At 33.1% G+C, this 497941-nt stretch overlaps 3 protein-coding genes across 8 annotated transcripts; 1 reads left to right on the top strand and 2 right to left on the bottom strand.

Moving 5' to 3' along the window:
* Positions 1 to 6375: 6375 nt before the first annotated feature.
* Positions 6376 to 60604, bottom strand: LOC118183018 (dynein light chain roadblock-type 1-like). Its single transcript, XM_035352417.2, has 4 exons — positions 60223 to 60604; positions 59933 to 60008; positions 46184 to 46345; positions 6376 to 6590 (listed from the first exon to the last, which is right to left on the bottom strand). The coding sequence occupies exons 1-4, from the start codon at positions 60259 to 60261 to the stop codon at positions 6523 to 6525; spliced, it is 345 nt and encodes a 114-aa protein (XP_035208308.1). The 5' UTR covers positions 60262 to 60604; the 3' UTR covers positions 6376 to 6522.
* A 26038-nt stretch (positions 60605 to 86642) lies between these two features.
* Positions 86643 to 155252, bottom strand: Bub3 (mitotic checkpoint protein Bub3). 2 transcript variants are annotated; one of them, XM_035352409.2, is made up of 6 exons: positions 155188 to 155252; positions 146121 to 146330; positions 127354 to 127423; positions 109359 to 109510; positions 102969 to 103152; positions 86643 to 96546 (listed from the first exon to the last, which is right to left on the bottom strand). In XM_035352409.2, the coding sequence occupies exons 2-6, from the start codon at positions 146322 to 146324 to the stop codon at positions 96170 to 96172; spliced, it is 987 nt and encodes a 328-aa protein (XP_035208300.2). In that variant the 5' UTR covers positions 146325 to 146330; positions 155188 to 155252; the 3' UTR covers positions 86643 to 96169. The 2 variants fall into 2 exon arrangements, with proteins under 2 accessions (XP_035208300.2, XP_035208302.1); XM_035352411.2 differs by lacking the exon at positions 155188 to 155252 and adding an exon at positions 154918 to 155025.
* Positions 155253 to 225862: 70610 nt separating this feature from the next.
* LOC118199327 (axotactin-like) lies at positions 225863 to 486674 on the top strand. 5 transcript variants are annotated; one of them, XM_085824186.1, is made up of 34 exons: positions 225863 to 226037; positions 272428 to 272528; positions 326490 to 326676; positions 330730 to 330887; positions 333324 to 333497; positions 346129 to 346395; positions 348251 to 348357; positions 354976 to 355133; positions 363638 to 363789; positions 368340 to 368644; positions 372287 to 372426; positions 377100 to 377212; positions 378285 to 378515; positions 378790 to 378968; positions 380427 to 380569; positions 386097 to 386380; positions 388864 to 389037; positions 395215 to 395437; positions 408713 to 408817; positions 420109 to 420251; positions 420361 to 420612; positions 423242 to 423394; positions 433977 to 434171; positions 438345 to 438485; positions 443607 to 443769; positions 443858 to 443925; positions 451297 to 451391; positions 457120 to 457270; positions 458080 to 458255; positions 464869 to 464977; positions 465073 to 465237; positions 470304 to 470477; positions 473822 to 473910; positions 483561 to 486674. In XM_085824186.1, the coding sequence occupies exons 3-34, from the start codon at positions 326507 to 326509 to the stop codon at positions 483714 to 483716; spliced, it is 5313 nt and encodes a 1770-aa protein (XP_085680312.1). In that variant the 5' UTR covers positions 225863 to 226037; positions 272428 to 272528; positions 326490 to 326506; the 3' UTR covers positions 483717 to 486674. The 5 variants fall into 5 exon arrangements, with proteins under 5 accessions (XP_085680312.1, XP_085680310.1, XP_085680309.1 ...); XM_085824184.1 differs by lacking the exon at positions 225863 to 226037 and adding an exon at positions 255977 to 256123; XM_085824183.1 differs by lacking the exons at positions 225863 to 226037; positions 272428 to 272528 and adding exons at positions 278204 to 278471; positions 281773 to 281926.
* The last annotated feature ends 11267 nt before the right edge of the window (positions 486675 to 497941 follow it).

The following is a 497941-nucleotide window of genomic DNA, read 5'->3' on the forward strand; positions in this document are numbered from 1 at the left end:
AACTTCAGCTTCAGATGTATCACACATGAAAGTATTACTGAAGCTAAATTATTAACACAGTATGTAAAAATCTCCCATATTAGAGTGATATTATTGAGCATAATTATGTAATACTTACTAAGATATTTTGCAAAAAACTGATAAAAGGGTACTCACAAACAGTAAAATCTTTTCCGCATGCATTAAACAAAACAATAAAATTGCATTAGTAAAATTATTAATCATAAATTGCCTACAAAACAATGTAGTGATCTGATACATGAATTAAAATTTTGCAGGTTTCATGCTTTTATCCGTATAAGAAGATCTCATACATAATTGAGATTTTTGAAGATGTTTTAACAAAAAAGATATTTTAAATGGCCTAAATATCCTATTTTGAGTTAATAACCAACACTTGCCTTCTGCAGCTGCAGTTAAATGTAATATTGGGACTACATAATAAAAAAATCTGATGTGTACACCACATAACTTCCTTGTACGGAATATTAAATTATACGCATTTTTTCTTGCATTTCATTTAAACTTATTGGATTTAATTAAATCTACAGCGCATAAACCACAATAGAATAAATGCATTCTTTAAAATTCACTCTAGTATTTGTTTACCATAGCGACACTCTGGCGCTAGATTCACTTAACAGTATTGTATTTCATTCATGCACAAAATTAATATCATTTAAAGAATAGAATTATCTAATCGTTGCCACATGTTCTATTCAAATACTATAATAAAGCTAGAATGGTGTATAAAAGAAATTAAGCAAACAAAACAAAAAAGAAACAGTTTTTCACAGACGATTGAGTATTTCTCATTCAATTAATTCAGTTCTCACTTCGCAAGAAGGCAAAAATACAAAAAAAACTCAAAATATCTATATTAAAAATTACGAAGTAAATCTTAAACACTTTTAAATCCTCGAAAAAATTCCAGAAAGGATTAGGCATGATTTAATTGGCAATAATAAATGAAGGCGTTATCTTTGTTGTTGCGAAGCTAAGTTTCTCTAGATTGGCAACAAATCCACTAGTCTGCTGTTTCAAATGTAAACGATCAATGGCCACCATAAAAAAAGGCTTAGCGGCACTTAAAAAACTTTAAAATTGTTGATAATTCTAAAACTATTGCATACAGATTTACTAAAGGCATAAAAACCTCAACTGGAAGATAAAAACAACATAATTCAATCATTTTTAAAGCAAAAAATGTACAATTTACAAACATATACGAGTAAAGAAACTGAGATCACTGAGCCGGGTAACAGAGTGGATATATATATAAATATATTTACATACGTTTGGTGCTGCCGATTGCAACCAAAATACGAGGTGCACATCTGCGTGTTATAACAGTCCTATATACAAAATTTCAACGTTCTGAGGCTACTCGTTTTTGAGTTATGCGAGATACGTACGTAAGTACGTACATACGTTCGTACAGACGCCACGAAAAATTCTCTTCAGAATTCATTTTAAAGCAGTTTCATAATTTTTTTGGAGGAAACGAGTCTTTTATTCTGTCCTTACGTACAGGTATCACGCAAAAACATCGTTAAATTGCATTCGATAGCGGGTCAAAATGGATAGTTTCGTTGAAATATGCTGCCTGAAACTTTTCGCGATTACAGTACTTCCTTTTTACTTCGTACAAGGAAATAAAAAAGACAGAAAGAAATTTTAGAGAACTTTCTGTTTGTAAAATTTGTTTTTCTTTCAGTTTTAAATTAAGAATAAGATAATTTTTCCTCCCTGAGTGCGGTTTTATTAAAACAAATTGATACCAAAGAATTGTTGCCAACAAATTGTTTTATCTGTAGCCAGTTTTATTTGGAGCGGCAGTCTCTTTCATTCTTTTCCAACATTAACTATATTTTTCTTTCATAAATTTAATAATAAGAGAAAAAATCTGATGTGTTCAAAACATGACTTCGTTGTAAAGAATATTTAATTACACGTACTTTTTCGTGCATTTTATCATTTAATTGAAATAAATTTACTTCGGTGATAGCGCATAAACCACAAAAGAATAAATGCGTTTTTTAAAATTCACCATATTTATTTACCATAACGACACTCTGGCGCTAGGTTCACTTAACAGTGTTATATCTCAATCAATTTATAACTCAGTATGTAAACAAATTATATCATCTGAAGAATTATTTAATCGTTGTCATATGTTCTATTCAAATACTAAACTAAATCTAAAACAATGTATAAAAGAAATTAAACAAATAAAAAATAAACAGTTTTTCACAGACAATATAGCGCTAATTACCTTATGTGCATGCATTACTCGTAAACATTCTCCTTTGTCCGAAACACGCTGATGACAGTATTTTCTGCTAAACACTTATTTCCTCGAATTTCATTAGAGCTATATTTCTCAGTCAATTAATTCAGTTCTCACTTCGCGACAAGGCAAAAATACACAAAATCCCAAAATATTTATATTAAAAATTGAAAGATATAAAAGAACATAAAACACCAAATACAGTTAAAACAATTTAAAAAATTTTTTCAATTAAAATTACGGTTTCTAGCAAGCAATTCGGCCAGCGGGCAAAACACAGATTTTTCGGTGCACAAAACTGAAAGTTTACTTTTGGTCTCACTCGGTACAAAGACACCGAAGGCGTAGAAACTGATTTAACTTGATTTGGACGCTATGCTGAGTTAATATATGGTATAATTTAATAATTTACATGATAATTCCAGAATGGATTAAGCATAAATTAATTTGCAATAATAAAAGAAGGCAATAATTTGTTGTTGCGAATCTTAGTTGCTCTAGATTGGCAACAAATCCACTATTCTGCTAAGTTTAAAATGTAAACAAATATGGCAGCTATGGGGAAAAATTAGGCTTAGCAGCACTTAAACAACTTTTAAATTGTGGATAATTCCACAATTATTGCATGCAGGTTAACTAAAGGCATAAAAACTTTAAACCAGAAGATAAAAACAACATAATGCAATCATTTTTAAAGGAAAAAGTGGATAATTTACAAATAAATAAGAATAAAGAAGCTGAGCTCACTGTGCCGAAAAACAGAGTGGATATATATATATATATATATATCCACTCTGTTACTTGGTTATATATATATTTATATACTTTTGGTGCTGCCGATTGCAACGAAAACGGGAGTAGTACATCTACAGGTTATAGCAGTCTCACATACAAAATTTCAACGTTCTGAGGCTGTTCGTTTTTGAGTTATGCGAGATGCATACATGCATAAACAACGAAAAAATCTCTTCTGAATCCATTTTAAATCAGTTTTATAATTCGATCTGAGAAAAAGAGTCCTTTATTCTGTTCTTACGTCACGCAAAAACATCGTTAAATTGCATTCAATAACGGTCAAAATGGATATTTTCCTTCACTTCGTACAAGGAAGTAAAATGTCCTCGATGCGTATTTTAGAAACACGAAAAGTATATATTGTTACGGATTTTATATTTAGTTAGCTATTTTTAGTAGAATTATAATTAAAATTGTTTTTTATACCCGTGCAATGCAGCACGAGAATTATTTTTTTAAGAGAAAGCTACGCTGAAAAAGTAAAAATACAGGAGCACGCGCATTTAACATTTAATAAATAGATATCTCGTAATTTATATGTAAATTGAATAAATGTAATTGATTACTGTGCTAGCTGTAACCGTAATTCTACTCTTTTGTTTTCCAGAATCCTTGAAAAAACCGAATTTACTAGAACCTTCTCGAGACCGATTAAAATGCTTTGAAATGCCGGAGAGAAACATGTACGAATATCTTTGAGGAAAAATCCAGCGTTTTGTTATATTTCTTGTGATAAGAATAAATTTTATTAACTTTTTATCGAAAACCACCGGTTCCAGATAAAAATGCAAATCTTGTACGGCAAATACGTAAGCGTACACGTGTGTGTAGGTGAAGCCAGCAGAAAAACAGGCTTTATAACCGTGTGGAGGGTAAGACGAAGTGTGTTTGCTAGCACACCTCGGCGAATTTCTTGGTGTTATCTTGCAGCAATCGGTTAAATTCACATCGGAACAGTAAAAATGAGTAACCACCAACGTTTAGATGAGGGAATGAGGTGGCGAATTGTGGGGAGGCTAGAGGCAGGCCAATCTCAAGTCCAGATATGCAGAGAGTTTAATTTAACGCCCAGCATCGTGTGTAACCTATGTAAACAGTTCCAGGATACTGAATCCATCGAGAGAAAGCCTGGGCAAGGTCGTCCAAGAGCCACGACGGCCAGAGAAGATCGTTATTTGTCCATTTTAACGAGACGTAACAGAGGGGCTACAGCTTCTCAGTTCTCTCGGGACCATTATGCAGCCACAGGAACCTGTCTAATAAGGGTGACTGTTTCCAAAAGACTGAATGAGTTAGGGTTGTTTGCCAGAAGGCCGGCTGTTTGCATCCCGCTCACGTCTACGGACAGGAGAATCCGATTAGCATGGTGCAGGCAGCATAGTAGTGATTGGAGTACGAAGCAATGGGCTACCGTTCTGTTCACTGACGAGTCCCGTTTTAGCCTAAACACCTATTCTCGCCGCACTTACATATGGAGAGAGCCAGGGACCCACTACCTACCCTCTGTCCGCGAAATCAAGGATTATGGCGGTGGCAGTATAGTGGTCGGGGCAGGCATCATGTTGGATGGCCGCGTCTTTGACAGAGGCTCTGTGACTGGTGTGAGGTATAGGGATGAGGTCTTGGAGCCCTATGTTCGCTTTTTTGGGGTGCAGTTGGTCCCGAGTTCATCTTACAGGCCGATAACGCGAGGCCACATAGAGCTCTTCTGGTCGACGAATCTCTCAGTGAGGATATTCGCCGGATGGATTGGGCATGTGTGGGACACTCTGGGGAGCATGTATAGGATACATGTCTGGGAGAGAGAGCATGTCTATATCTGGGCTCTCTCTATTCGGAAGCCAGGAGAGAGCATGTCTGGGACACTTTGGGGAGGGCAATTGCAACTCGCATTTACTCGCTTTTCAAACGCTGATTGGTTTCGCCAAAGAAGGAAAACATTTCAAATTTAGCGTTCGCTCAAATTTTAAGCAATTCCATGCAATAAAGTGAGAAGCTCCGCACCCCAAAGTTTGTTCTTAATTTCTCATTCCGATTCACTACAAAATTTGCATATATTTTCGGACTATTTGATTTTGTAAAACAAATATAGTTGAATTTGAAGGCAAAATAAAAGAATAACATTTTAATTATTATTGAAGAAGTCCAACAACAAGAATCAGCGTAATATTTGTTCATTTTGCAGGACTAGTTTGGATGGTTTAACTACAGAACCATCTTCCTTTGTGCACCATATCTTATCACCATAACTTATCTCTTTTATTTGTACTTAGGCAGCTGAGGAAGGTGGTTAATCGAAACTAGTTCTGCAAAATTTACAAAATTACTGATTCTTCTTATTTGACTTCTCCAATAATCATTATTCGACGCGTTATTTTAACCTAAATAACATTTTGATATAAAAGTAATCAAATGAAAATCTTATAAAAAAGAAAGAAGTAAGATTGTTTTCTTTTTCATTTTCAATGATCAGACACAAACTATGGCAGGAGTGAAGTGGCAAATCAGGGTTAATCTAAAAGTGCTAGATATCTGAGGGCATTCAGTAAAATCTTGATATCGGATACCTATAAATGTATCAAAGTTTTGGATACAAGCATGTACTGAGAACTTAAGCACCATAAATCTTGTCATAGATATCAATACTCGAAGAACCAGTAAAAAAGTACACTTATCGGAAAATATTAGTCGTGAAAAGGATCATTCTCGACAATGTATTTTCAGAACTGTAGAAGCGATAGCCAGCATAACGAAATTTATTGAAAGGTTCATTTTGTCTGCGGATTCATACAAGTACCTACACATGCTTAATAACATCTGCGCAGAACCTCAACCAAATGTTATAATGCTTACATTTGTGTTAATTTTAAAAATAAAAATTAAAAATAAATAAAAAATATTTTCAAAGAGGAAATGGCACAGGTCTGTATTTTTTTAGGACCATTGTTAAATAGAAATCTATATTGTTCCTTTTTAAGTTACTTTACAGCTTCAAGTTTTAAACTAATAACAAACAATTAAACAACTTAACAATTAAATAACTTAATAGTATTCACATATACAATAAGACGAACAGAAATTTCAATACCTTGCAAATTTAACTATTTAGTTCTCTTTACTACACTTTTTAAAAACATTTTTGTTTCTATGAATGCGGAAAAACACTCGAAATTTATCTGCCTAAGGAGAAGAATATCTGCATGGAAGACTTTTCGAAGGAAACTTGTTCAGTCATGTACACATGGGGAAAACCAAAATGAATTGTACTCGAAGAAGACGAGAATAACTAATACTTTATTACTGAAAATGCTTCAGTTAGCCTTTATTTCTTGTACATGTTTTCGCCGTTTTCAGACCAAAAGGTAAGAATCTTCAGAGTAATTCGAGAGTTGCTTACTGTTACTGAGAGTGAGCTGTAATTTGTTTTCGAAATTGATTCATCTTAGTACGTGAGGTGTCCGGATAAAACGAGCGTCTTGTAGTACAATATACATATTTCCCCCATCTGAAAAAAAAAAGAAAAGACATTTTTAAAATTCTAAATTTAATTTTTCGTAGGCTTTCATTTAACAGGCGAAGAAAAGCGTCCTAAAATCAGTGTACTAACAGTAAATCGTAAGTCTTAATTTTAAATTAATTAAGCAGTTTCTATTTTAAATTTACCACTTTGTTTTTTTCTTCCCCTCAACAACTCAGAAGATGTAATTTAAAAAAGAGGAAAAAAAGAAAGAAAATTTAAGCAATAGACGATAGTATAGAAGTTGGTAGATAAATCTAACAAGATAACTCTGCGCCACTACATCTAAGCTGGAAGTAGTGATTGAAGTTGCTTGCAGAGCAAAAACATTTGCTGTTAATATTGTTGTTACTTTTAACTGATGCCGTGAATCTCAGATCTTGGAGTACAACATACGCATAGTTTTTATGTTTTAGCAAATAAAAACTAATGAAAATAATTTAGTATTATTTTCATTAGTTTTAAATTTTGCAATAAAAATTGCAATTTTTAGTTTTTAATAATAGAAAATAACCGCTTTATTACATATATTAAAAAAAAAAAAAAAAAAAAAAAAAAAAAAAAAAAAAAAAAAAAAAGGAAATACTTTCTCATATATAAATGATGCTCATAAGTAAATTAAATATAAAGATTCCGAATTTTATGCGACATAATTTCTTGGGCGTTAAACCAACATGTAATCGTGTATATGTTACCTTCCAATTTAATTGAAAATAAAGCACACTATTACGTCTAATGAAGCCATTTTATTATATTAATAAAACTAATAAAAGCACGTATGTAATCGGTCTCTTTTTCCATCTGGTTTATTTTTTATATAGATTGATTACTGGTCAAGTTAGCCTTCAACCGGAGTGTTAGCTGTATGGAGTTTTGATTCCAACTCATCGGAAGAAACTAGGGAAGTGGCAGTTAGATGAGTTCGTTTGGACTGTCCACATATAGTTCGTAAACATGTTAATGATGACAGGAAATCGTGGTTTACAGAAGATTTGAGCACACGCATCACTTTAAGCAATCATGAAAGGACAAAACTGTATAGCGTTGTATAAAAAAAAAGGAAATTTCAGCTAATCTGTAAGTTAATATGAGAAGCCATAATATATATGGGCCGCCGCTAAATAAATAAACAAACTGAAAATATAGATATCAATACAGAACCATATGAAAAGCTGAAAGTGAATATATCAATTAAAAATATACAAATCAGTACGACGCTGAATATGGGTAACAGCGTTGAATGCAGAGGGAAGAGAGGAAAGTGTGCCGCTGTACTTTTATTGTTGTAGGATACTTACGTTGTGGACGTGTTTCAGGCAGACTGCATGTGGCCTCATGTGGCTGAGTAGGCAATCGCACAGTGTGTAATGACTGAGCCAATTTTATTTTGTTCAGATCTGTTACTATAAATGTTAGCTGCCCACACTGACCAGTTTGTAGAAGCTGGCTTTTAAGGTGGTACCTTGAGCAGTCAAATGCGTAGTAGTCCACCGTACGTTCCCTGCCGCATACACAGAGATCTATGTTGCTGCGCCAGAAGTGGTATACATATGCTGGGAATAGACCGTGTCCAGCGAAGTACTGTGTTAGAGAAAAGGAGCTACTGTATAACTATGTTGCCACATTGAAAAGAAAAGGAACGTTCTGCATCCCGTGGTGGCTGTAAGCCATCTGTCCTGCTACCTTTTGAGCAAGCGCTCCTGAGTGATCCGTTTACGATCGGAACGAGAATTGAAATCACTACATCTTCGACATTGTTATTGACTGTAATGCAGTTGTTATTGACTGTAATGCAGTACAGTTAATGCGAAATTCTGTAATCAAAATACATAGCAGAAAAATAAAAGCTTTCTGTTAATTATGTTAATGATATACAGTAAAATGTGATTAATCTTCAAAGAATGTCAACATTGTTTGTAAATAGCAAGAAAAACGTAGCAAAGAAACACAGCGGATTAACAGCAAATATGCTATTAATAAGCTATATAGTAAATATGCTATATATGTTTGTTGTAAATAACAAGGAAATCACAGCAAAGAAACACAGCGGTGGAGTAACAAATATGATATTAATAAGCTATATAGCAAATATGCGTCCACCAGCGGCCGAGCGGTAAAAGTCGCTGAACACTGGTAGTTATGTTCGAGGTTCGAATCCTGCGAACGGTCTGTCAGCATAGGCGTTTTCGTGGTTTTCCCCATGTGTAACGTGTATATACGAGCCAGTTTCCCTTAGAAAATCCTCCACGAAGGCATCCCTCCCCTTAGGTAGATACCCTTCAAGGCTTTGCGATAATCGCATAAATCAAACCAAACCAATGGCAAATATGCTATAAATATTTCTAAATAACAAGGAAATCGTAGCAAAGAAACGCAGCGAATGAATAGCAAATACGCTACTACTAATAATCTAGATGCCAGTGAAAAATTCCACAGCATTATTAAGAAGTGCATCTGTTATTTTTAATCGATTCACTCTGCTGTAGTGTCATGCAGATACTACAATAACTTAGAAGAAAGCTAATAAGAAAATCTGAAGTTCCGATTATTGCCAACAGTTTCAAATTTTGTCTGGATCAAATCATCACTAGCAGTTTTTCCACCCACGCAGTGTAAAATAGGGCATCCTCTGGGTTTTAGTAAATAAGTTACCAAAAATAACTGTTAAAGAATTTTTATACTTTAAATTCATGAAACAAAATTGTTATCTGTATTAGAAATGAGAAGTAGCAAAGAATTTCAGTAACTCTTGTTTCTAGCTGATGTTTATAGTAGGCAAAGGAAAGTAAAAGCATTAAAACAGATGGAAAAAAAAAAGAATTTATAGTCATTTTACGACCCATAAATACTTGAAAGCATATGATCTGGAATAAACTGTAACTGGGAATAATATATCTAGAATAAAGGAGTAGCGGCGAGAAATTAATGAGCTATATTTAACAAAATTCAAGAAGTTTATCTTCGAATAACTTATTTATGGTTATATTCATAATTTTCAGTGCTGTGATTCTAACAAAATATGCAAAGTTTTTGCTAGTGATAAGTTGCTTGTCGTACAATTATTCATCGAAAATTAAATCGTTTTGAAATGTATTAATTCTGTATTTTGGTGTAGCTCTAAACAATATTAAGTTAATAAAACTGCAGAGTTTTTTATTGTATTCCAAAACGATCTCCTGTGGCTCTCTTAGATCTAAACTAGGGGTCTTCAACCTTTCACGCACGAGGGCCACATCAATAAATCCACAAAGATATGCGCGCCACATGTCTGTCGAAAAAATAGCGTAGTCAGAAAATAAATATAAAAAAGGGAGATTTGTTTTGCAAGACTACAATTGATCCTAAGCGAAAAGATGGTATAACAGATTTGTATATATATAGATATGCATTGATTCCAAAGAGTCAAATGGAAATCGAAATAAAGTGTTTTGCAACTTTTTTAACTATTAAAAAAAGTACAAAGATGATTGTACAGAACGATGTTACAAAATGCATTTACAATAAAAAAAAAGTAAAAACCTAGCTTACTGGCGGAAGATGTAAGTTACTTTAATTTTAATGTGAAATTTGATATTGCTTTTGCTTGATGAAAACTTCAATATCCGGTTTGATCTCTGTTGTTGCAATTCGTAAAGTTTCGTCCAAATTTCTGTTAGCTGTGTTCTGGTTTTCGATTTTAGGATTTTCATGCTACTAAAAAGCTGTTCACATATGTAGGTACTGCCAAAAATAGAAGACATGAAGAGTGCATGTTTACGAATTCCTGGATACTTGTCTTCGGTCACGTACTTCAAATAAAAATCAATTAATGTGGGATTTTCAAGAAACTTGCATTTTACTGCAGAGTAACACTGTAAATCTGTAAATTATAATTGAAGTTCAGGTGGAACGCTTCCAACGTCTACTGAACATGACGAGGAGAACACTCTGATAAAAATTTCATTTTCACGAATATCGGAAAATCTACTTTTGAATTCCTCTTTCAAATTTGAAATGCATTGTACATAATTAATTGAATTACATGTTTTAGAGTTCTTCACATACTCCATCAGTTTCGGAAAGTTAGTAAAATTCTTATTTAGCAACTGACTTTCCCACTGAATTAATTTCGTCTCAAAAGATTCCACAAAGTAATAAAGTAAGCGGTAGTTCAAATCATTGAGATGACCTGTAACATCGACAAGAAATGCGAAGACTCTCAACCATTTCTCCTCACAGAACCATTGAATAGATTTCCCTCTAAATTCCATGAATTGTTGAACTTCGCTCTTCAAAGACAAAAGGCGCTGAAGCGTCTTTTCTCTGCTCAACCAACGAACTTCCTCATAATACACAATATCAACATATTCAGCTTCCAAATTACTCAAGAACTGTTGAAATTGCCTGTGATTAAGTCCTTTAGACAGAATGAAATTAACCACTTTTACAACAACATTCATCACATGTTCAAAGTTTGAGAAGGACTTTTGCACAAATTTTCTTGGTGGATGATGCGGTGGAAAGTCATCACAGTATTATCTCCACTTGTCTTCACATCAGATTTGTGTAATGTTATTGTGTAATGCTATTTTTTTTCCAGTCATATATTTAGCACCATTCGTGGCATAGCAGATATATTACTGAATTCTAACTCACATTTATCCAAAGTTTAGATCAGACTCGAATACAAATCTATTCCTCGTGTTGTACCTTTAAGTGCAACGACACTGGCTAATTCCTCTACAATTATGAAGTCTATCAACGCCGCGAATAAAAATGGCTACTTCTGTAGTATCTGTTGCATATTTTGAGTCATCCATTGCTACAGAATAAAACTCAGATTTTTTGCATTTGAATTTCAATTTACTGAATATATCTGTTGCGAGATCCTGTATGCGTCTCACTACTGTCACACCGGGCAAGATAATATTTGATGTGACTTGAGCCTGTGATGGAGAAAGCACATCAACTGCATTCTGAAGACATTCTTTTACAAATTCTCCATCAACAAAGCTTATCACTTCTTTATCCACGCTTAGCAATTTTCTCTGCTACCATGTAACTAACACGAACACTATTTTCAGATACTTTATTCGCTATGGTGAAGATAGACTGCTGAAAATTTAGTTTTGATTATAATTCACTCACTTTATCACTTCGAAAATGACCGAAGAATATTTCTCACTGTGCTTAGTACCATAATGTCCCTTAATATTGTATTCGTTCATCACAGCTATACTGTCGTTGCAAATAAGGAAAACTGACTTACCCTTATGTACAACAAAAAATCTGACCGCTTTTCTTGAAAAAAATCGCATTTTCCCTTCAACTTTTCTTTTTTTGTTATCACGACTTGCCATTATGTACTCATTCAAAGACCATAAATACTTCTGAATTTTAGAATGTGGAATGAGCGTGAGTAAAATAGCTTAAAATCAACTGTAGAAAATCTGTTTATTATCAAATCTTGACTTGTGTCGAATGGAAGAGAGCGACAGCGCGTTTTTACTCTGCATCAGATAAAAGAATGTCTGGAACAACAAAAGGATGATAAGAAGAATCGCGATGGTAGAATGGGATATTTCACTTAGCCGCCATCAGTCGGCGAAGAAAGATGTAATGAATTAAAATAGACAAGCAATGTGAAAAAAAGTTGGGTCAGTAAGGTAGTAATATCTTCAAATATTTAACAAAAAATGTTAGGTAAGAATATCCGAAGGATATTTGTTTGTTTCTATAGGAAAAGGTGAGCATCGCAAAGAACTGATACAACTGTTTGGATGTAATAGTACAGAAAGGAAAAAAATTGTTGCAAGTTTTTTTTATATACTTTGTATAGTATCAATTTGAAGATCTCTGTGAATATATGAATTTGGGATGAACCAGGGTGCATTAATAATTTCATGAAGAATTTTATTTTGAATAACTTGGATCTTTTTTATGTGGGCTTTAGCGGTGTATCCCCATACTGGACTGGCGTAAAGTAGGTCTAAGGATGGACTTCTATAAAACAAGTTTATTTTTGGTAGTCAGATTGCTATGTCTGCCGAGGAGAGGACGCATAGTAGCTATATCACCAAATCAAACAGGATGTTTACGATCACCGTTCCCTTTGACTTTGATTCCAACATTAGGAGAAATAGAATTCTGTTAGTTTGTTCCCTTTACCTTCTATAGTAGCGGCACGCTCAAGGTAACCTTTGCTGAAGTATTGACGAAAGATTGACATCTGTTGCAAACCTGTTACAGATAAGAATTTACCCTTCTTATGGTATTGAGATTTTATACGTAGTCAATTTTTTATTTTTAAAATTACATAAGACAAAGTGAAATTTTTGAAAAATTCGTCATTTTCAGGAAATATTGTCTCAAATAATATCAGGCATGTCCATAAAATGTTTTAAATATTAAGAATAAGAGAAAAAAGTTTTTTTAAGACAAAAAGCTAACAAGGCAATTTTTCTTGAAATCAAAATTTGTTAAAATTCTTCAATTTTTCTCCAAATTTAAATGTAGGGCCGCTAAAACGCCTTCATTGGGCCACAAGTGGAAGGCCCCCAATCTAAACCACCGGGATTCTATAACTGCCCACAAACTCCTCGAGTGTAACAGCTATTATATGCCATTGGCGATAAGTTTTTATTTAAAATTTTAATAAATGTGGCTTCAGATATTTTAAAACGCCACGCCAATGCTGTAACTGTCATAAAGTAACATCATGTTCTTAAAAATAAATTGAGTTTATTAAAACTTAAATTGCTAAATTTAATTCGTCTAAGACATACAATGAGATAATATTAATAGACATACGAGAAGGATAACAAAAGAAAATAATTTTGGTCGTATAGATTGTCATTATGCAGTTTCCTGCATTTTCTAACATATCTTCTTTCATTCATTAGCTCCTACTATAAATAAACTAATCAATTCTCGAGGCAGAAAGGACTGTGACATTCTTCCGGTTGGCAAATGGATATTGTGTATTGCTTTCCTCGATGAGAATAAGAGCGATGTAATTTGCGACCAATGGAAATAGATCATGCTTCCTACAGAGGGAGATAACAATGTAGTACGTTTGTACAGATCATCAAACAAATTTATTTGAAAGAAGGAAATAGAGCAGCATAAAGAAAAAACGCGTTCATCAGGGGGGGTACCATTTACTTAAGTGAACTATTGTTGTTTGCGGCGCAAAATCTTAACCCCGGTATAGCTTTATGCAAATTTTTAAAAGAAAAAATTTTTGCAAAGGAAAATCTTAATATATATTTTTGTAAATTATACTACTACATACACTACTCAAAAGTGCAACAGAAATTGTTACACTTATCAGTGACAATATCATAGTTAATATAGTATATCTGCCGGTTAAAGAAAGCTGTTTCACTGCTATTTGTAAATAATACCTTCACATAATGACAAGGAAATGACAAAATCAGGTTAATTATCCTAACATAACTAGAGTGGCCATCAGTAGCCACAGTAGAGCGCATGATTTATAATTTTTAGAAATATTTAAAACTTTTTTAACTTTTTCACAAATTCTCACTGTTTATATAGCAGACGTCTATGCGCAATGGCAAAAGATTTATTTGATTGTATTGCAGAAGCGGCTGACTCTACAGTTTAATGAAACAGTGATGGTTATCTCTTTCAACAACATAATTAACAGGCTACTTACAATGTAAATCATTTGCAGAAATATATCATTCAAAATTTGTCACAAACGTAAAGACTATTGCAAGAGTATCTCATCAAAGATTACCACAATGGCATGTGACAAGGAAATGACGCTTTGACGCGGCTGCCACTCCCATCTTCGGATTTAATCCCATGTGACATTTTTCCCCCAGGATACTATCTTCGTGACTTCACTATCCGCTGACCTCCAGCGTCTTCCCAACCCCATGATCGATGACTGAAGTCGGCCCACAACGTGCTGGGACGGGTATGGGTTTACTTTATTTGACTAAGGCATAGTGCTCGAGGGCTATCTGTCTGAATTAGAAAGGCTTTCGTAGAGCACTTTTTAAGGAAAATTTACTCATACCTACATAACATGTAAAGAAAACCAACGCCTATACATCCACCCCTTCATCTGAAAGCAAATCCACATCGACTTTGTGTTCAGCGACTTTACCTCTTGCCTACTGATGTCATGCGTATGGGGCAGAATATATTCTTATATGAGTATCTGTCATTATTAACATAGTTAAATATACCGAATATTTAAAAAATATGAACAAGAAAGCTTGATGAGTTTGCTTCAATTTTCGTAAAATAAAATTTGGTAGCCGTTGCGTAATTTATTTATGAATTAAAAAAATATTTCACAAGATTACGAATAAACGTTCATATATATATATGTAAGATAAAAATGTATGAATCAGAATTATAACATAACTATAAGCATTAATTCTTCCTCTCTATTCTAAAATCGTAATAACTTATCTGCATTGCGTCATTCAGATTAATCATGCGATCTTACGTAACCGTTAATACCAGATGCCTCTTGACAACCAATCACTGAATTGTAAACCAAAACTTTTCTCTTCGCGTGCTTCCATCTTTCATAACGACGCACTTCAGCTTTTGCCCTCTACTCTGCTAAGATGTAATTTCGCTGGCTTGCTTTCCTTCTCAATTATATCAAAAATGCAATGTTCTTGAATAGGCATAACTAGAATGCCAAGGTGATTGTGGCCACAAATATCAGTTGCAAATAAAAATGGAATTAAAACTGCCTCGACTGCCAAGTTCTTTAGATGTTACCAAGTTAGCATACTACGCAATCAAAATCTTCTTCAATATGGGTCTAATCACGCATCTACACTGCTCCGTCTTTTTTCCTTTGCTTTTATTATTAATATTAAGCCGGTAAGGATAGTTTCCTGCAGCCTGAAACCTCAATGGAAAATTTAGTTCTGCTCTTCAAATCATCGTTTTGTGATAAATCCAAGATAATGTGAAAGAAGTGAATCATCAAATTTGTTTTTTCAGTGTTTAAAAAATAACAGATCATTCTTCTGCTGTGGTGCAAGTGCTTCAAAAAAAAAAAAAATAATAATAATCACGCGTAGTGTTTACAGATTGAAAGTGATCTCTCGATAAATTGAGAAGTTCGAATGCCTAGTGAAAAGGAAATCATCAGTGAATTACCGTTTAGGAATTAAGCATTACAGCGGGTTCAAGATCGATCTGAGTTAGTGTTCGCAAATATGTTCGACAGAAAATTATTTGCATTTCCGCTTTTTCAACAGCTCAAAAATTATTACATTCTTGTGAATCTAGCTCAGGAACTAAATTATTTAATGTGCTGCGGATACTATAGTTTTCATTTCAACTTTGGTTAAAATTTCTGCAATTTGTTTTGAGAAAATCTGAAATTCTTGTTCATTAATTTTTCTAATTTTTCATAATTATGTGTGAGCGAATTAAGTAATTAATTTTAAGCTATTTAAATTATTCATAGGGAAGGATATTAAGATAAGTTTTTATGTTTTTGAAATTTTGTTGAGAAATTTGAATACGAATTTTATAATTATTCTAAAAATGAAGTAGGTGTAAAAAATGAGTGAAATTAGTACAGATAAGTAATATGAAATTATGGTAAATGCATGTTAAGATTTATGGGTTATTGTGTGTTAAGCATAGTATGATGAGGGTGTACTGGTTCCTTCAACAGAGGCCTGTAATTACCTCTGTACAGTTGTTCCTTTTACCCTCTTCATGCAAGATAATGTTGGAGGCTCTCATTTTATGAATGCATGTAAATTTTTTATTATATTGTTGCGTGCGTACGGGTTCGTTATGAAATGAATGCACAAGTCCGATGAAAAATGAACAAAAATTTATTATTGTCACAACAAAAATGCTTAAATTTTCTCAAATTATCATGCAGTATTACAATATCTCGCAGTAGTTATCTTTTAACTACTCAAATGTCCAATAGAACGTAATTCAAAACAGCTAAAGAACGCTAATCCGCGAATTCGCTACAATCAACAAGAGCAGTTTTCTTAACAACAACAAACTAAGCAACTACTCCAAACTGAGATGTTTTCCTCCTTTTATAAGATTTTAAAATCACGCGCTAGAATTTTCCAGTACTTTCTCGAAATCAAAAAGAGATATTTATTTATTTAATGCACGCGCTCTTGTATTTTCAATTTTCCGGCTTAGCTTTCTTTTAATATTCGTCACGCGCTGCACTGTGCGAGAAATAAAACCAATCAATTTATAATTGAACTAATATTAGCTTTTTAAATACCAAATTCGTAACACTGCCCCCTTCCCAAGGACTGCACGTCCCGGGCAGTACAATCCCTGGACAGGAAGCTAAATTTACAACTGTGGCATAAATGCATTAATAAGCATTACATTACAATAATAAACAACATGAACAATAAATGCAATACATAAAACAAATCAAATGCTATCAAATTCAAATCAAATACTAAATGCAAATCAAATACTAAATACAAATCAAATCAAAGACACATTTAAAAACAAAATGGACTATGGTCTTATACTATTTACAATTATTTACATTATGTACTATGGCCATAGTAATGTGCTAACCTGTCGTAATGAACGACTTTAGGTTTAGAGTTCGAAGACTTACGAATCCGAACCACGACGTCATTCAGCCTGTTTAGGACTGTGTACGGGCCATCCCAAGGTGACTGTAATTTCGGACAAAATCCTTTCCGTCGAGTCGGATTCCACAACCACACCTTGTCTCCTTCGTGGAATTGATGTTCAGTAGCTCTTGTGTCGTATCGGGTCTTCATCTTCTCCGTCGCCAAGTTGACTCGCTCTCGTGCAAAGTTGTGCATCACTTCAAACCGGGCCTGGAGATCTTGAATATATTCCTCAGACGATGAAGGAGCATCCGGAGGGCGGCCAAACAATAGATCACAAGGCAGACGAAGATCACGACCGAAGAGCATTTGTGATGGAGAATAGCCGGTAGTCTCGTGGACAGCACTGCGGTAAGCCAGTAAAAAGAGTGGTAATTTCTTGTCCCAGTCCTGTTGGTTTCTGGAAACCACTAATGAGAGGTTATTAAGGATGGTTCGATTGAACCTCTCTACCATGCCGTCCGACTGGGGATGCAATGGCGTCGTTTGAGTTTTGTCAATGCCGAGTAGTTTGCATAGTTCTTTGATTACTGCCGAGGCAAAATTCCTTCCCTGATCGGAATGTAACTGAAGAGGCACTCCGAACCTGGAAATCCAGTGCTGTATCATTACCTCAGCTACTGTGACAGCCTCTTGATCAGGAATAGGGTACGCTTCAGGCCACTTGGTGAAGTAATCAATGACAACGAGTATGTATTTGTTGCCATCAGCAGTTCGTGGCAGAGGTCCTAAGATGTCAAAGGCGATACGTTCAAAAGGCGCCCCTACGTTGTAACGTTGCAGCTTGCCTCGGCTGCGTCCCTTCGGTTCTTTCCGACCTGCACAGGCATCGCAGGATCGGCACCACTTTTGCACGTCATCCTTTGCATTATTCCAGTAAAAGCGCTCACGAACTCCCTGTAAGGTCTTCATTATTCCAAAGTGACCTCCCGTAGGGCTGTTATGTAGTTCTTTAAGGACATCAGGAATGCGGGATCTTGGAAGTATCAGATGCCATCGGAACGTCTTCCCATCATCCGATTCAAATTTCCGGTATAAGACGCCGTTTCGAATGTGAAGTGAATCCCAGAGTGCCCAATACTGTTTGGTTGTAGGACTACAGATAGAAATGTCCTGCCAGGTAGGTTTTCTGGTTGATGACTCCATTAAATCAATTATCGGTTTAATGTCGCGGTCTTCCAGCTGGTCTTTCCTGACTTCATCATCACTCCACGGTTCTCGATCAGCCGATGTTGATGTTGTAATTTGTCTTGCGACCGGAGTCAGCAGCTCGTATTTCCCTTCCACCCTGGAACAATATCGGCAGCTTTCTTGGCAAGGTCTTCTAGACAGGGCGTCGGCGTTTCCGTGTGATGATCCCTTACGATGACGGATAGTGATGTCATATTCTTGGAGTCTCTGTATCAACCTGGCTATTTGACCCTCAGGATTCTTGAAATTTAAAAGCCAGGTCAATGATGCATGATCGGTGCGGAGCAGGAATTTTCTGCCATATAGATAGTGATGGAACTGTTCTACGGCTTTGACTATGGCGAGCAACTCTTTCCTGGTGACACAATAATTCCTCTCCGGTTTAGACAGGCACTTGCCCAGTACGTCACTACACGTTCTTGGCCGTCTATTTCTTGGGACAAAACAGCACAGACACTTTCATTGCTCGCGTCGGTGTCAAGAATAAATGGTCGGTCGAGCTGAGGATACGTCAGGATTGGAGCAGATGTTAAAGCCTCCTTTAAGTTGTTAAATGCATCCTCGCATTCTTTTGTCCACAAGAATCTTTGCTTGCTCTCTGTCAGCTTGTGAAGGGGTCTTGCGATGGAAGAAAAGTCCTTCACGAATCTCCTATAGTAGGTGCAAAGCCCTAGGAAGCTTCTCAGCTTATGGACATTTTCAGGACGTTTCCAGGATTTAACCGCTGACACCTTTTCAGGATCCGTGCGCACACCTTCTGCAGAGATGACATGTCCCAGGTAAGTCACTTCCTTTCGGAACAATTTGCATTTAGCGGGACTCAGCTTCAGATTGGCTTCTTTCAGTTTCTGAAGCACCTTCCTAAGATTTTCTAAATGTTCTTCAAAACTCTTTCCGACGATGATGATGTCGTCCAGGTATATCAGGCAGGCTTCGTAGGAAAGACCTTTCAAAACAGTCTCCATAAGACGTTCGAATGTTGCCGGCGCATTACACAGTCCAAACGGCATCACCTTGAATTGCCAAAGCCCTTGTCCCGTAGTAAATGCCGTCTTTTCTCGGTCTTCAGGCTGTATTTCTACCTGCCAATACCCACTCTTTAAATCAAGTGTTGAGAACCACTTGCTTCCAGAAAGAGTGTCTAGAATGTCGTCAATTCTAGGAAGAGGGTAACTGTCTTTCTTCGTAACCTCATTCAACCGGCGATAGTCAACGCAAAATCTTGTTGAGCCGTCTTTCTTTCTGACGAGAACGATGGGAGATGCCCATGGACTCGCTGAAGGCTCGATGACATCGCCTTCTTCCATATCTTTTAACAGTGTTCGCACCTCTTCCTGTTTAGCAAACGGTAGACGTCTTGGATGTTGCTTGATCGGGGGATGATCGCCGGTATCTATTCTATGTTGTGTCAAACTAGTTCGACCCACGTCAGAAGACGAGCGGGAGAAAACAATTTGAAGATCTTTGATGACGCGATCGGCAGCATTCTTCTCTTCATCGTTCAATTGCGCATTCTGCAATAACTCCGATGTAATGCTCTCAGATGAGGACACGGATTCTTGGATATTGCTCTTTCTTTCAACGCTGGTTACTGGAGTACATGCTGCAACCACGTCGCCTTTCTTAATAACTCTCGCCTTCTCAGTTACATTGGCAACTCTCACCGGGATAACCATTCTCGATAGGTCGACGAGTGTTGAGGCTACTAATACTCCTTTCGGGCTATTACAGTTATTGGGATATTCTATGATGCCGTAGCGGAAATCTCTGTTTTCGGCTATAGATCCATGGAGTAAAATTTCTGTTCTTGCCGGTATTGTGATATTGTCTTGTGCTATGATTCTGTAGACAGATTTAACTTCTTCATTATTAATTCCAAATAACGTTATGTCCTCAGACGCAGAATGCAATTCGTTATTTTTAAAGTCCAAGGAAAAATTGTATTTCCTTAGAAAGTCCAATCCGAGTATGCAAGAATCAGTGATCTCTGCTACATATGCCGTGTGATGGTAAGCGGCACTTCCAAACGTGATGTTAACATTTACTTTCCCATTGATATCGATCTTCTCACCGGACACAGTCTGTAGGGTAACGCAGGGCAGCGTCCAGATAAGTTTGCTTTCCAGTTGTTGAGCCAAATCTTTTCGGATGATGGTAACGTTGGCTCCTGTGTCTATCGTCATATTGCAGGGGACTCCGTTAATATGTCCTATTATGAAAAGTCCATTACTGCCGCCTCTCACTGCAGAAATCTGAAGCGCTTTAAACTGGGGCTTTTCATTATCTGGCAACCTCCGCCCCGCGAGATGGCCACTAATTAGTTTCCCTGCTGCTTGTTAGAAGCGGTCTTAACATCCGTACCCTGGGGTATTCTGCAGTTTCGTCGTATGTGTCCTTCAGCACCGCAGTTCCAGCACTTAACGGTCGGTTTCTTCTCACCAATATTCCGTCTCAAGGCGTTCAGTTGTCTAGTTAAATCGTCTAGACGAGCGGTGACTTGATCCCCTGGCTCCTGGACTTGAGCAGCTCTGACTGGGTGGCGGTCTCGACGAGTGGCTTGCTGGGCTGCCTCGAATTTCATGGCGTACACTAGAGCGCTTTTTAAATCTTTTACATCCGCCATTCGTAGAGCTTTTTGTATTTCAGTATCCCGGATGCCATCGATGAAATATTGCAGGGACAGGATTTCCCTTGTTTCTGTCGGGCACTCCGAAAAGGCGTGATGTGACAGCCTTTCAACATCCGTGGCGAGCTCCTTCCCAGTGGGCTTCTGTTGACGGGATTTTAATTGAAGCCTGCTGTAGTCTTTTAAACATTTCTCGCCAAAGCGCAGCTCCAAAGCGCCGGACAGAGCTTCGAAATCTAACCTTTTGTTTTCGGGAAGAGTCTGAAGGATATCCGCTGCGTCGGCTCTTAAAGAAGCGGCGAGATGACAGGCCTTAGCTTGGGAATCCCATCCATTCGCATCCGAAACGATAAAAAACTGGGTCTTGTACACTTGCCAGGATGTCTTCCCATCATATGTGGATAGCTTCAGAAATGGACGAGCAGGCATCGGTAAGAATTTAAAATCATCATTCTTGCTCCCTGCCGTCGCTACGAATTTCTTTAACGTTTCCATTTCTTTGGCAACTGCAGAAACTCTCTCATCAATTTGTTGTTCGACTTGGTGTTGGACGGCACAAACTCTTCCTTCAATTCGTTCCTCCACAGCCGAAACTCTCCCTCCTATATGTTCTTTTACAGAAGAAACTTTTTTTCTATTTCTTCTTTCACCGAAGAAACTCTTTCTTCAATTTGATCTTTTACGAAAGAAACTTTTTCTTCAATTTGTCCAACTTTATTTTCAACTGTGTCACTTCTGCCTTCCATAGCTTCAAATTTATTTTCTATTATGCAGGTAATTTCTCTTTTCATTTCTTCTTGACATGCTTCAATCTTTTCTTGACCAGCTTGAACGGCTTTCATTTCGTCCTTAACGGATTCCTGGCCCAATTTCATTTCTTCTTTAAATGAGGCAAAGGCTGATATTAACTGCCTTAATTGCTCTTCCATCGCTCTTGTTATTGGCATTCAAATCCCACTTCTGACACCAAAAATTGTTGCGTGCGTACGGGTTCGTTATGAAATGAATGCACAATTCCGATGAAAAATGAACAAAAATTTATTATTATCACAACAAAAATGCTTAAATTTTCTCAAATTATCATGCAGTATTACAATATCTCGCAGTAGTTATCTTTTAACTACTCAAATGTCCAATAGAACGTAATTCAAAACAGCTAAAGAACGCTAATCCGCGAATTCGCTACAATCAACAAGAGCAGTTTTCTAAACAACAACAAACTAAGCAACTACTCCAAACTGAGATGTTTTCCTCCTTTTATAATATTTTAAAATCACGCGCTAGAATTTTCCAGTACTTTCTCGAAATCAAAAAGAGATATTTATTTATTTAATGCACGCGCTCTTGTATTTTCAATTTTCCGGCTTAGCTTTCTTTTAATATTCGTCACGCGCTGCACTGCGCGAGAAATAAAACCAATTAATTTATAATTGAACTAATATTAGCTTTTTAAATACCAAATTCGTAACAATATTTTTTTATTATGGAATGTATTAGTGCAGTTCTCAAAGGCCAGTTACCTTAATGCATGGAACGGAGGTCTTTTCAAGTAACTGCGCCTAGGCACAATGGTCCACCAGTGCAGAGAACAAACACACTGGTTAGCTCAAGAGGACAGCCCTATTGATGGATATGTTTGTTTAGAAGTATTGCGAGGCTTCCAGTTATGTAAAATCAGGAATTGTAAATGAAAGATGATAACGGTGAAACCATAAATTCTGAAAATCTTAATCCTATTATTTATGATGTTAAATTATAATTTATCAGTATGGAAATAAGTATCATAAATATTTATGTGCATTAATTATAAGAAATGATTATGTAAAAGTTCTTGTGATATTCTGTAATAACAAGAACCTTACCTGATGAATTATGATTATGTGAACTCTCAAACAAAAAGACTTTTGGACTGAAATGCTGAAAAATGCAATAGGACTCTAAAAATTAAAAATTTATTTAAAAAAAATTGATATTTATAAGTTATACTTTTATAGAATCAAAATTTTATGATTTATGTTTTTCTTTTTTATTTGCTAATGCTTTAACTCTCTCTTTAAAAAGGCTTCTCTGTCGCTAAGCCTTTTTCTTTTTTGAAGGGGGGGGGGAATATGTAAGATAAAAATGTATGAATCAGAATTATAATATAACTATAAGCATTAATTCTTCCTCTCTATTCTAAAATCGTAATAACTTATCTGCATTGCGTCATTCAGATTAATCATGCGATCTTACGTAACCGTTAATACCAGATGCCTCTTGACAACCAATCACTGAATTGTAAACCAAAACTTTTCTCTTCGCGTGCTTCCATCTTTCATAACGACGCACTTCAGCTTTTGCCCTCTACTCTGCTAAGATGTAATTTCGCTGGCTTGCTTTCCTTCTCAATTATATCAAAAATGCAATGTTCTTGAATAGGCATAACTAGAATGCCAAGGTGATTGTGGCCACAAATATCAGTTGCAAATAAAAATGGAATTAAAACTGCCTCGACTGCCAAGTTCTTTAGATGTTACCAAGTTAGCATTACTAGCATACTACGCAATCAAAATCTTCTTCAATATGGGTCTAATCACGCATCTACACTGCTCCGCCTTTTTTCCTTTGCTTTTATTATTATATATATATATGTGTGTGTGTGTGTGTGTGTGTGTGTAAGATTAAAAATATAGAGGCAAACTACTAACTTTAATTTTGAAATAACGCCTGCATTCCTCATTTTAATTTGGACATTTCCCCTTTCTAATCTAAATGTAGTAACTATTTATAATATATTAATCTAAACTGCGTCATTTCAAAATTAATCCGCATCATGCCTCCTTATGTAAAGTGCAATGCAGATATCATTTATAAAACCATAGATGAATATTTTTCTTAAGGAACTTAAAAACTTTTGACCGTTCCAAGTTTCTTCTGAATACGTAGTCACTTTCTGGCGTGCTCGGCTACTGTTAACATGCTGGAGCTAATTTCTGTCTATCATTTATTTTTCTTAAGATGTTAGCTTCCAAAATCTGTAGCATGCATATTTTGTTCATTATGGTGTGTGAGTAAGAATATGTGTTTCAAGAATTAGTTGTCTAGCAGAAAAATTATGCAAATCTGCGGCTGCTTCTATCTACAAATTTCATCATTATATCTACGTCTCTACCTAATCACCTAATCCTCTATCTAATCTATTGCATATGCATGTGTGCGTTGGTTTGCGTGCTTGGCATTTGATAAATATTTACCATTTCAAGGTATAATTCTTTATAAATTATTTTTTTCATTGTTTAATTTGCATAAAAAGTTGAAATGTATTCAGTAGCTTCACACAAATTTTGCGTTATTTAACAATATGTGATACTCACTTCCAGGTTAATAACAAATAATAATGTAGAATCGGTACTTACTGTCTAGGAATATGATGTCTGTAAACTTACTTCTTTTGTGGCTGTCTAGGGGCTAATTAACTAGTCCAATTTACAAATAACTTGAATATTTAATGGAAACATGAAGGGTTGCTACAAACTACAAAATGATTACATGTGTAGAAGGCTGAATTTACATAGATGATATTTACAGATGAAGAGAATCGACCGTCTTTTACATGTAAACATCTTTCAGTCGCATCATCGTCTTAATGGCGGAATCGTCTGACTTCTATTATCGGAAAAGTAAAAGATTTATTCTCACAGCTTGTCGCGTCATCCAATTATAATAAACGATGCCATCCCACAACTGCTCGGCCTATTCTGACAGAATGCGGCTTTGCATTCTCGTAGCAAGACTATCAACATCTAGGGATTTCTTTTCTTTTGTAATATTCATCATGATTCTTCCTAGGCTCATCACGGCCTGAGCGCGCAAATCTGTAGCATCTGTATTTACTGTCTAGGAATATGATGTCTGTAAACTTACTTCTTTTGTGGCTGTCTAGAGGCTAATAAACTAGTCCAATTTACAAATAACTTGAATATTTAATGGAAACATGAATGGTTGCTACAAACTACAAAATGATTACATGTGTAGAAGGCTGAATTTACATAGATGACATTTACAGATGAAGAGAACCGACCGTCTTTTACATGTAAACATCTTTCAGTCGCATCATCGTCTTAATGGCGGAATCGCCTGACTTCTATCATCGGAAAAGTAAAAGATATATTCTCACAACTTGTCGCGTCATCCGATTATAATGAACTATGTCATCCCACAATAATAAGTGAAAATGAATTGAAGTATCAAAGATTACACAGATTTAATTTGAGCCTTTCCCCCCCCCAAAGAAAAAAAACTATAAATTATCAACGATCAATTTCGCAACAAATTACACTGATTAAGGTTCAACATAATTTGTACTCAAATACATGTTAAACTCGCAATTTTTGGAGCTAAGGTAAATTGTGAGTTATTAATCATTATTTTTCTTAAGAAATAAATTCAGTTAATGGTGAATTTTCAATTAATGGTGAAATTCACCATTAACTGAATTTATAAACTAATTTTTAAATGACAGTTTATAATTATGATTATTTCTCTAATTGAAAAATTAATTCTGACCTGTCAATATTTTACCTCAATGAATAATACATTTACGAACAGTCTTTAAAAGCATAACACGGCTCTTTAATCAAAACGGCAAATTAGGAGGAGATGTTAAGACTTTTTTCCAAATTTAAAGACCAAAGCGCATTTGCATGGCTGTTACACGCATTCAAATGCAGAAAAATGTCATATTTGCCATAGTTGTCATTCTTGTAAAATGTGCAATTCAGTTCCCGCCAGCGAACAATAAAAATGCACAGTTCATCATTCTTAAATCTCTGGAAGTTTACGTTAAATTCTTCCTAAAATAAGCAATTCAAAAGGTATTGAATAGTTTGCGATCAATCATTTTCTAACTCAAAACATTTTTCTCAACCCTATAGGTCAGACTGAAAAGGAAACGAAATAAATTTACTTAAGGTAGCAAGAAGACATGTAAAGTACAACTGTTTCTCTACTTTTAATATTAAAAAAACACAGAAGAAAACATGAAAATTTTACCTTGGCTCACATTTGCTTTCAGACACTTGTATGTTTGAAACTTATTTGCAAACAAAACCGGCTAAATATTAAAGAATTTCTTCCTGATTTTTCTAATTGTGCTATTTAAATTATGCTGCTCGTTATTTTTTATATTGAGTTATTTACCCGTTTCAAAAGCTTCTTCTTTGTTATTTTTTACATTGGGTTATTTACCTGTTTCAAAAGCTTCTTGCAAAACAAAGGGGTTCGAAAATTTTCTTAAAAACGTATATTCTCCAAAAATACCAAAACAAAACAGAAAAATAATTCAGATATTGAAACGTTTTGCCGAGTTCTTTTTATAAAACATAGTTTTACTTATATTTTTAATTTAAATAAAAATATATTATAATAATTATCGTTTGCAGATTGAGACTAGTAGTTCTTCAGAAAAATATTTTACTAGTCTCAAATTTGACATGAGCATTGTTAAACGCTACAAAGTAATAACAAGTTCTGTAAGAAATTTCATTGTATAACATTTTAAAGGTAGTAAAAGGGTCTTGAATTGTTGTCAAATTAAAGCTTTCATTATTTTTTAATATTGCAAAATTACGGACACTACATTAACAATTAAAAAAGCATTAAAATAAGAACTTCATTTCAAACTAGTACCGATGAACTTTAGGTCTGATCCTAAAGTTCCATCCTCCAAAACGTCCTCCAAAACGTCAAACAGTTTAGTGTTGTAAAGCTTGCCGCTGAATTAGACGAAGAATTTAATTTAATTCATAAAAATAAATCCTGAAACTATCAGTCATATGGGATACAACATTTGAATGATTAGAAAGAAATTCTTCATCAGCAAGAAAACAAGGAAGTTATGCCTAGTGATGGCAAATTCCATCGTAAGTGAAGATTTATCGCATAGGACTTACGTGATATTTGCAATCAAGTGAAAATTCAAGGTATGTGGGGCTGGTGGATTGATTATACTGTAGCCAGTGGACTGATTACACTTCTGAAGAATTGATTGGAAGGACTTTCTACCGTTAATTCTTAGAGAAGGTACTATGGATCAGTATAAATAAATAGAGATTCGAAGTTATTAAAGCGTCTCTGCTTTCTCCATACTTAAACCCGATGAATACGTATGCGATGAACTTTAGAATAATCAAACATGATATATCTTCAAAACCCAATTGAGAGCAAATTTTACGAAGGAATGAAACAAAATTCAATACCAAAGGGCATGAAAAATATATTTTTAGCTATATCCCTTTTTTATTCCAAATGTACTTAGTGTACATCATTAGCGTTCGTACACCAGATCATGTTGCATGGAAGTGAAGCGAACGATAAAATAATACAAATAAAACAAGAAAAACCTAAAATAACAATAATATTTAATTTAAATGCAATAGCAGAGAATCTATTCTCTGGCTTATCCGTAACTATAAAACTGCATAGACTTTTACTATGTAAGTCTATGGTTATTAATGCAGGGAATCAAAGTAAATGTGCACCATCCATGACCGCATCTTTAGACTTACTTGACAATTTTGATTAATTACAAGTTCCTTCCCGGTGTAAATGCTTTGCGAGGCAATCGTGCCCCGCCACAAGTCTGCAAGAAATCTGGAAGCAGCAAGTATCTTAAAATTTAAGTCCATCCAACTTTTGTTCTTAACGACATTTTGCAATTCTTTTTTCGTGTTTACTTTTCATTTCATCCCCAAACATTATTTTAACTTATACAAATGAAATGCTTCTCAAATAAGTTTTGAGTATTTCGCGCCCTTTTTTGCAAGCAGTTCTTCATATCTTTGGATTCAATCCCACGGTGGACTGATATCTATTGCAGACATTCGTCTTTCCAATAGACGTTACATATTCTACATTTTATGGACAGCGCAGAATTTTTTCCGAGTTAGGAATAATGAAAGATGAGACTTCTAGGATAGCAAATAAATAGTCAGAGACTTTGAACTAGCTTTGAACTGATAAGCTACTGAGAAGCAAGCTTAATTGACTCAACCTCTCTACTATAACTTCCATTATTTTCGAAGGGAAAATTTAAAATAAGAAAAGTTTCCAGGAAACTCCGGCTCAAACATTTTACCAACTACATATTAAATGTTCTATTACTTTTTATGATTGCGTTTTCTAATGTCCGAATACTTTGTAGAGTCTCATTTTATTTGGAATCATATAATAATTCGAGACTCAAAATAGAGCTAAGCGACTTATCGCTATGTTCAGTAAGAAGTCAGAGAAGGTAAGAAGAGTGTAAAAGGCCCTGTTATTAAGAACCCAAATGCTTAACAAAAAGCACTACTTGTGTCTACAAACCACCCAGCATTTACCGAATAACTCTAAAGTAACGAATTCAAATTAAAACTAAGTTAAATCTTAAGCTCTCCAAAGATTACATAAAAATTAATAACGCGCAAGTTGACTCAAACCTATACCGTCGTGACAAGCACTATTGCCAGAATAAAACAACGCCGCAGATAAAGTTCTATCTTAGAATTTCAACCTACAACGTGGCCTTCAGCAGGCGGAACACACTCTGATTAAAATATGTAAAACTTCCCTTTAAATACTATCTCTTTCTACCTCATTTGAATACGCGCGAATTAAAATTAGAATTCTGTCAGGAAATGGAAAGGGAGAATGACAGTAAAGATACTGACTGTAAAATAACTGGTTAGATAAAAATGAATAAATCCTTACAACTTATACAGGATGTTTCATAGATTATGGGACAAACTTGGAGGGATGGTGGAGCGTACTAAAACATGCATTTTTTATAGGAATGTAGGGTCTAAAGTGACGGGTTAAGGCAGGAACGCAAAAAAACGACACGAAAGGAAAATGTGTTTATGTACAAAATCAACGCAAAGTGCTTCTTTGTAGCAATACAGTATTCACAATAAGTGTTATGTTATGTTATGTAGAAGTGAGGGGGCCACCTAATATTTACCCTAAGTAAGCAGGTATTAGCCCCACACACTAACTAGAAAACTAACAACATTCTGGCATCATTCCTCGAGTCGTGATGGAAATTGTGACTCACTGAGTGAGCACTATAAGTACTGCCACAAAATTGAGACCACCAGCAGTAATACATGCTTGGTAACGTTGCAGAAGGGATTAACGAACATTTTGAAAAAGACAGGCATTTCGCTCACGCTTGCAGCCGCAATGGATAGTCGTGCAACGAGGTCCTCCAGTGAGTCAACGGGAGTCTCGTAAATGATGCTCTTCAAATGGCCCCATAAAAAAAATCCAAGCTGGATAAATCTGGCGAACGGGGTGGCCATCGAAAGTGTCCACCACGGCCAATCCATCCGCCCGGAAATGTCCCATCCAATTAATTGGTGGACCCGCGCGTGGTTATGGGCTGGTGCACCATCATGTTAGAACCACATGCGATCACGAACGACAGCCGGAACATCCTGCAGCAATTCCGTTAGCACCTCTTGCAGAAAAATATGATAACATAAGCCATTTGTACGTGCAGGTAAGAGGTATGGGGCTGTGAGGTAGTCGTTAACAAAATCCGTCCACACATTCATGGAGAAGCGGGTTTGGAATGCATGTGAACGTGTGCCGTGTGGATTATGAGTTGCCCACACGTGCATATTGTGGCTATTGAAGATGCCGTCCTGTGAGAAAGTTGCCTCGTCCGTGAATGCACATCCGATGGGTAAACGCCTGCGCCGCACACTGCTGCGAGAACCAATGACAGAAATGTACTCGAAGAGGGTAATCTGTCTCTTGCAAGGCTTGACCTCTCTGCAAATGGTATGGGTGCAAACCATTTTCATGCAATACTTTCCAAACGGTGGAATGACTCAACTGCAGACGACGTGCAATAGCTCTTGTACTTGTCTGAGGTGATTCATGCACAGTGTTCAAAATGGATTCTTCAATGCGAGGTTGTAATGCACTTCTTCTTCCACTCCTAGTGTCAGAGGTGGCTTTAAATGACCCGTTTTCACACAGAGACCGATGCAACCTCTCGAACACTGTGTGTGTCGGCATACGCCTGTTCGGTGGTGTGGTGTATTTAATTATGGCAAAGCACACGAGGGCTATCTGCCTAAAGGGAGGGATGCCTTTCGGGGAGGACTTTCTAAGGGAAACTGGCTCGTATACACGTTACACATGGGGAAAACCACGAAAACGCCCATGCAGCCAGCCCGTTCGCGGGATTCGAACCTCAGACCGAACTACCAGTGTTCAGCGTCTTTACCACTCGGCCGCTGGTGGGCCGCCTGTTCGGAAACCGTTAGCAACACCATACATAAGATGCATGTGAGCTTTTTCCAGGAGCGTAAACTGACCCATCACGCTCGACATCAGAGTTGCTATGATCCTCTGATGCATCGGATCGTGGTTTGTCCGGCTTAATATCGCCCTCTACCGCTGCATTGCCAGCCAATCACAGCTGTAGTTCCTATTACTGTTAGTGTTCCTTTTTTTTTTTTGAACATTTATTGCGAATACTGTATTGCTGCAAAGAAGCACTTTGCGTTAATTTCGTACATAAACACATTTTCCTCTCGTGTCGGTTTTTTTTTTTTTTTTTTTCCCTCCCGTTTCTGCCTTAACCCGTCACTTTAGACCCTATACATTCCTATACAAAAAATGCATGTTTTAGTACGCTCCACCACCCCTCCACGTTTTTACCATGATCTATGAAACACCCTGTATATGAGTTCCCTTCATGTACTTTTTAAAAAGTTGGCTTAAGAAGCGTCTAGCATATACTTGTTCTACGACAAGCAGGTTTTGAAACTGACAAACAACAGTACACGTAAAAAATATCTGAATTAGAACTCTTTAATTCAATACGCAGTTTAATGCATGAATAAAAGTATTTACGGAGACAAGCTACTTTCAGACAATTTACGTAGTTTTACTTGCAGCAAGCAATGATAAAATTATTGCTAAGGATAAAAATACTTATAAATTGCGTTCAAAGAATGGAAGAACAGATCACAGTCCAGAAATACTAAATTTACATGACCTATCTCAAAAGTACCATTCTTCTGTAAAATAAAAGTGTGAACTTATGCCATGTTTATATGACTTGTGACTACAGTAATCAAGCAGCGAATAATGGCTAATTAATACCGATAGCTGCATCGTTATTTTTATAGACTCTAATTTTCATATAAAAAATGAACTTCTTAATCCAAACCAGATCTGAATTAGAACTATAAGTTATTGAAAAAGATGTCTTCCAACTAATACCTGAACTTCACCATTTTTAAAAAAAAATATTTGTATGGGATTAATTTTTTTACAATTAATTGAACCAAGACATATGGCTTGATGGAAAAATATAAACACATCATATATTTTTAACATTCGATTCATTTTATTTGTGTGCTTGGGTTTCATTACAGATTTTTTTTATGAACATCTGAAGCTTACTATACTCGTAGATTTATTCGTTTCTTACAGATCGAATCTTGACCAGAATCAATTCTCAGAACAGTTCGTTTTGAAAAGTATGAAAGATTATTTGTTAGCTTGCTGTCGTTACGTCGAAAATAGCCATAAATTAACATTTTTTTAATATTCGAAATGTTTTTCATGGAATCTTTCGACGATATATCGTCGTTCGCAACACTTGCAAAAGGGGTCAAAGACGATATATTGTTGCGTATCTGATGGCGCCGTATTATTCGCACTTAGACAGAACACTCTCTCAAAATAAATTTATGATGCGTTATGAATGGTCTAATTTCATTGCAAAAGAATGAAAAAAATCTGATGTGTACACCACATGACTTCCTTGTACGGAATATTAAATTATACATATTTTTGATGCATTTCGTTTAAAATTATTTCCTCGAAATTCATTAGAGATGTATTTCTCTTTAAATTCAATTCTCACTTCGCGACAAGGCAAAAATACATAAAACCACAAACTATTTTTATTTAAAATCGAAAAATATAAAAAGAAAAAATTCTGAACATTTTCAAATTTCATATTCCGCCCAAAGGGGCTTTTTTTAAGTTTTGTATTTTACCTTTATTTATTAAATATCATGTTCTTCACACTAAAACCATAAAGCCAGCGGCCGAGCGGTAAAGTCGCTGAACACTGGTAGTTCGGCTGAGGTTCGAATCCCGCGAACGGGCTGGCTGCATGGGTGTTTTCGTGGTTTTCCCCATGTGTAACGTGTATACGAACAAGTTTCCCTTGGAAAGTCCTCCATGAAGGCATCCCTCCCCTTAGGCAGATAGCCCTAACCACACCACACCTTAAATCATAAAATTCAATTCAACAGCAAAATCATGCAAAAAAAAAATCACATTAAATAATAAAAGTGAATCTAGCATAAAGACCATGTTGTCCAAGTTTTTCTTATTTTTATTCACAACGCATCTCCTATATAAACATATTACTGATTGAAATATAATCGAAATATAATTATTCTGGTAATTAGAGAAAAAGAATAAAGAATAAACTAACCTAGTAAGCAAAAAATATCTGTTACATTCCGAATTCTAAATATTTGTTTACATAAATATTTCTTGCAAGGCCTGCCATGAAAAAGATGTCAGACGGTTGAAAGTTACGATCGCTAGATTCAAGATCATTTTATTTTCAACAACTTCAAAAGTGAATCGACGCAGAATGCCAAAACGAAATCAGTATCCCTTCTGGGCAAATTGCACCTTTGGGCTAACACAAAAACAAGCAATTCGGCCATCAGGAAAGAAGGCAGGTTTTTCGGTGCACAAAACTAAATTTACTTTTGGTCCCACTCGGCAAAAAGGCACTGAACGTGCAGAAACTGAATTCACTATTTTGCTAAGTTTCAAATGTAAACAAATATGGCTGCTATGGTAAAAAAACCTGATGTGCGCACCACATGATTTCCTTGCACGGAATATTAAATTACACTAATTTTTCCTGCCTTTCATTTCAACTTATTTCATCAAATTTCATTAGAGATATATTTCTCATTCAATTAATTCAGTTCTCACTTCGCGTAAAGGCAAAAATACATAAAAACTCAAAATGTCTATATTAAAAATTGAAAGATATAGAAAAACATAAAACACCAAATACAGTTAAAAAAATTTAATTTTTTTTTTTTTTTTTTTACAATACGCAAAAAACAAGCTATTTGGCCAGCGGGCAAGAATGCAGATTTTTCGGTGCACAAAACTCAAAGTTTACTTTTCGTCTCTCTCGGCAAAAAGACACTGACACACCGTAGAAACTTCCTTAATTTGTTGTGGACGCAGTGCTGAGTCAACATGTGCGATAATTGAATAACTAAAATGAGAATTCCAGAATGAATTAAGCATAATTTAATTCTCAATAATAAAAGAAAACGTTACTTTGTTGTGGCGAAGTTTAGCTTCTATAGACTGGTAACAAATCCACTAATTTTCGAAGTTTGAAATGTAAACAAATATGGCTGCTATGGTCAATAAATTAGGTTTAGCCGCACTTAACGGAGTGGATACTTTTGGTGCGACTGATGCCAATCAAAATGGGAGGTGCACATCTACATGTTATAGCAGTCCTATATACAAAGTTTTAACGTTCTGAGGCTACTCGATTTTGAGTTATGCGAGATACATACATACAAGCGTACGTAGAGACGCCCCGAAAACAATTTCTTCAGAATCCAGTTTAAATCAGGGGCGGAAAGAGTCCGTTCATGTGTCCTTACGTACAAATTTCACGCAAACGCATCGTTAAATTGCATTCGATAGCGGTCAAAATGGATATTTTCGTTGACATATGATACGCGAAATTTTTTGCGATTACAATACTAAATAATAAGGAGTAATAAAAAGGTTTTTTTGAAACCTTGTTAGAAGTTTACTGTACTATCTCAGACATAGCGACACCTCGCTACATGTCTGTTACGATTATAAAACTGAAGTTCCAGTTCTAAACCAAATATAACCTTATAACTTTATTATTCTTGACAAAACATTCTTGAATAGAAGATATACTTCTCCAATGGCGCAAAACACGATCCCTTCTTTAATAATTACTGTTGTTACTTTGCCTATCTTTATCACAGTAGGTGTCAAATAGAAAGCGAAGTCGTGAACTATGTAATAGTAGAACACAAAGACCGAGAAAAAATGCGTAGATTTGATAGTTAATGACACCAAAGTTCTACTTTGTTTTCATCAGTTAATCATAATTTTTGTTTACGATAGTGATCGTCAAATGCCATTTCTTTTAAAAACTATCAGAACATGGGGTAAAAATTGCTGTGGCAGCATAATATTAAAAAAAAATGGAAAAGAACAAAAGTAAAAATATAACTTCAGACACTTCTAGCGTCAAATCGACCCACACTCAATCAAAAATACGTTTCCTTTTAACGAAACTCGAAATGATATTTCTTTTCCATTTATAGAAATCCATCCTCAAAGAGCTATGAGCAGGAAATAGGAAAAAGGACAAATTGATTGACCGAGAAAAGAAGAAGTAAATAGATTAACCGGCGGAAAACATTTTCACCGCAGTGCTTCCTTTGGGGGTCTGGGGTCATGAATTGCGCCTGATCCAATCGATTGCGGTCATGTAAGAAAAATCAAATTTGGCCTTTGCTCTCGATCACTCTTCTTCCGCGCACCATCCTTAAGCAGCTCACCATTTGGCAAGGACATCTCACAGAACAACAAAAGAGGGGAAAGGATTAAGCGAAAGTAGAAAGGGCAATAATTGCCGTGAAAAGATAGTAACTTTTGCACTTTCTATGAGATTAAAGAAATTTCAGCGGACCATCAGAATCTCGCATGCAAGAAGATATAAATAGGTTAATGAGGTAATTACAGTCTTCTCCTTTCTTCAAGACTTTAAACACTTTTTTATGGTAACAGTAAATTTCCATAACAGAACCGTGGTAATGGTGAGACATTAGCCTCGGGTGAAGAAAGAGATAGGCAGCAAAATTAAAACATGTTAAATTAAGTATTGATGAGAAAAATGATGAAAAATAAATTGAAGGAGAGTAATTCTGATCATTGCCTCGAGGTGTTAAATTTTTTTTGGATATTGCTGTGCCTGTATATTGTAAGTGTATGAGTTTAATTTTGGGCACCGTATCTTTTAAAACTGTTCAATATAAATTTATCAAAAAGAAATCTGAACTTATATAGCTGTGGGGGATACTCCTGTGTATTTCCACCATTTGTTGTTTTCCCTTCCTCTTCCCTTCTCTAGTAAGTTACTTTATCATGGCATTTATTATCCATGAAGCCTGCCAAACTACCAATTTTCAGTAGCACTGCTATTCAACTTTCCATAAGATTTCAGTTTATCTATCAAATTATAAAAATAGTGTATTGCTAAACTAGCCGAACGACCTAAACTTAACATAGTATGTATTACTTGATAATTTATATTTTCATTTTGTTTTTAAAAAATTCTCTAGAGTATGCAATGTATAATGGGTCCAGAGTATAAAACGTGTAATGCATCTAATTAAAAGTTTTACAAACATTTTCGCCATTAACGAAAGATTTTTCTCCTCAACGCCGTATATTATGTTCCTCGATCCAAATCGCTTGGGCTATTTAATAGTGAAATGTTTCTATTACTTTATAAATATGTTTTCGATAATTTTTTTTAATATTTACAGCTACAATTACAGTTACCGTCTATACAACCAATGCTAGATACGAATGACAGAGAATTTTATTTTTATTTGTGTAGATTAGTTGAAGCTTATGTTCAGCTTCGTCGATTACTATTAAAATTTTCGTTTTTGTTTTCAAAATATGAATCTTTATTTCTTCTGTGTGTGTGCTTATATATTTGTTAAAGATGATAATTATATTTTTGCTGAATAAAATAGAAAATTCATAGTTTTAATAAGAAACAAGCATCATCGTGCATGAATGCATGCTTGGCAGTTCTTCTACAAGTTGTCAATGAAACAGTCAGATCCTTCAGTCCGCAGCAAAGACGGTACATGCCGTAACCCATCTTGCGGCTCATATAAAGATCTTGGAGCGTAAGACAAAGAGCTACCACTGTTCTGATAAGGTTTCATACGTACTTTATTTGACTAATCTGTAGGTCAACTTCCGCAGTTCATTCGCTGAAAGCCTTGTTTCTGAAGGTATTGGTCGACTTTTGTGCCATCGTATGCTGGATGTAATCAGCCATTAAAACAAAAGAATCATCTTTTAAGATTGAGGATGTCAACTGTATATGTCTGTGAACTGACACATTCCGTAAGAAATACATGCAGGTTAGTGTGATCGTGTGAAAAATTCCTGCACAAACAAGGATACTGCCATTTCGATATGTAGCCCGTTTAACGATATCCGACTAGTTGCATCATGTTCCTTGCTCTTTTCAGATCTTAGCATGATATCAGTCACACTGTAGGAGAAAATGGACTCATCTGTAAAGAGTACGGTTTGCCACTGCTTTCTTCTCCACATGACATGATTTTTTATGCTATCAGTCCCTGAGCTCTATATGATGGAGTGGAAAGAAACAGTAATTATTCTGGCAAACAAGTCGATGCATGTGCTGTCTTCTTACAGCAGAAGTAGATATTCTTATTTTAGTAGCTGTGGCTACAAAATGATCGGTACTCAGACACCGTTGTGCTTGGCCGTATTCTAGCTGAATATTAAGGACGTGGTCCTGAAAAGGATAATCACCAGTGGATGTTTTAGAACTAAACTTTGCGGCAGTATACATTCCAAAGGACATTACGATAGACATTTAGCCTTCTTGAAGCCCGCAATAGGTTCATCAGCCAACTACTCATAATCTTAGAATATCCCATAAAATATTTCTGTAAAACATCATTTACAATATTTCACAGAAAAACTTTAAACAAACATAAATATTCTACTAAATCAGAGCTAAAATTGAAACATAGTCACACATCCCTGTTTATAAATGATTACAAAAAATTCATCTTTGGGTGGGATATTTTATGTGGACTAGAGCACCTCTCTTAAACAACAAGCTGAATAGTAAATTAGAGATCTTTTTAAATCTTCATAAAAAAATTAGGTTTCTAATTGATTTTCACAGCTCTCGTTATCAAAACGGCGCCAAGATTATCACCAAGTTTAAACTTCTAAGTTTTAACAGTTATCTTTAGTTAAAGCTATTTTCCTATTCCTTCTAATTTCAGCTTACAGATTTCCTGCCAGAGTGTGTTTTTATAAAAGGGCAATTAGCTTAAATGTTAATGCAAATGAAAGTAGAGCGGTACTTAAGTCGAAGTTCCACTGACTTCGTTAGAGAGCCAGAGATTCTGACTAGCGCGCATTTGCCTTTTGGCTACACGCTCTCTAAGCTATAACTACGCTCGGCCGTATTTCAGGCCCTTGATAGTTTCGCCGTTTAGTTAACATTTAGAGGCCAACTTCTGTAGAATTTTGATAGCTTCGGCTATATCTTTTTAGCTAAGCATTAGTTAAGTTTGGTTTTCTTAGCACTTTTTAGCTCAATTCCAAGTGAAGGCTTTTCTGTACGTCCTGAGAAAAGGACCATCTGTTAATCCTTATTTTGAGCAATAAAGGGTAATTAACCCTTCTTGCGTTAACATTTCTGTTTCCTGAGCTAAAGAGATTATTCGCTTACCAGTTCTCAAATTTCCACACACATAGCTGTAAATTCAAGGTTTGAATCCTATAAATAACTTACTAGCATATATTTTGTGACTGCCATATCCCCGCGATTGCTTTTAATATAAAACTTACCTTTCTCAGAGGATTTCCGCCACATGACTTTCGAAAGATAGGACTCTAGATGATGTCGAGCCGTATCCCTTTTCTTTTTGTTTCGCCATTTACCAGGGCCCCACAAATCTTTCCACATTTTGGATGCGAGCACCCTTTGTTGGGTCAACAAAACTAAGTTTGTGATTCACAGTTAAATTTATGTAACCATCCTTTTCAAATTCGTCTGTTTCATAGATTCGCCAACAATCTGAATATATTGTCTATTCCGTTATGTCAGTGTACTTGCTTCCCGATTTGGAACCTGAACAAGAAAGCACTCGGCACTTTCCCGATATAACTCGTCGAATATTCACTGCTGTGCAAGTATTCTGCTAGCGTTGTTTCTTCGTCGCACGAACAAACGCTTGTCAATTTTAACTTTCCCGCTATTCGTTCTTTAGGTTGTCGAAATAAATTTAGCGAAGAAAACCTCTCTCATAAAACTGTTCCATTCAATTGTGATATTTGGCACATGTTGAGCTGCTTATTTGGCACATGTTGAGCATGTTGTACTGCGTTCCATTTAAGCGATATTAGTTACTCTTTCCATCAGTAGACGAAACGCAGAGCGATTAGGAATAGTATTCTGGAACCACTAAATCAAATAATTTTTTTTTTAGCTAAAAAGGGCAATTTGCCCAGAAGGGCTATTAATTTCGTTTTGACATTTTGCATTGCATCACTATAAACGGCAAATCGCTTTTTAAATTTTTGCCACCAAATATTAGAGTCCTGTTATATACTATTTAAAGATATTAAGTAATGAAGAAACTGCATAAATGTATGTATGTTTCTCGCATTGTGGTAAAACAACGGTATCTAGAGCCATCAAATTCTGAATAACGTACGTCTCCACCCGAATATGGGCATCTGGAAGCTCAAATTTGGAATTTGTTCTATTATCTATTTCATAGTTTGTAAAGCAAATATGAGTTTTTTATTCAGAAACTCATCGATTTCAAAGCAAGCAATGGCAACACTGTATGGGAAAAAAATTTTTTTTACCTCCAGCGCGAGAGATTGTGTATCGGAAATTCTAAAAATATGCACTTTTAAATATTTTGTGATATTGGTGTTGAATTGAATTTTATGGTTTAAGTGCGAAGAACACGATATTTAGTAAATAAAGGTACCACACAAAACGTTAAAAAAATCCTTCTTTCGGCGTAATATAAAATCTGAAAGCTTTCAGTTTTTTTTTTTTTTTTTTTTTTTTTTTTTTTTCAACTTTTCACATTGCACCTCTACATAATACATAATTTCGCTGACATATAACTTCATTTCATGGCCATTTACGGATATACAGTTCCGAAGTAATATATCTTTTTTCCTGGAAAAACGATAACATATCTTCATCACTCCTCGGTAAATTAAAAATTGTCAACATTTTTTTACAATGCTTAAATTGAAAATGACTACTACGATATTACTCTGTTCATAAAATGTGGCAAAAACAAGTCGAAAGTGAAAGTTCCGTTTTTTACATAAATGTTTAAATTGAAAAAAAGATTACTACGATTCATGCGGTTCGTCAAATTCGGCAAATGCAAGTCGAAAGTGGAAGTACCATTTTTTACATAAAATTCTTACACTGAAAAAAGGACTATTGTGATTTCACGGTTTGTATGATTATGGTTTGTATAATTTGGCGGTTTATCGTAGGGCTGTGAAAATGAAGTAGTACTGAAATTAGCTTTTCATAAATCATCTCTAAGATAAAAAATCTGATCTGTACATCACATGACTTCCTTGCACGGAATATTAAATTATACGCATTTTTTCTTGCATTTCATTTAAACTTATTGGATTGAATTAAATCTACTTCGTCGACAGCGCATAAACCACTCTAGAATAAATGCACTCTTTAAAATTCACTCTATTTGTTTACCATAGCGAAACTCTGGCGCTAGGTTCACTTAACAGTATTATATTTCGTTCATATTATAACTATGTCTATGTCTTATCACTTAGTAAGAGGCAATCCACCATTAATGGCCTTTACCAATATGTTGTACTTGACTTTTAAATGCTTGAGGAATCGAGTAAGTTGTATCCAATAATATGGAAGTACTTGTGCACATTCTGTGCTAGAACTCAGAGATTACTGGCGACGGAGGCTCCTGTGCCGCTGTCCGTAGAATAAGTAAACTTTGAACAAATGAGGTGTCGGGTGGCGCCATCTATTAGTAGGGATGAAAAGCATTTTAGTTGACTGGAGCTCTGGTTGCGCCATCTCTTGCAGGATGTATTGTAAGGCATTTTTAAAATTTCATAAAAATTATTCTTCTGATAAGCAGCATATTATAACTCAGAATGCACAAAATTTATATCATTTAAAGAATTATCTAATCGTTGCCACATGTACTATTCAAATACTATAATAAAGCTAGAACGATGTATAAAAGAAATTAAGCAAACAGAACAAAAAGAAACAGTTTTTCACAGACGATTGAGTATTTCTCATTCAATTAATTCAGTTCTCATTCAATTAATTCAGTATTCAACTACAGTAGAACTCCACTATAACAAACCCCGGATATTAATAATTTGCTAGAAGGCAAAAATACATAAAAAACTCAAAATATCTATATTAAAAATTACGAAGTAAATCTTAAACACTTATTTCCTCGAAAAAATTCCAGAAAGGATTAAGTTCTGTAAATTAAATGGTATTTTTCAAGATAAACGTAACGATTTTATGCCTAACGGAAAACAATTCATAAGACTTATCAGTCATTTCTCGTTTGCCTCAGGGCAAAGAAAAGCGATTTAAAATAAGCAGGGATAAAATTTCTGTTTAAAAATTAAAAGTAAATACCAAACGATGTCTTATTTTTAGAAATTTGAAAAATGAATTTTTTAACATAAGTCTAAGAAAAAAATTTCAAGAAAAGTAAACTCTCTGCTCCAACATTATTTTATTCAATTTACATCTATTAAGAGAGAAATAAAATTTACATACCTCTTTTCTATTATTTTAGAATTGTAGTAAAACTAAGTTACAATAATAATTAGCAGTTACATCAAAAAATATTCGCTGTTATTAATTAAACTGTCTCATGACCTTATTCTGTAAATTGATAATAATATTGAAAGAAAAGCCGAAAGAGTTTATTTCTCATACTGAATGTAGCTAATAAGACGAAAAATCCATGCAACTTTTCTGAATACTATTAAAAATGCATCAGAGACCGTCTGGCTATATAATACAATTAGGCTCTACATATCTTTAGATGCAATAAAAAATTCACAGAACAGGGTATGAAATATTTATTTGATATCTGTTCAAACAGCGGTTTACCTGGAATTGTTATGCATAACATAAAGAGATTAAAGATTCAAGACCTGCGCTATAGCGTTTATCTCTACCAGCGGAAAAGTTATTCGTGGAATATTTTGAAGGAAGACAGTTTCAAACTATGACTGAATATTTGATTTCATAAGAAGCAGATGTTTGAGTTGATTCATATTCTCATACTAATATTACTGAATAAAATTAATATATTTCTTATTACGTTATACAGTATTTTCTCTCTCCTTTCAGCATGCCTTTGTGGTGCAACGTTAGCACGCTCAGTACGTGTTTGACAGATCCATGTTCGAGTCACAGCGAGGACATTGGCACATTTTTTATATCTTCTGCTTAAAAAAAAAAAAATTTTTTTAATTCTCTAATGACTCTAAACGCAAATACTGCACTTTACAGAATTTGTGTGCTGATTTCAAATATAGGATTACCAAATAAAACAGGCAAATCGACAGCCTTTGTAATTAGCGTAGATTTTGTGAAATCTCAATCGATTTCTATGGCAAAACGGGTCCTTCTTCATCAGGAGCAAAATCTTCTGATGAAGGAGGACCCTTTTTGCTCTCGAAATCGATTCGGATTTTACAAAATCTACGCCGAATACAAGGTTGTCTATTTCCCTGTTTTATTTTTCAAGTTGGCGTGTGTCTCTTCATTCAGGATTACCAAATTTTATATGTGGCTTCAGAAAAGTATATGGTAAACATGATACTCGATGACAAATTATTGTTTTTAAAAATCTTCTTTTTTAACGATTTGTTTGCTTGTAGCAGAGACGTGTCAAAGAACTTGAGGCAAAGTGGTTAAAGCGCGCCCAAAATTTCGTAAAATATTAAGCATGCATTAGTGACCAGAATTATTTAAGTCATTTACATCATTTGGATGTGTAACATAAAAGCTATTCTTTTTAAAATACTTAAATTTTTCACCAGCTAGAAACTGGAATTGAAAGCTATCCCGTTTAAATTTAATCCCGTTTCCGTTTAAATCCCTATGTTAGTTATAAGATTAACTATCTCTCATTTCTTTCATTTCTACTGTCAAAAATATTTATATAAAATATATTTTATATTATATTTGTTTGTTTAATTTCCAAAGTATTCAATAGTTCTATGTCTAAGGAGTAAGATGTCTTCGTGGAGGAATTTGTAATGGAAACTGGCTCCTATTTAGGTTACACATGGCGGAGAAAATATCTACGCAGCCAATCTATTCACTGCGATCCGATATTGGATTAATCAATCTGTTAAGCCTGTAGTTTTGTAACTTTAAAAATTTTGTTCCAAGATTATAAACCTTTTTGTTATGTGTTATTTTCTTTGCAGTGCAAAATTCAGCGAAGGCATATTTGAAATTTTAAATGAATTTTCGGAAAGATATTGTTATACCCAAGGCAATGATCAATTATTTCATGTTTTATATAAATTTTAACTTTATTTAAATTTAAGGTAGTAATGGCAAGTTGGAAATTCTATAAGATATATGATAACGATTTTTCTATCTCGCTTTAATTACTTTATTGTTAGCAATTAATTAAGTTTTGCAACCAATCCTTTAAAATAAACTCTGCTGCTAATATAAACTGTTAGACTAGCTGTAACAACAAGGGTGCCCTCTAGTGAGTTGCCAGAGAAGGACTTCAGTAAAAGCCAAGTGTTTAACCTGATAGGTTGTTTCAGACTCTTGCTTTGTAATTTTCTTAAAGTTAAATGTAATTGTCCGTGTGTAACTTAAACCTGTTAATAACTAATTGTTACACTATAAAGGACTCTTACATGACCTTATCCGACACGATATAGATTTCGCTTAATTAATAAATTAAAGGAAAGCACGCGACTGCGCAAGTGCTCAAGAGCCGCCGTTCAAGATACTCCCTTTTTATTGCGTTAAATCAACGGTTCTCAAGCTGTGGTACATAGCAATATTTTTAGTGGTACAATTTTTACAGAAAAAAATTTAATGAATGTCAAAATGCGCCCCTTTTAACATTTTGTTTTAATCTTTATTATTCAGAATCACATATATTTTTCAAGTTTTTGACTTTTACGGCTCTAGCTTTAATGCTGAAATGACGACTTTTCCAAGAAAACTGACTAAATTTCACAACATTCACCATTTTTTTAAACCTTGTAATATTATAAGGTATTTCTCCCGTCTTCCTAGCACGCCTTCGTGGTGTGGTGGTCTGCACGTTGGGCGCGTATTCCAGAGGTTCATGGTTCGATTCCCGACGAAGGCGTTTCTCAGGTTGGGTACGCAGCCGGCGGCTCGCGCTTCATTCTTCACAGATGGCATGAGCGTTCTGAATGCGCTGAATTCCTTTCCTCCAAAACATCCGCACACGGCAGCACTTGGAGAGATCTTCTTGACGTTGGGCTCTTCCATGCCTTTAGAGATCAACTGGATAGGGGGACATGCCGGGCGGAGGGGCGGCGAGCGAGCGGAGGGCCTGGCTGGGACTGCGGCTCTCGGCCCAGAAATTGACAAGGAATTTCCGCTTTCCGCAGAGGTTGCAAAAGGGCTCCTCGGGACAGCATTTCAAGAGACATGGTCATCACGATGACAGGAAGAAGAGACAGGAAGATTTACTTACAACATCTTCCCAATACCTTCTCTCAAGAGGCTGAAATGGAACCGACTCTTCCTCCAGGCCTGTACCTGCCGCGGGGGATTCCCAGCGTATTACAGACGTTTCCTTAGACGGGACGTCAACTGTTCTTGCGGTTTTCGCGGGGAAGACGCGGACGCACTTCATTACCTGCTCTCCTGCCCTCTGACAGAGCACCTTCGACAGCAGTTCTTTCCTTCCGACTACGTCACATGTCCTGTGAATGGACTGTTCACGGACTGTTACTGCGGCAGGGGCATCTTAGAGATGGTGAAGCAGGTGAGTGAAGGTGATTATATCCAAGAGGCTACAGATTAAAGTGGAGTGTAGAGGGGCGGCCTGGCCGTCGGATTGCTAGCGGTGACTGGGATGACTTCCTAACCCTGTAGTGCCATTAACTCAGTTTGGCGGAACAGGTTAAGTAAAGTGACCATATCTCTCTTGCTTCCAGTTAACCTAGTGACCTTACAGTGGTGCTCGAACTAAAAGGGTGGTGGATGATGATTCTCCACACCCAGGATTTTGGCGACTGGGTCTTTGAAAGGGTCTTATAGCGGCAGGAGGAGAAAAGCAATGTGATGAAAAAAATGGTGCGAGATTACATAACATGCCAGAATGTTCTCGAAAGTACTGGTCTGGGGGCAAGGTCCTGAAACTGCGGAAAGGTAATTAGAGGTTGGCTGTTTGCGTAGAGCAAAGGCATTGCATTTTTTATATTTTACATATATATACATACTCGTAAAATACTTGTTTATATTTTATTGTAATGTAAAAGTTTCATTTACGAATATAATTAAATAGTATAAATTTAAAGGGTTTTATTCTTTTATTATATACACTCCATTCAGGATGCACTGATTTTTAATGGCGAAATGCTTTTATGGCGTTACACATATTTTTCTTTCATATTTATAAGGTACAAAATTTTAAAAGTCTGAGAAACCCTGCTTTAAATGATCTAATTTGAAACGGTGCTTCTCGATGTTTTCAAAAATGGAAATTAACTATAATAATATTTTTTTAATTTTAATTACTTTCTTTAAAAACATTTTTAAGAGAAAGTTGAAAAGGTAAGGTATTTCTAAAATTTCGGACCGAATTTGGAGCTCCTCCTGGCCATTCACCTAAGGCACTTACATCTCCCTTGTTCCGGTTCGGACTTGTAGAATTTTTAAAAAATAGTATCAAGAATTTAAGGAATGTAAGTACCGCTAGTACATTCGATTATTTTGGCATATGTAATCTCCCTGCATGAACAGGAGGGAAGAAAAATTTTCTGTGATATCAATATTTCTGTGATCGATATAATAAGGGCCTTAAGTTAAAATGCCGATGTTTACTTTAAATTTAGAAAATAAAGAATTTTGTTTTTCATAGATCATAAAAAACCGCATTTGCTTTTATAATTAAGGTTAGGTTGGTTGGTGGATTTTCTGGCTCATAACCTAAAGCAAGGTTTCTTAAACCTTTTTCAGTCACGACCCCTTTTATCACAGAGATTTTTTCGCGACCTTCAGGACCCCATAATATTTACAAAAATTTTGTGGAATCCCATAAGTATTGCGCAAATCCGACACACACGTGAGTGAAACTGTCAATTTTTTCACTTGCACTGTAATATACTATTGCAGTTTTAGATCATTAACTTTAATTTATAATTTTAAGACAGAGAACAATGTGAAAATTTTAAACAAGTAACCGACGAAATGACAGCATCACGTGCAAAGCAAGGAAAATTAACGTTTATATTATAAAAAGAATGCGTCGAAACGTTTTCGTTTTTTTCTTTCTGTCCTTTTCTTTGTCTTATTTTCAGATACATTGTGTAAAAATATTTGATAATTGTAAAATTATTATAAAAAGTTAAAGAAATATCAAAAATGCTAAATTTTTTTGCGATCCCCAGTATAAGAAATCCTGACCTAAATGATTATGATGCGCCACAAAACATATTCATTCAATTTAGTTTTGTAATTAAATGTACATATAACTAATCAAATGTCCTGATGTGATGATACGATGCATTATCTAAATTGAATATTTAGACGATGCATCGTACTTTGCCATGCATCCAATTTTTCGTTCTAAGGTTCGAATTAATGTGAGAAGTGTTGGATCAAAATCGATTTTCTCTCAAGAGAAAGGACAATTTTTCAAAAGAAAAAAATATTTCAGACTTAGTCAAATAGGATGATGCGGTACTTATGATAAAGAATTTTTGAAAGTTCTTCACTAGTGTGTAGGCCATGAAATGTAAAAAGGATTATAATGCAGCAACCTGTCCACATATGTTTCGAATAAAATTTGTATTGAATATTATGATACAGAGTATATCTGAAATTCGAGCTTGGTAACAGGACAAGATTAACTATCAAAATTTAATATTTGAAAATAAAAAAAGCTACAAAAAAATATATATTAAGTCACTAACTTACAAATATTCGATTAGAATACAAAATAGCAAAGATTCTAACTCACCTATGCCGATCATTATCTCATTCTTATTGGTCCGAATTCGACAGAAAAGGAGCTCATTATCTGGGTCCAGGTCTTTTACAGTCTTTCTCGCCAAATTATTCAAAGGAACAAGAGCATTCATCAAATCTGTGGTCGTTGCGTTATCCATAGAGGTACGCAGACCTTTAGAAGAAAAGGAAAGAAGACAAAAAGGAATTCTGTAACTTTACATAGTATATTGATGTGCAAAACGTGAACTACAATCATGCTTTTATTTGGATTTTTAAAGTTGATTTGCATGGAAAAATTTATTATTTTTCCACATCCTTGCAGAAAATAAAATTCATCACAAAATTTGTAAATTAAACGATTATACTAATTTAGAAGTCAAACAACAAAAATCAGCGTTATAGTTTCGAAATTTTCACAGTGAAATTTCTGTGAAAATTTCGAAACTATAACGCTGATTTTTGTTGACTGTGAAAATTTCGAAAATATAACACTGATTTTTGTTATCTGTGAAAATTTCGAAAATATAACGCTGATTTTTGTTGTTTGACTTCTAAATTAGTATTTGTTCGGCGTGTTATTGTGTCTTAAACGATTATAATCAAAGAAATAAAAACTGAGAAGTATCATTTTTAACTGTCGATAGTATTTTTGATCATATGTGAATTAAAATAAAATCGTATGGCTCCCATATACAAATTCTATTAGGTCATTAACATAACTTCAAAAAGCAGTAGACATGATAGTATAGAAATGATATATGTAATACTAATTATATTTCGTTTAAATTTCTCTTCGCCATTGTTAGCAGCTCCATTATTTTTTTATCACAAGAGTTCCAGAATATCGTAGGAGCTTTAAAAATTATTTTTCATCTTTAGGGTATTTAAATAAAACCGTGAAACTTAAAAAAGTTTCTATATATTTTATTAAACTATTACACGTGTCAATAGCATAAGGTAATACGACAAATTATGTGTGAATGTGCATCATTGATGCAATGTAACATTAAATTCACAAAGTAGTGAAAATAATTTTAAAAGGATACTTTAGCATTTACACAATTAAAATTTTTTATATCCGTAACTTTTAATTCAAAAAAATTACGAAGGTTATTGCGAATTCGGTCTTGTATGACATCACTGATTCATAGTTTTATCTAACGCAATGTGTTGTTCTTTGTATCTTCATCTATCAAATTTATTTAAATAACTGGTGTTAGCACTGGCAGGAGCCTAACCCTGTTTGCATTCTTACCTTCGTATTATCAAACCACATTACTTTGGACAATCATGACTCTTTCTACATTTCACTTTTCCAGCCTTTTGTTTTGGGTCAGTCTTTTAAAAGAAACGATTTCGAATAGGTAAAAAATGCTTTAGAAACCATTTTGGTATAAAACTACTCAATTACGATAGACAACGTTTACAGAAAGCAAACTATTAAAAATGCAGAAATGATCTGCCGAAGGAAAACTTAGTTACTGAAGCATATCAATTCCAGTTGCATTTAGAACTCGAACAGCTTAATTTTTTAAAACTTTTAAACTAAAAAAAGTCTCTAAACGTATAATTATTCTTAAAATATATCAAAATGTTTTTACCAGGAAAAACATTGTTGCATTAGTAGAGGCTCGTAATAGATTAAATGCGCACAGAACCGATAATAGCTTGATAAAATGTATTTTTCCAAAAGAAACACTTTACAGTTTTAGAACTTTCTACAAAAATACTCGTACAGTTCTTCTCAGTATGACACAGCAACAACCAGTAGTTACCATTTCAAACTTCTAAAAACTTTAAACACAACGCAGTGCAAAGCGCATCTAAAGAGCGAAACTTACAATGAGATCTCTTATACTCCGAAGTCAGCTCTGAACTAAAAATTGAGAATTCTCTCCGATCTTATATAATTTTCCCCCGACCGTCGAGGAATTTCCAGTACCTTCCATTTCTCGAAATTATTAAAAGCCATATAAAGTTTTATAAAAATTTTAATTTCCACATTAGAAATTTGTCAGGACTTGTGTTTCTCTTGATTTGCTTTGGAAACATGAATGATCCTGAATAGGAACAGGGAGCTTACTCAAGCTATGTTCAAGAAAGTGTGAAGTAGACAACACAAGCAGGAAGGGTATACGAAACCCTTTATTTTCAATCTTTTACAGGCACTTCGGAACTTCGGAATACAGAGACCAACCACTTGTGGTCTGAACGTAAGAATATAAAAACTACTAACTAAAACTCTAACTAAAAGCTAACTTTAAATTAGTATACAAATGCCTAGCACTAAGACTGGCCTTTATTTAAAAAAGGTACGTATGTAGTACGCCGAGCTTCTTAAACTACAATACGTTTGCAAATATCAAGAGGGCTAAACCTCTGGCCTTAAAGGCAACAAGCAACCGAGTGAAAACTCGTAAAACTACAGTGGCAGGCGGCTTGCTTCCTAAAACTCCTTCTATCTCTTGGCAAAAAGCCACAACTTAAGTACTTGGGCGTTAACAAGACAATTTGCATAAACAAGTTAAAGCATTTAATTCTGGCCGGAAGTAGAAAATAAGAAGTGATAGTACAGTTTTAAAATAAAATAAACGTTAGTAAACTTAGAATCCTTACAAGTTCTGTAATTTAGTTTTTCCATACGTTCGTTACATTCCCCTGCCTGGACACTACCTTCAAAGTCTTGCGATTTCCTGAGGCAAAACGGCTTTCACTTTTAATGCATGCTGCCGGATAAATTATTTGTTCTCAGAGGTTTTGTCATTTGACGTTTCATAAAGTCTTTAATTTACCTTTCAAATCGAAAGAATAACTTGCTTAATGATTTAAAAAGGAGTTAAAGCACTTCTTAATAATAATTCACAACTTCCTATTACTTTTGATTATATCTGCAAGTGATCTAATTTATAATACCTCCAATTAGTGAGATTTATTACGTATCTAATGCATAAGTTTGATAAATATTTGTATTATTTTCTAATTAGTAAAACCTTTTTCTAATGCAACATGGTTTTTTTTCCAGCATCCACAGGTAGCATGGTAATTAACAAATCCATCTCCCCTGACGTTCAAATTCAAACCTTGAAGAAGAATCTCTACTCTTAAATCCACAGTACCTTTGCGGCAGGAATTACTTTAAATCCGAAATTCCGCTCAAGACGATAGTAATAACAAAAGAGGAAGGATGAGACTCTTGGATTCTGTCCATTGGCGACTGTTATCGATTGACATTATTTTCATTCATTAACTTTAAACGTTCATAATATCCAGCTATATTATCCCTCGATATGGATATGAAGAGATTCCCTTTTTTGTTCGTGCTTCTTTTTTTTAATTTTTTTTATTTTGATTGCTGTTTTATGAAACCCTTAACACCATATCATAAATCAACACTCTACTCTTAAGTAAACTTCCCAGACTGTCAGACATGAATTCTGGTCCCGTCTTTGATTAAGATCCCAGTAACACAAAGCGATAACAACGATCATAAAAGCAGTTACGATATTTACATGCATGTCAGCTTGAAGTTACATAAACTAAACCGAGTTACAGAAATTTAATATCTGCTTCTTGCGACCTAAGAATACAACAGCAATTCAATTATTTAATAATCAAATATTAAATTGAAGATTAAGAACCTGGCTGATAGCTAACACGCCTTCTAATGAAACTCTAAGTAAAAGCAAAATTCACTACTCTAAATTACCGATATTCTCTGAATTAAATTAGATCGGCGTTCGTATTTAAACTCGCTTAATTTGTATTTCTGGTGGAACTGAACAACAGCATAAGTGTAGGAAAGATTTAACATAAGAAAATAATGCATTAATTTAAATAAATCATGCATGTTTACTATGCTATACTCCCATTTGCTACAGAAGACTCGCGTTTAACCAAATAATCGGTTAGAGATAGATATCTGGATTCGGTGGTTGGGCACACAAAAGTAATCCCCTCGATCAATATCCAGCTTATTATATACTTTTCGTCTGAAATAAAACCTGCACACGAGAAAACTTTCAGATCAGAAATAACTCAAAATGTTTCAAAAATGGTTCTACAAATTAGTGCAATTTTCGTATAATCTCAAACGTGAGTCTCTCACCGATGAAGGATAAACTGCGCTCTATGCAACACACGTTCTCGGGAATCTATCTCTTGACTTATTTGGTTCCATTTTATCCATTTCTGCCTCGTACGTGTCTGAAGTTATCTCTGACACAAGGATGCCTTTACGAGTTTTGCAGAGATGATGTGACTCACATTTTTTTCCCTTTATGCTTTTTGGTTGCCTTTTATTGAAGGATTTATCTTCCATGAGCTTTTCATTGCCAAATGGAGTTCGTTCGAGTCTAGATGGGAGCTCGCTTTTGCTAAATGCATGCATTTTATAGCTAAGTAGCATTGCATAATGTTCAACATCTTAACACTTGGCGAAGTTCTTTATAAGAGTATCTTATAAAGATGGCGCAAAAATGCGTCTTATTATATATGTGAAAAATTTTGTAAGTCTGACAAATGACTAGACGTTCTAAATTCATTCTTTATTCGCTCAAATTGAATGCCTGTCAAACTCAAGACCGGTTGCACAAGATACTAGTAAAAATAAAATAAAAAATAAGTACCGCAGCTGTTAAAATAAAAGGTGCATAATAAGTAAAAACTATATGACAAGTTTCGATAGTTACGTATTAGCTGGCAACATTTCACTCATGATTTATAACAATTTGGAGCCATGATATACACTTTTGTGCAAAAATTAAGGACGAGAGGGTTTTTTTCAATCTAACTTTGTACAAAAGCTTTCCAAATCAACACATTTAATACCGTAAGATCCCCAATACGTAAGGACATGAGTAATGTAAGCAACACTTACTAAAAGAGAAATCAGAGGGATAAAAAGAAGCTTTATTGAAAAAGTAGCATGGAGCGCAATGCGACTGAAGGCCGAAACATCCCTGTGATGGGTGTCCACCAGCAAGAAACATCCGGTCCTTAATAGGGGATATGATCTCCCCTGACTGCTAGGCAGGTTTCACAGCGTCTGCCCATGCTGAGAATGAGGGTGTCAATGAGTTGTTGAGGCATTGCTGCCCATTTGTCTTGCAGCGCCGATCGAAGCTCCGCAATCGTTACTGGTGGTAAGGTACGACCTGCCAAGCGTCTGCCTAGAAAATCCCATACATGCTCGATGGGATTGAGATCCGGAGATCGTGCCGGCCAATCCATACGTTCAATAACCTCACTCTCTAAGAGCTGTTCGGCAGCTACTGTGCGATGACATGGTGCATTGTCGTCCATGAAAAGGAACTGCGGACCCATAGCGCCTCTAAAAAGACGCACATATGGAAGAAGAATCTCGTTACAATAACGGGTCCCGTTGACTGAACCTGCGTCGAGGATGTGAAGGTCTGTACGACTACCAAACGATGCCTCCCCAAACGAGAACACCGCCACCTCCATACCTGTCCCTTTCAATGATGTTCGAGGGATGATTGCGGCTTCCCCGCTCTCTCCAGATGAGTATGCGATGAGAATCGCTACTCAGACTGAATCTGCTCTCATCTGTAAAGAGTACTCGTCCCCATTCATTGTCTCTCCAATTTCGGTGTTCCCGGCACCACAGAGAACGCCTTCTCCGATGGGCAGGCGTTAGAGTGTAAGGATCTTAAGTTTTACTAACGTTTATTTTATTTTAAATCTTTACTATCGCTTCTTATTTTCTACTTCCGGCCAGAATTATAAGCGTGAAGGTTTTTATGCAAAGTTTGTCTGGCGAACGCCAAGTATTTAAGTGTGGCCTTTTTGCCAAGCGAAAGAGAGGAAGCAGTGAGTTCGAAGCAGGCCGCTTACCTTAGAAGTTACGCAGTTGCTATTTGCCTTCCAGGCCAGAGGTTTTAATCCTCTTGATAAATTAAACGTATTGTAGTGTTCACAGTCTCTGTGCTACATACGCTTCCTGTTATTATAAGGCCAATCTTCCACGTGTATTATTCTAAAGTTAAATTAGAGTTTAGTTTTATTTTTTATACTTTTTTACGTTAGACCCCGAGTGGAGGGTCATTGTATTCCGAAGTACGGAAGTCATTGTATATAGAGAAAAATAAAGGGTTTTGTATACCCTTCGTCTGTATCCTGTCTACTTACTACAATTAGTGAACATAGCTTTAGTAAGCTCTCTGTTCCTAGTCAGGTCCTTGTATGTTCCCGAAGAAGGTTAGAAGGAACATTGAACCTGATAAGAGGTACACACCGTACAGGGCGTCGTGCAAACAGACCACCACCGTGGTGCAGTCTTCTGGCCCACGGTAAAACGCGATATCGGTCGTCCAGTCGCCTGTGTCGTGTGTCAAGCGATTTCTCCCGCTGTCTGCCGCCTGTTTCTTCTGGCCTGTAAGGCAATATAGCGGTCATCTGCGGGTGTGGTTCCTCGTGTACGACCACTACTAAACCCCCGGATAGCTGTTCCTGTATTTTGAAATTGTCTTTAAAGTCGTGAAACGATGCTGTGAGCAATTCCGAACTCTGCAGCCACACTTGTCACACTACGGCATTCCTCCAACTTCCCAATGATTCGACCTTGAGTAAAAGCATCCAGATGTCGTCTAACAGATTGATTATTCGCCATTTCTCGCTGAGGAGCAACTCGGTGTGATTTTAACTGCTATACGGCGTGCAATCTCTTTGCCAGAAATACGGATCTTACACCGACAACATGCTTTATACTACTCAGACACTCCCCCATTACGTCTACCTGCATATCTGCGCATGTGCTACCGTACATCACCTTACTTAACCTCCTGATTGGTCTTTTTGTCCGCTCTGCCTCTTCGTTCAGCTGATATGCTAATTTTTCGACTTCGTCCTTAATTTTTGCACACCAGTGTAATTCCCGCTGTAGTGTCCTGGTCGCATGTCATTCTGCCTTCCAAATTTTCAGTACATAGAGCTATATTCATATATCTTCTCATCTCGTGCATGTTTTCTTATGTCTTCACAAACAGACTTTAGGGAACTTGATCACTAAGGCACTAACTAAGTAATAAATTTAGTCGTCGACGGGACTTAAACAGGCCGACAACCACCTTTTCTAAGCGGATCGGCTGTCCCACCGGCGAAAAAAAGAAAGAATATCCTTCAGTTTTTTAGAAGCAACTGCGCAATTTCCTCGTTAACTTTGCTGTATTCCGAGTTCCAATCGTTTTTCTGCATAAGTCTTGATATTTTTGTTTTAAACTCAATTTAAAACATACGATTGTAGATTTGCCTGCAGTGGCGGAAATTATGGTACGCTTGCAGCAGGACTAAAGAGTTTTACTATCAAATCTCTAAAGGCTTTATAATTATACCTCTAAAAAATAACTGCTTTGATCTATTTTCAAAACTATCGCCATGTAAATTTTAGGAGAAAAAGAAACAAAAATACCCGCTTCAGTAGATAACAAATATCTATTTGAAACATAATTAATTAATGTATTAATAATATTTACATTTATTAAGCGCCAAATCTTTTTTAAGTTATATATCATCGTTTTTTCCGCTTCTGAAAAATCGCCAAACCGCACAAAGGTGTGTGTGCTCATATGTAAGAACCAAAGTTCTTTCAAGCCAACTTTTTCGCTACATTAGATCTTTTATTCTACGCAGTTTTTCAATTTTAACCTCTCGTGCTCGAATTCTTAGCTACCGTAACTATGGCATAGAGTAGGATGACGCGATAGCTAGAGCAGCATTATATATTTCATATTATATAGCATTACAATATATCAAAAATTTACTCACTTTCAGTAGAGAACTGCAATAATAATACTGTTCTTTTCTTTTCAACTGTAAAATTTTACGGAACCTATTTAATGGCACAGCAGTGAAATATGAATAAATTACTTTTAAATCACAAAGTAACGTGGTAGCCAAGGAAGCTAAAAATGCTCTGCTAAGTGCGTGCAATATTGTAACAAGCGAGTGCTAAAATAACATATACACTGATTTCGTGAATCTTTAAAAGACAAAAATCTGATGTGGACATCACATGACTTCCTTGCATGGCCTATTAAATTATACAAAATTTCTCCTTCATTTCATTTAAACCTATTTCTTCGAATTTCATTAGAGATATATTTCTCATTCAATGAATTCAGTTCTCACTTCGCGGGAAAACAAAAATACATACAAACACAGAACTTCTTAATTAAAAATTGTAAAATATAGGAAAACATAAAACACCAAATACAGTCAAAACAGTTAAAAAATTTTTTCACAGATAAAATTAGAGTTTCTACGTAAAAACAAGAAATTCGACCAGCGGCAAGAAAGCAGATTTTTCGGTGCACAAAACTGAAAGTTTACTTTTCGTCTCATTCGGAAAAAATACATTGAAAGTGCAAAAACTGATTTATTTCACTATTCCACTAAATTCCAAATGTAAAGAAATGGCGGTTCGTTACGCTTAACTCGCCACTTAAACTTTTAACTTGTTGATTATTCTATAAATATTGCATGAAGATTAACTAAAGGCATAAAAACCTTAATCGGAACTTAAAAAACCACATAATTCAGTCACTTTTAAAGCAAAAAATGCACAATTTACCAACATATAAGAATAAAAAAAAAGCTCACTCAGCCTGGTAACAGAGTGGGAATATATATATAGGATTGATGGTTCTAGAAAAAAAGCCTACAGGAATAATGCTCACAGGTATAAATGCTCACAGGAAAAAAGCCCACACAGAAATATCCCCACATAAAAAAAAAAAAAAAAGCTACATGGAAAAATGCTCACTTAGAAATATGCTCACACGGAAAAAAGCTCACACAGAAGTATGCTCATATGGAAAGAAGCCCACTGATAAATAATTCATATAAAAATATCCGTACATTAATGAATCAATAATTAATCGATTTGAACATCGTATACCAACTTGAATTTTCTAAAGAAAAATTATTTAAATTACCAAAACATCTATGGTATATATTTCAAAAACTTTATAACTCGTGTGTAGATTCAGTTGCTACACAAGATTAACAAATAGGCCGTTTTGAATTAAAAGAAAAGGAGAAAGGAAGTAAACATGAAACAGAATTATACAGTAAAAAAATTATTACAATTTAAATTCTTAAAAAAATAATAAATAATAAATATAAGTTACACATTTTATAATATAAACATTTAGAAGAATAATGAATGAGAATTTAGAATAATTATTTTATTTAAATTACTTAAAATATTTAATTTTATCACCGATTTCATCATAGTTTCTTACATGGTTCAAGATTACAAGTAAGTTTTTTATGTTTTCTTTTTTTTACTTCAAAACATCCTGTATTTACATTAGCTAATAACAAATGTTGAGATGCTAAATCTTTTTTCAGTCCGTCAAATAAAAACCACATACTAAGATGGCTACAATTAAATAATGAATTTAGTGCGTTATGAGAGCCTTCGCAACAATTTGTGGTTTAAGGAGATTTTCCGATGGCTGCCTCATAATGTTCGACTGAGAGGTTTGGTTTGGTTTGGTTTATTTAATTATGGCAAAGCACACTAGAGCCCTAGTGTGCTTTGCCATAATTAAATAAACCAAACCTAAGGGCTGCCTAAGGGGATGGATGCCTTCGTGGAGGACTTTCTAAGGTAAACTGGCTCGTATACACGTTACACGTGGGGAAAACCACGAAAACACTCATGCAGCCAAACCGTTCGCGGGATTCGAACCTCGGACCGAACTACCAATGTTTAGCGACTTTACCGTTCGGCCGTTGGTGGGCCTTCGACTAAGAGGCATCATCAAAGTGCCTAAAAATGTTAATTTTATTTCTAGAAATTTTTAATTTCTGCAGAAATTTTACAACTTTTTTGGCTCAAAACTTGAATAACTACATTCAAACATCAATTTCTATAGATACACATCAAAAGTATGCAAAAATAGAGTAAAGAAACAAAAATTAATTATTAGCAGTTACAGGAAAAAAATGTCGTACAAGGGCAGCGGTATAAAATATTACAGTACATGGAAAATTTTACTACAGTTTTCATGCTTTTATTTATCGCCCCTGAAAAGGTTAATGTGAGCATTTGTCCATGTGAACATATTTCATGTGAGCTTTGTTCCGTGTGAGCATATTTCTAAGTGAGCATTTTTCCATGTGAGCTTTTTTCTATGTGAGTATATTTCTTTGTGGACTTTTTCCCTGTGATCTTTTATACCTGTGAGCATTATTCTGTGAGCATTTTTCCTATGGGCTTTTTTCCTGTGGGCATTTTTCCGGTCACCAGGATGGATGCAGCCGATTGCAACGAAAAAGGAAGGTGCACAACTACATGTTTTAGCAGTCCCAAGTACAAAATTTCAACGTTCTGAGGCTATTCGTTTTTGAGTTATCCGAGATACCTAATCCATTTTAAATCAATTTTATAATTCGTGTAAGCACGATTGCAAATTATTTATTGTTATTAGACAGAATATCTCCTGAGAAATGGCAATAGCTACTTTCTGCATATCGTTCTATTTTACTCGTATATATAGTCAGAGATGTATATTGGTACGATGAAGTAAGAACGTCTGTTATGATATATACGTTAAAGAATGAGTTGCATATACGTTATTAAGTTACGAGTACGATTTATCTTTATATAAATATTTGTTTGTCTTTTAAAAACGGTCTTAAGATTGATTAATTTAAATACAAAAGGAAGCTAACATACGTTTGGGGGGGGAAGTCCTTTATTCTCTTCTTATGTACAGATGCCACGCAAAACATCGTTAAACTGCGTTCGATAGCGGTCAAAATGGATATTTTCTTTGAAATATTGATAACCGGAATTTTTTATGATTACAATACTTCCTTTCCTTCGTACAAGGAAGTAAAAATAAAAGAAAATCAAAATTTGAGTTTAGAGGTGAATATGCTCTAGTTCACGTCTACGTGTGCTCAAAAATTGACGTCAGTTTTTCCACGGTACCATGAGCTCAAAAGCTCATTCTTCATTTCTTAATCATTTAGCTTACAAATCGTTATTATTTTGAATGAAAACTTTAATTGTTTAAATTAAATCAAAAGTTAAGCATTTTCTAATTATTATCTTAAACTATATCCAACTATAGGCTATCAAAACCGTAAGCACTTGAATAACAGTTATTATAATACAAAGTAAAAAAGAACGTTATAACCTTAAATTTGCATTTAAATCATTCTGCAAAATTGAATGACTTAAATAGTCTCGTAAAATAAAAGTGAGAAAGTTAACTAAATAAGTGTTAAAATAAATAGATCAATATTCTACTTAATTTAAATAGCGAAAGGAAGTAAATTTAAACAGTCAAGGAGATTTATTTCTCTTAAACATTAGAATAATTTTAAAAGTGTCTGCGAATACTTCAAATTATTTCAACTATTAAAGGAAATCCAAGGAGTAAATACTGCGAGGTTATAAACTTTGAAAAGCAGAGAGATTTGAAAGTACAAAGTGTCATCGCATCATATTACTTTATGAGAAAGTTTTGAATAAATAGCGGAATAGATTTTGAATAAATTAACTTTTATTCATATTGGAACTCTTACTCGAATTTAAAATATAAGTGAAAGATCCGAATTATATTAACCAAGCTTTACTTGTCTCTTTATATAAATTATTATAGTTATGTAATAGGATATGTATAACAGATTCCAAAAATGATTAATATTGTTGAACAAACTACGTTTCCGTTTCACACTGGTTGGCAATCGTCATTAAATCAAAATTGAATTATTATGCTTACATAGTTTTTAAGGAACCTTGCTGATTTTTCATTGTATTAATTGATTGAAACATATATAGTAATTCATTATCACCCTTATAGTGGAATGGATTCTTTATCAATTAGAGGTTAGGACAAAATGATAGAAATAGCCTGTATGATTATTATATTCGGAAACATAACGTACTAGCAGTCATGAATATTACTTTATTATGTATTTGCAACAGTCATAAATATGGCATGGCAATAATCACGAGCAATGGCAATAATCACGAGCATATGAATCACGTTTCACTATGTTAACTTATTTTCCGCTATTCTCGGTTGGAAAATTTTGAGCCTGGAAAAGGAATTTATTTCTGTTATTTTAAAATAGGCACTTCAAGATCAAAACGAAACGTCCCTTATTTCCTATCGTAACGTGTCTCGTCATCACCGCATAAAGAGAATTGGAAGGATTTTAGCAAATAAGAGGAATCGATTTTCTTTCCGCAATGCCCAATACCATGGTTACAATCCATGGTTTGCGGGAAAGAAATGGTCTTGATACCTCTCTTTTAAAGTAACAAACGATAGTAATAGTCCGGTCCATAATCAACAATGTAAATAACCATTGCTATGAATTCCAAGAAATTTCAGTTTTACTTAAAGAGGCTTGCCCGGAAATTTGTAAGCTTGGTTTGACAGACAATAGGGATTTTCTTTCTTTCTTCCTCCTTTTCTTTCTTTCTTCTGCCCGCTCCTGAAAGGAGGGAAAAAACTCTTCTCTTTCTTTCCTTCTATCTACTGACGGAACAATAAGCTACTAAAGTCTGTAATACGACAACTGCCCATCTAACAGTACAGTCTGTCTATCATAAGAAAAGCTCTCGCCAATTAGTCTACAACTGTCTATTGCCGTGGAAACGAGCTTTGACAACGCCACCTAGTCTAGGTGGCGTTGGCTTTGAACCATTTTTCATAGGGTTGTCTTGAAGATTTACTTTTCAGTTTGCTACCTTGGCGTATTTAATTGGCGAATTGGCAACCCTTGGTTCGCCCTTATATGAAATATACTAGCCCTGTTGCTATAGCTACTGCCACCCGCCAGACATTTTGGCGGAATCTGTTCTTCTCGTAGACAGACAGTACAACAGTAACATACTTGAAAATAACAAACTAAAAATAACATTCTAAGTTTTGATTTTGTTATCATTACTGCGAAAAAAATTAAAATTGGCTGAAATTGGCAAAGTAGCAGACAATAATTTTAGAAACAAAATAGTAATTCTGTGTAAATGGAAGATCCAAGTTTCTAAGGGAAGATTATAATCAAATTTTATACGATTTTCATGTAAATATGTTTAGAATTTTAAGCCAGTAATTTTTTTTTAAATTTATTTTCTAGAAATTGAATTTTAAAAAAAATCAGGCCAAAAATAGTGATTGTCATTATTATATCTTAAGCACCACTTTTATATTTATTAGCACGTAGTGTCTAAAACAAGAACAGAAATAATAAAGTAAAAATTAAATCTGAATTCTAATATGATGATTCATTTAAAATATTTAATTATATACTCTTAAGCAGAACTCATTTAAAGCGCAAACACATCAAATATAAAATCGCAACGGAAAAAGCGAATATTAAATTGATTGCATCTTTCTCGCAGAAAATCCTTTCAAAATAGATATTACACTTGTTTTCGAACGTTTCTATTTCGAGCAGGTTTTACTGCATACCCTCATATTTCCAGTACTAAGCGAGAATAAAAATTACAACCTACATAATACTATTCACATATTTAATAAATTCCAATCAATTTTTATGCTCATATTTGAAGAAAAAAAAAGTATTTTTGTCATCGATGTTTATGCTGCTTAACTAGTTGCAATTAGTTATTAATAAAACACATATTATGTGTAATTAATTCCAATATCCAAGTTCTTGTGGCTAACCATAATATTTAAAAAAATTAAGCATAAACTAAGATAATCATAAAATACCTCAAAAATATCATGTCGTTATTTAAAAAGAAACTTACCATTTTCATTCAAGACAATAACTCCCAAAACACTTTTCTTATGAATCAGTCTTTGATAAATATCTTCAGCTTCATTCTTTAAAGGGAAAAAATTAATATTAAAGTATTTCCAATTTATATTTGGTGCACACACAAATATATATATATATATATATTCAATATTAATAAATAAAGTACTACTAGGAAATATTATTTTATTGCTTAGCAGCTTAAGTGCAAGATTTACGCAATTAATTACTAATAATTACCTTATACAGACACACATATATATATATAAAGGTTTAACTTACTTCAGTTACATCCATTATAAACCAGCTGCAACTAATCATTTATTGACATAATGTTCATTCTTAATGAACAATATTTCCAATCAAATAAGTAAGCTATTGCCGTTCATAACTGGAAAAAGAAAATAGACTTCCTATTCACGATTCTTAAAAACTCATATCAGCGGTTTGTATCAATCCCAGTTGCGTAGCAACCAGTTATGCATCTAAAGTTACAGGTTTAGAACAGGAGAAAATTACGTTTCTACAAAACGTGCTAGTAATGCTGTGAGAGAAAAAAGTATTATTGCAGATTCCATTTTTAACGCTGGGAAGACTCAAGATTAAAAATAGTGAAAACTGCAAATAGCATAACAGAATTTTGGAGTTAAGAACAAATATCAGTGATCAGTTTCTTTAAAACACTACAGACGATTTTGAAATATTTAAAAAAATATTAAGACCATTTTTTTATTGAGACGAGAGTATGTACTAAATTCTTCAGAAATTACTTTTTGATTTTTTGACAGGCAAGACGTTTTAAAAATCGTCTGTAAGTCAGGAATAATTTCCTTGCATTAGAAAAGAGGTACTTTGATCATCCTCATCAAATACATGAACAAATAATAAATAAAAATACAGAAATTAAAATATAAGTCTAAAATTAAAGTTATAACAAAACTTTTAAAAAAATCTGAAGGGTTTCAGATTTTAAATTACGTCCAAAAGGGCCTTTTTTTTTTTTTTTTTTTTTTTTTTTACATTTTATGTGTTACCTTTATTTATTAAATATCATGTTCTTCTCACTTAAATTACAAAATTCAGTTCAAGAGCAATATCGCAACATAATTTTAAAATGAGCATCTCTTTAGAATTTCCTATACGTACTCTCGGCGCGCTGGAGATAAAAATGTTTTTCCCCCGTGCAGTGTTGCCATTGTTCGCTTTGAAATCGTTGAGTTTGTTAATCAATAATTCGTTAAAGTTTTCCAAAATATGAAATCGATAATAAAACAAATTCCAAACTTCAAATTTGGGCTTCCAGATGCCTATATTCGTAGGAGGATTACGTTATTCAAAATTTCATGGCTCTAGGTACCGTTGTTTTATCACAATGCGAGAAACATACATACGTTTATGCAGATTCTTCATTATTTGATTTCTTTAAATCTAATACAGGACGACAGTATTTGGTGGCAACGATTTGAAAGTGATACAGCCTAAAATTTTCAACGCAAAATCACAAAACGAAAACAATAGTTCTTCGTGGACAAGCCCCTGTGGACTGAAAATTTGGATAATCTAATTATTACTGACATAATGCTAATTATCAACATCAGATTATTTTTATAAACTAAGCCTATTCAAGATTAAGTATGCCTGCCCTATAGTTTAGAATATACTGTAGAAGATTTTTTCAGCTTTGAAGATTATAAGACTTGTCATTTTTTTTAAACATAAGTCGATGTTCTTGGGACAGATTTTTCATTCTACTGTCATGCAAGACCCGTGATCCCGGCTATCATAGTTCTGCTTCGATAGTTTTTTTTATTGCTTCAACAGAGAAGGTCTTGTAATTTTAGAAAGTGTACCCAAACTTTCTAATAATTTTCGACTAAATTCATAAATAAATTTTAACAATGATATCGAATAATCGTTTCAAGTTCTTTATTTTACTTCAGTTCCTCAACATAAAAACTGTCACCCCCACCTATTCAACTGAATCTCGATCAGGTATTGTGAAAGAAATTAGGGAACAAATTGATTTCTCCCATATATTAATCCTATTGTTAAGAATTATGTATATATGTCAATAATGAAGTTGTGTGTAAGTTGTAGAATCTTCCGTAGAGTGTAATATTGTTGCATGCGTACGGGTTCGTAATGGATTGAATGCACAAGTTGATAAAAAGTTAATAAAATTTATTCTTATCCCAAGAAATTATACAAAATGCTGAAATTTCCTCAGAGATACTCGTACAATATCGCAATATCTCACCGTAGTTCTATTTTGACCTACTAAAATATGAATAGAACTCAATTCAAAACAGAGAAAGCTAATCCGATCTCACCGCGAATTCGCTACAATCAATAACAAGAACTAAGTAAACAACTGAACAACAACTGAATTGAGATATTTTCCTCCCGCTTTTATGAGCTGTTTAAAAGCACGAGAATATTCTGGTATTTTCTCGACTTTTTTATAGCAAAAGGGTATAATTACGAGATATCTATTTATTAAAATGTTAAATGCACGTGCTCCTATAATTTAATTTTTTCGGTGTAGCTATTTCTTCAAATAAGTCTCGCGCTGCATTGCACGGGAATATAAAACAATTTTAATTACAAATTATACTAAAAATAGCTAAATAAATACAAAAACCGTAACAATATTAATGGCACAGTATCCGAAGCGTCAGTGGAAATATTGAGGTAAAATGGCTTAGCGAGATAGCTCGAAGCTGGCGATGATTTTCGTAACTAAATTTTTTTTCCCAAATTTGGTGAGAAATGGACAAAAGTCGCCAAGCTTAGTGACCATTTATCGATATTTTGGTCTTATCCCTGTGTAACAGTAACTGGGCTGAACCTCATGTAACTCTCTCTGCATCTGGCCCTATGTAACTGTGGCTGTGTATATCTTCCAGCAATTTCGAGAAATCGAAGTACAGGACATTTCTGGGCGGACGGAGGAAAGACGGAAGAGGGTATGAATGAGAGTTCAGAGTTTTCAGCTCAGAGTACTGAGAGATCACCATGTGAGCTTTCGCTTTTTAACGTGCTTTGCATCGTCTTATGTTCAATGTTCTTAGTAGCTTGAGGTGGTAAATACTGATTGTGCTGCCTCATACTAAGAACAGCTCTATGAGTACTTTTGTGTGAAAAGTTCCAGAACTGTAAAATGTTTACGGAAAAATAAATTTCATCAAGCTATCATTGATTCAATGTACATTCAATAAATTACGCACCCGTAGGCAAGTAGAAATTTTTGGTATTAGAAATTACTTATTAGAAACGGAACTGAATGCTGAAGACAGGAGTAATGGATGAGCAATTAAGACTGCTGGTGACAACCTTTCCTGCATTCCAAGAAGAGATGAATGCGGGCCAACAGTTCGTCAAAGAAGCGCTGAAAAACGTTCCGGAAAAAATCGAAACGAACCAAGAAAGATGGAAGGGTCTGTCAAGTCAGTTCCAAGGAGAGACGAAAGTAGGCCACGATTGGTTAAAAAAAGAGATGAAAGGTGTTGAGGAAAAATGAAAGTGGGCCAAGAAAAGATGGAAGGATCTGTGAGGTATGTTCAAGAAAAGATTGAAGCAGGTCAAGAGAAATTGCTGCCATAATAAAAAACAAATCCAAACCTATGCAAAGCAGAACAGACACGACTGAAAATAAAGTTAGAGAATGAAAGTAGAATGTCCACTGCCAAACAGCAAATTGATGGCAAAGTTTCTACTGTCGTCAAGAAAGCTGACAGCTTGAACAAACCTATAGTGACAGGTGGAAGCAATTCTGGTAGATTTAAATCCCTTCCTATGTCTTTCAGACCCAATCTAAATGTTTCCGCGTGTGATGGAGAGACCTCTTCGCAAGTGTTCGCAAAGTTTCTACTGTCGTCAAGAAAGCTGACAGCTTGAACAAACCTTTAGTGACAGGTGGAAGCAATTCTGGTAGATTTAAATCCCTTCCTGTGTTTTCCAGACCCAATCTAAATGTTTCCGCGTGTGATGGAGAGACCTCTTCGCAAGTGTATAATACTCAAATCTCTTTAGAGGAGGAAGCAAATGGATGGGATTCCAAAATTAAGACCTGCTACTTAGCTGCATCTCTGACAGCAGAAGCAGCGGATAGCCTTCAAACTCCGTTCGAAAATCACAGGCTAAACTTTGATGCTCTATCCAGAGCTGAGGAGCTGCACTTTGGAGAAAAGTGCATAAGATTATTACTTAAGTTGACCACTTATTTATAATTTCAGCCTTTACTATAACTTCTCCTTTTCGTTTTCTCATCAGAGGTGTAAAAGAGTTTAGAGGGTATTTAAGCTGAGGTTTTCGGATTGTAAAACAGAGCATGTCTCTCCCTCTCGAGGTCTCGTTATTTATTTTTGCCAGCTCTGATAACAGTGTGATTATTCGGCTTTGCGTTATAGCTGGCGTCATTTAAATTGTCACGTTGGTTTGAAGTCCTGAACCAATTTAGTGTTAGAGTTATAATGTGTAGTCTTGACAATTAGCTTACATTTTACTGTTTTTACTGTTAAGTTGCATCGCCACAAACGGTGGTTGATGATGTGAGCACATGACGTGAATTTTTATATTCAAAAACTAATTTAATTGCAAAAAAAAAGATGTTTTTGACTTTCTCAAGACTTCATTTCAGACCCAGCGATAAAGAGTTTGATACTAGTTTGTGCTCCCAAACAAAGTCAGACTCTACAAGAGTTTAAAAAAAGACTATAGCAGGCTTCAAACAACAAAAGCCCACTGAAACAAGGAAGCCAACAAAAGCCAACTGAAATATTTCAGGAGCTCAACACGGAGGTTGAAACGCTGTTTCATCTCTCCTTTTTGTACTGATCAACAGAAGCAAAATAATTCTTGATCCTACAGTACTTTATCTATAGTATTCATGACCCTGTGATACAGAAAGGCCTGTGAATGGCGGATGTGAAAAATGTAAAAAGCGCTTCAGTGAAAGACATAAAATTCGAGGCAGCACAGCATACAGCCCCCCAGAGACCGTCATCCAATCAGTACTGCTGATGTCCAGGAGTGAGAGAATCAACTCACCACTCGTCTACACAATTTTACCTATTAATTCAGTGCCTTGAGGCAGAATATGAGTGATAACAGATTGAATCTAAAGAGCTGAAAATATGGTGGTGAAGGCCACATTCAAAGGAATTGCAGAACACCCCAAGTGAAAGAACCTGCAATAGCTCCCCATAAAGGAGTCGGAAAACAAATTGCAGGTCATCTTGCGGGGCGAAGGCTGCCAGATATTAAGAAGACCCATTTTAAAGGGGTTCAAATTTTAAAAAAAATGGCAGCATTATTGGAACATATAAATGGAGTAGAATACATAAATGAAGTGAGTTCCATGCATTATGACCATATATCTAGAAGCCAATGTTACCATCGTCCGATAAGATCTCACTCAACGGTTGGAAAGTAAGCTCATCTAGATTTTGTCTTGCGTTATCCTCCAGACTATGTCCGATGTAAAAATCAACATATATGAAAGGTTAAACGTTAACATCACGTTCGGAAGCGTAGCCTATCATCATCATATATGGGAAATATTACAAAACTTTGCATTCTCAGATTAAACTTTCTAAGGAAATACAATTTTTCTTTGGATTTTAAATATAATTACGCTTCTGCACGTACAGAATCAATAACAAAAGAGTCACAAAATAGTTTTTACTTCGGTTCATAGCTAAAAAGAGAAATTTTCGGTACGGCATAAGGGAATATCATAAGAACTGTAACATCTCGAAGGAAGTGCTGGTAATCCCGGCACTCGCCGATTTATCGAGAACCGTCATTCTGGTGAAAATTCTCAATGTAACTGATAAGGTAAAGTCATCAGAAATAGCGAAGTGGTTGCAGCATGTACTCCAGAAACCTGCATTAAACGCGGAGTTTCGCGGAGCGTAAAACTGATAGGAGGATCATTCCCTGATCAAGCAATTATCAAGACGTTTATCGATTGTTAAACAGAAAAATGTAGAAAAACATCTAAAGAACATGCAAGAAAGTGCCGTTATCGAGACTTCAACAAGTCTTTGGGCCTTTCTCATTGTCATGGTTAGAAAGAAAGACAGTTCATTAGTTATATTTTGAATCGATTATCCCCAGCTAAATGACGTAACGAAGAAACACAACTACCCATTCCCTAGAACTGAAGACATTCTGGACACTCTTTTTAGTAGCAAGTGGTTTTCGACTTTTTATTTAATTGACTTTTCGACTTTTTATTTAATTTCGACTTTTTATTTTATTTATTGGCAGCGCTAGGAATACACCATGATCATCTGGTTTGCTGGACTGTCCATAAAAAGAAGTTCTTGATCGATTATTTAAAGTCCTTAATGAAGAGAGTGTTAAATATATTGGGTATATCCCTGATCAATTTTATACCTTTGTCAGTTAAGAAGATGCACTGATGTTGTTACATATGCTTACCTGTGGTTTTGATCCAAATTACAAATTTCCAAATCAAGAGAGAGTTGCTGCTAGTGGGCATTTATCAATTGTCCACTTACTTATTCAGACTGGAGCCATTCGTGATTCTTTTAATGAATGAATCCACACACATTTTATGTTAGCAGTTTAAAATAATCATAAGAAAGTTGTTCATTACTTAGTTAAAAAAAGAGCTTTAGTTAATTTTAAGTGTGAAAATGGAATGTCAAATTTTCAACTTGCTGCAAGAGTGGAAAACGCGACGACTATATTGTCCTCAAATATTTGTTCAAAGAAGGTGTCAAGCCTAATAAAAAGGACAATGAAGGTAACCCAGAACTTCACTGGTTTGCATGTTTTGGAAGTGTTGATATACGCTACATGTATCTAGATTATGGCTGTGAAAGCAATGCTATCAATTAACTTGGTGATACTCCTCTCCACATTGCTGTCAAACATGATAGTTTTCCTTGTGTAACGCTTTTCTTGTCAAGATGTGCAGATACCCAAATCGTGAACAGGGCAAATCAGCTACCAGCTGATTGTTGCCTTCATAAAAATAGTGATACTTATTTATCACTGAATTTTCTGCTGCGAAAAATAACAGCCAAATGTAAGCACAAAGCTGAAAAAAATTATATATAGGGACCAGGCAAGGAGCAGAATGTTAGTCAGTGTATGAAAGCTGTAGATGATGAGCCACCACCTTTAGATTTCTTACATACATGAGTGAAATAAATTAAAAGAATTTTCATATTTCATCTACGATATCCAGAACTACTGGACAGATTTTAATAAAATTTGGTGTAAACATAAGTGGATATAATACAAACAAAATAAACATTCAACAGTTATAATAGACACACATATTCGTGTGTAACACTCATGGGAGTCTGAAGGTTTGAAACAGCGGTTGAAGAAGACACAAAAGAAATGGGTTAATAGGGAATATGGTCCCCTCTTACAGCCATACAGGCCTCGCAGCGTGATGTTATACTGGAAATAAGGCAGTTTATCAGTGATGATGATGAATGATGTGACAATTGGTCCCACTCATTCAGCAACGCTCTTTTCAGTTCCTGGATGGTTCTCGGAGGGGAGTTGCAAGTTGCAATTGCCCTCCCCAGAGCGTCGCAGACATGCTCTATAGCGTTGAGGTCTGGAAACCTGGCTGAAAAGTCCATCCGGCGAATATCCTCACTCTCGATAAATTCGTTGACCAGAACAGCTCTATGTGGCTTCGCGTTATGGTCCTGTAAGGTGAACTCGGGCCCCACTGCACCCCAGAAAAGGCGAACATAGAGTTCCAAGACCTCACACCAATCACCGAGCCTCTGTCAAAGACGTGGAGAGATGTGTGGCCGTTCAACATGATGCCTGCCCAGACCATTACACCGCCACCGCCATAATTGTTTATTTATCGGACATTGGAGGGTAGGTAGAGGGTTCCTGGTTCTCTCCATATGAAAGTACGACGAGAATCGGTGTTTAGGCTAAAAATGGACTCGTCGGTGAACAGAACGGTCGCCCATTGCTCCGTACTCCAATCACCATGATGGCAGGACCAAGCTAATCGGACTCTCCTGTCCGCAGACGAGCGAGACGCAAACAGCCGATCTTCTGGCAAACAACCCTCTCTCATTTAGTCTTTTGGAAACAGTCTTCCTTGTTACACGGGCTCCTGTGGTCGCATACAGGTCCCGAGAGAGCTGAGAAGCTGTAGCCCTTTGTTACGCCTCGCTAAAATGGACAAATAGCGATCTTCTCTGGCCGTCGTGGCTGTTGGAGACCTTGCCCAGCCTTTGTTTCGATAGATCCAGTATCCTGGAGTTGTTTACGTAAGTTAAACGCGACGCTGGGCGTTAAATTAAACTTTCTGCATATCTGGACTTGCGACTGGCCTGCATATAGCCTCCCCACAAATCGCCACCTCATTCCATCATCTAAACGTTGGTGGTTTCTCATTTCTGATGTGAATTTAACCGATTGCTGCAAGATAATACCAAGAAATTCGCCGAGGGGTGCTAGCGAAGCAATTCGCCTTACCCTCATCGCGCTTATAAAGCCTGTTTATCTGCTGGCTCCACCTACACGCATGTGTACGCTTACGTATTTGCCGTACAAGATTTGCATTTTTATCTAGAAGCAGTGGTTTTTTCTTCAATTCAGTTCTTTTCATGCAATTCGATAAAACTTCCAAATTCTCTTAATTTATTTCACTAGTGTATAAACTGATAATTGTGAAACAATGCCAATCAAAATAAATCGAACTATTACATCTTTGCAGTCTTGCCATTGTGAAGATGATAGCTCAATATTGATAACTAATGCTGACAACTACAGCTTGCTGTGTTCCGTGAGTGTTCCAAGATGCTGTTCCGAGAATTGAGAAAGTAAGAATTTACAAGAGTGAGAGGATAGATCCTTTTGAAAGGCCTTTATCCATTAGAAGTGTAAGCGAAAACTGATGTTGAAGTCTTGAAGGCTTCTAGAAAATGACATATCTGTCAGAACTATTTCTGACAATTCCGTTAAGAACACTGATACCGTTAAAGTGAGACACCCTCCCAAAAGTAGATCAGGAAAAACCATAAGAATTCCTCATTCGAATGGATTTATAATTTTTTTTTTCAACTTTTGCAATTTTATAGGGCATAAGTTTTGCATTCTCAAATTTGAAAATTATGCTTGTTCTAAATTTGAATTAAAAATTTCAGTTTTACAATGCAATTTATAAATTTCACTTTGCAAGGTGGGAGTATGTTAAAGCTTGTATAATAAATAACAACATTATTTAAACTTAACTACTACTTTACCAATGATTTTCAACTTATGTTTTTGTTAGTACTTCCTGTTGTTAAAGGCAAACGATTATTATCCTTATTAAGAAAAATATTCTTTTCTTTTTTACGTAATGTATAGAATGCAATGTTTTCATCTTTTTTCATGTTGTTTTCGTTAGCAATGCTAATTTAAGACTGCATTTTAAATGAATAAATAGTTGTTAATTTTTTTAATTATCGTATTCATTCTTGAAGAACTTGAAGTTCATTTGAATATTTGAAAGGCGTCTGTAACATTTTGCTTGCAGTTGTTCTTTACAATGACGACAGAGAAAAGACTCCATTTACTACCGGAGAAAGACATCGACAGTTCAGGATGATGATATTATGCAATGCACCGGCAACCCCGGAATGTATCATACAGACCGTGTTTACAGGAAACCGTGTTTCCTAGGAAACCGTGTTTCCTAGGAAACTTGTCTGAAATACCTGGATGGCATTATCGTCGTCGGGCAACGTTTTTGAATAGTATTTAGAAAATATTAGGAAGTTACTTCAGAAATTAAAAGAAACCAGTCCGAAATTAAGTCCTGACAAATGCAAATTGTTCAGACAGAAAATGACTTATCTCAGGCATGTCGTCTGCGCCGAAGGTGTGTACAGATCCACAAAAAAGAGGGCAGTTAAAGGTTCCGGATGCCCCGAAAATCTCCACCTGTTGAAGTTTCTTGGGGCACTGAACCTACTATAGGAAATTTGTGAACAACTTTTCTTCTATCGTAAGATCTTTTCACAAACAAACAGAGAGCAAGCAAATGTTCTAGTGCACAAAACAATATGAGGACGTATTTTGGAAACTGAAGGAGGTATCAGCATCTGCGATAATCTTGACGTAACCTCAGCGCGACAAACCTTTTATTCTTGACAAGAATGCGAGCAATGAGAGTGCCGGTGCTCTTTTGTCCCAAGAAATAAATGGCCAAGAACGTGGAACGACGATGAAGTCCGGAAATAAAAGTTGGACCAGTGGCGACATTAAACCCATAGTTGACCTAATTGAGTCTTCAAATAAGAAACCTACCTGGCGGGACATTACGATCTATAAGCCTACAACAAAGAAATTTGGATTCTATATTTGAAACGGTGTCTTGTACCGGAAGTCCGAATCGAATGACAGAAAAGCATACCGATGTCAGCTGACACTTCCAAGATCCCGGATCCCAGGCCTCCTTTAAGAACTATACATCGGTTCGACATGAGGCCAGTTCGGAATAATCAAGCCTTTGCATACAATTCGACAGCGTTTTTGTTGGAGTAAAGGAAGGGCTGACATTCAAAAGTAGTCTTAATCGTGTGATGCATATGCGGGTGGAAACGACCGAAGAAACGCAGCTGAGGGAAGCTGCAACGTTACAGTATAGGAGCGCCTTTTGAACGCATCGCCTTCGGCATCCTGGGACCTTTGCCACGCTGTAATGGCAATGTTAGAAGTCTCCTTTTTGTTAGTTATTTTTTATTTCTGTTGCATGTAGATCTCGTATTTCCGTAAAAACTAAGGATAACGGCAAAAACACTATCCAGGCAAAATCTAATTCTTTTTATTTTAATCTAAAATTTCTAATATAGAGTTGCCGTTGAATATTTTATAAATTTGCTGTATCATTTTTAAATATTTACCTCGTGAACTTAAAGGAAACGTGTTTCAAGAATTTTCATAATTAGCTCACGTGAAAGATCTTTATATGAATTTTTAGCCAGCTATATTCTTTCGTCTTCAGGTGCATTTACCGTTCCCAATATTACTCCCTACCAGCAACTTTAGTTACGATATAAAGAATCATAATGGAAGACACAACAAATTAAATATTTTTAAAGAGAAAAGAAAAAAAAAGATGCAAACCTCTATCAAGGATTGTAAAATATGCTGATATAAGAATTTAAAAGCAAACAAAATACATAAATACTTTAAGCAAGGAACAAATATGATTACAAACCTTGTATTGAACAGTTATTACAATGTACATACATATAAACTTGCAAGATCATAATGTAATCAAACAGTTATGAACTAAGACACTGCACAGTTAATTTTAATATGATAGGAAAATATTCATTACATCATATAGTTATTATAGAATATTTAAAATGGGTCAAACAAACCAAATTTAATATTAAATCAACTGAGATTTTGTATTACATCCGAAAGAAAAGCCCTGAAATTTTGATTTGGGGCAAATAGATTTTTTTGGCCTGATCCATGAAGTTTCTTTCTTTTTCGGTGGTTGAGGACTTCCATTTCCATTTCTCGATGATGTTGTTTTGAATGCGAAGTTTCGAAGTGATGCTGTCTCTGAGCTTATATAGTTTTCCGCTGGCCATCAAGAAACCTCTAGTACCTTCCATTTCTTGAAATTACTAGAAAATAGATAAGGTTAAAGTCTCTTATAAGCAAGTACTTATAATATATATATACGGTCCGCATATATACTAGTTGCAGTTACATACAGGGATCAATAACAATATCGTTATGTTTGGCGATTTCTCGCCAAACATAAAGATAAAAAATAGTTGCCCAAACCATTGCCAGCTTGGTGGTATCTCGCGAATTCAGTGAGATAGTCATTTACGTCAATGTTAAATAAACTTTCCCTGTAACCTTGTTTTTCCGGCAGAGCTTTGCTGTCTCAGGCATTTCATGTTACATTATAAAAAAGACGCTACAATTCCACATGTAATTTCACTAAAATTGGCTACATGTACACAAAATTCTAGCATTACCCTCTTCCAAAGACTACGCCTAACTCGAACTAGCCTTGGACAGGAAGACATACTTCCTGTCCAAGTTCGATATTATGGGTTCGATACTTACATACACTATATGAGGATTACATATTATGGTCGTAGTAAGGGGCTAGCCTGTTATAATGAACAATTTTAGACTTAGAACTTGATGACTTGCGGATCCTAACTACGACCTGTTTAGGACTGTGTAAGGATAGTCCTAGAATGACTGTAGTTTAGGTAAAATTACTTCCGGTCGAATCGGATTCCATACCCGCACCTTGTCACCTTCGTTGAATCGAAGTCTTCTAGCTCTTGTGTCAGGTTTTTATTTTCTCCGTCGCCAAAGTAACTCGCTGTCGTGCAAAACTATTCATCCCTTCAACCCTTACCTGCAGATCTTAAATACATTCGGCAGGCGATGAAGGCGGAGTCGAAGGGCGCCCAAACAAGTGATGACAAGGTAGACATGATCAGAACCGAAGAGCATCTGGAATGGAAAATGGCCAGTAATTTCATGGATAGCACTGCGGTAACTTCCGATTCCAGTCCTGCTGTTTTCCGGAAAACAACAGTGAGGTTGTTAAAAGATGGTTCGATGAAACCTCGGCCGTCTGATTGCGAATATAGAGGTGGCATTTGGTTTTAGTTCTTCCGAGTAGTTTACAGAGTTCTTTAATTACAGCAGAAGTAAATTTCCTTCCTTGATCGGAATGCAGCTGAAGAGGCTCTTCAAACCTGAAAATCCAGTGCTGTATCATTACTTCTGCTATTGTCGCAGCCTCTTAATCAGGGATAGGATACACTCCAGGCCACTTGGATGAAGTACTCAATGACACCGAGGCTCTATTTATTCCCAACAGTAGTTCGTAGCAGAAGTTCCAGGAATGGAATGCGATGCATTCAAATGGTGCTACTATATTGCAACGCTGTAGTTACCTACGACTGTGTTTCTTTGGTCCTTTACGACCTGCACAGCCATCCGTCGCCAAATTCCTTGGCGAATTTTCCCTCTGCTTTCCAGCGGCGTAATAGCAAACTGATTTACATTACGTTTATGAAATATTTTCTTCTTTACATAGACGTTCTTTGAATAGCACCAACACTCTCATTGCTCTCATGGGTATCAAGAATGAATGGTTTGTCGTCCTGAGGATATGACAGGATTGTCGCAGATGTTGAAGCCTCCTTCATTTTTAAATGCATCCTTATATTCCTTTGTCCACCAAAGCTTCTGTTTGTTCTCTGTCAGTTTGTGAAGGGGTCTTTGATGAAAGAAAAGTCCTTCACAAATCTCTTATAATAGGCACAAAACCCTAGGAAACTCCTCACCTAATGGGATTTTCCGCGGCGCCGGCAATCTTCAACGACCGTACATGCACCTTCGGCAGAGATTGGCATGTCCGAAGTAAGTCACTTCCTGTCTGAACAGTTTACATTTGGCATGACCTAACTTTAGATTTTATTATATCCATTTCTAAAGCACCTTCATAATACTTTCTAAATGTTCTTCAAAACTTTTCCACATAGTGATGATGTCATCCAGGTATATCAGACAGGCTTCGTAGGAAAGACCTCTCATGGTCTTCATAAGACGTTTGAATATTGCCGGAGCATCGTATAATCCAAGCGGCATCACCTTCAATTGTCAAAGTCCTTGTTTAGTAGTAAATGCTCTCTCTTCTCGGTCATCAGCGTGCATTTCTACCTACAAATACCTAGTCTTTAAATCACGATTCGAAAACCACTTGCTTTCAGAAAGTGTGTTCTAAATATTGTCAATTCTAGAAAGAAGGTAACTGTCTTTCTTCGTGATGTCGTTCAGCTGGTGATAATGACGCAAAATCTAGTTGAATTTAGTTCTGACCAAGATGATAAGAGAGTCCCAAGGATTTGCAGAAGTTTTGATAACGTCGCTTTCTTGCATGTCCTTTAGATATTTTCCTAGTTCTTCTTGTTTAGCATCAATAGACGTCTTGGAGGTTAATTGATTGGTGGATGATCCCCCACATCAATTCTATGCTGAACCAAACAGGTTCGGCCTACGTCAAAAGATGTATGGGCAAAAGATGTAGAGCATCCTAACATTCTTGAATGATACATTCTGCAGTGCCCTCTCTTCATCGCTTAGTTGTGCACTTTCCAATTACTCCAATGTTAGGCTCTCCGAAGACTCTGGAGAACTATTGATTCGTTTAACGCAGTTCACTGGAGTACATGCTAAAAGCACTTATCCGTTCTTAATGACTTTCGCCTTATCACTTAGTTTGGCAGCTCTCACCGGCATTACGGCCCTCAATAGGTCGAGAAGTGCCGAGACTACTAATATTCGCTTCGAATTGTTACAGTTCTCAGGATATTCCGTTATGCCATACTGGATATTTCAGCTATGGACCTGAGTAGTAAAACTTCTATTCTTGTTGGTGCTATGATATTATCTTGAGCTATTTAATTGGTGGACGGATTTAGCTCCTTCTTCTTTAATTCCGAAAAGATTATGTTCACAGAGACAGAATTTAGTTCGTTGTTTTAAAGTCCTAGGAAAAATTTCATTTCCTTAGAAAGTCTAATCCGAATACGCTAGATTGTGTAATACCCGCTATATATGTCATGTGATGTGAGATGACACTTCCAAACGTGATATTAACATTCTTTAATTTTCCATCGATGTCGATTTCATCCCCGGACAGAGTTTGGAGGGTAACGTAGGGCGGCGTCAAGATGAGTTCACCTTTCAACTGTTGAGCCAAATCTTTTCGGATAATGGCAATATTTGGCTCGTGTATCGATGCTCATATCATAAGGAACTGCATTTATATGTACCATGATGAATGATCCATTATTGCCACCACTTATTGCAGAAATCTGAAGCACTTTAAAGTTCTTCAATACGTTACAACCTCAGCCCGATAAGATCGCCACTAATTAGTTTCCATATTGTTTGTTGCGAGTGGTCTTAGCTCTCGTGCCTTGGGAATTTTGCAATTCCTTCATATGTGATCTTCACGCCCGCATTTCCAGCCCTTTAGGATCGATATGTTGTCACTGCTAGTCTCAAGGCATTCAATTGCCTGGTTAAATCGTCTAAACGAGCAGTCAGTTGATCCACTGGCTTTTGGACACGACCAGATCTGATTGGTAGCGCTCCGTCCGGTTTGCTTGCTGCGCATCGTCAATTTTATGTTGAACCCTAAACTGGTTTTTAAAACCCTGACATCCGCCCTTCGCAGGCCTTTCTATATCTCAGGTTCCCGGATGCCATCGATCAAGTACCGCAAGGACAGGATTTCTCTTGTTTCTGACGAGCGTTCCGAAAAATCCAGATGAGAACAGCCGTTCAATATGCGTGGCAATCTTTTACAGTGTTTCTATGGGCTTCTTTTGGCGAGATTTTCACTGAAGCTTGCTATAGTCTTTTAAACAGTTCTTACAGAAACCCACCTCCAACGCACCAGAGAGAGCTTTGAAGTCTAGCCTCTGGTTTTCTGGTTTCGAGTTTAGACGATATCCGCTTCGTCTGCTGTAAGAGAAGCAACAAGGTGGCAGGCCTTAACTTGGGACTCCTATCCATTTGCGTCCGCCACTATTGAAAACTGAGTCTTGTACATTTGCCAGAAGTTCTTCCCATAATATGTGGTTAGTTTTAAAAAGGAACAACAAGCGATGGCTAGGAATTTAAAAGCATTAGATTTGTTTCGTGCTGTAATTATGGATTTCTTTAAGTTCTCAATTTCCTTTGCGATAGCAGCAGAAACTCTTTCGCCAATTTGTAGTTGAAAAGGAATTTCCGGCAGCAGAAATTCCTTTTTCAATTTCTCTAATGTTTTTTCAACCGTGTCTGTTCTACGTCCATAACTTCAAATTTGTTTTCTATTATGGTAGAAATTTCTCTTTTCATTTCCTATTGACCTGCTTCAATGTTTTCTTGAACTGACTTGACAGCATCTTTCATCTTTTCTTGGCCCGCTTCCATATCCTATTAGGCAGCTTTCTTCACTTTGTTAACAGCTTTCATCTGGTCTTTAAAGGATTCTTGTTCCGCTTTCATGTCCTCTTGGTTCGCTTTCATCTCTTCTTTGAATACAGCAAAGGCTGTCACAAGCAGTCTTAATTGCTCATCAATCGCTTTCCGAAAAGAAACACTTTACAGTTCTAGAAAATTTCTACAAAAGTACTTCTACAGCTCTTCACAGTATGACAGGGTAAAATCAGTAGTTACTATTTTAAACTACTAAGAACGTAAAACAGAACGCAAGGCAGGGCGTGGCTAAAAGGTGAAGCTCTGTCGATTCTCTTATTACTCTGAACTAAACAATTGAGAACTGATGCTGTCGCCAGGCTTATAGAGTTTTCCCTTGGCCGCCGAGAAATCTGTCGTACCTTCCATTTCTCAAAATTACTAAAGTTACGTATAAGAGCTGGATACGGTCACAGTATAGGGAACAATTACAGTTATACAAGGACAGGACCAAAATGTCGCCAGATGGTCACCTAGTTTGACGATTTCTCGCCGAATTTGCCAACAAATTTTTGTTTCCAAAACCATGGTCAGTTTGGCGATATCTCAACGTTTAGCGAGATAGCCTCAATGTTATGTTATGTAACCTCGGTGTTAAGTAGAATTTCCCGTTTAACTTTACTTTTCCGGAAGAGCTGCGCTCTCTCAGAATTTCATGTTACTTTTCTGTGCTTGGTACCTTTTGCTCTTCAACTGTATTTTGTAATGTAGATTGTTAATGTTGCCTTGAAGTTTCATACTAAGCTTTTAACGGTTAAATTTTCTGTTATTTTCTATGTCTGTTACGCCAGCTCAAGAGCTTGGCTTTTTATGTTACGGAAGTTCTGAAATGCGCTGTTTTGTGATTATAACCTTATCGTAAATTTATACATCTTAACATGATTTTAGCATCACTCGACACTCTCCTTTCGGTGAAAGTTGGATCTCTGAATCCGAGTACCCAGGTGATTCTCCACTATTAACCCGCACACAAAACCCAGTTTGGGTTGTCACATCTAATATTGGGAAAGTGGAATAAAAGTAATATAAATTTTCAGTCACCTCTAGTATTGGGTAAGAGAAATAAAAGTAATATAAATTTTCAGTAAACTTATACTTATCTACGTAATACTGTTATCTGGGGCAAAGGAATGTTTTCAAGCGCGCACCTATCTCCAGAATTGTACAACACTTATTATTTTGCTGTTAATCCCATTAGCATCATCTAGCGATCATTATTTTATTCAAATTTGATGCTAATATGAATAGAATTATAAGAAATTATATAAAATTATTGTAACATTTTAAGTTCGTGAAAGAATCTTTCAAGAAGAAACAGCAGATTCTATTATCAAGAATGCATTATTGGTAATGCGGAGATGAATTTATTTCATCTCAGCACAGAAATATGTGAAAGGGAGTAAGAGAAAGATTGAAACATAATGTTTCCATATTTACTAATGTTAAGAATTTTATCCGAACATATATTACCTTAATGTAACCGCTTTTCAAAATTGTGTTTTAGAAGTGTGCAAGACTGGCACGTTGTGAGCTTGGCATCTCAGATCTCCACAACTGTTTATTATTTTTTCCCTTAGGGATTTATCAAAGGTACATTTCACTTTCATTGATCCCATTTAAAACACTTAAGCAATGAATTATTGTGCTAGAGCATGTGCAGCATAAAATTAATTACTGCATTATTATATGGCATCTTATGAAAGATGTAAATTTAAATAGGTGAAAAAGCGAACTTTCACCTTTTCTTAACCAGGGTTTTCGCTAAGAAAGCACAAATTTCCCAAACCTACAATGAGAAAAAATTATTTTCTTGATTTTAATGTAATAATCTCCTGGTATTTTATACCTGGATTTGTGTATTTTTAATATATTGCTTTAATTTCAAGGGTGACAAAACAAACACAAATCTTGAGATATTCTCCATTAAGTGTGCCGAGGAACTTGTCTGTGGTGTGCTTAGGCTAGACGTTGGCAACCCATGGCGCGCTGCACAATTCTCAGTGGCACTCTACACCACTCTGCAAAATTATCAAGCAGAGATAAATCGCCCTTGTCTTCTCCCTGCTTTTTAGTTTAGTTGCCAAAATTTCGTCACAGCGCTTAATTTCTGGAATGAACACTAGTGTTAAAATAGTTAAGGTCATAGTGTCTCGTTCTTCATTGGTACACAGGCAATTTAAATCTCTTGGAAGAGACAGAAGCGAATATGTGGATCTCTCCATATACAGCCATGTCCATTGGCTTAGTTGTGATAATGTCTTGAATGTGTCATACATAGAACACATTAAAATTTTTCTTAATGAGAAAAACAAACAGTTCCCCGAATTAAACGATAAAGAATGTTTATGCTAATTGATGTTTCTGACTTAAATAACTAAATATCTTATGGAACTAAGAATTGCAAGGAAAAGGCTAAACAGGGCTTGAACGTTTTGAATATTGAAAAGGCTTTGTTATAAAATTAAATATATTTTCCCGTGATATTAATACTAATACCTATAAAAGACTTCCCAAACGTAAAGCGCTTGCAAATACATCGACCTTAGAAAAAGATTAATTTCAAACTTACGTTGAAGCACTACTTTTGGAGGAATTTTCCAAAAAGGTGCAAAGACTTTGAAACTTATATGCATATATTTTCCTTCTTAACAAAACCAGATTTAATAGACCCATTGATAATCCCATCCGATTTGTCAGTTTTTGAGTGGTTGACATTTTTGAAGTTAATAACTTTGAAATGGAACTTACTGAACTAACATCTTCAGAATTATGGAAAGCAAAATTTATGGACTTACGAAAAAATTTAGAAGAGAACTCTTAACGATAAACCGAGAGCTGTTTTAAATTCTTAGACGTCAACGCCGGAGAGATTTAATTGTTTGAAGAAAATTGCATATGTCTGTTTTCCGCTTTTGCTTCTACATATCTACATGAACAAATCTTTTCTCATATGAAAAATATTTTGAGTCCACAAAGAAGTTTTTAACAACTGAATATTCAGAATCGTGTATCGAATTGAAAGTCATAAATTAAACCTCTGATATTCCGATATTACCTATAGGCGATACAGGCACAAAATTCGCATTAAAACTTTAATTCTTTTAAATTATATTTTGAAGGAATACTTGTATTTTATGTAGTTTATTTTTCACTTTAATAAATATGTTTAAAAATCTATACATAAATTTTAATTTTTTCTGTATGTTGAAGGAATAATTATATTTTATGTTAAGTATCTTGAAATGATGTATAATTAATATATAATAATATTCTAAATCTGTATTCTTGTCCTCTATTCCCTAATTCTGCATACATCGTCGCGGGAATCAAATTTTTTCAAATATTTCTTATTGAATCGTTCCATCCTGAATCATATTGGTAGACTGGTTTGGCACACCATAGCTATAAGGTTGCCGACCAATAGCTTACACAATTGTTGAAGGAAATCTGCAGGGGCTGTTGTTCACCATTGTCGGCAGGCCCTTTCCTTCAGGGTTGAGCACCTAAGTGCATGTTTTTTGTACGCTCCTATGTAATTTTAAATTCAGTTTAATTATTGTTGACCTATCAACAAAAAAGGATTTTAATTGACATCTGTATAAAAAGTTATTTGATAAAGTATTTGTCCTTCCATAGGCAACTTCCACTTTACAAGATACCGACCGAATTTTAGCGCTCCTATACAGGATTGGGTATCAGCTGCAGGTAACCGACCTTTCTAGCGCTCTTAAATTACAGGATTGGGTAGCAGTTGAAATTGACCGACCTGTTTTTCTTCGTTTAAACTGTCATTTATGACATTATTTTCATTACATAAGACATTAAATTTTAATTAGGAGTAGGACCGTGGCTAGACTTTTTGCCGCCCGGAGCAAACTCTTGCGACTCCGAAATTCTGCCATCCGCTTCCTTTCTAAATTGTAAAAATTTGTCGGCCTCTAAATTATGTCTCCCTGCGTAGCCGCATGGGTTTCATCGGCGCCGGACCTGTTTAGGAGTATAAATTTTTGATTGTTTGGCAGTTTGGTTGCAATAACAAAATCATCCGGATCAATGCTGACATTAGAAACAGTCTTCTTCTGGTAATTTTGCAATTAAAATTATTACTATCTATCTCCTAGCTAGTTAAAATTATTATTCTCTATCTCAAGTTTTCGAGCAGACGAGCTTGTTCATCTGGATTTATGACAGACGAAGATTTAGAAAGAATGAAATTATAGACTATAGACTCAAGCGTCTACTTGCATCGCATTGTTTATATTTCAAAACAAAACTTATTTAAAAAAATAATGGGGCAGCATACGTTTTTTTCCCTTTTTTAGAACACTATGTGTAAATACAAAAGAATATTTCAAAATGATTGCATGATCACGTAGCCCTTGAATGGTTAATTATACACCTATAGTTTTAACATAAGAAATTAACTGTCTTTAGATTATAATTTAAATTACCTAACGTCTTTATACGAAGCCTAAATTCTTATACAGTTTTCTTACGAAGAACGTAAATGAAAATTTTTTTCCCATAGTTAAATTCATCAAAGTTCATTTTCATAATATAGGTTGATACGTTCTGGCTGATACATGGGATCACTAATGAATGTAGTCGAAAATCTCTTGCATTTATTTTTGTTAATTGCAAATGAACTTAGTTTCATTTCAGTGCTTAACCTTCATCATTTACCATATTCATTAGACGTTATTTCTGAAATATTTATAAGAAAGTATTCAGTAACAGTTTTTAATACCAAAAAGTTGAATGCAAACTTAAAATTCAAACCATTGGTATCTAACGAAATTTAATTTAAATATAGTTCCTAAATCAACATTACCTTCTTCAATTGATGGTGGGGCTCACCAGCGGCCGAGCGGTAAAATCGTTGAACACTGGTAGTTCGGCCCGAGGTTCGAATCCCGCGAATGAGCTGGCTGCATAGGCGTTTTCGTAATTTTCCCCAATGTGTAACGTGTATACGAGCCAGTTTCCCTTAGAACGCCCTCCACAAAGGCATCCCTCCCCTTAGGCAGATAGTCCTAGTGTGCTTTGCCATATTCTCAATACATAACCACCAACTGATAGTGGCTTAACCCCATGACAACAATTATTTTTAAATTTGTAAGTTCTCATTGCTAATTTTGCGAATTAGGAAGATTGACTTCCCTCTTCAAAGAGTTTAACTGGATTATAATTAACTCATTAATTGAATTTATTTCATTGACGGCCCACAATTTAAATTTGTATATTTTTATTTAAACTTGTCATTTGATCAAAACCATTATAGACTAAAAGCCTTCCTCCTTTAATTCATTTCTTAAAGAATTAATTTTTTTTTTCAATATTTGGTCATAGAACCATGGATCTATGGTTAAAAGTTGGAGAGATTTAGTTGTGAAACCTTTTAAACATCATGTACATGTGAAAAGATCAATATTTTTAAATTAATTTTGTTTCATATTTCTCAAGTCAATTATTTAATCTAATGTTTACTTCTAGGGTATAATCTTACGATTGGGTGCCCCTTGTTTTTTGGCGATTCTTTTTTGACGCCAAGATCGGCGCCAGGAAGACATAATTTCAAGATGGCCGCTACACAAAACCAAAATAAAAAGTCATAGAATTGCATAAACTCTGTGTCCATGTACACATCGATCTGTTTTCACTTAGAAAAAAATCCCAGAATTGCACAAACTAGGCATTGCGCACTGTTTAAATTTGTCCATGTACACATCAATCTATTTTTATTTTAAAAAATTCAGGAGGTTAAAGCAAAGTTACACTATCATGGTAACCAGAAATAAGATTACATCGCCAAAATTTTACAAAAAATTATCGCTAATCGAAGGGGCACCCAATTCTACACTAGAGCAACTTCTAGAGCTAAAATAATGTTACTCGGTTACCTGCAAAATGTTTTACAAGTTAAATGATTTTATTTTAAACTTCATAAATATTTATAATTATGCCTATTGAACAGTGGAATTCCACAACTGCAAGCTTTGAATAAAAAAAAAATCCTACAATTATCAGGGATACTATGAATGAAAAAACAGCACAATGCGGTGTAATTGGCAAAATGAACTTTACATTTTATTTAAAATAGGAAAACTAGAATTATTTTGTTAATAATCTAATGCCAAACCGAAACTGTATGTTAAGACAGCAACTTGCGCATTTAGATATTTTATGAAAAAACAATACAATAGAAACACAGAACAAGAAAGATTTTTTTAAAAAAAGAAAATACTCAAATGAATATTGTTTAGTTATTTTATGGTTTATAATGCTTAATTCAAATTGTAAGATGGTGAAAATTAGGAATGTTTTTCAGATTGGTGATAAATCCTATATGAGATATAATTAATTTGCTTGTTGGTTTCGAAACAGGCAGCACTGTAAGTTCGAAATTACAATTTACTCTTAGAGATTGAAATGTTTAATACTAAAATAATTCTCCAGCATAAAATTGTTAGACATTGACCAACTCATATTATTATATTCCCAGTACAGTACAAAGTCCGAAATCTGGACGTCCATTATCCTAAATGATCTAAAATGCGGACCTCAAATCCACAGACTTTTTTTGTGTGTGTGTGTGTGTGTGTGTGTGTGTGTGTACGCTTTACACATGCGCATTTGATTTTTCCTTCCATAATAAAACATGTGGAGATTTTCACTTAAAAATCCCGATTCTTAATTTCACTTAGGCACTAAATAAAATACCTCGTTATAGAAAAACAATGATGTAAACATAAATTTGTGAGATTAATAATTTGGCTCCGTAGTTGAGAATCTGCTTGACATACATCTCAAACAAAACATTCATCTATTTTATATCCCTGGCGAGTCATTATTTATTATATTTTGCTTTCATCACCCCATATTTATCAATACATGACAGCTTCAATAATAACTCATGCAGTGATGTCTAAACTTTTTTTCATATTAGTAATTGAATAACAAGAGTATGGCAACCTTTTATGCTAACATTACGCTTGGCGATGATTATAGATTTTTAAATGCTCTAAGAGATGTTGACGAAGAAAAACTACAACAAAAATTTCTTTTCATATGCTAAAAATAGATTTTGTTAATGAAACTCATAGGCCAAACGATTACATTTACTGCTATTTTAATTAAGAATAACCGATACGTTTACCATAAACCCAGAAGCGGCGGCATGGCACCGGACGGCAGAATTTAGGAATGAGAAGTTTTTATGATTCAGGTCGCGCGGTGAAAATTTAGAATTTAGGACCCGCAGAGACTGCACCAGGCGGTATCTAGCACCGGCCCTAGTTTATTCAGGACTCAGATTAGTTTTAAGAATGTGCAAGAAATAAAAGTAGGTATAGTAAATAACTAATACAATTCAGGCTTAATTCACCACTCAGTATGAGCAAGACAAAATTGAGCGAAACAACTTGGCTTTCGTCGCCAATCTTGTGATACACATCCAATAATTTATAACGGACGCTATTAAACCAGGCTAAAATTATTTTTACTGATTCCAAGGCATTTCAGTTCATGTAGCAGACTGCGCTGCTCCCTAGACTTCTAATTTGTTCCCAGCTTGCTTTTTTTTTTTTTTTTTTTTTTTCCAGACTGTTATTATTACGGCAATTTTATAAAAATTAAGCCTGAACTTTCGATTATGTCGAAAAGAGTTTCCAATCCTGGGGCTGCCCTTAGGATCTACAAAGCGAAACCATCTTTTCGATGTCCAACAAAAGTGGAATTCCTGCAAAAAAATGGATAAAGGCATATCCGTCTCAAAATTATGCGAGGGGTATGGCATTAAAAAGTCGGGCTAAAGTGCACAACCGCCCACTTATTTGTTTGGCGCTTTTTACAAGAGTAAGAAGAACTGGATTTTTTTCAATTTTCTTTGACTTTTTAAGTGGAAAGTCGACTATATGCAAAATAAGAAAAAAGAACTTTCTGAATTTTTTGTGGAAGCAACTTAAACAACTTACATTAAAAGAAATGTTTAATAAAGTAAACAAATAAATACTAAGGTTTTTTTTTTTTTTTTTTTTTTGTAAACTTTGATACCCTTTAGATCATAATTGTTCTTTATTTCATAAATTACGATTTCATATTTTGGTAAAATCCTAGTATACGGTGCAGCCTTGGCGCGATTTTGAAAATTATCGCCAACACCAAAAATGATCCAAAGAACGTCTAAATATATACTATACACTATATACTATGTGTGTATATTACATAGTATATACTATGTATAACTATACATATTCTTTGAATGACCCGTTTACTACTCATCGTATATGTCCCGTTTTTCCTGCTTATCATAAAGTCGCCAAATCCCGTGTGCACCGGATACTAGGATTAAACCTCATATTTTTAATTGTGTAATTTCTGCGTGCCATCTTACCAGATTTAAATTGATGATCTAATATCCGGAAAAATCCCAAATCCGGAATTGCCGAAGTCCCGAAGAGTCCGGATTTCGGACTTTGTACTGTATTAGTATATTAAGTTTGCTTCTAGCCATATAAATCATGTGGAAGAATTATTTTCTTAATACAGAATTTTTTAATTAAATGAAGAGAAATCATATAAATTTTAATTAGTATGATTTTAAAATATGATCATGCTATTCTGCATCACACAGTAATATTAATTTAACAATTAAATTTACTAGTTGTTACATGCCAATTTATTTCTATATTTTCCTTTTTCTCTCACTGCCCTCCAGAATGCAAATTAAGTAGGATTAAAAAAATTGCAAGCAATATTTAGATAGCTAACTTGGAAATGCTAATCCGTGCTATCTGTTACAACGAAATATTGTTTCGTAGAGAGCTGGTTAGTGATTTTCCTTTCCATTAAGGATTATTATAGTACAAAGTCGAAGATCCAAAATCGTTGGAGCTTTGGTGAGTCCAGATTTTAGATTATCAGTTTAAATTTAGTAAAATGGCAACAATGAGCTTCAGTTATTATTTAGATCAAATAGAAAAATACTACATCCTAAACGTTCAAGGGTCAAAAGTATAATACTGACCAACATGAATACAAAAGCCAATCAATATATTGTCATTGCTCACCATATGACTCCCAAGCCAGCAGCTGTTTGGAAGTCACATGCAAGAATGAATTAGTTGGGAGAAAACAGCATCTATGGCGCACTTGTTTTGAGTGCTATATTCTGCATTCCTAAAGTTCAAGAATTTTTAGTTGTTATTTGGGGGGGGGGATCCAGAGGTTTGGATATTTGATGTCCACATTCCGGATACTGTACTGTATTAGAGGAAAGCAAGTTTGAGCTGATATTTAATAGGTAAAATCTGTGTTCTTATTACTAACTATCTGTACTAATTTGAAACCTCAGAAGCAGCAGTGGATATTTTCATTTTGTAGGTCTACAATTACGGCAAATAAGTATTTAATCTGCTTTATTTCTGTGAATTACATTAATTCAGTTTCTACTTTGTTTAGCAACAGCAATGATAATTCATCTTGAGAACCGTAAAGTTAGAAAAGTAAGGAAAATTAAATTAGCCAAACCTTATACAGTCAAAAGTCGTTAATCCGGACTCGTAGGAACTTCGGCGATTCTGGATTATCGATTTTTCCGGATTATAGATCATCAGTTTAAATCTGGCAAAATGGCATGCAGAAATTATAAAATTAAAAATATGAAACCGTAATTTACGAAATAAAGAACAATTATGATCTAAAGGGTATCAAAATTTACAAAAAAAAAAGCTTAATATTTATTTGTTTACTTTATTAAACATTTCTTTCAATGTAAGTTGTTTAAGTTGCTTCGTTTTTTATGTTATAATACATTCTCTTTAATTCTATAAACAGACATAATTTCTTGTTCAGTTACAAAGTTCCGCTGTTCAAGTCCTATAATTGCTGTGTCGAGAATACCGACTAATTTGTCAATCGAAATTTTTTCGTTTTTAATAACCTCTGTCACTTTCTTCGCTATCGGAAGCGAATTATAATGACGAGGAATTTGATTTAAATCATATCAAAGACGAGATGAAATACTACATTGAGTAAGCAATTATAAGCCAAATAAAATAAAAACATCTGCCCTAAGATAAGGATAGTGCTGACAGATCAACTTCCAATTCATTGCACGCCGCCGCGGCGTTAAAGATAAACAAAGGATATGCCTTTATCCATTTTTTGCAGCAATTCCACTTTTTGTTTAATGGACTCCGAAAGATACTTTCGCTTTGTATATCCTTTACATATTAGTAAATATATATCGGAAATTCTATTTGACATAATCGAAAGTTCAAGCTTACTTTTATAAAATTGCTCTAACAGTCTGCAAAAAATAATAATCCGGATCCAATTCGAAGATTAAGGAACAACGCAATCTGCAACATTAACTGAAATAGATAATTAGATAATTTTAGCTTAGCTTATCCCGTCCTTTATACATTAAACGCGCATTCGTAAACGTATTTTGCGCACGCGCACACGCAAATTCGCAGCGGTAAAGGTCTTACGCGCATGCGTCAACGCGACGCATGCGCAGAAAGTTTGTAGCTTTGAGGTTCGGATTATGGGTGTCCGAATTAACGACTTTTGACTGTAATATCATGACTTCGGCTGAATCATCCGAAGTAAAACAATGTTATAAAATTATCTTTGCTTAGTTTCTTAAAACAAAGACAACTATCAACAAATGAAATGTACTGAAAGTTTTATTCTGACTTAACTACATGTGGACATAAAGTAGATTACACTAAGAATCATGTTTTTTTATGTTAAAATTGATATTACCTTAAAAACATGAAAGTAAAAATCCCATTATGAAACAATATTCCTCCACATAACAAAATTTCTAAAATGCACAAACAGCCACAATACAATACATGACAGATAAAAATTTTGCTAGATAATAACTAGTCACTTTTAAATCTTCAAACTGTCCTTCACAGCATAACTTTACTTGCATGTTAAGCTACTCTAGATGACATAACAGTTCTCTATGATTTACTTTAGCCAAATATTTATATAATTAATATATATAAATGGGTAAGCATATACTGATGTAATATTTCATGCAAATGTGGCTCAACATATGCAAAAAATATTTTATGAATGGAAAGAAAGCTATGTGAAATCTTGCCTATCATTTTTAATTACACTATATTAGCTTAAAATGTTTTAATTAAAAAACACCTACGCACAGGTAATATTCAAAGCATGAAATATTAAAAAAAAAATTGCCTTGTATATTTTATTTCATTTCTTCCTCAACCCTTTAAGTTGAGAAAAATATACAAGAAATACTGAAAATCACCTACTATGTGCAACCTGAATATCGAGATGCATGTTTCCCAATCAGAATTTGTTTGATTCTGTTTTGCACAAAATGGCCAGATAGCTAAAACACAAAATGCTCGATTCTGTTACCAAAAAACACACAATATTTATCAGTCTGCAGATTATTTGCAATTATTTGTCAGTTTTGCAAATTTCTGTGATCCTGATGAAGAGGGACTCGTACCTGTTTGTTTTCAAAATCGATTGAGAACATGACTTGAATCTAAGCCAAACTCAAGATTGCTGCATTACTAATTTTGTGTTTCACTTGGCAAATTTCTCTTCTTCTTTCATTTTACACAATATTTCATTATAGAAAATGTTTTTTTCACAAAAAGAAAAACAAATATTGTAACACTTCAGCAAACTGAGGATAACTCATCCTCAGTGACAGGCATATGTAACATCTTAAGAAGTTTCTTAAATTATTTATATAATTAAACAAATAGCATTAAAATATTATTGAAACTTTCTATCCAGAAAATCAAATATTATATTGTTATAGGGTCTTCAAATAACATTTGTTACTTTGGGGTGAGATGATGCTATTGATTAATCTTGATTTAGAACTGAAAACAACACAATAACAAACACACATCCACATCGAACTACCATAATGCATTACAAATGTAACTGTAAAGAGTAAATCTAAAAAAAAGTTCACTCAAATATAAACATACTATTATCACACATTAAAAACATCTCTCGGAAACATTTTTAAAGAATTTATAAGATTTAAACCATTTTAATATATTTTATAGTAAATTCTTCAATTATTCATAATTCAAAATTTGTCCAACATTTCCTAAAATGTGCTTCAAAAACAGTCACTAGGTGCTTTGCAAAAAATTATGAAACTAAGGTTAGAAAACTACAGCACATTATGTTCTTTTATGTATTTAACGCAATTTAAAACAAATATTAAAATAATTTTGGAGAGAAAATATAAAGTGGTTGAAATCATACAAGTAATAAATTTAGCAATGTAATACAATACCAGATGGCTTACAGTAGTGCCGATCCTGTGACCGCTGGCCGTCCAAGGGCAAATTAAAATTGAATGACTTTTTTTTACAGAAATATAATATGTTTCACATTCATTTTGCCAAATTTGGCTGCCCACATGCTGTGCAACATCTTTCCCTCCACTAGGATCGAACTTGGCTTACTGTCTCGTACTGAATGCATTTCTGTCACAGTTTCTGTTTTCAACCGAGGAGTAAAGAAGTTTTTCAGTGTCACTACAGTATTTTTTAAAAGTTAGTGTTTTTTTTTTTTTTTTTAATTTTTCTTTTAACCTTCATTTTGAAATTGTTAAGCAAGTATAAAATTTGTATTAATATTCTAATAAGTGTAATGTATTTTATCATTAAAAGGAACCACTGTTTTACAAATTAAATATTGTAGGTTTCTGCTACAATGGACATGCACTATTAAATTTCACTTTTCTACACACAAAAAGATTTTAAATTTTACACAAATTCCGACTCTCTTTTTTAGTTAGCTAAGATTAACAGTAGTTGAACTACTGGTGTCATTTCTTCTCAACTTATCGCTCATTTTGCCATCAAATATTATTAATGCATTATTCTACAAATAATTTAGCCAACAGATATCACAGGTCTGTTTCTTACTGGTATTTGTGTGTTATATACCTAATAACAGCACTGAAGAGGATTTACTCTTTTGCAAATATACCTTTTACAAAGAGAAACTGGTTAAGATACCTTTAAATGCATTAATAATTATATTTATTAAAACAAACTTGACTGCAAAAAAGTGTACCAATGTTTGCACAGATGGTGTACAAGCAATAGTAGACAAGACAAATGGATTTCAATGCATATTTTAGAAGCAGATACAAATACAACAAAACAATGTGTTTTACATAGACAGGCACTAATTACACCTCCTACCCAATAAAAAAATCTACATATTTATATAAGATGTATTTTGAATATAGTTATAAAATAAAAAACCAACTATGTAAAATTCCCACTACTCCAATCCAGGTTATTTTAAATTTTATGCATTGAAATAGGTACTCAACATACTGCACACCAGAACTAGGAGGCTATATAAAGAAGAACAGGGTTCATACAAACTTTTTTGCCTATGAAAATTAAATACTTTTAAGGGTCATCAGTTAAAAAAATTAAGGACCTATCAGCAAATGGGAATTAAGTAAATTAAAGCAATTATCTATGCCGAAATTTCATTTTCGTAGTGTACTATTTAAAAAAAAAAAAAAAATCTGTAAAATGGATTATTATTAAACAAAATCATAAAATAAATTCAAAAATAAAACGAACTTTGTATAGCTTATCAAGTAATTAGCACTACAATACAAAATTTCCTCAGACATTTATATTTTAGACTTATAACAACAAAATGTCACCAATATTTTTAAAAAACATTAACAACATTTTGTTTACTAATAGTAAACTTAATTTTACTAATAGTTAGCTTTATATCAATTCTTTTATGCCTCGTTTTGTCATGTACAGTCTCAGTCCAGAGGTTTAGTAAACAGCAGGCAGATTTTATACCAAGCTGCATAGGTTAAAATGAGAAGTAAAATCATAATCAGCATGATTCATAACAGAAGCTTAGCTGTTGCCACCATTGCTATTTGCCTATACAGCGAGAGACCCACTGATCAGAACGGACCTAAACACCTGACACTGGCATGGTTTGTTAGCATTGAAAGTTAGTTATGCTTTGTCTGCCTGAATCAGTGTTGTTGCTTCGGGTAGAGTTGCCAGAATTGTAACCCAGATAATATACTGTAAGGTTCCAATACGCCACTGAAACTCCAGAGGTGATAAGTTGTTTTGTATTGTTTTAAGTCTCAGCAGCTGTAAGAAATAGAATTTTATATCAATTTTTACATTTTTGCATTATAGCTTTATGTCCACAGTAAGGATTAACCCCTTCGTGCCGACTGTCACATCTACGTGCCAGCAACGAACACACTCATCTACCGGCCGACACGCAGGCGTGACAGAGCATTTTCCCATTTACTACCTACTGTCACGTATTTGTGCCAGTGTCCTGGAACGTTTCTCAAACTATAATTTCTGCCACAAGATGGCACTGTATGTCCATATGGTTTCAGATACATGTACATTAGACTTTCTACTCGAAATGAGAGAAGCATGACTCGCATACACGTGTTTTTGATTATATAAACAAATGAGGAACTAAATGTTTCCGAATGGCGTGATTTATGACGTCTCTTTAAATCGCACTTTATACACACGTGGTAGTTGTTTATTGTAAGTAGAAGTTTTATATGCGCTAAAGCGTTGAGTATTTCGGTTTACAGTTCAGTTTTTAGAAAATAATTATATCTTGTTAGACGTGAATTCTTTCTGTTTTTACCGTTGCAATGTCGAAGCGTCGAAAATGTTTAACAGAGCATGAAATAGCAGAAATGATGCAAAATATTTCAGATATTGATTCTGAATTTCAGATATTGATTCTGAAATTCTGATATTGATTCTGAAAGATTAACTGAAAGACATTTTCCAAAACTTTGTTCAGAAGAGACTGATAAGAAAATGAGACGACGATGCTTCGTTTGTTCACATTCCCGGAAAAATCCTCCAAAACGGCAAACGAGTTCAAGGAATGTAACGTAGGACTGTATGTAGATCCCTGTTTTCAAATTTTTCATATGAAAAGAGAATTTTGAGTAATATATTTAGTTTTCAGATGTATAATGTTAAGTCATAAAATGGTGAGTAATTAAAATAAAATGTGTAAAATATGCATTTAAACAAGAAATAAGGTAAAGTATATATATAAAAATATCTATAAAGCATAAGCTGTTTAAATACTCTATAGAGCATTATTAAACAATGCGTTGATACTTTGGAAATTTCATGGATTTAGGGTTAGTAGCAAAAAAGCCCCCGGCCCTGGAGAGACGCTCGCAGAAGACACTGCCAGCCTCCGCGATAAGCGCGTTTTCGCTACCCGGCTCAAAGGGGTTAATGAAAGGTGATAACTCACCTAACATACAGAAATAACTTCTAAAGATGAGCATTTAGTTACAAATAATTAAATTAGGTAGTTAAGATAACCTTAGCTATTATAGATTCCCATGTCACTAATAAACAAACCAATGTTCAGACTAATCTCTATTTCATCAACTTGTTAATGTTTTAACAACATACCTTTCAAAAGCAATTTTAACTATATGTAATATTAACATGGAACAACTATATGTAATCAGTTTCTTTAATAAGTTTTCTCTACATTTTAGAATTTGCAGATTTAATTATAGATTTCTGCTATTCTAAAAACTAGATGTATTTAGAAGGTGCAGAAGAAAATGTTAATTTTATTTCTTTACTAATACAAACACTGAGAATAAATACAAAATGATGTAAGGTTAGGGCCAGTAATGGCAGAATTTTTAGAATTTATTGAAGCATCAAACAGCAAAAAATAGGAATGGCAAAATTTTTAGAATTTAGGTTTGACACTGGGGGCAAAAAAAAATTTTAGAATTCAGAGAGGCACCAATCAGCAGAATTTAAGACCTACAAGGTTTGTATCAAGAAGCAAAATGTTTGGATGCCTGTCCAGCTGACAAGATTAGAACCATTTCCGTAATGTTCTATGTTTGTGTCTAGTAAAAAGAAGAGAAAATAAAGGGAAAATAAACCTGTTAAGAGAAAGACTTCTGGGATCAAAAATAGAAAATTCAAATAATTATGCTTTCAGTGTTAATACTATGAAGGCATTTTTCATTTTGTCGCATTTTTCTGGAATCGTTTTGTGGAATCGAACTTTTCTTAAATCTTGCCTTCAAATTCTTCTGCACCTCATGGAGTGCAAGGTCTAAAATCCAAAAGAAAAATTATCCTTACCAATTCTGTAAGAATAAGAAGGCAAATAATTTTTGGGAAAAAAATTCAAAGAGGAAAAGTACAATGTGAATTTTACAGGAAAACTGATATACTTTTGAATATTCCGAAATAATTTACATTGGGAAAAAACTCTTACCATGAAAACATATAAACGAAGATAAACTGTATTCATTTTGCTTTTGCTTAAGAAGTGTGTTTGGAAAAACTCCAGTCTAGCATTTATTATCTTGTCTGTTTTTTCATATTAAAAATTTTCGTTAATCACAAAAATGGAAAGTAATGTCATTTTACATGACACAGGAAAATTAAAATGTTTTATTTTAATTTTATTTCTTAAATATAATTTTAACATTTATCACTATTCTAAGGATATATATTAATATTATGTTTGAAAAAAAAAAAAAGGCCACCGAAAAATCCACAAATCTCCAAATAAAAAATTTTGCATAAAAATTGATCTTAAAATCACTCAAATGCTGCTTAGTTGACAAATTTAGCGCCATTTAGTAAAAGAAATCATATCTCAAAAAGGGAAAAAATTTTTTTGATATAATATTTTATGAAATCTCCATTCACATAAAATAATAATGATAATAATTTCAAAATGTTTGTTTCACCTCTTGCCCAGAAATTTGAGTATTGCACAATTTATATTAAAAGTAGCAATGGATTCAAATGATAACCCATCAAATACATAGGAACCAACAAAAAATATTCCTCCAAAATACTAATTCACATTCAAAACGGCAGTTGTAGAAACAAACAGAAATGCCAGATGAGTAAAATTAAGAACTTTTGCTGATTTTGGCTGAGATTATGCACTTTTAAAAGATTGTTTGCAAAAAACCTAAAGACTTTTCAAGGGCCATAAGAACCCTGAAAAGCCATTTTTGAGTTTATTTAAACTACATAGTAAGTTATAACCTTGCTTTTCATGAAATATATGCTTTTCGTTTTTAGTATGCAAACATTTCATAGAAAGAATGTTTCACAGAATGTTTAACAAATCTTACATGGTTAACGAATGTTTAACAAATCTTACATAATTAATTTAATTATTTAGCAAACATTTTTTATTAAGTCTAGCACAATAAAGTTATCATGACAAGGAAAAAACATTTCCCATTTTCAGTGTAAAGCCATCTTTCAAATAAAATTTGATATTTTGGATTTCTTCACTAGAAGAGTTGACTGTTCCCATCTTGGATGACTTTATAATGAAGAAAATTATTTATATATATATATAAAAAAAGTTTACAATGACACAGTGTCAAGAACTACAGCTAAATCATGCCATATATATTATCATTACAGCTAAATCAGCAGATATGAGCACAGATTATTTTGAAAAATTAACTTGACAACTGATTTCAGCATACAAAGTGTAAAGAATAACCATTAAACAAATCCTAGAAAAGTTTACCAGAAGAATATCAAACCTTATCAAAATCAAATATATATTTTATAGCTACTCATATTTTACTTGCATTTGTTACAACATAGTGAGAGGGAGATTTTTCTCAAGCTGCAACAAAATCCAAATACAGAAACCAACATGATGTTGCTTCTGATATACTATTCCCTGTTTTTAACACTCTATCTGACATTAAAAGAATTTGTAATTTGAAAATCCAAATAGAAAGGAAAACTGCATCTATCTTTCTGTGGCATTATCTCCTCCTGAACAGCGAGTTACGTTTCGGGAGAGGTAACCCCGGATTCCAAAGATTTGTGAGAAGCCATTTCGACCATTTTCATCTTACGACTTCTTATGACATAGGAGATATTAATAAAAACTCTGAAAGTGTTAATTTTCCCACTCATTTTTCCGAGTGACAACAGTCTCGCGTGTTGAAGATAAAAATGCTTCATTTTGAAAAGTGTTACTATTGCTCACTTTCAAATAATAGAGTTTGTTAAGCAAAAATTTGTAAGTTTTACAAAATATGAAATAAAAATAGCATAAGGACACATTAAATATATTATTATTATTATATCAAGTCATATTCTGATGTTGAAGAAAGCACACAAATGCACGTGACATCACTGTATGTAAAAAATGTTTCATTAATGTCAGCATTTTAAATAAATAGCTGCTGTTGGCATTCCCCCCCCCCAGGTTAATATAATTGACATGATATGTTATTGCCATGTTAATTCTTTTATTGACATTAAGAAAATGCTATTATATTACATTAAATTTAAATCATGATGTCATGCATATTAACCTGAAGTGTCAAAAATTTTTGTTTCTTGGTTTGGCAATAAAAAAATTATTTATGAATATTGGTTGTTGCTTGGAAAGAAAGAACTCATTTCATTCATATTGAAATGTTTTTATACATTAGCTTTTCAGAGGTACATAGAAATTTTGCTTTGGCTGCAAATTTTATATTATTTGTTTCATTTAATTAATAATTATATTAAATTATTATATATATATTTATTAAATTATATATTTTTTACATTTATTACACTATACATTATGTTATGTTGTATTAAATTAATTTTATCCATTTTTCTGTCAAATTTGAAAAAATAAAATTTTGAAGTATAATATAAAAGTTGGATAAATGTTTATTTTGTTTGTCTAATAAATCTGTGTTATCATCTATTATAACTAACAACCCATATTTACCCTAGTGTTCCTTAAAAAAATTACTCTCTAAAGGGTTAGCAATGAGAAAAGTTTCCAAAACATTAGTCTAAATATTTGTTATTTAGTAGAATAAATTTATATTGAACATTTTTCTTATATGTCCTCTACCTATCCACCAGCTCCAATCTAGCTACATAAGAATCACTTAAGTATTTTCTATCATTAAATAATGAAGAATCTGTATCTAAATATACATGCACTTCGCCCCTCGGAAAAATGGTAGCATGTAAAGCCACCAGATTTTGAACACACAGTCTTCTACCCGAACATGCACCTCAAAACCTGATTTTTCTCCCTCCATATTTAGTATGTGTGAATATAATGAACTTTCGACTAAAAACTCAGCAATTTACAAGAAATGTGTCACCACTTAACAATATATTTAGCAAAGTGCATACATTTTTCTTTCAAATTTATTGTTATTAATTAACAAATTAAATAACTTAAAAGCAATAAATGCAGATCTTCATTTTAATTCTTAATCATTACCAGCTGGAACCATGGAATTATACCTTAACATCATATCCATGAAATTACATTAGCAATTATTCTATACTTTTTCTTTTTTTTTCCTCCCCCCCCCCAAATTATCTACTTTGGGTAGCTTGTGTCCAAGTATATACCGGAAATGAATATACAAGCTCAGCATAATTCAAAAATATACAAACTTCATTTAACTCATTCAATCACTTATTTTTAGTTAGAAGAATTTTGCAGTTAAAATAAATTTTTCCATTTAATAATTAATAATAAAAGATCAAGACTTTTAGATTATTCTCAGATAATGCAGTTGAAATCATTAAATAATATCTGAAATAAATACAAATCATTTATTTAGACAAAAAATATTCAAGAACTTAACTTCGAAAAATAATATATCAGGCTCTCATAAAACAGTTATGTTTATATCAGATATTTGATGAAAACCCTACCAGTAGAAAGCATTAAATAGAAGTTATGTTTCTTAGAGTGAATTACAAACAAATGTAAGGTCAATTTACTCATAATTTAAAACCAAGGATTACATAATAATGCTTCGTAAGAACTTATTTATATAAATAAGAAATAAGATATATTTATGTAAGAAATAAGATTTATATAAATAAGATATTTTAAATAAGAAAACTTATTTAAAATACTTTCAAATCAATATTTTATAAATATTAATAACTTTAATTTCAATATTTTCAAGAACAAGAAACATTATCAGTCATTAAACATTCTAAGGAAAAATTATTATTAAGGGATACGTATAAAATGCAATACGAAAAGAAAAAAATTTTCTACAGATAAGATTAAAATTTCACTACAGATCTAGTTTACAAAACGATTTTACAAGACAATTTTATTTAGGTTTGGTTTCTTGGTCTGTAACTGTCCTTATATAGATTGCATCTGGTGGGATATCTTTTGCATCCATTTCGTATATGTAAGACGATGCAATGGCTAGAATTGTGCCATCTGGGCTGAACGCTAATGAGGAAATATGAGTTGGATAACGATGAAACTGACACAAACGTTTCTTGTTGAAACCATCCCATATGTTGACAAATCCATCTGAGCCTCCTGTTGCAAAAGTATTGTAACCATTATGGAAAGCTATAGTGTTTACAGGAAAAATAAATTCTACTCCACTGCTCTCTTTTATTCTGTGACACTTAAAAGCATATTTTTTCTTTTGCACGTCTGGGCTGGGATCAAGATACTCAACAGCTACTCGACCTAAACAAAATAAACGCAAATATTAAAAGAAACATGAATAAGAATGGATATGAAAATATGTACGTATTATGAATGAACAAAGAGAGTAATAAATGTTCTTCAGAAAGGTAGGCTTTCTTTGATCCATAAAATAATATTTTTTTTTTTTTCATTTGCAATGGCAGAGAATAGGACAAATATTATACTAATAGAAAAAAAAAACTTCTCTGAACAACATATAACATAAAAAACTCAGTAGCTCATCAGTTGGCTTCTAATGCACCAATACCTTTCCACTTCAGAGGCTCCATGCAGCACCAGGCACCTTCTGATGTGGGTCCTGTCCATTTCTTCATTTAAGCTGCAGAGTGAGCAATATGTGCTGGTAAGGAACCTACACAATAGAGATGGCTTGCCAAGCAGTTGTGACCGGTTTTTTCATTTACAATGGCAGAGAATAGGACAAACATTATACTAACAGAAAAAAAACTTCTGTGAACAACATACAACATAAAAACTCAGCAGCTCATCAGATGGCTTTTAGTGCACCAATACCTTTCCACTTCTAGAGGCTCTATGCAGCACCAGGCACCTTCTGATGTGGGTCCTGTCCATTTCTTCATTTGAGCTGCAGAGTGAGCAATTAGTGCTAATAAGGAACCTACACAATAGAGATGGCTTGCCAAGCAGTTGTGACTGATTTCAAGACTAAACCTGGAAAACAGTTATTCCATGTGGTTTGTCTGCTAATTTCTTTTTCAAAACGTCCTTCCAGCTCTTGGTTGAGACATGCATCATAATTTTACCTATTTTTCTTTAAAAAATTTATAAATATTGCAGAATGGTAAGATTCCATTTGAAGATATCTTCTGAACAATTTCCGTACCTTTTTCTGCAAGTCTGTCATCTTGATCATTACCATCAAAGCCACAATGACCAGAAATCCATTGTAATACAATCTCTTTACCCCCAGTCTCAGTTTCCCCAACAGAATTTGACACTCAGAGTTTTCTGCAGAGATTGGACAGGCCCCTGATCCAAAAGCCTGCAGTGCCACCCTGGAGTCCAAGAGGATGACCACTTTTTGTCATATCTGAAATTTGGGGCATTAATCTGTCTTCAGGTCACATTTCATCATGCAAAGGAGTTCTCCATGTACCCATATATATCTAGAACAAAACTGTGCAGTAAACATTTTTGTGCAGCAGTCCGAAAAATAAAGTTATAAAAAACAACCACTTCGGCTTTAGACACGGACATTCAACTACAATGCAAATTTTAACTGTTTGAAATCCAGACCCTTCGCTAAACTGTACCCTCAAAATACCAAACCGCCCGAAATATTTTCCCACTTTCACAGCAATTTCCTCCCTTCCCCATCCATTAACACAGAAAATAGGTGTGAAGATTTCAAATGACATTCTTTGTACTTTCTAACAAAGTATCCATTAGCCTTTGACTCCATTCTTTATGTAACTATTCTGAAGGTCAGACCAACAAGCTTTTCTGGCTTTGTTACGATCACGACTTAGATTTTGTTTATTTCCGTTATTTTTATAGGAAGGAATAAATTGATTAAAACTAAATATAATCCTTAAATTTTTAAACTGCAATTTTATTGCTGTTTAAAGCATAAAAGCACACTGTACCACAAAAGAACCAACAATGAAATGTCATGAGCAAGCAAAAGATAAGAAACCTCTTAGAACAAGCTGTCTGCAGTAAACTGATACAATGCATTTGGGGAAATTGAACCTGCTACTGCATACGTTAGGAGGAGGGAAGAAAACAAGATTACAATCTCGGCCGTTTTCGGGCGGTTCTGGTTGTTTCACTGTATGGCCGTGTCGGGTGGATTGGTTGTGAAAGAATTAAACGTTGTAGAAACAATAGGAGAAGCCTTTACAAATAAATCATGCATTACAGCCTGTATTTTAGATATAGAAAAAGCTTTTGATTGAATCTGGCATACCAGATTAATTTACTAAATGATTTCATTAAGAATTCCTCAAAGAATCATCAGATTAATCTTCATATGTAAAAAATCGAACTTTTCAGGTCAGAGTAGGACAAGAAGTGCCAAAAAGAAATCATGTCAAAGCTGGAGTCACTCAAGGATCGGTACTTGCACAGACTTTATTTATTTTACATATAAACGATCTCCCAGAAGCTTTTTTGTGTAAAACAGCCAAATATGCTCATGATACCATCATTAGGTCTCATTCACGCAAACCACAACATGCCATGGAAAATCTACATTAACTCCAGTTGTCAGTTTAACAAAATATTTAGGAGTCATCCTAGATGAACAATTAATGTTTAATGATCATGTTTCATATACTTTGAACAAAGCCAATGCTGCCTTTATGTCAATCTACAGTTTAATCAGGCGAAAATCAAAACTGAATCTCAATATCAACAGAACTTTATATCTAATGCTTATTCGGCCAATGCTGTGCCCTGTTGAGCTACTGCAGCGAAATATTTTTGTTGCAAGATCATCATCCTTCAATATAAAATTCTTAGAAGTATTACAAATTCATTATGGTTTGTCAGAAACCAACAGATTCATCAGGATTTGAAAATTCGTCATGCCCAAGAGTATATTTTTGATGGCCAAACATAACTTCTTCAAAAGTGTTCAAAATTCTGAAAATCATCATATTGCATGACTCGCAAACTATAATCCTACAACTGAGCATCTTTTTAAATGACCCCATACGATATATCATAATTCTGCATATTAAACTCTACCATCGCAAGCCAAAAGTGCATTACTCTTGTTTCTCTCTTTCCCCACAGTCTGCTCATATTTATTAAGTTTCATCAAAGCAACAGATTCTTATTTTTAGCATTTTGTACAAATCTAACCTTCTGGAGATCAACAAGAAAGGCATTTTGAACTTTGAACCTTTTCAATGACTTGCCTAAGATCAACTCCTTTCCAACCACCCAGATGGCGCCAGGATCATTGTATCTCTCCCAATTCTGCTATTAGCAAGCAAAACTCACCAGCTTGATTTTTCTACAGCTTTTCTCGTATGTTTTTGCATTTTTCCCCACAAAGAGAAAATAACTTCATGTTTGTTTAACTTAGACACTAATCTATATTGCGCAAAAACGCTTATTTTTCTATTTCCAGTCAAGGGCCTGAGAGCACATCACATACTAGAGGTCAAAACTCCTAGCAGTTAATGCCTTGAGAACTACCAACAATGTCCGTTGTCCAACAGTATATGAAACACCCATACATATGTGAAATCAGTCCGCTTCAGGTTAAATTGTATACATAGTCTCAAGGGCCAAAATTCTTAAAAGTACCTTGAGATATTTGATGTTTCAAACTACGTTGAATAAGATCTAAGCTGATACTTCAAACTATGTTGAATATGATCGAAGTTGACTTTCTCCAAATCAAGTCTCGAGAAATAAAAAGTATACATACTTTCAGAAAAGTCTGAAAAGTCATTTTCCAGTTTGAAGTCTGAGCTAAGCTTCATCACCTTCTGGAAGAATTCCTCTTGGGTTATAAGATATTCTGTGGTCACTTCTACAAGGCCCAAGTTAAAAGATTGCAAGATGAAAAGTTAGAAACACAGGAGGAATATATAACAGCACAAAAAATGAAATGTTGGATTCTCTAATAGGGTAACAACAGGCCCTTTGCAGAGTGGATGAAATCAATAACCAAAGATCAAAGACATTATAGCATATGGAAAAACTCCTCGGTGCCAACAGAAAAAAAAACATTTATTCAAAGTATCATGTGCAGTCCTTCATTTATATACAGCATGCCATTTTAGTACTAAGTAGCCATTATAAAATGAAATTTAATTTTTTTATAATAATGGATTAATTAGTTTCCCTTTATTTCTTACAGGAGAATTTTGTTTGGTAAACGTCCAGTTTAATACATGACTAAGGATCTGCAACAGATAATGATGTACATCAAAGTACCACTTTATATATTGTTACAAAATGTACAGGAGCGGTAAGATGGCTTCCCCGCAAAGCAGTTTTAGGGTTGCCATAAAATGGCAAGGGAAGGCAGGGTTGCCACAATTGGCGACAAAACTGGCGATATGCCATGGATGGATGGAGAACCTTCTAGAACAAATTCTTACCAATTTAGCCCAGAATGTTCTCGAACACAAGCCGAAAGCTATATAAACCCTGCTGGTGTGCAGTCAGTTAGTGTGCCTCGTCGAGAGGGCGAATGAGTGCCTCGTAAAGTGCGAGATAGTTAGTATCGAGTTGTTGTCTCGTCTAGCAAGTCGATCGAGTTGGCAGCCGGGCAGCAAGTGCTGAGTGGGTCATCGAGTACACCGAAGAAGTCTCTTAGTGTATCGCGGTTAGTGCCTCGTCGAGAGAGTGTGTTGAGCTCCAAGAACGACTGAACCGAAGAGTCAGGAGCTGTGCTCTAGGTGTCGTTGAGTGCACTGCAAGTTGTAGCGTGAAGAGTCTCGAGAGTACGTGAAGTTCCGAGAACGACCAAGCAGAGCCAGGAGCTGTACTCTGGTGCTTTGCGTGAAGTTGTCTCCACCGTGATAGCCTGATAACCTGAAGGCTGTTTCGCTGATTGTGTCAGCGTGTTTATAACAGTTCGAAGACAGTAAACGAGATTTTGGAGCTGTCTTGATTAATACCGGCCAATAAAGTGTGTTTCGATACTTCATCAAGTGTCGTCGTTATTCACTCCAAATCCATACGAACCCTGTACGAACATGAAGGAAGAAAATAATGTAACAACTGGTGTCAGAGAAGAAAAACATAACAATATTTAATAAGTTCTGTTGAGTTATATTATTTTGTTTACAAAATTGTATTAAATATTATAATAAACTCCTGCTATATTTAACTTTTCTGTACAGATTTTGATTGAATTGCTAATTTATCTTTTACTGTAATAAATTTCATTATTATAGATGTTTCACATCTGGCAACAAATCACACTCCCTTACGACCGAAATACTGCATACCTCATTAGAACTCTATGTATTCTGTTTTTAAAACAGATAAGAAAATCTGAAGTTAGCTGAGAATGCAGTAGCAGTTATACTGAAATGTTTTCTGAATCATTAAACCTCCTCTCGAAGTTTTCTAATAATGACAATGCCACATGGTTTTCACTATTTAAACGTTTCTCTCCGATGTTCCAAAATATTTTTTTAACTCCTTCTCAATTCAAATGTCATAATTTCAGTTTAATTTCAATTTTTTTTTACTTATTTTACCATTTGCTTTCCATTTACTTTTTTGTTATATGATGAAAGCTGGATCCACAAATTCTAAAATCAACAGATTGGGTACACTATTTTCATGCAAATTTAAAAAAAAAAAAAAAAAAAAAAAGGACTAAACTGGACTTTTATTAACATGATAAGCCGAATAAAACATAAGAGAAAAACAATTCTTTCCTGTTAAATAAGGACAAATAATCAGCCCAGTTAATAACTGTGTAAAGCGATAACAGATCTTTACAATTACAACTATATAACCTTACAGCTATAATTCTTTAAAATTAATGATAAGGTTCCTAACCATCTTTGTCATTATTAATGATATGGTTCCTAAATTACTATAACAAAGACGGTTAATACATCTAACAAAAAGAAAACAAATTCAAGATACACAATGCTAGTTAGGAAATATAAATAATCAATGAAGTCTTACTGATACTTAAGTTAAAAGTTTAGGATTCAGGGCCCCTCTTTTTTTTAAACTACATGTATGACCTTTCTTATAGTGTAGGAAAAATTTTAATAAATAATAATGCAGGTGAATATCCTATGAGAGCATGGCTCGGACTGGAATTTATTTGTTTTTGATTAAAATGAAAGACAAGCTACCTAATTAAACACAATATTTTAATATGGTATACACATTAATATAGAAAAAAGTAATGATATATTATTACCTATTTCTTTTCAGACAAAATTGCAACTAACATGATGGATGTAGGCATAAACTGAAATAGTTCAATTAGATGTGGCTAATTAGAATTAGCAATAGTTATGTGTTTATACATATATAGTAATTATTGGTGTGGTTTATTTAGCATTCAAACGATGTAATTATTCTATATTCTTTGATAATTACATGCCTTCCTATCATTTTGGCAATTTTGTTTATCTAAATTTTCGATTACTAGACAAAACCAAATTTTACAGTAAAATATATAGCAAATTATGAGGGGATCTTATACTTAAGTATATGTGATGCTCTACATTTTTTATTCAATTCATAAAAGAAATATTTTTTCTCCTTATGAAACTTCAGAAAAGGTGACATAAAGTTAACAGAGTATATGCTTAAATATGCATTCATTAAATAATTTGAATTTGTCTTTCCAGCTTTAGAGTTTTGCTTCTGACCTGCATGGGCAGCAAATGATAAATTTATACATTTCATTAAAAGAAATGAAACATCTAAAAATTTACAACCTTCTATTGAGCTGAGCACATATCCTTGTTTATTAGGGAAACAACGTATGCATCTTGTCTGATATTTAAGACTTGATTCTCGACGCTGCTGAACATAACCCATATTTTGCAGGTCCCATACTAGAACTCTTCTGCCAGCTGTACCTACTATTAGTTTATCACCACAAACAGCCATTGTATAAACCTGTAAATTTAAAAATACATTCATTATTCAATATTATAGATACTACTATGGAAAGGAGACAAAAGATTTATCTTCAGAACATTATGATTAACAAATCATACAAAATGCACATATGTATTTATAATCATGAGCACAATTTAATATTCTTCATTAATTCATCATATTTAATATTCAAAAAAATTCAGTACTTTTTTTAAAGTCACTCTTACTTATATGTGATTTAACATTATCAAATTACCTAGTTGAAGAACTGCATATCGTTTAGTGATTAAAGCCTGTTTCAAGTTCTCTTTTGTTTTTAAAAAATTTTTAATAAATCATACTTCAGTATTGGGTACTTTTCCTGTCAAAGCCTAACCACACGTTTTTGGCCCAATATTGGAACATTTTACTTTTTTTCTTATGCTTTTGCTTCAGTGCTGGAGGAAACAGAACCATCAGTATCAGCAGTATAGAATACCATTCTTTAACTTCAACATCAAACTCCTCCAAAAACTAGTTGAGAGGAAAGAACATGGTCTTTTGTGAGAGCCTGAGTATTTCCATAATTTGTTGTAATCATCAGTTTTAATGTTAGGATGAAATAAAAAGGAATTAGCACATACATCAGTTATTTAATTATTCTAATTACTAAGTGATTTATTTGAAGCAAGCTCTGGTTCACTACATTCAATAAACATTAACTTCTAACATCATAAGCAAATAAACTTTATGGTAGGAATGAAACTAATGCATGTTCTAACTAACCACATTATTGTTTGGACACCTTTTTCCTTCTAGCATGAGCACCAATAAGCCAAAACAGAAAAAGCACCAAGTGGTATTGCTTTGATGGAAAAATACCGCATATCCAACTACCTGCAAATTAAAACCTTCCTTGAATGTAAACTTGGTTTTCCTGCAAGACTTGGTTTCTTTTTCACTCAACCTTTTACAGGCATACAGAGTTCATTTCATCTGCAATTTTATAAAAAGGCTCAATTTAATTTTCTTCAGACAAAGAAGTGAAAATAATCATTGCTGATGGGTTCCATTTGTAAATTTCTGTGGAAACCAAACTCCAGCATCAGAAAAATTTTCTATTCATTTCAGATTTCTTGACTGTGTTGACTGAAAATTCTATATGCATATTCAATTTAGTAACTTCCTACCCTTAATAATCAAATTTTCTCTCTCAAAATTTAAACCTCAAAAATTCTCTAAAAAAAATCTTGAAAAGGGAACCTCAAAACTTTAATTTTGAGAGTCTCTATCTCAAATTTTAAATTTCCATTCTAAAACTCCTTAAACTAGATCTAGCCTTGGCAATATGCTAATGAAACCCAAGTAATCTCTACATATAATAAAACAAAGAGTCTGTCTGTGTGTGTGTGCGTGTGTCTTTCGTTCGCGCTGCGCGTAAGCTAATAGACCCACGGCTACGAAATTTGGTACATAGGTGCATCTAGACAAGAGCCAGTGCACCTCGAAGCGATTTTTTCGAAATTCGAATTAGAATTTTTTTATCTTACGTTTTGTGACGAAATCGCGTCATTTTGAGACATAATGAGCTATAGGAAAGCAAGATTTTACTCTACACACTCCCTTTTCACATCGTCATGAAACGTAGGCACTTAGCTATTTTACGAACTTACAATAAATTTCGTGTTTCAATAAATCGATTAAATACGAATTTATTTAACAAAGGGAGCTTAAACACCTTTTCAACGGGATTTTTTCTAAATAAGTTTATTTTTAAAAATGTACAGTTTATTTTTCTTTGATTTTTGGACACGTTAAACTTTCATCCTTGTGACTGCTTTTACAAAAAGAATTTTGGAAAAATAATAATATTTTGTATTTTTAAAGAAATTTTTAAATGAAGCTTCCGAGTACACTTCTCACATCTCACATCTTTAAAAATGTGATTTTCGCAACAATTTTCCTGTCTTATTGTTGTTGATAGATTTTTGATGAAATCGCATCATTTTGAACAGTTTCATTCTTTTAGAAATATGGGTTTGGCAACAATTGTTCATCGTATTTCTTATGTCACAGTTTTTAAGAGTTTGGCGTATTTCATTGTCCTTTTTATATATATAATACATTTTTATTTTATTATTATTTTTTTATATATATATAAAATTGTTCTGTAGAGTAAAATTCTGCACAGAATTTTATATCTTTTGAGTTGCTTTCATGTTTTTTGCTTATTTCACGGTTTGTAAGATATTGAAAAGTTTTGCATGTTTTTTTTTTTTTTTTTTTTTTTTCCCCTTCAACGGAAAGTTGGTTAATTTTTTATTAGGATAATTAATATTTGTATTAAGGGATATACCTTATTTCATTGTAATTTTTTTCTGTTGAAAATATAAGATAAAATATCATTAATTATACTTTGCTTTTCAGATTTTTTTTTTTTTTTTTTTTTTTTTTTTTTTTTTTTTTTTTTAATGTTATTTATTGCTCATTTCACTGTTTGTAATATATTGAAAGATTTTGTATGATTTTTTTTTTCTTCAATGGAAAGTTCGTTAATTTTTTTATTAGGATAATTAATATTTGTATTAAGGGATATAGCTTATTCAATTTTAATTTTTTTTCTCTTGAAAATATAAGATAAAATATTTTAATTATACTTTGCTTTTCAGAATTATTTGTTTTTTGTATTCTTTTAAGTTATTTATTGCTCATTTCATGGTTTTTAAGATATTGAAAAGTTTTGCATGATATTTTTTCCTTTAACGGAAAGTTGGTTAATTTTTTAATTATGATAATTAATATTTGTATTAAGCGATACAGGTTATTTCATTCTAATTTTTTTTTCTTGAAAATATAAGATAAAATATCATTAATTATACTTTGCTTTTCAGAATTTTTTTTTTTTTTTTTTTTTTTTTTGTATTCCTTTATGTTATTTATTGCTTATTTCACTGTTTTTAAGATATTGAAAAGTTTTGAGTGATTTTTTTTAGGAAGCAAAGTTTTTAACCTCCTTTATACCATTTGAGTTCTTAAGATTTTGCAAAGGGAAGTTGGTTAATTTATTTATTAGGATAATTAATATTTGTATTAAAGGATATTGCTTATTTCATTGTAATTTTGTTATATGTAATAACTTTTTTTATGAAGTTGTTCCGCAGAATAAAATTCTACGCAGTTTTTAAATTTAATGTTTGGTGTTCCCTTCAGGAATTTTTCCGGTACATTTAAAAGCCAGACAAAGGCTGGCAAGGAAGCTGCTAGTACTATATATATTTCAAATAGCTTCTGTAGACAGCAAAAAGCATACAGCATGAAATGGACATGCACTACTTATAACATGATTTCTCTATAAATAAAATTAATGAAATGTTAACTCAATACAGTTGTGAAAGAAAAAGCATGGTATCAAGATTATCATAATCTAAAGATTTTGATTTCAGAATAATTTTAATACATTTCCATTCACTTGAAACATTATGCACACACATGCTATGTCAGATCACATAACTTCTTTTCCAAATGGATACAAAGAGATGGACGTACAGTTAGTTTTTGATGTTACAACTGCAGTGAACCTTTGTATAGCAACCACTGAGAGAAATTAATATTTCTGAGAATAGAGATAAACATGCATATTGAACATGATCTTTCTACGATGACCACATTCATAAAAGATCAAAATCACTTGGCACTTTGGGTTGTCTTAGGCTGCTATCACATGTCGATTTGTTTTGGAAGAACAATTGTTTGGAACAATTTTTCAGCTTTGTCACAACAGCCAATCACCACAGATCGCTTTGGGGTTAACACAGGGCAAACTGTTTCCCATTACAAACAAGCTGATTTGTTGAAAACGAACAACTTGCAATTTTTTTGGAAAGGAAGGAAAAAGTCACACGTCTTTCTTTCAATAGTAAACCAGGCAGAAAAATTGTCCAAAACAGTCGTTTGTGTGAAACAAACACCGTGTGATATGGACCTTATTAGTGTATAATAGTTTATGCCTGACATTTCATTACATCAAAATTTAGTATTTAACCAGTATAAACGATCTGTTTAATTAACCTATTAGCTGCTGGTGTTGTGCTGACATAAGGGTCAAAATAAATGCATACAAAAATATAACTATCAAAGATATTTTATACTAGCAGATGACTTTGTGTAGAGAATAGTATAAATATTATTTCTGTAAAAAATGTCTTTAACAATAATTTTGCTTATTATAATTAGTCCCATAGTTGAAGTAAAAATTTAAGTAAAATTTTCGACCAGGTATTTTTGCCAAAAAATTTTAACGAAAGAATCACTGTCTTTAAGGGTTATCTATTTTTAGCCAAGATCACCACTTATAAGAACATTACATCCATTAGCTGTCTGTATTTGTGTGGGAATGGAAGAAAAAATAGGTGTTGTGCTGGTGCAACATCAGCGGGGAAAGAGTATTTCCCTTTTTACTCATGCTTTTGAATGCTCTAGTTGATATTCGTTCCATACTTTAAAAATGCCTAGTGAGGTACCTTACATTAGAAGAATATTATTGCTTATGGGATATCATTCTTTATCCCAAGAAAAAATGTATTAGTCTCTTGATAAGGACATTTCTATTCCCACTGTATAAGAATCGAAGTCATGTTTGCTGTACAGGAATTTTTTAGAAGCAGAATTTTCATTTACCTAACAATAATCAAATTGACAACATTGATAGATTATATGATGTGAGACTGTATCTAAACTTACTAAATAAGAAATTCCAACAATTTGGTATGCTTTCCCACGATTTGAGTATTGACGAGCAAATGATTTCTTTTCGAGGCAAACATTTTTTTTAAAGGGATACCTATAAGATATAGTTAAAACGCATGATTCTGGAGCCATCTGGTATTGACATATGTTTCACTTTGATATTTATTCAGGTAAGTTGGCAGCTCCAAAATTATCAGAATATGAAAAACTTGGTCTTGGGACTGTGGTGATAAATTTTCTCAGTGTTGTTGTAAGTCCTGAAAAACATGCTATTAACTATGATTACTTTTTACATCATTTCATCCTCTCTGTCATTTACAAAATAAAGATTTTAGTGCTACAGGAACAAACCACATACAAACGTGCCCACTAGAAATGGTGAAATGTGTCCGCAAGAAAGAGAGGAGTGGTTATAATTTTCAATAAGAAGTGAAAAACAAAATAATTTTTGTCCCACGGAATGACAATTCAGTTGTAACTGCTGGTTCAACATTTGGAAAAATTCAGCCTGCAAAAGTGTTTCCCGTTATTCAAGAACACAATGAAAAAAGGGTTTCTTTGTGTTCTTGTCTTATTGAACAATACAATGCCAAAATAGGAGGAGTCGATTTATGTGACAATTTAGTAGCCAATTACAGAATAAGAATTTGTGGCAAAAAATAGTGGTGGCCAAAATTTACTAATTACAATGATGTATCCTTGACAAATGCACCCATACCACGACTTTCTATTTACTGGAAATAAAAAAAGTTTCTTTTAGATTTCAGACTTAAAGATTACATCATTCCTTTTGCAATCTGCTCTTGAGAATATAGAATTAGCCAGAAATAGATCAGCAATAGGAGGATATAATAAATTCAGTATTCAAAAGCCACTGCATGGAGATGGTAGACATTTTATCATAAAGTCCAAGGATAACAGAAGACTTTATTGTAAAGAATACCATAGGCAGACTGTTTATAAATGCAAAGTATGCAATGTAGCTTTACATCATGATTATAGTGAAACTTTTCATGCTCGAATCGTTTAACTGAAAATAATCTGTATTTGCAAAAGAAATACAATGTAAATATTAATACTAAACTAATTACAAGTAAAGTGATTTGTAGATTTATAAAATGTTATACAGCTAAAAAGTAATCCAGTGCTCCACTCAAAGAAAACTTTGCAAGAGTACAATCATACTCACTAAACAACCATATTCTTATTCCGCTGACATTGCACTATACTCAATTTTTCCATAGGTAAGAACATTTTTTTTTTTTTTTTTAAATTTTATTTTCAATGTAAATGTATGTTTTAAACACATAATTTAATGCTCATTATTATTTGTATAAGAAATTATTCCTTGCAGTTTTGGTGGTTAATGGGTTAAGAATTTTAGTATGGCTATGTTATGCAAATAAAAAAACAACAAACTGATTTTCATTAAAGACTATAAAAATTAAAAAGTGTTAAAAATACAATAAATAACAAGAGGTGATAAAAGGATCAAATACTTTGTCTGGTTGAGTAAATGTTCCAGCACATTGGTTAGACCTTGAGTCCCACATTTTAACAGTTCGATCCCAACTGCCAGTAATAACAACATTAACTTCAGGACAATATTCAACACATTTTATAGGTGCATCATGAGAACCAACATGAGTCTCTATATAATGAAAAATATAAACATAAGCATAACATTAAACAAAAAAAACAAAAAAAAAAAAAAAAAGAAGAAGAAGAAGAAGTTGAATTTTGAATTAATTAGATTTTTGATATGTTGATGCATACAGGTAAAAATAAACTGCTCATTGACATTTTCAGTTATCCTTACATAAAACTAGGGCTGTTCCTAGTTCCTATAGTTAATAAATCTTGGATAAGTATGCGGGGCCATTGGCTGCCCGCATACTTATCCAAGATTTATTAACTATAGGTTTTCTGAATTATGATCAATTTCGATGGTTAAATCTTTTAGAAAAAATTTGCCAAAATCATCCATCCCGCTCTTTTTTCCATTCCACTAAGTATAAAGGTTTAAGTAACTTTTAACCTTTACAGGTAGTATAATTAAAAATTTAATGGCTTACTAAATTAATAAATGTAATCATTTTAATTTACGTGTTCCTATTTATTTCTGTATTTGAAAACTGCATTTCTGTGGTGTCATCTACAAAATAGTTAACTAGCTAAAAGCAGTAGATTAAATACTACATGAATATAAATGGATAAGATGTTGAGTCAAATGAAACGCTCCAGATATGACTGAAAGGAAGTGCAATGTTTAATCAACATACTCTTTATATTTAACAGCAGTATTATGTAATTTATGTTCTATGTATAAACCGAGACTAAATTTAATCCCTTAATAAACATTAAAAGTAAAATTACCCAAAGGTATTCAGATAAAAAATATCTATTTCCTATATTAAAAATAAATAAATAAAAGATGTTAAAGAAATATTTTCATAACCTCTATCATGTCTTATTGTGAATAATTTATAATTCCACCTTTAATTTTTCTATATTTATTTCAATTAATTATTACTTAATATATAAAAATAATAAAGAAATGAAACATGTAATCATTTTTTGAGCTGCCATCTATTACAGCTCCCCCCCCAGAGAATTAAAACCTAGATATTAATAAGATTAAATGCTGCACATGTTAGTTCTGATATGAAAAAAAGAAATCTGTTTACATAACTTGAATGTTACATTTCATTTAAACTATTCAATTTAAGCAATCTTGAACAAAAAAATTACAGTTATTCAAAATTACAACTAATTTACCACCATTATCATGCATCTGATACATTATAATTTAAATATCCTTACAAAGAAGTGTAAAGCCATTCAGCAAAAGTAAAAATGTGATTTGACTTTATTACCAAAACAAGTTTCAAGTTTCACCTTTGTCTCTCCACCACTCGTATTAAATACACAGAATTGAATGAATAGAAACTTCTACATATATTAACAAATTCAACATCTGCAAAATTAATTTAACCTTGAAATTCAAAATTATCCACACCATTGCTGCTTAAACATTATGCCAAATCAGTACACACTATTTTTGATTATTTTTTGTTATGCCTACAGTATTGGTGCATACTGCTATTACACACTGCATATCAAACCATTATGTTATAATAAATTTATTCTAATTTGTGAGAGAAAAAAATATTCATACACATATAAAAAGTTACATTCAGCTTAAATCCATGCAAAAGCCCATTATTTTGAAGAGATAGAACTTCATTAACATCACAGCCAATAAACAGCAAGAATGCACTTTTGTTTATTTACCCATGTGAGCTAACCTATTCTTCTACAGACCTTGCATACTCTCCTCTATGTCTGCCCATTCTCTCGATCTCTAATTTAGCACCTCATAAAAAGCATGAAAATCACATTATATGATATGTATGTATGAATCATGGAAATCACATTTCATTTCAATGTCAGCAGTCAGCATTTGTTTCCAAAGCATTTTTTCTGAAATTTCAAAAATGATCACAGATTATTTAAATTCTATTTGTTGCATAATATGGTTCGAAATTGTTTGCATTCATGTTCAGGTCTTCAGTTTGGACACACCTGCTATATTATGAACAAATAAATTCATTCAATTTTATTTCAGAATTTTTTTAGAAATCAGAATCTTTCTTGTATGTAAAGATTAATCTATCCGCCAATATAAAGAAACAACCATTGACATCATAGTTCTTTATATCTTGCATATATTTACTGAAATAATAAACATAATAATTCAGTTTTTCAGAAGTAAGGTAAAATATTTCAAACAGTGACCTACCAAGTGTTTTTAAGAAGTGTTTTACTCAATAGTTTTTATAATAATAATAATTATTATTATTATTATTATTATTATTTTTATTTTTTTTATTTTTTTTTTTTTTTTTACACTTCTGCGTTTTCTGTTTTCATCTTTCTCCAGATGTTGAAACAGAAAAAACTGTCTGAGTATCAGAATGTAATGAAGAAAAAGAAAGTGAGAGGAAGACTTAATAAAGCAAAACTTTAAAATTACTCAGTTTTTCCAAAACCCAGGGAATACCCGAGCTGACGCTACTAGCACTAGTTGTCCATCAATGTCACCAACAAGGAAAGAGTTAAAAGGGATTAGTTGCTAAATTCTGCTGAAAAAAAATTCTGTTTATTATTTTTGCTGCAAACGTTTTAACAGTTTCAGCAATGTAAAACTAACTAGTTCTGAATTTAACGATTAAAACCACTTAAATGAACGCTTAAAACTTCATGAAAAAAATTAATTGCGTTTCTAGAATCTACAACTTTGGTCTGATTTCTTAGAACGATTACAAAAGACTAAACTTGTTGATTCGGAATTTCAAAATTTATTAGACTAAACATTGGCACAATGTTATTGAAAGAATTATCTATGCCAGTGTTTCCCAACCTTTTTTTCCTCACGAACCAAAAGAAATGTCCGAAAAAATTTGACAAACCCCTTATGTAGTCGTTAATGACAAGTAAAAAATAAAAAATGAAAAAAATCGATAGAATATATATTTTTCATATTGCAGAATAATTCATTATATTAATTGTAAAACATTTAAATAAAACATTAATAAGACTAAAATGATGGCTATAAAAGTTGAAAACAAGATAAATTTAACAAACTGGTTCTTATGTTTTACATTTGAAAAAACTCTTAATGGGATATTTGTGGCTGTTTGATAGAACAAAGCAATTCAAAGTTAGGCTCAATATCTGACAATTTCAGTCTTAGATCAGGTTCTGAATTTAACCTGTTTCTGTATTTATCTTTCAGATAAGTATATGTTGAAAATCCTTTCTCGCATAGATATGCTGTGCAAAATGGTAATAGAACTTCAATGGCTTTTTTTGACAGAACAGGATATTCATTTTGTATACTGAGCCAGAAGTCAATTAAAGATTGATCTTTAAAAATTGCTTCTAAAGAACTGTCACTCTATGAGTTTTTCTTTTTCCAGTACATTTAGAGAGGTTTCTAAACTTACATTTCCTTGAAATAGATTACGTATCCAGTTGTTTGGGATGGATATATTGCATCTATTGGAAAAATAGTCATCGAAAGTTAATCGAAGATAGTTCAGATGTTCACATATACTCCTTTTAATGTTTTCATCAAGTTTAATTCAATTTTCTGATAAAAAAGTGCTGACAGAATCGAAACATCCATACTCATTCATCTGCAGGCATTGAATCCAAAAATTGATCTTTTCCAACATAGCCTCAATTCTATCATGTACACTGAAAATGGTGACACCCTCGCCTTGTAAAGACATATTTAATTCATTCAGTTTACAAAAAATGTCAGCTAAATACGCAAGCTTTTGCAGCCAAAAAACATCGGATATACAAGAAGACAAATGAAGCGGATGATCAATAAAAATTGCTTGAACTTCAGACTTCAATTCAAACAAACGCGTCAAAATTTTACCACGTGAAAGCCATCTAACTTCTGTGTGAAGTAGTAAAGAAACAAGGAAACTTCCAAAATCCTCACAAAGCGTATGGAATAGACTGCAATTTGTAGCACGCGATTTTAAAAAGTTCACAATATTCACAGCATCACTTAAAATAGTAGATAACTCTGCAGGAATACGCTTACATACTAAAGCTTCTCTATGAATACAACAATGAGTCCATTGAATTTTCTCGTTGATCTTCTTCACCTGTGCCACAAAACCAGAAAAATTTCCTGTCATTGATTTTGCATCATCTGTACACACATCCACACAATAAAAACAGCTTGTTCCATTCTTTTCAAAATACCCATTGAACATATCGAAAATCGCTTCTCCAGTTGTGTAGGTTTTCAAAGGTTTTGCAAATAGTACATCTTCTTAAACAATATTCGTAAAAAGATATCTAACGTAGACAAGCAAGACTGCGGCATTTGTTACATCCGTCGACTCGTCAAGTTGAATTGCAAATAATTCAATTTTATTCTTTTTAGAAGTTCGTTCTCCTCATAATTAGCCAAGTCATTAATTCTATGCGGCACTGTGTTATTTGATAAGGGAACTAGTTCAATTTTCTTTGCTGCCTTTTCCCCAAGCATACATTTGGCGATATCTTCCGCACATGGTCCAATTAAATTTTCTGCTATTGTATGCACTTGTCCAGATCTTGCAATTCTATAACTTACTCGAAATGATGCTTCAAGGACCATTTTTTAAAGTCAAGAAAGAAGAAATGCTACACTTTTTTATATCTGCTAATTTTCTTTTAAAATATTCAAGAGGTTTATCTTTGTCTGTCGGATGTTTTGTTTCAATATGTCTACGAAGAAGTAATGGTTTTAAACTGCTGTTGGCAAGAACTTCGTTACATATAACACAAAGCAGTTTAGGTTCCGACTCATCCTCAGTAAAATGAAAACCCAGTTGTAGATAGTCTGTCATATTTTCGCTTTTTCCCTTTTCTATCATCATTTCCTTTGTTTTTTGTCTGGTGAAACGGTACCTCACTACAGCTTTCAGTACTATCATCTCGATTATCATGTCTCGTTTCTAAAGGACCTGTTTTTAACCATCAATCCATAATAAAAATAAGCTATAATAATAAATTAATAATTATTAAATCATTTACAGTCACAGTATCACTATCACTCAAGCTTTACAAGTGCTAAGCCTATGTATGAATGTCGACAGACAGACAAAATAGACAGTTAATACAACACTACTCTCCCAGTTCCCAGTTGTGAACAAGTATCTAATTCTAAAATCTGTAGTAAACTGCCTTAATTTGATATTTATTTCCAATTGTATTGTAAAAAAAAATATTACATAGAAGGAAAAACTGCTGCAATGATTTTAAATATAAAGCGGCACATGATACTAATCGCATTGATAAAATGTTTTAAATATAAATAAATGTTTGTAATAAAAAGAGAATAGTATTTGATTACTTGAATAAGAGGAATAAATTATAATGTATAAAATTGTTGATATAATTCGATATTGATGAAGTAATTTTGAAAAACAAATAAGGAAAAAAGAAATGAAAATATTGAAATTTATTATAGATTTCTTAACAAACAGGCGGCGAACAAACTGTTTTACAGTGGTTGTGTTCTTCAATTTTTTTTTTAATTATTATTTCAATGGCATTTTAAAAAATCCACCATTACAATATTATTTTCACGAACCCCTCTGCAAACACTGCGAACCCCCAGGGGTTCGCCAACCACCGGTTGGGAATCACTGATCTATGCCATTCAGTTTATAGGCAAACAAAACTTGAATTCCGCGGTTACAGTATCAAGTTATTCGAAAGAAATAATAATTTTTTAAAGTGTATAGAAATGATCACATTTGACCCTATCATGTCTGTATATATTAAAAAAATTCAAACAAAAAAATATGCTTCATTCTCTTGAAGATAAAATTCAAAATGAAACAGTTAACTTATTAGGGAATAATATAAAGCAAATTATTTTAAGTAAGGTCAAACAGGCAAAGTATTTTTCTATTTTACTTGATTGTAGCCCTGATGCCAGACATCAAGAGCAGATATTAATTTGTATAAGGTATCTTAATTTAGAAAGTATATACAGGAGTACTGAAAAAAAGGCTTTTAGTATTTTGTGTTTCAACAGATACGACCGATGAAAGACAAACAACATTCTTATTAAAAACTTGAGAGGAAAATGGTTTTGATACTAGCAATTTACGCGGCCAAGAATACGACAATGGTTCAGCCATGACAGGTAAACAGTTTTCATGTAATTATGCTCAAATCGTTGCTTTTCCAAATTAAAAAGTTAACCTATGTTTAACATAATATGTAACTGCACTTACCTTATGTAGAAAAACAATAACAACAAGCAATCACAAAAAAATATAAATGTTGCACAAATTACTGCTATTGCAACAGTAGACACAAAATAAGCATTAAGCAATTTGTCAAACATGTCTACCCTTACATATGCATTGGCATCACACATTTTCACGTTCAAATAAGACGGAAGAGAACACCAGAGACGAACTCCTACCCTGGTTATAACTTTCGGTAAAATAAGACAGTGTGCTGTGAGGAAGGAGCACTCAGACTTGTCAAGCTCGAGGCTGCCTTAACACAGTTAAACGCCCCAACACCTAGAAGTGATCCAAGAAGCCGCTAACCTTCGGGCGAGCCGACATGCTAAGACTAAGCTGAGTCAACAGGAATACTAAACAACTCACATTCCACGTACCCATTCTGAAGGGATGGTAAAAACATCTGCTATCAAAAGAGGCCCCAAACCTGGACAGCAGAACTTAAACACTGTCAGACAGACTGGGCCACCAATCCGGCCTGCTGACACTACGTCAAGGTATCGGCTTTAAGCGCCCCCAAGAAGAAACCAAGACCCGTGGCCGAGACTGCCTAGGTACAGATCCTAATCAGTATTTCGCAGATTTTACCTGAGTCGACCACTGGAGGGGTATTCAAATAAGACAGGAATTTTCTTGTTCAGACAGGCAGCGAGACGAACTGCTTGTTTTAATAATTTTACCTAGTGCCTTTTTTTACTCGGCGCCATTGTGCGCAGAGTAACTAATAGTAATTACTATTGTTGGTAACAATAATAATATTATACTATTATTGTTTATAATTGTATTATAACAATACTAATAGTAATTACTATTGTCGATGTGGGCCTGGTAGCTGGTGAAACTTATAGCCCGTCTCAATAACTTTCTAAACTTATCTGTTGTCATTCATCCCAATATTCTTTTCTAAGCTTTGGCATTGATGGAATGAATCCAAATACTCCCCCCCCATTCTTTCCATATGTTTCTACTGCACAGATTTCTTACATGATTTAAGCTTTTCCTCATTTTGTGAGAATTATTTCATGTCCTTTAAGATAAATCCAAACAGGATTTAAGATAAATCCCAAACTGTTTTTTACTCATCAAGAGTAAAAAACAGCGAACATCAGCAACACTGCTTACATGATTTAGTAAAATGTTTATTTCTGAATTTCTATAAAATAGTTTTTAGAAAGGGTGAGATATCAGTTAACATCCACAGAAACTCATGCTAACAAAATAAGCAATAAATGGTAGAAAAGGTACGAATGTATACAGGGGAATTAAAACACACAATTTATATATAAGATAGAGGTTGCATCGCCCAAAATTAGCATAAAACACAATTCCGCAGTCAAACAATAATGCCTTAAAAAGGAACATGCCTGACCTACACTGGTGTGCAAAAATTAAGGACGAAGTCGAACAATTAGCATATCAGCTGAACGAAGAGGCAGAGCGGACAGAAAGACCAATCAGGAGATTAAGTAAGGTGATGTACAGTAGCACATGCGCAGATATGCAGGTAGACGTAATGGGGGAGTGTCTGAGTAGTATAAAGCATGTTGTCGGTGTAAGATCCGTATTTCTGGCAAAGAGATTGCACGCCGTATAGCAGTTAAAATCACACCGAGTTGCTCCTCAGCGAGAAATGGCGAATAATCAATCTGTTAGACGACATCTGGATGCTTTTACCTAAGGTCGAATCATTGGGAAGTTGGAGGAATGCCGTAGTGTGACAAGTGTGGCTGCAGAGTTCGGAATTGCTCACAGCATCGTTTCACGACTTTGGGGACAATTTCAAAATACAGGAACAGCTATCCGGGGGTTTAGTAGTGGTCGTACACGAGGAACCACACCCGCAGATGACCGGTATATTGCCTTACAGGCCAGAAGAAACAGGCGGCAGACAGCGGGAGAAATCGCTTGACACACGACACAGGCGACTGGACGACCGATATCGCGTTTTACCGTGGGCCAGAAGACTGCACGGTGGTAGTCTGTTTGCACGACGCCCTGTACGGTGTGTACCTCTAACGCCTGCCCATCGGAGAAGGCGTTCTCTGTGGTGCCGAGAACACCGAAATTGGAGAGACAATGAATGGGGACGAGTACTCTTTACAGATGAGAGCAGATTCAATCTGAGTAGCGATTCTCATCGCATACTCATCTGGAGAGAGCGGGGAAGCCGCAATCATCCCTCGAACATCATTGAAAGGGACAGGTATGGAGGTGGCGGTGTTCTCGTTTGGAAAGGCATCGTTTGGTAGTCGTACAGACCTTCACATCTTCGACGCAGGTTCAGTCAACGGGACCCGTTATTGTAACGAGATTCTTCTTCCATATGTGCGTCTTTTTAGAGGCGCTATGGGTCCGCAGTTCCTTTTCATGGACGACAATGTCATCGCACAGTAGCTGCCGAACAGCTCTTAGAGAGTGAGGATATTGAACGTATGGATTGGCCGGCACGATCTCCGGATCTCAATCCCATCGAGCATGTATGGGATTTTCTAGGCAGATGCTTGGGAGCTCATACCTTACCACTAGTAACGATTCCGGAGCTGCGATTGGCGCTGCAAGACGAATGGGCAGCAATGCCTCAACAACTCATTGACACCCTCATTCTCAGCACGGGCAGACACTGTGAAACCTGCCTAGCAGTCAGGGGAGATCATATCCCCTATTAAAGACCGGATGTTTCTTACTAGACACCCATCACAGGGATGTTTCAGCCTTCAGTCGCATTGCGCTCCATGCTACTTTTTCAATAAAGCTTCTTTTTATCCCTCTGATTTCTCTTTTAGTAAGTGTTGCTTACATTACTCATGTCCTTACGTAATGGGGATCTTACGGTATTAAATGTGTTGATTTGGAAAGCTTTTGTACAAAGTTATATTGAAAAAACCATCTCATCCTTAATTTTTGCACACCAGTGTATGCATCAGTTTGCAAGGAGTGATAGTTTTGTATAATCTGAGATACCCAAAGCGGAAAGAATGAGCCGAAGGCACCATTTGTAAGAAGAAATGCATTGGAGGGCTATCAGGACAATCTGGCTGCTGCAAAAGAACTGAATATGCATTGCAGATTCATCAACAGGCAGTACAATCATTACCAAAGGGATCAAAACCTCTTAGAAGACATGGGTCTGGATGCTGGAAGATTACCACAATGGATTTACAACAACCATTACCTGACAGCGAGAATGGCTCATTCTCCCATCTTTGATTTTGATCATCCAGACTTGAAATGAAACATTAAAAAAAGGGGGGAAACATTAATAAACTTGTTTTAATAAATAATTAAAATGGGAAGTTAACAAAATAATCAGCAAGTTCATAAGTTCAGTCTATTCAAGTCTTAATGAGTTTGCCTTTTCTAGTAACTCGTAACTGATGACTAAATCTTGTAACACAATTGGTCTTCTTGACAGCACGAGGATGAGTACTCATGGACAGCTTCGAATCACCATGGCATCTCTTGGAAGTCGTTCAAGGAGGTATCTTAGTTTCAAATGAAGCATATTTTGCTCAGATCTTGCCAGTTTCCTCAGTAGAAATATCCAAAGGACATAGTCTTTGTACTGGATGTATTAAAAATTTGCTCTCCATCTTAATTTTAGTTACTTTAACTAATCCATCTTCACCAGTATATACGAGAGTTGGAACTTTAATAGTGGCAACACAGCTAAAAAAAACACTACGCAACAAAACCAAAGAATATCGCGCATACCACACGTGAACTACATACCTTACCTCTCAGCAAAAAGACTCGTCCTGCCTACGTCACGCACATGCGGAGTGACGCGAAGAACGGATTCTTGTATTAGCTTGCAGTCTAAAGTAAGTGTTGACAGGATGTTTTCAAAACAAGAACAACGATGTTGGATAAAAATTAAATGTGCCAGAGGTCGTACAGCATGACAGTGTCATCAAGGGCTTCAAGAGGCTTGCGGGGAATCTGCATTGCCTTACAGAACTGTAGCAAGATGGGTGAAAGCATTCAATGAAGGACGCCAAAACGTGGCAGACATGCTGCGGCCAGGTCGTCCGAGTGTCAGCAATGCAGGCGTGCAAACTGTTGCCGCACTAATGGACAGTGATTGCCGCCAAACGATTCGTCAGCTGGCCGGACAAACAGGATTAGCGCATACGACTGTGCTGCACATTCTGAAGGAATGCCTGTCCATGAGAAAAATTGCTTCACTATGGGTTCCACATCAATTGACGGAAATGCAGAAATGGCTACGATACGATGCTGCCCGAACCCACCTGGAACGCTATGAGCGCGAAGGAGATGCTTTTTTACGCCGTATCATTATGCTGGATGAGACTTGGGCCGACCATACCAGCCAGAACTGAAACACCAATCAAATGAATGGCGTCATCACGGGTCACCACGACATTCGAAATTTCGTCAGAACCTCAGCAATGTGAAAGTTATGGTGATTCTCGTGTACGACTGTGATGGTGTCATCCTAACGCATACCATTCCCCCACAGCAGACCGTCACTGCGCAGTATTACTGCTCATTTTTAGAGCACAATCTCTGACCAGCTTTGAGAAAAAAACGGCGACACTTTCTGCAGAAGGCTCCTCTCATTTTGCATGACAATGCTCGGCCGCATGCAGCGCAAGCTGTGACTGATTTGTTCAAGCGATGGGACTAGGAAGTGCTTTACCATCCACCATACTCCCCAGATCTAAGCCCTTGTGACTATGACTTAATTCCTAAGATGAACGAACCACCACTCGCTTCCAAACTGTTCCTAAGATTCTTGCGGCAGTAGACTGACCCATTCAAACTATCAACAAAACAGGCGCTGCTACAGGTATTCTGTGACTTACACATTGTTGGAAACGGGTTGTACACAATGCTGGCGACTATATTGAAGGACTGTAAAACATGGTGACATGAATCACTTTTGTATTCCTTGTAAATAAATAGTTGCCACTATTAAAGTTCCAACTCTCGTACTTCCACTACCCTAGCCAAAGTAGACTGACCCATTCAAACTATCAACAAAACAGGCGCTGCTACAGGTATTCTGTGACTTCCACATCGTTGGAAACGGGTTGTACACAATGCTGGCGACTATATTGAAGGACTGTAAAACATGGTGACATGAATCACTTTTTTATTCCTTGTAAATAAATAGTTGCCACTATTAAAGTTCCAACTCTCGTACTTCCACTACCCTAGCCAAAGGCCTTGATTCTTCTTTGGTTATCATGGCCTAACAGAACAATGTCCCCTACAACAATTTTCTTGTTCTTAATTTATCTGAAGTATGATGGGAGTTTTCAAGGTTGGAGATGAATCTGCATATCCACGCTGTAATTCTCACTAACTTCTAGTAAGAAGAATATCTTTCATAAAACTTTCCTTTGTTTTCCAATGTTCAGGGAGAAAATTATAGATTTCCTCTTTTCAGAGTTCACAAGTTTGCATTTCAGAGAAGAGTTTGCGCTTTGGCCATTCACTGGTGGGGGGTGGGGGTTCAAAAACTCAAGACTCTCCCACCAGACAGATTTGAGTAGGGCTTCTAACAAATACTTGTGTAATTGTCGGTTTCTTTCAACTTCAGCATTAACCTTTGCTTCTAGATCATTTATTTAACTTCCTCCAAACTTTTTGTCTAATTTAGTCTTCAAGTCTTCAAAATGGAATTTTCTTTCTCGCATATCTCAGTCTGATAATGAAGATTGCATTTAGTTTCTGACTCAGTTCTCTCCAAATTATTTTGAACAGCTTGCCAATCAGACATCATTTTTGACTAGTGCTGCTGTTCTTTCACAGTGCATTCTTCTCTTGCAATAGACGCAGTTCTAATTTTCTCAGTAATTCACACTCAGCTTTTAAGATTGAAATGGTTACTTCAGATTTTGCAACTTTTCCTTGAGCTACCATTACATCTTGTCTTAAACTGTTCATTGTTTGTTGGTGTTGAATTATGGCACTGTAGTGACAATTCTTTTCTTTAAATGATGCATATTCCTTCTTATGAGTTTTCAAGTCAGACTGCGAAATTTGCACCCTCTTTCAGAGTACTCAAGCTGTGAAGCAAGTTCAGCATTTTGAACTCTTAAGTATGAAACTTCATTTATAACTACATTCGAACTATCGTCCATTTTTTCCCTTCTTCAAGTAATGATATTTCAGGTCTTGTTTCTAGAACTCTCTCTTCTGGCTCAGATATCCTTCATCTTTTCATTTTCTTTGACTCAAACCATTTTCTCCATCATCCAGCACATCTCCTTGAAGATCGTCTGCTTTCAGTATGGAAGACTTCCACAGTATTTTTTTTCCTTCTTTGGCTTTTTGAACTGCTCAAGTTCTTTAGCTGCATGATATTCATTGGCTTTTTGAATTTCTTCCAATACTTCTGATGTACCCTCTCGCTGCACATCTAGCGATTTCAACAAGCAGCGTAGAAGTAGCAAAATTTGTGCAACCCGCGATTTCTGAGGGAATGAATTTTTGCAGTCTATTTAACTGTGCAACCCGATCTTTCCCCATTCATGGTTTCCTTTTGGTTTTTCCATGATGTTTAATTGTTGATTTAGATCTGGGCTAACAGATGGCATTAATTGTACTCTATCAAATATACAAGAATACGTAATGTAGCATTTTGTGTGGCTTTTCAGAGCTCAAAGATCAGGCAGGAAGCGTTTCACGAGTGATATAACCTATATTCCTGATGATATTTCCAACACTGATAGTAATTCTGAGTCCGATTTCAAGTATATTGAAGACAGTTGTAGCGAAACTGATGAAAATTTTTCGGATTCCTCTGCAGATAGTGATGAATCTGAAAATTCAGTTTCTATTGAAGACGTTCAACAGTGGTGCAAAATTGATATGCAAAATACTACATTATGCAAATATTTTCATTAGCATATATGTTTTACCTTTGTATTTTATAATCTAGATCATAATTTAACTAATATTAATTTTCAAAATTTTCCTTTTATATCATTAGTCTTCAATTTCAGTATTCTGACAACCTTTTTCTATTATCTAATTCTATATTGAAAGAAAAAAAAAAACTCTTTTACAAAAAATTTTGGTACTTACGTATTAACGCAACCAGGCCAAAATTCGCATAAATCGCCAAATTTGGCGACCCTACTTACGACAACCCTACGTGTTATATGTAGTTTTTCTTAAAATTATTTTTCTTACTGGTTAGATTGAATGCCCTGAAATACTTTAACTATGGGTATTTGGGATCTGCCTGCGAGTGAAAAAGATACTGTTGAATTGTTGCAGGGATATGGAATTATACCAAACGAACGTACTTGTAAAAATTCTCATAAAATGAAACTATTTTGGAAAGCAAATCTTCTGGAAATGTAAGGTCAAAGAGTGCAATCAACATTTGGGTGTGAGAACCGGAAATTGGAAGGTAGCCGAATTTCATTTGTGACAGCGGTGCGCTTCATTTATTGTTGGTGTAAAAAGTTAACCTCAATTAAATTTTGTGCAGAAGACATGGGAATTGCTGACAAAACTTATCCTTAACTATACCTTATCGAATTTATATGGCGCCAAGCTCAAGCTGTTAATGGCGAAGATGGTTTTCAATCAGTGCTAAAAGCAATAGCCAAAAGATTTCCGCCGAAAAAATAATTCTGCAACTTATTCAAATTCGGAACCGGAAGGGTTTAATTGCTATTTTATATTTTAAAACAAAATAATATAAAAAAACTGTATTAAAAATTATCTGTAATTAATAAATGTACATTTTGTATCTATTCATACTTTTTTACTCAAACTTACAAATCGCGCCAACCTGGTTGCGATAATACATAAGTACCACAACTTTTGTATAACTTAATTAATATGTATATTTGAAATATGTAATAAAAATATGCAATTTTTGAACCTATTCTGATAAAAAAAAAAGTACGCAGTGTGAGGGTTAATAGCCTAAGTAATTGAAGATTCCTCCTCTGAATCAGAATCAGCACTATCTTTTGATTTTCTTAGTTTTTCTTCTATTATTCACTTTTCCTTTCTGACTTTTAATTTATCTCAGACGGCTTCAGATTTCTTCACTTCACTGATGTTTTTAGTTTTAACAAAAACGTTCACAAGTTTACTACTAACGCATTTTTCTGCACTATCCTGATTTAGACCTAGAATCTCATTTCCTACATCCAATTGCTTTAAACCTAATTTTGCTAGCAACTTCCTTGTTTCAGCAATGCTTAAGGGTAACTGAGGTTCAGTGTGCTTTTCAAATGCAGGATCAACACTGCCTCATCAGGAGGTTCTTCTTTAATTTTTGTTTCACTAATGAAAGGAATTATTTTCAATTTATCTCGAGAAGAGAAATCATACCGAGAAGAAAGCCTTGTTTTTCCATGAACTGTTTGTTAACAAGTTTTTGGAAAGATTCTTCATTATTACTTATTTTCTTTTTTTTTTCCCCCAGTTTCCCAACATCTATATCTCAACAGTGTCTAAAAATTTCCTTTCGTTGGGATATACTCGATAGAAAACTGAGAGCATCGAAATCAGCTTCACTTATTCATTTTTGCTAAAAAGCTTTCCTATTTTTTGCAATTTGTACATCTAGGGCTGACATCAAAGTAACTACAAGGTTTTATAGTCTGCTGTAAATGTCGGCTGATAGGACCCAAAACCGTCCAACCGAATTTTGTTTCCCCAGCAGAAAGGCCAGATTTAGGTCTTTACAAATTTCCTGCCATTAGCTTACCAGCTACATCTGTACCTATAAGAAGTTCTATGGGGCCACAGCAATCTTCTAGATGTTATCCCCACATAAGATAAATCATCTTCCCACAGTTGTACAACTAGAAGCATGATCTGGTTAATAACACCAAAATTATAATGGTAGTTGTCATCTGAGAAGCAAGCTCTGTAAATGATGTGCTCACAAGTATTCATGCTTGTGACATTCAAACGGTAACAAGCTAATGCAATTGATCATTTTTAAACGAAAGACTATTCGAAGGGAAATTTTCCTAATGATGTAATTATTTGTGCAAACGAGAACGGCTGGATGTGTGAAACAATCATGCATAAGTGGCTACAAAAAGTTTGGCAGTGTCGTATAGGATCTTTTTTCCAACCAAAAGGGTTACTGATAATGGATTCCATGCGTGCTCATTTGATTGAGTCAGTGAAAACCAGATGTCAAAAATTGTCTACGATCGAAGCAATAATTCCTGGTGGTTTGACAAAAATCTTACAACCGTTAGATTTGTCAGGTAATAAATCCTTCAAAGCTGAAATTCGAAAGCGGTGGGAGTGTTGGATGAGTGAAGGATTGCATACGTATACCAAAAGCGGTAAAATGCGTAGAACATCTTATAAAAAAGTTGTAAAGTGGGTACGAAGTGCGTGGAAATCGGTAAAAAAACATCGTCAATAATAGCAGGGTTCAAAGAAGCTGAAATTATATCCTTAGATAAAGAGACTGTAAACCAAGAGGATGAATGATCTGGAATACTTGGACTTAGATCAGGATTTACTAAATCTTTTTAATTCAGATAGTGAAGAATCAGGTTTTGATAGCTTCATATGATGTATAGTTTGCTGTAATTCCTTTTGTAAGTAAGATTTAAAATTTCCTTTTGTCATCCAAATTTAATATTTCGTTGTTGCAGCATTTTTTTATAATATAGTCTGAGATATGGACTTCAACACATTACAACACATTACACATTACATTACAAACATTACAAATATGGACTTCTTTAGTGGGTAATTATAAGTTTACGTGAAGGTAAATATATTTTCCACATTTCTTACCTTTAATTTATTTTTGAGTTATGGTTTCATTTCATGCATTTTTCTTAACTGGTATGTCATATATAAAGACTTAGGTTAAAATTTTGCATCTATACAGCCCACGACGATGTCACGTGCAATTTAATTTATTGCGGCGTCGCAATTTAATTTAATGTCGGTTATATATCTCTCTTATTTATATATATCTTTTCTGAACAGAACATTGAAAGCCATGTTAACTGTGCTTTACTGCATTTTCTCTTTTAATATATGCAGTTTCCAAATGCACTGTATTCCGGGTCACAAAGTATTCTTCCAAAAGAAACACAATTCAAATCAATAAAATCAAATTCTGGAAAATTTATATTAATAAATATATTTAAAATGTGCAGTTTGAATGAATAAATAGAAAACTTAAAAACGCTTATTTGAACAGACAATGCAACACAAAAAATTTAAATAAAAAGTCTAAAAATTACCAAAAGTTATACATATGCCTAAAAAAGTATAGTATAAAGAAAAAATTTGAAAAAATAATAAATTATGCACCTTTTATTTACACTACGTAGTTTGAATGAGTAAATAGAAATTTTTTAAACAGTTATTTGAAAGAAATTATGCAACTTAAACAATTAAAATGAAATTTGAAAAAGAAAAATATTTAAAATAATAACATAAAAATACAGTACAAAGAACATTATTTGAAAGAAAGAACAATGTGACATTTTTTCCCTCTCACACACAATGTAAAAAAGCGAAAGGAAAATTGCTAGCCATATATTAAGAAGTTCGCCAAGTGAACTATTCTTGGCGCAAAATGAAAAAAAGTGCCAATATAAATTTTTTAATTTCTCCATAAATTCCACACCAAATTTTACAAAATTTAATATTTAGGCACAATTTGAGTCATAGAATCGAAATACATAAAAAAATTGGTATGTTATTTAGAAAAAGTTTGATTTTGTGTCAAAATAACCTATGTTAGAATAGTGCTATATACTATAAATCTAATACATATCCTAAGTCGCACTTTCGAGACATGAAAAATGCAATTTGAATTTTGTCAATCGGCCCAGTAGAACAGGAGATATAGAACTATCCCCTTTTTTCGCAGTGTATTTTAAAAGCAGGAAAGATGAAAAAATATGCACGGACCTCTCAATTACGCGCTGAGCATGCAGACAAATACACCACGAAGGCTTGCCAAGAAGACAGGAGAAACACCTTATCACCTGTCTGAGAGAATGGCTCAACAAATAGGTCTTTACTAAGTAGTTCTTGAGTTATTGCCCACTGTATAATCAAATCAAAAACTGCATTTGTGGATGTAAATAGCATCATTACTACAGTCAGTCAAAGTGACATGCTGCGAATCATTATCTGATCAAAAATCTTAAACATGTTATTCTACCAGCTAACACAAGATTAATAAAATGAAGCAAAATTTTATTTTAACTGAATAATGCAAGTTTGATTTTAACTTGTCAGTTGAAAATGTGTTATATAAGCATGTAATGGTGATTTTTTACATAACTTCTCTCTTATTCTGACTTTTCATATCTGGTACTTTTTTGTATTATTTTTAATTCTGGAAAATTACCAACATTTACACCAATATGAAACTTCTGGCCATGTATTTCTCTAATATTTATACAGGGTCACATTTTATAAAGACCCTAAAATGATGGTTCATAATTTGCTTATGTGACGCAAGTTTGAAGCTCAGCTTTGCAATAAAAACTAATCACAAGACTAAAGAACTAAAAATACATTTGAAATAAGCTAAGTAAAAATCAGTGAATATTACACTAAAAATTACAAGAAAGCATAACAAAAATCATCACCTAAATAATGAAATAATAAAGCAGATAAACCTTGTACGTAAAAATATAAACGAGAAATAAAACTATCATCTTACCAGTTGTTGAGTTAAAATCAAATGTTTTGACTTGGCAATCCAAGCCACCACTCCAAGCATGGACAGCATCCTGCAGTAAGTAAAAAGATGAAAATTATTAATAAGTCAATTTGCCCAAAAGAAAAAGTCCCCCCCCCCCAAAATTCTAGTTGTTGCTTAATAGCAGAAACATTTTAGGTAAAAAATTTTGGCACTAGGACAATTTCCAAGTAAACACTGTTGTTATATATTATTAAATAATAATAAAAAAATTAATAAGCACTAAATATAGAAGTATTGCTAGTTGAAATTTTAAAATATAATAATCAATAAATGCACATACTGAAGACAAAACCTGTAAAATTTTGTTAAGAAATTTTAAAATATAATAATCAATAAATGCAAAACCTGTAAAATTTTGTTAAGATTTTCCCCTTTAATAATATCTTACGAAAACAGCAAACTCAGCTATACCCGTGATATGTTTAGAAAATCTTATAATTTTTTCTTTTAACCAACATCATAAATCACAACCAATCTTGTTCATGCATTCCACTACATCCTGTTGGCTGACAAACTAATATTTTAAACAGTTGTTGTTTGTCAGGATACAGAAATTAAAAAGATTTATTCAAAAAATCTTTAATAAATTCTTGACTAATAAATGGTTTTGATCTTTTTGCAATGTTGTGCATCTGAGCAAAACTTCAATGAATTGTTTGTTGTTACACTAAATACTGAATTTAGTTGCTTCAATAGAAGCATTTTGTTATTAAGTCAAATTTTAAAAAGTGTAAGTTTTACTTTCTCACTTTACCTTTAAAAAAAAAAAAAAAATTATTAAATTTGTTTCATAATGGCAAACAGAAGTTGTATATTTTTGGAACTGATATTGCCTTATTATAAATCAAGCAGACACTTTTATTGTGCACACCACCAAAAAGTACCTAATTTCCCATTAATCTTGAAAAACATGCGCTTCTTCTATCACTTTTCTTTCACCCTTTTGTAAACCACTTTCCTTACAGATTCTTTTGAAAAAAAAATTGCAAAAAATCATCACTTTTTTTACTTTACTATTAAATACAAGGAAATGAACGAGTTATCCCAGACAAATGAAAAAAAAGTTAAATATTAGTCTTTGTATGATAGTTTTTGAAACAAGGGACAACACAAAATGATACCTGACATTCTGTATACTGTTATCTGGTCTCTTTCCTTACTGCCTTACCTCTGGAATCTCTTTTATGGAATCACAGAGTACACCGTCTTGTTGGGTTTGATTTTTTTTTTTCAGTAGCAGGAATAACATCTGAAAAATGCCTTGAATCTCAAAAATCATCGCTTCGCTATCTTGCATCATCGCCATTATTTTACTTTTTTTACTGCAACTATCCTTCTTTATACATTACTAATCCATAAGCCAACATATACTATACAATAGGGAAAACATGTGACCAGTCCCGCCAAAAGAACCACGAAACCAACAAAACTTGGTAAACTGCCAATCAAAGCTGAATATTTCCTTTCATTTTCTCCAGGCCAAGTAAAACCGTGATAAAACAAATCGTACTGACAAATTCTGCTTCGCCCGAGTTTTCGCATAATAATAAACTAAAGTATATACGAACCCAAGATAACTCAGGATAATCAGGCAAGTGGTTAAAGACATTGCTTGCAGTTTAGTCTCTTAATTAAAATCAAAATTATAATTTTATTTGCAACTTTAACTTAGCAAGATGAATTTTCATATAACAACATTCAAATGTTTTGCAACTTTAAATGACTAATATTAATTTAATGTAGATCTAACAACTAGTAGAAGTAAGGGATTTTACAAGCATGATGTTTAGTCTGTCTCTTCTGCTTAGCAATTTGAATTGCATAGCTTGTACATCTAGTTTATTAACCAATGACTGAATCAAGGAAAGCAAAAGTGTCAACTCATATGGGCAGGGAAAATGGACACTAGAATATAAAAATTCTACCAACTGTTGGCTGGCAAATAGTTATTGATTGCACTGATGTCCCATCTTAGTCATGGGCCTTGCATGGAAGCGAACAAAGCTTATAATTTTTTTCATTTAACCGACATCATAAATATATTTATTCTACTTCAATAGCAGTTGTGGACACAAACACAATACATATGACTCTAATACCGTTTTATTTATATTTTAAATTTCCATTTTCTAAGATACAATGACTAATGTTCTTTTTCTCCCTTACCTTTTCTGAATCTGTCAAGCACTGCCATATAAGTTACAAATGCACTTTTCATTGTGTGCCAGCGTTAGCTTTGAACTCAGTTGGAATGTAATGGCTGCCAAATTGCTTTTCAGATTTTTAATAAAAACTATATTGCAAGCTATTGGCAATGAATTTATGCTCTATTGAAATCTATAAGCACTATTAAAACAAATACACTCTTGTGTACAAAATTAAGAAAATTTGCAAATTATATACTGAATTTCTGGAAAACTAATGGGCAGATTTTAACGACTATTGGTATGAATATACATTTATAACAGAGAAAGAGATGTACTATTCAAAAGTAATTTTATGTATCCATGATAATCAATAAAGCTCATAGTGCATGGATATTCGAAATTCACATTCTGATATCAAACTGAAAATGAGTAATATGCATTATGGTCCTCTCTCAGAGCCAAACAGGTCACACAGCCTGATGGCATACTCAACAAAAGGCAGCTGAAGAGTGCCTGTGGCAGTCCATCACACTCCTGAAGCAAAGCAGTTTTCAACTTGACAGAATGGTTGTTGGAGGAGGAGGATGAGATGAAACTGCCCTAACAGGAGTATCCCATACAAGTTCTACAGAGTTGAGGTCAGATCTAGCTGGCCAGTCCATGTGGAGAATATTAACATTTTCCAGGTAACCGTGACCAGTTGAGCCTTATGTGGACAAGCGTTGTCATCCATTAGCAGGAACTTGAGAACAACTGAAGCCCTTACAAGTTTTACGCAGAGCTCTTAAATCTCCTTTTTATACATCATACAAGTCGAAGCCTTTGTCAAACACATGCAGGGATATGTATAGCCATCTGACATAACATTTGCCCAAACCACTACATCTTCATTATCATAAGGAGCCTTTTTCCTGATAAGGGAGGGTATTACTGTCCAAACTCTCTCCAGATACAAATACACCAAGAATCAGGCTTGATCTCGACTCATCTGCAAAAAGCACGATACTCCACTGGCTGGTCCATGGCACATGTTGTCTGCAAATGTGCTCTCTTGTATGCTGCAGTAAGCAAGATGCAAACAATGGGTCTACTGGCATACACACAAGTGCACATAAGTGAAATGTATTGGCGGATCACGTAAATTTGCTCCAGTGGCCATCAATTTGAGACCATCAACCCTAGTTAACAATTATCTAATGTAGAGTTCTTTTTGATGTAATAAGCACAATTCTTCTCACTTAGATAGCTCGGCAAAAAATGCCATTTCACTATATAATAAAAAATGAGCAAGATGATTTTATATTCCCTATTTGAAATAAACTAAAATTTTTACACCTCTAAGCACAAAAATCACAATTACACAGACATACTTGTATTTAGTAACTGAATTCATATTCTTGTATTGATTTTACTGGCTTTAATATTTTGGACATAGCTGTCTTCAAAATTAAATTATGAAACAATTTTTCATTGAGACACAGTAATTATATTGACAAACATATTGATAAGTATATCTGTAAAATAAGATCATTAAAAGATTTCTAACATATAGAATGTGCTGTGGCTATAACAGAGCTATAGCCACAGCACATTTAACTTTCAGTATATATCTATTTTGAATTTTTCCCCCAATAAAATAAATTGCAAAATGATAATCTTAAAATCAATTTTAAAAAATATTCGTACTCTTCAAAGTGATATAAAGACCAAAAAATGTGCAAATCTTTTGCAGATATGTTATATTGACATAACTACAAGGAATAGTCAATTATTATTCTAATATATAATATGAGCTCTGCACACTTTTTCAGACTATCTGTTAATTGCTGTATAATAAAAACCTTTTACTGTAGTATCTATGATTTGATAGTCGATAATAAAATAACTTCCCAGACATTAATTCAGTTTGGCATGATGTAACTAAGATATTCATATCTAAATAAAGTCTAAAAATACTTGAATTAAAGTTTTCATGTCAATCTTAATATTAAGAGCATTCTAGCATTTTATCTGGACACACCAAGATATGCTGGTGATAGTAATCAACTACATAATGAATGTAAATGAATTTGAAATTTTTATTTACTTAAAAGCAATCTGATATCGCATGATGGAAAATTAACTGCATTATTTCTGTAATAAAAAAACATGCAAAATAATTTTTTTTTTTTTTAAATTTCAAACAAATTCTGGAAATGTGCACTTCCAATTCTTCGTTTCAACAATTCCATAATAATACAGAAAATAAATGAAAAGGGTAGTACAGAGGAATTTCTAGTGATCTTCCTCCTAATACACACGCAAACTATATTTTATATAGGTAATACACTGAAAAAACTGGCACACAAAAAATACTCAAATTCAATGATTTTATAAGCTTATCAGCAGGTATGATTTTTCAAAAAGTAATAATAGAAAGTTAATTCAATATATGTTATAATTTTTACATTCAAATTTCATTTATACATTGTTTCCAATTTAGATCCTATGGTTTAAATAAAAATTAATTTATGCTAACTCTGAAAACTACAAGAAGAATGTGCTAAACCTTTAAACCTGTGATCATCAAGCCATATCCAGATCACAAATCCATTCATTACAGCCTCCTGCCTTACTGAATTAATTCTTATTATTTCAATCCATTGACTAGCAAAACAATGAACTACCTGACCACATTTATAAATTTCTCATTACACAGGGTCAGGTGTTTAATGGTCTTATCACATACATCTTCAAATTTTCAAAATAGTTATGAAACTAAGATTTTTTGTTGTTGTTGTTGTTAGAATTGGAAGGCCTCCAGAGAATTTCAAGGTGCTTAAAAAGTAAACTCTGCTCTCAACACCTTATAAAATCCTTATACATTTATAATACACAAATTTAAAACCTGGGGCCATCTTCTTCACTACCAGTAACAAGTAAAATAGTTTAATATATTAAAAGTTCCAATTGCCTCAATGGTGCTTATTAAATGTTTGTGAAAAGTAAATGACATATGACTGCCAAAATACCACACATTACACGTTACAAACCATAAATGACTTTTGACCAGGCCTGTGGAGTTGGAGTCATGGAGTCGGGTAGATTTTTAGGTAAAAGGAGTCGGAGTCGCTAAAAAATATGTCAAATTCAAAACAGTTTCATTTCAAATTCAAAACAGAAATTTAAAATGAAATTGAAGTGAATTGAAAAAAAATTAATGACAAACTGAGTTAATATTTTTATTTATGGACTATATACATTAATAAATAGTTATTTTCTATTTTATTGGCATATTAGTAAAAAAATATAGGAAGCAGGATGGACGTGATATTTGCCATTATCGATTAAACTGATTCATTTAGTTACTAATTTCATTGGTGGATTTAGGTAAGCAGCAAGAACTCCCAAAATTGATGCCATTCTTAAGAAGCGAGCAGGAAAAGGAGCAACGCAATGGAGAAGTACATATTTGATGATACAGTGGTTGTAAGGATTAAGAACTTTTTTAGAAGATGTAAATAACCCTAATATTTTACTAACAGAAAGACTGTGGGATGATCTTGCAGAACTGGAAACTCTTCTTTCAACACCATATATAGCCACAAAAAAGCTACAATCTGAAGAATTAACAAGAGGCAAGACTGGAAGAATGCAACGTTTGTTTTTTCTGAAATGGAGGGTTTATTGCAGAAGGAATCGTTTCTTCAATGAAGAAAAGAGAAACTAGTTTGCTAGACAATAAGATCGTGCTGTGTTCGATATATGTAGATCCAAAACGCTGAATTTTGTTGCAAGACAAACAAATTAAAAAGGCAAAGAAATCCATCTATGAAATTAAAAAGGCAAAGAAATCCATCTATGAACTTTCATTAAGAATGAAATTATTCTCAGAACAGCTGGAGTATTCAAATCAGGAGAGTCAAACTGCAGATATTGCAACTCAGTCTCTATCATCCTTTTCCACTGATGAATTAAGATTTTGAGAAATATTTTGATAATATTGAAAAGGCAAAGCAAATGAAAATAAATAACCAAGAGCCTTTAGATATAAAAATGAAAAAATACAAACAAGATTTATACACGGCCTTTGAAGAAATAGATAAATATGATTACTCTTGAAAGACACCTCTTTTAAAACTTATAAAAAATCTATCCTGAAAAGTTAAAGGAAGTAGCCCTAACAGCAACAGCTCTTCTTCCTACTCAAGTCAGTGTGGAAAGACTCTTCTTAGTTCTAAAGTTTATCAAATCGAATCTATGGTCCTCTAACAAAGAACATCTTGCCGAAGTTTTACCGTTTCCTAGAGATTACTAATGCCAGTTTTTCCATTTCATAATAAATCCGAATTAATATAAAAAATTTGCTATGCATCAATTTTTTTCTGTAGCCATCTATTACTTTTTTATATTAAAAAAATAAGCTGTGCCTATGTGTATATGTTTACATATATGTGAAGGAGTCGGAGTCATTAAAATTCCAGGAGTCGGAGTCGGATTTTTTCCCTACCGACTCCACAGCCCTGCTTTTCACAGCAATTTTAATTCTTTTATTAGCTAGAAATAACCAGTATAAATAATAAATAATATTTTACAGCAAAATAGGTCCTCTTCAGTTATTGAGACCAGATTCAAAAATGTATGTGTGTGTTCAAAATGGATGTATGTATTCATGTCTGCATATTTATAAACTAGAAAGCCCAGCCGTCATATGAAATGACCACTGTTGCAGATATAAATTGTAATTAAAATTATTTGTGCGAAGATGTCTGCTAATTTAAACTGAATTACCAGATTTTACAATATCTGGGCTGATTGAATTAACCACTCCTATATGCATTATAAGAAACCGGTGATAGGCATTCCTATTATTTGTAGGTAGCGGGAAATGGTGTGCAGCCGTCAAAGGACATTCAAATATGTAATGGTCTGGTGACCCTTCGGATCCACAGACACAGATATCGGTATTTGAGATGCTGCGGCGATTGTAATAGCTTGGAAATGGGCCGTGACCCGTGATGAAGTAAGTGAAAGGTGCTATGGCAAACGGTCGGTGGAAACTTTCGGGAGGTGGGTGAAAGTCTGTCTGCCTGTCTCGCACTCGGTCCACTCACGTTGCCATTGGTGCATTCCTTGCTCTCGTAGGAGGCCCTTTAGATAAGAGCAGGGTGCAGGTACAGTGATGGGTTGGAAATTGCATCTTTGGCCAACGTGTCAGCAGCCTCGTTGCCCTCATTATTCGCATGGGCTTTAACCCAGACTAGATTGAGATGGTAATGAGAGTGTTGCATAAGGAGATGTTGGAGACTGAGTATGAGCGGTGAGACATGATGATGGTTCTCAAGTGCAAGTAAAGTTGAAAGGCTATCTGTATAGATATTTGCTCGTGGGATCTGGTAATATGTGAGATGTTGCACTGCTGCCGTAATTCCCAGTATTTCCTCCTGGAAGATGCTATTGCAAAGTTATCCTTGCCAGTCGTGTACAATTTTTCCATTCTCATAGTGCACAAAAGCACTGCCTACACCATTCTCCTGCTTTGAACCGTCTGTGTAGATCTGGTCCCCAATCCGTGGTGCGTGTGTCGAGGTGCGAGTCTGTTGCTTGTCAATTTTGATATGGATTCCACTTCCTCTGAGAGCTAGATGAGTATGAGTAGAAGTGGAGGGACGTTTGAACTGGACTGGACTGTAGCTGGTATTTGCGAAAGTTGCATCTTTGTGTAGGTGGATCAATTTAGTGAAAGTTGCCTCCATCTCTGCTTTTATATGGAGTGGTAATATGCCGGCTAGAACTGTTGCTGCACTGGTGGCGGTTGTGCAGTAGGCTTTGCTTAATTGCAGAGCAAGTTCCCATTGGCTTGCACCCAGATCACTGCAGGTATAAAGCTATTTTTTCTACAATTGTGAGGTATAGCACTTTTTGGATATGGGGGTTTTGGCCTCAGTTGTGACCTTGAAATTGTCTTGAATGCGGGCGATAATTGACGTCTTGTTTCTGGTTTCCATGATATGCGGAACCCAGGTGAGACCTCGGTCCCATACTACCCCTAAATACTTGAGATTCCGCATAATTTTGATGTTTCGGCCTAGGAGTTTGATGCCTGGATGACGAGTTGGATTGGTACCTCGTTCAGGAATTATTATTGCTGACGATTTTCCTATGGGGATCGTGAGCTTTAGTTTGTTGCATGCGGTGGTAAATAAGGTGCAGGTCTCTGTGCTGTTGCATTCCAGTTCTTTCCTGGTGCATCCTCTTACGAGCAGGGCTACGTCGTCTGCATAAGCAGTGATGTTTGTATGCTGTGGCCAGTTGGTTTCAAGGACTGAATTGAAGGTGAGGTTCCAGAGTGTCGGTCCCACACAGGACCCCTGCAGACAGCATTTTTCTTGTGCCTTGGATGTCATACCGTCGTTATTTACAAACTGGATATGGTGGTCTTGGAGGTAGCTGTTGAAGATGTTGGATAAGTTGGAGGGGCAGTGTGCTCCTCTGAGAGCCTGCTTAATTGCTGGCCACCAGAGGGTGTCAAACGCACTCTTTAGGTCTACAAAAATGAAGGCTGTTTTTATTGCGTAGTATTGTATCCTGAATATTGTAAAGGGCATGTGTCGTGGAAAATCCTGTGCGGAATCCATACTGCCAGGGGCTGAGATGGTTAATTCTGTGCAGGTGATGCTTGAGCCTGTTAATGAGGAGTTTTTTATAAATCTTGCCTAAAGCAGAGAGGAGGCAGATGGGCCGGTAAGAACTTGGGTCTTGTGGGTTCTTATTCTTTTTAAGAAAGAGAACAACATGTCCTCTTTTGAAGGCTGCTGGAAAGATTTGTTGGTGAAGAAGTTGATTGAAGTAGGTCTTAAAGAAGGAGGGGCGTGCTTCATAAGCCGTATGGATGATTGAATTATCTAAACCGTCAGGTCCTGGTGCTTTTTTCCGAGGAAGGAGACGGAACAGCTGTTTGATTTCTTTATCGCTAAAGGGTAGGAAGTGTCGCAGGAATGGTGGTGTTATTGCGAACCTTTTGTTGTTCTATCGTGTCCTCTTCTGGGTCATCGTTTGAGAAGACAAGTGTCCAGAATGGTGGAAGCTGAGCTCTGCACGATGTTGGTGGTAAAATACATGGTGGGTTGTGTCTGGATCTGGGCCGGATGATAAATCTTATTCAACGAGATGTAGGATCCCGTAAGGTTTGTTGTTGGTGGCACAGAAGGTGAGCCAGCTGGTGACTTTAGCCGTGATGATGTGCTTTTTGTATGCTGCATGCTCTTTACGGTATGTCATGAGTAGGTGTGTCTTTTCTACTTCATTAATAGTGGCGTGGAGACGTCGTCGAAGGACTTTGCATTTTTGCCTTTACTGCCTCAGATCTTTGGTCCACCAGCTGACACCCTTTATTTTCTTGGCCACACGGATAGGAAGGACATTTCTGCACGCTTCATACAGTCAAAAGTTGTTAATCCGGACTCATCGGGACTTTGGCGATTCCGGATTATCGATTTTTCCGAATTATAGATCATCAGTTTAAATTTCGTAAGATGGCATGCATAATTCTAAAATAAAAAATCTGAAACCGTAATTTATGAAATAAAGAACAATTATGATCTAAAGGGTATCAAAATTTACAAAAAAAAAAAAAAAAAAAGCTTAACATTTATTTATTTATTAAACATTTCTTTCAATGTAAGTTGTTTAAGTTGCTTCGTTTTATGTGATAATACTTTCTCTTTAATTCTACAAACAGACATAATTTCTTGTTCAGTTACAAAGTTCCGCTGTTCAAGTCCCATTAATTGCTGTGCCGAGAATACCGACTAACTTGTCAATCGAAATTTTTTCGTTTTCACTAACCTCTCTGTCACATTCTTCATGTCTTTATCCATTTTTTGCAGCAATTCCACTTTTTGTTTGTTGGACATCGAAACATACTTTCGTTTTGTAGATCCTTTGGAAGTTCCAGCATCGGAAATTCTATTTGACATAATCGAAAGTTCAAGTTTACTTTTATAAAATTGCTCTTACAGTCTGCAAAAAATAATAAGCGCGATCCAATTCGAAGATTAAGGAACAACACAATCATTAACATTAACTGAAATAGATAATTAGACAATTTTAGCTTACACCGTCCGTTATACATTAAACGCGCAGGCGAAAACGTATTCTGCACTTGCGCACACGCATATGCGCAGTAGTCAAGGTCTTATGCGCACGCGTAAAACGCCTGTGCGCATGTGCCAACGCGGCGCATGCGCAGAAAGTTTTTAGCTTTGAGGTCCGGATTATAGATCATTCCGGATTATGGGTGTCCGAATTAACGACTTTTGACTGTATAAGCTTTCTATCAGATGATTCGTGTAGTGCTCCATGCCGTCCGGGCCGCTGAAGTTGTAAATGTTCTTTTCTTCTTTGCTGAGTAAGCGAGTGGAGGTGAGGGGATGAATCTTATTGCTTGGTAACTTAAAGCGTCGTAGGATAGTATTGGAAGTATCGCAGTCTACTTGAAAATGTATGTACTTATGGTCTGAAGCACTTTCCTCGTCTAAGATGGTCCAGTTTTGGATGAAGGATGCTATGTTGCTTGTAGATATGGTGAGATCCGGCCAGCCCTGTCCATAGGTACTATCATAGGTTGGTGACGCGTTTGGTGCGTTCAGCAGCTGCAGGTCTTGGATTGCTAGGAAGTCTTCGAGTTCTTGTCCTTTCACTGTGGTGTCTGTGTAACCCCATATGGAGTTATGCGCATTGAAATCACCACCTAGGAGGAGTGGTGTGAAAGGATACTTTCCCTGGTTTCCTGTATGTTGACGATGGCGTTGCTGATGTCTTCTGTGGGGGATGAGTAAACAGAGGCAACGATGATTTGTATGTTGTTATATATGAGTAAAATGGCGATGTAGTCTCTTTTCAGTGTGATAACGAGAGGGGACCAAGAAGGATTGCAACAGGCGATAACTGCTCTGGGGGCTTGATCATTCGTACTTGCTTGTGATTGAAAAATTTCCCAGGCTGTTGGAAGGCTGATTACACGACGATCTTTACAGTATGGTTCCTGTATGAGAAGGAGGTCCAGATTGTAGGTGATGACATGCTGGACCAGTTGGGAGGTAGCTGCTTGAGCTCTTTGTAAATAGATCTGAGCACAGCGTATTGGTCCATTTGTCTTGGGAGTCTCTGTGATCGCTGTTGTGAGGATATCGTTGCTGGAATTCTGTGAATCATTCATAGGTGGTACTGCATTTAATTCTGCTGATGTTGGGCAGGTGACATCATAGGCTGGGTGGTTGCAGGGTGATTTGCTTTTTGTGCGGTAGTTGTAATCCGCACAGTTGATGCAAGTGGCCTTTTGGGATTTGCAACCTGTGATGTTGTGATTGCCTGAGCCATATGAGCAATATGCTTTGTTTTTGCATCCTTCTTGGGTATGCCCAAACTCCTGGCAGCGGTAGCAGCGACGGGTATTGAAATGTTCAGCAATGCGGTATGCCCGCCAGCCAAGATACAATCTTGATGATTGCATGAGGGTTGGCATTCAACGATCCACTTGACGCCATTGCCCCTATCTTTTAACCTATAAAGGACTTTGGCGTTGCTTTTGGAGATCTTAAATTCTGAGCCAATAGTTCACTCTATTTCCTCCTGAGTGATATTAGGAGGGATGATGTGGATTGCTACCTGTGGGAGTCTAGTGATTGGCAATCTCATTTTAACGATTTCTCGACCCTGTGTACTTTGAAGTGCCTGGGTGAGCTTTTCGAGATCTTCGTTAGTGGCACAGTCGACTGCTAGTCCTTCCTTCTGGATGTTACGGACTGTCGCGATTTTGATGGCCAATGAGGGAAGTGGGAACTGTGCACTCAGCTTCTCTTTGAATTCCTTTCTGGTTGTTCTGGTGCCCTATTTCAGATTAACAAGCAGAGTGTGCTTATAGGATTGTGAGGTCGCTTGCGCGTATGTGCGCGTGATGTTGTAAGTAGGCGGAATAGGTGTGGCAATGGGTGGTGAGGTGGCTAACTCCTGATCTGTGTTAGCTTCGCATCAGTTGTTGATGGTACGGAGCACAGTCCTCTAAGGGACAAAATTCGGAGAGCTTCCAGAGTTGTTGTTAATTGGACTCTGAGATCAGCAGGTAACAGGAATTGTTTGTTCTTGAGAGTTGTACCAATTGATTTTGCTTCTTCAGTAAGTGAGTTCACTTTGCCAGCGTAGTTATATTGCTTCGATTTGATGAACATAGCTGTGTCTAAGTTGCTATGGTGCACTGACGTGTCGGCTTCTGGCATGATACACTTGTGTGGTTGGAGCTATGTAACACTATGATCACTATGTGAAATGCCAAGGTCTGTAATAAATTTCTGATAAGTAACACATGTACTGTAGTAAATTTCTAGGAGAACTGTAGATAGAGTACTAAAATAAAGACCTCTTGGTATCTAACACAAGGAAAATTACTAGCACCGTAAGTCGCAGATAAGCGATGCTAACTGGATAACATATTTACCATGCTAGTGGCATTATTGTGAATGCAGAACAAAAATGTAATTTTTAAAAAAATGGAATGATGAGTGAATACTATGACTATTAAAATCAATTCAACACTGTAAACAGGTAAATTTAGCTAATTAGCTAAACATCAGCAGCAACAACAAAAAAGTACCAAACAAATTGCTAATGCTGGCAATACTCTAGACTGGTAAGAAGTATAAAACTTACTGAATATAAATAAATTATAACTTAAGTAGCTGCTGAATAGGGGTAACCACTGAAGAGTTGGAAAGTTACAGACGAGGTGGCAGGAGGAATGAAATAATAATAATAAACTTAATTAACTGATTAATTAAAAGTGTTAGTGGGAGTTGAGATACAGGAGGAGGAAAGGGTAAGGGAACTGATGTGAAATTGGTATGGAGTTGTTAGCGCATTAGAGGGATCAGAAATTAGAAATTATACAATACAATAAATTAGAATTATATTAGCTGTATGCAGTAAGCTGGCAAATTATTGATTATACATTGCAGGAAATTAAGATTATATTAACATGTAAAGCACAGTAAATGAGAATTATAATACAAAAATAATGCAGAAGATTAAAGTTATGTTAACCGAGGAGCACAAAACTGGATATCATAAAGAATATACAACGAAAATAATAATAATAGTACAGTCAAAAGTCGTTAATCCGGACTCGTCAGTACTTCGGCGATTCCGGATTATCAATTTTTCCGGATTATAGATCATCAGTTTAAATCTGGTAAGATGGCATGCAGAAATTATAAAATTAAAAATATGAAACCATAATTTATGAAATAAAGAACAATTATGAAAGGGTATCAAAATTTACAAAAAAAAAAGCTTAATACTTATTTGTTTACTTTATTAAATATTTCTTTCAATGTAAGTTGTTTAAGTTGCTTCGTTTTATGTGACAATACTTTCTTTTTAATTCTATAAACAGACATAATTTCTTCTTCAGTTACAAAGTTCCGCTGTTAAAGTCCTATAATTGCTATGTCAAGAATACCAACTAATTTGTCAATCGAAATTTTTTCGTTTTCAATAACCTTTCTTCACTTTCTTCACTATTGGAAGCGAATTATAATGACGAGGAGTTTGATTTAAATCATATCAAAGACAGAGTACATCGAGATGAAATACTACATTTAGTAAGAATAAAAATATCTGCCCTGAAGATAAGGATAGTGCTGAAAGATCAACTTCCAATTCATTGCGTGCTGCGGCGTTAATGATCAAACTAGTTTTTGCAACTGCATTCTGTCAATAAAATGGTTTTTTCTTGTAAAATATTCATTAAACTTACTATCATCTTCCAGCAACAGAAAAATAAGCTTATACTTTACATTTGAGGCATTATTAGCAGCCACTGGTGAATTGTACTTGCCACAAAAATGTGTAAAAAATTTATTTTGGGTTTGCTTATATTTATATATATATATATATACATAATATAGTGTCAACAGGATTGTATTCAGTAAAATAATAAATAGAATTTTCTGGTATATTTAATAATAAATAAATTTTATGGCATGTTTATATACATTATTTTAAATAAATTCTTTACATAACTTTATCAAATATCATGATTAATGTATATATTAAATAATTAAATTATGTTATTTTAATTAAACTATTGAAAAAATTATGTCAAGTACTATAATACCTGCGACACTAACTGTGCATGCAGTTCCACCCCAATTTTGACCTCGTGCTGCAAAACAAGCCTTCTTATCACCAATCTCTCAAGAGAACTTTCAGCTTGCCCTATATCTGGAGTGCTGCTGTGCTGCTTGGACACTATATTTTTACAAACATCCATAAATTTTCTGAGATTCAAATCCAAGTTCCTCGGTACAACAGTCGGTATTACTAATCATTATACTGCTGATTATCAGGGCCAGAGGTTCAGTCACATGAATATTAACATGATTTCTCTAGGAATGACTAATTTTTTGTCTGGTGACATTATATGCCTTTGTTTAATGGCATTACTAACTCAAAAAGGCAGAATAAAATATTTAGGTAAAAATATATTCAAGGTGCCCCTTGGTGAAAACTGGCTATTTTTTTGGCACCATTCCTGTTTACATCCAACACCCTCCCCACTAAAATGGCATCCAAAACATAATGCAATAAAACATAATTAAAACAAAAAATATATAATCTCAAAAAATTGCAATATAAATCAAAGGAAATAACATAAGAATGGAAATATATGTTATATAATCTATACAGTACGAAAAGGAAATATTGACTTACCTTATTTAAAAATTTGTTTCTTCAATACGTGTGACACACAGAATTCCTTAAGAGCACACAAAAACTATTCACAATTATCTAAACTAAAATCTGTATACTGATGTCGCCACATTAATTCACAAAAGTAAAAATGAAAAATATCCTCTGTGCATTTCTTTCGAAAATCCTCTTTTTATTATAACCCACATACCTTAAGTATTAATATGAGCTCCAGTTTCGAAATTCTTAAATCTCGCTGCGTAATTTACCAAGAGGTAAACAAAGCCATTTAAATCTTCATTTACATACCAGTCAATCAATGTTTTCTTTCCCAGTCGTTCAAAGTGCACAGAAACTTCAGGTTAATCATACCACCAGCAGGCATTTTACGGTGTAAAGCACAAAATAAGCAATGTACTTTCTAACCAACATCCATACCTAAGTAAGCCCTTACAAATGTTTTCCCATCAGTCAAAATCAATGCAGTCACGCATTACAATGAATCACATCATAACAGGGTTTCCATAACATTCAACTACAGTTGAATACGGTTAATTAGACCACCGGATAATCAGACCAGCCGCTTTTTCAGACCAAATCCTAAAGAACCGAAACAATACTATGTATATAAGGCTAATATTATTCGTTTATTTGGACCAAAATTCCGTTTAATCAGACCAAAAACGTGAGAGTGAATACGAAAGAGAAGCCACAAGTCGGCTGCGTACAGCGGATGTACAGGTGGTCCGCGACATATTCTTCTGTTCATACTGTTCTTAAAATGTTGACTGGAACTTAGTAAGAACTTGCTTTTATTGTGCTTGCATGCTGAGTATCATGAACATCATTTCTTAGAATTTGTTTCTAAATTAATTTTCTCAATGAAAAACGTCCGAGTGTAGTTCTTGTTTGTAAGACGTATGTGTTTGTACATGTATGTTCGCCATATGTGTGGTACCGCACAATAAAGGTTATAATTACATTTTAGTATATGATTTACATGTACATTTACTGTTTGCTACATACAGCATGTCCCGTCTTACAACACAGGACATATTCGTGTAATTGGACCAGCCAGTTATTAGGACCAAAATAATCGCTTCCTAATGTCGTCTGATTAACCGGAATTGACTGTACTCAGGTTCCCAAAAATGAAACAACTTGGCAATAATCCAATGGGTACCCTAAAATATAGAACCAAATTCTGAATTTCAAAAGAATTTTTTTTTATTCATTAGCATATTGTTGCGTGGGTTCGTTATGAACTGAATGCACAAATCCGATGAAAAACGAATAAAATTGATTATTATCCCAATAAAACAAAATGCTTAAATTTCCACAGATATGCGTACAATATTACAATATCTCACAGCAGTTATCTTTTAAACTACTCAAACATTCAACAGAACTGAATTCAAAACATAGATGGCTAATCTGATTTCACCGCAAATTCGCTACAGTAAACAACAGTTGGTTGACCTTTACAATATGGTAACTGGTAGTTTTGCGACATTTTGGAGGCGATAAAGGTTACTACATGGGACTTTGGTAATAATGTGAGCAGTACTCAGTTCCGATTACGCATTATTTTGTGTGAGGCAAATGAGAGATCATGGGATATGTCATGTGATATTAATGGACGAATTACGGTTCTTTAATCGGAACAGGGGGGAAATCGGGAAAAAATCTGGAAATTTTGTGTTGGGCTTTATTCTGTGTTGTGTGAAACAGTGTTCGTGAATTTTTGGATCCCATGGCCGTAACTAAAGTGAATTCGAAATGGGTATTTATGTATGTATTAATTTAATGTATGTGCTCATTTATATTTTAAGTAGTGTTTTTGAATTTAATTATATTTTAATTAAATGATAGTTATTTTGTGAATTTTATGTTTGTACGAATTTGGTATACATTTAAGTTGAAGTAAACGTGCATGGAAATAATTTAAATATTTGATACTAAGTATTTGTAATGGTTGCGGTATGAATTCGTTGATGACGTGTATAATGTAATAGATGATTTAGAGGTAAAAGTTTTTGGATATTTTATTTATTTTATATGTGGAAATGTTCATATTTGGAAAGAGTAAATACGTTTTCGCGATCAGGTAATTTCATATATGTTCTTTTTACCGGGTTTAAAGATTGAGAAAATTGTCATGTATTTTCGTGAAATTTTTCTAATTTATGAGAAAAAAGCAGTGTATATGGATATAGTGAAGAGTGTGCGCAATGCCATTTTTGTGCAATTCTGGGATGTTTTTTTAAGTAAAAATAAGTCGACGTGTACATGGTTTAGTGATATTTTAATTAAATGATAGTTATTTTGTGAATTTTATGTTTGTAGGAATTTGGTACACGTTTAAGTTGAAGTAAACATGCATGGAAATAATTTAAATATTTGATACTTGATACTAAGTATTTGTAATGGTTGCGGTATGAATTCGTTGGTGACGTGTATAATGTAATAGATGATTTAGAGGTAAAAGTTTTTGGATATTTTATTTATTTTATATGTGGAAATGTTCATATTTGGAAAGGGTAAATACTTTTTCGCGATCAGGTAATTTCATATATGTTCTTTTTACCGGGTTTAAAGATTGAGAAAATTGTCATGTATTTTCGTGAAATTTTTCTAATTTATGAGAAAAAAGCAGTGTACATGGCTATAGTGAAGAGTGTGCGCAATGCCATTTTTGTGCAATTCTGGGATGTTTTTTTAAGTAAAAATAAGTCGGCGTGTACATGGTTTATGTGTATGTGTTATTTTGAAAAACGCGTAAGGAGTATGGTATTGTGCACTTTTTCCCAATTTTGCAGTGAATATTTGTCATGATTAAGCAGTTTTGTTAGATAAAATTTCTAGCATAAGTGTAATTCGGCTAGTAGATTGTTGGAAGAAGTGTTCAGTAGATAAAAAGAAAAGAAACATGTCTTTACTTCGTGAAGACAAAATGGCGGTGGAAAAAAAAAAAATAGAGGGTTGCTGTAGGAAAGTTGGTCGCCAAAAAAACGCCAAGTTACCATAATGTAAAGATCAACCCAACAGTTTTCTAAACAAGTTGAATTGAGAGTTTTTGATCCTGTTTTTATAAGCTTTTTAAAAAGCATGAAAACTTCTTGATTTTTATGGATATTAAAAGAGTACATTTAAGAGATATCTATTTACTAAATGTGCTTGCTCCAGTATTTTTTATTTTTCCCGGCATAGCTTTCTCTTCAAATAAGTCATGTGCAGCATTGCACGGGGAAATGAAACAATTTAATACTAATTCTATAAAAAAAAGGCAAACTAAATAAATCAATATAAAAAACATAACAATACTTTTCATTTTTTAGAACAGGAAAGTCTTGCATATGCTATTTTTGAGAATCTATCTCTATTCACAGTCAATATAAACAAAAGAAAAAGGTTTAAAGATGATTTCAGTTTAAATTAAATGTTTGAAAAGGTGTAAATAAATTCTTTATTCACAGACACCCAAAATTAATTTTTAAATTAGAATATGTATTCGAATGTAAAGGCTCATCTAAAATACAAAACTTGCAGCAATTCATCATTCATACTTACTGTAAAAAAGAGAACTGACACACATGAAGAAAATACTAAATTTCAGTAATGAAAAAAGTTCATTTCTTTAAGCAAAATAAGCAAAATATAGATAATACTCTTGCTTTGTAATTTGTTTTCATATACACATAAATAACTGCCAATAAACTACTACAATGGGTGAATTTCCTAAGAATTCAGATTTTGTTTCTTTGAATTAAAAAAACAAGCATGGATTATATGCATTCAAGGATTAAGTGATCACCTATTATTCATATATAATAGTATTTAAGGTATTCATACCTGAAAACAACAGTCCAAAACTGGAGCCTGGTGGTTATATTTGAGCCTCATTGTATTATTTGTAACATCATACAAACGAACTGTTGCATCCCAAGATGATGCAAGTAAGAACTGGTTAGATGTTGGTCCAAATTTTACAGCAGACACAAGATCCCGAGGCAAATTATCCAATTTAAATTCGTTTGGAGTATCAGCTAGCGTCATCTCTGCCTAAAATACAATACAAAAAGAAATATTTTAAATAAAGTAACTAATTTATTAATTATTAAAAGTTATAATTGTAACACTTCTTTCAGAGGTGATTTTAAATTATCCAGATTGAAAATAAAAGTAGAAAAAAATTATTTCTACTATTGATTGAGATTGTGTATCGGAAATTCTAAAGATATGCTCATTTTTAAATTATTTTGTGATACTGCTGTTGAATTGAATTTTATGGTTTACGCGCGAAGAACATGATATTAATAAATAAAGGTAACACATAAAACATTTTTAAAAAGTCCCTTTGGACATAATGTAAAATCTGAATGCTTTCAATGTAAAATCTGAATGCTTTCAGATTTTTTTTTTTTTTTTTTTTAATTTTATTTATTTTTTAATGCTTCATGAAAGCACATTTGATTTTTACCCCGTAATAAGACCTGTGGAGAGTCCCAATTCTTAATTTCTAATTAATTCTTTGACACTAAATAAATACCTTGTTACTGAAGAAACCTTAATTTATCATAAATTTGTATGATCAATAATTTAGCTCCATAGCTGCATATCTGCTTTGCATATATCTCAAACCGAAATGTTCTACATAGAAACATCATTGCTTTTACACCTACTAATATTTTATATCCCAAACGCCAAATTGGGGAATCATTATTTATTATACTTTGCTTTCATCACAGCATGCTTATCATCACGTGACAACTTGAGTAATGACTCATGCAGCGATGCCCAAACAATTTTTGGTAAAAGTATAGTTCAGGGTACCCCTTGGAGAAACATGGCGATTTTTGGCGGTACATGGATACCGATTTTGTGCAATTCTTTAACTCGTTATTTTGGGTTGCGAATTTATTTTGGCTTTTAGCGCCAAAAATCACTGCTACACAAAGCCAAAATAACAAGACAAACAATTGCACAAATTCGGTATCCGTGTACACATCGACTTATTTTTACTTTAACCTCCCGAAATGCACAAAAATGGCATTGCACACTCTTTTAACTTTATCCATATACACGTCGACCTATTTTTCACTTTAAAAAAAATCCCAGAATTGCACAAACTTGCATTGCACACTCCCTTTACTTTGTCTATGTACACATCGATATTTTTCACTTAAAAAGTCAAAGAAGCACCAAATTCTACAATATAGGCAAACAAAAAATACATAATCTCAATAAAATACAGGTTAATCTTTGGATTATGGTAACTTATCAATTTTTTGGCGAAAATTTGGCGACCAATCCTGCTACAGCAACCTGCTAGTTTTCTGTTTGGATGCCATTTTGTTTTCACAAAATAAAGGCTCTTTTTTTTTTTTTTTTACTCAACATTTTTTTCCAACAATCTGCTAGCCAAATTACGCTTATGCTAAAACTTTTATGGAATAAAAGTGCTTAATCATGACGAAGATTAGGTGCGAAATTGGGAGAAAGTGCAGAATCACAAACTGCTTGCCATGTTGCCCATACATGATATCAATGTACACGTCGACCTATTTTCACTTAAAAAAAATCCCAGAATTGCACAAAAATGGCATTGCGCACACTCTTGACTTTATTCATGTACACTGCTAAAGTCCTAGCTAGTAACCTTTATCGCCTTACCAAAATGTCGCCAAACTACTTGTTTTCATATTCCAAAGATAAGCCAAAATACATTTTAAACCAAACAATAAAATAACATAAAAGAGGAAAAACATGTTATACATTTAAGCACTACCAAAAGCAAAAATTCACTTACCATGATTTTCGAGTTCGCTTCGTACACCCAGAGCCACGTAAAAATCAAAATATCAATCATACTCAAATGACTTTTTTCAAATCAGGTACTCTTTCTGATCGAACGCTCGCTTCACATCTGAGCCTTTCTTCCTACACACCCATTCAAATCCAACTAAACGGTTTTAACACACACCACAAAAACGCTTACAAAACATCCCATGATTCAAAATTTCCCAGAATCATGCACCCTATTACGTCACAATAGGGTTTCCATAACATTCAACTACTCAGGCTACCATAAATGAAACAACAACTTGGTGATAAATCAAACAACAACATCGCCATAATACAAGGGGTACCTTAAAGTCTACTCTACCCCAATTTTTTTTGTGTTAGCAATTTAATAAAGTTTAAATCCGCTAAGAAATGTTGATCAGGAAAAATTTAACAAACATTTCTTTCCATATGCTAAAAATAGGTTTTATTAATGATACTCACAGGCCAAAAGATAACATTTAGTGCTATTTGAATTAAAAATAACTGATTTGTTTTTCACATAAACCCAGAACCGGCACCAGAGCTTGTATGGTCGTACCGGGCAGCAGAATTTAAGGAAGACAAAATTTTGGGAATTTTAAAGAAACACTGAACAACAAAATTGATTGACCTTTGATTTTTTTTTTTTTCCAAATTTAGGAAAAGCACTGGGATCCATAATTTAGGGGTGGCAAAAATTTAGAAGTAAGAAGACGCTTGGTAGCAGAATTTAGGACCTACAGAGACTGCATCAAACTGTAAGATATCTAGTGCTGGATTTCGATAAGCCTTAAGTATATGTAGAAATTTATTTGTTCAGGACTTGCATAAGCCTTAAGCATGTGGAAGAAATAGACGAAAGTATAATAAATAAATAATACAATTCAGACTTAATTGTGTCAGCACATGTTAGAAGCATGACAAAATTTAACGGAACAACTTATCTTCCATCGCCAAAAGTGTGATACATAGCCAATAATGCATAACAGACGCTGTTAATCTAGGCTAAAATTATACTTTACTGATGCCAAGGAATTTCAGTCAATACGGCAGGCTGCGCTATTCCTTTGATTTGATCCTGCTTATTATTTAGTTTAGTTTCTAATTCTGGAGCTGCAATAGGATCTACAAAGTGAAAGCATATTTTGATGTCTATTCAACAAAAAGTGGAATTGCTGTAAAATATGGATAAAGGTATATCCATCTCAAAATTATGCGGGAGTATGGCATTGGAAAGTCAACTGTATGGCATAAGAAGACAGAAAAAGGAACTTTTTTTGTGTGTGTATTCCGACACCGGTGCTACTTTGGTAGACGGTTGCACGGATTTTGGCGATTTTTCTTTTGCCGAGCAATACAACTTATGGTAAACCCATTGCTGGATAAGTTATTTATGGTAACCGATACTTTGTTGTCATTTTATTAGAAAAATAATGCATTTTATTATGCATAACTTCCGTGTTTTAAATATTATTTATGGCTTCTAAATATTAAAAATCAATTTAATTTTACATTTTTATTTGAAATAAAAATTTTGTTGTTTATAATATTGGAACTACTCTGATATGCGCCCTCAAGTCGCCAAATTTCTCGCCAAATATTTTTGGCGAGAAACTTCACGCTGCCATATTACTATCTAAATTTTTTGTTTACATTTTGAACTTTTAGCCTAAAATGTCTCCAAAAACGCGCTTTTCGCACATGCAAAAACTACGTTTTGAACACACAATTTAGCTAAAAATCCAAAACAAAAACAAAAAATTTAGATAGCAAAAACATAAAGTTTCTAACCAAAAATATTTGGCAAGAATCCATGTACACAGCGACATGTTTTAACTTAAAAAAACATCTACGAATGGCACAATGTAGGCAACGAACGAATCTACAAACTACGCACACCTCGCTTTAATAAATTAACATAACAATAAATTTCAAAGAATACCATGTACACAGCATCCTGTTTAAACTTTAAAAAAATTCTACAAATTGCACAATTTAGGCAAGGAAGGAATCTACGATCTACACACTCCTCGCTTTAATAAAATAACATAACAACAATAAATTTCAAATAATACCATGTACACAGCATTCTGTTTCAACTTTAAAAAACATCTACGAATTGTACAGTCTAGACACTAAACAACAAAATAAACTAAAATAAATTTCAAACAATTTAAAAAAACAACAATAATGACAGAAATTCATACTAAAGAACCAATGAACATAACATTCTACAACATAAGAACAAGGATAAAATAAAATGCACTTACCATGAATTAATGCGTTTTCGAATAGCAGAAATATAAATTTTATACCGTCATTAACATGCTGCCACGTAATCACTATCGTATTTACATGACAGCCAGACACACTATCCAGAAAATTTATACTATGGTTCACAAATAAATAAAATCACAAATCCCTACTTCTATCATGCACTGCCATTAAAAATAATCTCCCAGACCCTCTTTCCACACTTCCAAATACCCACTACCCCTCAACAGGATAGCCACAATCATATTTCGGTTGATCTTTACAATATGGTAACTGGTAGTTTGGCGACATTTTGGAGGCGATAAAGGTTACTACCTGGGACTTGTAATAATGTGAGCAGTACTCAGTTCCGATTACGCATTATTTTGTGTGAGAGAAATGAGAGATCATGGGATATGTCATGTGATATTAATGGACGAATTACGGTTCTTTAATCGGAAAAAGGGGGAAATCCGGAAAAAATCTGGAAATTTTGTATTTGGTTTTATTCTGTGTTGTGTGAAACAGTGTTCGTGAATTTTTGGAAACCCACGGCCGTAACTAAAGTGAATTCGAAATGGGTATTTATGTATGTATTAATTTAATGTATGTGCTCATTTATATTTTAAGTAGTGTTTTTGAATTTAATTATATTTTAATTAAATGATAGTTATTTTGTGAATTTTTTGTAGGAATTTGGTATACGTTTTAGTTGAAGTAAACGTCCATGGAAATAATTTAAATATCTGACACTAAGTATTTGTAATGGTTGCGGTATGAATTCGTTGGTGACGTGTATAATGTAATAGATGATTTAGAGGTAAAAGTTTTTGGATATTTTATTTATTTTATATGTGGAAATGTTCATATTTGGAAAGGGTAAATACTTTTTCGCGATCAGGTAATTTCATATATGTTCTTTTTACCGGGTTTAAAGATTGAGAAAATTGTCATGTATTTTCGTGAAATTTTTCTAATTTATGAGAAAAAAGCAGTGTACATGGATATAGTGAAGAGTGTGCGCAATGCCATTTTTGTGCAATTCTGGGATTTTTTTTAAGTAAAAATAAGTCGACGTGTACATGGTTTAGTGATATTTTAATTAAATGATAGTTATTTTGTGAATTTTATGTTTGTAGGAATTTGATATACGTTTAAGTTGAAGTAAATGTGCATGGAAATAATTTAAATATTTGATACTAAGTATTTGTAATGCTTGCGGTATGAATTCGTTGGTGACGTGTATAATGTAATAGATGATTTAGAGGTAAAAGTTTTTGGATATTTTATTTATTTTATATGTGGAAATGTTCATATTTGGAAAGGGTAAATACTTTTTCGCGATCAGGTAATTTCATATATGTTCTTTTTACCGGGTTTAAAGATTGAGAAAATTGTCATGTATTTTCGTGAAATTTTTCTAATTTATGAGAAAAAAGCAGTGTACATGGATATAGTGAAGAGTGTGCACAATGCCATTTTTGTGCAATTCTGGGATGTTTTTTTAAGTAAAAATAAGTCGGCGTGTACATGGTTTATGTGTATGTGTTATTTTGAAAAACGCGTAAGGAGTATAGTATTGTGCACTTTTCCCAATTTTGCAGTGAATATTTGTCATGATTAAGCAGTTTTGTTAGATAAAATTTCTAGCATAAGTGTAATTCGGCTAGTAGATTGTTGGAAGAAGTGTTCAGTAGATAAAGAGAAAAGAAACATGTCTTTACTTCGTGAAGACAAAATGGCGGCGGAAAAAAAAAATAGAGGGTTGCTGTAGGAGAGTTAGTCGCCAAATTTTCGCCAAAAAAACGCCAAGTTACCATAATATAAAGAACAACCCATATTTCCTTTAGCCGAACTTCAATTCAACAACTACCATTTTATCTTTCCCTCCCATCTTCTCAGACACAGAGGCGAACCAACGAGCTCCAGCGAAAGATTTTTCAACGTCAACAGGGTTGCCATAGAACACGCAATCGCACCAAAAACCAGCGCAGAACACATATCGCCACATTTGGTGAAATTAGGGTGTATATTAGAGTTGTACCATAATATTTTATATAATTTTATGCTGTTGATGATGTAATTCAATGACGTTACCTTACTTAAAAAGTAATTGGTTTTACTAATATCTATAAATTTAATCTAATGTTTTAAACATTATTTATGGCTGTTAAATATTAAAATACAATTTATTTTTGCATTTGTTTTAAAAATGATTTTATTATGAATGATTATTTAAATAATTTTAATTCTATACATGATGTAATCAGCTCCCTGATTGGTTACTGAATATTTGTGCATTACCGCGCCATTTTAAAATTTTATTATTCATCTCTTCGAATTCGTCAGATTTCAAATGGAATGGATATCTTCGTTTCGAAGATGAATGTTGGTATTGGTAATTACCAAGAATTATTGGTATTGGAATAAAAAAATTGCCCTTTGAGACCTTATTTTGACCAACCTGTCTTTCCTAATCAAAGATTTATTTATAAATTGTTAATAGCGTCAGAGGAAATTTATTTTAAATTTTTGGAGGAAATGACTACTTCTTCAATGAAGTACGAGATATGTGGATAACAGATGAAGATGGTTAAAAGAGACGATTCAATTATGATTTCGATTTTTTTTGTGGTACTTATCAATAAACAAGAAGTTAAATTACTCAAAAAATGTAAGTACATATTTTTTTATTTTAGAATTGTATACTGCAATTTTTGTTAAAAATTTAATACACTGTTTTCAAAAATTGCTGAGATAATTATTGTCACATATGTTTTAATGTTAATTATATTTCATATGACGTATTTTAAAGTATTTGAATTTAATAATATTCTAATTCCTTTAAAAGTTGGTAGGATGGTTTTTAATTCGATATTCAATTTCAGTAACATTTTAATCTAATTAAACGTTGGCACAATGTTTTTATAGCGGTGTTTTTGTTCTTTTTTTTTGCTATATGAAAGTAATAGGATACTTTCTTTATGCCTTACTTTAGTATTTTATACTCATAGTAAATGTATTTATTTACACTTGCCTGCCATCTTAAAAAACAACATTTTCAACAAAAAATTAATCCTATTACTTTTAACGATATTTAATTTTTTTTTAATTTTGAATACTTTACTATGCGTAAAAACAGTGTTTTTCAAGATGACTGACGATTGCAAAAATCGCACCAACGTAAATCGCCAAAAGTCCGTGCAACCATCTACCAAAGTAGCACCTCGACACCTCACTCACAATGAACAACAGAAAAATTATTCTATATACTAAAATTTCAGGACATAATAATAACTAAATGTGTCAGACAGCGTCTCAGCTAGGGCATTTCATCGACAGGTCCAATATCAATGGCTCAAGCTAAAATATATCACTAACAAATGAACTTAAAAACCGTGTGCACATATTCAACAGGTTGGTTAACCAAATTTAAAAATAGCCGTGGTATGAGGCAATTAAGAATTTCAGGTGAAAATGCTTCAGCTGATACTAAAGCTGCTGAACTACTTGCAGATGAATTCATTAATAGTCAAAAGTTATCTCTTGAACAAATTTACAGTGCTGATGAAACTGGTCTTCTCTGGCAATATGCACTGCAAAATACTTTTGGCAACTCCTACAGAAAAAGCTCCACCTGATGTCAAAGATTCCAAACTGAGACTAACAATTTTAGCAAGCACAAATGCTGCAGGAATGTATAAGTGTAAACATTCTGTAATTGGGAAAAATATGTGACCTCGAGCATTTAAAAATATTAAGCTTTTCTTTTGTAAATTTTGTTACTCTTTAGATCATAAATACTTCATTATTTTATAAATCACGATTTCATATTTTTAATTCTATAATTTCTACTTGCCATTTTACTAGTTTGCTTACAATACTTTTCAAATACAAATAATAATTCTTGTGATGTAATATAATACATGAGTGTGCTGCAACCTCCTGGCCGATAATAATCAGCTTCATTGTTAATGCAGCACACCCAACAAATTCTTGTGTTGTATTTTGAAACAAAAAACTATGATGAGAAACATCAACCAAACGCTCTCAATAAAAACTTAAATGTGTTATGTGAGTTACTGATTAACACTTCTTGAAAAAAATTATTATTTTTACAAGGAATATTTTGATGATATTTATTTTGCAACAAGCAAGGCTTAAAATAATACATTGGAAAGAAAAGTTCGAATTCTCCGCTTCAGTTTTAATACAAGATAAATGCAATATCAAAAGAGCAACCGTCTGAAGACAAATGTGAGCTATTGTATTACACTGACAGCACTTAAATGAGAGGACTATAGCAACTGCAGTAACAGCTATAATCACTCAACCCCTTACATCTATCATACTCTTCATTTCACTCTAATACATTTATATGGTTATTTAAAGATTAGCGTTTACGTATGAAATTTTCACAAAGAACAGGAACACAATAACTTTTCTGACACACTTAAACCCTTGAGTACAACCAGCCATTCGGAGAAAAATAACGTATGTTAAACTTATATGGCACGTTTATCTTATAGTCAATATACTGCGAAAATTTATTATGAAATTTTATTCTTACCTGTGGAAATAATTACTACAATGTAAAAAATATACAGCGAATAAAAAAGGGATAAAATAATTTCAAATCCTGAATACAAACATTGAACGTACCGCGGTTACAGCTAGGAAAATCAGTGCTCTTAGTTTCGAATTTGCAACTGCTACAATTAATAAATAGAAACTAAATGCCATTTGGCATGTAAACATCATGAAAGATGATGAAACATTAACGCGAAACGTTATTACTGAGAATTCTAACACATTATTTATGATAACCAAATAAAAATACCTCGTCAATGCCATCTTGTTCTGGAGAAAGATGTTTTAATCTTGGATCCCTCGTAGTCCACCGTTTCATTACAGGAAATCTGTAAAGTTGAAAGGAAAACTATTTACAAAGTTATTGTAAAATTTAACATGTATACACTACCTCTTCCTCAGACTGCATATAATGCTCTAATCTCTGCATCTGATCCTAATCAATTTTCATTGCATTAAAATCTGTTCTGAAAGAATGATGCGACTGGCTGATTGCAAAAGATCTGTTGCTGATCTACTAATTGCAGAAGCTCGTAATTGAATCACTAACATGCAAATATTTGAAAAGGGAGAAAAGCAACCGTTTCACTGTTTTTTTTTAATTCTTTATTTAGGGAAATAGAAATGATTATTATGTACGTGATGCATGGCATTACAAACGTCTTTTATTAAAATTATTTACAAACAAAAATTTTTCTTATCTAATTTCAAATTTTTTTGTTGCACTGTTTTTCTTCCAGTCGTGAAAATAATAGTACAATTTTTTTCAAAATTTTCAATTCAGCTTAAACTATGTGTATTAGATATAGGTACTATTCCGTTAGAGCGGTGTAGTGGCCCAGTTATTGCATGAGAAATAATTATTTTTTATTTCATATATTTGTTCATGTGTTTAATTATTTTATAAAATTAACTTTAATATTTTGTTAATATTCATATTTATATTTCTTTTATGCTGAATAGCAACTAGTTCTGATTCATGATTGCTAGGTTTTGGTTTCAAAACGTTGCTCGTAGAATAGCTGGAAAATAAAATGCAATAAACTTAGCTATTTGTTTATAATTCATGCTGTTCCTAATCGTAAATTAATTTTAAGCATTAGTAGCCAAGGCTACATCGTGGTGACCCTGATTACTTTTCGAAATGTGAACAAATGACTCTTCTGAAACTGCTACGAAAGATACGATGCAATCACCAGAGCTACATAAGGTGAGTGTAAAAATACCTCCTTTTTGGACTGATAAACAGGAAATATGGTTTTTTTCAAGTTGAAGCTCAGTTCAAAATTAGTAATATCGTTTCAGAAGAAACGAAATTTAATTATTTAGTTTCACAGCTTGAACTTTAGTTCGTCGAAAATATTTGGGACATTGTAACGAATGATAGTGCCACGAAATATTCGGATGCTAAAATTAGGTTATTACATTTATTCAAAGAAAGTGAAAATGTACGGATTAAACGTTTGATTACTGGTGTCGAACTTGGAGACATGAAACCAAGGCAACTTTTGCAGAAGTTGAGATCAGTTGCTACTACAGATGTGTCTGAAAATCTAATCAAAACTTTATGGCTGGAGAAACTAACTCAATAAAATATATATTATTAGTTAGTGATGAAGATGTATCCAAGTTAGCGTCTACGGCAGATAAAATTAGTGATATGAATAGGAAACCAGAAGTATTTAGTGCTAATGCTCCTTCCGTTCCAGCAAATGATTTGTTGCAAAGAATTACCTCTCTTAAACAAAAAATTGATCAAATAACCATTCGCTCAAGACGCAGGTACTCGGATTTACGTAATTCGATTACGTTCACGATCTCGAAGCCGATCCCGTAAACGATATGACACTACTGGCAAATTTTGTTTCTATCACTTTCGATTTGGAGCAAAATGTATTTCAGAGAAATGCCGGCTACCTTGTGCTTGGGTAAAAAACGATTCCAAAAATCAGGAAAACTCGAATCTGCAGTAGGTTCAGAGGCAAACGCTTCTGCAGAAAATATGAAAGATTGTCTCAAATTTCGTTTATTCGTTCGTGACCGAAGATCCAAATTTGCACTTTCTTATTGATAGCGGAGCTGACGTAAGCATAATTCCTGCTACTTCACAGAATAAATGTAAAACTGAATACAAACTGTATGCAGCTAATGCCACAGATATTTCCACTTATGGAATAAAAACGCTAACTCTTGATTTGGGATTACGTCGTGATTTTCAGTTTCCAAAAGGTATTTTAGGAGCTGACTTTCTTCACAAATATAAATTACTTATCGATATAAATAAGAAAAAATTAATTGATGGCGTAACACAGCTTTGTGTCCAGTGTGATGTCGCTTCTATTTCCACTGATTACTCAGTAACCACATTAAATAAATCCCTAAAAATTTTCGATTTACTGTCGAAATATCCCGAAATTTCTAAACCTAACCTTTCTCCTACACAAATTAAACATGGTGTTAGACATTTTATTACGACTGATGGTCAACCCGTTTATTCAAAGGCACGACAGCTCGATCCAAAACGCTTAGCTATAGTTAAAGAGGAATTTAAATTTATGCTTGACAATGGAATAATTCCTCCATCAAATTCCCAGTGGTTAAACCCCTTGCACCTTGTCACGAAAAAGGATGGCTCATATCGTCTTTGCGAAGACTACCGACGGTTGAATGCGCAGACGATACTTGATCGATACCCAATTCCTCGCATTGAAGATTTTCATCATATTTTAAGAGGTATAAATATTTTTTTTTAAATTGATTTATTCAAAGCTTATTTTCAAATTCCCATTGCAGAAGAAGACAAGTGTAAAACGGCTATCATCACTCCTTTCGGTTTATACGAATTTAATGTAATGAGTTTCGATTTAAAAAATGCTCCTGCAACGTTCCAACGATTTATTCACGAAGTCTTTAGAGGATTAGAATTCGTTTTTACCTATTTAGACGATATACTCATTGCATCCAGTACCCATGAAGAACACGAAAATCACCTTTTATTAGTTTTCGAAAGATTACATACATTTGGGTTAAGAATTAATGTTTCCAAATCTGTATTTGCTGTTCCACAAATCGAGTTTCTAGGCTACCTAATTACACCTAAGGGTTCCCGTCCTTTGACAGAAAGAGTTCAAGCTATTACTAACTACAAACGACCAGAAACAATTCATGAACTTAGAACTTTTCTTGGAATACTTAACTTTTATCGTCGTTATATAAAGGATGCAGCAAAGAATCAAGCATTGTTACATGCGTATCTTAAGGGAGCTAAAAAGAGGGACAAAGGTAAAATCGAATGGACTGAAGAAGCTGAAAAGCAGTTTGAAAAGTGCAAGAATGACTTGGTGAACACGGCACTGTTGTCTTTTCCCAATTCTGAACTGGCGTTATTCTGGCTCAGTGTTGCAACAATACGAAAACTCCTCGTGGAAGCCAATAGCATTTTTTTCTAAAAAATTAAATGATACTCAGCAAAAATATAGCAGATATGATAGAGAACTATTAAGCATATATCTTTCAGTTAGATACTTTAAGCATTATCTAGAAGGAAGAGTATTTACAATTTTATACAGATCACAAGCCCTTAATATTCGCCTTTCATCAAAAACTTGACAAAGCAGCACCTAGACAGGCTCGTTAATTTCAATACATCTCCCAGTTTTCGACTGATATCAAATATGTAAAAGGTGAGAATAATATTGTGGCGGATACATTATCTAGAGTTAATGAAATTTCATCGATAGATTATGATAAAATAGCTGATGAACAAACTCAAGATGAAGAACTGAAGAGTTTGCAAACCACTACTTCCTTGAATTTAAAGCAATGTTCTCTACCATCGGGCAAATATTTGTGGTATGATACATCAACTAAACATATTCGACCGTATATTCCTCAGGCTTTCAGAAAACACGTCTTTCAGCGAATTCATGGTTTATCACATCCAGGAATAAAATCGACCATGAAATTAATGACATCAAAATTCATTTGGCCTAACATAAAAAAGGATGTACAGTTGTGGACAAGAACCTGCATTCCTTGCCAAGAAGCTAAAATCAGTCGGCATACCAAAACAAAATTAGGTGAGTTTGAAGTACCACCAGGAAGATTTTCTGTCATCCATATCGATCTCATAGGACAACTTCCCCCATCTAAAGGGAATATTTATTGTCTTACTTGCATAGATAGATTTTCGAATTGGATGGAAGCAATTCCTTTAGAAAATATTTCCGCTGAGAACGTCGCAAGAGCCTTTTATAGCAACTGGATTGCACGTTTGGGAACGCCAAGTAAACTCATTAGTGTTCGTGGATCCCAATTTTAAAAGTGATACATTACGAGCTTTGTACAAAATCTGTGGCATCAATTTTCAACACACTACTGCCTACCACCTTTCGTGTAATGGCAAAGTTGAGCGCCTTCATCGAACATTAAAAACAGCATTGAAAGCCCACAACAACATATCTTGGACGGACACATTACCAACAGTACTTTTGGGTTTGCGTACTGCTATTCAAGAAGATACAAATCATTCTATTGCGCAAGTAGTTTATGGCCAGAGTCTCAGACTTCCTAGAGAGTTTTTCAGCAAACCAAGATCCAGACAGCATCGGAAACTTTTGCTAATAACCTCCAGAAACAGATGGAAGTTGTTAATTAATTCGTAAAAATTTATCTGAACGGATATTTGTACATAAAGATTTAAAAATTTGTTCTCATGTGTTTCAGCGAATAGATCGGGTAAAAAAACCTCTGGAACCTCCTTATGAAGGACCATTTCTTGTTACTGATCGCAAGGACAAATATTTTACTATTGGCATAAAAGGAAAACATGTTAATGTATCCCTGGATCGCTTGAAACCAGCATATATTTTAGCTGAGGAAAATTCCCAGTTGATACAACCTGACTACATTAACTTTCAGAGACCGGACTCAAATTCCGATGTGAATCAAAAACATTCTCGCACAGGTAGAACTATACGTTTAACCTGTTGATACAAGGACTGACTAAATTATTCTGATCGTGGTTAACACTGCAATACTAGTTACTACCTATTTCTCCATCTTCGTAACGTCACTTAGTTACTGGTGGGGGAGTAATGTAGTGGCCCAGTTATCCCTTTTACAGACGATGGTAAATATCTTACTAAGCAATTTGTTTTCTAGCAGCATACGAAAAATTATTTACCAGCGCCCGATATCAGGAATTTTCCTCTAAAGCAGAGCTTCACATTTTCTGTAATAGATGGCTGTAGAAGCCACGTAAACCGCAACATTTCTGCATTCAATCCAGTTTTGAAGCAAAATGGAGAGGGTAAGCAAGCACTCTTTTCTTATTTTATTGTGTAATGATATATAAAAATACGTTAAAAGCTATATATTCATATATTTTGCATCTTAAAGGTTCGATAGCTAAATTGTATTAGGCATTTAAAAAATATAGCGGAATATTTTGTTTTATACATATTTGAATTTGGTGGTAAAATATTTACCACGGCTCGCTTAGTGATTTTAGAGCTGGTAAATAATTTGCCACTGCCTGATCGAAACACTGTTTTATTAATATGTTTCGCTTTAGAAATAGCATTTTGTTTCGCATGTTACTTTATTTCTTTGTATATCTAGTACTTTTATATCAGCATTTCAGTAATTAATTACTTCTAATATTAATTATTATAAATATTATGGAAAATATTTTAGCGTTTATTTAGGATTACATAAATATTTATCTATTTAGAAATTAGAATTAAAATATTACTTTAGAATGCTATAAAGGTAATATTTTGATCAGTATGTTCAAGTGATTTCAAAATATAAGTAACTAATTAAATGTAATGAATATTATTTTAGGTAAACGCATTGAAGAAAAAGGAAAAAAAATAATCACCGAGGAAGCTGTAGAGCTTTATTTTGCACTGCCTTCAGAACCTGAAGATTCCGAAAAAGGATTCTCTCACGCAAGAAGAACTGCAGGCGTTTTGAGAAATCCTAATTATGAAGGGGATCAATAAATTACCTCAGATTTGTACTGGTCTTCTGACTCTTTTTTCCAATAATCAAGAAATCTCGTCAATTATGTCAGGAAAGAGATTAAAAAAATATCCTTTCAAATTTCCATATCAATGGCAATCAAAAGGCTGTCCCTTGAAATGAGCCAGAATTTGACAAATTAAAGTAAATGCATTCTTTGATCACCCATTTAGATAAAAATTCAAGAAAAATATTCAGACTTCAATCTATTGATGAAAAAATGGTAAAATTCAAAGGAAGGTCCACAATGAAGCAATATATGCCAGGGAAGCCTGCAAAAAGAGTTTATAAGATTTGGGCTAGATCAAACGCATCAATTGGTTACCTATATCAGTCTGAAGTTTACACTGGGAAAAAGACTTGAATTTAGGTTGACAGTAGCTCGCAGCCTAATTGGAGGCTTCTCTTGTAAAAAACGAAAACTGCAATCAAAAGGAAAATGCTATTCCAAGGGGAAATCCGAACAACTAATGTTAGAACACACATGCCAGTCAGAGGAGAAAGTTACAGAAGGCGCAAATATTGCAGCATAAAAGTAAATCAAAAACGTACCAAGGTGTTATGTTCAACATGTCATGTACCATTCTGTGCTGCTTCATGTTATAAATAAAAATAAAAATTAAAATCAGTAGAAGTAGTGCATTTGGTTATATTTATATCTGTAATCAATTTTATATTAACAATCGATTTCATATTATATGTATATTTAAATAATCAAGAATAAATAGTTTTAATCAAAAATACATGTTTATTTGTGATATTTTTGTAATTATGATTTTTTTCTTTTGCACAACTCAGTAAAATGCCATTGCTTGTACCGGGCGGTGGTAAATATGTTACCACTCCTATTATAAACAACAACAACAACAACAGAATTCCAAAAATAGTATTTTTGGTCATAAACGAGCTATTTTTCCCTAATAGTTGCATAAAATATGAATTTTGAAAATAAATGGCCTGGGCACGATAAAGGGTTATTGCATGAGAAATAATTATTTTTTATTTCATATATTTGTTCATGTGTTTAATTATTTTATAAAATTAACTTTAATATTTTGTTAATATTCATATTTATATTTCTTTTATGCTGAATGGCAACAAGTAGTTCATATTTATATTTCAATTTCTTTATGCTGAATGGCAACTAGTTCTGATTCATGATTGCTAGGTTTTGGTTTCAAAACGTTGCTCGTAGGCGTCGCATTTCGATAGCTAGAAAATAAAATGCAATAAACTTAGCTATTTGTTTATAATTCATGCTGTTCCTAATCATAAATTAATTTTAAGCATTAGTAGCCAAGGCTACAGCGGCATCATTAAAAAGTAAGATAAAATGAGAAGAAAACAATGCTACGCGAGCACGCCAAATATCGAGCCTCAAGAATTTAATGTCTGAAATATGGTGGCTCGAGATTTCAAGTTTTCGTTTGAAATATCATCACACTTTATATTTTTGCCATATTTCGCAATTTGTTTTAGCATAATGGACTACACAATTAGGAAATTACCTAATGATGAAGAGGCTGCCACAAGATTCCTTCCGGACAAAGGAATCATTGAAGACTTTGTCCGGAAGGTAAGTAAATAAAGTAATTGAACATATCAATTTATTCTCAAAAATCATTCGATGAAGTTAACTTTTGACACAAACAAAGCTTCTATACCGCATTGTTACGTAGGTTACTGCTGTTAAAAAAAGAATTGAGAATCAAAACATGGTTTACACGGGAGAAATTTTTTATGTAGCATCAGGGTGCCTGGGTCCAAGACCCTACCCCTCATGGAATATTATAAGTAGTTTTCCAAAGATAAAAATAACTGAAGATATCAGTAGTAAGATAAATTATACAAAACAATAAGTGCATATATGGTGTGTGTGTGTTTTTCTTTCGCGCTGCCCGTAAGCTAATAGACCCACGGCTACGAAATTTGGTACACAGGTGCATCTAGACAAGAGCCAGTGCACCTCGAAGCGATTTTTTCGAAATTCGAATTAGATTCTTTTTTATTTTATGTTTTGTGACGAAATCGCATCATTTTGAGACATAATGGGCTATAGGAAAGCGAGATTTTACTCTACGCACTCCATTTTCACATCGTAATGAAAGTAGGCACTTAGCTATTTTACGAACTTAAAATAAATTTCGTGTTTCAATAAATCGATTAAATACGAATTTATTTAACAAAGTGAGCTTAACACCTTTTCAACGCGATTTTTTCTAAAAACGTTTATGTTTAAAAATGTACAGTTTCTTTTTCTTTGATTTTTGGACACGTTAAACTTTCATCCTTGCTACTGCTTTTACAAAAAGAATTTTAGAAAAATGATAATATTTTGTATTTTTTAAAAATTTTTTAAATGAAACTTCCGAGTACACTTCTCACATCTCACATCTTTAAAAATATGGTTTTGGCAACAATTTTCCTGTCTTATTGTTGTTGATAGATTTTTGATGAAATCGCATCATTTTTAATAGTTTCATTCTTTTATAAATATGGGTTTGGCAACAATTTTTCATCGTGTTTCTTATGTCACTGTTTTTAAGAGATTGGCATATTTCATTGCCATTTTTTTATATATATAATACATTTTTATTGATGTTTTTTATAAAGTTGTTCTGCAGAGTAAAATTCTGCGCGGAATTTTTTGTTTTTTGAGTTTCTTTCATGTTATTTTTTTGCTTATTTCACCGTAATTATTGTAATTTTTGGTGCTACTTTGGTAGGAGGTTGCACGGATTTTGGCAATTTTTCTTTTGGCGAGTAATACGACTTATGGTAAACCCATTGCTGGATAAGTTATATATGGTAACCGATACTTTGTTGTCATTTTATTTAAAAAACTAGCAGCTTCGCTGCCAGCCTTCGTCTGGCTTTTAAATGTACCGGAAAAATGGCTGAAGGGAAAATCAAACGTTAAATTTAAAAGCTTCGTAGAATTTTACTCTGCAGAACAACTTCATAAAAAAAGTTATTACGTATAACAAAATTACAATGAAATAAGCAATATCCCTTAATAAAAATATTAATTATCCTAGGAAATAAATTAACCAACTTCCCTTTGCAAAATCTTAAGAACTCAAATGGCATAAAGGAGGTTAAGAACTTTGTTTCCTAAAAAAAATCACTCAAAACTTTTCAATATCTTAAAAACAGTGAAATAAGCAATAAATAACATAAAAGAATACGAAAAACAAAACATTCTGAAAATCAAAGTATAATTAATGATATTTTATCTTATATTTTCAAGAGAAAAAAAATTAGAATGAAATAAGCTATATCCCTTTTATCCTAATAAAAAAATTAACCAACTTTCCGTTGAAGAAAACAAATCATGCAAAACTTTTAAATATCTTACAAACAGTGAAATAAGCAAAAATTAATATGAAAGACACTTTAAAAAAAAAAAAAAAAAAAAAAAAAATCCACGCAGAATTTTACTCTGCAGGGCAACTTTATCAAAAAAATATCAATAAAAATGTATTATATATATAAAAAAACTGATGTGTACACCACATGACTTCCTTGTATGGAATATTAAATTATACGCATTTTTTTCTTGCATTTCATTTAACTTATTAGATTGAATTAAACCTACTTCGCCGACAGCGCATAAACCACAATAGAATAAATGCATTCTTTAAAATTCACTTTGTTTACCGTAGCGACACTCTGGCGCTAGGTTTACTTAACAGTATTATATTTCGTTCATATTATAACTCAGAATGCACAAAATTTATATCATTTAAAGAATTATCTAATCGTTGCCACATGTTCTATTCAAATACTATAACAAAGCTAGAACAATGTATAAAAGAAATTAAGCAAACAAAACGAAAAAGAAACAGTTTTTCACAGACGATTGAGTATTTCTCATTCAATTAATTCAGTTTTCACTTCTCGACAAGGCAAAAATACATAAAAACTCAAAATATCTGTATTAAAAATTACGAAGTAAATCTTAAACACTTATTTCCTCGAAAAAATTCCAGAAAGGATTAAGCATGATTTAATTCGCAATAATAAATGAAGGCGTTATTTTTGTGTTGCGAAGCTTAGTCTCTAGATTGGCAACAAATCTACAATTCTGCTGTTTCAAATGTAAACAAATATGTCCGCCATGTTATTTAAAACTTAACCGCACTTAAACAGCTTTTAAATTGTTGATAATTGTACAAATATTGCTTCCAGAATTACGAAAGGATTAAAAACTTTAACCGGAAGATAAAAACAACATAATTCAATCATTTTTAAAGCAAAAAATGTACAATTTACAAACATATAAGAGTAAAGAAACTGAGATCACTGAGCCGGGTAACAGAGTGGATATATTTATAAATATATTTATATACGTTTGGCGCGGCCGATTGAAACCAAAATACGAGGTGCACATCTACATGTTATAGTAGTCTTATATACAAAATTTCAACGTTCTGAGCCTACTCGTTTTTGAGTTATGCGAGATACATTTTAGTTTTTTTGCAGGAAAAGAGTCTTTTATTCTGTCCTTACGTATAGATATCACGGAAAAACATCGTTAAATTGCATTCGAAAGCGGTCAAAGTGGATATTTTCGTTGAAATATGCTGCCTGAAGCTTTTCGCGATTACAATACTTCCTTTTTACTTCGTACAAGGAAGTAAAAATGACAACGAAATATGCCAATCTCTTAAAAACAGTGACATAAGAAATACGATTAAAAACAGTGACATAAGAAGTACGATGAAAAATTGTTGCCAAACCCATATTTCTGAAAGAATGAAACTATTCAAAATAATGCGATTTCATCAAAAATCTATCAACAACAATGAGAAAGGAAAATTGTTGCCAAAACCATATTTTTAAAGATGTGAGATGTGAGAAGTGTACTCGGAAGTTTCATTTAAAAAATTTTTAAAAAATACAAAATATTATCATTTTTCTAAAATTCTTTTTGTAAAAGCAGTAGCAAGGATGAAAGTTTAACGTGTCCAGAAATCCAAGAAAAATAAACGGTGCATTTTTAAACATAAACATTTTTTAGAAAAAAATCCCGTTGAAAAGGTATTATGCTCACTCTGTTAAATAAATTCGTATTTAATTGATTTATTGAAACAAGAAATTTATTTTAAGTTCGTAAAATAGCTAAGTGCTTACGTTTCATGACGATGTGAAAATGGAGTGTGTAGAATAAAATCTCGCTTTCCTATAACCCATTATGTCTCAAAATGACGCGATTTCGTCACAGAACATAAGATAAAAAAAAAAAATTCGAATTCGAATTTCGAAAAAGTCGCTTCGAGGTGCACTGGCTCTTGTCTAGATGCACTTATGTACCAAATTTCGTAGCCGTGGGTCTATTAGCTTACGCGCAGCGCGAACGAAAGACACACACACAAACTCACAGACAGACTCTTTGTTTTATTATATGTAGAGATAATGCGTTTTATTATGCATAAATTACGTGTTTTAAATATTATTTATGGCTCCTAAATATTAAAAATCAATTTAATTTTGCATTTTTATTTGAAATAAAAATTTTGTTGTTTATAATATTTTATATACAGTGGTGGCCAAAATTGTGGACACTTTTGGAAATTTTTATGTTTTTGAACTTTGTATGCTTATAGAAAACATTACGTTTCACAAAATGCAAACTTGTATATATCATTTTAAAGAGAATTTATTACTGAATTCAATACAAAACAGAAAATTCAACTATTTGCAATACAAAAAAAAGTTAAACGATAATAGTTATCGATATACATTAGATAGTGATGATTGCAGTGAGTTATCAGTACTTAGTAGGGTACCCTTTATTTTTGATTACAGCTTCACATCGACGTTTCATTGAGTTGACAAGAGTTTTAAGCTCTTCTTTCGTTATTACATGATGCCAGGAAACAACTATAGCCTCAATTAGTTCCCTTTTATTTGGTGGGCGCCTCATTCGGACAAGAGTTTTCAAACGGTGCCACAAATTTTCGATAGGATTGAGGTCAGGATTGTTTCCTGGCCATGACCAATTTAATGCTCTTTGTACGAAACCACTCTTTCGATATTTTGGCCGTGTGGCAAGGAGCAGAATCCTGCTGAAAAATAAACGAAGCATTGTTGGGAAAGAGATCTCTGATGGAAGGTAGAAGTTTTGGTTCTAGAATAGTGTCAATGTATTTTCTGGCATTCAGTGTCCCATCGATGACATGAAGGCGGCCAATACCATCTGCTGACATACATGACCAAATCATAACATTAACTGGGTTCTTCACAGTTGCTTGAATGGAGTTAGGATGTAGCTCTTCTCCTATTCTACGTCTTACATATTTTCGCCCATCACTACCGAATAACGATATCTTAGTTTCATCACTCCATATAACTTGTGTCCACTGATCATCTGTCCAATTAAGGTGTTCCTTTGCGCCCACTGTAGTCTTTTTTTTTTTTTTTTTCGTTGCTGAAAATTAAGATAAGGCTTTTTTCGTGGAATTCTACCTCTCAGTCCAACATCTGTTAATCGTCTCCTGATTATTCTTGAACTGACAGAAACGCCAGCATCATTCAAATCACTTCTGATGGCCGCTGATGACAATTTTCCATCTTGGAGACATAGTCTTTTTATTCTTCTGTCATCAATAGATTGGTGCACCTTTTTCGGCCTTTTCCTCCTTTGTTTTTTATTGAATTTGTCTCCTGATATCGTAAGCAAAACTTTCGGACTCCAGATGTAGTGACTGAACCACCCACCTGTTTTGCAATTTTAGCATAGGAAAGACCACTTTCTCGTAACACAATAATATTACATCTCTTTCTAGGTGTGTCCAATCTACTCTTTATTTGATGTCATTGCTTCTTGACTAAATATTAAAAACTTTTACAAAAATTCCTACTTGTAATTGCAATGTATAAGAAACAGGTTCTCCTTCTACAGAACAAAGCAAAATAATGAATTGCTTCAAGTGTAAACATGATGTCAGCTTCTACTGGCAGTTACTAACATTTGATTGGTTCTCAGAACAAGAACAGTGATTGGCCAAGAAAGCTAGACATAACAAACAACTTCATAACTGTGTTTTTTATTAATATTAAAGTACATATAACTTTTTTGTATTGCAAATAATTGAATTTTGTGTTTTGTAAATTTTGTGTTTTGTATTGAATTCAGTAATAAATTCTCTTTAAAATGATATATATAAGTTTGCATTTTGCAAAACGTAACATTTTCTATAAGCGTACAAAGTTCAAGAACATAAAATTTCCAAGTGTCCACAATTTTGGCCACCACTGTAATTTTATGTTGTGGACGATGTAATCAATGACGTCACCTTACTTAAAACGTAATTGGTTTTATCAATATCTATAAATTTAATCTAATATTTTAAACATTATTTATGGCTGTTAAATATTAAAATAAATTTAATTTTGCATTTGTTTTAAAAATGATTATTTTATTATGAATGATTATTTAAATAATTTTAATTCTGTGCGTAATGTAATCAGCTCCCTTATTGGTTACTGAATATTTGTGCATTACCGCGCCATTTAAAAATTTTATTATTCATTTCTTCGAATTCCTCAGATTTCAAATGGAATGGACATGTCCGTTTCGAAGGTGAATGTTGTTATTGGTAATTACCAAGAATTATTGGTATCAGAATAAAAAAATTGCCCTTTGAGACCTTATTTTGGCCAACCTGGCTTTCCTAATCAAATATTTATTTATAAATTGTTAATAGCGTCAGAGGAAATTTATTTTAAATTTTTGGAGAAAACCTCGCTAATTGCTTCTCCAATGAAGTGCGAGAGATGTGGATCACAGATTAAGATTGTTTTTTTTTTCTGGTACTTATCAATCAATATATGACAGGTAAAATACTTTAAGAAAATGTAAGCACATATATTTTTTTTTTTTACTTTATAATTGTATACTTCAACTTTTATTAAAAATTAATAGAAAATTTTCAAAAATTCCTGAGATTTTCAAAAATTCCTGAGATATTTATTGCCACATATGTTTTAATATTAAATAATTAAATCCTATAAAACTTATTTTAAAGTATTTAAGTAATATTTTAATTCTTTTAAACGTTGGTATGATGTTTTTAATTCAATATTCAATTTAAGTAATATTTTAATCCAATTAAATGTTGGCGCAATGTTTTTAAGCGGTGTTTTTATTCTATTATATGAAAGTAATAATTTAACCTTACTTTAGCATTTTATACTCTTAATAAATGTATTTATTTACATTTGCCAGCCATCTTAAAAACAACGTTTTCAATAAAAAAATTAATCCATTATTTTTAAGGATATTTATTTTTTTTAAGTTTCTAATACTTTAATGCGTAAAATACGTAAAAACAGAATTTTTCAAGATGGCTGATGACTATAAAAACCGCGCCAACAATTGCGCCAATGTAAATCACCAAAAATCCGTGCAACCGTCTACCAAAGTAGCACCTAATTTTTTTCTATTGAAAATGTAAGATAAAATATCATTAATTATACTTTGCTTTTCAGATTTTTTTTTTTTTTTTTTTTTTTTTTTTTTTTGTATTTTTTTATGTTATTTATTGCTCATTTCACTGTTTTTAAGATATTGAAAAGTTTTGAGTGATTTTTTTTAGGAAATAAAGTTCTTAACCTCCTTTATACCATTTGAGTTCTTAAGATTTTGCAAATGGAAGTTGGTTAATTTATTTATTAGGATAATTAATATTTGTATTAAGGGATATTGCTTATTTTGTTATAAGTAATAACTTTTTTTATGAAGTTGTTCTGCAGAGTAAAATTCTATGCAGTTTTTAAATTTAACGTTTGGTGTTGTTCTCTTCAGCCATTTTTCCGATACATTTAAAAGCCAGACGAAGGCTGGCAGCGAAGCTGCTAGTATTATAATATAAATTAAAACAATATATAATAATAAAAAAGTTTGAGTGTTGACAGTTATATGTTATATGGCATTGTTAGAAATTCTAAACTTACAAATATCAAAACTTAAATGTAAATAACATTTCAGTGGCTTGTCCTACACAGTTTTCGAACTTATAACAAACGACTTGTCTCCTCGAGGGCTTTAATTTAATATAAAATGTCACTTTGACACTTAATGTCACTTTTTACGCAGTCCAAAGTAATCCTTTAAGAGCGCCATAAAAACACGTCTTATAGCTTAAAGGTCTAGGAAAGAACTAAAACATGAGACAGATAATAAAACAAATTCCGTATTCCAAATTTGGGCTTCCAGATGCCCATATTCGGGTGGAAACGAACGTTATGCAAAATTTGATGGCTCTAGGTACCGTTGTTTTATCACAATGCGAGAAACATACATACATTTATGCAGATTAGTCATTATTTAATTTCTTTAAATATAATACAGGACTAATTGTTACGAGACTCTACCTGAATTTTGTTCATTCAGTCGGTACTCCATTAAAAGAAACTTATAAACAAGTAATACGGGCAATCCACCCAATTAATTCACTTAAAACAGGCAATTCACGTTAAAGCAAAGTCATGGTGCATTTTTTTTCACTTTTACTTCATTTATTCTAAACATAAAAAAAACGATACAATGTTGCCAACCCTTAAAATCTTAACCTTTTTAAGAAATTGCATTTATACAATCGTTGAGTTGCTCGCGACATCTCCTCCCACCTTTTGATTTATGGTGGGCGGAACATAAATCAAAATACAATATACTTAAGAACGAGACTAAACAATATTTAGTATAATCATAAAAGCGAAAAAAACTAATTAAAGCGAGTAGGTTTTACAATAGTTCTACCACATTTAGTTTTAATTATCTTATCAGGAGGTTTAAAGTTAATTTCTTTACTAGCAGGAATGTTAAGTTGGTTTTGTTTGGGTAAAAACAAGTTCTCGTCGTCCATCACTTCCAAAGGACACAATCATTGCACAGAACGAATCAATTCACCTGCAGCTGTTTTCCCCTTTGCCACTCTAACACAATTATCTTGACTCTAGAATAGTTCAATAACTCGACCCAATGGCCAATCCAATCTTTTTTTGTTGTCACTTCCCACAAGTACCACATCTCCTAAATATATTTGTCTTCGAGTAGCTTTATTATCTCTGGACTGAATTAGGAGACTCAAACATTCGTCTCTAAATCTTTTTCTGAGATCTTGTCGTAATTTCTGCTGATATCTAAATCTCTTATTGATATTGACTTCATCTATATGGTCTAAGTCCGGAACTCCCACCGTTCTTATATCCTGAATGAACATAGAGGGTGTTAAAGGCATTAAATCTTCAGGATCTTCAGACAAATAATTTAACGGTGTTGCGTTGATTACAGCTTCCGTATCGCAGAGAATGGTACACCGCTCCTCATATCTCAAGCAGGCTCTTCCTAATATTCTTCTCAAAATTTTCTTAACCATCTGAATAATACGCTCCCACCAACCCCCCCCACCACGCAGCTGTGAGGGGGATTGAGCTTCCATGTAATCTTCAAAATAGAACATTCTTGCTTAATTTTGCTCCAATCGAGTGAAAGAAAGAGGTTGTTCGTCCCAACAAAGTTCGTACCATTGTCACTATACATAGTTTTTGGTCGTCCACGTCTGAACCTTCTGAAGCCCAACAAAAAATCTTCGGTGGAAAGTTCTTGTATCAGTTCAAGATGTATGGCCCTATAAACAGCACAGATGAATAAAAGTACCCAGCTTTTCTTTCCATCCTTTAGATGAAGAGGTCCAGATAAGTCTACTCCAGTTACTCCAAAAACCAGAGCGTCTCGGACCCTATCTTCAGGCAGTGGGGCTGAAAGTGTTTCGATTTTTTTGCATTATATCTTTTGCATCGAATGCATTTTGCGATTACCCTTTGAACTGTTTTGCGTCCTCTTAAAATCCAAAACCGATGACGAATATCCGTCAAAACAATTTGAACTCCAGCGTGTGAAAGTACTGTATGTCTTTCGAAAATTAACTTTTCTACAATTTGATGATCAGAAGGTAAAAGTATGGGACACACGAAATAATCTGCATCATCTCTTCGAAGGATTTTTGTCTTCAGTCTCATTAAGCCTTCTTTATCAGTGAAAATGTAAAGAGTTTTCAACTTTGATTTTGTAGATTCGTTTTGGAAAGATTCTTTCTGTACAATTAAGAAAAGCCTTTTCTCAGCTGCTTCTATTTTCTGAACACATAATTCTTCCTTCAGTTTGTGATCGGAATTTCTAGAATTATGAAAGAATCGCAGAATCCAAGCTATCAGCCGAATGATTCTCGAATATTTAGAAAAACGATGCAAGTACCTTTTTTTCGTTAGGAGCAACTGAGGTAGCTAAGGCAGTTATTCCCTTTTTTTCTTTCTTTAGAAACGTCTTCCATATTTAATTTAATTTCAGAGACGGGCCAATTTTCTTCAGGCTGCTTAAGCCACGGTGGACCCTCCCGCCATCTGGATCTGAGTAGAATTCCAGCGGAACATCCTCTGGATGAGAGATTAGCCGGATTGTCGCTTCCTGGAATATGCTTCCATTGTTCCTTTGATGTTAAATTTCTTATCTCCTTCACTCGATTATGTACAAATGTTCCCCAGTTATTTTCATGCTTGATCCAGAACATAACGGTAGAGGAGTCAGTCCAACAGGTACTTGATATTCCCTTTAAAACCATCGCTTCTTTCACTGTCGCAGTGAGACGAGCTCCGATCAAACATGCTAACAATTCTAATCGAGGCATCGTTATCTTTGTTAAAGGAGCCACTCTACTTTTAGCTTCAATCAAATGAACCTTTACCCCTTTCTCACATTCGCTTCGTAGGAATACGATTCCGCTATAGGCGGTTTTGCTCGCATCATAAAAAGTATGAAAACTCAATTTTTCTTCCGGGACATTGCTTTGGACACATCTTGGAATTTTGATCTCTGCTAACAGATGTATATCTTCAAGCCATTTATTGAACTCCAGGCGAATATCTTCTGGACAGGTTTCATCCCAACCAATCTTCAGGTTCCAGCTATTCTGTATTAACAGTTTCAAACGAATCGTTACTGGACACAGAATTCTTATAGGATCGAATATGCTGTGAACTGCTGAAAGAATATAATTTCTAGTAATGGGTTTTTGCTTGAAATCAATTTTTTCAAGATCACAAAACAGAACATCTTTAGTTTTATCCCATAATAATCCAAGAACAGGAACAAGTTTTTTTTTTTTTTTTTTTTGACATTCTTCACCTGTGAGACTGGAATGTTCCCAACCTCTTAAATCGAAACAACCCGTAGCCAGAATCTGTTTTGCTTCAAAAATGAATTTTTAAGTTCATCTTGACTAGTTACCGAAGTTATGCAGTTATCCACATAGAATGCATTCCTCAGCTTTTCTACAGTTTCAGGAAAATGGCTTTCATTTTTTTCCAAATGGTAATCTAGAACGGCAGCTAGTAAGAAAGGGCTGCTCGTAAGTCCAAACACTACTCGTCGGTGACGATAAATTTTTTGTTTTCTTTACTTATAATCTTCCCACCATATGAATCTAAAAAAGTCTTGGTCTTCTTTGGCCATAGATATCTGTAAAAAGGCCTTTTTTATATCCGAAACTACACCAATTTCTTTCTGACGAAATCTCATAAGTAATGGAGGAATTTTTTTGATTTGGTCCTGTTTCTAGACAGTCGTTGAGTGAAAGTGAGTTCTTACTTCTACACGAAGCATCAAATACAGGGCGTACCTTCGTAGTAGAATGTCCTTTAAAAATACCTCTATGAGGCAAATAATGACAAGGATTTCCCAATTCACTATCTGGTACTTCTTCGGTGATAGTTTCCTGTAACCATTTCTTAAATACAGCTTCATAGTCATTGTATTTTCCTTCTTTAAGAAGTTTCTGAGTGGTAGTTATGCATCTTTTTTCAGCTATATCTTTGTTTTCACTTAACGTCTCGTACGTCTCTAACCAAGGTAGTTTGACGATGTAACGGCCATTTTCATCTCTCTGAAAGGTTTTTCGAAAATGCTGAAGAATGGACTGTTCCGTTTCTTCTTTAGTTCTTGTTTCAGTAGGATCTTTTATACCTATAGTGTCTAATTTCCACAAATCAGCCACAGAATAATTTTTAATCAGCAAAAATGTCACTAAGTGGGATGAAGTTTCGTCAAACCTTTCTTCGGACATGTTTCCCATGATAACCCATCCAAATAAGTTTCACATGCAATCAAATTGGATTTCAATGTACATATTCTTCCTGTAAATATATTACCACAATAATCTGCACCTATTAACAGGTCAATATCAGGGCAACCTTCTCCATAGTTAGTGAGCCAAATTTTATTTTCTCTTAACTTTTCCTTATAAAGGTCTCTTCTCAACCGAGAAATGTTGCCACAAATGATCTGCTGATCCAAAACCTTTATGTTACAGGAGAAGTCCCCTTTCAAAGATATCAGTTAACGTCATAAACATAATGCTCCCTTTTCTCAGTTGTAATTCCCCCAAATAGAGAGTGAATTAAGATTCTCTTTTCTGTAGGCTTCAAACCTAGTTTCTTAGCTGTTTCTTTAAGAATGTAAGAATGTTGTGAGCAAGTGTCAATAAGTACACGTACTTGTAGCTCTTTCCCTTTAGTCTTCAGTTTCACTTGTAACGTTTGAAGCAATATTTCATCAGAAGTAAGTTAGACGAATTAACATCAGACGACAACGTCTTCTCAAGTTCCTGTACGTCACCTTTCATCTTATTTCCAGGAAGTTCTGGGCACATCAAAATCGAATGTCTTTTACTGCAAAGGACACATTTGATGTTGGACTTGCAAAATTTAGAACGATGTCCAATTTTTAAACAGACAAAACAGGCCTTTTTGTTTTTTTTAAATTTCTTGAAGCTTGAGTTTACGTGCAGAAAAGCAATCTTTACTTTCGTGCAATTTATCACAAAATATACAAACATTTTTTCTTTTATTCTCTGTTGTTCCCGCAAACAAATCTGCTGCCGTCGGTGGATTACTAGGAACAGAACGCTGTATTTTTTCCTTCTGAAATTTGTGTTCCCAACAAATCCCTTTGCTAAACGAATACGTTCTTCCCCTTCAACTTCAGCTTTCAGGAACAATAATAATTTTTTTAATTTCTCTCCATAAGCATTTTCTTCAGAAGAATCGAATTTGGTGTTAACTATAGGGTTTCCTAACCAAACTCTAAAAATGTCTTCCGGAATACACGATTCTACAAGAGGGAAAAGTATAGCTGAATATGTATCGGATGTTAAGACTATGGACTCCAAGACTCTTAGATGTGATTCTAATTTATCATATAATTTCGACGTGTCTAACTTTCTTTTTTCTTCGGTTACATTTTTTACAACAAGACTGAAAAGTTCGCGTATATAAAATTCAATTAGTAATTCCTCCCTGCCGAATCTTGATTTTAAACATGCAATAGCTTTATCATAATTTTCACATGTCGGTGGGTAATTATCAACAATATCGCGAGCTCTAGAGCTTTCAGTCATACATTGAATTAAATATTGAAATTTATCTTCTTTCGCAATATTTTCATCGTCATGTATTCTTTTGAATTAGCTCCAAAAGGCAGGCCAATCTTTAATTTCCCGGTCAAATTTCAAAAGTTTGATCTCCGGTAACTTTAACTTTCGTTTTTGAACGGGCGAAGAATCAACAGAAGTTTCGGTTTTAGAAATTCTATTTAAATACATTTCTACCTTTACTTCCGCTTTTACGAAATTTTCATTATATTCTTCTATTATCGCGTACTCTTATACTTTTTATCGTCTGTATCTTCTAAGAATAAAGAGCTTATTTCTTGATCTATTTCGGTTAGCTGACAATAAATTCTACGTAAATTAGCAAAGTTAGATCTAATGCTCTCTTCTTTAACATTATTTGCCTTTAATAAGTCATTCAAAGGAATTCCATTTTCAGAATAATAGGTAATTCAAAATAACGTACCTTTAATATCACGTCATACGGTCATCATATTACGAGACTTTACCTGAATTTTGTTCATTTAGTCGGTACTCCATTAAAAGAAACTTATAATCAAGTAATACGAGCAATCCACCCAATTAATTAACTTAAAACTGGCAATCCACCTTAATGCAAAGTCATGGTGCTTATTTTTTTTAACTTCATTTATTCTTTAAAAAAAAAAAAAAAAGATACAATGTTGCCAAACGGTAAAAACTTAACCTTTTTAAGAAATTGCATTTATACAATCGTTGAGTTGCTCGCGACACTAATATTTGGTGACAACAATTTGGAAAGTGTACTGACATTTCCAACGCAAAATGTCAAAACGAAATTAATAGTCCTTCTGGGAAAATTGCCTTTTTGGACTAAAAATTTTGAACAGAATAAAGGCAAACAATCTAGTTAAAGGTTAAATAAAATATAAAGTTTACTACGTGCATTAGAATTTTCATTTAGGATAAAAACAGGATTAGCGGCCGCTTAAGAGTTATGTAATTTCATTCTGACATGATTTACGTTTCCGTGAATCTGTAATAGGATTCTGATATCAAATTTAGCTTTCTCTTAATCACCCAGTTTTTTGGAAACCTGCATTTCTTTCAAGTAATGAAGCTTAGATTCCTTTCGTTCACTGTCTATCTGCTTCAACCACATTAGTATAACCATTTTTTGAAAAGTAATCCTGCAAAAGATAATTACATAAAATAATAATAATAAAATTTCAAAAGTAATGGCTGTAAATCATTGTGAAAATTTTCTGACCTTATGCGTTTTTAAAGAAATGTACAACTATTGCATTAAGCATATGTACTATAAGAGAAGTGATAGAAGCAAGAACTCCAGGAACATCTGTCTATTCAAGGGTTCAGGGTCGTGACTGAAAGAAACTTGAGCTTTGAGTTTAAATATCGTGACCTGAAGCGCTAGCGAACAAGTGACGGCGTGGGTGTTGTGTTTTCGAATTTCCCAAAGCAGGGTTAACCGGCAGGTGTTAAAGGCCACGATTAAGTTTTAGTAATATTTAGCCTGCAGACGTAATTCACACAGAAATGATTGCACTGATGCTGATTGCAAATATAGGATCTTCTAATCCTTGTAAAGTTATTAGTACTCACAACAATTACAGAGGTACATACTACTTGTATGATAATAGTTAAACTTTCAATGATCTAATTAATTGTATTAAAATAGCCGCGATTCAATTCCTGTTTATTTATTTCCTGTTTATCGGAACTTACTTTTTGTTAACCTAAGTATGAATTGATTTACAAAAAAAAATTTTTTTATATTACTTGTTTCTATCTCTCTCTCTCTTATATTGTACATTTGTACAGAATTTTAATAAAAATACAAAGAATGATGTCTTAGAATTTTGTAGATATAATCGTCAGATTATTATTTCAATTATGAACAGACATTTATGTCTTTGTCTCTAAAATGACTCAGTTTTCTTATATACATATCTTGTTACGAATTTGGTATTTAAATAACTAATGTTAGTAAAATTATAATTAAAATTGTTTTATTTCCTCGTGAAAGGCAGCGCGTGATATATTTTAAGAGAAAGCTACACCGGAAAATTAAAAATACAAGAACACGTGCATAAACATTGAATTATTTAACATTGAATAAAAGTTTATTTCTGTAATTGATATTTAATTTGAATAAATGTAATTCACTACTTTGTTAGCTGTAACCGTTGTTCTACTCTTTTTGCTTTCCAGAAATTGCTGGAACCGTCGCGCGACCAATTTAAAAAGCTATAAAAGCCGGAGAGAAACATCTCAGTTCAGTTGTTTAGATAGCTGTCGTTGTTGATTGTAGCGAATTCGCGGTAAGATCGGATTAGCTTTCTCTGCGCTTTGGATTGCGTCCTGTTTAAAGTTTTAGTAGTTTAAAACATAGCTACTGATATTGTAATATTGTACGAATATCTTTGAGGGAAAATCCAACGTTTTATTATATTTCTTGTGATAAGAATAAATTTTATTAACTTTTTATCGGACTTAGCATTTAATCTATTACGAAACCGTACGCACGCAAGAATATATATATAATCACACCCATACGCATATTACGTATATATATATAATCACACGCACACACACACGCATATATTTATATCAAAAAGTTAAATTAAGAATTTAGTAGAACTATATATTAAACCATACCAAGAAAGATGCTAAAATTGTATAAAGAAATCTATTACATTTTAAAATGATGAATCAGAATTAAGGGCGATCACGTACTATTATTGATTTTATTTAAAGTGGATATACCGATCATATTAAAACTTATAAGTTACACATATTTTTATAGGTTATAAGGTTTATCCTAAGTTTTTAACAGTTATCTTTAGTTAAAGCTGCTTTCCTATCCTTCCTAATTTCAGCTTACAATTTGCCACCAGAATAAGTTTTCAGAATCGCGTTTAATGCAAATGCTCAGTGGTATTTAAGTCGAAGTTCCACTCACTTCGTTAAGAGAGTCAGAGTTTCTGACTAGTGGCTTCTGACTGACTTTTGGCTGCGTCTCTCTAAGCTATAACTACGCTCGGCCCTTGATATTTATTTCAGGCCCTTGATAGCTTTGCCACTGTGATGTATATTTAAAATAAATATAACTGTAACGGCGTTCATGCTATGCGATTCCGTTGTTGTGATGCACGTGTTACTGTGCTAGCTGAATGTCATGTAAACGGTTTAAAAATGGAATAATAAAAATTTTGAATTCTTGAGATATTCTCATTAGTTGAGTCTACTTTAAAAGTATAGAAGTTATTAAGTTTAACAAACTAAACAAGAAGTTACAGCCACCGTATTTGATATTTAGGGGCCAACTACTTAGAAATCTCGAAAGCTTCGGCCAGTGGCGTAGCGAGAGGGGGGCAAGGGGGTGCATGATGCCCCGGGCGCCGCTCGTACAGGGGCGCCAAATGGTCTCCAAACAAGATTTTCCGGAAAATTTCTATTTTTATTTTGATCGATTTCTGGAAAATATATTTAAAATTAATAACTATTGTAATATAATTAATTATTTTCTTGATTTGTGTGATAAAATGTGTAATAAAATGTTTGCAGTACATCAACCAAAACGTTCTTTCTGATCACTTTATTTCTCCAAAGTAGAGATATATATTTAAACGAAATGCACGTATATCTCCCGCTTTTTATTTTAAAACGATAACACGACCTTGTCCCGAATTTCTCAAATATATCCAGTTTCCAAAATCCAATTCCATAATCTGGAAATGACATTTTTTGAGATTCGTAACGCTTCCGCTACAATGGATTGCGTTTGACTCTCCTATAAACGGCTGATGGCCTTCCTGGCTACCAATTCAACTAAGCCATCTTCCTGAGACGTTGTATATTAACTTCTACGAAGCATTTAACGCATGTGAATTGTTTTTAATCTTCTATTACAAAAGGAATACTGCAGGTCGTTCCTTACTCCTTATCTAAAACACATAGTTTTCGACGTCACAGACTAAATTTGCGTATTCCCAACTTTGTAAACGTTATAATTTTCCTTTATAATCTCTTCTATTTTCTTTTGTTCAAAAATGTTATCGATTATATGGTTATTTCATACCGAACCCACAATATCCCCTAATTGTTTTGAGCAGTGAATGTGACTGCATGACGTTACTTCGCAGTAGAAAAGAAACAGAACCTAAAACTCCACTACATATCTATAGAGAATATGTTTTTCCAAACCTAAGAGTCGCACTTTAAATACTACTTACTATGAACGTTCGTTCAGCAAATTAAAATAAATTTTCACATATTTACAATCAAAGGTGGGACAAAATCTCCTAAGTCATCTAGCATTTTTAAGTGTGGAAAGAGAAAAATTTGGAAGGATCGACTTTGATGAAGTAAATGATAAATTTGCTTCATCCAAGGTAAGAAAAATGTATACACAATAATTAATTTTATTCATGTATTATATTATTATTAATAAATATAAGAGCCCGACCAAGTCGAGGTGCACGTGATTGAAGCGAGATGAGGACAAATTAAAATTTTTAAGTTGGTTGGTAGTGTGTCTGACAATTTTAGATCTTTGGCACTCCAAGCATGAACGTATCCAGTTGGCTATGTCCTTTTGCATGCTAGGCCATACGAAACGTTTCTATATAAGTTTCCTTGAAGCCTTGATGCCAGGATGTGACAGACGATGTAACTGACTAAAAATGGCATGGCGAAACCCGGAGGAACAGTCGACCCGGGGGGAAGTCGAAATCTTGAATCCTGAACATCACAATAAAGTGATTTTCCAGGTGACAGCTGCATAGGCTGCAAGTTGAGATTAGTGGAAGATTTTCTTTTCAAGAGGGTTTGTAGTTCTGAATTCCGGTGTTGTTCATCCGCAAGGGCAGCAAAGTTTATTGGCGAAGGAACGGCTAGTTCTTCAATACGAGACAAGATGTCTGCTACAATATTCTGCGAACCCGCAATATAACAGATATCTGTTGAAAATTGCCCTATGAAGTCTAGGTGTCTCATTTGACGAGGAGAAGCTTTATCCGAACGCTGCTGAAAAGTATAGATTAAGGGTTTGTGATCTGTGAAGATCATGAAAACGCGTCCCTATAGCATATGCCGATAATATTTGACAGCTTCATAAATTCCTAATAATTCGCGATCGTAAGTGCTGTATCTGGTTTGTGCTAGTGAGAGTTTTTTAGAAAAATATGAAAGTGGTTTCCATAATTCTTGATCTTTTTTTTTTTAAAACTGCTCCTATACCTGTCGTTGATGCGTCAACGTGTAGAGATATTAGGTTATTTTTTGGAAGCAGAAGAGATGAAAAATATGCAACGCCTTCGCCGGGAATCGAAACGCGGACCTCTGGAGTACTGGCCCAGAGTGCAAAACCACTACACCACGAAGGCACGCTAGGAAAGCGGAAGAAATACCTTATATACTCCCCTTTTTAAAGGGCGACTGGGGTTTTTAGGGGACGCAATCGCCAAATCCTGGGTTTGGAGAATCCTCATTCAACACCCCTTTTATTTCGGGCGCCACTGTAGAGACATTAGGATATTTGGAAGCAAGAGAGATTGAAAAAATAGCAATCGCCTTCGCCGGGAATCGAACTGCGGACCTCTGGAGTACCGGCCCAGCGTGCAAAACCACTACACCACGAAAGCACTCTAGGAAAGCGGGAGAAATACCTTATAAACGTAGAGTGATAACGGTTTAGATGCGGAAGGATACTGCAAATTTGTTGCCGAAATTAAATCATTTTTGCATTTTTGGAACGCTTCGCGAGATTCTGCGGTCCAGCTTATAACACGTTTATCGTTTTTCTTGATTCCAACCAAAAAAGAATTTAGAGGTGCTTGTATGGTTGTTGCATGAGGTAAGAAACGTCGATAAAATTTGAGCATAACAAGAAATCTTCTTAAGTCGTTAGTCCTTCACTGTAGATGGTTCGGGCATATCGCGGATAGTGGTGACTCTATCTGGAAGGGGTCGAACGCCATCAGAGGAAATTTCATGACCAAGAAAGCATACTCTTGGTTGGCCAAAAACGCATTTGGATGAATTAAGACTGACACCGTACCTTTGAAAACGTTCAAAAACTGTTCTCAAATGTGAAAGGTGTTCTTGCTCTGAAGAGGAGGCGATTAAGACGTCATCAAAATAAGGTACACAAAAGTCGAGGCCGTTTAACACCTGGTTCATGAAGCGTTGGAACGTTTGAGCAGCATTGCATAAGCCGAAATCATGACCGGAAACTCAAATAGTCCAAAAGGCGTAATAACCGCAGTTTTTGGAATATCAGTTGGCTTATCGGGCACTTGGTGATACGCCTGCTCAAGATCAATGGTTGTAAAAATAGCTTTTCACTCGAAAACTTGCATACAGTCTTGAATGTGAGGGACTGGGTAACGACCAGGAATTGTAGCTGCATTTAACCAGCGATAATCGCCACTTACCATTTCGTTTTCGAACTAGATGGAGCGGATTTACGCAGGAACTTTTTGAAGGACGGCAAATTCCCTGTTCCATCACGTATTGAAATTCCTCTTTGGCGGCTTTAAGCTTGTCCAGAGGTAAGCGTCTTGGTTTAGCGTCAATCGGAGGTCCGGTAGTTTCAATATAATGTAATACATTCTGCTTGGGTTCGGAAATACCCATAACTGGGCGCGTGTTTGTAGGGAATTCTCTGAGAAGTTGATGTCGTGGGTAGTTACCGGAAATCAGTTTAATGCTCAAATCTTGACTATTGCGAATTACTCCCGGATAAGTTAAGTTGGTTGTGGAATCTATCAAACGGCGATTCTTAAGATCGGCAAGAAAAGAAAATTTTTGAAAAAAATCTGCGCCAATAATAGGACTTGAAACAGTAGCAATCATGAATGGCCATTGGAAGTTGCGGTGCAATTCTAAATCAACAGATATCAGGCGTTCACCAAAAGTTTGAATAGGAGTTCCATTTGCTACATAAAGTTGTAACTTGGTAAGGCGCTTTTGTTCGTGAAAACGTGGTGGAACGACAGAAACATCAAAAGACAAGAACTACAAGAAACCTTAAGCCCGAATTCTTTTCGATGAGAAAAAGGCGTGCAAAATTCCAGCCGCTGTCGTTCACAACTTCGAGCAACAGCCCTTCTCGTTTCCCTGGTCGTTATAACGACACGGTGGGCGGTATTTGTTTGCCTTGTTTCGAAATTTGTGGTGGTAAAAACAAATACTCGGAGGAGGGCTTTGATAACGTTTCCTCAGTTGGCTACGGCGTGTATTTCGACCACGTGATGTGGAGCGGTTGCGCTGAAAAGGTTCAGCTTGGATGACTACTAACTGAGCAACCTGTTTGAACAAATCATCAATATAAGCTTGTAACGCCACAATACCTGGACCAGGAGCCTGCATTACGTGTATTTACGCTGGAATGGCCATCTCGTGAATTTTATCAGCGATTTCGGGAAGATTTTTAAGTGGCTCGCTACTGGCCGCTAAAATGGTTTGCATGTTAGATGGGAGTCTATTCATTCATAATGTTTTAAGAATGTTATCCGTTAGTTTACCGGCGACTAAATCTGACATTTTAGACAGCAAGTGAGAAGGCCTCATATCACCCAACCGTAAATCATGCAACAGCTGCTCGATTTTAACTGTCTCGGATTCTTCATAAACAGAAATTAATTTTTTTGTATTTGTTCATCGTCGGTGGATTCAAAATTATTTCATGAGCTGATTGCAGTACCTCTGATTCTAACGCGGCTATCACTGTATAAAATTGAGTTTCGTCGGCAGTAATGTGACTCAACTGCGCATCCAATTGAATGAACCATAAACGATGGGTCTCGGCGAGAAAAAAGCGGTGGCTTAACTGCCACTCGCGCCAATTGCGAAGCAGCATCGTTGTCAACCACTTTAGATCAATCAAATATGCACAATAATAATATGTATAGAATATGCACAATAATAATATGTATAGAATATGCACAATAATAATATGTATAGAAAAATAATCAATATGTATATAGTGACACAGTTTCTTGGTATTTGAAATCAGAGATATTGGAGGCTCAAATGCAGCAGACGATATATATATCCGCTGAAATTATGACAGAAATATGTTGACTCACCGGAATGCGGTAAAAAGCTTGAAATGACAGGTGGATGTCTTAACTTCATCTCATCACACTGGATAACTTACTGTTGCTCAGAATGTAAACATATAAACTCCATATTCGTGCAACATTGAAGGTTGCTATTCGTAATAAATACGTGTCACCAATTATGGTAGTACAATTTTTTGAGACAAATCGTTAAACAATTATAACAATTGAATGGAATAAACATCATTTTTGTTTTTGGTTGCTATGGTTTATCAGACTGGCAGAGTTGAGTTGTAGTAGGCAAGTTGCCACATATCTATTTATCTATAATGTATATTAAACTTTTAATTGTTTAAAAACTGTACTTTTTAAAAACACTTATATAAATATGTAAAATAAATAACACCTTTTTAACTAATTCTAGATCATCGTATGTCAGATTTTTCCGCCGACACAGATGCATTTCCGAATCCAAGGCTAGTGCAGTTAGGTAGTGACTAATCTTAATATATTTTTGAGTATTTTATGGCAGATTCAGCATTTTATTATTATTTGCATTATTTTCTTATTACGAATATATTCTATACACTATATTACTGAAAGTTTTTTTGTGGGGGGCGCCAAAACGTTATTTTGCCCCGGGCTCCAGTTATGCTTGCTACGCCACTGCTCGGAGGAGGGCTTTGATAACGTTTCCTCAGTTGGCTACAGCGTGTATTTCGACCACGTGATGCGGAGCGGTTGCGCTGAAAAGGTTCAGCTTGGATGACTACTAATTGAGCAACCTGTTTGGACAGATCATCAATATAAGCTTGTAACGCCACAATACCTGGACCAGGAGCCTGCACTGCGTGTATTTGCGCTGGAATGGCCATCTCGTGAATTTTATCAGCGATTTCGGGAAGATTTTTAAGTGGCTCGCTACTGGCCGCTAAAATAGTTTTCATCCATAATGTTTTAAGAATGTTATCCGTTAGGTTACCGGCGACTAAATCTGACATTTTAGACAGCAAGTGAGAAGGCTTCATATCACCCAACCGTAAATCATGCAACAGCTGCTCGATTTTAACTGTCTCGGATTCTTCATAAACAGAAATTAATTTTTTTTTAAAGATTTGTATTTGTCCGTCGTCAATGGATTCAAAATTATTTCATGAGCTGATTGCAGTACCTCTTATTCTAACGCAGCGATCACTGTATAAAATTGAGTTTCGTCGGCAGTAATGTGACTCAACTGCGCATCCAATTGAATGAACCATAACGATGGGTCTCGGCGAGAAAAAGGCGGTAGCTTAACTGCCACTCTCGCCAATTGCGAAGCAGCATCGTTGTCAACCACTTTAGCTCAATCAAATATGCACAATAATAATATGTATAGAAAAATAATAAATATGTATATAGTGACACAGTTTCTTGGTACTCGAAATCAGAGAAATTGGAGGCTCAAATGCAGCAGACGATACATATATCCGCTGAAATTATGACAGAAATATGTTGACTCACCGGAATGCGGCAAAAAGCTTGAAATGACAAGTGAATGTCTTACGTGCATCTCATCACACTGGATAACTTACTGCTGCTCAGAATTTAGACATATAAACTCCATACTTGTGCAACATTGAAGGTTGCCATTCGTAATAAATACGTGTCACCAATTATGGTAGTACAATTTTTTGAGACAGATCGTTAAACAATTATAACAATTGAATGGAACAAATATTATTTTTGTTTTTGGTTGCTATGGGTTATCAGACTGGCAGAGTTGAGTTGTAGTAGGTAAGTTGCCACATATCTGTGTATCTATAATGTATATTAAACTTTTAATTGTTTAAAAACTGTACTTTTTAAAAACACTTATATAAATATGTAAAATAAATAACACCTTTTTAACTAATTCTAGATCATCGTAGGTCAGATTTTTCCGCCGACACAGATGCATTTCCGAATCCAAGGCTAGTGCAGTTAGGAAGTGACTAATCTTTATATATTTTTGAGTATTTTATGGCAGATTCAGCATTTTATTATTATTTGCATTATTTTCTTATTACAAATATATTCTATACATTATATTACTGAAAGTTTTTTTTTGTGGGGGGGGGGCCGCCAAAAAGTTATTTTGCCCCGGGCGCCAGTTACGCTTGCTACGCCACTGGCTTCGGCTAATATCTTTTAGTTAAGTTTTATTTCTTATTACTTCAAGGCCCAAGTAGAGGCTTTGCTGTACGTTCTGAGAAAGGAGCCGACTGTACATTCTTATTTTGAATAACAAAGGGTAATTAACCCTTCTTCAGTATTTCGTCTCTGTTTCCGAACTCAAGCGATTATTCGCTTATCTGTTCACGAGGTTTCTGCACATTTAGTTGTTAGATAAAAGAATGGAACCTCCCCAAAGGTTATTCATATTTTTATAGATTATTCATATTTTTCCAGACCGATTTCTCAAGGGGTAATAATCTTGAAACATCAGAACTTGAATCATCTAAGTGAACTGTATCACGTTTCGTCACATTTCTGATAAATTGTCCACAAAATGTTCTCTTACCTCGAGAGGTGCTCTTTTCTTTATTTGATCTGCAATGATCAAGTTTTGTAGCTGCTCGAAACTGGAGATATTCAGTTCTTTAATCCATCCTTCAAAATAAGATTTCAGTTCAAAAGCAAAGTCCTTCCATGTAATTTTTGCAGATTTTCTATGCTGAGAAAACATTTGTCGAAACCTATCAACTGTAAGTCTATACAAAAGCACAGCTTTTACTTCTGCATACTCTTTAGAATCCTCTTCGTTTTCTCTAACAACTAATTGATTTATTTCAGATGGTAATGATCCAATCAGTTTCAGGTTTATTTACGAACTTCAACTGACGCTCAAACATGGTCAGATAAAGTCCTATCTCATCTTCCTTTGGGTTAAACTTTGGAAGAATGCGACTCAAATTTAGGCTAATCTACTTGAGAAACAGATTCCGTTGACATATTCTTATTAACTTTTAAGTTGCAGTTTAAATTTTTCTAATTCAAACTTGCGTTCCTTGGCTAATCTTGTTTCTACTGCTTCTTTTTCAGCCCTATCCTTCAGCTTCTTTTTCGGCTTTTACGTGTTCATCGATTATGTTTGTTACTTAGCATATTTTTGGTAAATTCTTCATCATAGGATTTAGAACTCGTTATCAGATCTCGCAATTGCACAACTTTTAAGTTATCTGCAACTTGCAATCCAAGCTCTAAAGCTAGTAAGTAATTTAAGGTCCTCTTTGCGGCCTTTGCCTAAATACGCCATCTCCAAGGGGATATATGAAATTTTTTTTTCTTTAAATAGTTGGAAACGTCTCTAACTTAATATTGTTCATTGGCAGAACTTATTAAGAATAAAATTCAATCCTTAGCATTAATTGCATGTAAGCTTAAGCAGTGAGGGTTTTATTTAATAGCAATGGAATATAGTTTCAAAAATTCCACATAAGCAATATCAAAATTCTCAGAATTCTAATCATATTTACACATTCTCTTTACACATTCGTATAAAAGTATATATTTTTTTTTTATTTATCAAAGCTAGCTTTATTGAGCTCCTAACATCATTAATCTTTCACTCCTAAAATAATGAACATGAAAACATATTAAGACACAAATTTTAAATAAGAGTTATTATAAATAAAAAGGAAAATAGCAATATATTTTGCAATAACAGACACCGATTATCTCAATAAATTATTCATTACGATAAACATACTTTCTCTCATTCAGGTATGAATCATGTTGAAGAATCGTGATTTATGAGTGATCCTTTTTTGTTCAAGGACAAGAAACACAACAGTCTCTCAGATGAAATAAAATACGTATCACTTTTTCAAAAGCAAGTTTTGTTTTCAGTTATACATATAAAACCATTTAACAAACAAGAATCAAGCTTTAAACACTTCGATCAAAATACAATCTCAGTTAAGCATTCTTTCACTCTATGTTAAACCAACACAATGAATGAAATTTTACACAAAATATATCTCCTATCTACTGTGTAACGGCTTCACACTAAAACCAAGGACATTGGATTAATTATTTCGAAATGGACATTCGAAATTGTTCATATCACCAGAAAAGGTAGAAGAAAAAAATTGAGCTCGGCTTTCGGTAATAGACTTCTGACCCACTGTTGGGCTGCCAGTTTATAACCAGACGACCATGCTATTTTACATTTAACAAAGCAAATTTAATTAAAATAAAAACACTACATAGAAGAACTACACTTCAAAAGTAATAAAAGTAACATAAAGCAACTATTCTTGGATAAGAGGAAAAGTTATGTCCATGCAAAAATCTGTGGAATCTCTAACGGTTGAGATGTTAGATGTTTTAAATTTTTTTTTGACTGCTGCCATTTACCGTTAGGTCATAGCTGTTAATTAAAAATAATTTACTTCGTTTAAGATTGTTAAAATTTATAAAGAATGATAGATTATTATCTACATGTTAGAATGTTGGAAATTCAGTCGAACACCGCTATAACGAGCCCGCTTATATCGAATCTCCAGATATAACGAATTAAACTTTTGGTTCCGTCCAGTTTCCTGTAAATTTAATGTTGCTATAGCGAGGTCTAAGAGTATGAAAATCATATGCAACGAAATGTAATATATCTTTGATTGAAACTTTTTCTATTTTTTATATTTTGCCTAGAATTTTCGGAAGTTCTAAAGGAGAAAAAAACTACTAAAAGAATTACGTCCAAAGGGGCCTTTTTTAAATATTTTGTGTGTTATTTATTTATTAAATATCACGTTCTTCGCACTTAAACCATAAAATTCAGTTCAACAGGAATATCGCAAAAATAGTTTTAAAATGAGCATATCTTTAGAATTTCCTGATACAGAGACTCGCGCGCTAGACATAAAAATGCTTTTTCTGTACAACGTTGCCATTGCTCGCTTTGAAGTCCTTGAGTTTGTTAATCAAAAATTCGTTAAAGTTTTACAAAATATGAAATCGATAATAAAACAAATTCTGAATTTCAAATTTGGGCTTCCACATGCCCATATTCACAGTCATGGACCTTATAGGAGATAGACTAACCCAGTGGGCGGGGCGTCCGTCACCGACATGTCGGCAAGAAAGAGTAGGGACGATCTGGTTTACTTTAACACTGAAACTTATGGCGTTTGTATCATATAACTCTTTTTAATTATTAAATGTGATACGTTGTATAGTGAGGAGATTATGAAAGCCACAGTTTTTTCCAAATAGGATTTAATATATCTCATTAAAGCACTTTTTACTGTATTTCGCGCATATTGTTCACGCGTAATTCTTGTACGAACATCTTTACATTGGTAAAACGGTAAAAACTATGATTAAGCACAAAAATTATGAACTTAATTTTGCGTAAAAATAAAATAAAATTAAATAAGATTACGCGATGCTTTGAAATAAATAAGGTAAAATTAAACAAGATCTGATAATTTTTTTAAAATTTAATGACCATTTTCAGGCAGCCATTTTCTAAACTATAATAACATTACAAAACGATCATATTTATTTGATTATATGATCATTAAATTATTAACATTAAAGTGGATTAGTTATTTTAATAATTCATAAAATTCGGAGCATAAAATTTTCTGAGTGTAATGAAGGAAAAAAAAAAGATAAAATAAAATCTAGAAGCAACTTTTTTAAAGTTTTGTGTGTTACCTATATTTATTGAATATCATGTTCTTCGCCCGTAAACCACATATATTTGAAAACAGCATATCTTTAGAATTTCCGCACTGGAGATAAAACTGTTATTTTCCGTACAGTGCTTTGCTCTGAACTCGTTGAGTTTGTTAATCAAAAATTCGTTAAAGTTTTACAAAATATGAAATAGATTGAAACAAATTCGAAATTCGGCCGTCCAGGTGCCTATGTTCGGGTGGAGGATTACATTATTCAAAATTTGATGGCTCTAGATTCTGTCGTTTTTGTCACAGTGTGAGAAACATACATGTATTCATGCAGATTCTTCATTATTTAATTTCCTTACATATAATACAGGGCGATAATATTTGGTAACAACAGTTTGCAAGGAGACACGGACATTCAGAGTAAAACAGCGCAAAATACTGCTTCGAAACTAACAGCCTTTAGGCTACCGCCCCTTTGGGCTAATAAATTAAATTAACAGTAAATGAAAAAAAATTTATGCAGAACTAAAAATAAATTAAAAAAAATAATCACTATAAAATACAAGAAAAATTAATTAATAGGGTTAAATACAATTTTAATATTAGAATTAAATGTATAAAAATTTTTAATGAGTCAAAAGTCTTTATCACCATGATGTATTATGAAATATAATTGAAATAAATTTCCTTTATAGAAATTGGGCTATAATACTCATCTATAATTTTAAAAATGCAGCACAATTTAGAATTTTAAACAAAACTTTCAAAAATTCGTTTTTAAATATTTTATTTACTTATTTACACCAATAAAAAGCATAAAAATTGCAAGAGAAAATTGCTTGTTTGAAATTTTCTATTAGTTCAGATTTAAAATAGTATTTTCTAAATGAAGTAGTTACAAATTTCCTTACAGCATAGGAAAAGCTAAAAAAATATCCAGTCCTGAAAGCATGCAATAGCTTTATAATTATTTAGAACATTAATTATGCTTGATTAATATGCTAAATTTTTAAAAATCAATCTCAATTTCAAAAATAAAACTATGTAGAAATTCTAATTTGTGAAATGAGGCGCTATAACCAGCTTTTTCTTGACAATTATACACACTGCAATAGGAAACCAATGTTAAATTTCTGCAAGTCGTCCCTACTCCTCCGAATGTGATCAAGGTGACAGCCGGCAACGCCTCAGACGAGGGAGAAAACCCGTTTGGGTTAGTCTATTTCTTATAAGGTCCATGTTCACAGTAGGATTACGTCATTCAAAATTCAATGGCTCTATGTACCGTTGTTTTATCAGAATACGAGAAATATACATACACTTATGCATATTTTTCATTATTTAATTTCTTCAAATATAATGCAGGACTTTTCGTGGCAACAGTTTGAAAAGTGAAACGCAAATCACATTTATAGTGAACCAACGCAAAACCTCAAAACGAGAACAATAGTCCTTCACGGACAAAGCTCCTTTGGACTAAAAATATTAAATCATCCACATTTAGGATATTAATATCCACGTTCTATCCATATTCCATTCGTAAAGGGCAGTTTTTTTTTTTTTTTTTTTTTTTTTTTTTTAAATCTTCACCTCCACTTTTCTCTGTGTACTGTAACAAAGGTTATGGGAGTTAGGTGTGACACCCAACTTTAGGAAATCGAGAATGCAATAAGCATATGAATATTGAACCGAAAAACGCGAATACCTTCTTTGATTTTATTCATATTATTTGACTGCACTGCTAGACAGAATTCAGGGCTAGCGTTATGATGGAAATTTTGATATTCTTGCCTTTTGAAGAAAGCGCCAGTGGTGAATTTTGTTTAGTTTGCGGCTTTACAATAGGCTTTTCTTTTAAGGAATGAAGATTTTTTTACCTTTATTAGTTTGTTTTGTTTTTGTAAAATCTATCTTCCGAACAGGGGTTTTGAATTCTTCAGTTCTCTTGCAAGACATAAGACAGTCTTTATAAAGTTACTGAATATTTGTATTGCAACCATACATATCTTAAGGACATGATTGTGTTGTCACATTATTTGATAAGACATGCTGGTAACGAAACTATCTTCCTATCTCATCTTTTTCAGAACAGCAAAATTCTCGCATATTCTTTCTTTGACCAAATTTTCTGACTCGGTGTCTGTGTCTGATTTCATCCGTGTGGCAAGTTGTAGTCTGCCAGAAATATAGTTTATACAAGCTTACAGTTGGTACCATACGAAAACATGGAAACTCTGTGATTAATGTTCACTTAGACAAAGGTCAAAGAATTCGTCAGACTCTTTAGACAGAGACACTGAAAAAGAACGAACAACAAATTTATGACTCCGCTTAATAATAACTGCAATTAATGTTATTTTAAAATTAGATTTATTATTCACATTTGAGGTAAATGTGGCAATATTATTAATAATTTTTTCCCTTTGTTCATCGTTCAGTTTTAACACATTGTTGTGAAATAATTCATCTTCTTATCGAACCCTATATAGCGAATCAAGCTTCCTGTGCTTTATAACAGGTGAAACGCAGTTTTGCTATTTAAAGTACTAGAATTTATAAAAAAAATTCTTTAAATATGTTGTTCTTTTATAATATTTTCATAATATCTTAATTTAACACGTAGTTTTTTTGGAAAATCAAGTACTTTGTATAAATATGTTGATTTAAAATTCAAAACATAAAGAATTTGAAAATACAGAACTTAGGGATACGGTAGAATATTTACGTTATAAAGAACATTGTAAAAATTATTGGACGTCAGTAATATTGATCTTATGGATACGGAGATTTGGAGTTTAAATGTTCTGATTCATGTATAACGTCAAGAGAAAACCAGATGTTTTGATTTAAATACTTAATCAACTGTAATCTCATCTTTTAAGGTTTCAGATAGTAATCTAAAATTTTTCAGACTGCAAGTTTCTTAAACATTTTAGTGAATTTCTTCTTAAATCGCAATATGCCCAGAAGGCCTATTAATTTCGTTTTGGCATTTTGCGTTGATTCACTTTCTGCGTTGTTTCACATTTTAAATTGTAGCTACCAAATATTATCGCCCTTTATTGTATTTAAAGAAATTAAATAACGAAGAATCTGCATAAATGTATGTATGTTTCTCGCATTGTGTGTGATATAACAACGGTACCCTAGAGAATAGCGTCTCCATTCTGCGGGGCTTACACTTCACGCACGGGCAATACATATTTTTTCAACCCAGCAACCTTCGTCAATTGGGAACGAATGTAGACTTCAGGCCACGCATTGTCAATTGCTGCGGATTGTGTGTGTATTCTTTTTTCCATATACAAAAAATAAATGTTTAGAAGTATTCATAGCCCGAAAGTATCCATAAATATTCAGGCAAGCCAATTCAAGCGACCTATTTTCACTTTAAAAAAAATCCCAGAATTATACAAAAATGGCACTGCGCACACCTTTGACTTATCTATGTACGCATCGACCTATTTTCACTTAAAAAGTAAAAGAAAAATTGACAAAAATCCAATTGTTTTTACCCTTGTAAAAAGCGGCAAACAAATAAGTGGGCGATTTTGCACTTAGCGGAGAATGTTTTCAAAGAAAAGGCATCATTCATTATAGAAAATTATGTTTGAACAACCAACGAGATGATATTATGCTTAAGCGATAACTCGGTAGCGAAATAGAGACGCAGGCATCCATTCAGTTATGTTTAGCAATTTTTATAATAATGATCTAATAGTTATTTACTCTTATGCTTCCATTCAGTCACGTTTAGCCTTTTATATATAAATTATAATAATAAAAAAGTATTATATGAAATTAACCTTTCATCTAAATTAAAACATCAAAGCCTTTCATATATAAATTATAATAATAAAAAAGTATTATATGAAATTAACCTTTCATCTAAATTAAAACATCAAAGCCTTTCATATATAAATTATAATAATAAAAAAGTATTATATGAAATTAACCTTTCATCTAAATTAAAACATCAATCTTAGCCTATTTATTTACTATTATACTTCCTTTCTTGCGTTAGGGTTGCCGCAATTATTTTTGCCAGCACTGGCATCAACAATAGTTTGGCGATTTTTTATGACCCTCAAAACCGAATAGTGCCATTCAATTAAAAATACTGAATTTTTCTATTCTTTTACGTAATTTATTATTTAATGACTTAGGTGAATGACTCTCTATCACTTTTCGAAATTACTGCCACATTCCTTCTTGGCAGAGAAAGCGTTTATTCTGTCTTTCTGACTATGAAATATTCAAGTACACGCAATATTTTATTGAAAATAAAAGTTATAAACTATAAAAACAACGAAGGAAAAATTTTACAAATAAATTAGTCTTTATCCTAGAACATTACTATCAAAAGGATAATATTGAATGCATAGAGAAGCTTCAGAACAGGAGTTATACATGGGCTTCCGAATTACAATGGGCTTCTTCCTCAGAATAAATAGAATAAATAAAAAACAATATTACCAGTTTTCCAGAAAGAAAGACGATACGTACGACAAGAACACACGGCAAAACAAGAAGACAATTCCCTACAGCTCCATCTAAAGTCCAATTTTTGGCAGTTTCTGTTTCACAGAACAGATGTAACAACACGTGACATCTAAGAGCCAATGGAAGACATAGGGAGTAAATACTTTTTTTCTTTAAGTCACATGTTGGCTGTTGGCGAATCAGGACAGAGAAATCTTATGTGTTGAAATGTCAAGTTCCATCTGCTGCAGGAAAATCCAGCAGAAAACATAAAACAAAATTGAAAATATTATTTTATCCCCAAGTCTTTTCATTAATTCCACCATCTGAAGGTCAGTTTGATTTGCAGGGAATTTCAGTTTGCTATAATTATTCGCTAGTTAATAAATATTTGAGAAACATTTATTCAAGTATCAGCTACAAGGTGGTTATAATTAAAGTGATCCAAATCAAACTTATGCAGAACCCGTCTTCTTTGACACTGACACATTTTGTTGAAGCTTGGAACATATGTTACATGAAACACAAGTAAAAGATAACTACGAAAACAATTCATAGGTAACAGAACACAGGTAAAAAAACGAATAGTTCTAATTTCGACCATTGGATGGAACTTTTCATGCAATATAAGAAGGACGTTATGCAAATCAGGAACTCTTTAAAATACCAATAGTCAATATGTAAATCACTCTTTACAATGTCTTTATAGAAGAAAGGTCGAGCTTTATTGAACAAGTTACTTTATCAGAAATTGAAGCCAATAGTTTAACTGTGCTGTGAGAATATCGACATCTGAAAGTCTAGCGAAAAGATCTATGTAGAAGAATGGCTTGAAAAAGATGGTTACTACATATGAAGAGATTACTCACTTGCATGTTCTTCTAGGAAGAGGATGAAAACAAATTTAAAATGAAATTGTGGAAAGTTGCTGTTACTGTGAATACTGTTACTTAATGAAATTGTGAAAGTTGCTTTTTAAAGTTGCTGTTACTGTGGTTGACAGAATGTCCTGTTCGACAAGTGTTCAAGCGCTCTCACGTGATTTACCTATACCTTGGTCTATGGTACGAAAGGTTCTGCGAAGTGGTATTTATACTAAACCCACATGGTGCAAAAGCTGCACCCTCATATTCCGCATCAACATACTGATTCTGCTTGCCTGACAATGCATGGCCATGGAACATTTTGTGGTCAGTCGAGTCACAGTTTTTCTTAGAAGGAGATGTGGATATTCGAAACTATCGCATATGGGGTACTATAAGGTTCCAATGTTGTGCATGAACAGCCTCTACATTCTGATTGTGTGCATGTATAGTATGGTTTTGCTGTTGACTTCATTTTCGATTCTTCTTTCTTTAACGAAATCATTAAGGCCTTAAAAGGTGTGGCATCACGAGTTCCGGTTACTGTGAACTTCTGCAAATCATTCCTGCTTTACAAGAATGAGAATGTTAGAGATTTTTAAGCAAGTGTATGTTGCATAAATTTGCAGAACTAGATTTGAAGGTTTAAAGAGAATCTCCTTCTTCAGCTGCAGGAGTGAAAATGATGAAGGAGAATAATGCGCCTACGCAATAACATTAGACCAGAAAATTCTAGTGCTTACGCAATAACACTAGACCAGAAAATTCAAGTAATTGCAATTAAGGAACGAAACAATGAGAAAAAATGAAAGCAATAATAAAATAATTTCCTTAAAAGCTGAAGGTAAAGACGGATTAGAATTGCGATCATCACCCAGAGCTGAAAACTTTTATGAGGGTGTAATTCCTCTAGAAAATCTAATTCACCAATAAAAGATGTTTTTTAACAATTTTGGCTCCAATAATATGGAAAACATGAATTTTTGACCAGCAAAATGGGCAATAGTGAATTTATGTGTTCCTTTTTCCTAACATATGTGTTATGCTCCTTAGTAAGAAATTTCAAAGCTATCTGGAATTTGACTAACATCTATTAAACCGCACTAAGAAGGAGCACTGCATATACTCCAGAAGTTCATATTGGGAATGGGGTCTTTAAGTATGGAGCTGCAAATTTTATAGGACAAAAAAAGACACTTAGGTTAAACGTTTGTAAAATACGGGAAGTTTTATAACTAATCGAAGGAAAGAAATAAATGTCTACAGATCCATATTTAATATCACAAACGAGATAAGTTTTTTTGTTATGTTGAGATGAAATATTTTTAAACGTTTTGCCAATAATACGAGGTGAAAAGCTTCTGCCAATGGCAACAGCTATTAAGTATTTGAGTTCTTGATCAAAGTCGTCCTAGAAGGGCAAACTTCAAGAGCACGTAAACGAAAAAGTGAAAAGAAGGTAATTTCTGTTTAGTCGAATGTGGATGGAATTTGGAGTGTGATGGAGATTAGTCAGGTGATGGTTTACGATATATGACAGTACTGAAGTTTGTAGAGGCCAATGAATATTTTATTACAATACCAGATGTGAAAAGTGTGCAGTGCTCTCGCCGGGACTGGAACATAGTACCTTCCTACTACTCTTAACCGTGCTTTTCAATTACACCACGAAGGCACGCAGTAAGGAAGTAGAAAAGCCTTAAAAATTAGATATATTTTGTGGGACCAAGATGTCGAAGAACAAAAACGAACTGAATAATTTAAAAGAAAAAAGAGAAATGAATAGCATTCATTATTGAGAGAACGTTCTTTAAATTTTCTTTATTACTGCCAAACAATGTATCTTAAATATAGCAAAAGCAAACTGGAATGTTTAAACCCTTCGAGGGTTACGATTTTGGCCTTGAGAAATCCTGAATTTCCCCCAATTGTCATGAATGCATAATATTTTTCATATTATAACTTCAAACGAACCCTCTTACATTGTACCTTCATTTCTTTTCTTTCAATATACGTCCAACTCAAAATCACATCTATCGGGATACAAATATAATAGCAAGAGTGGCATTGAGAGAGTTTTCCATAGCTAATTGCTCAATGTGAAGGTAATAATTATTTCGAAAATAAAATGTGTTTGTTTGAAAGTTGAGTAAGGGAAATTATTTATTTCGATAGATGAAAAATGAAATTTTCAAAGTCTAGTTTCCAATTAAGCCTATTTCTAGTTCTATTCATGCGCATTTTCCGCTGATATTAGTGAAAAAAGATTTTGCATCAAATAAAAAAAAAACCAAAAAAATTCTGAAAGGTTTCAGATTTAAAATTACGTTCAAAGGGGCGTTTTTTTTAACGTTTTGTGTGGTACCTCTATTTATTAAATATCCTCTTCTACGTAAACAAACTATAAAATTCAGATCAACAGCAATATCGCAAATTAATTTTTAAATGAACATATATTTAGAATTTCCGATACAAAGTCTAACGCGCTAGAGATAAAAAGTTTTTCCACATTCTATGGAAGATTACGTTATTCAAATTTTGATGCCTCTAGGTACCGTTGTTTGATCACAATGCGAAAAACAATAAATACATACATTTATGCAGATTCTTCATTACTTTATGTCTTTAATTATAAGACAGGGCGATAATATATGGTGGCAACGATTTGAAAAGTGATACAGCCTTTTAAAGTTTTCGATGCAAAATGCCAAAGCGAAATTAATAGTCCTTCAGGGCAAATTACTTCTTCATGAACTAAAAAGTCATGATGAAATTTCTATGAGAAATATTATAAACTTCGTTAAAGAACTCTATTCAATGTTTGTTGTGTAAGTGCTGTTAACTAGTAAATCCAAAAGTATAGATATAGAACATTTAGTTAATGGGTCTGAGGCAGTGCCTAAATTCGACACAAGGCGGAGGAACAGAAAACCACTTTTATAAATTTTGTGCAGAGCATATAATCTGGCAAAATTCCTAACAAATGAGAAAAGCGATTTTTGTGAGTCAGAACGATTTGTAAAAATTTATGAATTAATCACAGTTTTTCCTTTTAAGAGGTCCGTAGGTGAAACGTTCCTTTCATTTTCAGAGTTTAGAGGACACGATTGGTATGAGTGTTTTTGCCCATGACGTCCACCTTTGTCCGCCTTTGAAATGATATGTGGACTAGAATGCATTTCGCGCAAAGCAACTTTTATCCCGCATATAGATTACCGTTAAGTTTCACGTTAGGTAATAGATGCCTAATATTTCTTTCTGTATTTTTGAAATATTACTGATTTGAAAAGCTTTTTCAAAGGGAGCTTATATTTAGGAGCTTGTGAAGATTAAAAATTATAATTGAAAACGCTGTTTTGTTCGTCTGATGAACTAACATCAGAAATATTTAAATCGGAAGACTGTGAGAGAAGCTCTGGAATTTTTACGCATGGGTCTTTTTATTACCTTTAATGACAATTTCAGTTTAGATCAGGATAAATGTTCAATAGCAGAGAATTTAGGACATGAATTTTCAAGTTCCAGTTTATACTTGCACAGCTGAATCCGATTTTGGACAATTGTCGACGTTATGTCTTATGATGAAAGGAAGCAGCAAGGATAAATCTTAATTAAGGAGAACACGTGTCGTTGTGATGTATATCAAATCTAATACATATCCTAAGTCGCGCTTTCGAGACATGAAAAATGAAAGTGTAATATCGTCAGTCGGCCTTGTAGAACGGGTGATATAGAACTGTCTTCTCTCTTTTTTTTTTTTTTTTTTTTTCTCAGTGTACGTTTCATACATCACTAAAGCCAGCTTCTAGATCATAAATGAAGGGCAGTGCAATAAATTCAGTTAAATTTCTAAAATAAAATGGAATTGAAGCACAAATACAGCCTATAAATGTATCTGGTGGCCGGTCAGTAAGATTTGCTTTCAGGTGATCTGAAGATTAACAGTCGCTGTTAGCTAGTTAGCGGGTCACCTTTATTGAGCAGTGCATTTGATTTAGGGAGATTCTTAACTAAAATTAAATCAGAGAACTTCGATTCCCGTTAAAGCTATCATTCACCTATGATTTACAGGCGAGAGGTCAATCAATGAGTCAATGTTATAGTGCAGTAAATTTAGATATATTTCAAATAAAAATTAAATTTTAAGTTATGGGTGAAGAGTGAAGCTGTGCAATAAAGTTGAGAGGCAACTTTCAGGAAGTGCAAAATACCATATGTTCCTATGAATTCCCGAATATAAAGAGACGTTCTAATTGCTATAGCAATCTTTTAATATGTTTTCCGTAATAAAAGAGCATCAAGGGAGCCACTCGGCTACAATTGAATGATGAAGCTTAGGCAGATAGTACTCACGTGCTTTGCTTAAATTAAACAAAATTTATCTATAAACATTCTTTAAGTTTTAGCGTATAGGCTAGCTGCAAGGGTAAAATGAAAATTTTCGGCAACTTCTGTTGATTACGACCCAGTTTTAAATTTGATTTAGAATAACATCAGTGTTGCGGCATTCATTAAATAGTTTATTTAATCATAGTGAAATCAAACTCAAGCTCTTTCAATCATAAACAACAAGCAGATTTTGACAAAGTTCTATTTCTGAAAATTGGTTTTGTATTTTTCATATAGACATCAGTGCGTACAATCTCTTTGATTTGTAATCATAAGCAAATTTCAATAATAGCCATTTTCATAATTTGCTTCAATATACAGGCATACGTTTTCACAGCATTGGCTTACAGTGAAAAAAACCGGATATATTTAAGTTCTGTAAGTTTCTACAAAATTCAAGAGTGCATCTGGGTCATATACTTTTGGCCTCAAGCACAGATCTTGAATTTGGAAGATATTCTCTTATATTGCTTTATGTAATATGATTGGGTAAAGAGAGCTCCAGTTATTCTGAGTGGAACTCGAATAACAGTCATTTTGACCCATTTTGGACGATAGGCAAAAGTAATGCGGCCTATTCATATTGTTGCATTTTTTATTCTTCTCACACCAGTTGTTACGTTATTTTCTTCCTTCACGTTCGTACGGGGTTTGTAGATTTGGAGTGAATAAGACGACACTTGATGAAGTATCGAAACACACTTTATTTACCAGTATTGTCAGGACAGCTCGAAAACACTTTTTACAGTCGTCGAAGATCTACTATAAACACGCTGAAACAATCAGCGACACAGCCTTCAGGTTATCAGGCTATCACGGTGGAGACAGCTTCCTGCAAAGCACCCGACTCTACTTACGGAGTACGGCTCCCGACTCTGCTTGGTCCTTCTCGGAACTCCACGTACTCTCGAGACTCTCCACGCTACAACTCGCGATGCACTCGGCGACACACGAGCACAGCTCCCGACTCTTCGGCTCAGTCGTTCCCGGAGCTCAACACGCTCTCTCGACGATTCACTAACCGCGATACACTAACAGACTCCTTCGGTGCTCTCGACGACCCACTCGGCACTCGCTGCCCGGCTGTCAACTCGATCGACTCCGCAAGGACTGACTCACTAGACGAGACACCAACTCGATACTAACTAACTCGCACTCTAGATGAGAAACACACACTAACTGACTGCGGACCAGTAGGGTTTATATAGCTTTCGGCTTGTGTTCGAGAACATTCTGGGCTAAACCGGTAAGAATTCGTTCCAGAAGGTTCTCCATCCGTCCATGGTATATCTCCAATTGTGTCACCAAATGGCGCCAAATGGACGATTTTTCGCGAAATGTGGCAACTTTGCCTTCCTTTGCCATTTTTATGGCAACCCTAAAACTGCTTTGCGGGGAAGCTATCTCACCGCGCCTTGACATTTCGTAACAATATAATAGGAAAATAAATCACCTCAGATGCAGAGCAACTGCATGGATAAATACAATTATAACGGAACTTTAGTTATCCGAGTTATCAAAGATTGGATAATCAAAAAATCCAAATAAATTAATTGTCACTTTTTACAAACCAAACAAATGTTTAAATACAAATGAGATAATTTCACTTTTTGTTTCTCATATTTATTTCAACAAAAGTTATAGAATTAAAAAACAATTAGTTTAATTTTCGTGAGACAAAATATAAAATACACTTCTTTTTGATAAATCGACATTGTTTTTTATTTGCCTACATTCATATCCGATTCTTATTTCAATACAATTTAAATTAAATTTAAAAAAAAGAAAGTAAGTAAGTAATTTTTTATTTAGACAGGCTCCAAATTAAACTCAGAATTGTCTGTTTTTTTATACGCAATTAATAGGGGGAAAGTATTTTTTATTTGAATAAATTAAAATACACTGTCTGGTTTCATTCCGACCTAAGTAAGCCATTAATTTTTATATAAAATAATAATCTATAAGTAAATAATGTAAAATGATACAAAATAATTCTGAAACTTTTTTTTTGTTAAATTTAAATTTAAAAAAATAAAACGCATAAATAAATTAGTAAACTGAATTTCATTCAGTTAGGAAGAATAACAAATGGTCCGGTTAGCTGGAGTTTCGATAATTAGAATCTGGATAATTGGAGTTTGAAACTAAGACATTTATGACAAAAGAAATAGCACACTCGACAGAGTACATAAAGTTATACCAAAGAATATAGAAAAACGTTTTGTATTTTTTTTTTTTTTTTTTTTTTTTTTTTGTTTTTGCTAAAATTACCCAATTTGAAATTTTATTTCAATTATACTGAAAACTGAGAATAGCTAAAAAGATTTTCAAGAAACGGATAAAAATTAAGTGATGCATAAAAGAAAATCAGGTGAAATATTTAACATGAAAATTTAATTGTTATTCAAAGGAAAAAAAATTAACTAATGTTTGAGTGCGATAACCCTTATTTTTGTTCATTTTTTTAATAACTACAGAGTCACACTTTAGCACCAGACAACTTCTCTGTTTACCTTCGCTCTGCTCCTTGAATGATCTGTCATCGCAGAGACGTCATTCTTTCTACCTAATCATTGTCAAGTGCCGGGAATAGTGCCCATTCGTTTGACAATGACAATGACTTTGCCAACGCCAGTTATACGTGAGCTTTGGGGGAGATGATAGTTTAATATACTCAACATAAAACGTAAACATATAGCTGAAGCCATCTATAGTTGTTTCGTTAAGGTTATTATCAGTATTTCTGGCTTATAAATTTAACCAGACCTCGTAAACGCTGGTATTGCGTTTCTCCAGTAGTTTCATAAATTGAACTATAAAAAAAATCAAACTCATTATACAATGTAAATGGAAGGGACTTCTAAATATTCATAACCATGAAAATTGAGCGTATCCTTAAGCATTCGTTCATATTTAAGCAGATCATATTATTTGAAGTTCTTTACACATAATAAAATTCATCTGTTTCTAGACTGCGATTTTTTTCTGATGATTACTTGGTTAGTGGATTTTAGTTGCTTGGAGATGAGATGTTAACGGTGCTATTAAGTTTGCTGTTACAGACCTACATTTGTCGCGAAAATCTCTGATATTATACATAGCCAGTTAAAAATTAATAAAAACTAGTAATTAGCTGATTAGAGGAAAACTGATATTTAACAGGAGTTTTTTTAATGATAATTGGCTGATTGCTCAGTATGGTGATGCATGCATGGCCTAGCTGCTGAAGCAGAGGGATGGCTTCCTGGTGAACTTTCTAAAAAAAAGTGTCTAGTATTTTTCTTACACAGTACTTTAGTTTAATTTCATATTGTTTAACTTATTTCTAATGAACTTCTTCATCCTGGGGGTGTGTGGAGGATTTAGCAGGAATTATGCAATTATTCGTTGCTGGCTTGGTACAGTGCGAGCTAATACAGACTTTAAAATTGGGTACTGATTTTGGACTGTGAGTTCTACTGCTGAGGGAGCTACCGCGATGTCTAAGTGCTGAAGTATTCTTTATCCTGTTCCTTTTATTTCCATCTTCAAGTTGGCGATGCTTGTAAAGAAACAGAAAGCATTTCATTCCGATCATAGAATTACTTGCTTACTCACGAGTCGTTTATTTGGAATCAGAAAACAGGAAACGAATTTCTACAGAGAAGTAAACAGATCAGAATTTATTATCCCCTAAATTGATATCAACACCAAGATCCAATAAAATCTGAGCTTCTCCAGCACGCCCACCAGCGGTCAAGCGGTAAAGTCACTGAATAATGGTAATTCTGTCCTAGTTCAAATCCTGCGAACGGGTTGTTTACACGAGCCTTTTATGTGGTTTTCCCAATGTGTAACGTGTGTACCAGCCAGTTTCTCTTAGTCCTCCACGAAGCATCCCAGATAGCCTTCGAGGCTTCGCCGTAATTCCGTATACCAGACCAATCCATGTTTTGGGAAATGACGTTTTCTTTCTGGACTTAACAAAAGTCCTGCATCGAGTAGATGCGAATGAATTAATGAAATCCTTGAGTTTGTTAATCAAAATTTTGTTAAAGTTTTACAAAATATGAAATCGATAATAAAACAAATTCCAAATTTCAAATTTGGGCTTTCAGATGCCCATATTCGCAGCAGTATTACGTCATTCGAAATTGGATGGCTCTAGGTATCGCTGTTTTATCACAGTGCGAGAAACATACATACATTTATGCAGATTCTTAATTATTTAATTTCTTCAAATATAACACAGGGAGATAACATTTGGTGGCAACAGTTTGAAAAGTGAAACGGACATTCAGACCGATTCGCCGCAAAATCGCAAAATGAAAACAATGGTCCCTTAGGGAAAAAGCCCTTTGGTCTTGGAAAAAAAAAAGGCTTAGCCGGAATTCAACAAATTTTAAATTGTTGAGAATTCTACAAATATTGCATGCAGATTCCCTAAAGGCATCATAACCTTGACAAGAATATAAAAACAACATAATTCAGTCATTTTTAAAGCAAAAAAATGCACAATTAACCAACAGATACGAATCAAAAACACTATGCTTATTGAGGCGAGTAACAGAGTAGGCATATGTATGTAAGCTAAAAAATATAAAAGCAAACTTCTAATTTTAATTAGCTATAACTTAATTTATTTTTCATTTAATTTGGATATTTCATCTCTTTATCTTAAAAATTGCGCTATAAGTCTAAACTGCGTTATTCAAATTAATCATGCGATCCTACGTAAAGCTTAATGCAGATACTTTTTGCGCAACCGCCGAATTGTAAACCAAAACTTTTTAACTCGAACTGAAACTTTTGATTCCCTCCCTTCTTCCTCTGAATTGTTGCGACACTTTTCACTTAAGCTTTCCTCCTGGCAAGACGCTTTGCAGCTACCTTCTGTGTTCACTGAATATGTGCAGAGCTAACAAAAATGTAGGGCGCATAAGACGCCCGTTCGTATGTTCATATTGTGAATGCAGGATTCCTTTCCTCAATAATAAAATTATCTTAAATCCGTTCATGTCTGCCTTGCCAAGTTTCTTCGCTACGCATCTATTCCGCCACCGACAAGTTCCAAATCATACGTATCATGTCATATATATATATATATATATTTAGTGCGGCCGATTACAACCAAAGAGGGAGGTGCACAACTGTTAGCATGTTATAGTAGTACTATATACAAAATTTCAACGTTCTGAGGCTACTCGTTTTTGAGTTGTGCGAGATACATACGGGAAAAAGAGTCCTTTATTCTGTCCTTACGTACAGATGTCACGCAAAAACATCGTTAAATTGCATTCGATAAGTCAAAATTGTTATTTTCGTTGAAATATGGTACCCAGAATTTTTCATGACTGCAATACTTCCTTTACTTCGTACAATGAAGTAAAAAACAGTCATTTTTCAATTTGTTCAACCAAAAAAGTGTAGTCAGCTTGCCCATAACAGTAAAAAAAAAAATGATATTTTTTCCTAGAAAAATAGAATCTGCATTATGAAATGAGGAATCATGTACGTGTACTGGAAAATTATAACGTATCCAAGCAGAAATTGGAAAACTCTAGTTCTTATATAAAATATTTGAATTGAGAGCTTTTGAAATACAGGATTTTTTTTCTTTCAAATTTAATTTTCTTGAAATTTCGTTTTATAAAATTTAGAGAAAATTGGGCTTTGAACAACTTTTAAACAAATTTAGCACTAATCCGTACAACGAAATGTTTGAATTAATTATTTTCTTCTTCAGGTAGGAAATGAAGCTGTGTATGAACACTAGCAATATTCAAAACGTCATGAGTGAAACGTTTACTTTACATATTCTGCCAGTATCACCATCAACTACACCAGAGGAATGACTTCTATCATCATTAAGATAGTTTAATATTTACATAATATAATTGACCAATTGATTATATCTGGAAACTTATTATAGAGCAATCTTCATAAGCAAAGCAAAATTGAATTATGACTGCAACATAAATTGTTTAATAGTTTTAAATAACTTAAATATTTTGTGAAGATTCAATTGTCAGAAACTGGTGAATTTTAAACTTTCATAATTTCTCCCCTGATGGGGACTCTAGCCTTTATAGGCGTCTGCTACTACTAAGGCCGGAAGCGGTGGTCATCTTATTATGAAGGCATATAATAGGTGGGCCACTGTTGCTTCCTATGAAGAAACAGACAATTTGCATAAATGCCTTTCCTGGGATTCGAGCTCGCTCCCTTCGGTACGGCAGTCAGAGTTACTAACCACTTTCCCGTCTGGGTGGCTAAACGTTTATCATGGGTTGTGAAATATTCAGCAAAATTAATGCTCAAATAGGAAATATCTCCGAACTTCGAAATACACGGTGTTTATAAAGTCCCGGACCCATTTTGATGTTTAATAACTCATAAAATAATGAAGATATAAACAAACTTATGGCATTTATTGATGGAATAACTTATATATTTTCCTTTTCAGGTTTGAATATCTTTACTTTTGTAAATATCGTCTGCGCGTGTGGTTAATTTCAGATAATTTCATTTTCCAGTTTAAATATCTGTACTTTTCTAAATATGCTTATCAATTGCATTTTTCTCTCTTTTGTTTTTGGCAGCTATTGCAATGTTATGTTTACTTTTCCACAAATAGAAGAGCTTCAGCCGCATGTCTTTTTGCAACAAGATGGTGCACCACCTCATTGTTGTACCATCGTTCGTAGTTCTTTGAATGACCATTTTACAGGAAGATGGATTGGGCGAGGAAGTCCAACTCCTTGGCCACCCAGATCACCTGATATAACGCCTCTGGACTTTTTCCTTTGGGATTTGTAAAGGACAACGCTTACAGGAGGAGAGTGTCGAACATTAATGACCTAAAAGCCAGAATTACAACCGCAATAGCCTCTGTGGATGCCGACATGCTTGCCGGTACCTGGCGTGAAATTGAATATCGACTTGATATTCTCCGTGCGACGAAGGGAGCACACGTGGAAGTTCACTGAACTTTTGAGTCTATCTAACCATTTATCTTATTAATTTTAATCTATATTTATTATTTTATGAATTATTAAACATCAAAATGGGTCCGAGACTTTATAAACACCCTGTATATTGTTATATTGTTACATTTCTCTACGGATAGGTTTATGGAATTGGAGTGATTAACGACAACACTTGATGAAGAAGGAAACACAATTTATTTGCCAATATTACTCAGGATAGCTATCAGGCTCTCAGGCTATAACGGTGGAGACAGCTTCACGGCAAAGCACTAGAGTACAGCTCCCGAATCGGTTCAGTCGTTCTTGGAACTCTACGTACTCGCGATGCACTCGACGATACATCAATAGACTCGACAATGCACTCGCTAAACTCGCGATACTCTCTACGACCAACTCGACACTAGACTGAAGATCAATTCTATGGACTATGCACTGACTGACTGACTCACTAGACTAAGCACTCACTCACTGACTATTAACTGACTGACTCACTACGTACCAGTAGGGTTTATATAGCTTTTGGCTTGCATCCGACATCTTTCTGGGCCAAACCAGTAAGAATTCGTACCAGAAGGCTCTCAATCCGTCTATGGCATATCGCAAATTTTGTTGCCAAATGTCTCCAAAAATTTTATTTCGCGCCAAATCTGGCAGCCGTGCCTGTCTTTGCCATTTTATGGCAACCCCAAACTTACTTTGCGGGGAAGCTATTTTACCGCGGCTGGATATTTCGTGACAGTATGTTATACCAACTTCGAAAATGTATACAATGCTAATTCCCACAAATTAATAGAGTCATATAAACATTTGGTGTTAGACATTCATGTCCTTCGCGGAAATTCTAGCTACGAGCTTAGAGATAGTGCAGCTGATTAAGTGCTTAGTTTCAAATTCAGAATAAAACGAATTTGAATAATGCGAATCTCATCGACCAAGGTAAGTAACCTCATCTTATAATACAGTTAAACTTCAGTTCACGAATTTAATTTTTTCCTCAAGTCCATTCATTATCCGAAATTGTCGTAAATGGAAATTATTTTAAGAATTAATATGAATTGGATAAGCTGTTCCCGGACCACAGATGATTGCTCATTAAAAATTTTTATGACAGTATTTCATGACCTTCTTACGTGTAGTAGCAGTTAGGTACTTTATGACAAGTTCATAACTAAAAATACATGGTAATCCTTTAATGTCAGACAAAAAGAAAGAGATAAATGCCATGGTAAAACAAAGAAAATCGATAAAACTTTAATTTTACGCTACCTGTGTGAAGGAGAATAGGCAAAATAAGTGGAAAGTAATGAGGAAGAGAATAAAGAAAAAATGTTATTGTTTAGATGAGGATGACTTTTCCCTAAAACTTCAGGTAGTTTTCTTCTTGAGGCATCTTTTATGTTTCTTTGTCTCTTAGCTCCACTCTGCTTCAGACTCACTGAGCCTCTGTTTTACTCAAAATTTGCTCAAAGTGATTTGTTTTTTATACTTTAAAATATTACTTAAGAGAGACGTGGCACTGCCGTTGAAAGCTTGCTACTATAATAATAATTAATGTAATACCATCACAGAACACTTTGCACCTTGCTCCATAAATTTCGCTGATTAAAGAACTAGGTTTATCTAATCTTGGTTCTTATTTCCGAGAAGACACTTTCTCCAAAGTCGACTTTTATTGCTGCTTCTGAGGTTAACTTTAACACTCTCCTGTTGATCCCACTTTTATTGTCATTGAGTCCAAGTTCTTCTTTAGCATCCAAACATAATTTTGCCTAGAGACAATATAATAAATAAATTAATTCAAAAAACCCATCGGTGTCAAAGCGCTCAATCTGTGCAACACAATCTGGCTATAATTTCATCCAGGCCTAATTCAAGTTACTTGCTGCCACATTTTGTTTATAAAAGAATTAAACTGTGAAAAAGTATTAAAATGATATTTCTAGAAATACCTAAACATTAATTCTGTATAAGAGGTAACCTGAAAACACGCTTGAAAATCATTTGTTACCGAATTAAAGATTTGTAATTAAAGGCACCTTTTATCAACTATTTAACAACGTTTTTAATTCAAATAAATTGTTCGTGACAAGATGAGTTCGTGATACGAGGTTCCCATATAATGCGTATAAGATTAGTCAATCGTTTTAATTTTTGTTATTATTTTACTTGTAACTCGGCAGAAGCGGGTAAATAAATATTTGATTTTAAATTTGTTTGTGTTTTGTGATATGTGCTTATAACTCGCCAATAAGTTGATTCTTGTGTGTAGTGGCTGTTAGGTTTAACATTAAGTTACTCACATTGCAGAAGTCATAACTGTAACTGTTTAAACGCGTAACTCATTTTATTATAAACAAATATAGCTTAGGGCAATTTGTGACTCACTTTATTGAAACATATTTTCCAGTTTTTACTACATATGATTAATTTTTATCTGTGAATTTAACTTCACGTATATTAGCTATTTGCAATTACATTTTGGAACAAAGCATAAATTTTATAAAATAGCTCTCAAATAATGAAGTTAAATAGAAATAGTAGTATTAATGTGTGAGAGAAATGTGTCAGTACAGATGTTAACCTAAATTTTGAATCTCCAGAGTCTAGAAAAGCAGTAATAAAAGTCAATTAATTAACAGCGTGAGTAGTTCATTTATTTTAACAGAGTGAGTAATCTAGAACGAATTTAATCATTCGTATTTCGTCAACTCATTATTGCTCAAAGGAATTTAGTTTATTTAGAAGTATACTCTTATATATTCCTTTTCGCTTTATCAAGATTGCATACGTTTCGAGCTATATAAACTATCACTAATTAGAAATGCATTTCTGTTTGATCATTTTTCTGAGATGATTCGTCAACAGCTTATATGAGTAATTGCTCTAGCAATCCATCACTTTTCTGCAATCGCAAGGTTCACGTATTCACTATGACCTCAGGCGAACTTCGACAAAAATATCACCTGCTAACAATGTGACGCAGTCACGTTCGATCGTAAGATTCTGTTTTAATTGTTTGAGCGTGACTTCAGGAGTTCATCATCGAGATTTTGAGATCTTCCCAAGCTTGTTATTGTTTTCTAGTTGTTTCTTTCTGTGTGTCTCTACTGGGAAATACTGAGATGAATTTATCTTTTTTTTTTTTTTTTTGCTAAGAAAGCTAATCGATAAGAATAAAAACATTTATTCGTACGAATGGATAAGAGATTAGTATTTGTTTTATTGACTTTGCTGCAGTTTATTTTTTTTAATTCTCTAAAAGCAAAATTTGTAAGTAATTCTATGTTAATTATTCCAAAACAAGATTTTTCGAAACGATTGCGAAAGTTCCACTAGAAATCATGTAAATACAGAGGGTATTTACACATCTAGAACGATTTTGGAGATCGTTTAATTAATTTTTAAAATGGGAAGCGTATTTTTTTAAATGTTCGATATGACAGCCTTTTTTAATGTACTATAAGTGTGCATCGTGTTTTCCATTACAGAAGTGCTTTTCGTAGAACTTCCAGAAGTATTAATTTCGGTTCTTCTTCCACTACCTCTCAGAGTCCATCAATTGTGATGGGTTTCAACTTAGAAAGATCTGTTTTCAAGAGGCCAATGACAAGAGGCCAGGAATACATTGAAAAGGCATGTATGCAGTACTTATATCAGTCTTCATTTTTTCAAGAAATGCAGTGATACTTCTCGAAGTATGACTTGTTGCTTTGTCTTGATGAAGTTTCACTCTTTGAAAGTCATTGGGATAACAATTTCGCCTGTAAATACCAGGCGTAAAACTTTCTCTGAGTAGTATGTTTAGTTAGTTTTAACATTTTTTCCCACTCTTCTTATTTTTAATTTCCCCCTGTAAGAGAATCCTGCGACAGTCACAAACCTTTTACTGATACTTTCTTTGCTTTGATGGAACCGGATTTGTACATTTTTTTCTCTTCGCTTTCGATAACTAAATAGACCTTTTTCATTGTTGTTGTTGTTGCACTCGTTTAGGTAAACCCATGCTTTATGGAGGGTCACAATGTATTTCCATTTATCTCCTGCCAAAACTTTTTCATACAGAGTCCTACAAGTTTTTCAGAAAGATTTGGATAACAAATTGATAGCACTAGATCAACTTCATTTAACTAATTCCAGAAATATGTTATTGACCTATGGAGATAAAAAAAAAAGTTATTTACTGTTACAATACTGGAAATAAGGATGAAAGTCTAGTAACGTTTGGCGTGATAGGAAATGAAATATTTGATATGAAAGAAACTCAAACGGCACATATAAAAGCAACAACTCATGAAAAATCTCACTTCAATTCTTTCCTAGTTATCGGACGGTATAAAATTAAAACTCATGGTTATTTTTAAAAGAAAGACGATGACGAAATATAATTTCTCAAAAAGTCTTTTCATTCATGTTCTCAAAAAAAGATGGATGGACGAAAATGGTGTAAAATTCTGAATAAGAATTGCTTAGCAAAAGCCTCCTGTAGCCACAAATAATCCAGAAAAACTTTTAGTTTGGAATGTGTTTAGATCCCATCTAACGGATAATGCAATGAAACTGGTAAAAGTGTTAGTTATTGCTATTCCTTAGTTCGGCCTTTCAATGTGTGTCTCAATAAACTAAACCACTCAAAGGAAATTTTTAATAATATAATTTATAATAATCTATATAATTGTTTATTTTTCAATAAAGCGTTCCAAGAAAATTTAAAAGACACTGGAATGTGTGGATTATAAGGAAGAGAAAAGGGATTTACAAAAGGACGCCAAATGAGTCATGTCAGTCTAGAAATAGTGTGAGCGGATAGTAAAAGCATGGAATAAAATTGAACCCAACATAATTCAAAAGTCATTTGAAAAGTGTTGAATATCTAACAATCTGGATGGTAAGGAAAATGATTATTTATTTATGGATGAGAGTAATAGTAGTGGTGTAGAAGAAATAATTCGATGATGGGGGCCTGAAGATACAACGGAAGACAAATATGAGGAAATTCTCATGCTATTTGACAATGAAAATTTTTAAGTTCCTAAGATATGTAATTTTTTTAAATAAAGAGAATTTAGGTATACATGCAGAAATCTAATTGTTGTATGCTCATCTTTTTCTTATTTTTAAATCTATCATTTTTATATCTGGCGTGTAAAGCGCGCCTATAAATTTCGATCTTATTTTTGTGTTAAAAGTTCGTATTAAATATTATATTTTTGTGTTAAAAATCCGCGTTACCGGAATATACAATATACTAAAATCTCTCGGACTGTCTCTTGAAGGGGGAAAATTATCTGTCTGCTATCAAAGTTAAGCATGAAGAATTTGGATAAAAGTTTCATTAAATTTTATTTTAAATGAAACTGGAATGTTGGATTATTGCAAAATTTCGTACCTGATTTCAAAATAAAGCACTAACACTCATATTTGACAGACAATATAGTATTTCTTCATATACAAATTATATTATAAATAATTTTCTACATTTGTTGTACCTCTCATCATACAGCGAGGATAAGTCTGGCAACAGCTGCAGGAAGAAAAACTTGGCAGTGCTGGAATGGCAACAGCGTATGATATTCTATAGATATTTTTGATTTTGACTTGAGGTTTTTTGCGTCTTTTGCGATACTATTGCGTTATAACATTTGAGTTTTGGGTGAATGAAATGGAATCCGCTGTCCCGCTGCGGATATTAATAAAATATATTTAGAAAATTAGCTGCGTTGGAAAGGATGAAACCTTGTGTTTGAATTTGTGGTATTTTTCCTCTTAAAGTTGCGTCGAGTTCAGAATATTATGCCAGGCTTATTCACGCTGGTGCAGATAAGTTAAATTTTTGTTATTGTGTTTATAGTGTATAACTTGCAAATATATGAATAGAATTCTATTAAATAAACATTTAAAATTCTGGAATGATATTTAAAATGTTAGATGTAGAATATTTACATTGCTGTGTCGGAGCCAGTGGCAGTCAGGTGTAAAGTAAAATTGTTTTGCTCCACGACATAACAAAATGGCGAGCCAGCCAGGATTGCGATCCTGATTCGAATGTGTTGGGATTATTATATTAATATAGTTGAGAAAGTATTGTGTTTGCTATATTATATTATTGTAGAAGTAAATATTAATTTAAGTATTATTTGGAAACGTAATGCGTTTTATTCTCTGCTATGTTGAATTTCGTATTTGTATTCGAATTAGTTTCAATTTTCAATCGAAATGCTATGCGTTAAATCGTCTGCAGTGTAAACGTAGAAAAGGTTATGCGTTAAATCTTCTGCTGTGATATTCAAAATAATTTTGTTTTGCTGTATTATGAATGTTATGACATATTGTTATTCATTTTTATTATATTGAGTTATATTTTTGGAATTACTGAGTAAAGACGTTTTTGAGGATTTGTCGGACTGATGATGATAACATTACAGATTTTGAGTTTTAAGTGGGTCTGAATTTAGAGATAAAATGGATGTTGATATGTTGAAGAAAAGGCGTGCAACAGCACGCAGTGCCTTTACTAGGATGGCTAAGATTCTAAAAACCGAAGTTTGTAAAGATGTTCAAGCGGATAGAGATGTATTGAAAGACAAAATTTTGAAGTTGCAGATGATAATTGCTGAGTTGAGATCTTGCGATTCAGAAATACTAGATTCAATGATTAAGGTAAAAGCCGCTGAAGATGATCTGGAAACAGAGGTCATAGGCTGCGTAGGTTATTCAGATGAGTTTATCACTTTTAATCGTCGGGTTAAAGAGAATATAGATAATGCGGTTGACCGTAGTGTCAATACGAGTTCTAATACGGATAGTAGCATAAGTGCTTCTAATGAAAAACGGTACAAGTTGCCGAAAATTCAAATTAAAAAATTCGATTGACAATTATTAAGTTACCTTACATTTTGGGGTCAATTTAAAAAGATCCACGAGGATAAGGAGCTTAATGACGCTGACAAATTCCATTATTTAGCTCAATCAATGTTACCCAGAACTCGGACTAGTAAGTTGATAGATAGTTATCCTTTAACGGCTGAAAATTACCCGAAAGCCATTTCTACGTTTGAGGAGCGTTTTGGAAACAAGGAAATTTTAACTGAGATATATGTGAGGGAATTAAATAAAATTAATTATTCAAAATGTACGCTTAGAAGGGAAGGATCAGTTGCCGCTAGTGTCACTGTTTGACAAAATCGAATCCCATCTCAGATCTCTAGAGTCTTTAGGCTTAGCCCTGGATACTAATGTTTCCTGGTTATATACCATGGTCGAGTCTTGCCTGTCTGCTGAGATGCTTCGAGTATGGCAGAGAAGCGTTTTGTTCAGTAAAAAAGGATCACGTCTCACAAATCTCCTGGAATTTTTGCGTAAACAGGTCGAAGGAGAGCAGAGAGTTAAACTAGCCATGTCTGGATTTGAAATTTCTTCTACTTCGCGCAATGAACATTCTAAAGATGTAAAAGTTAAGACAAAAAACCAATCGCTAGCGCAGCAAGTCTAGTTGCTGTCAAAGAACAAAAATGTGTTTTTTCCGGAAAATCTCACGAAAGCAAAGAATGTTTTACAGCTCGATCGATGAGCTTAAAGGAAAGATTAGACAAATTAAGAGAATTAAAATGCTGCCTTCGCTGTCTTAAACCAGGGCACTTTGCGAAGAAGTGTCCACAGTTTATTCAATGCTATTTATGTAGGCGATCTCACCCTATACTTTTATGCCCGGAGGTATCAGAAAACAGTGCTGACAATAAGGAAAAACGAAACGAGTCAGTAATGGTACAAAGTACAATGTCCTCTCCCTTATATATGAATGAAGTCACTCTTATGACGCTAATGGTTGAAATATTTGTAGGCACTGTAAAGAAGGTGGTCAGGTGCCTCTTGGATTGTGGATCCCAACGATCTTATGTTTTACAATCCACAGTTAAAGCTTTAAATCTGAAAAGCACTTCCTCTGAGACTTTAAGTCATGCGTTATTTGGCGGAACAAGGACTGAGTCAAAAATTCACAAGAGATATTCTATAGGTCTAAGCCCGGTTGGGAAAAACAAAGTGTACCAATTTAGTTTTCTGGATCAAAATATCATTTGTGCAGACATACCACGCATACCTAAAGGACCGTTATTGAAGGAATTAAAAAGACACAGAATTTGGATTTCAGATGTCGGTGAGGGTCACCCGGAAATAGAAATCCTCATAGATATTTATGGGCAAATACTTACTGGTGAAGTAATTCAGCTTGAGGGTGGTTTGACAGCCATAAATACTAAACTGGGATGGACGCTGTGCGGGGAATCGAAAAGAACGATTATCCAAAGTTTTGAGGGTACCCCATCTATGTTAGTAACTAATCTTCTTATTCAAGACATGCAACCTTCCTTTATGTGGAAGTTAGAAACTATCGGCATTGCAGATGATGCGCAAAGCATTTCCAGGGTCGCAGAAGATCAAGCAGCGAGAGAGCAATTTCTTAGGGGCCTTCGCAGAACCGGAGATGGTAGATATTGCGTGAGTTTACCTTGGGCTCTAAAATTCCCTCCTGATATTCCCTCTAACTGGCATATTGCAGAAGAGAGGCTCTTTGCTACTACGAGAAAATTGAGAAAATTAAATAAATTTGATGAGTATAGTACAGTATTTAACGAATGGCTAGCGGAAGATGTCATAGAAATTGTCCCAAAATCAGTAAAGAATGACGGAGGATATTATTTACCACACCATCCAGTAATAAAATTAGGAAGCCTCACTACCAAGATTAGGCCTGCATTCGATGCGTCGAGCAAAGTCGTTGGTTCGCTTTCGCTAAATGATTGCTTGATAAAAGGTCCAAACCTTGTAGAAGAAATCTCAGCCATTCTAATGCGGTATAGGGAAAAGGCAATTGGTGTAACATCAGATATTAGGCGGGCTTTTTTACAGATTGAGGTAGAGCGGGAGGATCAAAATTACTTTTTTGGTGGGTAAATAATAATAAGTTTTTGTGGTGGGTAAATAATAGAATTGAAGTGTTTCGTCACAAGAGGGTTGTTTTTGGGTTAACTAGTAGCCCCTATTTATTGGCAGTTGTGATTTCATTTCATTTGTTCCACGTTTCACCCGAATTCAAAGCTGTTGCGAATAAACTTGCCAAATCATTTTATGTTGACAATTGTGTCACGTCAGTCGATGATAACGAAGAGCTAAAGGTTTTTATGAGCCAGTCGATTATTATTATGGCAGAAGCCAAAACGGATCTTTGAATGTGGACTTTTAATCAATATGGTGATCAAGAGCTAACAGCTGAAGATAGTGATCCAGTCTCCGCAGTTTTAGGATTGCAGTGGGACCGACGAGATGACAGCCTTACAATATCCGCCCAAAGAAGAAATCGTTAAAAGAGACTTATCAAAAAGAAGACTATTGTCTCTAATCCATGCAGTTTTTGACCCGCTAAGTTTCTTTGTGCCCGTCATATTACCTGCGAAATTAATTCTTCAAGAGGCTTGGGCAACAAAATCGACCTGGGATAAGCCATTACCAGATGAACTTCAAACAAGATGGTACGAAAGGTTGCCTAGTCTTTCCAGCCTTAAATTACCTCGTCGCATGGGTCATAGAATTAAGGATTCATGGACTCTACACGTCTTTTGCGATGCCAGTCAAGCCGCTTATTCGACTGTCAAAGACAAAGTTTTCGTGAAATTCGTCATAGCAAAGTCACGCGTATCGTCCTTAAAGAAAATAACTATTCCGCGTTTGGAGTTGTTAGCCTGTGTTCTAGGTGCAAGCTTAGCAAGGTATACTGTTGAAACCCTGTGCTTAGTCGATGCCCTGATATATTACTGGACAGACGCTACTGTGGCTCTTAGCTGGATACAACGAGAGGAAAACTGGGGAGTATTTGTGAATAATAGAGTAAAGGAGATTCGGAAACTCTCGAAGCAGGAATGTTGGAGACATATCCCTGGGAAATTGAATCTCGTGGCTGTACGCCTGAACATTTTCGGCAATGCAATCGGTGGGAGGGCCCCGAATTTCTGAAAAGCTCTCCGAAAGAATTACCAGACTTTGAGTTTACTCCAGACGAAAAATCTGTTGCAGCTGAAATTAAGAAGGGAATGATTGTCAATTTGAGTATAAAATTAGAAGTTTCTGAGTGGTACAAACGTTTTTCGAGTTTTTCTAAAATAGTTCGACTATTCTGCTGGGTTCTACGCTTTAATAAACTCCTAAAGAAGCCCTCGTATTCTTCGGATACCTTAACAGTAGAAGAAAAAACTAACGCCGAAACATTTTTGTGGAGTTTAGAGCAAAGGAAGCACTTTCAAGAGAAAGGAGATTCCGTCCATGGATTATTGGTAGTGAGAGACAACGACGGAGTCCTCAGAGTTAAAACTAAAATCATTGAACGTGATGATGAATTCTGCTTCCTTTATCCCCTGGTGCTTCTGTCCAAGCATTATTTAACTGAATGCCTCATAAGAGAGTATCATGAAAAGAACTGTCATGCGGGAGTGCAGATATTAGCTGTTAAGTTAAGAGAGCGATACTGGATCATTTCGTCGAAACGTAATATAAGATCTTGCGTAAGTCGATGTGTAGTATATAGGAGATTTACCGCTAAGGCTTTATCTACGCCTCCGATCCAGTTACCCCTTGACAGAATAAGAGATTCGGCAGTCTTTGAAACAACTGGAGTCGATCTTTGTGGACCTTTACTTCTGAGACCAAAGAGTAAAGCTTGGATCGTCTTGTTCACCTGCGTCGTATACCGGGCAATTCACCTGGATCCTATCACCTCTCTGAGTACCGAAACGTTTCTACAGGCTCTGAGATGGTTCATTGCCAGACGAGGTCGTCCTGCGACAGTGTATTCAGATAACGGAACCAATTTTACCGGAGCAGACAATGCTCTGAGATGCCTGGATTGGAGAAAAATCACAGAAAACGAGTGTTTTCCAATAAAATGGAAATTCACCCCCCTTCGGCTGCGTGGTGGGGAGGATGGTGGGAGCGCTTAGTTCGTTCCACCAAGACTCTTCTCGTGCGAATTCTAGGGAGATCGTCGGTGAATTTCGAGGAGCTACTGACCGTCCTGTGTGATGTTGAATCCACATTAAACAACCGTCCTTTAACGTACATCTATGATGATTCGGAAGAGCTCGTACCTCTGACACTTTCCCTGTTTTGGCAAGACATAAAACAAGTGGGGGTACCAGATCTGGATTACATCGATTCCCAGAAACTGAATGTGCGTGTAAATTACTGCAATACGTTGAGACAAGAACTGAGAAGTCGCTTCCGCAAGGAATATCTGGTTCAACTGGTGCAGAAGGCAAGCGCTTCATATCAAAACGTAAAGGTGGGGGACGTAGTCCTCATAGAACTAGACAATAAAAAACGTGTAATGTGGCCAATGGGCAAAATTGTAAAAAATATTCAGTAAAAGAGATGGGGCTACCAGAGTGGTACAGGTAAAAACAAGCAGTGGATATTTTGGTAAGACCAATCAAAAAACTGTATCCACTAGAAGTTTCAACTACAAGTGATCCTGTGCTAACTCTGGCAACTGAAAACAGATATAGATACGGTAGACTCTTAAAACCAAGGACATGCTCTTAGACATAATGTACAATATAGACTTTTTGGACTTATATCCTCTCTTCTTTAGCAATGACTTTAATTAGAAGTTTATTCTTTATTGATCTCATTTTAGTATGATCTGTCATAGATATTGTATGTTAACCGAGTTTCTTTTATGTGTTTTCTAAACTAATGCGTAGTACTGTTTTGTTTTATTCGTAATGTTAGAAAATTTTGTGCAATGTCTGATTTTGAGAAAATCAGGGTGGGAGGATGTTGTACCTCTCATCATACAGCGAGGATAAGTCTGGCAACAGCTGCAGGAAGAAAAACTTGGCAGTGCTGGAATGGCAACAGCGGATGATATTCTATAGATATTTTTGATTTTGAGTTGAGGTTTTTTGCGTCTTTTGTGATACTATTGCGTTATAACATTTGAGTTTTGGGTGAATGAAATGGAAACCGCTGTCCCGCTGCGGATATTAGTAAAATATATTTAGAAAATTAGCTGCGTTGGAAAGGATGAAACCTTGTGTTTGAATTTGCGGTATTTTTCCTCCTAAAGTTGCGTCGAGTTCAGAATATTATGCTAGGCGTATTCACGCTGGTGCAGATAAGTTCAAATTTTGTTATTGTGTTTATAGTGTATAACTTGCAAATATATGAACAGAATTCTATTAACTAAACATTTAAAATTCTGGAATGATGTTTAAAATTTTAGATGTAGAGTATTCACATTGCTATGTCGGAGCCAGTGGCAGTCAGTTGTAAAGTAAAATTGTTTTGCTCCACGACATAACAACATTGTTCTTCTGATATTTTACAAGCTTGAGGATTCCGCCTTCATAGAAAGTGAGTGGTTTCCCTGCAAAGAAAATTGTTAAATGTTTTTTGACGGTTTCTTCATCATGAAACTTTTTGCTATCCAAGTAACCTTTTCAGAAGACAGAAAAATCTAATGAAGGAAGGTCAGAAAAATACGGTGCTTACTGAAGGATTTTTAACTCCAACTTACATAACACCATTTAAGCAACATACAGTCTGGCGTTTTCATGATTGATGATGACGCCTTTGCGAGTAGTCAGAACCGGATGTTTTGATGAATTTCCGCTAAGTGTTTGATTAGTTAGTTGCTTGCAAAGTATGTTCACTGCACTTGTTTCGCCAGTGAGAGAAGCTAAAATAAGTTTACTCTGCAATTCTAATATACAGAAAAATATACTTTCATTACCTGAAAAGTAACTCATGTCATAGGTTCTGCAGTCTCAACCGCTTGTTTTCTACAACCTTTTTCACTGTATATTGTTGCACAGGATCCATTTTCACTTGCTAGTTAGGATTTGATCTAAAACTAGCTCTTTTTCATGGCGTCGAGCTAAGAAATGTCCACAAAATATAGTCCAGATTTAATTATTTTACCTCAAACAATGCAGTATGTTTGTGTTTGAAAGTGAATCAAGTTTCTATAAACAGCGAAATTAATTTCTATAAATTCATCTCTGTATAACAGCAAAATACTGATGAATTAACAATTTTAAATCTTCCAACAATGCTTTCTGTCATAATCTCATTTATTATTTTTCGTAAAGCACGCATGACGTAGTCATTTTTTCTGAAGTTTATCATCAAAGTCATGCCGACGATTTCATAACAATACCAGCACTTTAATGCAAGTCGGCGACTATTCACTTATATTTTCATACGGGCATCCTCCGACATCTTGCCGAAAGTTTCAATACTTTATGCTATAAACTGAATTTCATAAATTTTCCGGACACCTTTATGTCTTAACGAACAATAGCCAACTTGCAAAATGGCATCTAAACCTATTAAAGATTGCCTCGCCCTTCAGATGGAGCAATAGACTTTTGCATAGATCTGTATTTTTGTGGCCCTTGCATTTTTAATGGCTTAATGCTTATGATGAGTTCTCCTAATGATTACTTTTCTGAAATTCGAGTTATAGAAGAAAGATGTAACATGAAATCTAAAGGCTTAATATAATTAATACTTCTGAGAAATGTAAAGCGAAAGCAGCGGAAAATTCTCTTGAGCCTGCTGGAATTTGTTGCCGGTAGGAGTATTCTCGTTAAGAGTGACATAAAACTTGATTGGCGCTAACAGCAGGTGACAGGTGACGGGGAACGCGGGCACCACTCCGTTACCGAAAGGTTAATTAGTTTTACACCGCGTCCACCTCTAGGCGCTAACAGCAGAATCACATCTCAAATTAAATGTTTCAATACTTTTAAAATTGTTCCAATGTCCACTCCTTTTCAAAACTCAAATAATATAAACTGGCACAAGTGTAACTTTTCATTCAGTATTTTGTTAAAGTCCTTTCATGAGCAAATCGACTTCACTCAGCGACGTCTGCCTTTAAAAATGGCTCATCATTTTCCTACTTCTGCATAAACGCTTGCTTTTCTGTGGGTATACACTCTAAACATAAAAGCGACACACCAAGAAGGGGCTATCCGAATGGTACGAAATTTTTTATGATCATAGCTTAAAACACAATATGCAAATGATTAACGTTTAGCTGCTAATGACTATCTAGCTGAAGCTGCAATCAATTCCAACGAATATCCGGATGGTGTATAAAGCAGATGATATTAAAATGCTCAGGAATAATTTCCATTTGAATGTTGTTCCCCTGACCCACATGGATTGTAACAAAGCCTCGCAAACGGGTTCGTGAGCAGTATGAGCAGATGTCTAAGAGAGGACATGCAGTTGGATTAAAAGGGTTGTCAAATCGCACCCTCACTAGACATTTGGATCAGAATGCTACCACTCTACGATGTAATAGGAATGGGTGAGCCATGTACAGAGAGTCAAGAAAGTAACAGTCGAATGAGAGCGACGACAGAACCCGAGGACAGAGTGATCGACCGATAGGCGATCATAGTCCCTGATGCTTCTTTATCAACTGTTCGATCTGTAACCGGAACATAAGCGACTTTCTTTCTTTTTGCCATCGACGGAACCAGCTGACCCACTGGGTTGGATGCTTTTCAGCCTGTTGGATTTTGTCGATGGAATAAAAAAAATAAATGCATAAATAAATATAAATAAAGAGCTTAGTACTGTATCCTCCTGCAATTGACCACGCTAAACGAGGAACAGCATTGAAATAAGAACCAGAACATGGAAAGAAGGTGCATGGTGGGGACTGCTGAGACTAAGGGGAACACTTATTATGGTACATGTTATGCATACAGTTTTATTAAGGATATGCTATATAATCAGGTACAGATTTAAAGATGAACAAATACATTACAAATTGTGGATACATTAAAAGAGTTCTGGATTAATCATAAAATTAAATATAATTAAAAACAAAACAAAACATTAAGTAAATTAATATATGTACAGAGCGGGCTGCTGATGGCTCGGTGTCCAAGGAAAGAAGTCACTCCAGGCTTTCAGCAATGCTTCTAACAATGGTAGTGTAGTCTCTAATGCGGCTGAGCGCATATTTATTCTTAATTGTGTTCTTGAACCATGCCGGCATATTGATTGCAGCTGGTCTTTTTAAATGTGAATTCGCTGCGTGCGGGCAATCAGACAGATAGTGATCTGGATCACCAATACTGCCACAAATACATTGGTCACTGTCTCTTAGACGAAATCTGTGAAGATAGGAATATGGGCCATGCCCTGTCAGATACTGTGTGAGATGCGAAGGGCTGCTATTTAAACTCTGGTTAACTTTTGGTTGGAGATTATACAGTCTTCTTCTTGTGGTGCTTGTCTCCCAGTAGTTTTGCCATTGCAATTGATCGCAATTTATCCGAAGTTCATTTGATTACAATTTTGGTTTCGAAGCTCTGAATGTATTTTAATTTTTTCCTAAATTTCATGTATTTTTATGGTTCGAAAGAAGTTAAAATTAACAATTCAAATTATTGGGTTGAATTATCGTTTATGCGGCTTTAGAAAAGCTCATCCCGATAAAACGTGATGTCATGAAAAGCATGAGAGGTTTTCTCATGAAATTTTATAGATCCGTGCTGTATTACATCACGAAATACATCCTTTTAGATAATCGAAGATTATTGCTTTGTTATCTGCTTATCGCCTGTTTTTATTTTCACTCGCAATGGCTTTTTTTCAAACTCTCTTATTATTTATTACATGAATGATGCAGAGAGACTTTTGGAAATGCTGTGATGTCAAAAAGTAACCACGCTGTCACGTCTTTGTACCGCAAAATCACTTACAGTCTCTAGGCTCTATTTTGTTTTTAAAAGATTAACGCGGAGAGATGTCACTAAATTTTTCAGTCAGAATTAGGGATTCAAGAAGGTAAAATTAAATGAAGTTAATTACAATGCTTCTTATCAAATAGAAATATCGACTAATTCGATTATTCTGACTATAATTTACTCAAATAATCTGAACACACTAATCTCCCAAAATTACATAAATAATATGTTCTGCCAACCTTTTACCGAACTTAATTTTTATGTCGTCAGTCATAATTTTATTTTACAATTTAAGTCAAGTACGTAAATTGCTTAAACGTAAGCTTGGAAGAAACTGCAATGTATACTATTATCTCTTGCACGATATATATATATATTACAATATCACAAAATGTTTTATTAAAAACATAATTAGTCAAATTATTTTCGCGCGATATGCAGTTGAAAAGTGATCAGTATAGAGAAAAAGTAAGAAATTCAGAACCTTTTTTACAAAAAGACTCAAAATAGTGAAAATCAATACCAATAAATTTCAAAATATGCTATAAATATACATAATAAGAATTAAAGAAATGTGAAATTAAAACCTCAAAATTATAAAAAAACTTAAGAATATATACCAAAACCAGAAAAATAAATAAAGAAGAGGAACTCAATCAAATCCAATGTAACGTTATCAAGATGAGGATACATCAGACTCAATTACAATCCCCCTTCCTTCTCTTGCATTTCTGTATTCAAAATAAGTTTATGAACTACAGTTTTTTAATTAATAATTTCAAAATTTTTAGATGAACTGTTGTTTTGATACATAGAAATATGAAGTTCTTCCTGATTATGTTTTGGAACTAAATGTTGCATATGAAAACAACAATGAACAGTCCATGTTGAGGATCTTACTTTGAGATATAATAATAAACCTCAATATTTCCTAACATTTGCTAGTGCATTATCACAAGAAGCTGTAGTAATGTTAGATAGGATAATATCATAATGCTGGAAAATGTTTTCAAATCAAAGAAATATGTTTCTCGTCTTTTGCACATTTCAAGAGGTTTTGCAAGGGAGGGGATTTTCTTCTCTAATATCACTATAATAACATACATACACATCATTAAAACATTGTTTCATCCTTCCTTTCTTCATCCAGTCGCATAGCAAATTTATTAACCCTTAATTCAGGGATCAATTGTTATTAAGCTCTTTCTGCCATTTCATCCATACGACGTTGAACTGTATTGTTACTGAGCGGCAGACTATAAAACTGGACACGATTCGTTTCACTTTGCAAACTGTTGCCACCCAATGTTAGAGTCCTGTATTATATTTGAAGAAATTAAATAATGAAAAATCTGCATAAATGTAGGTATACGAATGTGGCTATGTGGAAGCCTAAATTTGAAATTTGGAATTTGTTTTATTATTGATTTCATATTTTGTAAAACTTCAACGAATTTTTGATTAACAAACTCAACAATTTCAAAGCGAGCAATGGCAACGTTGTACAGAAAAAACACTTTTATCTCCAGCTCGCGAGATTCTGTATTGGAAGTTCTAAAGATATGCTCAATTTAAAACTATTGCGGTAACAGTGCAAAAGCTTCTCTTTTTGTGGAGAGGGGGAAAAAAGAATAATAATTAGTTTGTAGAGTTCTTTTCAAATGTGAAGTTGCACGCTTACCTATCAATGACGTGGCTCATTAGTTTTGCTTTCTTCGTAATTTTTTTTTTTGGGGGGGGGGGGTAAATTTCCTTTTATTTTGTCATTTAACTTTTTTTATTTTACGCATATTACTTAAAAAAATTATTCATTATTAAATAGTTTTAGGGTAAGTTCTTATATTAATTTTATGTGATTTCTTCCTTACGGTACGATATAGCTTTATATAAATAAACTATTAATTATAAATTTAATTTTTTTGTAATCAATGGGATCTTGATTATGCCGATTAATTTGCCAGTCACATTCAGCTGTCAGCCTCCAGCCGATTCCTTGATTATCATTGACTCCTTTACAATTTTATCGACAACCCAGGGGTCAATACTGACCACGTTGGGGGTCTCTAAGATCATACTTCATAGGATCATTTCTATAGTATGCTTAGCGAGTTCACACATGGAACTTCGCAAAAGACCCGATTTATGCTATCAAGAAATGATACGTTAGTCATCAACGTGTTCTACCCAGGATGAGGCTTTCATAGCCTTGCCTGCAAGAGTGTAAATTAATACATTAGTGAAGGGAAGGAAGCCTCTAGTCTGCCTATACATTGCTTGAAAAATGCAAGATTTGGTGCTAAACTGCAATTAGATAATTTTGCTTCTTGCAATAGTTTCATTGCCTGCTGCAGAAAATTATCCAGCATTAGATCGAATTAAATTCTCATGAATCACAGACACCAAAAAACGCAAAATTCTGAAACGACTGGCATTTGAACGATTTGTACATGTTTGGATGTTATGTAATTATCCCGCGTTTAATGCGCGCATCTGATTCCAGACGTGACTTAAATTTGATTCCCTTCAGAACTCACTCAGCCTTTTAATGCTCTTTTTGGAAAGCTCTCTCACGTCGCAACCAATGACGTCATTCGGCTGCGTGATGTTCCATACAAATAATGTCCCTTAGAAGGTGATTTTATCTATGCTGTGAATGCTCAAAGCAATAAATAACGAAAATGAGGATCGGAATGCTTGCAAAAATTCTTTTAAATATAGACATTTTATGGGATAACTGGAATTTGTGATGTACTTTATAGAATTGTTTTCTTTCGCATTAAAAAGAGAAACCTTGTTTGTCAAGTACGGGCAAAAGAAAAAGAATTCTCAAAATATTTTAATTGTTAAAAAAATTGTTGGCTTCCTACAACTGGATTATTAATTATTATTTTAACACAGGACCTTCTTTGGACATAATTTGGATTAAAATGAGCATAATTAGGAAAAATATCATTACGTTCGTTATAATGTAGTCAATAGTATCGTTATAATATAGTCATTTATAGGAAATTCAAAAGTTTTAAAGAACTGTCGTAGTAAATTCTTAATCCTTAGCAAATTCAGTCGATGCTAATTTCAAGTTTTTTATAGGAAACAAAGTAATTTTTATTCCAAAGAGACAAATATAGTATTATTGTCTGCATAATGTGCTTATTATTTTAATTAACAGCAAGTGAAGGTAATATTTGTCACCTAATATAAAATTAAACCGATATTCGTTCTTTGTATATACTGCAATGTTTTGTGAGGAATGTAATATGAGAATGGAAGTAACTTCCGTTTTTAAAATTTTCTAATCGAAAGATGTGAATATGCGCACTTTTCACACCGCATAAATTTTATCCATATATAAATTCTCTCTCTCAACGCACCCTTAATCACTTACTAAATAGTTTACGTTTTCATTTTGCCCTAGAGTTCAATGGTTGTTAAAACATTCTTCATTTCAATTAAATAAAACAAAAAAATATCAGGCTCAATTCCTACAAAATACTGTACGGCAATCTGAAATAAAAAATAAGGTTAAGTTGCAAAACGATCTCATTATGCGAAAGATATGCTTTGGTCGAGATAATCGCAGAAATTTTTGAATGATCATCTGCATAATTTATTGCGGACAAGTTTCATTTGCCGAGATATTTTCGTTGTGAATGTCAGTATTTTCTTTTATTCTAAAATATGAAATGCAATGTATATTCAGGAGGAGACTCACCTTGTTCTCATATCCTTCCGAATCTTGATCTCTTAATCGAAAAATTATTATTAATCTAAAACCTTTACTTGTTTATTTGTCTTCAGTGGATGTCTTTTGTTGCATAATAATATAAAATATTCTTTTGAATGGCAAAGCATAATTGCCTACTCTTATTTACATATTACTTCCATTATCTCAACAAATGTGTTTCGATAAAATCTTTTCCTGTAACAAGGTAGCAGGCAAAATCCATTCCATCTGGCTTAGTTCGCTATGCATGAGAAAGGGAATAATTCCGTCTGGCAGTGACAGCATATGAAACTATAATATTTGCTTTTTGAACCGGGACGGTCTCGATACGTCAAAATGAGAGAGAAAGAATCCTATCGTCACAGCAACTCAATTCGTCTTGTCTGCCAAGCTGACTTCCTGCCAGGATCGACAAGGACCTCGAGGCTGGGAGACAGAGAGGAGAAGGGAGAAAAAAGAAAAAGAAAACCTGTCCTCAAACGAAAGAATAATGCGACAAAATCCTTTCCCTTTTCTCTAGCGGACAATGCAGTCACTTGCCAAGTCTGGCATGATGCGCAGCTTCCATGGTGTTTGCATGAGAAGATTAAGCACTGGACTGCTGTTATCGTGCATTAATATCTCTATGGAATATGAGTGACAGTTGAAAAGTAGCAGCGTAATTAGTGTAAACGAAATGCATTTTTAGAATGACGTCAAAGTGAAAAAAACCGGCGGTAAGTTTGTTTACTCTGGCTTATGCGCCACTGTGTCAGCATTAGCATTCTTCTTTTCTCATCTGATGATTCATTGTGTACCAAGATATCTACATATGAATTGCATATTCTAAAAGTCGACAAATCTGTTTTTCTTTTCTAGATGATTTACTATTTAATATTATTTTAAATAATCAATTAAAAATAAATTTATATTAATCTTGTAATATTGACACATACAGTAACAGAAACTATGGTCAAGTAACAGATTCCTGAATTCTGGAAATACCTTAATTTTCAATATTCATATTTACATATGCGAAGGAAAAGCATCATCGTCTATATATATAAGCTAAAACATTTTTCATAGTTCTAGTTAGTTGCTAAGTTCACTGAAACTGTTACTGATCATTAACTGGGAATTACGAAAATCTTCAAAAACTGGTAAATTGTTCCCTATTATTATATTTCAAAGTGAACATCATAAAATTGGAACAACATCTCTTTTGCATTTTATCATCGCATTGCCAAATATATGAATTTAAGATCATACAACATCATATATATATATATAAAACTTGTTTTAAGCAACAATACTTAAGATGAAATTACTCAAGGAAAAAATAAATTAGCAATTAATATGCTAATCTATTTAGCATTTAATATGCTAAATGCTTATCTTAGATAATCAAAAAATTGTGCTATCTGCGATCTATGGATTTTTCACAATGACTTTCACACACGTAGGTAAGAGCAGGTTTATATCTGATTTTTCCTGCAGTAAATATCGAATTTAGTGGTAAATATCAAGATATTATATTATATTTAATTTTAGAAAGCCTAGTTTATGAGAGGTGAGTGAAATATGGACTTCATCTTTTACGAGAAATATACATTTTAATCATTTCACAGTATATAATTAAATAAGTGATTGACGAAAAGACTATCTGCTAGGGAAAGGGATCTGTTCTCGGAAGAAACGTATTTATATTACACATGAATAAAACAAAAACTACTTACAGACAATCTGTTCATTGGGATTTGAAGCCGATTCGAATTACCAGAGTTTAGCAGTCTTATCCGCCAGTCATTGGTCACGTCAATTCTGAATTCGTATTCATTACTCCGATATTTCTCAATATATGTGAACATGTATGCAGGTCCGCCTCTAGACATAGGTGACATAGGTTCTGTAATCGTTACTTCTAGGGAGGCCGATTACGGATGGCGTCAGCCATTTCTTACGAATGACAGTTTCTTAATGGAGCTACAAAGTGCTTGAAATACTAAAATACTTTCTGTGTCAATGAGCGTCGGTTACTGTGTGCTTACAAAACCTGCAGTCTGGTGAGTCATGGGGTGCGATATATAAATGTTTGATAAGTGAATGCTGAAACCATTCCATTAAAGACGAGGTTGTTTCTCATATGTTTATAATTTTACCAGTTCAAGTTAAACTTTCAGCTAGGCTTCTTGGCTTCTTTGCTTTATGAAGCACAGTTTTTCAAACTGATTCTTTATATCCTCTTCTTGAAATCGTATCTGTACATTTAATTTTACTTTGCTTCGAAGCTTCTACTTATCTTTCTATAGTGTTATTTTGCTTTTTTATTGCAATTTATATTCAAAATTATTAGAAATTGGAAAGAAATTAATGTTCTTTTCCAGCGAGGCTCCACTAGATCTAGGAAAGCAGTTTTAAAGATATTTCTTCGGGCCAACTAGAGCTCGCATACTTTCTTCATTGAAACAACGATTGCAAAAATTTGCAACATGATTTAAGCTAACAATTGAGAGTACAATAAGTAGCCATATACGATTGAAAAAATGTTGGAAATGTAATTGCAGAATAGTGCAGCATACAGGATATCATTTCTGGAGCGGCAAAAAAATTAAAAAAAAAAAAAAAGTTGCTTCGTACATTTGTATTTTTTGCAAGATATTTATCCTAAAGCATGATTTTTTTTTTTAATTTAAGGAAACAAATGTACAATTCCTCGTGTTTCACGAGGCTTACAGACGTAAGAAAATAACTCTATAAAGGAGATATAATAATAATACAAAACAGCAATACGTAATGCCTGAGAGAATAAAGAATATATATTATAATATAAATAATAATACAATAAAATGCTAAAATATAATACTATAAGGAATATATGATAATAATAATAATAATACGATATTAATAATAAAATAATACATAAAAAATAATTAAAAAATCTGAACTCTTTCAGATTTTATATTACGCCCTAAGGGGTGCTTTTTAACGTTTTGTGTGTGACCTTTATTAATTAAATATCAAGTTCTTCACACTTAAACCATAAAATTCAGTTAAACAGCAATATCAAAAAATAATTTAAAAAGAGCATATCTTTAGAATTTCCGATACACACACTCAAGCGCTGGAGATAAAAATGTTTTCCCCGTACAGTGTTGCCATTGCTCGCTTTGAAATCGTTGAGTTTATTAATCAAAAATTCGTTAACGTTTTACGAAATATGATATACATGATAAAACAAATTCCAAATTCCAAATTTGGGCTTCCAGATGCCCATATTCGAATGGTAGTCAAACTTTGATGTCTAGGTACCGTTGTTTTTCACCAGTGCGAGAAACATATACACATTCTTGCAAATTCTTCGTTATTTAATTTCTTTAAATATAGTGCAGGGCTCTAATAGTATTTGGTAGCAACAATCTGAAAAGTGAAACCGTTTATAGTGAAACGCCACAAAATACCAAAACGAAATTAATAGCTGTTCTGGGCTAACGCCGTTTGGGCTAATAATACATAAAAATAAGTAATAATAATCAAAGGAGATATGATACTAGAATAATAAAATGCATTAATATATAGATGAATATGATAGTAATATGACACTACATAAAATAGCAATAAAATACTAAAAGTTTAAACAACAAAAGCTATTAGTATTCTTATTGCATGCACGATTAGCCTTACGAATTTGCTTTCCAGTTAGGGTAATAGCAGAGGAAAGGAAGTTATCTAAGATGAAATGCTTAAACATTTATCTTAGGCCAGGTTTAAGACTTAAATTCTTAAGAATATTTTATTTTGATTTAATAAAATTATGTTTAGGTTTGAAGTATTAATAATTTAATTTAAACGGTGCCGGAACAATACTGTTTGCCGAAGAAGCTGGAACAAATTGGTTTCTTTTGTAAATGCTAAATCCCTTTATTAGAAAGCTGTAATGTAAATAAATATTGCTACATTTATAAAAATAAGGTAAATATTTGCTATAAAGTATGGAAATATGTGTTATTACATTATATAAGCATAAATTTCATGAAAATTTCAAGTACAGAGCAGCTTGTTTAAATAAAGTGACTGTATATTTCAAATATACGGATCATAATCGTAGTAGGAAACATGCGGATTAACTGCAACAGATGTTCTTTTTACCTAAACGATTCGGTTTTCGATGATCTTTTTTTTTTAAACCCTTTTAATTTACATGTTTTTCTTTCTTTTAATTTACATGTTTTACATGTTTAAGAAAACAGAGAGGCCTCTGAAACCTTTCATAAGCCGAAATCGTAAAAAAGTGCAGAAACATTATTAATTTGTGTGATTAATTTTTTTCAGCATTCCTTGATCTCCAAAAAAACCTCTATCATATTATACCCAGCAACACAGTAAACCTAAAATGACACTAAAAGCAAGAATGATACGATGAATTCAATTCCAGACAGTAGCATGTGATATAGTTTTATCTTTGCAAACTGCAAAACAGCGACAAAATGAAAGTTTTGATGCATGTGAAGACAATGGTGTATTAAAGTGACTGAGTCAGAGAGTCGTATGGTCACAGAGCTTTCCTCTCCATTTGGAAGGTCTTTCATGTCACAGTATCATGTCTGTAATGTCTCTCTGCAATTCTAACAAAGACAGTTGAGGTTTTTTTGCCTGTTATATTAACTTATGTGAAAAATATGCCTGTATATTTAGAGAGACACATATTTTTCTGTCAGACAGTTCTTCTCTTGCACTCAAAACATTCTGCAGAGTTATTATGTTGTTTCGCAATTAAAGTTATACTTTTATTTGATTGCGGCATGGCTAAATTACGTCAATCATGACTTATGTTAAGCTTCCTTCTTATATTTAAACCTCCATTTGTAGAGTCATTAGGTTTATTTCGAGGCCGGAGAGTTGAAAAATAAGCAAACGCCTTCGCCGGGAATCGAACCACGGACCTCTGGATACCGGCCCAGTGTGCAAACCACTACACCACGAAGGCACGCTAGCACGCTAGGAAAGCGGGAGAAATGCCTTATACATTCTAAGCATAAAAATCGATGTGATAAATTTTTTTTGAATGCTATCGCTATATCTTCATAATCTTTTCTTAAGAAATTTAGGTACGATTTCAAATGTGTCTATGTTTTCCAATTCCCTGTTTTCCTGTTCAACTTTCATAATCTTTTTTTTTTTTTTTTTTTTTTTTTTTTTTTTTTTTTTAAAGGAGAAAGAAATTCTCGTGCACCACAAAGTATCACACGAGACTTACAAATCGTAAGTAAAAAAGGCAAAATTGTAAGTAATAAGATCAATTTTCAATAAAACAATGAAATCATACACAAAGAAAAAAAAACACACACAAAAAAAATAAATAAATAAATAAATAAATAAATACAAAAATCTCAAAATTTATAAAGAAATCATTTAAAATGTTTATTTGACTTTTGTTGAAAGCTCGGTAGGCCGAAGCTGAAGGTACAAAATCATAACATTTCGGCCGCCAATGAATTCCAATTAACTTTAATCTGCATTTCAATACATTTCCTGCTTTATCAAGCAATGGGTAGTCAAAAAGCAGGTGGAAAACACTTTGCTGAACGCTAAGATTGCAATAACATTAATTGGAAGACGTCAGCTTAAACTGTTCAAGATAAACTTTAAACTTACCATGTCCAGACAAAAATTGCGTAACTTTAAAATTGAGCAACAAGTCTTTACTTCTCAGTCTTTCAAAAATAGTTGGGAAGAATGTTTTTGTAACAGTGTAGAGTCATTAGGTTAATTGGAAAAGCTGGAGAGATGAAAAATATGCAACCGCCTTCGCCGGAAATCGAACCACGGACCTCTGGAATACCCGTCCAGCGTGCTACCGTTACACCTCGAAGGCAGGCTAGGGAAGTGGAAGAAATACCTTATAACAGATCCCTTATCGGAAGAGATATAATCACAGTTCCGTTGCTCAATCATTTTAGCTTTGAATGTTTTTTTTTTTAAATAAGATTTTGGAATTTTTATTTACATCAATATTAATATCCTTTTTAGTTGCATTCTTAGCAAGCCAATCAGCTCTCTCGTTTCCATAATTACCCGAGTGACCACGCACAAATTGTATATTAAAGTACCCTGAAATACCCTGTATATTAACAATAATATCATTATATGAAGAGGTATTTTTAAGGGAAGAGAGTGAATCCGTACAGATTAAATAGCTGGAACCACGTTAATCCTGGCTAATTATCCACTTAATTGCGAAATTAATACACAGAAGCTCAGAAATACATACAGTACATTCATTTCTAATGCGAAATTGGTGATACTCAATTTCAACATCATCTTCAAAAATAACATAAGCAAAACCAACTTTATCATCAATCCTACTACCATCCGCATACAACACAAGTGAGAATGAATTTACATCAGTGTCCATACTATTCAGAATCTGTACTAGTTGTCTTACAGAAGGATGTGGAAGAACAGACAAGGGGAATAAACGATCAAAATGAGAACTGGAGGGGTTTGCAAGACTATTCTTGTAATCTATAAAGGTCGGCATAAACAAATCCAGCGGTGGAAATCTGGCAAGAGTGAGAACAGCATTGTAACTAATAGTTTGGTAACCCCTTATAACTCGCAGTAAAATTCGTCTTTGAACTCGAAGCAGGCGATTAGAGTTAATTTTCTCTTTAGAGACAATCCCCAAGCTCTGCATCCAAATGAAATAAAGGGTACGATGCATTGTAATTCTGTTACTAATTAGTTTTGCAAAACATTTGCCTAAAGAAGAAAGAAGACAGGTACACCTAAGATTATTCACATGTGGAACACTGAAAGTTTGTTTCTTGGGTATCACAATTAGGAGGGCGTTCCTCCAAGTTCGTGAAAAAGCACCAAGATTCAAACATATATTAAATAATCTATGAAAAACTGCAGGAAAAAGCCGATGAAAGTATCTTATAATTTCATTGTGAATAGAATCCGGGCCAGGAGCCTTGCCAAGCCTTAAATTACGAATTACATCATCAACCTCGGCCTGCGAAAAAGGAGGATCAATTTGAGACGCATATTCACTGCGAGCAGATGAGCGCCACTGAGTATGAAAGTCATTATCAAACCTCACAGAATCAGGAGGAAATGCTTTATCAAGAATAGCGTTACGTAAAGTTACTGCTTAGAAGCCGAAGGCTCGAGATATCAATCTTACTCATAAAATTTCTTTAATACTAAGTTTATATTTTTTTCCACATATTATTATAACTGATGTCCGAAAGAAACTTCCTCCAAGACTCTAATTTGACGTCAAGAAGCATTTCATTGTATTTTTTCCTTAAATCAAGGTATTTCCGCTTATACAAGTCCTATATATCATTGCTAAAAGTCCTCTGGAAACTCCGTCTAGCAGCGTTAACCTTTGTCCTCATAATAGAAATCTCCAATGACCACCAAGGTACTTTTCTCATACCAGTCCTTCTAGTAGGCGTAGATTTAAAACATGACCGAAAAATAACTGAAGTTATAAAATCAACAATCACATCAAGTGAGTCAGTACTTGAGCAAGAATTCAGACTATTAATGATCAAGTTTCGTCGGGTCTGTACGTATGTATCTCGCATAACTCAAAAGCGAGTAGCCTCAGAAAGTTGAAATTTTGTGTATAGGATTGTTATAATATGTACATGTGCACCTTCCATTTTGGTTGGAATCGGACGCACTTTTCTAAATTGTGCAGTTTTTGCTTTAAAAATGATTGAATTATGTTGTTCTTCTTATCTTCCGGTTAAGGTTTTTACGCCTTTAGTTAACCTTCGTGCAATAATTGTGAAATTATCAACAATTTAAAAGAATTTTGTGCGGCTAAGCCTAATTTTGTTTAGCATGGCAGCCATATTTGTTTATATTTGAAATTTAGTGGATTTGTTGCCAATCTAGAGAAACTAAGCTTTGCTACAACAAAGTAATGTCTTTTTTTTATTATTGTGAATTAAATTATGTTTAATTCATTCTGGAATTATCGTTTAAGTTATTAGGTTTTTGCGTAGAAATTGTAATTTTAATTGCAAAAATTGTTTTTTTAATTGTTTTAACTGCACTTGGTGTTTTATGTTTTTCTATATCTTTCAATATTTAATAAAAAATATTTTGAATTTTTATGTATTTTTGGCCTTGCCACGAAGTGAGAACTGAATTAATTAGTAGCGCATGAGCATTAGGCGCTAAATTGTCTATGAAAAACTGTTTCTTTATTATTTGTTTAATTTCTTTTAACCATCGTTTTAGATTTATTATAGTATTTTAATAGAACTTGTGGTAATTCTTCAGATGATATAATTTTTGTGCACTCTGAGTTATAAAATGAATGAGATGTAACGCTGTTAAGTCAACCTAGCGCCGACGTATCGCTATGGTAAATAAATATAGTGAACTTTAAAGAGTGCATTTATTCTATTGTGGTTTATGCGCTATCGACGAAGTAAACTTAATTCAAAATTCTTTAACTGTTAATTCAATATGTTTAAATGAAATGCAGGAAAATTTCGTATAATTTAATATTCCGTACAAGGAAGTCATGTGGTGTACACATCAGATTTTTTTATTTGATAATAATGCAGCTCTTGATTATGTTTCGATACTCGAGAAATGTAACGAAACTTCTAGACTGTTGCTATTATAAGAAATTGATGTAATAGAGCATTCCAGCTAGTATAGTAATACACATTTTTTTTTATTTGGTTACTTATTTTAACTTAGAATTGAAAAGACTCAAACTATAATAAATAATTTTAAGAAAATAAGTACTCGTGATGGACATTTTCAGTATATTAGCTAATAGCGATAATACTTATACAAATAGATTAAATTAGTGGAAATAGAGCTTGCTGGCATTTTACTCACTGAAAACGCGTTATAATTAAAACTTTGAATCATACGATTCTGCTGAAATCTTATTCCTTATATTTCGGAAGGTTCAGCAATTCGAGGTATAAATCGGTGGCCTTCAATTGATGGATGACTGCCGGTTGCGGCGACTGAGAATTGGATTTTCGACTATGATTGAATACGAATGGTATTTAATGTTAAAATTTACCTTGTAGTGTTCATATTTTCTGGATGGCGTAATGTATGGATCGAATAACATTCCCTCGACGGCGTTTCCAACTGCAGCAATCGGAGATTCTTTACCATTTTGTCAAAACAGCAATTGCTTAAATCAATCCGTGCATATAGTTTGTTGTATTTATTTAATTCATTTAGTACCTATCTATGACATTATCTTTATTAGTGTAATTCTCTGAGTTACAAAACTTATATTCCTCTCCCCATGGTGCCGCAGTATTAGGGGGGGAATTCAACTTATTTCATTTCTTAGCTTATTAGCTTCAGCATATATTTATTGTGCTTGTAATTACTATTAGTGCATAATATGGATATATGAGTTTGCATATCTCCCAGTATAACTTGCGATTAGTGGTTGAATAATGAATCGCATTGTGTGTCCACGTAAATTTTTATTAACCTAATTTGTAAGCTATTTTGATTCATGGTTTGTAACGTATAAATATTTGAACTGATTTCATCTGTTACATCTGTACATGTATCTACATCCTTCCCTTATTATAACTGTATGCCCAACATATACCATAACAGTGAAAAAGTGTCTAATATATGTATAGAATTAACAGAACTACGTAACGAATTGCAGATTTGCAAAGCTCTTGGTAATGTAACATCAACAGCTTGTTTTTAATCTAATGGCATAGCTATTGGTATGCATTGCAACTGTGAGCACATGTCATACAACTTCTTTGGAATGTCATAGTATCTCCTTGCAAATTACAGAAACTTTTCAGGAGTCAAGATAAGCGGTCATCAGCATTTTCCACTTACTATTCTCAAAAACAGCGTTCACACTATGCACTTTTTCTCCATGCTCCGGTTCTTTTTTTCAGTATTCCTCACTTTGCATATCCTTCAATCCCGGAAGGCATACAACTAAGCTCGAGTTTTTTTTTTTTTTTTTTTTTAATTCCATCGACGGGATCCAACAAGCTGATAAGCATCTAACCCAATGGGCCAGTTGTTCTGTCGATCGCGAAAAGAAAACGAAAGTTACTTACTCACGGTTTAAGCAGTAATGAAATGGTTAACACATTAAAAACATGATAAATTTGTCTATTTCCAATCCTATTACTGAGAAATGAGAAATCCTTGACAATGAATACTGCTTTTCAGTAACCTTTACCTGAAGCAGGTTGGGAAGGTTTTATGATGACAACCTGTCCACCTAATCAACTCATAAATTGGCCACCGAATTCGAATAGTAGGGTAATATCTTTTCTCAAGCAAGATCACAGCACTGCAGTGCCGTATGACTATAAATAATCACAAAGGAAAGTGATTAATTTACAATTGGGAGAGAATAGCGGAATGTGTAGCAAGCTATTTTATTTCAATAATACTAGATCTGCTGAGATTTTACTCAACAGATATTATTTTTTAATAAAATAGTCGTCTTTGGATTAAGCTGTGGTTTCGAATGCACTTCAAGAAACATGTAGACCAAATCCGGAAATAAATTTAAAAACCATGTTTTCTAGATTGAAGTGGTGTGCTAGACTGAAGTATTGTTTCCTTTCTTGCTACTCTATCGTTACCACCTTTCTCTGATGACATTTCGTACGGTTTGGGCATAAATCTGTCTACCATTTCTTTTAGAGGTTTCTACAGAAAATGGCACTTATTTTGGAATCCAGCTTGATGTTCTTTTCTGCAGTTTTCTTCTTGCAACTGTGCTTAGAATTTCTATTCTTCACCTTCCATTTTTATTTTTGACTAATCTTTCTTGTACTCTCCAGTTGTTTTCTAGACATATGTAAGTAGCATGATAATGGGCATTCTGCATCAGGTGGATCAGTGGATCAGGGGGCGTGGTCAATGACATCACAGAGAGCGGGGCCAAAGGCAACGTCATCACACTAGGAGGCGTGGTTTCGAGTGGAGTTGAGTTGTTCGTAGACTACTGATTGAGTTGTAGACCTCCTGCTTTTCATTAAAAGTTAGTTTTTTTAATTTGGCAACGGAGTCATGGCGTCCTCTAGGGCCGAAAAAAGAAAATAATGTATTTAGGAATTGCTCATGGCATCCTCTAGGGACGAAAAAAGAAAATAATTTATTTTAGAAATTTCTTTTTTTTAAAAAAATATTCTATTATTCAAAATATAGAATTGAACTCTCAAACAAAATATCTCACCAGCTCAGTAGTTTGAAGATTTTAACCACTAAGCTGATGTGATACATTCAGATTCAGGTAAAAAAGCCTATTTAAGAAAATGGAATTTGAATCGACTCATCAATTTATTCTAATACTTTTATCCTTTCTAGTTTTTCATGAAACTTTAACTTATTTCTCAGGTTTTCTGTTCATAATAACATATTCCTTTACTGTCATATTTTTTTTTAATACTTAACGTTTCTAATTTGTAATATTTTATTTAATTTTCACATACTATTTTTTTTAATACCTTTCATACCATTTCAGCATACCCTGATTTTTAACTTATATATTATATTTTACAAACGTTACCGCACATGCTGTTTATTTGTTACACTACTTAATTTTAGATGCAATTTCACACTTTTTTTAACGTTATAATGTTCAATATATTCTGAATTTTAACTTCATTTACTTTTTTTTAAACCATTCTAGTATTCTACACACACTTTAACTTAGTGGTTTGAAATTCTATTTAAAAAGAAACGTTTATTTTTCGTGATCTTAGTTCTTTTACTAAATTTTCTACGGAATTTCCAATTTCTTTCACATGTTCAACAATATCTTCCTTACATTACCGAATATTTTTTTTAAAAACTTAAGTCTATAACTGTTAATTGCTTTTCTTACGTTCATGATTTCCCTTCTGTGTTTATATTTCTTAATTCTAGTTTAACTTATTTATTATAATGTCTTTATTTCTGTCTCATCACTCGTAATTCCAACATTTTATCCCTTTTTATTCATTTTAACGATATGAATTGTTTTCATTTACTCCATATTCAAACATTTCCTTACAATTTTTTAAATACTTGTTTTATTCTGCGATCATAATAGATCATCTACAGGTTTTACTCAGAAATTTCCATTCACAACTTTACAGTTTAATACCATTTATATCTAAATGTATTTCTTTCTCATATAGTTTTATGGTCTTCAAAGTTTCTAACATCATGTTTAGTTTTAAATCCCGATTACCTTTAAGTGTGTTGATAATTTTCATTTCTAATTTTACAACCATGTTCAGTGTTTCATCCACACATACCAAAATATTTCTTACATTATCTGATATTTAGTCTATGTCATATTTCAGTACTTCAAATGAATTTACACTGCTCACACTATTATTTTTTCATGTTTTAGAGACACTAACTATACTAATTTTACTATTTTTCCTGCACTAATTGCATCTATGTCAGCACTCATGATAAACTAGCAATTGTTTTGCATCACAGGCATAAAGAAATTCTTAAAACCAACTTTTTCAATATCGTACTCAAATTACTGTTTTCCAGATGGGAATTACCAGTATTCTTTGGTTTTACTCTGTTACATCTTTTTAAATTTTAACATCTTACTTTTAATTCTAACATACATCTTTTAAACAGTTTTTTCTTTTAATGATAGCCTTACCTTATTTGTTCAAATTAATTCTTTCATTCACCTTCTTTACTACCTTTCAGTACCTTCATAATTCACTATGCAAACGCAATGTCTTTCACTGACATTCTATTTAATAATACCACAAGTTTCCTTAATTGTCAAAAAGCGAATTATTTCTCATTTCAAAATAGAACTACTATATTTTTGCACAAACATTACCTTTATCCATTCAAACCACCCCTTAACCTGTAACTGACGTAGCGATAGGAAAGGAGATTCTTATCATATGCTCTTTCGACATTTGAGGTTTCTAGAACTTCTTTGACAAGTATATCAATACCATCAGAAAATATACTTAACACTTTTACCCAGTTTAAAGGCAACATACTGTTATAAGAATGGTTTTAGTTAAATTTATAACACAAATAAAAGCATTTTGTGCTAAATAGGCATAAACATTTAGATTCAGAATATTTCTTTTTAATCCGATGTAAGACTTGAATTTCATTCATGATACAGATTGTCTCTTGATTTTCTTTTTGTTTACCTTACACTAATAGAAAATTTTTATTTTACAAGTTCAGCTTTTAATGAAATAGAAATAAAAACTACGATACACCTGCTGTTTTTAAGAAAAGGAACTTTGATATATTTCTGGAAATGTAAATGCTTTTAGAGTTTTCTTTCAATAACGTTGATTTTCATTACTTTACTAACTTCAATAATTCTCTTATTAGCTAATATGAATGAAAGAAGATTGTCAAAAATGTGACACAGTATAATTCTTACGAACATATGTACCTTTACCAGCATACAGATATTACCGATTGAAATGAAGAAAGATACAGATATTTTACTCCAATCTACACTAAATTAAAAAAAATATTTAAACTTTCATACATTCCAAAGAATAAACGAAAACTCAATAGATATTGTCATGTTTGTATATATGAGATAAAAGTTTTATGAATGGTATTTAAAGTAATGCTTAGAACTTCATAAAAGCGAACATTCACTATGTTAATACACATATCATCAGTTATTTACATTAATCAATGTAATATTAATCATTACATGTACTATATGCATATATATTTAAAGTTTAATTGTCTTACAATTGAATAATTAACTATTGAGAGAAAGAGGTTCATATCTTACACTATTTAATTCACATGGAACAAATTTTTCCATCAACCACATTGAACCAAGTTTATTAAATTCGCCAAAGCTCTTTTATTTCTGCATTTTCACACTCACGACACATTTTAAATGTAACTGTTGATTACCATTTCAAACACCGATATCATAACTCAGTGTTAACTCAGTGTAACTACATCATAACTCATTTTTTCCCTACTAACTACAATTTTATATATTCAAGAAGTACATCTAAGACATGATCATTTTCTATGTTCTAGCAAATCGATTCAATTGCGAACATACTATTAAGACTTGCGATTTTAGAAGACTTGCATGTATTAACGATGTCAACGTTTCTTCGTTTTTATAAGATTCACATCAAATCATGTCGCATTCGAATGTGGTGTAAGAGATCACTTTTTCTTTTAAACACTTGTAAACAATGGATGCAATTTATAAGAAGAGAAGTATCATGCTGTTTCAAAACATCATCATCAGCATATTTCTGTTTCTTTTGACACCGGCAAAATTTAAAAAAAAAAAAAAAAGTTTCGTGAGATTTTCTTCAAATTCTGTTTTACTTGAAAAAATGTCCGAACATTCAATACGATGTAAAGATTCATATTGTTTTAAATTCTTATGCTCACTAAATATTTTTTATCACGATTTACCCTTAAAAGTAACTTTATAAGTTTTCATATCCTTTTTACATGAAAAGAACTTGTGATTATTCACTGCAAAATTCTAAGACGAGAAGCTTCACGACTTTTCAAACTACAAACTTAAATTTCTTAGGACATACACTACATCTGATGTTTCTTTCATGAGATTTCAAATATCTCTTCAGATTACTCGTATTCAAGAAACCTTACAAATATATCAAATAAGTTCAGCGAATAATCGCTTCATAAACTCTTAAATTTTCAACACGAGTGAATCACTTGAAGCATATACTGCACTGTAAACATACAATACTTAAAAAAATTGTTATAAAAAATAAAAATACATTCATTTCACCAAGAAGCTTTTCTATTTAAATACATTTATTTATTTCCAAAGAACAAGTTTCTGTATTATACATAAAATATACTTAGGATTTTCTTTCATTAGTTAATATCAAATTAACAACAATATCCATTTACTGATATTTGATATACATGTTTGCTTTAAAATTAAAACTAAAATTTCAATATATTTCTATTAAAAAAAACATAAGAAAAAAAAATACTCATAACATCAACCAAAGACAGAAATTTAAATAGAATAGCTGTACTTATATTAGTGCATTTTTATAATCTTCATAACATTTCGATTCAAAAAACCTATTACAAAATAAATGAAAAATTTTTTTCTGCCTTAAAGAATCTCTTATATTTTTAAAATTAATACATAAAAATATATCTTCCCCAATATATTTAATTCTATCCTCAACACTTATTATAATGCAATCATGTCTTGTTTGTGAAGGATGATTTACAATACAACCTTCGCATTTAAATAGTTTTTTAATCACTGAATTTAATTCAGTTTTGATAGAGTTTATGAGTTCTTTAAAAAGTTCATCATCATCACTTACCATATCCGAACAATTGTTTTTACATTTGATTTGCAACGGTAAAATAATTTCAAAAATACTTTTATATAAAGTATTAGATACATCAGGAATAATTTCTTTCAATTTTTTTAAAATATCACAGTTTACTTTTAGGTATGTAGGTTTTAGTTTAAAAGAATTTTCATCTTGTTTAAAAACTTGTTGAAAAATACACTCACCTTCTTTGTTGAAAACTACCAACTCATTATTGCAAATGATGCTGGCAGTCGTATAGACAAGATTAAATTCATATATTTTTGAGGAAAATTCTTGCCATGTTGCAGGAGTTATAACAACACCGCGTGTAGTAGGGTATAATATTTTATTTTGTTCCACACATTCACGTAGATGAATGTTCATTCTGTTTTCAAACTGATTTATGGACACAAAATATCCCCAACCAAGAGTCCACTGTGCAATCAACTTCGAACTTTCTTTTTTCTGTTCTCGATTATTCGGCATGAAGATATTTTCAGGAACAGACTTCATATAGTGGGCAAACCAGTCATCCTCTGGAAGTTCATCCTCATTATCTTCCAAGCGTCGTTTTTTAATTTTCGAAATTTTTATGTTTCGGAATGTGATACTAATTCTAGGATCTTTAACGTCAGGTTGAGAGGGTATTCCGTGCATCCAAAATTGATTCGTTGGGGGTTTCATTACAAGAAGAGTTCCATGAGTTAAGTCCACGCTTCGAGATGTGAAATTTCGCCTGGTAAATACCATTTGACGTTTTGCACCTAAACTGATGATAGGTATATCACTTTCAGGTTCGAGACAAGTTTCATTGTCTTTATGCATTGAAATTTTCGCCACTCCGTCAGGATAATAGTTCAATAAAGCAAAATTATATTTTTTGCCAGTTATCGTTTCAACATAATCTTTTACATTTAGAAGAGTTTGAGTCCATGGTTCTGCACAAATGCTTGTTCCAGAGAATTCGTAACTAAGTCCTTCATCACCAAAACCGAGTACTTTTCTTCGTGGAACATACTGAGTCCCATTAATTTCAAAACTAATATTTTTAAAATCATAATTTGATAGTTCATCTAGCAAAATATCAGCTTCATTTCGTGAATAAAATTCTTCGTATAATTCCACATTTAACTCTGTATCACATATATTCCTCATATTCGCTTCTGAATCTAACAATTCTGAATGATATAGAAATACGTAGCATTCTTAAATAGCAAAAATTATTTAAAACATACATTAACGAAATGATTTCATCAACACTTATCGTAAAACATTCTTGTCATGTCTTGTTTGTGAAGCCAGTCTTTCCGGCGTCATATGTGTAAAAATAATCATGATAGGATAGTGTGAAAGAGTTATAGTGTCCTAATGTTGTTATTCTGAACCTCGATATTACATATATGCATAAGGAGAATCTTAAAAGCATCATCCACTTATCATGATAGAGTAATGGAAAATTTCTAAAACTCTGATAATCATACGCGAAAGAATGTATTATCTTAAGGTTATTGTTGCTATTCCAAATTTGACAGTACATACAGAAGTGAAGGAAGATCCTTGATAAGCGCTTAATACTGAAATATGACATAGACTAAATATCAGAAAATGTAAGAAATATTTTGGTATGTGTGGATGAAACACTGAACGTGGTTGTAAAATTAGAAATGAAAATTATCAACACACTTAAAGGTAATCGGGATTTAAAACTAAACATGATGTTAGAAACTTTGAAGACCATAAAACTATATGAGAAAGAAATACATTTAGATATAAATGGTATTAAACTGTAAAGTTGTGAATGGAAATTTCTGAGTAAAACCTGTAGATGATCTATTATGATCGCAGAATAAAACAAGTATTTAAAAAATTGTAAGGAAATGTTTGAATATGGAGTAAATGAAAACAATTCATATCGTTAAAATGAATAAAAAGGGATAAAATGTTGGAATTACGAGTGATGAGACAGAAATAAAAACATTATAATAAATAAGTTAAACTAGAATTAAGAAATATAAACACAGAAGGGAAATCATGAACGTAAGAAAAGCAATTAACAGTTATAGACTTAAGTTTTTAAAAAAAATATTCGGTAATGTAAGGAAGATATTGTTGAACATGTGAAAGAAATTGGAAATTCCGTAGAAAATTTAGTAAAAGAACTAAGATCACGAAAAATAAACGTTTCTTTTTAAATAGAATTTCAAACCACTAAGTTAAAGTGTGTGTAGAATACTAGAATGGTTTAAAAAAAAGTAAATGAAGTTAAAATTCAGAATATACTGAACATTATAACGTTAAAAAAAGTGTGAAATTGCATCTAAAATTAAGTAGTGTAACAAATAAACAGCATGTGCGGTAACGTTTGTAAAATATAATATATAAGTTAAAAATCAGGGTATGCTGAAATGGTATGAAAGATATTAAAAAAAATAGTATGTGAAAATTAAATAAAATATTACAAATTAGAAACGTTAAGTATTAAAAAAATATGACAGTAAAGGAATATGTTATTATGAACAGAAAACCTGAGAAATAAGTTAAAGTTTCATGAAAAACTAGAAAGGATAAAAGTATTAGAATAAATTGATGAGTCGATTCAAATTCCATTTTCTTAAATAGGCTTTTTTACCTGAATCTGAATGTATCACATCAGCTTAGAGGTTAAAATCTTCAAACTACTGAGCTGGTGAGATATTTTGTTTGAGAGTTCAATTCTATATTTTGAATAATAGAATATTTTTTTAAAAAAAAGAAATTTCTAAAATAAATTATTTTCTTTTTTCGTCCCTAGAGGACGCCATGAGCAATTCCTAAATACATTATTTTCTTTTTTCATCCCTAGAGGACGCCATGACTCCGTTGCCAAATTAAAAAAACTAACTTTTAATGAAAAGCAGGAGGTCTACAACTCAATCAGTAGTCTACGAACAACTCAACTCCACTCGAAACCACGCCTCCTAGTGTGATGACGTTGCCTTTGGCCCCGCCCTCTGTGATGTCATTGACCACGCCCCCTGATCCACTGATCCACCTGATGCAGAACGCCCATTATCATGCTACTTATGTGTGACTTTGTTCAAACAGACTTTCTCGCCCCTCTTTGAAGTTTCATATTGTCTTCTAAAATCACAAATTATAGTATACAAAACAGGCTATAGGTATAGGCAAAAACTATAGTTATCCGCAATGATTTAAAATTTTCAGACTTTTGAAAATCTGCATCAAATCAATTTGATTTTTAAATCTAATACGCAAAGATGTTATTTGCCTAACGGAGTCACTTAAAGGAGAACATTTTAATGGAAACTGGCTTATTTTTACTCAAGGAAATACACACACGCAACCAGCACTTTGAGAAGTAGAGGATTCTTATTCGCTCGCCCACTGATGGGCCTCTAAATCAATTAGCTTTTAGAAATATGAAGAAATGCTTTCAGAAATAAGTGAATTAACTCATCATTTCACTGAAGATATTTTCTGAAAAAAAAAAGTGTTAATTTTTTAACTTATCTAACTACAGATTCTTCTTTTAAATGTTTATTTATTATTTCATTACATTTTTGTGTTGCTACATTCTTATGGATTTATGCTTTTCTGTTAGCTGTATCAGCCAGCAGTGTTTTGAGAAAATTATTACCACTAATTGATAAAATTCTGAATTTCGACGGAAGGCGGATGTACTAAAATTTGCATAGTAAAAAATAGTTTCATATTAATAAGAATTTCGACTGAACAAAAAATTTAAAGAGATTTGTTTACTATTTGACATTTAGGTTTTACTCATTTAAAAAAATTCCCATCCGTTTTTATTCTCCTCCCCTTTCGTGTGTGTGGGAGAGGGCTTGGTTTGGTTTGGTTTGGTTTAGTTGATTATGGCAAAGCACAATAGGATTATCTGTTTAAGGGGAGGGATGCCTTCGTGGAGGACCTTTCTAAGCGAAACTGGCTCGTATACACATTGCATATGGGGAAAACCAGGAAAATGCCAAAGCAGCCAGCCTGTTCGCCTAGAACAGAACGCAGGTTGGAACTAGCAATATTCAGAAATTTTACCGCTTGGCCGCTGGTGGACTTGTGTGTGTGGGGGGGGGAATGGTCTGTAGAACATGTGTATCTTCATCATCCTTAGCGAAATACTGAAAAAATTAATTTGAAAATAAAATATATGCAAAATGCCATTCAGATTAAAGTAAAAGTAACAGGGCCAAATGACAATTATTAGAAGTTCAAACAACAGTAATCAGCGTTAATTTTTATAAATTTACAGCGCTACTTTTAAAGATTTTACTACAGAACCTTCTCCTTCAGCTGCCGGAGTTTGCGTTTACTAAAAGCATAAATCTATAAAAATACACTAGTATCGCGTGAGCACAGGCTTATCTTTCATCATTTTCATTTCTGAAGGAGAAAGCTCTATAGTTAAACCTGTACAGACATTAGGTATTTTTTTGGAAGCAAGAGAGATTGAAAAATGAGCAATGCCTTCGCCGGGAATCGAACCATGGACCTCTGGAATACGCGCCCACCACATCACGAATGTCTGCTAAGAGGGCGGGAGAAATATCTTATAAACTCACCCTTTTAAAGGGCGACTGGGTATTTTAGGGGCCCCAATCGCCAAATCCTGGGTGTGGAGAATCATTATCCACCACCCATTTAGTTCGGATGCCACTGTAGAAGACATTAGATATTTTTTAGAAGCCAGAGCGATTGACAAATGAGCAACGCCTTCGCCAGGAATCGAATCACGGACCTCTGGAATACGCGCCCAGTATGCAGACCACCACACCACGAAGGCCTGCTAGGAAGGCGGGAGAAATACCTTGTAAACCTTCCGAACTGTATCAGTCGCTTCTCCTTTCACGGCATCTTCATGCAGATAAATCACCTTTTCAAAACCTGTGATTACTATTCTGCAACTCTTCATGGAAATACTCTCACTTATGCCTATAATTGCTATTCACGACTCTTCATGGAAGTATTCTCATGTTATGCCTATAACTGCTATTCATGATTGCATAGTAAAAAAGTTCTGCCATATGTGAATTATGCTATATTTATCAAAAGTTAGGCTCAGAATTTTTGAGTTACACACAGGTTAAACTGCATCGTGACTTCGTCACTTAATCAGCTTCTCCTGGGTACAGCTCTGACCTGAAGACATGAAATTTACTTAAAATGGCCGGTATATATTAGAATGAGATTTCACTCTGAAGGTTAAGTGTAGATCTCATTACGAAATCCAAATCTTATGAGATTTTACCATATACCGATTTGGCTCGTATTATCGTTTTGCAACCTTCGATTTCATTCCGTACGAAAGTAATTTAAATCGCACTATTTTTAATTGATCTCGAGTCATTAAGTACACCCACTTCAAAGGCGGCATTCGAACTCATCCTCAGCACAAGATGACAGAACACAAGCTAATCTCGTTGGCCTCGATTTGACCTTGATTTTCAGTATGTTTGTAAGGTCGGATTTACTGTAGGTGTATTCCATTTTCGGTTTAATTTTAATGCTCAGTATGGAATGGTACACAAATTTACTTCCTAGAATTTTCGGAATGATTACAAGAAGGATACTTCAGAATAAACACAAAAACGAATAACATCTTAATGAAATTCAAATCAGTGCGAAATGCGTGGATTTACAGGGAAATGTTTCGGAGAAACAGTGCCACATAAATCTGGTTTCCTGAGCTGGACTCAACATTCTCAGAATTTAACTACCATGAAAAAGATTTTCATCAGTTTTCTTCCGCTTACAGATTTATTTTTCTTAGTTCATACTAGAACAAATCCATGTAAATAAGGAATACATCGCATAGGTTTCGAGAATGCGATGCAGAATTCAAATAGATTAATTTCTTAACTGGGAACACAATTGTGTTGATACATCTATGCAATAAAAAAATCATATTAAAATATTAATGGTGCAGTGTACCTGCAACCTTGTTAGAGTTTTAGACTTGCGGATGAGAAGAAAAACATGGAGGCAAGAAAGTTGACATTTTATCTCCATGGTTTTAAACTGTAATTCTAATTGAAAGAAGTTAGGAAAATATTGAAAGACTAAAGTAAGAGTAACCTTGTTCCGTCCGTATTTGTTGAAATGCACTTTTAATTTGGTACAGTTTCTTTAAAAAATTCACATATCTATAAACATGTTTAATTTTAGAATTTTCAAAGCTAGATATCTCTAGAACTACCAGATGACCCGCTTTGTGCATATTCCATATGAATGAAATAGAAATAGCTCTTTTTAAATATCGCAGATTTGTAAGATCGCAGATTTCATAGAAGTTTAACAAGCTTGTTATTGCACGTCTATATTCGTATTTCTTGGAAGCTAGCTGACTGGCCCATCCGTTCTAAATTATTGCGTGATGCAGGAAAAAGTGTTATTGATTTTTATAATCGGGAATTGTATAGTTAGTCTTATGAGTTGTTATCGTCGAGGTTGTTTACACATTGCAACACTTTTTTTTTCTCATTTACAAAGAACACAAGTAGTGTCATGAAATTTTAACACACGCGCAAAAATGATGCGAGAGCTAGGGAACGATGACTGCGTAAGATACTGATTTTTCTGTAAAATAAATTTAGTATCATATGAAAACTCCAGTTTTGAAGTTTATTTTAGTTATTTTTTTTAGTTAGCAACTAAGTTCGAAAAATAAAAGGACCTATTAATAAGATAAAATCTGACAGATTTTGCAGAAATTTGCAATTTAAAAATCCTATGATAATAAATTTATGCTTGACTTAGAGACTTGGTTGATTAAATTTTTAATGCAGACGTTTTCGACAAAGTTATAAGATTCCATAAAAAAATCATTCACAGTTATGTAAGGGGATCGATCATCTTTCTCTTTAATTTTGCAAAGCAAATAATACCTGTGATCGACGGTGATTGTGCAGAGCTCTATTTAAACTCTGTAGATTTCTTACCCCTGTAGAGATGAATATAGTATTATCTGGAAACACTTAGTAGTTTTGAGATTAACGCACTTCAGTTTTAAGTCCGGAATACTGAATCCATTTTCGACTTTTAGCTTAAAAAAAAATGAATTCTGTGCAATAAATTTGTTTTGATAAATTACATGTACTATTAAATTCGTTTACTAATATGATGTTAAATTCGTATTGCATGCATTAACAAATATTTTTATTAATATTTATATTTTATAAAAAGTTAACTTTCATTTTAAAGGACAAATTAATAAAAAAAGTGTGTCATGAGAACAAATATATTCCCTCACAGAATAAAAAATCATTTAAAAATGAGAATATTCCAATAAATTCAGTATGTCGAAAGTGGTACATTACAACAACTGATCAAAACTTTCACTGTCAAAGAAACAAGCTATAGCTGAATTATTATTATTGTTATTATGCATCTTATCGATATAAGGCAATTCAATTCCCTTTCCCAGCGTCTCTTACGGCATATAATCTCTAGGAGAAAAATTCATCACAATGATCTGAAAACCAGAACGTAATATCATCATCTCACGCAAAACGCATCTCATGAAGACCAAAGTATTACCATTAACTGTCTTTGATAATCCACTGCGATTATTTTTCGCGTTAATGATAATCACTTGCTATAGCCCTTTGGCATCCCTGATAAAACTTAAGCAAAACATCGGCCGTTGATGCTGAGATTCAAAAGTTTAGCTCGCAGAAAAGGCATTTCTAAATCCTGCTGTGTGTTTATTCACATGATTGAAATGTGTAACTACGTTCATCTATAATCTCACATCTACATGGAAACTCTTATTGTTAAAAGTAACTCAAAAATTGTAACACGACCTGTTTTCTGTGTCTCCGTTAACCTTTTTTGAGACCTAAAGAGTTGAGACATCGGATATTTCCTTAAATACAATTCTTCGCTGCCAAATGAAATATCAACAGTCTCAGATACATATCTAATAGTTACTTGTTATCTGATATCCCCATTTTCCTCATTTTGGCCATCATGTCCTCTGTAATTGATATGACTGGAGAATTGATTATTTTCACAGCAAATTCTCCCACTGCAAATTAAATTCTGCTTCCCTTTTTTTTAGCACTACAGAAAAGGTTAGCGCACTGTATTCCTAATCTTTCGCACAAGTCCTTATGGATGTCATGTTTAGGCTTTGGCTGTTAAAAAATAAGTTTTAGATATCAAATTTATCATTAAGTCCTATATAAAATTCTACAAGTATTCCATCTAAATTTTTCCAATTTTTAATAATTTTTCTATGAACTTTTTGATCGCCGACCGTGTTTAAATAATAAATATCTAAACATAAGTCTTCCGATTACGAAAAAGATACATTTCTAAGAACGGCTGTCATGCAGACTACACATGTTTGAATTTATATGTGTAACGCTCGAAAAGATAAGAGGCAGCTTTTGATATAGACTGTTATGCTATAGTCTAGCTTTGCTCCAAAATTTACATTGCTTTTTCAAAATAAGAATTTAATGCAGTACAATCTCCATTTAAACGTTCTTAACGATCGTTGTCCATTTTTGGTCCCCAAAATGTTTTATATAAACAATGACACTTACTCCCACATTCATTATTCCGATTTTTAGATTATAGTTTAACCAAATTAATTATTTATTAATCATGTTCCTGACGGATTATTCTCCGCAGGGATTGTTTAAAAAAAATCTGGAACGAAGAAAAGGGTTTCCACATAGTTTCCTGAAATTTAACAACTTGTTGTTTGGGAATGGAACAACTTTGTAAGGATTATGTTAATTTTATTAACAGTTAAATTTTAAGTTAAAGTTCCTTTCCTGTCAAATTCTTAACTTCAACTTACTACTTCCGGCCAGAACGTAGTTTTGGAATTTGCTGAATATTTAATGAGAAGGAGCGGTATTTAAACCACGAAGTTACTTACCGAGACAGAGGAAACAGAGTTTCTGAACTACGCGCGTCTGCCTTTTTGGCCGCTCTCTCTCTCAAAGCTGTTATACGCTCGGCCGTACTCGGACCCTTGCTAAGCATCGTAGTAAAATAGGTTAAGGGGCCAACTCTCTTTGTATCTTGATAGCTTTGGCTATACTTGGTTAGTTAATCTTAGTTTTAGTTTAATTCTTAGTCTTTTAAGTTCAAGTCCAAAGTGCGGACTTTATTTGTTCACTCCCTGGCGGAGTTTTGTGAAATCTTATAGAAATAATAAAGGTTTATTTACCCTTCTCTCTTGTTGTTTCCTGTCTTCGAACTCTAGTGATTATTCGCTTATCAGTTCCTAGGTTCTTCACTTCCAACATTAACTTAGATTTCAAGTGAGGGGCCTTACAACTTATATATTTTGTATTGGTCACACGTTCGCAAGCAAGGTTCAAAGTTTTCGTGACAAGTGACGCAACCTCGATATGTGTACTATTGCTAGTGCGCAAAATGTCAAACCGATATTCCAGCTCTGTCCATATTATAGTGCAAGATGGTGTGATCTATGTTTGCAATGGCACTGGTCTTCAGGTCAGCAATGTTTGACACTCTCGAACAATATATGTAGGGTTATTATTTGAAACTTACTAGTTATTCTGAGGATCTGCACTTTTCCTTTCCGATTTCCTCGTCAGAACGTAAATTAGATAACTAGTATAACTGAGGTTTTTGCATTTTACAAGAGAGCGTGTTTCTAGCCCGCACATGCAAGCTGTCTTTAATTCCTGCCAGCTGTGATAGTTGTAATTATTAACTTTCAGTTATTCGCCATCGAATAACTTGATTTTGACGCTCCGGTTAGAATTACCGAACCAGCTTAGAGAAAGATCTAAATTGTCCAGTCTTTGACTACTGTTCCACGATTTAACTTTAATTTGACTGATCTGTTTCGGTACATCACCACGAGCTGTGGCTGATATTATTAACTTAAGAAAGAGCGTTTATGTTCTAAATTTTATTTAGATAAAAAGGTTTTTTAAACCCTTCCACGACTTTCCAGTTATTCCAAACATATCAGTAATACACTTTACGTCTGCTGAGGTTACTGGGCTAATTAACATTTCCAGCTTTAGTAAAACCTCATAAGTAAACAATGTACTTAACAATTTAACATAATCCCATAGAAAGACGTCCAAAGCGGTTATCTCAGGCGAACGTGTTGGCCATGGAATGGGTCCATCCCAATGTTGGGGAATAATTTGTCGAGCAAATTGCGAACGCACAATGCCCAGTGTGATAGTGTGCCATCCTCCTGAAAAATTACCTTTGACTGATGGTCCTCCAGCTGTTGATAAATGTAATTAGTGAATGTATCGAGGTAAATTTACACTGTTTCTGTTTATTCATGGAAGAAAAATAGACCTAAAAATTCTGTCATACAGCATTTCACATTAAGCACTAATTTTGGGGCTGTCCTGCTTTAAATCTCTTGTGACATGAGAACATTCGAATCCCCAAATTGTCACATTATGTGTGTATTAAACAGAAGCAAATTATTAAGAAAGCACTTTACGCATAATAACGCCACTAAAATTTATAGAGTGCTCACAATAACAAATATATACGTATTTATTGTTTGTAGAATCTTCTTTTTTGGCTTAGAAATGTCATAATACAATAAGGCAACAACGCTAAGTACTTGAACCTCGGTCCTCGAGGTCGAAAAAAGCAATGTAAATTTTTCGGTAAGTCCTCGTTATTAGAGGTATACAGTATGCAATTAAGTAATATTAATATTAATTCATAATATGTAAGTAAATAGTTAGTCAAATTAATGTATATGGCAAGAGAGGTGGGGGACTCTCGGACCCGTCCCCCGGGTTGCTGTCCTTCAAAATTGGGAGCGGAACTGAACAAAGTCGTACTGTTACCTATGGTGCCCAAGGCTCTAGCCAGCGCGACAGGTCTTGCCTGCTTGCCAACGATGAATGCCAAATGATGCCACGATGAATTCCGTGGGCTTGCTCCGATAGCAGACAAGCGAGATTAGTCACGACAACGACAATAATTTGTAGATATTCAATTTCAGTTATGACACCCAAGTTTGATAAGTATTTCAGGGGTTTCTTCGGCAAAGATGGATGACAAAAAATAGTCTAGAACTATGAATTATATTATGAAATCAATTTATAGTTTAATATAAAATGATGCATAATTTTACTGATGTATTGTGAAAACCATTGCTATTTTTATAATCGGAATGAAAGAATTAAATGAGAAAATTAAATTAACGAAAAGGAAAATTGTTTAAATGTTAAATAATTAATAAAAACATGTACAATGAACTTCGTGGAATTTAACATATACAATGTACGAGTGTACTAACATGATAAAAATTGAAATGTCTTAAAACAAATCTTAAGTTTGTGAACAGTGACAGTGCGTTTTCACAAGGAGAAAAATAACTGAATACCTGTATTGCGTGCTTGGAATCGAAATAAGAAATAAAACTTCCGAGTTGTCGCATTCTTGAATAACGGCCTGTCAACTTTTCACTGTGATTAGGCATATGTGTCGCAAAGACTTTATTATTAAGTCACTAAAAATAATTTAATTCAGTTTCTTTGAAGATTTTTTGTTGGATAATTTCGTTATCATGAATACATGTGTCAAATTTGCTACATTCATTTGCACTCAAAGGTTGCCAAGCTGCTTCTGCTGACAGTTGTTACTGACATCTAAATTTCATTCAGTCGCATTACTGACTGTTTTTAAGTTATAAGGCATTTTAACAACGTTCTTTTCTAACAATAGTAACTCTATCAATCGCTAAAAGATACTCTTCGATTGTCAAGAATTCTTGTTTTCAAACAGTAGTACTTTTTTAAAATTATTATCCCAAAGGAACAATTTGCCCAGAAGAGCTATTAGTTTCGTTTTGGCAACTTTAAAACTGTGGCCACCAAATATTAGAACCCTGCATTATATTTAAAGAAATGAAATAATGAAGAATATGCATGACTGCATGTATGTTTCCCGCACTGTGTAAAAACAACGGTACCTAGACGCATCAAATTTTGAATAACGTTGTCCTCCTATCGAATATGGATATCTGGAAGCCCACATTTGGAATTTAGAATTTGTTTTATTATCTATTTCATATTTTGTAAAACTTTAACGAATTGTTGATTAACAAACTCAACGATTTCAAAGCGACCAATGGCAACATTGTACTAAAAAAAAAAAAAAAAAAAAAAAAAAAAATCTCCAGCGCGCGAGACTGAATATCGGAAATTCTAAACATATGCTCTTTTTAAATTATTTTGTTATGCTGTTGAATTGAATTTTATGCGGTTTAAGTGCGAAGAACATCTCTACATATAATAAAAGAATATTTAATAAATAAAAGTAACACACAAAACGCTCAAAAACGTAAACTTTAGGGGTAATATAAAATCTGAAAGTTGATTTTTTTATTTATTCTTTTTTAAATTACATTTTTTTTTCTGTTTCATTAGTTTCTAGTTGTTCTTTATTTACTTGGGAGTTATTATTGGTAATGCAGTGCAGTTGGAAATGCTTTTCAACTGTTATGAACAAATCGAACTCAGCAGCTTTAGGTTGAGGGTTGAAGTAATGATTATCATAATCCAGTTGCAAAACAGAACAAATTAATACCCAGGTGCAACAAATTCAATGTAAAGCAAAAATTAAAGTATCTCAGGAAATACATGAGCGATCAAATTAGGGCTTTAGTCACCCTCATTTTTTACATTAACATCCCTGCCTAAATTTGTTCATATTGCTTAAGTTTATGAGATATAGCGGTTCTCAACCTTTTGACTAACGCGGACCATCTAAACAAAAATTGAAAACCTTTAGTACCGCCACCATAAAGTTCTACTACCACCACCAATCTTAAACAAAGCTCAGATCGCATAAATTTACAAGTGTTAGAGAAAAACTCAGTCAGGATGGTGGAGTTTTAATTTTTAATTTCATAGCTAAGAATACTTTGCTTCTTAGCGTACCATCTATTTTTTCTCTTGCATTGCGTACCATTAGTAGTACGCGTATCACCGGTTGAGAACCCCTGAGATAGAAAATTTGGACTTCCGATACTTTATTTTCATTTTTAAACTTTTTTTTTTTTTTTTTAAATTTTATTTTGGGAACTAAAACTAAGAAAACATAATAAATACAAATGAATATTCGAAGACATTCAAAGCAAAATGAAATGAGATAGAATAACTAAGATATAATTTTTGCTTATACTTTAAACCGTATATTCAAAAACTGTGTAAGCTTTTACGTCTGATATCAAAAATTGATATACCAGGGGGTGTAGACAGACATTAGTGACTTTATCACTTCTGCTTGATTCCATCTTAATTTGTTTCACTGTTGAATAAACGTTGTATGGGAATTGAATGAATCGACATAATTAATAAATAAATTGTTTTGGAGACAAATTGTCAATCGAAACTTAAATAACTTGAAATCGTACTGTAATACTTAAGTACTAAATAATAATAATTAAGATATAAAGTCTTAAATAATAGGAAGTTTGTATGCTTTTTAAGACCCACACGTGTCCTGTTCAAATAAAAATCGACTTTTTATCGAAAATTTAAACAAATAAAAATTGGCAGTATAATACGAGTAATACAATTATAAAAATTAATTTTTACGAAAATTCAGAAATCATTCGATCTCTTAAAAATTTTTATCATCGTAGTGTAAGAATTCCCTTAACATGTTAAATATGGGGAACTACACTCAATGTTAACATAAGCTTTTATATTAAATTGTTTAACCGTAAAAGTGTACGGAACCGTTAATTGTATTTTGTATCGTTGATGTTGTTATGCTTCAAACTAAAAGGATACGTTACGAAGTGGATTATACAGGTAATCATTGCTAAAGAGTATCTTAAAAAGCTTGAAACATTTTGTTACTAATTTGAAAACGTATTCAAAATAACAGTCTACGAGTAATTAATTATAAGAATAGTGTAAATCAATGATGACCATTAATACGACTCGTTATTTTTATTTTATTTAATGATTTTTTACCATTTGATTTGCTGCAGTAGCAATTTTAATGAGCTGTTTTAAAATTTAATTATCGATTTCAAAATTTTGAAGTATTTCGTCAACAAATCGATATTTTTAGTAGCCAGTTAAAATTAAAAATGGAGTTTTAGCAAGATGAATTTCAGTTAGAACTGTTTGAACTTCATTAGGATCCATCACTTTGTACATTACAGAAAAGTAAGTCTATTTCGTAAAAATTGCTCCCAAACAAACGGCATCTGCTATCGAGAAAATGGCTATTAAACAATGCTCATTCAGCAGTACTTAGTTTTTGAGATAAACATTTCTACCACGAAGATAATCAAATCGAAAAAACAAAATTGACTGTGGGATATTACAGAATATCTCTCACGGTGACCACCTTCCTATGTAACCATTCTGAAAATGATCAGTATTTTTCAAAACAAATTTAAATAACAGCAACCGATAATCATATTCTAAGAGACGGCCACTTCTATGAAAGTCTAAAATCTTCGAAGACTTCGGGTGATCGTCTTAGGGAAGTTTCACTGCATCCTCAGGATTACAAGTTCACTACATCCTCAGCATTCAGATTTCTTTGCTAGTACAATTAAAAAAAGTATTAAATAAATTTCTTTCCACTGATTTATTAATTTAATAATAAAGCTTTTAAAATAACATATCGCTGTAATGAAATTTTGGCAAATTATACTGTTCGCACTAAATAATTTTCAAATTATATAAAAAACATAAATTATTTAGCATAACATTTATAAACATTTTATGAATTATTAATAATATAAGATTTGACATCTTAATAAGGTTATAACCATTTGATAACATCAGTACTTTATTATCGAGTTATTTTTAAAAAAGGAAAAGAAAAGGGAGGGATTATCTTTTTAAGTTTCGGTCTCTGATAGTAAAATTCATGGCCTTGTATTAGTTTTAATTGCTATTAAATAAATAGAAACTTTGGCGCAAATTTAAATACACAATTGAATCAGTTTTATAACATGTTTTAAATCTGTAATATTTCTAAATTTAGTAAATTTTGTCTTTTATTCTTAAGGTTAAAAAAAAAAAAATTATAAAATTTTTCATTGGCGGAAAAATTAATACTTTATAACCTTCTAGGCTCAGATAAGCATCACAGTGTAGGCTTTTTCAACAGCGCCCAAATCAGAAAATTTTATGCTGTTATCCATTTGATAGTTTAAAAATCCCTGCAGCTACAGCAGCAAGCAACGATACAGCGCTTCTTTCGCTTCTACCGGCGTCGCTGCTCTAATGAATTCCATTCATGCGAAGCAGTCTGTGGTTCCTTTCCCCCGCGCTGTTGCTCAGTGTAACACCGCGCTTTCACAATGGACTCGCCCGACCTTCAACAGGTGAAAGTGGGGCTTGCAGTCGCAGAGTTCTCGGCGAGCGACACACTGTAATTATATATCGGCATTAGCAAGTGATAACGTTAAGAGTGTGCACGACGGTTTTCAGAAGCGACGAATTTCTTTAGCGAAACAGGTAAATAAATTTCTTCCTATCACTTTTGCTCATGAACCTGCTATTTTAAAAAAACTCTTCCGTACTTCAGAAAGGAAACAGAAACCGGTAATCGGCCTAAGGCACTTTGGACTGGTTTATGTGAAAGTTATAATAGAATCTTGCTTAACTGTAATGTTTCTTGTAAATTGTTTTGCGTTTCGTGCGCTATTTAGTTTTGTTTTGAGTGTTTTCTCTGGTAGCTGAATTTTTCAACTTTTCAGAAGCTTTTAAACGGGTATTCGAATGTTAACATTCGTTTCTTAAGAAAGCAGTACTTCGCTCTAAACAGCTGTGATTCTTGTTCGGCAGAAACACGCGTTGAAGAAAAAACAAACAACTGCTTCTTTTAACTGGTATTCATACCTCAAGCAAATTGTTTATGTTTAATGTGCTCGACGCTTTCTGTTGCTCCCATCATCAGCAAAACGGACTTAAAGCACCTACAGGTGTTTCATTGCGGCGATTTTTAAGTTTTTTACCATTCTGTAGCTTGTTTTCATAATGATTCTTTTGGCATATCTATGCTATGTTAGTCATACTGAGGATTATTATTATTATTACTATTATTATTATTATTATTATTATTATTATTTTCAGTTCCGTAGACTATTTTATTTATTCTGAATGGCGTGAAAACTTTCGTTTCTGAAACTCGAATTTACGAAATATAATTCTTTCCTCACACAGTATACATTTCGGTATATTTACTTATCAAGTATTTGTACAGTTTATATGGATGTATTTGTACAGGCCAATTCAAGTTGGAAAGGTCGATAATGTACTTGTTAGTATCACGAATATAAAAGAAACCGAATGCAAAAGAATTTTTACATACGCTTCTAGAAACAGTAAAACTTCAAGCGAGTTCTAATTTTACTCGTTTTTTATTTCGTCAATGTATGTCTTATTTTGTGTATTTAACAATTAAAAAGTTTATTTTTTTTATCAAACTACTTCATATATTTAAATCTGATCGTAGTAGAGTATTTCTGAATGTTGATATTATATGTTATTGAATATGAAATAGTAATATTAATTTAGTGGTCTCCGAAAATAATTATCTGATCCATTTACATTAGTGATGTAATTAAATTAGTCTTATAAGAAGCTAAATGCAGAGCGAGTACAAGAAGCTAAATATGCACATTTAGAACTTAGATAAAAGATTAAAAATGTATAAATACTGTGGAATAAAAATTCTGGCAGTAGCTTATAATTTAAAAAGAGAAATAACATTTATTGCTTTGAAATTAATTTTTCCATGGAAATATCGCATGTAAACATGAAGCTGCGGATCAGACCATTTGTTTTTCACTTTTCCAAAGAGAAATGTTTAATACCTCAATTCAAAAATGTTGTAAGATGTAGGACATTATTTCAATTCAGAATAATGAACATTATTCATCGAAAAAGTGAAAATTGCTACTTTCACATGGAAAGAAGACTCTGCACGAATATCCAGAAGAGGTATTTACTGTTTCTAAAGTGAACACAACAGAATCCACCATATCAGTTGCAAGGTTTGTACAAACAAAAATAACATTTGTAGCAACAACAAATAAATGATAATAAAGATTTACGGCTTGAAAAGTTAAAAAATAGAATGTCCACCAGCTTTTGTCGAGCATGTAACTAAATGCAGTAGAATTGCAGAAAATACAATTCACGTCCTAAACGCTCTCTATGAACACAATTTATTTGATTAAACGGAAGTATAAGACTGGATAATCATAGGTTTAATTAAAGGACAGGAGAGGGGAAAGAAGAAGAGAAGTTTGTTAACGAAAGAAAGAAGTGAGAAGTAAAAGGTGTACAAACTTGGCTCCCATAATACAGATATAAGTATGCTCATTTTAAGTTTCTCGTAGAGTGACAAATTGCAAATAAGAAAAGTGGAAAAAATATTAAAATTAATTCATTAGGAATGGGCTATATGTCTAATATTTGCAGAAGAAATTCCATCTCTTAATCCTAATGACTTTCAAAGAGTAAAATTCTGCCAAGACAAAAGCCGTTAGTATTTCGAAAACTATTGTTGCTTTTCTTGCGGGGGGGGATGTAGACTACAGGTATTGGATATATGTATCTTTTCAAATATAGGCCAGTGGTGTATTTCTGCAAAGTCCGTTGTTACTTTTACGTATATACTATTGTGCCGAGTTCTTTCTCGAAGCATAAATCTATCCAGATTGATTTACTTGGGAAAGTAGTTAAATGAGGGTCGGAAAGCAGTTCCTCCGAAAGATTATACGAAAAGCCTATTTGTCATGGAAAATACAATGTAGACTTTTACAGTCCCCCCCCCCAAAAAAGTCATCAGATCTTAATATTGTGTGCATTAATTAAGTGGCCCCGAAATCTTTTGAAAAATGTATTAGCACCCTTTTTACGTGCATTATTTATCATCTTTCTTTTTAATCTTCTATTTCTTGGAAAAATTTCATCAAAATATTCTTTCTCCTTATGTAGCACAGCATTTAAAAATACGCAGGGCCCGCACTAGACACCAGAATTTAGGGTCGGTAAAATTTTTAGAATTTAGGAAGACATAGGGCATCAGAATTTAGAACCAGCATAGATGGCACCCTGTGGCAAAATGCCTAGCGCTTTCCCTGAAAATACATTGTCTTAGTTCCGTTGAAGCTTATTCAAAAAAAAAAAAAAAAAAGTAGTTTTAATTTTCAATCACAAATTTTTTGGTTTAGAATTTATGTATATTTCAGTTTGCAAATGCATTTAAAGTTGTGTTCTGTTAGAAACAGTGATTTTTAATAACTGTACAATCTTTATTCTTTTTATAAACTTAATTATTACAACAAGCAAGTTTAAAATATCAGTAATTGTAATAAGAAAGTAATTGGCTACCTCAAAATTAACAATCTAGATTTGGTGATCTCCCCCTAAATTCATCTGTTCTCCCAAATTCGAGATCTTTCGACGTTACGTAACGCTGCTTGAAAAGGGTAACCAAAAGTAATATTAACCAATTATAGAATCGCATCTAATCTGGTATAAATACTCTGGCAAGCATGGACCTTATAAGAAATAGACTAACCCAAATGGGTTTTCGCCCTCGTCTGAGGCGTTCCCGGCTGTCACCTTGATCACATCCGAAGGAGTAGGGACGACTTGCAGAAATTTAACAGTGGTTGCCTATTGCAGCGTGTACAATTGTCAAGAAAAAGCTGGTTGTAGCGCCTCATTTCACAAATTAGAATTTCTTCATATTTTAATTTTTGAAATTGAGATTGATTTTTAAAAATTTAGCGTATTTATCAAGCATAATTAACGTTCCAAATAATTATAAAGCTACGGCATGCTATTGATTTTTAAAAATTTAGCGTATTTATCGAGCATAATTAACGTTCCAAATAATTATAAAGCTACTGCATGCTTTCAGGGCTGGATATTTTTTTAGCTTTTCCTATGCTGTAAGGAAATTTGTAACTACTTCTTTTAGAAAATGATATTTTTAATCTGAACTAATAGAAATTTCAAACAGGCAATTTTCTCTTGCAATTTTTATGCTTTTTATTGCTGTAAATAAGTAAAAAATACTAAAATATTTAAAAACGAATTTTTGAAAGTTTTGTTTAAAATTCTAAATTGTGCTGCTTTTTTAAAATTATAGATGAATATTATAGCACAATTTCTAAGGAATTTTATTCAATTATATTTCATAATACATCATAGTGATAAACACTTTTGACTCCTTAATAATTTTTATACGTTTAATTCTAATATTAATATTGTATTTAACAGTAATAATAAATTTTGCTTGTATTTTATAGTGATTATTTTTTAAATTTATTTTTAGTTCTGCATAAGTTTTTTTTTTAAATTATTTTTATTTTTTTAATTTACTGTTAATTTATTAGCCCTAAGGGGCGGTAGCCTAGAAAGGCTGTTAGTTTCGAAGCGGCATCTTGCGCTGTTTTACTATAAATGTCCGTATCTCCTTGCAGATTGTTGTTACCAAATATTATCGCCCTTTATTATATTTAAAGAAATTAAATAATGAAGATTCTGCATAAATACATGTATGTTTCAATCTATTTCATATTTTGTAAAACTTTAACGAATTTTTGATAAACAAACTCAACGAGTTCAGAGAGAGAGAGTACTGTACGGAAAATAACAGTTTTATCTCCAGTGCGGAAATTCTAAAGATATGCTGTTTACAAATGTATGTGGTTTGCGGGCGAAGAACATGATATTCAGTAAATATAGGTAACATACAAAACTTTTAAAAAAAAAAAGGTTCCTTTTGGGCGTAATATAAAATCTGAGTGCTTCTAGATTTTATTTTACCTTTCCCCCTCTTCATTACACTCTGAAAATTTTTATGCTCTGAATTTTATAAATTACTAAAATAAATATTCCACTTTAATGTTAATAAGTAAATGATGATATAATCAAATAAATGATTGTTTTGTAATGTCATTATAGTTTTGAAAATCACTGCCTGAAAATAGTCATTAAATTTTTTTAAAAAAAGTTATCAAATCTTGTTTAATTTTACCTTATTTATTTCAAAGCATCACGTACTATCAATCTTATTTAATTTTACGTTATTTGTACGCAAAATTAAGTTCATAAATTTTGTGCGTAGAGTTTTTACCGTTTCACCAAAGTAAAAGATGTTTCTACAAGAATTAACGCGTGAAAAAAATGCGCGAAATGCAGTAAAAAGTGCTTTAATGAGATATATTAAATCCTATTTGGAAACAATGTGGCTTTCATAATCTCATCAGTATACGACGTATCACATTTAATAATTAAAAAGAGTTATGTGATACAAACGCCTTAGGTTTTAGTGTTAAAGTAAACCAGATCGTCCCTACTCTTTCCTGCCGACATGTTGGTGACACGCGCACCGCCCACTGGGTTAGTCTATCTCTTATAAGGTCCATGTTTCACGCTTCTATGCATCTACAACGGCGAATGAATACATTCGTAAGCACCAATCACAATTTCGCTAACAATAAACTTTCTGTTTCAGCCAATCAACGTGTTTGTTTCTTGAAGTGGGCATGTATTTATTTTGGCTTTGTTTATACTTTTTGCAAACATAAATTTTACCTTTTATTTTCGCAAATTAAGGTTTATTTCTACAAAAGTAAATTTATTTTTTTACATTTCTTTTCGCTTTTCTTATTTTACAAAATTATTTTTCCGATTATTTTTTACTTCCTTGTACAAAGTAAAGGAAGTATTGCAATCGCGAAAATTTTCGGATGTCATATTTCAATGAAAATATCCATTTTGACCGCTATCGAATGCAATTTAACGATGTTTTTGTGTACATCTGTATATAAGTACCGAATGAAGGACTTTTTCCCCCAAAATGAGTTGCGAAAAGGATTTAAAATGAACTCTGAAGAGACTTTTTCGTGAAGTCTGTGTACGTATGTATGTATATATCTCGCCTTAACTCAAAAGCGAGTATCCTCAGAACATTGAAATTTTAAATATAGGACTGCTAAAGCATGTAGTTGTGCACCTTCCTTTTTGGTTGCAATCGGCCGCACCAAAAGTATATAAATATGTATATATGTATATCCACTCTGTTAGTCGGTTCAGTGAGCTTTTCATTTAATTCTTATATGTTGGTAAATTATGCACTTTTTAATTTAAAAATGATTGAATGATGGTGTTCTTCCGGTTAAGGATTTTATGCCTTTAGTTAATCTACATGCAGTAGTTGTAGAATTATCGACAATTTAAAAGTTGTTCAAGTGTGGCTAAGCCTATTTTATTACCATAGCAGCCATATTTGTTTACATTTGAAACTTGGCAGAATAGTGAATTTAATCAGTTTCTGCACCTTCAGTATCTTTTGCCGAGTGGGAGCAAAAGAAAACTTTCACTTTTGTGCACCGAAAATCTTCTTGCCCGCTGGCCGAATTGCTTGTTTTTGCGTATAAAGTCTTAATTTGAATTGCAAAAATTGTTTTTTTAATTGTTTTAACTGTATGTGGTGTTTTATATTTTTCAATTTTTAATATAGATAGTTTGATAGTTTATGTATTTTTGCCTAATCACGAAGTGAAAACTGCATTAATTGAATGAAAAATACATTTCTAATGAAATTCGAGGAAATAAGTTTAAATGAAATGCAAGAAATATGCCTATAATTTAATATTCCGTAGAAGGAAGTTATGTGATGTACACATCAGATTTTTTATTTTAAACATGCTCTTGCGTTTAATTCTTTTTTATTTTAAAAAGTAATATTTATTTTCACAATTTATTTTATTTATTTATTCTTCTTATTATTTTGTGTTCACTTTTTATTTAAAATAATATTTTTATATTTTCACTTTATTTGTTTTACAAAAGTAATACTTAATTTTCATAAATTAAATTGTTTTTCACTTTCATGTTTTTACAAACGAAATTTCTATTTAGAATTTTTTTTTTCTGTGTTTTACATCGAAAATAAATTTCAGTTTTTAATTTTCGTCTTATGAAAACATCATGCATGTTCTTAACATCCACTTCAGAGACTCATAACCACTACTATAGTAAAACTTAACGCAGCCTTGACTTTCTAAACAAGGTGCATGGAAGTCGAAATATTTTTAATTACAGAGAAGAATATCTTTAACATATTATTTAAAATTGAAGTATAGCCAGATCTGTGAAGAAGAACTCAAAACAAAGTCTGAAACACACATAGAAATGATGTTCAAGCATGAAAAGGAAAGCTTGTCTTCTTTTCCCGATTTGGAGTAGTTTTTTCGCTTTTTGTCTTTTATATTCATCTCAAAACTTTTTATCATAGTAGTCATTTTACATCATTCATGTCACAGTCATTTACTTTTAAGTAGTTAACTTAAAGTTTTAACACTTTTATTCTAACTTAAATAGCTACTTCAAATTGGCATTATTTTATACTGAACTCACAGTTATTTGAAAAAGTCTGACATTTCAAGGATATCATACTTCTCAAATAAAATTATGCATAAACATCATGCATACAGGTAATATTGACATAAACTCCATATAATGAATGATCCAACATAGTCGGCAACTTAAAAAAAATTTAACATATTTAAGTATGACTGATAATCTGAAAAGGACCAGACTTTCAAAAGAGAGTTATTTTAATTAAATGCTGAAGCTGTACGATTCTTCGAACATATATAACATTTAATATTTCATGACCATCGTACATAATAAATAAATGACCTACATTTCACAAAGTAGATTTTTCTTTTAACCGGCTGTATTGTTAAGAAAAAAAGGATGAAATAGTGCTTGGAACCATTCGGTATTAGTGATCCTGATTTACCACACATTGATCAAAATATGCATTCATCAAAGTCAGCTAAATAAATTGAAATACAGATATTCAAACAATAAGACCAAGGAGGTAAGAAAGGAAGGAGTGGCCAAATCGGTATTAGAAGTGAAGCACGGCTCCGAAGCTTCGGTCACCAGATGGGGTGTTTTTTGTTTACATTCAGAAGCTCGCTGGACAGCGCTCTGATAGTATTTCGACACACGACAGTTCCATACAAATCGAAAAACTGGACACTTCCGCATAAAAGAAACATTCCTAGTATGATGGATAATAGCAATTTGTATAGTTTAGCGACATTTACGCAAAAATCACATCTTGGTTATTTTTCAATAACTAACAACAGCGATTTTGATTATGAATTTATTTCATAAAATTTTAAGCTGTTGAACTATAAAAATATAGATTTTAGCAAACAAGTTATGCTTAAAGAATGAAAAATACCTCACCGTACCTTTAAAATTGTATAAATTTTTCGATACCCTTAATACAGTATTCGCTACTTTTATTTTATGTTTCCGACGCCAAAATGTTTTAAATAAAATAAATTTTTTTCACGTCCACATATTATTGTAACATGTACTTTTTAAAATTACTGTAAATTACTTTACTCGAAAAATATAGTGAATGCACAGAAATTAAAGATTTCCACATGTCGGAAATAATGAAAAATATGAAACATGTATGGGTATTTATGTACGTGCTTCCAAAAAGCATGTATCTCTACCTTTAACAAAATACGTAAATTATATTAAATTATTTATAAATGTATTTGAAATGAAGGATTTATTCATTCATAAATAACTGGGAAAGTTACTGTGAAGAAATCTAATTATTAAAGGTATCTAAATTTATAATGATTATAAATATTATCTAAATATATAATAATCTTAAAATTGAATTGTAAACATAAACTGACATCCTGTTGACAAATACATTATAAAACTATTTTCACACTGTTTTTAAAAAAAATTAACGTTTACAATGAGCGAAAAAAATGGTACTGGAGATTTGTATTTAGACGATTTGTCAGATTGTGCTGACAGTTATTCAGAACAGGAAGAATCTGCGGCTGAGCGGCCGGTCGGACGTGCGTACGATGTTGAACCGCTGGCGGTCGGTAAAGTGTTAAGACATGGTTAAAGTTCTCAGCGATACACATTTGTTTCTTTTGGTTCGACAAAAATATCTTTCTAATTTAGATCTTGAAATCTTTACTCAACAGTCTTATACTATATAGGCCAGTCTGATATTAAGAGCTCCCTTTGAGTTCGAAAAGTTGATTTCAACATCTTTTTCTCCATTAATTCTAGTTTAGAATGTAATGGAGTCACCTTTTTTTGGGGGGGGGGGCTGGTTTTCGATGTTATTTCCACATCGTTAAAAATGACGTCGGTGTGTGAGTGAAAGAATTATTGAACTTTTAGGGACTCCAAGTGAGGAAGTGTTCGTATTACCTCTTTCTGTTTTTTATAGCTGGAGTTCAATATTCAAGATAATAACTGTGTTGCAGAAAATACCATTCATGATTTTTAGTAGCTTTTTTGGAAGCTCTAGCAGTTTTAAATTCGTTAACAAAATGTAAATGGATTTTTTTAATTAAGTAACTCAATCCCGATTTATTTTTAAAATGAAGAATTTTAAATTAAAACTTCTGATTTGCTAGTGTAAATTGGAATTTTTGATTCTTGTTTATTTTTTCTTCTAAAATAACCGATTAGGAATGTGTTTATAGTACTCGTTAATCTTACGCTTCGTCAGTCTTCCGTTTTGCAACCCTTGGCACAAATAGTGCTTTTCCGTTTACTTTTGTATTTTTATAATCAGAGTAATTCGAAGAAGTTCTAAAGGAAGAAATAAGGATGCGAAATATCGTTTTGATAAAAATAAGAAACTCAGTTAACTGGAAAATTGTGAATTGCTAAGTAGAGGTGAAAGACCGTAACTGTTTAACAGTGCGAGATCAAAATTTTAGAAGCATTCAATGGGGTATAAAATGTGTGTGATGTATATGGCTGTAGGATATTATTTTAAACTTGGTTTTATCTGCACTTTTTATATTAAAATTTTCTTCACCTAATTCATATATCTGGAGCACCTTGTTAGAAAATTCCTGTTGGCGAAACAAAATTTGTTTTTCTCACCCTTTTAATGCGACGAGCAAGTTGGATTATAACTTTATTTTTTGAAGTGACTGTATGTAAGAAAGCAGAAACCTAACCTCTCGGAAATGGAAAATAAAGAGGTTTTAAATAATAATTATTTCGCTTAAATTACTCTCTTACCGGCAGACAGCTGAAGTCTGCATGGAGCCACAAACAAGAAATCCTCATTTTGAGTTCAGCTGCCGCTAGCTTTCTCCTCGGGCCTTTTATTTTTTAAATATGTTATTAATGCGTTTAATGCTGTTTTATCATTTTCTTGATTTTTTAAGGTTCTTGAGAATGATACGCAGTAATGTAAAACGTGCTTCCCAACGAAAAATAGTCTGACTGGTACAACCAAATGAGTCTATTTGACAGTTTATTTAGTCTGGCAGGTACTTGGCGGTGTAGTATATTATCCAGGATTAAATATGCTAGATTCCTATTACGATCTAGTCTTCCACAGCTGTATTCCACTGCAGGTTTCCATGCGCTGAAATCGCCACACCACGCTGGAATGATTCAGCGTGCCCTCGTCGATAATGCACATCGACGAGGATAAGGCATCGTCGATAGGGCACGTCGATTAAGGCACGTCCTGACCACCATTTCTTGGATTCTTCCGCGGGTTTATATACCTCACCTTTTTCGGCTCGGCGCAACCTCAAAGGAGGAATGCAAATTTTCCAAGTCTCTCCCTTGCTGAGCTGAAAAGAGAATTAAAAAAAAAATCATTAATTAAAGTTCAATCCCTTTGCCGCATTTTCTATTGTTACGTTATTTTCTTCCTACACGTTCGTATGGGGTTTGTAGATTTGGAGTGAATAACGATGACACTTTATGAAGTATCGAAACACACTTTATTTAGCCAATATTAATCAGGACAGCTCCAAAATCACGTTTACAGTCGTTGAAGGACTACTGTACACACGCTGCAACAATCAGCGACACAGCCTTCAGGCAGTCAGGATATAACGGTGAAGACGGCTTCACGGCAAAGCACCGGAGTACAGCTCCCGAATCTCATTGGTCGTTCTCGGAACTCCACGTACACTCGCAACTCTCCACGCTACAACTCGTGATGGACTCGACGATACACAAGAGTACAGCTCTCGACTCAGCACACTCTAAGACAAAACTCGGAGATGCACTAACTCGCGATACACTAAAAGACTCTCGATACACTCGACGACCAACTCCGCGCTGGACTTCGAGACACTCGCTCAATGACTGACTATCAACTCGTTAGACGAGGCACTGACTGACTGTGGACCAGCAGGGTTTATATAGTGTTCGAGAACATTCTGGGCTAAACCGGTAAGAATTCGTTCCAGAAGGTGCTCCATCCATCCATGGCATATCGCCGATTTTGTCGCCAAATGGGGGATTTCTCGCCAAATGGGGCAACCTTGCCATTTTATGCCAACCCTAAACCTGCTTTGCGGGGAAGCTATCTCACCGTGCCTGTACAAACACTGTGTTTATCTCTGCCAGGATTTTCGTTAAAATATCTGCTCGCATTTCTACTGTTAGACACGTACTTAATGTCGATTTCCTTCGTGTTATACAACTCTTTTATGTAATGAAAACGAATATCAGAGTGTTTTGCTCAAGAGTGATCAACTGGATTTTCCACCAAATGATGTTCACTTTGATTATTATTATGTAACACAGTTGGTTCAGCTATTTTCTCCGAAAAACCTAGCTCTCTTAATAGTAACCGCAAATGCATCGCTTCTTTTGAAGCTTTAGTTAACGTTATGTATTCTGCTTCAGTGCTTGATAGCGCTACAATTCTTTGCATGCATGATTCCCAGGAAATCGGCCTTCCTGCTAATATGAAACCATAACTACTAAATGATTTCCTGTCGAGAGTACTTTCGGTCCAAGTCCACGTCTACATAACATTTAAGATTTTCATACATTTTCTGATAAAGTTATATTCATGTTTAACGTAGATTTAAGGTTAGGTTTAGGATAAGGTAACGTAGATTACTGTTAAATTGGCGAAGTTTATTAACAGAAAATAATATCAGAATTTGTCTCTTTTCTCATCGACTTAATAAGTATTAGCAGAGAGCATTATTAGATTACTTCTCAGAACAGCTGTTGTCAAAACTTAACGGATCTAAACTTTTCTCTTTAACTAATGCAAAAAATGTTTTCTATAATATTCAGTTAAAAGAAGAAAGTGCTAATTTGTGTGCATTTGTTACTTCCTTTGGGAGATAACCGTTTCTTTGTCATACCTTTTGGCCTTAGCTATGTGCCCTGAAGCCTTGAAGCCCAGATGCAATGGAAAGTCTCTTCTGGCCCAGCAATTTAATTCTCCTGATATTTATCCGTATTTTGATGGTATCGTCATGTATAGTGAAACTCTTGATGACCATTCAAAAAGTTAAATATGGTGTTTTACATTGGCAGGCAAAATGGGTTGAAATCCAACAAATAGGGCATTCAAATTGCAATACCAGAATTAAAGTATTTAGCCCACATGGTCTCATCTGATGTCATTTCATTAGATTCAGCTAACATGCAATACATGGCAAATTTTCTCACACTTATTAATATATAAGAATTGATAATATTCCTGGGCAACAAATTATGAGATTTGTGTCTATATTTTTCATGAAACGTCCATTATTGGTTAAAAATACCAGCTGGCTATGACATGCGAAGTGTGATCGAACATTTCTGTGAGTCAAACATCTACTTCAATCAAATCTTGTATTGCAAGTCTTTGATAAAGACAAACCAGAAGTAATTTCTATTTGATAAAGACAAACCAGAAGTAATTTCTATTGATGCTAGTTCATTTGGTCCAGGTGGAGTTCTTCTGCAGAATAGCCCAGTAGCTTAAACTTCGTCAACATTAAATGATGCCTAATCCAGATATTCCCAACTTCTTGATTTAGAAAAGAACTTCTTGACGTAGCTAATGTTTGTGAACATTTCTGTTATTATTTTTTTGTTCAAAACATAGAATTACAAACAGACCATAAACCCATATTAATTCACAATTCGTTTGATGCTCTGTCTCCAAGATTCCAGAGACTGTTACTTCGATTGCAGAGATATAGTTTTAAGGTAACTTATATTCCTGAGAAATAGTTAACTGTCGCTGATGGTTTGTCTACAGCGTCTATGTCATTAGTTCCTACCATTATCTATGACGTAGATTATGTCTAAATAACGGTCTCTTTGGCTGTTCAAGCTTCAAAATCCAAACTTGATAAGAATAGACAAGCAATAAAAGATGATACAGAACTACAAATTGTGAAAAATCGCATCTTGAATGGCTGACTTAAGAAGAAACAAAGTCTTGATGCTCTTGCCAAATCGTATTGGAATTCTTAGTCTGAATAATATATTGAGACTGACATTATTTGCTGTGGACAATGACCAGCGATCCCAGATTCTTCTCTCAAAGATATATTTCAATGTCTGCATGTAGGCCATACAGGCATAGTTGAAAAGATTTTGCACGACATTCTTTCTACTGGCCAGGATTGATATCAGATATTTAAACCTTCATATTTAATTGCACCTCTACTTAAGAACACTAAACAACCTTTTCTAGACAGAAAACTACCTGATAGACCTTGCCATAGATTTCTCTCACCTTTCATCTATAACATACATTTTGGTCATTGGTTGTTTTTAAAATATATAGAACTACAACATTTGCATCAAACTGCATCTGAGTAATCGAAAAACCTATTTTGCACGTTTCGATGTTCCAGAGGAAATAGTTGCTGGCAATGGTTCACTATTAGTCCACTAATAGTGGCAGGGGTCCACTATTTGATACCAAAGAATTTCATCAGTTTTGTAAAGTTGAGATATTTTCTTTAATTTTTCAATTCCTAACTATCCTTGCTCTAATGGTCAGATCAAACGATGTGCGCAGGTTATGAAATCAAATTTAACTAAAGCTGTACAAGATAAAAGCATGTCCACCTTGTTTTGCTAGAATACAGGAGCGAGCCAATGAATAGCGTGCCTTCACCATTTGAAGTGGTGATAGGTAGACGCACAAGTATGTCCACTTCGTTTTGTAGAACACAAGAACGCGCCAGTGGATATTGTGCCTTCACCTATTAAAGTATTGATAGGTGTACGCACTCCTACATTAATTTCTGTTCTAACTGCTTAGCTTATTCCTCACAAAATTATAGTGTTGTATTGAACCGTTTGAAATACAGACAACGCTGCAAGCACAATTATGACAATCATTCACATCGACTTCAAACACTCTATCTTGGTAAAACAGCTTTCTTTTTGAATCAGCAGAAATGGAAGATAGGACAGATAACAGTCGTAGGACCCCAAACACGATCTTGTATCAGTACAACACAGAATGGTAAACGATACCTTAGCACATATTAAAACCCTTTAAATACTCGATTGTCAGCAAAACGAAGAGTATAAAGCAGAATATTTGTTTCCAGCTTGCTCAGCAAATAATGCACCTGTGATTACTCACAATTCCTGTTCATCTCGGTGTACTTAATGTTGATGTTGATCCTTCTCTAGTAAGTGGTACTCATGTGACAAGAACCGGCAAAAGCTGCAAAACCTCCGCAACGTTTTAACGACTTGTGGGAGGGTGGACATTAATCGTTTTTCTTTATTTCATTTTTTAAGCTCAGTTATGTGATAATTTAAAAACAAAATTTAAGCTGTGTGTCTTCTTTACCTTTCTCCCTCTTTCTTAGCCTTGGAAAGAACATGTTATGTATGTAAGTTTAATCTTAGTCATTATAAGTTGTAACTATAACCGCGGTTCTACAACTTCCGTTTCTTATGTTTTCCTGCGAGCCTGTGTGTTGTTGGTGTTGGCACGTTTTAGACATTGTAAAATATCATCCAATAAATCAATGTTCTTGTCCATATGAATATAAATTATTACTTTCTTTAATTATGCAAGTTTAACAGCTTAGTCTACCAAAACTAACAAAAATCGCGAAACTGAATTATACAAGTAAATTTTTGCGAAGTGAAGCGTGACAAAAGCAGTTAGGTGTAGGAACACGAAAAATGTACAAGCATTTGCAAATACCTGTGAATTTATAAAAATTAAAAATGCTAAAAAATATGTAAAAAAAAACTTGCAGTAACGCAAAATGCAAGGGAAATATACCTAAACTTATAACAATAAAATGGATATATAAAAGTTACAACGATACAAAAACAAATTTGAATAAATCTTTGACTAATTTATAACACATTGTCCTCGTTAAGAATTACCAGCCCAATTTAAATATTGTTCTGATTTGACCATTTTTGATAACGTAGCGTGGTTTGGTTGCCAATAAAGTAATGTTGTAAATATTCATAAAATAAAATAAAATAAATAATAATAATACTAGGTTTATACTAAAATTGATATTTGTGTCCTCAATAACGTTAGAGATTTAACTATGAATGGGAGGATGGACAGTGCTTCATTACTTGTTTCTATTTCAGATGGAAGATGTCTGTATTAATCACAGTTATCTTCAGCTGCGATTGTATTTGCAATTAGTTTATCGTATATTAATAGTGGAAGTTTATGACGGTCTTCTGTAAAACTAAGCTTTACTTATTCAGTCTGTGAAATCATTTTGGAAATAACAATTTCTGTCATCTAATATTTATACATCAAGGAAAAAAGTCGCGTCTTAAATTCATATAAAAACTTTTTGCAAAATATAAAAATAATCCAGAAAATAACTGGGGTTAAGATCTTGAAACGCATCCTTGCTGATGAACAAATAGTTTTTCATTCAATGCTTTTTTTTTTCACCTTTGCGTGAAGATCAAAATTAAAAACCTGAACAGAAAAATCGGTATCTTAGTTTTATTGTTTGGGAAACTTCTTGTTTACAAAAATATTATGAAGTCATTCACGCGTTTTTTAATAACATTGTTGTAATGAAAAATTCAGTCAGTAATTTTAAGACTTATTGTATCTGTTATTTTGCAAGAAAGAGAAGCAATAACAATGTGATTCCTTTAAAACGCTAGGACTGGAAACAACAATTAAATTCTATTTACTGAAATTTCAAGTATATTTGCAGTAAGATATGGATATTTGAAAAAGTGGCATGGCTTCTTTAGTTAATAGGCAAATTGTCTAAATTCCGATTAGCATTTAATGAAATTAAAAAAAAAGCTTTAATTACTGCTTTTTTGACATCAGCATTGTAACACTTTTATACCTCAGATTCAGTGGAGCATTGAGGGTACATATAAATACGCATGTAAATGTTTGTTGCCACATATATTTGTAAAAACGTCAATAGCTGTTATTAACCCCGTTCATTTTTATAGTTTCATTTTACTAAGAAAGGAAATCCAAAATCATTTTTATTACCTTGAATTCATCTTGGTTTTAATAAACACTTTTGATAAGTCACTCTTGATTCCTGTTTATATTTATTTACTTAACTGCTATAAAATGAAGTAACTGTTTAGATAGAATAAATAAGCATTAAGCCCGAAATTGTCTATCACTCCTAAATTTAAGGAATCATTCTGTGATTTATAAACTCTTTGTGTGATGATATACTTTGATAAATTTGTCCTTATCAAGCGATATTATTATACGATGATTTTCAACCTGACTAGGTAATTGATGTTTAATTCAATTAAAAAGCAAGCAGATATGATTTTTTTTATTTGCACTTTAATAATGAAATTGAATTAAAGCCTGTTTCTCATAACTAACCTAATTTTCGTCTTAGGTTTAGTAATGACATTTATATATATATATATATATATATATATATATATATGATGATTCAAATTGGATATCAGTAAATTGAAACTTACATTTTTTTCTGTTTCAGAGATTTATATGCTGCATTTACGTACGAAATGGTAAAATGATGAGAAGCATATTTTCATCCTAAGTGCTGTTCTACATCATCAATCCATTCTTCCATCTAAGGTAAGCTCTAACTTATTAAACTCTTATTAAAACTGGGTTCAATCAACATAAATTTTAGATATCGTCATTTACAGTTTTCATCTTTGTGCTTAACTTTGCTTGTAACAGAAGAATCATCACTCTTTTACAAAAATTTGGAAGCAGTGTAGTGTGTAAAAGATTAGTTTTGCAAAAAAACCGTTGTAACTTCCACAATCGATATATTGTTAAATAAGCAAAAATATACTCACAACTGAAGATAAATGTGACTAATGAAGACATTTTCCGTCTGAAATAGAAACAAGTAATGAAGCATTGTCAATCTTCACATTGAATTAAAAAACGCTATTTGAAAGCACAAATATTAATTTTAGGATAAGTCTATGGTTACTATATTTTATTTATTCATTAGCCCAAAATTATTTTCTCAAAATGTCTATTAATATTGACATGGCATTTTGCGTCGGTTCACTTTAAACGACAAATCACTTTTCAAATTGTTACCAGCAAAATTATCGCTCTGTTTTATTATTTCTAAAGAAATTAAATAACGAAAAATCTGCGTGCATATATATAGTACCTAGAGTCATCAAATTTTGAATGAAATAAGCCTTCACACGAATATGTGCACTTGGAAACGTTAGTCTTGAATTTCGAATTTGTTTTATTATTAATTTCGCATATTTTGTAAAATCTGTGATGAATTTTTAATTAACAAATACAGCAAGTTGAAAGCGTGCAGAGGCAACACTCTTCGAAATAAAATGTTTTTATCTCCAGCGTGAGTCTATCTAACGAAAATTCTAAAGATATGCTGTTTTTAAATATTTTGTGAGTTTGCTGTTGAATTTAATTTTATGTAGCATAAGTGCGAAGAACTTGATATTTAATAAATAGAGTTTAAACCTAAAAAGTTAATAACAACAGGCAAAAAAAATTTTTTTAGCCATCTTGCTAAGAAAAATGAATGCTGATATGATGAACTGTGAAAATAATAAAAAAGTGTTTGCCAACACTTAACATTGCATCGGGAATTCTGAACGTATGCTGCTATGCAGTTTTTTAAAAAGTTGTGTTTTTTGCTGTTGAACTGTATTTGACGTAATTGCGAAGGAAACGATGCTTAATAATAAAGCTAACAAAGACAAAAAAAGGGGGGAGGGGAATGAGTTTAAAAGCTGAATGCTAAACCGCGAATTCAGAGAGCGTTAAATATCTTAATGGGTGACTGTTAAAACCTGAAATCTTTCAGATTTTTAAAATTTTGTTTGCATTTATTTATTGCAGATTAGTATGCATATAAGAAATTAATCAAATGCAAAAGTAAACGTAATGTTACGAAATGAACAAGTTATGCACTCAAATTAGGCAACAAATTACAGGATGGGGACAAAATATTTATTACGGAAAATGCAAAAGTAATCAATCGCATATTTTTTTATAACAAGCTGATCATAATAGCAATTCAGTTTCAACTGAAATAAAAGCTCTTTTAAGTCGTGCTGTTCTACAACACTTGATCAACACGTTGGTAAAATTTCTGAAATCAAAACATGAGGTTGTAGAGATATTAGGTTATTTCGGAAGCAGGATACTTTAAAAATGAGCCATGCCGTCACCGGGAATCGAACCACGGACCTCTCGATACGCGCCGAGTGTGCAGCGCACTACACCACGAGGGCACGCTAAGAAGGCGGGAGAAATACCTTATAAGGTGTGCGTATCTATCCGAGATGACCGTATACCATATTAAAGAAATTTTTTCCATAAGGGGGACTTAATTTTTCCATCATTTTCCGCTCTTTCTTGTTGAAATAAAATTTAATGCCTGCGTAAGCCAATATTCAAAGCTTTACTCTATAGCAGGTTTGGCTAAACTTCATGTCAGTAAGAGCCGCACGTTTGAATTCAAGAATGTTCGAGAGCCGCATCTAGATTTTCTAAAAGCCACAAGTTCATATTTACATCATTATAGAAGTACTGGAAGAGGTTTTAAATAGAAATAAATCCCTGATAACTTTGTAAAAAGAGTCTAAACTAATTAATTACTTCTTTTCGGACAGTGAATAGTTTTAGTTTACCATATTTTATACATATTTTTTATCCGCACGAGCCGCACAAATTGCCTGCGGGAGCCATATCAGGCTCGCTAGCCGCACTTTGGCCACCTCTGCTCTATAGTAATTAATATACTTCTGTAAACTATGACTGTTAGAAAATTTCCTTTCACTGATTTTATTCCACTCATTGAATATTATTCAAATAGTCTGCTTTGCGAACATTTTTGAAGATTTCAAAGCATGCATTTTCCTAGCATCATTCCAATAATGCATATTCGGAATTCATTCTGTTAAAAAAATGTTAGGAACTTATTGGCTTTGCGACGGGGTTAGTTAATATAGGTTAATAATTAGTTAGTACAGGTACAAGTGAGGAGGACACCAGAATTTTACCATTGGTTGTGTGGGTATAATCTCATTTCCTTAACTATACACCACCGAGATAGAGAGCACCTAGGAGGACGGTCCGAGGGTCTCCCACTCCTCTTCGTCTACCACTAAACCACTCAAGAGGACTTCCGGCTCACTCGTATTTTAAGTGCCCCCATGCCGCTCAAGCACTATGCGCTTACAAGTATCCGTGCCTTCTCCAGGATTCAAATCCAGGCACATCGGTACGGCAGCGACGTCGCTAACTGCTGAAACGATCAGGGCGGCTCCCGTTGATATATACTGTTTTGAAAAGATCGATGCAAAATTATCTCGCATCCACTCAATGTTTAATGTTGTAAAGGGCCTTTCTTTAATTTTATTTGATCTTGAAGTTGAAATAAGCATTCTTGATCACCTTCCATGTGTCATCTTTAAATCACACATCCATTGAGTGGAGATAGGTTTTAACCTGGAAGAGAGACCGATGCGTTTCAATTCGATTTCCATTTCGTCTAATGATAACATCATATGCAGATAAGTGGTTGGAACTCAGTTATGATAGACATTCAGATTATAAAATAGATGAGTCAGTAGATGTTTTTCACTCGAGGTTTTATCGCTGAAGTTTCAAAAACTTCTCTCTAAACCGAATTTCTTGTCATTTAAAACGCCTGCGTTAAATCTTCTGAACAATGTTCGCCCTTGCTAGGTTTAATTCCAGACGACTGGCTGCATAAGATTATCGTGTTTTCCCCATGTGTAACTTTAGAAAAACCTTCACAAAGACAGTCTAATAGCAAATAGCCCTCATGTCGTTATCCCTAATAAATTAGCTGCTGTCTTCTTATTGAGCTTTTTAATGGTATCTTCAGATGCCCGTTTGTTATTTAGTTAAAAATATATGTTTTTATCCTGAGATCTTAAGTGGCATTATTTTCTGTTTTATATTGAATACTGATTCGTTGATGAAATCATTATGGAACCTTTTAACTCTGCAAAATTCCATATTTTTGTCTTAAAATTAGCCATCAGGTTTAAAATTCATCCTGATATTACCTATTTATTGTAATATTGCTCATAAGATAATGATCGGCTATTTGGAAATCCTGACTACGTCATATCAAATTCTGTTCGTACATCTTGTAACCATAATTATGAGAGTTAAACCTTTTATAATATTTTCAAATTACTTTGCTTGCTCTTGTTACTATTCGAAACAGACGCGTTGCTTGACGGGAAAAAAAAATAAATAATAAAGAAAAAAGAAAAGGCTCCACATTTTCTTCAAAATTTTGCCTTTAAGTTGCTTAGACATTTTGTTTGTAAAAACCTTGTTCTGAAGAAATTGCGTTAGTTAGATGTTTGTTGGAAGAGCCATGTTAAAATCGAAATGGAAAGTAAAAAAAAAAATCTGCATACGTTATATTACTTTATTCGAGATTAAACATCATTTTAGGAGTTAAATTGGAAGCGGGACTCAGGAGTTGGAAACTTGTCTTATAATAACAGTGAAGAAAACTGCAAGCAAAATATCTTTTTGTACCATCTCGATACTAAACAAATAGAAATGAAAATTTAATATGGTAATTAATAAAAAACTTTTTAATTAACTTGAAGTTTTTAAATTCGTTTCATATATATTTTTCACGCGTTTCATATTAATTTTATAATACATTGATACTACGGTACCGAAGGACTCGGGTTCGAATCCTGGCGAAGAAGACATGGCTGTTTGTAAATGTATAGTGTCGATGGGGCATGGCGGTGCTCTAAATATGCAGCGAGCCGAAAGTTCTCTCGTGTGGATTGGTGGAAAGGAAGAGGGATTGGGAGATCCCCGGGTTGCTCTATCTCAAAACTGTGGGTGGAAAATAGAAGTCCCAGTGCTTAAATTGCGCCGGAGCCCACCTGAGCCCGGCTCCGGTACCTCTCAATTTTTAAGATAAATTACAATTTTAGCCGGAGCGCACCGGAGCCCTAAATAAGATGAGCTCCGGTACTTCTTTTTATAAAACTGAACCACAATTTAAAATGAAAAAATTTAGAATTCCTACCGTTTTAGTTTAACTACAAGAATTTTCATCAGCTATACTAATTTTTGTGATGATAAAAGAACTCCCCCCCCTACGATCAGAGCTTAAATTGGGTCGGAGCCCACCGGATATCGTTTCCGGTGCTTCTTAGTTTTTGTAATAAGTCATAATTCTAACCGGAACGCACCGGAACCCTGAATAAGAAGTTCTGCGGCACTTCTTTTATGTAATAGAATAACAATTTTAGTAGAAATTTAATCTCGAAAATTTTATTTTAACAATAAAATTATATTAAAAATCACTTATTAAATTTCAATTTATCTCTTTACATTTTATTTAATTTTAATCATTTAATTACTTCAATCTTTAATTAATTCAATAAATAATAATTAATTATCTAATAATTATCAATTAAATTATAGTTAATTATATAATAATTATTGATTAAATAACAATTTATAAACATTAATTAAATAGCTATTAATTAATTTGATAATAATTAACTACTTAATTTTAAATTATTAATGAGTTTAATAGTCATTTTATTTATTTAATTACTCTTGTTCCTATTTGCTGACGGTCTTCCATAGGGCTCCGGCACTTATAATCTTAGAAATTAAGCCTTGAGAAGTCCAACATCTGTTTTGCTCTGGCAACCATTGTTCCATGTAATATGGACAGACGACAACAACAACAGTACTTTGATAGTGCAGTTATTACCTAAGCTCGATGAATGCAAACTGCACAGCGTTCTTTGAAAAGACCGCAATACTTACTTTTCGTGCTTTTAGGAAGAGATAATAAATAGTGTTATATAGAATTCTAGAATGATTGTTAAGCCTCGTAATATGCGGTGACTCATGTATGTGGCTTTGTGAACGTGGGCCTTAATCACAGCCTAGGCCAGTAAATTACCTTAACTGGGTTTCTTAGGCAAATTCATTCGAATTCACTCAGAATTTTTTCAAAATAGATGAAAATTGAAGGGGAGAAAAAAGTTTTAAGAACTGTGAAATTATCACTTTTTGCTGATTCCTTGCATTATTTAAAAAAGAACCAACGAAACTGAAGAAAAAGCTGTTATTACCTGTCTATTGCTTTAACCTTGTTTCACCTGTAAGCCCGTTTGTGTACTCACAGATGACGTCACTGTTGATAAGTCGTCCATCTTCTTAACGGTTCACCTCTCGGGTAAAGATAACGTTGCTTGTAGGTGAGAATAATCTTTGCAAATCAACTTCCACATCCTGCGTTCGTGCATGGACTTTGAACACACTTTTTAAGCGCGGCCAGATGTTCGTGGTTATTCAGGTTTCAGCGATGATTTATTTTGTCTCCTGCTGGGTCCATTTCGCGGAAATGATGTTGAAAAACTGAATTAAATAACTGATTCTAAGCTATTGCTCTTTTTATTACTTTCTACGCTGAAAAATACTGTTACCTTTTTATACATCTAGTTAGAGGGAGTGGCCACTGATACAGATGTTGTGAAGCGGTTGGTAAGTCTTTTTGTAAAATTTACTACGATGTAAATCGTGTAATTATAATAATGTAAGTGTTATAGAGTATTTCATATATATATATATATATATCAAAGAAAAAGAATGTTATTAATAGCTACTTTCATTCTGAAAGAAATTAAGCATCATTTTTCAAATATTTTATTCTTGAAAGCCAGCACGAAAGTTTACGCACCTTTGATTCCTCCCACTCCCCATCTAATAAAATAATGTATTGAAACTATTTCAACTATTCATTATCTACGAGTTCCGAAATGACCTGTTGCCGTGTTCATTTTTTTATTTAGCTGTGTTTTAGTATCTGAAATAATCATTTGTTCATTTTATCCTGGGTAATTTTTATCAAAATCGTAGAATCGCGTAAGAACATCAAAAAATGTACGAATTTTTTAAAGCTATGTATTTCAGGATGTCTTTAGTATTAAATGTAAATTTTAGGATTTCGAAATGAAATTAGTTGTCAAATTAAAGCTTAGTACGGAAATTTTCTTATTTACGTGATCTCTGATCGAAATATAATTTCGGAACTTGAAAGAAAACTCTTTAAATATTAAAAAAATCGATGATTGTGATTTAGCTGCCATTAAATTATGCAGCTTATTGTTAACCTTAATAATAATTAAGAAAATAATAGTATGTAAGAAATTGTTTCACGAATTAAAATTTTAGAGACAAGCTTGAAAATATTGCTTGGGAAGAGATAATATAATTTTGCTCTTAAATACAGAAAGCACAACGTTGTGAAAAGGTTTTCTAGTTGTTAAAAATATATATTTCTTGTAAATATGCATAACTTTGGTGAGAAACAGCTGAAAAACAGCTTTATTTGTTAAAACAAGCAGTATTTTATGAAGCTGTTAGCAAGAGTTCTTATATTCAGAACAATAGGTATGAATATGCTTTTCTCATCAAAATCAAAAATACATATAAAATGATATAATCAAATATATATATATATGCTTTTGCTCGCTAAAAAAATAGGAAAACATCGTAATATTAAAAAGAGTGGGAGAACAGATATCCCAAACCCATCCAAAATATTCTTAGGTTATGTTCCAATAGTGTGCGTGATTGTTATAAGAAAAGAAATTGTTAAAGAATGATTTTAAATAAGCCGTTTACCTTTTAAGGGCATGAAAAGTTTCAAAACCATATAAGATTTTTTTGATTAAATACTCGTATCAGTTTTTCGCGGGATTTTTGATAAATATGTGTTTGTTTGCAATTTTAAATGCACTGTAGGTTTTAATCGTTTTATCCGAAGTTTAAATATTCTATAATGAATTTAAATATTTCATAATAAAATTTAATTACCAACAAAGACCGAAGACATTTCGAACACATGATAAAAGTTTCTTATTCGTGGAGTTAATAACTTTTAAAAGACAGTAAAACGGAAGGTTAGTGCACAGCCGTTTAAAACTAAAGGATAATTGTAATGTGATACTGATTAAAATTCCATTTTATATCATTATTTATAGCGATTGTATGCTACTGAACACATAAGCATGCTGCAGCACGGGTATTTGTGCATAGAATGTATAGACAAAGCAAAAATGAGCAAACTGAAACAGGAAAAAATTTGATGTCGCGCACATATCCAAGGTCCTGATTAGCACATAAGTCGCCTTGTAGATCTGTGTGCTAATCCCACCCCCTTCTCCACCAGATTTTAGGGGGCCAAAAAATCAGTTGTTAATTCGAACTAACCCTATTTTTCTCTCTGGAAATGAAGAAAGTAGATATCGGAACCTCTTTAAAGGTATACTATGCATTGGCCGTAGACTGTGTAATCGGGCCCTCCACAAATTGTGGTTAAATGTTAGGATGTATGTTTGAAAGTGGTCATATGTTGTTAGTCATGTCTGAAAAACATAGTTTAAGTGAAGTTTAGAGGTGACGTGTGGTAGATTCAAGGCGGCGTGAACATAGATCAGAAATATTCGCCAAAGTGTGATCTCAAAAATCTGCAGAAACTTTTTAAGCATGGGAGCATTTTATAGTCTGGCTGATCTACATGTAACTGCAGTAGTATCTACGTGTAACTGGAATAACTGACGACCGTTATTTGTCACTGGTGCGATGAACCGTTACGGAAGCGGTAGACAGTTTGAGATCTTTCAGCAGTCACTGTTAAGACTTTTAGCGATTAAGCTAGATGCTAAAGATATTTCCTGTATTTACAGGCATTATCTTTAAGCTAGAAGACCACTACTTTATGTCTTGCTCCCTGCATCTTCCAGAAAAGAGCGTTTAAGGTGTTGGGTGTCGGTGTTGACTTCGTCATCGTCAGTAGGGTCAAGAATAAACTACTTGCAGAAGACTGCTAGTCACTGACACGATTACTATTCACAGATAGTCCAGGTTCCGTTTAATACCGTATACGTTAGACGTATTTTCATCTCGAGCAACTTTCCATCACATATCTCTGTGATGACAGTGATTCAATAATGGCGGATTATTGTCTGGGGACGAATCGTGAGAAACAGCCACATCAAATTCATATTTGTGTCAGAAATTCTGTAACCGTTCAGAGACATACTACATAAGAGTTTTGCATCCCGAGATAAGCCTTTTTATGACCAGAGAGTGCTATGGATCCAGGCTGTTTTGTTTATAAATGATAAAGCAGTATCAGATCGACATGTTGTGATTGCTTAAACACTGAAATTGAGGACATTATTCGAATGGATTGACCGCGCCGGAATTCAATCCAATTTAGCATGTCTGTAACAGTTTAGTCGGCAAGTTACGATGTACTAGCTCTCTGCTAAGAGTCTTTAGGAGCTCAGATCTGCTCTCTGAGCAGAATAGCATTTGATCCTACTGAATTTAAACAGCGTTTTAATTAATAGTATGAAAAGAACAGTGAAGTCTGCATGTCTGCGAAAGAAGATCACACATCCTATTAAATATAACTTCAACAACAGGCATAATTTGATTTTACTAAACATTTTCCATATAGTTCAGCAGTAGCAGCATTATTTTAGATTTATTCAATTTATAAACAAAATATGTCTTTGTGAATATTTGGGAACAATTTCTGCTTGTTATTTTATCCTGTTTGATTTGATTTTAATAATTGTTTTTTATTATTTTTGATTTTGAACTCGGGCACATTACAAAATGTGTGGAAACAATACTGTAACGGTCAACACTCTAATCATATAAAAATGTATCACTTTTCTTATATTATATAATTTCATATTGATGAGAATTTTGCTGTTTTATTTTATTTTTTTTCCGATAGGATTTAACTTATTTGCTTAATCTTTACCAGGAAAGGAATTCTCAAAAAGTTTACGATTTTTGCCGGAGGTAAATAACCAAGGCTAAAAGCGCAGTCTCATCTTTTGTGGGATCAGCAGTTAAGTAAATAGGCTAATAATGCAGGTTTGGCTACGTGATGATAAGCATTTTAATGTCCAGCTTAGGTAAAAAAATTTCTAGATTATTAATTCTTAGCAGGCGTGTTCCATATTAGATAAGGATGCCGCGATTTTAATTCATTTTCTTATGTCTCTTTATCATACTTTATTCTCATTACTTCTCAAGTCAATTGTTACAGTGATAAATGAATACCTAGATTGATAAAGTGTCCGCTCTGCAATTCGTTATTGGATTGGTATTTAAATGTTTCATGTAAAATGTAAAAGATCTCCATGTAAGACAATAAATCCTATCTGCTAAGTGTGTGAGGTACAATACTGTTTTTTCATGAACTTACATCTAAAGTATTTCAAAAAATAAAATAATGAAGTGAAAAATTTTAAGCGATGGAAAAACAATGGAAGTGTTTGTTTCCACTGCAAAGTTTAAAACAATGGGATTTGTTGTGTTTAATAAAAATTGGATTTATCCAACCGTTGAAGTCATTTGTACCGAAGTAAAGAAAAAAATAATTACCATTCTACTTTTTATTTTCTTTTTGGATTATTTTTTTATATTTAACTTTTTTATTTATTTACAAGTTTTAAATATATTATTATCAGTTAATGTTCCATACTAAGGTCACACTTTGAAATAAAATTTGCGCCGAATACTTCTTGGTCGCCATCTGCTAGTAGTAGATGGAGCTTTTAGAAGTATGTAGCGAAATAAAAAAAAATTTTTAAAAATTAATTTTTTCACCTATCTAACAAAAACTTAACATAATTAGTCTGGTTTTTCGAGTTTTACTTTGTTCCCCCATTTTCTCTTGCTTGTCATCAGGGCATTTCTTACGAAGACCCCCCCCCCGCTAGCCAGCATCAATGATTTCATTTTCTTCTTTCCTTTTTCTTAACAGTCATTAATGAATGCGTTTCATTTGTTGAACTTCCGTTTCGTCAGACATGATTTGTGATTCCTGGGGCGGAAAAGGACATACCGAGTGCTTTTAAATAAATCTGGCGTTCATCAGGTTGAAAAGAATGCTGTAGGGCAGCGAGGCAATCCAAAAGATTCATAAATAATTAAATAATAATCGACAATAAAATAATAAACTGAAAATAACCAGTGAAAGAATCAATGATAACTATTTAATGTTACGAAGCCAGGTGATTGTCTATTTTTCCGAGACGAAGCTTTGATTATACGGTTGCAAGGACTGCAAGTATGATATAGATGTAATATCTGATACCGTGAAACTTGGAATTAAAGAATGGTGAAAAATAACCGAGAAAACTCTCATTTATCGAAAACTGAAGAGTAATTTTTTAATTAAGATGTATTAAAGCACAGATACAGGTGATTGATTCCATTCCCATGTATATTTTTTAAAATCGTCTCTAAAGCAGAATTTAAGATTTGTATTTTGTTATTCATTTTCAAGAAAGATGATTATTTTCTTAAGTTCATGAAATATTTTATGGTTTCATGAAGCATACGAATTTTGTATATATACTTATAATTTTAGAGAAATTGTTGTATTTTTCTGATTAATTTTCATGTTAATTCCATTTAACATGAAAATCTAGAGAGAGAATGTTTTGCCGAAAAAATAAGAATATAGCGGCAAGTCTATTTAACATTGAGTAAATGGTTATCTCGCTAAATTGGCGATATATCGCCAAGCTGGCAACGGTTTTGGCCACTTTAACGCCAAATTTGGCGCGAAATCGCCAAAAGTTGTGAAACATGGAGACCATCTGGCGACATTTTAGTCCGAACCCTGTATTACCGTAATAGGTATTGTAACTGAATAAATGTAGTTTGTCACTGTAATTATCTGTAACCGTATCTGGCCCTCATATGCCTTCCAGTAATTTCGAGAAGGAGAAAGTTCTAGAACAGCGGCCGCGGGTAAAAACTATATAAGGCCGGAGAGAGCATCTGCCTGCAATTGTTGTGAGTTGTTAGTTCAGCGTGAGTTCGGAGTACTGAGATATCTTCGGGTTAGCTTCCTCTTTAGATGCGCTAGGCACTGCGTTGTGTTTAACGTTCTTAGTAGTTTGAAGTGTAACTGCTGATTGTACTCTGTGATATTGTGAGCACCTGTAAGAGTATTTTTTCTGTGGGAAGTTTCAGAACTCTGAAATTTTTTTTAATAAAATAAATTTTATAAACCTATCACCTGTGCCCATTCAGTCTCTTACGAACCCGTACGCAGGCAACATTCTGAACTGTCAGCATTCATTAAATAAACTAAATAATAAAACGTAGCATTTTTCTATTGTGGAGGTTTCAAATACCGAACATTATGGCATTGCTTTACTAATTTTCCTATCGAGCATTATTAATAAACATTATTAATAACTGACTTTTATTTTTTACCGAAATTGCTATTATTTTTTATTTTTTACCGAAATTGCTATTATTTTACCAGTATAAACTATTAAAATTAGCGATAGTTATCATAGAATAAAATTCTAGTCCATTTCCTTCGATATTTTTCCTTTGATACAATTCTTTTTAGAATTCAGCTGTAGTTGACTAGAATTTTGTCGTTCTTATTTTTGTCTGTTAACAATATCTTTTTATTCTTCATATATTTTATTGGAAACTTTGTAGAGACATTAGGTATTTTGAAGCGTGAGAGATGAAAAATGAGCAACGCATACGCTGAGACTCGAACCATGGACCTCTCGAATATGCGCCGAGCGTGCTGACCACTACACTACGAAGACATGCTAAGACGGCGGGAGAAATATCTTACATACTCCCCCTCTTTTAAAGGACGACTGTGGATTAGAGGACCCAATCGCCAAATCCTGGGGACGGAGAATCATCTTCCACCACCCTTTTTAGTTCGCGCACCACTGTAGAGACATTAGGTATTTCTGAAGCAGGCGAGATGAAAAATGAGCAACGCCTTCGCCGGGACTTAAACCACGGATTCCCGAATATGCTTATACACAGACCATGTATGCCCACGTAATATTTATATTTATAAATGGAAGAAATAATCGCTTCTGTCAGGATGACTATTAACACTGTAAGAGTTTTGCAACAAAGTCAGGTCAGCGGTTATTCAAGGCGGCGCTTAGCTTTATGCACTTTAAAGAACGCATTAATACTGAAATTGAGGGCCAGAGGTAAAAACATTCCTTATTTCGGTTAATTTTGAAGAACCTACTCTTTAAATGCCTCTTCATTTCTCTCCGTTATCTTTTGCAGAACAGACAGATAACCCTATCGTGCAATCAGCCAATCGAAAACATTCATTAAAAAGAATTTGATGTGAAAAAATGGCGAAGTGTGTTTTCTGTAAATGTTAAAAAACCCCCAAAATTCATTTTTAATCCTTGGCAGTAATGTTCCTCTGTTAGAACGTAATTAATCTTGGATGTTTCTATTTATTTATTTTTATTGTCTCACTAATACCAAAAACAAAAGCATTCTCAACAACAATGTCATATTTTAATATGATTTTTACATGTTTGAAGCATAGCAAGTGATACTGATGAATTGTTATTTCTTTATGAAGCAAGATTGCTGTGAAATGAATTGCTTATTTCCGAAAAATATGGGAAAAGCATCCATTCTTCAGAATTGTGTTCGCATGTTAAGATTTCAATTGATGGGTTTACTTTATTGCATTTGTAAAATTTATCCTTTTCCGAAAGTAAGAGTTTTAAAACTAATTCTTGCTGCTGATAATAAAAACTAGAAATTTTTTTGCAATTTTTAAATTGCAAAATTGCTTTCTATTTTATTTTTCGTATTTATGTACATATGCAAGATACAAAAATTATTATGGGTCTTTCGAAATTAATCCGCGTCCTGTCGTCTTATGTAAGCGTAGCAATGCGAATGTTTTTTTCCAGTCTCATGAACTTAAAGACCCTTTTGACTTTTTCTGTATGTGCACTTTTTCCTTATTTCCTATTTCACCTCGTTACAGCTAAGACGTATAGCTTTTCACTGCTGTCTCCCGTCCATTGTCTGAAAATGTAAGCTATACACAGTTGTGGGGTGCATATTGCACTTCTTTGATGTGTGAATCGATAGGGCGTCTCTAGAATTGCTTTATTCAGCAATAAAATTGTTGTTAATTCGTCCACTTCTGTCTCTGAATGTGATCTTAGTATCTATGGAGCTATCTTATAACTATCAAGTTATTTACAGAATTTTATTAAACTTCCATATATATATATATATATATATATGAAATAAAAATAAAGAATATGTAAAAGATTAAATTCGCAGCGTAAATTAATTTCCCTTCTCTTTTCTAAAAATAGTAACCTGTCTCTCTACTGCGTCATTTTTAGATTAATCCATGTCATCTGACTCTTACATAATTCTGATGATGTAAGTGGAACTAAAACTCTAACAGCCAATAGTAATTCTATAGCAATATTAATTATCCAATCAAAATACATTGAGAACCAAAACTAACTGAGGCTGAATAAAGATTTCATCCTGAATATTACGCACTTGTTTTCAATGGTTTGGCCTGCTGTCTGTCTGCTGCTTCCTTCTTGCTGCAAAGTTATTAGAAATGTAAACCTCTTGGAATAGGCACAATTAATGTGCCAACTTGATTGTGGTCGCAACATGTTTACTGAAATAAAATAAAGATTTAATCTGCTTCGTCTGCCACTTTCCATTCATTATGGATCGACATTTCAGCATTCTACGCTATCAAAATTCTTGCTGCAATGAAAAATGAATATTTAATCTGCTTCGCCACCAGTTTCCTATTCATTATGGACCAACACTTCTACGTCATCAAAATTCTTGCTGGTCTTCATTTCTCTGTTTTTATTACATATATATATATAAACCTTTTCTAATAAATTATTTATTTATTACTTAGCCTTTATAGTTTAAGTTTTACTCATAATTATTTTTACTTACTTATATATCTTTGAAAAATTAAGTCATGAACAAGATCATTGATTGGGAAAGTGTATACGATAAAAGTCTGATGATCCGGCGAGTTTAATGATGCCATATAATCTACCTAAAATTTTACAATGCCGCAAAACGATTTTTTATCGCTTATTGAGTTACGTGAATTGTGAATTCTTATATTTATATTTAAAATTTTAAATAAATTCTTAATCCATAGGTTGGATAAAGGCCTTAACTTTGGTGGAAGATATATTAATATTTCCCTGTATGAATTCAGAGACCTTGAGATTTGCTCTACAGTTGCCCAAAAGCTTAGAATTGTTGAGAATGGCAAACCTTTCAAAATTATTAACAGCTGATACAGAATGGTTAATAATAACCAGTTTTATATGAATTTTTAGAATAACTTTTTCCGTTATATTGCGTTATCAACGTTTTTTCAAGTTTTGAAAATAATTTCAAAAAAAATAAAAAATCTGAAAGGTTTCAGATTTCAAATTATGTCCAAAGAGGCGTTTTGTGTTACCTTTATTTATTAAATATCACGTTCTTCTCACTTAAACCGTAAAATTCAGTTCAACAGCAATATCGCAAAATAATTTTAAAATGAGCATCTTTAGAATTTCCGATACAGAGTCTCGCGCGCTGAAGTTTTTAGTCCAGAGGAGCTTTATCCCTGACCCGAAGGACTATTGTTTTCGTTTTGCGATTTTGCATCAATTCACTACAAACGGTGAATCATTTTTCAAACTGTTGCCGCGAAGTATTATCGCCCTGTGTTATATTTAAAGAAATTAAATAATGAAAAATCTGCATAAATGTATGTATATTTCTCACATTGTGATAAAACAACGATACATGGAGCCGTCGAATTTTGAACGACGTAATCCTTCTACGAATATGGGCATGTGGAAGACCAAATTTGAAATTTGGAATTGGTTTTATTATCGATTTCCTATTTTGTAAAACTTTAACGAATTTTTGATTAACAAACTCAAGGATTTCTACAGGAGAAGAAGATCCATCGGCTTAAGAAAAGCCTTTTTCACAACGACCTATTTAAGGATGTTGAACATCTGAGAGATTCCAATGAAAGTCGTGCTTTCTATCGTGAAATTAATCTTTTCCGCGAAGATTTTAAGCCTAGAACCGCTGCCTGCAGGGATAAAAACATCATCATCCTAAATGATAGAAAAGAGGTACTTCACAGGCGGAATGAGCACATTAGTAACTTGCTGAATAACCATATGCGGGATGGGTCTTCCACCTACCCAATACCTCTGTAGTATCCCGCCACAATATTTGGCAGAAGTTAGAGAAGGAATTAAAAAGCTCAAAAGTAACAAGGCCCCAGGCCCTGACTCGATTACTTCAGAACTTATTAAAAGTGCTGCAGGTCAAAACATTGAGGAAATACATCACCTCATCGAATCAGTTTGTAACCAAGAAGTTTTACCCGAAGACTGGAAACTGAGCATCATCTGGTCCTATACACAAAAAAGGAGACATTTTTGGAATGTACCAACTACAGGGGAATCAGTCTGCTTTGTGTTTTTTACAAACTATTTTCCAATATACGTTTTAGTAGACTAGTAACTTATACAGAAAATACTGCAGGTGATTACCAATGTGGTTTCCGCAAAGGAAGATCTACAGCAGAACAAATCTTTAACATTAGGCAAATTTTGGAAAAAACTAATGAATATGGCATTGCAACACACTACCTTTTTGTTGATTTTAAGACTGCCTACGATTCAATAAACAGAAAATATTTAATAGAGAATTTACAATACCTAAAAAACTTATAAATTTGGTCACCATTACTCTTACTGAGACAAAACTTAGGGTTAAAATCCAAAATAATCTTTCTGAGCCTATTGTTGTTGGGCTCAGACAGGGTGATCCACTGGCCTGCTTGCCCTCCAAAAAGTCATAAAAGACTCCAACATTAATACTCCTGGAAACTATCTTTAACAAGTCTGTTCAGATTTTTGCGTTTGCTGACGATATCGGCATAGTCGCGCGTACTCTCGAGTCACTTGAGAGGCATCTTTAGAGGCTGCAGCCAGCAAAATGTATCTAGCAGTCAACCAAAATAAGACTATATACATGCTATGTGGTAATAACAGCAGCCCCTATTTTGAAATCGGGAGTTACAAATTTGAGACTGTTACCAAATTTAAGTATTTAGGATCAGAAGTTAATACTCTCAATGATTTTATGCCTGAGATCCGTAGTAAAGTCACAGTTGCTAACCGATGTTTTTTCGGTCCAAAAAAATGCTTGAAGTCTAACTTCATTAGCAGAAAAACGAAGATTTTAATTTACAAAAGCTTAATCAGATATATTCTTACATATTATGCTGAGACCTGGACAATGACAGAAAAAGTTAAAAGTATCATTTCTGTCTTTGAAAGAAAAATTTTGAGAAGTATTTTTGGTGGCATAAAATGTAACAATATCTGGAGAAGAAAAACTGACTTTGAACTCTAGAAATCTTTTAAAGAAATAGATATAGTAAAATATATAAGGATTCAGAGAATTAAATGGGCAGGACACCTGTGCAGAATGGATGAAAATCGAGTAACTAAAAAGACCATTCGGCACCCGAAAAAGAGGGAGACTTAAACTTAGGTGGCTCGACTGTTTGGAAACAGACTTAAGAATTTTAAAAATAACCAATTGGATGTCCATGGTCAGGGATAGAAGAGCTTCGAATTCGATTCTGAGGAAGGCAAAGGCCCATCCTGGGCTGTCTGGCCATTGAAGAAGAAGAAGAAACTCAAGAACTTTTTATCTCCAACGCGCGAGTCTCTGTATCGGAAATTCTAAAGATAGGCTCATTTTAAAACTATTTTGCGATATTGCTGTTGAACTGAATTTTATGGTTTAAGTGATGTTTAATAAATAAATGTAACTCACAAAATGTTAAAAAAACGCGCCTTTGGACGTAATTTAAAATCTGAAACATTTCAGATATTTTTTTGGTGTTGCAATGCCCGCTTTGAAATCGTTTAGTTTGTTAATCAAAAATTCGTTGAAGTGTTACAAAATATGAAATCTCTACATATAATCAAAGAAAGAGTCTGTCTGTCTTTCGTTCGTGGTGGGCGTAAGCTAATAGACCCAGGGATACGAAATTTGGTATATAGGTGCATCTAGAAAAGAGCCAGTGCACCTCGGAGCGATTTTTTCAAAATTCGAATCAGATTTTTTTAAATTTTATCGCATCATATAATACAGGGCGATAATATTCTTTTAGAAATGTGGTTTTGGCAACAGTTTTTCATTCAATTGTATACTAGACTGCTGACTGTTGAAAATCAGCACTGTTGCCACTTGGAAAAATGAGGGCGATAATTCTGTGCAGTTTTTAAATTTAATGTTTCTCTTGGATACTGGACGTTTGTTGAGAGAAGGCAACGGGAAGTTGGTTAATTTATTTATTAGGATATAATATTAATCCCTTAATCTTAATTATAATTCCTTAATATTTGTATTAAGGGATATCGCTTATTTCATTGCAATTTTGTTATATGTAATACATTTTTTTTTAATTTGCAGGGTTTTTTTTTAATGAAGTTGTTCTGCAGAGTAAAATTCTGCGCAGTTTTTAAATTTAATGTTTCTTCTTTTCTTCAGGTATTTTTTTTTGGTACATTTAAAAGCCAGACGAAGACTGGGTTCGTAGCTGCTAGTCGATAATAAAACAAATTTCAAATTCAAATTAGGGCTTCCACATGCCCATATTCAAATTTTGATGGCTCTACGTACCGTTGTTTTATCACAGTGCGAGAAACGTACATGCATTCATGCAGATTCTTCATTATTTAATTTCTTAAATATAATACAGGGCGATAATATTTGGTGGCAACAATTGGAAAAGTGAAACAAGGGTTATCGTGAATCGACGCAAAATGCCAAAACGAAATTAATAGTCCTTCTGGGAAAATTGCCCCTTTGGCCTAATAAATAATAAATAAATACAGCAAGCGATATATAAATGCTAAGTGTTAAATAAAGGACTTACTGAAAATGGGAAAAAAAGACGTGAATTAACTGCCGAGACTTCGAATATTACCGAAAGAAATAATAGTAGTGCCATCGTATGTTGAAAGATGTGCCGAAGCACTGAATGCTAGATTTATCGAACTTTCTATACTTAGATTAAGAAAGATAACTTGACTGACCTCTGTCGTAGAACACAATTGCATTGATGGTATGATTTGTTACAAGTGTATAGATTCCGGTAGAGAAGTTCTGATGATTACATAATCAAAATTAATAACCCAAAATATACGATGATCTAAATTGCAGAGTGCATTCAGTGACAAAGAGTGAATGATCTAAAAATATATTCCCATTTGTATTACACCAGATTATAGAGCAACTCAAGCATAACTTTTTAACATATATATTAAATTTTAAAAGAGTTTAATGAAGCCCCATTTAGTGTGAGATGTGCTATATAAGGTTTTGTTAGTGTCAGATGCTATATAAGGTTTCGTTTAGTGTCGTATGTGCTATATAAACTCTCGTTTAGTGTTAGGTATACTATACTAATTGATATGCAATCTCTCACGATGCGTCTTCCAAAGATTTCGGGGGTACTATTTTAATGACATCTGCAATTCGTAGCTTAAATTCAACATAGTTGTATAATTTATTACTTAAACGTGTTCTTTTACAGATTTCTATTTAAAAACAATTTATGGGTATTATGGGAATTGATTTCTCCGTTTTCATCTCGATTTCCTATAAAACACTTCCAGATTTCATCATGTGAGCAGCATTTTCACAACTAAATTACATGATACTGCTGAACTCAAGTAACGAATTATGGAAGTCGGTACAATGCTTGGGAACACATCGCTAAAGTTTGAAAATCGATTGAATTTCTCTAAAGTGTTTACACATTGAATTCAGTTTCAAGATCTGCTTGAATTGTTAAATAATTTGATATAGGAAGGGGGAAAAGCAACTTTAGTTGCTGTTTTATTTGGGAATACAGGTAGATGGATGTGTTCTTTTAACTCAATCGTTTCAGAACTTACTAATCATCTTGGAAAATGCGCTCAGTAATTTTTTGACCAGCCTCTGTATAAGTTAGTCTTTTCTGTATCAAAATCATTGTTGATGAATGTAATTAAAATGCTTTAAAATAATTCTCAATGTATTCGACTTTTTGAAGTAAATAATGTTTGTTGAATTTATATGGTAAAGATGATAATTGTGTTATAAATAAAAGGGCTACGCCTCTGATGACGTTCCTTTTAATGTAACTGATTTAAAATTGTCAGACTTCATCTAATATCGAATAATGTGAAACTGAAACAGATGAATTCAAACTCCTTCACGTTACATATAAATGTTCGTTTTCCTGTTGTAGCGTAAACAGATTGTAAAGCAGATAAATTTTAGGAAATATAGTTGAATATCCGCTAAAGTAGATTTAGATTCGTGATGTGGGTTTAAATTTCTGCCGAAGTGACATAGCGACTCAACGTTAAAGTGCCAACGAAAACGGATGAGGAACCTGCTCCTTCTCAAAATGATTGTCTTTTATATGTAAAAGGGTATTTTAATTTGTATAATCCGCGTCTGTAAGCCCAAAAGATACCGTCTCAAAGTAAGTCTCAACGTTTGTTTTAGAAACTGTGTAGGAAGATTTATTAAAGATATTTATTGCACTAAATTTTGAAATTTTATTAAAAATTAGGTCCCTTCTCCCTTGAAAGAAGTCATTGACTTTTCCAGTCTCCTTGGTTCTGCAAAGTATTGAATTAATAATTTAATAACTAATTAATAATTTAATATTAGACAGGAGAGCAATCTTACTCTTATATAGATTTTGAATAAAACTCTATCGATTTCGAAGGCAATCAGAACATAGGTTCATCTTCTTAGAGAACAAAATAAATTTATTGTTTTTCATTTTTTATAACTTAAGACTCATTATATATTATTCTTTTGTCTCAAATGTTTGTAAATTACTTAAAATATTTAAATCTCCTTATTTTCGATTCGGTAAGTGCAAATCTGGAATATACAATAATGTATTACTTAAAATAGAGAGAGAGATTTTTGTGCGGATTCCGGACACTTATTATCTAAATTATTGTTTGGATTCAAATTCTCATGAAAGATATACTTATTTAAATTACACTGTTAATATATCTTTATAGCGTAATGTATATAATGTTCTTCCAATATAGGGAAAGAATCCGAATTACACATGCCTTACATAATGCTCCTAACGTTGGATGGTTTGGTTTGTTTGGTTATGACAAAAACATGCGAGGGCTATCTTCCTAAAGGGAAGGCTACCTTCGTGGAGGATTTTCTCAGAGAAACTCATATCCACGTTACGAATGGAGAAAACAACGAAAACGCCTATGGAGACATCCCATTCATTGGGATTTAAATTCTCTTTGTATTGGAAGTGAAGTATTTACTATTGAAAAAAAAAATAGAATGTTTATATAGTTTATATAACAAAAGAAAAACTTATAAAATTATTTATGCGCCTTGGACTTTAAAATAATATTAAAGTACGAAATGCAGTGCACAGGTGTGTAAAAGTAAATAATATATTCTGATTTTATTTTCGGTTTATATGTGTGCAAATCCCATAATGCTTATTTTATATGCATTTATTTACTTAATATTCGTGTAATTTATTTGTATATATCTCAAGAAATTTCTTTTTTGAAAACATTTCAGAAAATTTTAGCTATTGTTTGGCTTGCTTATTTTCTGTAAAATTAACTTTGGGTTGCGGATAATTGCGAAGTTTAAATGTAAACCTTTTACTTGGATTACGACTTTTTTTACTTTAAAGAACTGTTTGTGCGATATCCAAAATCACGTAATTCACGTGGATTTTAAGCAATCCCCGCATAATAGGCATAAGTGCGATACATTCAGGCATGAAAATAGGAAAATTCTTTAGTCATGGTTGCGAAACTGTTCAAAAACAAATAGCAAATTAAAAACGAAAATGTTCACTCTTCTTACTTATATTTTTTATGTAATAACAGCTGTTATGCAACTTATTTTTGACTGCTTCATGTTCCGTTCTTCAGTTCCGTGCATTTGCTAGGAATTCCATGGGAATCAAAAAGAATATTGTGGCTCATTTTCTTAGTTGACATATCTAAACCTCCTTTTCCAGACTTGTAATAACTTTCAAGGTTATCCTAACTTTATGTTAATTATACGTTGTAAGAATTATTTCACGACAATCAAATTTTTCTCCATGAGGTATTTTACTGACAGTTTATTTCCTTGTTCATTTATTGTATTATCACAGTTGCTGAAATACTCAAAAGTAAATATTTAGACGTATCAATATCATAAAGATCATAGCTATTCCTGATGTTAGTTCCGTTTTCGCTCGTAGATTCATTTGTAGACGTCATCGACAGGGCCGGATTTAGACTTAATAAATCCCTAAGTTATTTGAGATGTGGGGCCCTTCGTATAAGTCCAGATATTATATGTCAGTGCCAAATATGATTTTTTGGGGCACCCAAGAAAGCTTGGGAGGCCTAAGCTATAGCTTGTGTAGCTTATATGTAAATCCTGCACTGGTCATCGAATATTTGAATATTATTATTTTACAAATTACCTCACAAGTCTCATTAAAAAACAAATTATCTTAATTAATTTTCAGTTATTTAGCAGTATTTATATATTTTGTTTTCTGGTAATAAATGTTCGTTTAATTAAATCCATTCACAGTTGTCACAAATATTTGTTTGATGGTTTTCTTGGTGCACTTACGATATTTTTTTCCATTAGTTCATTCAACATAAAGGTAACGAACGCTAAAGTTTAGTAACTTGGAACATATTAGCATTATATTAATAAACTTTTTTTTATCATTTTTTAAAGTGGAACACGCTTATGACTGTTCTAATAGCATTGTCTTCTGTCATTTTTGGCCAAAACGTATTTACGTAAATTAGTGTTTGTTTCATGTATTTCTCAATGAACTGCATATGCAAGCAACAAAACTCTTTTGCCAGATAATTTTAGTGCAGAAGTTTGCTATGAAAGTTTTATAGTGAATAATCATTTATGTCTATTATGCTATGTCGAAATGCAAGATATAAGTCATATGTGTATTACAATTAGAGACATAGTATTATAATGGAATATTTTCTCTGAGCTAAAAATTTGAAAATTTAATATGAAAGCAACGTTTATCGGGAGGACAGCTGAAGAACAAACAAGTCACACTTCATGTCAGTTTAAGACGTTGGCTGCTCGCCAGCATCTTGGTTGACACCAAGCAATGGCCTTCTTAATTAAATTGACCTATGGAATGAGTCCTTTTCTGAAAGATATGACACTTTCAGCGCTTGAATGTAGGGGAGATTCGGTGTTAAAGCGCATGTATTTTGTCTCTGAGAAGGTCGTAATAGGTATGGTATTTAAGTCTTCAGATTCTGCATTATTAATATGTGACTAATGATAAAATTTTAAATATGTGAAGTCAGAATAGTTGAATAGGATTCAATTAATTAAATGCATTCAAGAATAAGTATGAAAAATATTTGCAAATGAGTTTAATTTTTATTTGTGAAGAAAAGAATAATATTTATTCAAAATTGAATTTTAAAAGGAGGTTGCTTTGTTTATAACTTGAATATTAATTTTATGTTAATTTTCATTAATACATTTTGTTGAAAACTAACTGATATATATTACGTAAATAAGCAAATATCATCATTTTTATGTTTGCATAGTATATTTTTAGCCAAAAAAATCTCTGTAGTTGTTTGCAGCGATGGATTTATGAAATAGGGGCTTACCTCACCTGGAATTGTGCAGTCTGTCATCTTAAAACGCATGGTACGTTTTCTAGTTTTCTTAAATGAATGAGCCAAATTTAAGAATTCCTTGCAACTGCAACCTTCGAGGGTCTCTAATGTTTCTCTGATTAAATATAATAAAATACTGAACTTGATTTATATAGTTTCATTAGAATTACACTTGTTTATTTTGCCCAATTTATTTGAATAGGCGTATTCTTTTTTCTGCTGCCTGTTTTACTTGGAGTCGGTTTCCTAAAATGCAGGTCCTCTATATGAATATGGATATGGTGAAGTGTGGGGTGACACCCATTGTTTAACCATTGGCAATGTGGGTGTTGTCCAGGCACTCTAGTTATCCAGCAGGTCCTCTATAAACGAATCAGCATTAACTGCTTGGTTGTGAGATAAAACAGCGATTAAAAACTTCAATTCTTTATACAAGTATATACAAGGCTTTTAGTAACTTTACTGTATAAATAGATCAAAATTATTAACTATGATGTATGGCCATATAGTTTTTCAAATTATATAATTAAGATAAAAACAAATATACAAAAATTCAAATTCAAATTAAAACCAATAACTTATATATTCAACTTAGGTCTTGCAAATTTAGTGAATAGAAGGGAATTTTACATTACCCTACAATAATAATTCTTAAGAAAACATATAGGTAAGTAACGTCATTATTCAAAAATATAATTATGTAGCTTAACATTAAATATTTTTTTTAATTTAAAAACTTTTTACTTATTTTAATCAAATATTAGAAATCAAATTTCTAATACCCTGAAATTATACTTTTTCATATAACAATGCTACATTTTTTATATCCAATTTAGTTAGAAAAATACAATTTTTAATGTAAATGCGATTACGGAAAAGCAGAAAGGAAAATAATGTTCAGTCCTGTACGCTTGAGAAAGAACCTGGCTAATTTATTCCCGTTAGGAGCCGAAGGAAGCGAAGCTAACAGTAAACACACAGTTCAATGATCTTAAAAGAAATTTTGAATCTTATTTCGTAATGACTTTATAAACACAATTTGACGATTCATTTCTTATGCTTTGCCTTGAATTTATCATACAAGCCACAATTTGAAGAGCTGGCTGAATGAATTTTCAATTGGAGTTTGGCGCAGCAGGTAACTATCGTTGTCGATTTAAAAAATATGTAATAATTCTGTAGATTAATTGTAATAAACTTAGGATGAGTGGGAGAGTAGCCACCAGTTATTTTTTAGTCGTGGCCTATATACACTGGTGTGCAAAAATTAAGGACGAGACGGTTTTTTCAATATAACTTTGTACAAAAGCTTTACAAATCAACACATTTAATACCGTAAGATCCCCAATACGTAACGACATGAGTAATGTAAGCAACACTTACTAAAAGAGAAATCAGATGGATAAAAAGAAGCTTTCTTGAAAAAATAGCATGGAGCGCAATGCGACTGAAGGCCGAAACATCCCTGTGATGGGTGTCCAGCAAGAAACATCCGGTCTTTAATAGGGGATATGATCTCCCCTGACTGCTAGGCAGGTTTCACATCGTCTGCCCATGCTGAGAATGAGGGTGTCAATGAGTTGTTGAGGCATTGCTGCCCATTCGTCTTGCAGCGCCAATCGAAGCTCCGGAATCGTTACTGGTGGTAAGGTACGAGCTGCCAAGCGTCTGCCTAGAAAATCCCATACATGCTCGATGGGATTGAGATCCGGAGATCGTGCCGGCCAATCCATACGTTCAATATCCTCACTCTCTAAGAGCTGTTCGGCAGCTACTGTGCGATGATATGGTGCATTGTCGTCCATGAAAAGGAACTGCGGACCCATAGCGCCTCTAAAAAGACGCACATATGGAAGAAGAATCTCGTTACAATAACGGGTCCCGTTGACTGAACCTGCGTCGAAGATGTGAAGGTCTGTACGACTACCAAGCATGATGCCTTCCCAAACGAGAACACCGCCACCTCCATACCTGTCCCTTTCAATGATGTTCGAGGGATGATTGCGGATTCCCCGCTCTCTCCCGATGAGTATGCGATGAGAATCGCTACTCAGACTGAATCTGCTCTCATCTGTAAAGAGTACTCGTCCCCATTCATTGTCTCTCTAATTCCCGTGTTCCCGGCATCACAGAAAACGCCTTCTCCGAAGGACAGGCGTTGGAGGTACACACCGTACAGGGCGTCGTGCAAACAGACCACCACCGTGCAGTCTTCTGGCCACGGTAAAACGCGATATCGGTCTTCCAGTCGCCTGTGTCATGTGTCTAGCGATTTCTCTCGCTGTCTACCGCCTGGCCTTCGTCTGGCCTGTAAGGCAATATACCGGTCATCTGCGGGTGTGGTTCCTCGTAGACGACTAATACTAAACCCCCGGATAGCTGTTCCTGTAGTTTGAAATTGTCTCCAAAGTCGTGAAACGATGCTGTGAGCAATTCCGAACTCTGCAGCCACACTTGTCACACTGCGGCCTTCCTCCAACTTCCCAATGATTCGACCTCCATCGACCAGAATCCAGATGTCGTCTAACAGATTGATTATTCGCCATTTCTCGCTGAGGCAGCAACTCGGTGTGATTTTAACTGCTATACGGCGTGCAATCTCTTTGCCATAAATACTGATCTTACACCGACAACATGCTTTATACTACTCAGACACTCCCCCATTACGTCTACCTGCATATCTGCGCATGTGCTACCGTACATCACCTTATTTAATCTCCTGATTGGTCTTTCTGTCCGCTCTGCCTCTTCGTTCAGTTGATATGCTAATTTTTCGACTTCGTCCTTAATTTTTGCACACCAGTGTATATGTGGTTGGCATACAGATGGAATATGTAGCAGTAGAAAACTTGCAGACGTTGCCGTGTATAACAAGACACAATTTTATTTTTTGATGAATAATTCTGAACACACATATTCTCGTTTACACATTACTTTGGGTGCGATATGCACCTAACAGTTTTTCATAGCATATCGCATTTTCTTCAAACGACGAAGTGGAGCAGCAAAGCATACATTTTAGCACCAGCAAAGCCAAGTGGTAAAAAGGGTGCGTAGTGGTAACATTGGATATTTATTATATACTTGATTTCACTGTATATTCTGGATCTGTAATTGGTTACAAGCTGTCGCAATGTAGGAGGATTACGTAAGCAAGCATGAAATCGAAAGACGCAGTACAGAAAAAGTATTATAAACTATTTAGAACAGAAAAGGGGGATAGCCAGATTAAAATGGGAGATAAAAAGGATTATCGCCAAAGTAAAATTAATAATTTTGAGTTGCATATCTTTCACACACATTATACATATGAGTAACTACAATTTTATGATAATAATGAATATACAAGACATTTCGAAAAGTCTGAGCCATTAAAATACTCGTAATCTCTTGAGCAATTCATTCATGGTAGACACGTAGATCAAATTTTCCAAATGAATGAAATAAAATAAATTTTTAGATTGCGACAGCTGCAGTCGCGTAATACCTTGTACTTCACAAAAGTAGTTTAGTAAAATTTCTTTCTTTTAAAAGTGTTTGGGGGGGCAAAAAATTTCCATTAGCCTGAAGAAAATGGTCAAAATTGTAAGCCTTGAGACTACTTCGTGGCTTTCAGGTGACAGAAAGACATAGAAATGAATTTCTTTAGATACGATTTTGAAATGTACCGTTTTTACATGGGAATTACTAATTTATGCTTATATCATCTTCATCGTTTCTTTGACATAAAAGCTATCTATTTATAAATTTGCTTTCGGAAATTTATATTTTGAATTATCTGCCAAGCTGTAGTTTCCATTTCCTTCCAGGGAAGCTCCAATTTATTTTTAGGAAGCTCCAATTTTGTTGGTGCAATCTTGTTCGTTCCCCTTTCCCAGTAATTTACTTTATTACAGAAAAAGGTATTTTCATTAATTTTTTTTTTCGGTAAAATAATTTTCGCGGTGTCATAAAATAAAGCAATATCATATAACTGAAAGTGTAGTTATTTCATTCATTTTATAAAGGAGAGCGATGGATCTGTGACCATTGCTTAAGCGATACTATGTTGTGCAATATATTTTAAATGTTCTTATTTTCTGTTTTCAAACTAGCGCTCGTAAATTTCCATATTATGCTCTCATTTTAATCCTCTTGTACTAGCACATGCTCCGATTTCGGAGTTTTTTCTTTGGATTGAATCGCTTTCCTGAAAAACATTTTACGTGTTATTGGTGTTACTCAACTAGTGTTTTGCGTAGGATGTGATATCTGGAAGGAGCATGATAATGAAAATAATTTCTTTTTTCAGTAAAACTTTAAAGTTTATTGCAGATTATCTGAATACGGAGAAAATAGGAGGTTTACTGAAGTATTTTTGCAGCTTTTGACGTTAATGGAACTCTGAATATTTCCTAATATTACTCACTGATTAGTACCGAGCTTATCTAGATGATCAAAAAGTTCAGATGGTTATATTATCTTTTCGTTATGTTCCAAATATATATTTATATTATAAAAATGCTATATATTTATTATTTTTGTATAACTAACTGCATAATTCTTTATTTTTTCATCAAAATTAAATAATGAAATTATTATTTAGTTGCCTTACCATATAAACTACTTACATTTGATTAAAATAAAGCAATTAAATTAATTTTTAGCTACAAAGACCATAAAACTGAAGGCATAATCTTGCTTTTACTTTTATTGTACACAAGCTGTGCAACTATTATCAGTTTTAAAACAATTACATAAATAAATTAGACTTACTTCCCATTAATGTATCTAGATTATGTATTTGTCCAGCATTGTTGTACATATTCATTTAAATTAATTTCCTGAATAATATGTTGTGTACTATATTATCTTTTCCCTTTTATTTTAACCTGGAAACATTCAAATATATGCCAAATAATTAATAAACACATTTTTATTTGGCTTAGAGAGAACCGATTCTGACAACTGAATTCTTGAAATCTGAAGCCGAAATAATTGGATTTCTTCTGTAACCCAAATAATTTCTACATAATTATGCATTGCCGATTCGTAAGCACAGAATTATTCAAACCAGTTCAGTATAATAGAATTAAGAGTTCATGGTATGCGAATACCGTTTAAGAAAAGCGCGACTGGTAGTGATTTTTGAAACCATCATTGAAAATTTCTCAAGAATTCTTTGTATTACAAGGTTAGAATTTCTCACTCTTTCTGCCAGATTTTTCCCTATTTTGTAAGATTCTTAGTTTGTTAACGTTTTCAAATATCGTTTATCATTATCATATTCTTTTCATCGTATTCCAGAAGTTAGTCTTTATGTAGTCTAGTTGAAATGATCATTTCTTTCCTGGAAATTTGTAAAGATATTATACTAATGAGGCAGACGATGATGAATTTCCTTCCATAGCTATTAAATTACATACTTAATTTACTTATTTTTAAGGAATCTAGAAAGAAAATCTGAAGTGGCAATTCAGAAAACAGTGAAATTAAAATATTTTCTGAATAATGTTGCATTTGCTGGAATTATATATTTATTATATGACACTGCAAGAAAACACAACGAAATAACTTATTAAAAGGTTCAGCGTTTTATATTCACAAAGAATAATACAGCCAAAAGTCGTTAATCCGGACTCGTCGGGACTTCGGCAATTCCGGATTATCGATTTTTTCGGATTATAGATCATCAGTTTAAATCTGGTAAGATGGCATGCAGAAATTACAAAATTAAAAATATGAAACCGTAATTTATGAAACAAAGAACAATTATGATCTAAAGGGTATCAAAATTTACAAAAAGAAAACGCTTAATATTTATTTGTTTACTTTATTAAACATTTCTTTCAATGTAAGTTGCTTCCTTTCATATGATAATACTTTCTCTTTAATTCTATTAAACAGACATAATTTCTTGTTTAATTACAAAGTTCCGCTGTTCAAGTCCTATAATTGCTGTGTCGAGAATACCGACTAATTTGTCAATCGAAATTTTTTCGTTTTCAATAACCTCTGAGTCACTTTCTTCACTATCGGAAGCGAATTATAATGACGAGGAATTTGATTTAAATCATATCAAAGACGGAGTACATCGAGATGAAATACTACACTTAGTAAGGAATTCTAAGCCAAATAAAATAAAAACATCTGCCCTGAAGATAAGGACAGATCAACTTCTAATTCATTCGCAACGTGAAATTGATAAACAGATTTCGGATTTCGAAACATACTTTCGCTTTGCAGATCCTTTACATATTAGGAAATATATATCTGATATTCTATTTGACATAATCAAAAGCTTACTTTTATAAAATTGCTCTAACAGTCTGAAAAAAAAAAAAAAAAAAAAAAAAATAAGCCGGATTCAATTCGAAGATTAAGGAACAACGCAATCTGCAACATTAACTGAATTAGATAATTTTAGCTTAGCTTATACCGTCCGTTACACATTAAACGCGCATGCGCACACACATATTCGCAGCCGTAAAGGTCTTACGCGCACTCGTAAACGCCTGTGCGCATGCGTAAACGCAAAGCATGCGCAGAAAGTTTGTAGCTTTGAGGTCCGGATTATGGGTGTCCGAATTAACGACTTTTGACTGTATTAAATATTGCACACTTTATTTTAGGGCATCAAAACCACTGCTGAAAGGTCTTTTGAGAGTTTCAAAACTTAAGTTCTTATCATTAAAAGTAAAAAGTTCTTATCGCTATCGATTAGTGAGTTTTTTTCCTGTTAAAATTTTCTGTCTTGTAATTTGATGTTTAATCATTGCTTCGTATTCTTATTTGCTGAAGACTGCGATCATGGAGCTTTCGTATTTTTAACAGTTGTCGTGAATTCACCATTGCTGCAGAAAAAGCAAATAATATGAAAAAATTCTGTTAAATTTGATCCTAATTTGCGGATATCGTTTTTTATCCAACATATAGTCAGTTCACTTTGTTGAATTAAAGAAAATTATATTCTATCATTACCAATAGCTAATAATTTGAGAAAATAGCTCAGTTTTCTTCTGTTTAATTTAGAATTCTATCAAACAGTTTCTGACTCTGATGTTTGTCGATTTATGAAAAATACAGCAAGGCTAAAATACCTAAGGCAGTGGTTTTCAAACAAAGCATTGCCCCTTCTGGTTTGTTGTTCTCTCGGCATGGAAGAGCAGTATATTTGTTTTGAAAGTGTGATGACGGATTGAACGTTGAGACGTAGCTTTGCAAGGTTAAGGAAACCTTTGCAAGGTTTTTGAGCCACATTTTACTGTTGTTGGATGAAATTTCGATTTCTTGAATTAAACGGAAAATGTGCGAGGATTTCATCGTTAGCTGTATGCATTTTTGAAAGAAAATAACTTCAGGTTGACTGAAGCCAAGGAATTTATAGTGAATTCTTCGGAAATACCTTTCGATCAAAAGATTCGTTGGAATAAATTACTTAATTTCCATTCTCATTTAAATTCAGTCCTAATTCAGTCTTATAGGGGTTGCAGCCGAAAAAGGAATATTTTTATTTTTATATTTCATAATTTTGAATTAAACTAAAAAAAATTTTTTGCTGAAAAAGAACTTTAAAAACTGAAAATGAATAGAAAATTAATGCAACTTCTAGCCCTTAATGGAATTTTAAACATACATAGTTAAGTAATAAAGGCTATAAATAAGTTCATCTTTTTTATAAAGTTTTACTAATAATTTTTCATGAAAAAATATATTCTGAAAAAGTTTACAAAAAGGAGGATAAGTAACTGCCTGAGGTTACATCCATAGGAATACTTTAATTAATTATCAATTTTTTTTTCATTCACGTTTTTTAATTTATCGGTAAAATTTTATAAAAAAAAAGATTAATTTATTTTGCTTTTGACACCTTTATTAGTTAACTATGTAAGTTTAAAATTCTGTTAAGAGCTATAAGTTGCATTAATTTTCCATTCATTTTCAGTTTTTCAAAGCTTAAGTTTCTTTCTTCTTTTTTCGCTAATAAAATTAATAGTAAATTCAAATTATTAAATATAAAAATAAAAATGTTCCTCTTTCCTTCCTGTGCTCACAAAACATTATACGAATGTGCATTTACAACTCTTAAAGCCTGAAACACGCATGTCTGCGATGTTATCATCATGGGCTGATTTGTAGGTGCTTTACATTTTTACCATGATATTTTTGACGGCGATGTTTTTAAACTGCGAAGTTATTTAACCGCTTTATTTTCGACGACGATATTTTGTACCGCGATGTTTTAGAATTGTGATGTTTTCTCTTTCTTTTCTCCCCCGATGTTTTGTACTGCGACGTTTTCGCCTTGCGTCGTTTTCTCCGCGACGTTTTTGTCCGCTATGTTTTCGGCAGACACCGTCTTATTAGTACATTTTTTCTCATAAAATGTAAAAATTGTTTTTTAAAATCCGTCTGTATGAAATTAAACGTAAGGTTAATTTTTAGTAATCGTAAGATAAAGAGAATTATGGGCCAAAACATATGAGAGGATCATTAGCTTAAAAAATCAGATGTGTTCGTTGAAGACCTTAATAAAGAAATTAACTGTTCGTTGTTACACAAGAGAAATTGCGTATTAGCCATTATAAATATTATTATTATTATATTATTACTCTAGCTGTTGGAATGTTTCGATAGAATTTAATATAGAGAAGTATTGCAGAAGTATTAATTTGAGTAGAACATTCGAGGCCAACTACTTTATTTTTAATAACAACTATTTTATTTTTGCTGTTATTTTTGAGTGTTTGAATGTTTCAATAGGATTCAGTTTAAGAAACAACGCAGAAGTATTTACCTTCACAAAGCATTTGAGGGCTATGTGCCTGGAAAGGCAAAGAAGTAAGTAAGAAGTATTTTTTATTTTGCTGTAAAAAGTATATTGACTCATATCATATTAGATATTGTTACGAAGTGTACATGCGCGGTAAGATAGCCTCCCCGCAAAGAAGTTTTAGAGCTGCCATAAAACGGCAAATAAGGCAGGGTTGCCTCATTTGGCAAGAAATCTCCCAATTGGCGATATGCCTTGGACGGATGGAGAACCTTCTGGAACAAATTCTTACCGGTTTAGCCCAGAGTGTTCTCGAACACCAGCCAAAAGCTATACAAACTCTGCTGGTACACGGAGAGTTAAGTATTATCGAGTTGGTGTCTCGTCTAGCGAGTCAATCGAGTTGACAGCCGGGCAGCGAGTGGCGAGTGGGTCGTCGAGTGCACCGAAAGTCTCACAGTGTATCGCGGTTAGTGCATCGTCGAGAGAGCGTGTTGAGCTCCGGGAACGACTGAACCGAACAGTCGGGAGGTGTGCACTGTGTGTTATTGAGTGCATCGCGAGTTGTAGCGTAGAGAGTCTCGAGAGTACGTGGAATTCCGAGAACGACTGAGCAGAGTCCAGAGCTGTACTCTGGTGCTTTGTAGGCTGTCTGCACCGTGATAGCCTGATAACCTGGAGGCTGTGTCGCTGATCGTGTCAGCGTGTTTATAGTAGTTCATCGACGACTGTAAAAACGTGTTTTGGAGCTGTCCTGGCAATACTGGCCAATAAAGAGTGTTTCGATACTTCATCAAGTAGTATAGTCATTATTCACTCCAAATCCTCACGAACCTCGTGCGAACGTGAAGGAAGAAAATAACGTAACAACTGGTGTCAGAAGAAAAACGTAACAGTATAAAGGAAAATGAAAATCCTATGCATCTTGTTGCTAAAAATGGAAACGAGACAAATTGCTGTTGTTCAAAGGCACTTCGACCTTTAAGTCTGTGACGTGTATATATTTTAAACGCAGATGTTAAAATAAATAAACAGAAAATTAATCTCTTTGTAATCGTCCATAAATTAAATCGTGCTTCAAGTTGCTATGATCATGTGCAAAAATAGATCACGGTGCATTTGAATAATTCAATATCTATTATTTTTTTTTTTATTTGATTTTTATTTTTATATTTTTTTAAGGAGAGACTTCCAGACGCCAGATGAGAAACGTTGCAGCATATCAAAATAAATTTTATACTAGGATGGAACCTTGCAAATGAAAGCCGTTAGTAACTAAGTTAACCCTCCAGCTTCTGCGATTTTCATATTTTCTTTGCACAGAATCCGCCTTTTGCGAAGAAAGTAGGACCCGGATTCAGTTTCTGGCGAATGGGCTGCCTATATTGGTTCAATATGTATACATGATAACGAGCAGATTTCTTAGAAAGTCCTCTTCTAAGACTTCTCCTAAGGCAGCCATACACCTCTCTCATTTGCTTTGTCTCAATCAGTTAACCAACAAATCAATCAAAATCTCTAGCGAACATTGTTTCTAGTATAGCTGTATAGTACAGAAAATTTGGAAACAAGTTTAAAAAAAATCAAAGTATAGGAAGAGAAAAAAATATTGTGTATTAACTTTGAACGTATGCGAAATGTACATACGGTATTGAACATACCGCGTTTAACAGAAAAACACAGAGAAAACAAATATCATTATATAGTAAATGGAAACAGTTTTGTTAAAAACCACTTATAAAGTTGATTACCATTTTTGAGATCTTCAGACTATCTATACACATTTACTTAGTCATCTTCGGTTGAGTCTGCTTCTTTTTCTCAGTGTGCCGTGTGTTATTGGCCTTTGTCATCCGTCAATCGCTTTTTAGTTACTGTCGTTGTATGAATGGGTTTTTTAGCTTTTTTCTAGTAAAATAAATTTACATATTCGGAATATGAGTTGGTGGGAAGGTATTGCATGATTTCTTTGGTAGTAGTTAATTTCTGTCGATCTCTGATCAAGAATCTACTCTAAGCGCTTGCTGTCTTAGTGATTTTTGAATCTTCAAATTTTTCATTTTCTTTCAGAGACATCGAGAAAACAGTGAGCTTGTTACCTTTGCGAAATTTTAGAGCTGTGTTATGAGATTTCAGATAGCCTTTTAAAATTTACCTGAATATATTTGTTCTTCAGTGTACTATTTATTATAGGCATTTCATAACTCTGCTTCTTTTTAAGCTCTATATTGTTGTAACTGTGTTTTCAAACACTGTATCATACATAAGACCACATTACAGTTTTCTCACCAAGGCTTTTCTTCTCCGGTATTTCTTTCCATTTGCACATTTTATTATTATTATTATTTTAAAGCAGCTGTAAAAATTTTCTTATAGAATATACCGTAAATTCCAACATATAACGCGAACCTTTATAATTTCAAACTATTTTATTTTGTTATTTTTTTTTCTAGGTATATTCGCCTTTTAACGCGCACCCTTTTCTTTACGAGGAAATCTGCGGAAATCTGGATACATATGCGACGCTCTTATCTTTTGATGTCATTCAGGATTTTTCCCAGGCTTTCGAACAATGAAATACTGAATTGGCAAGCGATAAGTGGAAAGGCTAGAGGAAGTAAATAATTCTGCAAAGGAGATGGCTTGTGCCAAAAAGGCAGATTGCGCAGCTGTGCACAAGACTGTTATTCTAGGGTTTATTGAAAAGGAGGACATGATTTGGGCTAAGAATTCACTTTCGGCCAGAATGAATTCGCGGAATTAGTTATATGTATATGTTTTCTCTTTCTGTAATCATTAGAAGCCGTGATTTTGTAGTGAACACCGAAGGATTTAGTAAATTGTATTTACGTTAGTTTAAAGTTGATCTAATGTTTCTTTTAATAGCAAACATGCCTTCTGCCAAATGAAGCAAGCACAGTGCTGGTTTCAAATGCAAAGAAAATTATTCAGTCTGTGTGAGGGGGGGGTATTGGGGGGTCGTGCTGTATCAAGGATGTTTGGTGTTGGTGAAAGCTCCATATGTGAATTTAAGAAAAATGAAAGCATAATATTTAATATGCCAAAGCATAAATATGCTTTGATAAAGGAGTAACGAAATGGTATCTCCTAGAAGAGAGTGTTGCGAATTGGGTCCTAGAAAATCGACAGAATGGATTAATTTTAACAAGAAACGCTTATACGTTTATTTGTTTTAAAGTGGGCAAAAAAGAATGTAAATGAAAGCGAAAACTTTAAAACAGCTTTAAGTTTTTGTAGTAGATTTATGGCACGGAATAATTTAGTTCTATGTTAAAAGAACAAAGGCTTCGGAAAGAATTGGACAACAAATTCAGAAGTTTCCAGAAATAGGTTATTGACCTACGAAGGGAAAAAAAAAAAAAAAACATTGTTGCCGCATATTGGAAATCCCGTGTTTATTTCTAAAAGAAAGACGATACCGAAATGTAATCTCCCGAATGATGTTTTCATTCATTTTCAACGAGAAATAGTGGATGGAAGAAAATAATGTGAAACTGTGATAAGAAATTTTTGGCAAAAGTGTTAATATAGACATGGCAGTTTTCCCAGGCGGATTAACGCCCTTAGTTCAGCCTTTAGATGTATGTATCAATAAACCATTAAAAAGAATTTAAAACGATAGTGGAGTACGTGGATGTTAGAAGGTGAAAAAGCATTTACAAAAGGACACCAAATACGTCATGTCAGTCTAGAAATAGTGTGTGAGTGGGGTAATAAAAGCATAGAAGGGAATTAATCCGGACATACTTCCAAAGTGATTTTTAAAATGTAGTATATCTAATAATCTAAGTGAAGCGGAAGATGGTTATTTAATTATGGATCAGAGTAAGAATGATGGTAAAGATGAAACAGAATTCGATGATGATCTTCAGATATAACGGAAGACGAATATGACGAACTTTTCATGTTATCCGATCATGAAAATGTTGTAAGTTCAAAAGGTATGTGATTTATTTTGAATGAACAGCATTTAGATATATACAGAAATCTAATTTTTGTATTCTTTCCTTATTTTTAAATCTATCATTTTTATACCCGGCGGACAACACGCTCCTGTAAATACGTTACATATAAACCACTCGCGCGCATTTAAAAAACCCATAGTATTTGCTTGTGCAACAGTATAGAAAATAAATTTTTCCGAAAAGAAATTTTATTTAGAACAGACCGAAATAATACGGTACATATAAACTACTCGCGCGCATTTAAATAGCCGATAGTATTTGCTTGTGCAACAGTATAGAAAATAAATTATTTCCTAAAAGAAATTTTATTTAGAACAGACCGGAATATACGGTACATATAAACTACTCGCGCGCATTTAAATAACCGATAGTATTTGCTATCGTTTCATCTAACGTTTTATCTAACGTTTCATCTTGCCTGCTTCCAAATTACCTAATGTCTTTACAGTGGCGTTTGAACTAAAAGGGTTTGGATGATGGTTCTCCACACCCAGGATTTGGCGATTGGGTCCGCTAAAAACTTCAGTCGCTTTTTAAAAGGGGGAGCACATAAGCTACTTCTCCCGCCTTTTTAGCATGCCTTCGTGGTGTAGTGGTCAGCACACTCGACGCGTATTCGGGAGGTCCGTGGTTCGAATCCCGGCGAGGACATTGCTCATTTTCATCTCTCCTGCTTTAAAACAATACCTAATGTCTCTAGAGTGGCCCCCAAACTATAAAAATGTGGCGAATGATGATTCTCCATCACCAGGATTTGGCGGTTGGGTTCCCTAATTCCCAGCTGCCCTTTAAAAGAGGGAGTACGTGAGGTATTTCTTCCCGAGGCGTTGCTCATTTTTCATCTTTCCTGCTTCCATAAAAATACCTAATGTCTCTACAAAGTAAAAGCAAAATTTCAAAGTAATTAAGGAAAAAAAGAAGGAAAACTATGTGAAATAATGTAAACTTTGCATTCGATATTTATCTCATGTGGTGCATGAGCTTTGAATACTGTTGCGTTCTAAATCTTTTATCTCGAGATTCATGTTTGAATTTTATTTCAAAAAGTTCATCTATTAAAAAAAATTATATTTAATAGAAAAAAATTTAATTTTGCAGCAAGCCATCCTTTTGTAAATCTTTCAGTATTATACTTATTTCTACTGAATAAATATAATATTTTTTTCAATATTATAATATCTCGCATGCCATTCTTCCCATATCATACAATAGCAGCATCACAGTATTATTTAATGAAAATATTACGTTTGATATTTTTAATGAAAGTATTACGTTTACCTCACCCCACAGAGGCCGCTAACCACTATTTTGATAGAATTGTGATTTAAAATGATATGCTCTTCGTAGGTGCAATATTATTTAAAATGGCGCGCATTTCTTAGATATTTTGTTGGGAAAATAACATTTTCTTATATTGAAGTGCGTAATAAAACTCCCTTGTTGAAGAAATCATGTATCTTGCTGTTTCTGTCCCCAAGTTCTAATTCAGCCAGAGCCGACCGGAGCCTGGTTCCGCTACTTCTCAGTTTTGCGTGAAATTGTGATTTAATCGCAGCCCCAAATAAGATGAGCTGTCGTATTTTTAATTTGTAATTTAACTATTTATTATTAATTTTATTAAATGTTTTTATATCCTTATGTTTTGATTAATTATTTATTACTTAGTTTATTTATTTTTTTTTACCTTTCTTGACAGTATTCCATAAGGCTCCGGAGCATCAAATTTTAGACATAAAAACCTTAAACATTCAGTGCCATGAGTAATTAGCGTGGACTGCTAGAATTAACGAAATAAGCAGAACGTGGTTTTAACATCCCTGTGGCTAGTTCCCGATAATGAACGTGACTTGTAAAACGGAGGGTGGAAATTAATTAACCAATTTGTTATGAATATTCTACTATATTACCTTTTGCTTTACCGGCTCTTTTAAGAAACTTTATTTTTGCGCTTTTTGTTTTACTGTCATTCAGCCACTTTGTTGTGCTTAAGACCGTCAGATCGTCGGTTTCCTTCTCTTTCTCTGCCAACATTCCCAAGCTTTGTCAGCAGTTCGTCTTAGCATCTTTCCCAGATGATGATTCGCGCTCTTTCTATTTGACAGCATTTTTTTCTTCATGCATGTTTCGATACTGGATTTCGCGCGTGTTACAAAATAAAATTGATCACATTATTTCATTCGCAGCGGTGGGATGAAAACTCATTTCAATAGCGTGATATCGGCGATGATGTGATTAAGGGATGAGTAATCACAGTTTCACTTAAAACATCCATACACTGTTACTTTATAACCTGCAGAGTGGCATTAAATAGCATTGGTGGCTAAATTTCATGTCAGTAAGAGCCATTTGTTGGAATTCAGAAAAGTTCGTGAGCCGCAAATACGAGCCGAATTCCAAAAGCCGCAAATAGTTTTCCTAAGTCCATATTTATATCATTTTAAAAGTAGTGAAACAGGTCTCAAATGGAAAAAAAAAACTAGACATTCTAAACAATCAATCAATGACAGTTTGCTTTCAGCATGTGATGATGCATCGAAGCTGTGCGGTGTCTTTGTTTTTTCTAATTACAGCTTCATGCGGTAAAAGCACTATTTTTCAAATGTTAAATACTCTGATTCTTTTGCGATGTCTTCTTGTAAATGTTGATCTATCACAGCTTTGTAATGCTTATGAAACTTCGGATTCTTTTTAAATTTGCAAAACAGCGGCTCGAATCGTTTTTCTGCTACCTTAAAATCATCCCTTATTCGCCTGTATGGCTTGTTCCACAGCAAACAAGTCGTGTATCTATTGTTCTCAAATTTTAGGGATTCTACATTTTTTCCAAAGGTAACATTGTCTTCTAAGCTAGCAGTGTCATCAGATTTATTAAAATTTCCCAAAGCTGCTGTTTGCGAGAAATTTCTCATCATTTCGGTCGTCGAATACTTCTTTCTTTAACTTGTATCAAAATATGTATGATATTAAATATTTCTGATGTATTACATGCGTTTTCTGTTCCGACCACCCCAGTTTAGTTTCTACCGCTACTAATAATAATCTTCGTATGCATATAGCTGAGGAAGTAAAGAAAATTCTTCATCTTTATTATTAAAATGAAGGGTGCCTGTTAACTGTAGCCCTTTATTTCTTCTACGTTGATTTGCAATCTTTTTTATAGGGTATTGTTAAAACGCAGGTAGTTATTTCTGTGTCTAAAGCTCCTATACGTATTTTTATTCTCGTATTAAATGAGACTAACGAAACTGATCGCCTTTTCTTATTAGTAATTTCTCCTGAACGAATGCATAAAACTGTCAGGAATTCACAATCGATAATCGGCAAATGTATGTTTTGGAAACCTTCTCTTGTTGAAACATTTTTTGCGATTTCAAGGTCGAGTAAATACGCGCGTTTCGAAAGCAGATTATTTAACCCTTGTTTTTAATATTTGCATGAACAGTTTGCTAAATATTCTGAATTGTCTTAGGATTATACGCCTTTCACATAGACCTTATTAATAATAATTCGTAACAGTTTTCAACATTTGCTTATCATCTATCAGAGGTGACTCTTAGTCTAACGTGGTGGTATTTTGACGTTGCAAATCAGGCTGGAATGTTTTCGTTTCCATGTTCACATGACCGAACGGTATGATTTTTCTGCAGGCATAAAAAAAATCTGTCATTACTTTTAAACTTTTGACTTTCTCCAACGTTCTTTATCACAATTTTCATAACTATGCTAAGAATTATTGCAGTTCATTAACGTTTGTTTACAGCGGATGATGTAGACTACTTGGCGTGTAGTGTAATAGTATTTTTTGAACTTGCCCGGAAACTTAACTCCTGTGAAAAAGGAAATTATAAGCTTTTTCCTAAAGATTCGTATCTAAAGTAAATAATTATGATAAATGGAAAATGCAAATATAAAAAGGAGACCAGTAAATTTAAATCCAAGGGGGGAGAAGAATTTGTTTTTTCGAAAAGAAACGGTAAACCGGTGTTTCTTTTATGTCACATAACATTGTCACTCAGTAATCTTAAACCATATTATGAATCAAATCACTATTATTTCAGCCTACAGTTTCGTGCTGATTGCGAATTAAGATGAACTAAATTATTGTCTTTATTAAAAGCAAAATTAAATAATCAAACTAAAGTTATGTCAATGCTTAGTAACAAAGTAACAAGGGAGGCCGTATTCATTATGGCCTTCAGTATTGCTCAGGTGAAACACTTTTACTCTGAAAGAGAGTTCATTAAATACTGCGGAAGTAATTTCTACTTTAGATTTAAAAAAAAAAAAAAAAAAAAAAAAAAAAAAAAAAAAAAAGGTTTCAGATTTTAAATTACGTCCAAAGGGGCGTTTTTTAAGTTTTGTGTTACCTTTATTTATTAAATATCATATTAAACCCACTTAAACCATAAAATTCAGTTTAATAGCAATGTCGCAAAATAATTTTAAAATGAGCATATCTTTAGAATTTCCGATACACAGTTCCGCGCGCTGGAGATAAAAAAAAGGTTTTTTTCCTCCCGTAGAGTGTTGCCATTGCTCGCTTTTAAATCGTTGAGTCTGTTATTCAAAAATTTGTTAAAGTTTTATAAAATATGAAATCGATAATAAAACAAATTCCAAATTTCAAATTTGGTCTTCCACATGCCCATATTCGTAGGAGGATTACGTCATTCAAAATTCGATGGTTCTATGTACCGTTGTTTTATCACAATGCGAGAAATATACATACATTTATGCAGATTTTTCATTATGTAAGTTCTTCAAATATAATACAGGACTCTAACATTTGGTGGCAACAGTGATTCGCCGTTTATAGTGATTCAACGTAAAATCGCAAAACGAAAACAATACATGGGTTTAGCAAAGCAAAATGAAAACAATACAGGTCCTTCAGGGACAAAGCGCTTTTGGACTAAAAATGCTCAAATTAATAGGTACCTGCATCTATACATACTATGGAAAGGCAAACTTCTGTTATTTCCTGTGACATTATAAGTAACTTGCGAAAGGATTTGACGAACTGCTGAGCACTGAATCTGGCCTTTGACGAATCTACGGTTATTGAACATAAACGAAAATTATTTTTCTTTGTGTAACAAATAAGCTAATATAGAAGTGAAAGGAGAACTTAAGCACCTTATTGCACTCAAGGATACGACTTGAAACGAAGATGTAAAAAATGCTACTTGTTTTGGAGTTATGCGAGATACGTACGTACATACGTTCGTACAGACGCCACGAAAAATTCTCTTCAGAATTAATTTTAAAGCAGTTTTATAATTTTTTTGGAAAAAACGAGTTTTTTATTCTGTCCTTACGTACAGATATCATGCAAAAACATCGTTAAATTGCATTCGATAGCGGTCAAAATGGATATTTTCGTTGAAATATGCTGCCTGAAACTTTTCGCGATTACAATACTTCCTTTTTACTTCGTAAAGGAAGTGAAAAATTGCATGGAAAGTAATTCGCGTCCAAGTTTACATTATGGGGAATTCGAAGAATTGCGTGTTTATCTTTAAATTTAGGTAGGAGAGAAAAATTTCTATGAATTGATGTTTACAACAGAGAAGTTTCTGTATTTTCTCATGTAAGGTAGAACAGTGTGATTAACATGATTGGGTGTTAAAAGCAATCGGTATATCGAGTTGTATAAGAATTTCACGTTTGACGCTCTTCTACAATTATTATGATGTCATTCAGCTTAATGGCGTGAGAAAAGTTAAAATACTTCTAAAAAATATGCTACTTAGTTTTCCAGATACGCAAACAAAAAGACCGTTGATGCATTAAAGTTTTGTAGGTATAAAGATAAGTTCGGTGATTCGGATGTATTTAAAAAAAAAAAAAAAGAAAGAAAGAAAGAAGAATCTGAATTAAAAAGTGTATTGAGAATTAAAATTTTGTAATATATGTACGTTATTTACTCACGTAGGTCTTATTCTTACGCAGTTTCTTTTACACTTTCAGTGTGTAATTTAAAATTTTCTGATTTATTATAGTAGCGATTGATATACTGCAGTATGCTTAAGTAAAAATAATAGCATTGAAAGCAAAAATTGTAACTGACTTTTGAAACAATATATATGCTCATTTACGTAATTTTAATATCTTCTTTAATAAGTATAAATGTGTATGCATTGCTGCGCATCTTCCAGTTTGTATAGTGTGGCTCAAATTTGTCAATTTTATGCTGAACATATTTAATAGCTAAGTCCGTACGTAACGACTTCTAAAGGCGCGTAAAATCATCTGCGTAGCATGTAGCAATGCTCTTCCTGAACACGGCGAATTACTGACATAGAATAAGTAAAGTATAGGACCCAGAACTGCACTTTAGTTGCTGTAAAGTCAATTATGGCATTATCTGTAATTTCATTAGGATGTGTAGAGTCAAGCTCTATCCATGCTCGATGGAAAAAAACTCTGTTTTCTCAGAATATTCTGAGAATAAGTGCCAACTCATTGCTAATTATTCCTTTGTGTTAGATTTGTACCAAGGCGTTTGGTTACGGAGTACCTTTGTAATTAAATGCAATTACCTCCACATCTTCGTTAATGAAAAGTGAATTGAATAATAGAGAGCAATCCCTAAAGGAATTGAAAAGAAAAGCCGATGGGCTGAGTAGGCCTTGCACTTATGAATTCAACTGTAGGTGTAGTATATTTGTTGCCAGTCCTTTGCGAAAACCAAAACTGTTCCGCCTGAACGTGAAACACTTTATATATTCTAAAGTTGCAATGTAACAATGCTTATTACCAGAGCAGAGCAATTAAATAATGTATTGTAAAATCTTTTTTGACTACTTATCCCAACGGAGCACTGTTGCAGCTAACAGCTGTTTCAAGGCCCTGAAATAGAAAACAGCCAAAATGCCACACATTTTAAAGGTAACAGTGAATACTTAGAGAAGAAAAATCTGGTATTTCTAGATACTTGCATGAAGGTTTCGAAAGTTCGTAAAAATTGAGGCACTCGAATAATGAGAAAAAAATCTTCTGTCATTAATACAGATCATACGATTTCGTGCAAAATTTCGTGCAAAATGATGATCATATGGTTAAAGAACCGTATCGTCAAATGACCTGTAAAAGAATGAATTCCCCGTAGGTTGTGTTTGAAACATGAAACCAGTGTATAATATTTAAGTTCATTTAGGAAGAATGTGTAGAAAATCGCTTATTATTTTTTTTTAAATCTGAAACTGAAAAATTTAAGCTTAATAAACTATAGGTAAGTAAATACTGATGATTTATTTAATTCATTAAATTAAGAGAAATTTGGGAACGAACTGTTAACGTTTTAAAATACATAATTTGTTACGCCTTTTTAAATAATAGTGATCCTTAATTGAACGCTATGATGTGAAAAACGGCATATTCAATAGAAAATGCTATGTCGTTAATAGATTGTGATATACCTTGGCGTTTTAACCTCATTTGTATGTTTTTCCATTTTGGAAACTGTGATCGCTTATACTGTTAAATGCCAGACATCTCTAGTGCACAGTTTCTTGTGTAGTTGTTGCATAATCCTGTTAGCTAAATTTTTGTTTTTGTGGTAGCAGGTGATTCTGGGAAATGAATTTCATAAGTCCATTTTGCTAAAACCTCACCTGCTTTTACTAAAATAAAAATCAGATTACTAGGTATTTACAGAGTATATATGCATTGTCTACGTTTTTACGAGAACGCGAGACTGTTTTAACTCGTTTTTCACTTTTATCTTCGGAGAATTCAATATTACAAAGTTGTTTCGTTAAAAACTAATCCAACTTGATATAAAGTTTCAAAGAAATTTTAGTATTATAACCTTTTTCTCCAAATAATCAGATTTTTTTCATTTAACTCAGATATTAAAATTAAAAAAATTTAAATCAGTATTTAACCTCCAAGACATGGGATATTTTACATTACTAAATTAAAATTTGACGAATGTATAATGGGGGTATAATTACATTACTACGATTTCTGTAAATGTAACCCATGTTAAATGTGCCATAGGGGTGTTACATATTTCCGTAAATGTAACACATTTACGCTATCCATGGCATCTGATACAACATCATTTACATTCTGTAAATGTAACACATCCATGGCATCTGATACAATATCCATAGCGCCTTTTGAATTAAAAATTAATCCTTTATCTCTCGACCTGACGAGTAGTCAAGAGGCTCTGAACACGCGTAGTTTGACCTGGGTTAGAGTCTAGGCAAATGGGTTGGCTGCATGTTTTTTTTTTTTTTTTTTTTTTTCCCCTCGAATTCTGTGCCGTAATCAACATAACCTAACATTTATCTCTGTTGTTAAAAAACGAACACTTTATATATGTATATGTGTATGTTTTTTGCATTATGTAAAAACAATGACAATTAAAACTGCCAAATTTTGAACATAGTTATATAAGTCCTCCTTCCAAACATACGCACCTTGAAGCACGAATTTCGAATTTGTTCTCATTTCTTATTTTTACAAATTTAATGTATTTTTGAATAACAAACTGAGCCATTTAAAAGCCACTGCTTGAAACAAAACACTTATTTTCCACTCGCTATAGTTTAGCCATTCAGTAAAGTTAAGAGATATTTATCTTTCAGATTTAAACTCTGTATTATTGATGAACAAATTGAGCGTGTTAAAAACAACTTTGTAATAAGTTACTCATTTATGAATGCATTCTACACCCCATGTTATGTTTTATCTGCTTTTGTTTGGGCATATTCAAAAGCTTTGCAAACTTCACAGAACTGTGTTCGGCGACAGAGTGTAAACAAACGCTCCCTGTTGGATAGGAAATAACAGGGTAATAGGATTCGTGAAGAAATAAATATTGTGCAATTCCATACCTTTTATTATCACCTGGCTCAAAATATTCACAACAGTCAACGTTCTATTAGTTAGTAAAGCAACTGAAATTGCCGCTATGTTGTAAGCGACTCTGTTAACAGCAAAAGACCTAATTATATTTTTAGTGCCGCTGTCTTCACCTAATTATTATATTACTATTATTATTTAAAAAAACATTATACACATAGTTTAGCACCAATTAACTTAGTTTGCCATAACATTCGAAGAGAACATTTATTCGATAGGAGTACAGTGCTTTCTGCACTGGTACTCTGGTGCTGGACCGTTCGATTTGGCATGTGGCACAAAATAGAAAAATCTTTTATTTATCTTTTTCAAGCATGACCTACTTTAATACTTCTCTCTCTACTAAAAAATCTCGCTCGCTGATTGAAGAATTCAGCACATCTGGATTGAATGGCAAAGTGTTAAAATATTCTTTAATTCCTCCTTAGGGTAATAAAGATTTCAGTTTTTTAAGGTATTCAGTTATTCTGAGAAAAGAGCGTTAACGAAGGTATACATTCGCAAGTTTGTACGAACAGTTCAAAAGTCTTGTGGTCTTGTGGGTGCAGCTTTCGTGATTGGCAGTCGGACCGACGGTTTCAGACTACACAAGGCTTGCTGTGTATTCACATCTGGAACTGGGAGTTATATACCGCGCTTTTTCATTATTATTATTTATTTATAAACAACGTTGTAGAAGGTTCATTAAATATAGAGATTGGTTCAGTGCTTTAAGATCGTTTGAAAGTTTTTTTGGGGGGGGATGAAAACAGCTCCTCTGTTTTAGAAATTCGAAGCCTAAACCCATATCTAAAGAATGATGTAAGATTTAAAGAATAAAACCAAATTGTTAAACAGCAAGCTGATGCCACGAAATCCCATTTTTTAATTTGCCAGTAAAAGATGTTTGTAAATGAGTTATTACTAAATTATTTTAACATTTGCATTGGTTATTGAACCCTTATTTTAAAATTACCCATTATACTGTATAATTTTGTGATTTTTGTAGTTTTTCAAGATTTTTTAAAAATTTTAAAATGTTTTCTTCTTGCACAATAATTTATATTTGCCTTTTTTTTTTTTTTAAAGCGAAACATTGCATTAGAATTTGGCATTTTGTTTTTATATATGATAAAGTACGAGTCCTTTGTTAAAGATTTTATGATAGCTCGCATCTAGCTGTACTGCTACAATATGCCATATTCCTCTGCCATGTCTGTATAATTCATAAACTCTTTCAACAATTTCTTCGTATTACCCGTTAGATGGAATATGAACATGCCGCATTTAAAAGACTTTCTGTATTCTTTAAAGCGGGGTTTCTTAAACTTTTTTCAGTCGCGATCTCTCTTTATCACTGAGATTTTTTTCGCGACCACCAGCACCCCATAATATTCACAAAAATTTTGTGGGACCCCATAAGTATTGCGCAAATCCGACACGCTCAAGAGTGAAACTGTCAATTTTTTCACTTGTACTGTAATATACTATTGCAGGTTTTTTTTAAGACATAGAACAATGTGAAACTTTTAAATAAATAACAGTCGAAATGACATATTATAAAAAGAATGCGTCGAAACGTTTTCGTTTTTTTTTTTTTTTTTTTTTTTTTTTTTTTTTGGGGGGGGGTCTGTTATCTTATCTTTATCTATTTTTAGATACATTGTGTAAAAATATTTGGTAATTGTAAAATTATTATAATAAGTTAAAGAAATATCAAAACTGCTAAAGTTTTTAGCGACCCCCTGCTGCAGGCCCCAAGGGGGTCACGACCCACAATTTAAATGTGTGTGTATTTAATTATGGCAAAGCACACTAGGGCTATCTGCCTAAAGGGAGGGATGCCTTCGTGGAGGACTTTCTAAGGAAAAATGGCTCGTATACACGTTACACATGGGGAAAACCACGAAAACACCCATGCAGCCGGCCCGTTCGCGGGATTCGAGCCTCGAACCGAAATACCAGTGTTCAGCGACTTTACCGCTCAGCCGCTGGTGGGCCCCACAATTTAAGAAACTCTGCTTTAAAGCAACAGGACTCTTTTGCCAAAAATGTTATCTACAGTTGCACACCGTTTTCGTCTATCCATCCTTTTTCGTCAGCATGTGTGTGTGTGTGTGTATTTAATTACGGCAAAGCACACTAGGGCTATCTGCCTAAGGGGAGGGTTGCCTTCGTGGAAGACTTTCTAAGGGAAACTGGCTCGTATACACGTTACAGATGGGGAAAACCACGAAAACACCCATGCAGCCAGCCCGTTCGCGGGATTCGAACCTCGGACTGAACTACCAGTGTTCAGCGACTTTACCGCTCGGCCGCTGGTGGGCCGTCAGCATGAATGAAAAACACCACTTAAGAAATTACATTTCGGCATCGCCTTTCTTTTAAAAATAACCAGGGATTTTAATTTTATACCATCTACTAAGCAGCAAAGCACTACGGTGAGGTAAGTTTTTCGTGACCTACTGTTTTATGCGAGTCTTTTTTATTCTTTCACATAATTTTTTTATATTTTTTATCATATCAAACATTACTGAAGTTTCATCCATATTTCCAATATGTGACAGTACATATTTTTTCACATAATTTTTTTATATTTTTTATCATATCAAACATTACTGAAGTTTCATCCATATTTCCAATATGTGACAGTACATATTTTTTCACATAATTTTTTTATATTTTTTATCATATCAAACATTACTGAAGTTTCATCCATATTTCCAATATGTGACAGTACATATTTTTTTTCCCCTGCCTTCAATAAGTCATTAACATACTTTTAAAAACTTACAGTTTTTCGTCCAAATCTTTGGGAAGCCGTTGTGAAACTTTTGTTTTTTCTCGTAGATCTAAATTATTCCGTTATTATAAATTATTATCGACTATACCAGCTCAAAGTGGCTTTGAAGTTTTTACTGTCATTATTCTTTTTGCTCACTTTACGGCAAATAAACATACGCTGTTTCTCGTTACAACTAATCCTTTCCGGCGTGTGGAAGCAGTTAGTATACTTTCCTCTAGGATAGACCATTTCGTTACTCCTTTACGCAAAGCAATTCCTTACGTAATTTATTCTTTTTCATATTAATTAATGTAATTTTATTTTTCTCTTACTTACGTGTGGAGCTTTCAAACATTCTTGCTGAAGCACGGTTTTCGTTTTCTTTTTCAAATTGAATGAATTTGAAACCAGAATTGTTCGAAAGCCTGTGAAAAGTCTTCGAATGAATGACTTCAAAAGAAAAGAACATCGCAGGTGTATCTTTCTTTCAGGTTTTTTACTAAAGAAAGGTGTTATATGGCGAATATACCTAAAAATTAAAAAAATGTAGTTTGAAATTATAGGTGCACCGTTGCGCCAGACTATACGATACATAACTATATGTATACATATTCTTCATTATTTAGTAGTAGAGATGTTATTAAAAATTTACTTTAAAAATGAGTTAGCAGACGCTGTTTCTTAAAGTAAGTATGGTTGTGTACTAATTTAATTATTTACTTTATGTATTCTTCCTTATATTTTTCAAAACATATAACTTTAATTAAGAAATTTTATTTTATTCATTATGCTACATTATAAAATTATAAATCCTCAGAAAAATCTTTACTAAAACATACCTCTCAAATCAGTTAATAAAATTAACCACTTGACCTGCAGAAAAATTTGGCTGCTTAAGAATTTTTCGATTGATAAATAAGCTGAAGCGATGATAAAGCGCAAGTAGCAATAAAGTCGGTATGAGGGATAATAATATGCTTATAGTTGAAAGCACGAAAATCGGACGCAGGGTCGATCCACAAAAGACAAATTGATTACTTAATTTTTTTTTTATTTTTTTATTTTTTTTATTTTTTTTAACCATTATGTCTTATTTTTTTAAAACATTTCTGATGGCTATAGGTGATGATGTAAAGATGCAAAATTTCAGTATCATTTCTTCTTATTTTTTAGCTGTGCTGCTGTTGCGATTTCTGACTTCAACAGCAAGTTTCTTTCTTGTTCGTAACTTTTTAGGATACCTCCTGTCAACTTTAACAGGCCCGTAACAAGCTGATTGGTTAATGTTTACTTTTTAGCTGCGCCAAGTGCCCAATCGTCCATACAAACAAATATCCCCTTGTCTAGATTCGATTCAGCACGTGTTTCCTTCCCCCCCATCCTCACCCATCATCTCGAAAACACATGGTTTATTGGTTTTGGAATTCTTGAATGAGCCCTTAGTTATTTTTACTTGCTATTGGTACCTTCTGAGAGCAAATCCGCCTAAAGTTCTGTGTTATCTATAGAGTACTGTTGAATATTAGTAGCTTTTGATAGCTGTGCAGTTTATGCGAGTGGTTTTCTTTCTCTCTTTTTTTAATAGCATTTATACTTATCGTTGCAAGCAATTGATATTTGTTGTTTCAATTTCGTCTAATTGTAAAATTATTATAATAAGTTAAAGAAATATCAAAACTGCTAAAGTTTTTGGCGACCTCCTGCTGCAGGTCCCAAGGGGGTCGCGACTCACAATTTAAGAAACTCTGCTTTAAAGCAAAAGGACGCTTTTGCCAAACATTTATCTACAGTTACACAGCGTTTTCGTCCATCCAATTTATTTTACGGAATCTTAGAAAGTAACCATTTCATTAAACAGACTGTTGTTAAAGTATGTCACATGGCCATTTCAGGAATTTGAAAAGAACTGATTTAGGAGTCTGCAGGTGCTGAAGAGTTAAATGTTGATCCTTATTCATCGCTGAGTTGATTCGTGAAGCTAAACTTGCTAGTTCTACGGTGTTTTTGGTCATTTGGCCTGCAGGTAATGCAAATGCAAGCCAATGAAGTGTAATATGAAGCCACGCTTACTTCATTTTGAACTATACGAGAGCAATATGGCTAATTTGAGGAATGTTTCCTTAGAAGACTTTCTAGAGGAAATTAACTTATATTCATGTTACACATGCGGATAACCAAGAAGCTTAGCAAATAGCAAATTCTCCGGGATTCGAATCGGGTCGAACTACTAGTGTTTAAAGGTCTTATCATTTCGACCTGTGATAAGAAATTTCTCTAAGAAAGTTCTCCAGAAAGACATCTTTATGATGACAGTTATCCTTAGACATAAATTAACTAATCTAGATGTGTTTTTAGTATCCGTGTTTTTGATCTATTTCTACATTAGTGGCAAAGAGCAGTTAAGGCAATTATCCTTTGACATAAATTAATTCATTTGTAGCAACTTTAGACTCTTTGTTCTTGATCTGTTTTTTATTACATTAGGAACAAAGGGAGAATGTAATATGTGTACTATAAAGGGAGAATGTAATATGTGTGTAATATGTATAATTATGTAAGTAATTTAACGGATATACCAATTAAATTGTATAAATGAATTCCTTAACAGAGAAATGCCGTTTAACTTAACGAGATGACAAAAGGACCCTTTATTATTTATTTTCGCATTTACTTATTAGACTTCCGGTTTTAGTTTTTAGGCCACAAAGGCTTAAACTTACTAGTCTCTAAACTTGCCTGTTTTATTTTATTACCCACTCCTGGGCAAGTGCTCGATGCTGTGTAGAGCAACGTACAGTAATTATCCATATCTTTTTCTTTTTAGTCCAAAGGGATTTGAATCCCGGAGGACTATTAGTTTCGTTTTGGCATTTTGCGTCGGACTCATAAATGTCGGTTCACTTTTCAAACTGTTGCCACAAAATGTTAGAGTCCTGCATTATATTTGAAGAAATTAAATAATGAAAAATCTGCATAAATGTATGTATATTTCTCGTATTGTGATAAAACAACGGTACATAGAGTCATCGAATTTTGAATAACGTAATCCTTCAACGAATATGAGCAAGTGGAAGACCAAATTTGTAATTTGAAATTTGTTTTATGATCGATTTCCTATTTTTTAAAACTTTGACGAATTTTTGATTAACAAACTCAAGGATTTCAAAGCGAGCAATGGCAACGTTGTGCAGAAAAAACATTTTTATCTCCAGCGCGTGAGTCTCTGTATCGGAAATTCTAAAGATAGGCTCGTTTTAAAACTATTTTGCGATATTGCTGTTGCACTGGATCTTATGGTTTAAGTGCGAGGAACATGATATTTAATAAAGAAAGGTAACACACAAAATGTTAAAAAACGCCCCTTTGGACGTAATTTAAAATCTGAAACATTTCAGATTTTTTTTTTTTTTTTTTTTTTTTTTTTTTTTTTTTTTGTGGCTACTGGCTAATATGGAAAATATGGTAACTTGGGAGAAGGCCGAAGCCTGATCCTGTAAAAAGTATAACTGTTGACAAATTAAGCATTTTAATAGTCAGGCGCGAAATAAAACAAAAGTGGGGTATTTTACAGTCATAAATGTTAACGTTCGTAACGTAAAATCCTGAACAGTTAACGTAAAACCTTTTTCTTTATATTAGTTTCTCCTTCATGATATATATCATGATAGAGATGTGTCTAATAAATTAAATATGCATGCACTCGTTTGTTTAATCCTTTTTACAACTATCCGATTGCAGAATAAAAAGGGAATTTTTTATCCAATGCGATTTCCGCGTCGGAAGAATCGGTATAAACAAGGTTTGTAAAAAGTTTTCCGTTTCATCTCTCACATCATGCAGGATGTTTGAGCTGCCATTATCAGTTTTTATCAACGTTGTGTGGGCTAGTTTGGACTAACAGCATGGAAAACGAGCAGTCTTTTTTTAGGTAAGGCACTGCTTTATTGGAGAAAGAAGGAGTAAATATCATAAAAGTGTTGAAATTTAGTTTTTTTTCTAGTGGAGCATGCGCATTTTGGGGCAGCTTTAAGCCGCGTATATTTAAAATTTCGTTGCTTGTGAAATGAAGAAAGAAGTTTCTATTTATGAAAGAAATTATTTAAATTCTCCCACTTTAAGTTGAATTTTTTAAATATTATTATAAAGTAAAAAGAACACGCTGGATTTTTGTTTTGTATCAGTTTGAATATAATTAAAAAATTCCTAAATATTGACTTGAGTATTTTTGGGAAGTTGCTGATTGTTGTGATCTTAAAAAGTATTTTGTCGTACACTTTTAAAAACACGTTGGCGTGTACAAGAAAAATTAAAATTCATGTTTTTTCACACATCAAAAGTTTCTATTTTTGGAATGGACAAAGATAATGTAATTATTGAATATATTACTAAGAAATATTTCCGAAGTATTTCTAATGCCGCAGTGCCACCATATATTATCTGTGGGATTTAAAATTACTAAATAAATTAGTAATTAACATAGAAATTATTATAAATGAATTTTAAAAGTTTCGATAAGCTCTGAGAAATGATTTTCAGATATATTTATTGAAAATATTCATAATTTGATTAATGTTAATAATGCACAAAACTTATAGCAGTATTTTCATAATAAGAAAAAGTATTAAGCATTTTATAAAACATTTTACCTGACAGCTTAATATTTATACTTGATTTTCAGGTCCTTAAATGGAGTAATATATTTTATGATAAAATTTGATGCAGACTGTAGTGTTTATAGAAATTCTTTTTGACATATAGAAAAAAAAATGTGATTAAAAAAATTTTTTTTATTTATTTTTTGTAAATAGGATTTTTTTCGGAGGGTTAAATTAAAAGCAGATTTTTTTTAATAAGGAGTTCTTATTATTTTAATACATTTTTTTTTTTTCCGGAACAGTTTTTAGTTTTCAAAATATTTACTAGTGTAACAGCTTCTGAAATTATATTAATTCATTGTTAAAACTAATTGAGCATATTCGATAGATAAGATTTAATGGGATGCATGTTTTAAGAAATTTATCTGATGATTGAATGCAAATTAATTCAAAAGTAAAATTTTGAGAAACAAAAATAGAAAACAAAATGAATGAATGATCATAACATGCATACATGTCCATGATATTTTTGTCTAATTTTTAATTCCCATATGCTAATGATCGACAGTTTTCATATAGTGGAATAAAAATGTTATTAAATTTAAATGACTCATTTAATTCCATCTTCCCCATTCATCTTCCATTTTGATCAAGTGTAGCTCACAGAGATAATTAATTGTTGTTGGCTCTCATAGTTTTATGTGACATAGCTAATTTTTGTTTTTAACTTCTTCCACCAACCATAAATGGCACAGTTTATCATAAATGTGAGCAGGTTTCTCTGAAAACAATTTTCTGCTAGTTCTTCCTTATCACTTTGACGGCAACCCCCCCCCCCGCCCAGCAGTGCATAATTTTATTGCATTTACATTTCCATTTGGTTTCTAGCCATATCCCACAAATTTGTTGTTAAAAAAAGTTAGTGAGTAGAAAAGTTAAGAAACTGCGTGGAAACTTCCATTGCAAACCAAATGGAACAAGAATGAGCATGTAAATATGTGTAGAACATGTACAGATAATTGATATAACATAGCATGCTTTTTAACAGTTGTTACCATTAAAGTTATTACTATCAGTTAAGAATAAAGGAAAGTCATGATAAAAAAACTAACATTGAAAAAGACAAATTCTTGCAGTATTTAATTTAGATGCATTAAAAATTAAAAATGAATATGAAATTTATTTTTGGGAAAAATACATGAATTTCTGATATGGCATACATAAATCTCATAATTTGTTATGAAGGAAATACTCTAATAAAAGATTTATTTAAAATCTGCAGTGTAAATAGAAATGTTTTCATAAAATGTTATCAAACAGTTATTTAATATAGATAAGGCATTATATAGTTGTGGGAAAATGATAAGAAAATAATACATATATTATACATTTCTTGATATGAAAGTAATATATATATTTTATTTATATCAATAATTTATTATTAGAAAAGGTTTTTCATATGTCAGCTCCAAGGAAAAGAAATTTTATTAAAGCAATGAATTGAGGGGGGAAGTATTTTAAGTAATATTTAAGTCAGTATTTAAAGTATTTAGTTTTCTATTGTAGTAAAAATTATTTAAAATCTATTTATAAAAAGAATTTTTAACCATAAAAAATTCTAAATATTAAAATAAAAATTTTAAGTACTGAAAATGTAACTATTGTCATTGACTGCAGATTAATTGTATTGTCAAGAGGGACAAACCAATCTACTACCAATTAACAATAACCAAATTAAGTGAGAGTGTTTCATCTGTTTTTCAAGTAAAGATCAAATTAGTTATTTTGCTAGAATTATATTATAAGCTACGAACAATACTAATATAAACATTTCTTTTTAAAATGTCATATAAAAAAATGCTGTTAACTCTGTTACTTTAAAAAATTTCTAATTTTTGCAAAATTTTATTTGCAGTATTCAGGCCATTCATCATGTTTAAAATACTTATCATCTTTTCAATATTCATTGCAACATCATCCTCTGAACATTCATCAGAGATTTCGTCTAGTCAACTTTTCACATTTGCTCAGCCTCAGTCATTCCTTCAGTTGCAACCAGAATGGCCTTTGCCTGCCATCAGGGAAGTAACTTTCAAATTCAGGTGGGTGTTTCCTCACACTTTATCAGATATTTTTTCATATGTTACCTGAAATATCTAGTCAAATAATGTAAAGTATAATGATTTGTTTGAAAGTTTATGTAGTATTTTAACAGTAACAATAAAATTTTTAACACAGGTTCATTTTTAAAATTAAGTGCTTAATTTTTATTCTTCATTGGATGAACTTATTTATATCCTTATTATTAAGTATTTGTTTACTTGTTTAAAAATTATTACTAATGAAAAGTGGTTTTTTTTAAAATTTATTTTTTAAATATAAGAATGTCTTATAAAAATCCTTATGCAGCCATTATCATTTTCATAATCATTTGTAGCAGACATTTACTTTCAATTACCAATAGATTTTTAATGAAACAAATGTTCATGTTATGGTATTTTTGAATCAAATCTAAAATTTTCAATTTGTATAATTAATTATTTTTGATAAAGATTTATACTCATTCTAAAAGTTAAAACTAAAACTTTGGCTCACTAATAGGGGGTGGGGATTAAGATATTTAATTTCTAAATATGGAATTTTTTTGATTTTTCAGTCTCAGAACACCGAATTTATCATTCTTGAGGGATGAGTTAAAAAAATTGACCGTACTTTCTGATTATCCACACCCTACTCTTGAAAACAGCCAACCACTGGTAATTAATTTTTCACCAAGACACAAAAGATAACGGTCATGTATCAATAATAAAACATTTACCTTTTTTCTTATAGTGCATACATGTCTTGTAGTGTACCACATGTATCAGAAGTGCAGCAATGTATTTTAGCTTCAAAAACATCAGAGAATTGCCCAAACAAGGTATTGTACACAATTTCGTGGTGGACTTGATGTTAGTCTTCCCATGTAGACAGTTTTAGCTTTTAAAAAAAAAAAAAAAAAAAAAAAAAAAAAAAAAAAAAAAAACTAGAGTCTTGAACAAATTTGGTATTGTGTAAAAATTTTGATCCATAAAATTTTATTATTTTAGTTAAGTTCACCTTCATAGAATACAGATTTTTATTTTCCTTATTGTTGAAGCAAAGACCATATTTCTGAAGAAACAGCATTTTCTTTTTCATTTGCCAGCAAGCACCCCAGTCCTATTTTGATTCCTTACAAGGGGAAAAAAAGGAATGCAACAAAACACACCCTAATCAGAAAATGATTGTCAAATTTGAAGATAGAAATCTGCTCTCATTGTCAAGTTTGAAGATGGAAATCTGCTCTCATGTGCTGCACAAAAGTATACTTGGGTTTCTACTTAAATACATTTTGGCCACCGGTTTGCCTATTTGATTCACATTGTGCAATGGCTCATGAATTCTTTTCAGGGAATTGTTAATAATCAGGGTTATTTTTTTTCTCTACTTAATGCCTTTTAGTGATACTCTTGTGATTTGCTAGTAATATGGTAAGTAAGTAACATCCTTTAATTTGTAATTTTTTTTGCATTCAATATGTTCAAAACATTTTCATAATAATTTTTAAAACGCTACAAGTGTATCATATTTACATGAAATTTTATTACTTTAGGATCCTAAATCCATGTTCATAAATGATCTCAAACTTTAAGTATCTTGATCAATTTTTGTGGTTTAAGACTTGAAATTTATGCATAAACCTTATATTTTTTAGAATGAGTAAAAACTTTTACTCACCATAACTGTATATGGCATATATTTTTTATAATGAGTAAAAATTTTTACTCACCATAACTGTATATGGCATGGGGCTGTAACTGTATGGAAAAATTATATATTTACAAAATTGATTTAAAAAAATAAAAAAATGTGGAAAGTTTCAGATTTTAAATTACGTGCAAAGGGGCATTTTTTAAAGTTTTGAGTGTTACCTTTATTTATTAAATATCATGCGCACTTAAAACCATAAAATTCAGTTTAATAGCAGTGTCGCAAAATAATTTTAAAAAGAGCATATCTTTAGAATTTCCAATACACAGTTCCGCGTGCTGGAGTTAAAAAGTTTTTTTTTCCCCTGTAGAGTGTTGCCATTGCTCCCTTTTAAGATGTTGAGATTGTTAATCAAAAATTCATTAAAGTTTTACAAAATTTGAACTCAATAATAAAACAAATTCCAAATTTCAAATTTGGGCCTTCAAATACCCATATTCGCAGTAGGATTATGTCATTCAAAATTCGATGGCTCTAGGTACCATTGTTTTATCACAATGTGAGAAATAATGTGTAAGTATTTATGCAGATATTTGGTGGCAATGATTCGAAAAGTGATATGCTGTTTATAGAGTTCTGACGCAAAATCGCAAAACGAAAACAATAGTCCTTCAAGAACAAAGCTCTTTTGGACCAAAATTGCCCAAATGTAAATATTTGTCTTATTTATAAAGCACTTTTGTAATTGAAAATATGTGTCTGTGACTTATAGTTCTAAAAACGTAAAATATGCAAAAGAACTTTAATGGGCATGCTATGTATACTGTTAATTTAAGCCAAAGTGGGATTTTAAAATTGGAGAATAGAAAAAATAGCAATGTACAAATGATATAATAATAAATATTGAAATCGATCTTCAATATATATATAAAGTCATTTTTTAAGACCCAAATTATTGAAGACCCAATCACTGGTGAGTGGAAGATCAGCAGACATATCATGTTAAAGTATTTGCTTTGAATTTGTCCTGCATATTAACTTTATATCTTAAAAATCTGTAAAATTAAGTCTTCCTTAAAATCAAAATAATTTGGTATATATGTAAGGCAAAGGAACATTTTTTGTCTTCAACTGATAGTATTAATCATGTTTATAAATGATTTGAAAAAATTGAGAAATGTATTAACAAAATTACCTATTCTTTTACAAAGAATATTTTGCTATTCCTGTTAGTGTAAAAGTACCCAGATAAAATGTTTTAGTATATTTGTAGTGTGTAGGAAGGTACTGATTTATGGGATCAATTTTAAAAAGTTTGTAAAATACATGCTTGAAGGAAAGCAAGTATCAGAAAAGGGTGAACTGGCTCTTTTCTCCGAGCCATTCTATTCAGCCTAAGGGTAGAAATGCTGGCTGTCATAATGTTGGGTACAGCTTCAAATTGCTGATAAGACATGGTTATTATTGTAAATGTATAGTGTCCTTGTTGAAGCATGAGGGTATGTAAAATGCTATCAAACTCTCTTTAACAAACAAGTTCTCTTGAGAGGTGAATGCTAAGAGACCTTTGGATCCATCTCCTGGGATTTTTATCAAAATTGGGATGGAGCTGTGCAAACTCACATAGCGAGCCATGGGGTGCCCAAGAGACCTTTGCCAGTAACTATTTGCTTTTGGCCATGATCAGTTCTTGGAAATGATATATTCAGTTGAGGATAATAAACCACAACAACACTTTTTTCTGAATAATTTAAAATTTTTTTTAAAAATATCTTACATGTAGGATGATACAAAAGTACTTAATTCCATACATTTTTGGATGAATTACACTTCATTATTTGCAAATTAGAAAGTTTTCAGGGATTGTTTCTGTAATACAATAAAAGCCCGACTGTCCAGCATTCAGCAGAAGTTGCCATATTTTCAAAATGCGCCAAACTCTGGTAACCATGCTCATAACAATTCTTCAGTTTTAATAGGCACTGCTGCCGGCAGTCTTTTTTTTCTAGTCAAACAGCTGTTATAGACATAGTATTTTGCTAAAAACTCGCTTTAAGGGAATAATTCATTTGAATTCTTTATTAAAGCTATTGCCATGAATTTTTCACTAGAACAGATGAAAAAAATATTCACTTGTAAATAAGCTTATTGACTGATTTTTTAGATAAATACATATATAAAATATAAAGTGGGTATGTGTATCATAAGTAAGTTTTTTGCAAATATAAGACTTTCTTCTATAAAAAATTGCACTGAAATGGTTGCATTACTATATAAGTAACCTTTTAGTATTGTTACATAAAAACACATCGATGAATTAGATTGCTTCTGTAAAATTTGTCATGTAAGCAAATGTTATATATATTGTGTAGTGTTATAATTTTTATAGATTTCTTTTGCTAATTTATTTTTGTATAATCCAGAACAGATCGGCCTCATGGTCTCCTTCTCTTCCATGGCTCCACTACAGATACAAGCCTCTTTCCACTGTATGAATTATATTTAATGCTAGAAAATGGACAGCTAAAAATCATTCATGTGTTCCGTGATGGTCATGATGAAACATATTTTGTCGGAAAAGGTAAGTTTGCTGTATGTAGTATTTTCATTGAAATATTTTTGCTGGGATGGCATACTACATCTAATAAGTAATGAATGATGTATAAAAGAGAGTATTAATTATATTTTAATGGTGAAAATAATAAATGCTTATTGTTTTCATAAATTAATAATTTTGAAATAAAAAAATTTAAAAATATGTAAAATCTGAAGATCTGAAGGCATCTGAAAGAAAATATGGCATAAAATGTAAGATTCAGTTTCATATGATAATGCTTACTAATGTAGTCATTTTATACATTGCACTGTAACATTTCTTTTTCCATCTGTAAGTGATTCCCTTAAGTTTTGAGGAAGATAGGAAGCAATTGAAAATCTGACTGCTAAAAATTTTTATATACACATTTTGAGAAACTATATAACTGGAAGTGAAGTTTTTTTTATGACCACCATGTGTAAAATTGGTTTGTCTTACTTTTAGTTCAAGTTAATATGAATTGCAAAGATGTTTGTAGACAGCTTGTTTACATTCTGTAGTTTTGAGGTTTTTTTTTTTTTTTTTTTTTTTTGAAAAGATATAAATTTTGAAAAGTAGCATTCATGCAAGTTTCCCTAGCATAAAAAGGAAAATTGAGTAAAGAAAAAGGACTACGGAATAGAGGAATTTTCTTATAATAAATCCAAAATTTCAAATCTGCTACTTTTAACTAATTATTAGTAGTATTCAGTCATACATGTAGGGAATAGCAGTCTAAGATTTATTTTAAGAGTATTCTTATTGCTAGGGTATTTGTTGTAAGCAGTTATTTATTTATTCTTTTACTTAATTGTAAATATAAGAGTTATTTGAGAATAACTTATGTTTAGGAAATGCATTTTTTTATGTAAAATGCTTGTATACACTTTTATGAAAAAAATTTTCCTCCTTCAGAAAGTATCCGTATTATTTATCCCTTTATCTGCATTATGTTTTCCTCTTGAACTTGTAGAAATGTTATTTTCTTTGTATGTAGTTGTAATTAAAAAAATTAATAAACATGATAAATAATAAATAATTTAAATAATCCTTAATGTAGAAGTTTATATTAGTTTCCTATTTATGTTCAGGTAATACAAATTTATAGTAAAATTTTAAAAGAGGAAATGTAAATAGAATTAAAAAAGTATGTATGATCTACAGTTGGCATAATTCTCTAATCTCCATGATTTTTGAGCCTATGGTGTGCAGTTCATTAAAGTCCAGTGTCCTGAAATTTTTTAATATACAATTTTGTCATTCACAGGGGGTTGAAAATTAGAGGCACTTGTGTCTCTTAACTGAATAATAATAATTTTTGCTTTTGACAAAAGGGTACTTTTCCGTTTTGCCGGCGCAGATGATAAAGTGGCCAATAATGGTACAACTGATGCCAAAATGAATATCCTCGCTGATAACCTTTTACACCTCATTTTCATAACAAGTCAGAGCAGTTTCTTATCAGATTGATTGTTTCTTTCAATATTGGCATACAATTACATAGAATTTTTACCAGATAGTTCAATTTTATGCCTTAAGGTCATTCACGGTAATTAAGTCAATTAGGATGCAATCACACTGCTCACTCGAAATACAGAAAAGGCAAAGGGTTAAATTCATCAATTCTAATGAGAATGCACTAGTGAAGTAAAGCACAGGAAGTGAATATTAATTAGATCAATACATAATTTCTGAGTAAGCTGTTCGTACAAATTGAAATAATTCTTTCATTTAAACTTGTATTCCAAATTAAGATTTAACTTAATTAATGTAGATAATTACTGAGAGAATCAGATTTTCATAGCGTAGTTTACATGAGGTGAGATCACTTGGGGTCACGTGATATGAACCGGCAAATCAGGATGTTGAACCATATAAAAGCATAATAAATTCTCAAATTAATGTCTTTTTACAAATTTATTGTCTTTATTTATTAGCTTTATATAAAATTTTAAACGATATTAAAATGTTTATGCCTTCAAAATAAAAAATTCTTAAGAACTAACATTTGTTAACATTTTTTATGTGTGTACTGTATGTTGTCACCAATAAAATCTGCTTGGCGAGATTTGCGCCGGCGGAACAGAAAACTACCTAGAAAAGATATATATATATACACCCCTTAGATTGCTTAGTACTTTAAAGCTATTTCTTTTAGGATACACTGAACAAGCACTTTAGTAGATATGCTTGCACAAAGGGGAGAATTTTATTTGCTGCACCCTTACAGAAAAGTGAATTGTTCTGTTTATCATATGTCCAGGTAATCAGGTCAGTTGCTGACTTCATTTTGGATATGTTAGTGATAATTGTGGTTCGAAACATAATGGTTTTAGCACTGCAGAAATCGCACACTCTTAGGATTCTTTGGAAAGTCTGTGTGTCAAGCTTGATGTAGAGGATTTGTTTAATATTCTAATAAGTATTTCTTTCTCCATCTAGGCTTGAATCGGGATAAGTGGCATCATGTAACTATGAGAATTAATCCTGGCACTGCTCATTTGTCTGTCAGAGTGGATGAAGATACTCAAATGACTAAAAGCATATCTGCTTTGACCCTTGATCCAAATTACAGTATTAAAGATGTTGTGCCTGAAACAGTAATGTATTTTGGAGGTAAAGAGAACTGGTATTTATATGTTAATAGATACCCAGTTGTTAAATGTGTGCCAAATATGGTGGCTTATCTATATCACATCATAAACAGTTGTGTAATAATACAGTGAACCCTTATTAATACGAATCTCAAGAACTGGAAAATCAAGAGTTCATGTTAAAAAAATTTGAGTTAACTGGGGCCTCAAATGTTATTTTGGAAATCATTTTTTCTATGCATTAACCATTTATAGTGTATTGTTAAATAAGTACTACAATATATTATGCATATTGTCACAGAAAGACTACAGTACTACATTAACTATTGTACTGTAACTTGAAAAAATGAACTCTCATATTACCAACTTCGTGGTGAACCATATTCATGGCTTCCATAAAACTATCTATCGACTCAAATGTTACAGCAAAACGTTCTACAGTGGCCAAAGCATGTAACATTTTCTGGCAGATGTATGGAATAATATTATCCTCTTAACTTTCTTTTAATGACATTTACTGCACCTGAGACACAGCTGCTTGCACATCAGATTTCAATTAAGTGCACATGGCCACATCATCATCTGTACTTAAAAACTCCTCAAAATTGATCTCTGAGATCATGATTATTGGTGCTTGAGAAATAACTCATGTGACGATGTCAAAAATGATTTTATTATTAATTAATAATTGAGTATCAGACAACAGGGTAACCTTTTCTGTTGTCAATATTATGTTCAGCCACAATAACAGACTTCAGCCGACCCTGGTGTGAAGTGTTGAGTATACATGATTTCATGTTTATATATATAGTTTATGTAAGAATTTTTTTATCTGAGACTCAGAAAAGCTTAAATATATGCGGGTGATAAATCTAACTATAGTAAATAGTTAAACTAATTTAATTCAGGCTTAACTTTTCAGTACTGAATAGAATCAAAACAAAAGATAATGAAACATATGTTTAGTTGCCAGTCTACCAGTGATGTATAGCATTTAATTGTATTTATTGTAATTTATATGCATAAATTGCCAGTGATGTATAGCAGAGGCTAGTTAAGCTTTCATTATGATAGCTATGAATCTGAAGGCTTTTGGATATCATAAACGAAAAGTAAAATTTTCCAGTTAATGGATTTGGGGAGAAAGTAGAGAAGTGGTAATAAATGAATATGATATAGCAGAAGTTTCTATTGCAGTTACAATGCTCCAATCATGAATCACCTAATGGATGGTGAAATGTGTACCATATAGCATAGTTCTAAATTTTAAAAAAAATGTTACTATCAATAATGGAAAGAGTGACAGGGAGGTTGTTGAAAATGAAAAAAATTTTATTGCCAGTTTAAGGGGAATTCTCGACATGGCAATTGCAGGACTTGAATAATAGAACTTTCAGAAATTATGTTTATCTGTAAAATTAATCAGAAATTTTGTTTACCTATAAAATTAAAAAGAAAGTATTAACGTAAAAACAGAGCAACTTAAGTTTTGATTCCTTTAATGCCATTTTAAAGCTTTAATATTTTTAATTTTAAAATTCCTGCATGTCATTTTTCTAGATTTAAATCAATGCTCTAAAATTCGTGATACTCCAAAATATGGAATTGTCATTAGCGTTCTGCATTAACTTTAATGGAATAAAATGACAAGTAATATTCATCACAACAGTTCTAGGATTCTAGAGATTCTGTTCGGTAACTTTTCACAGCATTCTGACATAATTTGTGTACGTTCAAAATTTAAAATAAAACATTCTGTTTCAACATATCATATATGTGAAATAATGGCCCGTCAATGACACTTAGCTTCGGTATCACATTTAATATAGTCTGGCCCGCACCAAGCCTAATCGGCGCCGTTGTGCAAATGTCTAGCGAGCGCCTTCATGCAGAGACGATATTAAAGGAAAATTGCTTATAGTTAACACTTAAAATGAAGCATTATTAATACAATAATATGAAAAACCAAAAAAATTACATTTTATCTTTTAATTTGTTTAAATATGCAAACATTTTGTGCTTTGTTAAATCCCACACTCAAACATATTTATTGAAGACTTATAATTAAGTTATAAAAAAATCGCCCAACCAGTATAGTGGTTAACATCGCTGACTGCTGTGCTGAAGGGCCCGGAGAAGGCATGATTGTTTGTAAATGTATAGTGTCTGTGCGGCATGGGGGCACTCTAAATATGCGGTGAGCCGAAAGACCTCTGGAGAGGTTGGTGGTAGGAGACCGGATGTACGAGATGCTTGGACCCTTCCCCCCTGGTTGCTGTCCATCAAAATTGGAGGCAAAACTGAGCTAAATCGCTTTGTCACCTGTAAGGGGCTGAAGGCTGTTGTGAACGACAGATGTATCTTGAGCTCCTTGCGCCAAGGAATCTCGTGGGCTTGGACTGATTGTAGGTCAGATAAGTCAGCATTAGTCAACAACAATAACATGATATACAAAAGTAACACTGTAAGTGAAGCGAAATAATATACTAAACACATTGGATACCAAATATATTGCTGAACACAATTTTTACCTTAAAATTAAACCAAATTAATTTACATATTTAAGAAGTTTGTACTGAGTAAATTGTTGTTTGCAGCATAGTTTACCACAAGGTTCAAACTGTGATTATAACAGGACACAAAAGATGCTCTAGGGCTGATATCTAGACATACTATATCCAAAATTCTTTTCTGCACAAGGCTAATGTTGTTGACTATGATATAGCTTAGAGTTTCAATTGGCAATTTATATTGGTATGATTTTTATCGGCAAATGCTTTTTGCAGTTTTTGACATAAGTTGAGCTGATTTTGTAAATATATGTGAACGAAAATACGTGATGCCGATGTGTATGCAAGGGTAGAGGCCTGCACCATAGGTGTGTTCGACAAATTCCTTAGTCCTTATTTTGTGTCTACTGTTACAATCGCACTAATTTGTGCACCATTTAACTTTTTTCTGATTTTTTTTGCTGATTGCTTGTTGTTATTTTTATTTTACATAGAAAAAGGTAAGTGCACTTACGTATTATGTTAAATTTAGGATAGCTTTGTAATTCAGAAAAGTGACGATTTGAGCCTAATTACTCGAATTTTTTTTTTTTTTTTTTTACATGATCCATTTGTTTAACTAAAAATTATTATCTTTCTAGAAGAAAGGATTGACATATTTATGGAGCACCACTGAAATTAAAACATACCTATTTGAGATATAAAGTAAAAATATACAAGGTATTCTAAAGTAAAAAACTGGCCACTTTCTAATTTTTAGTGGTACAGAAAACCAAAGGAAAATATTTCATTATTTCATCACGTCTTAAATGGACACTTAAATTTGATTTATTTACGTTACTAAACAAAAGATTGAATTATTTGGTATGGTCTAATAGTTCATATATTTTCCAAGCAATGGTTTAAGATATACTCAGTTTTTCAGAAGGTAAAATATTTCAAACAGTGACTTTCCAAGTGTTTCGAAGAAGTAGAGTTTTACACAATAGTTCTTATAATAGTTATTTTCTACTTTTATTTTTATTTCCGCTTTTCCTGTTTTCATTTGTCCCCAGATGTCGGAAGAAAAACGGAAAAATCTGTGTGGGTATCAGAATTTAATGAAGAAAACGAAAGTGAGAGGAAGACTTAATAAACCAGAACTTTAAAATTACTCAGTTTTTGCAAAACCCAGAGAATATCCATGCTGACGCTATTAGCCCTTGTTGTCCATCAACGTGTCAGCTACCATTGAAATTACCAAAAAGAACCTAATAATCAGAAAGAATTAGAAAGTGTTTTCACCCGGAAATTACCTTTAACTTCAATGCAGACGGTCAAAAAAACAGAAGAAACACTAGTGAAATCTAAAATTTCTTCAGTAGATATGCATTTGCCTGTGCCTGATGATTCCGGATTATGCGGAAGTCCATTACTGAAATCTTAAGTTCAAGCCTTAAGAGAAAATGGTCCTGGATATTATGAAAACCTGGTTTCCAGTTTCAGTTTCCCAAAAGACAAAAATTGACGTAATTTTTTTTAGATATACTTTTGTCGAATCTTGCTAAACAACATAAGAGTTAAAAGGGACTGGTTTCTTAATTCTGTTAAAAAAAAATCTGTTCATTGTTTTTGTTGCAAAATTTTTAACAGTTTCAGCAACATAAACTTGAGTAGTTCTGAATTTAATGACTAGAACCACTTAATTTAGCACTTAAAACTTCATGAAAAAAATAAAATGCATTTCTGGAATCTGCGTCTTTGGTCCGATTTCTTACAACAATTAAGAAAGAATAAACCTGTTGATTTGGATTTCAAAATTTATTAAAAAAAGGGACTAAGCATTGGAGAGATGTTATTGAAAGAATTATCTATGCCATTCAGTTTTTAGCCAAACAAAACTTAGCCTTCCTTGGTTCCAGTAACAAATTATTCGAAAGAAATACTAATTTTAAAAGTTATAGAAATGATCACAAAATCTGACCCTATCATTTCTGTATATATTAATTAAATTCAAACTGTAAAACATATGCCTCATTACCTTGGAGATAAAATTCAAAATGAAACAATTAGCTTATCAGGGGATAATATAAAGAGAATTATTTTAAATAAGGTCAACCAGGCAAAGTATTCTTCTATTTTACTTGATTGTACCCCTGATGCCAGCCATCAAGAGCAGATATCAATTTAGATGAGGTATCTTAATTTAGAAAACACAGGCATGAGTATTTAAGAAAGGTTTTTAGTATTTTTTGTTACAACAGATACGACCGGTGAAGGCCGAACAACGTTCTTATGAAACACTTTAGAGGAAAATGGTTTAGATATTAGTAAATTTACTTGGCAAAGAATACAACAATGATTCAAACATGGGAGGCAAATAGTTTTCGAGTAATTATGCTCAAATCATTGCTTTTCCGATTAAAAAAGTTAACCTACATTTAACATAATATGTAACTGTAAATACCTTTTTTTACGTAGAATGACAATAACAACAAGCAATCACAAAAAAAGATAAATGTTGTAGAAATTATTATGATTGCAACAGTAGACACAAAATAAGGATTAAGCAATTTGTTGAATGCGTCTACACTTACATACGCATTGGCATCAAGTATTTTCACGTTCAAATAAGACAGAAGAGAACACCAGAGATGAACTTGTGCCCTGGTTATAACTTTCGGTCAAATAAGACAATGGAAGATTGTCTTCGAATGTTAGATGAAATGCTAGATGGAAGGGGCACTCAGATCAGGCAAGCTCGAGGCTGCCTTAACACAGTTAAATGTCCCAACTCCTCGAGGCGATTCAAGAAGCCGCTAACCTATCCATTGCGCTGACGAGCTAAGAATAAGCTGAGTCGACAGGAATACTCAGCAACTTACATTCCACGTCCCTGTTCTGAAGGGATGGTAAAAACATCTGCCTTCCACAGGGGCCTCAACCCCAGAGAGCAGATAGAAGTCACTTAAACACTGTCAGACAGACCAGACCACTAATCTGGCCTGCTAACACTACATCATTCAAGCAGTTTAAAGGCTCGCTTAATTCGTCAACTCTACCGATGGGGTGTTTTGCCCTGAACAACTATAAATATCTGTCTATATAGCTCCAGCTATATATTCCTGGACGGACCAAGTACCATATGGTCCCTGCCGAGCCTGAAACAGCCATCGCCGACTGATTTTAAACACTTGTGTCCGAGACTGCCTAGGTACAGATCCTAATTAGTAGCTTCTCAAGTTTTACCTGAGTCAACCCCCAGAAGGGCGTTTAAATAAGACAGGAGACCACTGGGTGAGCAGGTGTGCCGCCATGAAGGACTTTCAGCTTTATTGCTCATTTAGTAGGACCATGTTTATTCAAATTTTATAATCTATGCAATATATGAAATTTGGATATATACATTAAATCATTATGCATAAATATATACATTAAATAAAGTTATGAGAAGAATTTTGATATATATACATGAAAATTATGTAATTCGAATTCTGCAATAGCTGCGGAGATAAATTTAGAGCTTTTATAGGCTCATAAGTATTTGAACAGTTCATAGGAATTTGAGTTCATAAAGATATTAAGTACATAAGTTCAATTAGTTTATTGGAATTAGAGTTCTTAGGAGTTTATAGAGTTATTTAAAAGGGTTAACAGTTCATAGGTTCCTTTTTGATGTCTTGATATTACGGCTGTTATTTTTCAAAGAGAATAATTCATTAGACAAGGCAATGGAACTTGACAGAACAGTTGAGGCGTAAGTGGTAATGAAACCAGTGACCAAAAAAAAAAAAAAAAAAAAACCGAAAGTGGTTTGATCCAGAGGCCAGTCAGGCAAATATTGTGCCTTTTACAAGTGCCTACAGTGCCAAAAGAATTTACAAAAAATAAATAACTTTTAATAAATTAAATAATTTAAAAATAAGTTTTAATAAAATTGATTGAAATTACTACATTTATTTTTTAACTTTGATACTGTCTGGCCAGACGGGAATTTTACTGTTGGTCCCTAGGGACCGATGGCGCACTCAGTGTGTTAATACTGAAAAAGCAATTTTTATATCATTTTCTGCCAATATTCAAAATTATTTCATTTTTCACATTTACCCAATTTTCTTGATAATTCAAATATTTAAACAGAAAAATTTAATTGTTTAATTATTTATACATTAAAGTTTTAATCACTTCCCTAGCTGAAATGTTTGAAGAATTTTACAATTCATTACTAACAGCATAATAATTCAGAATAATAATTAAAAATTGTATTTCTAATATCAAAATATTATGACTTGCTATATTTTCTTAAAAACTGCTCTACTTTTTAAAAATCTTACATGATGAAAAATTTATCAATTTGCAATTCAATTACAATACAAAATATCTTTAACTGCATTACATCTGTAACTGATTTAAGGATAATGCTTACTGTTTGGGGACAATGTATATGCGTTAATGCCCCTTCATGAGAAAAACTTTTTTTTTTCAAATGTTTTATGCCTATAATTTTATCATATGGGTATCATTTCAAATTCATTTATAGTTTTTCAATGGGCTGATTAATTTTTGTGGAAAAAAAAGATTGGGTGTTGCCATTTCAAAATTTCAAAATTTTTTGTCTGTAACCATAATTATGAGAGTTCTGTTGTTTAAGTCTTCAGAATCTTGAGTACGTACCTTCACATAACAATATCTAAAATTTCATTTTGATTGGCTGAGCAGATAAACTGTTAGGGGTTCAGTTGGGGAAGTTTTTTTTTTTTTTAATGTCCACCTGACGCACATGCATAAGATGTATACATATATATGTAATATATTCAGGAGCAGGAGTTTTGATGGTGTAGAAGTGTTGATCCATAATAACTAGGAAATTGGAGGTGAAGGCAGATTAAATCTTCAGTTTTATTTTTAGCAACATGTTGTGGCTACACACAAGTCAGCATATTAAACATGCCTGTTCCAAAGGGCTTACAGATGGAGGACAAAATAATGCGAACACCTGTGAAAAAGTATGACGTATTTCACACCTGCAGTACAGCCGTGTCACCTGCAACAGAAGTCTGCCACCTAGTGAACATGAAGACAAAGGTATCAGTCTCTCAACAGCAGTCACCTTCGTTGCATGCTTCAATCCAACAGTCTGTGAGAAGTTGAAATGTCAGACCTGTCAGAGTTCCAAAGAGGAATGAGTTCCAAAAAGTGTGTTTAAGTGAAGCATCAGTTATGGAAACAGCAAACCTTGTGGGTGTGCAAGGAGTATGGTATCAGCCGTTAAGACAGCATACTCGAAAGTGGGTAAGACGACTTCTTCAAAGCACAACAGTGGCCGAAAGTCAAAGCTGGCTGATAGTGATAGACGGGTCTTGAAGTGCATAGTAAGCCGAAAGCACAAGCAATTGTTATCTGAGATAACATCCGAAATGAACAGTCATCTCCAGGACCCCGTTTCAACAAAAACTGTCAAAAGGGAACTTCATGCTGTGAACATTTATGGCAGAGTGGCAATTCGTAAACCCTTGGTGAAAGCAACTAATACTTTCAAGCAATGCCAGTGGTGCAGAGATCACAAACGCTGGTCCTGACAGCAGTGAATTATCATTCTCCCTATTTCAATTTCAGATAACCAGATGCGTTTATGTCTGGAGAACGCCCAAAAAAGCATTTCTTTCTGACTGCCTCTTTCCGACTGTGAAGCATGGGGGTGGTGCCATTATGGTATGGGGTGCGATATATTGGTGCGGTCTTGGACTACTTGTTATTCTGCATGGGAAGATTACATCCAATCACTATCCAAGCATTCTAGGGATCATGTCCAGACTGTATTCCCTGGGAAGCGACGGCCTTTTTTCAAAACGAAACGCCCCTATACAGTATTCAAAAATGGTTCTAAGAGCGAGCATGACGATGCAACTGAACATATCGCCTGGCCCGCCTCAGTCTTTGGACTTGAATATTATTGAACATTTACAGGCATATTTGGAGTCCAAACTTCATTCCCGATTTCCACCTCCATCCGGACTTTCGAAATTAGAGACCGCTCTGCAGAAGGAATAGCGTAATATTCCTTTAAGTATTGTGCATTACATTTATGCATCTATCCCAGGTTGCATTCAATCTGTACTTCAGTCAAAGGGTGGTCCAACCCCGTATTAATAAAGGTTTTCCATTATTTCACAGGTGTTCTTATTATTTTGTCCTCCATCTGTACATTTTTGATGGATTTGCAGCAAAAAAGAAGAAGCAGACTGACTGCAGTCCAGCTAAGGCAAAGCATAGAAAGAAAGTGTGTAATGTTCAGGATGAAATCGTTACTCAAGCTGAGTTAGTTTTGGTTCTCAAAGCATTTTGATTGGATAGTTAATATTGCTGTAAAATTATTACTGGCTGCTTGAGTTTTACATCACCAGAATTACATAGTCATATGACATAGATTTTTCTTAAAATGACGCACTGCAAATAGATGTTGCTATTTTTAGAGTAGAGAAGGGAAATTAATTTACGCTGCTAATTTAACCTTTTGCATATTCTTTATTTTTCTTGCATATTCCCTCCCCCCCCTACAAGAAGAAAAAGGCATAGAAAATTTTGATCCTGTAAAGTATAATTTATAAATATCAATTTTTTTAAAATAATTTTTTAATTTTTAGACTCCTATTGAATTTTTCAATATTTCAATCCAAAAGTCTTTTTGTTTGAAAGTTCACATAATCATAATTCTTCAGGTTCTTGTTTTCACGGAATAACTTTTACATAATCATTACTTACAATTAAATGTAATGCACATAAATATTTATGATACTAATTTCCATACTGATAAATTATATTTTATTACCATAAATATAATAGGAGTAACAGTTTCAGAAATTATGGTTTCACCATTATCTTTCTTTTACAATTCCTGACCAAAACTGGAAGGCCTCGCAATACTTCGAAGCAAACATATCCATCAATAGGGCTGTCCTCTTGAGCTAACCAGTGTGTTCTCTGCATTGGTGGCTTAGGGTGCCTTGGCAGTTACTTGAAAAGGCCTTCTTTCCTTGCATAAGGTAACTGGCCTTTGAGAACTGCACTAATACATTCCACAATAAAAAAAGTATAATAATATTAAAAAAATTACACACACTCGTAAAATGAGAGCCTCCAACATTATCTTGCATGAGGAGGGTAAAAGAAACAACTGTACAGAGGTAATTACAGGCCTCTGTTTAGGAACGAATACTCCCTCACTATACTTTATACTTAACACACAATCACCCATAAATTTTAACATGCATTTACCATAATTTCATATTACTTATCTGTACTAATTTCACTTATTTTTTACATCTACTTCATTTTTTAGAATAATTATAAAAATCTTATCAAAATTTATATTTTGCAACTATGGAAACAATGATTTTGCTCAAAATTTCAGGATTTCTATTTTTTCAAATTATCTCTCGTCATGTGCTAATGCTTTCTTTCTAATGCTTTTTCTTCCACCCTGCTGTCCCAACCTTTCTGTTGAAGGGGGGGGTATATGTAAGGAAAAAATATGTAAGAAAAATTAAGAATTTGTAAAAAATTAAATTAGCAGCATAAATTAATTTCCCTTCTCTATTCTAAAAATAGCAACATCTATTTGCACTGTGTCTTTCGAGAAACATCTATGTCATACATGCATATATGCATATATTCATAAAATGCCTCTAGCATAAAGTAATATATACATATAATTTAAATTATTATGATTATAATGATTATGATTATATTATGATGCATATAATTTAAATTATTATGATTATATATATATTATTATGATTACTGAAAATATTTTAAAAATTCGTAAAGATTGAAGGATTGGTAGAATTGAATGCAAAAGGCAAAAAAGTTATTCTTGTGAAGGGCTTTTTTTTTTTTTTTTTTTTTTTGGAAGAAAAAAATAAGAGTTGAAGTTTTTGTTTATAGGGGGTACTGCGGATACCATAACAAAAATATCAGAGTCCCATAAATTGCAGAGTTTTGCAATTAACAGCTCATTTTTGATTTTCCCTCATACTTTCTCATAGATAAAATTTTAATTGTGATGCTGACAAGCAAGGATAAAGCAATATTGGTGAAATAGTTTTACCTCAACCATGAATTGCCGACTGAGGTTTTTGGAAAGTTTCAGACACAGAAGGAACAGAAAAAGGTTCAGGTCCAGTAACTCTCGCCAGACTGACTTCATTGTTATGACGTTTTGAAAAAATGAAAAGTTTGTGTCATCTCCCTTGTTGTGGTGAAGTTTAGAGGTCCATACTTCCGATGTGGCTGTGCGGATGGACACTTGGAGAGAGCAATCAAATATGGCATTGTTGAATTGAAAATCAGTGATGATTCACAATGGTTCTCAATATCTTATGGAAAGATGAGGCTCATTATTCATTGCATGGAAGAGTAAACAGTGATAAAGGTAAAATCTGGGCAATACTGAGGTCTATACATTCCTATATTAAGGAGCCCCTACATTCACTGTATTTAACTGTTTGGTGGGGTTTCACTGTATCCATTATCGTGAGTCCTTTTTTCTTTGAAGAGCCCTGTGCAAAAGATGGCTGGAAGACTTACTTAATTACTGGAAAACAATGCTTGCAGTTATTGATTACTGGAAAACAATGCTTGCAGTTATTGATTACTGGAAAACAATGCTTGCAGTTATTGATTACTGGAAAACAATGCTTGCAGTTATTGCAGGAGAAAGCAATAACGATCTTACTGAAACATAATGTTCTTGATACAGTGACATTCATTGAAGATGGTGCACCTTCTCATGTCACAACTGAAATGAAGACATCCCTAAGAAGAACCTTCACCAAAGCATGATTAATTAGCTATCATTGTAGATATGAGTGGCTCTTGCCCATTGGACCTAACACCACTTGATTTTTGGCTTTATGGTTATGTCAAGTCAAGAGTAAACCACATTAGCCCATCATTTTTTGCTGCAGTTAAAGGATGACATTCACTGCAAAATCTCCTGCATCCATTCGAATATGCTGTAGTTAATCGTGTTGCAACTCACTTGCAAACTGTAATTTGTGGTGATGGCGGACACATCGAATAAGACTGATATGTTTGTAAACATTGCCTGCTTGAAAATGAGTACAGTTTTTCATGGAAATCTGTGATTCTCTCCCATGCAGCATCCTCCCTCGATGGAAATTTTAACAATTTTTTTCGCTGTCCAACCAGTATAGTATTTAGCGTCGCTGACTACCATGCTGAAGAGCTTGAGTTTGAATCCCGGAAATGATGTGAGTGTTTGTAAATGTATAGTGTCGGTGCGGGATGGAGGTACTCTAAATATGCAACAAGCCAAAAGTCCTCTCGTGTGGTTTGGAAGGGGAGAGAAGTGGGAGACCCTCAGACCTGTCGCCTCATGGGGCTGTCCATCAAAATTGAGGACGGAACTGAGCCAAATCACACTGTCACCTGTTAGATGCTCAAGGCTGTTGCCAATGACAGGCATAATCTACGCTTGCCACGAGGAATTTCGTGAGCTTGGGCTGACTATGTCAGACAAGTGAGCATAAGCAACAACACTATTTTGCTCTTTATCCTAGCCAAAAAAAGATGCCCCTTCATGAGAATAACTTTTATTTATTTTTTTTCTTTACCAAAAAAAGTGCACCGTCACGAGAATAGCTTTTTGCACAAACCATGGTCAGTTTTACAGTTTCTTCAATTTGCATGAATTAAAAAAATATTTATAGACTTATGGACACCTGGATATGAGTATATGAATGTGAAGTTCATTGATGCTTTTGATTTTCTTTGATGTAATTAAATGTAATATTTATTATTACCATTATTATTATTATTATTGCTGCTGCTGCTGTTGTTAGTATTATTATTATTGTGCCTATATTATTTTTGTACACTTTTACTGGGATGCGAGCATAAAAGACACAATTATTCAGAGGAAAAAGTATTTTTCAGACTGTGAACCAGTGCTGTCATTGGTACAAATTTAAAATACAGAACTTTTAAACTAACAGCTGTATGCATTTCACATTTGTAAAATGCAAAAACTGCCTCTGAAAGAAAGATGTTTGATATTTTTGAGTTATAATACAGTTTTTTATTAAAAAATATCTTAATTTTTATGTTTGATTACATTGTTATAGTCTTTTCTCTCCTGGTCAGGTCTTGATCCTAATAACTATGCTACAAGTCAAAAATATAATTATGTGCGTTTCATTGGATGTCTTGGAAAAATAATGTTCAGTCATTCAGGTACACCATTATCACCTACTCGAGTCATTTTGGAAAATCAGTTACATCATAAATATGTGGATCTCTGTGAAAAGAAAAATCCTTGTTTATATAATGGACGCTGTATTAATCATTATACCCACACATCATGTGACTGTTTTGGAACGGGTCATGAAGACAAAATTTGTTTCAATGCTGGTAAGTGTATATATTTTATGAATTTTAACATTCTTTTTTAAGTAGTACCTTCGGAAATTCCTTCTAAACTCAAGTTCCTATGTTTTTTTATTTAATGTATTTGTTGTGGTTTAACTTTAATTATAGTTCGCATGTGTTGTGTTATCAGTTGGGCATTGCTGCAAAGTTTTAAAAGTTTATACTTATTGTTGTTTGTTTTTTAGTGTTATTGAAAGTAATATACAGTAAAAAATACGGTTGCCTACCAAAGGAACATACTTGATTAAGCAAAATGAAAGGATTTTAATGAGTGCTTTTCTTGAATATTACAAAACAGATAAACTGGGCATGTTGGCCTATGATGTGTGATGAAAAAACATGCATTTAACTTGACTGATATAAACTATTGCATTATGCCCATAGAGACTACTTGGCAATTCATTTAAGTCAGCATGTACTTGGCTGCAACAATTTCATGCACTACTTATATAGATGCTGTTCTGGACGCTCTGCTAGATTCCTGTTCCTAATCTAGTCTTCAGCATTCCATGTATCAAATTGGCATACCATGCTGGAGAAAATCACAGCCTGGCCACATCAATAACCAGGCAACAACCCCTTCCAAGAGGAAAGGCATGTTAGGACAGTACTCTGTCTTCACAGGTTTCTTGGCTTCTTCTGCGGAATTATACAGTACTTGTCCACTTCAGCACTAGGAAACTACAAGGAGGAATGCAAATTTCCCAACACTTGTACATATTTTTATCAAATTAATTAATTTTACAGTTGAATGAGTATCATTTAATTTATTTGTACTATCGGCATTAGGATTTTGTGTAAGAATTGTATGTTTATTAATTTTAATGTAAGCTTTCAAATTTAACAGTGATGTACTAATGGTTCTAATAAAAGTTTCTACCAACTTTATGAAAAAAATTAATTTTAGTCTAGATAAAATATATTTCAGTTTCTCATTGTAAAAAATTATTGTTGTTTTTTATTAATAATATTCAGTTAGTGATTTTAGAATAAGTCTTTAGCATATTGTAATCATAAGATATATATATATATATGTATATTTCTGTTTTAATAATTTTGAAAAACTAAAAGTTGTAATCTGTAGATTATGAAGTGTCAAATATGATTCATAACTGATTTTTTATTCAAAGTTTATTCTTCTTATTTATGATACAAAGCTGAAGTTTTAGTTTTTACTAACATAAACATAATAGGGGGAGGCCTTGGAATAATTTATAGAGAAGGGGGCCTTGGAAAATTTCATTTTTGGCTGCAGGGAGGCATGACCCCTCCCCAAAAAAACCTTTGCAAACGCATGATCTAAAGCAGGGGTTTCCCAATCGTGTGCCGCTGGGTACCATGGCAAGTGCAAATCGTTTAACAGGTGCCTGCCACTGTGCGATCCCAATAAAAGTGTTTTAGTTTTCAATAGAATTCTGCATGAAAGTTTTCTCATTTTTAATGAAATAGAAATTGCGTTCAACACGGATACCAGCACAAAGTGAAATGCGACCAATATCTTTTTGTATGTGCACATATTATTAACTCTATCCAGCTATAAATGCACCTTAAAAAAGTTTTTTCTTTTAAAAAAAGGTGCTCGCCATCCAACAGATATCCAACAGAATGTGTTCTTAAGAACAAAAAGTTGGGGACAGCCTGGTCTAAGGACTTTTTGGCAGAGTGCCAAGAAAAGTTCTGTTATCCCTATTTATAGTTAAATGGCTTTTATCAATAGAAAATATTACTGCCTGTTTTCCAATAAACTAAATCAACAAAACTGAAGTTTTATTTTCTGTTTTCATTCTGTATACATGAGAATTTTTTTAAATATTTTTTCTTTTATGTTTATTTTTAGATCCAGTAACTGTCACCTTCAAGGGATATTCTTATATAACTTACCGTGTTTATGATTGGAGAGATCGTGTTCACTCGGAAGTTACAAGAATTAGTTTCAGTTTTCGAGTATGTTTCAAGTTTTCTAATTTATTTATTTTATTTATTTTATTAGCCGGCATTTTGTGTTGCAATGTTACAGCCCTATATTATATTTAAAGCTGCAAATGTTACAGCCCTGTATTATATTTAAAGAAATTAAATAATGAAGAATCTGCATAAATGTATACATGTTTCTCGCATTGTGATAGAAAAACGGTGCCTAGAGCTGTCAAATTTTGAATAATGTAATCTTCCACTGACTATGAGCATCTGGAAGCCCAGATTTGAAATATGGAATTTGTTTTATTATCTGTTTCATATTTTGTAAAATTTTAACCAATTTTTGATTAATAAACTCAAGAATTTCAAAGCGAGCGATGGCAACGTTGTACAGAAAAAACATTTTTATCTTCAGCATGCGAGACTGTGTATCCGTAATTCTAAAGATATGCTCATTGTAAAATTATTTTGCAATATTGCTGTTGAGTTGAATTTTATGGTTTAAGTGTGAATAACATATTTAATAAATAAAGGCAGCACACAAAGCATTAAAAAAAAAAGCCCCTTTGGGCATAATGTAAAATCTGAAAGCTTTCAGAATTTTTTTTTTTTTTAAATTTATTTTTGTATGTCAGATATTTTCAGTTTTTGAGTAATTACCCATGATATATAAATATTTTTCAATATTTGCTGAGTATTTGCACCCCCAGCTTCAACCTTAAGTGTGATATATAGTAGAACTGTTATGTGTTAGATGTATTTTCGAGTACCGTATTTGACGGCATATAAGACGCACCCTTATTTAGAAGGCCACACACAAGGGAAAAAAGTTTCAATAGTTTGCGCAAAAGCACGGTACCACAATAACTTAAAATGTGGTTTCTTTTAGTTCTCACATTTCGTAAAAGCCAAATAAACAATCATTGAATGCAATTGCCAAACATATTTTTACTAAGGAAAATTAACAAACGGCAAGCTATTTTGAACATGATATGTAAATTTCAGTAATGAATAAATGAATGAACAGCAAGCAATCAAACATAATACAAAATAAAGCAGGGGAGGGAAACCGCAGATTCAAGGAAAACATTGCCTATCATGAAATTAGACTTTAATCACTTTCAAAACCATAAAAATTCTTTTCACTGTCATTATCATCATCGAAAACAAGAATATTGTCATCACTAAACTGTTTCCATCATCGCTAGTATCACCTTCTTCGAATAATGCAACGTCTTCTGTTCCGTCAAGAGCATTACTGATTCCGCACTTCTTAAAGGACTTAAAAATTACTTCAGCCTTTACGTCCTAAGATCTTTTTATCCACTTGTGAAATAGAGGGCCGCTTCATTCTAACTGAGGGTGTGAGGGCTTGATGTGGCTCTCCTATCCACTTGTTCCATCGTTCTCACACTTTTTCCTTAAATGGCTTATTCACCGATATATCTAAAGGCTGCAATTGGCTGGTCAGTCCACCAGGAATGACAGCTATCTGGGTTTTTAATTCTCTCGCTTTATTCTTTATGGTTTCAGTTCTATGGGCACTAAACTGATCCAAAACCAAAAGAGAGGGTTTTCTTAAGAGTCTACCAGGTCGCCTCGCCCATACATTCTATAACCACAGTTTCATTCCAGCTTCGTCCATCCAGCCTTTCGGATGAACATGAACAATTACACCCGTTGGAAGTTTTTCTTTCGGATGAGTTTTTCTTTTGAATATGAAAAACGGCTGTAGTTTTGTGCCATCAGCACAACATGTTAGAACTACTGTATATCGGATTTTTTCATGATCTGTGGTTTTTATGGTTATTGATTTAGACCCTTTAGTACCCACAGTCTTGTTGGATGGTACATCAAATGTGAGAGGAATTTCATCCATATTTCCTATTTGACAGAGCTCAAAAGAAGTTTTCTTGCATGAATTTATAACAAACCTGTGAAATGCTAGTATTTTTTCTTCATAATCTGCTGGCATTTTCTGTGAAATAGTTGTTTTTGTGCGCATTGATAAACCTTGCCTTTTCATGAACCTGTAGCACCAGCCCTCAGACCCTGAAAAGTTCTGATTCCCATGTTTTTCTGTAAATCCTTTGTCCTCATTGATTATCATTTTGGTTGAAACACTTATCCCAGATTTCCTCTTATCTATCACCCACATGTTTACGTATTTTCAAGTTCAGGCCAAGATGGAGCTGGGCATCGAAGGATATATTTTTGTTTTTTAGCAGGCTTCAGTTGATCTTCCTCCAGTCGCCAAGTACGTATCATTTTTTCGGTAGGTGGTGAACCAAAATGCCTTGTGCTGCTCTGTTTCCATGCACTTTGGTGTAGTTTAACACTCCTAGTTTATACTGAATTGTATAGCTTAATCTCCTATTTCCTGTAGTCATGTTTTCCAGGGTAATTTTTTTAAACAAATAGTTTTAAGCACCGATACCAACACGTCTGTTGGCTGAGTCAAAAAAAGTCTAAGTAAAGAAGGAAAGGCTCCATACACGTAATGTGACCGTCGAACCTGTTCGAACTTTGACATCAGCTTCGAGCTTTGCCGCTTTTTGGCAACAGATATTTCACACATGCACAAAATATTTATGGCAGATGTAGAAAAGGTTATGCGTGTCTAGAACTTATTCGGGCTAAAAATAGCAATCAGTATTGAAAGTTAACCTGTGTCCTTCATGTATAAGATGTAGGTAACTTTTTTGAGACCAAATTTAGGAAAAAAAGTGCGTCTTATATGCCGTCAAATACGGTATATGTGTGACAATAGCCAACCCATGCATGCATATAACATACATATGTTTGAGCTGTCATTTATTTATACACTTAATATTTACTTATCATTACTCTGAACAATATTCATCAACTATAAAAATGCAAGTACAGTAGACTCCCGATTATCTGTGCCTGTCGCACAAAGTTTTTTTTTTTTTTTTTTTTTTTACAAGTGTAAAGCAAAGAAAATAAAAATGTTCAAAAACCTGAGCGAAACGTTAAATTTGCTAACATCATGCTTACTTATAGCAAAAATATCCCAGGCATCCTCAGAACCTTCCCCTCTGATGAGTAAGTGATTTCTTACTCATCTTTGCGGTGCCCATTCCACCGCGTTCTCTCATCGTAATCTTACTGACACGTCGACTTCCTCCCACTCGCCATCTCGCCATTGTTAGTTTAAGCCTGATAGAGTTTGCGAATCGGTCGGAGTTAATTTCTCATCTTTTATTGTGTTCGCTGCTTGTGCTTTTTGGGTTTGTGTTTTTGAAGAAGGTTGTGTTTGATGATTGCACAAAAACTAGAATTAATTTCCAAAGTAGCAAACAGCGCTACAAGGCAGCAGATGTAATTGGATTATGGAATCGCGGAAGCAACAGTGCGAGACTTTCTAAAGCAAAAAGACAAACTGGTGAACATTTCATCAATGTCGGACAGTGCTTCCGCAATGAAAACACAAAAAACTATGAAGGGTTCTACCTTTGATAAGCACACGGCATTGACAGATTGGTTAGCTCAAGTTCGAAAAGAGGGTACTCCTGTAAATGGTCCTATCATTGCGGCGAAGGCAAAAACCTTTTTTGAGTTGTTAGGCCTGAAAGGAAATTTGGATGCACCTTCTGGCTCGTTGACTCGTTTTTAAGCAGCGACATGGAATTCGAGAAATTAGACTTCATGGGGAGAAACTTAGTGGTGACCAACAAGCAGCCGACGATTTCCACCATGAATTTGAAGAATTTGTTTTAAAAGATGAGCTATCTTTTGAACAAATTTACAATGCCGACGAATCGAGACTTTTGTGGAAATTTCTTCCCACCGGCACTTTAGCATTTGAAAGTGAAAGTAAAGCGGCGGGTCATAAAAGCAGCAAGGAAAGGATCACTATCATGTCTTGCAGTAATGCTACCGGTGGACATGAACTTAGACTTGTTGTCATTGGAAAGTGAAAAAAGAAAACCGAGATCTTTCAAAGGCACAAGGATAGAAAATTTGCCCATTGATTACTTTAACCAAAAAAAAAAAAAAAAAAAAAAAGAATGGATGAACCGAAACATTTTTCAAGAATGGTTCGAAAAAATCTTTGTTCTTTAAGTGCATAAACATCTTAAATCGAAAAACCTGCCTGAAAAAGCTGTGCTATTGATCGACAATGCACCTTCTCACCCAGTAACAAGCGTGCTAAAGTCTTCTGATGGATAAATTTTTGCAAAGTTTCTCTCCTCCAAAGTTACTGCGCTAATCGAACCCATCGACCAAGGAGTCATTGCAACAATGAAGAGAACATATCGAACCAAGCTGCTAATGACCAAAATTGAGGAAGGTTATGATCTGAAAGAGTTTTGGAAACACTACACAATCTTGGACAGCATCTACGATATTGCATCTGCAGGGGACTCTGTGAAACCGTTAACACTCATAAAATCATGGAGAAAACTCATGCCTAATGTTGCCAACAACAACAACCCCTTTAAGTTGTGAAGAAGAGAATGAAGATGTAGACACACCCACGGCAACTCTTGCCGATATGGTGAAAACAGTGCCGGGTGGTGAGAACGTCGATGCCGAAAACATTAACGAGTGGTAGGAGTGTGACGTCAACAAACCTGGCTTCGAACGCTTAACAGATGACGAAATTGTGAAGAAAGCAAGGGGAGAGACCGAGAATGAAGGAGAGAGAAGTGAAGGCGAAGAAGAGCCCACTGTGCAGATGCGGAAGACTCACAAAGCAGCTTTGTAACAAGTCAACGTTCTGCTGAACTATTTGGAAGAACAAGACGACACGGAGTTGGCTGAGAAACTTATGCTACGAAAAATGCAATCTCAGATCAAGAGAAAATGCTTCCAAAGCAGCAAACACAAATGACTGATTTCTTCAAAAAGGTGTAGTTATGCTTTTGTAATTGTGTAGTTATGCTTTTTGTAAGTTATGCTTTTGTAATTACATAGTACATTACAGTATTAAAACAGTGCATATGTATTAATTTTTCTGTGCATCCTTGACACCTCTCGTAAGTACAAAGCACTTTTCTGTTTTCATTAACAAAATGCATTTTAGGTTAGTTTTGAGTGATATACTAAAATATTAAGCGTTAGTTAAACATTTCCTGCTGTTTATTTTACGTTTTATTGTAGTACATAAAATGATTTTTTAAAGTTAGAATGACTGTTTTCTCTTTTGCTATACTCGTTTTCAGCTTTTTTCGGATTATCCGCGGTATTTGTTATCCGCGGCGGCCGTGCCACCCAATTCCACGGATAATCGGGAGTGTACTGTACAGTCAAAAGTCTTTAATCCGGACATCCATAATCCGGAATGATCTATAATCTGGACCTCAAAGCTACAAACTTTCTGCGCATGCGTAAATACATTTACACATGCGCATAATACCTTTATGCATGCACATATGCGTTTGCGTATGCGCATAATACATTTATGCATGCACGTTTAGTGTATAACAGATGGTATAAGCTAAGCTAAAGTTATCTAATTATCTATTTCAGTTAATGTTGCAGATTGCGTTGTTCCTTAATCTTCGAATTGGATCCGGCTTATTATTTTTTGCAGACTGTTAGAGCAATTTATAAAAGTAATTTTGAACTTTCGATCATGTCAAATAGAATTTCCAATTCTGGAGCTACCAAAGGATCTGCAAAGTGAAAGCATGTTTCGATGTCCATTAAACAAAAAGTGGAATTGCTGCAAAAAATGGATAAAGGCATGAAGAAAGTGACAGGTGATTTTTTTCTCTAACCATTCCAAAATCTGTTTATCAATTTCGCGCTGCTCTGCGGGAGGGGGGAAACGTCAGGGCTGCGCGCAATAAACTGGAAGTTGATCTGTCAGCAATCCATCTTCAGGGCAGATGTTTTTATTTTATTCGGCTTATAATTCCTTACAAAATGTAGTGTTTCATCTCGATGAACTCCGATATGATTTAAATCAATTTTCTCGTCATTATAAATATCACAAATACACACCAAATAGTTTTCTGGTTGCAATTTTCCAATTTCGACTATGCGTAATGTTACGCATGTGCGCTTTGAAAGAAATTTTTAATAAAATAAACAAATAAACATTAAGCTTTTTTTTTTTTTTTTTCCTGGTAAATTTTGATACTCTTTAGATCACAATTGCTATGTATTTCATAAATCACGATTTCAAAATTTTAAATGTATAATTTCTGCGTGCCATCTTACCAGATTTAAACTGGTGATCTATAATCCAGAAAAACCGATAATCCGGATTTGCCGAAGTCCCGACGAGTCCGGATTAAAGACTTTTGACTGTAAAACTTTTTTTTCTCCATAAAATTTTTAGTTTCTTATAAAATGTTTCTTTTTATTATAAGTTAATTAGTATACTAATGAGTTGAAAAGATAAATGAACAGACCTTTTTTGTTAATTCACAGTTACCAATTAAATTGGAAACTTTTCATAGAGGTGCAGGTAATAAGAAAAGTACCTATTTTTCTAATACATGAGGATACCAGGCAACGTATTTTATTTTAGCATTCAAATAAATAAATATTTGGTGTAACGTTTTAGCTCATTATTGTTTTTTTAATTCGAGAGATAATTTTTATGATATTGTAGTTTATGAAATTAGGTCTTTTTTTTTTTTTTTTTTTTTTTTTATTATTCCGTTCTAGACTTTCTTCCAAGATTCTGTTCTTTTATATGCTCCAGGAGAACATGCTAATAGAAATTATGTTGCAATGAGTTTATATGGAGGTCAACTGCACTTTGAAATTAACTTTGGAGATGGCCCTCTAAACTGTACTATAGGATATTCATTAAATGATGAAGCGTAAGTATGATGACTTTGCTTGTTTGTATTCAAATTTGAGAATAAATTCTACGTATTTCATGTAAAATTTTAGTCCATTTTATCGTCAACATGTTCTTAATACTAGATTAGGATAAAATTGGAACTGTGAAAATAAAGATTAGGGTCTCCATTGAAATTAAGGAAACAGTTGAGTTTTACTGTAATTATTGGTACTTCAATTTCTAACTTCATTAAAAGCTAATTAGTTGACTACTGAAAATGTGCATTTTTATTTCAGCTGCTATTTGAATATAATTGGTATTGACAATTACAGAAAAAGTATGTTTTATGTGATCAGGAAAGTCATGCATTTCAGTGTTATTGAAACTGAGAACTTTGTCTGCTGTATTCGGGGAAAAAGCCAAAAGTGAATAGAAGAAATTTCTGGTCTAAATTTATAAAAACGGTTATTTTATTTGCAACTAACTTAAATATCAAAAGCTTACATTTATAATTATATAATATTTTGGGAAAAATGCATTTCAAGCATAAATGTATTTTGTAGGCCTTAAAAATGTGAAAGTAAACATGTGATTATGAAATCCTGTCAAACGTGAATGTTGGCAGAGATGTCTTCAAATAATTGTGCCAGTCATTCTAGCAGAAATTAATGGAACAGATCCTTCTTTACATAAGCAGATCCAAATATGGAATAAAACATATAAAAATTTAATTTTTATGTAGCATCACCACTATTTATCTGTTTTCAAATAAAATCACAAGTTGTGCCTTTAATGTCAGGATCCCATAACTTTGGAAATATCCTACTGTTCTATAAAAGAAGTCCTACTTTTCCTCCAAATATTAATTATGTATTAAAAATGTAGCAAAAAACTGAACTTACATCCTCCTTTACCATTCTTCGGAATCAAACCCTGATTCCCCATTGGCCATTACAACAATGGTAGGTACGTAACCTACAGTGGGCAGTTGATAAGGCTTGAACTTGAAAGATATTGATTGTACTTGAAAGATCACCCATGCAATCATCCCAAAGTTATACAAAGTCACCACGCAATATGGACATGAGGTTTGATTGGTTTTGGTCTAATAAGAGCACTCATTCCTTTGAGAATCAGAACTTTGCTGCATGTATTACCTTTAAAACTGCCACAGTTACCACAGTAGTAAGGTATGATCAAAGGAACCATAACTGATTTAATGAACCATTTGTGCATTGCCCTAATGCAGCATATACTTGACATGCATGGCTTAATTTTTTAAAGATCTACTGTCATAGTCATCCAGTTAGCATTTTTGCATTCATAGAACGTCCGGCTGTACGCAACTCTATTCCGCCAGTGATAATGCACACCTTGGAAATGCATAGGAAGCCACTGTCCTAAACCGACTTATCAACAATCAATTGGATTTACATAAAAAAAAGGGTGAAATTCTTATGATTGTGTTGTGACTTCACGCTTAACCAGTTTTGGTACTAATTCATACTGTTTGACGAGAGTGCATGCATGCTAATAATATAATACTGTTTGACGAAAGTGGATGTATGCTAATAATATAATGAGCTCTAACTGGTGCTACAAATCTCTCATTTATCTAGTTTTCTGGCAAAAAAATTTTTCTAAAATATTCCAGTTACTTTGGTATTCTGATCAGTTCAATGCTAAATGGTCAGGTTTATACTCTATATACAAAGAAAGTAAACAAATTCCAATAAAGAATAGTTTTAGGAAACTGTCCCAAGCTTCTCAGTCATGTTTAATTTATTGTTGGCTTGCATTAACCATAAACTTCTTTCTAGTGTTTCTGTGTAGAAGTACTTGACTGAAACTACATCAACCTATTCATTATTTTTTAAAATTGATTTCTGATAAATTCCTGCATTATGATATTTAAAAGTTTAAGGTTTAAGGACAGATGAGCATCTGCAATGTTTAATGTTAAACAGATAGAGAAACGATTCATAATAAATATATTATTCAGATGATAAATATGTTTGCATACTGCAGAGAAAAAGTTTGATGGTGTACTTTCTTAAGCAGTTTTGTCAATCGAAATATTTGATTTCTTAAAATTTTATTTTTAACAGCAAGTACTTTTCCACATTTTTCCTAAAATCTGCTACTTTCACCTACATGATAAATAATTTATCTAACAGTTTCAGTGGTTATTTAATTTACAGATTTTTACAAACTATTATCTACTTTTAATCCATGTTTCAAAGCCAATTATTAATCTAGACAGTATTTAAAATTTGATGTTATCAATTCTGCTTAAAAATTTTATGCTCTCCATTTTGTAAGCATTGCATAACCATTTTGTGAGCATTATGTAATGGTAACAATGAAAAGAAAATATTTTCGTAAACAATCTGCTTGGATTCATCATATGTGAAATTGAAGTATAATGCACTGAAGCTTTTAAAACAATTTTGCTGACAGTGTTTCTAAGAATGGTTTCCAACTTTTACAATTTCTCTCACTCATTTTCCCTCCATCAGCCATTATTTATTTCATAAGCTAACATTTTCTGTGCTTCTTCTCTCTTGGAACTTGTTTGCGTGCTTAATTTTAATGATCAGTCTGTTCATAAATTTCTTGCTAGTTGTAAAAGTAGGTGCTTCTTTGGATACTTCTTTTATAACTTGCAGGAAATTGCTTAGTGAAATTTGCTTAAATACTTACATGTAAAATTTCAGAATGTTTCTATCATCTTCTTATGTATAATCTTTTTTTTTTTAATCTTCACTAATTTGTAATGTTCATGCCAGCTGTTAAGTTGCATAAGCAGTTATCAGAGCACTGTTGTCAATTATTATGTAACTAGGCGTTTTAAAAAAGGTGACCATAGATTTATTTCTTAAAATATTGATCCAGTGTATATATTTCCTATAACAAAATTTCTTATAATAATGTAGTAGAATTTTACAAACAAACAAAAAAGTAGTATTTTCATTCTTGAATGAAAGGTTTCTGAGGTGAGAGGAAAAGAGAAATCTAATTGCTTATTATCTCTTTGTAGAGTAAAAGTTTCAGTTAGTAGCATACAGTAAACCCTCTCATGGCAAGCACCTTTAGAAGTGACCATCATTCCTGATCCCATAAAAGTATCATTATTCATAATTATATTATTTCTCTGTATTTAATGGTCTTGATCACAATAGAGAAAGAACATTCTCTGGCATGGTCAAGCCCATTAAATATATTCATTCATGAATAATTTTAGTATGAACCCAAAATATTTTAAGTGCTATGCAAATTAAGAAATGTAGCTCCAATGAAAAACTATTTCTAATGGGAAATAATTTTTTATATATTTCTGAAAAAAATAAATTTTATTCTTATCTTGGTGCAGTGTAATCTATTTCAAGGCTTGTTTGTGACAATATACATTTTAAATGATTCAGTATATTGTTAATCTGTACGATATTAATTTTTCATTTCCTGTCTGTTTAGGCAATTAACAATTTAAAAGTATTAACTTGATTTCAACTTTTGTGATTTGATCATTAGGCAAAGATGACTATGTTGTGCCTGTTTTTGATTTATTGTCAAACAGAGCTTCATAAAGAATTTGACATATTCTTTCATGGTATGTAGTGTTCTTAGCAAATTGAACTAATTGCAAATCATCTAAATATTTATTTGTATCGTTATTGTTCATCCATGTAGTTAACATATTCTGCATATCCTGACTGGCCTTTTCAACTGAGTCTTTAGTTTGATTATAATGAGGCTTTCCATCAACTATCTTAACAACTTTCTACGTAGCATGTAATTCAGATATGACTTGATTACTGAATTCCCTTCTTTTGTTGGAATGCAATATAGTTGGGACACCAAACGTTAAAAGTATTTGAAGAAGATGATAGGCTACTTCTTCAGCTGGCTTAGTTTTCAAAGGTTATAGTTGGAAAAACTTTGTTTAATAATCCTGGTATGCCATTAAGAACTTATATTTGTCATCTCACTGTGACTGCAGATCTATCAGAATGAAATGACATTTTGAGTTTAACTGACCATTGGTTTCACAACAGTACCTTCTTCAGGTGCACCTTGTTTCATTTGACTTTATATTTACATAAATTGAAGTACAACATTGCAACTTCATATGTAATATTTTTTTATTTAACTCACAATTCTTTAAACATATGCGTTTTTAACATATGCATTATTATTATGTTTTAAACATATGCATTATTGGTAACATAATACTGTAAATTTGTTTCTTCTGGTTTTAGTGATAAAATTAATATCTCTTTATCGTTAATACAGTCAAATACCGAAAATCCGCTGACCTGAAATCTGCATTGCCTCTCAAAATATAAACATTCACTTTATAGGTTCTAGAAACCACAACATTGAGTACGAAATATTGAAGAAAAAATACTTACCGAATAATGATGTCATAATTACCAAATAATAATGATGAGTCATAACGGAAATACCAAATTATTGACATCATGATAAAAGTTTTGTTCCCTCTAATCTGCTTCGTTGTAAAAAAGTGGACGATTCACTCTTCTTTCAAGTTCACACTTAACGTTGTTGTATTTTCTGAGCTTTGTTATTTCACGAGATTATTTAGTGCTGCCTTTTTTTTTATCCGGATATTTTGTGGATAAATTAAGAATATTTTAAATTTCAGCCCTTTTTAATACAGTGACAGATAAACCCACTCATGATTTTACTGCTTGCAACGTTGAAAAACGTAAACACGTTGCATTGATGGTAATGCAAAAATTGCAAATTCTGCAAAAGATTGAGGCAGGTTCCACTCCTCGGTTTAAATCAGAATCATATGGAATTGCGACACGATTGTGTATGATATACAGAAAAATAAAGAAAAGCTGTTGAAATTTTGCAGCAACAGTGATCCAGAATCCAAAACCGGAAATCTTTGCATGAGGCGAAATCGGCAAACCTAGAGGCTGTGTACATATAATACAATGAATAATATAACCAATTTATATATGTAATAATAATTTAATGCATATAGTAAATTATTGCAATAATGTATTTAATTTAATTAAATGTATGTAATATGCCTTATTTATTTTGCACTTTGAGTCTGAATATTATGATTTATCTTTTCTATCCTGAAATCCGCACAACCTCTGGCCCCAAACTTTCTGGACTTCTACTGTAATTAAAATTTAATCGTCTGTAATCCAAAGTTGTACTGCACCCAGTTTTAGCAGAAGTCATTTCAGAAAGTATTTTACCGTACTTTCTTGAGGAAAAAAAATTTTTTCTTTACTTCTTGTTTATTCATTTTAATGGACATAAATCTTACATGATAAAAAAAAAATAAAAGTGAAAAGAATGTTCCACACAGCAGCAAAGCTTGCATAAGACTGACAAATGGCAGTGTTTCACAGTATAACAAATGGTTTCCATGTAACCTCAGTTGCAGCAGAACAGAGGATTTGAGTTTTGTCCCCACTCGGCTTCTTGTTTCAACCTCTGCCAGAGCATATCTGTTCTTGTCAACATACACTGGTGATGCTCCAAATGCGTAAGAATGTAACCAAATATTTGGTATTTCACAGACATATTTGGTATGTGTTGACATTCACTGGAGGATGTTGACATTCTCCAATTTCTGTCTTTTACAGTAACATGTATATCTACATCTATATGTATATGTAATAAGATGATTTGGGAATATCCATAATGGATTGACAGTGGTTTTTTTTGTATTGTAATAACTTGGAGATTCTTCACTTCATAGATAAAAGTATGACACTTGAAACCAGGCCTGGCCATAGATTTTTATTTTTAGATAAAGCAATTCTTTAAATGCAGTATTTGATTCATATCATTATTTGTGCTATACACACCCCACAGTTTTGAAAGCTTAGTCCATCTTGAGACAGTGGATGGTACAGAGAATCAAGTAGCGTTTGTTTAGCAAGAGCAAAGGAAAACAGAAAAAAAGGTATGCATTTAGAAGAAGCTTGAGATACGAAGTTAAAAGTTGTGATTGGCTATAACATATCTGAATTTTTGTGCATTATGCAAGATGTCATGAAACTGATTAATCTTGAAATGATGCAACCCAGAAAAAAATATTATAAGCAATTACTATTTTCAGAACATAGAGGGGAAATTCACAAATTAAAGTGAAGAATTATGAGGCTATTGCTAATTCAAGTTATAATTTTGATTTATATATTTTTTCATCTTATATATTACTCCCCTTCAAAGAGAAAATGGCTCAGCGACAGGGAAGCCTTCTTGAGAAAACAAGCATTCGTAACAGTAAAAAAAGAGCGATACAATTTTGGAAAAAAGCATGAAATTTTGATCTAGATATTTTTAAAATAATTACAGTATTTTGAATATATAATTTTTTTTACAATAAATGTAAGTTTTAGAGTCTTATTAAATTTTCAGTCCAACTTTAAAAATTTGTGAGTTGGTTTCTTCTTAAAATATATATATATTTTAAGTTCATTAAATTTTGTCTCCAAACTTCATATTCTCCTAATTTTTTCAAGAAATAACTATAAAAATTCATAGCTGTTGGGAATTCTTTCTTGAACATGATTATGGGATTTTTATTCTTCTCTTAACAGTTTTACAAACTCTTTTGTGAAACTGTTGCATTCTATATAACAGCAAAAGATTTTCTTTTACATATCCATGAAAATCTATTAAAATAGTTATTTACTGATCTTAAAACAATCTAAAAAAAAAAAAAAAAAAAAAAAGTGTGAAAAATGGGCTGATCAATTACAAATGATTCAGTATGACTACTTGCTGATAGCTATGGGATGCTTAAATACAATAGCAGATAAAATCCACTGTTCCTTATACAAGGTAACTAACTGTCTTTTAGCATTGTACGAGTATATCAAAGTTATTAATTATGAATTATGGCCATAAATATTCTTTGCTATTGCATACTTTAAGAATAAACATGAATATATGAAAATTCATATTAAGACTAATAACTTGTATTTTCAAGTACGGTGTTACAAATTTAATGAATAAAAATTTTACATTATTCTACAGTAATAATTAAAAAAAACTTAAGTTTAGAATCTTCAAGTTTAGCTTGTATGAGATGAATAAAAAGAATGATTTTACACAGGTTAAAAACAGGCCTATTTTTTTAACCAGTTCTCCCTCAGCATACTTGTATTTTTGCATACAATTATTAATTAATTATAACATTCAGTTTTCGTTTTACTTTGCTATTTTCATGTATTACAAAACTTGGTGAAATTTATGTCTTCTTGCTGATGGATTAACACCTAACTTTTATACTTCATTCATTTACCATTAATATTTTCAAATAATTTTACTTTTTAACTGCCCATATTCACTTTCATCATAATGATACCGTTTCGTAAATCATTAGTATTTTTATATTCATTATAACAATATTCAGTGTTACAATTTTCGTATTTTTTATATTAATTCTCAAAAGCAGAATTTTTATTGCATTTTTCTGTACTAATATTAAAAATTAAGTTATTATTAAAAATTAAAAATTATTTATATTCATATTTATCTCATTCTCAAAATAATTACAAAACTTAAAAAATAGATCAAAATTTTTAAACAATAATCTGAATTTTTTCTTATTATTACAGTAATTTTGAATAATCTTCCCTAAATAAAATGCTTGAAAAATTTTTTAAATTCATTATTTAATTCATCCAAATAATTATTTAGCAAGAAATTTGTAATACTTTAAAGTTTTAATTGTTATTACAAAAAAATATGTACACCAAAATTATAATGTAAGTTAGCAATAGCTCTGAATTCTTCATTCTAATTTGTGCATTTTCCCTTTCTCTTCTAAAAATAGTAATTACTTGTAGTGATCTTTTTTAGAATGGAAGGGAAAATGCACAAATTAAAATAAAGAATTTTGGTGCTGTATTATATATATATATATATATATTTGAAAATTTAAGACAGATTATGTTATAGTTTTTATTCTGTTGACAGCTACCATTGCCATCCTTGTTATTTTTATTCAAAGAGATGTTCATGAATTTCTAAAAAATAAATTTCACGAATTATACCGAGGGTTTACAATATTTAATAGGGCAGGCTGTGGGTTAACCTTCTTTGATCTAGTAAATAAAATTACTGAAAATGGTAGTTCCTACTGCTTTGCATCCAAGTGTTGAACAGGCTCACTGCTTATGGTTTTTGTATTCTTATCTGTGTGTAAAGTAAATACAAACAACTTTTCCTGAGAAAATCCTTTATTATGGCATCCATCCTAAGACATCCCTGAGCACTTTGCTTTAATAAATACCTCTCCAAATTTAATGCAAAAAATTGTAAGATATAATTCAGGTGTTTTGTCTATGCTTTTTACTTTATTTTTTATGATGTATCTAATTCATAACGTGAGGTATGTTAGTTGTAATTTGTTGCTATTTTATATTGCACTTGAAAATAATGTTTCACATGTTATCAATATGATTTTTGCATTAAATGAAACAATTCTCTGTGCATACAACTATTTTTATTTCTTATTTCACTTATGATGTGCAGCTGGCACACCTTGACAATGCTTCATCATGGAAAAGATGTGAGCTTACAGCTAGATTCTCGATGGCATGTCAAACTTGAAGCAATAGGGCCTCATCATCATTTGCATTTAGATCCTGAGTTGTACATAGGAGCTGCACCCAAGAAAGCTCGAGGTCTGATTGAATTTACATATTTATCTCTAAATTCTTCTAAATGTGGCATTTTAAAGATATCTTGTTCAAAAATATCTTATCAGTTTTGTGAAGAATAATGTTAGCTTTCATTTCCTGAAAGAGAACTGAATCAATGTATGATATATTTTTAATATGATGTTTTATAGATTTTTGTATAAAGTAGGATTCATTGCTTTTTTTGTACAAATGAAAAACTTTTTTTTAAAAAAATTGAATATTAATTGAGAAATAAAGATTAAGAATTTAAAATCAATGTTTAGTTTTAGATTTAATTATGTAAATAAACTGGAAACTCAAAGAGCAAATTTAATAATTTTAAGTAGTCTCTATCTGTTAATTTCATTTTATGCATTTTTTAAAAAAAAAAAGTCCCATTCAGTACTCTCTAATGGTTCAAAGCTATTTTTCATTTATAACTACAGGATTTCCATTCATCTAGAAAATTATAAAAAGTCAGAAAAATAAAAAATGATGAAAAAAAACTTAGATTCTCCCCCCCTCCCCCCAAAAATCAGTAAATAAAAAGTCAAGTACTAATTAATCCTCTCAAATAATAAAAAGTATGCATTTTAAATTGTATAGTGTATGCATGTATATAAATTCCCTCTTAAAAAAAGAAGGCAAAGTGAAGAGTTGCTGATCTTTGTTTTTCTACCCAAAAGTATTTTACCCACGTTGCATCTGATATAATTTTAATGGATCAAATCTCTGTTTTTTTAATGTTAGCGTGCTGATGTTCAGTCTTTTCTTTAGAAATACTCTACCTTCTTTTTAGAAGTGTAATTACCCTTCAAAAATAAATATTGTACTCAAGTCGTTACATTATGTGGATTGTATACTGTGAAAATAACTTGTACAGTCAAAAGTCGTTAATCCCAACTCGTCGGGACTTCGGCGATTCTGGATTATCAATTTTACCGGATTATAGATCATCAGTTTAAATCTGGTAAGATGGCATACAGAAATTACAAAATTAAAAATAATACTACTAAGACTGCATACTTAACTAAGACTGCACCTCTATATAAATACTAAAATTTATATATATATATAAATACTGAAATTAATTCCAGAGCACTTTTAAGGGAGATTCATAAGGTTAGAAAGCTTGACAGTATGGAAACATAAAAAAAGCAAGAAAGAAAGGGTTAGTGCGAAAAGAAAACTATTTCAAATTAGAAAGCTAGTAAAATTACAAAATATAAATCACACACACACACAAAAAGGCCGTAATCTGAAATATTATTGGAAAAATAAATGCAATAAGGCAAAATGGACAAGCTAAAAGAGGTCTTTTAAATATCTAGAAGTTAGATGCATGCATATAAACATTTGTTTTGCATTTAAGATAAGTGCTACTTTGGTAGACGGTTGCACGGATTTTTGGCGATTTACTTTGGCACAATTGTTGGCGCTGTTTTTACGATTGTCAGCCATCTTGAAAATACTGTTTTTACATATTTTTTTTTACGTATTTTGCGCCTAGTAAAGTAGTATTCGAAACTTTAAAAAAATAAATATCGTTAAAAATAATGGATTAATTTTTTGTTGAAAATGTTTTTTAAGATGGCAGGCGAATGTAAATAAATACATTTACTATGAGTATAAAATACTAAAGTAAGGTTAAATTATTACTTTCATATAGCAAAAAAAAAGAATATAAACACCGTTATCAAAACATTGCGCCAATGTTAAATTGGATTAAAATATTACGTAAATTGAATATCGAATTAAAACCATCATACCAACGCTTAAAAGAATTAAAATATTACTTAAAATTCAAATACTTTAAAATAAGTAAAGAATGCTTCATACCCTAGAGCTAAAATGACAGCAATTAGTTTATTGCCGGTAAAAAAGGAGGAATGTCTAATACTTTTTTTACTGTTACAGCGGTTATTTCTTCCACCATGACCACAATACCATATACGGCTGTCCACAGAATCGGCTCTTCTAACGATCTTCATCCGTGATCCACATTTCTCGCACTTCATTGAAGAAGCAGTTAGCGAGGTTTCCTCCAAAAATTTAAAATAAATTTTCTATGATCCTTGTAACATTTAATAAATAAATCTTTGATTAGGAAAGCTTTGATTAGGAATAAGGTCTCATATAATTTTTTTTTAATTCCGATACCAATAATTCTTGGTACTTACCAATAACAACATTAATCTTTGAAAGGGACATATCCATTTCCTATGAAATCTAAGGAATTCGAAGAGATGAATTATAAAATTTTAAAATGGTGCGGTAATGCTCAAATATTCAGTAATCAATCAGGGAGCTGATTACATCACGCCTAGAGTTAAAACTACTGTCAAAAGTCTTTAATCCGGACATCCATAATCCAGAATGATCTATAATCCGAACCTCAAAGCTACAAACTTTCTGTGCATAATACCTTTACGCAAGCGCATATGCATTTAATGTATAACGGACAGTATAAGCAAAGCTAAAATTATATATTTCAGTTAATGTTGCAGATTGCGTTGTTCCGTAATCTTCTAATTGGATCCGGCTTATTATTTTTTGCAGACTGTTAGAGCAATTTTATAAAAGTAAGCTTGAACTTTCGATTATGTCAAAGAGAATTTCCGATTCTGGAGCTCCCAAAGGATCTACAAAGCAAAAGTATGTTTCAATGTCCATCAAACAAAAAGTGGAATTGCTGCAAAAAATGGATAAAGGCATATCCTTTGTTTCTCTAACCATTCCGAAATCTGTTTATCAATTTCACGCTGCGCTGCGGCGCTGCGGGTGTATCCATTCAACCGTCTACCAAAGTAGCACCTTAAGATATTCCTCAAAAAATGAGAATGTGTTTTAAATGTAGTCTAAATATGATAGTCTGCAAATTAGAAGTTGAGGCTAACTTACATTAAGGCTGTCCTTTACTGTCCATTCTGGATGCATTCAAAGATTTTGCTTTCTAATGCATGCACTGTTTGTCTCAGGTATACACATGAGATCTCACAAATGACCCTGATACTCTTTTAACCCATGATTTTAGACTTAATAAAGAAATTAAAACAGGACAAAGGTTTCTATTTATTACTATTTGTAAAGTAATGTACAAAAAAGCTATACATAGCAATAGATATTTAGCTTTTTTGGTTTCATCATCCCATCTTTCAGAAAATTTTGCTTATCCACATCTCCGTATCTACAGTAAATGTGTTTTCTAATTTTGCTTAACTCATGTAAGAGTATGTACTTTAATATTCTATATATATCTTATTCTGTTAGTTGCTTAGACTATCCCTTATTCGATTGTTGTTGGGTTGTTGTATATGCGTATTTCCATACACATTTGGCTTTATGTTCAAAATATACTTAAAAGTATAGAACAAGCCATATTTCAGTTCAGTTTGTGCATCCTGAAGTATGTCAACAGTGATGCCTCCTGCAAATTCTTATCTTCTTTTACAGTTCTTTTTTTTATCATTCTCTTCAGTAATGCTAAGCTTAGGATTCCAGTTGAAAAGAGTATAATTGCTATTTACTGCATCTTGGGTTTGGATTATAGTAAGCAGATCGTGGTTGAAATCTACGTAAATATGTAAGAGGTACACCAAATCTTTGTGAAGAAATCTGTGACTATCTGAATGGGGTTTAAATTTAAAATGTCCTTTGAACTGGGATTTCCTGTTACTTTTGCATGGTAATGTGGAGAGAAGATTGGTGATCTTAGTCGATTCTTAGGGGTAAATGCATAAAAATATCTTAATATACACACATCGCTCCAGGCCGTTACCTTTCTTGCATTTTTAGTGTGTCAGTTTTCTATGTTGTATTCAACCAGAATTTTATTCTTCAAGTGGTATAATTTACTGACCGCCCATTGGTTAAGTGGCTAACGCGTTGCGCAGCTTCACCACAGGTCTGGAGTTCAAACCCCGTGCTGGGCAAGGTTAACTCAGCCTTTCATCCCTTGAATGGGTCAATAAAATGAGTACCAAGTTTGCTTGGGGACTAAACAGTGAGGATCCTGCGACAAGCTGACCACTTGCCCAAGGATATGCTGATTCATTTCAGGGCCCAAGGTCAAGAAAACAGATTTCGGGGCACTGCTGGCCGTGGCCCACTAGGGCTGTCGTGCCACTGAAGTTAGGTATAATTTACTTCAATCCCCTCTCCCTTGATGTTCCATTGTTTACCTTTCAGATTTATTTTCTGCTTTCTTATTTTTTCTTTTTATGTCATTTTAGTTTTTCTAGGCCTCTCTTATATGTATTTTTAATTTAGCAGATATTCCATAATAAGATATTCTTTAATTTTCCTCTTTTTTGGTGCAAATACCCATTCCTTCATCTTTTCATCACGATAAAGGGTAGTTTAGTATGCCTTTATAATTTAAACCTTTATTGCTTTGAATAGTATTGTGTATCCTTAGTGTATCATCTTATACAAAAGTAAAATATCCCACTTACTGTGTTTATATAAATTATGCATATTATGAGATTCAGTTTTTTCATACTGTTTGTGGAGTAATACGTAATTATACTTGGTATTTTTCATATCTTTCTTAGGTTTGAAGTCAAAGGAAAAATTCATAGGATGTTTACGTAATTTTTACTTTAATGACAAAAGTGTCCTGTATGCTTTGTATAGTGGAGATAACACAGCTCGGTACTATAGTAGGTTTGCAGCAGAATATGGATGCGATCTTACAAATGTGATCCCAGTGACATTTCCTCTTCCTGAATCAAAACTGGTTTTGACAATGCCCAGTACTGTAAAACTGCAGCTGTCTTTAGAATTCAAGACTTTACAAGGAAACTGTGTTTTAGCTTCTGGTGAAATAAAAACAGAAAGTGGAATTGGTGTCTGGGAGGTAAGAAGAAGGTTTGTTGCAATGCTTTTGAAATAAATAATGACATTAAAGTTTTGTGTTGTTTGTATAACATTTAATAGTTTTTGAAGTTTTCTTGATGTTTTTTGGTTAAATCACCTTTAGCTATAATTTTTTTTAACATCCTTTTTCAGTAGGATACAAAGGGTAATTATAACAAGGTTTGTAGGTCATTATAACGAGGTTTATACAATCCTTAAAAGTATTTAAATGTCCTTAGATTTTTTGGAAACAATTTTTGGTCTTTAAGTGTCCTTAATTTCAACCAAAACCAGTAAAAGATTCTTAATTTCACTTATCCTTCACTTATCCAACTTTCTTCTTATTATTATTAATGACTGCCATTTTGAGTGTGAATTAACATTTTGGAGGAATATTTTTTGGCGATGCATTGACAAATTTGTATTTGATGAGTTAATGTTTGAATTCTTTCCTACTTCTTAATATAAATATCATACTATACTCAAGTTTTAGGCATGAGGCTCTGCCTCGATTGAAACATAAACATTTCAAAATACTTTCTTTTTTGCAAATGAAGAGTTCATAAAATATTACATGAAATTTAAAACAACTTATCCCTTTTTGGGATTTTTATTATGTGGCAATGATAATGTATTAAAATTATATTTCAGAAATAAGATTAAGATATTTTTTATTTTCTTCTGCCATATTTTAAAGGGTTATTACTTTCCATTTTGATGACTGTGGAATATCTTGATTCTGAAAAATAAACAAAATAAATGCTGTTAAAGCAGTTTCCAAAACAATTCTTGGGGGAAAAATACTACTGTAATTATTTAAAAATTAATTTCATTTGTATTCGTTTATAGTTTTTCATGATAAGAGATTTTTTTTCATGTGTAATTGTTTCAGAATATTTAAATGTGTGTCAGTTTTCTTTTGAAATTCACTGTGCACTTCTCTCCCCTTTTTTTTATCTTCTGAATTTTGGCTGTTAGAGTTAATAGGTATAATTTTTTATTATTGATTTTAAACCTTGCATCTCAGAAGATCTAAAGGCAAGATTTATAGACCTACAATTTCCAGAAAAATGTGATGAAATCAAAAATGTCTTCATGATATTAACATGTAATAGATGTGTTTGAAAGGAAATTTATGATAAATTTCTTATCCTTTGGAGAATTTTTGGAAAAACAGTGAAAACAAAATTATTTATATTTTCTTCTTTGATCATTTATTTTGGATGGGGTTATTTATTTAATTTCAGAAATCTTTCTCACAGCATGTTTAGCTCCCACTGAACACAAGCATTAAAGCAATCAAAAAAATTGAAAACCGACAGTTCATTAAAAAATTTATCATATATGTACTGTGCATAATTCAGTTCTGTAAATTTTGTTGTTTGGAGTTTCACTAAATTCTAAAAATTCTGCCACACTGGCTTTGGTGGTGAGTTTGACCTTGTATCATTTCATATTTATTCTCAGTACTCTCATTATTAAAGAAATAAATTTAGATGTGTCTTCTATTCATTCTATGTACAAGCAGTTTTTTGAAACTACAGAAATCATTGATTAAATGTAAAAATTCTGAAATGAAGAGGAAATTCATTGAAAATGTAATGGATTTAATAAAGAGAGGACAAATTATTCTTTTCAAAGGTACATTGTTGAAACATTAACAAATTATTCCCATAAAGCAGAGACTAGTAGGGATATTGATTGATTTATTATTGAAACAAATGAACTTAAAAAAAATATATTACAGAGTAGAAAATTGATGTAAATTAGTTAAAATACCTAGCAAATTTTAAAATTTAAATGATGCATAATTGCATTTGTTGTTTGCAGCTTTTAATCTGTATTTATACTAATATTATTTTTGAATCAATATCATAAATTATAACTGATGCGAAATGCTTTTAGTGCTTTTTAATGGATATTTGTTAGAAATTAAAGAAAAAGTAATTGTAAGCATATAAATCTATTATGACTAATGGTATCATCTAGCTGTGTAATTTAATTATTGGTAACTAAATGCTCACCCAGAAGTTGTTTCACATGTTAAGATGAGTTATCTGCTTTTCTTAATTCATATTTTGGATGCAAGATACAATACAAAAATATGAAAAATTAAAAACTTCATTCCTTACAGCTAATAAGACTAAAATAATACAAAACAGTTATCATCTCTAGTGCTTCAGTGCTTTATTGGAACTTTAATATCAAATACTGCATATTAACTGGGTTTCAGCATCAGCAAATCTACATGAAGTTATGACATAACTGGGTTAAAGTGCAGCTAATTCTCAACACTTTCAACAGCCAAGCTTCTTTTATGAGTCATGCTGATTATTATTTTACTTGACAATTTAACTTATGCTATTTGACCAAAAAATCTGCCTATATCTTTGGACTAAGTGAGTACGTGATGAAATGAGGCATAAAAAAAGAAAGCTAACTTTATAAATTTTCCTGTTAGTAAAATATTATCTTCTTTAAGGTATGGGGGACTATTATAAGTGTTAAATATGAATGTTTCAAGAAATTTTATAACTCAATGCTAATTACTTGAAAAAATTTATGAAGTAAATTTTATTCTTGATTAAAAAAAAAAAATTAGAATTGTTTAATAATAATGCATTCTGCTTACAGATTTATTTTTACAAATTAAAAAAGTTAAATTTGGATGTAGATAATTGCTTTTGTGTGTTTAGATGTAGATATTGCTTTAATCCAATTTGCTTGATAGGTCCTTAATGTTTTTCATTGATGGCCCTTAAAAGTAATTAATTTTCATGTTCAGAAGTGTACATGAATCCTGTATAATGATCATCAGTTGTATCTAAAATTTCTAAGTAATCAGATTCATTTATAATGAGTGATAATTTTAGTATTTCAGTTTAAAGCCTTCATTCACTGTTACTTGAAAATTATGTTTAATTCACTGAGTCATATTAATTCCAAATTCAGCTGTACTCTTTTTCCCACATAGCATTACTAATACAGCTGGTTTATATTCAAAATTCATTGTAATAATAATTAAAAATCCAGATATTCCAAAGACTAAAATTGCTAAACAGTTCTATTAAAAGAAAAAGTAAAATACTGGTCTTTAAAATATTATGTAGGTGTGCAATGCAGGATTGTTTCATCATAAAGAAGTTACAGACTTTAAAGAAATTAACAAATATTTTAAATATAATGTAACAGTGAAACACAGATGAAAACAGATGAAAGCTACAAATATTGTGTCCATAAAAAATGTAGCTGCTTACAACAGGAAATGAGATGAATAAGCATTTTTTTCCTTCCAAACTTGCATTTTTATGTGAAGATATGAGAAAAGATTCAGTTTATTTAAGAAGCTAACTATAGTATCCATTTGACACCAAGAAAAATCTGGAATTTTGTAGCAATATAATAAACATTACGATAAAATATTTTCAAATTAGTCTTACATTCATGTAAGGGATTAAAAGGAAGAACAAAAAAGCTGTTATTTGAGACTAGCTTCAAGATATAAAAAATTTCTGTGGAATAATGAAAGGATGAGGATTTGACTTTGGCTATTATTTTAGTACATTATTGCATTTATATGTATTATAAATGCTGCAAACGTATTTGTGTAAAAATTTCAGACCTCACATGTAATCTTTTCCAGTTGCTGCTGCACAAAGGAGTAGCATTATTTGTTATCAATCGCTCACCAAAGGATGAAACATGGGCTTTGAATGATGAGAAATCGGGTAAAAATTTAGCAGATGATGAATGGCATCATGTAGGAATAGTCTATGATAGTGGGTATGTAAATCCATTTTTCATTTTGTTTACATGTAGCTTAAATCTGCATATTAAAATTCTTTGAATGTCATCTTTGGATTTAATAAGTATTTAATGTGGAAGAATATATTTTTAGGGTAATATATTTATATGAGCCCCTAATTTCTTTCTCTGTGTATTAAAATCAAAAATTTGATAATCTTAATTGTAAAAAATTGACTACTTTAAATAAAATAAGAGATTTTTTAATCAACATGATTGATTGAATTTGAAATTTTAGAGCTGTCATTTTATAATGCATATACATAAAGAATATGGCTATGTACTGACAGCATATGTGAAAAATTTAATTTCTACTGTTACATATCTGATGCTTAACTTATTTACCTAAGAAATTTATTTCATTTCATTTGTTTAAGTATGAAATAAATGCGTTAGCAGAATTATTTTGCTCTTGAAGAAGAGGAATCTGTGTTATGTCACCCCTGAAATCAATAGAGTTTTGTTCATTTATGCCAAAATAAAGTTACCTAATTTTGATGTGTAAAATGCTTATTAAATTCAGTACAAAATACAAATGTTACGGCATACAATGCTATTTCATGAGGTTTTCTGCGATCCTGTGTATTGGTAAGAAAAGGGAAGTTACTAAATCATTGGTACATGTTCAAATCCTGAATAAGGCATAGCTATTTGTAACTATAGTGTCTTTGCAATTGGGCATGCTTAATATTCCATCATTGCAAATATTTTTTAGAGATTATTTGTAGGCAGATATGAGACATTTAGATATCATCCACTGGATCAAAACTGGATGGAGCTCAGACAGATTGCCCATATGTGCTTTGCAATCATTGAACAATACAGTCCATGATGTTTTCATGCAGAAAGATGTACAAAATTTTAAAAATGATTATTTTCTGTAAAAATTCTGATTCATGATAAAATAACTTTAAATATATGTTTCATTAAATAAATAAATATGTTTATGATAAGTGAATAAAAAATAACTAAATATGAATTGTTTCATGCTTATTTTGAAAGGACGTTGTAAAGCCTGTAAGTATTATCAATTTAAATTTCCTAGATTTTTTTAAACATTCATTGCCTATCTTTTTTTTAAAGTGAGTTTTGAACACATTTATTAAATTATGGTTGGTTTTTATAATTTTTAAATTATCTGAATGCTGTGTGTGCAACCTACCATATTTTGATGTGTATATATAAAACTATATTATCTGTGTGCTATTATGTGTATATATACCATACTTTGCAGTTTATATACATACTATTATGTGCATGTACAAAATCTTATTTTAGTCAAACCCTTCTATAATGAACTCTGCTTATGATGAACTCCTCATGTAATGAACAAAACTGTCTGTCCCAATTTCCACACTTAATGTTGTTTTACACTTTAATAGCAAACTTCCAAGAGTGAAAAAATCAGATAAAACAAACCGTATGGGTATTTTTGGATTGAGATCTTTTCTGTATTTTTAATACTATTTCTTGAATTTCTGCAAGTTTTAAAGAAGAATGTACACATCTAGAGTATTAAAATCTGCATTCCATTCATATAAGAAAACATTTAAGGTTATTTTTTTTGTCTTCACTCCCACTTTTATGTGTATAAAAAAAAAAAAAAAAAATTGCTGTGTGATGCCTAGTTCAAGGTGAACAAAGGTAAAATAAGCATATCTTGGGACATCATATGGTGTACTACCCATCCAACCAAAAAACATGAATTGGTTCTTTTGATTCTATTCAAATTTTTATAATCGGCTGCCAGATAGAAATAATGCTATGATTATTCAGAGAAAGAGGAAGTATTGGATCTTATAAGCTTGCAGCTTTACACTTGATGCTTTTTTTAGGATTTTTTATCCTAGAGTATCTTAGAGATTTGTTTTTGAGTATATATTCTAAGTTCTATCCCTCTAATAGAGGTTTTGCATTCTTTAGGTCTTTTGTGAGGCATGGGATATTTATAGGTTATTGAAGCTTTGCAACCACACATATGTTAGGGGGGGATGATTGTATTCTCTCTGGACATCAGATAAGGCATTTATATAATGAAATTGTCTTCCTTTTTTTATCTTTTCTAGATAAGCAAAACTCTGTCAAGCTTTGTTTGACCAAACTCTCTGCACTGTATCATAAATTCTGTGTGCTGTGTCTCTCTGTGTCATAAATTTATCCACATGGCCAACTGCACATGTGAACCTTCTGTGTTGAAGATAAGATGAACAACATTATTTGAAAAAACAAAATGGATGCAGCCAGATCGATTGGTGTATCCAAATCTACAATTCATACCATATGAAAAAATAGAAACTATAATTTCTACATGTGGAAAAATTTGGATTTGAAGAAAAAGAGAGGTGGATCATACAGATGTTAAAGAAGCATTGTAAAAATGGCTCACTTTTCAAAGAAAGTGTAATTTGCCAGTATCTAGAGAAATACTTCAAACAGACGTAAATGAATTTGTGAGACACTTTAGAGAAACTCAAGTATTGGGCTACAAATTAAATAATTCTACATTATAATAATTAAATCTTAATATGATTGCATTAATTAAATTTATTATTCACTTCTTTTGATAGATGCGACAATCTAAACCTTTTTTTTAATTCATATTTTGATTTTTATACATTTTTGTGAAATGATGCTTTTTCTTTTTTGCATAGGATATAGCAAACCAAACTTCCAGTCTCTCGGAATTAGTTATAGCAAGGTTTGGCTGTAACTCAAAAACATATTCAAGCTCATCATATTTAATATTAACACCATTCAATTAAACTACATCTGCTTTGCTTTCAAAAACATAACTTTTCTTGAAAATTTTAATACTTTAATATTTCAGTGTATAAATAACAGATTTGACTTTTCATCTAATTTAATTCGATATGAAATCAATATGAAATTTCCATCACAGATAAAGTACATAGTAAGCCATGAAAAATAATTAGCAATGCAGCATGTAAGAAAATAATAGGTGTGTATAAATAGTGGCCTAGTGAGAGAGAAAAGCGAATGGGTTTTTCATATGGGAATCATATTGTCTTCTTATTCATTTGACTGGAAGTGTATCGTACACTTTGTGGAAGAAACATGCAATACCATGTGTAATAATTTGACCTTGGGAGACTAATTATGAGTTGTGATTTTAGATAGTAATACTACCAAATTGCAACTAATTTTGGATGAAATCTGATCATGTGAGTATAGAACCTGGGGATGTAGAAAAGGTAGATAGAGTGACATGTCAGTTCACATGACCCTAGAGTATGACCCTAGAGAATATACATCTTGTGCAAATAACCCATATTGTGCAGAGAATTATATTACATACCCTGGCAAAGGAAATACTGTCAGCAACACAACAAGAAGGTCTGTAAAAATGGGAAAATATCATTTTGAGGTTCATATGCTATATGCACGGTGGCAATTGCTTTGTTTACCTTCAACTGGATAGCTGAAGCATCTGTTGCTACAACAAAGCATTAAACCAATGCAAATGAATGTATATAGTCTTCTCAAACAAATCTCTCTTCTCCGTGCAGCATTAATTATTGATAAATGTTCATCTGGTGCCAACATGGAGAGTGCTCATTTCAATTTTTTTATGTATTATCATTACAGGCTTAGCACCGGAGTTATGGTTTGTGCTGCAATTGAATATAAGCCTTTCTCTTGTCTGGTATACACATCTGACTAGTCAGTGTTATATTGCAGACGTGTTAATGGCTGTGGTTGTCCCATAGTTTTAGAAGCATCATTGTGCCACCTTCCAGCAGAACAGTGCCATAGCACTCAAAGTTGGATACTTCCCAAACATACTGCAGACTGTGGCCATTACATTTACCAAATCTTTTCTTAGCTGAACACATATAGTCTAGATCACCAATAACTATCACAGATGAAATTTGGCAACAGATTACAGTCACCTGATGTGCAATATATTAAAATGTCACCCAAAATCTTTTTGTTTCTCTAATCCACTATATTACAGTTGTCAGTCTTGCTCATGGCCGCATTTAGTTTGATTGTAGCACATTCAGTTCGATCACCATATCGAAAATTTTAATAATGATTTCATCTTTGTGCCGTAATGCATCTTTAAAATAAAGCTTTATGTGTAAGATTTTTGTCCTTGTTAATGTTGCAGTTTCATTGGCCAGCAGTATGTATAAATTAAATGAAAAAGATGTTAATTTTGTTTGTAAGAAAGCTTTTTATCTATTACTAAAAAGTTAAAGACTAAAATTTTCAAAAACACTTAGAATTTTTAAGGCGAAACAGATGCAAATTTTATACGAATAAAAACCTCTGAAATACATTGCAATTGGAATTATATCTCAGTCAGTTTACTTTAATGATATGCTGATAAGATTTTCCATGAAATGTTGCAAATTATGATAAGTAACCTTTTCCTTTTATCTCTATGCAGATTCTCATTAATTCAAAAGTTCTGTTAATTCAAGCAAAAAGTGATTTCTTGATAAACTTTCAATAATTTCACATTTGGCCAGTTGTTTTACTAATCCCTGTGAGTGTGAATAAATGAGAATTTTGTATGTTAAGTGAAATTTTCTATAATGTTTTTCTCTCTTTATTATTTCATATGTTAGCTTTAAAAGTAGTTATTTTCATTTTGCATAGTAATTATTTGATTTCTTCCACAACAGTGAAGTGAAATTAGAAGTTGATTATCGGCATGCATCTAAAGCAACTTTTACACATCCTCTTGAATTTATGAGTCAAATGATTCTTACAACAAGTGCCAAAAATGCGGAAAGAGGTGAATTATTTTTTAATTTGTCAATTTTTGATATTTTATCTTGGTTTGATTTTTTTTCATTTACATAAATATGTAACATTTTATGCAACTTTACATTACTTTTAGTAACTCAGAAACCCAGAAAGTAACCTGGGTTTGCAGTAACTCAGAAAAAGCATCCCCATTAATTAAAATTGTTATTTGTTTTGACTATCTTCTTAACTGGTATGCTGTATTACTTTAGCTGACACCTGTAATTCAACTTGGGTTCAGATCTATTTTAACCTATCACAGTATCGTAATTTGATAGCATAAGATTACTGTGAGTTTTATCATCAAAGTGTCTGTGAAGATTTATTGTTGGGACAGTGTCTCCAGTATTTCTCAATTTGTCATGCAAACTGTGGATGGCACTGACATTGGGATGTCAGCCTGATGGATAGCTATGGATAGAGTCCCTTGCAGTTCATAAAATATTGCCCAGTGATGGAAAACTTGTCATAATACTTATGTGTGGAATACATTATTATCATAGTCATTGGGAAACAGAAGAACTGCTGTTACCCAATAGCTTCTAGATGCCATCCTTTAATACAAATCAGATGAGAGCTGTTCATTTGCATAAAAAGTATACTTGTATTACCACTTACCATGAAGGTTTTCATCTTTTGCTAGCATAAAAGTGTATAAAATGCATATCTATATTCTCATCCAATATGCAGTTTTATATTTCCAACAAAGTTTATCTTTTGAACATCAAATGTAATGCCATATTTTTTCTTTCATGTTTTCTATGAATACTGTGAGTTATAGAAGTTTGGGGATAAATTTTTATGTACTGCAGGTGAAGAATCTAGTGCAGAATTAATGTGGATTTGATGGGACCTTCTGCATCCGTGTGTTGGCTTAATTTTGGAGACAGCATATAAAATTTTATTAGAACTTGATAATTTTACTAGCAACATGTAATATTTATTACTGGAAAAAGAAATTACAGTGTTTCAAAAATACTGCATAATGTTTATTGTTTTCCCTATCTTGTACAAGTATTTATTCCTTGCTACTTCTCAAGTAATCTGTTTCTTTCTCTTAGGTTTTATTGGTTGTATGCGAGACATTTATGTTGCTGGGGATTGGATTGATCCAAGAACTGTTGTGGATACTAAGCAAGTATCTGGCAAAGTATCTTTAGATAGCTGCTTATTGGTCAATTTGTGTAATAATCCTCAAGCTTGTGAGCATGGAGGTCGATGCTATGTTGAAAAAGGTGAAACATATTGTGATTGTGAGAGAACAGGATATACTGGAAGAACATGCCACTTCTGTGAGTTAAATAATTTCTAATGTTAGTAGATTTTGTGTACTATTTTAAATCTTTCAAAGGAAATAATTTGTAAATGTTTAAACGTATATAGAAGATTGCATGCCTTTTATTCAATTCATCTTTACTCAATAATTATCCTAAAAGAGGTATAGTTTTATTTTTACAATTGTATATGCAATCAATTCTAAAATTTTGTACATTTTATTAGATATTTTGCAGTTTAACTCAAAACTCTGTTGAATTACATATTTATGATCTCTTTGAAATAAACCAGCTCTTTATAAGCGCACATGTGAAGAACTATATCTTGTTGGATACAGAAAGAAAGGTATCTACACTATTGACATTGACAGAAATGGACCGTTACCTCCAGCACATGTGTACTGTGATATGGGTGATGAAAGCGGTAGTACAATTGCCACAAGAGTTGAAAATAACATGCCTCCAGAAATGGTGTGTAATATTGTTATCATAATTTTCATCAAGGCTTTATTAACTATCTCTTTTCTTTTCCCTTATTATTAAAAATAAATGTCTTGGTTTTTATGTTTGCTACCTCATAGAGCATTCTATATTTTTTGAAGTTTTAGGTAATTTAAGAATTGTAATTTGTTAGATTTATGATGATTTTATTTGTTGAATTGTTAAACAATTATGGTAAATCTGAAGTAATTTTGCAATATTTTGGTGATGAATTGGGTTTTGGTGGCAAGTGACTGTGTACATAAAGCTATTTCAAAAAAAATTTTTTTTCTAAATATTATTGTTATACACATAAATTACATTGTATGCAAAGATAGATTTTCTATTTAGCTGTCGATTTCTTTTTATTAATCCCACTTTTTGTAGTAAATTTTTGTTTTTGGTTTAATATATGCATTAAAAGATTCATATATCACATAATGTTGCAATGAAAATAGGGTTGAAAAGAATTAATTCAAGAGCAGTGATTAGGTTTTGGAATAACATTTTCATTTTCATTTTATTTTATACTGATAATAATTGCCAAAAACAGGAATTCTCATCAGTACTTTAGCATTTAACTTTTTAATTAGCAGCAAACTGAAGTACATTTACAAAATTAGCTGTTTTTATATGACATAAACATTGTTGCTATGTGCACTAATTTTGGTAGCACTATTGTAAAATATGTGTATGTTTTATTATTCTTTATTATTAAATGCACACATGTACACACATAGTTCCCAGGCGATGGTGCTATTATTGGGTCTTGATGTGCCAAAAAATATGACAGGCACATGACAGAAAAGTACTTCTTTCCTCATGCAAAGACCTGTTATATTACTAGTATTTAGGAATATGTAGGAATCTGGAAATTAATTAATTAATATTGAGTATTAATATTTAGGAATCTTGAAATTAATACTTCTTATTAAAAAATTCTTTTCACTGCACTGAAGAAATGAGTGCATTGAAAATGATATAGTAAAGATTGAAACTATTATTAATTGTATTTTATTATTAGATAAAAGTAATAAAATGCTGATGTTTCATTACACCCCCTTTGATAAAAGTTCTGGTGTGCTTTACATGAAAAGAGAAGGGGGGAATCTTATTCATGATTTTCTCTTTCTCAAAATTCAAATTTGAGAAATGAAATAAATTTTGCTTTGACTCTCCTGACAAAACATTGACGTACTTTTACAAGGGAAAAAAATCCCCCTTCCCCTACCCCTCTAAAATCTTACTCATAATTATCCTTTTTTCTGGTTTTAATGCCTACTCATAATTATCCTTTTTTCTGGTTATAATGCCTTCATTAAATAAAATTAATAAAATGACTCACCAGTGAATTAGTGAAATTAGTAAATTTCTTCTTTATTATATATATATTTCTTCTTTATTTCAATGGTGCGCTATCAGTATTTATTGTCCTTTTATTTATCTTAGGTTGTAAGAAAAGCTGGGATGCAGTCATTTTACATTGATGTCACATACAGGGAATTTACGCCAACTATGTTACAGTCGCTTGTAAAACATTCAAAAGCATGCAGTCAAAACATAAAATATGAATGTTTCAAGACACCATTAGGGTAAGTTGATTTTAAATATTGTAATTATTTCACATAGCTTTATTATGTTTATACATTGAAACCGTACGTAGTTAATGGATTAATGGATTTCAGCAATTGAGAAAGAATATGCAGAAAAGTGGTAGAAAACTATCTATTTTTATTATTAAAACTCACCTCTTTGTATGAAATAGTGGAATTTTCTCTGTTATTTGGATCATATAAATTAATTTCATATGATTTATTTATCAAGCACTTGCCTTTAGGTAAATACAGATTTCACCAACAGCAGAGACTTTTCTTTTCTGGCGATGATGCACTTCACAATCTTTCTTTAAAGATTTATTAAAGCAACAACATCAGAAAGCAAACTACACATTCAAAAAATAAAATAAAAACTTTTAAATAAATAAATAAATAAATAAAAAAAATCTTTATTTTATTTAAAATACAAAAAATAAATAACTGAGAAATAATGCCATTGGTAAATTTTTTTTAAAAAATTTAAATATAAAAGTAGCATTTGTGATCAGAAACAGAAAAACCTACTCTCTTCATATTTTAATTAAAAGCAGAAATTTTTAACATTATTAAACTTTTTTTATGCAGATCATCTCTTTCTCGTCTCCACATGAATTCAGGCAGATAATATTCCATGTGATGGTGACTTTTTCCTCGATGTTTATTGTTACACCATTTTGCATTTGTTCTCAACTGCTTTAAAAAATATCAGGCTTTAACAAAATTATTCCATGTGATGGTGACTTGTTCCTCGATGTTTATTGTTATACCATTTTGCATTTCTCCTGAACTGCTTTAAAAAATATCAGGTTTTAACAAAATTTTCCCGCCACCACAAATATCATCTGTGCAAACAGTTTGCATTGGCATATTTAATCATATTTTGTAAAACGATTTTTGGCATTTGAAAGAAAGAGACTTGCTTTTAGAGTACTGTGTTGTGAAATTTATGAAAAAGTATTGCTATCATTAAGTAAAGGTATCTGAAATAGAACTATCACACTAAGAGATTAGAACCATCATTTACTTCCAGTTCTGTTGAAAAAAAGTCAGCTACAGAATGTCACCAAATCATGTTTACAGCTTTAGGTACTAGCATTGTATCATATGACACTGTAAAAGTTTGGTACCAAAGTTCAAAAACAAGGACTAGCCATTCAAGAAGCAGCAGAGTCGTAGCTAGGGTTATCAGCGCCCAAGGACAACTGAAGATTTCGTGCCCCCTGCTGCTTGCCAAGGATAGAAAACATTTAATTCTAAAATGTTATAACATCAGTTTGGCACCCCTTAGATTTTCTGCACCCGGGGACAGATGTCCCCCCTTGCACCCCTCTAGCTACGCCCCTGAGAAGCAGAGTGCTGTGGTGGGCCTGTTTATGTTGATGAGGCCTGCCTGCGAGAACTTGTGGTAGAAGATCAGTATGTAACCACTAGAGAACTTGCTAAGGAGTTAGACATTAGTTGCGTTATGCATCACATAAACTTGACGTACAGGTGCAATCACTGAGTGACGCATTAGCTGACTCTAGCAGATAAAGACAGACATGTTCGGACCTGCACTAATCTGCTCGAATATCAATATGAGGACAAAATTCTGGACCAGATCATCACTTGTGAGGAAAAGTGGATTTACTTCAACAACACAGGCTGAAGAGGGGGTTGGTCTGTGCCTGGTGAGCCATTTGGCAGTGTCCCAAAGTGCAGTTTGACTAATAAAAAGATCATCCTTTGTATCTAGTTGGATCTCATGGTATTATACGCAAAGAGTATCTGAAAAAGTTAAAAACATCAATAGTAAGGTGGAGAGTGAGATGCTAGTCTGTGTTTACACTGCTTTTAAGGAAAAACGTCGAACTGAGTTCCAGTACAAAAAGGTAATGTTCCTTCATTTGTGTTGTTTAATGCAAGACCACATATATTTGCATTCACAGGGCTTAATTTCTAAAATCAGGAGTGCCGGAGCTCTATGGAAGGCTGTCAGGAAGGCGTAAAAATTAATAAAATAAATAATAAAAAACAAGATGACTAATAATTTAAATATTAAAATATTTTGATATAATTAAAAAATTAATAAATGATTAACTGCATGATAAATAGTTAAATAAAAGACATAAAATGTCACGCCTTCATCAGCTGGACTCGGTATGAACTCAAGATTTTTTCCCACACCCATTATATAGCTCTGAATTGCTCCTTCGGATCTCTACTTTTTTTCACACCTGCAGGTCTAGATCTTGCTGGTGCTATCTCCCATTTTGCTCAGGATGCACATAATGAGGTTGATCTGTTTTTGGACTTACAGCCACCAGGTTTCTGGGCTGAAGTTTTGAAAAATCTACCAAAACATTGGCAGAAAATCAAAGATTTGGGTGGTGATTACTACCTGCACTAAAGGTACTGCTTTCATTCCCCCTAACTTTATTAAGAATTTTTTTTTTAGGGGAAAACTTTTGTTACAACCAAATAGTTCAAACTTGTACCTCTTTCATAGGCAAATTCTAAATTTTTATCATAATTAAGCATACTTGAATCCTAATCAAGTAACAACATTGGTTTTTAGAAATCTGTATGATCAATGAAGAGAAACTGTTTTAATGTCAGTGATGGTAGCTAAAATAATATTTGCTGATTTTTTGTTTTTATCTGCCTAAAGGTAAAATTCCATAAATCTTGAATCGTCAATTTCACTAATAGTCTCTACAAAAGAGTTTTTACCAATATATCAGGTAGGCCATTGGCCGCTCGTAATTTTTAAAATAGATCAAGGGTGCATGAAGACCATGTCCGAAGACAAAGGATGGTCGGGATGGCAAAGCCTCGAGGTCAAGCTTCTGTTTACTGCATTGGAGTGAGGAGAAGTCCTTTCACTAATGGCAAAAATCCTGTCTATAGGTGTTGAAAGGTTATTCGCCGAAGTCAGTCACGTGAGAGGTCACCCTCCCAAGAACTGATCCCGTGAGATGCTGCTTGAAAACAGTGGGCTGTGAATTGAGTTATATTTTTGTGAAAGTAAAATAAAGTCCTGTAATATTCTGCATAATTATTTGAAAGGCATGTTTAATTTTCATCTTCTGAAATTTGTACAATTCATATGGCTGCTTTAAATCCTGCAGTTAGTTTTTCTAAGGTAGTCTTTACTTTTTTGATACGATCAATATGTTCGATGATGGTTCCTAACAACTTTTGGACTTTTTCATCTTGGAGCTATGAACTGCTTCATTGAATTCATTTGGGATTTCAGCCTTTCTTGACCGTGTTTTTTCACTGTAGAGTTTTCTACTAGGTTTTTCTTCAGATATTTCAGCAGCAATTAATTGCGGGAAGTCTTCTGCTTTTGGGATGGAAGGTTTAGTTTTCTGCTCTGGTTTTTTCTCAAATTCGCATCGGTATTCAGGGCATCCACGATAGCTACAAACATGTTTTTCTTTGCAGAAAATGCAGGTGGGTTTTTCTTCTTCTTTTAACGTGCAAACATTGCTTCTGTGCAGTCCACCGCATTTACAGCATATTTCTGGGTTTGTGCGTAGGTGCTGGGAGTGTCCCCACTCCTGGCACCTAAAACACTGCGTAGGTCTTTTCTTAGGATTCCATTTTTCAATGCTGATATTTATGCTGAACATATTAATGAGGCTGTAAATCACTTGTCCATTTGTGGTTTTCTTTAATTCTAGCAGCCACATTGGGAGTTTCTCGAAATTGTTTTGCGAGATCTTTGGAATTGTTTAATTTTTACGATCGGAAATTTCTTTCTTTGAAGATCTTCAAAGATTGACTCTTCAGGGGTTTTATCAGGTAAATTTTTCAGTACTACTTTTATTGGCTTTTCCCAGCTTAGTTGGTAGGTGTGGAAAGGTACCCCTCGCTTGTTAAGCATTTCTGTAATTGCATGATACTCTTCTGCACCTTTCAACTGAATGAAGATAGTTTGACCCTTCATTTGTGCTTCAAATTCATCAATGCAGTTTTCTCTTAGATATCCTTCAACTTTAATCCAGTCGATTTGTCCTTGCTGAAATACTATGGGGGCGGAGTTTCATCTTCTGTGGCTCCTCCTTCTGCAGCGTTAATTTCAGGATCTAATCTTTCGAAGTGATTTTTTTTTTTTCAATTTCCATTGGTTCTGAGTCTTGGGGTGGTTTTGCAAATTTCTTTGGTGATTTCCATTCTCCTTCTTTATAGTTTGTTCCCTTATCTTTTTCTTCCTGCTCTGCTTCTGCTCCTTGTTTTCCTGTTTCTTTCTCAAAATAATACAGAGACTTCCTGCTCGGTTGTCATCTTTTTGATTGCTTCTAAGCCAAATTTTGGTATTAAATCCGCTTGCTCCTGAACAGATAGATCATATATGTTATCAGTATTGTACCTAGTCTTCAGCACTTCAAGTAATTCTTCCTGTACATTCCTTGCCGTTTTTGCTTTCTTGATTTTCTTTTTCGGAGATTTGATGAAATCTTCTTTCCTTAGCTTGTGTGACTTCGTTGATCTGAAAGATCTATCTAAATCCGTATCAGTATCTTCTTCGTCTGTTTTAGACGATGGTGTCCTAAAAATGGACATTTTTGTGTACCTGAGGGTACCTAAATCAGTTAAAATAACTTCGAACATAAAATCACTAGAAACTGAGCTGTCCGCCTACTGGACTGGGACAGTCTGCGCGAATGTGAGTCTAATGTAAAATTCCATTATGATTATTTGTAAATTTAAATAACAAAGTCTGATGTGGACACCACATGACTCCCTTGTATGGCCTATTAAATTATACACATTTTTTGCTTCATTTCATTTAAACTTATTTCCTGGAATTTCGTTACAGATATATTTATCATTCAATTAATTCAGTTTTTTATTTGTTGGTAAGTCAAAAATACATAAAAACTTAGAGCATTGTTAAAAATTGTAAAATACAGAAAAACGTAAAACACGAAGTACAGTTAAAAACAGTTGAAAGAAACAATTTTTACAAATAAAATTATAGTTTCTATGCAAAAACAAGCATTTTAGCCAGTGAGGAAGACAGATTTTTTGGTGCGAAAAATTGAAAGTTTACTTTTGATCCAACTCAGCGAAAGGACACTGAAGTTGCTGCACAAGCCAACTTAATTCACTATTCAACTAAGAATTTCAAATGTAAACTAATGGCGGTCTTGTTAGGCTTAGTACCATATAAACAAATTTTAAATTCTTGTTAATCCTACAACAAATCTTTACCAGAACATCATGAAGAAATCTCTTCTAAATCCATTTTACAATCTGTTTTGAAAACAGAGTTCTTTATTCTGTCCATGCATACTGATGTCGTGCAAAAACATCTTTGAAATAGATTAGAGTGGTTGAAGTGGATATTTTCATTGAAATATGGTAACCAAAATTTTTCACGATTACAACACTTCCTTTACATTATACAAATAGTTATAAACAATTTAAATTTAGTTTTGTAATTTTAATAAAAGTATATGCAGAGTAATAATCATTTAATGTCATTAATAGAATTATTAAATTTTTAATTAGTTTTTTTTAATATTTTTTTAAGCTTACGGACTTATACTTGGATGAAATCATCGGGTAGTCATGAATACATTACAAGCATAGGCAGCCAGTCAGAAGGATGCAAATGTGCAGAAAAGCATGAATGTGCAAATACTTCACTTCTATGTAACTGTGACATTGTAGATTCTCGATGGCGTGTGGATGAAGGAGACTACACAAACCCAAGTCATTTGGGCATAACTAGAATTTATATTCTTCAGCCAGAAAATTTAGAGCCAGGAGCTGAAGGGCGACTTACTCTGGGCCCTCTTGAATGTGTAGAGACTGGTAAATTTTTTAATTGTGTTCTAAACTTTGAAATTGGTTCAAATAGTGCTTTCATATTTTTTTCTTTATGAAATATTTCTAAGTTGTAATGTTGAAGATGCTGTACATATTTATACTGAATGGAATTCTATTAGGAAAGCATAACACTTTCAAGATGACATGCCTTTGTTTAAGACATTCCCTGGGAACGAAGGAGAGCCGAAAGGAATGCTCCCATAGGATGGAGGGTTTTGCATTGCTAAGCCTAACTTTTAAGGGGGAGATCTTTAAAAAAGTCATAACATCATAATTTTTGGTATCATTTTAAATTATTATTTAAGCTATCATATCTGTTAAAATAAGCATTTAATAGTCTTTCTTCTTTACATGAAAACATTAAAAAACAGCTTACTTTAAAAATAATTTTTGGATAAACTATTCGAATTAGTTTTAATTATTAATTCTAACATTAATGAAATGCTAAGCATAGTGATCTTCAGACTTTCATTTCAGTGAACCCATGAATCTATAATTTTTTTAGGGACGAGACACCCCTTGATCTCTAAAAAATTAATTATTGAAAGCATTGAAAATATTTTGTTGTTATTATTATACACTTTAAGTAGAGACTAAAAGTAATTTTTTTCATTATTTATTTTACTCATATAAACAGATCTACTTCACATTATCTTAATAATAGAAACAAAAATTTAATTATTTTGAATGGCTTATAATCCATGTGGTATTAAAAAATCCTTTCAAGATTTGATTATAAATTTTGGAAACCCTTAAAGAGTTGAAAAAAACCCCAGGGTCACATGGAATTCAATTTGAAGACCACTGCAGTAAAAGATGCAGGTAGGAAAAGAAAATTCTTACTCATTAAAAAAAAATTGAGCATATTAAAGTGTGCATGTGATACATTTGTTTTAAAATTTTATATTTTCTTAAGTACTCCTAAATTACAATGACAATTTTAAAATTAGTAATTTTTGTTTATTTATATATATATATACGAGGGTTGGAACTTTAATAGTGTCAACACAGCTGAAAAAACGCTACGTAACAAAACCAAAGAATTTCGCGTATACCACATGTGAACATACCTACCTTACCTCTCAGCAAAAAGAATCGTCCTGCCTACATCACGCGCATGCGGAGTGACGCGAAGAACGGATCCTTGTATTAGCTCGCGGTCTAAAGTAAGTGTTGTCAGGATGTTTTCAAAACAAGAACAACGATGTTGGATAAAAATTGAATGTGACAGAGGTTGTACAGCACAACAGTGTCATCAAAGCCTTCAAGAGGCTTGCGGGGAATCTGCATTGCCTTACAGAACCATAGCAAGATTGGTGAAAGCATTCAATGAAGGACGCCAAAACGTGGCAGACATGCTGCGGCCAGGTCGTCCGAGTGTCAGCGATGCAGACGTGCAAGCTGTTGCCGCACTAATGGACAGTGATCGCCACCAAATGATTCGTCAGCTGGCCGGACAAACAGGATTAGCACATACGACTGTGCTGCACATTCTGAAGGAGCGCCTGTCCATGAGAAAAATTGCTTCACGATGGGTTCCACATCAGTTGACGGAAATGCAGAAATGGCTATGATACGATGCTGCCCGAACCCACGTGGAGCGCTATGAGTGCGAAGGAGATGCTTTTTTATGCCGTATCATTACGCTGGATGAGACTTGGGCCCGATCGTAGCAGCTAGAACTGAAACGTCAGTCAAACGAATGGCGTCATCACGGGTCACCACGACGTTCGAAATTACGTCAGAACCCCAGCAATGTGTAAGTTATGGTGATTCTCGTGTACGACTGTGATAGTGTCATCCTAATGCATACCGTTCCCCCACAGCAGACCATCACTGCCCAGTATTACTGCTCATTTTTGGAGCACAGTCTCCAACCAGCTTTGAGAAAAAAACGGCGACACTTTCTGCACAACGCTCCTCTCATTTTGCATGACAATGCTCGGCCGCATGCAGCGCAAGCTGTGACTGATTTGTTCAAGCGATGAGACTAGGAAGTGCTTTACCATCCACCATACTCCCCAGATCTAAGCCCTTGTGACTATGACTTAATTCCTAAGATGAACGAACCACCACTCGCTTCCAAACTGTTCCTAAGATTCTTGCGGCAGTAGACTGACCCATTCAAACTATCAACAAAACAGGCGCTGCTACAGGTATTCTGTGACTTCCACATCATTGGAAACGAGTTGTACACAACGCTGGCGACTATATTGAAGGACTGTAAAACATGGTGACATGAATCACTTTTGTATTCCTTGTAAATAAATAGTTGCCACTATTAAAGTTCCAACCCTCGTGTATATATATATATATATATATATATATATATATTAAAACTCCTGTTGTCTCCTTGGTTATGCAAATATTTTTACATAATAATTAAATACTCCCCAAATAAAACGCATAGCTTGATATCTATGGAAATCTTAATTAAAAATATGCTACATTCCCCCTTTTAATTCTAGATACGCAAGAGTATGTTATAACATTTAAGACATGGAATTCCTATATAGAAGTACCAGGATGGCGAAGAGGTGACATTGCTTTCAGCTTTAGGACATCAAATAGCCAAGCTGTTTTGATATACCAAGCCTCCATTCTTTATACTCATGGATATCTTCGAGTGTTGCTAATAAATGGTAGTTATTTTTTGTTTTGATTGTATGTCATTTTTGCAAAACAATATTTATTTTTTATTTCAGGACAGAATATTTCAAATATTTATCTAGTTATCTGTTTAAAGGGTAATTTTATCACTTTGTCACAAAATTTGTATTAATATAATTCATAACTGTATAATAAAATATTACATTGCAAATTTGAGTACTATCTGTTGGGAGTGATTTTTTTTTCTATATGTGATAAATGATTAATAGAATTTGTATTAATAGCATTTTATGAGAAGGAAATATGGGAAGTAAGGATGTTACTTGCCTAGAGAGAAATGCTCATGCAGTATACTGTTATCATAATACTTTTAGTATGAAAATTACATTCTATATAAAAATTACATTCTTCAAAGTTATTTTGATTTGCCTTATCGCATAAGATGAATTGAAAAACTGATAAAAGTTTAGTAAATTATTTTCATGTTTATACATTTTTCTAATTTTCTGTTGTAAGTGTTGAATAATGAATGTGGTGTGATCTCTGGTGCACTAATGGAGCCATTCCATATAATGATGTAGATAACTGATTTGTATTTAAGTTATGTTGTGTCTGACTGCATTTGAACTAAAAGCACATGTATTATAAATATGCAAGGAGTTCTATTAACACAGTGACAACAATTGACAATTAATATTGAATGCACAGGAACAAATCATTTGGAGAGAAAGTGATTATCCTCATTATGTGAGGATCTTGCTAGTGACAAGAGTTTCTCTAGTTGAGTGTTTCAAAGGCACTCTATGATCATGCTGTGTCTGAAACAGTTTTCAGACTGAATTAGCCTTTTAAATTGCTCGGTTGTATTTTATGTCCTCCGACTTCTTATAGTTGAAGGGTATATCAGAGGCCCTGACAACAGACACAGCACAGATTGCCAAAATACCTGTTGCTGGCTGTGAAATTATGACTCTTGTAATGTCATGTGGAAGCATTAATGAACAAGTTACTACTCCTGCAATATCGGAGCATATGGTCTCACATCTTGTAACAGCTCGAAAACTAGGGCTCTGCAGGGACCCATATTTATTTATAGATTTTTATTACTTATCTAAATGTTGAATGGATGCATCTAAATTATAATTAGGTTAACCCATTAACTGCCAAAACTAAAATGAACAATTTTTCCCTTATACAAATAATAATGAGTATTAAATTAAGTATTTATAACATAAATTTATGTTGAAAATAAAGAAAATGCTCTTACGTGTGGAAAGATTAGTGTTGTGTTCACACAACATCAGCGGAATAAGAATACAGATATTTAGTGAGTATTTATTGTACTTGTGTGCTGGATTACTTTTTAGCTGTATAATGTTTTAGAAATCTAAAAATCACTTTACTTGTAATTAATTTAATATTAAAATTTACATTGTATTTCTTTTACAAATACAGGTTATTTTCAATTGAAATGTTGAAGCATGGAAAGCTTCATCACAATCAGGATGTAATGCTTTATTACATATTTTGCATCTATAAACAGTTTGGTTATGGCATTCTTTATAACGAAGTTTTCTGTTATTGTCGGACTTTACGATAAAATGTCTACCATCTCCTTTCAGTGGCTTCTGAATGTTGAATTTATTATATCTTCCTGTTGCTGATCTGTTTCTGGCTAATTCTACAATTTCAATAGGAGATTGCAAAAGGAAGATGTAATCTTCATGTCTGAAATGTAAAAGAAACTTTTCAATTTCCAAATATAGAATATTTCCAAATGTAGAATATTCAAATATATAGTTTCCAAATATAGAATATTTGGAATATTTGGAAATAAAATTTCCAATGAAACTTTTTAATTTTCAATAATAGAAAGTCGCGATATGTTCTGTGTATTTGTTAAGGATGCATCAATGTAATTAGTAAATATTGGCCACCACCATTTTTTGTCACGAACTCTTATTCTGTTATTGGTTACTAAATTGGTGCATAAATCAACTTCTCCCATTTTGGAATTGTGTTTTCAATAGGATGTAACTGATATTCAAAAACCTTTTTCCTGGAATTGTGTTTTCAATAGGATGTAACTGATATTCAAAAACCTTTTTCCTTTACGTTCTTGAATAATGGGAAATACTTTTTAAGGGCTGAATTTTTCCAGATGTTGAACCAACAGTTAGAACCGAATTGTTGTTCCATCGGACAAAAATTTTGTTTTTCTGTTCATAATGGAAACCATAATAGCCCCTGTGTTTCTTACGGACACATTTTATCATTTGTTATGGGCATATTTGTATGTGGTTTTTTTAATTGTTCCTGTAGCACTAAATCATTTATTTTTTAGATGACAGAGAAGTTGAAATCATACCTGATGGTTACGTTTTTTATGCATTTGAAGTTTCAGTTTTCTATTTTTTAAACTTTTTCATATGATTAGCATTGTTTTTAGAAGGCTGAAATCTACTTCTTATGTGCACTTATACATCCCCAGCAGTATTATTTGGTAAAATATCATTATTATTATGCAAAGCATTATGATTCCCTTCTGCTTTGTCACTAGCTTCTGCAATTTCTGATGAAACAAACACAATATCGTTTCATTCTGGTCATTATCATCATATGTTTCTTTATCAAAAAGTCTTTAAAGGACTTCTTTAATGTAAGGTACCTGGTTGTCTGTCAACCAGGGTATCTAAAGGCATGAGTAAATAAGGAGAATACCCTCTTCCCGTTGGCGTTGCACTAATGCAACACCTATTTTCGATTACATCTCCACACAAATACAAACAGCTGATTGATGAAATTTTCTTATAAGAGGTGACCTTGGCTGAAAATAGATCACCCCTAAAGATGGCGATTCTTTTGTTAATTTTTTTCAGCAAAAATACCTGGTCAAAAATTTTAATTAAATTTTGTGTCAAGTACGAGACTAATTATGAGGTGTATTCAGAAACTAAGTACCGTAAAAAAAAAAAAAAAAAAAAAGTAAAACAATTTTTGCGAATCCAATTTTATTTTTACATGAAAATACATGTCTTAAACTATTTTTCAACATAGTTTCCGCCAATGATTAAACACTTGTCATAGCGGGTGACCAGTTTTTGTATACTATCATCAAAGAAACTTCCCGGCAGTTTCGATAACCACGACTCCACAGCATTTTTCGTGTCATCGTCAGATCCAAAGCGCTTGCCACCAAGCTCGCGCTTCATGTGCAGGAACAAGTGATAGTCGGACGGCGCCAAGTCCGGGCTGTACGGCGGGTGATCGAACTGCTCCCAATGAAACTGTCGAATTAATGATTGAGTGACACCAGCAGTATGGGGCTGAGCATTGTCATGGAGCAACACAATTCCTTTACTGAGCATTCCTCTTCGTTTTTTTTTTTTAATGACACGCCTTAGTTTTGTTAAAGTCTCACAATATCGTGCCGCATTAATGGTTTCACCTCTGGGAAGAAATTCAGTAAGCCTTTCCTATCCCAGAAGACAGTGCACACGATTTTTTGTGATGACATTGTCACTTTGAACTTTTGTTTTTTTGGAGAATGAGTGTGTCTCCACTCCATCAATTGTTGTTTCGATTTTGGTGTGAAATGACACACCCAAGTTTCATCACCTGTCACAATTTGGTTTAAAAAGTTTTTTCCCTCATCACTGTACCGCGTGAGAAATGTCAAGGCACTACCAAGTCGCTTTGTTTTGTGAACATCAGTGAGCATTTTTGGAACCCATCGGGAACACAGTTTGCGATAATTGAAGTGGCCAGACACAATTTCGAACAAAACAGTACATGAAATTTGTGGAAATGCCCCTGAAAGAGTTGTCATTGTGAAGCGTCTGTTCTCATGAATTGCTTCATAAACTTTCCTTACCAAATCATCGGTGACAACAGAAGGCCGACCACTCCGAGCCTTGGCGTGGACATTTGTTCGACCTGCATTAAACATTCTTACCCACTTTCTCACCATTCCGTCACTTATCGCGTATTCACCATAAACTTCTGTCACTTGACGATAAATTTCGGCCGGTTTAACATTCCTCACATTCAAAAATTTAATCACTGCACGAATCTCACGGTCAGCAGGAGAACTAATTGTCTTAAACATTTTGAATGTGCACAGCAAACTGAAAACACAACATAGAACAACCAAAATGGCGACAATTGAAAGTCAGTGAACAAGAAAGACTAGTGCGCATGCCCGTGACGCCTACCACAGCGCTGCGACAGTGCTAGAATGAAACGGTACTTAGTTTCCGAATACGCTACGTATTATGAACAAAATTATTGTTGAATATAAACATTTTTATAAAGAAATAATCTTCATAATATTCCCTACAAAAAAGCATATGCTGGTAAAAAATATCTTTGGTAGTTATGCTTTTGTACACATTTATTTTGACCGTTGCATTAACACAACACCAGCGGCTAATTTGTTAAGAAAATTCTGCATCTGAAAAATGATTTCTTTTATCATTTAAGTATAAAACAGAATCTTGCTTCAAAAATTTTTTTTCTTGTATAAATTACTTAAGTTTTTTGATGACATGAAGGTCAAATTATATGAATTATTATTTGATTTAATTATATGATATGTATTGATAAATGTTTTAAGTGGAAAATGAAAGAAGCGAAAATTAAATTCTTTATCTACTACAGAAGAATGTGATGAAACTAAGAACGTTTCTTTCTGTAATAATATGATTCATGCAAATTAGTTATCTAGAAATCACTTAAGAACATTTTTTGATTTCAGGTAGTCAACCAATTAAAAAGTACATGCTTTGAAACAAATTTTTAGCTAGAGTGAACTAATGAAAATAAAAAAGAATGAAAAGTGTATTTATATTATACCCATAATCTTGCCAAACTATCTAAAACATCCATGAAATTCCAACAGCAAATAATTTATATGGCCTTCATAAAGCAAAATCCTGACTAAATAACTGATATATGAAATAAAGATTGTGGGATCCCAAAAGATATTTGATTTGTGTTAAAGTGTTATATAAATATAAGGTATTTTTTGTCAAATAGATTGGGATATATTAGAATAAAATGAAGTGATGAATGCAAGTGACGTACACAACTATTTATCATTTCACAAATGAGCAACTGTAGAACATTAATTTGAATTAAATCTTCAAGTTATTGAAATTGAGAGGTTAAAGAAAGTAAATGGTAGAAAAGACAGATGCTTAAATTAGTGAAATTTTCAAAATGTCAGAAATTCTGAAAGGAAAAGCAGCTTGAGATTAAAGATTAATAATTTTGGTCCCAATCTTGCTGTCTTTTATACCAGTGAAATAATTGTCCCCTTTCTTTAAAAAAAAATATATATATATATATTGGGATCTGGGCACTTAAGGTATCTCATATTTATCAATCCTGATAAAATTAAGGAGCATCAATGAATCCAGTCAGTTTGCTGTAGATTTCTGTCATATGTTCAAGTGATGTAATAAATTTGTTTAAAGAATATATTTTTAATATGCGGTCTTGTCAGTGAAAGCCTAAAATAAGCATTGATTGTATATAGTTTTAGTGCCTTTTGACTGAGTGTAGCAGTGCAAAATTAAAAACTAATTTAATTATTCTGAGATTTTTTGTGTTATCTTTTTTCCTTGTTGATAATAACTGTCTTGTAATTTGCTTCTGTTATAAAGTTTTATAATAAGTTTATTGTAGTAACCATAAAATGTTGCAGGAATTTTTCTCCTATTTATTTATAATTAATGTACTTGAATAGTTTTTCAACTGAGAATTGCAATTGAGCTCTCAGTTTTAAATAATCAGTTTTACTGTATTAATAGTATTGCCTTTAAACATTAAAAAAGTATTGTTAATTTGAGGTAATTTGAATAGTTAGTCAATTGAGAACTGTAACTGAGTTCTCTCAGTTATTACTATTATCAATTTGGCAATATTAATTATAATGCTCTGGAGAAAATTTCAAATATTATTTGTTAATTTGATGTAGAGTGTATTCTGTTCTAACAAAAAGTGTTGTTCATTAATTATGTAACTTTTCATATTGTGTAATTGTATTTTTACAATGAAAATCTTTGCAAAGATTCATGGAATTGTATTTGTAGAATGTTGTAATACCTTATGTCATAAGAGATATTAGCAAAACTGTGAGAAATTCAATTTAAATTGTGTTAAATATTTTGTATGTGATATTAATTTGTACTTTTATTTTCAATTAGATCATGAACTCTCTTTTGAGTTTACTGTTGGCAGTCAACCACGAAGTGTGATAGTAAAATCTCGGCGAAAATTAAATTCGGGTGAATGGCAACAAGTATGGGTAGACCATGATATGCATCATATGCGGTTCACTGTCAATTTAGATTCTGCAATGGTGGATTATGGAGAATCACATGGTGTGGGACCATTTGAAGGACCTCTGTATGTTGGTGGCGTCCCAGAGTAAGTTAAAGATTGTTCTAAATTTTAATGCAATGATTTAGAGTTTTACATTATATAGACATTGATATGCATTAAAAAATTAATGTATATGTAATGAAGCAAACTTAGCTATACTGATTGCACAGATATTAAAGATGCAGATACTGTTATATTGTAAAAGCGTATATAGCATAAATATGTACAATCTTGATCCATAATGAAGAGCAAAACTGACATTAAAGGCAGATTCTTTATTTCACTAAACATTTTATTGCCACAAACAAATTGGGCTGCTACATGCTTACACTTTTGGTAGCTCTGTAGTAAGAAGAGAGTAAGTAGTAAGCAGCAGTCCAACTAGGGTGAGCTAAAGAAAGCTTGTGTTGATGATGAAATCTTAATTCATAATGAGTTAGTTTTGGTTCTCAAAAATAAAATTTTAATGAAATTATTTATCTTAAGCAAAATATGTTCTTTTCTCCTTCATATCTCCAATACAGCAGAAAAAGACAAAACAATCTTTGTGTCATTTTTAAATAATCAAATGACTAATTTATTCTATTACCATGCTACCAGTTTAACATTTTAATGGTCATCAACAAGCTGAGGTTTCTTTCCTGTTATGCATCATGGTGAGCACAGACGAACACAGCTCACATTACTTATTTACTAAATACACTAAATTTATGATTGACAGATATCAGGTGTATTTGGGAAGAAAGAAGTGCTTAATCTCACTAGTACAAAAAGATTAAATTGCCACACAGCCTAGGTTAACTGAGGCATAGCTCCCACATGTTTCTGAAATGTTTGCACAGGGGGATCAACTAGCATATGTTTGTATTTAGCGATATACAATTGCTGCATATTATAGTTAGATTTCATTTGTGTGCAAACAACCTCTTTATTTCATTCTTTCATGGGATTATGATCCAAAGGATCGAACTGGCCATTCAGACATGCCAACAATGCCGATCCTAGTTCATTTGGCTGCACATGTGCAATTTAAAATTTGCTGCCATTTTATGCAGAAATGTAATGTGTTTGATAATCATTTAACTGCCCTTAAATTTGGCTGTACACCTTTTTGCCCCGTGCTAGGATTGGCCCTGCATGCCGAATTCATTATTATACACAAAGAAACATTTTAGATAGTCATTTCTATCCCTTTCCCCAGAGAGATGGTGTTATGTGTGCCCTTCTTCGAAATAGGTGGTGGATGTAAAGATGTACCGTAATTTCGCACGTATAGTCCGTGGACTATCTGTGTTTAAAATGCGAATTTTTGAAGCTGCGGACTATCTACCAGTGCGGATAATACGCTGGTTGTTCATGGTTAAAATCGTTGAAATTTAAAAAACACGCTGTCGTGAACTGCCGATGATCAAATATAAAAAAAGCGTGAGATTCCAAGAAAACATTCGTATGTATTGTATTCATAGTAAACCATAGAGCATAGTGGAGAACGAATGAGTAGTAGCAAGTAGAGCTCATAAAATCCAGGCTGGCGCATCAAGCAATGCCGTGATATGAGCACTCACTTAGCGCAACCAGAGTCTTGTATCCCAGTATCCTTTACACTGCTTTAGCGCAACTGCCGGGAGGGAGAAAAGTAGTTGATGCATTAATTCGGTTTTTAGGAGCCTTAGTAGCAAGTACCTGGAGTACAAAAAAAAAAGTGTGATTCGTTTACTTATAGCGTGATTTGGCAACACCGAGTGAGTGGGGTCGAAAGTCACATTTCATTACCACTTATCACGAGGAGAGCACGCTGCACAGTGTTTTATTTTCGTATTTTGTCTTTCATCTTTGATAACGTTGATGAAACATTGCCAGAGTTTTGCTGTTGAGTTTAAACTCAAGGTAGTTGAGAAAGCTGAAAAAGATTGAAATAGAAAAGTGGGCTGTTATTTTGAAGTGAACGAGAAAGTGGTGAGAAATTGGCGCAAACAAAAGGATGTGTTAAAAAGCATGGGAAGAAAGTGATCCAATCAGCACAGAAAAGTAAAATGGACAGCTTTAGAGGAAAATTTACTGAGATGGGTTCTCGACCCAAGAAATGCCGGATGCTCGAGATGGGTTCTCGACCAAAGAAATGCCGGATGCTCCATTTCAACAGTTAAAATCCATCTCTGAGCAAAGTCCATGGCAGAAGAGATGCAAATAATGGATTTCAAGGGAGGAATAAATTGGGTTTACCGCTTCATGCGTCGTAAAAACTTGAGAGTTCGCAGCAGAACGACAATGTGTCAGGCTGTTCCGGACGACGTAAATGAAAAAAAAAAAAAGCTTCTTTCCTTCAGTTTACAAGGAAAGTTATCTCAGAAGGGAAATATTCCCTAAAAAATATTATAAATATGAACGAAGTTCCATTAACATTTGATTGCCCACCGAATCACACCGTCGATACTTGTGGCGTGAAAACAATATCAGTAACAACAACTGGTCAAGAAAAGACCCAATTCACAGTGATGCTCGCCTGCTGTGCTGACGGCACAAAGTTGAAGCAGCTCTTAATCTTTAAGAGAAAACAATTTGCAAGGAAAATTTTCCTCGAAGCGTCGTAATATGGTGCAATGAAAAGGGTTGGTGCAACGAGGACATTATGCTCGATTGGTTTCAAGAAGTTTGGAAGAAGAGAGAAGGTGCCTTTTTCAATTCCAAAGGAGTACTAATTATGGATTCCATGAGGGCGGAGCGTGTGTAAAGGCGGAAGCTAAAAAAAATAACGGTGCTGAACTTAGTGTTATTCCAGGAGGTTTAACAAAAATCCTGCAACCTCTGGATATTAGCGTGAACAAAGTTTCAAGTCCCACGTATTTGCTTGCTGGGAGATCTGGATGTCGGAAGGTTTACATACTTCCACAAAAGGAGGAAATATGAGACGCGCTTCATACACTGAAGTTGCCGAATGGGTCGATAAATCCTGGAAAAGTGTTAAAGTGTCAACCATCCGATCGGGATTTATAAAAGCCAGGATTGTTAGTGAAAGTGAGGAAATCACTGACAGTGAAGGTAGTAATGCTGAAAATGAACTTTTGGGACTGTGTATGTATCCAAATGATCAGAAGGTTGTTGATGCTTGTTCCTTGATCTATTGTACCAAGATATTTTACTGTACATTTATTTACAATTTATTTTAAGTCGTATGCGACCTGGCATATTTACAAGCATTATGCCTCCTGGCATGTACATAATAGGCATATTCTGCCACCTGGCATTTGAATTGATACATCATACTAGTTTTCTGCCACCTGACAGATACGATGCAATTACCTCAATTAGCGGTAATACGCCCGACATTTTGGCGTGTCCGCTCCCTTACGTTCTGTTACGCAACTAACTTTTTGTGCAGTGCGTCCTCTGGGCACAAATCACCGAGGAGGCCAAAACATCCCCCCCCCCGATGAATTACATTCTTCTTAATATAATCTTCAATATATGCAAACAAGTAAATGAAAAATATAGAAACTGAAAACATACAAAGACCTTCAAAAAGTATAAAATTACATGTTACACTTACCAATCTTCTAGCAAAACATCTTATATCGTACTATATTGAAACGTTAACTATGAGGGTTAAACTAGAACAAACAAATAAAATTATTAGTACAATAAGAAATGAAAATAATAATAAAACATATTCAATATGAAACAAACACTTAAGTTAATGTTCTTCAACTGGTAAAAGACACAGTTTGGTAACAGGACGTTTAATGTCCCCGTGCACAGTTTTTAGTCTAACCACTCGGACATTATTGTCTCTTCCAGAAAACACTTCTATTACTCGCCCGAGTTTCCAACGTAATGAAGGCATATTATCTTCTTTAATGATAACCAAGTCATTTAGACGAATATTTCTGCTAGGCTGTCTCCATTTGCTATGCTGCTGTAGTTGGCACAGGTACTCTTTAGACCACCGCTTCCAAAACCCTCGGAACATCTGCTGTGTTAGTTGCCATCTTTGCAATGGAGACACTCGTACTTCGGTTAAATCTTGTTCCAGAACAGCTGTTAAAGAAGTCCCTATAATAAAGTGTCCAGGAGTCAAAGCTATCAAATCATTGGGATCACTGGAGACCGGTGTTATTGGCCTCAAATTTAAGCATGCTTCAATTTGTGCAATTAGAGTTAGAAACTCTTCATAAGTAAAAATTTGAGTTCCAACACATTTCTTTAGATGCAGCTTCATAGATCTAACAGCTGCCTCCCATATACCACCATGATGTGGAGCAGCTGGAGGGTTGAATATCCACCTTATGTTTTCATTTGCTAACCACCTTTGAAATTCTGAGGTTGACTGGACAGATGAAACTGCTTCCTTGAGGATTTTATTTGAACCTATAAAATTAGTTCCACAATCACTTCTTATTTCTTGAGGTTTTCCTCTCCTCGAAGCAAATTGTTTTAGAGCAGCTAGGAATGCTTCACTTGATAAGTCGCTAGCAATCTCTAAATGGATAACCTTTGTAACTAAACAAACGAAAATACAGATATAACATTTAATTGGTCTTATACCTCTTCCCCTTTTCATTTTCACAGAAAATGGGCTGGCATATCAACGCCAACCTTTGACAAGGTTCTACTTGGAATCACTCTACTTGCAGGTAGTTCTCCCATTAATTGAATAGATGTTACTGCTCGTACTCTGCAACATTTTATGCATTTCCAAATGCATTTTTTAATTTCATTCTTTGCACTTATTATCCAGTATTTCTGTCTTATTGCGGATAACATTAAATGCAACCCTCCGTGTAAATGTTTTTCGTGATAATGCTGTATCATTAATTTTGTGAAGTGATTATTATTTGGCAATATAATGGGATGTTTACTTTCTCTGGTGATTTCTGCGTTTCTTAATCTACCTCCTACTCTTAAAATTTCGTTTTCATCTAGAAATGGATTAAGTGAAATGATTTTGCTTTTAGTTTTAATCTGTTGTTCTGTCTTTAAAGCCTTAATTTCTTCTGAAAATTCATTAAGTTGAACATTTCTTATAATAAATTCTGAAGCCTTCCGTAACTCATAGGCGGTAAGCACACCAGATTGCTTTTCACGAGCGGATTTACAGTTGTTCACGAAGCGCAGAACATAAGCCATTATTCCCAGTACTTTGGTTAAATCTCCGTACAGTTCAAGATTTAGTAATGGTTCTGTAGATTCCACAAGTGTTTTCAAAGTAACACATTTATGTTCTTCACTAACGTTTTGCAAGTCAGCTTCGGTATTCATTTCGTTTATGTGATGTCGAATATCTACTTCTGAAAGCCAGGGTGGCCCAGAAAACCAATCACTATCATTAATTATAGTTTCAGCATCCATCCCCCTCGTAAGTTTATCAGCAGGATTTGTCTTCCCACTGCAAAAATACCAGTTGTTTAAAATTGTTTTCTCCTTGATTTCTACCACACCATTTCTAACAAATTGTTTCCACTCGTTGGCAGATCCCTTGATCCAGTGAATGCAAATTTGGGAATCAGTCCAGTAAAATATATTTCCCTTATCCAACTGCATAAATATCGATTGCAAATACGAACCTAATCTTGCAGAAATTAATGTTCCCAAAAGTTCAAGCCTAGGGAGTGTTACCCTTTTTAATGGAGCCAAACGAGATTTCGACATTATGAAACTTGTTTTATATTTATTTTTCTTCTTAAATCTAAAATATGCTACGGCACCATAACACTTGGGACTGGCATCAGAAAATATGTGAACTTCTATAAACTTCCAACACATATCACTGAAGTACTGTCTGGGAATTTCGAAAAACTTTATTTTTTCAACTTCTTTTAACCATTCCTGAAATATGAATTCTGCATCAAGGAGAACACTTTCGTCCCATTGAATACCCTTTTCCCACATAGTTTGCATTAAGAGTTTAATTCGAACAGTAAATGGATTCATAATTCCTAAGGGATCAAAGAGCATACCACATGCTGCTAAAATGATGCGTTTAGTTACTTTGAGATTTTGTAACTTCTCAAACTGAGATACATCTATTTTCAAATTATCATTGACATTGTCCCAGATAAGACCTAAAACTTTCAACGGTACCAAAGAGTCTTCAGATGTTTCACGAGAGTCAATTCCATTAAGTTTCCATAGTTCATTCAGCTCAGGTGAGTTTGAAACCCATCCACGTAGATTCATACTGGCCTCGCTAAGAATGAAAATCATGTCCTTGCTTAAATGTAAGGCCTTTGCTACATTAACTGTCCCAGAAATTAAATCATCTACGTAAAGCTCTTTTAACATACTGCATGCCTCTTTGTAGGCATCTTCATACTTTTTTAAATGCAGTCTTACTGTAGCTGTTAATAAATAAGGTGAGCACTTGACCCCGAAAGGAACTCGATTGTGTTGGAGAACTTGTAAGTTGGGATTACTGTGATCGAGATTTGACCCTTCTTCATTTATCCACAAAAACTTTAAAAAATCCCTATCTTCTTTAGCTAAGCCTACCTCTAAAAATGCACGCTGAATGTCGGCACAAAACGCAATTGAATGTACCCTGAATTTAATGATAATCTTTAGCAAATCAGGATTTAAATTAGGTCCACTTTCCAAACAATCATTAAGTGATAAATTTCCCTTACTTTTAGAAGAAGCGTAAAAAACTATTCGAACCTTTGTAGAATCCTTCTGCTCGTGCACTACCGCGTGATGAGGCATGTAATACCCCGTTTTCAAATTACCATTTAAATACGTATCTACTCGTTCCACTATACCATCTCTCAAGTGTTCATTAATTATCTCATTATATTTTAAATATAGCTCGCTATTTTTCTGAAACCTATTATTTAAAAATTGTAAACGCTGTTTCGCGATTTCATAATTGTTATTTAAACCTTCAACACCCTCTTTCCACAATAATCGAGTTTCATACCTTTTATTTTTGTAAGTTGTATTTCGTTCAAATGACTCTAAAATTTCTTTATCTGATAGAGATATTTCTTTATCCAAACTTATCCCAATTGCTTCTAATTCCCATAATTTTTTAACTCTTTCATAATCTAAGTCCTCATTTACAACGGTTATATGATTAACTCTTGCGACCTTACACTTTGATCCTTCGTCCTTGCCTTGAATCACAAAACCGAAAGTGCTTTCTGTTGCGACTAATTTTTTACAAATCTTCACGTTTCGTTCTCCTAAAATTTCCCAAATATAATCTGAACCTATTAATACTTGAATTTCATCACTCGTACCAGCATCTGCTAATTCTATTCCCTTCTCAAACGCCATCTTTCGTATCCACCGAGAAGGAACTTTTTCTTGCCCTAGTGTTATAGAATCAATGACTATTGCGTTAATATTTATCTTTTTACTGGGATGGCTTACATTTTGCAATACGATTTTTATGATATCATACAAGCACTCTTTTGCATCTTTGCATCCAAATGTGAAAATAATAAGCACTTCTTTATTAATAATTTTCAACCCCAGTGAATCAACCACTTCTCGTAAGATGAATGACTTTGTTGACCCTGAATCTAGCATACAACGTAATACCTTTTCGTTCCCCCCTTTACACCTAACTGTTGCCGAAAACGTCTGTAAAAGAACGGAAGTCGGTGGTTTAATTTTGTTATTATTTTCATTACATAAGAGGGAAAGAGAAGCTTCAGGGATTGGCGTTTGTTTTGTCTGATTGGAAGTATCCGTCTCTAAACCTTTCGATGCGGCGTCACATATTAACGAATTATGTAAACCTTGGACATTGCACAGTCTGCATTTTTCATCTTTATGAGCACAGAAACGCCTTGGATGCCCTTTCGAAAAGCAAATAAAACATAAACCTCAATCCATTAATGCCTTTCGGCGAGCCTCTAAATCAAGTGCGCAATCATGATTCATATGACAAGCAGATAAACAGAATATACAGACATTTTGATTCTCTTTGTTAGACGGGGTAGAGAACTTTCGATTTGGATTAAAATGTGATTTTTGAAAGTATTTAGAGGGAGTTTCGCTTTGACTAGTTAATACTGAAGCACCTTGCTTATTCGTACTGTAAAAATTTCTTTTAGAATGCATGTAAGATTTATTTTGATAACCTTGATGGGAACTTTTGTTTCGTATTGATGTTTCATTTACATCAAAATTCTTAGAACGTGCTAACATCATTGATGTTTCCCTACATTCCACTTCCGTTTTCAAGAACGTTAGTAGTTCATTAACATCGAAATTTTGTTTATCACTTCTTTTCCTAGTGAATTCTAGAGTTAAATTCTCGGGTATTAACTTTAACAAAATAGGGGATAATAAATGTCCATAAGAACCACTAGTAACATTTAAAAAATTTAAATTCCTTATTTGTATTTCTATATCGTCATAAAGCTTCCTCAAAGAAGCCGTATTTCCGGAATATTTTACAGATTCTAAACTCAACAATTTATTCATATGCGCATTAATTAGCAGGTCATCTCTGCCGAAACGGTTTTTTAGTATATCAACAGCCACCGTATAGTTTTCACTAGTAAAAGTTAATCCACTAATAGCATTTAAAGCTAAACCTCCCAAAAGCGATTTTAAATAACAAAACTTGTCAACCGAACTGAGACTTTCGTTTTGGTGAATGGAATTACTAAACTGATTCCAAAATTCAAGCCAAGAACAAGGATCACCGTAATATTTTGTAATCGTTAATTTTGGCAATTTTAAAGTATTAACTTCACAAGTTTTCAACTTCGGAGATATAGTTTCCTCACTAGAATTTCTAGATTCAACTTTACACGCGTTTTTTCTTAATTTTTCCTGAATTTTACATTTAAAACTTATAATTCTTTCCTGATATTCCTGCACGGAAATTACTTCTCTTTCCAACTCCTGTTCCGTAATTATAAGTTTTTCAATCTCAGAATCGTATTGTTTCAACAACTGCGATTTTTCAAGTAACATTTCGAGTAATTCTTTTAATTTCTCATCCGCGGTTTCACCCTCTTCTAACAATGCAGGATCTATTTTACTCATCAACTTAGTAGTTAAGCTACGCGTCACCGTATGCAACTTCTTTGCCTTATTCATAGCCTCCATTTTACCATTAGATTCTATCAACTATAATAATCACCAAGATTTTTATTCAACAATTCTATTCAAAACTGGAAAAATGGAAAAGGGCCTACCTCGAATTTCTTCTCATTAAATCCTGGCTTTTCAGTCATGAACTCACTAATTTTCTTCGTCCATTCTTCATCTCCACAAATCATGTCCGAGTCACCAGAAAAAATGTGTACGTATCCAAATGATCAGAAAGTTGTTGATGCTTGTTCCTTGATCTATTGTACCAAGATATTTTACTGTACATTTATTTACAATTTATTTTAAGTCGTATGCGACCTGGCATATTTACAAGCGTTATGCCTCCTGGCATGTACATAATAGGCATATTCTGCCACCTGGCATTTGAATTGATACATCATACTAGTTTTCTGCCACCTGACAGATACGATGCAATTACCTCAATTAGCGGTAATACGCCCGACATTTTGGCGTGTCCGCTTCCCTTACGTTCTGTTACGCAACTAACTTTTTGTGCGGTGCGCCCTCTGGGCACAAATCACCGCAATCACCGAGGAGGCCAAAACAGGGACACTCTTCCCGAAAATATATTAGAACTGTTTAATTCTGATACCGATGAATCGGACTTTGAAGGTTTCCGTGAATGTAGTAGAATGTGTGATTAATTAATATATTTAAACTGATGATCTATAATCCGGAAAAACCTCAAGTTTCTAAACTCAAGATATCTTGTGATACTCAAGTTTCTAAACGCAAGATATCTTAAAGGTAAACATTTCAGATTTTTTTTTTTCGTGACTGCAGACTTTATAAAACATAACATCAAAAACAACTTTCTTTTTTGGGATATGAATTCTTTTGTTAGATGGTGCTAAATTTGCCAACTTATTAATATTTATAAATATATCATTGATAAATATCATTGAAATAATGATACTATTTTGGAATTGTATTTAAGAAATAGTATTGAAATAAAAAGTTTTTATTTTTGCCTGTCATATTTTAATATGACTTAACTTTCTATTTTTTGAAGGCTTAGGAATATTTTTTTTCTGAAAAATAAACAAGATGGTAAATGCTGTAAAGCATAGTTTTCAAAATACTTTTTAGCAAAAGCAAAAAAGGGGTACAGTAATTGTATAAAAATTAAATTCATCCTTTGTCTCCTGTATTTTTTCAAGGTAAGAGTTTTTTTCCCTGTATAATTATATGAGAATATTCAAATGTATATCAGTTTTCTATGTTAAATTCACTTGACACATATCTTTCCTGAATTCTCTTTCAAAAGTCTTCTTGCCTTTTGCTGTTATATCTTTTCTATCTTAGGCCATGTATCCTAGAGGTTGAGAAGGATTTGAAGGCAAGATTTATAGACCAACGATTTGAAAAAATTTCAGAAAGATGTCTTCGTGGTATTAACACACAATGAACATTTTTTTGAGGGGGGGGGAACTTTTGGAAGAGCGGGAAAACAAAATCATTTGAATTTTCTTCTTTCAGTGCAAGAAGTCTTTCTCTTAACATGTTTTTTCCCCCCATGTATTTTCTCTCTTTCTCTCTCTCTCTCTTTTTTTTTATTACGCACAAACATGGAAAATAGCAAAAATTGTTCTAATCTTTTTGCATGTACCTGGATCTGTATAAGGGAATTTTTCTATTAATAAAGATATTGAAAACTGACAGTTTGAAAGTTTCATCTGGTATATCTCAGTACACCATACACAGGGCTGGCACTAGGCATTTTGCTGCTTGTTGCAACATATGTGGGCCCTAAATTTTGAAAATTTTACCATCTGTAAATTTTGTTGCTTAGTGTTTCACTAAATTCTAAAAATTCTGCCACCCTGACTATATTGTTGTATTGTAATTCTAAAGACATCTTATTAAAAATAATATAAAATTAGCAGTTACTTTGCATTTCAAATACAAACTGGTTTTTTAGAATAATAGAAACCTTTAATTAAATCTGAAAATTGTAAAATAAAGAGAAAACGTTTTGGGGAAAAAATTACTTTCATAAAAAGAAAGAAAATTGTTCTTCAAAGGTATATTATTGAAACAGTAGTAAATTAGGAAATGAAAGAAAGACTGCTTTTGGAACATTACTTTGTTTATTGAAGCATTTAAATATAGAAAAGTATGTTAAATAGAAGGAAATTAATATAAATTAACCAAAATATCTGGAAAATTTTCAAATTAAAAAGAAGCATGAATATTTTGTTTTGTGTATGGTTTGTAATTTTTAACCTGTAATAATCCTATTATTGCTTTAGAATCAGTGTCATAAATTATATCCATAATTATCCATTATTTTAAATGTTCTTAGATTATGATATTAATAATGCATTTTGTGAATATTTTTTATATAAATAAAAGAATTTTAATAATGATAATATAATCTGTCACAACTAAGGTTATCTAATTTAATTATTTGTAACTAACTACTTTCCCTTAGAATTTACCCTCTATGTTGTAAGGCAAGTTACTGCCTTTCCTTGATCCATACCATCCACGTAAGATACAACACAAAATTGTAAAAATTAACATAGAATTTTAATTTTTTACGGCTAATGAGGCTTAAGGTAATACAAAACAACTTCAATGGCCTATTGAAACTTTACAGTATATCAACTGGGTTACAGCACCACAACTATACACAGCTACAACACTAATTGGCTCATACACAGAGAAAACTAACTTTTACCATTTACCAATCATGACAATATTGTCAGCGGCTTTTCCCCTCAAGAAGGCAAGCAACCAAGCTTATGTTACAAACTGTAGTAATTATGATTTCTGATTTTAACCAGTGCCACTTGACATAAAATCTGCATAAACTTCTAGACTTAGCAATAACACAGTGAAACAAGACATAAACAAAAGAATCAATATAAAACTATTAGTAAAATATAAATAAAATGTCACTAATCTTCTTTAAAATATTTAGGAGTATTAGTATAAAATATAAATGTGTAAAAAATAATATAATTTAATGCTAATTATTTGATAAATCTTATAAATTTTTTTTTTTTATCGAATTGGTTTTATAAAACCAGTTGAGAATATATTAGGTTATATATTAAGTATATTAAATATTAGGTTATGCTAATGCATCCTGCTTACAGATCTGTTTTATTCTGAGAATGGTATTACTGAAGTTTGGATGTAGATAATTGCATTAATTTATTTATTTTCCATTTGCTGATAGGTCCTTAATTTTTTTTGCACTGATGATTGTTAAAAATACATAATTTCTATGTGCAGAAGTGTGTACAAACCTTGAGGAAGTTCAGAGATATTTTATAGATTCAGATGTTGTACTAAGCCTGACATTTTAATCAATTGTTGTTCTACACTTAGCATACAGAAGTCTGTTTGTTTTGCTTTGTTCCTCCTTTTTCATAGATACCTGTTTTCAGTAGTAACACTGCTATTTCTGCAACATGTTATATGAGGCTTCATTTTTGGTGTAGTCTACCAACTATTATTTTATAATATTTATGAAAGCTGATGATTTTTGTGTTGGGAATAATTTATGGTTTAGTATTTGTCATGTTGAAGTAACTTAAAGCTAACTACCTGTCTGTCATGATTTTTAAAAAAATTGCTGTTTATAGCTAATTATACAGTATACATTTCTTTTCTATCATGTGACAGAAATCATATATGAACCCTCTTTGATTCTGTATAGAGTGTCATGTCAGACAGCCATGACTTTGAACATTCATAATCCTAGCTGCAATGCAAATTATGCAGCCTACTACATGAACTTCTACAACTGTTGATGAAAGATCTTGCTATTCTGGCAATAAAATCTTTCATTATTAAAAATAGGTCCCATCTCATTCTGTTCATTTCTGTGAAAACCACATAGCACTACTGAGTACAGTATTCAAATTGTTGGATTTTTACTTTTTCTCGTACTTTTAGATCATGTACTATGTCCTCTCATTTGCATGATTATTATTGGTAATTCATTCATTACAGATTTGATATTTTTTCCTCTTCTCTTTTATATCTTTTTAAATGCTTCTTTGAAATTAATGTATTTATTTATAAAAAGTTATAAATCATGATATTTAAAGAAATAAAAGATTGACTGTTAGAAGTTCTTCAACTGGGTGTAAAAAAAGGGTTTGAATTTTATATATATGGATATATCAGAGCATATTTTTTTTTTTTTTTTTTTACTTTGCCAAATAGAATTAGACTTTTTAACACATCATGTATTTCCTTTTTAAGGCATTTTATAATTTCTTTTTCATTTTTTTGAAGGCTTTCAGCAGGAGATTCGGCCATCAAAGAAGGTTTCATTGGATGCTTCAGAGGACTTGTGATCAATGATGTTGTAGTGGACTTATACAAGCATATGACTAGAAGGTAAGATTTTAATTAACAGTTTCTCTCCCCCTGAACATTCTGCATTTCATTTGACTTTATCTGTTTAGATAAAATTTATTACTAAAAATGAATAAATATATAAGTGTTCAGTTTTTTTAATTTGAAAGTGGCCCAGCTTTGCATTTTTTGAAGAGTTGAGCTATGTAAGAAGCCATTTTTTATTTGATGAGTTTATAATATAAGTAATGATTATTTATAATTATGGATCTGATTATGTGCTTTAGGCATTTCTGCAATTTTCAAAGAATATGGTAGAAATAAACCAAAATTTTTATCTGAAAGGTAAAAAGGATTTGTAGACAAAGAATCTTTGGAAGTGTATGACCTTTCATATTAGAAATATTATTTTCTATAAACTAAAGCTTTATTTCATTATGTTTCACAATCTTTAGTGTAAAGAAAAAGAGCTAGCATTTATAAAACATAATTATTTGTTAAAAACTTCTATGTGTTATGCATATTTTGAGTGTGACTTCTAAGAGTCCCAATACAGTCAAAAGTCGTTAATCCGGACTCGTCAGGACTTCGGCGATTCCGGATTATAGATCATCAGTTTAAATCTCGTAAGATGGCATGCAGAAATTCTAAAATTAAAAATATGAAACCGTAATTTATGAAATAAAAAACAATTATGATCTAAAGGGTATCAAAATTTACAAAAAAAAAAAAAAAAAAAAAAAAAAAAAAAAAAAAAAAGCTTAATATTTATTTGTTTACTTTATTAAACATTTCTTTTAATGTAAGTTGTTTCAGTTGCTTCATTTTATGTGATAATACTTTCTCTTTAATTCTATAAACAGACATAATTTCTTGTTCAGTTACAAAGTCCCGCTGTTCAAGTCCCGTTAATTGCCAAGAATACCGACTAACTTGTCAATCGAAATTTTTTCATTTTCACTAACCTCTCTGTCACATTCTTCATGTCTTTATCCATTTTTTGCAGCAATTCCACTTTTTGTTTGTTGGACATCGAAACATACTTTCGTTTTGTAGATCCTTTGGAAGTTCCAGCATCGGAAATTCTATTTGACATAATCAAAAGTTCAAGTTTAATTTTATAAAATTGCTCTTACAGTCTGCAAAAAATAATAAGACGGATCCAATTCGAAGATTAAGTAACAACGCAATCATTAACATTAACTGAAATAGATAATTAGATAATTTTAGCTTATACCATCCGTTATACATTAAACGCGCAGGCGAAAACGTATTCTGCACTTGCGCACACGCATATGTGCAGTAGTCAAGGTCTTACGTGCACGCGAAAAACGCCTGTGCGCATGTGCCAACGCGGCGCATGCGCAGAAAGTTTTTAGCGTTGAGGTCCGGATTATGGGTGTCCGAATTAACGACTTTTGACTGTATTACAAAGAGCTTCACAACCATCAAGTGAAGATTTTATAAATATGTAATAAAAAAATGTTTTAGTTAAATTTCTCAAAGAGATATTAATTTTTTGAATTGAAATGGTTACATTCACATATTTCTTCTTCCAACCTGTAAAATAAAGCACATTATATTTTGCTGAGATGAGCTAAAAAGGGTAAAAACTACATGAATACTCTTTCTCGTTATCAGAAATACTGCTATTCCTGAGTTCAACTCCAAATTTATTTAAGGGATGCATTCAAAATGATATGTAAAACTGAAAATTAAGTATATTTTACTTTTGTATACAGTAAAGAAGCATTTAAATGTAAGGTTTATTACACAGTATGTTAATTAAATAATGAGACTGTAGTTGTTTTTAATCCATGTAAAGCTGTATTACATTTCAAAAAGTCATATCGCTTGTCCACACAAGAATTTTAACATTTTATGTTATTTGCTCAAAATCTGTAGAGAATCTTTAGATGGAAGTATGTATATCTTTTATTTTTATGTAAGAAATATGGGATAAATCTTCCCTGTGTTTTTTTTAATTTTATCTAAAACATTAGGTCATAGTCTAGCAGGTAAAAGAGTTTAGCATTATTAAAGTTTAAAAAAATGCAAACCTGAAACAGCTGTAAGCTTAACAATACAACAGGTTTACTATTTTAACTATTGTTCCTCTGGAAGTTAAAGTATAAATATAAAATCTTGTCTGTTATATGGGCAATTTAAAATGGCAATGCTAAATGTATGAAAAGAATTGTTATACATTTATTTCATCATAAATGAATGTCATGTAAAGATTTATGCACTTATTTAATAAAGAAAGACTTAATTATTCAAAGTGTAATTTTATATTTTAGCAATGATTTGCTTGAACAGGTGGCTTACAACAAATATTTTTCTCAAGTGGTAATACTTTTTATTAGGATAGGAAATCCAAGAACTGTAAATAACAAGAACCTCAAAGGTGCAGAGTTAAAAATTTTGTCTGTAGGGCGATCTGAAAAGAGAAGGGAGAAAAAGTTGAGAACCAGTAAATACAAATTTAGAATTGCAGCGAAAGTGAAGAAGTCTAGGTCAAATGGCCAAAATATTATTTATATAAATATTATAATGAAAGGAATATATTTTACTGCTAAGGCACAATTATTCCTTTGCCTTTTTTACTAATAGTATTGTTGCATATGTTGTTGGGTTTGTAATAGATTGAATCTACACAGAACCAATTGTAGCTTGATAAAATTTATTTTACAAAAGGAACACTTCACAATTCTGGAATTTTTCACAAAAATATTTGTACAGATCTTCTCAGTATTACAGAGTACAGTCAATAACTACGCCTCAAATTACTAAGAATGTTAAACACAATGCAAAGCAAAGTGCACCTAAAAAGGTGAAGCTTTTACGGAGGTGTCTCTGCACTCTAAACTCGCACTGAACTAAAGAAGTCTGAAACTGTTGCTCTCTCAGTCTTACATAGTTTTCTCCCCGCCACTAAAAAATCTCTAGTACTTTTCCCTCCTCGTAATTGAACTTGAGCCATATGGCTTCTTTAGTAGCTGCAGAAAGAGCCATATATTCGGCTTCTGTTGTACTAGTTGCAATGGTTGGTTGACGCTTACTACACCATGACACTGCACCACCTCCGATGAGGAAAACATATCCAGTGGTTGATCGTCGATCCCCAGCATCACCTCCATAGTTTGAGTCGCTGTAACCAAGGACATCAGCACTACGGTCCTTTGAAAAAGACAATGTAGCATCTGTAGTGGCTCGAAGATACCGCATGATGCGCTTGACAGCATTCCAGTGAACCCTTGCCGGATTATTGGAGAACTGGCTAAGGAAATTCACAGCATAAGTTATATCTGGCCGTGTTGCTTGAGCTGCATAAAGAAGACTCCCAATGGCAGCCTGATAAGGAACAGGTAGCTTTTGTTCCTTACTAGTTGGTATCTGCAGTTTAGATAACACTTGATTTTGGTCTAATGGTGTTTTTACACCATGAGATTCATGCATATTATATTTGCAAAGCATACTCTCTACATACTGTGTTTGACTAAGGCTAATGGACCCTTTAGTTCTATCTCGTTCAATTTTAATTCCTAAGCAATAATTTGCTGGTCCCAAGTCTTTCATTTCAAATTTTTCTTTAAGTTGTTGTTTTACCCAATTTTTAAGTTCTATGTTATTACTAAAAATGAGTAAGTCATCAACATAAATAGTAACAATAACAAGATCTTTATTTTCATTTATTTTAATATAGACACAACTATCAAAAGAACTTTGCCTCAGTCCCATTTCTATTAAACCCTTTTCTAACAGTTGGTACCATAGTCTACCACTCTGCTTTAAACCATCTAATGCTTTGTTTAATTTTAGGACCTTTCCCTTTAAGTTTTGCTTGTAAAATTCACTGAAACCGTCTGGAATTTTCATATAAATGTCTTCATTTAGAGTTCCCTGTACAAAAGCCATTACAGCATCCATTTGGTCAATTTCCCAATCATATATAGCTGCATAAGCTAATAAAACTCTTAATGTTACGTATCGGACAACTGGTGCAAATGTTTCAGTATAATCTATTCCCTCAATCTGAGAATAGCCCTTAGCAACTAAACGTGTTTTATATCTTTCAATCTTGCCTACTGAATTACATTTAATTTTGAAAACCCATTTACAATCTACAATGTTCTTATCATAAGGTTTATCTGTTATTTCCCATGTTTTGTTTTTAATATGGCCTAATATAGTCTCCCATATAGAATCCTTCCAATGGTTTGCATCATTGCCCCTTAATGCTTCATCAATGGTTTTCGGTTCAGAATACACACCATTTGTTGCTGCTGCCATAGCTTTAACAAAGCACATTCGATCTAAATTTGGCATTGGCATTTCTGGCATCCCGTCTGTGTCATAGTCCGTATAACTATTTCGGAATCTAAGTTTTCTGTTTCTAGTCAATGTAGGTAGCTCATCAACTACACTACTGTTATCATGGCTATCATTTTGAGCAGTATTATGTTCATCGTGATTAGATTTAACACTAGCATTAACTAATTCATGATCAGACTGAGTATTATCATTAACCATCCCTTCCAATTCACCGTTCTGATTATCAGCTATTGCATTCTCAGTATCTGAAAATGTCATAATCACGCTCCCACTGAATGAGGATTCATCATAGAATTTTGGCATATTACTTGCCTTTTTATAGTACATTTCATTTTCCAAAAATTGTACATCTCGTGCATTTATTATTTCATAAGTTTTGGGATCTATTAATCGATAGCCTTTTCTATCCTGACAGTACCCAACAAGCATTAATTCCTTTGCTTTTATATCCCACTTTTTACATTTTTGCTTTGGAATGTGAGCAAATGCACGACATCCAAATACTCTCAAGTATTCTAAATTTGGCTTATCCCCATACCATTTTTCATAAGGGGTCATACCTGCAACTGCAATAGTTGGAGATATATTTTTACAGTGATTTGCAGTTTGCACTGCTTCAGCCCAATAATTTTGATCAAGGTGAGCATCCACCAACATTGATCGTGCTCGCTCTACAAGAGTTCTGTTACTACGTTCAGCTACACCCATTTGCTCTGGTGTAAATGGAATAGATTTTTGATGCTGAATTCCATTTGATGCTAAATAGTTATCCATCTCATTGTTTACATACTCAGTACCATTATCTGAGTGTAAGATTTTGATTGATTTGCCAGTTTGCCTTTCCACAAATGCTTGAAATATTTTGAATTTTTCAAAAACTTCAGATTTATTTTTCAAAAAATAAACAAAAGTCATTCGCGACAAATCATCAATAAAACTAATAAAGTAGTGAGAACCACCAATTGATGTAACATTCATAGGCCCACACAGGTCACTATGTACTATGCCTAATAACTCTTTTGCACGCTTAGCTTTTCCCTTGGGAAATGGTTGTCTATGCATTTTGCCTTTAATGCATGACACACAATTTAACAATTTTCCGTTAAATGTAAAACCTTCGACCATATCTTTTAATCTGGTCATTCCTCCTTCACTTAAATGGCCCACTCTTTTGTGTAATAATTCATTTGAAATATTTTTATCAGTAATTAAAGCCCACTCATTACATAAATCAAGAGAATACAAATTATCTCCCATACCTGTTCCAGTAGCAACTAAATGTTTACCATCATACACAAAACATCTTTCACTTGTAAAAGTACTAACCATTCCAAATACTTTATTTAAATACTTAATGGACAGCAAATTGGCTGTTAACTTTGGAACGTATAAAACATTACTAAAAGTTACAGACTCCCTTTTTTTATTTGTAGATAAGAGGAAAGTTATTTTACCCTTACCTTCTACTTCTATTACTGAACTTCCTGTTTTTATTTGATGAATACTAGCATCCTGATAATCATCTAATAATTCTTTATGTGGAGTCATGTGGTAAGAAGCACAAGAATCCATGTACCAAATATTGGGATGTGGATTAGAATTAGCTACACTAATTTCCACTACATAAGCTTCTTCCCCTTTTTTATGTTTTAATCCAACATTAGACTTTTTGTTAAACTTGTTTTCATTATATCTATCCTTTTTGAGAGGTGACTTCTGACAATCAGAGCTTTTGTGGCCAAACAAATTGCATTTAAAACATTTTCCTTTAAAGTACCTTTTGCTTCCGATCTTTTTATTAACAAATGCGTATTCCTTACTTTCATTGACTAGGGGTTTTGAATCTTCAGCTAACAAGCGATTTTTAACATTGTCAACTGTTATTGCCTCACCACAATTTTTCAAAGCCATTATAAGAGGTTCAAACCTATCAGGTAAATTAGCTAAAATTATTCCTGCAATTAATTCTTCATCAGGTTTAACACCAGTAGATTTTAACTGCTGATAAGATGAAATGACCCTATGTAAATAGTCAGACATATCCTTACAATCAGTATAACGGGTATTCACTAATGTTTTAATTATTGAAACCTTTCTTGTGATTCCCTTATCCTCATATGTTTCAGCTAATACTTTCCAAGCTTCCTTTCCACTTGTTAAATCCCTTATATCATTGAAAATAATTTCACTTACCCCTTCAACTATATATGACAAAGTTTTGGTATCCTTTACTGGATCTTCTTTTGTACCCTCTACATAAGCCCATAAATCTAATTTAATAAGATGCATTTTCATGGAAAATTTCCAATCCATGTAATTTTCCCTTCCGCTCAATTGTTTATGACTAAATGAACCTTCTCCCCCTGGCATTTTTCCTTTTTTAACTTTAATCAACAAGAGACAAAAAAAAAAAAAAAAAATAATTATAATTTGAGATAAATTCAAATAAATTTTCTATTGAATTAATTTTATTCTCAAAGAAACATTTGCCCAAATAATTAACAGTCAAAAATATTTGTACTAGTTAAGCTTTTGCAACCATGTGCTTTGGCTAAGCCTAACATAACCATGTGGTCAATTCTGGTTAAAGTAATTCTAAAAAATTTACAAATAGAATTAAATAAACAAACTAACTTAACTAGACACTAGATTATTTATCCTCATTTCTTAATCTGGCCTGGGCCCATAACCTATTAGAAACTCAATATAGCAGAGAGTGGTTACTTGCATGCATGAGAATAAATAATACACAACATACCTGTTGGGAGTTTGGAACACAAGTGAAGTTTTATTGGAGTGCACAGTCAAGGTTCTTTAATATACTAAGGTTAGGCCAGGAACGGAAAAAGCGTGCCATTGGTTGCTGGTAGTGACGTCACCCGGGAGACAGGACGCATCGGCCGACGCGTCTGCTACATGATTTTGGTAATGGAAAAAATGTAAACTAAAGCAAAATGATCATTTTATATGTGGTAGATACACCGGAAATACCGGGTATATACTTTCCGATTAAGTATTTTGTTAAAGAAAATGTTTATTTTATGCATAGAATTCGTACGAATGCTGAAAATAATTGTAAACATTAAATTCTTTTCGTAAAGGGAAGCCTTAGAAAATGAAAAACGATATTTAAGTTAACTAAGGGAAATAAATATTGTAAAACAAGGTATTTTTCAATATTTTTTCGTAGTATTGTTTGCACTAAATAAATTTTGTTGAACAGAACACGTGATGGCATAACTGCTAAGACCATGGTAAAAACATAATCAAAAAGTATTATTCTATTTATTTTCATTGCTCATGCACTTTTTTTAATACAAATGAACTTTGACATTCCATGAGAAAGATATGATCGTGATTTTCAGTTTAATTTACATATCTCAAGCAAAAATATATATAAAAAGATTTGACTTAACAAGTTCATATTTAAATACCATGAAATTCTACAAATTTCTTAATATCCGTCATTATACTTTTAAATAGTATACTTATCACATTCTTTTTAAAGTGAAAAGTCACTTCATACTGATTCACTTCAGATTTTAGCAGAAGTGCATATTTTTTCAGTATAATCTAAAAGTACTCTTATAATCCCTTACACTCCCAAGATTTCTATATAACATTTATCCTGACGCGATTATTTGCTATAGTAAATAATCTTCGATATTGGCATCCTATTCTTCCTTCCATACATTAAAAATGGAACAATTAAAATACATTTTCTTAGACATATACGCATAATAATAATAATAATAATAAACTTGCCATACATCTTAGTTTCAGCCTACCAGCAGCTGAGCGGTAAAGTCGCTGAACACTGGTAGTTCGGTCTGAATCCCGCGAACGGGCTGGCTGCATGGGCGTTTTCGTGGTTTTCCTCATGTGTAATGTGTATACGAGCCAGTTTACCTGAGAAAGTCCTCCAAGAAGGCATCACACCTATTACACAGATAGCCCTAGTGTGCTTTGCCATAATTAAATACACCACCACATCTTAGTTTCAATTCAGCCTGTACACAAATAAAATATTTTTAATTACTAATGTATTTTTATCAGGTTGTTTCTTAAAATACTTTTGTTATACTCAAAATATGTGTTCAGTATTAAATTATTTTTCTTTCTCTTATAATTAAAAACAAGTTATATGGAATCAAAATTAAAACATATGCAGCAGTTAAATAACACTGAAGAGTATCTACTTACTCTTTCGCTATTTGTATTCTAGCATTATACACAGATTTGTTTTCCTTCAGAGCAGCTATGTGTAAGTTCACTTAGTTATATCAATTAAATTACATCAGACATATGCATCAGTTAAACAACATTGAAGGAAATATGTTGCTCGCTCATCGATGTTTGCATCATAGTGTGGTCGAGAAATTGTTCTTTCTTCTGAAGCATGTATCAGTTTACTTAGTTCTCAATGCTTAACCCAGACATTGCTTCAATACATAGAATTACTTTTGGGATGTAAAGAAAGTAACCAAAACATGTGAATTAACTTGGATAAGCGAATTTATCAACTAATCATTCAGGTAGTCACTATTGGTAAACACGAAACTGAGATTAAATATCTCGCTATAAGTCTACTTCATAAAAGGAAAATTATGATAAAATGAATAGCACATATTCTGGCATTTTCGATGTTGAAATTATCTGCTCTTTTGCAGCGAATAGTCCATAACTTACGAAGTTCTGGATCACTTGGAAAACGATGGTATGTGATGCCTTGACTTTTAGTTTTCCTTCTATAATTCTGACACAACGCTATAGCACAACTTGCCATTTCCGACTAGGTATAAAAGCAAATTAACAACACAAATCAAATGTATCCCAAATCAAATGCAACGAATGTAAACAAACGCCGAGAACTAACGACTGTCACCCACATGACGTCATGCGCAGGTGGCATAATTTTCTCCCTGCACTACGCATCGCTCTTGGGCCCCCCCTGGTGCACAGTTATAGAAGAATATAAAAACAGTGGCGCCATCTATGGGCCAAGAACATATTTAAAGCTAACCTTTTTTACAATTTTATTTAGTGTCAAAGTGAAAGTAAGAATCTGGACTCTCCAGATGTTTTATTATGTGTTGAAGGGGGGGGAATTAAATGCACATGTGTATAGCCTATGAGAAAAACGGTGGTTTTGAGGTCCGTATAATGGACTTTGTCTGGATTTCGGACTTTGTACTGTATTAATAAAATCCATCCCGTATTCAATTCTGAACTGTATGCAGAAAAAGGAAGGGGGGAAGCATAGTGCCAAACTGCGTGAAAGGCTCAAAAAATGCCAAAACCGAAAAGGAAAAAAGAAACTTAACTCTTTTGCTGCATCATCATCTGTGGATCGGTTCAGTGAAAAGAGTAAAAAATTCTTCAAAATTTTTAAGCATTTTTATGCTTGTGTATGATTTTGACTCTATAATTTTGAAATTTTTGGCACTACTTATTATGGCTTGTAGGTGTTGGACTAATAAAAAACACAGATTACTGTAATAATTTTCTGAGATTATTTTAAGTATTAAACTTTTAATTTGTGTTTTTGTTGGTTCAGAAACAGACTGATGTGTTTACTTCTTTCATTGCATTAATCCACTAATGAAAATGCAGCAAAAGATATGACTTTCTTTTTTCCTTTTTCATTTTTTGTACCTTTCATGCTGTTTACCACTGTGCTTCTGGTTTTTTGCATGTAGTTTGTTCAGAATTGGATATAGGATTTTAAATGTATTATTTAATTTAATTTATTTTGCATTATTACTACCACTTGTTGCTACGCCTATCACCGGTTCCTTATAACGCACAAAGGAGCGGTTAATTCAATCTCCAGCATCATGAATACCATCGTGGCATTGGGCACAGACCTTTGCCTACCGTGCTAAAATGACGCTATGGTGTACTGACGATAAGCTCTAAGACTAGTCCAGTGAACTTTACAAAATCTGGGCTTCACCACAACTGTGTGTTTAAGCTCCCCTGCCCACAATCTAAAGTGGCAATACTAACAATTCGCAAATATGTGGCATCTCCTTAGAGAGATGTGTTATGCCTCCATAATGATACGTGTGTAATCCCTTCAACAGCATGTGAACAACATCTTCTTACGCAGTGTTAGTGAATGCTTGTGTGCCTTACGGTGCACACATTGCTGGGGCACTGCCCAATAATTAGTGCTACAACATCCTCGTGCCTTTTATCAGTGTTTTTATCTATGTTCTTAGCAATGCTACAATAATCAACGCCTTAGCAATCTAACCACACTCTTCTTCTGCACACATGAGTATTCATGAACTCATCATACATCATTCAAGATGTACTTGTATTTATATCCAACAGAACTGCCTTACACTAACATTGTGCTCCAGCTTTCATGTGACTTCATGTACTCCATTTATCTTTTTGTGCCTTAAGTGACTATGTGTATGTACCTGTTTTTTGTGCTCTCTGTTTATGCATTTTACGCTTTGTGCTTTGTGTATTGTTGCCTATGCATTTTTTTTGTAATGCGTACGTCTTATTATCCAAGTATTTTTAGTTTAACTACCTACTATCTGTAACACCACAGCTTTCCTCTTCAAACTGTAATACAATCCTACTAATGCCCTTGTAGGGCCATGTACTTCCCTTTGACAACCTCAATAATCTCCTGGTGCGGCCTCGTGTGGTTCTGGGAAGCTTTTGCCGTAGTTAGAGGAGGGTTTGGAACACATGCCTGTTTACCTCTGTTAGACACCAGGCGTTCCAGTCCTCCGTAACCTACCTACCTACCACTTGTTGCTGCTTTCAGCATGCAATTTGATTAAATTTTGAATTGCATTTTAATTTGTATTTATTTATAGATATAATATATTTTGCATATTTTTTCGCATACTGAGTTTCTTTTCAATAAATTTAGGTCTAATTCTTACTGATTTTGGTATTTTTTTTTAATTATTGTATTGTATAATGTTGTACAATTGTGAATGATGTTTTTGTCTTCATAATATATTCAATAGTGAATCTGCAATAGTACATGGATGTCAACCATCTTGTGCTTCTAATCCATGTCAGAATGGAGCAACTTGCCTTGAGTTTTGGGGGTCCTATAAATGTAAATGTGTAAATCCTTTTGCTCACTCGGGAAAAAATTGTGAAAAAAGTATGTATAATTTGATAATCATATACATTTTAAAATACATTCATTTTTATGGATTTTTGTAGTGATTGATATTTGTTAATATTTTTAACAAATGCTTTATTGTTCACAGATGTTAATATAAATGGCATGACTGTGGTTGTTCCTAAATCATACTATCATCATAAAACTGAAGGAAGTGATCCAAATCCAGTTTTAGAAAAGAATATTCTAATGAGCTTTCGTACCTTTGAAAAAGAAGGAATATTACTTTATGCATTCGATCACTTCAACAACTTTGTGCAACTCCATTTTGCCAATAAAAATGTGTACTTTACATTTAATTCAGATCGCACTGTGCATCAGCTTCATGTAGAAGTAAAAGGTTATTATTATTATTGTTGTTATTATTATTATTTGAAGAAATTTGATGTCCAATTTGTGCTTGAATTTGCATGTCAAAGTAATAAACCTTTTTATTAGTTAAACTTTATTAGTTATCTTTATTACTTTTATTAGTTATCCTTTATAATCTGTTATCAAGGATGGAATTTTGAATTCATAAATTGTTGTTAATTTTCTACTGTTTAAATCTCTATTTCTTCTTTTAATTAATTCTTGGTAAATTTCAGGTTGTTGTGTTTTAGTTAATGTATTTAAATTCATTGTGAAATGCTTTCTCACATTTGGATTGTTAATGCTGTTGTACTAATTTTTCTGAGTTAGCTTTATTTTCAATTAATGTTTTCTTGCTCTGCTGTAATTGTTGATGCTTTTCAGTTAATTTTCTATTCTGACTGTTGAACTTGTTTATCAGATTCTCATTACTAATAAATACTAATTCTCATTACTACTAATAAAAGCTGTGATCTTTCACTGTTATTTTTTTTAATGTTATTTAGAAATCTTGTAATGCAGTGTTGTCCAACCTGCTGGATGCATGTGGCCCTCTTATTCATTTTGTTCGCACTTGCCCTTTTTTACAGGAAAAAAAAATATTAGTTGAATGTTTGGAAAAACAAAAGACCCTTCTTATTGCTTTAAATAATAAATAACAAATATAAATAATTAAATATAATAATTAAATAATAAAAATTATAAGGCTCAAATAATGAAACTTGTAAATAGTGCAAATTTAATAAGGGGAGGCAAAGCCCAGAGACACAGAGCATTTATTGCATTTGTGGACAATTTGAATGCTGCGAATTGGGACATTTCATTGTACTGTCAAGTGGGCAGGCTAAATGCTGGAAATTGTCTGCAACATTTTTTTTTTTTTTTTTTTTTTTTTTTTTGCTGAGGAATAAAATTCTTGCTTTCTTCAAAAAAGAAAATATTGGGCATGAGTATTAAGAAAAATTAGAAGAAATCCAGTTTTTGAATAATCTTGCTTTTCTGACAGATTTAACAACTCATCTAAATGCTTTAAACTTGAAACTACAAGGCAGAAAACAAAACATAGCCCAGCTTTATAGACATGTTGAAGGCTTTTGTAAAAAAATTTAATGTAATGCAAATTGTTGTGAAGGCAAATAATACAGCACATTTCCCATTTTGTCAGCAGCTGAAAGAAGAAAATGACACAAATTTTACTATGTTTCATGAAATAATTACTGATATCAAAAAAGAGTTCCAGAACATATTCCCTAAAAACAAAACCACGATTTTGATTCCCTAAAAACAAAATTTTCATTGTTAAACAACCCCATAGAGATTGAAGTAAGTGAGGTAGGTGCCTTGTGACCTTCAAGTGGAAATTTGTAGTCTTCAGGCAGATACATTCTACCAGACTAAAAAAAGTGATGTCGCTGAGCATTTCTGGAAACTGATTTCTAAAAAATGTTTGACCAAACTGCATAAATTCTCTTTGCAAATGTTGTCGCTGTTTGCTGGTACATAGTTGTGTCAAAGTGCTTTTTCTGCTTTCAAACAAATTAAATCAAAAATGAGAAATCGCACTGAAAGTGCTTCACTGGAATCGAGTCTGAGACTTTGCCTTCCTGAAATTACAGTGGACATTGATACACTTGTATCAAAAAAGCAGAGCTAATCATCACATTGATTTCTAGACTGTAAAATAAAGTGATATATTAAACTGGTGATTTATATGTAATTCTTTTTCTTTCTTTAATGTCTCTGGCCCTCACTCTCCTATACTAATGTTTGATTGGCCCTCTAACTAAAAGTTGGACCACACTGTCGTAATGCATTAATTTTTAAGTTTCTCCCTGTTCAGGGAATCTTAAAAACTGTGTTGATATTTTATTTTCTATTATAATAACATAAGCATAGATGCTTTTAATATGAAAGTGTCGACTCATGTAATTTTGAAGAAAATAATTGTTCATTAATTTCAGTTTCGTTAAATAATGCAGATGACTTTCTTTATAAATGCTGTGGGTTTTGGCCTGTGTAAACATAATATCTCAGATAATGAATTTTATGACATTTCTTTTTTATGAATTTTGCTGAAATGATCATTTGCAAGCAACAAACAAATTTTTACAAAACAATGACAAGTAATAAATACAGAAAGTTTCAATTCCTTCTGACATATGTTACTGACTTTTTCAAATTTATTTTTTTACATCCTTCTAGGGCAGGATTTGTTGAAAATTTTGCTTTTGCTTTAAACAATGATTATGCTTCATTTAAATCAGTTTTATATGTCATCAGTTCACACATTTATATAGTTTACAGTGAGCTTTTGGCTTATCTGTTGTTACTCCTTCTATCCAGTTCACAAACATGGATGTTTTAAGCTAAGCATTTTAAAAAGTGTTGCTGAATTTTTTCCACTCATAAATCACACTTTAATTAACATATCAGCTGTAATTGCAAACCTACTCATAGTTTTCCAAAATATTAAAAGGCAATCAGTCAAATACTTAAAACCACTGGCCTACTTCTGAACACTAAGTGCCCATAAGCTACAATAGCAGGCTTACCAGCTGTCAACTGCTGAGTATAAATAATTTTTAAAAGAGTTTTAAAGCTTTAACTTTTTTCTATAGGTCTCTCTACTGGCACTCCAATACAAATAAAAGTTGAACGCCAGCTGCATCGAACAGCTCTTTATGTAAATGACCAGACTGCTGTTGCAGATGTAGTCATGAAATTTGTTGATAGATATTTTAGGATGCCATGGAGTCAAGGAGAAAGCTTAGGTTTGTTATATAACATATTTACATATTTATATAAAATCCTTTATTATTTGTCTCTCTCTTTTTGTCTTATTCACTATGTTAACAAATATTTCTGTTCGTTTTTATCATTATACATTGCACACAAAGTTTCAGTAGGCTTGGGATAATTTAAATAAGAGGCAACTTGATAAAATAAAAAAATCTCAAATTAAAAATTATTAAAAGTTTTGCACATTTATGTTATTTAAAGTATAAATTTCTAATAACTCTGTTTGAATTAGTCATATTGCTAATTTAAAAAAAGGGTATTAATTTGGGAATTCTATTTTGGGAGGTGTAATAATATATTATAATGTCTTATTTATTTATTTTTTTATTTTTTATTTATTTATTTATTTGTGTGTGTGTGTGTGTGTGTTTGTAAATTCTTTTCTGTCTTTTCTCTTTTTTATTGGCTTTCACTTGAATGCATATTGTAGATAATATTTAGAGAGTCTGCTTGAGATTTCTTTTCGTTATTAAAATGAACTGGCCTTTAATGCTATAGGCCATGCTGCTTAATTTAATGAATGAATTTATTAATTTGTTATTGTTGCATAGTATTTATATTCATATGCTGTGTTATTTCTTAGTAATTATATTTTTGCAATTAAGTATCATGATTTTGTTCAGCCCTCACACGTTGTTGTTGATAACGTTTGCTAATTTTGAATTAAGGTAAAGACAAGCTGCAGCAATAAATGTTTTCATTAAATTGTGTTTGTATATTAAACTTGAAGATCCAGTACAGACAGACTGTGATAGTTGTAATTTTTCTGAAAAGATAAGGTTTTAGATAAGTTAAAAGATGAGCCAGGTCAAAATTTTTCTGAATGATAAGGATTACTTTAATTACTTCCAGTTTATAAATTCTTTTTATTAGCTTTCATAATATTGGTAATAAATGGATGCCCAGTGGATCAAATTGTGCAGTCAGTTAACCTGGCTGTTGTTCAAAAACATAAAAAATGACATTTGGGGGAAATTGATTTTCAAAAGATCAGTCCCCATATCAATTTTAGACTTAATCGATTTCATGTGTTGTTATAGTTTATAATTATTTATTTATTTTGATGAAGTACAATCTCATTTACAGAGAAACAGATAAATACATTCCTTATCTAGCAAAAAGAATTAATTGTGAATAATCTATAATTATCAAAGATTATATCTATTTCACAAACTTGCTTTTTAAAGCACTAGAGCCATGAAGATTACAAATAAACTGAAGCTTAAGGAGATAAAATTATTAAACACTAATAGTTAACCTAGGTTTTAAATCTCTGTTAATACGAACTGGTCATGAGTATTAAAATTTTTTCATCTGATATCTGGTATATCTTTTTGTGCAGGTTAATATTCCCAAGAAATGCAGAGGGTGTTTACCCATTTTTAGAACAGTTTTGATAAAGAATTTTTTTAGAGAAAGAAAGAAACATCTTGTGTGGGGGGGGAGACTTCTGGCAATAGTTTATTATTTGAAATGAGAAATATCATCTGCTATTTTTAAATTTATTATTCTTTCAAAATGTCGCATGTAAACTAGCTGTGGATTAAAGACTATGTTTTTGCACTTACCAGAAAAAAAAAATCCTATTCCATGTTTCAAAAATGTTATGAACTGCATTGTATTAAAATTATGTAAGTACAAAATAAACGTCATTATTGATTGGAAAGGGGAAAACCATCAATCATTACTTCTATATGAAAATGACTCCAGACAGATACCTGGAAAAAGTGCATAGTGTTTCTGAAGTTAAATCGTTGGTAGCAAGAGAAAATTCCCCCAATGCAGAAATTATTTGCAGAGTTTTTAAATAGATCTGAAGCATAAATAAAATAACAACCAAGGTTTTCAACTTTAAAAAGTTAAAAAACACAATTTTCACAGCTTTTGTTGAGGCATAAAGCTTAACGCAGAACAATTTGTAGAGCACTGTATATTGTGATCTTTGGCGAAGCATGGATTTATCTAAATGACTCCAACAAAAAAAGGTAAGTTTATAAACGAAAACAAAGAAATGTTCAAACCTGGTTCTGTCATTGCAAAGAAAGTTTCTGTAAGGGGTTTATAACTGTTGCAGGATTCTCTCAGTAGAAAATTAAAAATAAGAAGAGTGAAAAAAAATTTTAAATCAACTCATTATATTATAAAGAGAAATTTTTACATCCAGTATTTACAGAAGAAATTTATTTCTTTATCCCAACGACTTGCAAAATGTGAAACTTCATCAAGACAAAGTAGTTACTTCAAAACGTACCACTGCATTCTTTGAAATCATGAAGACCAATACATACATTCCATATATATGTATATCTTTCTGCAAAGCCCATGACGTTTGTCACCTATCTTCTGTTGTGGCTTTGGTTTCTTGAAAAGAGCACTTTCTAAGTGCAAACCCACAATGACTGATGGACTCTGAAAAACAGTACTTATGAAAATTTTATGAAAAGCTCTTCTATCTTGAGATCATTATGCAGACATATATATAGTTCAGAAAAAAGATTATCAGAATGAACATTTAAGAAAGTAACTTTTTGCATGTTAAACATTAATAAATGTCCCCATTCTAAAAATGTGTAAACATCCTTTGTATATGAGGTTAGCCTAAGAAAAACAGATTAGATGTTTATAGATTGAAATTGTTGTTTTTAGCACAAAATATTTAAGGTCATTTCATAGAGGAAGTATTCATGACCTCCTTCTTTTATTTGTTTTCGAGACTTCAGCATCACATGAGTGCTTTTGAGGTCAGGAGCAATATGGCTGCTAATCCGATAGAAAAGCTTTTTTGTGTGTTTCAATATGCAAAAACAGATTTTGATATTATTATACAGCACCATTTTAAAACATACTATGATTGAAAATCGGTCTCAAGGTCGTATTGATCATATCCTGGCTGTTTCATGTTGGCTACCAAAAGTCTGAATTTAACACCATATTAATACTTCTTGCAGCATGCATTAAGTTTTTGTTCCTCTCTTCTTCACAAGTTTGGTTGATCTTTAACAGCATATCTCAGCAGTTGCTGTGATTGTTGACATAAAACCTTTGAAAGGTTGCTGTTGGAAAGAAGTTAACTATTGCATTGATAGCTGTTGGTGGTGCAAAAGAGTTTTGCATAGAGCAATCGTTACTTAGTCATGCAAACTTCAGGACATTTCTCTTCATTGTGTAAATATTTCAGCCATGCTGTTACTACCTTTATTTCTATCTAATAGACAAACCCTGTGAATAAATATAGCTAATATTGCTTAGGAAGTGTACAGAATTCTTTACTATAAAAACTTCATAAGTTCACCTTAAGTGAAGTAAATTCAAAATATACTTCCTGGAAACAGATAGAGGCTTAAGTCTTGAGTTTTTATAAATTACTAAGTTGCCAACTCTCTTGATTTAGGCGGGAGAATCCTGATTTCTGATCGTATTCCAATTTATAACATTCTTCCGACTTTCTCTTATTCTTAAAATTTCTCACGGTTTTTATGTAGCTTAATTTACTACTTCATTATTTACATCGAAAAAAAAATTTGGGGTATCTGAAAGCGCTTGGCTTTTCTGTTGATTACATATAAAAGAAAACCAAAATCATTTCATCAGTGAGATATTATGGTGTACTTCTGCTTTGTTTATGAGAGCACATGTGCCCAAAAATGTCATGTTCCACTTCTCCAATAAGCATCAAACGCAACTGCATGCCATCTGGCACAGGTCAGTTGATTAGCACAAAGCAAGATTAAGGTTGTTATTATGCTCATCTTGCCGCTGAACATTGTGAGTGTTATGCGCTTTTGACAAAGATATTAAAAAATTGTGATCTTTTGCCTTAGTAAGGCTGCAAAAAAGGTAAAATACTCATGTACTTTTCAAAAGCAATGCACTGGTGACTTTTCTTCTATTATTTTGTCAAGGAAATGTAATATATTTGCGATGTGTCCCATATGTCATTGCAGTTTTTTAATCTTGCTCAGTGGAAAGTCTGATATTCTAAGTCTGATATGTGGATACATGAAAACATGAAGATAACATGACTTGTATTGAGAGAAAAAAAATTTTTTTTTTTCTGTGGGAACAAAGGACCAAACAATTATCAATGCAAAATGCCTGTATTCCACTTTTTTGTTGAAGCATAATGTGCCACTGAATGCATCATCTTTATTTACAGAGAAATGTTTACCTATAATAAAATCGCTTAAAAATGCTCAAGTGCAAATACAAAAATGGCTGAAATTGTTAAAAAAATTGGTATGAAAATTAAAACTTCAGTTATTGATTGCATTAAAACAGCTTCAATTTGCCTTTCTATGGACGGAAGCTATAATAAATACCAAGGCAAAACTGTATCCAATTGTTGTTCCTTTTGTCAATCTAGAGTCTTCAGAAATTGAGTGTAGTTTACTATCTGTCTCTACTTTATAAGGAGATTCAACAGGCCCATTTAATACAGTACAGCTAATTATTAAAATTTTAAAAGAAATGCAATTCCTCTGGGTAACTGCTTAACACTTGGTGTCGACAATGCACCAATAATGGTAGGCTTGAAAACTAGTGTTGCAGGCATCTTAAGAAAATTCAAGTTTGCTAATTATGAATTGCACTTGTCACCTTTTAAATATATCAGATCTTCTTTGCCAATGCACATTGCTGATATTTATTATTGTCTTGCAGAGACTTCCGAAAGGAAGGAAAACTTGAAGCAATTCGCATAGTATTGAACTAAGAAAAATTTTGAAATATATATGTACGTATGTTATAAAATTAACAAACAGAGTGATGGCTAATTAAATTTTGGACTTTATTAACAAAAAAGTAAAGAGAACTTACGTACGCCTTATTGTTTACATGACAACTTTTAGAATGACGAAAATAATAGTGATGCCAGATGCATAAAACATATTAAAACAATAAAACAATGATGCCACTGAAACTGCACATAATATCAATTAAATGCTCGATTCTCAACAGCCTCCTTCGAGCATGAAAATAGTCATTGTTCATATAGATTAACTTTTACTTATTGACTGATTTTACACCAATGAACTTCTTCTGGAAATGAAATTGAGGTGCTGGAAGCGCTTTCGTCAGAATATCAGCTCACTGTTCCTCACTTCTGATATATCCTAATTGAAAACGTCCCTTCGAGAACTCATCTTGCACAAACTTGCACCTTTGGTCAATGTGCTTTGTGTATGCATGGAGCATTGGATTTTTGATGTACTTGATAGTACTCTGATTATCAATTTGTAGGATAGGCAATGAGACATTATTAGCTATCTCATTAAACAAGCTCTTCAACCATATCAAGTCTTTTGTAGCATCAGCTGCTGCCATGAACTCTGCCTCTGTCATCGAATTGGATATGGCCTCCTGTAGATTGCTTCGCCATGTAATTGCACCTCCACCATAGAAAGAAATAACACCTGTTCGAGACCTGCGTGTTTCTGCACATCTGTTGTTATCTGCATCACTAAACAACATCAAACTTCTATCATCTTCATAATTGTACACAATGTCGTGTCTTATGGTATTGCAAAGGTACCTTAATGTTGTCTGTACGATTTCCCAATCAATCTCTGTAGGATTGTTCAGTTTTCGAGACATCAAACTCACTGCATAAGCAGTATTCGGTTGGGTCTCCATCGCCAAGTACAGCAAAGTGCCAACTACTGATCGGTATGGAATTTCACTGCTGAAAGGCTTCGCCTCTTGATCATGCCGTCCTCATTTGATTGACCATATTGGACCTTGAGACTCGACTTCTTTACTGGGATGTGTGATGTCTTAGCATCTCCATATTGTTCTTATATCTTTTTTGAAAATGCTTCTTGGTGCAGCAAGAGTGAGCCGTCTTTCAAACGTTCAACTTGTAGACCAAGGAAGCAATTTAATGCCGTTACTCGAATGTTAAAATGTTGCTTTAGCTCGTCCATAAAGGTGAAGAATGCTGCATTAGCCTGAACAGCGACAATGCCATCATCAACATAAATCGCCATCAGCATCTTATGCCCATAATCATTTCGTATGAACAGGCAGTTGTCGGATTTACTTTGTATCATGCCATGTTTCCTCAGCATGTCAGTAAACTTGGCATTCCAACATCGTCCAGCTTGTTTCAAGCCATATAAAGGTCGAAGCATCTTGCATACACGCTTACTTCTGTGTTATAGCCTTCGGGTTGATACATGTAGATCTCCTCAGTTAGGGCACCGTAAAGGAATGCCTTCTCCACGTCAATTTGATATAAGTTGAGATTCTCCTTGGCTGCTGTTGCAATAAGAGCTCGAATAGTGTCATAGCCACACAACGGGCTAAATGTGTCTTCGTTATCAATGTTTACCGTGTGGGGGTACCCTTTGTTACTAAACAGGCCTTGAATCTCTCAGTTGAGCCATTGGGATTTGTCTTCACTCTGTAAACCCAGCGATTGTCGAGGATTTTAGGTCCGTTAGGTGCTCAACAAGCTGCCATGTTCCATATTTGGCATGCAAAGCCATTTCTTCGTCCATGGCTTGTTTCCAGTCGGCATATTCAGGAGACTTCATTGCTTCGTCATATGTTTTAGGCTCTTCTAACTTCAGAATACTGTTGTACACGTTGTAGTCATTAAATTTGACAGGCTGTTGGATAGTTGAACAGTCTCGCAATGCACATGCGGTCATCTGTGTTGGTTCATCTTCATCAGTGCACAGATCACCAACCCCCTGTGTGTCTGCATCACCATGTGCATCTTCCAAAATAAACTTCATACCACTTGATAGACTGGTGTTAGATGCTAATTTTGAAGGTTGGGAAGTAGGGGCGATTTGCTGTTCATTGAACAACACTACATTGGCACTTTTTATCGTATCATTCCTTGATGGTATGAAAATGCGATACCCATCGTCATCACAATAACCAACTAAATAACCCTTTATAGCTTTGTCATCTAATTTACCTCTGTTAACATTTGGTACATGTACAAATGCAGCTGATCCAAAAACTCGAATTCTGTTGATTGGTGGCTTGCATCCAAACCATTCCTCAAATGGAGATTTTCCTGTAGTCTTACTTGATCTGTTTCAATTGAGAACATAGACAGCCGTAGATGCTGCTTCTGCCCATAGGAACTGTGGTAGGCCTGAATCCTTGATCATAGTGTGAACTGCATTCATTATTGTACGATTCTCTCTTTCAACCAATCTGTTTTGTTCTGGTGTATATGGCATAGTTGATTCGCAGCTTGATGCCTGTATCATCAGTCAGTTTTACCAATTTATCATTGTCAAACTCACGACCACCGTCTGTGACCAGTTCTTTTACATTTATACCATCTTTGTTGGTCCAAACAAGAAATTGCTTGATTTTATCCACAGCTTCATCTTTATGTCTCAGAAATTCTACATGTTTAAACTTAGAGTAATCGTCCTTAATCACTAACATGTACTTCTTTCCACCTCTTGTTAAGACTGATGATTCGAGTAAGTTTGCATGTATTATCTCACCAGACTTTTGTGTTTTGAATCATTTTGGTTTAAATGTTCATCAACTTTGTTTACCATACGCACATGGCTCACAAAATAGTCCATCGTTGATAAAATCTATACCATTTTGGCGCAAGTACTGTTTCACGTACTGTATTCCTTGATACCCAAGTCGCCAATGCCAAAATGATAATGGCAGTTTTGTTGTCGTCTTCATTGCCGTCTCAGGAAAAGTCATTTCATTGTCAACCAAGTAGGCTGCAGCAGCAGAACCCCCCTTGTGGCTTGACTGGTTTTGCACGTAGTTCAAAGAGTCCATTTGATGAACATGGGGCTTCTAAAAGTATATTATCTGGGGTTCCCTTGCGAAAGAAACGGCAAATCATATCGTCTTAATCACCAAAGTTCGAGATTATTCATTTCATTGCCTTTGAGGCTGATAACAAATTTTTGCCAATTTCTGGTGCGTACAATACTACATCAGTCAGCTCAATAGATTTTTGTACATTTCCAACCATCGCGCACATGTCAAAGTCCCCACATCCATATGCTGGTATTGTCTGTTTGTTACCGACTGTGATTTCTGCTTGTTTGTCAAAGTGACGGTACGTCTTGAAATACTCAACTGAATTCGTAATGTGCGCTGTAGCTCCATTGTCTTTAAGCCACACATTTCGGCTACTTGACAAGCATTCTTCTTGACAAGCAAACGCACTGCACTGAGTATTTGCAAAGAAGGTTTTGCCATTTGTCATGGTTGTCTTGTCAGGGAAAATTGGGCAAAATTTACCAATGTGCCCGGATTTATTACTACAAAAACACATGCCATTGAAACCTTTCACACCATCACTGGTCTTACTAAGCCTGTTCATCGTTTTGGCATTATTCGTTGTCAAGAGTTGGGATTGGCTGACATCTGAGGTTTCTTACCACCCTTCCTCCATTTCTTTCCTTCCACTATGTTTTGAGCTATAATTAGCATTTGTCACCACAAATGTTATCGTACTTTTGTTTCTAAGCTCTTGATTTCTTCTTTGCAACCATATGTTGATCTGTTCAATCAGTTTTTCAGATGATCTTTTCCATCTTTGACATTGAGTCCCACTGTGATTTGAACTCTATATATTCGTCATCAGGAAGAATAGATAATATTCGCAGTGCTAGCAGGTTCTTCAGCAACTTTTCTTTGGTTCTCAACTCTTGCTCACGTTGAAGATCCACCCACAGTGTACATAAACGTGCGAGTGATTGCATTACACTTTCGTCTTTCGCGATCCGAAAAGTGAAAAACTGTTGCAGAAGAGTGTCCAGTTTCACTCTTGACACCTTCTCAAAATTACTTAATAACTCATTCCATATTGTTAGTGCAGAATTACCATGTATACAGATCAAATTTAACACATTCAGTGATACATTTGTGCGAATGATCACAGCAGCTTTGGCATTCGCCTTTGCGTACGCTTCGTTTTTTATTCGCGCTTTCTGACGGAGCTTTTGGCTTGATAAGGGAATTATTGAAGATGCCCGCGCATTCGCTGAGTACAAATAAAGAGTTTATTTCAAATTTCCAATCAGTCCAGTTGGATAAACCTTCCAATTTGGTAACACTGAAAAAAATTTTTAGCTTCCATATTACGTCGTCATTAACCAAGAAATATGCAGAAAAAATAAAAGGCTATCGGTACACTGTAGCGTCTACCTACACACTGTTCAGGTGGAAGTGTTAAATCGAAAACGAAAGTAAAAAAAATTCCGTGATTCAAATACGTTAACTGCCATCGTTAATTTATTTCCGCTGTTAAACTTCGCTAAAACCCATAACCTGTTATAAAATAACAAACAGAGTGAGGGCTAATTGAATTTTGGACTTTATTAACAAAAAAAGTAAAGAGAACTTACATACAATGACGAAAATAATAGTGATGCCAGTTGCACAAAACATATTAAGACAATAAGACAATGATGCCATTGAAACTGCACATAATATCAATTACATGCTCGATTCTCAACAATGTACACTCTGGTTATCTTTAGAGAAATCTCTATTTAGAATCATCAGCCAGTGGAACCCACTTCTTGCATATTTTAAGGAAGAAGTAGCTGCTTCTAGTGTTAAAATAAAAGGTTTTGTTGAAAGTTATAAAATACGTACTTATATAAACTGGGATAAAGTTATAAAAGCAGCAAGGATTGACACCCAGTGGAGTTTAATTTTCAAATCAAAAGTTGCTGATGGAATTTTTAATTACAGTGAACTGTCTTGAGCAGGAATGGCCAAACTTTATGTCAATAACGAGCCACATGTTGGAATACAGGAATGTTTGAAAGCTGCAATTAGATTTTCCAAAAGATGCAAGTCCATATTTTCATCATTTGAAAACTAGTAAAGCAGGTTTCAGATAGAAAGAAATATCTGATAGCTTTCTAAAAAGATATGAAATAAATTACATTCTTTCTCACATTGAGTAGTTTTAGTTTACCATATTTCATATATATATTTTTTATTTGCTGCTTGTATATCATAAGAGCTGCACTACTTCACTGCAATAGCCATATGTAGCTCACGAGCTTTGCTATGCCCACATCTGATCTAGAATAATGTTGGCTATCCTGATAGTTAATTTCCCATAGTAATGTAGAGTGCAAGAGGATTTTCAGTGTTGCTACTAAACCAAGGACTAAATTTAGATCCAATATTAGTAATACTGCATTAGAAAAACTTTTATTAGCAAAGGCTGATCAACACCAAAGAGTTTCTTTCTTAATGAAAGCAAGATCTGAGACTGTTCCTAGCATTTGTATGAAAACTGATTAAAGTTTGTTTGTGGAGATCAGCTCATCATTCCTTTTTTACATGTTAATATTTTTGTACTATTTGCATTTAAGGAAACTTTCAGATATTAATTAGTTACTATTCAAAGTTAATTCATTATTAAAGTGTATATTTTCTTTGTGTATATTTTTATCATTCAAAAAATGTATGAAAATTCTCCAGATTTTGTTTAAAAAAAAATTCCTGATTTTTTAGTATTGTAGTTTGGAAAGTATGAAATAAGTTAGACAGTTCTAAAAATGTTTTAATAATAATTATTATTATTTTCAGAGATTATTTTTCCATCAAGAGGTACATACAGAACTATAGATCACAGTGAAATGTTTCTTGGACATGTTGGTAGTGGAACAGAAACTAATTTCACAAAATATGGTTTTACTGGGTGCATCCAAGGTTTTGTTATTGGAGATGAAGTTTTTGATTTAGAAGCAGCAGCACAAACATCTAATCCTGATGAAAAATATGGTAATTATTCTAATCAGTAAAGTAGTGTGAAATAATATTTGAATACATTTTTCTTTATCCCTTATATACATACAATACAAAATCTGAGATCCGGATTCATCAGGACTTCGGTGATTCTGGATTTGGGATTTTTCCAGGTTCTTACGGAAAATCAGATCAACCATTTTTCCCTATTAAAGAAAAGACACCAAACTAAGCGATTTTTCGCCAAAAATGAAAAAGTCTTCTTCAAACATGCTGGGTTTGGTGTAACCTTGATTACACATGTTAGTTATTATTCTTGAGTAAAGACTCCTTTTTTCCCTTCTATGATACATAAAAAGATTAAAATTTGGGACCTGCCTACTACAGTAGAGCATGCTGTTGAATAGCGAAAAAAAAGTATTTAAATTTAAACCTAGCTAGTTTTAATGAAAAATTAAATATAAAGAAATGATAATATAATAAAATTGAAAGAAAAATAAGAATAGACGTTTTTTCTTCTATTTAGTAAATGTTTTTTTTTTTTTTTTTTTATTTATTTTTTTATTATTATTATTTGGCGCGATTGGTGCCATCTCTTGTGGTCGACAGGATTTTCCGTAAGTATCTTTTTCCAGGTATTAGACTATCAGTTTAAATCTAGTAAGATAGCATAAAGAAATTATAAAATTAAAAATATGAAATCATGATTTATGAAATAATGAAGCATTTATTATCTAAAGGGTAATTAAGAAAGCTTAATATTTATTTCTTTTCTTTATTAAACATTTCTTTCAATGTAAATTGTTTCGTTTGAGCTAATATTTTTTTTTTTTTTAATTATTATTATATAGACAGACATAATTTCTTGTTCATTACAAAGTTCCATTGTTTAAGTCCTGTAACTGCTGTGTGAAAAATTCCAACTAACTTGTGAATGGAAATTTTTTTCATTTGCAATAACCTCTCTGTCATTTCACTATCAGCTCATCTATCAGTAGCATTTTCTTGATCTTTCTTGATATTACAAATTTGGCTGTCCGTTAATCAATTGAGGATTGACGGACAACGAAGGTTTCATACAAATGTTAAGAACAGTGGCAGATCTTGCTTTCATTAAGAAACTCTTTGGTGTTGGTCAGCTTTTGCTAATGAAAGTTTTTCTAATGTTAATTGCCATTGTCTGCACAATGAAAAACTTCTGTTGAATCATCTTCCTTTATTACCTCTTCTCCACATTTCTTTACAAAATCCATTAATTGGAAAATTTCATCTTTGGTTTGCAACATCCGAAAACCGTCAAATTTGCAGCTATCATTTTCATCATCGTCACCATGAAATAATGGTTGCTGGCCATTAATTATGCCAACCATTTTTTTAAAGTATCTGGAGGCACATCCTCCCACTAACTTGCGTTGCTTTGCATGGCAGGCTTTTATGCTAAAATATTTCAAAAATTCTTGAACAGTCTTGCCATTATTCAAGAAATTTAACAGGAATTTTAAAAATGCTACTTTATATTTGCATTTCAGTGTGCCCATTATTCCGATATCCATAGGCTGAATGATGGACGTACAATTTGGAGGAAAGAGTAATATAGGTACATTATCCTTCACTAAGGATAAACAGTTACTCTGAAAACTACTCTTTAATGTTTAAAAACTTTGAGCTTTTTATTTTTGACATCTTCCCAGAGAAAACGGATAATCTTTGTCTTCTGTACAAATGGACATTTGCAAGGATGCCTTTTTTATGTCAGCAATCAATCCTAGTTTCTTTTCTCTGAACTTAAGAATCACTCCAGGTATTGTTCAATGGTATTTGCTTCTCTTTCTAAATAATCATTTAAAGAAGGACTACCTTTTTGTTTACTCGAGGCATCGAAGATAGGTCTAAGTTTTGTTGATGAATTTTCGTTAAACACTCTGTGGTGAGGATAATAATATGAGGGAACAAAAAGTTCTTCAGGCAGTACTTTTTCTATAATGCTATCTTCAAGCTGTTCCATGAAAATAGAATTGTAAGTATCATGAAATATTTCAGTTTGAGCCATTCACGTTGGATCTGCCAATGGCAGGCCTTCGCTGCGAGGCTGTCTGATCCATTCAATCATTACTTTGTCATAAGTATCACTTTTAACATAATGAATAATTTTTCTGTTATTCATTGCGAGTGGGGTGTTAGAACCCACAAAAAAATTCAAAAAGTACCTTTTTCTGTTTTCTTATGTCATATACAGTTGACTTTCCAACAGTCCAGGATTTATGCATAAGCTACACGAGCTATAGCTTAGAGCCTCAACGTTCTTCGGGGCCTCCAAAAATATTTTCATAAAACTGCTGTAATAATAACAGCTTGCAAAAAATAATAAGCTGTATCAAATCAGAAAGTTAAGGAGTAATTCAATCAGCTATGTTAACTGAAATTCCTTGGAATCACTATAGTTTTAGCTTAGCTTAATAGTGTCTGCTGTACATAATTGGCTATTTATCATGAGATTAGTGATGAAAGAAAAGTTGTTCTGCTAAATTTTATCTTTCTTCTATCTCACACTGAGACAGTTAAGCCTAACTGTATTAGTTTAGATAGTAATTATACTTATGTCTATTTCTTGCACATGCTTAGGGCTTATCTGAGTCCTGAATAAATAAATTCTCACATATACTTAAGAGGGCCAGTGCTACCACCTATATATGGGGTGCTACCACCATATCTTACCACCTAATGCAGACTTTACAGGTCCTAAATTCTGCTAAAGTGCCTCCCTAAGTTCTAAATTTGTGCTGTCCCTAAATTTTGGGTCTCGGTGCTTTCCCTTAATTTTGTTATTTGGTTCTTCCCTAAATTCCAAAAATTTTGTCCTCTCTAAATTCTTCCACCTGTTGCGGCCATACGAGCTCTGGTGCTGGTTCTTGTTTTATAAGAATAAATTGTGAATAACAAATCAGTTATTCTTAATTGAAATAGCATGAAATTTAATCATTTGGCCCATGAGTATCATTAACAAAATCTATTTTTAGCATATGGAAAGAAATTTTTGTTTAATTTTTCCTCGTCAGTATTTCTTAGGGCGCTTAAATCTGTAATCATAGCCAAGTGTGATGTCAGTATAAAAGGTTACCCTACTCTTTGTTATTCAATTACTAATATTAGAAAAAAAAATTTTTTAGGCATCGCTGTATGAGTCATAACTCAAGTTGTCATGTATTGATAAACAAGCAGTAATGGAAGCAAAATATAATAAATAATGATTCTCCAGGTTGGTGTCAAGGATATAAGATATTAGTAGGTTTAAAATTTATGATGTTTTTATGTAGAATGTTTCGGTTTGAGATGTATGCCAAGAAAATATGCAGCTACAGAGTCAAATTATTTATTGATCACACAAATTAATGTTAAAATGATTGTTACTTCAATAATGAAGTATTTTATTTAGTGCCAAAGTGAAATTAAAAATCTGGACTCTCCACATGTTTTATTGGGGAGGGGGGGAAACAAATGCACGTGCCTAAAGCAGTTGGTGGCTTTGAGGTCCGGATTTTAGGTCATGCCAGATATTGGACATCTGGATCTCGGATTTTGTAATGTATATTATTATTATTTTTATTTTTATATTTTATAAGGTGTACATGCATAATTTGTATTGGGGAAGTTTCCAGTAGGGAAGAGTTTCTAAATTACTTTGGTTTTCTACTCTTAATTGACTTAATTTTAACTTTTGTCATTTACTTGCTATTTTATCAAAATCCCACTGTTTAAATTTCCTTTTTTAGTATTTCACAACATTTGGTTTTACTTTTAGTTTTGAATTTTACTTTTACCCTTGCCTATATGGATGATGAAACATGAATAGAGTAATTGAAGAGTTAGGTTTGAGGGCAACTTCCCCATGATAAGTTTTGTCTCCTGCCTGCTCAACAATTATTCACTTATGCAATTTTTTGGAATAATATATTTTTTCATGGTTTTAGATATGTGCAATTAATTTACATATGCTCTTAGAATTTAAATGTTACTGTAAATTAGTTTGCAGCAATAATAATTATTTTTATTTCTTTGCCATTTAAATTTCTTAATTAAATTTTAATTTTATATTTGCTGTATACGAATAGAGAATATTTGTTAAATATATATATATATATATATTATGAAATAAGAAGGAATTTGAATTAAATGTATTTCATTTGTAAATATTGTCTCTTAAATTTTTAGGTATTTTAATTCCTGGATGTAAAATGTTGTGTGATAGTCAGCCTTGCCAAAACCAAGGTCTTTGCATTGAGAACTGGAAGCAAAACACCACTTCATGTGACTGCTCACTAACATCCTACACTGGAGAGGCATGTCAGAAAGGTTATTTCCTGTTTAAGGTGCTCATCTGTATTTGGAATAGGATACTAAAAGTGTCAAGTTTTTTGTTAGTAATAATTTAAATTGAATGCCGATTGCATGAAATAGTTTTCTGTTGTTCACTCATCTTTCCAGAAAGGTCCTGAATTCTGTTATGCATTAAAACAAGGAAATAACAAAAGTGAATGTGTGCATATCAAATGCACAATGCTGAGAAAGAGAAATGAAAAGTATATTCTTTTATTAAAGTAATATGTAAACAATATAATAGAACTGAATAACAATAAAATCTGACACAAAATTAATTTTTATCTGTTAGTATTCATGCTGTGTTTAATCATAATTATAATTAGGATACAGTCTTTCTTTGTAAATCGCTGAAGAGGAAAATGATATGAATATGTGAAGATAGTAAAAATGATTTATGCAAATAACAAATCTGCAAAATATTTCTAAAATTAAGTATCTCTTCGTCGGAAATACTGTGTATGAGTAAGTTTATAATATACGACTAATACACTCTTCTCAAATGACTTTTGAGAAGTGTGTATTAGTGCGAGTGCTTTAAAAAATTGTTTTTGACCCATCCCCTTTATAAATTTAGATTAACTATATGAACAATTATAATGGTGCTTTTTACTTACGTATTTTAAAAAGGTGAGAAGCACTGAAATTCCAAGATAGTCATAAAAAATCATTTATAGTTTTTATTTAAGAAAATGGACAGTAAAGTTATATTTTATTAAAAACAGTTTAGAAGTTTCACATAAAAAATTACCTTTTTAATAGTCAGATATTTTAAGGATGTTTTCTAAAACATTACATTTTAGTAAATTATAAAATTTAACTTAGCATTAAATGTAATTTAAAGTAGCTCAGTACATTTTAAGGGTGAATAGGTCCTTTCTAATTAGCAAAAACTGGTTGGATAAATTTTTCTTTTGACAGTTAAACCACACTTTCTTTGAAGCACATTGAAATTCTTTTTATTTAAATTAATAGGGCTTAAATTTCACAATTTATTGCAAAATGCTTTTTTGGTCCCATTATGTGTTTTGGTTATATGTCAGTGGAAGTATTTTTTCCCTATCATCGAATAATTTTTAGTCATAATATGCATTCATTCTTCTTAGTGTTTAATGAAATTCCGCTGTATTCTCTGCTTGTTTGCTTTTATTTATAATATTGATGTGTTTTGTGTAAATAAATTTTCCTTTCCTTTTCCAACAAAAGCAAAATCTTATGATATTATTTCACAACTCATACCCTCATAATGTTTTAAATAATCCTAGCTAGCTCTTGATGAAAAATATTTGAAGTTACTTTTAGTTAAAAATATAATTTAAACATATTTTTATTCCTGAGATTAGAAAACTTATTTATAGCTGACTACTCAGAAATTTGTATAAATATGTTTTGCTCTGTGTATTGCCTTTAAATTGAAGATTTAAATTTGTAAGGAAGTTTGAGATAATATAAAAGTCCATCATCATCTAATTGGAGTATTTTTTTATAAACATTGTCAGAATTATGCACTATCTGCCTTCCCACAGAAAAGGTTGTGCACTTTTTTATATTTCCTTGGACTACCTTTAGAGCAAATTACAATGTACTGCCAGTGGAATATTATGGTAACATTGTTTTGATGAATTTATTTTAACCAGATGGTATCAATAATTCTCCAAGATTTTTGTTTGATGCAAGAAGAGTCAATTTTTTCCTGAGGTGTTTCTCATAATGTATCCCTCTCGTCCTCATTTAGATTAAGGTCAGAACTTTGTAATAGCCAGTGTGTATGAAGAATATCTCTTCTTGATGAATGTGTAACTGTAGTATTTAAACATTTGAAGTCATGAATCATTGCATTTTTTCTTGGACTGTAACATTTCTTCAGAGAGAGGGAAATCCATTGTAGAACAAAATTATCATGTAGTATATTCTAGTATTCAACTGTCTTCAATTTATTGATGTACAGAGCTTAATCCAGCTAAACAGAAACACCTAGATCATGATGCTTTCTTCTGTCATTGCTAAGTTCAGTCTTTTATATTCCCAAACTAGTTTTGGGAGGGTTTTATTTATGTATTATTAGTCTCACTGAAAAGTTCCTTTCTTTTTACAATGTAATTTTTAATTTTAACCCTGTGGTTTAATATGTGTTTGCAGGACAAGGAACTGTTTTGGTTCCCAAGCTGAATATCACTCTTACAGTTCTACAGTAGGTTTTTTGTAATTTGATTTCACTGATCATTTTAGAGATTATTGCTTATGATCATTTAGGACCGAGTTTTGACCACATATTTTCCAAAATGTTAATGTTTACTGCTATATTTGTGACATTTATTTATGTGTCACCAATTCATTGTCCTGTGCCAGTGACTTTTAGCTTCTTGCAAATCTGTCTTTGATACACACCAATAACTGTACTCTTTTTTATTTAAACTCTGTAATATCTATTCCATGACAGTGATTTTCAGTCATGCTTGCTCTGAAATGATTAGCTGCATGCAGTATTACTTAAGGGTTGCATTATACATAAGTTTCTCCTGAATTTTTCTATCCTCAAATATATGGAAGTTTTGGTGCATGTCATTTGTTGCTTCAGCTTTTGCAGTAAATTACTTTATGAATGATTTTTAAATATTCTTCTGCTAAAAAAACAGAAACTATTTAATTGAATGCATGAAATTGATCCAAGAGGTTGGTGTGGCATTACTAGACCACATAGCAAGCAGTTAAGTAAAGACATACAAAAGCACTTGCATTATGACAAATGTCACACTAATAATAGGTATATTACCCTCTAGCTGAAATGCATGCTTAACCAATGGGCAGGCAAACTGCCAATAGTATCATAGATCACTTGTTGTGGGAGTAGTGCTCATTCCTGTAGTAATGCATGTCGGAGCATGTGGAGGGTGCCTGGCAGAACATTGCAACCTGCTATCCTTTGTCCCAATATTTCCCACATATGGTCTGTCCAGTGATCTAGCAGGCTAAGGCAGATGTGGAATGGTTTCACTTTCCAGATAACTCCGCACCACTGGAGCTCTTTGCGAGTGGGCGTTTATCATCCATAAATATCGCCTTGGTCGCCATTGCGGTGATAAAATGACACACAGGATTTTGTTGTGATATTGGATGGTTGTGACCACCTGGAATCTTACAAAGATCAGTGTGTCTGTTCATTGCTATCCCAGTCCACACAAGTAAGCATCCTCCTCTGCAATGATTTCTTTCAACAATGTTTGGTGCTTGATAGCGTGTCTCTGGCTTTTGCCATAAAAATTACTGTTCGGGAATAGTTCTGGGTGTTAAATCGACCTCATATATGTATAGAGTGCGTAGCTGTACTCTGCTGGTGTCAAACTGTAATGTTAAGAGGCCCAATTCCACCGCGCTGTTACATGCAATGGCAATAAAAGAACATAAACCACTGATCTTCCTATGTACATTTCACCTTCATGCAGTCATTGTGACTCAGTTTAGTGGGGTATTAGCTGTCCTCCTGCAGCAGAGAGATGCAACACCAGCTATCATGCTGATGGTGATCTACAGCATCTTGTACATAGCAACAGGAAGCTATCATCTGCCATTGTGGTAATCCTCCAGCATTCAGATTCACTACTTCTACGGAGGTTTTGATCCCTTTGGTAATGACCTCACAACCTATTGATGACATTGTGATGCACATTCAGTTCTCTCGCAACTGTGTATTATCTTGTATCAGCTTGCAACATCCTGACAGCCCTCCTACACATTTCTTATGCAAATGGTGTCTTCGGCTCATGCTTTCCGCTTTGGCTATCTGAGATTGCATGGAACTTTCACTGCTTGTGAACTTATGCATAGGTTTGGTATGCCCCTTTTTAAGACGTTGTGATGTGACTGTGGGATTGTGCTTTATGTTAATTATGGTTGTCTCTCTGCGTTTTGCGATGCTGTCTCTACCTCATATGTAACTTGTATGTTTTAATTCCCCTTTTTACATTCTTGCCTTTTATTTTAGCATGTGTTGCTTATTTTTTCTAGATGAATGTAGTTAAAAAATAATAAGCAAATGTTTGTGTAAAACGTTTTTAAAAAACTGAAAAAAATATGAAATTTTGTGAAAAAACATTCTTTATATAGTATAAATTCTGTAATGTACTAATCTTATTGCATTATTCAATATGCTGCTGAAATGTTGTGAATTAAGAACTAGAAGAAAAGAAACTGCACCTTTTTTTCTCCAAACTCTTTAACGCCTGTCAATCATCATTAGCCATTTTCATCGTTATAGTAAGTATTCCAATAAAAGTCTTGAATAATCTTTTAGGAAATTTAATACTTACTTAATGCTCCTTTCATCCAAAGTGCCCAACTGAGAGATGAACTCAGCCTCTGACACAGTTTATATTATGGACTCTATTCAAAGCATTGTTTCCCTGCTTTTTTTTAAAGGAGCTACATGGATGAACACAAAACGTCATGATATAATACTCAGAGCAGTTAAGATAAAGAAGAGAAATCTAAAGTTAACATCATAAAGGAATGTTGGTGCTGGTGTTACACACTGTGCCAAGCTTTCTGAATCTGTAAAGTGACTAAATGTGTAATTGTAGTTCCGTTATATGTTCATTTTCAAATTATATGAGTATTTTGAATATAACTTTAGATGCTACTGTGCATCAATAAAGCTGGGTGATGAGAAAATATTTCTAACAATCCTGGAGCATTGCATTTTCCAAAGAAAACTCCTTTACATTGTGCAAAACAAGGAATAATAATATGGACATTGTAGCTTATATTAATTTCTTCACAATAGTGGCATATTTTTAAGAATAAAATAATATGCATAAAGGAACGTATTACGTTACAAGTAAAAATCTCTGTTTCCTTCAAGGGTTAATATAATACACACATGATGACAATTATTTTGTTTCAGGGATAATAATTTTATTGTATATCAGAATGCTGAATTGAAATAGCTATATTCAAGAATTATTCCTTTAATGGGTGTAATTTTCTAATAAATATAAGATCAGAAGTGTTTTTAAATTGCATTTTTAGTTTTAAGACTCGTTTAAAATTTGAATTTTTGGAGCTGTTATGTATTGCATATCTAATTTTTCAATTTTTCAGATATTGGAGGAAATTTTGATGGCAACAGTATGGTTATGTATTCATTTGACAATGAAGAAATATTGAAAGAAATGGAAGAAAATGTAGCTGTTCGGTTAGCATTTTCAACAGATTCAACTAGTACATCTTTTCAGGTTTTATTGTTTGTTCAGTTTCATGAAAGGTATTTGATTTTTTATTATCGTCATGTAATGATTTGAATTTTTCTTATTTATTACATTAGGTATATTTTTATTATAATATTTTTACAGGAAATACATTTTGATTGGATTAACAGAAGACAGTTCATTGTTAGTCGAAGAAAAGATAGGAAGTACTGGTAAGAGTAATATAAAGTATTATTCATTTGTATAATTATGAATTCCTTTTGACATAGCCTAGCAAATGCTAATTTTAATTGTAATGAAATTCATCAAATAACTGCTTCTTAAGCTAATTGCTTTTAATAATTTACTTATGTAGATCTACTCAACTGCTTGTATTATTAATATATACTTTTTATTTTTACTCTTTTTACATATAACTTAAACACTATTGACCAAGTTATAGAAAGATATACAGTCAAAAGTCTTTAATCCAGACTTGTTGGGACTTCATCGATTCCGGATTATCGATTTTTCCGTATTATAGATCATCAGTTTAAATCTGGTAAGATGGCATGCAGAAATTATAAAATTAAAAATATGAAACTGTAATTTATGAAATAAAGAGCCATTATGATCTAAAGGGTATCAAAAAAAAAAAAGCTTAATATTTATTTGTTTACTTTATTAAACATTTCTTTCAGCGCGCGCATGTGTAAAGCATACGTTATGCATAGTCGAAATTAGAAAATTGCAACCAGATAACTATTTGATGTGTACTCCTGATATTTATAATGACGAGGAATTTGATTTAAATCATATCAAAGACGGAATACATCGAGATGAAATACTACATTTAGTAAGGAAATGTAAGCTGAATAAAATAAAAACATCTGCCCTGAAGATAAGGATAGTGCTGACAGATTAACTTCCAATTCATTGCGCGCCGCGGCGTTTTGGAGTTTTCCCTCCCGGGCCGCTGAGCAGCGTGAAATTGATAAACAGATTTCGGAATGGTTAGAGAAACAAAGGATATGCCTTTATCCATTTTTTGCAGCAATTCCACTTTTTGTACTTTCTGATTATTCACACTCTGACCAAAAAGCTATAAAAAGTACTGATGAGGCATGACCAAAAAGCCATAAAAGATACTGATGAGGCAATATGCCATGTTGCCAAAAAAAAATTATGTGGCAACCCAGGTATGTGCTTAGTGTCTCCCAGACATTTGAATGTTTTTGCTGAATGACTGCATATTATAATTCCTAATATGGGAATTTCAGCATTCTAGCATAGCAGTGGACTGCATACTGCAATTTTCACCATCTTCTATGAAATCTTGAGCATAGCTTTATTTATACATAGAGCCTAACATGACTCACTTATAAAGGTTGCACCTCTTTTTTTTCTTTCATATATTAGGGTTTTGGTGCTAAAATGTTTTACAGTGCCGAGTTTGTCTGATTTTTTCTTTTTAGTTAAAACAGATTGTTGTGTACATGGGAGAGTGCAGGGGGGTGGGAATTGAGAAGTGTATAGAAAAGCAGAAAAAAAAGGCAGCACTGAATATATCATTGAAGTAGATGTAGAAATACTCAACCATTTCTTCCCAAAGTCACCAATGATTCTGATATCTTTTTGGTCATGGTTCAGGGGAATCGGGAAGTAGTAAGCAAATCAGTTTACATTTTCAGTTAAATTTAATTTTGCACTAAAAAAGTATTTTTGTATGGAAAAAATGAAGTCTAAAGTTCTTCATATTTCTTTGCAATTCTTTCAGCATTTTTACTTGTCTTATGCTTTCTTAGTGTAAAGCTAGCTTAGCTTAGTTATAAATGTAAATGTTTATCCTATTGCTACCTATGTATAATTGATATCCTTCATGCCTTTAAAAAAAAAGAGCATTCTTATGTGTGGTCACTGTAATGAAAGTGATTTAATATACTCTGATAAGTGTGGACTCTGCTACAGTAAATGTTATGGAGCAATCATTATAATGAACATTGACAGTATAAATAAATTAAATATTAACACTTTAGTTTTCCAAATTAAAGTAAGAAGTAGTTTTAATCGTGCATTGGATATCAAATTGTTGAAGTTTAAAAATCCGTATGTAATGCTTTTGAGTAAGTGTCTAAAGTTTGTTCCATTGTAGGAGAAATTTGAATGAGAGTTGTTTCAAAGTAATGCTTGCTATTGGATGAAAACCAAAAGTTAATTTGAAATATTTTCTATAAGTGGCACTGTTGCAATAACTTATTTGCTTAATATTTCATATGCTGTATCATAAAAACAAAGCAAGCGGTTCATAATCATACATGTTTCTTTGTTCTGATGTAGTATTTCTGACAAATGAAGTTAGAAAAAAAGTCTTATTAGCAGAACAAAAGTGCATTTGGCGACCATCAAAAATGTTATGATGAAATAAAGGCTTTCCAACATACAACCAGACTAATGTCAAAAATGAACGCAATGTACTCTAGTATATTTGTACAAGGTGTACATACTACTTCAGATAATGTATAATAAAATGGATATTCGTACATTCACATAATTCCTGTGCTGAATAACAATGGATAACTCTTAGCAAGTGATTGGGTACATTTTTTCAATAGAGTAAACAAATCTGTGTAATCTGTGCAACACATACACATATACTGATGGGGGGGGGGGAATCAGATTGTTTAAGTAATGTCCATGGTGGTCAATTGGCATGGCAAACAAGTCTCCTGGTAAACCAGGAAACTCCTTGTTTTTCACCTAATTTCCCAGTAAATTGCAGAATCTTCTGTTTTTTTTTTTTTTTTTTTTTTTTTATTTTTTTTTTTTTTTTTATTTTATTTTTTTGCCTGCACCAAAGAAAATGTTTCCAGCAGTAAATGAAATTTATTGCATTTTTCATTGTGCAAACTCTATTTTCTTACCCCTATTGATTTTTAGTGTAATTTTTCTTATTAAATTTTATTTGATCTGAAATGTCTTAATGAACCATAGTCATTTGTGGAATCTTTTTAAGGATTTGGCCATGCTTAATCAGTTGATATTTGTATTTAATTTTGTTTTGCATCAGTAAATACAGTCAAAAGTCGTTAATTCGGACACCCATAATCCGGAATGATCTATATTCCGGACCTCAAAGCTAAAAACTTTCTACGCATGCGTGGCGTTTACACGTGCGTGTAAGACCTTTACGACTGTGAATATACTTGTGCGCATGCGCATAATACGTTTACGCATGCACGTTTAATATATAACGGACGGTATAAACTAAAACTATCTAATTATTTATTTCAGTTAATGTTGCAGATTGCGTTGTTTCTTAATCTTCGAATTGGATCCAGCTTATTATTTCTTGCAGACTGTTAGAGCAATTTTATAAAAGTAAGCTTGAACTTCCGATTATGTCAACTAGAATTTCCAATATATATTTATTAATACGTAAAGGATCTACAAAGCGAAAGTATTTTTCGAAATCCATTAAACAGAAAGTGGAATTGCTGCAAAAAAACGGATAAAGGCATATATCCTTTGATTATCTAATCATTCCGAAATATGTTTATCAATTTCACACTGCTCTGCGGGGGGAGGGAACGACACGGCGTGCAATGAATTGGAAGTTGATCTGTCAGCACTATCGTTATCTTCAGAGCAGATGTTTTTATTTTATTTGGCTTATAATTCTTTACTAAATGTAGTATTTCATCTCAATGTACTCAGTCTTTGATATGATTTAAATCAAGTTCCTTGTCATTATAATTTGCTTCCGATAGTGAATAAAGTGACTCGGAGGTTATTGAAAACGAAAAAATTTCGATTGACAAATTAGTCGATATTTTTGACACAGCAATTATAGGACTTGAACGGCGGAACTTTGTAACTAAACAAGAAACTATGTCTGTTTAATAGAATTAATGAGAAAGTATTATCACATGAAATGGAGAAAATTAAACAACTTACATTGAAAGAAATGTTTAATAAAGTAAACAAATAAATATTTAGCTTTTTCTTTTTGTAAATTTTGATACCTTTTAGATCATAATTGCTCTTTATTTCATAAATTAAGGTTTCATATTTTTAATTTTATAATTTCTGCATGCCATCTTACCAGATTTAAACTGATGATCTATAATCCGGAAAAATCGATAATCCGGAATCGCCAAGTCCCGACGAGTCCGGATTAACGACTTTTGACTGTAGTATGTTACTATATTTATCCACACAAAATATGCATGTAGAACATAATTTTTTTTTCTTTTTGGTGCATTTAAAAACACTTTTTGATAAACAAGAACTTCTCATCCATGCTCTAGATTTTCTCAATAGAAGTATGAAAAATTACAAAGTGAAATTAACCGAACAACTAAAAATATAGAATATCTAATTAAATACTGAAATATTTCACAGCAAAATCTTATAAATACCATAATTTCTGGAAGAAAGGCCTCATCAGCGTAAACGCCGCATTCGAGAAAAATGGCAGGAAAAATATTAAAATTACAGAGAAACACCGCATCAGCGTAAACACCACAATAGATTAAATTGCACGTGACATCGTCGTGGGTCGTATAGATGCAAAATCTCAACATGTGTCCTGATACTAATTCAGAAGTCAAACAACAAAAATCAGCATTATATTTTCAAATTATTTACGCTTTTGCAGCTAACGATGGTGGTTTGGTAAAACCATCGAAACTAGTCCTGTGAAAATTTGAAAATATAATGCTGATTTTTGTTGTTTGACTTCTGAATTAGTATTTGTTCGGCATGTTATTGTGTCTTAATGTGTCCTGGTATATGACACATCAGTTATGAAAAATGCATGAAATGAAACCATAACTCAAAAATAAATTAAAGGTAAGAAATGTGGAAAATATATTTACCTTCACGTATATACTTATCTAACCCACTAAAGAAGTCCATATTTGTAATACTCAGACTATATTATAAAAAATGCTGCAACAACGAAATATTAAATTTGGATGACAAAAGGAAATTTTAAATTTTACTTACAAAAAGAATTACAGCAAACTATACATCATATGAAGCTATCAAAACCTGATTCTTCACTATCTGAATTAAAAAGATGTAGTAAATCCTGATCTAAGTCCAAGTCTTCCAGATCATTTATCCTCTTGGCTTACAGTCTCTTTATCTAAGGATATAATTTCAGCTTCTTTGAACCCTGCTATTATTGACGATGTTTTTTTACCGATTTCCACGCACTTTCTACCCACTTTGCAACTTTTTTATAAGATGCTCTACGCATTTTACCGCTTTTGGTATATGTATGCAATCCTTTACTCATCCAACAATCTCACCGCTTTCGGACTTCAGCTTTGAAGGATTTATCACCCAGCAAATCTAATGGTTGTAAGATTTTTGACAAACCACCAGGAATTGCTACGGTCGTAGACAATTTTTGACATCTGGTTTTCACTGACTCAAGTAAATGAGCACGCATGGAATTTATTATCAATCACCCTTTTGGTTGGAAAAAAGATCCCTTACGACACTGCCAAACTTTTTATAGCCACTCATGCAGGATTGTTTCGCACATCCAGCCATTCTTGTTTGCACAAATAATTACATCATTAGGAAAATCTCCCTTCGGAATACTTCTTCATTTAAAAGTGACCATCGGCTTTAGCTTGTCACCATTTGCAGCACAAGCTCTAACTCACATGTAAATGACATTCTTTCATGCCCCGTTGTAAGCACAGATACAGTTTTTGCACCAGTTTCATCAACAGTTCTGTTTGCAAGAGAGTCGAAAGCTAACGGCGTTTCATCCATATTTATTATCTGTGCCCGAAGAAGTTTTTTTTTGTCAATAATATCTGTCACATATTTTAGAAAAGATGCCTTTTTATCCTGCCAGTCCATTTGTAATTGTTGCCCGACTGTTGTTCTAGTACGCACAGAAATATTTTTTCTTTTTCATAAATCTGCTACACCCGCAAGGCCCTCCTTTGAAATCATTTATGTTCATTTGTTTTGCTATAAATTTTGCTTGTAAGCAAATTTTTACAGTCGAAATTTCCATTCCCTTTCCTTGTTGCTCCTTTATCCAGTTTGCAAGGTCGTCCTCTAGATTCGGCCACCTTACAGTACCACTTCTTTTGGCTCGTTTCTGTTGTGGCATATATTTAAGTTCTTTTTTCAGTTCTCCAACATCAAATACATCTCTCGTCCACTTCAAACTCTCGAGCTGCTGCTTTATTTCCAATTTGTTCAACACGTGAAATTACATTAAGCTTAAAACCAGCAGTATAGCTTCTGTGACGTTTAGGTGCCATTTTAAAAAATGTTGTTCTGCTCCCTTCTTACTTAACTATTCAACAAGTACTGGTACGCAAACTGATGGGGTCTATATTTGGCAGAATGCCAAGAAAATTCAATTCATGCAGAAGGGAAAATACGTCAGTGTTCGTTATTGTGAGTCAGGTGGAGTCTTGTCCGCCTTTGAAACAAAATTGCAGAAAAGGCAGGGGTGGGGACAAGATGGGTTCTGGAAGATTCATCGAATGGTAGAGGAGAGACTCTATTCAAACTGATGAGAATGCTGATTTGAAAGGGAAAAGAATGTTATTGTTCTGAGATCCCGTTTAGGGTGAATAAGGCATGTAGGTCTGTTCAAGGGAAAGAATATAAACAAAATAACATTCGCAAAAAGCAACTGAGACTGAGTGGTCTTTTGTGTGGGAACGGCACCAGTCTATGTACGATGACAAGGCCATCTAAACTGTGTACGATGACAAGGTTATTCAAACTATGTACAATGACCATTATAGGAAATATTTTATTTTTAGTGCACCTAAACACCGCATCCGCTGAAAATTTAAGTTTCAAACACGTAAACGCCACAGCGTTTCTTCCGGAAATTACGGTAGTTCAGTAATCTAAATCATTTATTATAAAAGGAAGTTAGGCCAGCTTGAATTTTTTTTTAAATGTCATTACCAAACAATGTGAAAACCTCGCAGAAACTCTGGTTTTCATGTGAGGAAACTTTTGGTGTTCGTATTTTAAGTTTGAAAGTTGTGCATCCCCTTGTAATGAACATAAATGTTCATATTGTGTACAAAGACTTTTTTGTTAACAACTTCTGGGTCCAGAGTTTTCCATCAATAGGTTTAAAATGTTTGGTAATTTTCCAATGTGGTTTATCACCAATTCAGACGTCTTTTGAAGATGTGTAAGTATATGCAGAATGGGTTCACTGTTCAATAGTATCACTGTATTAATAATTTCTAAGGAAGCATTTGCATACTGACTATTTTACATCCCAACAGAAGATGCACTGAGTTTCTGTAGTGTTGGTCAAAGTATTTTTATTTGAGCTTTGCTATCTGATGACAAAATTTAGAACCTGTTATAGTGAATCTGCCAAGTATCCAAGTTTTTCTTCATTATGATTTTTATAACCCATAACAAAGCTTTAAATGTCAACCTTCCTCCCTTGTTGTGTTTACAAATAAATGTAAGTCAGAAATAAGAATGAAGGCAATTTAACTACAATAATTTCTTGTTGTATAAAAGAAATGACTGTAGAATATCTAACATTTTTTTGATAGAATGATGTTTTATTTAATTCTGATTTATTACAGTAATACGAAGGAAGGCAAAGACTTCAAGTTCATGGTCTGATAATAACCGTCACTGGTTCTATTTCTCATGGAAATCAGAAATAGCGACTCTTATTGTAAGCATTAGTCTTTCTTTCTATCTTAGTCTTAATAAAATAGCCTTGTTTATATATTTTTTCCTGTATTACTGTTCAGTATAATGATTTCTGTAAAAAATTACTAGAAACTTCATTAAATAAGAGATTTGTATGCAAATCATAGTTTTTTTTTTTTTTTTTAATTAAAATATAACAGTAGGTAAATATATTTCTGTTATGGAACATATATTTATGTGAAGTGAAGTTTGCTTCAGTATATTTTATCTCTACTAGTTAAAATATAACAGTAGGTAAATATATTTCTATTATGGAACATATATTTATGTGAAGTGAAGTTTGCTTCAGTATATTTTATCTCTACTAGTATGCCTTTTAAGTTTAGTGAAACCTCTAATTATGAATAATTTGTTCCTGAAGGGTGTTTATTTGGTAAAATGCTTCTAAACCAAAACTATGTTCCTTCTAGGAATTAATGTAAAATAGATTAATCTGTTCCTGGACTACAGAGGATTTCTTCAAATTTATGATACAAAAATCATTAAATCTAAAACATAAAAAGTAAACAAAATATTATACAGATAAAAAAAGACAAAAATTTAATTTAGTTCTACCTTATCTAAAGAGAGTGGATGGCATAAATGGAAAGTGATGAGGAGAGAAAAGGTAGCAATGTTATTGTTTAGTGGAGAAGACCCTTTTCATAAAAGCATCAAGAACTGTTTAGATGAGAAGACCTTTTTCACGAAAGCATCAAGGACTGCGTTTATGCATGTGCATGTGAGTTTACGCATGCACGTTTAATGTAAAACGGACGGTATAAGCTAGGCTAAAATTATCTGAGGCATTTCAGTTAATGTTGCAGATTGCGCTGTTCCTTAATCTTCTAATTGGATCTGGCTTATTATTTTTTGCAGACTGTTAGAACAATTTTATAAAAATTAAGCTTGAACTTTCGATTATGTCAAAAAGAGTTTCCAATTCTGGAGCTGCCAAAGGATCTGCAAAGCAAAAGCATGTTTCGATGTCCATCAAACAAAAAGTGGAATTGCTGCAAAAAATGGATAAAGATCTACCCGTCTCAAAATTATGCAAAAAGTATGGCATTGGAAATCCACTATATATGACACAAGAAAAAGGAACTTTTTGAATTTTTTGTGGAAGCATCTTTAAACAACTTACATTGAAAGAAATGTTTAATAAAGTAAACAAATAAGTATTAAGCTTTTTTTTGCAAATTTTGATACCCTTTAGATCATAATTGTCTTTTATTTCATAAATTATGATTTCATATTTTTAATTGTATAATTTCTGCATGCCATAGTACCAGATTTAAATTGATGATCTGTAATCCGGAAAAACCCCTAATCTGGAAACGCAGAAGTCCCAACGAGTCCGGATTACGAACTGTAATTACGTACTGTAATCACAATGATTTGGAAGAAGAATGGATTGAGAATAATATAACGCTGACCTTAGAAGATTATTTAACCCTTTTGAAATGGCATGCCTTTGTTTAAGACATTTCCTGGGGAGTGGATAGGAGTAAAAAAGGAATCATTTCACCCGGCCGGGGATTTTCTGTCTGCGAAACCTAACTTTAGGGAAAAAAATAGGAGGAAAAAACTTCCTAACATCATAATTTTTAGTACAATTTTAGATAATTACTTAAGCTATCATGCATGTTAAAATTAGTGTTTAATAACCCGTTTCCTTTACTTTACATGAAACTATATATAAAAAATTTTTTACATTGAGAAATAATTTTTGGAAAAGCTATTCAAATTATTCTCATGATTAAATATATTAATAAACTTTTAAATTCATAGAAAATTAAGAAGTTGCTTTCATTTTTCATAACTTAACATCTGTCTTCCCATTTTCACGTTAGATCCTTTTAGATTTTTAGATACAAGATGGGGCATTGTCAAATAAAACTGTATGAGGTTTTTTTAAAGTTTCACATTGTCATCTTAAAATTTCTTGATGAACTTTATGTGAAATCAGCCGCCCAGAAGTTATAGTGGTTAGGGAAGCCTGACTGCGATACCAAAGGGCCTGGGCTCAAATCCCGGAGAAGGCATGGTAGTAACTGTCCGTCCCTTCATAGGAGGCAATGGTGGCCCACCTATTAGGTGACCGTAATAAAGAGAGTGACTCCATAATAAAGAGACCACCACATCTGGCCTGAGTATAGATTAATGGAGACAGACTGTAACTGTTCACAATCTGCCTTTGGAGAGGGGGACCTTTATGTGGAATCAATCAAATATGATATTTATTTGTAACTAAGTGCCTCTATAGTTGTAATAATGAACCAGCAAGATGTACATTACTTTTTTTTTAATTATTATTATTTTAGTGTTTTGATTGATGAAACATTGTGTGTAATTTTGAAAACTCAGATCGGCAGTGAATAATTTTCTCTCTCTCTCTCTCTTTCTTTCTTTCTTTTTTTTTTTTTTTTTTTTTTTTTTTAAAGTTATCTTAATCTCTAACACATAATTAACAGAAAGATTTTTTGGGCATTAGTTTTCGCGATGATTTAGTGATGTGATTTTCATCAGCATTAGAATATAACAAAAAAGACTTTTTTCTTTTTGGTAGTTTAATTTCTTTCAAGTATTTTTTTATTTGCATTGTATTTGTCATTTTTATTTAGGCACAGTGTGATAATCTCCAATTCAGCCTCTTCATTTTATAGAGTTAGTTTTTCAGAATACCTTTGTTCTCTAGAAATTTTTTCATTGATTTCTTAAAATGCTTCAATAATTTCACTAAAAATTTTATGACAGAGATTTTTTTCTAAATGTTTTTCATCTTCTAAATCTAAGACGCATTTCACTCATTTATTTAAATTCCTCAACCTTTTTTGGAACTTTTTCTGCCACAGATTCAGGCCCTTTGCAACCAATCAACTTCAGTACAGCAATGTTTATCCACAGAGTCTTCAAAATTTTTCTTGTTGCCAATTTTATTCTTTCTTTTGCTCGTTTTTCTTTTCCATGTTAAACATAAACACAAATTTTTGTAAGCCTTTTTCTTCCCATGAAGATCTTATATAATTTGCAGTGTAATATTTCTTACAGATACTTCATATATTTATTTCTTTTTAAGCATCTCAGGCTTTGAGCATATATTCATGAAAAAAAAATTGAAAGATTTACTTATTAACATTTTCTTTTCTCAACATTGAAATTTAGGAAATAATCTTAAATATTTTGATTTTTAACCCTTTCGGCATGAATATGCATTCTGTATGAATGGCTGTCACGTGCTGTATTTCCCAAGCATGACTGAAGAATGTGGACAGCTAATGCATATGTGCATTTCAACCTGAAACAGTTTTTAAAGTCCACTAGATGGGAACCTGTGTCCATTATTTTTTAACTGAAAATAGTTTTAGGATCCTGTTTTTGAGTTTGTTCACATTCTGCCTGACTTTGGTATTTTGCTTATCAGCTGCTGTGGAGGAAGAGGGAAAGCATAATATAAACAAACAGAACTAGCTCTTTAACTTTCCACATTATATGAACATTCATATTTACTGATATTTCTCCAAATGCTTTTTTGTTGTTATTTTTCCCTACTGTGTGAGCACTATGAGGGTTTTGTATCAGTTATGTTACACTTTTTGTTGCTTTCAGATATCTACCCTTTAATTTCAGAAAACCTTGACTCTGATATATTATGGCATCAAAAGCAGAATGTACTTGCATGATAAATGAGCCAGTTAGCGTTGTCACTATTGAACAATAACTATCCTGAACCAGAATGGATATGTGTATTTACAGATGGCTCTAGAATGAAAATACTGCTGTAACTGTATATTGTAAACTGTTTTCATAGTGAGATATCAGGAACTAAATAGGAATTGTAAAACCGTAGAATTTCACTGGCTACCATTCCACGTAGGTATTGATGATAACGAAAAAGCAGATCTCTTGGCAAAGAGGGGTATGGAGTTATTTATTGGACAGAGTTCCATTCGTTTGGATTCTGTTAGAAGTATTCGAGAGAATCTTATGTTGGCTTACAACACAGAACTATCAATTAAACGAAAGAGTACTCTGGAAGAATATTAGGAATGACTGCAATGTGTTCAATTGCAGGCTATATTGTGGCTAATTTCAGACTGGGTGCATGGCATGACTGCTCAGCCAAACATCTCAGCAAAATAAGCATACTGACTAATAACCAATGCTATATTTGTAAAACAGGCACTATGAATAAGCAGCACTTAGTCATCTGTCCAGATCTTGACCCTATGTTACAACATAGTTGTGATGCTCTCCTGCAAGAGCTTTTGATATTTTGGTGATGTAATTTTGAATTTAGTGTTTTGTTTTTTGCCGAGAGGCCTGATGTAAAAGGATTGATATAAAAGTACATTTTATTATAGTTTTCTGCCTTGTGGAATCATGTTGAAACAACCTTCCATTCATAAAAATTAAAATTAAGCTTTTGATGGCAATAATAATACATGTCTGAGCAAACTCATACTGGATTCATTGGCTATTTATTGATCTTTTTCTGGCTGAAATATGTGGGACATGTATACAGATATAAAATATTTCAAAATTTCAGACACTAATAAGGTTAGAACCATGCATGTGAGAATTATTGTGCTCTGATTGGTGCATTGCATATTTAGCATTTAACAATATTAAGTGCCATTTGTGTCTAAATAAATACACATAATATGTATTAGCCAAACAGGACACTTGTATACAGGGTGTTTTGAAACTCATGGGAAAAAATTTGAGGGGCGTTGAAAAGGCATATTAGAAATGCCGCCCAAGTAAAGGTGCATTCATCCATGAATGTGATGTGAAATCAGGTGCAGACATGTGAAGTGAAATCAGGCTGCACTGCTAACTGTTGCAAAAATCAAAGTGCAAACTCGACATGTGGTGCATAATCTGTAGGTATCAAGGCTTGCATTTTCTGTACAGGATAGAGGTGTAATCCTTTGTCCCGTAATACTCGCCAAATAATTGAGTGGGCCATATTTACAGCACAGGAAACCTCTCGTGTGCTAATTATCTGGATGATCCTCCACTATTTGCAGAATGTCCTCTGCAACTTGTGGCATCCATACACTCCTGCCACTCTGTATATCATGCATGCCAGTGACAAAGGATACCATTTCACACAGGCACTGATGCAATCGCTTGAATGTTTTTCCGTCTGGCGTGTGTCTTCTCAGAAATTGCTGCCTGTACATTCTTTTGGCTTCCAAATCATTTCCATATGCAGGACCATACATAAAATGCATGTCTGCCTTTTTTTTTTTTTTTTTTTTTAACATATCGATATGCCTTTTGAAATCCGTGCTAGAAATGATGATGTGTAAGAAAACGTGTCCTTTATCATTTCCATTACAGTGCCATCAAGCAGTTCATCGCGTGCTCTCCATCCATGCTCTGTATGTCGAAAATTACTTGTTTAGATGTTTTCTGTCACACCTTAAAATTTTTGCCCATGAGTTTCAAAACACCCTATAGATATTATTATTAAAAAATTATATAAAACAAATTTCTTCTTAATTTAACATATGCTAATTTGGTAACCAATGTATTAAGTTTCCTCAAGCAAAGAATTGTATTAATGGATTTTCTTGTACTTTTCATTTGATTATCTGTATACTCTAGTAGTGTTTTCAACGCATTTATTTTTGGCAAATGAAATATTATTCTATTGTATGATTTGCTTTTAGCATATTAAGTTTGATTTGGATATTTATCAGGTGGATGGCAAAAATTACAATCCTTTCATCCAAGTAGTTGATACTTCTACAGAAAAATTTGAGGGTACATCAAATGTGCTGTATATATCTGGTTTGCCAAAAAGTATAACTAATGCTGGTGATTATGTTAACTTTAAAGGATGTATTTCAAGTATGTATAAAATTATTTTTTTTATTATTATAATTTTTTCGTAAACAAAATCCTATGCTGTAATTTTCTGATATTTTTAAAATCGCATCCTTTTTATTTTATTTCTCTTTAATATCTTTTTCATTTTTTAGAACATTTTTTTGTAAACTGTTCTGAAATTTTGGTGATACCGTTGATTCCATAGTTTGTTTAATCTGCTCCTTATTAGTTCAGCTTAATCTCTTAGGGAGGAGAGGGTATAAACAGATAATTCTGTGCCTTAACTATGTATGAAATTTTATTTGGTTATTTTTAAAGGGAGAGGAGGAGATCTCGTATATTTTAATCTTTATATTAAAGAAGCACATTTTATGCTATAATGGGTACAATGAAAGGTATTTTAATTTCTGAACAATTTTTTTATCACTTTTTGCTTTTTTTAATAATCCTGTAAATTTATTGTATCTTCGTTACCAGGAAGTTCTTTTAGTATTCTTTGAAATAAATAATTTTTATCTGCTTAAAAGCAGGAAATGACTTGCTAAATAAATTTAATAATAGAACAATAGTTTAACACACTTCAAAATCTCAGGCAGAAAATTTGAATCTCTATAAAAGTATTTATTTATACTTCTGATTTTATGTGGTAATTTAGTAGCTGTCAGTTTTAATGTGTCAATTGTAAGATCTTTATTAAGGTTAAGTCCTTCGAATGACTAATTTTTATTGAGAGTGATATTTAAGTATGAATCTCAGTAAAACAATTTATTGTAAAAGTATATTTTTAACACTGCGTTAATTTTATGCTAACATCAGTTTTAAATTTTCAGATGTTATGATTGAATTTGGAGACCTCAAATTAATGCCTCTTGAAACTGCCTTTGGTTACAAGAAGGGCTCTTTGGAAAAAGTCAAAGTAGATGGATCTGTAAATGAAAGGAAATGTGCAAATTTTGCACAATTATCGCAGTTGTTAGCCACATTACCATCCAATATACCACCAGAGGTATTGCAAAAATTTTCATTATTAATTACTGTGGAATTCATAAAGAATTTTTTGGATTATATACTAATTAATTGGTAATGAAAATGTATTCAAAACTGCATAAAAAACTGTCAGTTTCTCTTAATTTTCTAAGTACCTTCTTTGAAACTGATAAAGTCTTTACTGAACTGTTAACTCATGCTCAAGGTAAAAGGTTCTTTGGTTTTAACTGCAAGACGTTTGTACTGAATTGTTGCACCTATGCGCAAAATTTACAAAAAATTCAGCTTTTAATGCGCATTTTTCGCATATCGAAGCTGAGACGTCTTAATGTCATTTCTATTCCTCCTTTTTACCCTTCCCCACATCATGGAATGTGCCAATAGAAAGTCATTTGACTTTTTTTTTTTACTGGGCATTTGTGCCACGTGGCAGCTTTTTTGTAAAAGTTATGACACGTCCATGTTCGTGGGTGAAAATTCGGAAAATATTTTTTTCTTAAATATTTTGTAATTTTTTGTTAGTAACTGCCGTGCATTATTTTAATTTGAATACATTTGGCTCTGTAAATTTTATATCCATTTTCATGGCAAAAAAATATGTGTAACCAGCTGATTTTGCTCACATTCTTCAAGAATTATCTGATGAAGAAAAAGAAGACAAGGAAACCTTTGGATGGAAGAACAATAGCAATTTTCATTCCTTATTTTCTTTTATTTATATTTTTTAGAAACAAATAAAAATATTAAAGTTTGTTTTAAAGTGCGTTTTTGTAACTAGTAAGAAGTAAATTTCTTTGCAGAAGTAAGTAATGCTAAACTTAAATTTTTTCCTACCAAGGTGTGTTCCTTTTTTATTTTTCTATACTTGCTTTGATGAATATTAAAATTACCTTCGATTTTAAAATATCATTATTAAATAATAAATTTAAAATGTTCTATAATGAAATACGCATTTCATCTCATTAACATAAGAACTTGAAAATAATTTACTTATATTTGAATTTGATATCATTTGTATTTTGCAATAATAAGATTAATATTTTATTTCTTAACAAATTTATTATCAATATTCACTAATTTCTGTCGTTTTTCGTGCCAAAAATGGTAAAATAACGACACACGCATGCTGGAAAGTTAAGATAAGAAGCTTCACATGATAGGATTTTTAATGGTTGGTAGAAGTGTTGAATTTCATTCTATTTTAGCAAGATTATTAGGCGTATCTGAAAGTGTTTATGTTTTTAAATGAATGGGAAGAGTAAACATATGTTTATAACTGAGAAAAGAACATTATTTTATTAATTAGTAATTTTAGTTTCATTTTGTTTTAAAAAGTAAATTTGTTTTGCTTCAGATAATATTTTCTGAACAATTGGAACGGATATAGAGATATGATTTATGAGTAAAATTTGGCATTCATATGTGTTATACACTGATATTTTAAAATGTCTTTTAGTTCAGAATATGTACAAAAACTATGTTCCTTTACAAAATTTGAGTTAATTAATGTAGATTTTAAAATTATTGATTCTTTGTCAGCGGAAGGCATTGATTGTGAAAAAAGCCTTTTGAAAGCAGGGTGTTTTTATCTCATTAGGTATATTCTAGTAGTTGAAAACTTTCACTTTAAAAATGGTTTTGTAAATCTGTATATGTCAAGCAAAATGTTGTATATATATATATAACTGTTAATGTTTTAATGAGTACTTGGCTTTCAGTATGCCACATAGTATATCCAGAATGGGGTTATTTTGTTAAAAAAAATTAAAAATTAGAAAATGCTTTGTCCTAAATTTGGACATACTAAAGCATTCTCTTCTCTGAAAAATAGAATTAGCATTGATTTAAGTTTTGAAAATCACCTTTTTTCTTAAAAAGCCTATCATTAGGCATGTGGTTATTAATCAATTAAATAGACCAGCTGCATGAAATGTTAATAATTTTCTGCATAGGTAATAAAAATGTGAGCCACTTTCCTCTAACATATCCTTCACAAAAGCAACTCTTTCTGTATGCAGATATCTGTAGTATATTTTTCCATAGTAAAAAATAATCATCAGATGAAGAGTTTCTTTATTTTTTAATGTGTCAAAGTTTTATGATTTAAGATATTGCAGATTCTGTTTTACCTTTATATTTGAGATTAAGGGGTAAGTACATACACTAGATCTGACATTTTAACTTGAACATTTAATGAAGATTATAAATGATCTTTACAAACTATGAAAATAGACGATAGAAGCATGAATATTTGAAGGAAATTCATCATACTAAAAAAAAGTATAAAGTTCTTACATCTTTATAACATCGTAAAATTTCTGCTAACATATCTTACATATATTTCCTTGTCATGGCAGCCTCGTCTGGAATATTTTACAAAGCAGTTTCGTCGAAAAGCCATCTGTCAGTTCAACCTTTTCCGCTTTGGTGGTCTCTGCAGTTTCTGCCTTTTCAGTAGTTTTTTTTTTTTTTTTTTCCCTTGTCTGTTGCAGGGAATGTAACTGAAGTTTTTTGGGTGAAGTTAGTATTCGATTCATCATGTTTAGCAATAGACTCTTTGTCGGGGGAGTGCTTCTCTTCAAAATCTGCTTCAGTGGTGGCATTGCTCCTCGATGGCTTTGAATCTTAGTGTGTTATGTTTGCTTGAGTTTCTTCTTGCACTAATTCAGCGTTGACAACTTCATTTTCAATCACCACTTTGAAAAGCAAGTAATTTTCTAAGCAGTAATCTTCATGCAGCTTACTTAGGGTTCAAAACTTCTTTTATAGCTTTTATCTTTTCATCAGTTTCTTTAGCTTGAATAATCTTAAATTTTACACCATTTTGAACATCTGTACACATACATAATTTCTATTCAGAATGTCAACATGTTGCTTACAGGTATTAGATATGTGTTTGATTGTGTAATCATAATCTTGTAACATTAATGCCCATCTAGATAGTTTAGTACTAATGCCTCTCCTGTCATAGTTTGTTTGAATGCATTACAGTATGTCATGATTTTAAATGGGATATATCATATCTAATACCATATATCAAAAGTTTTTTAGAGCTTCTATAATATGACTGCTTTTAATCCATAGCACAAATGTTCTGTATGTATTACAAAATGTATTATCTATTACAAAATGTAAAATAATGTTCAATATCTATTATCTTCCTACTCATATAATAAAGTGGATGCATCTGATTATCAATTAAGGATTTCTGTAGCAGGACTGCGCCATAACCGTTAGCACCAGCATCAGAATGTCTTTCAGTTTCTTCTTTTGAATTATAAATACACACACGAAACAGGTTCAGATGACAAGATGTGTTTCAATTTGTTAAAAGCAATAAGTTCTGTATTTTCAATTTTAAATTTAGAATCTTTCTTTGATACCATTCACTAAGTGGTTTTGCAATTAATGAATAATTAAGTATGAATTTTCTGAAAAAAAACCTGTTAAACCTAAATAACTTTGAACATATTTTACACAATTAAGCTCTGGAAAGTTAATTACTACTTTGATTTTAGAAGAAAAAGGGTATAATTTGAGACCTTTAATTTTGTGACCTATAAATTATTCTAATTTTTGCGCAATCTATTTTATAAATTTGATTTCACATTTTAAAAATTGACATTTTTCAGTGTTTATTTATAATACATATTCTGATGTAGTCTGTAAAATGTGTTTCAGTTTTTGGACACTATATCTTTAGAAAATGCTTGGGCTGTTAAGCAAGACCAAAGGGAACTTTCAAAAATTTGAACTGTCCATCTTTTGTTACTAAAGATGCCTATTTTCTACTTTCTTGCTGAACATAGCTGGCATGAACCATTTTTTTTCCTCTTCTTAACACAACATAATTTGACTAATCAGAACAGCTTGGTTTTATGATTTGTTAATCTAACCACTCAGAAATCTTTTTATCCATATCATGCTGCTCTGTAGAGGGAAAACAGTGCACAGTGAACCAGAAGCATATCCACAAACACTAATCTCATCTTCAGAGCAGACATTTTTATTTTATTTGGCTTATAATTTAATACTAATTGCAGTATTTCACCTCATCGGACTCAATCTTTAATGTGGATTCCCTCATTGGTATAAACATCAGGAATGTACATCAAATAGTTGTCTGGCTGCAGTTTTTAAATTTTGATTGCCTTTTTATTTACAGTTAATTATCCTTTCCTTATAATATCTGTACCAATTTTAAGTTATAAAAAAAAAACTGTGGTAACACAGATATTTGATCTAAATGAAGAACCGTCAATTTCAGGTTCCCTTCAAATCTCTTTATAGGTTTAATTGCAGGTTTGCCGGCTGAAATTCAGGGTAACCTATCTTCTTATGTTTTATCTTCTCGAATTAACATTACATGACTACCAGTATCTATTTTGCAAATTACCTAAATTTACTTTATGCATTTCTTTCTTAGAAGTTTGAGCCAACTGCAGTAACAGTTTTAGCATCTTGGTTATTGTTAGGAGATGTTTTAGAACAATTTGCGGTTATGTGTCCAAATAAGTTACATTTAAAGCACTTAAACCCGCTACTGCTCTTGTTAAATGAGTTTGATTTATGACCTGTACTTCCACAATTATAACAGCTGGTTTCTTTACTCTTACCAGGTATAGTGTATGCTTTATTTTGTATACTGGTACCTGATTAACTCTTTGTATCTGGAGCTAGAATTTTCTCATAAATTTTAAATTTTTCTTTAAATTCAGAAATAGTTGTACAACCATACAAAATAAATTTTTTGCTATTTGCATCAGGTATTCCATTAATTGCATAATCAATAATGGATGAAGCATCAATAGAACCATGACTAGCTATTTCTTGCATTGCAATTAAATACTCACCAGGTTTTAAATGTAGTTTTTGTGATAAATTATGAAGTCGTGCACTATTTATTTTAGAACCAAATTCAGATAAAAGTTTTTGGGGGGCTGTTGACGTCTCATGTTATTTTTTTGTGTTTCAAAAACCAAATAAGTACTATAGCAGATGCACAAGCTATTTTTTAGTTAACACAATTTTTTGTAATTCAGATAACCAAAATAATATAAAAGATTCTTCTAGATCATAAATATGATTTGAATGGATATATCAGTTCCATTAAATTCTGAAACAGTTTTTAAAATTTCGCAGAAATGTAATGAAATATTGTTAGACGCCATAATGTTTTGGTCTACTGAATTAGTTACGTTTAGTGAGTCTCACTTAACAAAATTGACATCATAATCATTATCAGAATCATTAACACTTTCGTTTTCAGATAACTCACTGTCGTTGTCAAGCTTGGATTGTAAAAGCTTACAAACACTCTTTAATATTAAATAACACTTTTTATCAGCATTAAATCATAATTAAGATGTAACAAATTACACACAGAAATGAAATTGCTTGCAGTGAAAGTCTTAATTTTGTTTAGTTTCTGTGACTTTAAAATCCGATGTAAAACCTGAAAATTTACGCAATCTATTTTTTCTATTACCTGAAGTTCCAAATTTAATTTGATGCAAAATTTTAATAGACTTTATGGGACCACTTCATAAAGCATCAGAAATTCTAGGAATAGAATTAAACATGGTCATTTTCACCACTGTATTCTTTATTCTTACAAGTAATGATATGCAAATAAATAATTTGAAATAAACTTACTTGTTTCGAAGTCATAATTTTTCATTTTTTTTCTTATTCTGGACTCATGTAGGCTGAGCCCTAAAAAATATGTAGATTTCATCTTACCTTTGTGTCTGACACACTTCAAAAAGTGACTTAAACTTTCTGAAGTCAATTGTGTATGCTAGTCCAACTGACATTTTAACTTGAACATTTAATGAAGATTACCAGTGATTGTTACACAGTATGAAAGTGGATGTCAGGAGCATGAATATTTATAGAAAATTTGTCACAGAAAGAAAAAGGTTCTTTCATCTTTATAATGTTGTACATCTTCTGCTAATACTTACTCATCTTTTTTTGTCATGGCAACTTCTTCTGCACTATTCACAAAACAATTCCATTGAGTGGGGTGCAGTGCCATCTGTCAGTCGGGAAAGATGGCATCCCATGATATTAATGTATAAAATGTGTTATAAGATAAAGTGATTTCACTTTTTAATAAACAATGATCCTTATTTTACTAATTGCATGCAAATTCTAAAAAGTGAGCATATAGATAGAGGCATAGTATTTGTAAATGTTTGCATGCATTAATCTATTTCACAAAATGTTTTTGTTGTGTTAGAATAACAAGTTAAAAACAAAAAATCAGTATATGAATTTTTCAAATAGAATGTTTTTGTAATTAAATATGGGCAAGCACATTACAATTATCTGTTCTAAAGGAAAGTATGCTTTCTTGGAGAAATTTGCTCATATTTATGTCATGTCTGGGGAACCATGAAACTGCTCTGTTTGCTTGGATTTAAACCTTTGTACGTTCAGCCACTGGTAAGTTTAATGTAATAGTTAACATGGCTAATTAAAAGTTGTTAATTTTGTGTCATTGTATTTAATGTTTCCTACATCTGTAACTATCTTTAAAATTAAGCAATAAAGAATTTTCTCTTTGTTTAAGCATTTTATGATTGAGAAGTTAAATAAACTTTTTGTGATACTTCTGTTTGATGCAGATACAAGGCCCGGAGTGGTTTCCTGAGCCACCTGTTACTGCTTTATACAAAAGTGCTTTTTCTGATATGGCTTTATCTCCTCTTGAAAGCATTACTAGGGCAAGCAGTCGTAAGTTTCATTTTCGTTATCAAGAATGAATTGTTTAAACTTTCTGATGAAATGTAGAAAATATGTTTTCTTATTAAAGAAATTTTTCTTAAAAGGTGTTGCTGCTGTGATGGGAGTGCTTCTGATTATAGTTGTGCTTGCTCTGCTGTTTTATATTTATCGCATACAACGGCGGCATAAAAGAGAGAGAATGGGTGATGAGTATCATGTCTACAAGAAAGGGAAGAGGAGAACTACTAGTGGAGATCGTAGTCCAAAAGGTACGCATGAAGTTCAAAATTCATTTATTTCCTTTAAAAGAAGAAATTAGACAGATTATATTCTTTTTTCCTCTGTTTATTCCTTCCAAAGGTCTAGATTGACAAAATAAGGTTTTAAAAATGCTCTGGGCAAATATTGATAAAAATTAAGCTGGCATCAAACATTTGCAAGCTGAGGCATATGAAAACTCAGAACATGGTACATGCACATACTCAGATATTCTCTCTGAAACTCAGAAACATGATACTTGTATTTACTTGAAAATTGGCTTAGTTATACAATTTTGTGGGAAAATTGTCAGCTAAATGATATTTTAGCTGAAAGATCAATGAAACTCAGTATCATAAAAAGTAACTGTTTTCTGTGTTTATAAATGACAGGTGCAGGGTATTTTTGAAGTCTTCATCTGACTTCAGAATGTTATAGCTTAAAAAACACTGACCGTATTTGAATGAAACACCTACAGTTTAGAAGAGGGAGCATTCAAATTTTGTGTGATTATGCCCAACTCCCAACAATGCTATACAAGATCATGAGCTAGTGATAGAAAGCTTTTTCCTGTTATGCATGCCAATGTATTGCAAATCTGTTGCATGATTTCCTTGGCAGATTCAGCACTAAAGCTTCTACTAGCCAAAAGAATCTGGAAGTTTATCAAAGATTCAAAATATGCGTCTTCTACAGTATTGCCAAATATTTTTCAACTAAAGTAGCGGGAGAAAAATTGAAAAGTCAGAAAAAGTAGCATCTTACATCAGAGATCACATGATTTTGGTGACATCATCACCAATCCAATCTCTGTTGGTATTGTAAGTTACAGACTGTTATTAAATTTTTAGTTATTTTAATTATTTATCTTAATTTTAATGAAAATTTTAAATTGCTAATTGTCCATTGTTTAAATATTCATGTTTGTCTTTTAAACAATTCTCATTTAAGTTAGTTTTATATTTTTAAATTAATTTATTTATATCCATTGTTAAATGCTTCCTCACATTTGGATTGCTAGAGCTTTTGTAATTGTCAATTCCTTTTTGTAATTCATTATTTTTTGCTTTAAACTTCTAAAGTCTTCATTCTGTTTTACTTAAGCGGTATGTATCAGTTCAAAAAATATTTCACTTTAAAATTAATCTGACGTTTGAAATAAAATATATTATAAGAAAACAGTCATTCCAGATAATTTTGATTATTTGTGGGGATGACCATTTTATAGAACTAACATTAATTTATATTATAAATATAGACCATTTTTCAGAAGTGCTTGCCTTAAAATACTCTACTGTAGTCATTCCACTGCTCTGTGAAAATATCTAATGCCATAAAATTATTCCATTTTGTTTGATTTGTGTTATTAATTTTGGTAAAATATTTAAAAATAAATTGACTAGTGCTTAAACTAAAGTATCGGGGTTTAATGAAAGTTTTCTGCCACAGCAAATGTAGACTGTGCAAACAGTTTGCGTTGCCATGTTTAATCGTATTTTGTCAAATAATTCTTGTCATTTGAAAGAAAGAGAGTTGCTTGCTGTGTTGTGAAATTTGTAAAAAAATATCGTTACCATTAAGTACAAGGGGTCTCAAATGAAACTGCAGTACAAAGTCCGAGATCTGGACTCATCAGGATGTTGGCAATTCCTGATTTGGGATTTTTCCGGTAGTAGATTATGAATTTAAATCTAGTAACATGATTTGCAAAAATTATAAAATTGAAAATAAGAAATCGTGATTTATGAAATAATGACCATTTATGATCTAAAAGGTATCAAAATTGGGGGGGGGAAAGCTTAGTATTCATTTGTTTACTTTATTAAACATTTCCTTCAACATAAGTTGTTTAAATTGCTTCGTTTTTTTGTGCTAATACTTTCTCTTTAAGTCTATAAACAGACATAATTTCTTGTTCAGTTATAAAGTTCCACAGTTCAAGTTCTGCAATTGCTGTGTCTAGAATTCTGATTAACTTCTCAATCGAAATTTTTTCGTTTTCAATAACTTCTCTGTCATTTTCTTCCTATTGTTACGGTATTTTCTGGATCTATCACCATACTACAGATTTCAACATCTGTTAATTGATTACTGATTGGGGCATACCGCTTCTCCACATTTCTTAACAAAATCCATTAATTGGAATATTTCATCTTTGATTTGCGATATCCGAAAGCCTTCAAATTCGCGGTTATCGTCTTCATCATCCTCACCATGAAATATGGTACCATAAATTCTGCCAAGCATTTTTTAAAGTATCTGGAGGCACATCCTCCCACTATCTTGCAATGCTTGGCATGGCAGGCTTTTATGCTAAAATATTTCAAAAATTCTTGAACAGTCTTGCCATTATTCAAAAAATTTAACATGGATTTTAAAAATGCTACTTTATATATGCATTTCAGCGCTAGGCTGAATGACTGACATACAATTTGGAGGAAAGAATAATATGGATACGTTATCTTTCACTAAAACTTTAAGTGAAGTATGAGCCGAGCAACTGTCCACAATCAGGACAATTTTTGCATCATCAGGTAAGCAAACCGAATTCAAATGTTGCCGAGCCTCGGGTTTAAAATGATTTTCATATCAATCATTAATTAGTTCTTGCATCATCCGTGCTCTTTTATTTTCACAATATATAACGGGGAAAATCGTTACTCCTTTAAATGCTCATAGCCAGTTGTGCATGATTGTTTCACACATCCATCCATTCTCGTTGCCACAAATAATTGCATCATTAAGAAAATCTCCCCTCAGAATAGTTTTCTTTTTAAAAATGATCATCAGCTTTAGCTTGTCACCATTTATGTGACAAGCTAGCACACGTGTAAATGATGTTCTTTTCATGCCCTGTCAAAAGCACGAATATCGTTTATTCACCAATTTCATCAACAGTTCTGTTTGCAGGAAAGCCAAATCTAATGGCGTTTCATCCATATTTATTATCTGTGATGGGAGAAGTTTTCGTTTGTCAATAATATCTGTCACATATTTTAGAAAAGATGCTTTTTTATCCTGCCACTTCATTGGTAATTGTTGCCTGACTGTTGTTCTAGTTCACACAGAAATATTTTTTCTTTTCATAAATCTGTTACACCAGTATGGCCCTCCTTTGAAATCATTTATGCTCATTTGTTTCCCCTTAACTTTTGCTCATAAGTGAATTTTTACAGTCAGAATTGCCATTCTTTTCAAAAAATTTCCACTCCCTTCTTACTTAAAAAACTATCCAAGAAAAATCAATTTGTGCTGAAGGGGGAATACGTCAGAGTTCGTTATTGTAATACAGGTGGAGTTGTGTCCGCCTTTGAAAAAAATCACAGTAGATTTACAATACAAAAGGCAGGGGAGGTGAGAGGATGGGTCCTGGAAGATTCATCCAGTGGCAGAGAAGAACCTATTCAAACTGATGAGTGGAAGGTTAATCTAGTGGCAGATAAGAGACTATTCAAACTGATGAGAATGCTAATTTGAAAGAGCTTAGAATGTTATTGTTTTGAGATCCCGTTCAGGGTGAATAAGACATGTAGGTCTTTTTTAAGTGCACAAGTGCCGCACAGGTAGAAACGCCGCACCAGCTGAAAATTTCAAGTTTTAAACAAGTAAACGCCATGGCATTTCTTCCAAAAATTATGGTAAATCCTGTTGCAGCTCCAGAATTAGAAACTCTTTTCGACACAATCGAAAGTTCAAGCTTTAATTTTCATAAAATTGCTGTAATAATAACAGTCTGCAAAAAGTAATAAGTTGGATCAATTGAAAGATTAGGGAACAACGCAATCTGCTATACAGTACAGAGTCCGTAATCCAGACTCGTCGGGACTTCGGTGATTCTGGATTAGGGGTTTTTCCAAATTATAGATCATCAATTTAAATCTGGTAAGATGGCATGCAGAAATTATACAATTAAAAATATGAAACCGTAATTTATGAAATCAAAAGCAATTATGATATAAAGGGTATCAAATTTTACAAAACAAAACAACAACAACAACCAAAAAAAAAAAAAAAAAAAGAGCTTAATATTTATTTGTTTACTTCATGAAGCATTTCTTTCAATGCGCGCATGCGTAAAGCATATGCATGTTATGTATGCGCATTCTTTACGTGCATGCATAATGTAGGCACATGCATAAAGTTTGTGGCTTTGAGGTCCGGATTATAGATCATTCCGGATTGCGGACTTTGTACTGTATTAACTGAAATTCCTTAGAGTCAGTGTAAAGTATAATTTTAACCTTGTTTAATAACATCTGCTATACATTATTGGTTATATATCGGGAGATTGGAAACAAAAGACAAGTTGTCCTACTAAATTTTGGCTTGCTTCTATCGCACACTGAATTAAGCCTGAATTGTATTAGTTATTTATTATACCTACGCCTATTTCTTGCACATGCTGAGTCCTGAAGAAATAAACTCCCACATATACTTAAGGCTTATCGAGGGCCAGCACTAGATATGCCTGATGCAGTCTCTGAGTGTTCTAATTTCTGCTACAAAGAACCTAAGTTAAAAAATTTTGTCATCCCTTAAATTTGCCACTCAGTGCCTCTCCAAATTCCAAAAATTTCTCGGTGCGGCCATACCAGCTCTGATGCATGTCCTAGGTTTATTTGAATAACATATCAGTTATTCCTAATTCAAATAGCACTATATGTAATCTTTTGGGCTATGAGCTTTGGCTATGAAATACAAATTAGTTGCTGGAACTATTTTTAACATAAATCAATGGCAGGATATTTTGTATCAATTATTGTAAGTTAAACAGAGAAGCAATGTAATTACAAATGTAAATTGTATGTAAATTAATTTGCATATTCAAAACTCACAAAAAATACAGTAAAGTAGTTAATATCTGCTCACTAGTCTATCAATTTTAGTAAAGGTAATGTTTGCTTCAGTTTGAATTAAAAGGAAAATCTCTAAATATATTGCATCTAAAAAAATAATGAATCTAAAAAAGAGTTTTTATGAGTTCTACCTAATAAATCTTTGTATGCCTACTAGTTCCTTAAGCCATCATTGATGCTTGTATAGAATTCTAATGTTTTTTTGTTTTTTTTCCCCCCAGCTGTAAGTTTTTCACCTGCTGAAGATGAGAGAATCGAAGATTATGCTATAGATATTCAGCCATTAGTTCGTTTTCCCAGTACACCTCCTCCATACACTGCACCATCTGTTGGTTTTAGAAAAGTACCTTTTAACTCAACAAATGCAAATGGAAAAAATGTGAAATTGAATGCTGGTAATTATTTTACTAATTTTCTTTGTAACAAAGTATAATACTTTGTTTCAAAATTATTAGTTGAATCCCCCCTGTTGACGTAAATAATACATATTATTAACATTTATTAGTCTTTTAATTATATTAATCTTTTAAACTATATATTTTAGAAAATAAAATTTTTTAAGTTAAAAAAATTATTAAAATTTGATATTCATTTTATTCTGAAATTTATGTAATTTCTTTTTATTTCAATAAATCATATTTTCTGTAAGTAAGAGTAAAAATGAAATAACTGTACAATTTTTTAACACAGAGTACTTTATTTCATGTTCAAGGCAAAATATCGTAAACAATAATTGCTGACAAATCTGGTTTTTACAATTGAAATATTTGTGTGGTATTTAATGGAAAAATTATTTCTAATATACATTTCATGTTTCCACGTGGGTTTTCCCACTGTTCTTCATTTGAAATAATATTTTTGATGTTTTCATTTCTTTTCTTGTTTTATTCTAGCATAAACAGGTATTTTATTAATGCCAATGTTGAATTTTCTTAAAATACATCATAAACGTTAGAGAGAAAAAACCAGTAAAACTAAAAATATGTGATTTTTATTTTTTGCATGGACCAGTACTTCATCTTAACATAACTTAAAATAAATAATAGTGCCATGCAGCAGTCATTGTATCAATCACTTAGTTGTTCTTGACACATTATATGCATGGTATTCAAAAAGGTTGCTACAGGTTGTATTTACTTAAATAAGCATGGTAGATTTATACTTATGCATGTAGAACATTTCAAAACAAAATAGAGAATTTTTTGAAAATTTCTTCACTGTTATTAAAGTGATTTTGTGACTACAAAATTTAATTGTTTATATGGTCATTATAGAGTAACTGAAAATAACACTTAGTAAAGTAGTAAATGGTCAGCCAGTCTTCTTTTGAACTTGTTGATAAAATCAACTTCTTAGCTGTAAAAGACAAAACATCAGAACTTAATTCATAGGGCATTTATAAAACTCCCTGTGCATACATTTTTACATATGTAGAACAAGTCTAAAGATTTGTAAAACTCAGGATGAGGAGACACATAAGTTATAAATTAAAAAAATAAATAAATAAATAAATAAATAAATATCTTCCCAAATAGAATCTCTTCTCCCAATAGAAATAGTTCTACTAGAATAGTTCTGTATTCCAATAGAAACCAAAAATTTTAATTTTCAGAGGCCAAAATTATTGCTTACAATAAATTTGCTCTCAATTTAGATTTCTTAGAATTTTCTTTTTAATTTTTGTGTTGTAGCAATCTTGGAAATGATAGCTGCATCATTTTTTACAAGGTAACTATTGCAAGAAAATTTCCTGTAGGATGCAAGTAAAAAAAGTATTCAAAATTTCACCTTTCTTCTTTTGACCAAACATTACAACTTCTGCACTCACAGCTTGTAATAGCAACACTTTTATAAAGTTGTACTGAGCACCAATAAATTGCAGTCAGTGACAAAATTTGCTTATTTATGCGAATTATTATGCAGAACTTATTATTTCCTTTACAAATACATTATTTTATATTTCCATTATCATATTTTAAAAAAATCACTCCAGCTTTCTTTAAAAAAGAATAAATAAAAGTTGTTATTGTTACTTATCTCATTTGTCTGACAGTAACATCAGAACAAGGCCAAGAAATTTCTCATGGCAAGGAGTGCTATATTGCAGGTGTTGTTTTCAAGAGTCTTGAGCACCATACTGGTGACAGTATGACTTTGCTCAGTTCCGCCCCCAATTTTGATAAAGAGCACCTGGGGGGTGTCTGAGGGTTTCATACCCCCTTTTACCCTACCACCAGCCTCTGGAGAGGACTTTCATCCTGCTGCATATTTAGAGTGCCCTCATGTCGCATGGACACTATACATTTACAAACATCCATGCCTTCTTTGCAATTCAAACCGGGGCCTTATGGTGGGCAGTTGGCGTCGCTAACCACTGTCCTGGTTGAGCGGTGATAAATCAAAATAGAAGCTGTAATTAACACCTCATTTTCTTATTATATTAAAATGGTACAAACCTATTTGCAAGAATGGTCACTAACTAAAAATTTCAACTTTTGTAGCTGAACATTGTATGCAGTTGAGTAGCAGTTATCATTATTATGACATAATTAAACAGTTTGCAAGGGTCATGTGATTTCTGAAAACTATTGCCAGTTTACTGTAAATTTTTATCTGCTTTCCTAAATTTGATGGAGTCTCAGAAATCCAGTATAAATGGGACTGATTGGATAACACTGAATCGCCATAGATTTGTTATTAAAATAGACCTCCTAAATTAAAAACATCAATTTATTACTTGTTTGGACCTGACTGACCTTATTGCACAATGCAAAAAGCATGTAAATTTTCTTTTTATGCTGACAATAATAAAATTATTACTTTGGAAAATAAAGATATAGCAATTTCAGTTATACATTGGCACTGAATAAAAGGTATCAGATATTGTAATGGATAATAAATAAAGTAATAATGTTTGTGCTCTTAATCATATTAATTTTTCAATATCAGACTATCTGAATCTTATATTAAATTATTTGGAGTTAGTTAATGGCTGCAGTAAATCTGGTTATGTGAAAACATCCACCCACAGACAAAGTGATTCTAAGTTCACAGCATTCTTATTGGATGTCACATCTTCATATATGTATTGTATAAAATTCAGTCATTTATGTTAAATTTGCACCGAGTCACTCTTGCATTATCTTTTTAAAAGTTTCCAATTTCTCTTCAATAGTATGAACCAATTTGTTCCACTTTTCTAATCATACTTTCGTAATACAGTTTGAAAAAAAAAAAAAAAAACATACACACACTTATTAGACTAAAATACATATTTTGTAACCAGTGCACACAACTAAGAACTGTTAAGTGTTACATATGGACTGTTAAAATTGACTGCTGTGATTTCAGCCATGACAGTCAAGGCTGTTCTGAAAACCATGATTCTTCTTATTGGAATACAGATAATATATTTTATAGAATCTTTGCATTCATTTTTAAAATAGCTGCTTTTATTCAGTATTATCACAGCAGTATTAAAAAAATAGTTAAATGATATTGAGATAGACTTATTTGACAGAATTTATTATATATATAATAAAAATTTAGTAAAATAACATATTTAAGTTCTCCCTTGTTAAAATGGCCACTATATGAGCCTTTAGGAAGATCTGAAATTTGCACATTATGGATTAGTTGAAATTTGCCGTTTTAATAAGGAAGCTTGGTGGATGATGTGATAAGGAGATACCTTTATTTTTGTCTCTCTTGAATTATAATTTCATGTTTTCTTTGTTAGATACAAATTCAATAGAAATGGCTCCTCTTCGATCAACATCTTCACAAGAACTTGAATGGGATCCAACTGGAGCACAACTTGTTAGCATGGTGAGTTAAATATCTGGTAATATATATTTTTTTAAAATTTCTGGTAATGGATACTGTATACCTTCAATGAAGACAGCTGTATTCAAGCATAGATCCCTTTAACCACCTAAAGGTGGCTGACCAAAAGATCACATCTGATGATTGCATGTATAACTGAGTTTAATTATTATGGCAGCAGGCCCCAATATTATGCATTTAGTACATGTTGATAAAGAGGTCATTGATTAATAAAATATTATCAAAGTATAAAATTACCCCCTCCCTTTTTTTTGCCAGTTTAATTAAAGGCTTTTTCACTACCAAAATGTGATTTTGCTTTAAAAAATTTTAAGCAATGCCCAACATACACTACCCAACATTGAAAATGCAACACCAAGAAGGAGTGGCCAGAAAGTGATGAAACTCGACAACAGAGAGAGACAGCAACAAAAAATAACTGATCTTTATTTCAAAATGATATGTGTAATCCCGGGGCCAAATCGGGAGGTTGTTAGTTTTAAAAGAAAATGCATACATTGCCATACAAGGGCACTTTTGACATATTTATATATAGAGAGAGCTTTTGATATATTTATATATCGCTATTTTTTTACATGCATTCAGATGATGGTGGACATATACATACATAAATACATAACATGTGACGATAACATATAAATAAGTGACATGCAATCAAACATATAAATAAATACATATTTAAAGAAGTTGAAACACATAACATAAATAGTAACATACATTAACATACATAAATGATGTATAATAAAAATAGAAAGAACAGATACAATAATATAATAGGATAAAAATAACTAATTATGTGTAAAATAAGTAATTTAAATATACATAGCACATAGATAAATAGTCAGATAAGGCTTGCAGCAAAATATGTAAGCACAGAGTATAATTATAATAAATGCAAATAACATGATGGTTTTATTACAATTGTATTACTAATGATTGATGCATTTTATTACAATTGTCATTATTGTGGTTGGCAGAGATGTTATCCAAGCGCTGCTACTGTGTCAATTATTTTACAGATTTTATTTACAGCAGCTTTATTCTTTATTAAGAAATGGCGGTAAGCTTCCCTATTATTAGATTGCAATGGCATATGAAGGTTTGCTGTAATAGGACATGCAAATAAGTAATGGTCAGGCATACCATTTTGTCCTCAGATGCATAAATCTGTTATTGAAATTCAATGTTTATAGAAGTATGATGGAAACAAGCCTTGTGATAAAGTTGGTGAGTGGTGCTGTAACTATAAGTCGTTCTGTTGTAACTTTTGGTAAAAAAATCATGTGTATACCTGCCTGTCTCACCTTGGCTCTATTCTCGTTGCAGAGCCTTTGTTTTTAGAGCTGCTTTTAAATATGAAGGAGAAGCAGAAATTGTAATTTCTTGTGCATTATGATTGTTAGCAACAGCTTTGGTAAGTAGATCTGCTGCCTCATTACCAATATTGCCAACATGTGCTATAAACCCATATCATATTAATTTGAGATTGTGAATAGCAGTGTAGAGTTTCTTGTAGATTTATTATAAGCATTGAAGTATGATTTGGATTTTCTGTTGCATATAGCGTTGATATGCTGTCTGTAAAAAGAGTTGCAGTACGTTATAGACAATTAATGATGTGCTGAATTGCTGCAGTAATAGCCAGGACCTCGGCTTGAAATACACTATTATATGGTTGTAAATGTCCTTTCCAAACATGAATGACGTTGTTTGCTTCTTAATGGATGAATGCACTGCCCACACTATTGTCATGTTTTGAGCCATCTGTGAAAATTTTGGTGCTGGTGGTTTGTATTGCTGTGTGTGGTTGGTTCATTCTTTTATATGTATGAATCTATAGGCCTTTACGTACCGGGTGAGTGTGAAAAATATTGTCCAGATGTTCAAATTCGACTGGGTTGAAGGTTTGTGTCACAGAAGGTTGCATCTTTGCAAAGACATATAAGACTGTCATATGCTGTTTCCATTTGAGCTAATATGCAAAGGCAATAGACCTGCTAATATATGTGCTGAGTTTGTAGCTGTAGTTCTGTAAGCCTTACACAGATTGAGGGCAAGTGGATGATGAAGAGCTGCTAAGAGTCTTATTTTTCTTCCTCCCATGGGACTGGCTCAAATTGCTGCTGCATAAAGTGCCACTTTGTCTGCTACTGTAAGATATAATATTTTGATTTGGGGATTCTGCCTTCACTTCTGTCCTTGAATTGTTTGGCCATTCGTGTTGTTATAGATGTTTTTGCATGCTGAGCTTATAGGTGAGGAATCCAAGTAAGACCTGGGTCCCATATTATTCGTAGACATTTAAGGTTATTGACCAGTTCAGTATTCTTCCCTTCTGGCTTAATACATGGTTTTCTTTTAGGTTTGGTACCTGGTTTTGGAATTATTAGTACCACTGGTTTTCCAATTGAAATTATTAGTTTGAGCTAGTCGCATAATTCGGCAAATAGTGCACAAACTTTTAAGTTCATTGTGGGTACACCCTCGCACTAGGAGCGCTGCGTCATCAGCATACTATATGACTGTTGTGTGTGAATCCCTACGGAATTAAATGTAATATTCCATAATAGGGGTCCTGCGCAGGAACCCGGCAGACAGCTATGAATTTGTTGGCTGGTTGTGATACCATTGTTATTAGATATTAATAGATGACGGTTATGTAGGTAGCTCAAAAAGATGTTAAATATGTTGACCGGGAAATTAGCACTGCATAGAGCCTGCTTAATAGAAGGCCACCATAACATATCGAAGCGCTTTGTAGGTCTATTGAAGTGAAGGTTGTATGTTGGTTATTTTTTTGTTTCTTTGAATGCATTGTAATATGTCATTTAATGCGTGTATAGTAGAGGAGCCATAATGAAAGGCATATTGTCTTGCGCTGCCACCCCATTTCTGGTTACTATTATAGTTTTTAACTTTGTTTCAGCTTCTTGATTTTTATTAAGTGAAAATAGATCAATGTGTACATGGATAAAGTTAAGGCAGTGTGCATTGCCTTGTTTGTGCAATTCTCTGATTTTTTTTTAAGTGAAAATAGATCGATGTGTACATGGATACCGAGTTTGTGAAATTCTATGACTTCTAATTTTGGTTTTGTGTAGCGGCCATCTTGAAATTGTGCCTTCCTGGAGCCGATCTTAGCATCAAAAAAGAATAGGCAAAAAACAAGGGGCATTCGATTGTAAACTTTTACACAGTATTTATTTCATATTAACTAAATTATTACATGCACTATTTCTTGTGCTATTAAGCTAAGCTTAATAAATAAATATGATCAACAATGTTGTTCTATTAAATTCAAAATAAATATGAATTTCAAATATACAGTCAAAAGTCATTAATTTGGACACCCATAATCCAGAATGATCTATAATCCGGACCTCAAAGCTATAAACTTTCTGCACATGTGTGCCGTGTTGACACATGCGCATAGGCGTTTACGCGTGCGCGTAAGACCTCTTACGTCTGCGCATATGCGTGTGCGCAAGCGCAGAATACGTTTTCGCGTGCGCGTTTTATATATAACGGGCGGTATAAGCTAAAATTATCTAATTATCTATTTCAGTTAATGTTGATGATTGCGTTGTTCCTTAATTTTCGAAATGGATCCGGCTTATTATTTTTTGCAGACTGTAAGTACAATACTATAAAAGTAAACTTGATCTTTCGATTATGTCAAATAGAATTTCCGATTCTGGAGCTCCCAAAGGATCGTACAAAACAAAAGTATGTTTCGATGTCCGTCAAACAAAAAGTGGAATTGCTGCAAAAATGGATAAAGACATGAAGAATGTGACAGAGAGGTTAGTGAAAACGAAAAAATTTGGATTGACAAGTTAGTCGGTATTCTCGGCACAGCAATTACGGGACTTGAACAGCGGAACTTTGTAACTGAACAAGAAATTATGTCTGTTTATAGAATTAAAGAGAAAGTATTATCACATAAAACGAAGCAACTTGAACAACTTACATTGAAAGAAATGTTTAATAAAGTAAACAAGTAAATATTAAGCTTTTTTTTTTTTGTAAATTTTGATACCCTTTAGATCATAATTGTTCTTTATTTCATAAATTACGGTTTCATATTTTTAATTTTAGAATTTCTGCATGCCATCTTACGAGATTTAAACTGATGATCTATAATTCGGAAAAATCGATAATCCGAAATCGCCGAAGTCCCGACTGTATTTATAAATAGCTAACACAGATTTATATAATTCAATATAAAACCTATATGGTTCAAGAGAAAAAAAATTCAAGCTATTTAAATATATAAAATTGTTAGATTTTAGTATAAATATCATTAGCAAAAATTGATTTGAAAATTCCAAATAGGTGTTTATGTACTGTAAACAAGTTAATATTGATAGAATGGCTTTTCGAAAAATAATGGTAACCAAGAAATACTATTTATTTAATAACTTATTATGAATATATTAATATATATATATTTAAAAAACATGTATATACGTAAAAAAGCAAATTTAAAGTTAAAATAATTAAAAAAATTTGTGCAAACATATAAAAGATTTAATTTACGAACTAATCTACAATATCATTTAAATTCAGATAGCATAAGTAAATCAAGTGCAAAACCAAACCATGAAAATTAATTCACCAATTTATCAAATTAAAATTAATTTAAATTTTTTTTAAAAAAATGCATAAGTGAATGACTGTTGAGCAGGCAGGAGACAGATTTATCAAGGGGAAGTTGCCTCCACACCTAATTCTTCAATCATTCAATTCGTGTTTCGTCATTCATGCAGGCAAGGGTAAAAGTCAAAACCAAAAGTAAATACATAGTGAAGAATGTCCAAAAAGAAATACCAATAAAGTGGTACCTTGAGAAATTAGCAATTAAAAATTAAAGGTTTAAAAGGAAAATACCAATAATGAAGTATTTTGCTAAATAAGCAATGTAAAGCCTAGTATTAAATTTTTTTAAAAATAAAATTTTCCAGAAAAATTAATTTAGAAACCAATGCATTTTAGAAACCCTTGTCTACAGAAACCTCCCCGACACGAATATGCATATCAATCAAAAAGAAACTAAAAAAGAACTAGACATAAATTGTATAAACCAATAAGAAACTAAAAAGAACTAATTCATAATTTATAAAAAACAAATATACTTAACTACATAAAAAGTACTTAAAAAATACTTAAAAGCAAGTAAATAGTAAGTTAAATTTGTTAATTAAATTTGTATTTAAATTCAATTTTTCTTTTGAAACAATTAATATATATATATATATATGTATATATTAATAATTATAAATATTATGAAATATTTTGAATTTTAATATAATACTTCTATAATATGAAAGAGAATTTTTTATAATCATGTAATATTCATATTTTGAGAATGGTATAACTTATAAAATCCTACTCATATCAAAATGTGTATCTCGTCAAGGGCTTTTGATTAATGTAACATTCGATGCTGAATGATCATGGTTGTACACTAATGGGAGCTCTGAAAAACTGCGTCTTTTATGTTTCAAGACTAATATCAAGTTTCAAGTCTGTAGTAGGTTATAGCTGAGTAAGTTGAAGATAATGGGAGTAGAAATAGATACGTGGAGATTGCCACACAATGGGTGCAGACAGCACACAAGGACTACAAAGAGAAGCTATCAAGTAGCTCAGTAGGTTGCAGAACCACCTTGGATGGCAATATTTGAAACAATGCATCTAGATACTGAGTCAATGAGACTACAGATGGTGTTCTGAGGAATGGTTCTCTATTTCCTGTCAACTATTTGCCACAGTTTGTCTTATGAGCACGGCAAGGGCAGGTTCAGCAAATGGCATCCCATCACATCCCAAATGTGTTCGATTGGTGAGATATCAGGAGGGAATGATGGCCAGGGAAGCATTTGCACACCTTGCAGAGCTCGTTGGCTGAGGGGAGGAGTGTGTAGTGGGACATTAACCTCCTGATAAAGAGCATTGGGCACTCTCTGAAGGTAGCGGAGTGTTACTGGCTGAAGCACATCATCCACATATTGTTGGGCCATCATAGTGCCCTGAATACAAATTAGAGGTGGCCTGGAATCGTACATAGTTGCGCCCCACATTAAGATGCCACGTTGTCATGTGGTGGGGCATTTCCCAATTGTTGCCGGATTGATCTGTCTCCAGATCGACGCCACACTCTTACGCAGCAACTATCCTTGAAGGAACAGAAACATGAGGAACATGACCCTGTGCCATTCCCCACATTGCTTGAGGCTGGCACTATTGCAGAAGTTGGCGTCTATGATGTTCGATCAATGGCAGTCTTCTTAATGGATGCCTTGAGTGCAGGCCATTAGCTTTCAATCGACGGCAAATGGTTCTGGTCAATATGGGAACATGCAGGTTGTCTTGAACATGCTTGCAGAATGAAGATAGAAGTGGCTTGCAGGTGGGCTACCACTTGTTGGCGAATGTATCAAACCATGTGTGCTGACATCAGTCTGGCTGCACCGGCACCTCGAACTTACCAGATTACCCAGACTGTGGGATGGGATGGGAGAATTTTCTAAGGCTCTTATCCATATCTTATTTCTTTGGTTCACACCCATGTTATACATGGAGAAAACCATTAAATGCTCTAGCTGTCGGTCCATTTGCTGAAATCCATTTACCGAACCAAACTAGTAGTATTCAGCATCTTCACTACTCAACTACTGATGGACTTCAAAATAATTAGAATCGAGACTAGTTACAGAATGGGTATCTATTGAAATGAAATCAGTTCTTATAAGTTTGATTTAAAGGAAATTAAACATTTATTGCATCATTTCATTCATCTCTCCCTTTTAGGAAGTTATCCTTCATGTTATTTGTGTAATCAAATAGACTAAATCTATTTATATCATCGTATTTCTGAAATTATATGCTATATTCCTTTTTTTTTCCTAAGTTTAGTACTGCTTTCAGTTTACTTTCTAACTCATGATTATTTTCACACCTACTATTAATTAACTTAAAGTATCATTAAATAAATTAATACTGCCTCTACCTTTCTAAAAATTAATTTTTATTGTCAGAACAATGGTTGTAAATCAAATGTGTAAATTTCTTTCATTGATATATTGAGTGCATTAGTTCTAAACTTGTTTAAAACTTCGGTTTACTTCACAACCATATATTCAAGCACTGTAGGTGAAATCTGTAATCAATCATTTTCTTAACTGATTCATTTTGTATACACCGAAAATAATCACTATATGAAAATTTTCTGAATCTGCAGATTTCCATCCTCTCTTGCTGACAAATTTCTAAATATTCGGATTGCTGGAATTTTAAAAAATTAAGAATTTATCTAATATAATTTTCATCAATAGCTAAAGGGAAAAATAAAGGTTTTTAATTATTTTCATTCACTAAAGTATGGTTATTTTTTTTTTTAAGTATGGTTTATTTTAAAGTTTACACAAAAGTGGTTTATATGCACATAGACTCTGGCATCAGTTTGTTTATTAATTATGTGCATAAATTTTGACACTATTTGAATTGCAAAAATATAGAGTTGATGTATATTGTTATTTTCATACATTTCTTCTTGTGTTGCAAGTTATTGTGCTCAGAAATTTTACCTATCAGAAGTATATATGTCATACTATTTGTTTACTATCTGTGTAGTTTAATGGTTTATGAAGTTATAGTTCCTGAGAAACACAGTTAGCTGTAGTCTTGAAATTGATATATATGGTGTCATTAACAAAATAATTAGATGGCCTTTTTTCATGCTAATTAAAAGTGTCTGTTTAATCTGTATTATTATAATGTGTATGTTAGGTTTTTGCATAGTGCAGACATTTAAGAGCTATGAAGCTTGAAATGTATTTTATTTGGATGATGATGATATGAACTCTAAAGCAACATATTCAAATCTGAATTTAGATTATTTTTTATTTAATGTTGAAATTCTTTTATCAATTTTTTACGTACATATCTTCACATAATAAACAAACTAAAAAGCTCAGAATTTTACTGTTAGGACCATCATAAATGGTTTTTATTATGAATCTTTTAACACGACTGATTTTTGGTGATTATTTTTAAATCATTCAATTTTGGGACTATTTCATATTTATTATTTAATAGTTGCTACATAAAATATTATTTGTCATAAAATTTTGAAATTTTTACTGTTTATAAAATAAACTCTTGCCCCCTTTGAACCAGCCTTTAGCGTTGCCAATTGCATGTGCAGCTGTAGGTTTGTCATGTTTTAACCAACCAATGCAAAGGCTGATTGCACAAGGGGATAACGAATGTAATGGCTAGTTATCGTGTATTTGAATTCTAATAAATGTGTTGTTCTGACAGTAAAAGTAAATTCAAAATAAGACAAGTTACTAGCATGTTTATAGCACTATAGCACTGGAATACAATTGGCCCCAAAGTTGTGGTTGGGTGTTGTGGAAGGAGGAGTGCAAGACCATTAGACTCTTTCCTCAATAGGTATCTGACAAATTGGGATGAAGTTAGGTAAAGCTGAACTATATCTACTCGAGGTCTGTGGCCAAATGGAGATAAAAATACATTAACCTGTTTTCATTATTATTAAGCTTATCTATGATTGATGCCAGGGTCCAAAATGAGCAGTAAGAATTAAAAATATTTAACTAATATAAAGCTTAATAATAGTCTATTAAATAAGTATTGGTAATAAATAAAATATTAAAAGATATACATTAACCTTGAGGTGAGAAAATTTATTCAGGATAGATACTTCTCAGCCTTCCTTTGAAATCTTGCATTATTTTCTTAATTTAAGTAACTATTTTTGACATTGCTAGGCATTTGTATCTGCATTCATTTAAAGATCCCAAACATTTTACTGGTGATTGTTTTATCTTGGTCATTTTAGACTTATGTTGCAATGCAGTAATATGAAATGGAAGGTAGCAATATATCCAGAATAATAATTCAGATGTAGAATAGTAGTGTATTCTGTAATATTATGGTGTATAAGGGGGATTTAACTTTTTGAATTATACATCCATTTTTAGCATATGCCAGTTCATAATGTACAATATCCTTTTAGTTCTCTTCAAAAATTATGCTTAAAATCTAAGCATGGTGAAAACAAAATCTTTCAAAATTTAAATCTTCAGGCTAAACAGTTAAAAAAAAGTATCTTCATTTTTGTTGTGTTCAGAAGAAAGGTTTGAATACAGTGGTGCACAAAAATGCTGCCGACTCTTGGAGCATAGAATAAGCATCCTGATACTATAAAAGGTTTTGTTGTCTCTGAAATTACAGTGATAAAGATTAAGGGTTATCAAATAGAACATTGCAGTAAGAATTAATTGGAAGTTCACTGAACATTCATTTTGAGGCCCATTGGCAGTTCATTATGATACTGTTGACAGATTAAAAAGTTTAAACACTGCAAAAGTTTAAAACTAAATTTTTAAAGGAAAAGGTATTTAACCAGTTATACATTAATTATTTCTGTTGATTAAACAGACTTTTATGTGTCATATGTAAAAGGGTTGAGGGAAAATATTAATATATGTAAAAGGGAAAATATTTGCATTTAATATTTTTCAAATTCTTTATACAAAAATATACTAATTTTACTATATAATTTTCTTCATTTCGTGAAAGTATCTTTTTTTTCCTCCTAGGCAATGGATGACATGAATCCGGATGAATCTGAACAGAATGGATATCGAGAAGACGATGATGAAGATCGTCCCCTTCCAGAACTTAAGAATCAGTTTGCTCCATTGGCTTCTGTCAGTGAGGTAACAATCAACAGGCTAAGTCAAACATTTGCATGAAACCATCAAGGCGATTTGTGTTGTTATCGCCTGTGAAGCTTTCTATGAACATAAGACTATTGTTATGGGTGATAATCAAATGTTGAAATAATCATAAAAGCTTCATGTTTAATTTTAGAGATAAGCGAATTTTTGCTCCTTAGAATAAATTCGTTAATGTCCTCTTTAAATCAATGAGGATATGTGTAAGATGTTTTTTATTAGTTATGAACTGGAAAAATCAAGTTCCTATAGAAATGAATTGTGTAATGAGTTTATATAACTTAGAGCATATAGTGTTCATTGTACTTAGGTTGGGGCATTAGATAGTTTGACCTTAATTGTGGAAAGAACTGAAAGCATTTTTATTATACTTAAAAAATCTTTTGTGCTTAATATTTATCTCAAACGAAAATTTTATGTATACTTATATTATTTAAAGATGTTCTGTTTACACATGTTTTAGTTCATTTTATGTACAAATTACCTTTAAATATATGTACATATTTAAAATTTTTTTAATATGATCGGAAGGAAGGGATGCAAAGGAATTTTACTGAAAGAAAATTGTATCAATATTGCACTCACAGGTGTTTGCTTTTAAAAATGACACTAATCTAATCTTAAATTACACTTATTACATTTGCCAGTGATAAACTAAATTAACTTGTTAGTATTAAAATCGCTCAAATTGTATAAACATGATCACAAAAATGTAAATTCATTTACTTGTTTAATGGTTGTTCAACAAGTTATTATGTAACATTTCATAAATTTTGTAACTACTGTATGCAAATATGAGCTAAACTACTGAGTGTGTTACTTGACTGGCATTTTATAATTATTTTAACTGTATTGTAATTTGCAGGCAAAGTGTTATGTTAGTAGCTATATTACTTGAATTCCTTTTTTATTATGAATCTTTTCACTTGTGTTTTACAAGATTTTTTTAAAGAGACTGTTGTATGTAGACTTATGTTATGCAACTGACCCCCCCCCAATTTTATATGTTATTAATTCACACCCTCATTAAGAGATACAGTAATAACAGTAGAAAAAATAGCTCATGACTTTCTTTTTTACTTTGCAATTCAAGAGTAATAAACAAATAATTGTACATTGTTTTTTCTTAAAGTAGTTAAGATATACATTGAGCATATTTTTGCACTTTGTTAAATATATCTAAATCTACTCTATTTACTTTAAAGTAAACACAAAATGAATAAAAACATGTCCCCTTTACCTCAACGTATTTTGTGATATTCACACATTCCTTAGTTTAATGATTTAAAACTTTTTAGCTGCAGTTCTGATATTATAATATATGTTGTCTGATATTTGTAAATATACATGTATGTTTGATTTTCATATAATAAAACCGACATTTGTATTACCATATTTATTCAAAAAATAAGAACTTCCTTTTATTTTAGGATAAGTTTCAGAAATAAATATGTAGGTGAACATATGATGACAGCGTGATTCTGTTTGAATGCAAGGCAGTTCATTAATTAAATACAATATTATATTATAGCACAGAAAGAAAATTGAGAAAAATTAACAATAGATTATTACCTATTTATTTTCAGGTATACAAATAACCAGTATAGTAGATATTGGTCTAAACTAATTTAAATATAATTGTTTTGATTAGCAGCAATTATACAGTAATTAACAGGATAATTATTCTGGATATAGTGATAATTAAACTTCTTCCTGTCATTCTGCAATTTCATTTTTTAAAATACCTTCGCAGACACTACCAAATTTTAGAACAAAAAGGTTGAAATCTTATTTTTTTAGTGAATATGGTTATATTAAATGCCATGCAGGGCCAGTAAAAAGAGATTTTTGCAAAGGGAGCAAAATTGTTTTAATTCAGGAAAGTACAAGGTTGTAGAATTTAGGAGCCACAGAGATTGCACCTGGAGGCAGAAAGCTAAGCACCAGCCTTGATGCCATGCATATTACAAAATAATGATAAATTATGTGTACTTAGTTGATAGTGTTCTTTTTGTATGCAAGGATGTGTATAATATTGAACATATCAAAAAATTTTTGCCTGAACTGCATGAAAAATCTTTCTATAAAAATACCAGAGATTAAATTTTTTTAAAATCAAATTATGATGATGTGGTATATTAATTTGAAAACACATTCAGGAATACATCTGCTAGAAATGCTAAAATAAATTCATTTTAATTTTTTTAAAAAAATTGTATTTAGATTACAGCATTAAACTCCACAATAATTGTTAGGGACCGGCTAAGTAAACCAGGCTTGGCATTTAATATGTTAATGATTGTAAGTGAAATAATTGACTAAAGAATTCATAATCTGGTCTAATGTTAATTAATCAAAAATTTATTTCATCATCAGAATTTTTTTTTTAACATTGAGATTTTTCTCAGGGGATCATGCAGTGTCATTTCACATAAATATGCCATTTAAAAAGCAAATATTAATACCTTAAATATTACAGGAAAATTTGATATGTTTTGTTCATTTCATAATATATTTTATTTAATGAATTACAGCCTGTGCAACAATATATGATAAAAAAATTTATAGCTTCCATTTTTAATAGCATATTAAAATTTGAACATATGCTGTACTAATTGAAATAGTGTCTGGTAAAAAGTATCTAGTAAAAGGGAAAATCATAAAATACAGAGTGTTGTGTATACTATTTCAGCGGAGGAACAAGTACAGAGTTGATGGGAGAACTGGAAGTCTCTGCTTTGTTGATGTACCTTATGCCTGACCAAGCCTAAGGTAGTCATTTATTAGAAACTTGAGTGCAATAATTTAAAATATAAAAATCTGAAAGGATTTCATCTTGTTAAGAGGTCACTGTAATCTACCATATTGTTTAGCTTATGTAAAATGAAGGGTTGTAAAAATTATCATTTTTGATCACTAGTCAGTGAATGTATTTTGCCATCATTAAGATTTTAATAAATCAGTTTTCTATTTGTAGTTGGTCTTTTCATTAACTTCTTTAACATTAAATAGAAATCTAATAACTTAGCACGCTCAGGATTGTAGCAATGTTTAATGATCAGACTACCTGTATTTTGATGCATAATTATTTTATTCACATTTTAATGCATTAAAAGTAAACAACTATACATACAATAATTTTACATATATGTGCACTAATCAGAAATATTTTAGAAAATAAACTAACAAATTTTTAATATCTTGATTCAGCTAATGTTTTGAAGCTTACTGTATTGGAATTTTGTAAAGATTTTCAGAGTTCTTTTATGTTTGCCTGTTATTCATTATTTAATCAGATTTTCATTTCAAAAATTTCAAAAGAATAGTTTTACAAATAACATTTAAATTTCATTATGTTCATTTTTTGTTGTCTGCTAAATGGTGCTTAATCTGCAACAGAATACAGTGAAAACAATCCCATGTGGAATACCACTTTGACATATGTAACTTCACAAGAGCATGCTTCTCCATATGTTTATGATTACCATATAGATATATTTAATTATTCTGAAATTCCAAGCACAATCACTAGTTGTCTATTTTGTAACAATTCCATATGAAAGACCAGTTAACTACAGAATTTTATGGGAGCTTCTGCATATGTTGATGATAGAAATTTCAAGTTCAGTTCTGATATTGTAACCACAGTGGCTTGTTTTCACTCCTGCATATCATTTAGAGAATTAGTTGTCTTTAATTCTCTGCCTTCCCAATCGTAATTTCTGTATCAATCATTGGTCCTTTTAATATCTTTAAGGTTACACAAGCTACAGTTGCTGTTTCTTTGCAATAATGGTTTTACCAGATAATTAGTTACACATCCAAGTACTGTTCATAACAATTTCTTTTATATAGTTCGCACTTCTGTTACATCCATACTGGTATATTTTAATATGGATGACCTTTTTGATGAAGTACTTTTGATTATATTCTATTGAACATTTATAAGTTCTGAACATTTTACAAGATCTAAAGCATCAAGTAGAAAATGCCGCATGTTTTAAAAGAGTATTGATTACAAATGTACAGATATTAAACAAAACAAAAAAAAAAAAAAAAAAAAAAATCTCATGTGTTTTTAATTCCTGCAACATCAGCATGTTGTGAAAGGATTTTTAGTGTCACATCAACTGAATGTATAAATGAATGAAATAAGTGTTCAAGTTGAAGTTAGAAATAAAGAATTTTATATCTAGTTTAATTTTAAAGAAAGTTGTTCAGAATCAGCCGAAAAATTGAAAAGTGAGGCATATTCTGTCAGGTCTGTCAAAAATTATTACAAGTGTATACTTTTAAAAATTAAAGTGTACTTCAGTTATATTTTTATTGAATTCTGATGATTATTGTAATAATGCATCTTTTGTGTTTAATGAGTCGATACATTGCATTGCTTAAATTGATAATATGAAAGTTTTTCAGTTGTTTTCAAAGTTTTGAGAAAATATTTATCCACATAATTCTAAATTTGTATTCCAATAATTTACAATAATAACAAATAATAAAAAGAAATGAATAAAGTTTAGTGTCCCTTATTGCGACTCGACAGAGCTGGCAACACTAAGTTGCATTAGGCTTGTATTAAGTAAGCATTAGGCAACATATGCTATCCTAATGCAAATAACACTTACAAATTAAAGTGTTTATTTTTGGGTGTCGCAGCAAATTTCTGCTCAAATGGAATGCAAAACAAATGTTATTATACTATCATTACTTTTTTCAGTCTAATTTTTCTAATATATATATATATATCCTGGCAGACCCAATATTGTACAACTGTATCATTTTATCCGAGCATAAATTTTAATGCAAATACTCAGTATGATGCTAAAACCATTATAAATAGGTATAATAAGGAATGCCATTTCAACTGTATTATTAATAACAACATTCCTGTTCTTTTTGCATATAAGAGGTAAACAGTAAAAGAAGTCAACTGTTAGGATTTTGAAAATTCGTATATTAACAGAAATTGACAGCAGTCTTTTTAACTCTTGGAAAATTCATAACTTCATTAAGAGAATCTATCTTTCAACAAGTAAATGGCATAATGGTTTGAAATTTTTCAACCCAAATGTTAACCTTTTTCCTTCACAAAAGAATTTTACTTCCAAAAATTACGTATTAAAAATTAAATATTTTTAGGTATATTTATGATGTCATAACTACAGTAAGACCCTGCTTAACGCTGTTTCGTTTAGCGCTGTTTCGGTTTAGCGCTCTTTTATTTCAACCCGGGGATCCTCCGAAATTGTGCGCAGCGCTAGGTTTCCAAATAACATATCTGAAACAGTGTAGTTGTGTTTCTTGCTTGGTGGACGCATTTTTATCATTTGAAACATTTGTTAACATTATTGTAAGTTTAAATTTATATAATACTATAACGATTAATACAGTGACAAATATTATGATCTTTATTTTTTATCATGGGTGATAATAAAAAACAAGAAAAGAAAGCAACCAGAAAAAGCATTTCACTGGAAACTCAAATGCTAGTGACTAGAAGATTAGATTCTGGTGAACGTCAATCTCAAATTAGTGCTGCATTGAATTTGGCAACTTCAACAATAAGGACAATTTTTAAGAATAAAGAAAAAATACTGTCATTGGCAACTGCAACTACGTCAAGCTCTGCAACTAGAATTACCTGTTCTAGAAATAACATTATAGAGGAAGTGGAAAAACGACTCTCTATATGGATTGACTACGAAATTGAAAGCAATATACCATTAAGCCAATCTATCATAATGCCTTCTTAACAAAAAGGCAGAAAATTGGAAACCCAGAATAGACTGAATGATCTGACTGAGAATTTTATTTGTTTTTAAAAGTATATTCGTTTATATTTTTTTTATTTTTGTAAGAAATAAATGTTTGATTTTATTTTTATTAAAAAAAATTATTCAATTTAATACCTAACCATTTTTTATCCGTCTTCCCCTAACCCCATTATTTACATGTTAAGATAGCCTCGCTTAGCGCTGTATCGCATTACGCTCTACTTTGATGGAACGTATCCCCCGCGTTAAGCGGGGTCTTACTGTATAAATAATATTGAGAAAATTAAAGCACACAATATTTACCATTCGAGCTTAATTCTTAATAGAAGTAATTCCACTCAAAAAGAAATCAACTATTTAATTTAATCTGAATTTTTATTATGACACGATTATGCTGTTCCAAACCTTAAATAGGAGAGTAACCGAAATTTGAGATTTGTAAACACTGTGTTTAATTCTTTTTTAGTTTACAATTTCTGTATAATAATTCTGACTCTATATCCCCATATGAAACTGATTCCAAATAATTTATACTCTTAAACAAGAGAAAAAGTAAATATTATGTTTACAGATACCTTGATATTAAGTTTTTCTATAATAGAATCAGAATGCAGTTATAGTCATTGCATTCCTTGCATGTCCAGAATTAATGACATTCCGGGTAATCAATAGAAACTACTAGAACTGAAAGTTTGGATTTATTAAAATATTTTCCTTTTATATATCCCATTTTCCTTTACCATTGCTCACCTTCTGTATTTCATATAATCAGCTACACCAGAGGTTCTCAGCCGGTGGTATGCAAAGAAGAAAAGTATTTTTCAATTCAAAAATGAAAATACCAACATCCTGATTGAGTTTTTTCTCTAATCTCGTAAATTTTTGCGATCTGAGCTTTGTTCAAAGTCAGTAGCCGCTTATAGACTTTAGCTAGAGGCGAAAGATCTGTCTGCATAGCAGTTTTCTTGATTCTTCCATGTTGTATGTTTCACAAATATTCTCATAGCTGTAGACATAACAAATTTTGCCATAAATGATGGTTTTAAAAGGAGTGATAGAAATGGATGCTGTATTTAATAGGAAATAAAAATAAGTTCCTATAAAAAAGTATCTCATTAATTCTCTTTGAGTTTATTGATTTATTGGCATGTCAGCACTTTATGTACCGTTTCCAGGTTCATATTGCTCCATATTCAATGAGAATCATTTTTTGCATTGGTTTGCTGTCTCTAACAGCAGGTATTTTGTCTTCTTGTTGCCTTATACCTTACTTTTCTACACGATTTGAGAATATCATTGTATGTTTTTGAAGAACTTATACAATATTGTGCATTTAAATAGCTGTGAAAAAATAACGGAAAACAACGATTCACATGTGATGGACCAATACAATCTACTAGCACTAAGAATATTGAAAAGAGAAAATTGTTTCTAGAAAATATAATGAAAATTATCTATCATTTGGATTGGATTGGAATGAAGATGAAATAGACCCTCAATCTCAATGTGGTGTTTGTGGTGAACTATTATCCAATGGCAGTATGAAACCATCGTTTTGATTCTAAGCATGCCAATTTAAAGAATAAATCTGAAGAATATTTTAAGAGGAAATTAACACAGTTCAACAACACTAGACAAGTAATGAAAGGTTTTGTTAACTTCAAGTGAAAAAAACTTTGAAAGCTAGTTACCTGGTAAGCCTAAGAATTGCAATAGTGTGGGCCTAAGAAAGGCCCACACTATTGGAAAATACCTTATATTACCAGCAGCTAAAAATATCGTTTTAACATTATTCAACATAAAAGCGGCTAATGAACTTAATAAATAATATTCCGTTATCAAATGATACAGTAAGTTGGCGAATTCATGAAATGGCAGATTCCAGAAAAGACTCTTATTCAAAAAATAAAACACAGTAGGTATTTCGCATTGTAATTGGGTGAAAGTACTGATAAATGCACTTTGTTCAATTATTAGTTTACATACGTTTCGAAGAAGATAAACGAATTGCCGAAGAGTATTTATTTTGTGAATCTCTTCATGATAGAGCAACTGCAAGTGAAATTTTCAAAGTAATTGACAATTTTATGTCTGAGAATGATATACCTTGAAATAAGTGCAATGCAGTATGTAGTGACAAAGCTCGGTCTTTAACAGGAAAACATTCAGGAGTGATTTCTCAAATAAAGAAATTCGCACCTGAAACTAAATTTAGTCATTGCTCCATACATCATGAAGCTTTAATAGCGAAAACAATCCATGAAAACCTGAAAATCATTTTAAATCGAGCTGTGAAACTTGTTAATTTTATTAAAAGCCGAGCTTTAAAATCAAGAATATTTGCAATTTTATGCCAAGAGATGGGCAGTGAACATGAAACGCTTTTGTTAATTCCGAAGTAAGGTGGTTATCCAGAGGCAGAGTTTTAAATCGTCTTTTTGAGCTTCGATCAGAAATTCAAATTTTCCTCTGTGATTCTTGGAATTGCAAAAATGTTTATTTAGTGGATTATGGTTGGCGCGTTTAGCATATTTAGCTGATATTTTGGGAAAGTTAAATGAATTAAATTTAGGATTAAGAGGACAAAATGCTAATTTGTTTACAATTAGAGATAAAATAAAGGCAAGGATAAAAAAACTAGAGCTAATAATCAAAGAATTGGATAATAATATTTTAAGCTTTTTGACCCTTTTAGAAAGTTTTCTAACCGAACCCCCCCCCCCAAAGTCCTGCTATGCTGCCCGAACGTGGCGGGGGTGTCACTGGGCGGAACGGACGAAGTACGTCGGGAGCACAGCTCCTGGTAGGGCCACCCTAGGCGTGAAGGCCGTTCCAACATGCCCAGCTAAAACATAGCAGGTGAAGAACCCTCAGGGGATTGCCGTCTTGGTGATCGCGTATCACACTCCCGGGGCCCCAGTGACCTTTCCTCCTCTCTTTCCTCTCCTCTTGTCTAGCTCTCTCTCCTATTTTTCTCCCTTGTGGTTTCCTCTACTGGAGGTTGGGGCTCACTGTGAGATGCAGCTACTACTCTTAGTTTCTGTCTCACCATGGTGAGAATACCGCCTATGCGTTTGCCGTGCATGGTGACCCGTAGGGTGGGAAAGGAGGATCCTGGCAGTTGAGGGGCGAGGTACTGTCCCCAACACACTGCTTTGGCCTCTGCTTCTACTTAAAACGGGAGGCAGTTAGATGTCCCCGCTAGTGTCAATCGGCTGGCCACTAGTCCTATTGGTCAGTGACTAGGGGATAAGCTCTCGGAAGTTTCCGCTTTTGGGAAAGCCGACTGTGGGGCTTCAGTTTGCGTATAGGCCCGGCTAACCCTAACACAAGGATCTGTGTTCCCTTGTTGGGCTCCATGGTGGGTGGGGCGGTCGGGCCCGAAACCTTCTCTTTTTTCAATATGAATACTTTAACTTCTTCTCCTAACCATATGGATACGAAAAATTCTGGAGCTGCTAAAAGAATTTGTACTTCGATCTTAATTAGCACAAACAAATGTCCAAAGTTTTTAATTATCACTGGTGAGCTAGAAAATCTATCACCATTCTTCATCCATAAGCATATTGTGGCCTCAGCAGGCAAGCCAAAACACATAAAAAAGCTCCGTTCAGGATCTCTGCTCATCTAGACTACATCTGATGCACAATCTTCCTCTCTCCTAAAAATGACCAAAATGGGGGAACATTCTATTACTGTATCCCCACATAAGTCTTTGAACACGTTAAGAGGTGTCATTTCGGGAATAGACTTGATATCAGTCTCTGAGGATGAACTTTCAAAAGAACTCGCCGAGCAAAATGTATGTGGCGTCCGCCGAATAAAAGTCCATAGAGACGGGCAACTCGTCAACACAAAACATCTTATTCTGTCTTTCTCCTCTCCAGAGCTACCGAAAGCCATTAAGGCAGGTTACCTGAATTGCCCCATCAGACCTTACGTGCCGAACCCACTGCGCTGCTTCAAGTGTCAACGGTTTGGCCATGCGAAGGCTGCATGCCGGGGAAACCTGGCATGTGCTCGCTGTTCTGCAGGAGGTCACGAAAGTCAGGATTGTGTAGCTGATCCAAAATGTGCAAACTGTCATGGCAATCATCCAGCATACTCACGAAACTGCCCAAAGTGGAAAGAAGAGAAACAAATACAGCATATTAAGACTAGAAGAAAAATCTCCTATCCTGAAGCTAAGAAACTTTTTAGCACGGGTCAGTCAAAAGCAAATGTCTCCTATGCACAAGCCACTAAATCATATCGGTCAATAAGTACACAAACATCGCATAGCACACAGAAGAAGATACCTGAACCAAAAACAAATGACAAAGAAAAAGTCTTTCTTCTACCTCCTCCCAAACAGACAATAGAAAGTCGAGAAATAAAAACACAAGAAACAGAGAGTTCAAAAAAGAAAATCAAAAGCTCAGAAAAGAGAAGCTCAAGCCGAAGCTCTATTGAAGGGACCTTTTCAGACTTTATCGAATCTGAGATGGACACAGATGGAGGCGGAGATCTCTCAGAAAATGTTCTACCTCACAAAACAAAGAAACAGCATCGAAGCAATAAACATTCCTAATGGCTACTCTCATTTCGTGGAACTGCCGGGGCTTCTATCAGGGTATTGATGGCATTAAGCAACTTATTAATAAATATCGACCTATATGTATAGCGATACAAGAGACATTCCTCAAACCTGGTAATTTTGCAAAGCTACGTAGGTACTCGATGACAAGAAAGGATAAGACATTCAGTGAACGCGCAAGTGGTGGTGTCTGTCTACTCACCTCAATTAATTGCCCTTCGAGTGCTCTCCCTTTGGATACTCCTCTCCAAGCAGTTGCAATACAGTTGAGCATTCGAACACTGACTACTGTCTGCAGTATTTACATCCCGCCTAATGAGAACATTAATTTAAGAGATTTAGAGGATCTAATTGCCCAACTACCAGCTCCGTTTATTCTAGTCGGTGATTTCAATGGACACAATCCCTTGTGGGGTAGTAAAGACACCAACCCACGAGGAAAGCAAATTGAACAGCTACTCCACGACCACTGTCTCTGTATCCTTAACAACGCAGAAAGCACTTATTTTCATCAACCAACAAGGACCTTCCATTCCATTGACCTTGCTATTGTTTCTCCACAGCTTTTGCCTTTTTGTTTCTTTAATGTCGAGAATTATCTATATAATAGTGATCATTTTCCTATTATCATAAGTATTACAGGAAATAGGAGTGTGTTTATACCTAGAACACCACGCTTTTTGTTGGACAAAGCCGACTGGGACTCTTTCTTAAATTATGCTCTTTTTACTGAAGAAATAATAAAGAATGTGCACATTGATCAGGCTGTGAAGATCATTACAGATAAAATTATTCAAGCAGCTGATATATGTATACCAAAAACGTCGGTAAAACAGCCAAAATACCCAAAGCCCTGGTGGAATCCTGAATGCCAGGACGCCATCAGAAAACAAAGGAAAGCTTGGAGCATTTTTCGGCGATATCCTTCAGAATCAAATCTCGTAATATTCAAAAGGGCTAAAGCAAAAGCTCGGCAGGTGCGAAGGAAAAGTCAGAAGAATTTTTGGATCTCGTATGTGTCTTCGATTAGCTCTTCAACTTTGAGTAAGAAGGTGTGGGAGAGAGTCCGGAAAGCGTCCGGTATCTACAAAGAGCACACACTTTCCATTTTAAAGACAAGTGGTGAAACAGTTACCAGTAGGGAAGAAATTGCCAACGCTATTGGACAGAGTTTCTCAGCCGTCTCATACAGTAGCAACTACCCTCTTGAATTTCTTTCCGCAAAAAACTGCATTGAAAAACAACTAATTAATTTCAACTCTCCCAATACTGAACCATATAATCAGGATTTTACTGTGCTTGAACTGAAAAGAGCTCTGCTGCAGACAAAAAATTCATGTCCTGGTCCAGATGATATTGCCTATCCTATGATGAAACATCTTCCTTCCAAGTCATTGGCAACCATGCTCTTTCTCTTTAATAGAGTATGGAAGGAACAAGTCTTTCCAAATGACTGGAAAACAGCTTTTGTCATCCCCATTGTTAAACCGGGAAAAGACCCTACTAATCCGTCGAATTACCGTCCCATCGCCCTTACTAGCTGCCTCTGCAAACTCTTTGAAAAGATGGTCAACACTCGTCTGGTTTATTATTTAGAGACAAATAATTGTATCTCCCCTTATCAGAATGGTTTTAGAAAAGGAAGAGCAACTATCGATAATATCCTACTCTTAGAAACAGGTATCCGTAGAGCGTTCGTTAGAAGAAATCATTATGTTTCCATTTACTTTGATATAGAGAAAGCCTATGATACCACCTGGAGATACGGTATCCTTCGTGACCTATATAACAATGGTTTACGAGAAAACATGCCGATATTCATCAAACATTTCCTACAGGATCGGAAGTTTCATGTGAAGATAGGCGATACACTTTCTGACATGTTCCATCAAGAAGAGGGCGTTCCGCAAGGAAGTGTATTAAGTGTTACATTATTTAGTATAAAAATCAACTCTATTTTAAAACAACTGCCTCCAGCAGTCCAGGATATGCTCTATGTCGATGACCTGCAAGTCAGTTGCCAGGGAGAAGACCCGAAAGACATCGAATGTAAATTGCAGACTTCTCTCAATAGAATTGGAATAAATAGAATAAAATTCCTAGGAATGATATTTGACCATAAGCTTACGTTCCTCCCCCATATTACATATCTAAAAAAGAAATGTTTAAAAACTATGAATATTCTGAAAGTACTGTCAAATACTTCTTGGGGTGCTGATCGAAGCTCAATGCTTCTTATATATAGAGCTCTCATTCGTTCGAAACTAGATTATGGATCGATCATTTATGGGTCGGCAAGGTCTTCAGTATTAGCCAAACTTGATCCGATACATCACCATGCACTTCGGATATGCACTGGTGCCTTTAGAACTTCTCCAGTGGAAAGCTTATATGTGGAAAGTAACGAGACCTCCCTGCGGTTAAGACGTGAAAATCTTTGTCTTAAGCATTATTTCAAAGTCTTATCACAAACCGAAAATTCTAAACGGTCAATATTGCTTAATGACCAATACTCCCGTTTATATCAGGCACGACCATCATGTGTCCCATCTTTCGGCTTGCGGATGAGTGCTTTGGTGGAGGAGTATAATTTGTCTAATATAGATATACAGATGGAGGATTTTTTTGGAATTCCTCCCTGGGAGGATTGGAGAATCCATTCTCTGGATACTTTTCGACACTGGAATAAATCACAAACTAATGAAATCATCTACAAGCAGATTTTTTTTCAACATAGAAACAAATATAGGAAATATATCCCTCTATATACAGACGGATCAAAATCCCAGGATCATGTTGGCGCTGCTTTCGTCACAGAAAAAACTATAGTAGGGGTTCGATTACATACAGTTTGCTCTGTGCTTACTTCTGAGCTTACTGCAATCCATCTGGCTTTGACTTACCTTTCAAAACAAAAGTACACAAAATTTATTATCTACACAGATTCCATGAGTGCCTTAATGTCATTGAAAAATCACGCTCAATGTACTCATCCAGTTGCAATCAGAATCCTAAAGTTGAATCATTCTTTAAAAATTCGGGGATACCAGATTCTATATTCGTGGATCCCTGGACACGTTGCCATTAAGGGGAATGAATTGGCAGATATTGCAGCTAAAACTGCAACCACAATGTACAATCTTCAGATTCCACTAGCAGACATCAAAGGGTTTGTCAAAAGCAAAATCCTCAGCAAATGGCAGAAGCAATGGGATGACAGAGTATGTAACAAGCTGAGAAATGTAAAACCCACCATTGGATACTGGCCATGTATGGCTAATAGAAAGGAAGATGTCCTCTTGACTCAACTGAGAATTGGCCATTGTCGCCTGACCCATGAGTATCTTCTGAAGGGAGAAGAGAATCCCAGCTGCCCAAACTGCAACGCAGATCTGACAGTCCATCATATCTTGGTGGAATGGCAGAGTTTTAATTATTTTCGCCAACATTTTAATAGTTCAGAACTGGACTTAAAAAATTTAATTCGAAAAGCATATCATCGTAATTTGTTTCTGTTTTTAAAAGATATTGGCTTTTATAATAGACTTCAACATTTTTTTTTTTTTTTTTTTTTTTTTTTTTTAAGATATCAGCTCTTATTATAGACTGTAATCTGTCTCTTACCTAAGCTGGAAGTTTTTACAAATGACTAATTGCATTTTTACCATTTGTCTGGCGCAGATAACCTTGACAGGTTTTGTGCCAAATTACAATAATCCAATCCAATCCTAACCGAAAATAATTTGAAAATAGAAGAATTAGCATCCGACATTAAAAAATTATTGTTTTCCAATGATAAACAATTTCAACGTGTATTTTCCCGGGGATTATGAAAAAGAAAATTGGATTAGAAATCCATTTTATTCAAATATACCTGAAATGTTATCTTG

This window comes from Stegodyphus dumicola, chromosome 9 (assembly GCF_044657685.1).
Source record: "Stegodyphus dumicola isolate Sdum_Otavi_A_Nest chromosome 9, ASM4465768v1".
Classification (NCBI taxonomy): Eukaryota; Metazoa; Arthropoda; class Arachnida; order Araneae; family Eresidae; genus Stegodyphus; species Stegodyphus dumicola.

Excerpts from the sequence above, each read along its gene's own strand:
- Bub3 (XM_035352409.2), bottom strand. The coding sequence starts at position 146,324 with ATGACGCTAGCTGATACTCCAAACGAATTTAAATTGGATAATTTGCCT. Across the intron at positions 109,511-127,353 it reads TGATTTTAACTCAACAACTG|AGACTCATGTTGGTTCTCAT; the intron begins GTAAGATGATAG and ends TTCATTATATAG. Across the intron at positions 103,153-109,358 it reads CATTTACTCAACCAGACAAA|GTTTATACAATGGCTGTTTG; the intron begins GTATTTGATCCT and ends TTAAATTTACAG.
- LOC118199327 (XM_085824183.1), top strand. The coding sequence starts at position 281,899 with ATGATAAGCATTTTAATGTCCAGCTTAG. Across the intron at positions 465,238-470,303 it reads TGGAGATCGTAGTCCAAAAG|CTGTAAGTTTTTCACCTGCT; the intron begins GTACGCATGAAG and ends TTTTCCCCCCAG. Across the intron at positions 470,478-473,821 it reads AAATGTGAAATTGAATGCTG|ATACAAATTCAATAGAAATG; the intron begins GTAATTATTTTA and ends TTTCTTTGTTAG.
- LOC118183018 (XM_035352417.2), bottom strand. The coding sequence starts at position 60,261 with ATGATTAGTTGCAGCTGGTTTATAATGGATGTAACTGAA. Across the intron at positions 46,346-59,932 it reads TATTGTCTTGAATGAAAATG|GTCTGCGTACCTCTATGGAT; the intron begins GTAAGTTTCTTT and ends TTTCTTCTAAAG. Across the intron at positions 6,591-46,183 it reads TGAGATAATGATCGGCATAG|ATGGGGGAAATATGTATATT; the intron begins GTGAGTTAGAAT and ends TTTTTTTTTCAG.